General features: G+C 32.1%; 10 protein-coding genes across 16 annotated transcripts; 6 read left to right on the forward strand and 4 right to left on the reverse strand.

The window, feature by feature from the left end:
- The first annotated feature begins 141,364 nt into the window (after window positions 1-141,364).
- On the forward strand, window positions 141,365-164,940 carry LOC134715204 (cAMP-dependent protein kinase type II regulatory subunit-like). 3 transcript variants are annotated; one of them, XM_063577234.1, is made up of 3 exons: window positions 141,365-141,655; window positions 154,368-154,505; window positions 163,177-164,940. In XM_063577234.1, the coding sequence occupies exon 3, from the start codon at window positions 163,547-163,549 to the stop codon at window positions 164,663-164,665; it is 1,119 nt and encodes a 372-aa protein (XP_063433304.1). In that variant the 5' UTR covers window positions 141,365-141,655; window positions 154,368-154,505; window positions 163,177-163,546; the 3' UTR covers window positions 164,666-164,940. The 3 variants fall into 3 exon arrangements, with proteins under 3 accessions (XP_063433304.1, XP_063433306.1, XP_063433307.1); XM_063577236.1 differs by lacking the exon at window positions 141,365-141,655 and adding an exon at window positions 147,212-147,273; XM_063577237.1 differs by lacking the exons at window positions 141,365-141,655; window positions 154,368-154,505 and adding an exon at window positions 154,858-154,943.
- A 48,058-nt stretch (window positions 164,941-212,998) lies between these two features.
- LOC134715205 (zinc transporter ZIP1-like) lies at window positions 212,999-214,539 on the forward strand. Its single transcript, XM_063577238.1, has one exon. The coding sequence runs from the start codon at window positions 213,102-213,104 to the stop codon at window positions 214,272-214,274; it is 1,173 nt and encodes a 390-aa protein (XP_063433308.1). The 5' UTR covers window positions 212,999-213,101; the 3' UTR covers window positions 214,275-214,539.
- A 5,843-nt stretch (window positions 214,540-220,382) lies between these two features.
- Window positions 220,383-234,961, forward strand: LOC134715206 (guanine nucleotide-binding protein subunit beta-5-like). Of its 2 annotated transcripts, none has more exons than XM_063577239.1 (10): window positions 220,383-220,528; window positions 221,413-221,549; window positions 222,095-222,136; window positions 223,250-223,326; window positions 223,845-223,971; window positions 225,509-225,652; window positions 226,763-226,903; window positions 228,873-228,969; window positions 229,818-229,984; window positions 231,448-234,961. In XM_063577239.1, exons 1-10 carry the CDS (start codon window positions 220,408-220,410, stop codon window positions 231,457-231,459), a joined length of 1,065 nt encoding a protein of 354 aa, XP_063433309.1. In that variant the 5' UTR covers window positions 220,383-220,407; the 3' UTR covers window positions 231,460-234,961. The 2 variants fall into 2 exon arrangements, with proteins under 2 accessions (XP_063433309.1, XP_063433310.1); XM_063577240.1 differs by lacking the exon at window positions 231,448-234,961 and adding an exon at window positions 231,302-231,333.
- A 2,414-nt stretch (window positions 234,962-237,375) lies between these two features.
- LOC134715208 (probable ATP-dependent RNA helicase DDX49) lies at window positions 237,376-291,870 on the forward strand. Its single transcript, XM_063577242.1, has 12 exons — window positions 237,376-237,539; window positions 242,998-243,121; window positions 243,688-243,773; window positions 244,411-244,532; window positions 279,826-280,004; window positions 280,748-280,888; window positions 281,622-281,774; window positions 282,703-282,800; window positions 287,849-287,923; window positions 288,436-288,524; window positions 289,164-289,235; window positions 290,431-291,870. The coding sequence occupies exons 1-12, from the start codon at window positions 237,422-237,424 to the stop codon at window positions 290,527-290,529; spliced, it is 1,356 nt and encodes a 451-aa protein (XP_063433312.1). The 5' UTR covers window positions 237,376-237,421; the 3' UTR covers window positions 290,530-291,870.
- LOC134715207 (uncharacterized) lies at window positions 290,807-306,908 on the reverse strand. Its single transcript, XM_063577241.1, has 11 exons — window positions 306,388-306,908; window positions 298,964-299,082; window positions 298,164-298,409; window positions 296,454-296,674; window positions 295,101-295,538; window positions 294,345-294,542; window positions 293,974-294,075; window positions 292,949-293,092; window positions 292,390-292,563; window positions 291,863-292,000; window positions 290,807-291,034 (listed from the first exon to the last, which is right to left on the reverse strand). Exons 1-11 carry the CDS (start codon window positions 306,699-306,701, stop codon window positions 290,969-290,971), a joined length of 2,160 nt encoding a protein of 719 aa, XP_063433311.1. The 5' UTR covers window positions 306,702-306,908; the 3' UTR covers window positions 290,807-290,968.
- A 2,316-nt stretch (window positions 306,909-309,224) lies between these two features.
- On the forward strand, window positions 309,225-338,634 carry LOC134715209 (conserved oligomeric Golgi complex subunit 1-like). The gene is made up of 28 exons (XM_063577243.1): window positions 309,225-309,291; window positions 310,545-310,629; window positions 311,187-311,231; window positions 311,844-311,910; window positions 312,928-313,037; window positions 313,853-313,922; window positions 314,413-314,592; window positions 314,863-314,904; window positions 319,360-319,446; window positions 320,742-320,883; window positions 322,816-322,872; window positions 323,319-323,381; window positions 325,056-325,137; window positions 325,350-325,455; window positions 325,781-325,885; window positions 326,305-326,396; window positions 326,672-326,833; window positions 328,064-328,231; window positions 328,745-328,837; window positions 330,228-330,317; window positions 330,651-330,749; window positions 331,125-331,218; window positions 331,455-331,532; window positions 331,667-331,743; window positions 333,908-334,094; window positions 334,670-334,801; window positions 335,872-336,066; window positions 336,982-338,634. Exons 1-28 carry the CDS (start codon window positions 309,270-309,272, stop codon window positions 337,132-337,134), a joined length of 2,883 nt encoding a protein of 960 aa, XP_063433313.1. The 5' UTR covers window positions 309,225-309,269; the 3' UTR covers window positions 337,135-338,634.
- A 3,205-nt stretch (window positions 338,635-341,839) lies between these two features.
- On the reverse strand, window positions 341,840-365,354 carry LOC134713881 (uncharacterized). Its single transcript, XM_063575167.1, has 6 exons — window positions 365,260-365,354; window positions 355,610-355,766; window positions 354,750-355,015; window positions 349,530-349,652; window positions 348,657-348,779; window positions 341,840-342,650 (listed from the first exon to the last, which is right to left on the reverse strand). Exons 1-6 carry the CDS (start codon window positions 365,312-365,314, stop codon window positions 342,268-342,270), a joined length of 1,107 nt encoding a protein of 368 aa, XP_063431237.1. The 5' UTR covers window positions 365,315-365,354; the 3' UTR covers window positions 341,840-342,267.
- A 3,022-nt stretch (window positions 365,355-368,376) lies between these two features.
- Window positions 368,377-369,129, reverse strand: LOC134716578 (serine-enriched protein-like). Its single transcript, XM_063579589.1, has one exon. The coding sequence runs from the start codon at window positions 369,127-369,129 to the stop codon at window positions 368,377-368,379; it is 753 nt and encodes a 250-aa protein (XP_063435659.1).
- An 11,607-nt stretch (window positions 369,130-380,736) lies between these two features.
- LOC134715210 (uncharacterized) lies at window positions 380,737-386,276 on the forward strand. Its single transcript, XM_063577245.1, has 4 exons — window positions 380,737-380,856; window positions 381,744-381,805; window positions 382,531-382,600; window positions 383,360-386,276. The coding sequence occupies exons 1-4, from the start codon at window positions 380,831-380,833 to the stop codon at window positions 385,881-385,883; spliced, it is 2,682 nt and encodes an 893-aa protein (XP_063433315.1). The 5' UTR covers window positions 380,737-380,830; the 3' UTR covers window positions 385,884-386,276.
- A 1,691-nt stretch (window positions 386,277-387,967) lies between these two features.
- On the reverse strand, window positions 387,968-473,149 carry LOC134715211 (alpha-2-macroglobulin-like). 4 transcript variants are annotated; one of them, XM_063577247.1, is made up of 46 exons: window positions 472,866-473,149; window positions 469,250-469,407; window positions 468,381-468,587; window positions 466,121-466,173; window positions 464,420-464,492; window positions 463,165-463,278; window positions 462,686-462,770; window positions 461,846-461,975; window positions 458,429-458,543; window positions 457,841-457,956; window positions 455,166-455,339; window positions 454,351-454,569; window positions 453,842-454,007; window positions 451,502-451,555; window positions 450,928-450,953; window positions 449,860-449,890; window positions 445,138-445,228; window positions 444,134-444,237; window positions 443,068-443,152; window positions 440,993-441,114; window positions 438,878-439,138; window positions 436,720-436,889; window positions 435,868-436,017; window positions 433,739-433,844; window positions 432,270-432,337; window positions 431,017-431,098; window positions 428,243-428,396; window positions 422,976-423,204; window positions 421,887-422,036; window positions 407,251-407,349; window positions 406,693-406,744; window positions 406,285-406,371; window positions 405,521-405,697; window positions 404,754-405,073; window positions 404,121-404,280; window positions 402,905-403,122; window positions 402,452-402,679; window positions 401,639-401,763; window positions 400,632-400,722; window positions 398,813-398,899; window positions 398,077-398,179; window positions 396,545-396,694; window positions 394,293-394,330; window positions 393,605-393,680; window positions 392,601-392,747; window positions 387,968-388,938 (listed from the first exon to the last, which is right to left on the reverse strand). In XM_063577247.1, exons 1-46 carry the CDS (start codon window positions 472,952-472,954, stop codon window positions 388,793-388,795), a joined length of 5,886 nt encoding a protein of 1,961 aa, XP_063433317.1. In that variant the 5' UTR covers window positions 472,955-473,149; the 3' UTR covers window positions 387,968-388,792. The 4 variants fall into 4 exon arrangements, with proteins under 4 accessions (XP_063433317.1, XP_063433319.1, XP_063433318.1 ...); XM_063577249.1 differs by lacking the exon at window positions 428,243-428,396 and adding an exon at window positions 423,898-424,039 and having other exon boundaries at window positions 435,868-436,013; window positions 436,716-436,889; XM_063577248.1 differs by lacking the exon at window positions 428,243-428,396 and adding an exon at window positions 428,071-428,215 and having other exon boundaries at window positions 435,868-436,013; window positions 436,716-436,889.
- Window positions 473,150-480,074: the final 6,925 nt, after the last annotated feature.

Below are 480,074 nucleotides of genomic sequence, written 5' to 3' on the forward strand. Positions count from 1 at the left end.
TTCTGTTTAATACATTGAAAATTGTTCAATTGTATTGGTAACCAATGTCTGTAGAATATTTTATTTCCATCAAAACGTTTCGAGTCTGATTCAAACTGAAACTGTTTCCAATAAGTCATCTATAAAAATACAATACATTTTGAGAAAAATAATATTATAATAGAAATAAATTTATCATACTGAAGCGCATGCTTAATTAAAGGGTCATTAGCGCAATCTTATTCAACGTCGATGTGACTTCCGAAGACTGCTGGTCATTTAACCCGAAATTAACATCAACATAGATATAAATAGATTTGTGAAATTTGATTTTACTCTCTGTTTGAAGTCATGTTATATTGGGGTAAGAAAATCCTTAGTATTTCGAAAAATTCAAAGTTTTGAAAACAGAAAAATTATAAAAATGACCATATAATTGATATTCATGTCAACACCGAAGTGCTGACTACTGGGTTGGTGATACCCTCGGGGACGAAACGTCCACCAGCAGTGGCATCGACCCAGTGGTGTTAATAGTTATCAAATATCAAAAGCCAAATAAATACACAATATATGAAAAGGGGAAAACAAGCATATCAACCCTACTCAGGATATATATATTTATGTGCGGTTCGCGTATGATTTTTGAAGTATGTAATTTACTCTATTGTGTTTTCACAATAGTAGTAAACCGGTTTTGGCGGTCAGTATATAATGAAAGTTTTCACGAGATTTAACTATCGAGGTTTGGGCAGTGACCATTATCGTACGTTTCCTTTGTATTGAAGTTTAATTTCGTAATGTCTGATACCGAGCCTGATAGACTACTTGATATGGAAGATGTAGAGATGCCGGGCCAAGCTGCTTCTGATGAAATTACCAATGCTGATTTGTTGTCGCTGATGAAAACTTATTTTACCAGAAAGTTGACGGGAATTGAGCGAAATTTTGCAGATACCACACATGATCTTGCACGAAAGGTACAGAAATCTGAGAGTTCCTTCAAGTTCAAGGGTAACAAAGTGCAGTTTGATTTAAATTCTGATTTGTTAGATAATATTGATATTGCCGTAGACTGTATAGAGCACCGGAGATATGAGAAGGCCGTTAAAGTGTTGAAAGAATCTGGTCAATCTTTGAAGAAAAGGAATAAGCTGATTCGTATAGCTGATAAATCTGAAGGTGGGTGGAAAACTGTGGACGAGTATTTGTCGGATGACGTGGCTAGTGATTCAGAGGATGAGAAGCGCATTCGGGCGGCTGATGGCAGAGCAGTGAAGAAATTGAAAACCGTGAAGCAGGATAAGCGTCAAAACATAAAGAAAAGACCCGCGGAATCTGCTGGTGGCCCGTCTAGTATTGCTCACAATGGTAATAATGGTGGTTTTTCACAGCAACAGCCCTTTCTTGTCGCGGGGGCCGCCGCCCCCATCACATCTCGTCGGAACAGAGCTAGGCACATCTGTTACAACTGTGGTCTGTATGGACATTGGGCAAAAGATTGTAAAAAAGGGGGACATTCAGCAGCTTCCAGAGGAGCACAAAACTGAGAGATCTCCAGATATTCTTAAGGTACAGAATGTAGACAATTTTGACTCTTTTTATGATTATGAATCTGGTACCTCTTGTATAAACGTTAAAAATAGACTGAGAAATTCTTTAGATTTTTGGAAAAATATTCATGCTTCAAAGTTTATTTTAGATTTAATTGAGAATGGTTATAAAATACCTTTAATTAACGAACCAGAAAGCGTTTTGTTAAGAAACAATAAATCTGCTTTAGAACATAAAGATTTTGTAGAAAAGGCAGTTCAGGAATTAATTGATGCTAGCTTGATAAAAGAAGCATCGAACAGACCGCATGTTGTTAATCCGTTAACTGTATCGATTAATTCATCAGGTAAAGGTCGTTTAATTTTAGATTTGAGACACGTAAATAAACAAGTTGTTTACAGTAAGATTAAGTTTGAGGACTGGAAAACTGCCAGTCAGTTTTTGACAAGCGATTGTTATGGATTTGCTTTTGATTTAAAAGCAGGATATCATCACATAAACATTTTCCCCAATCATCAGAAATATTTGGGGTTTTCTTGGAAGTTTGGTGAAACGGTAAAATATTTTGTTTTTACAGTTTTACCGTTTGGACTCTGTTCAGCGGGGTACGTATTCACTAAAGTTGTAAGACCTTTAATTGCTCACTGGCGCAAAGACGGTATCAAAATTACAGTGTATTTAGATGATGGTTTATGTTTAGCGGAGACTGAGAAGCTATGTTGTGAACAGTCTGTGAGGGTCAAAAACGATTTGATATTGTCAGGTTTTGTTCCAAACAAGGACAAGTGTATATGGACACCTGTTCAAACTTTACTTTGGCTTGGTTTCACTTGGAATTTGAAAAGTTCTTTGATGGAGTTGCCGTTAATTAAAATAGAAATTTTGTCAATTTGATTGATGTAATTCTGTCTAAAGCTTTTAAAGTTAAAATTAGGTTATTAGCTAAATTATGTGGAAAAATAATTTCCTTTTCACCAGCTATTGGAAATGTTACTCAAATTATGACAAGGTGTACTTTTTCTGTTATAAATTTAAGACAAGACTGGGATCAGTACGTTGATTTGAGACAGCACTCAGACAGTATTCAAGAAATTATGTTTTGGAAGCAAAACATTCACTGTTTGAAGCCAGTACCGTTATTACGGAATAATTCTGAATTCAATGTTTTCACTGATGCTAGTGATATAGGTGCAGGAGGTTATTTGCAAGGTACTGATTATATTGCACACAGACAGTGGTCTGTGACAGAGGCAACAAAAAGCTCCACTTGGAGAGAAATCATAGCAATTGAATTAGCATTAGATAGTTTTGCGAAAGTATTAGAACACAGTTCAGTTACTTTTTTCACAGATAATCAAAATGCTGTTAGTATTATTAAGAAAGGAAGTAAATTACCACACTTGCAATGTTTAGCTTTATCAATTTTTAATACTTGTGTGTCGTGCAATATTTCATTATATGCACAGTGGATTCCTAGAGAGGAAAACGAAAAGGCTGATGCTTTGAGTAGAATTATTGACATTGATGATTGGGGCATATCTTTTGAATTTTTCGATTTTTTGAATAGCATTTGGGGACCATTCACTGTTGATAGGTTTGCTAACATGCATAATACAAAGCTGACTAGGTTTAATTCGAAATATTGGAATCCTGCAACATCAGCGATAGATGCATTCACTTGCAACTGGCATGGCGAGAACAATTGGTTAGTTCCGCCAATTAGTCTAGTTAGTAACTGTATTAACCATTTAGTTTCTTGTAGAGCAGAGGGTACACTTGTTGTCCCTAAATGGCAGTCTGCTGCATTTTGGCCTTTGATTTTTAAACAGAACTCAGAATACGCTTGTTATGTTGTTGATGTTTTAGAATTTCATGAAGCGGAAAGAAGTTTTGTTGCTGGTAACAATTTAAACTCTTTGTTATCTAATGGCAAATTTCACGGGAAAATATCAGCTGTACGTTTAAATGCTTCGGTTGTGTAATATGTATATTTATTTTACAGATTTATATTACCACTGGGTATTGCATTTTGCTATGGTGTGACTGTGTACACGCATTGGACTGCCTTTTGTGGTCACTGGAGCCTCATCTTATTGGTCGCTGGACTATTGTTATAGATTGCATTGTTTAACCAAGTCACTGGACTAGTATGGATATAGTTTCAAGGTACTGTATTTTATATTTATAACTTTATTTTGTATATATATATTTTGTAGACAATATTTTCTGTTGGATTTTGGTCACAGAACGAGCAGATTAAACATCCTGAACTTAAATCATTGTTTAATAGCTTATCTTCAACCATTATTGATGCTCGTGCAAAATCTACAGTAGAAAAATATGCTGGATATTTCAAAAGATTCGTTAAATGGACTGAAAAATACTCTGAAATTAAATGTGTATTACCCTGTCAAGAATTGTATGTAGGTCTATATTTACAAAATTTAATTCAATCAGCTAATCATTATAGCGTTATAGAATCCGCTTTTTATGGAATTAAATGGGCACATAATCTTGCTGGGGTAGCTAATCCATGTGATTCTGAAATGGTTAGATTGATCGTAGAAGCATCAAGAAGAAAGTTGAACAGACCTATAGAGAAAAAAAGTCCAGTTACTTCTGATAGTTTTTGAAGTACAATTCAATTGGTCGTTCTCTTAAAGATTTACGCCTATTAACAATGTGCGCACTATCTTATATATCTTTGACTGTCCCTTTGGTGTCTTTCGTCCCTCTTTTATACCGGATTTTTAAGGTATCAAGAACTTTGTAGTATAAAAGCAAAGCACATTTCAGTTTGTAATCAATATATAGACATTTTTATTGAGAAGAGTAAAACAGACTGTTACAGGAAAGGCAGACATGTTTTGATTTCAAAGCTTGACACTCTTTTAGACTGTTATTTAAAAGAAGCAAATATTGATTTGTCTTCAGATATGTATATATTTAGACCTTTGTCATTTTTGAAGAAATCGAAGAATTTTGTTCTAAGGAAGAAAAACGATAGTTTGTCGTATACCAGAGCGAGAGAATTAATTAAATGCGCATTATCAGAGATTGGTTGTAACTCTAAAGATTTTGGTTTGCATAGTTTTAGATCGGGTGGTGCAACAGCTGCCGCTCAAAACAATATTTCAGATAGGTTATTCAAAATACATGGTCGGTGGAAATCCGACCAAGCTTAAGATGGCTATGTATTAGAAAGTTTACAGAAGCGATTGTCAGTATCTCAAAATCTTGGTATATAATATGTACTTAACATCAAGTTTGCTTTCTTTGTGCGTCGAGATGGTCATTGCGCCTAACAGTACCTAAATATGTATTTAGTTTTCTATGATGCCTTTATCGTATAAAGGTACATATCTGAATGTGCTCAGATATGTATGCTTTACAAAAATCTAGAGAGATTTAGCACATAAATACTTTATGTTCGTTTGAACAGAGTGAATTTAGAACATAAATATATTTATGTGCGGTTCGCGTATGATTTTTGAAGTATGTAATTTACTCTATTGTGTTTTCACAATAGTAGTAAACCGGTTTTGGCGGTCAGTATATAATGAAAGTTTGCACGAGATTTAACTATCGAGGTTTGGGCAGTGACCATTATCGTACGTTTCCTTTGTATTGAAGTTTAATTTTCATTAAGAAATCTGTTTTTTAATGTATTGAAGTTGTATGTAAAGAATTAATGTGTTTTGTATATATTTTGTAGATGTTTGATAGCTGTCTTTTACCGGTATTGTTGATTGTGTGATGTTTATAAACCGGGATTTGTTTTCATAGATGCATGGTTGCCGTATTCAAAATATGAACTGTTAATGGTGTTTGATATTAGAAATATTGTGATCTCTGGATCTATATTTATTAAAATTGATGGTCATTGCGCCTAACAGTACCTAAATATGTATTTAGTTTTCTATGGTGCCTTTATCGTATAAAGGTACATATCTGAATGTGCTCAGATATGTATGCTTTACAAAAATCTAGAGAGATTTAGCACATAAATACTTTATGTTCGTTTGAACAGAGTGAATTTAGAACATAATGACCCTTTATGCAATATACTTGCAGATCATAATCAAAGCATGACAGTTTTGCCTTCATATATATTCATCGGCTAGCAGGTGCGGGTTGGAAGCGTATATATTTTTATCTTTTAAAAGATCACCCCTAAAAGGATAGAAGATATATATCCCACACTGCATAATGTTCATGTAATAAAGCATGAATCTTGAAGCAAGTGAGTTAAATTACGTTGATTCTTTAAAACGTATACCATGCATACGTAGGCGTACACATATGCATATTTAAGTTGTAAAATTCTATGATTGCTGCCTTATCTCTCTTTATCTTTTTTCACATGGTCATGTACTGTGTATCTGCACTTAAAATGTGTGTATAAATAGAATATAGTTGCTATAAGTAAAATAACAAAAACATCGAACTGGGAGAACGTAACTCGATTAACATATCAAGAGTAAATTCCATATCAAATATGTTGAAAAAAAGATATAAATAGATATAGGAAGATGTGGTGTGAGTGCCAATGAGACAACTCTCCATCCAAATAACAATTTAAAAATTAAACCATTATAGGTTAAAGTACGGCCTTCAACACGGAGCCTTGGCTCACACCGAAACACTGTTTTTTACTTCAAAAATACACCATTAGCTATCATGATTACGTTTCTTCATCAAGAGATAACCAGATTGGGCATCTATTTTCAGACACTTAAAATTAATGTCAGCAGCCTTTCACATTTGCCAGTCTATACCAGAGGCTAATGCCTACCACACCTTGCATCATGTACATAGCAAGTCCTCCAAATCTTAATAATATTTTAGAAACATTAGGATAAAAACTCTCACAAACAGTGAAATACGAGTTATGACATAAATGAGTGGCCGTACATTCCTGTGTTATGATAATTATCAGAGAATATTGTCAGTTACATGTCCTACGGACACACCACTCGTAATGTAATCCAATGCTATCAATTAATTATTAGGAATATTCAAATCATTTGGAGACCATAACCAGTTTTTTTATAACCATAAAAAGTAAATAAAATAATTGCGATATAAACACTTACCTCTTTTAAAAGAAGCGGTAAAAGTATTTCACAAATCTGTCGGGAAAGGTAAAGTATAATTATCCGGTATAATGATATAACAGGTTTACTTGATTTTATTATTAATCATTTATAATCATGATCAATCATGTACCAAAACGTAAGAAATTGTTATAAAAAAGTAAACATAATTTTACAATGAAAGAATGTTATTCTTTTACTGCTTTAATTATCAAGTGGGTGAAATAAAAGGAAGTCAGTAGGTATAATTTGTATTGCCTGATATAAATATTTTTTCAATATATTACAAATACAATATATCATAAATAATTAAATACACAAATGAAAATACATAAACATAGATATATAACCAAATTTTTTGGCAAACATCCGCCACTATGAATTTATAAACGAAAAAAAAAATTTAACAAGGGAGGGAGGGTGGGTAATTTCAACGTAATATCAAATTCAAAAATGTAAAGAAAACACTTTGCAATAGTATAAATAAACAATTAACAACAAAGGAAAAGTTTATATCCAATAAAAAGAGCGAAATAATATAGTGAGTAAATTGAATGCAAGAGTTTATACTAATGAAAATCTAGTTTGAACCAGTGTGATTACTGAGGTGTAAAATATAAATTTCACTGTTTTGCTAATTAAATAATTTAAATCTTAAATTAAACCAATTATCAAGTGGGTGAAATAAAAGGAAGTCAGTAGGTATAATTTGTATTGCCTGATATAAATATTTTTTCAATATATTACAAATACAATATATCATAAATAATTAAATACACAAATGAAAATACATAAACATAGATATATAACCAAATTTTTTTTGGCAAACATCCGCCAAGCCTGCAAGGCCGCCAAAAAAAAAATTAAAGATAAAATAATAACTAGTATCAAAATAGTTATAATGATGATAAAAACCAGACATACTATGATCACTCTTTTTTCTCACTTCAAATAAGCTCCATCCTTTCAAAATGTGTATAGATAATGAAAGGACAAAACAGCAAACCAACTCAAAATATATGTAGATCTTGAGTAGTTAGAGGAAAACCAGCATCATATTCAGGATGCAAGTTCTCTGAAAAGAGAAAAAAGAATAATTACAGTAAACAATATATATGTATGAAGTAAATAAAAAACACAGTTGTAACACATTACAACTTATATACTCTGATGCTTAATAATATTGATTATCTTTTTTCTGAAAAGTTCTGTACCAGCAAAATTTAAATGAAGCCCATCTCTCGGAGCAAATAAGGAAGCATCTGGAATATTGTCGAGTACGAAACTCCTATACAAATTACAATATAATAAATTATTTCTTTTACACAATCTTTTTAACTCAGTATTAACTTTATTAACTTTTGCTCCAGTTTTCATGTGATCAACTGGTCTAGGAAGAATAGAAGTAAAGATCAATTTAGCAAATGTCATCTTTTTTAACTTGTGAATTAAATCTCCGAAATATGATATAATAGTATCTACGGATTGAGACGAAGAAATATTATTAGTACCAACATGAACTATAACGAAATCTAATGAAATTAAATCTACTTTCCCAGATGAAATTAACTCAGTAAGACGACCAATAGTGGCACCAGGAAAGGCCTGAGTTGTACACCCATCTATTCCACTAACATATTTAGGTATAGACGCTGACACAATGGTCGCCCTTTTTTTCAAAGAAATTCCCTGTTAAAATTTATAATAAAACATCTGAAATATGTGCCGTCATCTTTTTAACGTAATATCAAATTCAAAAATGTAAAGAAAACACTTTGCAATAGTATAAATAAACAATTAACAACAAAGGAAAAGTTTATATCCAATAAAAAGAGCGAAATAATATAGTGAGTAAATTTAATGCAAGAGTTTATACTAATGAAAATCTAGTTTGAACCAGTGTGATTACTGAGGTGTAAAATATAAATTTCACTGTTTTGCTAATTAAATAATTTAAATCTTAAATTAAACCTTTGAATATGTTCTCGTCCCGAATATTCCTGGAATATTTAGGAGCTAAGCGTCAGAACAGGTCTGTCCATTTCAAATTTGTTTAACAAAGAGTTGATGTTCTTACTAAATATTTCAAATGTGGTGTTACATCAAGACTGTTCGCTTCTGGAATAAACTATGTAAACAGCAGTAATATTATGAATTTGACACGGTACATGTAGGTCCAAAAATGTGTTACGACACCGACAACCGAAGTTGTCGGGAACTTAATCCTATGCAATCTTAGATACATAAATAAGACAGGAACGCATTAAGAAAGGAAATTGACCTGTCTAATTTTAATTGTATTGGAAGGTTATACTGACAAATCTTTTCTATAAAAAAAGTGAAATAACAAAAACACCGATATCCGAGGGAAATTCGAAACAGAAAGTCCGTAGTGAAACCTCTGAAATGTATGACAGTCGCTTAGAAAACCTTAATTTGAAAACCATGTGTAAACAAAACAAACAGACATTTAATTGTTCAAAATATCAAATAGAGGTACAGCAGTCAAACTGTTACATAATCTTGATACCTTTAACTAACAAATATGTGACAAAGAAACACAAAAAGGCATATACACAAAGCACACAAGCAGAAGTGGAAGACAAGAATACAGAAATTGCCACGTCATGTGTAATGAATCACAAAAAGGCATATAGACAAAGCACATTAGTAACAATGAAAGCCAAAAATACAAAAACTTTCTATAGCAAATAAATAAATGTGTAGACACAACAAATTTTCCGGATCGAAGGAGCAAACATGTTTTTCCTTCAGTTATGTTTTTGACCCGTGTTTGTTTTCAGGGAAAACGGTACTATTTATTCTGCCATAGGCGACAATACTAACATTTTCTAAATTTACCAGTTTTTATAACAAAAACCTGGATAAAACAGTTATGTGTGGTGTTAGTACTTTATTTTTTTACTGTATTCTAAAAATTGAAGCCAAATAATATCATGACCAATTTCCAACGGAGCCTGTTTATGTTATCCATGCCCACCGTCATTTTGCACCAAATATATGAAATTTTGGAAGCCTTTTCGAATAATTCTCTAGAAAATACTTCAAACGGTTTATTATTGTTCCGGTAGGGACTCTGTTGGAACGTCACGATAAAAAACCTATATCGGCCGCAATGCATTTTTTGCATTTGCAACGTTTTTGTAACTGCAAAATAAACAACTTAACCCTCACTGTAAAAAATAAATAAAAATAGCTTGAGAAACTACAGTATCTGCGCTTTTCAATTCAGTAATAATCTTATATTTCAACGTGTATATTAGCTTGCAGTAAATCTTTGAACTACGATAAGAGTTGCCGTAAACGTCAGTTTTCAGCTATCGAGACAGACAAATGCTAACCCTTTCCGTTCATCGCGCTATTTATAGAAAGGTAAACAGACAACGAAAATTGACACACAAATGCAGAAATAAACCAGGAATCTGATTTTGTAAGTATCTCGAGTAAAATTGTAGAAGAAGGTAGGAAATTATTAATATTAACGACATTTTTTTTATTGTTTTTGCCAAAAATAAGTGTTATTTCTAAAAATAACGGGGGGATCCATACTTTTCCAAAATCTAGAATATTTTCTCCGTAAAACCATGTTGGATATGTGTTGATCTGTTCTACATGAGCAAGGCGCGACCCTGGTAAAGATGGTATGTTTCGTCTAAGAAAAGGCGGAAAAAGATAGCCGTGAACGTTCACGACGTTACAAACCACATGAAATATTTTCTCATTGGAATTATAAAATCGGCGCTCCGTAGAACTAGAAGTGTCTTCGTATTTTACAACTTTGATATCGGTGATTAACAATTATTTTTTATTTAATACTGTGTTTCAATTTCTTCACGAAGAAAACTATAGTATTATACTCTTCACACTGATAATCACTTGAGGATAACTATTATCAACAGTGTAGAATTTCTGTTGGTTTGTAATTCAGACATATGGGTTAATTCCCTTTCCAGGTAAAACTATTGAGGCACTATGCGGGATAATAAATAAAAATAGCTTCATTCAGAGTCGGCATTTCCATATATATTTTTAACTGCCATAATATAATTCCCAATGAACTGCAGTATATAGTTAGATGACAGAAGGCTATAATATTTATATTATTTGCTAGGCAAATCAGAGAAAAGAATATGACAGTTAATTATGTAAATTGTCAAATAACAATTATTAAGTAGTATGTTTTTTTATTATTATTTTCTTGTTTGTAATTAATATGTACCGAAGGGCCCTTTAATTATTAATAGAATGATTTTTTTTTATTTGATTTGTAGTTCAAATATTGTAAAAGTATTTATTATAAAAAGGAAGATGTGGTATGATTGCCAATGAGACAACTCTCCCCACCAAGTTAAGAGACACAGAAATCAAAAACTATAGGTCACTGTATAGCCTTCAACAATAAGCAAAGCATGTACTGCGGCATAGAAAGCTATAAAGGGCATTGAAAAGACAATGTAATTAAACGAGAAAACTAACGACCTAATTTGTGTACATAATGAACAAATTCAAACATGTATGTCATAGACAAACGACAACTACTGAATAACAAGCTCCTGACTTGGGACAGGCACATACATACAGAATGTGGCGGTGGGAAATATGTTAGCGGGATCTTAAATCCATTTGCTGCCATTTGATATCGATAATTTATTGAAAAAATATATAATATGTCTCAATATATTTGAGTATGGTAAATTATTGATAAATAAATGTGACCACATTTACAATGGCAATTGCTGGTAATCATTTGATACCTCTGTTGCATAGATTTATATTTGAAGTACAACAGTGACCACAAAAAATACAAACTTATTAACTAAAAGCAGCAACCTTTCCCGTAAATACATTTAATTTAAAGAACATTTGTAAAGGATCAAATCATTGAAATTGCACATATGTAAATTAAAAATATGCATGACACAAACTTTATTTCTCCTTTCAATGGGTTAAAATACCTCGACTTCAATCATTCCATTAGAATTAAAACCCACTATAGAAAGTAAGGTGTCTTCTGACTGTGTTGGGTATATAAATACGCAGTAACGACCAGTGGGGATGGAGACCTAATTTAATTATAATGCATTAGATTGAAACTGATTTACTTTCTGAATTTAAAAAAAATCCTTGTAATGACTCACGACAGCTATGTTGTTGTTCTCTAACAAGCAAACCTCAGGCCAATTGACAACATAACATCAGCATGTACTCAACCACACATGGTTAAAGCAAGGCATATAAGCAAAAAAATCATAATTCTACAAGCTACACGTAAATAGGACTTTTAAATGTCGGAAATATTTTTAGTATTTTGACATGTTTATGTTAGAAGGTTAATTAAATACATGGTTTTATTGATAAAGTTACATCATATCAGTTTGCAACTACTGAAAACTATACTGGAAATTGTTTTTAAATTTTTTATTCATCAGATCTAAACAGTATTTGATATATTTGTTTTGTATCCTCCTGAATATAATGAAATATTTGCCACTTGACATTAATCAACCAATCTACATCTTTGATCCTCCGGAACATAATGAAATATTTGCAACTGGGATTAATTAACCAATCTATAACTTTGATCCTCCTGAATATAATGAAATATTTGCCACTGGGATTAATTAACCAATCTATATCTTTGATCATCCTGAATATAATGAAATATTTGTGACTGGGCATTAGTTAACCAATCTATATCTTTGATCCTCCTGACTATAATGAAATACTTGCCACTGGGCATTCATCCACCGATCTCATATTCATTACAAGGAAGATTCTCCTTTCTTTTTTTTTTTAATATTATAAAATGAAAAAGAGTTTATATAGGTAAACAGTGTATATAAAGTGCGAATCCAGCTAGTTCATTTTTACTGTTATATGCGGGTATGTCTATTGTAGAATAAAGGATCATGGGAAAACTGTATTTGTTTACGTTTTGAAAATATCAAGTTAAAGGATTTTAAGTTAAGTTTTAACATATTTTCATTGTTATATGTCTTTATAATATACAAACAAAGCATTAAAGTTCAAATAAGTGTTATAAAAGCATCATAATATAGCATATCGATTATTAAAAGCGATCCATTTTAACTATAGATGCGATGAATTATCACTGTTAGTGCAGTCATTATTAATGTAGAATTTTCAAAGATGCGAGGAATTTTTATTGTAGAACTATGTGATAAATGCACTTGCAACAAATGAAAAAAAAACTTAGTTGATGACTTTAGGATTTATGATACATGTATTTTTCAAATTGAAATACAAACTCCTCATTCATTCCTCATTAAATATATAGCTTTTCAAACTTGTAACAAAAGCGATTCTCAAAATGTCATATAATATTCTTCAGATTACGTTTCTCCTTGATTTTAACTTATATAGGGAATCACTGGAGCGTGACAGCAGCGGGCCCTCTTAGGCAGTCAGTAGGCCCCTACTTATGAAAAATTCTAGATCAGCGAATGGATACTACCGCAGAGGTAAAACCATGCACATTTGGGTTATTGTACACGAAATGCATGCTACAATTCATTTTTGTTGATTTTAGACCCTTTGGAACTCTATGTGGGCTATTTCAGCAAATAGGAAGAATTCCCAAAACTAGATACACGGTTAGATTCAGCATGTCAAGGAATTCCAAATATCTATATTAAAGGACTAGCTATAAATTTGGACCCCACAAAATTGAGCAAGGGACCAAAAATATTAAAAAAATGCATGCATCGGATACATTTGTTATTGAAGGCATGACTGTAACAACAGGATGAATAAACAAAAATATCTTATTTTGGGGTCTCATTGGGGGTTTCTGATCCCGGATCCCGCTTACTGTTTTTGGCAGATTCCCGTATTCCGCTTATTGTTTTGTCAGATTCCCGTATCCCACTTATACTATGCAGTTCTATTTTTTTGTAATTATCCATGTCCCGCTAGACTTCATTTCCCGTTTTTCACTACACAATCATTTGACTTTCACCTGTCACGCTTGCAAAAAATCGGCAATCCGGCGTGACGCTTATACCCAAATGCGACCCACTATTTTACTCTATTTTGACTCATATTAAGCCCATTATTAATATATTAAAAAAGTAGCGTAGATTTTTTTTATCCCTTTTTATCCCGTCTCGTTTCGTTTTTGAGCCATATATAGATGTCGTATGTGACAACTCTCCATCCGAGTCACAATTTATAAAAGTAGACCATTATACGTCAAAATACGGTCTTCAACATGGAGTCTTGGCTCACACCGAACAGCAAGTTATAAAGGGCTCCAGTGTAAAACCTTTTAAACGGGAAAACAAAGGTGCAATCTATATCAAGATGTACGTAAATGGAATGGAAATGGATAAAAAAATAAGGATAAAGATCCCTTTACGCTTTATAAGAAACTAAATGGAATACATTTGAAATAAATGTTATTTCTATTGAATTTATTAGAGTGTTTTAAAACCAAACTTTCCTCCGTAAGTTAAATTTTATCAAATCTTTCTCTTACTTTATCTATTGTTTGAGCAAGTCGGCTAAATTAAGGCTTTACAGCTAATTTCCTAATGCATGTAAAGCAAAACTTTGGTTGGCTTGCTTGCTTTGTTTGTATAATTGTTTATACAAACTTTGTAAATAAGATTGACATGTTTAAACAATATGAATAGGCATAGTTTAACCTGTATTTTTAATATTTGAATTAAATTGGGTGTTATCATAATGATTATCCAATAAAAAAAGGCAAGCAAATCAACTAAAGTATTGCTCTACATGCTTAAAGAAATGAGCTGTAATAGATAAAAAAAATAATTATACAGTGAAAATGCACCGCATATACAATAATAATGATTCGCTCCACAGTGAAAATGAAAGAATAGTATCATTATTCGACAGTAAACATGACTAGCATTACGCAATCATGATAGTGGAATTCAGTTAAATATGGAGAAACAGAATGACAAAACATATTCTACGTTATACAACTTTAATAATTGTATTAAAATGAATATTTTTTACTGCAACAACATCTCACCTGTTAGTTATAAAGCACCTGCACGATCTGTTCGTGAAATGTCCTAAATATTCACCTATTTTGGTATATATTTCACAGCTGGATGGCTTTAGGCGCGATAAAACCCCGCTCGCATCTCTAACTTTGTTTTATTAGTATTATGTATTTCTGAACATATACATTTTAACTAATTTTCTTCATTTTCTTCAAAAATTAAAAGTTCGTCTGTTTATTTATCATTCTACATTAGACATTTATTGCATATACAGTAAAAATGATATTTTAGGATCCGCACTTTACATACACTGGGTATAGAACAAATGGTTTTCATTTCTACTATTTTATACTTTCAGGCTGTGAAACAACTGCTTCAGCAATAAGATGGAACTAGCTGTTTGATGGTGTTTGATGAAGATTTTTTTTTTATTCAGATTTAATTTAGAACATTTTGAAAAATTAGTTTGTCTTGTCTTTGTACTTTGTGCCAACGAAAAAAACACCAAAATAAAGCATTTTATTCTTTGACCTTTTATTATGAGTTAATCTTTTCTTGGCTAACATGGCATTCACGATCTATAGATATAAGAAGATGTTGTATGAGTGCCAATGGGACAACCTTCCATCCAAGTCACAGTTTGCAAAAAAGAAATACTATTATAGATCTAAGTACCGTCTTTTTAAACACGGAGCCGAAGAAGGCTGACACTGAATAGTAAGCTTCAATCCCTTGAATGAATGTGACCTACGGAATTGTACTATTCGCTGGATTTTGTTATAGCATAAGCAACACGATGGGTGCCACATGAGGAGCAGGATATACTTACTATTCCGGAGCACCTGAGACCCCCAGTTTGTGATGGTGTTCGTGTTGCTTATTCTTTAGTTTTTTATGTTGTGTCATGTGTACGATTGTTTGTCTGTTTATCTTTTTCATGTTTAGCACTGGCGTTGTCGGTTTATTTTCGATTTATGACTTTGACTGTTCCTCTGGTATTTTTCGCCCCTCTTCTTTAAAAGGCCTTAAAATATGACTAATATAAAACCATTTAAAATTGCATTTATATTAAATTCTTTCCTTTTGCACTGCTATAAGACCTGCTCCATTATGATGGGTTGGGGTTCAGAGGGGTCCAATTCCTGAATTTTTGTCCATCTCGATTTCCAGGGCCTTATTTGACAATATCTCATCTCAAAATCCCGATAAAATTATATGTTTTTATATTTTTGGAAAATACATTGATTGATGAATGTGCACTGTTCAAAGCAACCAGTCTGAGTGTCTGCTGTGCAGATTCCCTGTATCTTAAATAAGTTGTCCAGTTTGAGCTACCAAAAAAAAAAGAAGGTAAAAAATGTTCGTCGGTTACTTGATAGTGCATTGTACACGTTATTACTCTTCATAACTCTGCAACTTTTGTTGAACTAGTCTGTAGCCAGGATACAATGTCAATAGATATAGGATGATGTGGTATGAGTGCCATTTTTTTTTAAAATAAAGTTTATTTAGCTCTGTGTTATCGTTGATCACCGCAGTGACGGATCCAAGCAGAGGGTTCTGGGGGTTAGAACCCCCTCCTTTTTTGGACGATCAATGCATTTGAATGGGGACATACCGTTGGAATCCTCACCCCTCCCTTGTCCTAGTTTGGGAACCCATATTTTTAAAATGACTTGATCTGCCCCTGCATGCATGGCGAACAGTAACCGACATTATTCTGCATATAACTTTGTGGAGTGCTTTGAAACAAGATTGTGTTACGCCAAAATCAAACACATTTTTGGGGATTAAAGTCAGAAGAAGCTTTGGGAGGGTAACTTTTATTACAATACTAATATCCGATGAATGAAAACCCCGATTTACTGGACGTATATACACATAAATCCAGATTTCAATTACATTAAATCCAAAAATCCCTATGTTGATATACTTTGTTTCCGAAATCGGAAGTTAAAAAAAAAGAGGTCCGACCCCCCTCACCCCTTTTTCCCTCCCCCTTTTCTCCTTTATGTTCTCCAGTTTTAAATGCTTATTTGTTTTGTCATTTCCACCAAATCAGTAACAATCATAAATAAACTTCAAGTAATAAAATAAAAATTGTCCTGTTAAATATGTTCAGTTTTAGTCAAATTTAATTTTTCCAGTTTTACAATCTCAATACTATTATCTCTGTTTATTTCCTTTTTTAATCATTTGAAAAAGCTGATAACGACAACATAAGCTTTAGTAAACAGGAAAAAATACTTTTAAAGACAATGTATCTAAGTTTTCGACATTTTTACACTTTTTGTACATGTATATTCAGTTAGCATTAAGGATGAAGAAATTTTGGCAGAAAAAAATTGTATTGTCATCAAATTCCGACACGTGCTAGGGGTCAAAGGTCAAATGATTTTCTGAAACCATGTATGTTAAATTTCTTCTGCCATATGGTACAATCAAATAATACATTGATATTAATTACGAAATACTCCTATAAAAATCCCACAGAGTCCCTAACAATGTTCGTTTCTGTGGGTGTTACATTTCAACATTGCGTCGTTTGTTTTCTCTTATTTTTAAGTGTAAATTCACATTGCGATAAGACGTAAGGTACTTGTCTATCCCAAATTCATGTATTTAATTTTGATGTTATATTTGTTATTCTCGTGGGATTTTGTCTGATGCTTGGTCCGTTTCTGTGTGTGTTACATTTTAGTGTTGTGTCGTTGTTCTCCTCTTATATTTATTGCGTTTCCCTCGGTTTTGGTTTGTTACCCCGGTTTTGTTTTTTGTCCATAGATTTATGAGTTTGTACAGCGGTATACTACTGTTGCCTTTATTTAACATTTATATTGTAAATTAAAACACTGCAGTTATTTATAGATAAATTAAAAACAATATTTTGTACCCTTACATTCAATCACAGCGCTCCTAAGTTGACTTCCTTCAACCTAATGCTGGGAAATGTAATACTACCGTTTCCCCTTCACTTAATTGGTTTATAAATACGGATTTCGTGTTATTTAAAATTGATGTTTAAAAAATTTGGAAATATTTAAAATTAAGGAATGTATCTACTTCATACCAAGCTCTTATTCCCTGTGCGGCTTTGTCTTTATCTTTTTAATCTCGTTTAATCATAGCTTTTCATAATAATAATAAGCTTTGGATTTCAAATTTTTTGACCCCGAGCATCATCGTAGCGACGTTGATTGTGGAAATGCGCACTTTGTGCAGAAAAATTGGTACCGTTTATGTTATTATGACGGTTGAATAGCGGTAAACTACTGTTGCTTGAATGACTTTAGAACATAAAGAATACAATTTATGAGAGATATCCATACTTATTTGAATGTTTAAATTGCTCCTCGGAATATATACACAATGAGTATATGTTATGATTTAACCCTACCGTTCACGATGGTGAACTTGACTATATTTGGTAACAAATTCGGTTCACTTTCTCATGAACCAGATTTGATATTCATACCGTTTATATTCATTAAATATCAAAGCACAATACTCAAATAATAACCAGACAAAGCAAGCTTGACTTCGTATCTTTATTTCATTGATTTTTTAAATTCTCTTGCAATTGTTGCAAATGCTGACACTTTTGACATAGAGTGCTAGAAAAAATATTACCAATCACATCAAGTGAATTTTTTTCGTAGGCTGGCACACCATGTTTACTGTATTTTCAGTTTCCGTTGTCCCAAAACAGAATGAGATAAACTGAAATTATTTAAAACAATTCAAAGGTTTTCATATTTCATGTTTTGGTGCATAACAAGGATAACTCACTAATTGTTCTCTATCAACCACTTACAGAGCATGTTTAACCGTATTCATTTCCCCAAAATTCACTTTTGTTTATAACGTTCACAAAATATAAACACAACGTTACAATAAAAAATTTACAGTAACAAATATCTATTGTATAAAATGTGCTATAGCCAATTCTTTTAGTCATTATTGTGGCAAAAGTAATATTATTAACATTTAAAGATTAATACTTATGTTTCTGTGAGTTATTGTAAGAATAAATAGAGTTACAGACACACATAAAACACGAATTATAAAAGCCAATTTGACAATGTCATCTTTCAATTGCCTAATGTGGTTTGTAAATGTCCTACGGATACACCAGTTCATTCCAAGTTTTTGTTAACAATTTGCAATAGAAAATAGAATGGTAGTTACATTATATCCAATGGCTAAAAAAAGTAACAACTTTAATTTTTAACTCCAATATACAACACTGTAGACAATAAGAATCAAAACAAAAGGTTTCGTCATATCAATATAAATTACAACTTATTACTTAACATATGTATATAATCAACTAAAGATCTTATGGTTAATCATACACCCGAAATTTGAACTGTCTTCCATCTGACATCACTGGGTTTGGTTTGTATATTCAAAATATTGTTTTTAAGTTCAGTTATATAACATTGCTATGTTTTCCTCTTTCCTTTTCACTTTTTTACACGATTTGAACCATAAACAATTTTGACCCTTTGAATCAATCGATTTCTACAACGACACAAGACAAAGGAAATCGAATTCAAAGTAGGGAATTATAACCATTTCAATCACTCTAACGTACTGAATTTGTGAATATTGAATTACCAACTGGTGCCCTAAATTTTTCAACTTGTATCCCAAAATGTTTGTATTAAATCATCAATGAGGAAACAAGACTATAAATAATGAATTCAAGAACAGCTAACTGGGATACACAATTACCAATGTTATAAATATGTAAGTCTTCACTTAAAAATATGTCTGCTGAATATGTGTACTTCGAGCCTTGGTTCTGCAATCATTGTATTATACACTGAAATTGTAGTAGCGTATTTGAATAAAGATATGTGTTGCCTGGGATATGACATTATCATGTTATGCGCAGCTTATGTATAGAATTTTAATCTTGGTATATATGATAAACATATTTATGAACTTATTTTTTTATATCTAATTCATATGCGTTCTTTTCTGTGTGCCAGTATCCAGTATCGAAAAGGTATAATGATAACCCAAAGATGTAATATCATTAAAAATAAGTATGTGAATGGCTCAAGTAAGAACTATATTTCTTTTATAAACTTTAAAAAAACCAAGTTAAATGTAGAAGTCTATTCAATACTTCAAATGCATTCAATATTGCACAATTGCATATTATGTGTGGCGTATTTAAATGTTCAAAAATGTATTAAAGTAAGTGAATATAGCAGATAATTGACTTTATTGTAAATGTCGAAACTAAGAGAGAGCAATTACTATATTTGTAATCGCACACTATTTAAACAAGGACTTGACAAGGCAACACACGTATATTGATTCGTATATATGTTTATAAATTGCAGAATTGAAATATTGTTTTTTTTCAATTTTAGTTAACAAATCTAAAAAAAATTCACTTCATCTAGTGAAAATATACCAAGTTCAGGTGGATGAAGTTGTATTTACTGTGGATACTTTTAAGCAAATCTTTGTAAGTACAGAATACATTGTTGTACACATAGTCGTAAAACTTCTTGAAATTACTTAATCGTTTATAATTCATGAACGTGTTAAAACTTAATTTATGTTTCGCTGACAAGGTAAATATTAATTTAACGAAAATACCAAAATCTCCAAGGAAAATACAAAATGGAAAGCCCCTTATCAAATGACAAAATCTCAAAAATCTCAACAAATCAAACGAATAGGAATCAACTGCCATAGTGTTGGGTCAGGCATAGTTTTTGAAATGAAGTTCAAAATATCCAACCTACAATATTGTTTCGACCTATGTACCAAGTCAGGAAAATTGCCATTGTTATATGATAATTCGTTTCTGTGAGTGTTACATTTTAACGTTGTGTTTCTTTTGTGTCGTAGTTCTCCTCATATATTTGATGAGTTTCCCTCAGTTTTAGTTTATAACCCGGATTCGTTTTTTCTCAATCGATTTATGAATTTCGAATAGCGGTATAATACTGTTGCCTTTATCTATGGTCTTTGCATTCATCAATATGTTTAAGAATTGTCGACTTCACCATAAACAATGGAAATTTGTGGTAAATATTTAAAAAGATACTTCATGCATTGTCGACAGTATTTGTTGATTTTATCCATTTCCTTTAAGATGGCACATTCAACTTTCCCTATACTTGAAAATAGATTCCCTTGAATTTGGATTTGTAAAAGAACGTCCCGAGCAATCATTTCAATTTTGATGAGAATCTTTTAAACACCTAACCAAAAGAATTCCATTTAATGAAATCATAATTTAAAGGGAGAATTGGTATCTAAAATATTGTACTTTATCTAGTGCTAATATACCAAGTTCAGGTGGATGTAGTTGTATTTACTGCGGATACTTTTAAGCAAATCTTTGTAAGTACAGAAAGATAAGAAGTTAGCAATATCTTTTAACTCTACTTTCCGCTATATAGATGACGTTCTTTCACTAAACAATTCAAAATTTGGTGACTATGTGGAACGCATCTATCCCATCTAATTTGAGATAAAGGATACTACAGATACAGTTAAGTCGGCTTCATATCTTGACCTACATCTAGAAATTGACAATGAGGGTCGGTTGAAAACAAAACTTTACGACAAAAGAGATGATTTCAGCTTTCCAATTGTGAACTTTCCATCTCTAAGTAGCAACATTCCAGCAGCACCTTCATACGGGGTATATATCTCCCAATTGATACGATATTCCCGTGCTTGCATTTCCTATCATGATTTTCTTGATAGAGGGTTACTGTTCACAAGAAAGCTATTAAACCAAGAGTTATAAATGGTGAAGTTGAAATCATCCCTTCGTAAATTTTACGGACGCCATCACGAGTTGGTTGACCGTTATGGAATAACCGTTTCACAAATGATATCGGATATGTTCCTTACCTCGTAACTATAATCCCCTTCCCTTTCATGAATGTGACCTACCGAATTAGACTATTTACCGGATTTGTAATCACATAAGCAACACGACGGGTGCCACATGTGGAGCAGGATCTGCTTACCCTTCCGGAGCACCTGAGATCACCCCTAGTTTTTGGTGGGGTTCGTGTTGTTTATTCTTTAATTTTCTATGTTGTGTCATGTGTACTATTGTTTATTATTCTTTTTATAATGAAACTTGACCTTCTTATAAATGATATAAAAAACCGATATAAACAGGAACAAATAGGATGCACACAAGTTGAGCATTAAATTACCTACATTTTGACAAATTTGTGAAGGGCATGGATTGGCTATTTATTTTGTTAGTTCTTCTTGGATTAAACAATCTTCTATTTGTTGTTTTATTTTAAAAATCACAAGCCTACAGTAGCCAGCATTCGACTTGTGCCTACAAGACGAATCATAGATATGCAATTTTTATAACTCATTCGAAATACCATAGGATTGCCTGAACTTTCTATCTTGTTTTAGATTTTCGATATAATCATACTCTGCTTATCAACCAAACTTGCTACCAATGCAAATTAAATTGGGGTTGGGGGGGGGTTGGTCAACTGCTATCAGTTGGGTTCGTGTTTATTTTTTTATGCTTAATGACAGGGATCAGTGATACAGGTTTTTTTTACACTTAAGTACCGTTATATATTTGACTTTTTATAATTGTCGAATTCAAACTATGATATTGGAAGAATATAAATAAAAATAAACGTTCTGATGGAAAGCCGAAATAAACTGTATCAAACAGAGGAAAGTGTACTATATTATTTGATTATTTTTAGCAACCGGAACATTTACATCCTATTTTATTACTTTATGAAAACGGTGATACATGGCTTTATCAATCGGGTTTTAAACCATGAACATCATAAGGGTTGGTTTTACTGTAAGAAGAGAACTCCGATAGGGGAGCAAGATTTTCCAAAATACTAATCTCAATAAAATAAGAAAGGTTATGAGTTATCCATTCATGACACAAAATCAGTACATGCACATCAAAAACACAAAAACATAGGAACAATTTTCAAAAAGGACGTGGTAGTCGACTTCGATTTGGTAATGGACGTCGGTTTGAAACTGGACGTAGTTTGGAGTCAAACATTTTTTATTTTGATTTACTGAAAATGTGTTTTGTTTTTGCCTTATTTTTGCGTTTGAGTTAATATTGTGTGTATTTCTTTGACTTATAATCTGCTTATTTTAAAATCAAAATCTAACATTATAAGGAAGATTTAAGGAGATTTCTTGAGGTCCTCATTTAATGACATTAACAAAAACGATGGGCATAAACGTTCGGCAATACGTTTTTAGCATTTTTCATAGAAAAAAATATATGAGGTAAAAAGTTTTGTAAATCATTAAACCATTTATGATCACAACTATTACAAATATACGTTATAAGTTAAATAAATTCGTGAATTAAACAAAAATCATTATTCAGATTTGAGCGTACCACGGACAAAATTTATAAAGTGTATATTGATTTTTTTCCTATTTTTTTATCTTTCAGAAGAGATATTTCTTGGATACTGACATGGCTGACCTTCCTAATACATTTGACAAATACTTTAGAACTGTGATGAAGGAAGTAAAAATAAATACAAGTGACAATGATACAGATGAAATAAGACACTCAACAAAGGATCTGATTAGGAAAATTTGGAATAAAGCTTTGAGTAAGAGTGAGAAGTTCGAACTATCTAAAGTTATAGCAGTAGGCAGTATGGCGGAAGGCAGTCGATTATTTTCAGCCGACGAATTCGATTTCATGATGATTCTCAAAATGAAAGATTTTCCCATCGATAAGATAGTTTTAAAAGAGGGATGCAGACCAGGATTTGTACGACTCTTTCTGGAAGACCCCAAAGTTACATTGAATGAGTGTTTTAAAAACAATCAGCTCCATTCTTGGGAATTTCGAAAACATTTACTATCACAATTACAAAAGGTAGGTGACCTCTCAGAAAAATCTGGGAATTTACAACAAATCAAACGAGATTTGGATGATATGGGATTGAGACCAAATGTCCAACACGCTCTACTTCAAATATTAGGTGAACATGAAATTGAGGCTTGGAACGTTTTATTTAAATGGCATGATACAGAAATTAGCGTAGATACTATGCCAGCTATAGAAATTACAAGAGAGCAAATTGAAGTTTTTTAGGAAGTCCGCGAAAGTCTAATATTTCATGATGATAAGCATAAGGATCGCGCGTTTGCAGATACTCAAACATGCTACTTGGTGCCAAAAGGCTGCCAAAAAGATGACGATGATGAGGGTTGTGGGTGTTGGCTGATTGATTTCGCCCCTGCTGAGGTTGACATCTTAAAGAAAATGGATAAAATCCACAAAGATTGTCAAAAATTCCTCAAGTATCTTTTTAAATATTATCACAAATTACCATCGTATATGGTAAAGTCGGCATTACTCAAACATATTGATAAATGTACAGACCATAGGTCGGAACAATCTTGTACGTTGGATATTCTGAAGTTCATATCAAAAAGATTAGACGATGCTAACATGCCTGACCCCTTCCTGAGAAACTTGAATGTTTTTGGTTGGAAAGAAGCCGATCATTTAAGGTCGCTATCACCAGCCGATACCGCTATTATTTTTGAAAATCATAGTAGATTTGTATATTTACTTCTACAGACAATTTCTCAGATGACTCAGGAAAACATTATAATTGACGAACATTGTGTATCACATGACCTGTTTGAGCTCCGTGAAATCACAGCAATCGAATACTTTGTACCCTTGAATCCATTACCACCACAGCTTGATATTTTTATGGACAAAATCAGATCTGAAGTACTAGAATTCATAGCACAAAAGAAATGGTCAACCATTGCAGAATTAAGAATTTTAACTAAACCATATTTAAAAGGGCTGAAATGGGATCCTATAGAAGATTTTAAAAAACTGCAACTAAGTGTGGTTGTCTTTCCACAGTTAAAGAAACTTATCCAGTATATATAAATGCATGCATTATTTCTTGTTTTAAATTTATATTTCTATATTTGTTCTTTTGATGTAACTCAATACAAAGGCAATAAAATTGTATCTCAACTTTTTCATACTTCCTAATATTCCAAATCCACAGAAGAAAAGATGTTTCTATATCTTTCATTGTTTATGAGTTTTAATGACAACTTGTTTGGTAAACAAATACATGAAAATGACCGATATAAGATAAGGACACGTAGAAAGTGCATTGTGGTCAACCAGTAGAAGCATTTTATAGCTTTATGACCACTGAAAATTATTAACAAAACGAGAGGAAATTATTTCTTGAAAAAATATACTGAATTTACATAAAAATACATTCATTTAGTAAAGCTGGCAGGCGGAAAACACCAAAAATATTTAGAGCTATAGAGGAGAATAAAATATCAATAATTGGATTAATTACCAGGTTTTTGTCAAATGCTTACCGTTGGAGAGAACGTGAGACCAACCTTAGTTTTGATGGGGCTCGTATTGATTAGTATTTATTTTTCTAAAGAAATAGTCAACTATTTCAGAGAAACATATCTTCACTAAAACATATCTTAAAAAACTACCATGGATTCCCTTTGAAGATTTCAGAGAATATCAATTGAAACGTGCGGAATTGGATCCATATTTAATGTATTTTCTGTGGTATGTCTTAGTTCTATGGTGTTTTTCGTTATTTTCCTACCCATTATATATGTAGGTGTGGGTCTGGTCACGGAGAATTCTGAAATGACATTAGTACATGCTGTAAGCCCCCCGTAAATCCATCTTGTTTTCACAGTTACTACAGTATATAATGACATTATATTTGATCTGTTGTTTGAATGATGTAATGTTTGAGTACGTAATTGATACTAGCCGATAACTGTCCATTCTGTAAAATATTGAACAATATTTTCGGCTCTCCGTTGACACTTTTTGCGAGTATAATCTAAGGGAAACGATGGTTGTCCGTCTAAAAGGGACGATACATGGACGATCCGTGTTAAGAGAGAGCCATTTATCTTGCATGTTAAAGACACCCTTGTAGATTTCGAAAAAAAACAGACTTATGCCGCTACAAGCCAGTACTCGCCGCAAAGTGGAAAGGGATTAATATAAGTTCAGTTGTAAAACTTGCTTCCCAATCCACTATAAAAGAATCACTCACTTCCCCCTTTTAGTCTTTTCTCGTTCACCTAAATTTATCTCGACTTGGTGGTTGTCTTGCAAGAGACGGTTATTTATCTAACCAAATAACATATTTTCAATACCCCTCCTATATATTTGTCGGTTTTGCTTTTTTGCGGAGGATCTCGTGACCTTGTCCCTTTTTATGGTGTGTATATTTCTAAATTTGATATCTCTAAATGCTCTTCAATCTTGTATTTGTTTGGCTTCATAAACATTTTGATATGAACGTCACTGATGAGCCTTATGTATACGAAACGCACGTCTGGTGTACTAAATAAAAATCCTGCTACCTTTGATAACAATATACCCTTATAATTATGTTATCTTAAATTTATTAAATACATTGGTATAACTTGATGTCATTCATTTAAAAAACGTACAGTTTATTCTTAAGTCTTAAAATATTTTTTAAAAAGGTGTAATCAATAATTACAAGTTGAAAAGGATGCGTTGTAATACTTTAAAGATAGGAGAATCGAACTACTTGCATATACTTACAATTTTATTTACAAAAATGTATACATGTAATTGCTCGTAAATAGATAACGAGAATTCGCCTGTCCTCACATAATCTATGCATTGAAACTAGTCGTTTTTATGGAACAAGTAGAAATAGTAGAATGTGAATTAAGTGTGATAAAAATGAAGTAGAGGATGAATTTCATTTTATTTTACAATGTACAAATTATAATGATATACGTAAAAAAATTATCAAGAATTATTATTGGACTAGACCGTCAACTTATAAATTAGTACAGCCTTCTGTTGAAAACACTATGGAACTCTGTAATTTGGGAAAGTACTTACTCTATGCATTTAAGTGCAGGAATAATATTTAAGACCTATGTTTATTATATGTAGTCTTAAATTCACAAACTGTATAATATGTAACTGATATTTCTGACGTTTGTTATTTGTGTGTATGTTAACGCTATACATCTTGTAAACTGTATATATATATTTGCATATTATACTGACAAACTGTATTGTTTAAAGTAAATGAAGAATAGAATATCAGAATTTTTAATCTATAGTCTGGCATAGAAATAACAATAATCTGTGTAAGGACACCAGGTAAGAGCAATAATCCATGTAGTAAATCATAAATTTAAATATTGTCTTTACATAACGAATATTTTTGTGCAACTTGCATTACATTTCAAACCTAGGTAAGCAAGTATATATATTGTTCCTTATCTAGTTTTAATTTAATATGGATGCAATAGAGTTAACTCTATCAAATAAATCATCAATATTATATATATATGTACTAGACAGTTCCTTTTTATTTATTTCTGAAAATCTGTTTTACACATTTTGTGGAGGTAAATAGAACTATTCATGAATATCTTGATTCACTACGATGACGTTTTGTGAAATATCTAGTGTTAAAAGATCCAATCTAACCAATGAGTTTAACACACAACGATTAACGAGTAGCAACTACTTGCTATGGTTTATCCATGTATGTAAAACCTTAGTAAAGGTCACTCGAAGTCATATTTAAATGGAAAATTTGCCTTATTTCTTCGTAGAAGAAAGTTTGATAAAAAATATACACAATACAAGATACATCAAATGGACAAACAGGGAACAAAAAACAGAGCAAAATTCAAACAAACGAAAATGAAAAAATATAAATATACATAAGGAAAATAAAAGACAATTATATCAGAACTATATTCCAGGTTTGAATCTTCTCTGGACATTTGAAAGAATAATATTGTACAAGCTGTCTTACGGGACTTATAACAGATGCCAGGCTTAATATTAGTACGGCAGACGCAATAGCTAATCGAAAAACGTATCGATAAACTGTATCACACAGGTTCGCCAAGCTTTACCATATCATCATTTTAAATGACGCTTTGTGTGTCGTGTATGTATTGCAAACCCGTACATTGAATCATATCGATAGTAGATCAATGGTGGTTCGAATTGTCTAATTTTTTATCTGTATTCATTTTTCTATTGCAGATCATTAAGAGCTCTAAATTATCTTTATATACACAAATATTGATCATTTGCCTTTTTGTTACTGTTATTAGTCCTGTGCCTCTCTTTGTTTTTCATTATTTTTAAGTCAAGTCTTTTTCAACTAATTATTTTAGACGATATGTTAAAACCACGTTTATGGTAAGGCTCTCATTTCTTTTGTCCAACACACTATGTAACACATTAACTTAAACATTATATTATGTCAATGTCAATATTTTTATGATTGTAGTGACATGCATTTGTTCTAAAGTGCCGAAATTATAATACCTTACCCATTTATCAGTACATTTAATACTAGATTCACATTGACTACTTATAATGGTCGTATATTGATGACTATCTCATTTTAAATCTCATCTTATCTCCTTATTTTGATATTGGCATAAGAAAGTAATTTGGTTAAAACAATTCACTATAATGAATATCCTAATTCTTTTGAACTTATCATATAAGTTTTACGTCGAGTGGTTAGAGCTCTTGAGAAAATAACAAGCTGAGACAAGTAAATACAATGATAGTTTAAACATATTTATTTATAGAGGATTGGGAAACAAGTTTTGAAACTTATATTAATCCCTTTCCACTTTGCGGGTTCGAGTGCTGCCTTGTAGCGGCATTAACCTGCTAGTTTTCGAAATCTAAAACGGTGGGGTTATTTTACGTGAAAGAGATATGTCTCACTCTTAACCGGATCAGCCATCCATCGTCCCCTTCCGACAGGTAATCATCGTTTCCTCAAGACCATACTCGCAAATAGTGTCAAGGGAGAGCTGAAAGTTCAGTCCCTGAAATTTTCATCCCGGAACCGGAATCGAACCAGGAACTTTATGATAGTAGTCCGATGCACTAACCACCACGCCATGGCTATCTTAATACAATGATAAGGTGATATAGTTATGAGGCTTTTCAGAAAAATTATAGATTGGATGTTAATGATTATATCAATAGCAAAAACCTGGGTTAATGGAACTGACTTTAAAAAATCTTTGTAAACCATCTAGTTCGCAACGGACGCTTCATAAATGGAAATCATCTATGTTGGCAAAGGTATTCATTGCATCCAACTACTGTGGATTCCTTATAATTCGTTTGATACTAATTCTCAACGAACAATATATTTTCATAGACTTTAGAAATTGGAAAAAAACATGAAAAAGTCATGAAATCAAATATCCACATAAATTCATTTTTTTCTCAGTTCATGAAACTTGATACCCACACCAAAAAAAGGATATACAGAAGATAATGTGGAATTAAACTACTCTATTCGTTAAACATCTTCTTTTGAATAACTTTGTTTGAAATTGAGTTTGGCTTGATAGAATTCTATTATTATTGGATTAATAAAAACTATAGGTTGAATCTGTATAAAATAACGGCGATGTTATCACCGAGGGTTCATTAGCACGTTTTCCCTTATGATGTACGACTTTTTTTTTGCTGTAATCACTAGCCAGATAACAGTGAGGTTGAGATTTTGAAGCCGCTCATGCGGGTGCACTTGACTTCTTATCTTAATCGACCATGATTGTCAGTTTTTCTATTGTAGGGAAGGTGGTTTCGAAATAGCACAAAAGCTGTGCTTTGAATTGGCGTTAAAACAATCAAAAATGAAAACAAATCCAAAGATTAAACAGATTTATTTGACTCAAACATTAACTTTGATAAATATATGCGAATAATACATATTTTCGTATACTTTTTATTTTTCAGAAAAAAATGTGAGCTCAACTATAAGAAATTGACATGTATCAGGATCCAAATGTATTTACCCAATACTTTAAATCTGTAATAAGGTCTTCAGGACTGAATACAACTGACACAGATATTGACGACATTAGAAAATTATCAAAAGATCTTATTAGAAAAATTTGGGTAAAAGCTTTGAATAAGAATGATTATTTCGAACTTTCTAAAGTTATACCAGTAGGCAGTATAGAAGAAGGTAGTCGATTGTTCACAGCCGATGAACTCGATTTCATGATGATTGCCCAAATGAAAGATTTTCCCATCGATGGAATAATGATTCAGAAAGGATGCAGACCAGGTTTTGTACAACTCTTTCTGGAAGAGCAACCGGTAAGACTAAACAAGTGTTTTAAAAACACACAGCTTCAATCTTGGAAATTTCGAAAACATTTACTATTACAGTTACAAAAAATAGTCGATCTTTCAGAAACATCTGGTATTCTAAGGCAAACTAAACGAAAATTTGATGAAACGGAGATGATTGGAAATGTCCAACACGATCTCCTTCAAATATTAGGTGAACATGAAATTGAAGCTTGGAATGTTTTATTTTATTGGGGTGATATGAAGATCAGTGTAGATACTATGCCTGCTATAGAAATCCCTATAGACCAAATGGAAGAATTTAATCGATCCCAACGAGTTCCCTTATTCCATGACCAGACACATAAGCTTCGTGCATTTGAACATGCACATAATTTTTACCTAGTACCAAAAGGCTGCCAAAAGGAAGATGACGAAGAAGGTTGTGGGTGTTGGTTTTTAGATTTTTCTCCTGTCAAAGTTGCTATCTTGAGGTCAATGGATAATAAACACAGAGACTGCCAGAAATTTCTCAAGTATATTCTAAACAATGATCATAAATTACCATTGTACCTTGTTAAGTCGGTTAAAACATCTTGAAAAATGTACTAGTCCCAACTCAGAACAAATCTGTACGTTGGACATTCTGAACTACATTTCAAAATGCGTAGACGATGCTAACTTACCTGACCCCTTCCTGAAAAACGTGAATGTATTTGGTTGGAAAGAGTTGGATCATTTAAGAACACTATCGTCAAAAAAGACAGCTTTACTTTTGGAACAGAATAGTAGATACGTAGATTTGATTCTACATACCATTCGCAAGATGACTCAGAAAAACACCACTATTCAGAATCCTTTTAATGGCTGTCGTTATTCCATGGTTATTGAATATATTCTACCAATAAGCCCAAGACAGCAACTCATGGACGACTTCATTAAAAAAACAGAACCTGCAGTAAAAGAATTCATAGCACGTAAGCAATGGTCTACTATTACAGAATTACGAACCTTGACTAAACCATATCTAAAAAAGCTCTCATGGCCGTCTATTGAAGATTAAAAAAAACAGCTATCAAAAGATGCAAAGTTCGAGCCAGAGCTTATCTGTTGAAGTCATATTGTGTTTAACGTTGTACGTATATCACCAGTATAGGACTGAGCGAGAGTTGGGGTAAATTTGACAAAAAAATTGTATCCGTCCGTTAGTCAAATAAATGTTTCGTCACACATTTTAATAGAATAAAGGAACAGAATAATCAGATGTTTAACAGTTTGTAGTCTTAACCTGTGAAAACTTTGCAGATAAGGAACTAACACTATTTCATACTTTAAAAAAAGTATTGTAATTTTCATTGTTATTATAAAAATTCATGTAATATTAGTGTAACAAACCTAATCTTGAACTTTAACCAATTTTTTGCAAAATATTTAGAAACTTACCTGTGTTATCACTTTTTAACTTTGTCTTCAACTTTGTACTTGTTTGGGTTTATAAATATTTTTGATTTGAGCGTCACTGATGAGTCTTATGTAGACGAAACGCGCGTATGGCGTACTAAATTATAATCCTGGTACATTTGATAACTATTTAACGTCGATCTATTCGGCTGACATGCAATGCGTTATTCGTCTGTGCTGTAATTGTGTGCTGATCTAGGCTGTTTCACGTATTTGTTTTTATTATGTAGTTAGTCGCCCTTTCATTTTTATAAATTTACTGTTTGCAAAAATATGAATTATTCTATATACATTTGTACTAAGAACTTTTTTTTATCACATGCAGATAACCTTAGCTATATTTGGCACAACCTTTTGGAACCTTGAGTCATCAATGCACTTCATCTTTGTTTGGCTATCTTTGTTGTATTGACCGGAGCGTCACTGACGAGTCTTATGTTATTGTAGTTGTAAGTCTGGTACCTTTAATATCTATTAGCTTGTAATGTTCTGAGTATTGTTTATTTATGTGTTTCATTGTCCTGTATGTACTGAGTATTATTTGTATTGTTGTCCTGTCATGTCATGTTGCCATTTTTGTTTATATTGAACACTGCCCTTAAAGGGAGAGGTTAGACAAGCCACACAACCAGGTTCAACCCACCGTTTTTTCTTACAATGTTCTGTTCTAAGACAGGAAAATCGATATTGTTATCGTTAAGCTCGTTTCTGTTTGTGTTGCATTTTAGTGTTTCTATTGTGTCGTTGTTCTCCTCTAATATTTGATTTGTTTCCCTCAGTTTTAGTTTGCAATCCGGATTTGTGTTTTTCTCAATCGATTTCTGAATTTCGAACAGCGGTTTACTACTGTTGCATTTATTTATGAACAATAATTAGGCCGGATGTTTTCTCTTTTGATTTGTTTTACATTTGTCATTTCGGGGCCTTTAGTACTATATATTCCGAAATAATTGCGCGCATTTATTATTGTGATTCTGTAATTTAAGACTGAAATGCGAGTTTGAATTATTGTCGCATTTTTTCCAAAATTTAAAAAAATAGCGCAAATTTTTTTGTGTACAGTATGTCACTATAAGGAACAGGCTTTGCGTCGTTATTGAATGCCGTACGTTTGCATTGAGTTGTTAATTTCTATGTCATTTTGTCTCTTGTGAAGAGTAATCTGGTGTTTCATAAGTGTTTTTCTTTTTATATTGATAGATTACACCGTTGGGTGTTTGAAATTGATTTACACTAGTCATTTGCGGCCCTTAAAAAAAGAAAAATCACCAAAGTACTGGAACTCCAAGGAAAATTCTATCGGAAAGACCCTAATCACATGGCAAAATCTAATGACAAAACACATTAAAAACGAATGGACAACAACTGTCATACTCCTGACTTGGTACAGGCATTTTCAAATGTATGTAGAAAATGATCGATTGAAATGGTTTTATAGCTCTCAACCCTACTAGACAAACAAACCTATCTTTATATATATTAGACTGTTGGTTTTCCCGTTTGAATGGTTTTACACTAGTAATTTTGGGGCCCTTTATAGCTTGTTGTTCGGTGTGAGTCAAGGCTCCGTGTTGAAGGCCGTACTTTAACCTATAATGGTTTAATTTTAAAATTGTTATTTGGATGGAGAGTTGTCACACCACATCTTCCTATATCTATCCTTAGACACAAAAAGCATCTATGCAATTAAAAAAAACTCATTCATTGTTTCGCATGTTGGGCGTCAGAAATGCAATCGTCACGAAAAAGAATTTTTGTTGTTTAAGGATGTACACCTCTGAGGAGCCAAAAATTTCTAGAATTAAACTTTTGTTCTTAACCAGATTTTTGGGTTTATAAGACTGTAACAAAATAATTGGTGAAGAAAAAAACATATGGTGGTGCACTTCTTTTTTTGCTACAGCCCTTTGAAAATGCCCAATTTTGATGATTTTCCCATTTTTCATCGATTTTTACCTATTTTTTGGCTATTATCGTGAAAAAAATCACAGTTCCACAATTAAACTTTTTTTCATACTTTCTATAAAGATGAAGTGGACCAATCTGAATAAAATTTACTTAAAAAAACTATAGGTAGGTGTTTACATAAGAAAGTTTTATCATATTTTGACGCTTTTTTGTGTAAAATTTACCATCCTGTCAATTTTGTATTTTTTTGATTTTTCTCAGTTTTAAGAACAAAATGCATAAAATTTCAGCTTTTTCGTTATAAATAATTGAAAAAATACATATCTAAGAAATTTGAAAAGACCAAAATGGTATGGGATGTACATGATTCTTTAAAAATCATTTTTTGTATCCCTAACCCATTTTCTCAAAATTTTGGCTAAAAATACTGACTTGATTGGTCGTAAAATTTGAAAACTGGATTACTCAAAAACCATTCATTGTAAATACACATTTTTTACACAGAGTTATGTTTGATTATTATATTTTTAAAATTCATTGATATTTTCCACTTGTATCACATGTTTTAGAAATAATTCAAGAACGAGATTTCAACGAGACTGAACGAGACTGAAAAGTCAGAAGAATACATCCTTAATATCTATACAAAACAATTATAATTTCACATAGAGAAGATGGTATGCAGGGTTATAAAATCAAAACTTATGATAGAATTTATAACAGATAACAGCAACAGAATGATATTAAAAATTAGCCAACAGTTCTTTAGAATTTTTAAAAATCCATGTATGGTTATTATTACCACGCGAATGAAATAATTTTGTCGTTTGCCGTTCAAATCATTATCAAATATATAATAAACAAAAACATAATGACATATTATAGAACAATAACATAATGCCGGAATCTTTCAAAGTATAGAGTCACGTTATATGAAGCAAGGAAACACAAAAAGTCGCATATACAAAACACACCAGCAAAAATGAAAGATATTACAAACACATTGACGGAATGTAAGTACCGAGCCACGCCAAATGGATATATAAAGGCAACAGTAGTATACCGCTGTTCAAAATTCATAAATCGATTCAGAAAAAACAGAAAAAACAAATACGGATTACAACACCGAAATGTAAAACATACATAAACGAACTGTAATGTAACAATGGTACTGACTTGGTACAGGGCCTTTTATGGAAAAATGGTGGGTTGATATCACACAAATCAGACCAAACAGTAAAAGTAATACACATTATCTATACATCAAGACCATCATATATTATTTGTGAAGTTGATACGGAATATGTATCAACAAGGTCTTGATATCTTCCGATGAACCCTTTTTCTTTTTTAGATAGGACGTTCTGTGACATACAACTGGTTCATTAAATTTCTGCTCAGACACTATTGTTCGGTGTTAGATAAGGTAGCAATACACAGTTAGGAGTTTAGTTTCGCATTATGGCCCCTGTGGATTTTTTAAATAGGAAAGTTATTGTGTATTAAAATTCATTTTTAGACAGATGAGGCGTATATTTGTACTCTATCGACTTAACTCTTGCTTCTGATGGATTGGGCTGCATGTATTAGCCTAAGTATTGAACGCGTTGATTTTTTTTCTTGCGAATATATCAAATTATGGTTTTTATCAAGATTTCATAATACATTTTGGCATATTTTAAATGTATATTTAAATCAGATGTAAGGAATTGATTCCCTATCACCAAGTTTTTTAATCAAGTCTTTGGTATGCAATAAGCATAAAGATTAACATTTTTATGCTTGAAATTGCTAAATTTTGTACAATGTTGCATCATCAGAGATCTTATTATGATATTCAACATTAAAAAACCTACAAAAGAGGTACAGTTTTTAAGATTTGGCTGAAAGTTGAGGTAGAGACAAGATTTTACACTTTGACTTGACACCTTTCTTAAAATCTGTTTTTGTCGCGTTTCAGTGTCAACTGCTAACCTTCATAAAATATTCATTACTCAACCAATTTTCAAAAATAAAAGACCATTTTACTCGTAATAGCTAGCAGAACTCAGAAAATAAGTTAAAAGGGAGAATTTGAAAAAAATATTTACTATTAAGGTAGCAATACACAGTTAGGAGTTTAGTTTCGCATTATGGCCCCTGTGGATTTTTTAAATAGGAAAGTTATTGTGTAATAAAATTAATTTTTAGACAGATGAGTGCTAATTTAGCCTTCAAAGATGGTTTATAAGAGCATTAAGACTATTTTTTACATGTTTTATGGGCTGTTTTCTGTTTGACAGTCCGTATTTTCATAGCTTGACCTGTCATCGGTCCAGAAATTAATGTACTGTTTACAAACACTCTTTTTCTACACGAAGTTTTTGACGCAATTTTACAAAAAAATGAGATGAAAGACATATGATTTTCATTGGATTTGCTGAATGATATAGATACACAGTTTCAGAAAAGGTATAACTTCAAGCGATTGAAATTCTACTTTTAGCCAAATTTTGGGGGAATATGTGACATCTTTCCCCCCCCCTTTTTTGCAATATTTTATAACAAATAAATGCAGATTGTTGCCATGGATACACCAAAAAGAAATTATATTTTGCCATTTTATATACTGGAAATAAAATCTATGGAAGGTTCTGATTACATACATATACCCATATATGACACAAACAGTAAGCTTGATATTGCAAGAAAGCAATGAAAAGGGGATGGTAAAATTCATAAAGGCAAATTTTAGTATTTTTTCCTAACTGTTTATTGCTACCTAAAAGCCACAGTAGTATAACGCTGTTCAAAATTCATAAATCGATAGAAAAAAACCAAATCCGGGTTACAAACGAAAACTGAGGGAAACGTATCAAATATAAGAGAATAACGACACAAGAGAGACACAATACCGAAATGTTACACACACAGAAACGAACTCTTATGTCATTTTCCTGACTTGGTACAGGGCATTTTATGAAAAAAATGGTGGGTTGAACCTGGTTTTGTGGCATGTAAAACCTCCCGCTTTAATTGTAGTGTTAATTAAAACATTAAAATGGCAACATTACACGACATGATTACAATAAATAAACAGATAAATAGGAGAAAATATAGGACAGAGAAACAAACAAATATTAGCCATTAAAAGGTAACAGGTTTAAAACATATATATTTTATACGCCAGATGCACGATGCGTCCACACAAAACTAAGCGCAGATAAAAAAAAAGTTTGAAAGCCATAACAGCAACAAAGTTGAAGATCGCCGAGGACCAAAAGTTCCAAAAAGTTGTGAGGCCATGGTTATCCACCTGGGAAAAAACATCATTATTATCAAGAATAATACATAGTTTTCCAAACAATATTTTCATACATGAAGCCAAGGCTTCGAGTTGAAGGCCATATTTTCAACTATAATTGTTTTCTCTTTACACATTTTGACTTGGATGGAGTTTTTTCTCAGTGGCACTCAAAACCACATCTTTTTATTTGTTTTGGTTAATTCAGTAATGAACATTCTATACTTAAAAAAGATAGACGTCGTTTTGGCATTGTTTTTCTTAAAGGCATATATATGTTTTTCTTTAAAATATGTTTCGTCATAAGAAAATGCTTCTTTATGACGTTATTAAAATATAAAGGTAACCAGAAAACTTAATTTTATTCTGTTTTTAAAAACCCAGTAAAATCCCAATAACAATTTGAATAGAAGAACTATGCTAAAATTTTAAAACCGTAGTAGTGTCTTAAATTTATCATAGAAAGACACTGTTGAATGAACTCAAATTTATTCTAAAAAGATATCAATTTTTCAACGTAGTAATATTCTAAACCTATATATTTTATTTGTTGAATGCGTTTAAAATTCTCTTAATCAGCAAGCAGATGTAAAGTCATTTTTGTTTTGTTTGATAGGTTTTATATTTTGGAACACTGTATTGAGCCCGTTATGTGAATACTGTTTTCTTTAAAAACAAGCAAAAAGATAAAACAACGATACATTACCAAGCAATCATGCATGAGAGAAAATTATATTTTAGGATAATATAACCAATCTTAAGACAAACCAATGAGACCAAACATTAAGTATGTAAAAAGTAAAATCACAAAAATACTGAACTTAGAGGAAAATCAATTCGGAAAGTCCATAATCACATGGCAAAATCAAATATCAAAACGCATCAAAAACGAATGGACAAGAACTGTCATGTTCCTGACTTGGTACAGACATTTTCAAATGTAGAAAATGGTGGATTAAACATTAGGTCACCCTTCGGACTCCAAACAATGAACCACAATCAATATGGATAGTAATCTGTAAAATATTTCTGAATCAGAAAATCATTAAACAATTTTTAAAAGAAAATCAACGACCTAAGTCAATATAAATACAACAAAATAAAAATATACATTGGAAAGTAGTGTTATAGCAAAATATAATCCCAGAAAACACGAAGTAGTGATTTAAGAATGTTCTATTTAATTAAAGATTTCAATAGTCTGACTTCGATTAAGCAAGAAAAATTCCGGGTAAAAAAAAATTAAAACCAGGAAAACACATACACTATGAGAGGAAAACAAAAGAAATAGCAGAAACACCGAACTACTACATCAAAAGCAAATATTAACATACATAGAAACGGACTACCATATATCTTACTTGGTACAGGACATTTTAAGAAAACAAAATGGTGGGTTGATTCTATTTTTATTGTTAGCTTCTCATCCTTTCCCACTTTTATGGCAATGTTAGAAATGCTGCTGAAATGACAATAGTACGTGATAGGATTTCCGTACAATATATTATATTAAAAAAAAACCAAGTGTGTACTAGCATATTAAATTCATCTCTTTCCTTATGTGTAAATGTTAGCAGAATGATCAGAATATATTACAGCAAAACTCTCATCAAGGTAACGGGAATTGTTATTACATTCTTCATTGTACAGTTAAATCATTGTTGAAACATTAATAAAAATATGGATGAACAGGCAAAAAACGGTACAACAAACTTGATATCGTTGATTAACATGTTATATCATTTAAGGTTTAATCTAATTTAAGTTTTCAACATATTTTAAATCGCAGTAATAGATCTACTATTTTATTTAAAGTAAGGAGTATTTAATAATTGGCATATCTGAATATCTGAATGCTTGGTGTATATTCTGAATTATAAATAACAATATTCTTTATGAGGAAACAAGGTAAAGCATTGAACCATGTAGTAAATCATACAATCACACAATTGTTAAACACGTTTTAACACAGGGACGATAATAAGAATAGAAACACGCACGTATTACTACTGCTACCGGGAACATTTTTGGCAAAATTCAAGTCATTTCATATTTGGGTAAGCAAATCTATACATATTGAACTTTATTTAAGCTAAATTCAAGAAGTTGGTATGGAGCAGTAGTATATAGCCTTTGTTAATACTATGCACCCTTTATTAAAGCGAGGAAACGAAATATCGCAATTCAAACAGTACTGTATTAATAACTGGGCGAGTTTTTTTATGATGTATTAACTATATGACATCAACGATTGCTCGATTTTACTTCTTTTCAATGTCGACATCGTCAGTAATTTAGAAAAGGCTATGGGACATTATAGTAAAAAAAACTAGTACTAGAGACGAATATAACTTGATATAATGCCATCATTATGATTAATAGGTAAGTCACGTTAAACTTTACAGTTGAATCTAAATTAAAAAAAAAATCAAGAAAATGACATTAAACAATAACGAAAGCCGTAAATTCTACCGCTGTAATATAACACATCTATGTCTTATACTTACCGAGAAACAGCTACTTGTTATTTTATGTCATGTGAGTTTCAGATTATTTTAAACTTCCCACGAATCTACAATGTCGGAAAATTATAGGCGTACAGTATTGACAACTTTGAATACTAAACTTTTATAATTCAGTTAAATTCAGAAATCTTTTGATAATTCTTTTTTTTTGGCGTAAATTATGTTTTGGAGGCATGTTATCACACGTTTGGTTGTACGTTTTTCTAATGATAAATATTTTTTTTTAATATTTATTTGTCATGGTTATGCATCAAAACACTACTCTTCCTTAATATAATTAATAAGGTTAAAATTGGGGAAGAAAAAATTAACAGAGAAAATAATGTATAAGAAATTTATGAAAAAAAGTTTGTTCATTTTAGAAAAAAACCTTTGCTCAAATATAAAACATTGACATGTCTGGGAGACCAAATACATTTACCAAATACTTTAAAACTGTGATGACGTCGGTAAAACTAAGTACAAGTGACAAAGATATCGACGACATTAGAAAATCAACAAAGGATCTGATCGGAACAAATTGGGTAAAAGCTTTAATTAAAGATCAGAAGTTTGAGCTATCTAAAGTTATACCAGTAGGTAGTATGGAGGAAGGTAGTCGGTTGTTCACAGCCGATGAATTCGATTTCATGATGATTCTCCAGATGAAAGATTTCCCAATTGATGAACTAGTTATTAAGGAGGGATGCAGACCAGGTTTTGTACGACTTTTTCTTGATGTCCACTCGGTAAGATTTAACGAGTGTTTTAAAAACACACAGCTTCATTCTTGGGAATTTCGAAAACATTTACTCTCACAATTACAAAAGGTCGGTGACCTTTCAGAACAATCCGGGAATCTTAAGCAAAGTAAAAGAAAATTGAGTGAAACTGAGCTGAGTCATAATGTTAAACACGCTCTCCTTCAAATATTAGGTGAACATGAAATTGAAGCTTGGAATGTCTCCTTTGAATGGGATGACTTGCAAATTAGTGTAGATACCATGCCTGCCATAGAAATAACAAAAGACCAAATCGATCAATTCGAGAGAGACCAAACAAGTCTATTATTCCATGACCCGACATATAAGAGTCGTGCGTTTGAATTTGAACAGAATTGTTACCTTGTCCCAAAAGGCTGTCAAAAGGATGACGATGAAGAGGGTTGTGGGTGTTGGTTGATAGATTTTGATCCTTCCGAAGTTGCTCTCTTGAGGGCAATGGATAATACGCACAGAGATTGCCAGAAATTTCTCAAGTACATTTTAAGAAATTATCACGATTTACCATCGTATCTTGTTAAGTCGGCAGTTTTACAACATCTTCAAAAGTGTACTGGATCCAGATCAGAAGAAATCTGTACCTTGGACATTCTGAATTACATTTTAAAATGCGTAGACGAAGCTTACCTGCCTGATCCCTTTCTCAAAAACCTTAATGTTTTTGGTTGGAAAGAGGCCGAGCTATTGAGACCATTATCACCAATAGAAACAGCTATCATATTTGAGCATCATAGTAGATATGTTCATTTGCTTCTACATATAATTCACAAGATGACACAAGAAAACATCAAAATCCGTATGAATTCAGCGCCGGATCCTTCCCTTGTCGATCGCGGCGAATTAATCGAAAAGATCATGCCGTTGAGTCCAAAAATGCCTCTTTTGGACGGATTCATTAAGAAAATCAAACCGGCATTTAAAAACTTCATCGCACAAAAGAAATGGTCATCAATTGCAGAACTAAGGACCATAACCAAACCATATCTTAAGGAGCTGAAATGGGATCCTATTGAAGATTTCAAACAACAGCAATTAGAATCTGCAAAATTCGAACCAGGGTTAACATTACTGTTCAAGTAGGTCTGATGATATTCAATGACTTATTCAGTAAAATATTTTTTTTAAGCTACTGTTCAAACATCTGTGTTTTCTACTGATATATATTTGATATGATACAAAATAGTGTAAATAAGTTCTCATTTGCATAAAAGTCAGTTTGAATTATCCTCTCTTTGTAGTTTAAATTTGGTCAATTCTGAATGAATATACATGTGTAATACAGGCGATGCATTTCACACACTAGCCTAATATGTCAATATTTACTACAACACACGATTTATTTTATATGAAAGGATGTTCTTCGTACCAAAATATGCGGCTTATTTACCAGTATTTTTTTTTTCTTGCAAGGTTGATATCTGAAAGTTGCAAAATTCTGCTGCAAACTGATTATTTATAATATTTCTTAAATAATTGTTCCCAATCGATATTGTCATCTGTCAGTGATAGTAATATTTTGTTACAAATCAGCAAATTTTTCATGTTTTAGTAAAATTATGCATCGCTTACCAAATTTAATCAATTTGAATCCAAAAAAAATTCAATCATAATTTTTTTTATAATGGTTAATTGGTAATAACAATAAAGAAAGTATGTGGTGTTACTTATAACGCACAAAAAATGTTTGACTTGCATTATTTATGTGCCTGTCCCAAATCAGCAGATTATTATCTAGTGGTTGTCGTTTCGTTCATTGCTGTGCATCATATTTTTTATTCCTTTTTTGTTTCGTACATAAATCAGGGTTTTGTTCTCGTTTAAAATGCTTTAAATTTTGTTTTCTAAGCCTTTTATTGCTTGCTTATTGCGGTTTGCTCATAGATAAAGGCCGTTGGTCCCTAGGGTTTTATTTGCAATCATAACACATCTCCTTATTTTGCAATGTATTTATACACAATAATAAAATGGTTGTTAACTATTCCATTTGCTTTCTAAAAAGCTATGCAAATTCTATCAATTTCCATTTCTAATTAAATTTTCGGAAGTTTTCTGCTCTCGGTAGATGGACATTCCATTATATTTTTAGGTCTTTCCATCTTTCCGTGTGAAAAGACCTATTGAATTTCTTCTGATTAATTTGTTTTTCTTCCGCCTAATTTTTTTATTGCGGTGTAAAAATGTTTCAAAATATGTCGCTTATTTTTTTTTGTATATGATATCTCAGTCTGTACGCTTTTGGAACTGACCCTGTTTAACTGAAATCTTTTCTTTGTAAGAGTTATTTCTTGTTATCAGATCTCCTCCACAACCATAAAAGAAAGCGACAAATTTATTTTACCTCAGGATGTTAGATTTTATTTTGATCGAAGCTTCACGAAGACCCCATATGAGAGTTATTTCCCCTTTTGTATTGAAATAAGTGAAATAAATTTGTATCTGAAAAACCATAAGTTATAGAGGCCTAAGGTCTTTTGATTTAAGGTTCTTGGTCCAAAAAAATGAAAATGAGGTCAAGGTCATGTTCAAATTTTTGATTTTGTCTTATTATTTCTTATTTTCAGAAATCATACAAGATATCGACAAAATATTTTCATACAATTGTTAGTTGCGACATGTCGTTACACTTTATTTAATTTTACTTAAAGGGGTACTTAACATCTAATGCAATTTCCCCCTTTTATATCTAATATTAGTGATATGATAATATAACTCATTAACAATATATAAAGTAGAGGCCTAGAGTTTTTTATTTGAATTCCTTGGTTGATGACCTTGAAATTGAACTCAAGGTAATAGGTAAATTTAACGTTCTAGATTTTGACCTTTGCCTTTTCCTCTTATGTATACACGATAAAGCCATGAGACTTTTTTAAAAAAGTCGCAAGCAATGTGACCTTGAAAAAGCAAACCGGAAGTGACCTTTTGTAAACCGGAAGTAGCAATTTTTTTGTACTTATTTAATGTAAAAGTATATAAAACCATCTATTTTTGGAATCAGTCTCAGGTAAACTATCAAAACATACAGGAAGTATCATCTTTTAAACAGGAATTAAAAAAAAAATCTCCTTTATTGATATCTTTTTGTATAGAAACCATATATTTTGAATCAGCGTTCAATCAGCTGTCATTTGAAGCTTAAATTGACATATAAAAGCGAATTTTAATATTTTCATATAAAAAAGATCATTACTGGTGGAAAGACCATCAATGGTACTCTGGACAATTATTTGTCTTTAATTTATATTGGTTTTATATCAGGGATGTTCTAAATCATTATTATTATTATGACGACCCTTGAAAAAATCGGTAAAAAAAAGAAGAATCACAAAAATACTGAACTCCGAGGAACATTCAAAATGGAAATTCCCTAATCAAATGCTAAAAGTAAAAGCTAAAACAAATCAAACGAATGGATAATAACTGTCATATTCCTGATTTGGTAGATGCAATTTATAGAAAGTGTTGCGAGCTACTATTGCCTCGCCATGCATGGATATTGTAATCCAAAAACACAACAGAACACTGCAAAGAATATGGTATTTTTTACAATACATTTTTTTTGTTTTTAATTGGATTAAAGTTTCTGGAAGAAGTATAATTAATTTCAAAAGGGGGAGTGAAAAGAAATTACAAACAATTAATTGAACATTAATGTTTTTCAATCAAGCCATGAAACCCTAAAGCGTTACGTCTTTGTCGATTCTACACTACTTGAAGTCGGTATGACATTATCCACCAGCAACATATGTCCACAAACTGTGACAAAACTTGGGGTAAATGAGGAGACCTTTTTGCTTGAAGACGTTTCAATTAACATACTCTTCATCATGAGCTACAGCCATCATCGACCTTGACGTATTTTTTTTCAAATAAGGTCATTGATGATCTCATCACTCCAACGTACTTGTATTTTTTTTGTTCCCGTGATCAATTAAAACAATCGACAAGGTAAGTGGTCAATGTTTTCAAGTAAATTTAAAGTTTGTAATTTTGTGGTAAAATGAGTAAAGTAATGGTATCTTTGATGTGCCGTCTCTATACTAAGACTGCGCGTGCGTTACCATATACGAGTAGTATATTTTATGCCATTGACTGGTTATTTTACTTTTTACATGAAATGTAATGTATTCTATTGTTGAAACCAAGGACTACTGGTTCAAAATAAAACTGAATTGGACAAGTCGCTTTGTTACCACTGTCATGATATTTGATTTAATTATCCACAAGGTATAAACCTCTGACGGACATGTGTATCACTATATAACTTCTTTCTCATTCTTTGAGGCATAGAAATAAAAATCATTAGTCACCGTTTTCAAACTACAGGGTGTAAGGATTTCATTAGGGAAATAGCATAAATGTGTGATGGGGAGAAAACTAAATAACACAATATGAATAAAATAAAATGCATCTTATTGGACGACGATAGAAAACTAAAAGGAAAAACATTGATCATAGTATTTTATCGCTATTTAGTGCATTTTTCCTTTCATCGTTTTTTTCTGATGATTATTTTCATATCATGCTACTGGCTTGAGATGGATAATTATAGCTAGAAACTAAGGATTTTATAAATTTATGGAATCACTCCTTACAATAAGAAAAAGATACTTACCAAATATTCTTTATTTAAATGTATTTAGGAAAGAGAGTCGTACAATTATGAAAAACAATCTCATTAATTTCTTTATTTAAATGAGAAAAAAACGTATTAATAAATTGAAATCCTACCTCATTATTTGCCAAATTCTTCAAAAATTAAGACTGATCGATTTCAACTAATAATACAATCAAGGACCCTTATTCTACTTTAAATTATAATACGCATTGGATACAATACAATACAATCCAAAGGTTTTTTTTTATTGTCAATTATGACGCCCAATAATTTGAGAATTACAATTAAGTTCAATTTCATACAAGTGATTATATATTGATTACATTGATTATTTAACAATTGAACAAAATTCTTTTTCAGCAGAATAATTTCTACAGGAATAATATATATTGATTTACAATATAATATAGATGGACAAACTACCAGTTACAAACTGTATCTATAATTAAATCTCTCTTTAAATAAAGTACACATTAATAAACTTACGTTTTTAATTGGGGTGATTCTTGAACGTTTTATTCTTTTATCTTGTGGTTTACATGCAAACGGGCAGCCGTTGATAAGAATCAATTTTATATACGGAAACAAGTTAGAGTTATTATTCTTAGTATGAATTTTAAATCCTTAAAACAAATTCTAAACTTATGATTTGGGTTAAAAGTCTGATTGTGTGGATTTTTTAAAGGTGAAATGTTTGATAATTAAATAATTTGATTTATTGATACATTATCAATGTCACACCATACATATTTTGTTGTTTCTAGAAAACAGTTTAGAGGTTTTAAATTATACAAGCTGTGTTATTGTCCTGATAAATTTGGAATTTCAAACTTACGACAAATAAAAACCACACTTTTAGCAGAACAAAATTTAAGATACTTAGTCTTGTATATTTAGATATGAAAAAAGTAAAGTCACAAAAATACTGAATTTCCGAGGAAAATTGAAAACGGAAAGTCCCTAATCAAATGGAAAATTCAAAAGCTCAAACACATGAAACGAATTGATAATGACCGTCATATTCCTGTCTTGTTACAGGTACAGATATTTTCTTATGTTGAAGATGGTGAATTGAACCTTGTTTTTTGTAGCTAGCCAAACCTCTCGCTTTTACGACTGTCCCATCAATTTTCATTATATTGAAAACGATATGTGAACAAAACATACAGACTTAACAGGAAAAAAAGTCAAAAATAGGGATACAGCAATTATCATTGTGTTATAATCTTAATCACAATAAACAAACAAATATGTAACAAATAAGCACAAAAAGAGCATATGTCAAATTTATCAACCTAATTCACTGCTACATTATTATTCGATTTTATTTATCCGTGGTATGTTCAACCATGCAGGATTGAACATTTATAAGTATTGGGACAGAATCCTTAACCTGAAAGGCACTTGCTTAGGTTTACATTAACTCTGACGTAGCATCGCGCGTTTGACGTGCACCAGTAGATATAAACAGTTGATATGAGCGTCACTGATGAGTCTTATGTAGACGAAACGCGCATTTGGCGTACTCAATTATAATCCTGGTACATTTGATACCTATTAAGAAAGCATTGCTCATCCTATCATTAGTAATTTAAGAGACAATAAAAATCAAAAATCAAGGAGTAAACAAAGATTCACAAAACTGAATGACATTTACATCAACGGTTATAAATAATAATTAAGAAACAACACGAACTCCAGCTGCTCCGGAAGGGTAAGCATTTCCGGCACCGTATACGACACCCGTCGTGTTATTTCTTTGTTCAGATCGGTAATGATGGAAGGTTATTGTGACTGTGGAAGAATATCAGATATGATTTCTGACACACTTTTGTCATAATGGCCAATCAGCTCATGATGGCGACCGAAAAATTTCTTGAGTGATGACTTTAATTTGATTGATTCATAGCTCTGTCTTTTGAGAAAGCAGTATTCCTCGTTCAAAAAATCAACGTACTTTGAGCTAGCCCTAGAGTCACGTATCAATTAAGACACATATACTCCATATGCTGGTGCCGCTGGGATTTTGCTACACAGAAATGGAAAGTTGACTAGAGTAAAATTAAAATCATAGCGTTTGTCATAAATTTTGGTATTCAACCTACCATCAGTAGTCATTTCGAGAAAAAGGTCTAAATATGAAGCAGATTTATCTGTGTCGGTAGTATCTTTAATTTCAAGTTCACTTGGATATATTAAATGTAAGTGATCATTGCATTTAAACATAAAAATCCCTTATCTCTAATGCACAAATCCTCACCTGACCAGTCATGCAATAGACTTTTTTCACATTACCGACTTTTTAATAAAACAAATAAAAATTTATTCACGAAGGAAGGCAGCTACAAAGGTGAATTACATATCAAATAGAAGAATCACATTATCGAAATAAAGGTGCAAATTTTGCATTGCAAAAATAGAGTTTGTACGTATAAACTATTTAATTAAATGGTTTACGGCTAACTATAATGTATAAATGTCAGTCTTTTGTAGAAAAAAACGCGCAAATACAAAATTTTAATCCTGATATCTATGATGAGTTATTTACAGGTGGAAAATGATTTTAAAATGACTTTCTGCTAGTGTGCTATTTTGGCGATTTATAATAGTTCCAAAATTAACCATTATCATGACGTTTTTTCTGTTGAAAAAGTCTGCTAAAACTTTATAAAATATTTATGTACGAACATTTACAACCCTGTCAAACTTTTTCGTTTGCATCTATGAAAAAAATAAATTATGCAACTGTTTTGTATGTTTATTGACAATTAATACACCTAGGACAAAAAAGTATGATCAAAAGTGCATTACAATATATTGCAAAGACAACATTTTCCTTATATTTTTACTTTTGAGTTATAGAATTGACTTCTTGTACGATTGTGTCGCATTTTCTACTGACATTTTATATATTTACCGTAGACAAAACCGATGAAATGCCCAAAAAAAATATACAAAAATAAGCTGTTTTCCTTTTTATGAAATTACAACAGTTCTTTAAGTTTGCCAAACCCTTTACCAGAGGAGTGAATGAAGAATTATTTCTTTAAACCTTGACATATAATAATCAGAATAGATTAACATTACGAAAAGGTCAATAATGCTTGACAAAGTAATATTACCATAATAATTCTATAAAAAATTGCCAACTGAAACAAGTTAATTTTGTCTAGAGTATATCAATCAAAGTGAAAGTTCTAATGTTTCAGAAAATATAATCCTGTTAAAAGGAAACTCAGCAGCCTGTATACTTCAGATTCATTTATCATTGTAACAGAAGACAGATTTAAGGAATGTTTAAAGTCGTAGCAAGATATGTTATGAAGTAGAGGAAAATTGTAATCCATTTTAATAAAGAGGATTAAAGAACAGAATAACTAGAGCAAAATAAAATAAATTTGGAACTAAAAACGAGTAAATGGAAACGGGTTCAATTTGTGATGAATGATATAATTTACAATGGAAACGGGGAATATGTCAAATAGATAGTTATCAAAGGTACCAGGATTATAAATTTCAGTACGCCAGACGCGCGTTTCTTCTACACAAGACTCATCATTGACGCTCATATCAAATTATTTATAAAGCCAAACAAGTAAAAGTTGAAGAGCATTGAGGATCCAAAATTCCAAAAAATTGAGCCAAATACGGCTAAGGTAATCTATGCCAGATACAAGAAAATCATTAGTTTTTCGAAAAAATCAAAGTTTTGTAAACAGGAAATTTATAAAAATGACCACATTGTTGATATTCATGTCAACAAAGAAGTCTTGACTACTGGGCTGGTGATACCCTCGGGTACGAAACGTCCACCAGCAGTGGCATCGACCCAGTGGTGTAAATAGTTATCAAAGGTACCAGGATTATTAATTTTAGTACGCCAGACGCGTGTTTCGTCTACAAAAGACTCATCAGTGACGCTCATATCTAATTATTTATAAAGCCAAACAAGTAAAAGTTGAAGAGCATTGAGGATCCAAAATTCCAAAAAATTGAGCCAAATACGGCTAAGGTAATCTATGCCAGATACAAGAAAATCCTTAGTTTTTCGAAAAATTCAAAGTTTTGTAAACAGGAAATTTATAAAAATGACCACATTATTGATATTCATGTCAACAAAGAAATGTTGACTACTGGGCTGGTGATACCCCGGGGGACGAAACTTCCACCAGCAGTGGCATCGACCCAGTGGTGTAAATAGTTATCAAAGGTACCAGGATTATAAATTTTAGTACGCCAGACGCGCGTTTCGTCTATATAAGACTCATCAGTGACGCTCATATCAAATTATTTATAAAGCCAAACAAGTAAAAGTTGAAGAGCATTGAGGATCCAAAATTCCAAAAAATTGAGCCAAATACAAGGTAATCTATGCCTGGTACAAGAAAATCCTTAGTTTTTCGACCAGACCAAAGATCAGTAAACAGCTATATATTAATCCGAGTAAATATGAATAAAATGTCTACAGGTGAATATATGAATTAAAGGTCCAGGTAAACTTTAAAAAAAAGACAACATAAGCAAGGGTCTATTAAAATATTGAATTCTTGCTAATATTAACAATTAGTAGCTTCACTGGTCGTTTTTATATAACTGTCAAGCTCAGGATAAACAATTCAGATGAACTTCTTCGCGAGTAAAATAATTTTGTCGTTTGTCATTCAAATTATTTTCAAAATAATAAAACAAAAATATAATGACATATAATAGAACAATACCATAATGACGGAATATTTTAAAGTACAGAGTCACGTTATAAGAACCAGATGAACACAAACAGTCGAATATACAAAACACATCAGCAAAAAAGAAAGATGTTGCATACACACTGACGGGATGTATAAGTACCGAACCACGTCAAATAGATATCACAGAAAACAAACCAAACAGTAAAAGTAATATCAATAATAGAATAAAGACAAATAAAAGAACAATATAATACGTTTCAATCGATTTATAACTATCGAACAGCGGTATACTACTTTTTAACATAAATTGTTCCCAGCAAGATACGATATGATTTATCCTTCAAATCGTTTGGCATTTCTCATGGTTTAAAAGGGAATCGTTTTATTACTTATAACCCCATGCTTCTTTCTGTACGCATTCTTATTTTCCCAATCATTGTTAGAGTATTATTTTCGACAATCATAGTATTACTTATAGTTATCATGATAAGACAATGTATTTACGCCTTACGTCTTTTGTGGATAGTTGTCTCATTGGCAATCATACATCATCTTTTTTTTTTTATATTACATGGGTTTTACTCTTCGTGAGCATATATATGCCATGCAAAATTGTCAATGTAAAGAAATTTTTTTCCGAGAATACAAGCCTGCACTAATGATCACTGATAGTCTAGTCAATGTAAAAATTAACCTCAAACTAATTGCAACACAAGATTTTGTTGTTGTAAATCATTGTGATGTACATTTATTTGAAAAAGAACATAATAAAAATATACAAAAATATATTTGGCGGAACATATTTAAAAATCGGAAATAAAATACAATAAAGTCATTTATTTTTGTCAAAACAGTCCACCATACACATATGACGTCATGTAAACGGTAAACGAAGTAAACAACGTTGAACTCTGAATTCTATCAGAGAATGGTATGTTTATCGAATGATAACTTAAATATTATAATTGTGGTAAATCTTAAACCAATACACTCTCAATTATTCCAAATATATGGGCGTTTTTCAATAAAAACGTATTTTCTTGTCCCAGCCACTTAAAAAAAAATGTGTTTGATCTTTGCAAGTATTTTTTTGTGCAGTCAGTACATTGAATTAGATTTAACATTTTTATGCAAAGAAACAGTTTATTTTTAGAGGGATTGAAAAGATATTGACTCCTGAATGGTCCAAAACAACCAAAATGGCATGTCCCTAGACCGCCTGTTCAACATTCATACTCTAAAATATCGTAAAAATAAGAAGAAATAAATGTTTTTTTACCTTACATAAGTTCTTTAAATATTCAAAAGTATGTTCAGAGCCAACATATTTTAATAAACAGCTTTCATTATAGGTTTTTTAATTTCAGAAGGTGTGTCCCTCACAAAATGTCCACTACGAAACGAAGACATTAAAATTTGCCAATAAACAGTTCTATAAAATCAATGTAATTTTTGTTTGCAAGAGATATAAACATTAGGGTCTTACAAAAGAAGTGATGCTTTTATAACGGCAATTAAATTGTTGGTAAGAAAAATTGAGCACATCAAATGGACCAGAGTGATACCGTATTTTTGATAATTTCCACTACGAAACGAGTCAAATCTCCTTCAGTATCTGGTATTAAAATTATGCAAAAAATATCAGTGTACAGCTTGATAAATGCTTTGATGAATACAATCAGTCTTGTTACTATTGCAATATAGGGATTGTGGGAAAAAAATAAAACATGCGAATACGTCTTTTACGAAACGGTCCCCATCGAAACAAGTATGGAAGAAAAACGTTTCGTAGTGGACACTACCACAACCATGCAGTCTTTTTTTAATCTTTTTTCAATTATATTCGTGCAAAACAAATAACAAGGATTAGTTTCATATAATTTTTATTATGTTTTTATTAACATATGATAGGGTTGATGTCAACTACGAAACTTTTTGTCCACTACGAAACGGTTTTGTCCATTACGAAACGCATCAAAATGTCCACTACGTAACATAAGTTGAACCTTCATATGTGAAGTACTGTCTAAATTTATCGATATAAATGGTTTTCCAATTCAGAAAAAAATGATATTTTTCTAGTATTTAAAGTAAACAAACTGTAATGTCTATAGGAAACATTTAAAATTGCAAAAAATATGTGTGTTTAGAAGACGTTTCGTAGGGGACAAAAGTCCCCTACGAAACAGTACACAAATTATGAAAATAATATCATTTTAAAGAATATTTAAGATTGCACTTTTTGTTTACAAACAGGTCTATTATAGAGGTATTCAAAATAACTCTTGGAATTAAATTTAAGACAAGTTGATTTTCCATTTTTTTTAGGTCTGAAAATAACGCTTTTATTGAAAAACGCCCATATACTTAAATTAAAACAAAGACATTTTACTCCGCGAATTTTGATTATCTCCCTTTGATATTTGATACTTTGTTTTCATAAATGTAGCCGTAAATAAAATGAACTGCTATGTTTTTTGAAGTAACAAAAAAAAAAAAAACATTACAAAGAACTCATTAAAATACTATAAAACTGTTATACTCTTACGAACCCTATTCGGGGAATAAAAAAACAAACAAAAACGGATTAACAAAAACATGTCAATATTTGAAATATTACGATATTGCAATACACTCAGGTAAATAAACAGGAAAACAATATAACTTTCCAAAATGAAATAACTTTTCAACAGTTTTACAAAAGAGAAACTGATCAATAGCGAAATATTGATATTTCAGTGAGATAAATATATTTAAGGAATGACTGTAAAATTTTCACTGTGACAGTGTCTATGAAGAAATAACATAAAATATTTGGTGCACACTGAATAACGCGCGTAGTGTGCACCACATTTTATATTTTATTTCGAATAGACAGAAAAATATTTTTCATTTCTTATTATTTAATTCTAAATTCCATTTTAAACCGTAGAAAACCATGAAAAAACGTTGATGAGGCCATGGTCACATGACTCAATTACGTCTATGGGCTTGTAACAAAATAACGTCAGCCAACCAGAAGACGCGTTACATCCAAAATTAAATTATTCAAAGATAGAAATGGCTAAATATCATTAATTCGTAGCGACAATTACTGAGATGGATTTTCTATAAAAACTTATTTTATCATTAGCAAATTACTGTAAGTTAGATTGGAGTAGTTCAATTTAATTTTCTTAAAAAAAAACCAATTTCGATTGTGTATTAGTATTGGTACTTGGATACAAGAATCTGCATAATTTGTAATAATCATAAATAAAAACGTATATTTATGTATTTCATTATATTTTGTAGGTTGCTGAAATTAAGACAACACGGATACTTGCATAATATGTAACGTTAATATACAAAATGGAAGAAAGACGGTTGAACTGCGAGAAAATGGCAGTATTGGAATTAATAATTCAAGTTGAGAAAGAAGAGACACTATTGTTACCAGTACGGGTTAACTTGTGCATTTACACTGCCTACGTTCTTACGTAAATCAAATTGTCATCAAAGGATTAAAAAGAAAATCCACATCACCAGCATCGGTAGCTACACCACCTACACTTCGGTCAGAGAAACAGAGAGAAACAGTTCAGCTGTCAAGCATACTGCTTTTTTTGTGGTACTATCATTGAAACAACAACAAAACGAACATAATTTGACGTGCATGCCGTTCAAACAACAGTATTTTAGACAACAGTAGAGCAGATTTGCATTGAAAGGAAAGGTGAATGGGCAACACAAGTCAAAGGAAGAATACGGGATCTACACGGAGTTGACGCACTATACCATAGCTCATGCAGCACAAACTTCAGCTCTTTATAGGAAGGAAAATAATAACATCTTACTTCTGATAACATGAACATATTTCTATAGATTACAATTTCAATCATTTGAAAATGTTTCATAGATTTGTCGAAACTTGCATTCAAGAAGATAAATTAATAATAAATAATTCATTGGGAGTTCGTATGTATCTAGTAGCGTTTTTATTGTAATTTCGCTGAACTTTGGATGACTTTTGACTGTTTTCGGTTAATGAGACTGTTATTACCATCTATGTACGAATCAATACTGTAGAAACACAAATCTAAATACATCATTACATAGTGGCATGTCATTGTCAGTCACCTGTCTTTTAAATAATTGAACAAACTGAAAAGACTCAGTAATGTTGACAAGTTTTGTCTTTTAATAGTTTGAAATTACAAAACGTGTCACTCAAAATGCTACAGTTATAATAAAAGTTGTCTAAATTGTCTGAACTTTCTTAAAACGGAAATTATCCACCTTTTAGAGAGAAAAAAATGAAAAGTATGGTAAAAGTTGTTATGATTCTTATCTAAGTTGTTATCGTTAACATGTGTGTTTTCTTAATTCTATGCATGCAATTACCAAATAAATTAACTTATTCGTTTTTATTCAAAAATTAATGTGATTTCAATTCCTCAAAATGTGAAATACCTTATTTTCGTCGTGAGCCAATTATTTCCTTGTTTTTCTTTTATTAAATGTTGTGAGTTTGTTTTTTTATAACATGATGTTATGATTGATCCCTTGGTATTTTCTAAAATGTTCAAATTAGTTACATCTTGTTTGATGAATTTGCCTTCGGAGGCAAGATGATTTCAGACTGGGTATAAAGGATGAAAACAAATAGATAACCATGTTCCAATTTTTTTTATCTTTTGTTTATTTTTTTTATAACTTTTATCGAAAAATGACTACATATTTTGGCTTAAAAATAAAACAAGATTTTTCAAGATGGCCGCAATTCAATATGGGTAATATTTCCAAAAGTTTTGTTCAACAAGACACTTGAAATCAGCACTGTTGTTCTATTAACCTGGTTTCATTTCAATATCTTCTCTAATATAATTTTCATGATTTGTTTTTATTAATCTATAGAGATCAAACGGCCGCCATTTTAAAATTGCCGCCTCGTCCACAAATTTTTACTTTCAAAGTGGGTTCATAGCTTAAAATGTTGTCCATGACATATACTACTACTATGCCAAATTAATGCTTTTACCACAATCTGAGCAATTTTGTCAAAAATCTGCACCAATCGACTGGATTATTATTGTATTCCTTTTTTTGTCTTTATGTATATTACTTTAACTGTTTGGTCTGCTTTTGGTGGTATTCATTTGACGCGACTTCGTACTTGTACATTCCGTCATTGTGTAATGGTTTTATTATATTTTTTTTTAATTCTTGTCATTCATTTTTGCTCATTTGATTTGTCGATAAGCCTTCTTGCGTTGCTTAAGTTAACATGACGTGACACTACATTTATACATCTAGTCATTGTGTTATCGTTTTATGATAACATTTTATTGTCTTTATGCCCTTTTTTGTGTTTCTATGATACTATTGACGTGGCTCTCTACTTAACATCCGATCAATTTGTTATGTTGCAACTGTAAAATTTTGTTTTCTTATTTTCAATTTTGTTTATGTGCCTTGTCTATATGCCTTTTTTGTGCTTTTTAAATACATATTTTTAACCTCTATTTTTGACATTTTAACCTTTTTATGTCTGTTTATTTTGTTCACAAATCGTTGTCAATATAACGGAACTTAATGCAACAGTCATACATATGAATGGTTTTGCATTCTGTAAAAAACCGCTTTAATCCACCATTTTCTACATAAGAAAATGCATGTATTAAGTCAGGAATAAGACAGTTATTATATTCGTTTGATGTGTTTTATTGTTTGATTTTGCCATTTGATTATGGACGTTCCGTTTTGAATTTTCCACGGTGTTCAGTATGTTGGTGATTTTACTTTTTATTACGCCCTAATTTATATGATATTTGTTTTAGCAATTATAATTACTCAAGCTTGTATAAAGCTTTTATATCAGTATAGACAGACACCTTCTGTTTCCTTAACAATTTGATTTTTTTATGCTGAGCTATTACACAACTTTCAAACATTAGAGGAAGAGGCATCATACTTGCTATATATTGTGAGTTAACCTGTACATGTCTGTTCTAATTCAGGAACCTGTTTTAAAGTAGTTGCCATTTGTTGCTACAAAACCTATTTGTTTTTGTATTTAGTGTGATACACAAATCAAAATGTTATGTTTCGTGTTTCAATTGTTACACTTATTATTTGAAGGATTTAATGATTAGATACTTGGTAAAGATTTTGATCATTGCAAAAAACCAGATGCTGATATAATTGCTGAAATCGGCGTCTGTTGGTCGCCGATGAATAGTCTCATTTGCAATCAATAGTTGTATCAATGGCTATGATACCAGATCCTCTAGTTTGCATACTGAGTGTTATTGTATGTTTATTGGTAAATATTGCTCATAGCACTAGTAGATCATGAAAATTCCATAGTTTGTACGAATGACAGTTTATATGGCTTTTAAAACAATATTATATTATATAATTCGGCGTTTATGACTGGATAGTATTCCAAAGTTTATAAATCATGTCATAAGTCCAGTACGAGTGATTTACAGTTGGCTGAAAGAACATTAAAATTGGCTTCTGGGTTTTGCCATGGGTTCCCGATTCCGTGGGAACGTCAATAACAAACTAAAACTACTGGAAGTCTTTAACCACATTGACCGACTGTAAAGCAGTCGCACGGTCGGCTTAGTGCCTGAAGCCGTTTGGGTAGCGTTTAGATATTTTGTTGTTGTCATGCTGGAACAAGGCGGCCGTTTTGTTTTGATGTTTGACTATTGTAGTTTAGTTGCACTTTACTTCCTTCACAACGGCTGCTTTCAGGGCCAGGTTGGTCAGCTTTTCGGCCCCCTGTAACCACGATGATAAAATACTGGTCGATGAGTCTCGAACATAGCAATAACGATAACAAGAAGTATTATCAGGACCAGGGTCGTAAGAAAGTGAATTGGCGGTCCATAATATAACACCTATGATAAAGACCCTCGGACGTTAGTCGGCATAATATTTTTCCCATAATGGGTATTAAAGATTATATGCTAACGCGGGTATCTATGCACAACATCAGATTTATACATTGCACTGTACAGCGTTGGATTTGTTTTCTGTCATGGAATGTATTATGTTGTTGATCCTTCTATAGCGTGTAAAATGAAGCTGACCCAGCACGGCCTTTAAGTTGTAATGACTGGGACGTGAATAAAATTGAGAATGGAAATGGGGAATGTATCAAAGAGACAACAACCCGACCATAAAAAAACAACAGCGGAAGGTCAATTGAATGTATTGAAGATTGAATGATAAACAACAATCAGCACTATTAAGATTTTTATACTGCGTCTAAACTGGACAACAGAACGAAAAAACCACTAAGCTTAAATAAAAGACACTCAGTTGTTGATGAGGAGAGCTAGACACATGTGTGTATTTCATTTTTCAAGATTTGTTAATCTATTACAGACATAAAACAGCTGTTTGTTTTTGTAAAATGGAGTGATCATATCATAAAACATTCTACTCTCATTGCAGCTTTGTTTATGTTTTCTGTTTACAGTAACTAGTACTGAACAGAATATGGTTAAAATGAATTATTTAAAACAAAAATTAGTTTGATATTACACCTGCCATCTGACATCAGAGTTCATGAACTCAGTCTTAGTACCTGTAGTTAATAAACTCATCATAGATACCAGGACTAAATTTAGTATAAACGCCAGACGCGCGTTTCGTCTGCAAAGGCTCATCAGTAACGCTCGAATCCAAAATGTTAAAAAGGCCAAAATTCCTAGAAGTATTGCCAAATACAGCTAAGGTAATCTATGCCTGAGGGAGAAAACCCTTAGTATTTCAAAAAATTCTAAAATTTGTAAACAGTAAATTTATAAATATAACCATATCAATGATAATTCATGTCAGCACAAAAAGTGATGACTACTGGGCTTGTGATCTCTGTAAATACAGATAACAGTAGTATACCGCTGTTAATAACATAATTGATATTCACAATGTTTTCATCGCTGATAAAAAAAACAAATAATGAAAATTTGGTTTAATTTCATTGGACTACGAATACATGTCTATTTGCCTAAATACTAGAATAGTCAATTCTTTAAGCATAGGGCGAAAGAAAATGGCTGATACGAATAAGGCAGCTAACGTATCTTTTTTTTGTGATATAAGTCATATAATCTGAGATAATTGGAATCCCGATAAGAGACGAGCAGAAATATGCGAATGTACATTTTTATATCTTTCAGTATTTGGCTAAATTTTCGACAAATGTTTGTTATATAATCAGATATGTAGACACGCCATTTATTTTGAAAAGAAAAAAAACTAGATTGAAATTTCTTAATCCTTTTTATAAAGTTCATTTTATACTCGATTCATTAGGTAACAGTTTTTCGAATATATGTAGCTACTTCGGTGTTAGTGAGACGAACACCGTTTCCATGGTTTCACTTTTCAATATCGTCCCAGAATACATTGTTCCATCAAAATTATTTACTCAATAAATTGACAATTACTTCGAAAAGTACATCACTGACATTTTAAATATATTTTACTGTTCCAAGTTAGATGTTGAATAAGCTTGCTTACTGTCGGTAAATCCAAATATAGGTATAGACGACAGACAAATACCATCCAGCTTATAGCAATAATCTCTGCATGACATTTATACAGCTTTTTAATAAAGACGAATCGCGACCCTCCAAAGTCATAGGGAAGGGTTGTTGTAAAGCTATTTGGGTAAACACTTTCCTGACAGTTTAATTAAATTTCCTTGATGAACGGCATCTGTATGTACATTTTAGCTATTGATTAAGTATCGTTTTGCATGCTCTCTGATAATCATTATCTCTAATGTTTGTCATCTAAGGCGATGTTGAAAGGCGATATTCTGCTGAGGGTCACCTGTTTCATATTTTTTTAATTACAAACTTAAGTGAAGCAAACAGATTTTAACCTTTCTTGTGCTATTTCAGATAAAAAGACCACCCTGATGTCTCCGAGTGAGAGACGAATATATAGATGGAATGCTTCATAACCAAACGTGGTTTAAATTATTTTAAGTCTACGTTATGCATTAATTTGCCGGAAGGAAGTTGGAAATTTAGTTTAAAATACCAAGAAATAATAATGACTAAAAAATACCAAACAATTAATAATGATTGAAAAATATTGAAAGTTTAGTAAAATTAAATGTAAACTAGAAATGAAAAAAATGTATGATATCAGCCCAGTGGTTTAACACTGAGTGATTGGCGGATGACACATTTTCCTCTACTAAAAGTCTGACATCAATCGGCAATGAAGTTGTTAAACAACTTCGATAGAATTACAAGTTTACATGTTACGAGAATGATGATCATATTTACTATGATTCAGTTTATGCGATTCTTATTCTATAGAAAGTAAAATCACAAAAAAATGAACTTAGAGGAAAATCAATTCGTAAAGTCCATAATCACATGGCAAAATCAAAAAACAAAACGCATCAAAAACGAATGGACAAGAACTGTCATATTCCTGACTTGGTACAGGCATTTTCAAATGTAGAAAATGGTGGATTAAACCTGGTTCTATATCGCTAACTCTCTCACTGTAATGACAGTCTCATAATAATAGTCTCATAATAGTCTCGACCACCCAGCCGCTTTATTTTTCCAAGTATAGCTATATTCAAATATGCGTCTGGGTAAACGAGACTAATTCAACATATGACCTGGACCCACGTCTTTATACGGTTAAACACTTATCAATACAGGGAACAATAAGCTAAATATATATTACGAGTTTTAACTTTATATCATGTTAAATAAGATGAACGAAGTCAAAGTATAAAAATCCCTTAAAAACGGGATTTTTTTTGTCATGCAAAATTGATTCTGTACATTATGGATGTCTTAGATGATTTTGTAACTCAGATAGTATCCATTAAAAATTGTGAAGTATAAAAATAGGTCAAAAGTCGTTATTTAAGGGGTCATCAAATGGTATCAGCTATTAAGCATTGATGAAGGTCTTGTATAGCTGATAACTTTTGATGTTTTCAATAATAAGCAAAACGCTTAAAGGCGTAAATAGGTTGTATGTAGATCTTGATATTTTGACCATTTAATATGTAACTTGTCAAGATTTCTCTATTAATTATAGTTTCAAGATTTAAAGCACAGTATGTATTTTACCCCTATGTTTTATTGTTTGCCAAGGCGGCAATGTTTCTTGAAGGATAGAGTATAAAAAAAGCTCACACGGTCTTGTAGGCCTAGGTTAGGTAAACACTTAGAATCGACCGAATTAATTTATTTGTCTGTTGTGGTCTGATGTGTGACCTGGTGCGATAATCTTTTCATTGTCATTTACTGAAAAACTACTCAAAGCATAGGTGCATTCAATCCTGACAAAATCAACCTGATGATCATGCATTTTAATCGAAATAATTATCAATTTCATTTAAGCATGCAGTAAAGATACATGTGAGCAGACGCGGCTAAAATGGGAAGCATCTCGCAATATAACAGACCGCCACTTTAGATACTATCATAATTTAATTTATCTTTCATGCCATTTCATCAATCCATAATTAGATTTTTATCAGATATCAATAAACATATTAATGCAATGCAGTGTCGACAGTCATAGTCCCAGTAGAATAACAATATCAATGTTGTCTACAGAAAGAACATTCCTAAATCATATCGTGATATATGAATAGCGTAGAATAAGTTTTGTCATGAATACAAAGCATCCCCAATTCTTCAATTATCTGATGAAAAACGATACAAAAGTAATAATACAGTATCCTATGGTTATAGTTATTTGTCATTCTCGTTTACCAAACATTTCCTGTTCCAATATTCCTTCAGGGTTCACTGTTTAAATACAAGGTTATATTCATTCTATATTTCATATGGTTATAGTCGACTATGATTAATAACAAACATCCTATCTGTATAAACAAAATGAGTTGTAGTGGTGTATACGTCAATGAGACGGCATTGATAATGTTAATCTAAAAATGATCAAAATTTGTATTATTGTAATAAATTATTTTAGCATTATTGGTAAGAAAAAAATTCAGTAAGCTAACCATACATACGGTCCATCAGCGGCTGCTTTGTATCACTTTTTTTTTATTCTACAACAGTATTGCACGCTGTGAACAATTACTCCACTGACACAGCTATCTCAGTGAAGGTCCCAGTTTCGTTAATACCATTTGTATTATATTTTAAGGTTTTAGTTATTTGGAGAATTAAGAATGATGGCGAATCTTTAAAATCAAACTCATCATAAAATTATACTTGATAAGTGTAAGTAAAGCTATAAGTAAAAAAAAAATAATATTGTACTCCAGATACATGTACGCTTTTCGTTAACGAAAGAATCGACAGTGACGCTCAAATGGTTTAATACAGTTATTGTAATCTATTCTTTGAATAGAAAAGCTGAAATGTTTCGAAAAATGTAAAATTGTGTACACAGTTAGTTGATAAGTATGACCATACACATGTTTTTTTTTGTTTTATTTGCATTCCATCATGCTTTTTCGGCAAGATGACGACGATATCGTCGCAGCCTTTTCTTGTTGGTATCTGAGATGATCTGAGATGTTTTTTGCAATCAATCTTTGACAGATAGAACAAAATATTGAGCTGTTATCTTTATTTAGTACAGAAAATTTAGAAGCTAACTGTCTTAGCATAGATATAATTAAACTAAAATGTTTACCAACCAACAAATGTAGCATAAAGATACACTTGTATTAATACAAAATTATACTTTTTTACTTTCTTTCATTCTGTTGCAATGGTATATTGCAATTTATATGTTCTTTTCTGGTCATTCTTATACCTGTGTTATAATAATGAGATTTATTAATATAATGAAGAAAACAAAGAGAATCAATCAATCAATCTAAAAGGATTCTAAATCATTTATAAAACAGAGTAAGCTAATTAAATTGGTTCAGATTTGAGCGAAATAACGCACTTCATTATTTCTGATACTTTGCGGGTACCAAATGCAATTATAAAAATGAATTGAAAACCTTGTTTGACCGCTTCAGATCTCTGCAGCACGCTCCCTGATGACTACAGAACATGCATATTACATTGACGTCATGTGGTCAATGTTGGATAGTTGTCTCATTGGCAATTATACCACATCTCCATATTTTGTATAAAAATCATTATTGCATTGAAAGGACTGCTCGTGTGTTGTTTGTTTAAGATATAGAAGAAGTTGTCTTCCATTTTTATCATAGAGTTCAATTTACGTCTGTTTCGTATATTGGAGTTAAGAGGTAGACCGACTGTAACTAACAATTCACAAGTGTTACGGTCATAATAACGAATTGATTGAACTATACGATGAGTTGGTGTCTCAACTCAGTGGAACGTGTTTCTGTGGTATTATATATTTAGATAACAGTATATAATGTGCAATTTGTTTACATAAATAAGGCCGTTAGTTTTCTCGCTTTGATTGTTTTACATTGTCTTATCGGGGCCTTTAATAGCTGACTGTATGCGGTATGGGCTTTGCTCATTGTTGAAGGCCGTACGGTGACCTATAATGGTTAATGTTTGTGTCATTTTGGTCTTTTGTGGATAGTTGTCTCATTGGCAATCATACCACATCTTTTTTATATTCGCATGTCGCGTGATGATGGATGCAATGCGGTACATGCTTCCATCGCTCACCAATTGCAGTTTTAACAATTCTCCTGTGTGTAATTCAACTCATCAAAGATACCAGGAATGAATTGTGTATTTACACCGTGTATGTGTGTGTGTGTTACCTTGATATGTCTCTACCTAGTCGGTTTTCAGGACTTGAACATCATTATACATGTAGTACCGTCGCCTGTAACTTTAAAGTTAATGAACGAAAGGTACAAGTTGAAGAGCATTGATAATCCAAAATTCCGATAGATTTTAAGTTATGTAAACAGTTCTTATAATGTTTTACAAAAAGAGAAATATAAGAAAACACACCTGTATTAAACAGTATATTAAATATTGAAAGGATATATGATATAAGATATACAATTTTTGAGATATTTTTAAGTCCCATTCATGTATACATCTTTTCGCTGCATATATTTATAACATACTAGAACACACCCGTGATATCGCGGGTCCGTGACGGAATTAAAGTATATAACTATGCGTATACCTAATTTTAGTATTGGTATTGTCATCCGCCCAAAAGTCATGCCGATTATAAATGCACAGTTTTCTCTGCTTACAAAAATCTTTCTGTTTGAACCCATCGACCTGGAACCTATCAATTATTGGTAATATTAATAATTTGGAAAACAAAAGGGCCTGGTATGGAATATTATTTATTCAATAGTATCAGAGACATATAATACAATTGTATTATATGTCTCTGATAGTATACAGCAAAATTCTAAATACACCGTTTGGTGGTGCGCCTGTCAGACGCGGAACGTACAGATAAGGTAATAGGTAACATGTGAATATACTATTGGTATCGGTATCGGACTCGACCCGGAACTTCCTAATTATTCGCAATATTAATTACGCGGAAAACAAAAGAGACTGGAGTGGTGTAATTTTGAATCTACACCTTTGTACTATATTAGTTATATATAAAGTTGAATTCTTTGATTCGTCGTTTTTACGTGATGACGGCTGACAAATTGGACCTCGTAATTTTAGTATTATAGATAAATAGAATTCAGATAAAAAGTCTTATTGGAATTATAAGCAGTCATATAAATACCCATATACAATTGTAGAACATATAAACTCTTTGTCCTTTAATTTTGTCATTTATTAAATTTGTGATATAAAAGGTTGTTATTTATCGAAATATTTATTGCATAGATTTCTAGGAAATGTCATGTACAGTCTAAACAACTCTCAGAATTTGACGTCAATACAGTTAATTACTACATAAATCTACATATCAGGATAGGTTATCATTTACGCAATGGGCAGTTATCTTTTATTACTGCCTCTCAACAAAGAAAATAATATTCAAAAGAAAATTAAAGAGTGAATTGATGTCGTTATAAACCTTTCCATAAGACATTTTATTCCGTTCTTACGTAAACTGTATTAAGGATAGATATACATCAAGTGTTGCCAATGGCTGGACATTGTTAACCATTACAGGAATGGAGGTAGCTTTCGTTTAATTACCGAGTAAACTTGGGTTATGACAAAAATAAATAATAATTGTAAACTGAAGTTAAATATAATAATTTAGTGAATAATTCGTAATATACTGTTTTTCATCTGATCTGTTTTCGTAAAGGCTTTCGAATACTAAGAGACAAAGATGTGTTTATATTTCTGTTGCTTAGAAACACTTACAAATTATAAATTTTGAGATCGAACCAATTTCCATAACTATAAAGATTTTTTGCCGAAAGCTTTCTTTTCGTTTTTTTTGGATACCATAATGATGAATAAATTGAAATTTTACTTGTCTAGCTTTGGTGAATTTTTAGATATAACTATAACATTATTGTTAAAATATAAATAGAGCGATATTTTTATGTACTTCTTATATGCTCATGAGATCTTAAAATTTACAGATGAATTCAGATGTTATGATTAAAATTTGTTATTATGATGTATTTTTTGTTACTTTATTAACGATATAATTCTTCTTTAGGTTCGAAAATCATTGTATCACATTATTTTCACATTCAAATACACCATTTCTATATCAATGAATCATTATCACACATTGGCGTCTAGACCGGCATGTGCCAAACGTACAGAGAAAATTGACAAAGTCGGTAAACGTTTGTTGCACGCCAGAGGAACGCTAAGCAATCGATAAACGCGCGCTGCATAAGTTTAAAGTACGTCGAAATACAAAGGTTTACGATTGGTGAACGCTACAACTCTTTTTTATGCTGCATCCAGCTCAAGCGTGTGCCTAGCGTAAACCTGTACGCTACTACCGCGTTTAACGCGCTATGGATGGGTTTGAGACACGTTTAAATAAACTCATCATAGATACCAGGACTAAATTTTGTATATACGTCAGACGCGCGTTTCGTCTACAAAAGACCCATCAGTAACACTCGAATCCAAAAAAGCTAAAAAAAAAAGCCAAATAAAGTACAAAGTAGGGCACGTTGTATACGCTTCAAGACCGTTCGATTTTAACTGAAATGTATGAGGATGTGTTTGTCAAAACACCCCATAATAGAACGTTCAGATTCGACCGGGACGCGTCTTAAACGTTCGAGAAACTTTTTTTCTTCGTAGCGTGCATTCTATCTACGTAACTTACAGTTGACAAACACCAGTCATACGCCAACATACGTTTCTTGAACGCTCGATAAACGCTTAGGTACGAATCTCGTACGCCAAATTCACGCTTAAATTTCTTTGTTCACACGTTACAGATATGATTGACAGGATGAATGCATCCAAAACTACTATTAATGACAGCGTACATGATTTTTTAACACGACCGGCGTACATCGGAGCTATACGCTGATGTGTGACATAACACAGCAATATCAATTCCACCTTGTAAAGTTCAAAAAAAAAGAAACAACACTGAATAAAGTGTATGCGTGTATGCATCCAAAACGTTTTTCTGTATTTTCCTTCGTTAATTTGGAACGATCAAACCCAAATATTTGAAAGCTACGGACCGAAACAGTTGAAGAGTCTTACTACATACAGGAACTTCTTATGAAGAAAGATAAGAAGTTAGCAATATCCTTTAACTCTACTTTCCGCTATATGGACGATGTTCTTTTACTAAATAATTCAAAATTTGGTGACTATGTTGAACGCATCTATCCCATCGAACTAGAGATAAAGGATACTACAGATACAGTTATATCGTCCTCATATATTGACTTGCATCTAGAAATTGACAATGAGGGTCGGTTGAAAACAAAACTTTACGACAAAATTGATGGTTTCAGCCTTCCAATTGTAAACTTTCCATTTCTAAGTAGCAACATTCCAGCAGCACCTGCATACGGGGTATATATCTCCCAATTGATATTCCCGTGCTTGCATTTCCTAACATGATTTTGCTGCTCACAAGAAACTTTTAAACCAAGAGTTCAATTTGGTGAAGTTGAAATCATCCCTTCGTAAATTTAACGGACATCATCACGAGTTGGTTGGCCGTTATGGAATAAGCGTTTCACAAATGATATCGGATATGTTCCTTGTGTTGTAAATTCAATTCACTTCCCTTTCACGAATGTGATCTACCGAATTGAACTATTTACCGGATTTCTTTTTTTTATCTCAAAAGCAACACGACGGGTGCAACATGTGGAGCAGAATCTGCTTAACCTTCCGGAGCACCTGAGATAACCCTTATTTTTTGGTAGGGTTCGTGTTGCTTATTGTTTAGTTTTCTATGTTGTGTAATATGTACTATTGTTTGTTTGTTTGTCTTTTTCATTTTAAGGCATGGCGTTGTCAGTTCATTTTCGATTTATAAGTTTGACTGTCTTTCTGATATCGTTCGTCCCTCTTTTACGTAGATGAAACGTGCGTTTTGCGTATTTAATTATAATCCTGGTACTTTTGATAACTTTATAAACCAGTGGATCGATGCCACTACTTGTGAACGTTTTGTTCCAGGATTACCTTAGCCGTATTCGGCACAATTTTTGGAATTATGGATCCTCAATGCTTTTCAACTTTGTACTTGTTTTGCTTTGTAACTATTTTGATATGAGCGTCACTGATGAGTCTTATGTAGACGAAACGCGCGTCTGGCGTATTAAATTATAATCCTTGTACCTTTGATTACTATATATCACCTTTAAGGAGCTTATTCATGATAGCCAAACTCAACTAAAATGTGGAATATTAAAATTCAGGGGGGAATTCATAACGGAAAGTCCCGAATCAAAAGCTCATAAAACGTATAATACGAATGCAAAAACTTCTGTCATAATCCTGACTTGGTACAGGCGTTTGCTTATATACAGAATGGTTGATTAAAACTGGTTTTATAGCTAACTACAGTTAAATGAAATTCTTTATCATTGAGAACAATGTGTGTATAAAACGAACAGAATTGACAGGTATAAAAATCAAAAAAGAAAATCAAAGTTGGGACATCGATTCGGTCCCAGTACTTAACATATTTTACTCCTTTTTGAGTGGACTAAACATATATTAATAAAATGGTATATTAAAAATGCAAATGAGGTTGTTAAATTTGATATAATGTATGCCTTTTTGTAATACTTGTATCTACATTGGTCATTTGAAACAAAGCAATACCAACTCTTTCAATTTGTGTGGTTTTTTTAGTTTGGAATGGGTTCATTACTATATTTACACCATTACCATAAAACCTCTTGGGGCAACTTGTATTGAGTTGTCATGGATCTCTGGGTGCGTAGATTTTGTTCTGACGCTTTTTATTCAATTAGCATCGCAAATTGATTCATGTACTATAAAAAAAAAAATTATTACAAGATGTGACGCCAAGGAATTAAATTAACCTTTATTAGGCCTTTCCATCACGAATTATGTTCAAGTCGAGCCTTGTATAGAAAACACAGTATCTCTGTTTTAATAAAAGCACAGATGCCATGTATTTCAGATGTTTGAATAACTGTATGTGCCTTACATCTTCACAACAATACCATTTCCTTTACATGAATGTATCCTACCGAATAAGACTATTTACCTGGTTTGTAATAACATGAGCAAAACCACGGGTGCCACATGTGGAGCAGGATCCGGAGAAACCGGAGATAACACATTTTTTGGTGGGGTTCGTGTTGCTTAGTCTTTAGTTTTCTATGTTGTGTCATGTGTAATGTTATTTGTTTGTTTGTCTTTTTCATTTTTAGCCATGGTGTTGTCAGTTTATTTTCGATTTATGAGTAAGAAAAACTCCCTCACATTTATTCATAATTCCTGCCAAGTGTAATCAGACTTGCCATACTGTTAGAGAGGTTAAATATGTTAATATTAATCGATGTGTCGTCCATTCAAATATGAAATGTGCAGTTTTTTAAAGTAAACCTTATTATTCTTCTTTATTTATAATAAAGACTTATAATGAATAACTGAAGTTTGGAAAATTTCAAGAAAAGTTCTGATTATATTTTGTGAGTGGTGAGAAACAAATACTTTTTAATGTAAAACAGTTAAAACTTAACTAGTTGTTTCTTTCAAAATTATAACTATATGTATTATGTGGTATCAGTAATTAAACCACACAATAAACATGGTCAAGGTTTTCAGGTATATATCTTTAATCTGGGAACTACTTATTATTATTATTTTTAAAGTAGGTCTAGAAAATACAAATGTTAATGTTTGACTAAACATGTTAACACAATAAATAGTTAAGATATATCAATTCATTAACAGTAAAAATGCAAGTTGACAAACAAATACCCGCCGTTAGATTTCTTTGGTGTTTTTATTTTTTTTTATTTTGAAGATATAAACAAGTATTAAATAGTTATTTTTCAGACTGAAAATATCTTCTTAAAAGGCCTCAGAATGCAGGATTTTGCATCTAAATATAAAAACAATTTCTGGTGACCCCCCCCCCTTTTAGCAAGTTCGCGGGGTTACGGCCCACGCACCGGGGTTCCTTACACAGAACAGGGCTAGTTGAATATAATTTTTACTAGCCCTGCAGGCTAGTGCCTACAAAAGTTAGTGTCAACCCCTGATATTTATCTACCACCAATGAGCATTAAGGTATGTTTGAAACTATCACAATGAAAATCAGAATCGAAATGAGCAATATGTCAAAAGGAGACAACAACCCGACCAAAAAGCAGACAACAACCGAAGGCCACCAATAGTCTACAAAAAAAATCCATCATACTATATTTATAGCTATTGTCAGGAAGTGTCATGCAAGAACTAATAGAATTATACCAGACGTAATTTCTGTCAGGATAATTGGTAGTTTTATAAAATGTATGATGGTTACTGCAATCAACAGTCTGTGGCCGCTATTAACTGAACGACAAAATCCAAATAAACAAGTCGTTAAATGTAGCGACGCACATAAATGTTTATTTCTACGTATCATATAATTTTACCTCTTTTAGTAATTGTTAAAAAAAAAAAGGATATGCAGTATGATTGCCAATGAGTGTTTGCCTTAATTGAAAATCCTCGCTATTACAATAAGTCGATATGAGTTATCTTTAAGGACATTAGCCATCACTATGAACGTCAAGGGTGTATTACTAAGTCTTTGATGTTAACAATAAAATACTTCAAACAAATATTACAATTTTTTTTTTCAAACTTAAAATCATTAAACTATAGCCTTTCATTTGATGTCAAATCACAGCTATTGCATAATGCAAGTTTCATAACTATAAGTCACATATTAATAAATTCATCTTAGATACTGGGATTGAAATTTTGCATTTTCGCCAGACGCGCGTTTCGTCTACAAAAGACTCATTAGTGACGCTTGAATAAAAAAGTTAAAAAATAATTTTAAACACACAACAAAGAATACGGTTATTTCAAAATGGAAGGACCCGATGTTTTCAATGTGTACGACCCAGTTCGTCCTAAAATTTCACAAAGTAGGGCTTGGTTTTATTATAGAAAAAAACACATAATGTAAATAAGAATCCGCATTTAACATGCGTTTCAAAACTAGTTTCAAAACAATTTCATTCAGAGAAATTATTATTTCTTTGAATCTGTAAACACTTGGCTTGCTTCTCTATTATAAGCAAGAGAGTGCCAATGACACAACTCTCCACCCAAGTCACAATTCGTAAAAGTAAACCATAATAGGTCAAAGTATGGTCTCCAACACCTTGGTTCACACCGAACAGCAAGCTATAAAGGGCCTAAAAATAACTATTTTAAGTCTTGTTAGGATTGATAGGATAAGTTTACTTAGGATTAATATTATGTGTTGTATACCAATAATTATTGATTTCGTGGCTACAGGTGAACAAAGAAATTAAATGTTCAACGAATAACACATATTTTGTGGCTTGTATTCAGATTTCGTCGAAACCACGCCTTTATAAATATCTACGAAACTGTAAGTATTCCTTAATCCACGATATTAAATGATTACATAGTTTTGAGAATGAGGTATTTGTAAGTTCTGCTAGGGTTAACATGAAATTAACTTCGTTGCATGTATAAGTGGTACAGAGAAACTTTTCGTGATCAAGCTTTACAATGAAAAAAAAATGAAAAACTAGACAAGCTGTACCCTATAACAATAACACAATAACGGGATGTATATGTACAGAGCCACGTGAAATGGATACATTTAAAAATAGACTATGCAGTAATAGTTATATTCCTTAAGACAAATACAAGAGTATATTAACACGTTATTAAGATGATAAACAACGTCAGTACTTATAATCTAAACTTCAAAGGTTACATGACGACTTTTTTTTTAAAGAACATAACATTTTAATTACACAGATACATATTTCTTCGTATTGATCTTATTTCGGTTTCAACATAGCGTCGAATTTGACGTAAGAGATCATGAAATGTTGCTAGATCAAGACAACTCTTCACTCATAAATGATAAGCAGAGCATTAGTTTAAACGTATTTATTTATAGTGGATTGGGAAACAAGTTATTGTTACTTATATTCATTCCTTTCCACTTTGAAGGGACAATTGATGCCGTGTAGCGACAATAGCCTGCTCTTTTTCGAAATCTATAAAGGTGTCTTTAACGTACAAGAGATATGGAACATTAAATTATAGGTTTCTATTTATATAGACTCAAAAAAATATTTTTCACAAATTTTCACTTTATGAAAAATTACTTTGACTGAAAAGAAAAAAATACATTAATATTAAACAGTTCTTAATCTATATTGTTTGTGTATTTGAATCAGAATTGGAGATGTGTCCAATGACGACAGTTATTTTCGTCACACTGTGTCCATTAAACAAAAGCAATTCCTTCTAATTGTCTAATTTCGGAGGAAGATTTCTTGTTAGAAACACAGTAAGTTTCACCGAAGTCATCATCGGTAAGATAAATGTCACTTAATGAATTATGTAGATATATTGGTTCTTCTTTATCTTTGTTCAAACCAGATATATCAAGAACTGCATTTAATAACACTATCTTATGATAATTTCATCTTTTTACTCCAGGTATTTTCATCCTTGATGAACTTTTTCTTTTTACCGTGCCGTCTTTTTAGTATCCTTTCCTGCTTTGTTTTGGTGTTTATTTACATTTTCAACAGCGTTAGACTTTGAATTTTTATAAGGTGGTATAAATATTTCTTTTTTTAGACTGATTTAGATGATGTTTTTTCCTAAATTACCTGTTACTGTAAAGTGCTTCCTTTTTACTTTTCTGTCTTTTAAACTGAGATAACAGACCTTTTTAGCAGAAATCAGGATGGAGAACTGTTCTATGTACAAGTGTTGATGTTAAAAGAGTTGTTTGATGTGTTAAGTTCAATTATAGTTTCTGCATTTGGATGCAATTGAAGTATCTGTCTTCAGAAGAAACTAGCAAATGTTAACTATTGGATTCACCATAATCTGATCGAATTGTTGTATTTTAATAGTGGCAGCTTTAAATTGCTTGAGTGTTTTCATCATCGTTGGAAATATGGGTAATATTCATTGTAGATTCAGTTGCTTCATCAAATGTTGCTATGTAGTAAATAATTATTAGTAGCTGCAGCAAGTTCACTTGTGTCAACAGCTTTGGGTTAAAAGGATATGTTCCAGTTTTCTTGAAAGATGAAGTCTGATTCTGTGCTGAGAGACCTTTCTTGTAGGTTGCACATGAAATGTGTCCAATGTGAAATCTTGTGACTTTACATCCAGGGTTCTTACGCATGTAACAGTGACCTTTAGTTGTCCAAAAACACCCTATATCTAGTGGCTGTAAAATGTGACTACAGTGTGGAGGAAGTATGGAAAGGTTTTTTTTTTATTCAGACCAATCGTGTAAAGTAAAGCTCACATGGGAGCGGTTCCCATCAAACAATATAAGAAGAGGAGTGCCTCATGATATCATGAGATACATACTTGAGAAAGTGCTTTCCAAGGTAAGTTTTGAATACGTCACTGTTTGACTATTCAGTTTTGGAGCATTGGCCATTAGAACCAGGCGGAGTCCCAGCAAGAAGAAAAACCTTGTAAAATGTAACACATGGAAAAACGTAATAGGGCGAAACAGCATTACCAATAGCATTATCAGCAGACTATGGAGATGTGACAGTCTGGGGCTTAGAATAGTCGTGAACTATTTTATTTGGGCTATGTTCAGTTTGAAGAGCACTCTCATCCATATAAATTTTATTGTGTCTGTTCATGCAGATTGTTTTGGTCAAAATAGTGCCTCTTTGTAATAATTGGATAGTGTCTCCTTCAATGAATATCTAGCTCTCTGCATGGACAATTTTTGCGGTCTACTGATTTAGCCGTCTTTTCTTAAAGGAGTAGTACCATTTGTTACTTAATATATCCTCCACGGATTTCTTTTGCCCATAAACACCGCTAAATCAGTTGCAAGATAAATTACATCTATTCTGGAATAATATCAACCAATGCTGTCCATATGTGAAATGTGGTCCACTATTTTGTTTTCTGAACCCTTATTAAACAGGTATTTGAGCATCTCTCATCCACAGATATTTAACTAAGAGTGCTTTCTAGAATACCAGTTTTTGCAGCTTTTCAAGCAGACATTATCTCGTTAGTTTTCTCGTTTGAATTGTTTTGCAGTGTCATATCGGGGCTTTATAGCTGACTATGCGCCACGGGCTTTGTTCATTGTTGAAGGCCGTACGGTGACCTTTAGTTGTTAATTTCTGTGTTATTTGGATCACTTGTGGACAGTTGTCTCATTGGCAATCATACTACATATTCTTTTTTATATTCCATTTTGGACAGCATCATAGGCATATTTCAAAGCATTTGTGTCATATTGCTTCTTCTTCATTGTGAAGATATCTGTTATAAAAATGATCACTCATAAAAAAAATCGTAGCCTTTTCTAAAACAATTTTTTCATAGTCATAAGGAGACTGAATCATCACTTGTTTGGAACGCCTTTAAGTAAATGGTTGACTGTTATGGAATTACCGTTTCACATATGATATCGGATATGTTCCTCACGACGAAACTACAATGCCCGTGCCTTTAATGTAGGAGACCTTCTGAATAAGACTATTTACCGGATTGTTATTACATGAGCAACACGACGGGTGCCAAATGTGGAGCAGTATGGTTCGTGTTACTTATTTTTTAGTTTTCTATGTTGTGTCATGTGTACAATTGTCTTTTCCATTTTTAGCCAATGCGTTTCAGTTAATTTTCGATTTATGAGTTTGCGGTCACTCCCGTATCTGTCGTCCCTCTTATAAAGACGATCAATCAATAATAGATTGATTATGGATAAGAGTTCAATATTTTTAGATGGCTTAGAACTTTATGGCTTATCACTGATTTTTGGAAGAGTGTACTATACACTATCATAGGCTAATACATATATTTACCTGTACTGAAGACTGTTTGACGTATTTACATTTGTTGATGAACCAGTTGTTTGTAGCTGTAACCTCGGACCCTTGCACGCGATTTTAGTTCAACGAAAACCCGCAATTTAACATTACAACGTAATAAGTAAGATATACCTTCGAATCAGTATAATAAACGCTTCCTCCTCAGTAATATATCATAACAATCTTAATAACATGTATAATATTCAAATTGTATATGCCGATTACAATCCATTGAGCTGAAAATAAAATTGGCAGGAAAACAACATTTGAAACTAGATTCTAATAACAATTGCAATTCTAGATAATGACTTTCGAGTGTTTTATCATTACTTAGCAACGTACAGTACAATATGCAACCATAAAACATATAATTCAAAATGAAAATGACGATATCATCGGTTCATCGTCTTTTTATTGAGATGATTTAATTGTGTTGTTGGCTTCTGGTCGTACTTGAAAATTACTGGGAGGATTTTTTAGAACGACTTTTAGACATTTTTATTAAACTGTGCTACTGATGAGTCTGTATTAACAGATGGTTCATATCTGCTGAATTATCATTCAAAAACATTTAAACAGTTACTGACTTGCAAACTTGTGATGCCATTTACCCATTAGACGATTCATTTTTTAAGTATAATAGTTATGGCTTGTCATATTGCAGTTAGACAAATGTTTTTTCGATTTAGTGTTTATGCAACCAGTTGTAATTCAAGTAAATTGGTAACATATTGCACAGGCCTATAAATGTTTGATATTTATAAGGAAAGTTTAGTGATGGTTTGTTTTTTCTAAACAAGAGTTCAGAAGTATATAGTTTTTATATACATTTCTGATGTATTTTTCGAAAAAGTTGTGTGTTGGTTTATAATTTTTATACTTTTTTCTGGACAATGTGTGTCATTTTGGTCTTTTGTGGATAGTTGTCTCATTGGCAATCATACCACACCTTCTTTTTTATATATTAGTACAGATAACAAACAACAGTTGTTTATTTCTGTGTCATTTTGGACTCTTGGCAATCATACTAAATATTTTTATTGGCTTCTAGGATAGCGGGTTTTTCACCCACTAAAAGCTTATACTCTTCTTTTAAATGCTTTAAAGCTTAATTTCATTGCTCGTCTCTTTAAAGAGGAACAGAAGATACCATAGGGACATTCAATATTATAAATCGAGAACAACTAACAACGCCATGGCTGAACTAGAAACACCTTTTTTTTAAACAATTATTTTGATAGACACAGACAAGAGGGAGTGTTCTAGATTAAGTGGGAAAATACTACGAATGAATCTACTGAAAATTCGGAAAAAAATTGTGTGACCAGTTAAAAGAAAACTTAAAATGCACAATGGACGAGAAATGAAATGTTTCAAAACTTAACACCTTTTGATTAAATTTTGGTCACTCAGAACATTTTATAAAATGATATTACGCAATTATACGTAGTAGAATAAATCTGAATCATCAAAGGTACATATCAGTCAAATGCATTACCAAACATCAGCCTGACTATTAAAATATTCATTTTAAATATGTGCCAATAGATGTCGATTTATATTTTCTTTCTAAATTGTACTTTAATTTTATTTTTTATTGATGTACTTATAACTTCCTTGTACGCACTTCTTTATTATGTCGCCTTTCGGCGTTTCTTTATACGAATTACAATACATTCGAATTGATCAATATTTCACTTAAAACTTTTCTCGACTTTCAGTTTATCAAAACCTTTAAGCAAACATAGCCGTATTTTCACCACAAATTTTACTCTTGAGTACAGACAAACTTATGCACCTGGAAAAGTTTTCCTTTGGAGTGTGTGTACTTTAAAAGTTTCTTACAATGTTGAAACATATTTCACAAGTTTCTCAAATTATAAACGCACTAAGACAACGTTCAACCGCATTTTTGACCGATGCCGTCTAATAAATAAGTACAAAAAATGAACACTTTTACAGTTTATCAATCTTTTTTTTATATGTTTATGTGTATTAATTTTTTTAACAGATATCTTCCCAATGAAGCTTTGAAATATGCATATGATGCTTTCCAAAATGGAATGTCTGTTTAAAGATGCAAAATTTATGGTATTCCATAAAATATTCTTAGAAATAGGGCAGTTGGTTATATTATGTTTCTGTGGATGGGAAATGCTCCAATGGCCTATTTGATGAGGGTACAGAAAAAAAATGGTGGACCACATTGCACATATGAGCAGCATTGGTTGAGGTTATTCCAGAATAGATGTAATTTATCTTGCAACTGATTCACGCCTGGTAAACCATCTAATCTCAACCAAAATGTTGAGACGGAAAAAAGTATTCTGGCACTTCCTGTTGAGTCTTTCTGGTTCAAAATATTCAAAATAAACAAAGGGTAGGTCGACTTTTCGTCAATTTACTGAAAATCAATGACTTTTATGTAAAATAGGAGAATGTCATGCCATAGATAAATGAAAATTGTAGCTAATATGTCTCTGTTTGGTTCAAAATATCTGAAATTGAAGTCACAATCACTTTTCTCCTGCGGATTATCATGTTTACTTTCTTTGAATCCGATAAAACTGCTATGATTTTAATGACCTAGCAAGAAAATATGTCAATTATGTGTGTGTGTTTTTTATGCTTTACGATAACCACGTCTGTAAATTGCAAAAGTAGTTTTTGTCAAGCCTTTTCTAAGCAGGAAAATGAAAAATTTTAAATGGTTGAGATATAAAGGTACTGGTTGAGTCTTTCTGTCACAATGTTGAGTCTTTCTGGTTACTTTGTGTCATTAAGTATATTATTGTTAAAATATGGGCACTGAGGTTTCGAAGTTAAACTTAACTACGACTAGCAATCCAACACGCGTACAGTATTACTATTTAAAGACAAAAACTGCTAAAATAGCTATGCTTAAGTTTAATTTAAATAATTAAATGTAATTTCTATTGTAAAAATAAAGTTATTTCCCAAAATGAACAACGAAACTATATCAGTGAGCGGTACTATTCGAGTTTACCTTTTTGCGGTTAACTTGATATATGTTTTCTGTTTGTGGTAAGTTAAAATCTAAATACTGATACAATTTCAAGAATTGCCGATAGAAAAATGCATGCTTTGCAAGTATAAATAAGATTATTCTATAATATTTTTTATTATTATGTTTTAGATGATTTCGATTCCTTACAGACTTTATTGAATGTCGAAAATTAGTGGTGGATCCAGAAATGTTCATAAGTGGGGGCCCACTGACTTACCTAAGAGGGGGCCCGCTCCAGTCACGCTTCAGTGATTCCCTATATAATCAACCAAATTTTTTCCCAAAAAGGGGGGCAGGGCCCGCCCCCCCTAAATCCGCCTATGAAAATGCTTACATTTATAAAGAAAGTAAATAGTTAAAAACTAAACAAACGAACAGACCCACTTTTCTAGGCTTAAAAATGATTATAACTTAGATTGTTTGTTCACAACTGCATTCAGGGCACATCCTTAATATTTGGTAATATTCAGCAACATTTACAGTATACCCCAGGCCCCGTCACACTAGGCCATGATCGTACTTCGATCTCTATAAAAAAATAATGCTTTTGACGATTGTACTGCGATTGTGTAGATCGCAGTATTGTCGTGGTACGGTCTTGAGGTCTTGAAGATCGTATATAGAGTAGCCAACATGTTCAAAACAATCGTGATTTGTCGTTGCGAAATTATGTCTAAGTAGCTATAGGAGCGCGTTAAGGTCGTAGTCCACAAAGATCGCTGTGCCATCGTATTTTGAGCGCGATTCAAGTCGCAGATACATGTACTAATACAACCACTAGACTATACCTTATTAATGCGACCCAACCACTACGACTATTCTACGGTTATGCTTAGCTGATGAAGACCGTATCCTTTACAAAAGTCGATTCTAGTACGATCAAGCCCGGTGTCTTCATCACGCTCTTCGTAAGACCTGACTACGATCATATTTCTACGACTATTTCCAGCTCTTTAGTCGTGCTCATTGTCATTTTCACATAAAGACATGTAAGCTCTCCAGGTTTTTTTTTTTTTTATCTATTTTGGACCTCATGTCTCTTTTTTCCAACGAGCCCAACCATGCATGGCACATTTCATTGTGTCATTTCCACTATCTTTCATTAAAACATCGTAATTTGATCTACATTGACCAGCAATATGTTGTGATTCAGGTTGGATTGGTCGGTCCAACATTTTATCTGGATCAGGATAACGCCCGAGGACCTCTGTCTCTACCGCTATATATATATTACTACTTCTACTAGTATGTTTTTGTTCCAATGATACAGAAAAACGATAAAATTATTGAAATCAATACAAAACGAAAAAAATACTGGATTTTGGTTAAAAAAAAAGGGGGGCCTGTCCACAAGAAATTATGCGCAGAATAATCGTGGTGAAAAGAGAACTTGGTATAATCGTAGCAGGATCGTTGTATAGAAGCGTAATGAGGACGTTGTAGCAGAAAAAAAACATGAGAATAACGAATTTTCCGCGCCAAATGGGACTCTTGTGGTTTTATACAAAATTCAATTCTGTCATAACAAAATCATTCTTGTCTTACAAAACTATGTGCTACAGACTTGTTTTATGAGAACTTCAATTTTGTGATGACAAAATTCATTTGTGTAGACAAAATTTATTTTTGTCATGACAAAATTCATTTTTGTAGACAAAATTCGTATTTGTCATGACAAAAGTCAATTTTGTCTAAAAGGTATGAAAATATAATCATATTTGCATACAAAATTGACTTTTGTTACCTCATATTGAAATTAAATCACAAAAGTCAATTGTGTGAGATAAGATTCAATTTTGTGAGACAAAATTAACTTTAGTGAGACAAGATTAACTTTTGTGAGACAAAATTAACTTTTGTGAGACAAAATTAACTTTTGTGAGACAAAATTAACTTTTGTGAGACAAAAATCAATTTTGTGAGACAAAAATCAATTTTGTGAGACAAAAATCAATTTTGTGAGACAAAAATCAATTTTGTGAGACAAAATTCAATTTTGTGAGATTGTGAGACAAAATTTAATTTTGTGAGACAAAATTCAATTTCGTCAATTTTGTTGAGACAAAAGTCAATTTTGTTAATTTTGTTGAGACAAAAGTCAATTTTGTTGAGACAAAAGTCAATTTTGTTGAGACAAAAGTCAATTTTGTTGAGACAAAAGTCAATTTTGTGACGACAAAATTGACTTTCGTGAGACAAAAATCAATTTTGTTAAGACAAAATTCAATTTTGTCAATTTTGTTGAGACAAAAGTCAATTTTGTTGAGACAAAAATCAATTTTGTCAATTTTTTTGAGACAAAAGTCAATTTTGTGTAACAAAAGTCGATTTTGTATGCAAATTAGGTCACAGAATCCAAACTAAACTAATTTGAATACAAAATTGACTTTTGTCGACCAATTTCAAATTAGGTAACAAAACTCAAGTCTGTGTATCAAAAATGAATTTTGTCATGACAAAAGTGACTTTTGTCCGCTGACAGATAATTTTGTATGACAAAATTTTAAATTTGTAGTATGATACAAATTTTGTATGACAAAATTTTAAATTTGTAGTATGATACAAATGTTGTTAAACTGAACTCATTTTTGTTGAACAAAAGTCACTTTTGTCCTTACAAAATTGAATTTCGAGTACAAAACCACAAGAGTCCCATTCGGCGCCCCGTACTGGAGTCGCTTGCAAATTTTGTGATCAAATCTTTACGAGAAGGGAGTCCAGAATTCACCACGAAAACACACAACATATGGGGGAAACCAAACACGAGTGTCAGTATTAATACTTGAAATTTAAAACAAAAGTTCAGCTAAACGCTCATTGTAGAAGATCACACATCGAGCTTTGTAATCAAATAAAGAGTGATAATTGTTGTAAAACATTTATTTGGGTTAGGAGTTACCAGGAACACAAACTCTCCCCTAACATTGGACAGTAGAATAACAGTTTAACATAGGAACGAACTATAAAAATCAGTTGGAAAATGCTTAATTCATCAGATGGACAAACATACAAGTGGACGTATATATCAATTTCATTTTCAAAAGCACACACGGCGACCGCGTGTCAATCCAGTACAAAGGAGGGTTTATGTTCATATACCATTCATGTTTACATTTCATGTACTCGTCCTGAATATGCATTTAGTTAGACAATGAGTATTTTAATGACTCATTAAAACATCAATACTACAATCTGCGCAGTTTTACTCCTGTGCATGTTGATTATAAACATAGAAAAAAAATGGAATAGAAAAATAACTGACCCACTGACATTTTACTTTGTGAAATTGCTACCCGTTGATATATAATTTGACTATGAATAAAGAGACCCATTCCTGCGGCACGTCTATGTATTCTTTATAAAGTAGGAATCCTTTACCACGGTATGAGGCAAAATAAAGGTCTAGTGTTGAAGATTCAAAGTTAAGCACTGATTATGTAAATATAACGCAGGGGATGCAAATTGTCCAGTGTTAACGATTTTTAAAACTCAGTTCTGTAGATAAAGTTTAGTGCTGATGTTAACCCCAGCACTGCAAATGTAAAGTATAGCGATGTAGATTTCGAAAAGCTAGCTATTGGAATGTCAAGTATAGCGATGTAGGAATAAATTCTAGCGCTGAAGATATCAATTACAACATTATTAGTAGAACATTTCAATCACCAGATCTCAACATTGTTCCAGAATATCTCAACCGATACCAGAAAATCTCAACATGATCTTCTTCATAACATGAAATGAAATTAATTTAGTAACGAAAAAGAGCAAACTGTAATTTTATGTTTATAAGGTTTTAGAAAAATACTAATTTACTGAAATATACGTTAGTTTATCAATGATTTCACTGTCATTTTGTCAATAGCTGACTGCACTGGCCACATTTACCTGCAGGAGAAAAGTCATTCCGATGTCATTTTAAATCATATTGGTCCGTGTTATACACGAAACAAATCCTAATTCAATTATCTATGGCATGACATTCTCCTATTTTACAAAAAAAAATCATCGATTTACAGTATATTGACAAAAAGTCGACCTACCCTGTGTTTATTTGGGATATTTTGAACCAGAAAGACTCAACAGGAAGTGCCAGAATACTTTTTTCCGTCTCAACATTTTGGTTGAGATTAGATGGTTTACCAGGCGTGTGATTTAGTTGTGTTTATGGGCAAATGAAATCCGAGGAGGATATATTAAGTAATAAATGGTACTACTCCATTAGGAAAAGATAGCAAAATTTTACTATCAGTAAACCGCAGAAATTGTCCATGCGGAAAAATAGATCTACATCAAAAGAGATACTAACAAATCATTAAAAAGAGCTGGGCACTTTTTTGATTTTACCAAAAACAATCTGTATGAACAGCCACAACAAATATGCAATATGGATGAGAGTACTTTTCAAACTGAACATAGTCCAGGGAAATAGTTCATGACATTGTTGTTAAGCCCCAGTCTGTCACATCTCCAGGGTCTTCAAATATAAATATAAATGGTGCTGGCAATGCTTTTGGTAATGATGTCACACCCTATTACGCATTTCCGGTGTTATATTTGACAGGGCTCTGCTTCTTGGCGGGACTCCGCCTGGTTCTGTTGGTCAATAACTCTAAATGGTCAAACAGTGACATATTCAAAACTTACATCGCAAAGCACTTCCTAAAGTATTCATAAGATTACATCTTGGGCATTCTATTTAATATATTGTTTGATGACCACAGCTCCCAAGTGAGCTTAACTCTACGAGATTTGGCTGAATCGAAGAATATCATCCTTTTCATACTTCCACCACACTGTAGCCGCATTTTGCAGCCACTAGATATGGGTGTTTCGGGCCATTAAATGCGTGTTACAACAAGAAGGCACAGTTGTTCATGTGTAGAAATCCTGGATGTAAAACTACAACGTATACTATTAGACAGATGTCATGTTCATCCAACCAAAAAGTTTTTTTTAGCACAGAACCAAGCTACAATTTACCCAACAGCTACATCAGATGAAGCAACTGATTATCAATAATGAAAACCAATGTTTCACAAGATGATGAAATCACTTCCTCTCAGCCTCAGCAATTAAGCACAGCTGCCATTCTGACCATACAACAATTTGAAGTTTCATCATCAGCTCACAAGGAACATGATATCTCATTAGATGATGATAAGTCAAAGAGTCAACCTTTGCTTAGCCTAGTTCCTCCTGAAAACAGGCACTCTGACATTCAAATATATCATGCAGAACCTATAATTGAATTGAAGACATTACGCAACTCTTCAAACACAAAAGCATGTACAGTTAACTATTCTCCATCCGGATTCCTGCTAAAAATGTCAGTTGTTTCAGTTAAAAAGACAGAAAAGGAACCACTTTAAAATCACAGGAAATTTAGAAAAAAGAAAAACATGGATCGTCTGAATCAGTAAAGAAAGAAAGGAACAGTTAACAAAAGATGAAATTATCAGTGGATGATAAGTCATTAAGTGACAGTTATCGAAACGATGATGACAACGGTTGACTTGCTGTGTCACAAGAAATATATCTCAAAGATTAGAACACTAGCAGGAATTGTGTATGTCAAATGGGCACAGTATGACAATAATAACTGTAGTCACTGGACATATCTCCAATTCTATAGTCATGTTAGAGTTTTGTGGAGAGGGTATACTTTCTATTTTTTATTCTCGTGGTGTTTTGTCTGATGCTTCGTCCGTTTCTGTGTGTGTTACGTTTCGGTGTTATGTCGTTGTTCTCCTCTTATATTTAATGCGTTTCCCTCGGTTTTAGTTTGATACCCCGATTTTGTTTTTTGTCCATGGATTTATTAGTTTTGAACAGCGGTATACTACTATTGCCTTTATTTTTTTGTCCACACTGTAAAGAACAGTAAACTGTCCAATACATAGAACACTATTCCAAAACTGCTATTCTGATTCAAATACACAAAACAATAGGTTTAGAACTGTTTAAAGAGAAATGCATTTCAATGCCCAACCTACGATAGTAGAGGGGCATTATGTTTTCTGGTCTGTGGCTCCGTTCGTTTGTTCGTCCGCAGGTTAAAGTTTTTGGTCAAGGTAGTTTTTGATGAAGTTGGGTTTAAAGGGAAATTCCGCGATTTTTTTACTTATCATCTAATTATGTTCATCTTAACATAAAAAACACATTTGCAAAGTTTTAAATTTATATTCCTTCTAATAACGGAGAAAATCAAGTATTTGTAACTTTTTTGGTTGAATTCTCGAGTGGGTCGTGACGTATTAGCCCGATTTGTTGAATTCTGGGAAAGAATAAAATCTGTTTAACTCTTACAGCTTATCGACAATATACGTAATTAAAAGCGCACAGCTGACAAATGGTCGTAGTTATTAATCACAATATAAGAATGAACGAAAATGAATATGTATATACCGTTTTGTATTGATTGAATTAAACTCCAATAAAATTATCTCTTGTAAATGTTTTTCGAAAAAATTTCATTAATTATTGTTGAGATTTTTTCATAAAATATTTATTGAACATTTTTACTGATATTGAACTGAAAATGTTTCAGTTCTATTTACCGTTATTAATTTGATTATCATTTCAATGCAACTAATGTGTGAGCAGAGTGTGTATTATTTTGTAAAGGTCACTGTATATTTCTCGGCTTGAGGTCAATTCGTTTACCTTGTAGCTATTTAGCCGCAGGTGTGAGTTCAAGCGTACACAGGTATGAATGTTGTTATTTGGAAAGGATAAACAGAAAGGATTAGAAAGAGTGTGATGTGGTAATCCACTAAGATTAAATACACGATGAGAATAAAGATACAATAATTAAATTGTGTAAATTAAATCGCATTTTGATTAGGGACATTCGTATTATATCTTACGCAGCGTTCGATATTTTTATTATTTTCCATTTTTTCTCTCGGTTTTACAAATTGAAAAAATTCACACACGCAGTATATGCCCGTTTACTTCATTATTGATTATGATTGATTAAAACATTGTAAAAAGACGTATCTATAGTTTTTTTTTAAGTAAATTTAAAAAGTTCTGAAAACTCAAAAGTTAACCTTCAACAGAACACCGATTTCAAAGAATTCTTCAATCTCTCATATCATGCCGGTTGACATACCTGATCTTATGATTTAAACTTTTTTCAATATCATCTTAACCAACATTTGCTAAATTTAACATCAGTAAGCTGCTATATTGAACTTGAATCAGTCATTAATTAAGTTTTTTGCAGCCATGAAGCGACAAGTATACAACCCAGTAAATTGAACATAAATTTCACAGTAATTTTCATCAGACAAGTAATCGAGGTACCATGTAATGTGTATATATTGATTAATAGTCTTTCAGAAATAAGCATGCTTAAACAAACCTTTTGAATCGAATTTCACTGAATTAAATAGTCTGGAATTAGCATCCGTGAAAAAAGTCTAAGATCAATCTGATAAATGTATAAAATTTGCAAAAGTACGCTTAATTTAAATTGTAATGATAAATAGTCCAAATCGAGCTAAATTCTGCATTTATCACGATTGTTCTCGCTTATAAAACATTCTATTTAACTGTTATATGCTAAATTTGGAAGCTCTATATTGTTGGGTTTAATTCTAACATGCCATCAGAACTATCATAATTTCCAATTCTGTCATAATTTTTATATGATTTGCATATAAAAGCGTTAATATGATTGGTCTAGCGGGCTTCCGGTAGTGGCTTTTAATTTTTTTTCTTTCGAAAGACGACATCGACGGAACTACTTTTTGTAAGAAATATCATAGGATGGCGGCGATCATAAGGCTCGATGATAAAAATATTTTATTATACTATGCGTTTATGGTTCAAAAATAAATAAACATATAATCGTTTGAATGATAATAATAAGATGGTGATTTATTGATTTTCACTATTAAAAAATGAATGCATCTCACTTGCGTGAGATCGTCTGCTACTGTAAAAAAAAAAGAAGAAAAATCACAAAAATACTGAACTCCAATTAAATATCAGAAAAAAAGTTCCTTATCAAAAAGTACCAGGATTATGATTTTATACGCCAGACGCGCGTTTCGTCTTCATATACTCATCAGTGACGCTCATATCAAAATAGTTAAAAAGCCAAAAAAAATCAAAGTTGAAGAGCATTGAGGACCCAAAATTCTAAAAAGTTTTGCCAGATACGGCTAAGGTAATCTACTCCTGGGGTACGAAAATCCTTAGTTTTTCGAAAAATTCAAATATTTGTAAACAGAAAATTTATAAAAATTACCATATAATTGATATTCATGTCAACACCGAAGGGCTGACTACTTGGCTTGTGATACCCTCGGGGACGAAACGTCCACCAGCAGTGGCATCAACCCAGTGGTGTAAATAGTTATCAAAAGTAAATATTCCACATTTCAATAGCCGGGACCGGATCAAATGTAGTCCAATAATTATGACGTCTTGAAAGGGTGGTCCTGGCTTTGATGAAATGCTTGTTGAAGCTCGTCATATATTGAAACACATGAGATAACCCAGGAACCAGTAAACGCTCCTCAAATCCAGAATGAATAGAACCCTGAAACACTTAAAAAGCTAATAACTCAGCACAATATAACACCTAAAGACCAGAATACTCAAGATTTAGACACTGCTTAAACACCGTAGGCTGAATTTCACCTATGTGGTCACCCACCAAACACAAGATCAGTCAGGTAAATTTCGTCCTAACATGTTGATGAAGTTAATGGATAATTTAATATCATGATAGCACGCAGAACAAATATGTCTGTGCTCGTAAGAGCTTAAAAAGAGGAGTAATGTGTGCAACAGCCCAGATTTTTTTTATATTATATTGCGCAAAAAAACGAGGAATGTGGTCTGTCACCTAATAAGCACACTACGAAAACGTCTGAAAGTTTTTCGAGAAAGAGAAAACCACAAAACAAATTCAAGGGAACAACAGAATTTAAAAAAAGGAGTTTAATACAATAAATGTTAAAAAGCAAGAGCTGGTTGTTGAGCAAGTTCGCGAAAGAGTGAGATGCCAAACTGTAATTGATAAACAACAAACGTCTGCAGCTGACATAACATTGATTTCAACTCCATTTACTTCCCTAATGGTGAACATGTATCGAAATTGATGTTGGATCTTATACTATAGTCATCATTGACTTGGATTCCCACTCATCGGCTATGGTTGCAGAATATATCTTCTCAGAAATTAATTTTGTTGGGACATAACTGCAGGCGATTTGACATGCCAAGACTAAGGAATGGGGTCTCAGGTCTCATTTGGTGGTGGTGGGGGAAAGGGGGGGGGGGGGTGGTGGTTCTAATCCCGGATCCCGCTAACTGTTTTCTCAGAATCCCGTATTCCTCTTACACTATATACGTAGGCTAGCAATTCTATTTTTTTTTGTAAATCCCGTGTCCCGCTGGACTTCATTTCCCATTTTCACGGCACAATAACTAGAATTTCTCACGTGTCACGCTTACAAAAATTTGACAAGCCCGCATCACGCTTATACCCCAATGAGACCCACACTTATGAATACGTTACAACAATACCAGCTTGCAGCTTCATTTGCAGGAAAGGTTCAATAGCGACTATTCTGAAGAGCACTTACAATGTACTGAACCTATATTGCACTGGTTAATATTTTGTAACAGTTAAAAACACATTTCACTTTGCCATGATTTTTTTGGCGGGAATGAAAAAAAACCCAATTCAAGAAATTAAAGAAAACTATATAATAAAGATGTTGTAGTCTTCATTAGATAGATACAAATTTTCTGTTATATGTGAGAGAAAAAATTGGTTCTGGCTTCGATATTAACTGAATAATCGTTATAGGAAATAATAAAGTATATCATATCCGTTTTCCGGAATCAATTCTTATTGATTCTTAATTTAATCACATCAATAATACGTCATTTCGTGACGTCATTCATGCGTTATCAAACAAATACAAAACTGCCAACATAGCTAACGAAAATTGACATCAGAGAAATTATTCAGTGATATAGAAGCTGCAATGGAAACCAAAGAGTTCGTGGGGTGAAAATTTGCTACGTATAGGGGTCCATTTTTCGTACGATCTCTCAATTTATTATTTAACGTAGAGGATTGTAGCTTTCATTGCCTACCAGTGAAGCACAGGCTTGCCAAAATTAATGGTTCGGCGGAGTGTACCTTTATCTTGCATGTGCAAAAAAAATAATACTGTAGCCATATCATTCCAAATTCTTTGTTGATAATTATTTATCTTTGAAAACAAAAGGGGCCGGTTTTACGTTTCACACATACTACTATGGTAAAGAAAGGGTTTGATTGCACAAGAGACATAATTAAGAATAAAGCAAAAATTTGGTTGATCGCCCATGAAACATGTATATAATATGAAGCAGTTCGGATCTTTGATTAATAAGGAAAATATTGACAATTTGGCAAAAATCATGAAATTGGGGTTGCTATTGAGACGAAACGAAGTCGGTGACCCTAAATTTGTTTATCCAATTTTTTTTTATCCAAAATCACTTTGTTTCTTGACACAAAAATTAGGACAAAAACTGGTTGAATTTAATAGACTGTTTGGTATTCAAAATCAACCTTCGTAATGGGCTGTCCAACTAAGCTTCATTCGAATATTCCTAACTCCGAGTTACAGAAAATGAATATGTTCCTTTATACAAAGAATACAGAGTCTGGTATGACCCTGCAACACTTTGTTTGTCATGGTATTGATTTCATTAACAGTTGTCAAATGATTCAATTATGTTGTAAAAGATGAAGAAAAGAGAGAATACCTTATAATCACACATGAGACACACCAGAAAAACTACCAAGGAGGTATATATAGAAGATAAGCCGAAGACAAAAGAATGACTTTACTCGACTGCCACAAAAATGTGTCCCGTCCAAGCCGTTAAGCATTTTTGTAAAAAAAGTGAAATCACAAAAATATTGAACTTAGAGGAAAATCTAATCGGAAAGTCCATAATCACATGGCAAAATCAAATAAAAAAACACATAAAAAAAGAATGGACAAGAACTGTCATATTCTTGACTTGGTACAGGCATTAAACTAAACAGACATAATAATAAAAAAAAATCAAAATATGGGTACAGAAGTCACCATCGTGTAACAATTTTAAAAGAAGCAATTTAACCGAACACAAACACATCTATCTACAAACACACTCATCGATTCGAGTGTCTGACGTCAGAAAATTTTATACGTCACATATATTTGCCGTTCAATGTATGTACAAACAATTTTAAAATTTCACATTGGCAATGTTAGTAAGATTTTGTCTGATGCTCGGTCCGTTGTTTGTGTGTGTTACATTTTAGTGTTATGTCTTTGTTCTCTTGTGTTTGGTGCGTTTCCCTCCGTTTTTTTTGTTTGAATATCAATAATGTGGTAATTTTTATAAATTTCCTGTTTTATAAAAAAACTTTGAATTTTTCGAAAAACTAATGATTTTCTTATCCCAGGCATATATATTACCTTAGCCGTATTTGGTACCACTTTTTCGAATTTTAGATCCTCAATGCTCTTCAACTTTGAACTTGTTTGGTTTTATAAATATTTTGATTTGAGCGTCACTGATAAGTCTTATGTAGACGAAACGAGCGTCTGGTGTACTTAATTATAATCCTGGTAATTTTGATATCTATTGTGTAATACCCCTATTTTGTTTTTTGTCCATGGATTTATGAGTTTTGAACAGCGGTATACTACTGTTGCCTTTATCAATTTTAGCATACAGGGTTAAAAATCAAAAGTATGTCAGAAATAGACCAAAATTTATTATATAAAACTTATACAAGAACCCACAAATAGTTCATTACACTACGCGATTGAATAATTTTGACGTTTGTGGTTCAACGTATTTTTTAATTCATAATAGAAATATATCAAAATGACATAAAATACTAGTAGAACAATATCATACTGACCGGATCTTTTAAAGTACAGAGTCACGTTATAAGAACCAAAGTAACACAAAAAGCGCATATACAAAACACACCAGCAAAACATGAAAGATAATCTAAACACATCGGGATGTTTAAGTACTGAGCCCATTAAATGGATATTCCATAAAACAATCCAATAGTAAAAGTATTATTAATAATAGAACAAAGACAAATGAAAGAACAATATAACACGTTGTTAAGATGATAAACAACATCAGTACTCAGAATCTATACGTCAAGATCATCATGTATTATTTATGAAGTTGATACGGAATATTCATCAACAAGGTCTTGGTACCTTCCGATGAACTTTTTTTAGAAAAGGGACGAGGCGTTTTTTTTTACATAATCCCTGATTTCTACTCGGACACTGATGACGTTTTACAAAATCTGAGTAGGAGCTGCAAGCTCTTGAATATGGAATAAGTTGGGAAATGTCATCAAGATTCATTTGTGCAATAAGTGCAGGCGTGATGCACTTCGTGGCAATCCTGAATATTATCCAATTTGGTTGACTGAGACACATGTAAAAACATTCACAATTGTTATGCCGGATATCTGTAAAAAACTTCTCTGAAACTGACATTATCTAAAAATCAATGCTTGATTTCTTGGATGACAACATATTTGTTACGTTTGAAGGACGTGTTTTTCAATTCCGATGGGACCCAATTGTGTCCCTCTTCTTGCCGACTTTTTTTTTTTTTTTTTTAATGAAAACAATAAAATACCATCAACTAACACAAAACCAACAATAACATTTTTTTAAAGATAAAACTTATTAGCTCTCATGAATTTGAAACTGTGCATAAGATGAAAGGTATATATTAAAGAGGCAAATAATCACCACTGACCGTAGACAGTCTTATGGTTGAAGGCACAGATTTGTCTGTATGTGTTTCAAGATACTCATTTGATATGATTTAAATATTAACAATGAAGGAAGAAAACGTATTAAATACCTTTCATTGTGAAAAAGCAAAAGATTTTAAGCGACCAACTTTATAGTTTACAATAAATATAATATGTATGTATGTATTCATGCTGTGGACCCACAATATTCTTTTAATTTCTGAACAACGATCATGTAGGTGGAAATAAAGCACAGTAATAGCTCCCAGGTCGCAAGTAGGCTAATTGTTGTTACTACTTCTTTGATTTGTCAATTATTTAAACGTGTACTTGACAAAGCAAGTTAATTTGGACTTTGGCATCTGACATTAAGCACGAAGGATGATTTATAGAAAATAAAAGTAAATTAATCTTTGAGGCAGAGTTTATCTGTTTTTGCTGCTTCACATCGTATTCTGTTTAAACCTCAGTTGTCACATCTCATGTTTTTACTGTTTCTGATGCAATTATTTGTTGTTTTAATGGAAAATGTTACTGTATCAGATTGTTTTCTGAATTATCAGTTTTATGGCTGAAGAAGGATCTCGTAATAAAAGTTTCCATTTGCTATGATTACTGAATCATTTCACCAAAGATACGTCATAATTCAAATCAAGAGACATCTCGCCTGCTCTAGAAAAAATTCAATCCATAAATATTAACTTGTACTATTACTTATAATAATCAGCAGGCAAAGAAATTCATGTACCTCAAAGGGTTTTTACGGTAAATAAAGATAGTTTACTGACATGAATCAATATTTTGCAAAGTATGATTGCATGCAAAAATAAGACTGATATTTTTATATTTCAACATGAAATGCACATGAATAAGTTCAAAGTTATTATGAGCTGATTTTCCTTTCCTATTGATATTTCAAGTTAATTGTCATTAAATACATGTATAAGATATTGTTGTTATATAACAATTGGTTGTTATTTGGTAAAAGTCCAGTAGAAATTATTTTATGAATATTCAGACCCGGTGTCATATAGCCATTCTTCGTCCATGCCAAATTTTCCGAAGGGAAATACTGGATCGATGCAATATTTCCGCCTTGACAAATTGGCATGATCCTACTTCCTCCCTCCCCCCCCCCCCCCCCCCCTCAGCGTTATGAGGGGAAAACTAGGACCAGGCCAATGTATCCCTGTAGTAGCGTGAGAAGCTAAATTTTCCGCCTTGTAATACTAGTCGGAGACGTCAGCTAGTATTATAAAAAAAAATGTAACTTTTTTGTATTACTTTAGAGTTAAAAAAGCTTATTATACATTTGATATGTATTTATAGTTATATACATGTATAACATACACGTGAAGCACATGCATGCTAATGTGGTAATTACATTTATTCTCTTCCGTGAACCTTTGATATCATTGTCCGATACGGATGAAACTTCATCTAACCAGCACGGGAGACGTTGAAGAACAGGAACTACCACAATTAGTGATTAGTTTGAGCTGTACCAGATCTACAAAAAAAATCCAACCTGCCCTTAAGGTGTATAGTGTCGACCACCATCCATCACTTATGATACAAATAAGACTTGGTTTTAAGTGATTAAGGCCCACCGTACGGCAAGCAACAACGAGAAACCCTCATATAATCGGCTATAAAATGCCCCGACTATAAAAATATGAAAAAAAATCAAACAAAACTAACGGACTTATTTATAACAAAATAATTTACGAAAAAAAAAATCACCGAAATGAACCAACAACAACCACTGTACAACATGTTTCTGGTTTTGGATTGGCACATAATGCGTGATTGGCACAGAATGGCAAACTCAACCTTCCTCCAACCCAACACGGGACAGCACACCGCAAGAAAAACTGTACAATATCAGTTGCAATTGACTTCACTAAAATGTTGGTACGGTGCACAATAATTACTTAAATAAAAACAGTAGACACAAAGCACCGAAATAAAAGAAAAAAGTATTCCCTGTTTATACTGATAGATATTTCAAAGCCACTGAAAATGTAGACAGACTTGCGGACATATAGACAGACTCTTTGCTTGAGTTAAGCCAATTCAAATTGATATGTTATAGTGTGTCTTTTAATGGTTTTTTATGTTATGCTACTGTTACAGAAAAAGGAAAAGGTTTTGTACCATTAACACGTTCCCCCGCTGCAATATGTTTGCACCTGTTCTAAGTCAGGAAACTGATGTCCAGTGGTTGCCGTCTGTTTATGTGGTTTATAAATAAGTGTTTCTCGTTTTCATATAGATTAAACTGTTGGTTTTCCAGTTTGAATGGTTTTACACTAGTAATTTGTGTGGCCCTTTATAGCTTGCTGTTCGGTGTGAGCCACGGCTCCGTGTTAAAGGTCTTACCTCGACCTATAATGGATTTTACTATTATAAACTGTTACTTGGATGGAGAGTTGTCTCATTTCCACTCATACCACATCTTCTTATATCTATAGACAATTAATAATTTACAATGTAGAAAGACTAGGAGGCACATGGCAAGAATGGTGAACAGAAAGACAGACTGGTTGACCTATAGACATACTGATAAACATGTAGACAGACTTGCGTAAATGAAAACGAACAACAAATTTTAATATGAATAAATCTAATTTTATCACAGTTCGGTTTAATTTCCAGACTTCCATATACATAATAGTGAAATCTTTACTATGGGGGGAAAGGGTACTATATGAATACGTATTTTCAAATTTCCGCGGGTGAAGAATGACAATGATCCAAAATTTCCCCGGGGGAAATATTAAATTATAAGTCAGGTACCTTTGATAACTATTAAAATCACTGGTTCGATGCCACTGCCGGTGGACGTTTCGTCCCCGAGGGTTCACTAGCCTAGAGGTCAACACTTCGGTGTTCTAGCACCTTACCAGTTTCGTTCCCAATAGCCATACACAGCCTAACATAGAGTTGTACTTTCTCCCGCTCCTCTTTTGGGCCACCCCATACTTTTTTGTTTCTTAATTGGTGCTGAAAATAACTTAAGTGTCTCTTTATATCATCCTATACATTTAACATAAAATGAACATAATTTTCATTTTTTTCATAACCAGGAAATAGTTGTCGTCACACGCCCTCCTAAGGTAAGGAAGAATATTATAACAGTATGAATCTGGACTTTTCAAAGGTAAAAATGTCGGAACAAAATATTTTGTGCAATAGCCAGAACTCTAATATTAAAATTACTTTATGAATCTGCATTTAAATTAGGCAGTTAATCATACTAACTTTCAGGCGTATGTCAAAATGCCTGACATTCGAATACATATAAGAAAAACACAATTTACCAAGGAGCGAATGAGTCGGACAAAAAAAAGTTCCAATGTCCACCGCGTCGCACTTGTTTTATATTCGCAAATGGCATATTTACACTTTTAAAAGAGGGACGAAAGATACCAGACGAACTGCCAAACTCGTAGAATGAAAATAAACTGACGACGCCATGGCAAAAAATAAAAAGACAAACAGACAAATAATAGTACACAAGACACAACTTATAAAACTAAAGATTAAGCCACACGAAAGTTGATCGTTCACCATTACAGAGCGTGACTGTCCAAAATATTACGGATAGTAACTTAGAGTATAAGTTTTTATAAAAATCCTCAGTAAAAATCAGACAAGAATTGTACTCGTGAGAGCACTAACAAGGCCATTTTCAATACTTTTAGTATATCCAAGAGACATAACCCTTTTTGAAAAGGTTAATTCACGTCCTTTTTAAATCTTGTCCAAGATATTGCTGATATATTATTAACTTGCAATATAAGTTGTATAAAAATCTGACAAGAATTGTACTCGTTAGAGCGCTTAGGAGGCAATATTTCATAAATTCAATATTTCTAAGGGGAATAATTTTTACGAATTCCGAGATCCAGTTTAGTATTCCTGACACAGAAATTTTAAAAGATAAAATAACAAAAAAGAAAAACAAGAAAGTGCATTGTATAGGTAAATATACGAACATAGGGAAATTTTCTTGAACATTTGTTGAAAACAAACACACACTTAACCCTTAGAGAATAACTGAAAAGAACTGAAAAGCTCACGTGACACTTCAATACTTTACTACTAGAGAAGAATAATTGTGTTGGCAAAAACCACGTAAATAATAAGAAATATACTGATCACATTAGCGAAGACAGGAAACTAACAGAACGAGTTGATTGAGAGGTTAAAAGCTTTTTTCATAAAATATCTTGCAACAAAAAAGGCATGAGTAACCTAATACAACTTTATGACAATTTACATTTTTATGTGATTTAAAAATAAGAAGCAATATAAATATAGCGTTTAAAGCTAATCGTATAAAGAATTGTAAATAACTATTTTTTTTAGGGAAAACAATCTTTAAAATTTCTATCGTATGCAGAATATGGATACAACGTACAGACACATGTAGCAATAATTAAACAATGATTGGTTGGCAAATATCTCATGCACATTTAGGACAAAATTAAGATTAACATTAGGATGGAACTCCAAAAGAACAAAACGCGACGAAGGGAGGAAAATAGAGACTTCTACTACAAATGGAAACTGTTTTAGGACAAAAATTGAAGACTTTAACCCCCCCCCCCCCCCCCCCGAAAAAGTTCTGTCAATGTTTCTTCAATGAAAATATATCTTTATTTCTCAACAAACTAAATTTCATTGTTAAAGAGATACACACGATAAATATTACATAATGCATTTGTAAAGAAATACAAAGTTATACGAATGCAAGAGAGACGCAATTATCTTAAATCAAAATATACAGTTAAACCAGTTTTAAGAGAGCACTCAATGGAGCGCAAACATGTGGTCTCTTAAGACAGGTGGTCTTAATTTAATGGTCTTTTGCTTAAAACATGTGGTCTTTTGAGCAGGTTTGACCGGCATATTAAATAAGGCCGTTAGTTTTCTCGTTTGAATTGTTTTACATTGTCTTATCGGGGCCTTTTATAGCTGACTATGTGGTATGGGCTTTGCTCATTGTTGAAGGACGTACGGTGACCTATAGTTGTTAATGTCTGTGTCATTTTGGTCTTTTGTAGATAGTTGTCTAATTGGCAATCATACCACATCTTCTTTTTTATATATTAAACTGAAGGATAGCAAGTACATGAGTTACGTTTTTTCTTTCAGATGGGAAAAAGTCTCAGATGACCATACTTCATTTTTTATAATCAAGATCATTTTTCTGAATGAAGTTAAGTTTTCAGAACAAAAAACATTAAAAGAATGCAATCAAAAATCGTAAAAGGTAATCTTATTCCATAACCAAAATAAAATAAAACAAAACAGGTATTGCATAGAACTAAATAATGAGGCAATAAAAATCGACTGTAAACTAGAATGAACTTTGATAGTTTATTGTACACAATGAGTCGCATTGCTTATGCTAAGTAATCCCCTTTGGTAAGTAACTTATAAAGAAAAGAAGACGTGCTTCAACATTAACATACATGTAATTATAGTCGTTTCGGACCAAATCTTTTACAGCGGTCAATCAAGCCATAGTGGTGTATGGAATCAGCGGTCAATCAAGCCATAGTGGTGTATGGAATCAGCGGTCAATCAAGCCATAGTGGTGTATGGAATCAGCGGTCAATCCAGCCATAGTGGTGTATGGAATCAGCGGTCAATCAAGCCATAGTGGTGTATGGATTCAGCGGTCAATCCAGCCATAGTGGTGTATGGAATCAGAGGTCAATCAAGCCATAGTGGTGTATGGAATCATTGATTATATTGCTATTTACAGCATAACGAGCATAGTTCCAAAGTCGAATTCAGGGTTAATTCTTGGTTTTAGTATTGTTGTGTTGAGTTCTCGTCTTTTAATCATGCATATTATCTTGATAATATCAAATTCGTTCCGAAACACAACTTTTTTTACAATTACCCAGTTTACAACGTGTACTGTCATCAACTCATAAACACCCCGGCTCTATATCAAAGGATAAATATTTGTAAAAGAGTAAAGAATCAAACATTTCGTGATATTCTATAAACAGATTATCACACAGCGTATAATTTGACACAAACCTCAAACTATTTTAATATTTTTTATTTACAATATAAATGTACCTGTAATTTTCCTTAAACACATGTGTCGCCTCCCACCTTCGACTTTTTCTTTGCAAATGAAACGAATTTTAATCTTACATAACCGCTGGCAATATCTGGTTAATGACAGCAGAATTCGAATTTCGTTTTGATCTAATAATAAGAGCTGGTATTAAAAGACAGTAAATTGATTGTTATAGATTATGCATGCAGTGAATCATTTCTTATCTTTTGAAAACTTGGCATGTTACTAGTATTCTTGTCCGTAATTAAGTTATAAAAATGCCTTATAATTCTTAATACCATCTGAAATCTCACACTATATTGAAAGGCAATGAACAAAAGATACAGAGTCGCCATTATAGCAGTGTTATTGATAAAATCAAGGAACAAAAAATACAGTCTTCAAAGGAAAAGTCACCAGTGTAGCAAGGATGTTTTTATAATATAAGAACATATATAATGTTTCTAAAATTTTCATCTGCGAATAATTTCACAAAATGCCAACATTTTAGAATTGCTTAAAAAGTTATCAGTCAGATGTGTTATGAAAACATCTACACATCTAGACATAAGCTGGAGACCAAACTTGGTGAAGTAAATGAATGCAAAGCCTATTTTATCAACCGCCTGTGTTGAATGGAGTATAGAAACATAGTCATCTCTTAATTCTCAAAATCAGGTCTGTAGGTGGCCACGTTTAGAAATAATTTCGGAATGTTACCTGAGTTTGTAAGTAAAACAAATGCAGAGGAAACTACATATCGCTCTACCTCTTATCTTTCAATATTGTTAACCCTGTTATATATTTGTTCCAGCTTTAATAAATCAATTTATACTCATGCGTCTATAACAAAAAGTTAAAGCTGTAGGTAGACCACCCACTTTTGTAAATAGAGAAATAAAGATTATCAGAAAAAAATTTCGAAGAATAAAGAAAACACGAAAGCATTGAACACAACGGAAAGTCAACGTTTCTCAAAGTAATTATTTTTAAAGATGCGCATGTATATCTATAGCCTATAATCTGGTGACTTCCAGTCTACAATCAATTTTCCTATCAATAATAAATCCATTTGCAAATTACACAACTTCTATTTATCAAATGAAATAACACTTTATTTATTAATGTTACAAAATATTGGTTCAAATAAAATTTATCGAAAATCAAATCATATTATGTGATATTACAACCTGAATGTGCACGGAAAACATTTAGTAATTCAGATACCACATCTGGGGTTGATATCTATTATTCTACGTCTACATTCGGATAATTGGTCTGTATATTGAAGTTCAAATGCCGGGGGGAAAAGATAAAGTTACCAAGCGACATTCAAAAGTAATAATGGCATGACACCAAACAGAAGACGACGAAAAGACCAAACAAGTTCCCTTAATACTCATCAACACGAACCCCACCAAAAACTGGTGGGTTGATCTTCCGTGCTTCGGAAGGATAGGCAGAAACTGCTTCACTGGTGTCACCTGTCATGTTCCTAATGACCCAACAGGGTGATTAGGGTAGAGACGGTAACTTGTGTCTTCCTCCGACGGGCGGTAAATCCATGCCATAGTGAGGAGCCCGTTTTCTACACAAGGAAATGCATGTTCCAAGTCGGGAATATGTCTATTGTTTTCTTATCGTTTGATGAGTTTTAGCTGTTGATTTTGCTATTTGATAAGCCTTTACTGAATTATCCTCACAATTCGATATTTAGTTAATTTTTCTTTTATAGCTGTGCGGGATGAACAAGTACGCAGCCACATGCATCCGGAACACAGTATAATCCGATTTTAACTTATTCGGACGAAGTAAGAAGTAAGTAAATAATGTGGGACATCGTCATTGTAAACACTGAAACTTAATATCTTTATAAACTGCAATTTACACTTTTAACAAATCCAGAAAGCTTTATATATGACATGATTTCGTTCTAATTTGATTGAAATTTTGAGACGAATGTGATTTTAAGTACGTGTTGAAAACATTAAATTGTAAAGTTAAGCAACACTTGATAGAAGCATGTATAATTTATATAGTTTTATCCACTAGATCCTTCAATTGATCCAAAGTTTGTTAACATTTAAATAATGAAATTTAATAGGTTTTTAAATCATTTGTATAACAACACTTTATTATACATTATAAAAGTAGTTCTGTTCATAACAGACTTTCTATATGATTGCATAAACTAGGGAATTTCATATATATAAACGCTGAATGCATTTGTTAACAATTTGTGTGATGCTGATTTTGAACGATTTCAATGTTAACGATAGTCTTTCATGATAACGATTTGCTTTCAACAAATGTATGAAATTCAAAGTTATTAGTGTATATAATATGCATGACGAATCAAGGTAAGATTTTAATATTTATTTCTTTGTATACTTTTATTTCATTATGTATTATCATGACTAGCTGTAATAATTCATATTGTCCCAAGTCATCAGTTGTTTGGCATTTCAGTGTTAATCATACTACGTACATAAGTACTCGAAATAACTGGGTAGAAAAAATCAAGTTCAAACAGGGCACTAGTAATATTGAGTATAAGTATCAATTCATACGGAGATTAGGGTACTGTCATGAATTACGCATGCGCAAGTTACTGTTGTTTTCGTTAAAAAAAAGAAGTTGGTTATAGTAGCCCGGGTTTGTTTTCTCTCAATCGATTTATGACTTTGAACAGCGGTATACTTTTGCTTTTATGCAGGAGTCATGAGAAGCAATCCAACGACATAGCAAAAACCAAAAGACATCTCGTGGTCACCAAACGGTATTTTAAACGTATGTTTTCTAATCTCTACATCGCCCCGAGTCTCCAAGAATTGCTAATAAACTTACAAGAGACTATAAAATATCGTCTATCAATACCAATTTCCCTAGAAGACAAAGAATTAAGATCAAATATAAACAGAAGCAGCGCTGATGCGGTACGTGACTTGGGACAGGCATACGAATGTATGATGCGTTAAACTTGTTTTTGAGATATCAATACCTCCCTACAATCAAGCAATTTAAACACAAATGTTGGCAATCACATAAAGAGGGACAAAAGATACCAGAGGGACAGTCAAACTCAAAGATAGAAAATAAACTGACAACGCCAAGGCTAAAAAATAAAAAGACAAAGAGACAAATATTAGAATACAAGACACAACATAGAAAACTAAAGACTAAGCAACACGAACCCCTCCAAAAACTGGGGACGATCTCAGGTTCTCCTGAAGAGTAAGCTCCACATGTGGCACCCGTCGTGTTGCCCATAGTATTACAAACCCGGTAAATAGTCTTATTCGGTCGTTGGTTTTCCCGTTTGAATGGTTTTACACTAGTAATTTTGGGGCCCTTTATAGCTTGTTGTTCGGTGTGAGCCAAGGCTCCGTGTTGAAGGCCGTACTTTAACCTATAATGGTTTAATTTTTAAATTGTTATTTGGATGGAGAGTTGTCTCATTGGCACTCACACCACATCTTCCTATATCTAATTATTCGGTAGGTCACATTCGTGGTGAAAAGGGAAGTGGATTGGAGTTACAACATAAGGAACATATCAGATATCATCTATGAGACGGTTATCCCATACCGGTCAGCTAACTTGTGATGGCGTCCGTAGAATTTTCGCAGGGATGATTTCAACATTTGGAACTTTTAGTTTCATAGCTTCCTTGTGAGCATTAACCCTCTATCAAGAAAATCATGATAGGAAATACAAGCCCGAAAAATCTTATCAATTGGGAGATATATACTCTGTATGCAGACGTTGCTGGAATGGTGCTACATGGAAATGGAAAGTTCACAATTGGGAAGCTGAAATCATCTCTTTTGTCGTAACGTTTTGTTTTCAATCGACCCCATTGTCAATTTCTAGATGTAATTCAAGATATGAGGCAGACTTAACTGAAAGCAAGCGTAATATCAAGACATCATTCCGCCATACACTGTTCTACTAGTAGTTACAATTCGGAAATTCAAACAGTAGCGTAGTATAAAGTAGAGAAATGATCTATTTGCAGACATTTTTTTCTTTTGTTTTTCAAATAATGAATAAAAAATTAATGTTCATAAATGAACGTAAACTATTCCTGTAAAACTTTTCAGTACCAGTATTTACTTATTTTTACATAGCTCTCTGCAACTATAACACAGAACTTTATTATACAACATCCTCCACTAACACCAGTTTAATATTGCTAAACGCGTGAGGGTCTTTTGCAAGAGAGGAAACTAAAAAAAATAGTTCTTGAAGTTGTTTCCTAACGTTTTTCACATATTGAGACTTTCATGTTGATTTCTGCTATCTGACACTAGAGTTTTAGTGAAAGAAAGCAATTTAAAAAACAAATAAAAATGTCTTTTATTGTTGTATTACATCTAATTGGTGTTCGCTGCATATCTCCTTTTATTCGTATGTACTACAGAACATTCTACTGAACCTTTGATTATCTACCATATGCTGTCAATGTAAATAAAACTGCAGGTTCTATAGATATATATTTCACACATTTTAATTAAGTCAAGTTTTTGTTTATATTTTTACCATGCGTGTTTAGATTTAATAGTCTCATTAATTGTCTGCTGGTTATTATCGTTTAACTGGAACCGGGATTTTCTTGTCCGTTCATTCAAATGTTTGAAGCTGGTATATATATGTCTGAATCCAAAGGATTGATACGAATATAGAATCAAAAGCACATGCATTTCCGGTAGTAAAACCTATGCCATGGGGCTTCATTTTGACTGAGGGAATGTTTAGCCCGTAATACCATTTTGATCGATATCATACGACAATCGCAATAAACCCCAACCAATATAATAAATGCAATGCAGGCCTCTTTGCTGTTAGGAACATCATTCTACTTTCTTCGACATTTTACTTGTATTTGTTTGTACTTTGATTATATAGTCTTTAACGTGATACCTAACACCTTCGCTTAAATAAATTTGGCTCGTTTAACAAATTGACAAAATATTTACTTTGACCCTTTGGCCAAAAAATAAAACTCTAAAAAAAAACTTGAGACCACACATTTTTTGTTGTTGAAATTTCCATTAAACATAACAGTTTGAATAAGTAACACCAATACTGATCATTGAGAAGCTTCTGATCATTGAGAAGCTTTATAGTTCCGTATTCATAGAACTTGATAAAAACGTTCAATTGTTATTTACAGAGTTATCTCCCTGTAGTGTTATGTATGTAATATGCAAAATCGCTGTATACTTGATTACTATCTTCAGCTGAGATATTTTATAAATCAGAGGCACAAGTAGTTTACTGATGTTCAAATATCACAACAGCATGGATACAAGTTAGGAACATATAGTTTTTTTTTAACTATAATTTTAAGGAACATTTCAGAGTTACCTTTAATGTTAAAATTTCAATCAATGACATTTATAAGCGTAATTCAGAAATAGTACTCATAAATTAGAAATAGAAATTGGACGTTATAAGGGGCTTAAGCTTCAGAAGAGGGATGAAAGATAACAGAGGGACAGTCAAACTCATAAATTGAAATTAAACTGACAACGCCATGGCTAAAAATATTTAAAAAAAAACCAGACAAGCATTAGTACAAATGACACAACATAGAAAACTGAATAATAAGCAACACAAACCCCACCAAAACTAGGGGTGATCTCAGGTGCTCCGGAAGGGTAAGCAGATCCTGCTCCACATGTGGCACCCGTCGTGTTTCTCATGTTATAACAAATCCGGTAAATAGTATAATAATTCGGTAGGTCACATTCAGGAAAGAAAAGGAGATTGTATTTCGACGTAAGGAACATATCCGATACCATCTGTGAGACGGTTATTCCATAACGATCAACCAACTCGTGCTCAATTATGTAAAAGCGATGCAGAAGATGGAGATGAAAAAAAAACTATGTTGACGCGAGACTCTGGTTGTAGTTAGTTTTCAAATACCTTAACATCATCATAATGTATGTTTTTATAAGATGTAATAAATTAATCAGTCTATAGTCAATCAATGTTAATCATATGTATATATCATAATTTCTATAAATCATTCTGCTGTTTATGGGCGTCGTAATTGACAAATAAAACTATTCTTATTCATCATTCCAAACAGAACATACAAATCAAGTAAAAAAAAAAACCCAATGGAGAATCTTATAAACTCCAAAATACTGTTGTTTCTACATGATAAGCGTTTTCTGCTTGCTATACATGCATCGTCTGCTTTGGGAATTAGTATTCGGTCAAATTATCACAATTGGTCAATTTACATATCAGGCGAATATTCTGGCATCTTTCAAAATCTTAACCGCGAAACAGATCGCCATGAAAACATCAATCAATATGTGAATTAACCAGTTAGTATGCATCCTGTCGATACTGTATGTTAGCATTGCATATGGTCATGCTTTCCCCCAGACTACTTACGGTGTCTTTACTATAAATTTGTTGATGATTGATTGTATTTTAGTCTGTGAAACATGGTAGATTTATCATTAGTAAAATTAGGCTTTGAACTTAATTTGGTTAACAGCGAGTGAACTAGATTTGGTTGACTCCGAGTAATCGGGGGTCTGTAACTTGTCGGGCTTGTCAGTTTTTGTGCTAAGTAGCGATCTGATGAGTCTAGTCCTTTGTCAAGTAATTTTTAGAGGTTTGTTCTGTTGTTTTACAGATTGCACCACTGCCAAGTTACGTGCAATATTGAGCACTCACAAACGTATTTTGCCCAGTACAATGACATTAAGCTGTTTATGCCCTTGTTGTTAGTGAATATAAGTATCTGGGGGAAAATGGTCTAGACCATCACTTGATTGATTAAGAACATTCTTTTTTAATTTTCTTGAGTTCAGTAATTTTGTGATTTTACTTTTGAACCAATCATTTGGAATTGAACTCAAAAGCCATTTTCTGAAATAACGAGGGATTTTTTTTTTAATTCGTCAAATTTGTCTGAACAATGAAAATAAGATAAACAGCAGCAGATCATTGTTCTCGTGACTGATTAAAAATTAAATTCGTCGGTTCACATTTGTCGTAATCTGTAAAATATGCAAGGTCAAACAGTGAAAATGTTGATTAAAACATATTAACTTATCACTCAAAATAAACAATGAAAGGTCAAGCAAGTGAAATTGTTGATTAAAACATATTAACCTATCACTCAAAATAAACATTTTTTTGACAAGAATAAAATTTATTATTCTCAGTGAGACTAATGTATAATACTCTTAATACAAGTTATAAGATATAAGAGACGAGTAAATATAGATTTCCACATTATGGGATTGTACAATCAATAAAGTTAAGGGTAAAATGACGTCTGAAGCCCTTATTGTCATGTTAGTCTCACAGGTTGTCAATTATACTTTTATTTACCAGAATTTAATTGACGTTCAATCATAAACTACCTCGAAATCAAGATATATACGACTTATTCTGAAGGCTTACAAGCTTTTTAAACTAAGCTAAACTCCAAAGTTACAGACACATTTATTTGATATAAAATTCTTTTAGAGTAAAGAAAGGATTGCGTATACTTAATCAAAACTGTATGCTACATCTTTCCTTCATATTACCATTAGTGACGACATCAAAACATCGATGTAGGATAAAAAAAAAAACTTAAATCAAATAGTTTGGGGTGGGGGGTCAACATTCCTGCAAGTATTGTCAATCTAAAATCGATTTTACATATATCCCTATTGGTCAATCAAGTTTCCCCAAATTAAGTTAAGAGGAGGGTGTGGGGGTCAGTAAAAAAACTATGTGAATTAAGTTTTTATCCTTCATTGAACTTTTGATGTCGTCCCTAAAAAAACATCACAATGTAGTTAAACCAATTCTGAAAGGACATGTCTGTTTGACTTGTGAGATGTATACATGCGCAGCTACGTTTGGCTGGAGTTTCAAATCCTACGGAAACAAAAAATCTAAAAACCAAACCAGTTCAGTCCCAATTCAATGATAACGTCAATGGGATTAATAATAACCCCGGATTTTTCTGGATAACCTAATTTTTTTAGCCTACATATATTGTCCTTTAATGGGTTACTTTTACAAGTGACTTGGATGGGGAATTGCCTCGTTGGCACTCAAACCACATAGTCTTGTATCTTTATATTGATAATTTGTTCATGTCATGAGTATGGATGCAAATTATGTCAATAAGAATGTTCTGTTGGGTGTTTCCAAACGTATACATGTTCAATTGAAATTTAAAGCATTTTAAATATTTGATACATGATGCTCTACCAGAACACTCGAGCTGTCGTAGATTTGAATTTGCATGACATATTTGCCGCTGTATGTTTAACAATCCGCAATAAATTGTCTACGAAAATATGAAAATCTTGAAGATTTAAAGACTTTATTATTAGCATCTAGATTTCTCTGATCTTGCTTTAACACTCATATTGAGAGGAGTGCGGGATGTACAAATACAAAGCCTCGTCCAGTTGATATAGGGTATAAAATTCCGAGACATTGTGGTGAAAGAGTGTCATGCTCTCTGTAGGTAGATCACTATAATCAACTAAAAGCATCGATACATTTGCGATAAAAATTGCCAAAAAATAGACTTCGTGACACGTCCCCAGATTTTTATATTGCGGTCTAGTTATATGTAATACATAGGTACCACAAACCATGAACGTGTAATAATGTAGACGTAACGGTCAATGTCTTGTTTTGTTGCTTTAGGTCTTTGCTTACTGAATTGACCGATGACAACCAATAACACGATATCGTGCTTGTTACAGTATCTGTATGTATGATCATGATAGTATTATATCCATCATTACAAATAATAATGTAATCAAATTCTCGTTAAATATGATTGTTTTTTTTCCAATCAAACACTTACTCGCTTAAAGTTATTAAGGGATTCTTACTCAGAAGAAATATTATTCAATCACGATTTCCGATATGAAATTTGATTTCTTTTTGATTTGACACAAAAAAATAGACGCGGATAGATAAAGACTCCCCCGAGTGCAGAAAAATAGTGCACTAATACTTATTCCAAAAATCAATCAAAAGTATTTTGTATAAAATATTTATGTAAAACTTGGCTCTTCTTTTTTACTCAATTAAATCGATGCACATAAGCTACTGATACATTTCAGAAAAAAGTAGTTATTCTGTTTGATATGAAGGTGGTATTTTATCTATAAAACAGATGCAAAAGATACCAAAGGGAATTCAAACTCATAAGTCGACATTACACCGACAACGGCCATGACAAAAAAGAAAAAAAGAAATAACAGACTGAGAAGCAATAACCCTAACAAAAAAGGAAGCTGATATATAGTGCTTCGGAAGTGCACATGTAAGCAGATCCTGCTGCAGATGTAAAAAAAAAACACGGTAATAAGGCGAGTCATCTACCTTATTATCTGTTTAATGACATGATTTGTTGCAACTTTATTATCAACAATTGGAAACGAATTTTAAGTATTTGTGTAAATGCTAGATTTAATTGAAAAAGTTGTGTCTAGCTTCGCGTTGTGGTCCTTTTTGAAATTGAAATCGGTCTTCAAGTCAGAATCAATGATAAAGGCGGTTGTCATAGTTTTACATTCTAACGAAGTACCATATCTATCCATCACTTCCTACATATAAAGGTAACGCCTGAACCAATTAAAAATGACGTTTATTTTAGCCGATGTCTTAAGTTAAGGCCCCCATTGTAACCGGATATGACTGCGTACTTATGCATCCCGCCCAACCAAACAGAAGCTCCACTTCGGCTAGGATTTTTCTGCCGATCGGAAGATGACTAAAGTCACCATATTTATGTTCCCTAATAATCATCATTCCTATGACTATGGAATCAAATTAAGAGTGAAATATGCGCTGCAAATGACGCCTTTCTATGGCACGCGGGAACCACATAAATGAGACAATCACAATTTATCGGGGATAATGATAGATTATCGGTCGACCATTATAGATGTACGGCGTAAAGTATACTTTACGGTGGTAAATGCATTTACGAAATTATCGTCGACAATCTATCATTATCGATCATAAATGCATTAACAGTCGACAATCTATAATAAAGGAACGCAGGGACCACATTATTGGATAATAACAGTTTAACGGACGATTCGTAAATGCATTTACGCCCTGCTTTAGATAGCAATTCATATGTACCCAATCACAATAGGTTATCGACAATGCTAATTAAGTTCGTCCAATCATATCCATGGACTCAAATGACAACACATTTAAGTCAAATTGATCGTCTAGCTAGATCTCAACAACCGGGAATTAATAGTATTTTAAAAGAATTGAACACTGTTTATCTGTAAAAATTAAGACGAAATTAATTATATGCAAGTTTACAGTTATTAACTATTTTTACGTTTGCAACAGAGATCAACAGACACGAATCCTTGGAATAATAATTATTATATTTCTAACAATCTTACAAAGTTAATAAGTTATAACTGGCACTAATTTCATATACGTCATGGCAAGTCGTTATAGAATAATTTACTTTCTATTTATCAATATTAATGCATCTTTTATCATTTCTAATATAACAAAATAATTTTTTTTATATCAAATATTTAATATTAAAAAATCGTGCTTTTTTTTTATATCAACAGAGACACATATATTGTTTTTACGGATTGAATACCATAGAATTCACCATTGCCCAGTGCTTCTGTTTAAATAAAGTAATTTGTTTATTTGTAAAAACAATTACCAAGTGATAATCCATTTAGAACTTCACCTCCAGCTTATTAATTTCAGGTGATTGGAGGGCAATAAATTGCGCAATCGCACACCTGTAAATCCAGTCACAACTCGGGCTACAGAACTAAATTAAATTATTGGAAAATCGGACACATATAATTTCACTGTGTAATTAAGAAGCAAACCTTAGCAAGTAAATGCGGTACAGAAAAGTTTCTTGCAATATCAACTGACCATTACCAGATTTTAATTTTTAAATTAAAAGAAATGCCGAGAAAGTAGCTTTTAAATTTTATTTGTTTGGTGTATAAAATGACTATAAATCCACTTATTCATGGTATGGCATCAATATTTCTGACCTGACACTACGTACTTTATATTGCTTAATTCTAAAAAATTTAATATGCAATGTTTCGGTTCCTATAAGGAATATTCCCAGGTAAACCCCCATCAGAAGGTGACAGGTACTGTCTAGTGAATATCTAATTGTACATAATTAAATAAAGTTTGACAAGAGAAAAAAAAAATCATATAGACGCTGAAACTCTTTTAAAGAAAGTAAGCCTCACAGGCAGACAGCTTAAACTCGAAAGCTTCAAAATATTTTAATTTGGCAGAACTATAACCAATGAATATTTGTAGACAGAATATATTTAGAAACAAATTTTGTACATGTTGCTATTGTTTATAATAATTCTCGTAATTTGTAAAGGAATTAAATTCAAATAGTTGTACATTTTGTTCACCGTCTTCTTTAAATATATTAAATCATTTCTCGTTCTTTCCTGCAATTTGATATTATTTTTGTTAGATAATGCTTTATTTTATTGTTTATCATTATGGCCATTGTCAAATATAGAAATATCAGATATTTCCAGGGAGGCAACTATCTGTTGTAATATAATAGCATTACTTCCATAGGTAGCTATTGACAATCATATTATTTGTAATCAGGTTGCATGTTACCTTTTTAAGGTTTGACATGTTGGTTGCTTAAAGCCCAGTGGCAAGTAATTCATGTATGTGTAGGATGATGATATAGTGATGATCCCAGGTTGTTTGCTATTATAATAGTAAAACTTTTATAGTTCACTGACAATCATATTAGTTTCCACGTTACCTTCAATGGTTAGACATAGTGATGAAATATTGATTGTTGGTTGTTAAACGTTCAGTGGAACATATTTTATGTATGTTAAGGACGATGATATAGCTATATATATAGTGATGACCTCAGGTTATTTGCTAGTATAATAGTATAACATCTATATTTCATCGACAATCATATTAATTTGTATTTATTTTCCATGTTTCCAACTAAGGTTTGACTTGAAATAACGATGAATTATTGATTGTGATTGTTTTTTAAAATGCCAGTGACAAATATTTCATGTATGTGTAGGACGATGATATAGTGATGAGCTAAGGTTGTTGGCTAGTATTATACTAGTATAACTTCCATAGTTCATTGACAGTTATATTGATCTAAAACTAGTTTTCATGTTCTGTATAAGGTTTTAAATGATATAGCGATGAATTCTTGATTGTTGCTGCTTAACATCTAGTGGCACATATTTCATGTTTTTTTAGGGCTATACTATAGAGATGACGCAAGGCTGTTTGGTAGTATAATATTAGTTAAAGGAGATCTATGTGTGTATATACATTTGATTGGACATAGAAAATTATATTCATCTGAATATCACAAACATACTAGCCGATTAAAAAAAAAATTGTTAAGATATATTATTTATTCAAATAGATATAGGAAGATGTGGTGTGAGTGCCAATGAGACAACTCTCCATCCAAATAAAAATTAAAAAAATAAACCATTATAGGTTAAAGTACGGTCTTCAACACGGAGCCTTGGCTCACACCGAACAACAAGCTATAAAGGGCCCCAAAATTACTAGTGTAAAACCATTCAAACGGGAAAACCAACGGTCTGATCTATATAAACAAAACGAGAAACGAGAAACACGTATATATTACATAAACAAACGACAACTACTGTACATCAGATTCCTGACTTAGGACAGGTGCAAACATTTGCAGCGGGATTAAACGTTTTAATGGGCCCAAACCTTCTCCCTTTTTCTGAAACAATAGCATAACATCACAACATATAAAAACATACGATAAAATATCAATTGGCAGACTTAACTCAATCAAAAAATGTTCTCTTATATCCTTGAGGCATCGTCCCCTGGTATCAACTGCATTCAAGTTACCTATGATGCTTCCTTGTTTGCTTTTGATACAGGTAGGAAAGAGACATTTACACACATTTTACATGCCTATGGCCCATAAGGTATCGCCCCCTGGTGTCAACTGCCTTTAGGAAACCATAATGCTTTCCTATTTGCTGCTGACACAGGATGAGTCATGGACATGTTTAATTTCTACTTTCTTTTTGGCTAATTATTATATATTTAATTGATCCAACTTTTTGTGTACTATACATATGTGGATATCTATTTTTCTTTTTTTCTTTTTGGGCTACTTGTTTGTTATCTATATCAACCACACTTGCAATAAAATGCATTAGTATTAAAAAAAAAAAACATACTATAGATTCTTTATCTACGTATTCTTTAAGAACTTAAATAGTTCTCGTTTAACTTTTTTTTTTTTATCTCATTGTTTGTATTGTATTATGAAAAAATTATTGATGTTGTAATGTTTATGCCCTTTGGGGCCCATAATTGGAAAATAAAATATCTTATCTTATCTTATCTTATCTGGTAGTATAATAGTATAAGTTTAATGGTTAATTGACAATCATACTAGTTTGTACTTAGTTTCAATGTTACCCTCAATGGTTTGACATATTGGTTGATTAACGTTCAGAGGCAAATATTTCATATATTCTTAGGACGATGATATAGACACGGAGATGACATAAGGTTGTTTGCTAGAATAATAGTCTAACTTTCATAGTTCATTGACAATCAAATTAGTTAGGTTTTTCGATCTTTCCGTGGAAAGACCTATTGAGTTTGTTCTGATCATTAGGTCTTTCCACCTCTCCGTGGAAAGACCCATTTATTTGGTTTTTATTATTAGATCTTTATTTTTTTTCCGTGGAAAGACCTTTTGGTTTTGTTCTGAGATTTATTTGTTTTCTTCCGCCACATTTTGTTCTTGCGTAGTATTGTGGTTTCGCAAGATGTCGCCTAGATTTTTTCGCATATGATATCGAACAGTTATTGCGCTTTAAAACTGACCCTGTTAAACTGTACACTTTACATTGTGAGAGTTATCTCCCCGAACACTGTTTATCTTGTGTCCACTACTCCTTCACAACCTTAAAAGATTACGACAAATTAATTTTACAAAAGTTCTCCTGAGTCCATATGAGAGTTATTTCCCCTTATGCATTTGATATAAGTGATAATCATTTGCATATAAACTCATAAACCGTAAGCCGTATAAACATAGAGTCGCTTTATTAAAGGTCCTTGGGTCCCAACTTAGAAAATTAGGTCAAGGTCAAGTCAAGGTCATGTTCTAAATTTTGACATTCAGTTCAAACTGCTTTTACTAAGAAAAATGTTCGGGGTAAAATTTAAAAAAAATGAGAGCAAAATGTTACTCGCGACATTTAAGTCGAGAGTATTTGTCGAAATTATACAAAATTAACTAATTATAGCTTCAGACTTTACAGCTCTCATGATGCGTACATGCAATTTATCTTTGCAAATCAGTCAATGCCCTCAACTACCCATCTAGTCTTCCCTTTTTTTTAGAAATCCAATTTCTATTTTATTAAAAAAAAAACTGCTAACCATTCTTATTTTATGAATAAATTTCTTTCTGAAATACAAATCTATTTCTGCAAAATAAAATCTGCTCCAAATCATGTACATGTATATACATACATTCAAATAAGAGAATTGATGAACTTCATATTGTCAAAGCAGTTACTTGATGAATATCCTATTATCATGGCAGGAACTTAATGAATATCCTTTAGTCATAGCAGATACATGATGCATATCCTTTTGTCATAGCAGGTACTAGATGAATATCCTGCAGTCATAGCAATTACTTCATGAATATCCCGCAGTCATAGCAGTTTCTTAATGAATATCGTATAGTTAAAAAAGTTACTTGAGAAATTACATATTGCCATAGCAGGTACTTGATGAAAATATTATTGTTATAGCAGGTATCTGATGAATAACATACTGTTATAACAGTTAGTTCAGGAATGTTCTATAGTAAAAACAGTAACTTGATGAATATCCTATTTTCATAGCAGGTACTAGATGAATATTCGGCAGTTATAGCAGTTCCGTAATGAATATCCTGCATTCATAGAAGTAACTTGATGAATATCATACTGTCATAGCAGTATTTGAGGAATGTTCTATAGTACTAGCAGTAACTTGGTGAATATCTTGCAGTCATATCAGTTACTAGATATATATCCTGCAGTCATAGCAGCTACTTGTTGAATATCGACGACGATTATATTCGTATAGTCATAGCAGTTACCTGAGAAATATCATATTGTGATAGCAGGTACTTGATGAATCTCATACTGTCATAGTAGTTACTTGATGAATATCCTGCAGTCATAGCAGTTACTTGATGTATATCATGCAGTCATAGCAGCTACTTGATATATATCCTGCAGTCATAGCAGTTACTAGATGAATATCCTGCAGTCATAGCAGTTACTTGATATATATCATGCAGTCATAGCAGCTACTTGATATATATCCTGCAGTCATAGCAGTTACTAGATAAATATATCCTGCAGTCATAGCAGTTACTTGATATATATCCTGCAGTCATAGCAGTTACTTGATGAATATCCTGCAGTCATAGCAGTTACTTGATATATATCCTGCAGTCATAGCAGTCACTTGATATATATCCTGCAGTCATAGCAGCTACTTTATATATATCCTGCGTCATTGCAGTAACTTGATATATATCCTGCAGTCATAGCAGCTACTAGATGAATATCCTGCAGTCATAGCAGCTTCTTGATATATATCCTGCAGTCATAGCAGTTACTTGATATATATCCTGCAGTCATAGCAGCTACTTGATATATATCTTGTGTCATAGCAGTTACTTGATGTTTATCCTGCAGTCATAGCAGCTACTAGATGAATATCCTTCAGTCATAGCAGTTACTTGATATATATCCTGCAGTCATAGCAGCTACTTGATATATATCCTGCAGTCATAGCAGTTACTTGATGTTTATCCTGCAGTCATAGCAGTTACTTGATATATATCCTGCAGTCATAGCAGTTTCTAGATGAATATCTTGCAGTCATAGCAGTTATTTGATATATATCCTGCAGTCATAGCAGCTACTTGATATATATCCTGCAGTCATAGCAGTTACTTGATATATATCCTGCAGTCATAGCAGTTACTAGATGTATATCCTGCAGTCATAGCAGTTACTTGATATATATCCTGCAGTCATATCAGTTACTTGATTTATATCCTGCAGTCATAGCAGTTACTTGATATATATCCTGCAGTCATAGCAGCTACTAGATGAATATCCTGCAGTCATATCAGTTACTTGATATATATCCTGCAGTCATAGCAGCTACTTGATATATATCCTGCAGTCATAGCAGTTACTTGATATATATCCTGCAGTCATAGCAGCTACTTGATATATATATATATATCTTGCAGTCATAGCAGCTACTTGATATATATCCTGCAGTCATAGCAGTTACTTGATATATATCCTGCAGTCATAGCAGTTATTTGATATATATCTTGCAGTCATAGCAGTTACTAGATGTATATCCTGCAGTCATAGCAGTTACTTGATATATATCCTGCAGTCATATCAGTTACTTGATGTATATCCTGCAGTCATAGCAGTTACTTGATATATATCCTGCAGTCATAGCAGTTACTTGATATATATCCTGCAGTCATAGCAGCTACTTGATATATATATATATATCTTGCAGTCATAGCAGCTACTTGATATATATCCTGCAGTCATAGCAGTAACTTGATGTATATCCTGCAGTCATAGCAGTTACTTGATATATATCTTGCAGTCATAGCAGTTACTAGATGAATATCTTGCAGTAATAGCAGTTACTTGATATATATCCTGCAGTCATAGCAGCTACTTGATATATATCCTGCAGTCATAGCAGTTACTTGATATATATCCTGGAGTCATAGCAGTTTCTAGATGTATATCCTGCAGTCATAGCAGTTACTTGATATATATCCTGCAGTCATATCAGTTACTTGATTTATATCCTGCAGTCATAGCAGTTACTTGATATATATCCTGCAGTCATAGCAGCTACTAGATGAATATCCTGCAGTCATAGCAGTTACTTGATATATATCCTGCAGTCATAGCAGCTACTTGATATATATCCTGCAGTCATAGCAGTTACTTGATATATATCCTGCAGTCATAGTAGCTACTTGATATATATCTTGCAGTCATAGCAGTTACTAGATGAATATCTTGCAGTCATAGCAGTTACTTGATATATATCCTGCAGTCATAGCAGCTACTTGATATATATCCTGCAGTCATAGCAGTTACTTGATATATATCCTGCAGTCATAGCAGTTACTAGATGTATATCCTGCAGTCATAGCAGTTACTTGATATATATCCTGCAGTCATAGCAGTTACTTGATGAATATCCTGCAGTCATAGCAGTTACTTGATATACATCCTGCAGTCATAGCACTTACTTGATGAATATCCTTATATTAATCCCTTTCCACTTGCGGGTGCAAGTGTCGCATTGTAGCGGCATTAGCGTACTCTTTTTGGAAATCAACAAGGGTGTCTTTACTGTCTTTAATAAAAATAACGGTACCAATTTTCTTGCACCAGATGCGCATTTCGACAATACATGTCTCTTCGGTGATGCTCGTGGTCAAAATATTTGAAATCCAAAGCTTATATAAAAGATGAAGAGCTATAATCCAAAAGTTCCAAAAAGTGTAGCCAAATCCGTGAAAGGAATCAGAGCTTTGCATGAGGGAGATACATTCCTTAATTTATAATGATTTCTAATATTTTGTAACAGCAAATTTTAATAACACAAAAAAATCCGTATTTTCATAGTAATAGCAGTTACTTGATGGATATCCTATTGCTATATCATGTATTTGATGAATATCCTTTTGTCATAGCAGTTACTTGTTGAATACCCTATATTCAAATAAGGGACTTGGTGAATATCCGATAGTGATAGTAGTTCCTTGATGAATATCCTATTGTCATAGCAGGTACTTGAAGACTATCCTATTGTCATAGAAGTTACTAGATTGATATCGTATTGCCAAAACATGTATTTGAAGAATATTATATTGTCAAAGCATTTACTTGATGATTATCCTATAGTCAAAGCAGTTCATGATGACTATCCTATTGCTATATCAGGTACTTGATAAATATCATATCTAAACTCAAAGCAAGTACTTGTTACATGAACTGGATGGGTATCCTACATTCGTATTAGAGAATTGATGAATATCCTATAGTCATAGCAGTTACTTGAAGAATATCATACTGTCATTTTAAGTTTTTGATGAATATCCTATTTTCACAGCAGTTACATGATGCATATCCTACATTCAAAGCAACTTTTCGTTGAATATCCTATATTCAAATACGAGAATGGATGAATATCCTATAGTCATATTAGTTACTTGATAAATATCATATTGTCATATCAGGTACTGGATGAATATGCTATAGTGATAGCAGTTACTTGATGGATATCCTATCGTCATAGCATGTACTTGATGAATATCCTATAGTCATAGCAGTAACTTGTTGAATATCCTATATTCAAATAAGGGAATTGATAAATATCATATAGTCAAAGCAGGGACTTGGTGAATATCCGATAGTCATATTAGTTCATTGATGAATATCCTATTTTCATAGCAGCTACTAGATGAATATCCTGCAGTCATAGCAGCTACTTGATATATATCCTGCAGTCATAGCAGTTACTTGATATATATCCTGCAGTCATAGCAGTTAATTGATACATATCCTGCATTCATAGCAGCTACTTGATATATATCCTGCAGTCATATCAGTTACTTGATTTATATCCTGCAGTCATAGCAGTTACTTGATATATATCCTGCATTCATAGCAGCTACTTGATATATATCCTGCAGTCATATCAGTCACTTGATATATATCCTGCAGTCATAGCAGTTAGTAGATAAATATCCTGCAGTCATATCAGTTAATGGATATATATCCTGCAGTCATAGCAGTTACTTGATGTATATCCTAAAATTGAGAATGGAAATGGGGAATGTGTCAAAGAGACAACAACCCGACCAAAATAAAAAAACACAACAGCAGAAGGTCACCAACAGGTCTTCAATGTAGCGAGAAATTCCCGCACCCGAAGGCGTCCTTCAGCTGGCCCCTAAACAAATATATACTAGTTCAGTGATAATGAACGCCATACTAATTTCCAAATTGTACACAAGAAACTAAAATTTAAATAATACAAGACTAACAAAGGCCAGAGGCTCCTGACTTGGGACAGGCGCAAAAATGCGGCGGGGTTAAACATGTTTGTGAGATCTCAACCCTCCCCCTATACCTCTAACCAGTGTAGAAAAGTAAAAGCATAACAATACGCACATTAAAATTCAGTTCAAGAGAAGTCCGAGTCTGATGTCAGAAGATGTAACCAAAGAAAATAAACAAAATGACAATAATACATAAATAACAACAGACTACTAGCAGTTAACTGACATGCCAGCTCCAGACTTCAATTAAACTGACTGAAAGATTATGATTTCATCATATGAACATCAGGCACAATCCTTCCCGTAAGGGGTTTAGTATCATACCATCATAACATATATGAGAAGAACATAACCCGTGTCATGCCAACAACTGTTTTTAGAATAAATGTGTTTAGTTCCGACGCAAAGACCTTATCAGTGACTCAATATTAACTCCAAAATATGCAATCTTTAATGACTTGACAACAGTATCGTAATTATATCCCTTCTTAATAAGTCTATTCAAAGGTTTTGTAAGTTTATGAGGTGAATACTGACACCTTTGTGCTTTATAAAGAATATTTCCATAAAAAATTGGATGTGAAATACCTGAACGTATAAAAAGTCTGCATGTTGAGCTATATTTACGAATGATGTCTTTATACCGATGATAAAATTTAGTAAATGTTTTGACTAGTTTGTGATATCGAAAACCCTGGTGTAATAATTTTTCAGTAATACATAAATTTCTCTCGTTAAAATCTAAAACATTGTTACATACACGAGCGAATCGTACAAGTTGAGATATATAAACACCGTAAGATGGTGACAAGGGAACGTCACCATCTAAAAACGGATAATTAACGATAGGAAATGAAAAATCATCCCTTTTATCATAAATTTTAGTATTCAGCTTTCCGTTAGTGATATAGATATCAAGATCGAGGAAAGGGCAGTGGTCATTGTTAGTATTAGCTTTATTTAAAGTGAGTTCACCAGGATAAATTTCATTAATATACATACTGAAGTCGTCATTATTGAGAGCCAAAATATCATCCAAATATCTAAAAGTATTATTAAATTTGTTTATCAGATGTTGTTTTGATGGGTCTTTGCTTATTTTTGTCATAAATTGTAACTCGTAACAATACAAAAAGAGGTCCGCAATAAGTGGTGCACAGTTAGTCCCCATTGGAATTCCGATAATCTGACGATATACGGAATCCCCAAAGCGAACAAAAATGTTATCTAGTAAAAATTCAAGGGCATGTAAAGTATCAAAGCATGTCCAATTAACATAGTTTTTTTGTTTATTGCTACTAAAAAATGACCTAAAAGAGTTTGAACATATATATTCACATTCTGATTTTTTGAATGCCCATTTAATTAGGTGTGTGAATTTTTTCTTAATGAGAATGTGAGGCAATGTGGTATACAGGGTAGAAAAATCAAAACTTTGAACAGATTCAAAATCACCAATATAAGCATGCAATTTATCAAGTACTTCCAACGAGTTCTTGACACTCCAAAAGTAATTTATTCCACTATTTTCGAAGGCCTTATTTGAACAATTTATTATAAGGTTTTTAATTGTACCAAGTGTGCTGGTAAGAATAATAGACAATTTAGTAGTTGAACAATGGCTTGAAGACGAAATAAATCTATATTTGTAAGGGGTTTTGTGTAGCTTCGGAAGCCAATACATAGTTGGAACTTTCATTGTATTTGGCTCTGCTTGTAAAGCGGTGGCTAAAAGTTTATGTTTGTTACAGATTTCGTTTTCTGAAAATGGAGTCAGTTGGAATGTTGGTGAATTGGTGATTTCCTTTTTCAGAACCTCGATGTAAAATTTACGTCAAACAATAATAATATTATTAGCAGCTTTATCGGCCGGGACAAAAACAAATTCCTTGGCTAGTTCTTTTAGTTTATGTTTGATACGAGAAATAGGTTTATTGTGGTTATTGTTAATAGTAAAATGTTCTTTAAAATGTTGAATACGTATATCAACTATCTTCATTACTGAATTAAAAAAAGAGTCCAAAGATTTTTTGTCAGCTTTCTCCCGTTTTATCCATTTCATACAGTAAGTATCCTGCAGTCATAGCAGTTACTTGATATATATCCTGCAGTCATAGCAGTTACTTGATGTATATCCTGCAGTCATAGCAATTACTTGATGTATATCCTGCAGTCATAGCAGTTACTAGATGAATATCCTGCAGTCATAGCAGTTACTTGATATATATCCTGCAGTCATAGCAGTTACTAGATGAATATCCTGCAGTAATAGCAGCTACTAGATATATATCCTGCAGTCATAACAGTTACTAGATGAATATCCTGCAGTCATAGCAGTTACTTGATTTATATCCTGCAGTCATAGCAGTTACTTGATATATATCCTGCATTCATAGCAGCTACTTGATATATATCCTGCAGTCATATCAGTCACTTGATATATATCCTGCAGTCATAGCAGTTAGTAGATAAATATCCTGCAGTCATAGCAGTTACTTGATGTATATCCTGCAGTCATAGCAGTTACTTGATGTATATCCTGCAGTCATAGCAGTTACTTGATATATATCCTGCAGTCATAGCAGTTACTTGATGTATATCCTGCAGTCATAGCAATTACTTGATGTATATCCTGCAGTCATAGCAGTTACTAGATGAATATCCTGCAGTAATAGCAGCTACTAGATATATATCCTGCAGTCATAACAGTTACTAGATGAATATCCTGCAGTCATAGCAGTTACTTGATATATATCCTGCAGTCATAACAGTTACTAGATGAATATCCTGCAGTCATAGCAGTTGCTTGATGTATATCCTGCAGTCATAGCAGTTACTTGATATATATCTTGCAGTCATAGCAGTTACTAGATGTATATCCTGCAGTCATAGCAGTTACGTGATGAATATCCTGCAGTCATAGCAGTTACTAGATATATATCCTGCAGTCATAGCAGTTACTTGATGAATATCGTATATTCATAGCAGCTACTTCTTGTATACCCTACATTCAAATTAGAGAATTAATGAATATCCTCTAGCAAAAGCAGGTACTTGTTGAATATCCTACATTCAAAAACGAGAATGGATGAATAGTATATAGTCATAGCAGTTACATGATACATTTCTTATAGTCATAGCAGCTACTTGTTGAATATTCTTAATTCAAATAAGGGAATTTATGAATATCCTATAGTCAAAGCAGGTACTTGTTTAAGTTTAAACATATTTATTTATAGTTGATTGGGAATCAAGTTTTGCAACTTATATTAATCCCTTTCCACTTGCGGGTGCGAGTGCTGCCTTGTAGCGGCATTAGCGTACTCTTTTTGGAAATCAACAAGGGTGTCTTAACTGTCTTTAATAAAAATAACGGTACCAATTTTCTTGCACCAGATGCGCATTTCGACAATACATGTCTCTTCAGTGATGCTCGTGGTCAAAATATTTGAAATCCAAAGCTTGTATAAAAGTTGAAGAGCTATAATCCAAAAGTTCCAAAAAGTGTTATCTGCAGTTAAAGTTGAACTGGCAGATGTGATTAAGACCAGAAACGATGTCCTGGTGTGTAGGGTAATAAAATTAGGCATGCCTATTTTGTTTGATGAATATTATATTGTCAAAGCAGTTACTTGATGAATATCTTATTGTCAAAGCAATCCATGATGAATATCCTATTGCTTTAGCAGGTACTTGATAAATATCTTATACTTACTCAAAGCAGGTACTTGTTGAATATCATATTGTCATAGAAGTCACTTAATGAATATTCTATAGTCATAGCAATCTGTGTTTTTTTGTTTGTTAGATGTATTTTTGTTTGTACCCAACTGATGGTATAAGCATTTTTTTCCACTGAACTTAATAGTTTATTCTTATGTTTAACCCACCACTTCTATTTGTGGCTGTCCCAAGTCAGGACCCATTCAGTGGTTGTCGTTTGTTGCTGTAAAACATATTTGTTTTCCGGTCATGATTCCGTGCATAAATTGTTTTTACATTTGTCATTTTGGGGCCTTTCATAGCTATGTGGTATGGACTTTGCTCATTATTGAAGGCCATATGGTAACATACAGTTGTTAATTTCTGTGTCATTTGGTCTATTTTGGAGTTGAATCATTGGCAATCATACAACATTTTCTCAATTTTTATTATGAAAGTCTGGTTCTTCTTTTTAGTTATTGAAGAGTCATGTTGATTGCACAAACAATGGGAATATTGGGAAACAACCTTTAATACTAGTACTTATTTTTTGAAAGGCTGATCTGGTATATATCTAGACAACAGCTTCGTGATCAATAAAGTAATTTGTTGGGTTCGGGTGAATCTGACGTTGGGTGTTAGCAGTTTCCAATATTGCAGAGAATGTTGAATTAAAGTCCTCTGACTTCCCTAGTAAAATTCTAAAGACTAGTGGAAAAATCTCGCCATGAACAAGTTTGTTTTGAGTGTAGAATGTTTTATGATTTTCCTTTTTTCTAAATTGCATTCATTATTTCTAAATCTATTTAAAAATTTAATGAGAATAACGTAATCAAATTTACGGTATATCTCGTAGGCAGTAACCATTTGATTTTCGGGGTGGGGTTTGGGGGGTCTGGATAAACTCCTTTTTTTGTCTTCGGCGAAAACAATCTATTTCTTTCAATTTTAGAATTACATATAGTGGCAGCTGAGGGTGAAACAAACACTTTTTTCTCAGGTTCAAAAACAAATAATTTTTTTCTCAACAAACTGGAAATAAACTTTTTTTCCAAATAAATCCATAAATATGATAAAACACATAATTTTTTGTATAAACATTAAAAGGCTTACACATTTGAATTACATCATACTTCTCTAAAAATTTGCACTTTACATTAAAGATCAAGATCAATTGTTATCTAGATCTGCTACATAAAAAAATAGAGGAAACACCCGAATTCTAAGCCTACATAACCCTTCAAACTGAAAACTCAACGGTCTAATCTATACGAGAAACGAGAAGCACTTATGAATGAACTAATACGCCAACAAAGACAACAACTGAACAACAAAGGGTAGTTGCAAACTACTTCTCGTCTAGAATATGCATGAAATGTTTGCCACTGGACGTTAAGCCACCAACAATCGATCAAATGTTGCTTTAAAAATGAAAAATGAATTAAACAATAAAAGCCACAATTGTATCCAACACTTGCTGTCTGTTGTCTGTTTGTATAGTAAACATTTACTGAATTTTTGTTCACCGAGAATGTATTCCTAAGACGAGTTCAAGTATGTCAATTAATTCATAGGGTATCATGTGGTAGTTGAAATTATCCAGTGCAATCATTTTGTGTCCAACGGTGTCTTTAAAACATATCAAATATTGTATCCACTGTCTGCTGTTCCGTAGTCGGTTAGGTCACGGTTTTTTTTAAACTTTAGCCTCCCATGGCCACTTCGGCAATACCAAATCATAGAGGGGGGAAGGGGCGGTTACTCGTGACAAACTTTTTTTGTTGTCAATTCATAAAAATATCGTTAAAAGTAACAACTTTCTGTATTCTCAGATCTACAGTGACATCACAACATTGAATTCACCAAGGTATACTTAAGCTTTTATCTATAGATGTCTTATTGAAAATAATAATCACGGAATATCAAAGTATTTTATATGGTAAACATATATAATGTCTGAGATATTTTCTTATGCAAATAATTTTAAAATTATTATTTTTTTTTAAGATAAAAGAGTAATCAGATATGTAATTTGACCCATGTCTTGCGGTTCATCAATTTTCGGTAAAATCAAAGAAAAACCGGCACGTTTAACATTGTTAAATACTTTCATTTACTTTTAATTCTGATTAATCAGTTTAGAAATTTTATTAGAATTTATTTTAGTATTTTGAGTTTAAATATCAATCTCTAACATAGTACCATGATTTTTTTTTTTACATGTAACAGTACTCCTTCGTGTCAAGAGTGTCATACTAGTATTATAATTCCTTCGTGCACTTAGGAGTCCAAATCAGTGTTAAGACACACTAACTTCATAATATTATATGAAAATATAATATAGATTTCTGTACATAAGAAAAACCCAAATAATTACAAAAAAAAAGAACCATAGAACATAAATATTTAAAAATTTCTTGTTTATGAATGTTGAAAATTGGTTTCTTACTGTTGAACAGTCGCGAATTAATTTATTGATTATAACATTCTTCAAAAAAAACTTTTATTTCTTTTCCCCTGTTATGTCAACGTTTATTGGGGCCAGTTATTATAGAAATTTAACTTCTGACACCTTTTAGCAATATAACAGGTAAACCTGTGATACTCTGGCCACCTGTTATATGCATTTACCTGTAAAATCAAACCTTTTAGAGAAAAAATACAAATATACATGTATAATCATGATAGCAAAAGGTTGTTTACTTTGTAAACGATAGAGAAACCAAAACTTATTTATGTGTGGAACTTTTAAATTTTACAATTTATTCTTCAAAAAGCTTCAATATTCGTGGATTGAAAATTGGAAAATATGTTTCTCTTGTGTCCATTCTGTTGCATGAATAGTCCGATACACTTTACCATCATAGTTAATACAAAGAAAATAGTTGACCGCCAATCAAAATCGATTTTACAATTGGCTAGCATTTCCGGTTTTATCTAAAATTATCGAATTTACGACTTGTGTTTTAATTCACTTGGTCGAGGTTAACTATCATTGTCGAAACAATTCACCTTGTCGACTGTAAATGCATTATCAAATTAGTAACTATCATTGTCTGCGCGCGAGTCACATTAATTAGACCATCTATGATGGTCGACCGTAAAGTATACTTTACGCCGTACATCTATAATGGTCGACCGATAATCTATCATTGTCGCCAATAAACTGTGATTATCTATTAATGTGCTTTGCGCGTTCCATACCTTTCATATCTGTGCACCTTGTGTCACTACAGTTGGATATTCATTTAAGTTCATGTCTATGTAGAAATGGAATATTACTTGAATTTTTTCAAAATATAAGAAGCGAAAGATACTAAAGGGACCTAAAAAAATTTAAATTCGGTAAAAAAAAACTGACAACGCCGGACATGACAAATGGTGGGTCTTGTGTAGACGTGCATCTGGAATACACAATTAGGGATATTGTGTACCTTGTTTAAACAAAAAACAGGGGGGGGGGGAGAGTTTATAGTAAATAATAAAGCTTGCCCATGTTCAAATACGGATCAAGATTATTATAAAATTCTGGGGAATCATTCAGAGAAAGCCAGGGTTCGTCGCCAGGGAAAGTGAAAACAACATATTTTATTTCAAGCAAATTTGTTGATGAGACTAAGTTGTCTGGAACTGCAAATACTTTTAGGTCTGTCTTTTTGTTGTTGGGATGTACAAGTACCCGGCAACGTCCAATCTGTGTTGATGTTATATGTATTTTTGTTGTATTAATCTGATGAGTTGTGCCATTTTCAACAGATTTTTATAGTTTGCTCTTATGTTGTATTGTTACATCACTGTCGCAGGTTAGGGGATAGTTGTGGGTCCGCTAACATATTTTTACCCGCCACATTTTTTTTAATGTGCCTGTAATTCAATGACTTCGTGTGTAACTGTGATACCTGTTGGTTTTCTATCAGTTTTTTGTACATTAATTTGACCGTTAGTTTTCTCGTATGAATAGTTTTACAATTGTCATTTTTGAGGCTTTATAGCCGACGTTACGGTACGGGCTTTGCTCATTCTTGAAGGCCGTGTGGTGATCTCTATAGTTGTTAATTTCTTTGTCAATTTGTCTCTTGTGAAGAGTTGTCTGATTGGCAATCATACCACATCTTCTTTTTTATATTCAACCAAATAATTCTGCAGTTACTATAGTTGAAGAAAAACGGTATCGAAAGAAAAATGACATATATTCCAATGTCACTAATATAACTCATGTTTCAATTTTATAAGATGATAACATCAAATTAAATGTATTGGTCAAAGTATAAATATTTACTTGTAAATAGTGACTGAATCGTTCATATTTATTTTTACAACAGTTCCTTGCCCTACAAAGACATATCACATCCCAGTGGATCCTCAGACGATAAGTAAGGTAAATATTTGTCGTCAAACCTCATCTCTATGGTAACGACAGTAAAAAGTGAATTTAATTAAGCTTAATAGTTATTCCTTCATATAAAATTCGAATTTAATTGTAATTTTTGGATTATTGTCTGCAATACTATCTCGATCAGGTAAAGATTGTTTGCGAAACAATTTTAATGAACAACTATATATATCCATCTTTGACATTTTGTTGTATACAGGCTATTCCTGGTATTGCGTATGATCAAGCAAACCAATTGAATAGAGTATCATACAATGTATACTTTTTATGCACTAGAATGGGCACAAATAGGGTTTTACTGGTAATATTTAGGCGCTTCTATTAGGGGTTTCTGAACGAACCGTGATTTGTTTGGGAAAAGAAACATCAACAGGCAAGGGAAACTAATGTATGGATAGACGTTAAGCATGAAAGCTTAAAGTCTGCACGCTTAACGTCTAGTAACAGCTGGACAATAGTCGGGGAAACTTTATTTTTAAAACCTTAAAGAAAATGTTTGTATAGGGAGGCCATCTATGAACTTCTAAACATGGTTGTATTATTAACATGCTATAGATGACCGTGGCAAACTAATTGCCTACATCGAGTTTGACGTTTCCATTTCAATCGGACGTGGATGCGTACTTATAGATCCCGCTCAGTCAAACGAACAACTCTCCAAAAATGAAAACTTTTGGCGGATGAGTGACTCATCATTAATTGTTACACTAGTGAGGTCGTGATAAAAATGATAAAAAGTGCCAGACATATTGACTAGAACAACTGCAGCTGTACTGTATAATATAAAGCTAGTATAGTAATGGCAAAGCAATTATAATTCTGGCGATTCATCCAGCTAGTTATTAATTCTTGAGAAATACATGAATGATCGTCTTTTCCTCTCAATACCTTGAATATCACATTAATTGATTTGACAACTAGATAAGCTTCTATCCATTACATTGTGTCAAGAGGAATAATAATAATAAAAATTCCTATCACTAAACATACAGCTTTTGTTTGACACCCAATGCAACAACTATCCATCAGAAAGAGAATAACGTAGATAAATTTAATAGTCTCTCGTGTATTGAAGTAAATCCAGCTAAATCTAGGCAAGGACAGTTATGTTTAGAATATTCCAGATTACTTAATACGGAAATATCTTCAAGGTAACGGTAAATTTTGTTGAATTTATTAACTTAATGGAAAATAGACGGATCGTTTATTTTTGGTCATATACCGTGATTGATATAACAACGAGGGAATAAGACGGCTATTAAAAAGTGCTATTAGTGCTCATAAGATATCATACATGTTTTCAAAGATAACATATTTAGCTTAAATCGTCTATCTATCGGTAATGCATGTGTATCCAGCATGCTTACCGTTTACATTATACCGAAGAAGGCTGCATTTGATCAGTAAATAATTTCATTAGATGTACGTTTCATTATAATACTTTATTCTGATTGGCTAGCTGCACATCACGTGTAATTCCTTTAGCAATTTCATTACTCAATAAAACATATCATTCATGATAACACGTGGTCCCAAAATAAACTGCACAGGTGAATTAAATAAAAAAATGATATTTGTGTTTGCATGATCATTGCTAAAAATTGTAACTATAAGTATTGAGTGAATGCTTCCTTTTGTAACTTCATATGGTTGTAAAAGCGTTGACCGTGCGCCAATTTTTACAAAATATACTTCGATCAACGCATTAACACCCTAATGAAGTTACAAAATGAAGCATTCAATTCTTAAATAAATTGGCAATCAATTTTTTAGATTTTTCAAAGGTCCATTTTATTAGATATTAGAAAACTTTAGCCCGATATGATTATAAAAAAGTATAGCGCAGAAAGTCGAAGGATCTAAACTTTCAACCAGGACTGAGCTGATACATTCATAGATTATCCTTAACATTAGTTAATTCCATTTTTTCATATGCTCAATTACAAAAGCGTTTCTCTAGTTTACATGAATTGTTTTATCGTATTATATGTATATGTCGTGTACAAGTTGCGACTTTGTACAGGTGTTAACATGAACAACAATGTTGTACATGTTATAACTTGTATAATGCAAAAATACAAGTTATAACATGTACAAAATTACCCCATATATTTTATAACCTGTACAAAATATTGCTTAATAATGGTTTTAACTTGTACAAAATTTGAGATAAACCTTAATGATGTATAATTTACATTTCAATTCACTAATGCATAAAGAACAACAATAAATAGGCCAGAACGTATCTTTTTCTGTAGAGGACAATGATCACAAAGTTTAAGAAATATATGTTTCATGACTTATGTTGGCAAAATGTGTTTTCATCTAATTGTATGTTTATGCAGTCCATCATGGCTTATATAAAAAAAAATAAGTGTGACACTATTTACTAAAAGCTTGCATTTCCTCAATGAGAATTACATTTGATATTAGTAACTAAATTCTTCCAAAAATATTAAGAACAATGCCTAATAATTTTGGGTAATACTCCTCCCTCTCGTTTTATACAATGTAAGACTAAAACAATGTCTTATATGCCTTCTGTAAAAGCAAGAGAGAGCTGAAATAGTTTCAACGGACCACGCTTCATTATCAATATCTTTGGATCTACTCTTCAACATTTTTGGCCTTCAGCATAACTTATGTGAATTGATAACTCAATTTTATTTTATAAACTGTAAGATCATTGCATGAGGCGAATGTCATTTTGGTGTTTTAAATATATATCCTCTACTTTGAAAGCATGTATTTGTGGCCTTTGGATGTTGTCTGCTCCATGGGCGGGTTGTTGTCTTTTAGTCACATACCCCATTTCCATTCCCAATTTTATTTGTAGACACATCTATCTTGGCCATTCTCTTATCGTCTTTTAGTGTCAACTAAAATGAAATTATTTTACTATTGCCTTCAAAGTGGACACTCACAATTATAATTCATCAAATAAAGATATGTCCATAGATAGTCATAAGAGGATCATATAAGACATGTCCCTAGATATATCTTATGACAGGTCTAAGGAATGCTTCGTAATACCGACCCATAGACATTGACTGTATCACAAAAAAGGACAAACACACTAACTTGAAGGAATAATCAAAAAGTTATGAAACGATTATTGAGGTTAATATTAAAACATCTGCTGCGATAATAGAAACAAATCCTTATTTTTTTATTTTGTACAAATTAAAACCATTTTTAAGCAATATTTTGTACAGGTTTTAACATATACGAGGTACTTTTGTACATGTTATAACTTGCATTTTTGCATTATACAAGTTATAACATGTACAATATTTTTGTACATGTTATAACCTGTACAAAATTGCAACTTGTACACGACATATATATGTAGGACTAAAATCTATGGATGACGCTTACGATGGCGGAACACACAGATCTGAACACCATTCCAGATGAAGGTATTTCCCTCGAAAACAACTTGCGGATGGTTTAAAGAAAGCTATGATGTGACCTTTTATCCAAAATAGAGACACAATATGTGTACCGACCGAAGCTCGCAATGAATAATGACACCGCTGTTTTATGTGCCGGATATTTTAGAAAAGGAGTTATAACTAGTATCTCAATTGTTTGTAAAACAATTGAAAGGTCTTTCCTGTAAAAGTGATGTTTTCGTATTGTAATTTGTACGACCTTTCGTTTGATATAAGACAGCATACCTTCTGAAACTTTTCGCTTTTTACACTTAATGACCTCATCCGCCTACATTTTTGAGATCGGAATTATGATACATGGAACAGAGTAGATGAGCTTTCTTTTGATATGCGACAACACCATGTTCTAAAAAGTTTGATTTTTGCACTTAATAACCCTATCCAACTAATTTTTGGAGGTCGGGAATTTGATATATCAAATGTACACATCATGACCTTTCATTTGATATACAACAACCCTACCTTAAAAGAACATTTATTTTTTGCACTCAATGACCCCATCCAACCAATTTTTTGGAGACGTCAATTTGAAATTTGAAATGTACGCTTTATGTTCTTTCATTTGATATGCAACAACCTTACCATCTGAGAAATTTGAATGTTTGCACTAAATGACCCCACCCGCCCCCCTGGGATGAAAAGGAGGTTTAAAATTTTCATTTTTAAGTAGAGTTTATTGAGACCTTCAATTTGATATATCAGATGACCCCATTTGACAAAGTGCAAATAATGATGCAATATCAACTATATAAATAGAAGTTATGAAACTTACAAAGTCAATGCAAAACTTGAAAATTTCAAATTGATTTTTTGGTGTTTTTTTCCATGGAATGTTTTTGGTATTTGGTCAAACATATAACTATGTCAACCTCTTCAATTTCTAAGACATTTTAAGTGGTAAACTCTTGATGATTCAGAAATACATGCCTCCGCTCGCAAAACTTCAAACTGCATTATCTCTAAAAGGACTATAGATATTTCAAAAATGTTAAATGATAAACGATATACAGTTGAACAACAACATTATAGAAAAAGAATTGGGACAATTTCAAAGTTCATAAAGGTCACAATTTATCATCAAATATATGATGCAATACTAAACTTAAGAACCGGAAGTCGTAGAAACATGGGACTAGCACCATTCAACTCAGGACCACTTAACCTTTCAACTATCACAAGGTCAAGGTCATAGTATACTGTGAAGGTCAAGGTGAAATTTCATCATGACCTGACATTGACCTCAAATTGAAGGTCTCGAACTACTGATCATCTTTGCAGTTTATAGTAGGTTGATATCTGTTACCTTTAAAAAGATATTCACACAATACTATACTTTTAAGAATCATCCCGTTGTAACTTTTGAACAGACGGTCGGACATTTTTGGGCTTATTGTATAAAATGTAGAGCTTGTCGAGAAGAACATTTCATACGCTGTATGTATGCAGCAAAGTCTTATCGTTTTCCTAATATGTAAGCTTGAAATTGCAGCGTAATTTTTGTTTGCACTCGGTGACCTTTGACCTTGGGTGCATATTAAAGGTCATATGAATTTAAGATTATTGGTGAAGGTTACAAGTCTCTATGACTTCCGGTTCTCGAATATAAATTTTTGAAAATATATTTTTAATTTCTAAAGGGAAATAACTCCTTATAAGGGTTAATAACAAATAAATTGTTTATGTTTATAAACATTGCCATCTGTTCTAATACATGCTGTCATTTTCAATTAAATTCTATCTCTAATACTTTTTGAAAAAAATGCAAATAAAAGAAATTGATTCAAGGGGATATAACTCTCAAAGTAGATGATGAAATCCTATGCAGCCTCATATGGTAATACATTATGATGAGATCTACCTTTTGTCCAAATAAAGTCGTGATATCTTTTAACACATTTTGGGGGGACCATGTTGAAAAAAATCAACAAAAGGGAGATAACTTCTTAAGGGGAAGGTGAAATCCTACAAAAGTTCATCTGGTAAAAGTTCATGTTGAGGTCTATTGATGGTTTAATTTTGGTATTGATAACTCCAATAGAAGCGGTAGGAGGGCGAGCCAAACAAATGCTGGAAGAAAAAAAAGAAAAAACTAGTATCTCAATTGTTTGTAAAACAATTGAAAGGTCTTTCCTGTAAAAGTGATGTTTTCGTATTGTAATTTGTACGACCTTTCGTTTGATATAAGACAGCATACCTTCTGAAACTTTTCGCTTTTTACACTTAATGACCTCATCCGCCTACATTTTTGAGATCGGAATTATGATACATGGAACAGAGTAGATGAGCTTTCTTTTGATATGCGACAACACCATGTTCTAAAAAGTTTGATTTTTGCACTTAATAACCCTATCCAACTAATTTTTGGAGGTCGGGAATTTGATATATCAAATGTACACATCATGACCTTTCATTTGATATACAACAACCCTACCTTAAAAGAAAATTTATTTTTTGCACTCAATGACCCCATCCAACCAATTTTTTGGAGACGTCAATTTGAAATTTGAAATGTACGCTTTATGTTCTTTCATTTGATATGCAACAACCTTACCATCTGAGAAATTTGAATGTTTGCACTAAATGACCCCACCCGTCCCCCTGGGATGAAAAGGAGGTTTAAAATTTTCATTTTTAAGTAGAGTTTATTGAGACCTTCAATTTGATATATCAGATGACCCCATTTGACAAAGTGCAAATAATGATGCAATATCAACTATATAAATAGAAGTTATGAAACTTACAAAGTCAATGCAAAACTTGAAAATTTCAAATTGATTTTTTGGTGTTTTTTTCCATGGAATGTTTTTGGTATTTGGTCAAACATATAACTATGTCAACCTCTTCAATTTCTAAGACATTTTAAGTGGTAAACTCTTGATGATTCAGAAATACATGCCTCCGCTCGCAAAACTTCAAACTGCATTATCTCTAAAAGGACTATAGATATTTCAAATATGTTAAATGATAAACGATATACAGTTGAACAACAACATTATAGAAAAAGAATTGGGACAATTTCAAAGTTCATAAAGGTCACAATTTATCATCAAATATATGATGCAATACTAAACTTAAGAACCGGAAGTCGTAGAAACATGGGACTAGCACCATTCAACTCAGGACCACTTAACCTTTCAACTATCACAAGGTCAAGGTCATAGTATACTGTGAAGGTCAAGGTGAAATTTCATCATGACCTGACATTGACCTCAAATTGAAGGTCTCGAACTACTGATCATCTTTGCAGTTTATAGTAGGTTGATATCTGTTACCTTTAAAAAGATATTCACACAATACTATACTTTTAAGAATCATCCCGTTGTAACTTTTGAACAGACGGTCGGACATTTTTGGGCTTATTGTATAAAATGTAGAGCTTGTCGAGAAGAACATTTCATACGCTGTATGTATGCAGCAAAGTCTTATCGTTTTCCTAATATGTAAGCTTGAAATTGCAGCGTAATTTTTGTTTGCACTCGGTGACCTTTGACCTTGGGTGCATATTAAAGGTCATATGAATTTAAGATTATTGGTGAAGGTTACAAGTCTCTATGACTTCCGGTTCTCGAATATAAATTTTTGAAAATATATTTTTAATTTCTAAAGGGAAATAACTCCTTATAAGGGTTAATAACAAATAAATTGTTTATGTTTATAAACATTGCCATCTGTTCTAATACATGCTGTCATTTTCAATTAAATTCTATCTCTAATACTTTTTGAAAAAAATGCAAATAAAAGAAATTGATTCAAGGGGATATAACTCTCAAAGTAGATGATGAAATCCTATGCAGCCTCATATGGTAATACATTATGATGAGATCTACCTTTTGTCCAAATAAAGTCGTGATATCTTTTAACACATTTTGGGGGGACCATGTTGAAAAAAATCAACAAAAGGGAGATAACTTCTTAAGGGGAAGGTGAAATCCTACAAAAGTTCATCTGGTAAAAGTTCATGTTGAGGTCTATTGATGGTTTAATTTTGGTATTGATAACTCCAATAGAAGCGGTAGGAGGGCGAGCCAAACAAATGCTGGAAGAAAAAAAAGAAAAAAAAACATTAGAAAAACAATAAGGTCTTTCCTCACGGAGAGGAAAGACCTTAATTAAGCATAGTGGTTCTGATTTTATTCATCAATGAAATTATATTTACTAAATACGAATTAATCCATCACACATGGTAGACCCAAATACATCCCGTTGTAACTTTTGAACAGACGGTCGGACATTTTTGGGCTTATTGTATAAAATGTAGAGCTTGTCGAGAAGAACATTTCATACGCTGTATGTATGCAGCAAAGTCTTATCGTTTTCCTAATATGTAAGCTTGAAATTGCAGCGTAATTTTTGTTTGCACTCGGTGACCTTTGACCTTGGGTGCATATTAAAGGTCATATGAATTTAAGATTATTGGTGAAGGTTACAAGTCTCTATGACTTCCGGTTCTCGAATATAAATTTTTGAAAATATATTTTTAATTTCTAAAGGGAAATAACTCCTTATAAGGGTTAATAACAAATAAATTGTTTATGTTTATAAACATTGCCATCTGTTCTAATACATGCTGTCATTTTCAATTAAATTCTATCTCTAATACTTTTTGAAAAAAATGCAAATAAAAGAAATTGATTCAAGGGGATATAACTCTCAAAGTAGATGATGAAATCCTATGCAGCCTCATATGGTAATACATTATGATGAGATCTACCTTTTGTCCAAATAAAGTCGTGATATCTTTTAACACATTTTGGGGGGACCATGTTGAAAAAAATCAACAAAAGGGAGATAACTTCTTAAGGGGAAGGTGAAATCCTACAAAAGTTCATCTGGTAAAAGTTCATGTTGAGGTCTATTGATGGTTTAATTTTGGTATTGATAACTCCAATAGAAGCGGTAGGAGGGCGAGCCAAACAAATGCTGGAAGAAAAAAAAGAAAAAAAAACATTAGAAAAACAATAAGGTCTTTCCTCACGGAGAGGAAAGACCTTAATAAATAGTTTAAGGCTGGCAAAGTTCATAAAGTGAAAGATTAAATTACCAGTTACCAATTTGATTTAAATTGTCATCAAATAAAAAGAATAAAATATTAACGATGAAATAACTTTATGTGAAAATTCAGACTGTTCAATTTTATTTATCTCTTTTCATGATTTATAAAAATCTGCCATTTTTATTTGTTAATGGATTTTCTAGTTGGTTTAATGAATTGGCTAAACAGGCACCATGCACATATTAAAAATGTTCATTTAAGTGTATGTCCGTTTCTAAAACCGTGCTATCAAAAGACCCTTAGTTGTTAATTTAGTGACGATCATTGTAAAACGATGATGATAGTTTAAAAAAAACCTATAGAACAACATAGTACCAGAAATTTCAACTTTTTACTTAATATTACTTTGAAGTATATTGTGTATTTGCTTATTTTATGATATCGTAGACATCATGATTGGACACTTTATTTGTATTTGTTTGACATTAACTTGCGATGATTTGTTTGGTTTTTATAGTTTATACATTTAACCTTTAAGAGGAGGCGTGGTTTGATTATCTGTTGCTTGTTGGCGTCTAATCTTATGGAAGAGCAATTGTTTTGTTTCGTAACTTGCTTTATAAGTCTGATACGCTGAACGACTGGTTTGTCGACCTTGTGACCACGTGATTCGTGATTATCAGGTTAAATTAACCAGTTTCAACATGCCTCTACAAAGTCTGAATTATGACAGTTGTTATTCATTCGTTTGATGTGTTTGAGCTTTTGATTTTGACATTTGATTTGTAATTTTACTTTTTTGAATTTTCCTCGGAGTTTAGTATTTTTGTGATTATCCTTTTTTAAGTACTATAAAGGCTGCTGGTAAAATGTGTAGTTGTTTTCTTATTTGTTTGACTTATTGCAACCTTTATTATAATTATGAAGCCTTAGGGAGACAATCAATGGGTTTCAGACTTTTTATCTTTTATTTGTAATGTCCTATAGAAATTCGTTTTCACCTGTAACACGGTGAGTTTCTATACTTATTCTGTTTATGATCTAGAAAAGCTATATAAAGTTATGCTATTACTTTATTGATTTTATCCTAGAATTGAAGTTTTTTTAACATAAAAATTAAGATTGAAGATACTGTACATACATGTAGTTTCTGTCGTTTGTTTGACTAGTTTTAAAGCCAAGGCTCTGTTAAAGTCCGTACTTTGACCTATAATTGTTTACTTTTTACACATTGTGACTTGGATCGAGAATTGTTACTTATACCAAATCTTCTTATTTATATATAATATACATATAACAATTTGTATTTACACAAAATGAAAACAACTGATTTCTGAATGATATCTATACTATTAAATGAGAAGACCTCATTTTGTGTGTCGCATCTCTTCTTTCCACAATAAATTAATCATCAAGCATATGTGTCCTATAGGTATGATGGGTAGTAGCATTTGTCACCCTTATTTACGATTATTCAGTTTGGGTTATTTTAGGCGATAAACGAAAATAAAGACGTCAGGATAGTGTTTTCGTCATCGGACGGACTTTTAAGTCATAGACAAGACTTCCGATTAGGACTGTATTAAAAGGAAACATAATTTTCACATAATTATACTTAGGGACAGGATTTTGCGTTTTTTTTTTGTGTATTACTATACTAATATGATTATTCATACCTATACTATGAATTAAGTGTATTTCCTATTTACTATCAATTCCAAGTTTAATATCCACGTCGGTCACTGATATATTATATATAGAGTCTGTATGAAATATATCAGTGACCGCCGTAGATAGTGATCTTTGAATTTATAGTAAATAGCAAAACTACTTTATTAACAGTACTTGTATGTTTATCGTCAGCCTAAATCCATCAATTGGAAATACAATTTAAAAATTTTGATGGATTCAGTCGAGGATTATGCCAGGCAATGGGCTAAGCGTGAGAAGGAAGACGTAGACACTCTATCCGAATGGATTAAGGCAGTGAGGTCGTTAATACAAATCAGAATTGAGAAACTGAATGGGTCCATCAATGCCCATGTTACGTCAATCTTCAAAGATCCAAATGTTGCTAAACACCTATCTGACCTCAATGATAAATATGTTGTTGTCCCCGCAGACAAAGCCCCAAATAACATCGTTTTTGTCTGTAAAAGTCATTACATTAATTGCTTGATAAACGAACTAGGTATAGACAATTCACTTGGAAACCCAACATATACCCTCACGACACTTACCAAAGAGGAAATCTTGGACAATCATAGGTCTGTTCTTTGTTCCTTTGGAATTTCAACCAAAGATGAAGAACTGGATCTTCCATCACTGTATTGGATACCTAAACTACATAAGTGTCCTTACAAACAGCGGTATATTGCTGGGTCTTCCAAGTGCTCCACGAAACCCCTTTCTAAATCATTAACATCTATTTTATCAGCAATCAAAGACGGGCTTCAAAGTTATTGTGAAACTGCCTATTCTAGAGGTGGCGTGAATCAGATGTGGATACTTAAAAATTCCAAAGATCTTTTAGAGTACATACAATCTAACTCTCTTTCATCTTGTAACAGTATTAAAACATTTGACTTTTCTACTCTTTACACAAGTATTCCACATTCCAAACTAAAAGACAAATTAAAAGAGTTGGTATTACTTTGCTTCATAAAAAAGAATGGCCAACGTAGATACAAGTATCTTGTCTTAGGGATGGATAAATCCTACTTTGTAAAGAATCGTTCTGATTCAAACAAAAAATTCTCTGAAACCGATATTATCAAGATGCTTGATTTCTTGATTGACAAAATATTTGTTACGTTCGGAGGACGTGTTTTTCAACAGACTGTCGGCATCCCAATGGGAACAAATTGTGCCCCTCTACTTGCTGACTTGTTTCTTTATTATTATGAGGCTGACTTCATGCAGGAACTTCTTAGGAAGAAAGATAAGAAGTTAGCAATATCCTTTAACTCTACTTTCCGCTATATAGATGACGTTCTTTTACTAAACAATTCAAAATTTGGTGACTATGTGGATCGCATCTATCCCATCGAATTGGAGATAAAGGATACTACAGATACAGTTAAGTCGGTTTCATATCTTGACTTACATCTAGAAATTGACAATGAGGGTCGGTTGAAGACAAAACTTTACGACAAAAGAGATGATATCAGCTTTCCAATTGTGAACTTTCCATTTCTAAGTAGCAACATTACAGCAGCACCTGCATACGGGGTATATATCTCCGAATTGATACGATATTCCCGTGCTTGCATTTCCTATCATGATTTTCTTGATAGAGGGTTACTGCTCACAAGGAAGCTATTAAACCAAGAGTTCCAAATGGTGAAGTTGAAATCATCCCTTCTTAAATTTTACGGACGCCATCACGAGTTGGTTGACCATTATGGAATAACCGTTTCACAAATGATATCGGATATGTTCCTTACGTCGTAACTACAATCCCCTGCCCTTATATGAATTTGACCTACTGAATTAGACTATTTACCGGATTTGTAATCACATAAACAACACGACGGGTGCCGCATGTGGAGCAGGATCTGCTTACCCTTCCGGAGCACCTGAGATCACCCCTAGTTTTTGATGGGGTTCGTGTCGTTTATTCTTTAGTTTTCTATGTTGTGTCATGTGTACTATTGTTTTTCTGTTTGTCTTTTTCATTTTAAGCCATGGCGTTGTCAGTTTGTTTTAGATTAACGAGTTTGACTGTCCCATTGGTATCTTTCGTCCCTCTTTTAAAGTGAATTAAAAAAACGCGAAAATAATTGAAATAAACAGAAAATAAAAAATAAAGGACTCTGGAAATACGGGGACGGCTAAATTTTTTGTCCTGACTGTCCCCAAGTACTTATGACTTTTGAAAACTTTCCTGAATTCTCCAGTCATAAAATCTTTTATAAACATTCAATAAATAATGATCATTCATCCTATAAATTTAAAGTTAACATACTTTCAACCACGTTCTTAATGCTCGCGATTTCGCGTGTGTTTTCTAGTAAAATATTTAAATCAAGACTACGCCCTTATAGATTGCTTTTTTTTATCGTTTCAAACAGTAAAAATGTATTCTGCAATAAATATTGTGAACATTCCCACAATAAAACTATAAAAACTAACTTTTTCTTTTTAACTTTTTTCGCACGTCTGGCGTATTTGATTTTAAACCTGGAACCTTTTGTTTACTATTATTCGTGTGTTTCTCTGTCCTATATGTTCTCCAATGTATTTGTATTGTAGTCCTGTCATGTAATGTTGTTATTTTAATGTTATATTTAACATTGTCATAAAAGTGGGAGGTTCGGCATGCCGCAAAACTAGGTTCAACCCACCATTGTTTTCTTAAAATGTCATGGAAAATGGCCATTGTTACATTATAGTTCGTTTCTGTGTGTGTTACATTTTAATGTGTTTCTTTTGTGTCGTAGTTCTCCTCTAATATTTGATGCGTTTCTCTCAGTTTAAGTTTGTAACCACGATTGGCTTTTTTTTTTTATGAATTTCGAACAGCGGTATACTACTGCTGCCTTTACTTATTCAACATATTGCCACCATTATTTCGCATCAATGTTAACTCGTTAGTAGTATAATATGGAAGACAATTGCTCACTCGACTGATTTAATTTACCATAACCCCCTTCTACTTTCAAATCATTTATATATTGTCGATTACTTTCTCGTCCAATAACAAATATTACACGCATTTTTAAGACGGGTAATCGGGCATGATTTAAATGACGTTTGTCTGGAAAATGTACAATTATTTTACAGCCACTGAATAAGAATTGCTCTTAACGTCAAATAAGTATCTCTCGCTGATTTATCAGTACGTAGAAACCTAAAGCTGCTTCAATTTTGAAATGAGCATATATAATTCAGGACAAGATACAGTAAAGTTCAAACTTATCCATTTATACAATGCAAAATAAAACATTTGTGAAAAAGCGTAAATTTTTGTGTATTTATTTTATAAATTGACATAATTCCGTGGAGAATTATGTACCTTTCAAAACTAATTTGCAATTTGCTCTTTAGAAAATTGAAAATCTGTAAAAGCAAATGTCATGATCATTTGTATAATTTACAGTATCATTTTTAAATTCAGTGGAGTATTATGTAATTTATATGAACATATATTACCATTATAAGCCATTAGATTTTAGATTTGTAAATGCTATGACAGTAACAGTTAAGATCCATTATATGATCTACTCGACAGCCTGGATGGCGAGAAACATTTTCTATAATGTTATTGAAATAATGAATTAGATGTTAGAATAATACAACTGGATCTAAAATCCATGTTTGTACCGACCACACTCGGAAAATGGCTACTTTAATTATCCGTATTAAGGAAATAAGTAGACACATTATACGACAGAAAATATTCTATAATATCTTGCAACAATTACTGTTTTCCTATCCTGTAATAAAATATAACCAAGTATAATTAAGGAGGGCGATACATCAATAAGAGTTTCAATGGATTCAGATTTAAAGTCGAGAACAGTTAATTAGAATGAGAGACAGTGAAGACCCTTACTAAAATGGTATTAGTCTCAGAATAGTTTTCATATTAGTAGCACAAGTTAACTGACATTTATAGGAAATAGTCCACTCGTCTTCATTATGATTAAAAGCGAAGACGAATATACATCAATGTGTTAGCATCATAACGAACAAAAGTAACCAATATCTAGAGGTAGAGGCTTTGAAAAATATGATACATGTATGAAGAACCAAAGATCCAGGCTGGCAAACTAACATTGAAGATAACTATTACAAGACAATCATTGTCTGTGACCCTTGTTTAGTGAGATAACAAAATATACAAAAAAGATGTTATATAAAAAATAATTGGCTTAACGTATAACTGAAGAGACATTTAGTGTCGTAATGCTCATTTTGTGCATAAAAGTTGGTACCGATAATGTAACAAGACGGAAACGGAATATCCATAAACAAAAATACCCTAATCATGTCAATTAAAAGTCATCAAACTCTAAAAATGCCAATTATAATATTATTTCAAAGTGTTTAAGGAGCTTACATTTACCAAACACACGTCAGTGCTAATTTTGTAGTCATTTTGATCCATTCTTGTAAGAGCTAATCTGCGACATGTAAAAATGACTTATCGCCCGGCTATTTCAATAACTCTGTAATGATAAATTGAAAATGATCAGATCTTCAGGAAGCTTACTTACTTTCACAAATTTTCAAAAGTTTCAAGTAAATCAATGTAAGTTAGTATAAAACTTATTAAAAAGGGCTTAAACCTGATAGTATTCAGTTCCTACATCATTAAATTGACAAGAAAAATTTGAAATCGAAAAAAATATCTTTCATCAGTCACATTAACAGCGTCGATTTGTTAAAATAATCCACGCTGACTCGAATAAGATCGCGCGAATCGAGAAAACAAAATCTCATTTATGACGTCTGGCGTACTAAATTATAAACCTGGTACCATTGGTAACTATTGTGACCACGAAAGGTTAATGACTCTGGATACTTTTCAAAATCAAAAGCATGCTTGTTTCACTAAATTTGACCATAACATACTCTTAGTTTTTATAAAAAAAATTGTTATATATTTGTTTGTATTTAAAGTGATGAAGATTATAACACAATGTTGACTGATGTACCCATATTGTTGCGTTTTAACCTATTATGCTGTTTGATTAGTTACACATTGTTGTCAATATAATGGAATTGTATGCGACTGTCATGAAAATGAAAGGTTTTGCTAGCTATAAAACCAAGTCCAATCAACCAATTTCTACATAAGAAAACGCTCATACGAAGTCCGGAATATTACAGCTGTTATTCATTCGTTTGATGTGTTTGAGCTTGTGATTTTGCCATTTGATTAAAAACTTCCCGTTTTTGAATTTTACTGAGAGTAAGTATTTTCGTGATTTTACTTTTAGGTACAATAGTATAAAATATCAAGTTCAAAAACTGCATTATCCAATTTAAAAGGCGTTTGACAATATAGTTAACTACAGGAATATGCCAGTTGTTATCCATTCTTTTGGTGTGTTTGAGCTTTTGATTTTGCCATTTAATTAGGGAGTTTCCGTTTTGAATTTTCCTCGGAGTTCAGTTTTTTTGTGATTTTACTTTTTCAAAACAAAATTGGGACCCTTTAAGCAGAAAAATGAGGTTTTTTTCGGTTTTCGGTCATAGGACAGCTGAAAGAGTAGCTACATGTAGATAGGACTAATAAACAATTTATGAATGTAAAACTATTCATAATTCTTCTAAATGGTTAACTGAAAACATAAACTACACATTTTTCTGATACAGAATTTACTCTAAAAATTACTAAAATTGTCCGAACTCTGCTCTTCGGGTCTAGGCAGAAACGAGCTACTCTATTTATTTGTCAATATTCACACTGAAATCCCAATGAATATGCAGTTATGCTAGAGTTGATAACCTGTTATTGTTCATTGTTGATCGTACATTTGATTTCAACAGACGTAGTACACTGATAGATCCACATGGTAGCACTCGCGATATGTTGTAAACCAGTGTACGTGTTCGCCATCCAGCGACCTCCCGATTGGAATTCGTCAAAATTTAATACAAGATCAGTTTCGTATGTCTCAGACCATGTTGAGATTTGTTCGTTTGTTATATTTCCTACAACACGAGGAAGCAGATACGACACAAAGAAGGGATTTTCTGATAATACCACCGACACTCCACTCTCCAGTTGTATTATCATATGGTCTATAAACGCAAAATATAATGAGACTTTCCAATACTTTTTTTGGCGTGATTGCAGGATGATTGGCTCTGGTAGTCCGTCGAACACCTTTCCGTGGCATGATTTCAACGATATCGAAGGGTTATACTAAATCTAATACCGATTGGTACATCTCATTTTGAACAGATAAACCGTACTCTGTAAAATGTGCTCCGAAACTACATGTCTTAGACTGAGTATAATTAATTCAAATCTTGTAAAAGATGCAAGTTACTGTCCAACTTTGTCATTATAAAATTGAGAATGGAAATGGGGATTGTGTCAAAGAGACAACAACCCGACCAAAATAAAGGTCACCAACAGGTCTTTAACGTAGCGAGAAATTCCCGCACCCGGAGGCGTCCTTCAGCTGGCCCCTAAACAAATATATACTAGTTCATTGATAATGAACGCCATACTAATTTCCAAATTGTACACAAGAAACTAAAATTTAAATAATACAAGACTAACAAAGGCCAGAGGCTCCTGACTTGGGACAGGCGCAAAAATGCGGCGGGGTTAAACATGTTTGTGAGATCTCAACCCTCCCCCTATACCTCTAACCAGTGTAGAAAAGTAAAAGCATAACAATACGCACATTAAAATTCAGTTCAAGAGAAGTCAGAGTCTGATGTCAGAAGATGTAACCAAAGAAAATAAACAAAATGACAATAATACATAAATAACAACAGACTACTAGCAGTTAACTGACATGCCAGCTCCAGACTTCAATTAAACTGACTGAAAGATTATGATTTCATCATATGAACATCAGGCACAATCCTTCCCGTACGGGGTTTAGTATCATACCATCATAACATATATGAGAAGAACATAACCCGTGTCATGCCAACAACTGTTTTTAGAATAAATGTGTTTAGTTCCGACGCAAAGACCTTATCAGTGACTCAATATTAACGCCAAAATATGCAATCTTTAATGACTTGACAACAGTATCGTAATTATATCCCTTCTTATATCCCTTCTATCTCCAGTGAAAAATCTATTTAGAAACCAAATGCCGTTATTTAATGACATTTCATCAATTATAAAAGTGACAAGATATGTGTTTCCTTTAAATATTTTTAATTTGTAAATTTTTATTTTGCAATAATTTTTTTTACATGCCGAATCGATGTGCACGCAACTACGGGTTAGCGTTTAGGAAGCTACGCGCCTGATGTACGTCCAGGAAGTGAAACTTGAATCTGTATTTACCATTTTCGTAGAAAAAACACTGTTTATTGGGGAAAATGTAAACCATCCTTCATTTTAGAAAGAATGAGAGGAATATATGACAAATTACATGTTATGAGAGAGAGAATACAACTATCGATTGAATTGAAATGTGGTTTTTTTCCCTGAAAGTAAAAACATAAAAGGAAAAGAGATTTTTTTATAAAAGAAAGATAGATACGTTAAATATGAATTGTGAATATCAAATTATTAAAACGAATCAATAAGTATTAATAATTGAAATGGAATAACAGAATTTTCAATACATAGCTATTAGATAATTACATTCTATCCATTCAGAAATTATTTTACATAACTATATGATTGAAAGATTGAATTTGTACTTCTTGTTCTATTAGGAAATCAGTTTATCTACTGGGTATTATTATTCAATTATTCTATCGAATTAAATATATTTTTTATTCCTTAATAACAGTTTAAAAATTATGTTTTTCCCGAAACGTAAAATAAATGTTTTTTCTTTACAATAATGCCTAAACATGAATAAAAGACGTGGTTTGAAATGCGCGTCTAGCGCAAATACAAAATGTCAATCCTGGTATCTATGATGAGTAATTTGTTTCCCTCGGTTTTAGTTTGCTATCCGGATTTGTTTTCTCTCAATCGACTTATGGCTTTTAGTCACTGGTTTACTAATGTTGCCTCTAATTTTAGTTTAGATACGTGTCAGTATTTGTACCCTTGCCAACTAACACCCGAACCGAGAAATACGTGTATTTACAAACATTTTGTATTATCCCTGTTAGTATTAAATTTGTTAAATCTACATATTTCATTGAAACTATATTGAATTTTTAAAGTCTAGAATGGGGTCTATGAATTATGAAGTTTATATCTGTCATACCAGTGGGCGGTTTAGTTAGCTATAAAATCAGCTATCATCCAACATTTTTCTTGGAAAATACTTGTATCATTTCAGGAATAGGACAGTTGTTTTTCTTTTTTTCTAGTGAACGATTTATTTTGACTTCGTCAGTTTATATGGCTTTAACCTTTTTAATTGTAAAATACTCATGGAAAACAATTTTTTCTTTGCTTTTTTTATTTTTTAATTTGCCACTTAGACTAGTTATATTGCCAACTGCCAAGTAATAGTTTTTGTTTTTTATAAGTTCCATTATTATTCTTCCATTATTTAAAATGATCAAGCAGTTCGATACAATGTTCAGATTTATGAAATACAAATATCAGTGTAAACATTGTAATTCGATTTTCCGAAACTATTTAAATAGACGCCCATTTATACGGCGGAAATATCAATGTTTGAAAATGATATTGACAAATTATTCCCTTGTGAGTACTTGTTAAAAAGCTTTATTTTATGTTTCATTGCATTATGGTTCAATTTCCAGTTGTATTTTTAATGCATTTCAATAGATGTATGTTAACAGACTTTAACAACATGGAGACACTTGCTAAAACAACAAGTTGGTAACCATTCTTTAGCATACAGCTGCATCTCTAGATTTATTTCTTACCACGGGTAAAACAAATACCCTTGTTAACAACCTAACAGACTATTATTTTCTCTTGAAAATGCAAACATCAAGCGATGAATTCTCTCTAATATGTAATACAATGTGTTTCTTGTATTATCCAGTTTCATTAGGGACGGACACATGAACCTACCATTTGGAGAAGCCAAAAGCATAAAAAAATCATTATAAAGCTTTAACACTAAAAAGACATGTTCATCTAAACCTCCAAAAATCGTCATGGTTATTAGTTATCAAAGGTACATGTACCAGGATTATAATTTACTACGCTAGACGCGCGTTTCGTCTACATATAAGACTCATCAGTGACGCTCATGTCAAAAAATTAAATTTTGTCTGAAGCAGACACAGCAATTGTTCAATTGATCAGAAACTTAACAAAACCTCATCATTGCAGCTTAACCAGAAAGTAAGGTTGTACGATCGTATATAAAGGAATTAACACTCGCGATAAGTGTATAATTGATAATTTAACAGCATTCGAGGAACGCATCATCATCTTTTTAAATTTGTCAAGGACACTCGGTCGTGATTTCATATATAGATTTTCAGTTGTATCAAAAGGATTTTGTCATATAAATGTCAGGGATAAAGTCTGAAAACTAGTTGGTGTCTAATTTAACCTTTGGCCTTTAATCCCTCGTAATTCGTCTTTATAGCGGTATCTACGTCATCTTTGAACAACTTCACTCCATAAACATAGAAAATCATTTGTAAACATACTGAAACAAATATCAGCCGGCTAAAATTTTACATCAATTGTATATTAATCAGCTGTCAGAATAAATTTCATCCATCGAGGAAACCCATTGATTTATAATTACAGAGCAGCCTGGATTATTCTGATATTCTACATTGTAATATTAACATGAAGACAGATAGTGGTTATAACATTTGTCATTAGATTGGGGATGAGGTAACCTGTTTAAATAATCATTCATTGGGATTTTTTCTTGGCAGGTAAGAGAGATTTTTTGTATTATATCATACTGATAGTTGGCATCAATATGCAGTTTATTACAAATTGCACTCACGTGCTTTCACGCACTTACACTGTTCCTTTGTGAATTTACAGTTTATTTTACATGAAGATTAAGGAAGTGTAATATTTATAATTTGGTGGTTTTATAAATATATACACTTCTGTTAAAAATGTTTTGTTCGCTTTAGAATTGAAAAAAAAACAATCATTTTTTTTTAAATAGAATGTTTAGTCAATATAATTGATGGAAACATTAAATAGATTTCAAGCTTAATTAGAAAAGACATCTAAAGCGCAATATTTACCCGCCTAGAATAAAATGACATTTTAATTTGTAATTAATATGCAATCGAATACATCAAACGAAAACACTGAAGATATTCAAAACACCCCGCACTAGTCTATTCTGGCCCCATACATAATGTAATTCAATTGCATATTCAGCTTCCATATATTCATAGTATGTCTGTTCTGTTTCATTATCAGTACATGTATATACTAGTCCAAAACTGTAAGTATAAGTGGGTATTTTATTTCTGTAATCAACTTCTGCAGTTTTGAACCCAGATCCCAGCAGTTTTACATGAAGGATTCACATAAGGTGAAGTTGTGCACTTGCTGTTTTAGAAATTATTTTTTTTAATTTTTGCAGACTTTCTGTTTCAGCAAAATTTAAGAAAGATTGTGTAATCAACTCCTTCTACAATTTCGCTTTTCAATGAAACTTCACAGTAAGATTGCTCATTTATTGAATTGTTCACTTGCTATTATAGATTTACTTGAGGAATATTTTCAAATATTTAAATGTTGAGTATAGAGTATTCTTCATTGTTCTTCACAACCCGACCATTGGATTTTTTAAAATCTATTTTATAATGCTGATGTGTCTTCAGACGTATGACCATTCTGTTGAATATGGTTTCTGTCCGTTTGACTGTATTTTAAGTTTTGTTCATGATTGAATCATATTTTCTTTTTCATCTCACTACTCTTCTGAGTATGTTGTTCTTTTCACTGTGTTGACACCTTTCTCTACCTTGATCGCACATGTAGAGTTTAGTGCTATCAAGCAGCTGCTTTCACTACATCAACACTACGATTCTGTAAGATTAATTGAAAAGAACTAAGCGATAATTTACCATTTTCAGGTTTGGCATAAACCATATCTTTGAATAGCTGATTTTGTTTTTATATCAATTTGTACATTTCGGAATGTTTTAAAGGTATTTATAGATTTTATACACTGTCAATTAAATATATTCCTCTATCTCCCTAAGTCTTTTATTTGTATTATACGTTTTCCATTTCAATTGTTAAATATATATATGGGGACGGCTGCAGTGCAGGCGATTTGGTGTCACGATATCACAGTAGCATGGGTTCGAATCCCGGCGAGGGAAGAACCATAAATTTGCGAAAGCAAATTTACAGATCTAACATTGTTGGGTTGATGTTTAGACGAGTTATATATATATATATATATACGAGTTGTATATACATTATGTACACAGCCATGTATCACCATCATTGATGGCGATCCGATGGACACATCTGTTGTAGGGTTGTCACTGACTCAGACGTACTTATGAATATAATTATTTTCTGTGACTGTATCTTACATTAATTTGTAGGATCCTTTACTATAGATAATTTAGCTGATCTGTAACAATAACATCTTCATGCCTTATATATCATGTACTGTAGTACGCCGCTAGATTAAAACTGACGAGGAAAGGTAACATATGCCCACCGAAAGCTCTTTTTTTGAGAGCCCAGGTGGTCGTGTGGTCTAGCGGGACGGCTGCAGTGCAGGCGATTTGGTGTCACGATATCACAGTAGCATGGGTTCGAATCCCGGCGAGGGAAGAACCAAAAATTTGCGAAAGCAAATTTACAGATCTAACATTGTTGGGTTGATGTTTAGACGAGTTATATATATATATATATATACGAGTTGTATATACATTATGTACACAGCCATGTATCACCATCATTGATGGCGATCCGATGGACACATCTGTTGTAGGGTTGTCACTGACTCAGACGTACTTATGAATATAATTATTTTCTGTGACTGTATCTTACATTAATTTGTAGGATCCTTTACTATAGATAATTTAGCTGATCTGTAACAATAACATCTTCATGCCTTATATATCATGTACTGTAGTACGCCGCTAGATTAAAACTGACGAGGAAAGGTAACATATGCCCACCGAAAGCTCTTTTTTTGAGAGCCCAGGTGGTCGTGTGGTCTAGCGGGACGGCTGCAGTGCAGGCGATTTGGTGTCACGATATCACAGTAGCATGGGTTCGAATCCCGGCGAGGGAAGAACCAAAAATTTGCGAAAGCAAATTTACAGATCTAACATTGTTGGGTTGATGTTTAGACGAGTTATATATATATATATATATATACAAAAAAAGAACAATGGTAATTCGCAGACTCAAACTAATGCTTTGTACTTCTTGTAATATTCCACAATCTGACCCTGTCCTTAGTTGCGTTGGGAGTAAAATTAAATACAAGAGACTTTTAAAGGAATCTCCTTTTCTCTCCTTTAGAACAATAGTATGATGAATATCATGTGGGTCTTGGAACCGCTTCACCCCGAATTACAATACTTAAATTAGTTTTAGTTTGTAGAAAAAGAAAATGGCAAAATACTTTCATTATCTGTCTGATAGCAATTTTCATTGGATGGACCTGGCTCTTGTTCATGTGAAGAATTTATGACCTAAATGCACTAACAGGTAGTGTGTGAAACTCTTCAAACATTTTCATTATCTTTTACTGTCTTCTTTCCATTCGTCTTTTCTTTTTTTCCCAAATGATCTATCGGTCAAGGTCTTATTACAACCAGTTTCTAACAGACTGGAAGAAGGTTAAGCGATCTTTTTCGCTAGCAGTTTCAAGTGCCTCATTTTCACCGAGAACCTCTTTGTTCATGAACTATTGCTCATATTGGTCGTCGTGATTCCCTGCTTTGTCTTTTTGTTTAATCGGTGTTGCCGTCTTCAACCGGTCAAGTTCTTCGCTTCTAACATTTCTAAATAAAGCAGCGGTATTTTCTTCACTCGCTATTTCTTTGTTATTGTTATTTCTTTAGTAAGTCTGTAAAGTTCTATATTTTTTAAAGTCTTTTAAGGAGGCGGCCTTTTCCTCGTCATTCTTTTTTTTTTTTTTATGTCTCCAGTTTTATCTTATATATGTTCTTCTAGTTCTGTTGATCGGACAATATATATGCTGCAGGTAACATACAATACAGACAGTCTAAACCCTCGCAGGTAACGTTAAAAATTCGTCTTATCTTCATCCATAGTTGTGAATGACACAAAAATACACTTCAACATATTGTCAAGTGCCTGTTCGAAGTCAGGAGCCTCTAAATCATTATAGATGTTTTTTTCTATGATGCATATAATGTCTTTGTGCTAAATAATGCAGTTGTTGTCGATCTTTTTCATTGTTTGTATTTAGTATAAATTCAATATTAAATATTTACTGTTCAACAATATTTAATTGTTTGGAAAGTGTTAATGCGTCACTTGTCATATGATTCCAAATTCCTGTCCATATAATGGCAAAGTAACTGACGGGAACCTAAAGAACATCGGTACATTAAAATACAGTATGGCGATGCGTCATGTTTGATATAGGGTTTGCTATCACACATCTGTTCTACTCGAAAGTAATATCGAAATAATTAAATTACGTGGGTTTTTGATAGTTGAGTGTTATCATAACTTTATAATTGGTTCTTCCATTGATTAAGATAATATGGAAAAGATTGAATACACATAGCTATAGCTTAAAGCTTCTCGTCGTGTTAATGTACCTCTCCCTGTTCTATAGTGTCAATGGTTGTCTAAGGTATCATCATATAGAATGTGAATCAATTATCATTGCAAAGTGAGAACAAAGAAATACTTCCAATCTATATTGATTTTTAATTGTCACTTTGGGAGTTATTAATAGTAGCAGTCTGTCCACTTTACGGATCGATATCAGGCAAATCTTCCTTGTATGAAAGCATGTTCACGAATTATCCTGTCTGAAAGCAAGATTTCCTTGACAGACTTATATCTTGTCTTCTCGGTATCTTACTCAAATTAATAAAACATATATGCAAACACGCATCAGAGTGAACATACAATGTTTGTCACATAACATCGATGAACCAATATATTATGTATCGTGACGGTATCAAGAAAAATTACGTTTGAATACACAAAGTGGTGTGTTATGTGTCTGTTACAAGTCAGGAGTCTGTCGCTGGTTGATGTAGATCGTATTAGTTTTTTCTTAAATTGCAGAGTATAAATTGGGTCGTAAGTTTTCTAACTTGGAATTGTTTCACATTTGTCCTGTCGCAGCCGTCTATGGCTGACTATATGACTTTGAAAATATGGGAGTTCCCCATCTTTTAATTCATTACAGTAACTTTGGCAGACAGTTGTCACGTGGGCATGAACCACATCTTAATTCTTTTCTTTTTTTACTGTTACTAATCGTCAAAATAAATTCTAGTTTTAACAATTGATTTTACATATGACAAGGAGCAAATGGGTTTATTTTCCGTGCATTTTGATATCGACCAATTGTTTTGACAATATGATTTAGCCAATTTAAATTTCTTTTGTAACTGGTTGTCAATGAAACATTGTAAGAAAATATTTAGTACCACATTAAACGGTTTTTATTTCTTCTTTCTTTGTGAAATAAATGCAGTGGGACTGTCATTTATCTTGGAAAAGAAAATAAATGCATTGCGTTCGATATATATAATTGAATAATACATACTTATTTGTTGTTCCTAGCCATAAAATGAGGGGAGGCATACATATGTACACTATAATTTTCAAAGGATAAAATTGTGTGTCCGTGCAAATACTAGATACCTTTTTATCGTATAAACTGTCACTGCCAGTTGAAATTAAAAAGCTGAAATATACGACGGTGTATCTGTGCGTTAGTTTTCTTACATCGTAAAATACACCAATGATAATTAATAGTATAAATAACCTGTATTGTCCCTTTCGGACAGTCAAAACACTTACTATCGACGCGCTATTTTGGATATTATACTAGTTGTTTTAAAACGTAGTTTGCGTGTATTCTAGAATAAGCACGTTCAATCATAAGCCCACTATACTCTTGTACGTATCATGTGTAATACTTTCTGTACAAAGTAGATTGTTTTTCTCGAAATAATAAAATTGGTTTCATGTTAATAAGCAATATTTATCTTGATCTTTATTGAAACACGGATTGTTTCATATTAAGCCAGTTATCAGGAACCTCATTCTATCTTTTCAATAAGTGTTGAACATTCCATTGCTTAAGAGATGGATTACAATACAGATATCACTTAGGTATTTTATTGAGATCTTCGTCGTCTCGTGGAATGTTTTAAATTACACTCTCTGTACAAACATCTTAATATAAATGACTGCAATAAATGAATAATGTAAATATATCTAATATGATAAATATGATAAATGTAACTTGACCCGACTTTTGTTTATAACTTGTAAGTTGACGTTAAGTGTAAAGACTTGCCACACTTCATATACAGGCAGCGCACGGAACAAGGTTTGTTCGACTCTATTGACTTTTGTAATCAACATTTTTGTTAAACATGTTAAGTCCAATTTTAAACTATAAACTTATAACCAATAAATTAGGCATTGTCTATGTTGCAACGTCCATTTTAGTATCCTATTTTTAAGATTAAATAATTTTGGTCGCATTCCCTCATCAATAAATATAATAAATGTATATATGGTTTCACTATAACCATTGTCAAACATTGGTTACTAATCAGTTTGGATCGTGAGTTGTGGACAAGGTTTTCATGATAATTTTAGGTCTGAAAAAGTGTAAAATTTTTTGAGATAAACTCGTCGTAGATACCAAGACTAAATTTTGAATATACGCTAGACGCGCGTTTCATCTACAAAAGACTCATCAGTGACGCTCGAATCCAAAAAGTTATAAAAAAAAGCCATATAAAGTACTAAGTTGAAGAGCATTGAGGACAAAATTCCTTAAAGTTTTGCCAAATACAGCTATTTATGCCTGAGGTAGAAAACGTACCTGTCCTCATTATGCTGACTAAGATCTTATCAAGTCATTTCTTTTAAGGTGGTATGGGAGTCTAAAATAAAAATGATAGAATTTGTTCATACTTTGCCAAAACATAGTATCTATTGATATATGTTGAAAAATATAATAAAAATGATAGGTCACCGCGCATTTTCTCAAGCTACAGGACGTGACAAAATGACACATTTTGTATGGATTATACAGGAAAAAACACCATTTTGTGATTATAAACTTAACAAAATGATAGAACTGTTAAATACTTAATGAAAAGATAGCTTTCAGACAATGCTTTGAGAATATCAAAAGAAAAGATAGGGTCACCGTACGTTTTTCCGGCTAAAATACAAAATAGGAAAATTCCATGTAGAACCCTTCAGAAAATGTACCGTTTTAGAGTTAACTCCCCTTAAAATGCCAATTTTGAAAAAAAATAAAAACAACCAAAAATAATCAACACTTGCAAAAATATTAATTTTTATAAGTTATATTCTTATAAATTGGTTCTTTTAAATGAAAAATCACATTAAATATTTGCATTCCTGCATAAGATTTTGCCAACTTAATAGAAAATATGGACCTTTGGTTCTCTGTTTTTTACAATCCAAGATGGAGGAAGACACCTATACCACCTTAAATGCAGTAATGATTTAGAAATGGATATCTGTTCAAGAACTAGAAAGAGGCTATTTTCATATCGAGGACATAGTTGAAACTCGAGTCTATATATCGGAATATTGAAGCTGGTCTCTTGATGAGTCTCTTGATGGTTTTGGGTTTTTTTAAATGCTTAATCTAACCAAATAATAAGAATAAATGTTTCAATATATCATCAAACCATATTCTTGGTTCACATATTAGTATGACTTGATGGTAACTAACTGTAACTTCCGTTTAAAACATCCACCTCACACACAGATAGCATATTTTCTGCATGTGATGATGTGTTTAAGTCATATTTCAAATGTGCATATCATATATTATACATAATACATGTATACAATTATATATACTTGAATCAAATGCCAGACAGCTTATAATTGATTGCTATATAAACCTTTGCTCTTGAATGTTACACAAGAAACTAGCAAGAAACACGTGTTGCGCGCACGGAAATCGTATCGCTTGGTTTTTTATACATAAAATATACATTGAAACAAATAGGCAATTCATTATAGTGTGCATTATACTCATGCATCTTCTAACTAAGTGTTCAAGGTACAGTAATTGGATGATGTAAATATTTTTTTTTGTATGCCATTTGTATGCACGTGTTTCAATTCACTATACAAAACATTCGTTGTTTCTCGCATACATCATTTCTTAAACAAGGAACCTCACCTGTTAAACAATATGAGTATTCCTCGTTGCTAATGTCACTTCTATCAGAAATTTACAAGTTAAAGGTCTTAGAATACTCGTTAAAATTAATTTAAAATATGAGATGTGGATATCAATAACTATGCACTTTAATACTATGTGTCACGGCCTATTTGTTTATCCGGAGGATACATTGATTTATAATTATTCATTGGATAGGTCCCGACTTGAAACAGATGTGCGTTCGATGAATGGTATTGAGAAGGCATCGGTTAAATATTTAGAAGATTGATCCCGGGATTCTTAATAGCGCATCATCTGTTGTAGAATTTTTTTTATAGATTACAACGTTAACTGAGATCATTACATAGGCTTAAGTATTCAGGCTTTAATCTTCCCATGCAAGTAATAATCTTGAAAGGTATGTTTACTGTTGTGCTTTATTATATTCACTTTCAAATTTTGTTTTTTTCTTTACTGGGATGATTTTCAATTAGACAAAAATACTATTTCTGTTCAATATTTATGACCATTTGGTAATTGTAATATCAATATTTTGTAAAATGCAATCAGTTTACAATTTGACGCTTGTTGGTGTGAAATATTTAAGCACAGAAAAAGTCTGTCATTATTGAATTGGCAAGGCATTTTTATTAGTTGTGTAATAATATCCGGATTTTAACACTTGGGAGATGTGTTGTTACTATCACAGCGTTATTGGTCGTATTTCAAATATAATAGTATTCAGTGGTGCACGATATGTGATTCTGTTATTAACTGCAGTATAACGAATTTAAAATTGAGAATGGGAATGGGGCATGTGTCAAGGAGACAACAACCCGACCAAAGAGCAGATAAAAGCTGGAGGCCATTAATTGGTCTTCAATACAGCGAGAAACTCCCGCACCCGGAGGCGTGTCTTGTGGACAGTTGTCGCATTGGCAATCATACCACATCTTCTTTTTATATATAACAAAGGTAAGAGGCTCCTGACTTGGAACAGGCGCAAGAGAGATATTGTCGTACTGACAAATGCCATATATAAATTTCAGAATGGAAATTGGGAATGTATCAAAGAGACAACTATCCGACCAAAGAGCAGACAACAGCAGAAGGTCACCGATCGGTCTTCAGCACAGCGAGAAAATTCCGTACATGAAGGCGTGATCAGCTGGCCAATAAACAAAAATCTGTACTAGTTCCATAATGGACGTCATACTAAACTCCGAAAAGTGTATATGAATTAAAATTAAAAATCATACAAGACTAAAAAAGGCCAGAGGCTCAAGACTTGAGACATACGCAAGAATATGATGTGGTTAAACCTTATCTCAACCCTTCCCCATACCTCTAGCCAATGTAGAAAAAACTCAGTTTAAACGAAGTCCGAGTCAAATGTCAGAAATGGTTACAAAAGAAACTAAACATTGAAAATGAAAATAATATATACATAACAAACTACTAATAGCAGTACTGACATGCCAGCACCAGATCTCAATTAAACTGATTGAAAGATTATAGATATAGGAAGATGTGGTGTGAATGCCAATGAGACAACTCTCCATCCAAATAACAATTTAAAAAAGTAAATCATTATAGGTCAATGTACGGCCTTCAACACGGAGCCTTGGCTCACACCGAACAACAAGCTATAAAGGGCCCCAAAATTACTAGTGCAAAACCATTCAAACGGGGAAAAACAACGGTCTAATCTATATTAAAAAAGAAACGAGAAACACGTATAAATTACATAAACAAACAACAACTACTGTACATCAGATTCCTGACTTTGGATAGGTCTTGGTCATATGAATAGAAGTGAATATTAGTTTGTCACCATTGTGTGAATTTATAAAAAATAGTTGATAGTTGCAATACTATATCCAGAAAAAACAAAGCAAGCCGCCGGGTTTGTTCGATTTCGGTTTGAAATATTGCGAATTCAAATTTTAGTATAAAACAGTTGAAAAGAAAATGTATCTTATATTCATGAATTTATTGTCGTTTTTTATCGTTGTTATCATTTTTCATAATCATGATTCATATCTATATTAAGCCATCGGCAAGTTCGACAGTACCTCCGAGTAAACCATCCTGTGAATAATTTATTTACTCCGTGTCAATTAATTAAAGAATTGGCCTTTTTAATTTAAATGTCACTTCAATAAATGAAAGACAGTTAATTTTGTTCAAAAGGGCATCTGTTTATAAATTTATTATCATCCAAAATGTGATCGACAAACACGATTTTAGACAGAGAATGCCAGTAAAGCATTGTCTTCAACTGAACATTATAAAATCCTACTAGTAGAATTTGAACTCCTAAAAAACAAAATTTGAAGGTGAACATATATAAATAAGTATACTATTAAACATCATTAAATATGCACATATCAACAGAGAGCTCCTACATGATACCTTGTACTTCTGGTCAATTTGCATGTATTTTATTACTGGTTCCATGCATTTGAAATTTGTAGAATAAACAATTAGAAAGAATGTCATTTCTGAATTTCTTTTGGATTTTGAAACAAAATATGAAGATTTTTTTTATAGCAAAATCGTTGATTTCGGAATAATCTTGATCTACCTCTTTGAATGTTGTTACGATATAATACCTAGGGTCGTTAATGTTGTAGAAAGGCTTTTTGTGTTTAAAGATTCCCTGAAACGAATGCTTAATCTAAACAGCTAGAAGATAAAACCAATCTATCTTCATCTACCTAAAGTAAACAAACGTTTGTATGATTTGCAGAAACTCTATAAAATTAACTATCTCAAATTTTACACTTGTATAAATCATGCCAGAAATCTAGAAAGATTTCAGAATGATTAATATGGCGGTATAAACAAAAGAAATGTTACTTGCTCCTAAAGATGTGCGAACTTCAGTTTTTATCTGAACAGTAAAAAATGCTTGTAGTTGCCATTTTTGTGACAATACGTAGTATTACTAACTGTTTATTAACGATTTTAAAAACAATTGTTCTAGAGCAATAACAGAAAGTATTGGAGTCACCAAACTATTAAAATAGTTTTACTCTGATCTTCAGATGTTCATTTCTTAGTGTAGTTCTTACACAAACCCTCAGAACGTAGAAATCTCATTTTATAGGTTTTATGGTAGATATATTATTGAACATGGGTTTTAATTATATACCCTCTTCACTCGTATCAAAAGTGGACATGGAATACACTACAAGACTCGCACTACGAGAAAGAAGATCCTTCAAATCTCTGTAAATTTTGGATGTCGTTTCGAAGTATTTCTGAAAGGGTTTACCGCATTACTTTGGTTATACGTTTTTCGAGCAGGTCACGTTTTCAATGTGTTTACAATTTAATATTATTTTCTATACTTAGTTTTTATAGTAAAAATCATTAACTTTGCATTATAATAATACATGCATCGTATCGAATGCATATTTTAGATGTCATTTATGGAAATAAGTCTACGCATCACAAGGTATGTATGGTCGAAACATGCACCATTAAACTGTAAAACTGTTTAGTTTAAAAGAAATTAGAAAAAACAACCTACCACAAGCTGTCACCGAGACTATACAAAAATGATCAAAGGTACCAGTGCGCTAAGGTCACGTTTCGTCTTCCAAAAATCCACATCAGTTGCACTCAGTTCAAAACAGTATAAATAAACTTACAATAAAGTCTTATTACACATTTTAAATATCTTTTCTTTTTAAAGGAAAAAGCTGTGTTTAAATAAAAACAAGTCTATACCTGATATGACTGCCAATACGTACATTATAACATTTTGAAATTTGTTTTCAAACAGGATGTTAAACTATTACTTTGCGCGAATGAATTTGTTACATTTTTATTTGATTTCACAACTGCGTGATTATTTTTTTTATTGCGGTCGGTCCCTCATTGTTATCATACTGAATATCAATTTGAAAGTTTTTACATATCATATATGATATAGTAATTGATGCTTAGTTTGTTCAAGTTGATTTGTTTGGCACAGATATCACGTATTACACGTAATCACTATGTCCACCATTTAGTAAAATATATGCAATATTAAACACATAATATCTAAAATGCACCGTAGTTACTTGTAATTCCGCCCATTCCATATAATATTTGGTAAATACAAGTTAAATATTACAGATTTTGGAATTAAAATCTCGTTTTAGTTGACAGTTATTTCCCTTCATTACTTATATTTATGTATATAGCTAGGCATGTTGATTCGGATACGTTATCTAGACTTCAAAAACGATAACTCCGGATATGCAATGAAGATAAAGGTTGCTTTACCATATAATTGGTCCAAATTGTTCTAATTTTCTAAAAAACGACCATTAAGATGATGGATATATTTGCCTTAAGTGGAATCAATGTCTGAAATGGACGATTTACAACCATACATGTGGGAGTCATAATTCTATGATCCGTATTCCAGTATTGTGATAGAAATTGAACATACATGCCTACAATGAAATATTAAAATCTGTATACAACATGTTCTCTCTTCAATAATATTCAATTATTTTGTATGCAAGTTTATCACGGAGTTATTCATATCAACCTTGGTTGTTTATTAAGGGGTTTTCGCAAAAAAATCTGTATATAGTCGAACCTCTATCATGTCTATATAAATATCACCTTTTAGTATCGAGGCTTATAAAAGTGGTGACCTTTGGATCGAGGTCCAAAATGTAAAGATATACAACAGCCTTGTAAAAAAGAGAGTGACCTGCCAAGACAGGTATCCGCTAAAAGAGATGACCTTTAAAGCAGGGTTCACTGTACTTACTACAGTATATCGTCTGCAAAGGATTACTACATCCAATATTTCACATACATATAATTTTAATGAGCAGAAAACCATGCTATTGTATCGAATATAGAAGCTTCAATTTTATTTTATTATTGCGATACTGCTTTCTATATTTGATTTAATTGTCAACCGTCTGCGCTTTTGTTAGATTACAAATACGCGTACAGAATTGTCCTTGTAACATGGAGATAGAAGAAAAAAAGAAAGAATAGGAGAGATACAATAGGTATCTCAAAGACAAATTATATATGATCCCTACAGACCTACAAACAAAAAACATTTCTGAAATAAAGAATGTATAATATTGAAAAATGTAAATAATTTTACTATTTTCAGCCATATGAAATTGACAACTTAATCATACCTGAAAAAAAAAGACAAAACAATTGATGAACATTTTTATTCATATGTCATTCTCATCATATCGATTATTTATAAAGATCCTCTTTGATTGCAGATTTGTCGGCTGATGGATACGTCTTGGGAATATAACATAGTTATATGATCATTTCTTATGTTCATTGTTTGTAAGGAATATTGGAGAGCTTGGCTACAAACGGAAATTATTTATTCTATCTAATAACCTGTGAAAATGGTAAGTTATACTTCGTGTAATATTTAATGTATAAGCTTAATTGTTAAAACTGGTTGGACTAAACTATAATAAGAACATAAAGCTAACATTTTTACATTATTATTAAAATACGTATATATAGGTAATAGAAGGTCGAAACCCACTTGTCGAAACCATTAATTTCCTATAAATTCAAGTGTACTTTGTAGTTTTTTGAAATTCTGATCGAATGCTTAATCTATTCACTGCAGTATATCACACATATTTAACTTGCAAATTATGACGAAAATAAAAATTAACACTATTTTCATCGATGACGAAAACTAAGAAATTTCAATAAAAACAAGTTAAAAAATGCCAGTTTGTAAAATGACATTTGTTATGGTGTGAAAATACAAAACAAAGTCATTTGGTCCCCTGAAAGCATTTTAGCATGTAACATGTCTGCCAGAGAATAATGTAAGTTTTGATTTTTTTCTCTTTAAATCGGGTTTATTGCATAGCAACTATATACTTGTACAGTACGTCCAGGGAGTACGTTATGAAAAGTTATGGTCTCTAATAGAGCTTCAAATTATCGACGTCATCAGACAGTTTGATTTCCTGCTTGAATGTTTTTTCGCATTTTTGGGGCCCTTTATAGCTTGCTGTTCGATGTGAGCCAATCCTTCGCGTTGAATGACATACACTCAATGGAATGCAATGGCACTTCAGGTATTCTTTTCACTCGTATCTAAATATTTAATGTGGAAAATAAACATATAGTTAATTAATATTATTTTAACTCTTGTGACTGTTATTGTTGCATCTAAAGTCCCCCCTTTTTATAAAAATAATAAAATACGGACAGTAATTTTCATTCCGATTGTTATCATAGTTCTCCTGGAATATATCAACATAAGAAATCCTAATCAGAGAAATATCTACTTCATTATTTACTTTTAACATGGATTTAGATATTTTCTCATGTTTTCAGAGCTTTTGAAAACATTGATAGTAGTATTAGTCACCCGTCACGGCTAATATATCAGCTTTGTTTCGCTGGTGAATTAAAAATGAAAATTGATTTCGAAATCTCATTATAAACAATATAAATCAATATTTCTTTTAGTTCCACCTTTGTAATGTTTAAACTAATAAATTTTCTGATAATATTGAAGCTTTGTAATACAATTAAGAATTGATAGCTGAAACTGTTTGTTTCTAGTATACAGGGTTGAATTATATTCCTGATATAAAAAAAAAAGATAATAGAACACCACTAGTAAGTACCTTTAGAATGAAGGGGGATTTTATAATATGTAACAGTTGGTGGATATGTAATTGTACTGCATTGTGGTATGATTGCCAATGAGACAACTTTCCAAAAGAGACTATTAAAATGACACACACATTTTATTAAAACAACTATAAGTCATCGTTTGGTCTTTAACAATGAGCAAAACCAGTAAATATTTCAACGTAGGGATAAATGTATGTAAATCGTTTCACCTGAAGATTTAAAGTGGACGGAATAAAATTTTGTCGGCTTATTTTCCAGTCGAATACCATTTTTAAAAATATGTACAATAAAAGTTGTACACTTGATATGATAAATCTACCCGTAAATACTTGTGTAAATAGATCACATGACATTCATGTTGACTCTCTTCAGTGTATTTTTTTTAAATAGCACGATATATATTCATTCAGCAACTAAACTGAAGAATTTAATGTTTATTTTGATGAGCTTTGTTTTACTGAATAGTTTTAATCTGTAAAGTTCATTATTGAACACAATTTTCATTCTGTGTTTGTTTAGACGCTAACATATTTACATATCGTTTCCACTCTGTTCCTGTAATGGGTTTTACTAGCAGGAATTTTGTTAAATATGTGTCTCTTTATTCGCATGCAGAGATATCATCAATTTTATATATTGAGAAGAAATGTCTATTATTAATTGGCTAGATACAAGATGTGGTTATACGTCATACACGTTATAGTTGATATGTACTTAAGGTAGATCAAAGGTATAAGTTTTCCGATGTCGAATTTTTCTATTCTTTGCTAAACTGAAGATTTTCTATGCTATTTTCAAAAATATAATAAAAAGGATGGGTCACCATGCTATTTTTGAAGTTATGAGTCGATGAAAAATTGTGCATAAAAAGAAATCTATGAGATAGAATTTTGACAAAATATGTTTTATAATGTTTTAAGAAAATAAGAAAATAAAAAGAAAAAAGAGTGTCAAAGAACGTGTTTTATTGCTACAAGTAATTTCCTTATCAGACCAGTATAATTTTTTTTTTTACTAAAAAAGTTATCTCCCCTTAACATGGCTCAGTTGAAAAAATGATTCTTAAACACACACATTTGGTATTTGTTTTAATATTATGGATGATGCAAAAAATCAGCAAGTTTTCTTCATAAAAATAAACAGTCTGACTTATAAAACTGCACATCAAAATTTGCAGATTTGGGCAGATAACTAGACTGATTGTGTACTGCGATAGCACAATCCAAGATGGCGGTATACCATACATCTACCTTAAGGTTTTCGCTCCTCAGTTTCAAAGTAACAAGCCTTTTAAAAGAATATACATGTAATACATTCATAGCATACAAATAACAGAACTTAAAAGGTTAACAAAACTGACATTTCTGTGTGTGTTGTTTTCGAGATTTAAGCAAAAAAACAATTTGGCGGGAAATGGTTATCTGTAGACTTTTCATATATCTATAATGGCTTTCTAAAAAAAAATAATAGATTTTCAAATAGTGATTTTGAAACTATATGATGAAAAGTATGGAAAGAAGAGAAGAGGTTAGCGGACAAATTTTTAAAGGCACTTAATGCATTCGAATATCTAACAAAATTTCTTAATCAAAAGGAGAAATATCCTTAAGCTGTTTTTCTTTTCTTTTCTGTCAATGATTTTGATTTGATTTGTATTTGTATGCATTTTTTTCCATCGAAACATATGTGTGTCCATTTATGCTTTGTTTATTTACTCCAATGTAAGGGTATTGTTAATGGGTCGATGCACTGCACATAATTTGCTTCGTTGCATTTATATGTACATTCACTTCGTCTGTTGTGTCTATTTGAAACATTTATCTTGTCAAACCATTGAACCATTGATTCGTTGTGATGTCCGCTTGTCCGACTTGTGACTATGCTATACTCAAACGGACTTGTGACTATGCTATACTCAAACGGACTTGTGACTATGCTATACTCAAACGGACTTGTGTCTTATTAAGAATTATTGTAAAATTTCTATGCCATTGCAATATAAATTATCTGTTTTATTGAAACCAGAGTGACATTTATATGTCCCTTATCCTTAAGTAAGTTTATACCTATCATATTTTATAATAATCGGTCAACATTTCAAGTACCGGTCGAAGATTAGCAAAGTAAATCAAATAAACTTGAGGACTTACTACCACCTTGATTTAAAATATCAAAACACTCTAAACAATATAGGGAAATATTGGAATCCTAGGAAATTATGGATCTTGAAGGAAAACCCTGTTTGGGTACATTTAGCTTTGATAAATATTTATCTTTCTATTCTAAAGAATATCAGGTCAATTTTTGTTTATCAATATGTATTTTCTCAGACGTTATCTTGATACATGTAGTTCAATTTCAATTTTCAGACTTTGCTTTTAATTTTTTTAATTTGTTTGAAAGTTAAACATACTATTCATCCTGTTAATCCAAAGCTTACAGAAGGAGCATGTTTTGATGCACGTACAATAAACTGCATTGTATATGTTGGGGCTTTAGTTTTGATGCACGTACAATAAGATGCTTTGTATATGAAGGGGCTTTAGTTTGTCCTACAGTTTTGATGCACGTACAATAAGCTGCTTTGTATATGTTGGGGCTTTAGTTTGTCCTACATTTATCTTAGAACTATTTCTATTTTCAAAATAACTAAATTAATAACGAAGTCAGGTTATTTGAAAATGAACTACTCCAAAGTCTGACATTTTTTTCATTCAGCGACGTCAATTCCTGCAACCCTTATGAAATGCTTCCTTTTCTATTCATTCGGCGACGTCAATTCCTGCATCCCTTATGAAATGCTTCTTTTCTTTTCATTCGGCGACGTCTATCCCTGCATCCCTTACGAAATACTTCTTTTCTTTTCATTCGGCGATGTATATCCCTGCAGCCCCTGCAAAATGCTTCTTTTCTTTTCATTCGGCGACGTCTATCCCTGCATCCCTTATGAAATGCTTCTTTTCTTTTCATTCGGCGACGTCTATTCCTGCATCCCTTACGAAATGCTTCTTTTCTTTTCATTCGGCGACGTTAATTCCTGCAATCCTTATGAAATGCTTCTTTTCTTTTCATTCGGCGACACCAATTCCTGCAATCCTTATGAAATGCTTCTTTTCTATTCATTCGGCGACGTCAATTCCTTCAACCCTTATGAAATGCTTCTTTTCTTTTCATTCGGCGACGTCTATCCCTGCATCCCTGACGAAATGCTTCTTTTCTTTTCATTCGGCGACGTATATCCCTGCAGCCCCTGCAAAATGCTTCTTTTCTTTTCATTCGGCGACGTCTATCCCTGCATCCCTTACGAAATGCTTCTTTTCTTTTCATTCGGCAACGTATATCCCTGCATCCCTTACGAAATGCTTCTTTTCTTTTCATTCGGCGACGTCTATCCCTGCATCCCTTATGAAATGCTTCTTTTCTTTTCATTCGGCGACGTCTATTCCTGCATCCCTTACGAAATGCTTCTTTTCTTTTCATTCGGCGACGTATATCCCTGCAGCCCCTGCAAAATGCTTCTTTTCTTTTCATTCGGCGACGTCTATCCCTGCATCCCTTATGAAATGCTTCTTTTCTTTTCATTCGGCGACGTCTATTCCTGCATCCATTACGAAATGCTTCTTTTCTTTTCATTCGGCGACGTATATCCCTGCAGCCCCTGCAAAATGCTTCTTTTCTTTTCATTCGGCGACGTCTATCCCTGCATCCCTTATGAAATGCTTCTTTTCTTTTCATTCGGCGACGTCTATTCCTGCATCCCTTACGAAATGCTTCCTTTCTTTTCATTCGGCGACGTATATCCCTGCAGCCCCTGCAAAATGCTTCTTTTCTATTCATTCTGCGACGTCAATTCCTTCAACCCTTATGAAATGCTTCTTTTCTTTTCATTCGGCGACACCAATTCCTGCAATCCTTATGAAATGCTTCTTTTCTATTCATTCGGCGACGTCAATTCCTTCAACCCTTATGAAATGCTTCTTTTCTTTTCATTCGGCGACGTCTATCCCTGCATCCTTTACGAAATGCTTCTTTTCTTTTCATTCGGCGACGTATATCCCTGCATCCCTTATGAAATGCTTCTTTTCTTTTCATTCGGCGACGTATATCCCTCCATCCCTTACGAAATGCTTCTTTTCTTTTCATTCGGCGACGTATATCCCTGCATCCCTTATGAAATGCTTCTTTTCTTTTCATTCGGCGACGTCTATTCCTGCATCCCTTACGAAATGCTTCTTTTCTTTTCATTCGGCGACGTTAATTCCTGCAATCCTTATGAAATGCTTCTTGTCTTTTCATTCGGCGACACCAATTCATGCAATCCTTATGAAATGCTTCTTTTCTATTCATTCGGCGACGTCAATTCCTTCAACCCTTATGAAATGCTTCTTTTCTTTTCATTCGGCGACGTCTATCCCTGCATCCCTTACGAAATGCTTCTTTTCTTTTCATTCGGCGACGTATATCTCTGCATCCCTTATGAAATGCTTCTTTTCTTTTCATTCGTTGACGTCTATTCCTGCATCCCTTACGAAATGCTTCTTTTCTTTTCATTCGGCGACGTTAATTCCTGCAATCCTTATGAAATGCTTCTTTTCTTTTCATTCGGCGACACCAATTCCTGCAATCCTTATGAAATGCTTCTTTTCTATTCATTCGGCGACGTCAATTCCTTCAACCCTTATGAAATGCTTCTTTTCTTTTCATTCGGCGACGTCTATCCCTGCATCCCTGACGAAATGCTTCTTTTCTTTTCATTCGGCGACGTATATCCCTGCAGCCCCTGCAAAATGCTTCTTTTCTTTTCATCCGGCGACGTCTATCCCTGCATCCCTTACGAAATGCTTCTTTTCTTTTCATTCGGCGACGTATATCCCTGCAGCCCCTGCAAAATGCTTCTTTTCTTTTCATTCGGCGACATTTATTCCTGCAGCCCTTACGAAATGCCTCTTTTCTTTTCATTCGCCGACGTTAATTCATGCAGCCCCTGCAAAATGCTTCTTTTCCTTTCATTCGGCGACATTTATTCCTGCAGCCCTTACGAAATGGTTCTTTGGTTTTCATTCGGCGACGTTAATTCCTGCAGCCCGTATGAAATGTTTCTTTTCCTGTTAGTAATTACTGTGGAAAGTATATTGAGGAAATTTCAAATTGAGGATATTTTCTAAATGAAGCAAGATACATATTATCACGTTATTAGATGATTAGCTGGATTGTCATGCTCGTCTAAGATCCAAAATCAATAGAAGCTTTAAAAGTATTAGAGAATGTTTATGTCTTGATGAACATAAAAGGGATAATTAAATGTTGTTCTAAACACTGCAATATATTGAAATTATGTAAAATATATTACTCAGTGTTGATAGGTCATGCTTGATACCATTTGTTGCAATTTACTGTTGGCATGTTAAGGATTTGTTCATCCGTGAACTCTCTTTGAAACTTGGATGATGACATTGTAAAGCCTTTAATAAATTGCGTGTTTATTTAGAGCCAACTGTTTGCACCTTGCATGAACATCTTTCTCTTTTTGCGCTTAAATTAATAACATTGGAAAGGCTTTGATTTATTATATGACAGTATTCTGTGAGGTATTCATATGGTACAGTTTCTCCAAAGTACTGTGAATACCCTTTTCCTGTTTCTTTTTAATCCTAAGATCAAAGACTACCATCATGTATGATCATACAATTTGACCTCATATTTATTTTGGTCTGTCGCTCGTGTTTCACCTTCAAAACGTGTATTGCATCGAGCATACCTGAAAGAACCAAGTTTTGAATGTGTTACAAAATGAAATCACAAGTGCACAAAAATGAAATAACGCCGCTCTCATTCCCATACTAGTTTACATGTAAATTTAACTACGATTGTAGAGATACATTTTCGTGGGAAAAAATCTACTGGTTCCCGGTTATATATATTTGGACCATGTGTTATTTTACATAAATGGCGGTTTAATTGAAAGTACAAGTTTTAATTCCCTACAGGTTAACAAATATTTTTTTCTGAAAAATCATTCTGATCATTGACCGAACTGTCTCAACTCCAGAGAGGAACATAACATTATATGTTCACGTTTGTCAGCTTTTTAAAAAAAATACTGTTCATCCTGATTTGGAAACATGACAAAACAAATCGTTTGATTCTTATTGGAACAAATAAACACATATGTTAGATATTCGCACGTCTCATTTTGTTAATATAATATTATGACTTGATAAAGATAAATACGCCGAATTCTAGGATAAGAAATAAACTTCGGTACACGCAAAGCGTTATGTATTGGTACCAACAGCAAAGCAGACACGATATGGTAACAATAACATGGAATTTCCTTGAAAATTAGTTATATACATTCTTCTACGTTCATGGCCGTGCGTCCGAGTTCTACAGAGAGTTTGATAGTGTACATTCATCATTCCAAAAGTCTTCTATTAATATTTTCAAGTTCAACTTTATGTCGTTACATATAGCAACTGCAATTCCTAAAATAATAATTACTGTCCAAGCTCATACAAGTCACGGAGACTATATAAAAAGACCTGCACAACTAGAAAGACATACATAGCAACATTCAATAACATAAAGGCGTTGGTAGTGCAATATATATACAAAGGGAAATTATTCTTCGCACATGTTTTGTGAAGTTGTACCATTTAAAAATAAATCATTGTAAAATTTTACATGTTGAACATCGTCATGCATAAATAGTGACAAATCTGTTTCACTCTTGAGTATAAATCGCTGTAAACATAAACATCATCTGGCGAAATTGATGTTCCTATGACATTATATCTTTTTTTTTCATCGATTATTTTATACGAGATTGTCTTGCACACATAATTTGTTTCCAGGAATCGTTTAGGTTTATTGTTGGCTGAGCAAATTTGTATATAGTAAGGAGGCGGCTAATTCAATGTTTTATGTTTTGGGTTTTAGGTTAATGTAGTTTGTCACCGCGATGGTCATTAAATTGTAAGTCGTCTCATGTTTAAAACTCTGCTACTACTTTATGGTGCTTTCTAGGAAATTATACTCAAAATTTACACGTAAAAAGAAAATTCACAAAAATACTGAACTCCGAGGAAAATTCAAAAAAGGGAAGTCCCTAATCAAATGGAAAAATCAAAAGCTCAAACAAATCAAACGAATGGATAACAACTGTCATTTTCCTGACTAGGTAGGTACAGACATTTTCTTATGTAAAAAAAAAATAAGAATCTTGATATTCTTTCAATTCCACGATTCGTCTCAGTTGTTGAATCAGCTGAATTTCTCCGTCTATAATTCTTGGTATTCTATCGATCAATTATGATGGTTCATTTAGAATTTATTTACATTTAAACATGGATATCTTCTGTCGTATAGAATAAATCTATAACAATTTCATGCATTATTTTTCTCTTCCAGACAATAGTATGGTAACAGCTCATTTGTCCAGGAAATCATCGAGAGCAATAGAATTAAGATGACAACAAAGAAATGTTCTACAACACAAGCTTCATCTTAAGACAATAAAAAATTAGTTATGCATTGATTTTTCTCTCGGAGAGACATCACGCTTTGATAACATTTGTGAATATTTGTCGATGAAAGTACATCCTTGTGAAGATTTTCAAATATTAATAGGGAGATGCTCTTAAATAACCAAGTTAGTGTAATTTGAATTCATGATAAACATACTTTTATGGTTTGAAAGCAATCGAAGTTATTTAAGTGTTATCGTCTGATATTTTCGTGGGATTTATATTTTTGTGTAAACATTTTAAATTAACACACAATGAGTCTCGAGATACCTGATGGACTAGGGGATCTCTTACGAGATTTCACAGTAGCAGTGCTACGAGATAGACCGGGAGATTTATATGACTTTGCTGTGGATTATTTCACCAAAATACGAGAGAAAAGGAAGCCTAAAACAATTCCTATGTATGTCATCGTCGACGAAGAAGATGTAGGGGAACCGGATAAAGAAATTTTCAAACCCAAATTACAAAAAAATAATCGCTATGCTAGAAGACAATCAGTTTCCGCCGAAAAATACAATCCCGAAGAAGACGACGATGATGAAAAAGTAATACATCCAAAGACCGATGAACAACGAGCACGTTTATCAGATGCTATATGTGGAATATTACTCTTTCGATGCCTAGAGCCAGAACAGATGCAGGATGTCTTGGACGCCATGTTCGAAAAAGAAGTACATCCGGGAGAATACGTTATCAAACAAGGTGATGACGGCGATAACTTTTATGTTATCGATTCAGGTATTTATGATGTCCTCGTTACAACTGGTGGCAACGAAAAGAAAATTCACCGTTTTGATAATAGTGGTAGTTTTGGAGAATTAGCTTTACTTTATAATATGCCTCGGTCAGCATCCATTGTAGCTGTATCTGATGGCACGTTATGGGCAATGGATCGGAACTCTTTCCGGAGAATCGTCTTAAGAAGCGCTTTTAAGAAGAGAAAAATGTATGAAGAATTATTAGAAAACGTAACTATTTTAAAGTCCTTAGAGCCGTACGAAAGAATGAATCTAGCAGATGCATTAGTTACCAGAACATACAATGATGAAGTTATCATTCAGCAAGGTGAAGAAGCTGATGGAATGTTCTTTATTGAATCGGGAATGATTCGGGTTTCGATACAAAAGCCCGACGGAGAGGAAGAAGAGGTAGGGAGACACTCAACGGGTAAATATTTCGGTGAGCTTGCTTTAATAGAAAATAAGCCAAGGTCTGCTAGTGTTAATGCTATAGGAAAAGTAAAGGTAGCGTTTCTCGAGCGAGGATCATTTGAGAGGTTACTAGGACCTTGTGTAGATATAATGAAAAGAAACTCAGAAGTGTATAAACAGTATATTAATCCAAATGAATCAGGAAACGATTCTCAATGATATTATAAATGTATGATAGATGCCTTTGTTACGTATGTTGAGGCCCTTCACAATAGAATGTATTAGGTTAATGTTATATTTATAAGTTTAAGTCATGGATTCTATGGCGCAAACATGTTAATCGCTCTTTTTATTGAGAGAGAGAGAGAGAGAGCTTATATGTATGAATAGGAATACTAAATGTCTTAAGTAATATCCTAATACTTCGGTGAGATGGCACATAGTATATTGTGTGCACATTTAATTGTGTCTATACATCGTAGATAAGAATGTTATAGAGTTATGATCAACCAGTCTAAATGATATAGAAAAGTTTGCCATATACCGATTAGTCGGAAATGTGAAGTGGGTTTTATTTAGGCATAGGTAATAATTTATACTCAAAGTACTTCGAAATGTCAGGAACAAATACAAAAGTGGCATTCAACACGTTGCAATCAAAATTACTCATTTCTATGCTTTTTTTGTAAAAATGTTGTATTAAAAATTGTGTAAATGGAAAAGTGATTTTGTGATGAAGTCTACGATTGATCAAATTATGAATAAATCTTTATTCTTTCTTATTCTTTTTTAGCATATTAGTTTAATTTATTTTCCAATTGATGATATGATGAAACACGACAGTCGGCTTATTGCAGGATAATGGGATTTTAAATACAGGATCATGTTGCGTTTAAAAGTTGGTTTCTTTATACAACTGTGTTTAATACACAAATGAAATATCCATAAAATAAAATATACTCATTATAAGTTCCTTTGAGAATTGGTATTAAGTCTTAGCATTATTTTATATTACAAATTAAACAAGAAATCATCAAATCATCAAATGATGGCTTGGAAATCTGTTCTTAAATAACAAGTATAGAGCATATCAGCTACATCAATTCACTGTAAGAAGCCTTATAATGACCTGAATAAGCAAAATTATATGAGAATATAGGATAACCAGCCGAAGAAAAGAAGGTTTCGTTATTTGTATTGTAGCCGTCAAGTCGATGTTTCTTATGTCCGACATTTTCTTTAACATATCCAAACACGTGTATATATACAGTATATTCAAGCTGAGCATTTGTTTAAGAATACTTTCTTTCCAACCTACTCATTGCTGCAGTACACTGTCCTTGTTTGGTTATTAAAGTACCAGATCTGACTCTGTCACCTGCTGATATATACATTTTATAATTGCGAATTCAATCATTGTTATCGAGGATAATCATAATGACTATGTTAATAAGTGATGAGACCATGCAATATTTATTTATTTATTGATAGGAGAAAACAAAACAAACCAACCAATTATGAAAAACAGGAGAATATCTAGGTAAATTGTGGGACAGGTAGCATGCGTGCTATCTTTGGTTTCATTTATTACATCTATGTTTAAAATGGCAGATTAATAATTACGACGGATCTTATGAAATCTGTCCGATTTGTACTCAAATAAATATCATTTGAAATCAATAGCCTAGCTAGAATCTGGAGAATAAAATTGATGGTTCACTTTTAATTGGAAGTTAATCTGACATTAACATTTTCAAATACTGAGATACAGGTCTAAAACGTCATCAAGTTTTACATTATGTAACAAATCGAAAGATTACATAGTAGACAAATGAGTTTTCAGCCATCGTTAGAGCTATTTTAAATGATAGTATGTTGTGTATGGCATTTAGAAATTGTAACGATTTTTATATTGAGAAAAAATCGTAGCAAAAACTAAATTGAATATAGAAAATTTACCGACTTTAAAATGCGTGTTTAAAAATTAACTGAAAATTATGCGCTTGACAATCGACACCTTTTTAGCACTTGTAACTCAATTGTACTGCATTAAAATAGAAGACAAACAATCCGCGTGCATCATATAAATGCTATATACATGCAATAACATTTGTAAGTTTATTGTATGAACCTTTTAAAAAAATAGTTACTCCTAACATTAAAAACATTGCCGTTCTTATATACTTACGTTACAAATGTTCTACTGTCTTGTTTTGTTCGACAAGATGTGAACTATTAAACTGATTTCATCACGAAGCTACATTCCCTGCAGTCTCCTAGGAACAAGATTCCAACTACAATGTATTTTCTTTATAAGTATTTCGCTTTGGCATATGAATTAACGTACTGGTCAACAGATAACATGTTTAACACATTATTTGGAGGTTATATTCATTGTTGAAGGCCGTATGTTTGCATGAAGAAAACGAGATAAGATACATAGAAAGCAATTAAAAATCGTTGGTCAAATTTGAACAGAGACTACCATGACCAAAAATATAACAACAATACATAAAACAGTTCACAAAATGATAAACAGAAAACTCAATATTGAGTAACATTAAATCAACGTAGATGTCATTGTTGTGTCGTTGAGTTGCTGTCTCTTTGAATTCTCTTTGAATTTTATATATATTCTAGAAAGACAGGAAATATAACCTTCAATTCCTCTTATAAATCATTTTAATTGTTTGCTCTCCGTATAATTATATAATTATGATACATCTTATGGCTTTCGAAAGCTTTTTACTCTTTGATGTTTCTACTGAAGGTTAATCTAGGTGAGAGGCTATACTTAAGAAATTTCCGGTTTGATTATAAGTAACATATTTTATTATTAGGTTCAAGATGGTTGTCGTGAAAAGCAAGAACCGCTATCTTTCGGGAACACCAGGAATCCATGCCCCGGTTTAAGGGGTTATAATGGCTTACTCTCTTTCCTTGTATCTTTTTGAATTACTGTTGCTGATTATCTTTAAGTAATTCTATTAGAGAATAACCTATCTGACATTAAACTGAGAACATCCAAAAATCAATGATTCCTTAATAACAATCAGTTGTCGTCAAGCAAATTAATTAATGCCAGTATACCTGGTTTATAACGGAAGCTAATTCAAATTTCCTAAGGTTTAATGCTTCATTGATCAAGAATCGACTTTTTATGTGATGTCGCTTCTTTTATTTATTGAGTATTCCATACTAATTGTCATTACCTGTAAGATGCAATACATCATATCATTTATATTCAAATATAGCAATACTTGAAAAGGTATTCTGGTATTTTTTTTTATTAAAACAAAAATTCAAAATAGAAGTATGACAATAGAACTTGGAATTGTCTGACTGATCATGAACTCTTATGGATAATGATTTACTCACAACGCCCATGGCTTTATCAGAGTGGCCAGTTTTTATTGTTTTGAAAAAAATTACTTACACCGCCCATGGCTTTATCGAAGTGGGCAGTTTTTATTGGCAAAAGAAACTTGAGTAGCCGGGTAGAACCACTCACGTTCTGCAGGTAGACTGGCAATCCTTGCCAATTCAGTTCGACGTCGAACACAACAGGATGCCATCGGCGTTCCTGATCGGAACTACTGGGTTAACAAACTAGTGATGATTGTAAAGAACTATGTAGACCATTCCGCCGCCGAATGAAATCAATGTTTTAAAATACATTATATAAAAAGAACTTGCAGTTGATTTATTAAAACTCAACTGACAGAGACCTTACAAAGAGAACAGACAAATCATCCAACAACGAAGTATTGAAAACTAACCATTTTAAGACAATCTACTAAAACAAGTCAAATTTTAATTCGTGATAAAAGCTGTTTTATTGAAGTACAGCAGTAAGCTATGTTGACGCTGTGTATTTCCTTTGAGTATACATTTGTGTAATATTGTTTTTTAATTAGCGGCTTTTTCTCCTGTAAATTGAATGATGATTAAGCTTTGCTGGTATTAAAATGACAAACCAATATACTCAAGAGCGAAGTAAGTCCTCAAGCACAGCATGTATGCTATTATATTTGATTAAATACACCAGAAATTTAATTTCAAAACATGCAATTTTCCTCTTGACGATTCCATGCTCATGTGCGAAAATCAAATTACTCTTTAATAGTTAAACCATTGGCGTAAAATGCACGCATTCAATTAATAAACTTGTTAAGTTCATGGAAATTAGCTTATAGATATCAATGGAGTTCATAAATGAATGAATTCATAAATGAATGAATGTACTAAAATAGTTCCACGAGATTGATACATTAGTGAGAACTACAAGGTCAATAAAGGAATTCGTTGAGACTTCAGATGCTACAATTTAATATTTTGGTTGAGCAATGTAAAAGAATACACAGTATAATCAGTTTCATTCATCGAAAAAACATAAAAACTTTAATTTTCCTTAAACAAAACAAGAAAGGAGTAGGTCGGCGACTGCAAAATTGTCAGAACTTGCTAACAGTGTTAGAACTAGAAGACTGAATCAATTTAGTATAAAGTAACAAATCAAAAATTAGAACATGCATGTCCTTTGTAACTAATTGGTAATTATATCACGTGACAAGTTTTGCCGATTTAACAGTAACAAGCGTATTTTATACATTAAACAGACGTAAAGAAAACCAACAACTTCACACAATATAAGGTGTGATTTATAGAAAGAAAAAGCAATCAACCAAAAATATAAATGAGGGACAGCAACCAACGACAACTAGCGAGTAAAAGTTTTGGACATGTAAATAAGTAATGTGTTCACTTGTGGGCGCTCAACCATTCATAAACCTGAGACATTGTAACAGCACAATCATAACTTGAACAGCATGTAAAATTCAGTTGGAAATTTCAAAGTTAACAAATTTTAACGGACCACCAAAATGGATCATAACATGAAACTCAATGCTTGTATCAATATAAACAATGTTGTGAGATTTTATTATGGCGCTTAAGTTATTACCTTAATGATAATTGATTTCAAAGGATCAAAGGGTTGGTAAGGACTGTATCTAAATTGAAAGGAGGTTATTTTTGGTCGACTCGTGTTTTAATTCTCAGACTTTATGCAGGGGTGACAGAAACTAGTATTATCTATAAACTTGGCTAGGATGTCATTTCATAATTCAAGGTTATATGACCATGTTGATCACATATATCAAATAACATATACCTTAAATACAGTAATGTTTCGACAATTTAACAGGATGTCTTTAATTTTTCTTTTCTCACCTTTTCATATTTATACGAAGCACCATTTTAGCATCACCTGCTTGCTTCCTTGTTTCAAAAGTTTTACTTTATTTCAGAGCTTGAATAAACTTTTATAATATCCTTGATAAAGGAATATATTGTTGCATCGAAGGTTTGTCTGACACCAACATGACTTAGATTGGTCGTTACACAGTATCTGTCAAAGTTGACCACGAAAACGTTCTGTTAGTTATAGTATTCAAGGTTTTAATAACTGTATCTATGTTTCTAACTAGCACTGATTGAGACTTAACCTCCGTATTTATTTTTTTGCTATAACCATCACATTGGAAGCCAATAGGAGAGCTGGTACTACATAACTTAGCCTTCTTGAGCACCTGTTTGTTCAATGGTTGTGTTTTGTTACTGGTCATGTCCTCGTATTTTAATTTTATACTTGCATTGTTTTCTTATTTTCTAAGAGTTAGACAATATAAACAGGTATGTTTTAGGGTGACACATGGAAACATCTACAAATTCAATTTTGCATGAAGAATAAACCATATATTGACGAAGATTCATTAGATTTTAACACCTTCCAACGGGTATCATGACCGAAGCAGAAATTATGACGAAAAAGCAAACAAGTTCACCCCAGTGTTTTTAGATTATCCACTCAATATTCAATTTCTGTATAGAATTTTGTGGATTTTTTTCTTTTGACTATAGATTTGTTTGTCATTTTCTACTACTAGTATATTTTGACTCTCCTTAAGTATCTGCTAAGTTTTTTTCATTTAAAATTTTCCTTTTAATTACACGGAATAATTTACGAAACCTAATATTCTAAACTTGGAGACATGTAGACAACGTCATATATTTTCCTGAAAATCTTAATTGTTTTCTGTAAAGAACATAGATTCAGGCTTACATTTCAACTTCAAAAAAAGTAATCCTTGTTAAATTTAATAAATATTGTATTTCATAATATATATATATATATATATATATACAACAAATCACAGTTTATAATCAAGTCAAACGTTTAAATTAAATATTCAAAACATAGGCCAAACCCGAGAAGAGCCATCTATGCCCGGGGATAGAAAAACATTATAATCTCGAATGATTTAAGTTTTATGGTTGAATGATTGATAACAAATGTTTAACAACAGTTTCATAACTCTCGGCCACATCGAGATGTATGCCTTTGTGTGTCTACCGTAACATGCTGAACACATAGATATGCATGAATTTTTCATTGTCATTTGGTCTCTTGTGGATAGTTGTCTCATTGACAATCATACCTTATCTTCTGTTTTATATTTCCGGCGATTACCTTCACCAGGATCGCTTAATGCAAAAGTTTTTTAAATTCCAAGAATGTATGAGTACCGAAGCACGTGAATAGCCAATTCCATTCAAGGTCAATTATATGATTTATCGATTTTATGTTGTTTGACGTCCAGTGACAAATATTTCATACATGTTCTTGGCGAGAACAAACAATTATATACATACCATGAGGGAAATGAGGGAAAAGGACAGAAATTTTGCCTTTTTTTAAAACATGTCACATAAGTATCCCTCATCGAATAGTTGCAAGTGTTATTATACTGATCGGACGTGGCTGCGAACTTATACATCCCGCAAAGCCGAAACTGACGCCCCTCTTTGGCAAGTGTTTTACTTCCCGGTAGCAGAAGACCAAAGTGATAATATTTGTATTCCCTATTAATCCTACGAGGAGGGAGGGCTTTGTCTTAGAAAGTTAGTTCTGTAATAATGATTTTTAATATATATCCGACAATTTAAGAACTAATGCATAAGTAAAGAAACAAACATAACTAGAGAACGAATCCGGGTTTTGACGAATCCATGACATCGAATCGCTATTGACATCATTAGAATGCATCTTCCAACTAGTATAAAAAGATGACTAAAAATTCAGACTATAGACAGAAAACGATGTCTGGACAATACATGACAGCTTCCTGATCTCGGTCGACAACGTAATCATTGATCACTTCCATTATCAACAAAACAATAACCATTATCATTCTATTAATTATTTAATAATTATAGTGTCCCTCTCGTGAAGCCATTATCTACAGTATAATGTATTTTTCGCTAATCAATAAAATGGTAGTTATACAACAAACTAAATTAACTGCTATCAAAAAGTTCCATCTTCATTAAGAGTGCATTACACTTCGAACATACATTATTCAAATATTACACATATTCATATTAGTTTGAAAGCTATAACACAAGGACCTTACACAAGCGAGAGCACGTCAAACTAGTAGTAAACAAAATAAAGTCTTCTTTTTTTAAGAGAAGCCGAGGGTTGGTAGTTTTTATGTCTATTCTATTGTCAAATGGATTGGTTAATTCCTTTACATTTTTTTTAAAAATTTTATAACATACTAGTAATATCAAAACTCTTTTCAAAGTTACTGGCGTTATTCAAAATGGTATTCAATTATGAATAATTATTTTGTATTTCATATGGAGAACATAAAGTCTGTCTATAACAATCATGTCAATAAGGGACGTGTTTTCCTTCTTGAAAGCCATTTGCTGTTAAACACCTTATCGCTATTTGTACGCCATTATGCCCGCGTCACACTGTCCCGATTTTTACGCAGATGGCAACACGTTATGGAAATTTTCAAAATCGGGACTGATCGTATCCAGATCAGGCTATTCGTAGTGCCATCTTTAATCATCGTAGAACCATCGGCCACTTTTTCTGGTCTTCGGGGACCACTTCGGGAAGGGTTCTTAATTTTTTAACATGTTAAAAAATCCCCGAAGGTGCGTCCGATGTTGAGGGTTCGTATTGAGTTCGTATCACCATCCTCACCATCGTAATGTCACCGGGAATGCATCTTTGAACATCGTATTGCATTCGTGTTTCCATCGTTTCAATCGGGCAGTTTTGACATTACGATGTCTACACGAATGAATCACGAAGCTACCCGAAGGTCTTATGATGGAAACACGACTTCTCGAAGACCTCGTAATCCCGTCGTGTTGCCATCAAATAACAGTACGAATGCGACAAGATGGAACTACGACGGCAATAAATCAAGCTAAATGTAAGTTAATATTCGCGCTAAAATAAATTTAAAGTGCCATTCGCGATATGCACTGGTCAGTCTATTGCGACAGTTAAGAAAGACGTTCACAAAACATGGAGCTCGTATCATATGGTTCTATGAGAACAAGAAAGGCGACAGCGTTTGTTTCTATTTATTCAAATGGAACACGAAGAGCAGCTATTACAGGCTCAGGATTTACTTTTACAAGTAAAATATTATTTTTTGTCAATTTTTCATATCAAGTAACATAAAGAAAATCATAAACGCGCCTCGTACATCAACACTGCAGGTACACGTATGTATGGAAACCAAAATTTTTTTCATTATTCCGATTTTTTATGTATCGTCTGAGTTGTTGTCACACGAATGTTTACTCCATAACCATTTTGTTTTCCATATGTCATATTTTGCCGCATTTGTTGCTTTCCCCACATCCTTCCTTTTGTCTATATTATTATGATCTCCTGGAAAGAGCTCTTTTTGTAATAAAAGGGATCAACGAACCCATTACCTCACCTTTAAGATAGATCAGTAAACATGGGCATAACTATGGGCGATTATTTAGACTAGAGCACACATTTTACAGTTAAAAAAAAGGCAATGCCGAGCGTGGCATCCCCTCGTATACATAACATATTGGGGACAAATATGGACACTATATTTGTATATGACACATGCAGGAAATGGTAAATTGAATATGCCTATTTGATACATAAACTATTTTTTTAGAAATCAACCAAAACATTCAGTAACTGGACATACCTTTAATATTGTCTTTAAAACCAGCAGGTAAAAAATGAGCAACCAATTTCCTGTGTATTATGCTGTTTTAAGGAGACTTGAAAAACAAGTCCATCTGCATGACCTTGACCTTTGGTCTTGAACGTAAAAAATGTCAGATCATTACAAGGAGGAACGATATATAAAATATGGTTAAAATCTTTTTGAAGCATATTGGTTTTGGAGTGTCCACAAGGGTGATAAGGCCTTGTATTACAACTGCCTCTGTGACCTTGAACTTTGAAGTCAATAGCGCTTAAGATATTATTAACGAGTAACACCATACGTAAGCTGTACAAGACGTCTTTTAGACATCGTATGGCTATCGCGACATCATCGTAATCCATCGTGTAGAGAAAAAAAAATTTACCACAGTTCTGACGATTAAACCCTAATATCTATGAATATAATATATAAAAAAAAGATGTGGTATGATTGCCAATGAGACAACTATCAACAAAAGACAAAAATGACACAGACATTAAACAACTATAGGTCACCGTACGGCCTTCAACAATGAGCAAAGCACATACCGCTTAAATACATACATAAATAAAGTGGAGGGGTTAAACATGTTAGCGGGATCCCAACCCTTCCCTTACCTGGGACAGTGGTATAACAGTACAACATAAGAACGAACTATAAAAATCAGTTGAAAAAGGCTTAACTCATCAGATGGACATAAATACAAGTGGACGTGGCCGGGTACTTATACATCCCGACACAAAAAGACACAATGGATAGATCTGAGAGTACTCGCAGTTATCTGACAGCTAGTTCAAAGCCGCTAACAACTAAAAAAAAATCTTGCATCTAAGGCTAAACGACCAATCCGTACACATCCACCATCCAATGGATTAAGGGTAAAGACGTCATAAACACTCAGCCAGAGAAAAACATGACCTTGTGCAATGCCAATTACAGGTATCGACAGATTATAGATCCATGAATATGTATACTTATATAACATACTAGTAATATTTAGTTAGCTTTTAATTTACTGATATCAAAATTAATGTGTATACCAATAGACACAATATTCAATGATCTTATTACAGTGTTGTATAGGTAACCTTTTAGAATAAGTTTATTTAAAGGAGCGACAAGTTGTTTCTTATGACGAAATTCCCGTCTCCTTTTTCCGAATGTGACATAACGAATTAGACTTATTACCGGCTTTGTACTAACACGAACAACACGACGGGTGTCACATGTGGAGAAGGATATGCTTCTCCTCAGTGTTTGATGGGGTTTGTGTTGCTCCGACTTGAGTTTTTATGTAGTGTTTTATATATTGTAGTCTTGTTCACGGTCTTGTTCACGGTCTTGTCATTTTATTTCCGACTGATCAGTTTGAATGTTCCTTTGATACTTTTTGCATCTCTTTTTCATGAACTATTTAACTCTAGAAGTGATAATGTTTATATTAAAATAATTATGTAAATTTAACCAAGTTATAAATGTGAAACTCCGTGCTCAAAGTTTATTTATCGTATGTTTTGAATTGTTGACACATGCATGTATTATTTGTGCCTTACATGTGTCATATATTTATTCATATTAAATTATGATTTCTATAGCTAAGCAATTCTAGATTTATATGAAAAAAATAGTCACTATTGCAAAGTCATAGATACATATGCTAGTACATGATGATCCTGATATTTTTTTTGTTTCGCAATCCCGCTTCTTTTCGACACTGTAGTTTTCACCTTATTCGGTCAAACGGAATACCCTTTTTTTAAATGCGTTGTCTCCTTGTAAATATAACGGTATCAGATTATGTTTGCTCAGGTGAAAACATTGTAGTACATCAAACTAGATTTGGTTATCTTTTAAAACTATTTGAAGGTTTTGACATATCGGTTATTGTACAAACATCTACGTACTTTTTTGTTTATTTTGATTGCCTGTTAGTAAAATTTGGTATCAAACAATTATCTTCCTCACAATTTCAGCTCTTTGATGTTCAGCACGTTCTCCCTTGCTCATTTTGTAATATTTTAAAGAAAATAAATGATGAACACAAAGTAATTGCATTTAATCATTATTTAACTCTAAATGTTATGTACGAAAGAACAGCGGGTTATAGTAATTAAGGTTAAAAGAGTTGCATTCTATGTGTACATGTGCCGACCGTGATTATTTTTTCTATTGGCAAATTACTTCGTTACTTATAGTAACATCATTATATATTTATGATGGAAGACCATATTTTCTGGGAGAATGAACCGAAATAATCTGACAAAGTTGCTGCAAAGGTTAACACATCTAAAATGATAATAAAGAGCTGTGCCATGAGCGCGTGATAAGCCCGTCGCCCGTTTTCTGCTGTAGATTAAAGTTCAGAAATGTATTAAAAAAAATGTCTTATAACTGAAAAAGAAAAACCGTTAAGTTTTTAAATAGGAGCATTTAAGACTCCAAATGGACGAAAGAGTTTGTTGATCCCTTCAAAATCAAGTTTTGAATTTTTAAAGATATATTTATAAACCATAAATGCGCCGAAGCACGCTGTTTAATAAACTAATCAATTAAAACGTTTAATCCCGCTGCAAATGTTTGCACCTGTCCTAAGTCAGGAATCTGATGTACAGTAGTTGTCGTTTGTTTATGTAATATATACGTATTTCTCGTTTCTCGTTTTGTTTATATAGATTAGACCGTTGGTTTTCCCGTTTGAATGGTTTTACACTAGTAATTTTGGGGCCCTTTATAGCTTGTTGTTCGGTGTGAGCCAAGGCTCCGCGTTGAAGGCCGTATACTTTAACCTATAATGGTTTACTTTTTAAATTGTTATTTGGATGGAGAGTTGTCTCATTGGCACTCACACCACATCTTCCTATATCTAGTCATTAGCGACTGATAGCACACCAGCATTGATATCAATGTCTCGGAGGTGTTGTCTATTTTGAGATGGGAATATTTAGAGCTTAGACCTTTGTATAGATAGATTGATTGTTGTTTGGTTAACGCCCAATGGATGATGTTTCTGGCGTTGAACATATTAAACATATCCTAATAATTTTCACTGAAAATATAGTCATGAACAGTGCAAACGCTTAGACAAGCATAGAGCACATAGAGAAAAAAAATATTCAGGAGAGAATATATCAATAGGGCAAGTAATTCGGGTCATTTGCATTACTATTTTTGTTAAAAGTAAAATCACAATAAAAATTCAAAACGGAAATTCCCTTATCAAATGTCAAAAAATCAAATGATAAAACACATAAAACACATGGACGACAACGGTCATATTCCTGACTTGGTACAGGCATTTTTAAATGTAGAAAATGTTGGATGGAAGCATGTTTTATAGCGCTAAACCTCTCACTGTTTTCGAAAAAGAGAAAAAATATATTTGTATATGATTAACTGTAAAGTACAAATTTTATTGGACATTTGGATTGGTAATAATTTTTTTTTAAAGTTTTCTAAAACTCTAACGCACTATAATTAAACAGTCACACATGTCAATCCTCCCTTATAGCATGAACTTTTGGTGTGCAGTTGATCTTTACAGATAAAAATGGAGCACTTATACATTTATTTTCTCAAAAGGCATTTCAACACACAGAACAAAGCTATTAAAACAGAATAATGTCGGTCTAGTTAAAATTTACAACATTTCATTCATACTTAATGGAAACTTTGACGTGGAGCGTGCTTATTGACTAGAATCGTGCAATTAATCCTACTACCACACCCGTAAATGACAGTATAACAAACAACGTATTCTCCTGTTAAACAGTTAAGTGACTGTACTTTACTACTGTCATTCTTTGCACTTTCGCGATTTGTTCAGTAGAAATTGTCACGACCGTGGTCTATTAATGGTTAAGGTTAAACTACAAAGGTATTCGAATTGTCATCATCGGAATTATATACGTCGTGAACAGCAAAATAGTTGCCACCGATCAGAGGAAATGTTGATATTTGCGAGGTACTTGAGTTCATTTCAGATGTTTTGATTTATTTCTTGTTGCTCAACTTTTACATGATTGTGATGTATTAGGTTTTTTTTAAAGGGACACGGGGCTGTTATTTGTTCTGTTTGTCATTTCTTTTTGTGACTTTAATGGTATGTTGTCGGTCTTTTTTGTCAACTTATGTATTTTGATAGTTTACGTGATAGTATTCATTCTATAATTTAGAATGTCAAAAGGTATATGTATGCTTAAGCTTATCGTAAATAGAATGTGTATCCCCCTTGATTTTGGTGGGTTTTTCATGTTGCTTATTCTTAAATTTCATTTTTTTGTTTTGTATTCTGCTGTTTGTCTTTCTATTGGTTTTTGTTTGGTATGGCGTTAATGGTTTGTTTTTGGTATGGCATTAATGGTTTGTTTTTGGTATGGCGTTTATGGTTTGTTTTTGGTATGGCGTTAATGGTTTGTTTTTGGTATGGCGTTAATGGTTTGTTTTTGGTATGGCGTTAATGGTTTGTTTTTGGTTTGGTGTTTATGGTTTGTTTTTGGTATGGCGTTAATGGTTTGTTTTTGGTATGGCGTAAATGGTTTGTTTTTAGTGTGGCGTTTATGGTTTGTTTTTGGTATGGCGTTAATGGTTTGTTTTGGTTTGATTTTGGTATAGCGTAAATGATTTGTTTTTGGTATGGCGTTAAAAATTTGTTTTTGGTATGGCGTTAATGTTTTGTTTTTGGTATGGCGTTTAAGGTTTGTTCTTTGTATGGCGTTAATGGTTTGTTTTTGGTATGGCGTTAATGGTTTGTTTTTGGTATGGCGTTAATGGTTTGTTTTGGTATGGCGTTAATGGTTTGTTTTTAACTTGCGAGTTTAAACATTCCTTTGAGATATTTTCACTTCTCTTTCAAAATGTTCTTTGAAACTTTTATCAAGCTGAAACACATTATTGCGAAAGATGTCCTTGCCATGACAGAAACAAAGGCATAGGTACAAATGTACGTTTGTATATATCTTTCTATCGTGTATTCATTCTTTTGATCAACATTGCACTTAACATGTAAAAGCATACTATAGAATTGGCGTTTAAGTGTAGACTTTATGTGATGCATAGACAAAGCAAGCTGAGGTTTCATTAATTCAAACAAAGCACAGATATATAAAAACCTAAGATTCTCTTTGTTTTGACAGCAGCGCGGTTCATCTAATTACTTCGAACTAAGATATGACTAGTCGTTAAACAAATATAAACATTAGTTTTGTACTTTACGTTACCATTAAAAATACATTGAGACAACTGTGTACGTCGATGAATCCAGATACAGAATATAACAGTACAACTTAATATAAAAAGCTTTGATCTCAACTTGAGACTTTGCTTCAAACATTTTAAGATAACAATTTCGATAACAACTTTAAATTACTATTAGTTTGACCCCCGGGAAAAAAAACATTCTTACTCATTTCTAGTGCATCAATGTTATTGTCAGGAGCAATTCACTCCTTTCAGCACTTCCGTATAGTCTTATTTCCTTGATTAAAGCTAAGAATCACAATATACCTGTAAGAAATCAGCACATTTTCAACACAGTATTGAACAGGATGTTAATTGTCGACCTAGGACATTTTTTGTGTTAACAATTTCCTCACTTTTAAAAAATAATTTTGAAAATATATTGTTTTAATGAAAATTAATACAACTGTATATAGTTCCCATGTGGTTTATTTAGTAACTAATTGCTGTCAAAAAAAAGTTTGACTAATAGGACTGGTTGATTGTTTGCATTTTGTTTAACATCCTGTAGTAAATATTTCATACATATTTAAAAAAATACAGATACCAGATATGTTATAGGGAAAGTTATGTAATACCTGAGTTTACATGTTTATGCTGCAAATTTTGTAAGCATTGCATTTCAATAATGAGTTATAACAGAAATTTGGAAATTGAAAGAAAGTCTCCTTATGCTCTATATACATACATGTATGGCAACGAACTGGTTTCATTGTTGTTGATTTTTATGCCCCATTTATGGGTTTATGCGTCCATTCGTCGCACCGTCCTTCCTTCCGTTCGGTCGTTCGTTCGTGCGTGCGTCTATCCCGCCTCAGGTTAAAGTTTTTGGAAGAGGTAGTTTTTAATGAAGTTGAAGTCCAATCAACTTGATTCTTAGTACACATGTTTCCTCTGTTATGATCTTTCTAATTTTAATTCCAAATTAGAGATTTTATCCCATTTTTACGGTCCCCTGAACATAGTAAATGATAGTGCGGATCGGGGATCTGTGTAACGGGGACACAATCGTGTTTATTATTATTAGGTCTTTCCACTTTTCTATGGAAAGACCTATTGTATTTGTTCTTATAATTTTTTTTTCAGCCACAGCTTGAAGTTTTTGATCGCAATATGTCTCTTAGATATTTCTTATATAGTATCGTACAGTGTGTGCGCTTTTAAATTTCACCCTTCTTAAACGAACAATTTTCTTTGTAATAGTTATCTCCCTTTTAATTGTCCTTTGTGTGCATCTCCTTTGTAACAAAAATTTCTTTTGTTCGTTACATCCTCAGGAATTTCTGGTTAATTTGAATCGCAGCGATTCGATGAAACTTTATAGGAGTTATCTACCATTACGAAATAAAATTGTCGGTATGTGTAATTTGCTTATAAACCGTTAACTATATTACCCTGGATTTTTTATTTGAGGCCCCTAGATCCCAACTAAGAAAATGAGGTCAAGGTCAAGTTCTCAACACTTTAAAAGATTTTTATAAAAGAACAAGTGCAAATTGATTGCTTGATGGTAATGACTATATGTTTTGGTAATGAATATGGGCGTTTTTCAATAATAAAAAAAACCCAGCCACTTAAAAAAAATGTGTTTGATCTTTTCAATTTTGTTTTTGTGCAATCTGTACATTGAATTAGATTTAACATTTTAAAGCAAAGAAACAGTTTATTTTTTAAAAGGATTGATAAGATTTTGATTCCTGAATGGTCTAAAACAACCAAAATAACCGCCTATTCAACATTTATACTCTAAAATAGTGTACAAAAATGTAGAAATAAATGATATTTTTACTTAATATAAGTTCTTTAATAATTCAAAAGTTCTTTAATAATTCAAAAGTTCTTTAATAATTCAAAAGTTCTTTAATAATTCAAAAGTATGTTTAGAGCCAACCTAGTTTAATAAACTGCTTTTAACATAGGATTTTTAATTTCAGAAGGTGTGTCCCTGACAACATGTCCACTATAGTCCAGTCAATCTATCATAAAATTGACCCTAACCTGAAAGTAATTGCAACAGAAGATTTTAAAGTTCCAATCTTTAGCATTATACCCCAAATAAACACAGAAAAAAAGTCTCATAGAATCTTACTTTAGGAAGACTAAAAAAATCACCATTTAAACTTCCTATGAAGATTTGCATTGAAAAGGACGATACCTCTTGCAAAAAAGGCAGAAATATTAATAAAAATTGATACAAAATTACAACTTTACCGCTTCTATTCATTAGAATGTATTGATTCTTGGTGTTTCATTGGTCTTTAGAGTATAACAAACAACTCTTAAGGTGTTTTCATATCTTTTATCAAGCTATAATCTAGATTTCATAATTCATTTATTGAATTTTTCAACATGTCAAGGTAAAGAATCTCAAATTTAATACAAAATAGTTAAGCATGTATTCTTTCTTTTTGTGGTTTAAAGTTTCTTTAGACAAGTAAGAGGCTGAAGAAATATAATATACAAATATAAACAATACCAAATTTTCACATTATTTTTTCAAAATGGTCACAAAGCTTCAAATTTGCTATTTCTTTAAAGAAAAATGCAAAAAAAAAAAACTACCCATAACTCTTCGGTTTTGTACATTTCATGAGCAGAAGATTATATAATTTAGTCAAAAACAAACTTATAACCCTATCAAAGTATCATACTCTTCATAAATTTCAAGAAAATATACCTGAAAATACCCCAAAAAAGTCTATTTTTTCAGAGTTATCTCCCGTTCCAATGTTAATTTCCGTAGGAAATTAAAAATGCTGATTTTGGTTTTTTTCAAGTTAAATTTTATGGGACATTTTTATGTGTATATTCAGGGCAAAATGCTATAGATTAGAACTAAAACATTTTCTATTGCAATTAGTTTGAGGTTAAATCTTAATTTGACTTGACTACTACGAAACGAAGTCATTTAAATTTGCTAATAATTTTTTTTTTCCAAGAGATAAAACATTAGGGTCTTACAAAAGAAGTGATGCTTTTGTAACGGCAATTACATTGTTGGTAAGAAAAATTGAGCACATCAAATGGACCAGAATGATACCGTATTTTTATTTATGTCCACTACGACACAGGTCAAATCTCCTTCAGTATCTGGTTTTAAAATTATGAAAAAAATATTAGTGTACAGCTTAATTAATACATACTTTAATGAATACAATCAGTCTCGTTACTATTGCAATTAATGGATTTGTGGGGAACAAATAAAACATGTGAATATGTCCCCTACGAAACGGTCCCCTACGAAACAATTATGGGACACTACTACTACCATGCAGTCTATGTTTACTTTTTTTCAATTATATTCGTGCAAAACAAATAATAAGGGTAAGTTTCATGTAATTATGCCCCACCTACGATAGTAGAGGGGCATTATGTTTTCTGGTCTGTGGCTCTTTTCGTTCGTTCGTCCGTCTGTGCGTCCGTTCGTCCCATTTCAGGTTAAAGTTTTTGGTCAAGGTAGTTTTTGATGAAGCTGAAGTCCAATCAACTTGAAACTTAATACACTTGTTGCTTATGATATGATCTTTCTAATTTTATAGCCAAATTAGACTTTTGACCCCAATTTCACGGTCCACTGAACATAAAAAATGAAAGTGGGAATTTCAGGTTAAAGTTTTTGGTCAAGGTAGTTTTTGATGAAGCTGAAGTCCAATCAACTTGAAACTTAATACACTTGTTGCTTATGATATGATCTTTCTAATTTTAAAGCCAAATTAGACTTTTGACCCAAATTTCAGGGTCCACTGAACATAGAAAATGAAAGTGGGAATTTCAGGTTAAAGTTTTTGGTCAAGGTAGTTTTTGATAAAATTGAATTCCAATCAACTTGAAACTTAGTACACATGTTCCCTATAATATGATCTTTCTTATTTTAATGCCAAATTAGATTATTACCCAATTTCACGGTCCACTGAACATAGAAAATGAAAGTGGGAATTTCAGGTTAAAGTTTTTGGTCAAGGTCGTTTTTGATAAAATTGAAGTCCAATCAACTTGAAACTTAGTACACATGTTCCCTATAATATAATCTTTCTTATTTTAATGCCAAATAGATTATTACCCAATTTCACGGTCCATGGAACATGGAAAAGGATAGTGCAAGTGGGGCATCCGTGTACTTTGGACACATTCTTGTTTTTATTATGTTTTTATTAACATAGAAAAGGGTTGATGTCAACTACGAAACGCATCAAAATGTCCACTGCGTAACATGAGTTGTACCTTCATATGTGAAGTACGGTCTAATCTTTATCGATAAAAAATGGTTCTCCAATTCTGAAAATAATGAAATTTTTCTACTTGCACTTTTTGTTTAAAAACAGGTCTATAATAGAGGTATTCAAAATAAATATTGAAATCAAATTTTAAACAAGTTGATTTTCCATTTTTGTTAGGTCTGAAAGTAACGCTTTTATTGAAAAACGCCCATATATGTTTTGTTTATTACAATCAAATGACATCTCATAGGAGTATTACTTCAACTTGATTCAATATGAAGCCATATGACCTATATCGAAAGATTGGGTGACATATAACTTAAAAAAAACCGGGAGTGACCTTGAGAAAACCGGAAGTAGTCTTGTTTGCACTATTTTCATAAAAGAAAGTACTCGGAATCCATATATTTTGAAATTCAGATACATAACCCTATCACTTACGACTAGAAACTATATATTTCTAGAATCAGTGTGCAAAAAGCTTTCATATGAGATTAGAAGTGACATTAACTTCACGGGAAGAAGCTAATTATCTTCCTTATTTCACTCAAAAATATATCGAAACCATTTAGTCATCTCATCAGTATGAAGAAACTAGCTTCTTTTCAAAATTTCTTTGATGTGAAAAGACCTTGAATTGTTATCTTAACAATTGGTTTAGAGAACAATTAGTTTTTAATTATTATTATCATTATCATCTCAATAATTTTTATATACCAAATTCCAAAAGATGAGAAGTTAAGTCGCTTTTATTATAAATTCTGCTTGAGATAAATACAACGATGTATGTGCATTCAATTCTGTGTGATGTCATTTGGTCTAAATATACAAATATTGACGCACACCTGAATAATGAAAATGCCAGAATCTTAAGTTTTTGTGGCACAGAGAAATTAACCTAGTTCAGGAAATTGAACAATTATATCTTACAGTGTAATTTCCGGGATATAAATCATCATTATCACCCGACAGTCCATTAAATGAATAATGCATAAAACGGGATAACACGAATCGTTCACACCCGCCTATTTAAAAAAAAAATTATTCCTACATACATTTTTTTAATCCCGCTGGCTCTGTAAAGGTGTTAGAGAATAAAAAATAATGGGTTAGTATTATAGGGAAATGGATATAAAAAAAACAAGAAAAACACAGAGGCAAAAAAAAATATAGTAAAAAGAATAATGTGTGCTATAATATAATATAATTAAAGGTTTGAGAAAAACGGCTTAAAATTAATGAATAAAAAATTGAATGATCTCCCATCCAGACCCTACTATATTACTGAAAATTTACGTTATATAAACCCTACGGTCCTGCATCAGAAATAATGTGTCCCGCTATTCTACCGTCTAGGAAAAAAGCAATCAGAATAATATGATTAAAGGTCGTACTCTCTCTTTACATTGATAATAAACTGATGACATTTGAAACGCTTTTATTATACTGTTCCTACATAAAAACATAATAAGTTATATTTATGATATAGGGATAATAGAGCTCACTCAGTAGCGTCTATTGAAACTTAAACCTGCATTGTTATGATATCATTCTACTGAAGTATGAGGGGATCTTATTTTATAATGTAGTTATTGATATGCACTTTTGTGTTCAGTTGTGGTTTAATTTGGATCTGAGGAGACCAGAGTTTGAACTATTGAACATTTAATTGTATAACAATCTCTAACATGTTGTCTTTAGACTTTTGTACTGTTTTACTTTAAACATCACTGTTTGAACTTAGAAACTTACTTTCTTACGTCAAAAAAAGCTAATACAATGTTTACAACCACTGGTTAATACCCCCAATACCAATGTTGGGAAAGTGTAAGTACCATGGGTTATCATATGTGTCGTACTGACTTTTCGTAGCTGAAGTCTGGTGACTTTAAACGCCTGGTGTAAAAACAGAGAGACAGTTCTAGTAAATAAAGGAGTTCATTTGTTGCAATCAATAATGTTAGTGCCTACTAACAATACATGATAAAATAGCAGTCTCACTCAATACTGAATTAAGAATTTCAAAAATGAATTGTCATTTGGTGATGTGTAACATATTTTATTTCGTTCATATTTTGTACATACATTAGAGTTTAGTTTTCTCGTTTGAAATGTTTTACATAAAAACAAAAGTGGTATGTTTACTCTTCTGTTACAATTGGAGTGTGTATATCCCATGTTTTCAAGTTTAGAGTGTCTCCTATTGCTTGTGTCGTTTGTTTTCTCTTTTTTTAGTGTAAATTCACATTGCGTTAAGACGTGTCACGGTACTTGTCTATCCCAAATTCATGTATTTGGTTTTAATGTTATATTTGTTATTCTCGTGGGATTTTGTCTAATGCTCGGTCCGTTTCTGTGTGTGTTACATTTTAGTGTTGTGTCGTTGTTCTCCTCTTATAAGTATGTAAATTAAGTAATATTATTATATTTGATGCGTTTCCCTCGGTTTTAGTTTGTTACCCCGATTTTGTTTTTTGTCCATGGATTTATGAGTTTTGAACAGCGGTATACTACTGTTGCCTTTGTTTACATGATTGATTGTTTAGCAACTATCATTACTATGGGGTCATTTCGTGGCGGTTAGTTTAAATTGTGGAGGAAGTTAGGCTGCACGGAGGCCTTAGGCTGCACGGAGAGTCGTGCAGCCCAACTTCACAGGAAATCACCGACCTTTGGTAGAACAACTTGCAGCCCTAGTCAGTTAAGATTAGACAATTGCTCCTGATTCTTCTTGTTGTGAATTGTCCTTTGATTTTCTTGTAATATCCTGTTAATGTTATTTTAGTTGTATCTTTTAGAATTTATCACTTAAATACAAGAATCCATCCTTCCTGAATTCATTAGTTCTTCTGTTGTTGACTTTGTGTATGCATCACGTACAGATCTACTATTTTAATGTTTTGAAGGCTTGCAACTTTCAAATAATGATAAATTAAAAATGTTCTCAGTTAATAATTTGTTTCGTGGTCGTTATTGAGATTTATTACATTATTACTTTGATATAAGAGTAAACTCTTGAGTAACAAAGAGAAATAGTTTTTACAATCCATATCTGTCAGGAAATAATGTTTTCAATAATTCTTTGCTGCTGTTGTATTCCCTTAAGATCTTTTGTTTAATTTTCAAGTGGTAAAATTCAGCAAGGTCAATCAATTGAAAAGATCAATAAAGATATTAAATATCTCTACAATTCTTACGTTTAAAATTGTAAATAAATTCATCTTATATACAACAAAGATTTATCTTCTTGTATAACATTTTGTTTTTATAACTTTTAAGATACAGACCTACCACTGAGAAATTACAAATCGACAGTTAAATAGTAAAAAAGAGAAAAACAGGTAAGCAGCAGCATATATATAAAATAAATGGAAACATGAATTATGGTCAAATTAAAAATTTGGCGTTCTATTAAATCGTTCATCAAAACAAAGATGTTCTTTTCATACACGTAAGACGTGTTAAATAATTTCCAATAAAAAGTCACAAAATGACCATAACAAATCAAAAAGAACTTAACATACAAGAAAACTCATGATAATATTTAGCATAACTGATAATCTAAGTGTTAACTATTATGGACCCTTGGTTAAGTACCGTTAACCCTCCATCCAATAATATCATATGTGTCTTTATTCTTAAAAAGCTTTAAAAGTTGTTGGATGTGTACTGATTGATGTTATGGTTGGATGAAAACATTATTGTAAATGATGAGCTAAAATGTAGCCATAAACCAGCTTTTATTCACGAGTATTTTTAGAACTGTGCTAAAAAAATGTTCTCGAAAACAACATAGGGTTAAAGAATTTGACTAACCCTTGTTTTTATTTAGACCCAGTATGATAATTTACCAAACACCATAAAGGAAAAACCTAAAGAAAAAAGGTAACCATTATTCAATGCTACCTATCAGTACAATCACAATTCAGGCGCGTTTCTAGAATTGATTAAGATTATCAATCTTTAAAGACTCAAATGTAGCAAAACAACTGTCAGTACTCCATGACAATATGTTTTGTCCCAGTTAACATCGTTTTTGTGTGTAATTCACATTTTATAAACTGATTGATAAATGAATTATGTATTGACAATTCACTTGGAAACACAACATATAACCTCACGGCACAAGTTTTTGCCACAGGTGGAGTGAATCAGATGTGGATAACAAAAAAAAACAATGATCTATAAGAGTATGAGTTCATACAATCGAAGACATTTTCATCATGCAATAATGTTAAAACATTAGACTTTTCTACCGTTTACACAGGTATTCCCTAATTCAAACTAATAGTGCTGTGACAGAATAGGAAAAAGTCGATTATTAAAAAAGTTTAATTTCACTTCATGGCTACAAGGCTAACAATTGGCACAGTCCTAGAGAGACGATTTTACTTGAATTTAAGATTAGAGGTAAAAAAGTCGTGTAGTCAGCAAATTTGACTTCAAATGCAGATCATTAGTGGAATGCAGTTTGGCTTTTAATTCAAAAGCTGCCATTGAATATCCCTTTTTTATGTTTATTCAAACATCAGACAGAATGCTCTATGCATTAGGAGAAAAAGATTATACCAAAAGCCTTTTGATGACAAATTATGAAGGAAAAACTACCTCCTTTTTGTAAAGTCGCGAACGTGTGTTTGAAAATCTCATTTTATGATGGGTTTCCACTTATTTGATGAAAAAATTAATAAGGAAGAAAATAGAATCAAGTTTTCAATCGTTCTAATGTAAAAACGGTATTTAAATTGGAGTTAGATATTCAATTCCCTCCCCCCCTTGACAATGACTAGTAACCTATAATCAAGATTTCTGATAAACTGCACCATATTTTCTTTTATTGACCAGAAAAATCTCAAAGTACACATGTTTTCGAAACCAATGATATATACCACCGGCCTATAAAAGACAAATTAAAAAGAATGACCAACGTAAATTAAAAAAATCTGGTCTTAGGGATGGATGAATCGTACTTTGTAAAATAACTCTAATTCAAAGAAAGTATTTTTTGATATATTTATTTCTTGATAGACATCTTATTTGTTACATATGGATGACGTGTTTTTCAGCAAACAATCGACATTTCTATGAAAACAAACTGTGCCTATCTTCTTGCCGACTAATTCCTTTATATATATGTTGAACGCATCTATACTACCGAACTTTGAATACTGGATACAAAAAATACAGTTAAGGTAGCACAATACAAAGATTTTTTTACTTCCAATCACTTACCTTTGAAATGCTGTAACATTCTAATAATTGCATAGAAAATAATAAAAGAGGTATATTTAGGTAGATAAAAGATTAATCTTTTAAATAAATGCAATATTTTTATTATGCAATCATTATGTTATAACTTATTACGTAATTAGTGGCAAAATCTGGGTAAGTTCACTTGAATGAATTTAGCATTGTCATCTCTTGAACTATACAGAAAATTTTAACGAATTCTTAATCAACACATCATGGGATTCAAAAGGGTGTCTCAGATTGTCTCTATGGTATTTCATTCTCTCATAAATCTCAAATTAGTGTAAACATCCTAACCACATAAAAGAAGATAATGTTTAATAAGTGTAAAATTTGTTCTATACATTCTATCTGAAATCTGAAACATACTTTTGTAGATAATGGCCATAGGAACAACATATGAAAAAATCAACCCTCTAGGGAGACCTATGCAGAAGCTAATTTCAGTTGAAAGTGGAAAGTTGGTAAAAAATATTTTAGACACAGTTAACATTATAATTGGTTGCAGTAGTGTTGCATAATACTAGCATTGCATGAATTTGAAAGAGTATTCTGTAAGCTATCCAAAACTACCAATTTTATAAATTTTCAAGCCTTATTAAGAAAGTTACAGCATTTTAAAACTTTGTATTGTGCTAACTTAAGTATGTCTTTTATCTTTACTTACATCTAGAAATGTACAATGAAGACAAAACGTCAACAGAGATAACTTAAGCTTCCCATTCTGAACTTTCCATTTAGATGTATCAACTTTCTAGCAGCGCATGCAAATTGTGTATATATCTCCAATTTAATACGAAATTATAGGGGTAGTATATTTAATCGTAATTTCCTTGATAGAGGGTTGCCCACAAAGAAGCTATTAAACTTAGAGTTATAAGTGGTAGTTGAAATCATTTTTCGTAAACTTTACAGACAAGTAAGTTGACAATTATTGAATATTTGGTTCACACATAACAACGGATATGTTGTTTAATCATTTTTTTTTTAAATTAGACGTTCCCCGGTTATGTACTTACACGAACCACACGACGAATGTAACGTGTGTAGAATTATCTGCCTACCCTTTTGCAGCACTAAAGATTATTTCCAGTTTTGGTGGGGTTCGTGTTACTCAAATCTTTTGTTTTTATGCTGTCTTTTACGTACAGTTGTTTGCAGTTTGGTCTTTTTCTATTTTTACCTTAACAATCTCAGTTTATTTTCGACTTATGTGTTTAAATATCCTTTTATTTCGACTCTCTTTTAAGGGTTTCACACCAAATAAATAATTTAAAAGACAATACTGATTAAAACATCGTGAATTGATGCAATGATGTTGGAAATCTTGTTTTATTTACATTTAGTCAAAAATACAATCATTACAACGCTTTGTTTGTCGGGACCTACGGTAAACAATATTCGTGGATTAATAATGATAAGCTTCGGTCTTTGTATTGTTATGGTAAAAGACTTTTTAAGAGAATAACTTTGACCGCAATTTATATTGATGAGGAGATAAATTCGGTTAGTTGTCCAACATAATAATCGGTATCAATTTATCACAGCAAATTGCCTTACAATGATAAACGATATATGGTCATTAGTAAAATTCATTTTCCGCTAGCCGGTTTCAAAGAATGATTTTGTATCAATACAAAGCAAAAGTACTTCTTTGAACCTTATTTCTAAACCCAATAATTCTCCAAGTACAATACATATTTCTTACCTTTTGCAAAATATGAAACCAATGTGCCCCAACAATTATTAAAATTGGCTATAAAGAGCCCGACATGACAAAATGTGAAATAAAAATTAAAACGAGGAAACCAGCAGCTCGATTTTGCTTAATATCTTAACTATGCTCCTTGCTTGGTAAAGGCTCATTGTCATAGTTTAAAAAGTAAAATCGGAAAAACAACGATCCGAGGAAAATCCAAAACGGAAAGTCCCTAATTAAATGTCATAATCAAAATCTCAAACACATCAAGCGAATGGAGAACACCTGTCATATTCCTGACTTCGAACTAAAGAAACCTGGTTTTATAGCTGGTTATATAAATCTCTCAAATGTATGCTAGTCACATCAAATTCCATTATATTGACAATGATGTGAACAAAACAAACATACACAATATATTGAAATTTCAAAAATAAGAGAAAAGCAGTCAACATTGTGTTATACTCTTAATCACTTTAAAAACAAACAAATATATAACAAAGGAGCACAATAATGGCATATAGCCAAAGCACATTATCAAAAATGAAAGACAAGAATACAAAAATGACTATAGGATAATAACACAACGACAGGATATTTAAGGGAGCGATCATTAGATTTTTAAAGCAAGGCTAGGATGAAATTTAAAAAAAAACAGGACAGGACTTTCAAGTAAAAAAAAATTATGTAAATAAAGGGGTCATGACAGGAAAGGGTGGATAATAAAAGATACAGAGATTACAACTAAAAAAAATTCAGAAGTACATTTTCCATTTTACAAGTACACAGCCACGTCTAGTCAGAATGGGAAGTAAATTATATCCGATGCTTTTATGTTAGGAGAATGTCGTGCTTTCTGTACGTTAATAACATTTGCAGCAACCCTTTGAGAGATTCGTAGGCCACCTATGGAAAATTTCCTCCCTTTGTAATATCCCCCTCATTTTAGTCGCAGTCATAATGAAAGATTGGGAGAACCCACTCATTGATGGACTGTCATAATTATAACAGTACTCTACTGATAGTATCATCTGCTACGAATTTTACTTAATCGGTCGGTCCTTAGTTACAATTGATCGTAGACATCAATAGCTATAACGGATACATTGTCTTGTGATTGAACAAATTAAGTTTGTTTAACTTGATTTTCGTCCTTCACCATCCGTTGTTTACGGGTGATTTGATATCTTTATTTGTCTTTTTTTAGGTTTTGATTACTTAATTTGAATTATTTTAGGTTTTGACTACTTAGCAGTACGTCGATTGCCTATGCAGGGTATGTTTCAGTAGCGCCTGGAGCTCGTATAGGCCACATTGCAGATTTTAAGTTCCATGATTGCATAAGCCATTACCTCTTCAAGATCAGCTTTCTCGCAGCAATGATTTACCTTTTTAGAATAGTGTCCTTTAAATGCCGTGCCATATCCTTTTTGTGAAATAAAGTTCTACCTTTTTCTTTAAAATACGAGAATCCATCCTTCCTGGATACATTGTATCTTTTGTTGTTGACTTTTTGTATGCATCACGAAAAGATTTACTATTGTTATGTATTGAAAGCTTGGAACTTTCAAATGATGATAATTAAAGAGGTGCTCTGCACATGATTCTTAAGCGTGGTCGTTATTGAGATTTATTTTATTTTTTACTTTGATATAAGAGTAAACTCTTGAGTAACAAAGAGAAATGTTTTTTCAACCATATCTGTCAGGAAACAATGTTTTCAATTATTCTTTGACGCTGTTTTATTCTTTTAAGATCTTTTGTTTACTCTTTCAAGAATTAAGCAATATGTGATATACTTTTGCAATACCAATCAATACAAAAAATCAATAAAGATGTTTATTATCTCTACAATTCTTACATTTTAAAAAGGGGACGAAAGATACCAGAGGTAAGGTCAAACTCATAGATTGAAAATAACAAATAATAGTACAGAAGACACAACATAGAAAACTACAGACTAAGCAAACTGAATTTCAGTAAAAAATGGGGTTGATCTCAGGTGCTCCGGAAGGGTTAGCAGATTTCCTTAATTAAAATAAGTACTTGTAGTCATCTGACTTAAAAAGAATTGTTTAAAAAAAAAGATACCCTGCTACAATTAAGGAAAAATAATATCCTTACCTGAAGATAATATTGGTGAATAAAACAGAAAAAACAACGAACCAACTATAAAATAATAAACAAATCAATTAATATAACGTGATAATTAAAAGATTGGAGTTCAATTAAATTGTTCAGCAAAAGTATGATTGTCTGTTTTTATTTTACACTTTATTTCTATTATATGTTATGGAGTTTGATGTGACGTTCGTTTTCACGAAAATAGTATACATTTTTGTTTATAGATAAAAAAAAAAAAAAGATGTGGTATGATTGCCAATGAGACAACTGTTCACAAGAGACCAAAATAACACAGAAAATAACAACTATATGTCCCGTACAGCCTTTAACAATGAGCAAAGCCAAAACTTCATAGTCAGCTATAAAAGGCCTTGAAATGACAATGTATGTGACAATTCAAACGAGAAAACTAATGGCCTTATTTATGTACTAAAAATGAACAAAAAAACTATTATGTATCACATAAACAAACAACAACCACTGAATTACAGGCTCCTGACTTTGGACAGGCACATACATACATAATGTGGCGGGGTAGGTTAAACATATTAGCGGGATCCCATCATTCTCCTAACCTGGGACAGTCGTATTACAGTACAACATAAGAACGAACTATAAAAATCAGTGATATAGGTCATCTTAAGCCCGCCACCGGGTGCGAGATTTTCTCATAGCGTTGAAGACTACGAAAGGACCTTTAACGGGCACGGGCTCCAGCTATGACCTTAACATAAATGTGTACTAGTTCTGAGATGTACTGGTTGATATTATAGTCTGATTAAAATCATTAAACTAAATTTGGGGCTTGAACTTCCTTTCAGAAGATCAAAGAAGCCAGATTATTTAATTTAACTTTCAGATATATTGATTATGTTCTTTCCATTAACAATCCGAACTTGTCTGATTAAGTTTCATTAATATATCCCCCAGAACTAGAAATAAAAGAAACAACAGACTCGACTTCCTCCGCCTCATTTTTAGACTTATATCTCGAATTTGACATACACAGTCATCTCAGTACCAGAATCTATGACAAACGAGACGATTTTAACTTGAAATTATAAATTTCCTCACCTTAGTAGCAATTTACCAACTACGCCTGTATATGGGATATACATTTACCAGCTTATTCAGCTCCTACTCAGACTACATGCAAAACGTTACCAATGTCTGAGCAGAAAGTTGATGAACCAGAGGTAACTTTGTCAAAGAACGTCTCGTACTTTTTCTAAAAAGGTTCATCGGGAGATACCAAGACCATGTTGATAAGGTGTCAGACCAACAATTATAGATCCCTATCTGTTCAACCAAATTTTGCAATTTTCACAGCTTTCTAAATTTTTTACCTTAAGTTTAACTTCATAGAAACCATGTTTATTCTGAATTTGTACATGTGTCAGCTTTCTACATGCCAATTTTCAGCATACCTTTAAAGCCTTCTTACAAAATAACTGACCTTCAAACAGAAGTACTTCAAAAATAACCCCTGGTTTTCTGGAAATCTTAAATTAGTATACTATGGAGCGCATTAATCCTCAATTTTTAATGCAAACTCATAGACAGGTACGTTTTGACTCAACATGGTCTAGACATATTTCTCTTTCACCAAAAGGACATCAAAAGCACTTTTTTGTGTCAGAGTAGGTCTACTTTTGGATGGAGTAATTGGTGGTCTGACACCATAAACGTTCCGTATCAACTTCACAAATAATGCATGATGGTCTTGATGTATAGATTCTGCGTACTGACGTTGTTTATTATCTTAACAACGTTTTATATTGTACTTTCATTTGTTTTTGTTCTATTATCAATATCACTTTACTTACTGTAAAAATAGGAGTCCCTAGTTGCTTTCCTGTTAATGTAACATGTGATTAGTAATAAAATATGTTTATTTAATATTTTTAAATAAAAAAAACACACTTTTACTGTTTGTTTTGTTTTCTATGATATCTATTGGACGTGGCTCGGTACTTATAAATCCCGTCAATGTGTTTGTATTATCTTATTATCTTTCATATTTACTGGTGTGTTTTGTATATGCGACTTTTTGTGTTTCTTTGGTACTTATAATGTGACTCTGTACTTTAAAATATCCCGTCAATATGTTATTGTTCTATTATTAATTTGAAAATACTTTGAATGACAAATTATTTTACTCGCGTATTGGTATTAAACATATATGGATTCTTAAAAATTATAAAGAAAATTCTAAAGAACTTCTGGACAATTTCAAATCTCGGTCTATATCTGAAATTAATTTTAACATAACTTTTGATTTTTTAATTTATTTACCACCATTCTCAATGTGAAATTATAATTTTTTTAATAAACGTTGAACGACCAATTTTTTCTTCCTGTGACGTTTACATTTTCTGATGTCAGACACGTGAAGCAATGAATGTGTTTTTTAATTTGTTAATGCTTTTGTGCTTTTTTGTAAATGATTGTTTGTTTTGAGATTGTAACACAGTGATAACTGCTTCACCCATATTTTGACTTTTATTTATTATGTCTGTTTTGTTGACGCATCGATGTAAATATTACAGGATTTGATACGACTGTCATATTAGAGAGAGGTTTTGCGCTATAAAACCAGGTTCAATCCACCATTTTTCTACATTTGAAAATGCCTGTACCAAGTCAGGAAAATTACAATTGTTGTCCATTTGTTTCATGTGTTTTTCATTTGATTTTGCCATTTGATTAGGGATTTTGCGATTTAATTTTCCTCGGAGTTCAGTATTTTTGTGATTTCACTATTCAATTACTGCGATTGTGCAGCTATTAACATAACAAACGTTTAAAACAGAACAACAGAACGTAAAACGTTTTGACTAAGGCTCGGTATAATAATATTCAATACCAGAAAAGGGAAACCCAGAAAAAGACACCCTTTAGGGGTATCCATCAGCCTGGAGGCTATCTATGAAAACAATCATATTGCAGGCGTGGATCCACAATCGGTGGGGTTTCACAACAACCAATTCATATAAAACATCATGCGGAACAAAACTAGGTATTGCTGCAATGGTGTGGAAGACCTTGATTTCTTTTGCATTTATTATACAATAATTATTTAATGATAAAAAATCATTATTACACTTGGCATGTTGGAGTGTAAATTATCATATTGTACGGTAAACGGTATTCGTATTTAATTAATCAAACATTTATTGATCTGCGTATGTCGAAGGTAAAAAGTCTATTCAAGATAATACATATGACCGCAATTTATATTGATGAGGGGGCAAATTTGGTTAGTTGTCCAACAGGAATATTGTTATTAATTTATCACAGTAAATTGTTTTACTATGAAAAACGATGTATGGTGAAGTCTACTATCCAAGTTAATGAAAATATGTCCAAGCTATAGTCCTGGGTGAAACCCCATTTTTCTGTTAGTAAGAATACAAACCATCTATCCTACCTTTTCCAAATTATGAAATAATTCAAACCGGGAAAACCAACAGACTGATATTCAAAAGCAATCTACAATTGTTGCTTTTATTTATACTAAATTAATGTACGAAAAAATCACTCACATCAATCAACGGCAACATCTGATTTAGGCTCCTTAATTGGGACCGATATATTAAGAATGTGACAGGGGTAAATATTATTGTAAGTGCTAAACAACCTCCTTTCGGAACATCACGCCATACCAAAACTTTATATCATTCAGAAAGGGTTTGACTCGTCAGATCGACAAAAAAAACCTAGCAAATAGACCTTCCATGACCAATAAGTACTCACAGTGACAATGTTTTCTTATATACAATTAAAATTTTCTCAAACTTAAAGATTAATCAGTTCATTTCCAACGGATTAAGTGTAAAAACTTTAAAAAAAAAAAAGAAGCTTAAAGTCCAAGAAAAGTGCAATACCAAACTATAAGTATCGACAGGCTGTATGATCATAACTGTAAACAGATATACATATTTAAATATTTTTTTTAAATAAACCAGTTTTTTATATCGATTAGACCGTTGGTTTTCCCGTTTGTATGGTTTTACACTAGTAATTTGAGGGCCCTTTCTAGCTTATTGTTCGGTGTGAGCCAATGCTCCGTGCTGAAAGCCATACATTGACCTATAATGCTTAACTATTATAAATTGTTATTTGGATGGAGAGTTGTCTCATTGGCACTCACACCACATATTCTTATATCTAGTAATATTAAAATACCGAACTCCATAGACACTTATAAAAGGGAAGTCCACAAAAACAGAATTATTCGGATTGTGACTTCGTCGACCAACGAAAAGAACGGAAAACAAGTTTGATATTCCTGACTTGGTTCAGGAATTACTTAGTATCCCAAGTAACTGTCCCTCTTGCATCTTCCTCCAATCTTTTAAATCCGGTTTTATAGCTAGCTGAATTCCCCACTTGTAAGACACTTGTTTATAGAATATTGTTGAAAAGTTTGGGCGAGCAATCAAAATTGATATAATAGGTTAATGTGTCAATAATTGAAATCCAGCAGCACAACTGTGTAAACACTTATCACATACATGCAAAACAACTGACAAAACAATTCAGTTGTTTATAGTTCTTCGATTTATTTATTTTGTATGCGTTTTTTAATATTCAGTAAATGGATGACCAGAGCTTTTTTGTGTATATATAAGCTATGCCGAATACAAATCAAGGATCCTATTCAGACTGCATTTATGGTAATATTATTCACAGCACAAAAATGTCGGCATTCACCTTAAAAGCTAACCAACCCTTTAAATAGACTTATTCGGAAGGGATATAGATACGATACTGTTGTACGGTCATTAAGTATTGAGAGAAATGTATAATAAATACACAGGTAGCGTTAGCATAATACTGACGAAACAGTGAGGTATACATTGATCATTTCAGTATAAAAAGAAAAGATTTTTCAAGTTTGTAATGTAGCTGGTAAGATTATTTGCCTTGATACTTAATCATTGTCTTTACAACTTGCCATTTCTTAACAGCTGTATAAGGAAACAAAAATATGGTTCATGTTGTAGAGGATTGTCTAGAGAAATTGTACTTTAGAAGTTCATTAGCTAGCAAAATACCAATGCAGTCTTATTATTTTCCAATCTTATTTATCTTCCAGATAAGTCGTCTTATATTTCAATCATAAATATATCTGTGGTAATTGAATGAACCTGGCTGTGTCATCAGATGGAAAATGGGAATTGGAGGCAATTTGAATTATCTGTCCACCGTAAATGATTTAAATGAAAGACCTTAAATAGGCATTCAGAATGTCACAGAAGTATTCTGTTTTTGACTGGGGAAAATTTTAATCATTACTTCAGTTATAAATACAAGTCTGCATAAACACTTCAAAATTCCTCCATATAACATGACTGATATATGACTGACATATATAAGGAGTTTAATATAAAATATAGAAATAGGGCTTATCAAACGGACTGGAACTTTTTCCTTCTGGTTTACTTTTCACAGCATACAATTCCTAAGAAAAGATATTAAAATTATTCTACTCTGAAAAGTTTTGAATCAGCCGGTAAGATGGTTACCTTAATGTATTATTATTGCATTGAAAATAATAGTAACAGTAGTATATCGAAGTTATTTATCGATTGAGAGAAAACAAAACCTGGTTACAAATAAAAACCCAAGGAAACACATCAACTATAACAAGAAAACAACGACACAACGGAACAACAGAAACACTGGATTAAAACAAAAACAAACTCATACAGAGAAATGGGATATTAGATAACAGTTGTCATATACATGACTTTGTACTGTAAAAATTAAATGATTCTGAGATGGTATCATCAAAGGAAGAATTTCTTCTGTTCTGCTTCTTTTATATCCCTTGCAATGCATTCCCACTCATCAAGCTTAAATTTGGCTTCGGTTATAAGTTGAGTATTAACATTAACCGTAGTCAAAGATTAGTAAGTTGTAGGTCAAGATGAACTCGATTATGATTGAAATGTCTTCATCCAAGATTAAAGGAAATCGGAAGCCAAATTTTCATAGATGCATCTGCATTGATTTCTAGACTATCGTGTATTATAAGGATATAAAAGATAATTTTCAGATGCTTAATTTAGTTCTTGTTTTCTGCTAATGAAAAATGAAATATTACTTTAATGTTATTTTTTGATAAATGTAATGAGATTTCTGCTTTTGCCATATACTAACTCACAACTAGATATTATACAATGAATGATTAATAGTTTTCAATATGCTGTAAATTATGATTGGAAATAGATCTAGGCACATTAATAGAGTCCCTGTGTAGACAATTCATCATATACAACATGCACTCTAAACTTTATGAATAACAATACATCAGCTAAAACGTAGAATGAAAGTAAAAATTACAGGTTTTAAGACAACTCACATTGGATGTTGGCAGATAGCCTAGACACATAAATATCATATATCTATTTTAAGAGAATCGTTTTACCCTTTAAAAATCACTTAACATGGATTTGTGAATTCTTTACGTAACACGTATAAAACATATGATGACGGTAGATAATTTTTTACGTGCATATTGTGGATTTTTTTCGGTGTTGTCTTTCTCTCCAAACGAGGGTGTGATCCTATGATATTGACGGAATTCCATTAAATATGAGCAAGAATAAGGATTAACTGGAGTAAAAATCTTGAGAAATATTAAATAAAAGAAAATATCCATGTACTGTGGATGCATTATTTTTCGTTGGATACCAATTTGCGTGCGTACAGTTGAACCACGAAATTTAATGTTCAACGAATTACAAATTTTCGATCGGCAAAAACCAAGAAATCACATATACACAAAAATGCGAGTTTTCCTCAATCCACGAAAACTAATACCCACGAAAATAAATGAAACTACAGTATACAATAATCACCGTTCAAGGAAAACCCCTCAAACAACTTCCTTAGGAGATTGATAGTAAAAGTACTTAAAAATAAAATGGACACAATCAAACACTTGTTGTTATCAAAGGTAACAGGTTTATAAGCGATACGCCATACGCGCATTTTGTCTTCATACGACTCATTAGTGACGCTCAGATAAAAAAAAAGTGAGAAAGCCAAAACAAGTACAAAGTTGATTAGCATTAAGGACCAACTATTCCAAAACATTTTTGATCTAGTATACTAGAAATCTACCCATGCTGATAGTGTGTACTGCTAACTGTAAAAACCCTCTACACATGTATCCTGTCTGGTAACCTTTATCTAATACTTTGCCAACGACATGTTTTGGTCAATGACAGTAACAGTTGGCTGGTTGATATTATACAAATATAGCCTTTGTATGAGGTCGATACAAGGATATATTGACCTGAAAGAAGTATATTGACTATCGGTTTATAGATTTTCTAAAAATAACCGTGCGATATGCATTTTTCCGGTCAATATGCTTTTTGCTATACGCCGTTTTCTCTCTACCTTCGAAAATATAGTTTAACATGTGACTATGCCTAAACGAATCAAATTTGTTAAATAATACGAATTAATAATATTTAGCTATATAGATGAGTATATCACAATTAACGACAGATGAAGGGTCATATATGTAGTTGGTTTAAAATACTAAAATAAAAATTAATACATACATATTGAAATCGCGTTCTTTGCCTTCCAATATACCACATACCACATTCACTTTCTATGCGATACAAAGTAATATATTTGAAGTTTAACGAGTTACATTATTGAAATGGTGTAGGTCGTCCGACTGTCTTTACTGTTTAAAGTCAGGGTATGTTGTTTATATTTTTAGACGACGAGAGGAAATAGTTTATAACTCCCTTTGAATAAAAAAAAACTACTGACAATCATCCTAAAATTGAGAATGGAAATGGGGAATGTGTCAAAGAGACAACAACCCGACCATAGAAAAAACAACAGCAGAAGGCCACTAACAGGTCTTCAATATAGCGAGAAATTCCCGCATCCGGAGGCGTCCTTCAGCTGGCCCCTAAACAAATATATACTAGTTCAGTGATAATGAACGCCATGCTCATTTCCAAATTGTACACAAGAAACTAAAATTAAAATAATACAAGACTAACAAAGACCAGAGGCTACTGATTTGGGACAGGCGCAAAAATGCGGCGGGGTTAAACATGTTTATGAGATCTCAACCCACCCCCTATACCCGTAGCCAATGTAGAAAAGTAAATGCATAACAATACGCACATTTAAAATTCAATTCAAGAGAAGTCCGAGTCTGATGTCAGAAGATGTAACCAAAGAAAATAAACAAAATGACATTATTACATAAATAACAACAGACTACTAGCAGTTAACTGACATGCCAGCTCCAGACTTCAATTAAACTGATTGAAAGATTATGATTTCATCATATGAATATCATATATATATATTAACCTGCAAGGTTAAGAAGACAAATAAGCATTTCTCTTTACGATTTTCGGGTTTACGAATAACAAACAATGGAGAAGTCTGCAGGAGCTTGTATACTTTATTTGGGTCTGTTATCACCAGTCTAGATATTGATATTCAAGCATATTTTGCATTTCAATCAGATCAACTTGCCCAATGACATGAGTTAAAATCCTCTGACAAGGAAGGTTTAACTTCGACTTCTTTTGGCATACTTTCATACTTTTAACTTATACAAATTGATGGCGTTAAGGTTGCAGTCTTGTAGTTGACTGCTCCATAGGCTTACATGCAAAACAGCTGATCTTTGAAAAACAGAAAAATAAAAAATGCTACATAGAAAAAAATGCATGTTCATATCATGTATGTACTAATATGAAATTTTGATTTAATCGAAAAAAAAAGTGGGTCATGCCACGAAGAATAAAAAGTTACATAAACCTGAAGTCAAAACATTTTCTACTTTCTGTTTGCTGGTTTACCAGGCCGCACCACTTCCAGTTAATATTATATCCTTCCTATTTCCTGAATTGATATCCCCAAAAAGATGAAAAAAATTAAAGTCTATATATATGTTTCAACTCAGCATAAACCTATAATCAAACAGAAAAAAAAATGAGTTCAGAAAAAAATTCAGAAAAATGCACTGTCGTGTTTCCCTCTATGTTTGGACATGCACCACAAACTGGAGTTGTAATACAAGACTGTTACCTTAAGAGTTGCATCTTTCTCTGTGTTTCTCATTTTAATGAGTTTTTCAAGACCTTCGAACTGAGTCGTATTTACCTGCAAAAAAATGTGTTATACATGTCATATTGCAGTTACCAAACATTTCCAGTAGCAAATATGAATGGCCATTAGTGATTAAAATACATGAATATGTTTTTAGATATGTGGTGGCCATTGAAATATTGATAGTGTCGCATAGGAAGCTGAGAACACATGTTTGGCAAAGCAAGGGGTGCACTTGTATCCACTAAATCCCCTCCCCCTGTTACTGCAGCCTTTAAACAGGACTGTCAAATGACATGTTCCTTACGTTCCTTACGTCGTAACTACAGTCTCCTTTCCTTTCATAAATGTGATCTTCCGAATAAGACTATTTACCGGATGTGTTACCTCATTAGCATCACGACGGCTGCCACATGTGGGGCAGGATCTGCTTACCCTTCCGGAGCACCTGCGATCACCCCTAGTTTTGGTAGGGTTCGTGTTGTTTATTCTTTAGTTTTCTATGTTGTGTTATGTGTATTGTTGTTTGTCTATCCTTTTCATTTTTAGCCATGGCGTTGTCAGTTTATTGTCGATTTATGAGTTTGATTGTCGCTATGGTTTCTTTCGTCCCTCTTTTAAATGACTTGTATATGTTGAATTATTTGAAATACAACAGAAATGTCACGAAAATCATTACTTACCTTGATGTAAGATTGTAATCATCTCATGTCTTTTTCAAACAAAATTGTAATCTGCTGTTATAGTGTTTATAGTGTTTAGCTTTTTCCTAGACATTAAGACTCTATCACATTTTTCATTATACAATTTGAACAACGCCTCTGATAATATGTTTTCTTTTTTATTGCACCTTTTCAACAAATATATTTAAGCCAGTTTAAATGAGTATTACCTGTCAAATTCATTTTCTAAAATGTGACTAAATTCCAAATGACAAAAAGTATAAAATATATAATTTTCAAAAGTACCAGGATTATAATTAGTACACCAGACGCGCGTTTCGTCTACATAAGACTCATCAGTGACGCTTATATCAAAATAGTTATAAAGCCAAACTACTCGTATCATGATAAATGATATCACTGCTTCTCTTCAATCTTTGTTATCACACAACCGTTAGAAAAATATCATTACTATAAGATGTCCATAACTAGCCTATCACTTAAGATGGTACCCAACACTTTAACTAAAATCAATTTGGCTCGTTTAATTTTCTTTAAATTTAGACAAAGTATTTACTTTGACCCTTTGACAAAAATATATAAAAAAAAAAAATTTAAACCAACCGTTTTATCAGAAAATTACACTGGTTATATAGCAGTTTGACAAACACTTATTTTGATCATTGAGAAGCTTAATATTCCCTCAACAAGACAACGTAATTAAAACGTTTAGCTGATTTTACAGAGTTTTTTCCCTATAGTGTTAGGTACCACCTTAATTGGAATTCTTTGTCCTGATATTGTTTCCTGCTAATAAAAAACATGTATGCACTATAAAAAAATATTTATGAAATAAAAGTTTTATACTATTATTGATAATGAGATTTCTGTTTTTCCGTATATTAACTCACAACTAGATATTATACAATGGATGATTAGTTGTTTCCATTATGATGTAAATTATGATTTGAAATAGATCTAGGCATATAAATAGAGCCCCTGTGTAGATAATTCATTATATATAACATGCACTAAAAATGTATATGAATTACTTGATCAGCTAAATTATACAATAAAATTATAGATTTTTAAAATAGATCTCGAATGCTGGTCATCAATACTTATAGATTATGAGCGATCATGTCAACAAGATTGCTTTTCTCGCTTGACCGGTACGACGAAAGCGAGAAAAGCAATCGAGTTTAGATGATCAATGATAATCTGTTGATCGCTATTTTACCTTTGACGACGTTGTCAATTTTATTCGCAACGCCACGCGCGTCCATAGTTTCTAGCGATAATTTTCCATCTCAAGCAAGTAAAGATCAAAGGAAAACTGCACAAAATAGCGATAAAAATAACTATCATGTTTTCTATTTTAAGATATTTCTTTTATCATATAAAAAGTACATTACATGAAAGGAGTAGGTCCGGTAAGGGCCAATTTTGGCCCGAAATTTCAGGTTCATCTGAAGAAAGATGTTGGACACTTTATAAACACTTACTTGTCTACTTTTGTAGATTCAACTAGTTTAATCTATCAAAACTGCTATTATATGTAACTTTTCAGATGATTTTTGTCAAAAAGGAAAATGGCCGCATCCATGTTCATTCTCAACCTTTATTAAATGTTATGTATTATCTTCAAATACAACTTGCATTAAAATATTGAAAATGGACACAAATGCGGCTACGTCCATTTAAGACGGAAACTGAAATGCTAAAAAGAAATAATTGTGAAGATTTCAGTAATTTAGCATGACTTTATGATGCTCGTACCCGAAACATATGCGTTGTATTGTCAAAAACAGCCTATATTTATGTAACAGAAATTTTCTTCCTAAAACGGGCGCTTTCAAAACATGTCACTGGTTGTATTGTCAAAAACAGCATATATTTATGTAACAGAAATTTTCTTCCTAAAACGGGTGCTATCAAAATATGTCACTTGTATATATAACAAGTATTCCGGGTCTAGATATAGGAAGATGTGGTATGCGTGAAAACGAGACAACTCTTCATCAATGTCTCTATTTGTCAAATTTTCTATTTGGTCAAAGTACGGCCTTCAACATGGAGTCTTGGCTCACACCGAACAACAAACTATTCAAAAAAAAAATTGACATGTTTACCTATTATTCAGGGGTTTTTTCACACATCGTCGTCAATATAATAGAATTCTAAGCAAGTACAAGTGAGAGGTTTGTCTGAGAGATTGTATATTAAACCAGGTTAAATCCCAATTTGTTTTACATAAGAACATGCCTATACCAAGTCAGGAAGATGATACTTGTTATCCTTTCATTTGATTGGGGACTTTCCATTTTGAATTTTCCACGGAGTTCGGTATTAAGTCATACTTTTTACTTGAAATCTCGGGGTCAACATCTCTAATCGAACGTGGGTGTGTATTTTATATACGAAATTATGGTCTATATTTCTTAAAATCTCTTTCAGCAAAAGTTCGACCTACACCTCCAATTTCTCTTGTAATATTGACTCAACTCTTTCATATATTCGCCTATATAACCGGTACTTACATGACTCACTTATTAGACACGCTATTTGTGCACGACCTCTGTGTATCTTTTCTAATTATCTGCCGTTGTAAACATACCCCATATACATTAATAAGCAATAATTCAGTGGTTGTCGTTTGTTGATGTGTTACATACTTGTTTTTTGTTCCTTTTATGTTGGTCCCTTGTTGAGAGTTGTCTCATTGTCAATCATACCACATTTTCTTTTTTATAAATTATGTAAAATAAGAGTGATGGTCTGTATATTTTTTTGCAAAACTGAATCAAAATGTTGCAAATTATGAACTTACACCGACAATAAATAAGTAATATAAATATATAACTCCATCTATCAAAATCATACAATGCGATTTTATGTCACAGGAATTCGTTTTATTTTAAGATTCCTGAAAGGATGAACTGTTTTTTTAAAATAAAGCTTACAGCAAAAACAGCTAAAACATTTATTTCAAGAGAGAAAAAAATCTTTTTGTTTTCGTTTTTTTGGTTTTGTTTTTTTGTGGTTAGGTTTTTTTTAGGGGTTTTTATTCTATGCCTCTTTTACTTGTTACCACCGCTTCTCGCTTAAGGGTAACTTGAAATTTCCTTTTCATCTATGAATGATAACTAAACAAGTAATTAACGATACATCCCATTCTTCATCCAACACATTTGCACGAAATCCTACAAGTATAAAACGTAGCATTAGTCATATGGCGTGCACAAATAGATGTTTATAAAGCTATTTAAATTTCTTCCAAATATTTGTTAATCATGAAGTGTGTATTTATTGAGAAGAATAGATTCGCAATGCGATATTCTGTTTGGTAAAACTGGATTTCAATTGCTTTAAATTGCATTTTGTACGTGAATGAAGTACAACACAGAAAACCAAACGAAAGGTCCTAACATATTTTACCACATTAAAGGAGGTGTAAGGGGAACTTATCAAATATACCAGGTATATAATATTGTACGCAAAACGCGCAATGTGTCTGCAAAAGTATCAGCAGTGACGCTTTAACAAAAGAATAAGATGAAGAGTATTGATAGCAAAAAAGTAGCAAAAGATTTTGTAAAATACAGCTAAGGTTATTTATTAAGAACTAAAATGAAGAGCATTGGTAGCCAACATTTACAAAAGGTTTTGCCAAATACAGCTACTTAAATCTATTCCTAGAATAGAAAATCCAAGTATTTCAAACAATTAATTTATAAATATGACAAAAATAATGATATTTCATGTCAACGCATGTAAATAAGAACAACCCATCGTCAGATAATACAAAATACATCAAACATATTTATATATGTTTCAGGTATTTTCATGGTCATGAAATGCAACTTTAAAGAGCGCTAGAGCAAAAAATGTACAGGATTCAATAATTAAAACCATGAAGAAACTCGAGACCTACTTCAATTATAATGCCAAAAAATGGAACTATCTAATGACAGAAAGCGAACGGAAAGGAATAAGTTTTACCATGAATGAGAGGCTAGAATATTGGTATTTATTAGGTGGAATGCCAATACAATTGGGGATGACTAGAAGACTAATTTTGCACTTTTTATTCTATATCTGTCAATGATCTCATACCGATTCCTTCATGGGATTTACGTTTAGTTAGAGGATTCAATTAAAATTCTGAACATTAGAAACAAGTGAAAGAAGAGCACCTTTTCACTATCTTTTCGTCGTTCGTTTTGACATAAGTGCAGTTAATCAATCACTTTTGTAGAAAATTCTCATGTCAAAGTGGCATTTTAATTTCACTTCAAGAAACAATGTCATTCCAGTTGCAATTTTCAATTAAATATTCTACAATGGAGCTGATTTAAAAGTTCTCTGAAACAGGAATCGTTTAATCCTGGTGAAATTAGTCAATTTCAAAACACAAAATGTTTACAGTTAATTTCATTTTAATGCTCTAAGAGTAATTATTCTGGATCAATGTCATATAATTATTAACTTTGAAGATAAGTTTTATCGCCACTTAAAAATATCTATACTACAAAAATTAAATGTGCATCATCAACAGTGATATTTGTCTGAAGAGTTTACAATCTGTCTATTTTTTTATGTTTAAACCTCATGCCCTTTCAATTAGTTTACCGCTAAACTATTTTTTATCTGGTTTTCTTCTTCTTCAGATCCTTTAGCAAGCTATTTAGATTTTTAAATTTGAACATTTTTAAGACTAACTTGAAAGCTCCATTTCATTCCACTTGTGTCTCATTCACACACACACAAAAAAAAGAGATCAAGGATCAATTGTAAAAAACGGTCAGATAAACTTTGACTAAACGATGGATTGTTTTTTAAATATTTCTATTCAATGGGAAATATTTATGTATTGGCAGAACAAACTTTGTTATATAAATAGGGTTTGTAAAATGGCCCTGATAGCTACAAGAATGGAACATTTCCGATGTAAAAGGGATTTAGAAAATACAAAAGGGAAATTCAAACTAAATAGCCTAAGAAAAACTTACAACAATGACAAAAATCGACAAAAAATCAAACAATACGATCACAACATGGAATACTAAAAACTCAGCAACACGAACCTCACCAAACTAAGGCGTGATCAAAGTTGCTACTAAAATGTTTGTAAATCCTGTTCCAAATGCGGCACCCTTCGGGTTGCTACAATACAAACAGTGATTTCGGTAAGTGGCCATTTGATATTACCATGAGCAAGTATTAATCCGTAATATTAATTATGAAGAGCAAACCAATATCCGGATAAAAGAAACATACCATTTCCAGAAAATCATATCAACCGAGAACTTTGCAGATGTCGTCAGAAAGTTGAAACATTACATGAAATTTCATCATCTGTCGCAATTTAGTTTTCTCACTCTACCCTTCACTGCCGATTTAAAGGTGTGACCCAAGATATATGAGAACAAAAATGTGGCGTAAACGAGAGTGTATTGCGTTGAAAAACTTGTATCCTAGTATCAAATTTCCTTTATTAGGAGCTGTGGTTTGTGCACTGTGATGTGTATAAGGCTATGTGTATAGTTTGTAGGGAATCGTCATATATTTGTCATGTGAAAACAAAAAATGTCTCGATACGTTTGATCCGTGAAAATAAATATTCCGCGAGGATCGGTGAACCACGAATTTTAAAGTTCAACAAATTGCAAATTTTCTCTACGGGTTGTATGCAAATTTTGGCAAAACCACGAAATCAAATAACCACGAAAAGGCAGGTTTTCGTCAATCCACGAAATTAAGTCAAAAGTAAATTCACAAAAATACTGAAAATACTGAAGATCAATTCGGAAAGTCCATAATCACATGGCAAAATCAAATAACAAAACGCATCAAAAACGAAGGGACAAGAACTATCATATTCCTGACACAGTTGTTTATCAACCATCTAAATTTGAAGATACAAAATGTGTCAGCAGTATATGTCGAACACCCTTATTGTTCGTTTCAATTTTTGTAAACAAGCTCAAATGGATACCATGGAATAGTATCAACCGGCCAGTTCATTATAAACTCGTATAATCAAACAAATACAATATGATTTGTTCAATGAACATATTTTCAGTTATGAAATCTTGCTAACAATATATCACACCATTTGCTGACATACTTCATCGTTTTGTAGGACGTTAAATAAAATTGAGAATGTAAATGGGGAATGTGTCAAAGAGACAACAACCCGACCAAATAATATTCAGAGTTTGATAATATGTAACAAAAGGTGATGACTTCGAAGTGGCGAAAAAAGACGATAGATTTTGGGTATGTTTTCTTTTCTGAGGATAGTTGATACCGAAGGTTTTGCACGAAATAATCCGATAGATGCCATAACACCAACATTGTCATTAGTTGGCATTGCATGTGGAATTCTGATCGTAGTTTCAGTTGAACCTTAAGTGTAAAAAAATAGCGTACTATGTATTTGCACTCTTGCATGAAATTTGGTGGATTGTGACAAAACATATATGCGAAAAAATACTGATTATAATGTGTATGGGGTTCAGACTCTTGAGTCCTTCTGTGCATATTTACTTGCAACAGTAGGATAGTTTGACAGACAATTGCTTTATGTTCCTTAAATCTACATTTGCTACAGGTATAAGGGGAGGGTTGAGATCTCACAAACATGTTTAACCCCACCGCATGTTTGTGCCTGTCCCAAGTCATGAGCCTGTGGCCTTTGTTATGCATGTATGTATTTTTAATTTTAGTTCATGTATATGTTTTGGAGATTAGTGTGACGTCCATTTTCACTGAACTAGTACACAATTTTATTAAGGGGTCCGCTGAGAACCTAACTGCGGGTGAGGGATTTTCTCGCTGCATTGAAGACCCGTTGGGGGCATTCGGCTGTTGCCTGCTCTTTGATCGGGTTGTTGTTTCTTTTACATATTCCCTATTTCTTTTCTCAATTTCAATTATTTGCAGAAATTACTCACTTTATTTTCTTTGCACTAATCATGATGATGATGGAAGTTTTTAACAACCTTGACTGGCTAACTTATCATGCCACTGTGTTCAGGACATTATAACAATTTCTTTTACATATCTTTAAAAGTGAGTTGTATCTGGCAACAACCTATCATTTTCATAAGAAAAATCTAAGGATTGGTTTAAAATGAAGTGAAATATTTAGTTATAATTTAGGGATGATATTACGTGCTTTATATTTTTATTCTCATACATTTAAAAAAAAACCGAATAAAACGAATGTCACCTTATATTTCAGAAATGTATTATTACTTTGAATTTCGTTTTGATGAAGCTTCACGTGCATCTGACATAAACAATTTACTCTTCTTGACCTTCAAACTTACATTGTTGTCGTTATACATCATGTACATGTTTTGGTGATTTGATGTTGCTCGCTCTTTAGTTTTCTTTGATGTCATTGTTTGTATTTTCGTTGTTTTTTTTTACATGGCTTAATATCAGTTTGTTTTCGATTGATGATTTTAAATATCATTTTGTTATCTTTCGCCTCTCTTTTATATGTAGTATTATAGCAATTATTTTCTACGTCGATATAAGTGTATTGATACTTTTGCTATCGCGTGTAAGCTATCATAAAGATTGTTCTGGCACCAGGAAGTTGTGGTCGTACCAATGCATGCAGGGAATAAAAATACCTGGATTATAATTTAGCGTAAAAGAAATCATTAATATGCATTCCTTTGATCTTATGGTCATGTTGCATGGAACTTGTATATGGCATGACTCCTGTTGATACTGTTTGATGAAAAAAATTTAGAGATAATCATTATCAAATTAAATCAGTTTTGTTTATTCAGGAAGTACAATGTTGACAAATGAATTAGACTAATGACTAATATGATACTTCGTGTTGCAGCTGATGGAGACAATAACTATGTCAACCAAAAAAACATTTTGGATTTTAATTTCATTTGTTTGTTCATCGTTAAATAAGGTCAAGGAAAGTCTACTGGCAAACTAAAGAATTACATGTAATAATGTTTAAGCGCAAAATTCTCCCTTACCACTTTGAGAAAAGGAAATTTCCTCTTTCTAGTAAATAGTTATCAAAGGTACGAGGCTTATAATTCAGTTCAGTATTTTTGTGATTTTACTTTTCACATCATTTTAAACCAATCCATAGATTTTTTCTGATTCGTGCTTTGCGCAGAGGAGGCAATACCAATTTTCTAAATTTTGGTTTGATCCTGTCGGGAAACCTGTTGGGAAACAAACACATTCTAGACGAGCGCGCTAACCAGATATCATCGATTTAAAATGGGTTCAAGAAGGGACATTGTTGCATTCCACAAAATCAAAAGGTGCATTATTTTTAAGAAGTTTCATTCTAATTTTTCTGCATTTTACGGTTCAATAAATGTGCGAATATCTTTAAGCTGGATTATGTTTAGCATTTAAGTTGACATGGCTACTGAACTCTGACCGCTAGGTGAGGCAAGTTCAGGTGAAAGCCTGTCAAAGTTTGAAATTGTACTCCAAAAGTGATTTACCTGCATTAAGATCTGTAAATAAGGTCATCGTATGTACTTCATTTATGATGACGGACAATAAACAGTGGGGTCATGAGAGACAAAAAGTAATATGTGATTGCAACAAAATTTGTATTTTTGTACATGTCAGGTTGTGAGTTCTTTTAGCTTTGCATCGCACTTTCTTATCTAGTGGACATTATTAGTGGGTTTTTTTTCTAAATTTGCATGGAAAAAGAAAAATCATAAATCTAGTTTTTCGTGCAAGGGTGCATGTGTATGATCAATGTAATAAACATGGGTATAATATTGAACTTGATATTTACTTATTTATAAGATAACTTTGATATCAGGGAAACATCAAAGGATCAACTCATTCTAAAAATAAGACGAAAAAGAACGAATGCACATATTTCGTTTCAATAATTTTATATTTTCCTTCATTTTTATTTCAATATGAATTATTTTTGAAGCATAAGCTAAAAGTGGTGTGTCATATTTGAACGCTTTCGACTTTGAATAGCTTTCAATATTTCAATATTAAATGGATGGCATCGGGAAAAAATAAGAGGGAATAATTTGAAGCAGTTTAGCACAACGCATTCTGACGATTGGCAATTTTCCTGCTGAGGGAAGATTTGGGTTTGTCGGCACCAGACACCTGATAACAGGATGAAATAAAATGTTTGGCATAAGAAAAATATATGGCAGGTAGTACCAGCGAAAGACGACAAAGTGATACTTTGTGTACTCGGATATGGACAACTTTACAAAATAATGTGCTTTTACAACACTGTCCTAGGTAAAGGGTAAGGTCCAGTGCTGAAAATATTAATAACATCGCCACATTGTTAATATGTCTTTCCCAGGTCAGGAGCCTATATGTCGCTGCTTGTCGTTTTTGCTGTCGGATAAGATTCTTTTCGTATTTGTTTCAGACCGTTGGTTTTCCTCGTTAAATTACCGGTATATTTTGTAATTCATGAGATTCTCCTTAGTTTATGTTTTTTTTAACGTTGAATTGTATCTTCTGAATAAGCTTATGAAATTGGAACATCGGTAAAACTACTGTTCACATTTCAGTTGTTTACGTTTTGTCGTTTCGGTGCCGTTGATAGCTTACTATACACAGTATCAGTTTTGTCATTGTTGAAAATCGTACGGTAACCTATAGTTGTCTTCATTTGATCTCCGGTGGAACAAAGTGGGCTTATAGTTTTTTGACAACACACAAACCGGTATTCTTTCCTTTGACTTAGTTTATTTGATACTGCTTTTCTGAAATTGAGATCGGTCTTCAGTATACTTTAAATGTTTGTTTTTTTTTTATGATTTATATTGTTATGTTTTTTTTTCATTAAATTTCGAAGTATAACAGGAGATGGTCTCAGTATTTCAAAACTATTTAAATCCTGTTAAAGGTACACATAGTATATGTTTATGACAAGTCACGATCAGGTTGCTTTTACTACATGTGTAGACTCGAGGCAAAAATGCATAGCCAATGTGCTGTGCGACCGCATGTCAATCGTTGGAGGTCTAAGTAGACCACCTAGCAATGTAAGTTTTGGTTATCTTTTATTTGTTGATTACTACGAGTATCTCATTGGTGTTTAGCTATATATTTGGAAATATAGATATATATTATCGGATTTCTAGCGTGGAGAAACAATTATAAATTCATTTTCTACGTTTGAAAATGCATGTACCAAGCCAGGAATATGACAGTTGTTGTCCATTCGTTTGTATGTTTTTATCATTTGATTTTGCCATTTGATTGTTTATTTTTTTTTTTATAAGGACTTTTTGTTTTGAATTTTCCTCGGATTTTAGTATTTTTGTGATTTTACTTTTCATATTTTACTGAGAAAAATCTATTTCAAACAAATACGTGTCATAAAGATACTATTGTGGTCGATATTTCGTCCATTTGTACTTAATAAAAATATGTATCTGTTTATCTGGACCAATATCATTAAAATTCATATATATAGATATGAGAATATGTGGCGGTAACGAAATCAGTGATCGATATTTTAATTAGATTGTTATGTATAAAAAGAAAAAGATGATAGATGTCTAAAAGAGGGGAGAACGATACCAGAGCGACAGTCAAACTCATAAATCGAAAATAAACTGACAACTCCTGGCTAAAAATAAAAGAAGACAAACAAACAATAGAACACATGATAAAAGTCTCCCTACCTATTCTGAAAAGCATTTTCAAGAGGAATAATCAGACTTGTTGAATAGCAGTATACTGTTGTTGCCTTTCTTTATCTGTGAACACTGTGAACCGATTTTAACCCAAACAATAATGAAACCCTACGCATAAAAAGGGATGTTTTTCCATTTTCCAAACCTTCAAAGAGAAGAACATTTTGCTTTCACTCTTCAGATTCATTGTATAAATCACGATATAAAATTTCCTGAAGTCAAATTTATTGTTTTTGGATTGTGAGTTTTAATATCCCTTCCTCTCTTTTACTGCATATTTTGTATCAACTAACAGTTTCCTAGTGAAATATTACGTAACTGCAAACTGTTCGATGATCAGTCAATTCGGTTAATACACAAATGCTACCAGGAACGTGTAATACCTATCGAATTATTAATTACTATGGTTTGTAATCCCTAGGCTATAAACGTTCATAGCATTCATCAAAAAGTGTCAAGTTTTTAAAAAAATATAAAAGTCATACTGTAAAACATCACGTCAAACGCAATACACAAAATTATCCACGAAAATTTCGACAAGACCGGATATAAAATGAAATATGTTGTATTTGAGGATACTGGTTTCTTGTAAACAATGACATTGACACCGAAGATAGTTTCGTGTTGCAGTCTATTTATTGTTACGTTTTTCTTCGGAGTTCTGTCATGTGGAATTATTCGGTTGATGAAAAGGCGAATGCCAAAATCTACATCACATCAGAAGTACATAGGCTGGATGAACTGTTTTGCTGGTGGGGTCTTCTTTGGTACTACTTTCCTACATTTGATGCCAGAATCAATAGCGGAGATAAAATTGGGAATAGATATGGAATACCCAATTGCTGAAATTTTGATATCTGCTGGATTTTTTCTCGTTTTATTTCTAGAACATTTATTTGGATTATGTTTCGCATCTTGCAGAGGTAAATCTTTGTTGGGTGATAAAAACAAATTATTCGATGACGGGAAATTGAAAGAGAACGAATATGAAATAAGTGAACTAAAAACTTCTCCGAAACCAAATATTCCCGCCAGAAATCCTGAGCAACATCCTATCAATGGACATTTAGGTCAAACAAATTGTACTTATTCTTCAAACGAGACGTTTCCTGTTGTAGAACTAACTACCAGTATTTCAGATTTGAATAGTGATGATATCCAATCAAAATCTATAGATCAACCGGAAATTACTGAAACAACTGACGTCATTGATGATGGTCGTGTTTCAAGTTTTAATGGAAGAAGTTTTAGCGAACACGAGTACGAAGACATTGATGGAACCGAAAATGGTTCTGAGGAGGGTAAAGTGTCCGTTTTTCGAATCACAGTATTAATTATTGCCCTTTCTCTTCATATGATATTTGAAGGCCTTGCTTTAGGCCTGCAGGACACCGTACCAGCAGTATGGACTCTACTCATAGTAATATCTGTTCACAAATGTATTATGGCAGCAAGCGTAGGTCTCCAACTCAATGACGTCATGAAAAAAATGAAACAAATTATGTTGTGCTTGTTCTTCTTCTCGTTAGTTACTCCTCTTGGTATTGTGATTGGAGTTCTTGTCAACGATCTATCGTCAACAGAAAATATTGTTTCGGCCATTTTAGAATGTATTGCAACAGGATCGTTTTTATATGTGACGTTTTTTGAGATTCTTCAACGAGAATTCAACGAACATCACAACATGATAAAAGTATTGATTACTTTCGCTGGGTTTTGTGTATCAGCTGGAGCTAAACTATTAGAGACATATTTCCATAAGGATTAAACAAAATGTAGTGAAAAGAATATTTTCATTGCTGGAAAAAAATCTGAAAAATACAAAACTATCCATCAAAATACAAAAGCTGGGATTACTGAGTCCAATGTAAATATTATAAAGTCATAAATAATACCAAGTACTTATTCATAGTATTAAGAATCAGGCAGCAATTTGTTATTTATAATGCATAATAATATATCTGTCCGAATCGATGTTACACGTATTGACTTATAGCATCCCTTGATAGAAGTAAATGATTTTTATCAGTTCACTTTGGGTTTTTTATTTATTTATTTTTTATTTATTTTCAAAACCTTGTCTATTTTGGGTTCGTAAACCTTTGCAATTACTTCGCGTACGTCGTAAACTTTTTCATAAGGTGTATAATAAAACCCATGCCGCTTGGAAATCCTAATAACTCCAAGCACTAAGCAACATTGTATGCTTTCTATGAACATCGTTAAACACACCAATATGACGTCCTGGAGCCGGGTTTCACAAAAAAAAGCTTACGACTAGGAGTGATCGTTAGTAAACTGATTTCGTCATAACAAAAGACCAATCTTAGTCGTACGTTTTATTGTGTGACCGACTCCTGATATATATACAACTGTACAAACATTTGTGTGTATTGTTTTTGTCCTTTGTATCAATCTGATGGGTTAAATCCTCTCCAAGTTTAGTTTTTGAAATAGTTCGTTCTTATGTTGTGCTGTTAAACCACTGTCTAGGTTTCTTAATAGTTTGCGAACCCCACACAAGTTTAACCCCACCATATTCGGAATGTGTCTGTAATTGGGTGGTTTTCTTTTGTTGCTACATGTGTATCGTATTTGTTTTAGCTAAGTGTTGTATACAGTTTTTTCTTCAGTGTTTTGTGCTCTAATCATATATAATCACGTCACATTTCGTATGTGCCAATTGAAGGGTCTGTAATGCAGCGCTTGTCGTTTGTTGCTGTACAACATTTTGTTTTTCGTTTATTGTTTTGAACATATACATGTATCATGCTGTTAGTTTTGCTCGTTTGAACATTTCCATTTGTCATGTCGTGGCCTTTTATGCAGTGAAAAAATAAAGAAGTAAGTTATATGGACTTTAAGAAATTGTTTGAAAACATTAATTTCTGAATGTAACAAAATTAATAATGATATCTGGTATTTAAGTTTAGCCTCCGGCAGTTGTAAAACACATCACCTCACATACTTGTAAACAACTTAAATTTATTTACAACATTCCTTTAATGAAAGCTGCTAAACGGCAATTGTGAATAGTGTCTTTCAATTGCATGTCGTATTATGGAGTGAATATCCGTTTCAGATATGATGTATCCTTGGACAAACTTGTATGCTTTAAGACGTACTGTAATGTAGTTGAAAGATAAGAATCCCAGTTACATAAATGAGAAATTATGTATTAGTTGGTGTCTTACTGACGTTACCAAATATATATCTTTATCCATACATAAATTCATTACTTCCACAATATTAAAAATTGCAAGGACGCGAATCTTGAAATAATTTAACAAAGAGTGCATGATCTTCGATTTACCTCCATGTAAGTTTTGTTTAAAAAAATGATTAAACAGCCTTAAGCTATTGTTATTGTACATATAAGTTTTCTCGTAGAACATTCGTTGGAAGGGAGGCAACGATTTACGAGTGTCTAATAACGAGTGATTGAGGTCAACTGTACTGAAATTCGCGTGTTATTTTATTTTATGAGTATGCATGTGGCCATGAATTGTTTTAGGGTCTTTGAACTGGGGATAAAAAAATCAACATAGCAACGTTTATAATCTTAAATATTCAAAAAATGATGTGGTATGATTGCCAATGAGACAACTCTCCACAAGAGACCAAAATGACACAGAAATTAACAACTATAGTTCACCGTACGGCCTTCGACAATGAGCAAATGTCCATACCGCATAGTCAGCTATAAAAGGCCCCAAAATGACAATGTAAAACAATTTAAACGAGAAAACTAACGGCCTTATTTACATAAAAGAAAAATAACGAAAAACAAATATGAAACACATAAACAAACGACAACCACTGATTACGGGCTCCCGCCTAGGGGCAGTCACATACATACATAATGTGGCGGGGTTAAACATGTAAGCGGTATCCCAACCCTTCCCTAACCTGGGACAGTGGTATCACAGTACAACATAAGAACAAACTATAAAAATCAGCTAAAAAGGCTTTACTCATCAGATGGACAAAAATACAAGTGGACGTGGCCGGGTACTTGTACATCCCAACAACAAAAAGACACTAGGAACAGATGTGAGACTACTCGTAGTTAACTGACAGCTAGTTCAAAGCCACAACAACTAATAAAAAAACATGCATCTAAGACTAGATTATCAATCCGTACAACATCCAATGGATTTAATGTAAAGACGTCTTAAACAAAGGATGGTTACAATCAGATGAAACACATTCAAACCAGTCAGAAATTTGATTTTTACAAAATAAGAACAAACGAAAAAAACTCAACCCCAATCTTAACAGCAACACGAACCAATAAAGAATAGAACGAAAATCACATTGTAGTTACATTCTTAAATGATTCACACGGGTGTATAGAGTTGACGGTACTAGAGGCCTTTTAAAATATCGAGAATAAAGGAGGTTATATAGTTACTGGTTTATATTTTTATTCTGATTATCGCGTCTAAAAAACATTTTCCGTTTTATAATTTTCGTTCGTCAGATTCAGAGCAGAGAACGTTTGAAGAAAGTTAATAGGCATATAATAACCCACAGAATGGTAATAAACTGACATAGTAATCGTACTTAACAACTTGGGACTTCATCAGATTAAAGGCTTTAATTCACAAATTATTTCCTTGCAAGAAGAATCTTATAGAACAGAAAACTAATGAGAATAAATGATACTCGTGAATACAGAAAATCGTTGAAATAGTAGATTAAGAACATCTTCTTTAAATAAATCGCACAGTTCTACAACTGAAAATATGTTATTGTGATTCGTACAGGATTTAGAAACTAAATCCGTCTTATATGAATACTAGTAGATGGCTTTTAACAATGATATTGTAAATGTAAGCAAATGTATAATATCATTTACTTTAGCTGACCAGTCACAATTGTAGATGTATGTAAATGTAATCAATATCAGTGCGCACGAAAAGTATTTTTTGAATTAACTTATTGGTGTTCGTATGATGTCCAATTGAATTATAACATTGGATCTTAAAAAAGTTGAAAATTATTTTTTTCTTGCAAGGGAAATGTCATTTTCTCTTCAAATGTAAATATTCAATATTATGTCATCAGATTCATCACTTAAAGTCAGTTATGTGCGTTGTATGTATTTTTTAACCAAATGATATGCCCCAATTATTTTTTTTCCGTTTTGACTCCTTCCCTTAGAGTATGCAAACATTTTTACTGTATTTGATTTGCACAACATAAGTAGTACATGTGTTTTTCTGTGTCTAGCCCTAGTAGTCACACAGTTTTAAAATAATTAAAATTCGCAAAGTCTTATCTTGCGTTGTCCTAGTATGTCTGTACGCACATATGTTTCCAAGTCTAGAACAGATATTTCTATAAGAGGGGTCAAAAGTAAAATAACAAAAATACTGAAATCCGAAGAAAAATCAACATGGAACGTCCCAAATCAATTGTCAAATTCAATTGATAAAACACATCAAAAATGGAAAACAACAGTCTAATTTCTGATTTGGTACAGTCATTCTCAAATGTAGAAAATGGTGGATTGAACCTGGTTTTATAGCGCTAAACTTCTCACTTGTATTATGACAGTCGCATCAAATTCCTTTATATTTATAACGATACGTGAACAAAACAGACATACTAGATAAAATTGTCAAAATATGGATACAGCCATCAATACTGTGTCACAATCTCAATCAGTACAAAACAAACAAATATACAACAAAGAAGCACAAAACACAAAAATAAAACATACAACTAAACAAGGCACATGCATTACTACTTATATGTGTATTTAAAATCAACACAAATGACTGCATAGAAAAAGACTTCTGATCAACAAGGCATCTTCTTCTGAAATAAAAAAAAACCGGATTCTTTAAACAAAATCACATCAGATTTCAAATGTTTTTTTATCAGTTGGAGTTTCGAGTCTCCAACTAAGTGCTAGATATCTAACTTAAAAAAAGACACTACATTTCACTGAGGTTGTTAACATTCATATTTTGACATTGTTAGTTCGCGTATATCCAAACATGAAAGTTACATATTGACTTTATTCAAACAGAGCTCTGCTGGTAAATAATAAATACTAATTAATCGTCTTTATCCCTGTCTTATAAGTACTTCTGTGGTTCAATATATAAAGTAATACATTCCTAAATATCAATAAGGTTGCATAAAACATAGAGGAGGCCCTTAGGTTTATTGGTTCGTGTTCAGTTTGGTAAAAAAACAGATAGAGAGAGAAAGGCTGCAATATAGCATTTGAAATATATATCTGAAAGTTCAATCTCTTTAATTAAAAAAAAATGCGAAAAAAAGAAGACTCTGTTCTTACCTTAAAAATAGCGGTATATATCAACCGACCTCCATACACTTAAGTTCTTTGTTCACTCTTTTAATTTCTTTACAATCAAAATATATAGTGTCTTTTTCTGCTATAAAATCGGTTGTTTCAATTATAGGATGACAAGCAAAGAAAGACAATTAACTTATTATTTCATGAATATAATCGGCCGAGAAGGTATTGTTATTTGGGGAAATGTTAAACAAAAAGCTTATTGTGCTAAGACATATATGCGTGGAAAATATACGTAAAAATATAGGATTGTTGATAATTAAGTCTAAGATGCATATTTTTGCTATTATTAGTTGTTATCGTTCAATGATTTTTTTGTAGGCTGTTAGTTTTTTCGTTTGAAATGTTTAGCATTGGTCATTTCGGGGACTTTTATGGGCTTTGATCATTTTTGAAGGCCGTACGGTGACCTATAGTTTGTGTTAATTTATGTGTCATTTGGTCTCTTGTGAAGAGTTGCCTCATTGGCAATCATTCCATATCTACCTTTTATCTATCATTCTAAAATATATAATTAAAATGTACGATCTTTAGAGGCTCGCTCAGTGGTTTTATTCGCACAAACTCTGATTTTTTTTTATATTGAAAGTTTCTATAGCAACAAGTATTCCAGCATGGCAATTTTTAAACGATATTTCACATTATTTTGTGTAATTTTTTCCTAAGGTCAAATGAATGAGTTGAATTGTTCCACGGCGTAAAATCCAAAAATATTACAAATATATAAAATGTATAAAATGAATTTTCAGAATCAACACTCAGTCGAAAGTATTCATCGGGTGTCTTCTGTCATTTTGGATTATAAAACAGCTTAACAAGATCGGTCCTGGGCCTTTCATTTAATGTCATTAGTTGTATTATTACGACTAAAACTTTTGGCTGTAATCCGATTACTCATGCAATATTTTTATTTTTTAAAGGAATGTTCAGTAAATTTATGTATTTTGTTTTGTAGCAAGAAAAAAAGTCCCATGACTCCGTTTTTCGTACATTCTCTGAAAGCAAATTATAAGAGTTATATTCTTTTCTGATACTACTATAACACATGGTATAGGCATCTTCTACTTTTAATCACTATTAAAAACACAGGCCCTTGTCTCAAAAAATATTTTTCCTATCATACTTTAATGTATAAACAGGCAGTTGTCTCTGATTTTTTTCAAATGTATATATATGATTTTTTATCTGAGACAACTTGCCTGTGTTTTTTTAATAGTATTCTCAGATTTTTTTATTTTACCAAGGATTTGTAAAGTAAGATAAATACTTGATTTTACAACTTTTCGTCAAGTTTTAATCCTAGTCACACAAATTTCGTGATATTTATTTACTACAACTATGACAACATAATTTTTATCTTTTTTTGTTTAAATCTATAATTTTACCTGATCTCAATAAGTTATATTAAATGCTTATAGTAATTCCTGTAATCAACCGAAATAATATCCCTTTAGAAAGATTGATTACTCCTTTGTTGAGCCCCATACTTTGTAAACAGTATTCCGAATATCAATAACTTCCGTTTCGCAGAATTTCTCTAGATTTATCTTATTATCAATTACAGAAAATGGCCTGTGAAGGAAATTTGCGAGTTGACAATCAAGAAACCATTGAATGTCTGCAAAGAGAGGCTGAATCTCTGAAAAAGAAATTAGAGGATGAAAAGGCAAAGCTTAGTGATGTCTTAAGTGCGTATAAACTGGTGTTACAAATAAGTTAAAACTAAATTATTCACACGACTTCCTCATTCAATAAATTTATTTTTCTGTCAATACCTTTCAGCTTTGGCACATAAACTAAGCAACTACACTGGTCAATGACAAGTTACTGTCACCTTAGATTGAACTGTTGCTTAATGTCAAGCTACAGTATATGGTATAGATTTTGGTTATATGCAACTTTTGTCTTTTTGGACATCAAACATAAACAGGTTGGGGACAACTCACCAAATAGGGAACTGGTACCTTGAATGACTGAATTTGACATTGTCATTCACTCATAATCCGAATAACACCAATGGGGAAAACATGTAGTTCTTCATTTGTCGAGTTTGTCAAACCTGATAAGATTGAGAAAAAAATACATTGTATTACAGTCCAATAGACAACTTTAGAGTTCTATGTTTTTCCTCCAAAAACTTCGGTTTTAGTGAACATCATTCGTGCGTTTAGGGGCATTGTCACTTCCGTCATAATGTTGAGCAAGTGGTTGGAAAACTATGATGCTATATTGCACAAATTATTCAGCAAATTTAATTCTAATAATTGTCAATCAGCACTGTTGTCATTCATGTCATTAGGGATTTGTGATTAAGTATATGTACCAACTGAACAAACATTATTTCTATATTATCCTGCACAATGACAATCACTATAGACACTTGATGAATGCTATTAGTGCAGGGATACAGGCGATCCCCTCTATCTGGTAAATGATTTGACTGTCACTAAGGAGGGTATTAGTGACTAGTTTTTTCTGTTGACATACAAACTCTTAAGTGGTCTATGGTTTTGGGCTTTGGTAACAACTCATGCATTGCCCTGATATAATGTCTTGAATATTTTCATTTAAGTGGGAGCAGCAACAGATAAAATACCAAAGATCGACAACTTTACCATGAAAATGAGGAAAATGTTAAAAGGTCATCATGGAAAAGTTTTATGTATGGACTGGTCAAGAGACAAGAGACACATTGTTAGCTCATCTCAGGTAAGCATTGATTTGAAAACGGACTCCTGGAGTGGGATTTTCTCTTTGTGTTTAGGACCCATTGGTGGCCTTCAGTTGTTTTCTGCTAATCTAAAGTAAGCATTGATATTTGAGTACATGTACATTTTGTAGCTCTCCAGTTTTATAAATGAATATATGCCCATGGATTCTCTATTCATATTTAAAGAAGTAATTATAAACATATATATATATGTACTATTTGTAAGCATGGTTTTAAGTCATGGAATTTTGTGAAAAAAAGTTTCTGTAGTTTCTAAATGAAAATAAAATCTTAGTTAAACATGAATCGATACAAATGTTTCATTATTTTTTAAATTTTATTGACAATATTTGTTTTCTTTTAAAAATATCAGTATGCTAGTCTGTACATGCTGAAGGGTCTGAAATAACAACATCCAATGAATGTTATTATAGAATAAGCACAAATCTATTTTTTTTACCTAGAAATATCTTTAACAAATCTTGAAATGTCAAATAAGCTTATACAAAAAGCACAATATCTTAGTGATATTATATCATTACAGGATGGTAAAATGTTGGTATGGGATGCATTCACAACTAATAAGGTAAATACAATATACAGTTATTATAGAAATGGTAGTTTAGATAAACTATCATTGTTACTTATATATTTGGATAAACATGTATATGATATATTGTATACGAAATGTTTTACAGAGCTAGACATGCACTAGTTTTAGATATATAATGTATTTAAATGTATTTTTTTTGTAGTCATAATTTTTATAACATGTCATTTTGGTCTTTTGTGGATCAAGTGGATAGTTTTCTCATTGGCAATCATACCACATCTTCTTTTTTATATGACAAGATTATCATTGTAACTTACATTCATGACATTTTGATGTCTACCATCAGGCATGTCCATTTGAGTACTATTTTACATGTAACTAAACACATAAACTTGCCAATTAATTTTATATATGTACTCTGAAATCAAATAGATAGGGATATCGTCAATTGTATAAATTATTATGCCAATGGTGTAGGTGGTACAAAAATGCATACTGCAATACCCTGGAATTGTCTATCCTTTTATATGTAACAAGCTTCAGTATATTGGAATGATTTTATCTTTATTTGAAACTTTGTTTAACTTCCTCAGCTTCAGTATATTGGAATGATTTTATCTTATTTGAAACTTTGTTTAACTTCCTCAGCTTCAGTATATTGGAATGATTTTATCTTATTTGAAACTTTGTTTAACTTCCTCAGCTTCAGTATATTGGAATGATTTTATCTTTATTTGAAACTTTGTTTAACTTCCTCAGCTTCAGTATATTGGAATGATTTTATCTTTATTTGAAACTTTGTTTAACTTCCTCAGCTTCAGTATATTGGAATGATTTTATCTTTATTTGAAACTTTGTTTAACTTCCTCAGCTTCAGTATATTGGAATGATTTTATCTTTATTTGAAACTTTGTTTAACTTCCTCAGCTTCAGTATATTGGAATGATTTTATCTTTATTTGAAACTTTGTTTATATGGTGAGTTGTATAATGTCAGAGATTTAAGATCCACCAGACATTCTTTTCTGCTTTTAAGATACTGTGAACTTTTATTATACCCTCTGGGAATGAAATATATGTTGAATGTTGATGTCTAAAAACTAGTGGGGTCTATTCTCATGATTCATAACTATTTTGTACATTTTAGGAACATGCAGTAACCATGCCAACAACATGGGTAATGGCCTGTTCATATGGACCTACTGGTGAAGTGGTAGCATGTGGGTAAGCATATATACATTTCTATAAAAGTGGATCATGTGAAAATAAAAAGTGAAAGGGTTTAGACCAAGACCAGCAAAAAAAGAGTGCCTTTAGTTTTTGAATATTTTTTTATTAAAGATTTTCATTTTGGAATGTGTCAATGATATTGCTCCTTTTAAATGGCATAACAACAACAACAATACTTAATTTTATGAGGGTTATCCAGTTAGCCGTATTACTAATCTTCCATGAGGCCCTTATCATAGAAAAAAGCATATTACATAAACATCACACACGTTAGTTTAAAAGTCACTTTAAATGATAATGTTTAGTACTTGTAACTGAAATGTTATGTAAAAATAAACATAACGCAATTTAATACTTAATATTTTTCAACTGGTTGATTTCATAAATGATGTTATTTTGTATTTGAAAGAACACCATTTGTTATATATTAAGAATTGTCCAGAATACATACAAGATTTCTTGAAATATGAATGGACAAAACAAAAAAGCATGAATTTTTATTTCTGTTTCAGGGGATTAGACAATAAATGTACGATCTATCCTCTGTCAATGGATGAAGATCCTTTAACAAAGAAGAGAGCTGTTGCCACACATACCAGTTACCTATCCTGCTGTACATTTACAAGTTCAGATAAACAGGTATAGAGCATATGTACACATGTGTAAGAGATAAATTTGTCCTGGTAAAATATGTCTGGGCGGACACGTATAACTAGTAGAAAAAATCCATGGTTACAAAATTTACTGGTATTTTTTTACCGATGTTAGTAATTTATGTCCCCAGACTAATTTTCCTAAGAAATCATGTCCATGTCAATAATATTGCCAAGTAAAATGTCAGACCTTTATTTTAAAAGATAAATATAAATGTTATGTTTCAATATTCTGTTTTAGAGTTGTGTTATAATATATCAATACTATTGATGTCCTCAGACTATTTTTCCTAGGAAAATCGTGTCCATGTCAATAATTTTCCTAGGTTACTAAAATCATCAATGATCTTTATTTTAAAATATCAATATAAAGTTTATGTTTCAATATTAGTTATAGAGTTATGTATTAATATTTTATTAAAATCTATGTCCCAACACTTTTTTTTCCTAGAACATCATGTCCATGTCATCAACATTCCTTGGTTATAACGCCACTTTCCTTTATTTTAAAAGGGAAAAAAAAACAAAAAACTTTCAAATCTTAACTAAAAATATGATCTGTTTTTATTTTCAATAATTGTTATAATATGATAAAAAATAACTAGTATAACGTCTTAGGAAAAGTCTCAGACATATTTTACTACCTATGGACTTATTTTCCTAGGAAAATGTGTCCTGGGACTTCGTAGTAATAATAGTTTTTAGCTGAAGAAAAAAAAAACGTTCTGTTTCTCATACTGTCAATTAAAAATAAAACAATGAAATTGGCCAGAAATAATGATTTGAAGCTAAGTTCAGATAAGAAAAAAATATATTGTTTTGAGATAGTCGAAGCAGGATAATTTTTATTTATTTTTACAATCAGCAATACGAAATTCTAGAAAAAATATATCAGTCTATCCAGAAACAAAAAATATTAAGAGGCCTTACAATAGAAAAAAATTAAATAAACTTAGAATCAGGCATGTATTGTACTGTTCACATTCACTTTAGAATGACAATGCTTAGAATTTTGTTTCACTGATGCCAAAAAGTATTTTGATACTGGTAATGTCATTGGACGTTAGATGAAATCATTTTGTAAGCTACTTTATTTATTTGATTCATTTGCACAGTTTCATTCATAGATTTTCTTAAAAAAAAACTTGACTCTAATCTGAAAATGAAAAATTTCCCACTAAAGTATAGTATCTGAAGAGCGTGATTCTTATCTAAAAAACACATTGTCTTCTCAGTACTTGGACCAGAGACCTATGTCTTACAAGATAGTGCTATGAACTTCTGTGCTAAAGAAGAACTTCACCTGCTCAACCACTTACAGTTGACTATGTATCTACTATTCAACGAGAGCAATCCTGTCAAAGTACTATATGAGCTTTTGCCATAGTCCTCTAATGTAAAACTAAGGTATGATTTCCAATGAGATTGCCATGATAACAAATGTACAGGATCTAAACATGTGTTAGACTGATGATTTATCTCAAATATACAATATTAATACAATTCTAATGACCCTATTATAGATATTGACAGGAAGTGGTGACAGTACATGTGCATTGTGGGATGTAGAAAGTGGTCAGCTGATTCAAAGTTTCCATGGTCATGCAGGAGATGTTATGAGTATTGATTTGTCACCTTCTGAAACTGGAAATTTGTTTGTTTCCGGGGTAACTATTGTTTATGAAAGAATAAAGACTTATTTTTTCCAAAAAAAAAGAAGTAAATGAAAAATGAACAGACATTGTACTTCATTGACAGAACAAGACATTCTACATTTTTAAACGTACTTCATCGACAGAACAAGACATTCTACATTTTAAAACATAGAATGTCTTGTTCTGTCAATGAAGTATCTTTAATTTTATAACAATTTTTTTTTGATAAAATAAAAGGAGATGTTGAGAATACATCAATAAGAAAAAGAAAAAAAAACCATAATGTCAATATAGTCTTCAACAATGAGCAGCTATCTACACAATATGTCAAGTTCTAAATCTTCAATTGAATATGATAAAGATTGTGGTATTCTGTTGTTCATCCAATCATTTATGTGTCCCTCCTTACATTGTTTTAAAGCTAGAGAATGCTTCCATTAAATTTCATGAAACTTGTATGGAATATTTCAAGTGATTGATGAAGCTTTCTTTGTAAATTTATTTTTTATTTTGTCATCCAGAGTTTTAAATCTATCTTTTAAAGTAGTTACATTGAGGAAATTTTCACATATATATATATTGCACACTAAATCCAGTAAGCATTTGTCAATTGGCTTGAAATTTTACATTGTTCAATGTTGCAATTTCTTATTCAATTTTGATAATTTTCTGTTTTGTTGTTCCAGAATAATTGGACTATAACAGTCACTTTAAGTAAATTCTGTCCCTAAGCTGGACCCAGCTTGTATCAATTGACTGTTACAAATGTATTTTAAAGTTTAACATGAAAACGTTGTACCCTAAAAATGTTACTTCAGTCTGTTAAAACTATAGGTGAAATACTCAAGTTTCAGTATAGTAATGGAGAATTAATTGAATTTAGAGCATTAATACGCCACACAACATAGCTCTAAGGTTGTTTGAATTTATTCTTGTTGCACATCAAAAATAGTGTTTATAGAAGTATTTGTGCAAGTTCAACACTACCGGTATATATTTTATTTTCAGAGATTTATTCTTTTATAAGTCTGGGACTGAAATGTAATTTATTAATGACATGCAATAGTTTTTGTATTACAGATATAACATGATTTCATGATCTTAATATGGATTTATCTTTAGGGTTGTGATAAGGTTGCTATGGTTTGGGACATGAGGACTGGTGATTGTGTACAAGTATTTGAAGGTCACCAGTCAGACATTAACAGTGTAAGATTTTATCCCAGTGGTGATGCTTTTGCTACTGGATCTGATGACAGCACTGTAAGTTGAATATTCTTTGATAATTACATTAGATGTATGTTTCATTAAAATACGTTATTCTGATTGGCTAACTATGAATCTCGTGAGATTCCATAATCAATTGCATTACACAATGCAACTTTTCATTCATGATGACACGAGGTCGCACTATAAAGTGCACAGGTAAATGAAATAAAAACTTGATCAAAGGCGTCTTTTCATGATCCTATATGTAAAAATGTGATTATAAGTATTGAATGCTTTTTTGTAACAAAATGTACTTTGGTCAACGCTTTTACACCCCAATAAATTTACAAAAAGAGCATTCAATTCTTTAGTAAAACTTTTATATAAATCAGACACACCATTTTAAAACGTCTCCACTCACACACTGCACTCACCTTGTCCTTTTGGTCATCCATTCATTTAACACATATTTTCATCTCACTTTTCAAAGAAAGAAACTATCAAACAATATATAATTTGAATAATGATGAGGCAATTAATATATATAAGCACCAAAATACATGCATTCTGGTTTTGTCCTACTGACTTTTAATGAAATGTCTTTCATAGATAGACTCTATCAAGGTGTAATACCACCATTGATTTTTCCCTATTAGTCTTTGTTAACTTGGCACTTTAAAAAAAATTGTACTGTATTTACCTTTATTTCAACCAAAGAAATACTTTGCATGTATAAAGTTTAATCCTTTCCAGTGCTACAGTGAAAATTTCACACTATATTTCATTGCATATAAGAAAGTAACCATCACCGGAAGTAAACAACCCAATTTTTACACTGTTATTTACTGGTTACCTGCTTTGGTAACTATGTAACCTTAACGTTCCAAAATATTTGTTAAGACCATCAAATAAAAAAAGAATGATGCTTTCAGACACCCAAAATACATGTTTATGACTCAGAAAAATTTAAGTGCATGGAAATGCAGGGTTAATTTTCTACAACTGAAGGGAATATTTTTTATGCCCCACCTACGATAGTAGAGGGGCATTATGTTTTCTGGACTGTGCGTCCGTTCATCCGTCTGTTCGTCCGTTCGTCCATCTGTCCCGCTTCAGGTTAAAGTTTTTGGTCAAGGTAGTTTTTGATGAAGCTGAAGTCCAATCAACTTGAAACTTTGTACATATGTTCCTTATGATATGATCTTTCTAATTTTAAAGACAAATTAAAATTTTGACCCCAATTTTACGGTCCACTGAACATAGAAAATGAAAGTGTGAGTTTCAGGTTAAACTTTTTGGTCAAGGTAGTTTTTGATAAAGTTGAAGACCAATCAACTTGAAACTTAGTACACATGTTACCTATGATATGATCTTTCTAGTTTTAATGCCTATCTATATTTTTTACCAATTTTCACGGTCCATTGAACATGGAAAATGATAGTGCAAATGGGGCATCCGTGTACTTTGGACACATTCTTGTTTAGGCCTACTTTCGTATACAACGGGATGTGACGTACCATGATTTGGTGGTATTACACCTTAACACACTGTATGTTAAATTTTATATGTGTTAGGCCTACTTTCGTATACAACCGGATGTGACGTACCATGATTTGGTGGTATTACACCTCAACACACTGTATGTTAAATTTTATATTTCGGAACAGTTCTCAATAAAACGAATTGTATTAAGTTTTACTTCTAAAATTATATGTAGCCGACATGAGCAGTTAGTTGTTGAAGCTAGTTAATGAAGAAATAGCTACCATGAAGAAACTTTTTATTTGTTTGTAACCAATGAACTTGTGATTAACATCAGAGTATTATTTATCATTTGATGAGCAGACTTAGAATGATCATTAAAAAAGACAGCCTGGTGTTTTTTGTGGGTTTTTTTTTTGCTTTAGTTTACATTTCAGTGTCATCTATTTAGAGTTGTGAGAGCAATACATCTACAATGTAACACTTTGTAAACTAATATCAAAGCACTGTAATGTAACTTTGTAATTATTTTACATTTCAGTGTCGGTTATTTGACCTTAGGGCCGATAGAGAGGTTAACTGTTACCAGAAAGAAAGTTTAATATTTGGTTGTAACTCTGTAGATTTCTCTGTTAGTGGTAAGTCAAATACCAATACAACATGTACAAATATCAACATTTAAAAACATATTTTTGAGATAACAGACAAGACTATTAGAAGTTTAAAGAAAAACCAAAATATCCACTTGCCATCTTTTCATATAACTATCCATAAAAGAGATAAAAACATTTATAATTTGTCTTAAATCCAGAACTTTCATTTCATGTTTCCATCCCCAACAGTTTGGCCAACTCCTAGTAGGAGTGTGATATTTTAGCAAAAATTCAAACAAAATTTTCTATACAGAATGAAAGAAAATATATGTCAGTATAACCTCTGTACACCCTAAAAATAGTCAACTAATCAAGTGAGTCAAATTTAGCTATGAAGAAATGAACCTAATCATACAAAGATCTTGTGATGAATATCTCCTTTTTATGCCCCACCTACGATAGTAGAGGGGCATTATGTTTTATGGTGCATGCATGCGTCCGTCCTGCTTCAGGTTCAAGTTTTTGGTCAAGATAGTTTTTGATGAAGTTGATGTCCAATCGACTTCAAACTTAGTACACATGTTCCCTATGATATGATCTTTTTAATTTTAATGCCAAATTAGAGTTTTTAACTCGATGTCACGGTCCACTGAACATAGAAAATGATAGTGTGTGTGGGGCATTCATGTACTTGGGACACCTTCTTGTTTATACTTTTTGGTATAAATAGCATACTATTTATTCCTCTAGTGACCTGTTTAATAAATTTTGTTGATGTGTCACCTGATTTATCTTCATAGATGTTCAAGCTGTTTCTTGAAATCATGTAAAATTATTGATCACCTTCTGTTTGTTATATGTTTGACTACAATACATTTTTGTTTTATTTATAGGTCGTCTTTTGTTTGGAGGCTACAATGACTACACAGTAAATATATGGGATGTCTTAAAAGGAAACAGGGTGTCAATATTATATGCACATGAAAACAGAGTAAGCTGTCTTGGTGTGTCACCAGATGGCACTGCTCTCTGTACAGGAAGCTGGGACTATACTCTGAAGGTACAAATATAAATAGAAATAATTTTAAAAAAAATATCCTAACCTTCAATGTTATGCTGTCAAAGTTTCTGTAGGCTAAATAATGTCAAAGAATACATTGCTGTACCTATCACAGACAATAAATGAAAATGAATGAGGAACTATTGATGGATCTAGATTTTAAGATGTCAACCATGATAAAATGTGTGTATAATGGGAAGGAAAGGGACAACCATGAAATAGCTGTGTTACTTGTTTCCTAAGATATCCATAGATGCCAACCATTACGATTTTTCCGTAGTTTTTCTGATTTTGCGATAAAAACTATGCTATTACGGTCAAAGTCGAATAGTTACGGATTTCCAATCATTGCCTTTCAATTTTGTAAAATGCGGATTTATATCATAACTTTTCCGTCCTGGTCAAATATTTAGAAAACATCAATGTAATGCTTCCGGTTTCTCGGGGGTTATCAACCTATTGTTGGGAACTAACTGACTTCCGAAGAGGCAAACTTGAATTTTATGAAGTAGCTTTTCTCCTTTCTCTACTTCTTGACAAAACGAAAATGTATGAGTCAAGAACATCTGAACAATTAATGAATGGAATACATACTCTGACAACATGTTGAACGACAAATTTTAGTGCACATCATTTTGCAACCACTCGTCAGTAATTTTTATTGGTAAATGCAAGTTTATGAATGATTATTGAAAACTTTTCAAAATTACAGAAAATTTGATAGTTTGTTACTGTTTGTGTCAAAAGGGGTTGGCACCTATGGATATCATTGGAAATTTTTATGGCAAAACAGGGTATTTGGGTATTTTTAAGAAGGAGGGGTATATTTTATCTATTGTACAACTGTATAAGACAGCATTACACAAACCAACCTATGAAACTTGTGAAATCTTATAAATATTTCACAAACTGCTACAAAAAGGGAATATACAATAGATTTTCTGAAGCAAGAAAGAGATATCAGTGCAGTAACAGCCGATTTCATTGAGTGTGTAGCTAAATTAATATCTTTGGAGAGCTTGCTTGTTAGCTGAACTGTGAAGTCATAATAAGGTAAGGTATACTACCCACCTTTCGAAGTAGCCTAGTCCTGTAGACAGATATATTGGTTATCAGTCAGACTAGTCTATTCTTAAAGGAAGGTAGTTTACCTTACCTAATAAAGACTTCATGGTTCAGCTAGCAAGCAAGCTAACCAAAGATATTTCCTTTAGCTACACACTCAATGAAATGGGCTGTAATATATTTCATAAAACTTATATCGAATCTTCATTATAAAACACAAAAAATCAGATCACAATGCATTCTTCAATACAGATATGGGCCTAGACCATCCATACTAACCATATTTCATGTTATACACAATGTTTTATATGTATATTGGAATGTATAATGTTATACAAGTGGTGAGACTTTAATAAAATAATGAATCTATCATGAATCTATCAAATTCTACATTACAGATATGGGCCTAGACTATCCATACTAACCACCAGATGTTCAAGATCTAACAAAGTATCACTGAATACAAGACCAAGAATATAACTTTTTAAAAAGTATAAATACACAACATGAACAAATTGTTTTTCTTCTGTCTCTTAGTACATTAATCTTTTCTGTCTCTTAGTACGTTAAATTGTTTTTTAGTTTTGTCATGAATTATGCATGTAACAATTGATGCAACAATAAGGGTACTGTAAATTCAGAAGTTATTTTGTACATTTACTAATGCAATTTTATATAATAGAAAAAAATTAGATATCAATTGGCCCGAGAACACAGTTATTTCGTAGTGCATTTCTTTTAGACAATAAATTCAAATTAAAAAAATCGCACCTGCTCTTTCTCAAAAATATTTTTACAGTGTAGTGTACTACCAGTGAGACAAATAAAATCAAAATTATAGAAACTTCTACCTGCTCTAACTCAACATATTGACAATTTTGTGTTAAGGGGGTGTAAAATTCAGTTTGACAGCTTCAGACGTGATAAAAATTGACCTTTTAGAACTGGACCAAATCACTACTTAACATAAAGTTTCAGCACCCAAATTTTTTTGACATGTAATTACATCCCCCTACTTAATATTTCATGCATTTAATATAAAGAAATAAATTTGGAAAGTGTATAAAACAAAACATGCAAGTTATACACTGTTTACACTAGGGACTATATTCGTAGACAACGAAAACCAAAGGACGATAACTGTGTCCTTGGACCAATTATCACAATTTTAGAAAAAATCTGCATAAAGTCATATGTTTTAGAAATTAGAAAGAGAAATTGTATTATTGGTTTATTCACTCAGTCATATTTTCACATTAGTTAACAAATCTCCTAAATTTCTGAATTTACAGTACAAGTATTATATGCTATATAATCTTTCACTTTTTCAATCAACTTTACATTACACCATTATCATTTTTATATCCACAGTACATCAGTTTTATATTTCCTTTTAATACATGTACACATATTTTATGCTGGTGATATAAATACACACTTTGCCCCAAATAAGTATATTGAGTTATTAGAGTCCCCTTAAAGTGTATGTATGTTGATGTAATGACTTATCAAGGAATGCTACTTGTTTTACAGTTTTAGCCATTTAGAGAAATCATTTCTGGAATTTTATAAGAAGTTCTGGATGAGGTATACAGAAAAATTAACACTTTTTTTTTAAATTGAGAAAAAAGGTATTAAAAGAGAGAAAAATGGGGTGTTAAAGTATAAAGAAGAGGAAAAAGTGGGTAAAGAGAAATGACCTTAAAATTCAATAAGTACAAAAAAAACTTTAAATTTAAGGTTTTATTTGATATTAAATGTTATGCTAATTAGCTGAGTAAAAAGATTGTAAAACACAAGTAGCAGTAATGTTTTTGGTTAGATTCCATGTTTTCTCTCTGATATTTTAGATCTGAACTGTCTTTTTTCCCCCAATTTAGCATATTATGTATTGTATAATTTACATGCTGCATCATGTAATTTGTTATCAGATAAGATTATTAAAATTAAAAATGATAACTCATTAGATTTTAAAATAATATGAAAGAAAAAAAAGTACATATTGATTTTTATCCAAAAACAAACATTGTACAATAAGTTATCATTGCATAGGAAAAGATGATAGTTTATAGATTGTTATCCACATATTTATAATGTATTAATAACTAAAATTTAACTCCCCTGATTTATAGTATGACGCTAATAATTCAGCCAGCATCAGTCTTGTAGTGCTGAATAAATAGAATAATTTAGCCAGCATTAGTCTTGTAATGCTGAATAAATCAAATGTGTTAGTTATTTCATTGTTATCCATATTTTTTTTATCTGAATTCCTTTATTTATATTTTAGATATATTTATATATGTGTTTCTTATTATATATTTTATGTTTCTGCTGGCAGTAATTAGAATTAAATAATCATAATTGTTCAAAGAAAACAACATTATCAAATTTAAATAGTTAATGTTAAAAGAATTGTTGGTAATTGAAAACTTGAAGATTAGCTGATATACTTTATAAGAATTTTCAGTATACGCTAAATTTATCTTATTCTATAAAGTGTTATTCATTTCTGCTACAGTCACTTACACTTTCTTTTCACATATTTGCCATTCAAACAAAAAAAATAAAATGTTTTTAAAGGAAGATGAAAATGTCTTTAAATTTTCATTATGGTATGATTAAGAACAGAATATTATATTTTCATAGAATAAATCGTTCAAAGTTTATTACATTAAATGAAAAAAGAACGAAATTCATTATATTACTGTATTATTAATTAAAGTGCTAGTTAGTTGGCTTTATTGATGCCTACAAAAGAACTATAAAATTATACATCCATTAGATTGAATCTTGCATTTAAGGTGGTACCTAACACTTCAGGGAGATAACTCTGTAAAATCAGCTAAACGTTTTAATTACGTTGTGTTGTAAAGGGAATATAAAGCTTCTCAATGATCAAAATAGGTGTTTGTCAAACTGCTATATAACCAGTGTAATTTTTCTGACAAAACAGTTGGTTGAAAGTTTTTGAAATTTTTATATTTTTGTTAAAGGGTCAAAGTTAATACTTTGACAAAATTTTGTGAAAATTAAACGAGCCAAATTAATTTTAGTAAAAGTGTTGGGTACCACCTTAAACCACAAAAGTTATAAGATGATGGTTATCAAACTTATTGAATCCACAAAAACATGAAAGTACTCATAATACAAGAGGTGTGAATAGAGAGTTTCCTCCCCTTTATTGATCCATGCCATCTTTTATTTGCTTGTGTAAAATCATAGAGAAGACATACATTATAGAATTTCATTTCATTTTTAAAATTCTGTGACCTACCACTGAAAAAAGTAATTTTTACCTCATTAACAAGTTGTGTTTTGTCCCATTTTAATAAATTTTATTTAAACTATGTAATTCTATGTGCAATATATTATTTACCAAAAAAAAGTGTGCTCATTTTTACAACAACTGATCAAGAGGCTAAGAAACAAAATGAAGGTACATTGAAAATTTGAAATCACTGATTTCTAACAATTGTGAACAAATCTGTTTTAAAAGATTAAACAGGAAATGTCATTAAAGTGCTTTTATATGTATTTATTGCAATTTAAAGTGGCTACAATGTATTTAATGTTTAAACAGAACACCTTTTAACTAATTCAGATGCAAATAATTAAATACATGTACAGATATATTTTAGTTATATTGTTAAATATTTGCAAACTAATAATAATACACACAAAAAAAACATGTGTTGGTTACATTAATAAATCAGTTAATGACATTTGAATAGACAATATTGTTAATGAGTATATAAAGTATTTGTTTATGTATGTTATAGATATTTTTAACTATTTGTATAGAGTCAGTACCAACTGATGCAATATTTTGTTATTTTATTTCTAGTCGATGTTGTCTGTTATATAGATAATCCTTTTTGTATTATAAGATATACAATAAATATATAGATACGTGTTTTGTGTTACAAATTCAGCCAGAAAATAAAATGTACACATGAAAATAAAACTAACTCCATTAAACAATTACAATAAAATATGAATAATTAAAAACATGTTTATCAAAATTAAGACAATTACAAGACATTTTCAATGAGTTTGTTGATGATTACAACTAAATAATTCATTTATTTTCGCAAATACCAATTTTCATGGATTACAAAAATTTGAATTTTTGTAGATATTTGATCAGATGATTAAATTGAATCCACAGTAAATGATTATAAGAATTCTAAAATCATTGGGTCAGGCTGTTTGCAGCATCACTCTTTTGTTATCCTAATTCAGCAGGTGCTTAAGATTTAATACTTGCTTACAGTTTGCAAAATCGTATCATGCATTATGTGCCATTAAAAATGGCTGGACTATTGCCATCCATTGTACATGTATCTGTTGTTGTCGTCCTATAACTTTAAAATAATTCATCTCTGAAACCACTGCACAGATTTTAACCAAACTATATGATAAGGGAGCAACCATTAAACTTCAAATGGTTCTATAATTTATGTCAAACCTGCCTTTTTAGTTGCAGAAATCTTGACATAGGGATAGTGATCTGGCAGCGACTGCATTCGCTAATTTCTTAAAAGCTTTATATTTTAAAAGGTGGAGGACTTGGATGGGGGTCTCATTGGGGGGTTCCGATCCCGGATCTCACTTTCTATTTTATCAGATTCCCATATATCCCGCTTACACTATGTACGTAAGCAATTCTCATTTTTTTGTAATTACCCTGGTCCCGCAAGACCTCATTTCCCGATTTCACGCCACAATAATTTGACTTTCATGTATCACGGTTACAAAAAATCAGCAATCCGGCGTCAAGCTTAGACCCCAATGAGACCCACATGGATGCTTCATTCTCTGTATAAAGATGACTTGTGTTATGAAGTTTCCGTTTGTCATATGTCAACTGTCCTTGACCTCATTTTCACGGTTCAGACTTTTTGAGAAAAAAAAAATAAATTTAATGTTAATTTCTTTTTTATTATGAGTATAAGGATAACTATATTTAGTATGTGCGTACCTTGCAAGGTCATCATGCCTGTCAGACAGTTTTCATTTGACTTTGACCTCATTTCATGAATCAGTGAACAAGGCTGTCTTCTTGGTCAAGTCTATATATCAGATACTATAAGCAATAGGACTACAATATTTGGTCTATGGAATGATTGTAAGGTGTACATGTCCAACTGGCAGATGTCAACTGACCTTGACCTCATTTTCAAGGTTCAGTGGTCCAAATTAAGTGTATGTGGTTTGTTTTATTTTTGCAATGATAGGTGCAATAGGTCAACTTTATTTGGTGAATCAAAATATTTTCTAATGTATTTGTCAATGACCTTGACCTCATTTTCACTGTTCAATGAGCAGTGTTAAGCTTTTGTGTTTTTGTCTGTTTTTCTTAAACAATAAGAAATAGGTAAACTATAGTTGCATGGATGGATTGTAATGTGTATATGTCTGTATGGCAGTCTATCTGACATTGACCTCGTTTTTATGGTTCATTTGTCAATGTTAAGTTTTCATGGTTAAGTTTGATTCTTATATACTTTTAATAAAATTGAGAATGGAAATGGGGAATGTGTCAAAGATACAACCCAACCAAATAAAAAAAACAACAGCAGAAGGTCACCAACAAGTCTTCAATGTAGCGAGAAATTCCCGCACCCGGAGGCGTCATTCAGCTGGCCCCTAAACAAATATATACTAGTTCAGTGATAATGAACGCCATACTAATTTTCAAATTGTACACAAGAAACTAAAATTAAAATAATACAAGACTAACAAAGGCCAGAGGCTCCTGACTTGGGACAGGCACAAAAATGCGGCGGGGTTAAACATGTTTGTGAGATCTCAACCCTTTTAACTCTTGTTAATAGCCAAGCTGGGAACAGTATATATGTTCCTGAGCCAAGTCACATTTTTCTTTTCATTCTTTTTACTATAAAGTATGGCTCTAATCTGGATTCAGAATTTAGAATATTTTTTTTGTCATCTGCTTGCCACAATATTTTTTTCCCATCAAATTGTGGATGGTAGAATTAACAAAATTGGGAAAAACTATAACAGCTAGTAAATCTATATATTACATGTGCCTGCCCTCTGTCAACTGTTATCATACTAATAACAGTAAGTACTTAGTCACAATCCAAAATGTAAGAAACTCAACCAGTAATAAATTATAAAAAGTTTTGAATATGGTTATTGATGATTAAGCAGGCAAACAAATATTTCCTTCTCCCCGTATTGGGCCCCAGTTTGTTACCGGATTCTACATGCCTCACCGTCATTAGTTTTTTCTTGTGAGTATACTGTGTCTGTTTAGCGTTTTAAACAAGAATCAATATTGCTTTTGAAAGAAAAAATATTCTGACATTGAACAATATATTTTATTATTTTTGATAGTGCAACATGGAAAATACTTTCGAAGAACTTGGTCTTAACGAATGGCTGTATACTCAGTGTAAAGCTATGGGGCTTTCCAAGCCGACTCCAATTCAAATAAACTGTGTTCCTCCAATTCTTGAAGGTAACTAGAAAATAAAACCTATTATTTGTACGACACGTGTTTCTTGAATAATGTTTTTCAATGACCAAACGTTGTACATGCAATACTGTTTAATTGTTTACTTTGGCTTTGCTAGAGACATGTGCATTATGCTAAACACTCATATTCATTGGCTAAACGGTTAAAACCAAAACTTCTCTTGCACGACGTAGATAGAACACTATTTAAGGTTCATCATAACAAATGGACAAATATGGCCGTATTTTCACCTTAAAATTTATTCTATGTACAGACTTACCTGTGTTGTTTGGAAAGTTTTAAGGCCTAGCATCCACTAGATATATAAAAGTTAAATCCATTTTGTGTTTAAGAAAGCTAAAATCTTTTCTGGTTTTTGATGAGCATTTTTTTTCCCTTTCTGTAGAAGGTGTAAAAATAAACAAACACCTGAATTACTTTGATATTGTCCACTCAGCATGCTCAGACAAACTCTTTAACTGACCTATAGTTGAGAAGATACCTACTGTCCATGTCAATTAAGGACAATCAAAACAATACAAACCTGTTTTTACCTGAGGGAGCATCTCAAAGTTGTTCATCAACTTAGTTAATTTTCCCACCTAATGCACGAAGGAAAAAAAATGCCCATCAAAATTCAAAAAAGATTTCATCTTTCTGTTATGCAAAATACATTTAACTTTTATATATCTAGTGGATGCTAGGCCTTAAAACTTTCAAAAGTGCACAGGTAAGTCTGCACACAGAGTAATTTTGAATGCTAGTCAATTCATTCCAAGTCCGATTCGTTCCAAACCAATTCGTTCCAGATTTGGACAATTCGTACCAAGTCAATTGTCAATTCGTACCAACTGATTTATTTTATTATTAATCAGACTTAACAATTTGTTCCAACTGATTTAGTTCATTATTAATCATAGTTAACAATTTGTTCCAACTTTATTATAATGTTTGTGTCCGTAAATCACTGAATTTGTGTAAATCAACCCACTGTTCATGGCAAAAATTGTCAATTCCTTGTCATTTTTTTTATGTATATTTCATATAATAGACCGTTTATTCAATCAGTCTAAACAATTTGTTCCAACTTTCTTTCACTGTTTATGTCCGTATATCACTGTTTTTGTGTAAATCAACCTATAGTTCACGGCAAAAATCATCAATTTCTTGTCAATTTTTATGTATCAAATTTTATATTTTGATATTAATAGATCGTTTTTCAGCAATATCTTTGAAGGCTTTTATGGTTCGATTTTAACAAATATTTATGTTGAAAAACGCAGATTTATATGTACAATATTTGTTTATTTAGACATAGTTTTTTGGGTTGTCTTTGTTTTTTCCCTTTTCTTGTCAGCTTTTATCATATTTCGGGATAATCTGAACCTTTTGCAATAAAAAAAAATAAGTTTATGGTTTACAAGTTTATTTGATATCATGTCATTGACACATATATATTAATAACAAAATATAACAATAACAAATACCCGTAATTGGATTAACTTGTTATACACGTGTATTGGTTTATGGTCATGGCATGTGCATGATAAACTAATAATAAACTAATCGGAATCTGCATGTGTTCCTTATATATCGATAAAATTTATAAATAGATAGTATATGAATGATTTTTATTTTAAAGCAAAATTTGGGTTCAAGAACATTAGAATTTTGACATCAAAAATTTATATTAACATATTTATCTGAAAAAGAAATTAATGAATTTGGCACATAAAAATCAACTTTGGGACGTTCGACAGGGGCAGAATCAGATTCAAGATTCATTGGAGTCTCACCACTTGTAAAACATATAATACAATTATCATAGCATATATATATACGTTTTATAAAACAGTAATTGTATAAATTAAACTACAAGTGCTATTCTGTGAATAATCATGAGAGACAATAGAATCAATTGAAGGCAAGCAAAATATGCTACAATGTAAATACTTGTCAATCAATAATGAAAGTGAAATATTGAAATAATAATTCGCTTTTAGCAGCCAAAATGATTCAATTTAAAGGACAACCAATGGGTAATAATATGTTTGGATAGGTTAGTAGTTTGTTCATTTTTAAAATATTAAGCCTCGGTCACACCTTACCAGATAGCTCGAACGGACGCCTAACGGATAAAAAAAAAGTTATCCGTTGACAAATTTTTTATCCGTTGGGAGTCCGTTGGTGTACTAACGGACATGTAACGAATGCCTAACGGACACACAACGGACATTGAACGTACGTGAAACGGATACGTACCGGACAGAACGGATGTCGAACGTACATCCAACGCACGAGTACCGGATAAAACGGACACCTAACGGAAGCGTAACGGATAAAACGGATGAACAAAATATTCTGAAAATTAAAAGAAATAAACCATCTAAAAATTAAAGGCAATAAACCATGAGAAATTTCAATTGGCATTTGTCCGTTTTACATCCGGTAGGCATCCGTTTTATCCGTTATCCTTCCGTTAATGTCCGTTTCCCATCCGTTTTATCCGTTAGGCGTCCGTTAGGCGTCCGGTAGACGTCCGTTGGTGAATTGGTCTACCGGATCTCCAATGGATGCATAACGGACAAGTTACGGATACAAAACGGACAAGTACCGTACAAACGGACGCCTAACGGACGTTCAACTGACATTTTATCCGTTGGATGTCCGTTCGAAGTTTTGAACATGCTCAAAATTTTCCACCGGACAGAACGGACGTCAACTGATAAAACGGACGCTTAACGGACGCCTAACGGATATAGACGGACGCCTAACGGATAAGAACGGACGTCTAACGGACATGAACGGATTGAAAAAAAGTTATCCGTTAGGCGTCCGTTCAAGCTATCCGGTAAGGTGTGACCGAGGCTTTAGATTGTCATGAAATACTTAATAATAAATTATTACCAATATATCATACCCAACATACCTTTCTTCCCAATTAATAAATCATAGATGTCTTTAATTTTAAAGCTAAGTATTTATTTACATTATATATATAAGTACAGCATTAAAAAATGAAATAATAAGGCTATGCAAATGGTTATTATTGTTTAATACTGTTCTTGAATAAGTTGGAACGAACTGACAAGTTTTGGAAAAAGTTGGAACGAATTGTCCAAGCAACTTGGGACGAATTTGTTGGGACGAATCGGAGTTGGAACGAATCATCCAGATACCGTAATTTTATAGTTAAAAATTCGGCCATATTTGTCCATTTATTATGATGAACCTTAACTATTTTGTGCATTGAACCTAGTCTCTTCTCTTCTTTTGTTACAGAAAACCATCAACACAAACTTACATAAATGGAGAGATAGTCCAAATATGTATGGCTAATTTATGCCATCTTCGTTTATATGATAATATATAAAATATCTCCTTCAAATATGTGTTGGCGTGAGTGTTGCTACATGAAGATGTCTGTAAGGTCTTTCCTATGGAAAAGATTTGATTCCAATTTCAAGTACACTATACATCAAAAGTCAGAGATTTTGTTTTGGAACAAATAAAGGGTGGCAGTTAGATGAAACTTACATAAATGAAGAGATAAATGAAAAATGAACAAATTGATACCCGCTTTATATAATTCCCAGGCCATTAGTTGGCACCAGAAGCGACAAAGCAGGGCATCTATTTTGGACGGGCAAATATCCACTTTTATATATGGGACAAGCTCTTACCTCCCACGGCCTCAGCTTGTCTGGTAAAACAGCTGTTGGACATCAGAGTAATCTCGGTCTATATACAATGTACACCATGTACATTGTACATGACTAAGTAGCCTTGGTACATTCTATACTATGACTATACTTGATTGGAACCAATATGACAATACACCTTATCGCTATTCTACGCTGACCCGAGAATCTGTACCACTTCACCTATTGACATCAAACAACAATCACTTTTTTACGTGAACCTGTGTGATGTCCAGTAACGGTGAACAAATAGTGGTAAAGTGTAAAACTGTTGTCTATTATATTATCTGCTACAAATTATGATGTGTAATGCAAATATATAGAAAAAAATCTTACTTAAAACCCATAGTTTATTTCTTCCCTTTTTTTGGCTCAGGCCCTTGGGTACACTATACACATGTAGGATTTGAAAATATTGTATTATTCTTTCTTTGCTTTCAATTTTCTATTCTAACATGTATACCCAGGACTTAATTTTGAAGTCACCGATATCTTATTTTGTAAAAAAAATATATAAGGATTCTTTTCTCCAAAGACTGTTACATGTATTTTAAACATTTAATTCTCAAGCATTGACAGAAAATTAATATATCCTCTGATTTTCTCCTTTTGTAAACTGTTAAAAAATTTCGGATACATTAATCATTTGGAAATGTAATTTATTTGTGGTCTACTTTCGTTTTTTGACGTTTTTGACCTTGATTCTCTGAACACCACATTGGCTTTGAAAAATGAACTTCAAAAGATTCTGAACAACATGATCTAGTTACTCTTTCTTTTTTTTGACTGATATCATTCCATTAAACATAAAATTGCCATCCTATCTGATTGTCTTCATGTTCTAAAAATCTTTTAAAAGCCAAAACCAACGAGTTAGTGACCATTAGAACGTCTCTATTGCTATCCTTCAATGACCACCAGAATGTCTCTCTTGTTATCTTTGAAAAGAATCTATGCATTCTGACTTTAAATAGACAACCAATCAGTGACCTGAATTCATGTGAACTATATTTAGCCCAAGTTTAACACTGATTTTTCATCCTTGTTTATTGTGACCGCGACTTTGCAACAATACATCTCTCTGCTGCCTGCAAAGATTTAAAAAAGATATTTTTTTCTTTTTGAATTTATATTTTTATCAGTGAAATAGCCGGCACTTGAAACCACCGTAAATGGCAGAAATTTCAGTCTACCAGCTACTTTGGCCCTGCTGAAAGCGGCATTAGCCTGTTCCTTTTTTGAAATCTACATTGTGACAAGGGTGTCTTTTACACCGGTCAGCCATTTATCGTCCCCTTCCGATGGACTATCATCGCTTCCTCAAGACCATACTGGGAATGGTGTCAAGGGAGAGCCGAAAATTCAGTCCCTAAAATTTTCATCCCGGAACAGGAATCAAACCTGGAACCTTTGTGTTAACAGCCAGATACACTAACCACTACACCACGGCTCTCAGAAAATCAATAATCAGCTGATCATTTTGGTGATACATGGAGTTAAAAGATCCAAGATTTTGACATAACCTATCAGTAACTTCTAAAATATTAACTCTAATTCATGATATTGTATATGACAAATTAAAAAAAATCAGAAGCAGATTTAAATAGTTTTCCAGTTCCTGGACCACTTTTGTTGGACACATTTGGTTGATTTATGAGCAGAAGGAATCACTGTTAATGGTTAAGAGGTCTATGATCTTTTTGTATTGACTGATAATCAGCCATGGAATATTTCCAACTAATACAATATTTATAACACAGGTAGAGACTGTATAGGATGTGCCAAGACAGGAAGTGGAAAAACAGCAGCATTTGCATTGCCAATCTTACAGAAACTGTCTGAGGATCCTTATGGAATATTTGCTTTGGTATTAACACCAACTAGGTATATAGTTTAATTAACTTTCTTCTAGTGATGATAATAAAATTGTATGAATTGTGTGAACATTATTTATAACTAAAGATTTTTTTAGCAATTAGATTGCTTTTTCCCTTATTTAATATTGCAATATTAACATGATTAACAAGGCATGAGATCAACATTTACAGGTATGAACAAATCTGGGAGAACTGTTTTTACTGTAATTAACAATTAAATTTGTTATCAACATCTTCTCAACAAATTAAGTGTTTTCCCCAGTCCTTGTTCAAAAGTGTTTAAAATTAAACAATACATTCATGGAGCCTCTGGCCTTTGTTAGCCTTGTATTATTTTAATTTTAGTTTCTTGTGTACAATTTGGAAATTAGTATGGCGTTCATTATTACTGAACTAGTATATATTTGTTTAGGGGCCAGCTGAAGGACGCCTCCGGGTGCGGGAATTTCTCACTACATTGAAGACCTGTTGGTGACCTTCTGCTGTTGTTTTTATATTTGGTCGGGTTGTTGTCTCTTTGACACATTCCCCATTTCCATCCTCAATTTCATTTGTTACATTTTTACATTCCAGAGAGTTGGCCTTCCAGATAGCTGAACAGTTTAATGTATTAGGAAAACCAATAGGTGTTAGAGTCACTGTTATAACTGGAGGATTAGGTATACAAACTAATTTAGACTTCATTGAACATGCATTATACTGACATCAACATTTTAATTAACAATCAAAACCACTCACTTAAAGCCAATAATTATGTAAAAATATATATTTCTTGCCATGCATTTGGTTAAAAGGAAATTAAACTTACATGAGTAATTGATTTGTTTAGAATTTTGTAAAATAGAACCAAAGATTACTATTTTATGATTAAGTGTGTTTTTCTTTATATATATAAAAAAGAAGATGTGGTATGATTGCCAATGAGACAACTGTCCACAAGAGACCAAAATGACACAGACATTAACAACTAAAGGTCACCGTACTGCCTTCAACAATAAGCAAAGCCCATACCGCATATATGTGCAATATTTTGTAATAAAAGAAAAAGATTGTTGCTATTCTACTGAAAGTTCTGTTTGATGTGCCCTTGTTATCATCTTTTCTTCAGAATGATTTAATCAAGAAGCTATGTTTATGTAGTTATGGTCCTAAATGTTATAGATGTAATCAAATTTTACTTTTTGTTGCTCTAATCTTTGTCTGTTTAAGATTTACATGTATAAATCAATTTCTAAGGTTGTGGTTTTCAATTTTTCTTTTTAAATGTACAAATTGTATGATAAACTTTCATTTCAGATATGATGAAGCAAGGGATAGATTTATCAGTTAAACCACACATTGTCATTTCTACACCAGGCAGATTAGCAGATCATTTACAAAGCTGTGATACATTTAGTTTGAAGAAGATTAAATTTCTGGTAAAAAAATGCATATGTTTTTAGCTCACCTGTCCCGAAGGGACAAGTGAGCTTATGTCATCACTTGGCGTCCTCTGTCGTCTGTCGTCGTCGTCTATCGTCGTAAACTATTTCAAGAATCTTCTCCTCCGAAACTACTGGGTGAAATACTTTCAAACTTTAACTGAATGTTCCTTAGGGTATCTAATTTATAAATTGTATCCGAAGTTTTGATCTATCAACAAACATGGTCGCCATTGCTAAAAATAGAACATAGGGGTCAAATGCAGTTTTTGGCTTATAACTCAAAAACCAAAGCATTTAGAGCAAATCTGACATGGGGTTATATTGTTTATCAGGTCAAGATCTATCTGCCCTGAAATTTTCAGATGAATCAGACAACCCGTTGTTGGGTTGCTGCCCCTGAATTGGTAATTTTAAGGAAATTTTGCTGTTTTTGGTTATTATCTTGAATATTATTATAGCTAGAGATAAACTGTAAACAGGAATAATGTTCAGCAAAGTAAGATTTACAAATAAGTCAACAAGACGGAAATGGTCAGTTGACCCCTTTAGGAGTTATTGCCCTTTATAGTCAATTTTTAACCATTTTTCGTAAATCATAGTAATCTTTTACAAAAATCTTCTCCTCTGAAACTACTGGGCCAAAAACTTCCAAACTTTAACTGAATGTTCCTTAGGGTATCTAGTTTGTAAATTGTATCAAAAGTTGTGATCTATCAACAAACATGGTCGCCATTGCTAAAAATAGAACATAGGGGTCAAATGCAGTTTTTGGCTTATACAGTACAGGTAGGGACTTATTTTTATGGAAGCCTTAATCCGTCTAGATGTCAGACTGGTTGGACAGTTGTCCCAGAGTTATAAACACCTGCTGTGCAATATCCAAGTGGAAGGTCGTAAATCAATCTGTACCAGCTTGATTAGAATTAAATTTTACCTGTACAGATATATTTGTATTTATGGAGAATTGATAAATGTAAAATATTGTATTGTATTCAAAGAGAAAGAATTGAACTTAAAATTAAATATAAGAATATCATGAATGTGGGATTTTTTTTTTTATAATTTGAAAATGAAATAAAGACGATTTTTAACAATATATTGTGTTGCCAATTATTATAATAGTTTTGTGCCAATAAACTATTTTGTATTTGCATTTGTATTTGTAAACCGTAAATATTTCATCTAATTCAAAATAATAAGCCTAATAACAACCAAGACTGTTTTCAATCGAAGTTTAAATCAAATTGTTGAGACATCAATCCCGTATTAAATTATACGAGTTTTCATTGATGGTTATATTTTCCCCCCCTTTTAACGTCCTGTTCCTTTATATGTTATTATTAGAAACACAATTTTAAGTATAAGGCCAACATATCGTATTTATAAAATATGTATAGGCATTGTGAATAAAGTTATTTTCCTTTTGATACAACTTTCCCCGTCGGAGCCTCTACATCAATTCACACCTGTCAATCATTTCTCGCAAGTAAAACATTTTGGTCAGACAGATCACCAGTGCTTTCTATTTTGACATATTTCCCGTTAATCTCTTTGAAAGTCAAACAATTGGTTTCTTTAAATACAATATTTATAACGCGGTGATCATATTTCGATTCCTATTTTTTATTTAACAAAAAATTGTTGACAATCGAGATATTGCCTTTCTATTTTCATGTCTCAGTCGACTCTTTTATGAAAATCGCCGGTGTTTTTATAATAAATATATTTTACGTATCGATACACGAAAATCAAAATTTAACCTTTAATATATAGTTTATTGAATAGATGCACATTTATACCCCAATGGGATTGAAGGCTAATCGTACTATTCATGATCAGCTGTCTTTACTTTTTCGTCGTACTTCTAGTCATTCTATAGCTCGCGCAGTCCGTAAGAATTTTTAAATCGATGTTGTCCGAAGTTTAAAGGAGTTCTCCAAAGTAGAATATTTAAATGGGAATCCGGGAGATGACTGATAAAAATAAAACAAAAAATAGTTAAAGAAGACTAAATCTTGTTTTGATTTTACATGTATGTAAATCGATTAAATTTCTTTTCTGGTCAATCGACCAAGAGCCTCAAAACTAACGCATAATACTGTCAATCTTTCCACATCAAATTTAATCATAAATGGATTTTCCCACGGTAGTTCAGTAAGGTCACCTGAGTTTACTGTTACGACATTTCCCGCCATATAAAAATCTCGTGCAGTGGATAAAATCGATCTTTAAAACATCTTTTATTAGCATTCAATAATATTGTGAGTGGAGTCAAGTTAAAGTTCAACCACGTGCACACGCTGTTGATCACTAATATGTGTATCATGGAATTATCTTTTCACGGCAAATTTTTCTTAACAAATTGCTGTTAAAAATATATAACCTACAAGTTTCCTTTTTTACATGGTTTGTGCGCAAAGTAATATTACGCAATTAATTTTAGTTCGGGATTTCGGGATTAACACTTTCGGGATCCGGGAATTCTTTTTTTCGCGATGTCGGGATTTTGATTTATTTAAATTCGGGACTTTGGGACTTCGTGTTTTTTTAACCCCGGGATTTCGAGATCCGGACCCTATTTACCCCCTACCCCCAAATGCAGATCAATTATATAAATTTAGCATAATGAACAAACACGGAAATCTTAAAATAAACTTATGTCCGGGAAGAATCAATATCTTCTTCTAGTGTTATTATTTGCGTTATATTTTATTGATACATCTCCAACTTTGAAGTTTCGGACAATAAATTGTTTACAGTAAAAAGTAAAAACTTCAAAGAATCAGCAAGCTACTAAATAATATACAAGTATTGCTCACTGTAATTATTTTTTATATCTCGGAACTGACCCAACACAGACTGAATATTAAATACATATTACAGAAATATTTTGCATGTGGCCGGTCAAACTAAACCTGGAGACAGCATTCTGCTAATGGATTTACGAGTAAAACAAAAATAACCGTAAGCTTCCAGAAATAGAATACTGTAAATTCAGAAATTATTGCGAGGTTTTTATTACTGCGAATAATGCGACTGAGTTGTAAACGCAATAATTAAAACTCGCATTTTGTAATATTTTAATTGAATTAAGCATGACTTTTCTCAAAATCGTAAAAATTAAAATCGCATTCAAGTGTAAAATGACAAAATCGCAATAAAAAATGCACGCAATAATTTCTGAATTTACAGTACATGTAAAAATGTTTATGTTTGAAATTTTATGCAAACAAATAAGAAACAGATACATAAAAAAACCAAAAAATAAACAACAAAGAACATAGAACAAAAATAATTTTGAGGAACAAATTAGAAAATAAATAGCAGTTGAAATATAAAAAACATAATTAAAAAAATAGGCTATTTTTATTAAAACAAAGTTTTCTCCAGTACTTCACCTGAAAAAATATTTTATGTCAAAAACGATGTAATCAATAAAGTGACTGAGAGGTTAAAATTACAGGTAACCTGATTCTGAAATCAGTGAACCGTAATTCTAGCAGCACGGATTAAGATGAAAGGACAAATATTGCCAATCACACCTGGATTTGTTGATTAATGACCATACTACCTACCATAAAAATGTCCGATTATTCATATCCGACTAGACGGATTAAGACATCCATAAAAATAAGTCCCTACCCGTACTGTAACTCAAAAACCAAAGCATTTAGAGCAAATCTGACATGGGATAATATTGTTTATCAGGTCAAGATCTATCTGCCCTGAAATTTTCAGATGAATCAGACAACCTGTTGTTGGGTTACTGCCCCTGAATTGGTAATTTTAAAGAAATTTTGCTGTTTTTGGTTATTATCTTGAATATAATTATAGATAGAGATAAACTTTAAACAGGAATAATGTTTAGCAAAGTAAGATTTACAAATAAGTCAACAAGACGGAAATGGTCAGTTGACCCCTTTAGGAGTTATTGCCCTTTATAGTCAATTTTTAACCATTTTTCGTAAATCTTAGTAATCTTTTACAAAAATCTTCTCCTCTGAAACTACTGGGCCAAATACTTCCAAACTTAAACTGAATGTTCCTTAGGGTATCTTGTTTGTAAATTGTATCCGAAGTTATGATCTATCAACAAACATGGTCGCCATTGCTAAAAATAGAACATAGGGGTCAAATGCAGTTTTTGGCTTATAACTCAAAAACCAAAGCATTTAGAGCAAATCTGACGTTGGGAATTATTGTTTATCAGGTCAAGATCTATCTGCCCTGAACTTTTCAGATGAATCAGACAACCTGTTGTTGGGTTGTTGCCCCTGAATTGATAATTTTAAGGAAATTTTGCTGTTTTTGTTTATTATCTTGAATATAATTATAGATAGAAATAAACTGTAAACAGCAATAATGTTCAGCAAAGTAAGATCTTCAATTAAGTCAATTTGACCAAAATGTGCAATTGACCCCTTAAGGAGTTATTGCCCTTTAAAGACTTTTTTCACAATTTGTTCATCATGTTGACCATCTTCGCTAGCCAAGGCTTATGATCCATTCCCGCTCTCTTCACCCTTGGCGGATTGAGATACAATTTCGGAGACACAAGGTAAGGATTATTATTGGTTGCAGTCAAAACTCGCTGCATCCAATCAAAATGCGCCTATAACATGATCACGTGTAAATGTAGAACGTGTTTGTAAACAATTGCCACGTGTTTTTTGTGCAACAAGTCTTTACATTCCTAAACATACGACTATATTTAGTAAAAATTTGAATGTTTTTAATCAAGAAATAGAAGTTTCTGTGTATGTGTCATGCACAAATGCATGAATGTTGACGTATGTTTTCATTTCCGGCTTTACCAAGTGTGTAGAATCTAGACGCTACCGTGTTTTTACCTCCAAATTGAAGAGTTCAAGTGCTACCATTGGTCAAGAATAATGTATTCAGAATTGGCGTGATGGTTATCTTCCGATAGATGGCACAATATTGTTATCACAAATATTGGCTCAATTCGCCAAGGGTGAAGAGAGCTGGAGTGGATCGTAACCCTTGGCTAGCGAAGATGCATGTTGACTTACTTTAAAAAATCTTCTCCTTTGAAACTGCTGTATCAATTTCAGCCAAACTTAGGCTAAATGAGTTTCAGAGTATCTAGTATAAATTTTATATTTTATTTCCTTGTATGTCAAGAAACATAGCTCCTATGGCTAAAATAGAACATAGGAGAAAATTATTATTTTTTTTGGCTTTTGAAGAAAATAGGACGATCCAAAAAACATTTAAATAAATTGAAAAGCCAAAATAATCATCGATGAGAGATTTAACCAAAAGAATTAAGGTGAGCGATTCAGGCTCTTGAGAGCCTCTTGTATTTATAAAGTCATCGTAAAATTATCATTTAAAAGCCAAAGTAATTGGTAAAAAATTAGTTCAGTAAATATTGCATCTTTATCTTATGATATGCCTAATGCTGCAGAAACTCATTACATTGAGGTTACACATACAGATTTCAGACATTTCTTATCATTAATCAAAATTAAACAAGAGGAAACAAATGCATGGTTTAACACTAAAATATACATAAAATGATTTATGGTTGGACTCTATACAAAACATATCTGGTCATTTACAGCTTTTACATTAATGCTAGCAAGACAAATCTTTGTTTGGCTTGCTTGCTTTGCTTGTATCAATGTTTGCTCAAGCATGGCAATTAAGATAGGCGGGGCTTCAGCTTGTATACATCATACTTAAATTTTATTGGGCGTTATGTTTGAGGTTAAGGACACTAAATTTTAAAAACATCACAAGATGACAAATTTAAAGAGCAATGATTGTAGAAATGGAAGCCAAAAGATGTATTTTTTTCTTGAGGAGATGCATTTTCATCATCCAACTTAAAAGACTGTCGTGAAGTACTTTTAGTAAAACAATATACCTATTCGAACACACCTACTGATTTTGTGATTCCTTACATAGGTATTCCAAAGTTCAACCCATATATTTCATCTTTTAGTACTGTGATTTTTTTTATGTTATAAAGTCAACCTGTAGCTTTGCTATATAAAAATGATAGAATCTGAAGCGAAATGGTGTATCAAATGTTCATCTCAAACACACCCTAACATAAGAAGGTGCACTCGATTTTCTAATAAAAGGGATAAATTAAGAAGGGAGGAAATGACTTAATTCATCCTTTTTACTTATTATATCCATTGTTATTGAATATTGCACACTTTGGATTAATTTTTGCATGTAAACCTTCAAACTGAATATTCTTTGTTTATAGAGAAGGCGATAAATGCTTTCTGTAATGTTTACTATAGTAACCAATTTTTTAAAAGATAATGGAAAAAAATAAAATAGCATTTTTTTCTCAAATACGAAGTGTTTTATTGTAAAAAACAAACCCTTGCATAAGTTTTCAATTTATCTTTTACATAGTTAAGCAGAACAATTAGATATCAAGTCGACGACATGGGTATCTATCAAGTTGGATGAAGAAAATGCATAACTTCTGATATTTTTTTTTTAAATTACCACGGATGGAGAACATATCAATCTATTAGTTCAGTTATTGCCGTGTCTGCCCTTCCATTATGTGACTCAAGAACAAAAAATTCAAAAAAATTGGTAACAATTGTATCAAAAAGAGAAAATCGAGTGAACCTTCTTATGTTAGGGTGTGTTTGAGATGAATATTTTGTCTTGAAAACGCACAAAGCAAGAACATTCGATACATCATCTCGCTTCAGATTCTATCATGTTTGAGCTCACCTGGCCCAAAGGGCCAAGTGAGCTTTTCCCATCACTTTGCGTCCGTCGTCGTTGTTAACTTTTACAAAAATCTTCTCCTCTGAAACTACCAGGCCAAACTAAACCAAACTTGGCCACAATCATCATTTGGGTATCTAGTTTAAAAAATGTGTGGCATGACCCAGCCAACCAACCAAGATGGTCGCCATGGCTAAAAATAGAAACATAGGGGTAAAATGCAGTTTTTGGCTTATAACTCGAAAACCAAAGCATTTAGAGCAAATCTGACTTGGTAAAATTGTTAATCAGGTCAAGATCTGCCCTGAAATTTTCAGATGAATCGGACAATCCCTTGTTGGGTTGCTGCCCCTGAATTGGTAATTTTAGGGAAATTTTGCTGTTTTTGGTTATTATCTTGAATATTATTATAGATAGAGATAAACTGTAAACAGCAATAATGTTCAGCAAAGTAAGATCTACAAATAAGTCAAAATGACCAAAATGTGCAGTTGACCCCTTTAGGAGTTATTGCTCTTTATAGTCAATTTTTAACCATTTTACGTAAATCTTAGTTATCTTTTACAAAAATCTTCTCCTCTGAAACTACCAGGCCAAATTAAAACAAACTTGTCCACAATCATCATTGGGGTATCTTGTTTAATAAATGTGTAGCATGACCTGGCCAACCAACCAAGATGGCCGCCATGGCTAAAATAGAACATAGGGGTAAATAGTCTCGTTACACCAGAGTTATCGTTCTTACTGCGAACTATAACGTCTGGTTGCGATTGTTGAAGTTGATGTAAATATTCAATTATTCATGAGCCTCTTGTTGGATTCCGAACAAATTTTTCTTATTACGGGATTGGATGATATTATTATAAACACACCCATCTTTATTTATATCAACATGGCGGAAGACCTCTTTAACCATGCCTTAAACGCTGCATTAAGAAAAAGAAATATAACGTATAATCTTAAAACATTACAAAAAGAATGCATACAATCAGTTTTATAACATAAAGATGTTTTTGGTATGTTGCCAACTGGCTACGGCAAAAGCCTTATTTACACTGTCCTACCGGATTTATTTTTTATACACCAGCAGCTTTCAATTGTCAGCAATATCACACCTGTACTTGAGCGTGATACTTCTATTATAATTGTAATTTCACCTCTCGTCAGTTTAATGAAGGACCAAGAAATCGCTTTCAACACTATGGGTATCGACTGTGCCTATCTTGGTGACATGGACGATAAAGGTAAATACATGTATGCCCTCCTTCCCCAAACTCGCCCCCCCTAAAAAAAAACCCACACCAACCAATAAATAAATCTTTGTTTACAGTAAGCTATACAAATTAAATTATTCACTTATGGTATCTTACTTGGGTCAATCACAAAAGCAGTACAAAGTGTTAAAGTACATGAATACAAGTCTTTTGTTATAAACAACATTAAAAATACAATGTGCATGCAAGCAGTATAAGATAAACATTATAGATTTCATATAAATCTATCTCTGTTTGACTTGAGGTTACAGCAATATTAGAAGAAATTATATTTAGATAAACAAAAATATGTTGCTGCTTTTATGTATGTTCATTAACGATTCTATTCTAAAAGAATTGCAGGACTGAAAGTAAAAGATTGTTTCATATCATTCATATTTTGCAAATTAACTTCCAATTTGAAATTTAAAATGGGTCTTAGATTTTTTTTATAAATTTCACTCAGAGTTTTGAATACAAGCTATAAACCATGCAATGACCATGTTAAATAATTCAGATGAGTAAACCAATGGACACATTTAAATGTGTGTACACAACAATTTTGAAATACATTTTACACCATTAAGCAACATGCACTAGATTACAGGCTTCTGTTTTGTGGGACAGGTACATATATATTAAAATAAAATTTTAAGTACGTCTGAACAAGTGACAACTCTAAAAAAAAACTCTTTAAGTAAAAATTATATATATATAATATAAGACTATATAATTACTCTAAATAACAGCCCAACCATGTTAGATCTGTACACTTGCTTTTGTTTATGTATACATATATAAAGTCTGTGATGGATTCTATAAAAAACTATAACACATATTATAATGTATATGTACAATATAAATAAGAAGATGTGGTATGAGTGCCAATGAGACAACTCTCCATCCAAGTAACAATGTATAAAAAATTAAACAGTTATAGGTCAAAGTACGGCCTTCAACACGGAGCAAAAGCTCACACCGAACAGTAAGCTATAAAGGGCCCCATAATAACCAGTGTAACACAATTCAAACAGAAAAACCAACGGTTTAATCTATTTACAAAACGAGAAACGAGAAACATATATGAAATATACTAACAAAAGACAACCACTGAACAACAGGTTCCTGACTTAGGACAGGTGCATATAATATATGCAGTGGGTTTAAACGTTTTACCTGGCGCCAACCTTCACCCTAGACCTGATACAGCAGTACAACATTACAACAATAAAAGACGCACTATAAAACATTAATTGAAATGGCTTAACTCTATCAAAAATATTCATATGAATAAAAAAAAAATACAAACACGAGAACAACACATCTCGTGACAAAGCACAAATACAACAATAAAAACCATGTGTCCATACAATAACGACGTTGAAGTAATAATAAAAAAGGGGGGGGGGGGGTCATGAAGTAATTGTCTTTACAAAATGGCTGTCAAAAAATCACAACATAGTTTAAGAAATATGTATTATGACAATGCATGTATATAAAAAAAACTTATCGTTATATATAAATACAAAAACTTTCAAAATAACAAAAGAAAATGATTAGTTTGTTTTCCAACATGTAATTTTGATGGTCTCAAAGAATCGTTTACCTCTATTTTATGTCTTGTTCAATGTTGTGTGTGGACCTAAAAACACAAAATGAAATTTAATTAAAAATGCTTTAACTGACTTCAGATTGACTGTGTTAAAGAGTTAAAAATATTTAATAAACAATTGAATTGGTTATACTACACAATACAAGACAGACAATCAAACTGAAATGTGGAAAAACAAACAACATTTTCTTGTTTTGTCATTTTGAAAGTTTTTGTATTACAAAGATTATTCATCATTCATATATATACACTAGAGCACACCCGTGATATCGCGGGTCCGTGACTGAATTAAAGTATATAACTATGCGCAAGCCTTATTTTAGTATAAGTATTGTCATCTGATAAAGCATGCCGATTTTAAGATACACAGTTTTCTCTGCTTTCAAATCTTTCTGTTTGAACCCGTCGAACTGGAACTTATCAATTATTGGTAATATTAATTATTTGGAAACGTGATAAAAGGTCCAGGAATGGGGTATTTTTTAATCAACAGATTTGTCCTATATTAGTTATAAATAAAGTTGAATTCTTTGATTCGCTGTTTAACGTCATACCCGCTGACAAATTGAAAACTGTACCTATACGCCTTATTTTTAGTCCAGATTTTTAGTATTTGTATTGTTAACCTCTTAGAAAGTCTTACTGATTAAAATACTACAATAGGTAACAATTTGACAATTTAGTAGTGTCAACCCTGTGATTATGACCCGTGTATATAGCAAATAAATCCTGAATACACCGTTTGGTGGTGCGCCTGTCAGATGCGGAACGTACAGATAAGGTAATAGGTAACAGGTGTATATACTATTGGTATCGGTATTGGACGCGACCCGGAACTTCTTAATTATTGGCAATATTAATTACGTGGAAAACAAAATGACCTGGAGTGATGTAATTTTTAATCTACACCTTTGTACTATATTAGTTGTATATAAAGTTGAATTCTTTGATTCGTCGATTTTACGTGATGACGGCTGACAAATTGGACCTCGTCTTTTTAGTATTATAGAAGTATTTCTACATGTATTCTAATCAGCATAACGATTTAAGATTATGTGCAAATTTGGGCAATCAATTATATATAAATTCATTTGTTTTTTTGTAACCTTTTCAGTGAAACTTAAAAACATAGAGAATGGTCTGGTACCAATATTATTAATGAGTCCAGAGAGTCTATTTAGTGGTAAATGGAGAAATTTGTTGACAAATAAAGTATATCAGTGTCATTTATCAGCAATTGTAATAGATGAAGCTCACTGTGTTGAAGAATGGTGTGTTATTAGATTAGTTCAATAATGGAATAATGTTATTAAAACATCACTGTTGCATTAAGAAAATATCACTTTTTAGTTATATACTTATAGTCTTCATTCCTGATTTTCAAAGAAGCAGTATAGGATATTTTAAAAATTAAATACACAAAAAACAGTTTAAAAACCATACACTGCTGCTTTCAAAACTATTTTTGTGTATTTGATTTCTAATATATAATTCTGTGCAACTCAAGAAACTTTTATGTATATATATACATTGTATATATATGTGTGTGCGTTGTGTTATTAAAGAGACCATTGTCACCAAAATATGTTACAATGGGTGATTCTTTCTCTTAGGGACATATTAATAAAATAAAAGCTGTTTGTCATAGGATTTTTTTTTTAAATTTGAGGGTGAAATTGCTATAAGAATTTTTAGTCAATCTCTTAGACATAGATATATACATAAATTAAATAATGTTTGAAGAATATGCAGCATCCTGCCTTTATTTTAGGCCAGTAAACAGGATGAAGACTTAAGTTTTTCTCACTTTTCATTTGAAAATTATGATACATTTGATGGGATATTAATTTGGTTATTTAATATATAAGATATTAAATTAATCAATTAAAATGTGCTTGTTCTATCAGCTACAATCCCAACAATTGTCACACTTTTTTTAATGAAATAGGGAAAAACTTTCACAATATTTCAGGACTGTTCCATTAAATCATACTTGTAACACAGGGAAGACACATCAAAGTTTCATACATTGATACATGTTCAACTTACATTTAAAATGGAAAAGAAATCCAAGTCTATCATATTGTTACCCTTTTTGAAAGTGTTTTTCCTGGTATCAAGTCTGTTTTAATGGAAAGCTCTAAGATAATTTAAATGCTATAAAAAAATCATCACTTAATCAATTCACTATCACCAATGCTTTCCACTCACTCACCTGCAATTAAGAAAGAAGGACCATGTCATAGTTCAGAAAAAGACAAGACAAAGACAAAATACATGTATATGTATTGAAGTCTCCAAACAATGATGATGATACAAGCATCTATTTTGGATTTGACAAATGTAAGTAGATCTATACTATAAAATATATATCAAGATATTCTCCATACTTATTTTAAAAAGGCAAGTAAAAAAAAGTTATCAAAAAGTAAATGTACAGCTAAAAGATGAAGAAAAACTGTTGTATGCAAAAACAAATAAAATAATAATAAAGTTGAAAGGAATTTTAGGTTTGCACTCTATCCGTCTGTCAATCTGTCTGTGTGGCAAATCAGCTTTCCAAACTTTTTTTGTCATGCTTGAAGATATTAGTTTGATATTTAGTATATAGTATAACCATGACAACTTACAGATCAAGTTATAATTTGGTTCGGTCTGATGATTTTTTGCAGAGTTATTGTCCTTGGACTTAAAATTCATGTAAGAAATAAATTTTCAACTGGTTTTTTTTTGTATAATTTAAATTTATGTGGCGTCACCTTTTAAAATAATCCATTATCACATTTCTTTCCAACTCTGATAGTGTCCACACCTGCATTACATGTTACAGGTTTTACTGAACCTCTTTCAAGCTGTTATTAGTCCCCTACCAATGAAGTTGAAGGGGGCTTTATGTTTGCACTCTGTCCGTCAGTCCGTCCGTCTGTCTGTCAGTCCGGCAAATCAGCTTTCCAAACTTTTTATGCCCCACCTACGATAGTAGAGGGGCATTATGTTTTCTGGTCTGTGCGTTTGTCTGTCTGTCCTGTGTCAGATTAAAGTTTTTGGTGAAGGTAGTTTTTGATGAAGTTGCCAAACAACTTGAAACTTAATACACATGTTCCTAATGATGATCTTTTTAATTTAAATGCCAAATTAGAGTTTCGACCCCAATTTTGTGGTCCACTGAACATAGAACATGATAGTGCTAGTGGGGCATCTATGTACTATGGACACATTCTTGTTTTAACATGCTTGAAGATATTGGTTTGATAGTTGGTATATAGTATAACCATGACAAGTTACAGATCAAGTTCTAATTTTGTTCTGGTCGCATAATTTTTTTCAGAGTTAAGGCCCTTGGAAAATTCACATAATCTGTTTAACAAAAAATGTTTTTCATCATGCTTGAAGATATTGAAATTCATATTTGCCACATTCTTTAAACATGACAAGTTATAGATCAAGTGAGAATTTTGATCTGGTCTGATGATTTTTTTTTGCAGAGTAATGGTCCTTGGACTTGGAAAAATCGCATAATCTGTTTTCCAAAAAAAAAATTCATCATGCTTGAAGATATTGACTTCATATTTGCCACATTCTTTAACAATGACAAGTTATAGATCAAGTTAGAATTTTTTCTGGTCTGAGATTTTTTTTGCAGAGTTATGGTCCTTGGACATAGAAAATTCATGCAAGAAATAGATTTTCTACTCCTAACAATTATTAACAGTTGTAATGTTGTAGATGTCCTGAAGATGTCCATGATGAAGGATATTTCTTGGTATTTTTTTTCAAGGGAGATAATTGAAAATACTTTGTTTAAAGATGACAATATGTGGCATTAGGTCTTGTAACTCCTCTTAATGACTTTAGCAATATTAATAAAACTTAATTGTACTCAATTCCAGTACATGACCAGAGAATGTGCATAAAGGAAGATATAATTGGTCTGAAATATTTAAAAGGAGATGCTTAACTTACTTATATAGATGTAGTTATTATTTTTTTCACACATGAACACAGAGATATTTCTAATCAGTATCTATTTAAAATATTCTTTCATTGTGAATATAGCAATATCTAAATGTTTATGTATTTCTTCTATTAAAAGTCATTAATAGTAATAACACATTCATTCTGTGTCAGAAACTATGCTGTGTTAAATATTTAATCACAATCCAAATTCACAGCGCTTCTCCAAAACCGCTTGTCAGATTTACTTAGGGTTTCATAAAATGTTAGACTTATATGTCTAGGGGAGCCATCAATCTTTCGTTTGTGCATTGGGGTATATTTAGAGGTATTTTTAGTGGCCAAAAGAACAGAGGGGTTTACTATAGAACCCTATGGGATTTTATTTTTTTTTTATTTTTCAAATGACTATAACTTAAAAACAGGAAGTGATGAAGACACGCGGTGTGCAGTAATGATCACAGGACAATAAAACAAAGCAAATACAATATAAGGTGAGTCACTAGGGGTCAACCCCATCCCCTTCAATTTGAGAATGTTCTAATATCTTGTAAACGGTCCAGATCCCCACCCTTAAATCATATATATTCTTGTTTTGGACAATAAAACAAATCAAATGAAATATAGGGGGAGTCCCCCGGGGTTACCACCACCCCCTCCTGTTTGATAACTTGTAAACGTTCGAGATCACCACCCCTTAACCATATATATTCTTGTATGGATCAATAAAACAAATCAAATGAAATAAAGGGGGAGTCCCCGTGGGGTCACCATTACCCCATTCTGTTTGAGAACTTTTAAATGGTAAAGATACCCACCCCTAAACCATATATATATTCTTGTATAGGACAATAAAACAAATCAAATGAAATATAAGGAGTCTCTGGGGTCACACCATCACCCCCCCCCCCCCCCCACCCCCCCCCCCCCCCCCCACACACACACACTTTTTTGAAGTCTAGATCCCCACAAAACTCATCACAAAATACAATCATTTCAAATTTTCATTGTCATCAAATCCTTTATATGCGTGAGATCGGACAGTTATAATGGGAAAAATTATAGGAGTAGTACCACAGGGTTTATAATTACAGGGGCTTTGTTTTGGGAGACTTTGTAACAGCATCCTGTTATAATTATGTATTTTCCATTATAGGATGGGGTATCCTTAGTGAGTTGACTCACAGTTTTATGCAATACTCACATAATGCATAATACTGTCCACACTCATCAGTGTCCACTACATTGTTTAAGTATTTATTTATTCTGTCTGTATCCTCATACAGTTAAATTTCGTACCTTCATACCCAGAAAGCAGTCCTTAATTTAATAAAGAACACTGATCATATTTGCACATTCTTACTTTTTTGCAGGTTTATAAACAGGGATTGGGTTATGTATATGCATGTTTAAGAAGATTCTAACCAGCTACTCATGCATTATATGATTAGCTTGTGTTATAAATTAAAATCACATGCTATTTGTATGATCATTTGAGTTGCTAAATTAATCAACTAAGGATCATGATACAACATTGACAGCAAAAATTACAGTATTCTTCTTTTTCTGGTTAAGTACAGTCCTCCCAGGAGATTATTATTGTAAGGAAAACATTGTGTAGAACGTGCATATTTATACAGTGCAGTTGTGCTTAATTTAAATCTGGCTAAAAACCACTTAGCCATCTTACATATCTGGACACCCTGCACTCCTGGTTTGAATGACACTAAGGTGGTGCAGGTAACTAGGGACGCTGGTAGTCCATTCCAACTAATTATGGTTTGTATTTTCTAGTACATTATAGGATGTTGAACAAGGTAAAGTATCCATTTCTGATAGTTGCATGCTTTTATATTGAATCAGATAATTATGTCACAATATCACACAATTTAAATGCACTATTTACCAATACATCAATAGATCTCCATCTGTTCATTGGACACAAATTATAAAACAACTGCTAATTTTCGTTAACTTATTGTAACATTTATTTTAAGACATCTTTGCACCATATGCTGACTTACAGAAATGTTGTACAGTTATATAGTTTAATCATCGCAAGTATTTGATTGTTATTTATTTTATTCCTTTCCACCAAGCATGTAACATTTACATATAAGGGCAACTGGTTGACATAAAAATCATAAAAACATATACAAATGATGTATGCTGGAAAAGGGATCTGTAACATTCTAAGAACATATTCAGTTTTCTGAAGTAGATTGAGAAACCAGGGTTTATATATATTCCTTTGGAATTATCATTGCATTAAAAGAATTTGGTTATGATATTTTATGTTGGTCATTCAATCAATGAATATTTTAAAACTTAGATTACATCACAAGTTTATACTTTTAAAAGGATGAATTTTTATAAAATTCAACTTCAATAAATAAAATTTTGTCATCAGAAAGATATAACTACAACCTGTATTTTAGGCAAAAGAATTTAATTTGGCTTTGTTTTAAGATTTTACAAATCTGTTGCAATAAGAATAACAAAGAGTGGTTCATTGATTTTGTTCTCTGATTTTTTCATTAATGACTAATGTTGCCTTTTATTTAAGAGACTAAATTATACCAATTATTTATTCTCTTTAGGGGTAACAAGTTTCGCACAGACTATTATAGAATTGGAGAGTTGAGGAGTTTAGTACCAAAAGCTGTTATATTAGCATTGACCGCTACATCGACATATTCATCAAGAAAGACAATAGCTCATATACTTGGGATGAATGAATATAAACTGGTAATGGGAAGTTGTGATAGGAGTAATATAAACTATTTTGCCCAAAAGGTATCATTTAGATTACATGACAGTTTTCATTGGGTAGTTTCCAGTCTTCGGGACAATTGTGAGCAATCACCAAAAACAATTATATATTGTAGAAACATAAAATCATGTTCACAAATATATTTATATTTTTTATCTGAACTAAGTGAAGCAGCATACATAGGCACCCCATGTGCAAAAAATTGTCTATTTGCCATGTTCCACCATTCCACACCAGACAAAAATAAAAAAAATATTATTGAAAATATGAGAAAAAACAGTATTACACGTGTTGTTATTGCAACAACAGCTTTTGGGATGGGAGTAGATATCCCAGATGTTCGATTTGTTATTCATTGGGGTGCATCCCGTAGCATACAAGGATTTATGCAAGAAAGTGGGAGAGCAGGAAGAGATGGTATTACATCAACATCTGTATGTTATTATCATCCTGTTGATACAGCAAAAAATAGTGCAGATGAACAAATGATCAACTACTGTAAAACAAGTGCATGTAGGAGAAATATTCTGGTTCAACATTTTTCTCCAGATATACCTCAATCTAACACCTCACATCCATGTTGTGATAACTGTATAAAGGAGTGTTCATGTTGTGATTGTTTAATGTTAAACAAAGATTTTATAACAGACAAAGAAGATAACATGCTTTGCGAAATTGATGGTATTAAACCTTATAGGCAAGTCTCTAGTGATCAAAGAAATGCAATTCAAATAGATTTAGAGAAAATGGTCGCTGAATTAGCCAAAGAACATGATCACCTTTCTGTTTTGAGTGTAGACATTTTAACCCATTTTAGCAAACAGATGATATCTGATATTGTAAACAACATTCATTACATTTTTGAAATTTCAGATCTGATGGATAACTTTGTTTATGAAAGAAGAATAGCTGATATGATCATGAATATTATAGACACCCAGTTAGATTGAAACTTAACTTGCATTAGCAAGAGATGTGGTAGTATTGCCAATGATACAATTATTTAGCAGAGACTGATTTACAAACAAAAGCCTTATTGTTACAATGTTGCTAATGAAACACCTATCCATCAGTTCAAATGAACTTGTTATTTACTTTGAAACTATTGACCAGTTGTGATTAGACAATTTTGTAAAATTATTAAAGGAGTAGGTCTGGTAAGAGCCAATTTTGGCCTCCAATTTCAGGTTCATCTAACGAAATATTTTGGACACTTTGTAAACACTTAAGTGTCTATTTCAATTGATTAGATTAATTTTTGTGAAAGATTTAAACAGATTTAGTCATTAAAAATGCTCTGATTCAAGCTTAAATAAGAAAAACATATCAAATATGCCAAAAAATGTCACTTTTCAGATGGTTTTTGTCAAAAATGAAAGTGGCCGCATCTGTGTTCATCGTCAACCTTTATATATATGTTATGTATAATCATCAAATTCAACTTACATTTCAGTATTATGAATGAACACGAATGTGACCACTTTTATTTAAGAAGGAAACCATCTTAAATTTAACTAAAATGTTAAAATACACATATGTAGTGAAGATTTCAGTAATTTAGCATAACTTTAAATTTTGCTAATACCTGATATATGTACATTGTATTGTCAAAAACAGCCTATATTTATGTATCAGAAGCATTCTACTTTCCAATGAATAGCTAAAAGATTACAATTTCACAATTTTGTAAAACTGCTATATTTTGGAGCAAAAAACGGGTCTTACTGAACCTACTCCTTTATTCACATCTTTCATATTATTAAAAAGCACAAACCGAGGTCTAATAATATTTGTTATCATTTCAGTTAATTCTGTTGGGTTGTACTCTTGAATATAAAATAATAGAATTTTGTATGATTGCCTATGCATTAGTTCAAATGAAGTGAGTGTAAGCAATTATAGGTCAACATATAGCCTTCAAACATGAGAAAAACATATACCATATGTAGCTATAAAAGGTCACTTTTCTTGAATTTACCTTGCTTTCCACAGGAGAATCATCATACAAAATCATCACCCAAGTTGGCACTATATAGAGGGTGTGGAGCAAGAGGGTGAAATTTGGTTGATGGTTATTAATGGTACCACTAAACTTGATGCTAGGGGATGTCTTGACCTTGTTGTAGGGTATGATTCATTCATTGTTATCTGTCTAATTTATTAAAAAAATATTTTTTGAAAAAGTGATCATCTGATGGGATACTCAAGTAAAGGCTCCTGACTAGGGACAGGCAAATATCAAATGTGGAAGGGTTAAACATGGTTAAGCGCTCTACCCTCCCCTAACCTGGAACTGTGGTGTAACAGTACAGAATAAGGACATAAGAACAAGCTTTGATAATTACGGCGTTATTTTTTCATCTTAAATGCCAAAAGTGAAAATTTTATTTGAATGTTTTATAGATGTTTCTTGTTTTGTTAATAAATTAGAGTGTTGGTTTTCCCGTTTGAATGTGTTTCACTGGTCATTTTGGGGCTCTTTATAGCTTCCTGTTCTGTGTGAGCCACATCTCCTTGTTGGAGGGCATACTTTGACCTATAATTGTTTAACTTTAAATACTTTTTGACTAGGATGGAGATTTGTCTGATTGGCACTCATACCACCTCTTCTTATTTATATATGTATAATGATAAAAACTTGTAACATAAGTGTAATAAAAATTTGCCTTTATATATGGCTATCACGTTGTCGTCGTAGACATTTTAGTTTTCGGACAATAACTTTACTTTAAAACAAGGAATTATTTGAATCTAGAATAATTTTCAATTCTGGAAAATTGAAAAAAAATTATGATGAAAACTAAACCAACTAAATAGGGTTAGCCATACGTGCATGGCTAAGGGTGGTAGGTTAGTTCATACCGAAATAATAGTGAAAGTAAAATTAGCATTAGCCATGCATGCATGGCTAACCCTATTTAGTTGGATTACTTTTCTTCATATATTTTTATCAATTTTCCAGAATTCAAAATTATTCCTAATGCAAATAATTCCTTGTTTTAAGTGGTTGGATCTCTATGAAACTTCAACAAAAGGTTCAATACCCAAAAATGAAGGTTGGGATTGGTTTTGGGGGTGATGGTTCCACTCGTTTAGGGAAAAGGGGCCAAAACGAGCATTTTTCTGGTTTCTGCACAATATCTTGTGAATAACTTCTTTTTTGATTGCTCCAAAATTGTACCACAAGGTTAAATACCACAAGTAGAAGGTTTGGATTGATTTTGGGGGTAATTGCCAAAACCGTTCAGGAAAGAGGGGCAAAAAAGGGTCAAAAAGAAACATTTTTCTAGTTTTCAGACAATAACTTGTGTGAAAGTGTATGGATATCTTTTAAATTGTACCACATTATACAAAATAAAATTTCTTTGAATAAAAAAAAATTTTGGGGTGTAAATTTTTTTTTTGGTGATGGGGGGGTGGGCCATTTTTATTTTTTCAAATTATAGGTTTTTCTCAAAACTCATTTTGTATATAACAGTTTGACTAAGTATTGAGTAAAACTACAATTGAAAATAAATTCAAATTATTTAACCAATTTCAAGTTTTTGACTACATTTATTTTTTGTAAAATATTTAATTAAAATCCAAATTCAGACCTGCATCAAGCTTGAATATTGTGTCCATTTTTGACCTTACTGTTCAGCATTGGACATCTGCAGACATATCTAGCTGCACTAGGCAAGGCACATTTTTAGCCAATGGTATTTAGATAAGAAATACTTTACAGCAGGACAAGGGAGAATTTAACTTCAATGTTCTTATAGGCATAGCTAAAAAGCAAGGAAGGTTTTCATAATTTAATTGAAGCATACTCCTAATAATTATTAGGTATCTGATTGAATGTTATGATTTTTATAAGTTATAATAACAAAATAGTTTCTGACAATAGAAATAGTATAATTGTGATTATAATAACAGATCTATTACAGATAAATACAATGTAAATGTTTGAAATACAAATTAAACTAATTGAAAACTTAGAATTGTTTTTTACTGCTCAATCAAAAAATTAACTGAATTAATGAGTATAATAACTTTGCCATGTCACTGAGAGATGACTAATGCGTTATTTTTTCATCTTAAATGCCAAAAGTGAAATAGTTGAATATGGACATTTTTTTTGGGTAACTTTTTTCAAACAACAAGTGGTATAACAAGTATAAATCAAAAACATCAAAGTAACAAAGAATGACAAAATTAATAGGTTTATCATAAAAACTAAAAATTAAATACTACATCAAAAACTATATTTACTGATCATGCCAAAATAATCAAAGATGAAAAAAAAACACATTTATGAAGTGAATTATTTATAAAATGAGTATTATTTCAATGAAAGACAATTCTTTGCTTTTAATTTTTATAATTAACTCAATTTGGACAATGTATTTTTTTATTGATATGTACATGTTAAGTTTATTTTTTTGTTCTTATTCATTTTAGAATTTTTTTAACATCAGAATGATTCTGTATTGTAAATAGACATCTGTAATAAAATAATGAAAGGAAGAAAGATCCACCCACTACTCATTGACTATTTTTTAGCTCATCTTTCATTCTTTCTTTTTTTCACTTGACCCATTTAAGACAATTTTTCACATTTAATTTTCCATTTTCCTTAACTTGTAAATATCTGTCAAACAACTTAAACAATAACAAGTCAACTTGAACTGAATGTTTGTAAGTGTATCTAGTATACATTTTATAATTTAATTCTAACTCATATAAAAAAAGACAGATGTTGCTTAATAGAATATAGGTATAAAAACATTTTTCTACTTCATGTATCTTAAAAACTAAATCACATAGAGCAAACCAGGTTGTGAAGTAAAATGATCTACAGGTAAAGTTCTTCATGAAAATGAGAAGTAAAACTGATACCTAGCACAACATACATAAATATATACCAAAAATAAAGTATGGATTATTATCCAATATAAGCTTCAGATAAAATAACATTTTTAAAGCATCATATAAAATTTTAAAAAGTTATTTCCAGTACAACATGAGTGTGGTGGAGGTGCACTTCCAAAAATTCTAGGTTACTTTACTTATAAAATTATTTTTACAAAAACAACATAAAGAGATAATAATCTCCAAATGTATTGTTCATAGCCTTCTTTACAAATTGAATCCAACATGATTGTTTTAGTTAGATTATCATGTACTATTATGAATAACTGTCAATTGTTTGTTAAAAGTGCTATAGTATTTAACATATTTAATGTACAAGAACAATACTTTTATTTGTGTAATTAAATGTTATTAAGGTTATTTTATGTACACAGTGAAATCTGTCTAAACAGAACCTAGTACAATGTATAAACCAAAAAAATGTTTTCACAAAACATGTTTTTAAGTTCAGTTATTTCAAATATTATGCAATTTGAACATGAATAAACCAATTATATTTCAAAACTGAACAAAAACTGGTCCCTACAAAGTTATGTTTAGACAGATTTCACTGTACTAGTATAGCTACTAAAGTATACTGTATTTTCTTTTATAAATCCACACTTTCAAATAACTAAAAAACATAAAACATCATATAAAATTTCAAAGTAATTTCAATTACAACCTTTAAACAATCAACATGTTAGTAACATGAGCATGGTGGAAGTAAAACTAGAAAAAATATTAAAAATAAAATTTGTTTTTTGCACAAGTTTCCAAAACTTCTTGGATACTTTACTTTGAAATTGATTTTAGATAAAAACATAATAAAAATGATAAGAATCTCTTGTTAAGTTTTATATAACTTGAACTACATTTTAAGAGAAAAAACATGCAATTCACTTAATATTCATGGCCAAAAACTGCACATCAGTTTTCAAAAAGGTGATATTGATTTGATATACATTTCATTATCTATAAATGATACATTGGAAAAAACTACACTTATACAATTTTAAAGATATTTGATTTCAAAATAATGTTAGTTTTTGTAGCTTACTAAACAAAGAACAATTTTAAATGTTCCTTTATTATGTTCATATAATTAAAATCAGATTTATATTTTGGTAGTCTTGAAAAAAATCAGTCTTCACTCTTCTGTATTTTTGTTTATATATTTAATAAATTTTGAACATTTATTTTGTTTATACTTTATATTTAGAATTATATATATTAGCTGTCTAAAGAATAGGGATATATTTTAATGCTTAAGCTACAAATGTAGTTATAAAATTAAATATAGATATGACATTAAAATGCATTTTTGCGCAAGGCATACTCTCCCTTTTTTTGGATGATGTATGTTTGAAATTCCTTAATGTCAATACTTTGAAACATATCTTTTTTGTCTTGTTTAATTGCAGAATGCTCCCTTCCTGGTACTTTCTTGAAGACATTCACATCTACCAGCTGTTTCACCAAAGTTTTTCTATCTTTGTCAAGCTTTTGTGTACGGTGAAAAGCAGATACTGGTGCAAGTTTTAATTGGGAATGTAAATTTTCTTCTATGGCATTTGTTGCCATCATAGTTTTCCCGATTCTTTCTACCACTTCTGCTGAATGGTTTGGACCGAGTAACTTTACTCTTTGTTTAGCATATTTATTAAGAAGTTCCATTACATAGTCGCCATCTAGGTTGTGACCTTCTCCACCCCTGAGGTTAATGAAGCGGTTATGGATAACTTCATGCCTTTGCCTAGGGGTGTACAAGGCATTAACACCTGCCATTAAAAGAAATCCTTCGAGACGATATTTAGTTTTATGTGCCTGATGGTAAAGAAGTGTGGCATACTTCCAGTGTCGAAGAATCCTAATTCCATCTCCATATCTGGTTGCTAAAATAGATATTTTCCTTAGCAATCCCAGCTTGCAGAAATTAGTGGCATAACTATAAACATAATCATCCTGTTGGTGCAATTCGTTGGTGTCTTCCCCTGATTCTAAATTATCAATCGAACTTTCAATGTCATTTAAAAAATATTTATCTACAATTTGTCCACATAATTGGAAAATGTAATGTTTTTGTGTATGGGCATCTGCCAAGTGCAAACCTTTTGGCAGTTTTGGACACTTACTGGACATATCATTCATTTCCAAATGCTTCAAAGCAGCAGCAATTACATGGGCTTCAGTTGTTAAATCTATGAATTCACCATCAGCATGGTAATCCTTTGAAACTTTGGTAACTACATTTCGTCTATTTATCAGATTTCGGAGCTGATATAGAGTTCCAGCATCTCTACAGCTTGTAGTCAAATAGAACTTGTCCATAATTACCTGAAATAAATAACACATACATGTATAAAATAAAGGATTAGATACATAGAAATGTTACAGGGAAACCTTTGTAAAGCAAATCCCATAGGGCAACAAACCTTTAAAGGGACTGATTAAAATTTATCTAGGCATGGGACCAGTGCAAATTGGAATGGGACATGCACTGTTTTAAAGCAAAATTTCCAGGGGAAGTTTTTTGGTATTTGGTTTAATGCTGTCAATCCTATTATGTTATAAAAAATAAGTAAAAAAGCTACAAACTTCTGTTTGAATAAAATACAGATGGTCACGTTTAAAATTTTAAATACCTTTTCAAAATCAACTTTGATTTTTATGAAATTTATCTTGTATCTCTTTCATATACTCTTTTAAAAAATCTGTATATCAAAGTATCAATGTGATTTAAACTTTTTTATAGCTCATTCAATTTCGCACTGGTCTAATGCCTTGAAAACTTTTGACCGGTACTTTATACTATCACTTGTCCTCTGTCATCTTTCTTCCTAAACTTTTCATACAGGTCCACTGTTTCAGGTAAGGGTGAGGGGTGGCGCCTTTTTATACATCTAAACCAACTGCTTTAAATGTACCCGTCTTATGTCAGGAGCCTGTTGTTCAGTGGTGTGTTTTTAGGGTGTGGTTTGTTTGTGTATCTTGTTTCTCATGTGTATATAGATTAGACAGTTGGTTTTCTTGTTTGATTTGTTTTAAACTGGTAATTTTGGTGCCCTTTACAGCTTGCTGTTTGTTGTTAGGTATAAGGCTCAACTTTGAATGCCATACTTTGACTTACAATTGTTAACTTTAAATACATTGTGACATGGACACAGAGTTGTCTCATTGGCACTCATACAACATCTTCTGATTTATAATGTAGTAAAACAAATCTATTTCACCAGAATTGGATAAAAAATTGTTTATCCTGGTTAAAAATTTCAAAAACTCAATATATCTAAAATAAATAACCTGCAAAAAGTTCATCTTTTCATGGAAATCTTCCACCATTGCAAAAACTCCTTCCAATCTTTCCTCTGGGGTGTCTCCATCTAGTCTGGCCATATGAGCACACCTAATTCTCTCTACAGACAACTGATCACCTCCAACTGCTATAGGTCTGAGACCTGCATTAGTTTCATCTCTTCAAAATAGTTTTAAAAAATAATTATTTTTGAGGTAAAAATATTACAGTTATTTGCACTTTTGGACACTCATTAGGAAGGTATTGCTTATAAATACAATAGGACCACTATTTTTTGTTGTCCCCTTGCTGGCCAAATTATTTATTTTCTCTAAATTCAGAATCAAAATCTTTATTTACGAAAAAACCATTCCCTGCCCCCTGCAAGTTAAATGGTCCATTCCTTAGTCCTTATGAAAATCTATAACTATATTGAAGTTCAAGGTCATAGGTCAGTGGCACAGTGGTACTTACAATTTACTTTACCACCCTTGTGAATACACAAGAATCTAAATTTTTTAATGAGTTTTGACATACTTTATCTTTAGAAAAATCTTTAGCTATTTTAATTTTCAAGGTCAAAAGTAAAGGTCACAGAGTTAAATCTTTCAACATTATATGTCAAAGGTCATTAACATTGTCAAGTCTTTACACAGCAAGGGGATACCAGGCTTTAGTAAATATGAATTGGTAAATATTAGCTTAATAGATGCATTGTATAGAACCTTTAAGGCTGTAAAAGGATACATTCAATTTTGGTTATAACAAAGAGTTTTTAAGGCAAATGCAATGCCCATAGTGTTATTATTTTTATACTGTATGTGTCATTTCTTTTTAAACTTATACAAAATCCAGACTGTAATTCGCAGCAGCAATCACCTTATATCCTCTTTAGCAAGTTCTTCTTCTGATCTTGTACCAGGAACGTATTGTTGCAGATACCTCAAAATCTCAATCATTTCACTTGTTTTATTTTCATTGAGGGGTAGAATGCCTAGTGGTACCTAAAATTAAAATTATTCATTTATGTTAAGATTATTGTCAAGACATTTTTCAATTGTTATTAAATGAAAATAAATATTTGAGTCTTTAAATTGGTGGATTAATAGGTGTTAAACATTAAGTGTCAAATATTGGAAGAGCATGTAATTGATTTTCAAACAGACCATTTACGGATTTACATGCTGACTTCACAATGAAACAATATTGCCCTTGACAAATATTTGGTACTATTTTTAGATATGAGCATATCTGTCATTTTTCAAAGTAAGAAGTACAATGTGTAGAGCTTAGAATGTGCAAAATGTAAATCCAACTGTTTTCCAAGATAAATCCAATAAGACTAGCTGGCATCCACAAGACATATATAGAGTCATGTGTCCATTGTTGATGGCAAAGACAGTTAATGCTGGACCTTTTTGTTGTGAACTCAAATATTTGGCTTTTCACTCCAGTTATTTAAACTTATTTTGTAGCATTGGTGTTTCTCGTTCCTATATTACCTATGCAGTATTTTGCGGAATGATTTTTTTGTCTTTGAAGGGTTATTCATTTTTACCTTATTGTTGTAGATTTTACTTAAAAAATTATTTTTTTATTATTGTCTTCTGCTTTTTTTTATAAATTTTGAATGTTTAATTTATCAGATGTTCTCAATTATGTATGTGTATAAAGCCTTACCACTGTTGATTTTTGTTTCATCTGCTCGCTATATTGGTGGTAGAAACCTTCTGGTATACATTTCTGGTATGCCATAAAACTTGTAAGGTGTTTTGTTAGAATTGAAGCTGTAACCTGAATCATATCAGTCCTTAATGAGGATATGTCATCACAGTTTGGCAGAAAATCTCCAATTGGAATATGCTGTAAATTTCCAATTGGTCTCTCATTAGGAAGGTCTTCACAAATAACTCTGTCTTTAATTGCCATTAATTGTATGTAATGCTTCGATTCATTTTGATGGTCTTCTGTCATATTACGCACTTTGATGTGGAAATCTAAGTTGTCTAAATTAAACCTATATGCAGGATTTAAATCACTGGTGTTTGTTTGCGATTTGGTTTCATTTGGTTTTGAATAGCCATGATCTGTATCGACAGTTGTAGAAGAAACAGTGCCAGGTCTTGAATATGAATGATCCATGCTAGAATCATTACAAAGGTTTTTATTGATGGAAGATCTTATATTGTCCTCAACATTTTTTTTTAGTTCAAGCATACACTTTTCGGTTTTCACTTTGAGCTTATGCAAATCTCTATTGACAGTACTGTATGAATTGCAAATACCAAGCTTTGAAAGCAGAAAGTATCCCTTCTTTTGCAGTTGGTTGTTGTACAGGGATATGCCAACAGATCTTTGTAATGAATTCAAAAAAACATTGCGGGTATGAAATAAAATGGAAGCAGCTGTTACTACTCTGATGTCATTAGTAACACCTCTCCCATTCATCCCTGCAGAACTTAAAATAGACCAAAACAGAGGATTGTCCCTTTGCAATTCATCAGACATACTCTTAAAGTTCAGTTTATCTATATCCTCTATTTGTTCTGTGAAGCATGTTTTTTCTTTTTTTGCACAATTTGAGCATATCTTTTTAATTACATTACATATACCAGTAATGGTCTGTTTTCTGATGTCTTCAGATTGGTGGTTTAACAAAGATTTTACGGCCAAAAAAACACTGCCATTTGCAATGTGGTGAATTGTTTTAGACAATTTTCTTTTATTGTTAACTGATCTGTACTGTACCATTTCATATCTGTAATTTTCACCTGTTAGGTTCTTCTTTGAAGATTTATCAAGAGAAGGACATGGTTCAAATGTTTGACATGATTTTTCTATTGTAGAAGGTGCTTGACAAGATTTTCCAACATCATGTGCAAATTCTGTTTGACAATACTGGTTGACATTGAGATTTATTTTGCAGTGTGGAGTCTTTTCTGGTATTAATTCCTGTTTGTTTGTTTCAAAACCTATAATAATATATACTATGCATTATAACCAGCTGAATAAAAAGGTTGAAATATTTGATTTCAGTAAATTGAAAAGATCATTGATTAGATTTATATCCCAAGAAGATAAATATGTTTTTCAACCTAGTTTTATGACCGTTCTTGTAAATAAGTCAACCTGCTCTGGTTCACATTTTTCCAAAAAATAATATATAAAGCGTACTTACTTGATCAGTAAAGATTTATATTAATATCTCGCAATTCATATTACATAAAAGATTACTGCTCATAACTTGTATTCCATTTCTTGTCCATGTAATATCCATTTGTAATGTGCTTCTTGATCAAAAGTTGCTGATATTTGACTCGTTCAAAATAATGTCTGCACTGCAAACTTATATTTAAAAATAACAGTTTGACAGATGCATAACTATTTAAGAATGGCCAGTATTAAAAGCTTTGTGAACATGCAGTGCTTGAACTGAAAAGAAACTAGAGTGGTCATTAAGAAATGATATGCATTGCTGTATTTAGTAAACAATATCTCATATATAGGGATTTTGATACAGTGTCCATAGGCTAATTAAAGCTAACAACTTGGCCCATTATTTATACAAAAATTAGCAGAGTGGAATGAAACATGTAATCTATCTTTAAACCTTCATATTAGGCAAAGATAAAAAAATAACTTCAATATCTTAAGAAATTTTGAAAAACTTCATATTAACATATTTGTTTTCTCAAGTGCACAAATACATGTCCAAAAACCGTTATTTTAGCATAAATCAGCACAGCAGAAAAACTATTATTTTATAGTATAACTATTATTTTAATTAAATTTTACAACTCAAAAGCCGGTTATTTTGGCCAAGATCAGCAGAATGGAAACGTTAACTTGATCTGTAAGTTTTATAAGTGGACCTGAATAAACAAAAAAATCAAGTACTGTAAATATCTTTAGTTGTTTAAAAAAGTGAGCATATTTGGTTTTGATGGAATGACAGAATAGCACTGTAAATTACTCACTGCCCATATTCAAACTCTGTCAGAGTGTTTTAGTTGTTAGGATTGTATACAAGTTTAATAAAATTTGAAACAAGTGTGGACACAGATCAGCATGGATAGTATCCAGCATTCTGAGAGTATTGCATGGCAATACATAGTCCCCTACCAGTAAAAATTCATTTTTCCCGAAAACAAAATTTGAACTTGATGTGTAAATTGTCATGTTAAAACTATTAATACCAAATATCAAATCAATATAACGGTAGTCAGGCATGACCAACAAAGAGTGCAGAAAATTGGTTAATAATGTGATTTTTCTAGGTCTAAGGATCATATAACGCTGCAAAATATCATCAAATCAGAACAAAATTTAAACTTGATCTGTAACTTGTAATGGTAAAACTATAAACAAAATATCAATCAAACTCTTTAAGTATGCCAAAAAAAATAGTGAAAAATTTATTTCTTGCATGATTTTTTTAAGTCCCAAGGACCATAATTTGCAAAAAAATCATCAGACTGGAACAAAATTCTAACTTGATCTATAACTTGTCATGGTTAAACAATATGGCAAATATGAGGTCAATATCTTCAAGTGTGACAAAAAAAAGTGTCGAAAACAGATTACTTATGTGATTTTTCTAAGTCCAAGGGCCATAACTCTGCAAAAAATCCCCAGACCGGAACAAAATTAGAACTTGATCTGTAACTTATCATGGTTATACTATATACCAAATATCAAACCACTAACTTCAAGCATGACAAAAAAAGTGTGTAAAGCTGATTTGCCGGTCTGAAGGATTGACAGACGGACTGACTGACGGACAGAGTGCAAACCTAAAGTCCCCTTCAACTTCGTTGGTAGGGGACTACTTAGGACAGACCGAAGGATGGACAGATAACAAGGGTAACACTTAAATGTACCCTTTGCCTTGCTGCAGGGACATAAAAAGACACAATTATGAAGTAGAATGCTTACTCATTGTCCATTAAAAGGATATTTGTTGTATCATAACAGTTTGATATGAATTAAATGTACTACAAATGTATTTATTCAGTTACATCTTCTGATTTTTAAAGTGATTATTGAACTGAAAAAATGTTTTTTTCTTGCACTAGTTTGTATAATAAAAGTTGTTTTATATGCATTGTAGTTTTCCCCCTTTTAAAAAACATGCTAAAATTTACACCAACACTTAAAATACAAAGTAAATTCATTTGTTAACATTTCCAATTTTGATTATTTATAAGAGAATCTTCTTAGATGTTTTCTTAAAAAAGATTTGTAATTTAGAGAGTTAAGTTGCTTGAAATTTTAATGCCTAATTTCAGGATAGCAAAATCCAGTTTAGGCAGTTATAATTTTTAAATGATGACATGCAAAATAGAATACAGAATAGAAAATGGGTATGTCAAAGAGACGACATTCCAATCAACGGACACATAACAGCCAAAACCCTAATGATAATAACATCCAAGGCAACATCAAAATTCATGTAAATGCTTTCTTATGATTATTAATAACAGTTTTATTTCCCTGAGCAAACATTAACCATTGCACATTCATTTAGTATCTGCATGCATTAATTAAAAATGGATATATATTTGTCGAATTGAAATGTGAAAAACTGAGGGGTATATACATGTATAATTGTCAATTCGTTCTGATGAACCTTAACATTTTTAGATACATGTACATGTATGTAAAAGTGAAAAACAAGCTGATTCCTTTTTTCATAAATGTGAATAATTTATCATAAATTAACTTAATTTTGGTTAAATCGAAACTATTATTACTGGTATATAATTCTGATGATGTTGTACAGAAATATGAGGTTTGTAATGATATTGACATTAAGACGTTTATTGAAATTCAAATAACCATAATAAAAAATTGATGTTGCCTTTATATAAACAGTTAGTAAAATATTCATGCAATAACTTTTTTTTCTTTTACCTCTAACATCATGTTGCAAAGCTGATTTGTGTCTTTTCCCAGATGGTTTTTGTAAGGAACATAAGCGCTTTGTTGGTACATTTTCTTGCAGCTGCTGTGATTTGGATTCTATTTTTTTTGTCAAATCGTCTGCTTTTGCATATAGATTTAGAGCTTTTTCAATTGACCTGAATATTAAAGAAATTTCATATTTATAATTATGGGTAGCCAAATGAACAGACAAATGACAGACTAAGTTATCAGTATAAATAATGTATGTATTAAAAGTTTTAAATAATTTATATATATATTATGAGACTATTTAATGTTTGAATAATAGCCAATGATAAATCTTACGAGGCGATAGATCATATAAATATGATGCAGTACACTACCAAATATAAAATGCAAGTCTATAAATGTACAACATCACCAAAAAATGTGCTTAGCCAAGCGCAGCTGGATAGGACCGCAGAGGTCCAATCCTGAACAGTTTGGGCAATTAGGACAATATTCAAGCTTGATACAGGTCTGAATTTGGATTTTAATTAAATATTTGACACATAATAGTTTTTCTGTCACAGAATAAATGTAGTCAAAGAACTTGAAATTGGTTAAATGATATGAATTTATTTTCAATTTCATGCTGTTGCGCAATACACTGTGCTGTAGTGCAATACACTGCGCTGTTGTGCAATACTTAGTAAATCTGTTTTTAGACTATAGACAAAGAAATAGCAAAATAAATTGTGATAAAAACCTAAAATATAAAAAAATAAATTAAAAAAAAATGCCCCCCCCCCCCTAAATTTTTTTCCAAAAAAAGTGGTTATTTCGTAAATCTTGAAGAAAAAAAAATGTGCCCCCCCCAAAAAGATTTATTTTTACCCCCCCAAAAAAAAAATTGATAAGAAATTGTATTTTTGTAAAATGTGGTACAATTTCAGAGATATCCGTACACTTTAACACAAGTTATAGTCGTTAACTAGAAAAATGCTTGTTTTTGTCCCCTAATTCCTAAACGGTTGGGACCATTACCCCCAAAAACAATCCCAACCTTCCTTTTGTGGTATTGAACCTTTTGCTTAAGTTTCATAGAGATCCATACACTTAAACTAAAGTTATTGTCTGGAAACCAATGTGTCTACGGACGACGACAACGACGACGATGACAACGACGTGATAGCAATATACGAACGCAAATTTTTTCGGTCGTATAAAAAACAATTTGGTGATGTTGTATGTACATTTTTAGACTTATATTATGGAACTATATAGTTATTTTGTGTACACTGTACATGTATCATATACATTTGATTGTTAGATGTGAATGCATATCAGCATGATCAGTGTGTTTTAGGGAGGCAACAATTTGTAGTCATTGCGCTAAGCTGTGCATACCATTACCAATAACTTGCTATTATGGTGTTTTACAAATTAAAGAAGTGTACTGTGAGTCATTAGCCTAATTTCTCCACAAAAATAAACTTAATTGTCATGTATTGTTTTCAACATATCATACATTTTTGAGGTGTTTTAAAAATATGACTGAGACTCTTTAATTTAATATTGAAAAAGGAAATTCCAAGTTACATTTAATAATGAAAAATGGTCATTTGAGTATCCCTTATCCACTTCAAATACACATGCTGACTTCATTATTATTATGACATGTTCATGAAGTGTTTGAAGAATGGAGTTGAAAACTGTAAAAGGAGTTAATTATACAAATTTTTAACCCTCTTTCTGCAAAAATATAAATTTTCAAATCTAATAAATAAAAAGTTCTTCAAACATTTCCAAATAGCATGTGTAAAGGTGTAATATTTTCCTTTGATAATTCAGAGATATTGGTAAAAAACTGTATGAGAAGATTTCATAAAGTTTGAGATATTGTGTGTTTTTAAAAATTAATAAGTTTCACATTCACCTAAAAATTAGTTTAAAAATGAGGGGCCAGATGGGGGGGGGGGGGGGGGGGGGGGGGGGGGGCTCATCACGATTCACAAGTTGATTTTTTTGTCAATCATGATTCACAGAAAATAAATTTCCATGATCACGGATCACGAAAAAAATATAATAAGGGAAAAAATCTGTAGAAAAACGGGTAACGATAGTGAAAATACACCAATCACGAAGAACGAAAATAATCCATCTGGCCCCTCAATAATATTGAAACTATAACAGGTATAGAATTTCAACATGTGCTTTTCAAAATAATTTTGACCACTTGAAATGCTATTTCAAAGTTTGTGCTTCTGTCTTAAACTGTGATTAGAAGATAATCAGGTTTTTAATGTGTTGGTAAATTTATTAAAAAGAATATGAGTTAATAATGTAATAATTGTATTTTAACTGTATTTAAATTGTATGTATCTACATACATGATATATATATGTATCTATGCAAATAAATATTCTTTTTCCTTATTAATGTATGCTCTGTATGATCCTTGTGTGCCCCTAATTGAAAATAAAATATGTTGTGTTCTTTTCAAGATACAACTCTCCTTCCAAGTCACATTGTATTAATAGTTCACAACTATAGGTAAAATATGGCCTTCAACAAGGAGCCTTAGCCAGTCAGGGGAACACAACTTGACAATTAAAACCTATTTTGTTGTTCTCTCGTGAGTAAATTCCCATTGATCAGCATTAAACAGTACCAAATATATATTTAATTTGTTTTCATAGCTTTTAAATTTTCATTTGCTTCTTAGTTGCTTTAGTCATGATTGTGGTTATTGTTTTTTGGATTGCTTTGCATAGTGCTATTCTATTCATTTTGTGTGTGCTTATATGCTATTCTTAAATATGTATGCTTTGTTTGCCTTGCATGTATATCATATTCATTCTATGTCTGTATGTATGTATGTCTGTTCTATGTTTGTGTTTTGTTTTATATATTCGGTGAAAAGCTCACAAGAGCTTATCATAGGCGGATTGTGTGGTGGGCTCGGGGGGCCCTGCCCCCCTCTTGCGTGGGAAAAATTTGGTTGATTATATAGGGAATCACTGAAGCATGACTGGAGCGGGCCCCCCCTTAGGTCAGTCAGCGGGCCCCCCCCTTATGAAAAGTTCTGGATCCGCCACTGCTTATGTTTTTGTATGTTGTAAACCATGCCGAATGAAATTAAAGTTTTCTTATCTTATCTTATATAAAAATTAAAAGGCTGGGGCGATCTGTGACGAATGAGCGTTTGGGTACCCTGAAGTTACAGCTAAAAATCCACCTATAATCACAGGAATCAGAAATTCTATCAATTTGGGGGTCTGTAAAAGTTGAACTACACTATCACAGGAGAGCTTCTCTCGTACATACCATTTACATTGATGACAAACGTAACTGCCAAAGTTCTCTTTGCACTGTAGATTAGTTTCATAAAATTTACAACAGTTTTGTAACAGTTTTGTTTTCGAATGCGGAACCAACAGAGCCACTTTTAGATAATATGAGATACTTTCTTGAACCAACTGTAGAACAAGAAACACATAGAGATGTGTTTGGCACAACTGAGTGAGAAATGAATAAACTTGAGATAGACTCAGCTGATTTGGATGCCACGTCCATTGATAGTCCATTTCCTCTGTTCGGTTTTATCTAGTGTTAACATGAATAGAAGATAAATCTTGAAACTTTCCGAAAAATTAAAACTAGCTCATTTGCATATTTTGTCACGCCCCAACTTAACAATTATTCAATGCAATTGAATCCAGACTCTACATATAGGATATGGAGCGTCTGGATGATCGAGACTAAGGGGTAAAATGCAGTTTTTGGCTTATAACTCCAAAACCAAAGCATTTAGAGCAAATCTGACAGGGAGTAAAATTGTTTATCAGGTCAAGATCAATCTGCCATGAAATTTGCAGATGGATCGGACAAACTGCTGTTAGGTTGCTGCCCCTGAATTAGTCATTTTAAGGAAATTTTGCTGTTTTTTGTTATTATCTTGAATTTATTATAGATAGAGATAAACTGTAAACAGCATCAATGTACAGCAAAGTAAGACCTAAAAATAAGTCAACATGACCAAAATGGTCAATTGACCCCATAAGAGTTATTGTCCTTTATAGTCCATTTTTAACAATTTTCATAAAATTTGTAAATTTTAACCAACATTTTAGACTGAAACTTTTAGGCCAAGTTCAATGTAGATAGAAATAATTGTAAGCAGCAAGAATGTTCAATAAAGTAAGATGTACAAACACATCACCATCACCAAAACACAATTTTGTCATGAATTCAAATGCGTCCTTTGTTTAATATTCACATAGACCAAGGTGAGCGACACAGGCTCTTTGGAGCCTCTAGTTTTATATACCAATGCTACAGGTTGACTTTATAACATAAAAAAATCACAGTACTAAAAGATGAAATATATGGGTCAAATGAATCACAAAATCAGAGTAGATGTGTTTTACTAAAAGTACTTGACGACAGTCTTTTAAGTTGGATGATGAAAATGCATATCTTCGTGAAAAAAATACATTTTTTTGTTTTCCATTTCTACGATTGCGCTTTACATTTGTCATCCTGTGATGTTTTAAAATTTAGTGTCCTTAACCTCAAACATAACGCCCAATAATTTTATTTAAGTATGATGTATACAAGCTGAAGCCCCGCCTATCAATTGCCACGCTTGAACAAACATTGATACAAGCAAAGCAAGCAAGCCAAACAAAGATTTGACTTGCTAGCATTAATGTAAAAGCTGTAAATATTTAATGAAATCTATTCTAGCATCTCTTGATTTAGATTTATTAATGTAAGGTATAGATAACTGGACCTCCATAAATTCCAACAAAAACCTATTCAAGCTTTTCTAATAGAGTGTATGATTAATAAAAGTTACATGCCATAAAAGTTACTATTGTTTATTAAAGGTACTGGATGAGGCAGACAGATTGATAGAAGATGATTTTGGTGAACAGCTGGAGGTAATATTTGAAGTTTTACCAAAGAGGAGACAGACATTACTGTTTAGTGCTACAATGACGAAAAACTTGGAAGACATGCAAGATTTAGCCATGACAAAACCTTTCTTCTGGCAGCAAATATCTCAGTAAGTCAAATTTGGCAAATTATACTACAACTTAGGTGGATTCTGCTTTATCAACCTACCCACAATAAAAGGTGGCACAGAGTGGGCTAAATTTTTATCTTGTCCACTCTGTCCATCCATGTAATTTCTTTTGTTTAACCATAAAACTTGCAAGTACAGTTAATTGAAAAATGCAGAGTGGGCACAGGTAGGCTGTCCACTGTGGGCAGGTGGAAAAAGCAAAATCCACAAAGGCTGTTGTGTAAGTAAGATTAAGCCATTACTAATTCCATATTAAAAAGAATCCCATGTATTGTGGATTCATTGATTTTCCTGGGTATCAATTATCTTAGATTGAGGAAATGTTGCATTTCCTTGGATATTTGATTTCAAAGACTTTTAAGTCTGTATTCAACCTGTTGTTGTGAGTCGTTGCACATACAAATTCTTGGTTCACCGTGTTCCAACGAAAACCACGAAAATTGGTATCCCACATACAATAATGGATCCAATAATGAATCCACAGTATCATGAGCTTAAACAGATTTATTTTTTAATCAATACTATGCAATCTAATCTGAAGAAATAAGATCAGATATACATTTGCCATTGTTTGCTAAAGGCATTCATAAAAATCTGAAATACTGAGTAATACATCAGCATTTCAACTAAATTGTTTCTTTTTGAAAATGGAATTATTATGGGTTCAATGGAGCAAGTATTTTATAAAAAAATTATATTGAAAGTCTCCATATTATTTTCAGAGAATCAACAGTTGAATCGTTAGAGCAGTATTATATCCTGATGCCTGCAGATGTGAAGGATGCCTATCTTGTTCATACACTCGACAAATATTTAGAGAAAAACAAGAAAAGTTCAGTTATTATATTCACCAATACTTGCAAGTAAGCAAAATTAGGAAAGTAAAAAAATGAGAACATTAATTTATAATACATACACATAACTAGTTTTTTTTATGCAGTTTACCTGAAAAAGCTTAAGAAACTAAAAAAAAAAATATTTTTGAATTTTGATATGTTATAACTGACAAAATGGAGACCAAGTTCAATATTTAGAAATTTTACTTTTACTCTTCATTGTTATGGTCCTTGATAAATTGAAATTGTCACAGTATGTTTTTTCCATTCAATTACTAGGGTACCCTTTGACCAATGCTATCAAATTTACTTAAGTTCTTACGTAAACCAAAATGGAGTTCAAGTGTGATATTTACAATTTTCACTGATGCTGTTAAGAAGTGATTGTCATTGACAGATAAGAAAAATAGGTGCAGAAATTGTCAGATAAAACAGGCCTGAGAGTGCCATAAATAAGAATACATTAATTTCATTTATACTAGCTGTCTTTGTTAAAGTTCAACAATGGTATAAAGAACAATGTGCAATTTCATTGTTCATAAACCATTGGAGAAATAATATCACACCATTTGTGGAATTCCAGAATAATAGATTTTATTTAACAGTCATTAGATATAAAGTTCAGATATAAACACTTTAGAAAAAAATCCTGAAGGAGCTTTATATTGAAAATGGCAAATTGTAAAAGCTTGACAATAAGATTTCACATGATCTATTTGTTAGAAAAAATAAAATTTGTATAAAACTTGATTGCTTTCAGATACACACAGATTCTTGGGATTATTTTATCAGAGCTTGGCATTCAGTGTGTGGTGTTACACTCAATGATCCGACAGAAGGAAAGATTAGCCTCCCTTGCTAAGTTTAAATCAAGTCAAGTCAGTGTAATGATTGCTACTGATGTGGCTAGCAGGTAAGTGGCAATTTTGATTAAGAAAGCCATTGGAAAGTTTATTAGGGCTTGTGTTACCTTAGCTCAAATTTACTGTAAATTTAAATTCTATCACTGAGTCAATACCTTTGTTGGATGACTGTTAGTCTCAGTGATTATCACCCTCTAGTGGCCAGTTCTTTGGTACTGGAATGAAAATATCCATTTTAAGTTTTGAATGTGTCTGAATGCCTTTGAATTTTATATATCTATTTTTCTCTATATGCACAGGTTTGTGGTGTAAACACATCCATTTTACCTAAAGGTTCAAAAATTGCTGTAAGATCAGCAGAAAACAGACTTGGAAATAAACGTCAATAAGAGATTTAACTATGAATATTATACTGAAACATTGATACTACTGTTAATTGATTGTGTACATTTATTATTGCAATTTTTATGCCCCACCTATGATAGTAGAGGGGCATTATGTTTTCTGGTCTGTGCCTCCGTCGGTTCGTCCCACTTCAGGTTTAAGTTTTTGGTCAAGGTAGTTTTTGATGAAGTTGAAGTCCAATCCACTTGAAACTTAGTACACATGTTCCCCATGATATGATCTTTCTAATTTTAATGCTAAATTATAGTTTTGACCCCAATTTCACGGTCCATTGAACATGGAAAATTATAGTGCAAGTGGGGCATCCGTGTACTATAGACACATTCTTGTTTCATATATATAGACTAACATGCGACGTTAATGTTTGCTCGTTAAGAAAAAATGTGGTTCAATTCATATCTAAAATTTCAACATCAAGTTTAAATTATGACTTTTATAACCCTGTTTTTTTTTCGCAATATTAAAAACATCACAAAAATTTCTGAATTTACAGTATTACAATTAAGAATTCCTGTTTAGGAATTTAACATATATCAATTTTTCCATTTTTATATTAAAAATTGTGTTTTTCAGAGGATTGGACATTCCGACAGTAGATTTGATTATTAACCACAACGTACCAAACAGACCAAAGGACTATGTACATAGAGTTGGACGTACTGCTAGAGCAGGTATTAGAAACAATACTATATTGATACATATACTGTTTTATACTGTGTTTATTACTTTCATTGGCAGTAGAATTAACATTTTCTGTTTTTGTTTTCCTTGATATACAATTGTTTATTTGCATGACTTGGATTAAACTTCCAATTTTGTCTGTGTATGATTTAAAACAAAAATTTATGGTCCTTTTTCATATGGAGTTGTGTGTTGTTTCCTTTGGATAACTTGAGAACTGTTCAACCAATCCTTTTTAATTGAAGTTGCGGTCAAGTTTCATCTGGTCAGAAGTTAAGGCCTAAGATTGCTTTATTTTTATCAATGACACTAATTAATGTTTGTAAAATTGTGTTTCTGTCATTATGACATGCTGGTGTTTGAATGATAAAGAGTTATCTCGTGATACAGCTTTGTCAGCTCAACATTTCTTTTCCCCTGCTATACAATACAGATGTCTCTGAGTCTTAATATGGCATATCATGGGCTTTTCATTGACCATATGGCAAATCATGGGCTTTTCATTGACCATATGGCAAATCATGGGCTTTTCATTGACCATATGGCAAATCATGGGCTTTTCATTGACCACATGGCAAATCATGGGCTTTTCATTGACCATATGGCAAATCATGGGCTTTTCATTGACCATATGGCAAATCATGGGCTTTTCATTGACCATATGGCAAATCATGAGCTTTTCATTGACCATATGGCAAATCATGGGCTTTTCATTGACCATATGGCCATGGACAACTAGATTTCTTCTTTTCTGAAAAATGGTGTGAAGAATGTTGTAAAATCCCTTTGTAAACTCCGCATTTCATTCTGATTGGATGTTAAAGTCTGACTTAATTTTTTTTTAATTCTTTGAATCAGCAAGAATTGGATGTATAAGGCCAAAATAAAAATATGGTTTGTTTCCCCTCGCCCGACCGACTCAGAGAAATCCCGCCGACTCAAAAGTTTTTATTCCGTTTTTTTGCAACATTTTTTTTTTTATTTCCGGAAATTTTTCGGGGTTGTTTCCGGTGCCGATGATCATTTTATGGTGACCAAAAATCAGCGGTATTGTTTTTTAAATTTCAAACATCCTGTATTATTTTGTACACATTCCGATCACGTGATCGACTGGTTTATTTATCCGAGAGATCGTTAATTCACCCACCCAACGATGTCAAATATCGTAGGGACCAGTTCAATAAATGATCAAAATGGGTCCATTTGCAAAACTATTACTGCCAAATTAACATTTCCTTCCTCCAATTTTTCGCTTTTAAAAGATACTGAAACTTAAGAAAGGAATGGACAGAGACATTAAATACATGTCTCAGGTGCTGAAAAGTTCATTTCTAAACAATATAAGGGAAGTGTTACCCCCTTCTCTGACAACGTGGTCTCGACCATTGATTGAACCATCTATGACTATATCATTACTTTTTCGCGTTTACTACCGAACTGTCAAACCTGCATTGTTTGAAGGAGGCAACCCTGTTTTCAAGGGATTCATTATAAGCCCGTATATTACGATCACTTGTCCATCCGTGGCTCTTTTTCAAATGGATAAGGGAATAAGACAAAACGAAAATTTTGTGTAGATATATATGGAATATCGATATTTGTCAACCAATCATCAATATATATTGTTTAAATATTGCTTTAAATTTAATGTAAATAGAGGATGGCTTGGATTAGGAATAGTATTTAATGCTAAAAAGGCCACAAATGTAAACAGGAAGTTATGTCAGCCAGTAAGGGAGATAATTTGGGAGGGAAAGCCCTAAAAGAAGTATTGTCAAATCTTGAAAAAACAAAAAGAAAATGTTCAACACTACCTTTTTGAATGTGACCTGTATTCAGATGCCAGAGACAAATTATTTCATCAAATATACTTCATAACAGGACAAATTCCAACAGATCTAGATAATTTATTAACAATCAATTTGCCAAATGCAGAAAATATCAATCAACTATTAGCAGAGTACATAGAAACAAACCGTTTTAGTGGATAATTTGATACAAATTTCTTTAAATTTTTTATATTTTTAATTTTTCATGCCATTTCAATAACCTAATAAACCATTTTTTTTCAATTCATTTCACTTCATACAATAATTCTATAATATTTTTAAAGCGCCACCTACAATATATAAGTACAAAGGAGAAACTACATTTGTGATAATTATTTTACAAGAGAGGATAATTTACAAGAGAGGTGACTCTGTCATCACGACAAAGATTGAAGATTGAAGAACTTATCTGGTGGCACGTATTCAATTGTTTATAGAATTATCAAACACAACCTGTAAAAATCAATAACAAACCAACCGCGCGACGCGACAAAGTTACTGAGAATTGTGGAAAATCACGCGCTTACCACAGCGCTATCCAAAAATCCTGGGGAGAACACTGGAATCTGTTTCTCAAATGTAGACAATATGCATCTTTTCCAATGATCTCCAAAAAGATGTTTTCTTTCTATGTAAAGACATTGGGCATGGTTGTCGTTGTTTTAGATGTCACAATAAGAAATTCAGAGGAAAGCAAGAAAATTTGATTTGAATTAATATTGGTGATTTCCTCAATGTCAGAAGCAAAATCTGAGTCCTGAGCTGTCAGAGGGTAAATTGTTTGATGGAACATTCTTCAGGTTGAACAACTACAGTACATGCATATATATATTTAAAACAGTTTGCTACTTAGTAGTCAGACTCACTGTCAAAGAGGGAAAATAATCACAGTCATGAACAATTCGAGATACAAATCCAAATAAAATCAAATAAAATTAATGTCAAGTTGACACCTGACACAGAGAGCTACAAACATTTAGACAATTTAACACGTACATTTAAGTTGCTATAGATGGCTATATATGCCAGACATACACATAAACGATTTGTTTAGCTCTGTTGGATATTAAAAAAAATATCAAGATATAAAAAAAAAAAAAAAAAAACCCTACCTACCTACCCACCTACAAAAATGTGGGTAGGGGTTTGGGGAAACATACATTCTTTTAATTGTGGCCTAAGTCTGAATGATTTTTATTTTTTTATTCTTTGAACCAGGATGGCCAAAAGTTACAGTCATATGAAATGAGTTACTGGTGAAAAATAATGTTAACATTCTTGAATCAATGCATGTATCTATCATAAACTTAGTCTTCTGCGCATGATTTTATCAATTTTTACGCTCCTATATCGTATAATGTCTATAATCCACAATTATTTTTTTCTCTGTCTGTTATGATGTGAAGATATGGTGGCTAATTTGTCGTGTTTTGAAGCCAAAGTTTACTGATGTCACCTTATAGTAAACAATCAACAAAGCAGCATAGATATTGAGCATGTGTATAACCTGTACAATCAGATATTAGTTTATTTCAATGAGAGATCCATGCGTATGGCGATTACCAGATTTATATGAGACAGGTCATGCTAAGGTCACTTTGCATACAGAACATATGTTGGCAAATTGCTTCCTGGAAGCAAGCAATCAAAAAAAAAGTAAACTTCTTTAAAATGTGGATAAATCAAACAATTTTCTTCAGAAAAAAGTATATGTACATAAGTTTTAAAATGGAAACTATCCATTTAGTTATAAAAAACATATGTATATTTTTTTTTATTTGAGATTTTATATGACTTAAAGAGATAGTGTACATTTTAGTTAAAATTTATGTAAACTTGTTGTTAACAACCTCTATTTCTATAAATAGCAATGGTAGATTGGGTAAAATATGAATTTATATGATATAGTTTTTGGGATACGATTGCTTTCAAGCAATCTGTAGACTTATACCGGTGGCTCAGAGCATTGCCCTCACGTCAATCGTTTTATTCTAAACATTAAGGAACAACTCTTATGTTTGTCTTGCTTTCAAAGGTAAAAACAAACAAAGGGATTGAACTTAAACAACTTTCCTATAATGTCCTTTTCATAATCCTCATGTTTGATAATTCCCTTGACTTATATGCGTGTTTTTAACAACAGGGAAAATCAGAATTAAGCCATATTTATATTTAGTGTATTTATAAATTTAGAAACACGTCAGAGGGAATTCCCAGTTTTGGTAAAATTCGAGAGTTCTCTGAATTCCGATAAATCTATTTCTGTCATATTGGAACTGAAGTGGAGTTTTTCTTATATGTTACCGTTATGAAACTGATATTTGAAATTGTACTTTCGTAAAGAAATAGAGAACCATCTAGGTTGTTTAAAAAACATTTAATATACATTTTTGCTCCAGGGTTTGGTTTGGTAATTATGCGCAAGCGTATAGTTTTCTTGACTTCAAGGGGTTTTAGATTGAATGGTTGCTCTTGATTCCCCACTCAATTAATTAATTTATAACTCATGGGATCTTTTCTATGTATGTCCGCTATTGAGGGTTATTGTTGTTACATAATTTTAAATCATATGCATCATTTAAAATAAAATGAATGTCGTCCACATCGTAGAACACCCCTTTAGGTGAAATGGAGTCTTCCATATTATCGTTTCGAGTTGTCTCCCTTCTGGAAGTAACTTCCGTGAATTCTGAGTCAAGTATTAGCTCGTTCTGTCAATAAAGATTGTATTATATTAAAAACAATCGCAATTTAAACTGATAAATGTGTACAGAAAGGAGTCATGATCACTGACTCAAAGGAAATTAAATATTCAAAGAGTTAGGAATTGGGTGCCTCCTAGAATTAACGAAGGTGATAAGATCTGATAAGATACAACGTGAAATACTTTCTCTCGCTCTGAGTCTCAGTGACTGCTGTGGAAAGTAAACTTGGAATTGATAGTACAAAAATAAAACACAATAGGCCTTATTACTTTCTTCATACACTTTTATCCTGGATTTGCTATTTTGTAACAATTTACATGTGCAGTTGAATTAGTTTTAAAAATAAAATTATCCAGCTACATGTATCCATGCATCAATGAAACAATGGCAATCGTATCCCTCAGAGCAATCCGCTCTTTGATTGTTTCTATTCTTTTCCGTATTCAAAAACTTTAATAAATTAAAATCTTAACAATGAATTAATAGCCCATTAATATTTTTCAGGAAGGTGTGGTAAATCAATTACCATGGTATCACAATTTGATGTGAAATTGGTTCATGCAATAGAAGCTTTTGTCAGTAAGTCTTCTATTGTTCTCTCAGTTTTTATTTTAATGTTGTGATGTATTTTAGTATCAAAATAAATTGAGAAAGCTAAAATGTACAATCTGCAGTAACAAGTTTATAAGGGAAAATAAGTAGTAGCAAAAACATAAAAAATCAAAGATCAGACAGCTGTTACCAACCCACTTAAAACAGAAGAACAACTGGAGCATAAACAAACAGCAGCAATATTTGAGACACAGCCAGTATTAAACCAAAAGAAATAAAAAAACATGCAAGAAATATTTGCGAATGGACATAATCAATTAAAAATGAATAAATACTGAATAATCAATTTTTTCAGATTTTATTACAGTAACAATATTTTTTCTTTTCAAATAAACTGAATAAATTTGAAATGAAAAAAAATAAATCTGCCAGACTGGTATAAACAAATATTTTTAATACTGAACTTTTTCAATTTAGTAAGTTTGGGTTAGATATTATTATTATTACCCTGGAAAGATAATTTCATATTTTATTCATAGAAAAGAAGATGGAAGAATGGCCTGTTGAAGAAAAAGAAGTCATGAAAATATTAGTTGAAGTAGCAACATCTAAAAGAGAAGCTCAGATTGTAAGACATGTATTTATCATAAATCCATAAATTAATATTACTATTGGTTTTTAGTCAATTCTTGATGAGTGATACACATTTTGTGTTGTACCCTCCTCTTCTGTTTTCAAAGAGAAGATATTCAGAATTTCAAGTATGTTTATACATTGTTGATATAGGGTATTCAAGCACCCGTGTAGTGTAGGGAGCATGAAGTTTTACCTTTGACCGTCTGTACGTACGTCCAAAAGTTGGTTTGGTTCTCTAACTTTAGTTTGCCTCAACAAATATATAATGAAACTAATAGACAATGCTAATTACCACAAACATACAAGAACAAATTTGGGTAGTGTCACTTTTACTGTTTTCAAGCTATGTCCCTTTATAACTTTATATTATATGCAAGTGGGGGCATCATGTTTGTCCCATGGACACATTTCCCATTTATTTATTTTTATAATTTCTTGATTTGTTTATGTGTAGCTATTTCATTACTGTACTTTATAACAATTTAAAGGTGCTCTTTAGCACATCTAAATAAAAACTTAACTATCATGATTCAATCGATGTACAGAATTTTGGACATGACATTCCTATTATTTGTATTTGAGATCTAAATCATTGCTGTACATTCACAGTTGTTTTGTATTATTATTTCAGAGATTAGATGAGAGAGATTTTGGTGAGCAGAAAGAAATAAATAAAAGGAAAAGAATGATATTGGAAGGAAAGGTATATATCATAGTAATAGTCATAATAATAAGAATTGCACAACAGAATGACAGGACAATACTATGGCTATGGTATTTAGTACAAAACAAAACGTACTCCATCCGTACCTTACAACGAAATTAGTTTTATTTACCTGTGCACATTATTTTATTTAGAAACATTTTGTCCAAGGCTATGGTTGTCTTTCTGATATTGTTTTAATATCTCACCAATTATTTATTAATTTGTTTTTACATTGTGTCAAAGATCAAGTCTATTCTTTTCACCTGTGTTAAAATGTCTTTTGATTGAATTAAGCTTTTTTCAATTGATAATTTTTAGTGTGTCTTTCTATGTTGTGATGTTACACTATTGTTTCAGGTAAGGGTGAAGGTTGGTACATATTAAAACATTTAAACCCCCTGCATTTGTTTGCACCTGTCCTAAGTCAGGAACCTGATGTTTAGTGGTTGTCATTTGTTGATGTGGTTCATAGGCCTTCTGGTTTCTTGTTTTTTATTTAGAGTAGATTATTGGTTTTCTTGTTAGAATGGTTTTACACTAGTCATTTTTAGGCCCTTTATAGCTTTCTGTTCAGTTTGAGCCAATGCTCCATGTTATAGATCTATACATATAATGGTTTACTTTTACAAATTGTACCTTGAATGTAGAGTTTTTTCATTGGCACTCATACATATCTTCTTATATCTAATTAAGCCCACATCATATCTGTATGTGACTTTGAGCCTTTAATTCAGTGTTTGGTGTTTGTTGATGTCTATTATATTTGTTTGTTGTTTATTGTTTTGTACATAAATCAGGCTGTTTTCTTATGAACTGTGTCATGTAGAAGTATTTTAATAGATTTCCATATCATATGTGTTTTCCTAATTATAGAAGGCCATACAAAGAACTAAAGTTGCTTAAATCTATCATATTTGGTGTATTGTCTATATTTGTTTAATTTCAAATTGTACATTATCATCTTGTTTTTATATATATTCAAAAAATAGACGTTTTAATATATTTAACCAGAAGTGTTTTTGACATGCAAGGACTGCAGGCTGTAAAACAATTGTTGATTAGTAAGAAATATTGAGAGAAATTGAAAAAATATAACAAACATTTATTTTTACATTTTATTTATAAAAAATTATAAATATTAAACAAAATAAATAATAATATAAAACAAATATAAATTTAAATAATGTTACAGGATCCTGAAAAAGAAGAACAAAAGAAACAGAAGTTTATAAAGGAGAAAACAAAGGAAAGAAAGAAGGAAAGAGACATGAAGAAAAAAGAGAAAGTTTGATATCCAAATCTTACAGTAACAAGCATTCTGTGATAATGATGACCTATTAAAAAGGTCAAAGAAAGTTAAGCATACCAACTTCTGAATCTGTAAAAGATAATATGTTATAAACTGATGCTGACAGTGTCATACAGTTATAGCTGGTATCAACTAATAAGCTGGATGTTCCTTTAAAACTGTCAAGAATTATTCCTAATTTAATCTAGTCTGGAAAATATTGATCAATTTAAGATTCTGTCAATTGCTTCATTGTCTTTGATGTGCAAACCATTTTCTGGTCATTAATCATCACATCTAGAGATGTAAGCTTCTAACTATCATAACAAAATGCCAACCACTAATAGTTATTTCACAGCCATCTTGTATGTCAGGCAGAAATAATTGTCCTCATTTTAGTCAGCTGTTATACATAGTTCTAAATCAACACAGTTCAAAGATATTAAACTAGACCAAACTGAGAAAATGTCATAAAATCTGCTCTTTTCTTCTCTTGAATTTCTTTTTCCTGAAGAAAAATCAGAAAAGTTAATTAGTGGTAATAGATAAGAGTACAAATGCTTAATTCTACTTGAAAATATGTCTATGCTCCTAACACTGCTATTAGTCATAATGGAAATTGAAAATATCAAATCAAATGACTTCCTCAATATCAAATAAATAGCATTTACATATATGTAACATCCTCACCATAAATAATTAGAAGGTTTTATTTGATGAAAACACCTTTAGTGCATTTTACTTTTATATTACATTGATAAATTGAATATCTAAGGTTATTTCTAATGTGTAATACATGTATGTAAAAGTGTTTTTTTGTCGAGCCTGCAAGCTCGACATAGGGATAGTGATCCAGCGGCGGTGTTAGCTCACTTTTTAAAAGCTATATATTTTAGAAGGTGGAATACCTGGATGCTTCATATTTTGTATATAGATGACTCATGTTACGAAGTTTCCATCAGTCACATGAACATTGTCCTTGACCTCATTTTCATGGTTCAGTGACCACTTGAAAAAAAAGTTCAGTTTTGGTCTATTTTTTTTAAACTATAAGCAATAGGTCAACTATATTTGTTGTATGTAAGCATTGTTAGCTGTACATGTCTACCTGGCATGGTTCATCTGACCTTGAGCTCATTTTCATGGTTCATTGATCAATGTTTAGTTTTCTTGGTTCATGTTAAGTTTATGTGACAGTCATTATAAACCTTATATTTAGGAGTATCAACATAATATCAATGATTGGTAAAGAAGGCGAGACATTTCAGTGTGTGCACTCTTGTTTTCTTGCCAATAAATGATGTTTGACTGTTATAAAACAATTATATAACCTTACCAAATCCTCATTTATTTCATCAAGGAAATTAAGGATTCTTTGACAGTTCTTTTGTTTGGCTACATCTTTGAATGATTTTGGACTGTGATCACATTCTAACATTGCACAGAGTTGGTCATTAGGGTCGCATTTATCATACTGAAAAATGATTCAATTTATAGAGTTTTAGCCCTGTATTTCATTAGCAGTGAAATTTAATTTGCTGTGCATGATAGCTTCATACAAACTATACTTTAACAACAAAATTTATTTTTTTTGATTTTTGAACAAATTAAACATTCTTTTAGAAAAATGGTGACAGAAAGGTAATACCACTGAGACTGTCATCTGATCTATAAAGAAAAAAAAGTAACTCATTCACTCAAAAGTCTAGGATTGTGCAAAAAGGATAAATAGGAATGGTTACAATATTGTAATATTTTAATAATAATTATATATTTCAAAATATTAACAAAGCCACATATCAAATTTCTAATATGATATTTGTATTAATTTATGATTCTGTGAAAATAGTTAATTTTACATACCTGCTTAAAAATATTTGTATTCATCCCTTGTTGTGTAAGGTATATAGCTATCTCTTCTTGGTTATGTTCCAGACAATTAAACAAGATAATATTATATCGTGATAAATAATCTGTATCTTTTGACTGGCTTTTCAATCCACTAACAAGTGAAGAAACCTGGTTCAGGTTCCCATTCTGAAGAATGTATAAATTGGATATATCAACTTTATGTATTTATTGAGAATGTGTTTGCAATTATTATGACATTACTTATATCAACACAATAAGTTATGGTTTAGTTTAGTTTTTTATGATCAATAGTAAATCAATCATGATCATCAATCCAGAAATCATGATCATTAATTCAGCAATCATGATCATCCATCCAGCAAACATGATCATCCATCTAGCAATCAAGATCATCAATCCAGCAAACATGATCATTAATACAGAAATCAACAGCAGTAACTATTATAATGCAGTTCTGTTGTTCTTTTCAGTACAAAATTAGCCCGAATTTAATCAAATCTGTGAATTTTTATATAGAAACAAATCCGATTTTAGATTCAATAACTAATACCTTTATTGCTGTAGAAAGACTTTCTTCAAATTTTGTTTGTGCCACATAGACATCCATTGCATAGTTTTGTACTTCTTTCTGTAGCGTGTAGAAAGATCTTTGTCCACAGCTACTACACTTATAATCCAGCGGGGTTCTACCAAGCTATCAAAGGAAAAAAACATAGGTGGCATACATTTCATTTTGTACATTTCTAATTTTAATGTAACGGCAAATGAAATGTTTAGTTTAGACAGTGCATTCATTGCATTGAAAAGGTTTTTGAAGAAAAATTTGTTATTTATGTTTATAAAAACTATATTGAAAATAAACTTTAACAGCATTTATCTGTATTTATTACTTTTTATACTGTGCCTTTACCAAAAATGAATGAATCCACAGTAATTAATAAATAGAATACTACATGTGTTTGGATTTTGTCCCCAAAAAAAATGTGTATACCATGAAACCAACAATACAGATGAATAAGAGGGAGACTCAACAATACAGATGAATAAAAGGGAATGGTATTGTAATTTTATCACACATGAGGTGAAACTATTGGAGAAATACACATGCTATTGTTTCATGTACGGGTGAAGGTTGGTACCTTTTAAAAAGTTTAAACCAGCTGCATTTGTTTGCACCTGTCTAAACTCCTAAGTCAGAAACCTGATGTTCAGTGGCTGTTGTTTGTTAATGTGGTTCATAAGTGTTTCTTGTGTCTCGTTTAAAAAAAAAGATTAGACCGTTGGTTTTACCTGTTTGATGGTTTTACACTTATCATTTTTAGGGGCCCTTCACAGCTTGCTGTTCAGTGTGAGCCAAGGCCATGTGTTGAATACCGAACTTTGACCTATAGTGGTTTACTTTTAAAAATTATGACTTGGATGGAGAGTTGTCTCATTGGCACTCATACCAAATCTTCTTATATAGATATGAGTGCCAATGAGACAACTCTCCATCCGAATAACAATTTATAAAAGTAAACCATTATAGGTCAATGTATGGTCTTTTCTATTTACAAATAATGGACAAAATCTTACCACATCCTTTACATTTGTATCAGCACCTTTCTGTAACATATACTCTGTTAACTCATCACCTTCTAATAATACTTGGGCATAATGAAATGGGGTTCTACCAAGCTGTCAACAAACAAAAATATAAATAAGAAAAAAATGTATTAGAAATGACAATTTGAACTTCAGAAAAAAATTGCTGCACACACAATCTTAATATCAATTTTTGGCTTGATTATGTAGGGAAAATCAACTTTGTTTACCTTTAATGAGTCAAAATAGTTTCATGCAAATTTGATATGAAAGTGCAATACACAAGAAAAATGAATACAAAATTAAACAATTCTATAGTAAATTATATTATACTTATTCTAGTAAATTATAGTTATACTTGCATTATCTTTCTTGTTGAGTAAGGTTGTATAATTGTCCGTGAAACATTTAATAAACTCCCTCCTTTTGTAGACTACAGCTATGTGGCAAACATTCCTCCCACAAATGTCGACTGCTGATGAATACTTCTTACCAAGTAATGGCCTAAGTTCAGCTAATCTGCCCTTGTGTGCTATTCTAAACATTTTGTCCACATGCTCCTGAAATATGCCAGAGGAAATATATATTTTTCAAGTAAAATTTTCATTTATATTACCATTTTGTTAATATTATTATTTTTTCTTCTTTAAATAGTATGCTTAATAAATGTATCTGAGTACGATCACCCCTCAAATATTGCTGTAGAAATATTAATTGAAGTCCTCAACTTGAAGTGAAACTGATGAAGTGTCAAAACAATTTCATGGATATGTAGGGTCCTCGGTCATGGTGGTCTAAGTAGTTACTACTGTAATCACTAGCCAGTGAAAACTGAGGTTGTGAGTTCGTTCCCCACTCATGCAGGTGCACTTGACTCCAATCTTAATTGACCAGGATTGTCAGTTTTCCTATCAAAGGTTAGTGTTTTTCTCCTGGAACTCCAACTTCCTCCACCAATAATAACTGACCGCCAAGAAATAGCCTATATGCAGTGCTTAAAAGTGGCGTTAAAACACAAAAAATAAATCAATCAATCAATCCATCATGGATACGTAAAATTTAGCATTATCCAGTCTTATGTGGTTACAAGGAACAATTAATTTAAATCATGACCAAACCTTTGATTTTTCCACTTTAGACAGCAATTCTACCATATATTGAGACCCAGTTAACCTGGCCAAACTAAGCACTCCCAATTCATCTTTCTCATCAATAATATCCAGGAGATGGTCATACCCCTGTAGGATAAGAGCTTCTACTCCTTGTATATTACTGTTCTTCACCATATCAAGGACATATTGATCAATCATTTTTACATATTTACTTCCCTTTTTGTTTAAAGATAGAGCAAAGTCTCTAGCAGTTTGTCCATGTTTATCTCTTGCTCCTATATTAATTCCTCTCTTTAACAAAAATTCCACAAGATGACTAGAAGATCTGTGTTTAATTGCTTCATACAATAATGTTTGTCCATCATAGTTTTTAGCAGATAGATCTGATTTTTGCAAGGTCCTATTTATTATTTCTTCACTGGGCCTCTGTTCACCACACACTAACTGAAAAGCAAAGTATGTATTTATAGATACTTAATAACGATTTAAGTGCTGCATTTGATTGTCTATTTTGAATAGGTAAGTGATAATATCTTAGTTGTCTCTCATTGTTTTCCTTTCTAGAAATGTGCTCAATATCATTGTGTAAACTTGTGTTGATTTTGATTGCTGTTTGTTTATTGGTGTCTGAAACAGTGTTATACAACTCTAGAATATGAAAATTAACATGGTCTTCATTTCATTGTTTTTATGGCCAATTTATGGGCATTATGTTTTCTGGTCTGTGCGTTCGTTCATCCATCCGTCCCTCTGTTTGTCCCCGTTCAGGTTAATGTTTTTGGTTGAGGTAGTTTTGGATGAAGTAGCAGTCTAATCAAATTGAAACTTAGTAAACATGTTCCCTATGATATGATCTTTCCAATTCTAATTAGTTTTGATCCCATCTTCAGAGTCCACTGCTCATAGAAAATTATAGTGCAGATCTGTGTACTTGGGACACATTCTTGTTTTAAAATGCATGAATTAAGTTACTATTTTTTTTTAAAGTATAATGTACCTGGTGAACATGATGACAATTTTATACTTTTGGTTTTATAAGATATCCGATGAAGCTTATTCACAATGAACTCAGTACGATAGTTTTTCAATACCTGGGTTTTTTTTCTGGCTCTTTTTCATCATTCTAAAAAAATATATAAAATGTAATAACATGATGCTTTGATATCAAGTCAAATCGGCTGGCTTACAGCATTGGCATTGCTTTGATTTTTCATCCAGGCTATACATTGTTGAAGGCCGTACGGTATAGTTGTTAATGTTTGTGTCATTTCGGTCTTTTGTTGATAGTTGTCTCATTGGCAATCATACCACATCTCCTTTTTTATATACACAAAAAACTAGATGATTTGCAATATTTACTTGGAAGAATAATGGTTTGACTTGTTCCTTGGATGGATCAGCAGAATATAATAATGTTGAATCTACTCCGTACTCTATTAACAGTTCTGTCATGTCTACCCTGTTCATCCTCCATATATAGAACAACAATGGCATTGGAACCTCGGGAGAATCAAGACTTCTTTGATAACTCCAATCACACATATTAAAGTTTATTGTTTTCAAAACATCTGGGTTATTTTCTGGAATAAAATAGATTGTTTCAATGGATTAAAAAAAGTGCACAGTTTACTGAATTCTCGAGGGGCTTTTTATTCAGTTTGTTTCCCCATAAAATTTTAACCTTTAACATTATATCCATTTTTTTCCTTCTTATCGTTTTATAAAAGTTTGAAAAAGTCTGTAAACCCTTCAATGTCCTTATTTAGATTTGTGAAATCAATGTTTCCTAGCAAAACGAGGATATGAGGAATTCTGCAGATCGATTTCACACATATAGTGCTAATGTAAGAGGGGGTCATGTAATGGCATCTGAAATATATCAACTCAAGAAGGTTGTGATTTTTGATGAAGTAGCAGTCTAATCAACTTGAAACTTAGTAAACATGTTCCCTATGATATGTGGCACCCGTCGTGTTGCTTATGAAATAACACGGCGTCCGGTAAATAGTCTAATTACACTTGGAACTTTCGAACGAACAAAATATTCAAATTTTCAAACATGTTCAAAATTTCATAAGAAGGTCAAACAGATTACTTATGCCTTGATAAAGCGTTATTGTTACTGAAACGGAACGTCATTGTTGGCATCAATTCACAAGTCATCGTCACAGAATTATACGACTTTTCAAACTTTCTTTTTCTCTTTTTACTTTCTCTCCTCTTTGTTTACCTATGAAAGCTAGTATTATATTGTATAAACTGTTTGTTTTATATGCATGTCCATTATATTATACTATTATTGTAACTTTATATTGTATTATGGAGAAGAGTAGTATGAGTTACTTGTGTCTAATCCATTTTGCTTTAATTCAGCAAATAAAATATGTTTAAACTAATAGTCTAATTCAATAGGTCACATTAATGAAGGGGAAGGGGATTGTAGTTAAGACGCAAGGAACATATTCGATATCATTTGTGAAACGGTTATTCCATAACGACCAACCAACTCGAGTGATGGCGTCCGTAAAATTTACGAAGTGAAGATTTCAACTTCACCATTTGGAACACTTGATTAAATAGCTTACTTGTGAGCAACAACCCTCTATCAAGAAACCCGTTATAGGAAATGCATGCAAGCACGGGAATATCGTATTAATTGGGAGATATATACACCGTATGCAGGTGCTCATGAAATGTTGCGACTTAGAAATGGAAAATTCACAATTCGAGCGCTGAATTCATCTCTTTTGTCGTAAAGTTTTGTTTCCAATCGACCCTCATTATCAAATTCTTGATGTACGTCAATATATAAGTCCGACTTAACTGTATATATAAGATGCTTATTAAGTTCTAATTATAATTACTCCCAGGTCATATGCATGTTGTAATTTAATACACCTCTAGATTACTGGTTGTTGTTGGGTTTTTTTAATGCAAATCAGGCAAGATGCTCAACCCCTGTGTGTTAACACATGTAATGTCTACTGTATTTGTATAAACATGATTTTCGTTCCCTATTAACATTACCAATTCGTTTCTTCCATCCTAATATTTTTTTGTTTTTCCTACCTATTCGTTTTTTCCAGCCTAACAGTATTTGTGTTTTTCCTGACAGTGCTGCTAGAGCAAACTCTATGGTGTTCTCATATTTCTCAATAAGATAGACGAAATCAATGTCTTTAGCCCTCTGTCTTAGTCTCGTTTTCACGCTGTAATCTTGTCCATCTTTCACAATGTTTACTCTACACCAATACTTCATCAATTTTTCCACCAAGGTTCTATCCGGATTATCTGCCAACGTTGCTCTATATAGGCCTGAAATTAACTCAACACTTATAAATGTCTGTAAATCGACCACCACAATGTTTTTATATTATAACACACATCTCCATATTTCATTGTTTGATAGAAGTGACTGAAAAATAATTTCAGTGTATATGTGCGTCATATTTCATAGCTGTCAAAACATTTTTATGTTTCGAACTTTTAAAAATATAATGGTACATTTTAGTTCATAAGTCATCGAAATATTTTCTAAACGAGAATTGCTTGTGAAGAAATCTGTGGAACAGGGACATAAGCTTATTAAGCTTGTTTTGCCAAGTTTAAACAGACATAAAAAAGAAGATGTGGTATGATTGCCAATGAGACCACTCTCCACAAGAGACCAAAATGACACAGAAATTAACAACTATAGGTCACCGTACGGCATCCAAAAATAAGCAAAGCCCATACCGCAACGTCAGGTACAAAAGGCACCGAAATGACAATTCAAACGAGAAAACATACGGCCTTATTTATGCAATAGGTTATACATCGTAAAGTTAAAAACTAACAAAATGCAATAAACACATGCATGAGCACCTAACCTGGTTTGAATTTATTCCACCAGTGTAACATCTCCTGCCACCCCTCTGGTTTTTCTACATGTAAGATGTTTTCTGCTGTTCTGTCACGGTTATCTAGTACCATCATATCGGCACCACACCTGTAAGGAAAACAGTTGTTATTGAATTCTCAGCCGATAGTAGCCTTGACTTCAATTGGGTTAATGGAGTCGAACTCCTACTGCACATCATGATACATGATCAGTCAAAACTTTGACAAAAGGCTCGTTTCTCTGCTAAAGATTTCACCAAATTACCTTCCGAATGTATAGTGTACATTAATTGTTTCCCCCCCCCCCCCTATTAACTCTAGATATAAGAAATCCCATCAGATATTTTAAAGTGATTACTTTGGGTTGACTATCAGAAATAAATATGATTTTTTGCTCAAACCTTTTTTTTTATGAAAATCTATATAGAAAGCATTTCTGTTTAATTTATTAACTTTCCTTGAAATATGATTTATACATATGATTATGATGACATGGATTTTTCTTAACTCAGAAAAAATAGAAATTGATGTATAGTATAGACACCTGTCTACTTCCCCCCCCCCCCCCCCCCCCCCCCCTGTTTACTAATTAACGTTTTTATTTCATTGTCACCCAATTAAGACCTCGTCGAACTTAGCGTTCAGCCACTTTTCGATATATATATAAAACAAAAAAACAAACAAAAACAGGAATGACCAAAAATATTGGAAACTGCAACAGACCTGACATCCACGTTCAGCCGATTCCTACGTAAAAATGGACATACTAACAAAAACACAACACATAGTCCAGATTGCTTTAGCCTGGGATCCGGCCCAATCTAGCTGCGCGTCGTAAGGACCCCAGGCTAAGATTGCTCGTCTAGGTTCACAAACTCACCTTCCCTTTTCTATCTAGAACGTATGTGGACACATTAACATATACCATTTTAAAGTTAGGAAGTGGCTATTTGACCGGCACCGGCAAAATAGCAAATTTGCTATTTAGCCGGCACTGAATAAAACTATTCATTGATGTGATTAGCAGAAAAAGAAAAAGCTTAATAATAATTTAAAATTCATTTATCATAATATGAAGCATTAGAAATATAGTACAATAATTTTTTAAATATTGAAGATGTTCATAAATAAATAATTTATAACTTTATAATATCAATTAAAAGCATGAAAACACATTTGTAATTTTTTTGTTTATATACATTACTAAATATATGTTTTTCTAAAATATTTATAAATCTGTGATACATCATTACTCCACATTACCAGATTTTGCTTACATTTTCTGATTGCCTTAAATTTTTGCCTTAAAAACAGAACGAGACCTCAATACAAGTGGTATATTTCAAAAGAGGAGTTTGTTTCGGCATTCTCGAATGATTCACCTGAATATGATATATCAAGAGTTGGTGACACCATATGCTTGGGCATATATCCCGAAACAGTTTTCACTACGGTCTGAAGTAAAACTGGCACAGAAAGAGAGCGGTGATAGAGAAAGTATATGGACAACTACAACAAACAGTCATCGGTCTTCCAAAAAAGAATACCCGAAAAGCAATTGTGGACCATTTCATAAGAAAAGTTCCAAAGAAATCGGATTTTTTTATTAGACGGTTTGTTGTTAGCGATTTAGCCGGCAAAAAATGCTGCTCATAACAACATTTTAATAACAGAGGAACAAATTGAAGCAAGACCTGAACTGTGCTCGATTAAAACTACTTTCAAGGCAAAGAACTGGTTTTGCAACAATTGCAAATGTTAAATTATGTGTCCTTTTGAAATTCTTAGCACACAACTCTTAATATTGTCTTTTTTAAGATCTTAAAAAAGACAATGTTAAAAGTTGTTTGCTACGAATTTCAAAAGATCATGTACGTATTACATAACACTATTTTTATAGCATGGCAGGATATTTAAACAATAGATTTTACACAGATTTGGACATCAACTTTTTTATAAATATTTTTGAAAAGAATATATTTTAAAATGTATATACAAATGTGTTTTAATGCTTTTAATTAATATTACGAAGTTATAAATTGTGTATTTATGAACATCTTCAATAAAAAAAAAATATTGTACTCTGACAATTTTATCACAATATCAAGCATTACAAATCCACAGTCTGTGAATTTGTAATGCTTGATATTGTGATAAAATTATTTTAAATTAAGCTTTTTATGCTATGCTAATCATATTAATGAACAGTTTTATTCAGTGCCGGCTAAATAGCAAATTTGCTATTTTGCCGGTGCCGGTCAAATAGCCACTGCCTTAAAGTTAAACGTGCATGGTCCGACTTGCAACAGAAAAAAAAACTCACTTGTAAAATAAAATAAAAGACGGCGCATAATTAGGATGTCAATGCCAAATGTTCCCGACACCCCTCCTAAAATATTTCAGTCGGATATATTAGAGAGACCAGAAACTATTCAGTGCAAAAAAGACATGATGTTTTTTAATTTGATACTGATTATTTAGTATCATTGTTTACTTTACCTGTTTTTATACTGAGATGCTATTTTAAAAATACATTGTTCTGAATCACCCAAAAGTTTAAACCATTGAAAAGTGACTAAATTAAACAGACATCAGAGATCGATGCGTCAGCGGCTAAATAATTTCGCGATCGGGTGTTATGTATTTTTCTCCATTTAGACTGGCGTTTTCCGTGTTCAAATAACGATTTGTTGTATATAATACCATTCCGATTTACTGTTTTTAATATTTGACCGATTTTAGCCTTGTCGATTATTAGACTGATTAGAGGATAATCCAGTACACCCTTTAACGTTGATATGTTCAGCCGTTCAAAGACAATTAATCTTATTTGAAGGACCACCTGTGTAAACCGTTTTAATTAATTTAATCTGAAGTAGCACCTCGATAAAAACCGTTATGATTAATTTTGTTTGAATATCACCTGTAAAAACATATTTATCAAATACAGTACGCGAAAACGAAAAAGTATGTGCATTATTTATGACGTTGACATAGCATTTTAAAATAATTTCAAATGAAATAATTTTCTAACCGAGGTTTTAATTATATGTTCGTATGTATTTCAGTTGTTATGTAATTAATGATAGAGTAAAAACAAAACTACAAATGGGTAGGTAATTGGCACCTCCTTTCATCCAATAACACAGGAGCTTTTTCGTCCAATAAAACAGAAACTATATGGTTATATTTTATAATTTATGATTTGTTGTGAAGTATTAAACCGTTATGAGACAGACATATAAAAAAGAAGATGTGGTATGAATGCCAATGAGACAACTCTCCGCAATAGACCAAAATGACACAGACATTTACAACTATAAGTCACCGTACGGCCTTCAGCAAAGAACAAAGCTCATACCGCATAGTCAGCTTTAATATGTTTGGTTAAGTTCATTGAACTGCCACTATATTGATAGTTGTGGCTTGTAGAAGTGTTTTAACGAGTGCTGTTTTGCTGTCGCAATGACGAATACACCACAACTTATTGTATAATAATTGAATAATCTTCAAATGGTTTCTACATTCGAATAAGCATGCGATAAACTGTGGTGCGGTTTTAACCCCCTCGAAAAACTTGAAATTTCTCTCACCTAAAAAATGTGCATCTTAACCGGAATCGATATCTACTGGTCCATTATATGAAATAAGCTATGTGTGTCAAATATAACATGCTCATGTATAGGAAACATTAAACTTATTGCTCATTTCTCGACTTTAGTATCTCGTTATATGCATCAATCGTTTTTGAATGCAGATTTAATGTGAAATATCATCTTAGACCCATTAGGACGTTCAATGTTGTCTCATCGATATTTAAACAGTTACAAGATACAGACAACAATTTTGACTTGCGACATGTATTGTCGAGAGAATATGGTATATATTAAATATGTATCTGTTCCATTATGAATAAATCAACTTGTGAGGCATTCATTTTTAGGACACACAACTAAAAACTAAAGAAAATACGAGTTATCTAAAAGTCAGCAGTATGGTCTTAACAAAAGGTTATACAATTTGTGAAGCTCTTAATAGCCCGACTCTATAGATAAGTGAATAAATAACAGACATCAGATATTTGCCGCTGGACGCCAAGCAGGCAATTAAAACTAGTATTTTTGGAGTGAATTAAAACTCATGATAGACAGTTATTGATAGCAGTAAAGTAACAGATCTGTGATAAGACTGGCCCCGGCGCCATAAAACTTTTTTTTGCTGAGTAAAAAAATATTCTCAGAATGAATTATTTTACTCAGCTAAGAATGAGAACTTTTTTATCCGCCATAAAAAAATATTCTCAACGTTGAGAATATTCTCAGCTGAGTATTTTTTTTCTCAGTTGAGAATTTTTTTCTCAGTGATGTAAGGGGTAAAATAGATGTTTGAAAACTAAAAAGTGTACCAAACTTCGCAAAAACGCAGGTTTTATCTCTTTATTAACAATGTAAAACATAAAAAAAAATCAATGATGGATGAAATGACAAGTAGCATTTTGTACGCATTGGTAAATGGACACCGCACGCTTTGTAGGCATCTGTAAATGGGCAGAAAGTCACAGGATATAAAGTCATAAATAATTTGTGGACAATTGTTTGAAATAAAAGACAAAGATCTCAAAATATTTAAGTTATTTACCCGTATCTTGTTATAAATATATATAACTTTTTAATGAGTTTCATTTTTTTTTTTTTTTTTTTAAAGATTATGTCTCTGTTAAAACATTACACATTAAGACATAATAATGGTATTCCTTAATTATATATGTCTCTGATTATACCATAATTTATTCCAAATTATTTCAGTCTGGAAAACTAGACAAAGTTGAAAACTGCATAGATTTGTTAAGCATGTAATATGCGTGGAATGGTCTATTCTTAGTCCAAATAATTATGACGTCTTGAAAGGCTATTATAATTTTTTTCTTTGACGCCTTACTTCGACGTTGATGTAAGGCGTCAAAGAAAAAAATTATAATAGCCTTTCAAGACGTCATAATTATTTGGACTAGTCTATTCTAAAATAAAATAAACACCTAGTTTGAAGATAATTTTTACATCCAACAGATTTATATCGGTGCCAACATTTATTTTCATACAACTTCTGTCTAAGATGCACGTTTTAATGATGATGTTTTATTAATAATGGCGAAATCTTCGAATTTTTATCTCCTTGGAATGTAATATGCGTTGACGTTTATGTGAAGGGTGCTTTCTTTCACGTCCGCACTTCTATCGAGTATGGCATGCCAAATAAACATTAAGACGGATCAATAACATACATTATGAATTCAGACGACACATTAGAAGACACTATGTGACATTTTTTTAGTTAATTGTTTATAACTTTTTTTTCTCAGATCTATAAACAAAAAAAAACAAAAAAAAACACAACAAAAAACCAACAAACCGGATATTTTTATAATATGAAAGCAAGTAAAGATCAGTAAATAATTGTAATCAATATTCAAGGTACATGTATGTAACTTTTAATATAAATTTGATACAGAATTTAAAGCGATTTAATAACTAATCAAGTAGTCATAAAAATTGCTCAGCAAGCAGCATAATGAGGTGAATATCATATTGCACAGGAAGAGAAATTGAACGTACGACGTCGTGTGAGAAGGCATGACATATATATTGCCCATTTCATTTATTAAAAACACCAAGTGTTCAAACATTCTTTTTCAAAAATAAATACAGTTAAATAGAACAAACTGCAAAACTATCCGTCACAATGATATATGAGGGTCTTTATAAGGAGTAAGGGGAATTGGGGGTTGGTTTTTTTTTCGTATTTTGTAAGAAATATTTATTCTGTAAAATTCTTCTGTTCTGATCGTGCATATGGGAATTTCCTTCTGTATCATGATTTTCACATGATAGATTTTTCGTCTATATCTCCCCTGAATCTGTTACTGTACTGCACAAATTAGACATTTATCAATTTCATACCTGTTTAAAACCAAACAGGGGGGGGGGGGGGGAATTATTTTACATCTTAGTAATAATTTGAATATCTAAGAAATAACAGTAGAAATGGTGACATTAGGTATATTTGATTATACATATATTTGGTTTGTAGATATGAGGTACCAATATTGCAATATTATTAAGGTACCTGATGCAGTAGTAAATTGTAAAAAGTAGATATAAGAGAGATTAATCTAAAAAGAAAGAAAAAAACCGACCACATAAACTATATTTTATCCTTGTTAGGCCCAACTGTCTAACATAATATCAATTATTGTCTATATCTTAATATATTTAACATTTATTGCGTGTGTTAGTGAAGAAAAAAGTTATATGTACCTCTAAAAAGTTCAAATACAATGGTTTCCGTTCTAGAATATCAGTCAAATAGCCCTAACAAAAAAAATGTTCGCTCAAATATCCGATGCCCTCTAAAATGTGGATAATTTCTTAAAACAAAGGAGCAGTGAAGCTGTTTCACACTAGAATAAAAAAAGTATTTCAATCTTTTCTTAAATTCATAGTATCATAGAGCTGTATGTACTTTTTTTTGTTTGTTTTAGCAACAGTTTGATTGAATAATTTAAATCAATCAACAAATTATGAACTCTGGAAAAAAGCCTGAAACCTCAATTTTTACAGTTTTTGACAAAATTGAGTAATTATTCTACAAAATATATGAAAAAGACGACGTTAGCCAAACAAAAATTTTGGACTTAATAAATATGTGTATGCTCTTTTTGGATACAACTTGGTTTGTGTAGAATAGTGACGTTCTTCAAAATTAAAAAAAATATTATTAACAATTGTAATTTTATATCAAATACCCTAAATAGCAACATTTAAGATTTTTTTTTATACTTAAGTATGCTCTTGGCCATACTCAAATATTTAAGAATATTCTTAACTTTGAGTAAAAAAATCTGAGAATTTTTTTTTATGGCGGTGTATTTTGCTGAGAATAAAAAAATTGAGAAAATTCTCAGGCTGAGTAAAAAAACTGTACTCAAATAGTTTTATGGCGCCGGGGCCTGAAGGCACATTAAGTCAGCATCGTATACAATTTGTATACCAATCATTTTCGTGACGAAATACTTTACTCCAAGACTTGAAGTAGAACCCAGATATTATAAAGAAATACTCCATACTGTCATGATGATTTCTTTACATATCAATTAAATGTATTTGTATAAGTTTAATTACTTAAAGGCAACGCCTTAAACTTATCTGCAAACCCATACGGCTTCGAAAATAACCATAAACCATGGCTATGCAGCTCTTAGCATAAGCCTGTTTCGGAATTGATCTCCTACTTTAAACAGATGTTAGTGTACTAGTCATAAAAAACAACGGTACTATAGACTATAGACTACAGACCCAAAACCGAAATAACTGATAATAGATCACAATAGCATATCTTGTGCAGTATCTTTATTTACCTGACCGCTGCAACAAGTGCACGATATGCACCTGGCATCCTGACAATCTTGTGTAAAAAAGTTTCTCCTAAATTGTCTTGTATATCAAGATCTACTCCTTTACAGGCCAATATATAAATTATTGATACTCCATTCTCATCCATAAAACGTTCCATTTGATCACATAAACAATGTAGATATGTCTCGCCAGTGTCGCTATCCTTAATGTTTACATCTTTTCCACTGCTGATGTGGTTGTAACATTCCGTTCGTAATTCATCTAAACTTTTCGTTGCAATATACTGATATAGTTTAGTTTCGCGTAACTTCGGCATTATGGACTCAAGTCCAATTGTACAAAATTTAACAGTTAGACACGTTTACGCTGGGAACAGTATATCTAACTAAATGTTCCTGGTTTGCGACTCTTATGCAAATAGAATAAATTCCAGAATACGTTACATCAAAATTGCTACAACGATATTGACATGCAGTCAGAGCTATTGTTCTCGTTGTTTCAAATTGTTTAGAATATTTATATAAGATATTTTGTTATCTACAAATCAATACCAAATAATTATTACGCTTTCACCTGAGAAATCCAGTACATAGAAAACGGTTCAATAAACAACTGGTAATTAGGTAATTATCGGTATAGGTTTCTAACCTCAGTAAAGACAAGAAAAACTAACGGCGTGATACCGAAATATCATTAATGTTCCATGAAGAGTTTAATTAAATTTTTACCTCCACCCGTTTAAATTTAAAGTGACAATAAATCTCCAATGTTTATCCCTAGGTTTAAGGCTGAGACATGATAAATTTAACTTCGTGAACTTAAACGATTTTCATTACAAAGCGCAGTGACGAAAGTGTCAGAACGGTATACCTAAAATAATTGTAATTTAAAAGACATGTTGAATAAATATTAGTACAATTTTAAAATGTTATGATAAAGGACATGTATATATTATTGTTGGTTGAGATAGTTTAAGCCTGTCACGCATAATCTTTTTCGCCAGGGCAACGAACGAGTATAAAAATGGAAATAACACTTGATGAATTCGTTGCGTCCGAAACACATTTAAAGGTTTATAATATTAAGGTATGATGAAGTGTTGATTTTTTTTATGGTGGATTTAACTCTATACATGATGTTCAGTACAAAACACGAATGCATCTTCTTGCTGGGTTAACCCAGCAAATATAAAGTAACACGCCCATATGATTTGATCATGGCCACTATGAGTTTCACAATTTGTCGTGCTGGACCCTTTATAGCTTACTGTACGGTATAGGTTTTGCTCATTTCTGGAGACTGGCAGTACGGTGACATAATTATATAAATATATAGCTGTGTGAATCTCATCCTTTGATCTATTTTGATGGGCAGCTGTTTAATTGGCCACTATACCTCATTTATTTGGTTCTACAAAACAAATATAGATGTCTTGAGACTACTGAAAGAAAACAAACTTAAAAAAACATAATCTGTAAACTTTTCAGTCTAACATACTGATTATCTAATCGGTAAAGATATACTACAATGAGGTCTATAATACAGTTGTATCATACAGTTAATTCAAGGAACACACGTATTGGACAACCACACAAATATATTCCATCAAGTATAGATAAAAGGAAATCATGGTTTGAAAGTCATGGGACAGCCGCTCAAGTGCATATATAAATTACACAAATGTAAATCTTTATTGCAAATAATTCCACTCAAGCCTGTGCTAGGGCCGGGGCGTCTTGAACTTGCAGTGAGATGAAATTTTTTCCCCCGTGTTGAAAGCCTCACTGTAAATTTAAGATGGAGAACAGCAATAAAAGCGCTGTTTATTTGCTTTTTGTGTGTTTTTGTTTGAGTCATATCTTTTGTTTTTCTGTATTATCTAGAAGTCAACGAATAAATGGCTCAAGTCTAACGTCGAAAGCGGTGGATCTAAAAAAAAAAAAAAGGGGGGGGGGGGGGGGCTCGGGGTTGGAACCCTCCATTTCTTTGCGACCATTTGCTTTTGAACGAGACAAATAGTTGGAAAACACAGACTCTCCTTTTATGGCTTAAATACATCCCTTCTAACTTGAAAAACAAATTACTTGATCCGCCACTGCATTTTCGACAGCGGTAGACTAATTTTCGAATCACGTCCTGTAGACTTTGATCAAACAAACTACATATTACTGTTTCCTTGTCTAGAATATGCATGACACATTTGCAACTGATAATTTTAAAAACCTAAAGTGACAAATTAAAAATATTAAAAAATGGAGTATTAGTTGTCATTGAATCTGGGACTGTTATATACTTCCTAAGTATAAAAGTCCATTTTAATAATTTATCAATGTGTGTCATGATAATATAATCATATAAATCCTCAGTTCAATAAGTTGACAGTGTCACGGTATTAAAGACTGCAAAATATGTCTCGTAAAAATATTTTAGGTCCTTATAGCTATATTTAATACGCGTATAAAAGTGAAAGGCTTACAAGTTTATTATTCCAAGAGAAAATCATTCCTGCAAATCCGTAAATAATCCACAGATAATGAAGGACTTCATGAAAATCTAACTTGAAAAGAACAAGTCGAAGAAGATGATAAGGAACATTTTTCTTCTTTTAACATGTAAATATCTAATAGAGAATTACGAACTGATAATATATTTACAAAAAGCTAACTGATTATTTTCAAAAAAGATTTATCGGCAAGATGTTCTTATGAAGTTGCTTTAGTTTCTGTGTGGCCTTTAATAAGCAAGAATTTTTATAGTGAAATAGGTTACATGTGCACGACAATGTCCTCAGCCGGAATCCTCTTATTTCCGCATCCGACATTGGTTTAAAATTTTTACAAATTGTAGTTATCTCCCTTTTCTGCCAGCAACACAAACCACAGAAATGTCAAAAGTCGACTCCAAAAGTATATTATGACGATTAGAAAGCAATTTATAATCCTAAAATATATCTTTGAAGCCAACTAAACATTTTATATTTGTATCGTTATAATTTGGTGCCCTTTTGCATACATTTTGGACAAATCCGGCAAATTATCGCGGAAAACAACACTCCCCAGCCACAGGCTAGTCTACTTAGTCCACAGGCAACAATCCAACACCCTTAACAGTATAAAATATTAGTTGTGGTATGATTGCAAGTGAGACAACTCTTTCTCCTGAGACCAACCATGTAAATTAATCTTGTTGGGGCTTCTTGCACGTGCCCAACATCCGACTGGCCGGGCTCGTTTTCCCTAGGAACTATAAGTACAAAAAAATGTATGACGTCACTCTTAGGGTTCGCCATATCGGGGCAGTCTATACTAAGGATTTGAAATGAGCAGACTCTCATAGTTTGGCTTTCAAATATAGAACTTTATAAGGACAAGTAGACTAGCCACCACCGTATTTTAGTATATTTATTCATGTAATCGTATGTTCAACCATAATGTATGTCTTCAAATAAACATCTTGTTTATGTTTACATGTTTTATGTAGTTTTTCCAATATCCCAGAACTTGGGTAGACAACGGGAAAACAAAGCCAGATGAAACTTCCTCTCCTGTTACATGTACAAAAAAATTACGAAAAAAAAACAAATATGCAACATAGCAACAAATAATAACCACTGAATTAAAAGCTAATGACTTGTGACAGACACATACATAAAGAATGTGTCGGGTTTAACATCTTAGCAGAAACCAAACTCTCCTCCTCGGAGTACAATTGTAAGAATGAATTGTAAAAATCAGTTGGAAAAGGCTAAACTCATCAGATGGATAACAAATGAATTGTACATGCATGTATATACTACATGTAGTAGTGGGTGTGGCCAGGTACATCCCAACAACAAAAAGCAAAGTCATTTGATCAGCATTCCTTGTGGGAATTATTTTCCTTTATTGATGAATTTTACCTGCTAAGACATAGATTGAAACTTTTATCACAAAAACAATCGAGAAGCTAACTTTTGGCCCACAGCTTCTATTCTTGATGCATTATACTACAACATGTAATTGTTTATCAAAATCCAAGGTGAGCTATACTACATTGTACTATATAGACTCATCGCTCATTGGAGCCTCTACTTATGAATTATTTTTTACTACAAAGTAAAGTAAACAAAAAATGGTAAATGTACTATGATATAAATAACAATCTCGTTTATTATATAAAGGTGTTCCAATTGAGGAAATGGATACCAAAATTTTATTTGAAAAGTTTACTATTGAAGAAATCAGATCTATAGAGAAGAAAACAAGGTAACAAACTTAATATATATGTAAACACGCATAGGGTGATGATAAAAATAACAATGTTGTACATACAATATTTAAAATATGTACATTATCTCATAAGTGGGTCTCATTGGGGTCTAAGCATGACACAGGATTGCTGATTTTTTGTAAGTGTGACACGTGATAGTCAAATTATTGTGTCGTGAAAACCGGAAAAGAGGTCTAGCAGGACCAGGGAAATGACAAAAAGAGGAGAATTGCTTATGTACATAGTGTAAGCGGGATACAGAAATCTAAAAAAACAGTAAGCAGGGCTCCGGGTTTGGAACCCCCCAATGAGACCCCTAATAATACCTACAAGCCTAATGTTTTGCTGCTTTTTTTAATGAATTTTGTATTCACTATAAACTATTAAAAGATTTTGTTTAGTTTTTACTAAAAAATAAAAGAGTTACAGTAAATGCATTTCAATTATTAAAAGTCTGTTTTGTTATTGTAATTTGTAAATGAATATCAATTTCAAACAAAACTAACTTTCATTGGAATGTTATTGTTCAAATTTCAATTATATTTTTCAATAGGACAGACATTGAAAGAAAAAAGGAAGACCTCAGGACTATGGTTGGGTAAGGCAGATATCTATGTTCGAAATTCCAGTTATTTTTTTAAGAAATTTTTATAGTAAGGTTTTGCATTGATTGATACCATCTCCATATCTATGATATACAGAAAATGCACAGATGACTGCTTTTATATTTAAAGAATGAAAGAAAGTGAAACTAGTGCTACCTATGAGATAAAACTAGGATTACAATTAAATGCATTACAATAATCATTATTGTTTATCATTATCATATAATACATAAGAAATGATTTTATCATTCTAGAAAATATATTTTCACAGCAACTGAATAACAACAAAAAACCTGACAGCATCTAGAGGGCAAAATACAGTATTCAGGCCATAAAACAACCAGAGTCTAAAAAAGTTGTGAATCAATTAAACACAAACAATCAAAGATCTGCAATCTATTAACAGTTCTACAAATAATAATAAAAACAAATTAAGAAGTTTGAAATGACATATATGTATGTTAATTGCTGATGCAGTTCCTTTCTTGTTTTCCATTTTTGCTAAAACAAAATTAAACTACTAGATTAGGAAACAGGTCAATAAAATGTAAATACATTGCATACATGTAAAAATAAACATACAAAATAAAATGATATATTTACAGAGAAAGATACAGAGATCTAATAGAGGCTGCAGATACCATCACTGACATGAAGAATAGTGCACAAAATGTATGTGTAAAATCTTAGGTAGAGTTAATTGTTAAATGACAGATCAATTCTGTCATTTCATCCAAGTACACATTAATGATTTTAATGAATCTGCATGCATATACATATCTGGTTACTAATTTAGGTAGTATGTCTGTAGGTGGGTTGATGGACAGCTTTGAGTAAGCTTTTCTCATCACTTGGCGTCCATCATCCTTGTTAACTTTTACAAAAATCTTCTCTTCTGAAACTATGGTTCCAAATTTAATCAAACTCGGTCATAATCATCATTGGAGTATCTAGTTTAAAAAATTGTGTCCGGTGACCGGGCAAACCAACCCAGATGGCTGCCATTGATAAAAATAGAACACCAAAGCATTTAGAGCAAATCTGACAAGGGGTTAAATTGTTAATCAAGTCAATATTTATCTGCCCGGAAATTTTTAGATGAATTGGACAAAGGGTTGTTGGGTTGCTGGCCCCCAATTGGTAATTTTTAAAGAAATTTTGCTGTTTTTTTATTATCTTGAATACTTTTATAGATAGAGATAAACTGTAAACAGAAATAATGTTCAGCAAAGTAAGATCTACAAATAAGTCAACCTGACCAAAATGGTCAGTTGACCCTTTTAGGAGTAATTGCCCTTTATAGTCATTTTTTTACAATTTTCATTTACAAAATATTTTCCTCTAACTAAAGGGCCAAGTTTATTATAGATAGAGAAGATTGTAAGCAGCACGAATGTTCAGTAAAGTAAGATCTACAAACACATCACCAAAACACAATATTGTCATATATGCATCTGTGTCCTTTGTTTAATACATGTATGGACATAGACAAAGGTGAGCAACACAGGCTCTTACAAGCCTCTAGTGATTTATGTATCCGAAATTGACAATTGGGAAAATTTTACATTTATAAGGGGAAAATGAAAACATGACAGTAATGAAAATTTCTTGTAGGTCTCTTTAATTTGCTTCAGCAAGTAGTGCATTTTTTTCTATAGAATTAAGGGAACAAGAAATTATATATTCTAGGTTATGAGTTCCATTGCTAAGATGGAGGATATGTGTAAACAGTTGAAGGAACACCACATGGTCAAAGGATCATCTTACCATACAAGGTCACAGCCAGACCAACTTCAGAAGTAAGAATTTGTCAGGATTCTGAAAAGTCAACACACATTTTGTTACTGTGCTTATATGAAATAGCTCAGGCTAAATTATTCCTGAATATATCATGTTTTGGGAATGGAGTTTAACTATTTGAATTTTAAGAATAAACTGAAATTTATGAATTTATGCAGTAAGTGGTTTACTTATGCTATATTAAATACTTCATATGGGATTGTAACTTTGCCTGGGTATAGTGATGAGGTCACATAAAATGAGAGAGAAATCCCTATTAATTTTGAGGTCTTTACCTTGAAGGTCATGGTCATATTTACATAAAGTTGAGTGGCTCCCATGTGACAATTTAAGTATGTTTTGTGTACTGCGTATGATTACTTATAAGACATTACATTTGACTATAACACTAAACAGATCATGCCATTAGTTAAAACGGTTACCTGTGACAACAGATTTGACACACTGTAAACCAACTTATTTTCATGAGTTGTTTATTTTCATGACTTTATCGAGTAAAAAAATATTGCTTATATAAATCGTCATGAAAATGCAAAACTTTGATCTTTCCTTTTTAAACTACATCATATAAATTTGAAAATCCCAAAATTAAATAGCTGCGGAGTGGACTAGAAAGGGTAAAACGTGAAATAAAGTATCAGCGAAAATAAGTTGGTTTACAGTAATTAAACAATAGCAATATACTGTATAAAATGTAAAAAAAAAAATAACAACATAAGAAATAATAAAACCTTAAAATACTGCAAATGTACTACTGGAGTAAATTTAGTGTAAATTTGATTGATTTATTGATTTTGACTTGTATATATATAAGGAGGAAGAAAGAAGTGAAGTTTTATGGAGTAGCCTCTCAAATTAAATTACTGTTAGATATGCCAGAAAAGGTTTGTGGTAACCAAAGCTATAGATGTTCAAGTTAAAAATATTTGTGTGTTTCTATAAATGAATTGATGTCCATTTTTGTGAACAAGCCCTAAGTGATTGTAAAATAGTTATTCAAATTTAGGTTGTTTTTAAATATTTTAACTCTTGTGATAATAAACACTAATTAAAAGTATAATTTATTGTTGCTTGGAAATAAATGGTAGATTTTATTTTAAGATATTTAGATAAATAGTAAATTGATATTTTAATACCTTAAATTAGTAATTTAGTGAAATTCATATATTTGAACCGATGAAATTCAATTTTTTATTGTAATATCCTTTATATAAATTTTGCCTTGAAATGCTGTTCCATTATTATTTGAATGAATAGTTGAAAAAAATAATCTTGTGTAATTTTTCCACTTTCAAAACAGAAAGATTTAAAAGTATTGAAATGTTATGAATATTCATGTGCAGTTTCTCAATAATTATTATTTGTGTTTTATAGATATGGAGTTCTTTAGATGATAAGGATTATCTGACAGCGACCCGACATTACCTATTATCTCGTCATATTCATACCAGTTTACAACTGGAATCCCAACATTCTACAGACCTTCTCAGCTGGTTTCCTGTTCTAACCAGACAGTGGGCAGCTATCAGTCATTTTAGATCAACCATTCTGTCTGTAAGCTATATATAAATTTAGTCCATATTTGTGAACAAGTCATTTGAAGATTCAGTGTAGCTGAAATCTTATGTTGTTATACTAATTCTTGCAGGTTATAAAATTTTGTTAAGAGTATACTAAAGACAAAAATCTGTAATATTTTATTTATAATTTAATACAATAGAAAATTTAGATATAAACCATGGATGAATGCTTACAAATTAAATATGTGTCATGGTCTTTTCTCAGCAACGCTATTCTTATAATGTAATAATTTGTTTCTTTTAGGGGTGTAGAGGAACACTCAAAGAAACATTTGCTGATGACAAGGTAGGTACTGGCATCTATGTAGACTGCACTAAGTGTTTAAAAAAAAAAATTTTCACCCCACAACTAAGTACACATGTTCCCTATAATATGATCTTTGTAATTTTGATGCCAAATGAGTTTTACCCGGTTTCCTAGGTACACAGAAACATAGATAATGAAAGTGTAAGTGGGGCTGTACTGAGGACACATTTTTGCTTTTTTTATGTAACAAAATTCTTCACTCAAGACTTAAATTGAACCATCAAACTAAATCATTCATTATGAATCTTGCTGTTGTTCTTTTACAAAAACATTGAAAGACTATTAACCTTAAATAGTTTGTTGAATTGTATACTGTATTACACGTTACAGTGATCAATATATAACACAAAATGAGTTCAAGGATATTAACACAAAATTTTTTAGACATCTGATAGGTGTAATACCACCATTGATTTTCCCCTATTAGTCTTTGATAAATTTGCACTTTTCAAAAAATTGTGCATAATTTATCTTTGTTTCAAATAAAGAAATACTTGACATGCTGTCCAGTTCTTTAGAAAAATTTTCACATAACATTTCATTGCATATAAAAAAATAACCATCATTGGAAGTTAACCAATCAAATTTCTCCCCTTATTCTATCTGTGTACAAGGTTTAGTCACCATGTAATCTCAAGATTACAAAATTTTCTGTAAAAATCACAAATAAAAAATAATGGTGTTTTAAAATACCCAAGACATATGTTTATGACACAGAAATAGTTTTACTGTAATAAAATGTAGGATTAATTACATACAACGGTCAAAATCAATGGAATATTTTTTTAGACCTACTTTCGTATGCAACTGGATGTGACGTGCCATGATTTGGTGGTATTACACCTGGTAAAATAACAGCTTACATAAAAATGTAGGATATTATAGTGAAATAAATACACAGAATAACAGCATGAGATCATTTATCAATTGTAAGGGCTGAATTTTCAAATAAAAAAAATAGTCTCAACAAATTTCCATGTATTATATTAACAATTTGAAATATAAGTTACTGACATTTATCCTCAAATGAGACAAGGAATAGAAATATTCATTTGAAGAAGGTAAATGATATTAGGCAATATAGGAAAGGTGTACTGACATAAGTAGTCTCTAAACACATTAGCTCCATGGAGCTTTCGTTAGTAGAAGCCATATTAACTATGTGTATCAGTGAGAAAAATGTAAAAGCATAAAAATATAGTATATACCAATACACATAATTAACAGCGCCTGGTGATGTTTGATAGCCTGACCGGTTTCGGTCCATAAAGGACCTTCATCAGAGGCAGAATGGTGGATTAATGTTTGCACCCTATTTATATAGATATGGTAACCGGCGGTTGAGTTAACCGGCGGTTGAGTTAACCGGCGGTTGGTTTAACCGGCGGTTGCGTTAACCGGCAGTTGAGTTAACCGGCGGTTGCGTTAACCGGTGGTTGAGTTAACCGGCAGTTGAGTTTACCGGCGGTTGAGTTAACCGGTGAAAAATCCCAGTGGGATTTTCCATGGTTACAATTATCTATATTTAGCTAATGTTCTTGTTACAGTAAACTTTTTGACATGTTACGGTAAACATTTATACACTATACGGTTAACATGTGACCTGATGATATAACCATATTTGGGCTTTAGCATTGGATAAAGGGTGTTTTAATAATTTAAGAAGTACATAGTAATCATTTAGTCTTGATATAGATAATTGTAACCACTGGGATTTTTCACCGGTTAACTCAACCGCCGGTTAACTCAACCGCCGGTAAACTCAACCGCCGGTTAACTCAACCACCGGTTAACGCAACCGCCGGTTAACTCAACTGCCGGTTAACGCAACCGCCGGTTAAACCAACCGCCGGTTAACTCAACCGCCGGTTAACTCAACCGCCGGTTACCATATCTATATAAATAGGGTGCAAACATTAATCCACCATTCTGCCTCTGATGAAGGTCCTTTATGGACCGAAACCGGTCAGGCTATCAAACATCACCAGGCGCTGTTAATTATGTGTATTGGTATATACTATATTTTTATGCTTTTACATTTTTCTCACTGATACACATAGTTAATATGGCTTCTACTAACGAAAGCTCCATGGAGCTAATGTGTTTAGAGACTACTTATGTCAGTACACCTTTCCTATATTGCCTATTGATTTTTCACTGGCATAGGACCTCTAAGCGTAAGCCTAGCGATTACCTGAAATTGATGTATATATGTAATACCTACATTACAAACTTAAGGTGTGGAAAACTTTCTAACACTGAGGATTAATATTCATCTACCTTTGATCTTGAAAGGAGTACTAAAGGCTTAAATGAAGCATTCTCAATAAGAACCCCCCCCCCCTAAACCAAATTTTGTTTGGTTAGGGGGGGGTAATAGTTTTGACTTGATGTTTTGGTGTATCACAAGCTAAAACGTCAAGACTGCATGACTACCATGAAATACTATTATTAGACTTGATATTTAGGTGTATCATAAGCCAAAGATCAAGACTGCATGACTACCATGAATTACTATTTCAAGACTTGATATACAGGTGTATCATAAGCCTAAGGTCAAGACTGCATGACTACTAGGAAGTACTATTTCAAGACTTGATATTTAGGTGTATCATAAGCCAAATATTAAGATCACATAACTACCATGAAATACTATTCCAAGACTTGATATTTAGGTGGATCATAAGCCAAAGATCAAGACTAAATGATTACTATGTACTTCTTAAATTATTAAAACACCCTTTATCCAATGCTAAAGCCCAAATATGGTTATATCATCAGGTCACATGTTAACCGTATAGTGTATAAATGTTTACCGTAACATGTCAAAAAGTTTACTGTAACAAGAACATTAGCTAAATATAGATAATTGTAACCATGGAAAATCCCACTGGGATTTTTCACCGGTTAACTCAACCGCCGGTTAACTCAACCGCCGGTAAACTCAACCGCCGGTTAACTCAACCACCGGTTAACGCAACCGCCGGTTAACTCAACTGCCGGTTAACGCAACCGCCGGTTAAACCAACCGCCGGTTAACTCAACCGCCGGTTACCATATCTATATAAATAGGGTGCAAACATTAATCCACCATTCTGCCTCTGATGAAGGTCCTTTATGGACCGAAACCGGTCAGGCTATCAAACATCACCAGGCGCTGTTAATTATGTGTATTGGTATATACTATATTTTTATGCTTTTACATTTTTCTCACTGATACACATAGTTAATATGGCTTCTACTAACGAAAGCTCCATGGAGCTAATGTGTTTAGAGACTACTTATGTCAGTACACCTTTCCTATATTGCCTATTGATTTTTCACTGGCATAGGACCTCTAAGCGTAAGCCTAGCGATTACCTGAAATTGATGTATATATGTAATACCTACATTACAAACTTAAGGTGTGGAAAACTTTCTAACACTGAGGATTAATATTCATCTACCTTTGATCTTGAAAGGAGTACTAAAGGCTTAAATGAAGCATTCTCAATAAGAACCCCCCCCCCTAAACCAAATTTTGTTTGGTTAGGGGGGGGTAATAGTTTTGACTTGATGTTTTGGTGTATCACAAGCTAAAACGTCAAGACTGCATGACTACCATGAAATACTATTATTAGACTTGATATTTAGGTGTATCATAAGCCAAAGATCAAGACTGCATGACTACCATGAATTACTATTTCAAGACTTGATATACAGGTGTATCATAAGCCTAAGGTCAAGACTGCATGACTACTAGGAAGTACTATTTCAAGACTTGATATTTAGGTGTATCATAAGCCAAATATTAAGATCACATAACTACCATGAAATACTATTCCAAGACTTGATATTTAGGTGGATCATAAGCCAAAGATCAAGACTAAATGATTACTATGTACTTCTTAAATTATTAAAACACCCTTTATCCAATGCTAAAGCCCAAATATGGTTATATCATCAGGTCACATGTTAACCGTATAGTGTATAAATGTTTACCGTAACATGTCAAAAAGTTTACTGTAACAAGAACATTAGCTAAATATAGATAATTGTAACCATGGAAAATCCCACTGGGATTTTTCACCGGTTAACTCAACCGCCGGTTAACTCAACCGCCGGTAAACTCAACCGCCGGTTAACTCAACCACCGGTTAACGCAACCGCCGGTTAACTCAACTGCCGGTTAACGCAACCGCCGGTTAAACCAACCGCCGGTTAACTCAACCCCGGTTAACTCAACCGCCGGTTACCATATCTATATAAATAGGGTGCAAACATTAATCCACCATTCTGCCTCTGATGAAGGTCCTTTATGGACCGAAACCGGTCAGGCTATCAAACATCACCAGGCGCTGTTAATTATGTGTATTGGTATATACTATATTTTTAAGGTAAATGATATTAGTTTTTCTATATCAAAACATTTCTACCACTGATATTATTTTACAGTCTATTGCTGAGTGTTTATGTGCCATTGTTCTGTTGGAGGACAGTACACCAAGACAAGTCTTCAATGAGTTTCTCCTTGCAAGAACTGTAAGTCTGTTACTTTAAGTTATGCATGTATTTTTATCAAAATGTCAAAAGTATGCAGCTTGTTAATAAAAGTGATCTTTAAGAGAACTTGAAATTTAAACATGAAATTTAAAATTTCGATGGAATTGTGTAACTATTGCCACTCTATAAATGTATCATTTTACTCATATGGAATTGTTGAGGAATGACATTCATTTTGTACCTCAATGACTCAGATTAAAAAAAAATCAAATGTTTTTTAACTAGAATAGTATATCTTAATGTGATATGCAAGACAGATTCCCATAAATAGTAAATCACCTGGACGTACAGTTATAATTCCTTCCCTTTTTTAGCTCACCTGGCCCAAAGCTTTTCTCACCACTTGGCGTCCGTCGTCGTTAACATTTTACATTAGAGAACCACTGAATGGAATGAAACCAAACATAGCATGAATGTTCCTTATGAGGTGCTGACCAAGTGTTGGTACTTTGTAGCCAATCCATCATCCAAGATGGCCGCCAGCAGGTGACTTAGTTTAACATAGGACCCTATGGGAAATGCATACAAATGACTTCTTTTAGAGAACTATTGAATGGAATGAAACAAAACATGGCATGAATGTTCCTTATGAGGTGCTGACCAAGTGTTGTTACTTTGTACCTGATCCAACATCCAAGATGGCCGCCAGCAGGGGGACTTAGTTTAACATAGGACCCTATGGGAAATGCATTCAAATGACTTCTTTTAGAGAACCACTGATTGGAATAAAACAAAACATAAGCATGAATGTTCCTTATGAGGTGCTGACTTATAGTGTTGTTACTTTGTAGCGGATCCATCATCCAAGATGGCCGCCAGCAGGTGACTTAGTTTAACATAGGACCCTATGGGAAATGCATTCAAATGACTTCTTTTAGAGAACCACTGATTGGAATAAAACAAAACATAAGCATGAATGTTCCTTATGAGGTGCTGACTTATAGTGTTGTTACTTTGTAGCGGATCCATCATCCAAGATGGCCGCCAGTGGGGGACTTTTGAATGATTTCAAACATAGCCTGAATGTTCCTTTCCTTATGAGGTTGTGTTGTTTCTTTTAGCCATATTTTTTATTTTTTTATATGATTTCAAAAACCCAAGTAGAATCAGGTGAGCGATACAGGCTCTTGAGAGCCTAGTTATATAAATGAAATTATTAAGTATGTATATTGACAATTTAAATATTTATTTTGCTTTATCTGCTTTTATGATTGGTTTTGATTGGTAAAAGTGAAAATATAAATTAAAGTTACTGAGGAGTGTTTCTGTTACAGACAGCAGTACAACAATTGTTTCACTCCAGTCAACAGACAGCCAGTATAAAGGACCAGATTTGTACAGTGGTACAACTTATTATCAAAACTGTACACCAAATACATAGTGTGTTCTATGTGGGAGACAGCACTTCTGATAAATGTAAGTTAAGTTGATGTCATCAGATCATTGGGTACTGTGTACCAAGGCTTCCAAAACGGTCATATATTCCGGACAATTGTATAATGTCCGGTAAAAGTATGGCTGGGAAAAGCATGAAACGGTCTTTTGCTTTTAAGATATCAAGGCTTTTTCGGTCATTTTTACATAATTCACGATCTTTTTGACCCAATATTTTGCCTTTCACAGCCACACATTTCCGGTCATAAAAGTGACATGATGATTAATTACTATCAAAACAACCCCTACTTCAATACTTTCTACTTTTAATCAAGGCTAATTAGTTTGTTGGACAGCTGAAATCAGTGAACCCTGAAATCTACCTGTTCAGGTGACAGGTAAACTATTTTCAGTACCAGACATCGATCGGTCTATTAACAATTATTTTTAACATTTCAGCAGTTTGTATCTTTATTGATTTAGTCCAAAAGATTAAAATTATAAGAAATACATTTATAAACATGATTTGATGAAAAATTAAAAAAGGTTTTAAATGAAAAATCGTCAGAATAGTAGTATGAACTAGAACACAAGTGCGCATGTGCACAGGTGGGAAGTTTAATTATGCATCCTACATTTCTTCATAAATGCTAAAATTATCATTGAAACCTGTATCTAAAGTTCATTTGAAGTATTTTGTTGAAGAAAAAACGTGACAAGAGCTTCTTCACTCAGTCGTGCTTTGTAAATGTACACGTATTTTACGTACCCGTATATGGTCCATGTTTTACCATTTTCATGTCAACATCCGGTTTAAAAACTAAAGTAAAGTTTTTGACAACATCATTTTGCCCAAATAAAGAGACTAAGGCAGATATGAGCACGCTGATGTGCACACTTTAAATTATGCACTGTCAATTTAACAGTTAACGTCAGAACATCAAATTCATATCAAAGTAAAGTTTAATAAACGTTTTTTTAATTCAATGTCAGTCATTGGGATGGCCATCTGATTACTATAATTCATTTAAATTGCATTTTGGGACTTAGTCTTAGGGATTAAAATCGGGATCAGATATAAAATGTCCGGCTGGCATAAATATTTTTTGGAAGCCCTGCTGTGTACACTGATACATGTAAGTTAAGTTGATGTCATCAGATCATTGGGTACTGTGTACAGACAACTTTCTGTAAAAAAGACATTAACTTACTTAAAATTGATAATTGATATATAAAATGTGTCAGTGACAACAATCTGGCCAAACAGCAGAAAAACAGCAGACGGCCACCAATTAGTCTTCAACACAGTGAGTTAATCCAGCACCTGAGGCTGTCTTCAGCTGGCCCCTAAGCAAAATGTGTACTAGTTTAATGAAAATGGACGTCACACTAAACTCTGAAACATAAAAATGAACTACAATTAAAAAACTTACAAGAGGCAAGAGGCTCCTGCCTTGGGATAGGTGCAAATTTGTGGCAGAGTTAAACTGTGGCAGAGTGTGAGATCTCAACACTCCCCCTATACCTCTAGCCAATGAAGAATAAACAAATACACAGTAATACTCACAGTAAAACTCAGTTTAAAATAAGTCTGAGTCCTATGTCGGAATAAGTTACTAAAGAAACTAAGCAAAATAACAATGATACATAAATAAACAAGGGACTACTAGCAGTAACTGACATGCCAGCTCCAGTCCCTCAATTAAACTGATTTACATATTTTATTGTATCTCATGTAAATTAGTGACATAGTGATTGGTTACACCCCCTCACATGGTGACCCCCTATAATTTTTTAGGAGGTCAGTAGATTTCATAGGGATAGCATCACATCTACTTTTATTGTTATATTTCATTGGTCTTTTTTCATAAAAATCTTGGTAGGCAATTATATGTCAAATGACGAAATGTATAATTTTTAAGCTGATGTTATTATTGTTCACTACTATATAATTGCAACATCAAACTTTTTCAGTGCAAAATAATTTACTACTATCCATACTGAATGAAGTAACAACCAAGAAACAGAATGGTAAGTATATATACCCCCATATATAAAATACTTGTTAGACTGGGCAACTACAGGTAATTTCGTCATTGTTACATCTATATTTTTTAGACAGCAACTCACAATAACATGATTAGACATTTATAACTTCAAAGTAGTCTTCTTTTTCTAATAAATATATAAAATGTTCCTTAAAATATTTATTGTGTTCAGAATTAATTTTTAACCTGTATCAAGTTGAATATGGAGTTTTAAAAAGAAGGTTTCAGTTAAAATTTATAAGAATATTTGCTGATTCAAAGCAGAATCAAAATCCCTACAATAATAAACAAACTAACTACATTTGATATATACCATATAGATAGTCTTTGTTCTACTCTCATTTGAATATATAAATTGTTATTTGGATGGAGAGTTGTCTCATTGGCACTCACACCACATCTTCTTATATCTATGCACATGTTTTTCAGAGACTGGATTACTTGATCTACAGACATCAATATCATCTAAATGTCTACCCAAGTCTGTCACAGGTAAATCTAATGTACTTTGTTTAATCTAATGTACTTTTTTTTAAATATAGGATTTCGCTATTTTTTTCTATAAATAAACTTTATCATTTACTTAATGGAAAAATTAAGTAAAAATATGGGGTCTTCATTCATTTAAGCTCACAATCTGCCATTGAAAAAAGCACGCATTTTTGTTAAGGTTTATGTACCCTTCTGTAGCCATTTTTGTACGAATTTTTCAAACACCAATTGTATCAAAACTACAGATATAATGAATAAAAGAGACAGGCCATTTTGAACATATACTAGGGGGAAACTTGATGCATAGCATTATTATTTACTGTTGCCTTGCATTTAATATAAAAAGAGTACTTTGTGGCAAATAAATCAAGATTTTTATAGAAAATCCACAGCCCTTAATACAGAGATTTTTGTTATAAAATTTGAAACATAGATTACTCACTTGCTTTTCTATGATGTGCTAGTGTTTATTTTTTGCCAAAAAATCTATATAACCTGCAAATTCCAAAATACCTCGTGCTGAGTCACTAAAGTCGAGCGCACGCTAAAAGGTGTACTTGATTTGGTCCATATTTGTATTTGTTCTAATCAATAACTACATTAATAAACTTGTTTTAAGTAAATCAATGCTAGCACTGCATGCAATAATCCTATATCTATCGGTCATCAAATTGCCAAATATGATAGAACAAGGAGAAAGGCTGTGGGTTTTCTTTAAAATGTCCATATGTTTAGCATTAAAGCTACACAAGGGTACATAATCCTTAAGTTACTTTTTTTCTGTTGAACTTATAGGAGAAAAAAAGATAAGATAAAATAAAAAAAGAACTAAATTACAGAAATCGCTAACATTTTACAATAGTTTAGTTTAAGTACAGTTCATATGAAAAATTAAATAAAAAGTATATAGGTCACCAATGAGTTTAAAAAGTTATTACAATTTTGGCGCAAACAAATTTTTCTTCACCAAAGGGAGATAATTTGGAGCTTTTTCAATGATACAAACATTTAAAAAGTCATCTGGGGCCCAAACGAATTTATTTTTTTGGTTGATTTTTATACCATATCAAAAAGTAAAAACTGATAGGGTAATGAATAATATTTATAATGAAAAACAAATGTTTCAAATTTTGCTGATTTTTTTGTACCCTCGAGCCTCTTAAGACTTAATGTCCCAAATATTTCATTTGTAGATATTTATTTACTTACAGCAAATATAAAAATAAATATGATCATTACAATGAGACAACCCTCTACAGTAGGTCAAATGACACAGAAATGAACAACTAAAGGTCCATGTACAGCCTTCAACAATGAACAAATCCTATATGGCATAGTCAGCTACAAAACCCCCAGAAGCAAGACTACTTTTGGTCAAAATATCACATGTAATTGTTTTTTTCAATAAGAAGTATCAACATGTTTGTAATCCAATGACACTTACTCTTACAGTTATAAATTTGATTGAATATTGTCTTACCATAATGGAATGAGCTTGTTTGAATCATTGCATAAAACTAATAGTTGTTGGTCTGGTTAAATATTAATTTCAAAAATAAATTTAAACTATTACCAATACGGATTTGGCATCATCTAAAGTACTTTTAAAGGAAAATTATCTTTTACAAGTTAATTTCAAACATTTGAATAATGAAAACTTTTTTGATTTTTCAGAATTTTGTCCAAGTCTAAGATCACATGCCAACCCAGTTTCAGAGCAACATTTACAGGATAATTGTCAACAATGGATTAACACGTAAGTGGGGTCTTATGCAAATTTATATGATTGTAAAAATGCTACATTACATGGGTTAACTCTTTTCACCTAATGGCTAATCAGAGACATTTTTAAAAAAAAATTGTTCTGATTTAGATTCTATAACACTTTTTTTGTCTGTAAATATATTATGTTATTATTTTCCTCATGCTTTTAATAGATAAGATATTCAAGTGTTTGTTTAATTATAGGTGTATATCAGATGTGACAACTGGTGTTGGAAAACTGCTGAATTTTATCAACACAGTAAAACGTTTGGCAGACATAAGAGATGCTGTGTGGGAACTCTTATCACAGGTTAAATTTCTTGAATAAAAAAGTAGTTTAACTTCTATTATTTTATGAAATTAAAGATTACAGATAAAAATATATAAAAAAAAGACATCTATCTTAAGAATATGTCAATGCCTGAACTTTTCTTTGTCAAACTTAAATGATATTTTGGGGTTATTGAAAAATCTAGGATCTTATTTTGAAAAATAAATTATAAGGTTATGTTCTCATTCAAGGTACACAGATCTACTGAAACTATGATTATAAACTTTTATGAGTATAGCTTCAAGTAAAGTTTTTATTCTTTGATGAATACAATGTACTGATACCAAAGATTATATATTAAAAGGATGAGAGTATGATTGGCTGGAATACAGTTTGTAACAGAATCATGAACAGACAACTCTCCATCTGGGATGGTATTCTGAGGAATTTATTTGTGGATCGAGTCAAGGTAAGAGATTTGAAACAGTTTGTGATTTTTAACATTATTATTATTATTATAAAACTTTCTTATTGAGCAAAATTTGAATTATATATGAATCATTTCCCATGCCAGTTTATTTATTTTTGCTAAAAAATGCATATAATTCTCCTTTATTTTTATTTTTTTTATATTATTATAGTGAAATCTAGGTTTTAGAAATTATTCATTGGGGGTTTCTTATACCAAAACATGTAAAATAGCTAAAATTGCTATATTTTCTAATGAATGTATGCATCTTGTACCCACAACTCAACTTAAATCAAAACACTGCAAAAGGGAAACTTCAACATTGACATCACAACTTCACAAGCACACAAACTGGCATGGAAATATGGTACAGTTAAACAGTTGAATTATAATGCAAAAATAAAATATATGTATTGCAGTCTCTCATCCAGTATCAGCTGGAATCATCAACAGAAGTGACGAAACGTCAAGTATCAAAGGTTGTCATGGAAATGGCTAATACAGAAGATAGGTAAGCTTAGTTATTGATACCCCATAAAGCTTTCTAAATGAAAAATAATTGATAGTGTTTAAAAATAATACTTATACGAGGATGGTGAGATTTGATTTATTGGTGAAAAGTAAACATTTCCTTGAGAAATGATCAATATTACTGTGCTTATCCAAAGAGTTTTGTCCTTTGAAGATTTCAATTGGCCCAAAGTTGTTCAAAATCAAAGTTTGAAAATTTTTAGCCTATTGCTAGTGAAAGGTTGTTCATATGTTATTTAGTTTTATCTTTTACAGTATTGTAACAGCTGACACAGACCTGGCTTGGTATGTTTGGAATGAGACCTCTGGAGATATAGCACCTAATATGGCGTGGATTCCCTCCACAGCAAGGTCAACTTCAGATAACCCTGGAGGACTTATAATGAAAGCTAAAGCCTTTACTCCTGTTGTTCAGAGGTATATTTATCACTTTGTTATTGTTTAAAAACTTTTTAAAACACATTAACCCTTTCGCCAATGAGTCCCGGTTTACCGGGATTCATGCTTCAGACAGCTGACGATGAGTCCCGTTTTACTGGGATCGGAATACCTCTTTAATGTTTCCCGCTTAAAACAGTGCAAACACGAGTTATTTTTCTTTGATGAATACCCTGATGAAAGTGTAAACATGGCACTTCAGTTTGCTGAAAACTGTGTCAAAATTAGAGGAAATTTACAGAAATTACGAGAATTTGAAATGAGGGAACATTTTTTTGGAAAGAATATGAAAGAATTGAAGCCAAACTAGTAACCTTTTTTGACATAAAATGTCGTTTTATGCACAAAACACTTGGAATGGACATCGTTCAGTGTAAGGAATTTGTATAGCCTCATTATTTTTTTTTTTATTTTGCGGTTTTGGGTTAAAAAATTACGATTTGGGGTCAAAGAGCAGAATTTTCGAGAATTTCAACAAAATAATGCAGAAAATTTGAAAATTTGAATATTTTATGAAGAAAAAATTATCAAAACATGAACAAAACTGTGAACATGATGTCAGTGAATGAAATAAATACACAAATAACTACAAACAAGTCTTTATTGGCATTTATTATGGAGATCTCCCACTTGAGTAATATTAGCCAGGGAAGCCATCGTCTCAGAGTAGCTTCTGTCTGGGCAGCAATCAGTAAAAGGGTTTAATGCCACAAGACTATTCTGCAGAATATTATGATGTTCACAGGTTAAAATAATCATTCTATAAAAGATATGAGCTTTGGATATTTATGACAATGACATCTACTTGAATTACCTATTTTCCAGATATGCTGTGCAACACAAGAAAAAGCACAGAAAAAATTATCTGAAAAAGGAAATAATGAAATCTACAAAAATATAGTAATTTTCCTTTTAAAGATAAATCTTATGATTTATGATACAGGAAGAAAGTTTCTCAGCAAATTTTCAATGCAATTCTAGAAATAGAAATATTGACAATTTATTCATCTGACAACGCTGCATACCATCTGGTATCCACTTAAAGCAACTCTACCAGGACAAAACATTGGAGGTGTTGGTTTAGCAGCTCTTTAGCTCTTCAAACTAAGTAGACCAGGAAGTAAAAAAGTATAGAATAAAAACCATATAAACACTCATACCGGGTAAACTTAAAGGGTATCTAATGGTTAACTTGCCTTGTCTTTTCAGTTTATGTAAGAATTTTGATGAGAAGTTGAAAAGCATGCTTGATGATGCTACGACATACACACAGACCAATGATGAAAAAGAAACAGAAAACATTGCCTTTGATAAATATTCTGACACAGATAATATATACATACATATCAAGTCATCATGTCATGATTGTGTTAAAGGGTAAGTCTGCTCTTTAAAAAATGTAAAACTAAAATAGAAGTTATCTCCCCTTAATAAATTGCCTTTGGGGAAAAAAATTTAAACGAAAAAATTAATCCATTTATAAGTTTTTTATATCATTAAGTTAACCATTTATTAACTAACCAAAATGGATAAATTTTAAGTTGAAGAAACTCTGTCTTGGTAAAAACAAATCAAGATAAAAGTTAATAAAAGACTTTAATAAAAGACAATACTGTCTGTCATATCTGTCTGTGTTAGTCTTGCATATATCTACTGTTTAAATAATCCTAATACATGTACATGTACAATGACAAAATTATATGGCAAACTTTTATAACTTTTTTTTAACTTCCATGCTATTACAATTGTAGAAATCTTAAATAGGGATTACAAAATGTTAAGATACTGTGATACTTTGTAGTAAAACTTAATCCTTAGGACTATTAACATAAGGTGACTCATGGTTGGTAAAGCAGGGGAGACAATTCAGTATGTACACTCTTGTTTTAGGTTGATAGAACATTTAAATGAACAGTTGAAGTTGTGGGAGAAATCATTGAAAGAAATACCTGATGCCTTTACAAATGCAATAACCAAACATAGGTATAGTAACATTTATTTAGAGATGTTTCATGTAACAGAAATTGCTTAAATTTCGGAATGTTAATATTTTAGAAAAAGTTTTGGAAAAGGAATTACAACAACTGAAAAGAATTCCCATTTTAAAGATCAATTCTACATCGACACAGTAGAACTTTATATAAGTTGTTTCTATATCTGTATATTGAAATGATGAGTTAGTTAAGCAAGACATTGCATAAAGTAACAGCAATTTTTTTTATGCCCCACCTACGATAGTAGAGGGGCATTATGTTTTCTGGTCTGTGGCTCTGTTCGTTTGTTCGTTCGTCCGTCTGTGCGTCCGTCTGTTTGTCCGTTCAGGTTAAAGTTTTTGGTCAAGGTAGTTTTTGATGAAGCTGAAGTCCAATCATCTTGAAACTTAGTACACTTGTTGCTTATGATATGATCTTTCTAGTTTTAAAGCCAAATTAGACTTTTGACTCCAATTTCATGGTCCACTGAACATAGAAAATGAAAGTGGGAGTTTCAGGTTAAAGTTTTTGGTCAAGGTAGTTTTTGATGAAGCTGAAGCCCAATCAACTTGAAACTTAGTACATATGTTCCCTATAGTATGATCTTTCTTATTTTATGCCAAATTAGATTATTTCTCAATTTCATGGTCCATGGAACATGGAAAAGGATAGTGCAAGTGGGGCATCCGTGCACTTTGGACACATTCTTGTTATGTATATTTCCAGGAGAAATTTAGTGGAGAATGATGTTTTAAAAATGTATGAAAAAATATCTAACATAAATTAAATACCACTTATGTAACAGTTGTCAGATGCATTTGTTTTTTGACAGATTTAGGCTTTTTTTCAAATTTTTAGGTAAAGATTGCATAAAATGCAATCAAAACCTTATGAGACTGACTTGATATCTAAAACTTCCAAGGCTTATCACCACCTTTTTGATACACAAAATGTAGTGCATTGATCATAACATTCTATACATCCTATTCAAGCACATTTCCATAAATTTATTGATGTTATACATGCTCAGATATTCAATGCATAAATTGATGTTACACTTGTCAAGAAAATAACATAACTTCTACAAGGTGCAGGAATCTAATATCTGTTCTAAAAATATGAATGATGTCATTGTTAAAGCCATCTTAAAAAACTTGGAGTTATCTTCCTTTGTCTAGAATTGCTGTTAAATCAACTAAAACTAATGCAATATTTAATTCAACTTCCCACTGATTAATTGAAGCAATCATTACCGTCAGTGCTTACAGGCACTTTGATTTGTATAGTACTTTTGTATTTTGATTCATGTTGTATAATGGAAAGGTAAAATTTTAAAAAGCTGGTATAAATATTTTTTTCTATCTTTTATCATATTTGACTATTATCTGTTCTATTTTTAGGGTGTTACTTGTAGGAAGATTATGTACAGCTCTTTGTGATCTAGTACCATCTCTTCAAAACTGTATCCTACGACAAAGTGATCAGGCAAAGTAGGCTTACTATATGTATATCATTTAACAGAAGATGTACCATACAAAATCAAATTTCCGTTTCAACTTTATACATTTTCATAAGCCTATTTTAAGTAAGAATTAAGATAAGAATATTATCAACCAGAATAAATAATGAGTTCGAGAGAAATCTTGTTATTTTAATATGAAACTATTGCTGAACAGAATTTTTAATTGAAATTTATTTTCTTCACTTTTAAATTGTAACACCAGATATTTTTCTTTTAATAATGCCTAATCATTTATTAGAATATCATTCAAGTTTCTGAAGTTTGTCAATCAGAAAATAGATTGTTTGCTTTTAATTTCTAGAATTAAAAAGGTTACGCCAAAGGGAGGCAAACCAGTTGAGGACACAGTATGGACAAAGGTCAAAGAAATGTTAGCTAATTGTCAACTAGAGGCTTTCAGGTAATGCTTACAATAAATCAGATGCTAACAAAAGACAACTGAAATGAAACATTTCAATGTTATGAAATTAGATATAATATGATACAAACCATCATTAGAATAACAACAAAAAATTTAAAGCTGTCAATGGATGGAGACAACTAGGAAAGTAAACATAACCAGTTGATAGATATAAGAAGATGTGGCATGAGTGCCAATGAGACAACTCTTCATCCAAGTCACAATTTGTGAAAGAAAACTACTGAGGACAGAATGATGTTTTCCAAATTCTTTTTTAAGAATAAAACTGTTATTGGGTTATTAATATACTTGATGTATTTTACATGAAACATCTACCTATGTGTACTTTTAATTCTCTTTGTTTTAACCTTATAGAATATGGGTAGATCATCTGTCAAATGTTGTATTGAAGGAGTTCAGAGGAGGACTTGTTACAGATCAGAACTGTCATATTGTTACTAATTGTACTGTAAGTTAAAGTCTCATATTCTTCAATTATTTTTCTTCATGGTTTCATTGGTTTTTTACATTCACATTTTCATCGATATTTGATATTGTGAATATTACTGAATAATTCATGCTCAGGGAAAACATTCATAAAATAAAGCCATAATACAATTGTTTACATTTTATTTTTGTGCTAGAATAATTTTATTTTTGTTTTCCAATAAGATTTAAGATTATAAATATATATTTAATTTGTAGAGATGGGATGAAGTTGATATACAAGAGGAAACAGAAGATGGAAAAAAGATAAAGTCTAAAATAAGTGTTCCAATGCAGGTAGGATTTTAATATACATCATAGAAATTATAACAAAAATGTGTCTAAAGATGATGACATTTGACATGGGTTAGGCATGAAAAAGTTACTGTAGAAAATTTTATATTAATTATGTGTGTTTTTTTAAATTTCAGCCATCTTGGTATGTACAGGGATTGGTGTTCACATTATGTCAAGAAATAAACAGAGTGGGAGGTCATGCTGTTACGAGGTAATCATAGAGTAATAATAAAATCTTAAAACATATATGTTGTAATTTGTTGGTAAAGCCAGTGAATTGATATACTAGAATCATATCACAATTTAATATCACATGCTATTAAACAACCCTGTGGAACATATATTTTTCAAATCAAGTCTTTTACACCTGACCATATTGTACGTTTTTTCTCATTAATGAAGGCCTTATGGCTGCCATTAGTTTTTTACATCCACTTCTTCTTAATTTGCCGTTTCAGAATCTGATGCATCATGGGTAATATTTTCTAAAGCGTACACCAAAGCGTTTTGTGGTTTAAACATAATAAAAAATGAAAATTCAACCAATGACGTAACGTTATTTTCACTTTGGGTTTGAAATGTTATTTTGGTATCTTTTACTTTTCTTTTATTTAGTTTTTGGGGAAAGACGGCTTCAAGCCGTCAATCCCCTATGGGGTTGACCAGAGTGACACTCCCTCACATCATTCATTTTGTTTTTATGCATGTTATAATGTGGAAAAACCCCAAACAAATCTTACTTAGATTGAAGAGAAGGAGACCCAGAAATGAATAGTTTGACTTTAAGCACTTTTTTACACATTTCCCTTCTGTTTCTCAAGAAATTATCGTATCTTGAACTCTCCTTTACACTATTTACGTTTATTTTACAATCGGGAAAAATTAGTATGACGAGATATTCTAAATATATCCAACCTACATTGTATTTTATAGTGACGTCATTCTTGGAAGAAGCAGGGATATCCTTCATTAGTTCACGGGTTATTTAAATCATTCTTAGAGATCGTGCACTAATTACGAATTTGTATTTGTTAAATCTAAACATTATATTGTTTACTGTAGATGATTTAAACATCAACATACAATACTTTAATTTGTAGGTCAACAACTTTCAAAATAAACAAAGATCGTGGGGTTACATGAGACAGGGGAAAGAAACGATTTTATTACTTTTTTCAGGTCTCACTAATCAGAGACAAGAAGCGTCAAAAAGCGACAAGAAGCGTCAAGAAGACTAATTAGATTAATTATTCTTCTTGTCGCTTCTTGTCGCTAAAATTCTTTTTGTCGCTAATTAGTGAGAACACTTTTTTCTGTAAAAATTCTGAGAATCTTCCTCCAATTCAGGAGCACCTCAATTGATGAGTAATTATCCACTTAAATAAAAGTTAATGTATTTAAACACTTCAAATGTAAAATTTCATTGGATTAGTAGTCTTCTATTAAAACTAAGTTTTTGTGTACCTACATAATCATTGTAATGGTAAAAAAAAAAAAATTTGCATTTTGTAGTTTAAACATATTTATTATTTACAAATATTTCAAAATTAAGATTTGGAAACAAGCTTCACACAGTTTACATCACTCATATTGTTTTTTTTATTAGTACCTGTTTCCCTGTGATGAGAGTTGTAACTCGGAACTTTAACAATGGAAATTTAAAACTGAATAGATTTTTCAGTCCACACTTTCTAAAGAAAAAACTTAAAATCCATGAGTACTGTCACAAAAAATGGAAATTGGCCCTAGCCTGCAGTTCAGTGGTACACAATCAAGATTTCAAAAAATATTGTAGTTGTTGTGAAATGACAGAATTCAGTTGAGTTTTAGATAATTAGCTATCAACTTTAATCAAATGTTTAGATTTAGAAGATGCAGATCTCTTCCATTGGTCCAAATTGAATCCTAAACTAAGGAAATGAAATTACATAAACAACAATTGATTTCAATATTGTCAATCTTTCTACATGTTCTAGCTGTTCTCTTTTTCATTCTTCATATGAAAACTATCAAAAGATACCCCCCCCCCCTCCTTTTCCAAAAACATAATTAAATAGAAACAAGGGCCGTCTTTCCCCTCAGAGCTATTCAGCTCTTTGATTGATATTGATTTTGTGGATTCCTGAAGAAAAATGGGGGCTTTACATTGCTCATACTAGGACTAAGCAATTCATCTTTTGAAAGTCCTAAATTGCACATATTTCTTAAATCATGGGCTTTATTTTTATAATTCCTAATTTTTTTACATTTTATAAGGGAGTTCTTTGCCAAAACATATTTTTTGGGGGGTCATTAGTTTCAGTGTTGATATCCTATTTCCACTATTGTTTGTGTGAATTTTATAAAAGATGATATACATACATATTTTATTTCAGGTCTATTTTACAAAAGCTTGTTAACAAAGTTTCAGATGAAATGAAAGACAATTATTTAGAGATTATACATAATAGTAAAAATCCTAAAACAAAAGGTTATGTCCCTTTACCACAACAGAGGGCGCTACAGTTATTGTTTGATGTTAGATTTGTTTTGTCTATATTCCCAAGGAAGGAAGATTCAAAGGTATGGGCCATACATTGATTATAAGACATGTTACAATGAACAGTTTATGAACAGTTTGCCAATTTTCTCATACATGTATTTAAATAGAAATGAGATTGAAGATAAAAGAGAAAAATCAAAAAAAAATATATTTAAGTCAGAGAGACTGACAAAATCATGGCAAACAGATGAAAAACAATAACAAAGGCAACAATTTAAAAACTACTAGATGAAAAAAACAAAGTCTGAGCAATAGGAACCCAAGAAAAAAAGGGGGTTACTACTGTTGCAGTGAGCGCAAATACTATGATTTTGATATATATATGCAGTTTATTAATACTCTTACTTTTACTCATATACAATGTGCATTATTTTCAGCTAAATTGATGAATTTTGTATGTTAGACAATTGGTATAGATAAATTGACCCAATTTTTCTCATAAAATGAATTAACAGACACTATTTTCTCATGTCTTCAAAATTTGCCTTGATATTTTTTATTTTTTTTAGATACATTTGTTTAGCAGTTGCTTGTACAAAAAACATGTATTTCCATTTTGATGTCAGATTTTTAACCTTGAGTTATTTATTTTCAGGAAAATAAACTTTATCAACAAAGAATACATCAGATTATAGAAGGATTAGAAGAAAAGATTGATCCCTTTGATTTGGATGTCTTTTCTCCATATATACAATCTCATTTATTAAAACAGGCTCAGAGATCTGCAGTATGTTGCATTTTATTATTCAGTGTTTAATAAATTAGAAAATGGGGTTGATTCAGTGATACACCAATCAAGCAGTAAGAGTATCCATATAACATCTGAAGGTCACACATCAGGATAAGACATCGACAGGATTTTAAAAGCTGTAAACTGCATCAGCAAATATACGTTTAAGTTGATAAATGGTATATTTAAAAAAAAATCTGCCAGTAAGGATGTTTTTGAGGGAAAATAAAAGTTTTAAAATTCAAAATTGATACTATAATTTGGAAAAGCAGTAGCTAAGGAATAATATGAGATAAAAATATTGGTTATGGAATTCCTTTTCAAGATATTTAACTTTTTGGTAAATGGTCTGAAAAGGCTGACTTGGACTTCTACCTTGTATTTGTATTAATGTTGTTCTCAAATCGAAAGAAAAGAAATCTTAAACTATTCCTAACTTTTGGTAAATGACATTTTATTACAGTGGTTGTCGTTTGTTTATGTGTTTCATATTTGTTTTTCAATATTTTTTTTACCTAAATAAGGCCGTTAGTTTTCTCGTTTGAATTGTTTTACATTGCCTCATTGGGGCCTTCTATAGCTGACTTTGCGGTATGGGCTTTGCTCATTGTTGAAGGCCGTACAGTGACCTATAGTTGTTAATGTTTGTGTCATTTAGGTCTTTTGTGGATAGTTGTCTCATTGGCAATCATACCACATCTTCTTTTTTTATATTTTATGAGTTTTTAAAGTCTTATATGAAAAGAAAAGTGGGTGATATGTAGCAAAATATTCTACTCAGTATCCTAGGAAAAAAACAAGGAGTCCAAACATCTGATACAAACTCCTGATCTAGGTACATCCTAATATGTAACAGTGGGATATTCTTGTTTTTAATGAAATTTTATGCATTTTTAAAACACACCGAACTGCATTTGACATAGAAAAATTATACATTTAGCATTATTAACAGCCAGAGCTCAGCTTTTTCTACCTTCTGAACAATTCTTGAATAATGCTAGTTGACAGATATAATTTATAAAATATTTTTAGTACTTGGTATATATTTTTGAAATATATTTTTCCAGGTACTGTATGGTTTAGTAACCAATATAGATAGATTAAGTATGTACGGAGGAGGAAGAACAACATCAAGTCAGCAAGAACAACATAATGTATTACCCTTGACTGTTTGTCAGAACAGATTTACTCTCCTGCCACTGAGTACACAACCTTCAAGGTCATCTCTGCCGCAACCAGTGTTAAAACAACCATTACAAAAGGTCAGTTTATCAAGGTCATCACTGTCACAAACAGTGTTAAAACAACCATTACAAAAGGTCAGTATGTCAAGGTCATCACTGCCACAACCAGTGTTAAAACAACCATTACAAAAGGTCAGTATGTCAAGGTCATCACTGTCACAAACAGTGTTAAAACAACCATTACAAAAGGTCAGTATGTCAAGGTCATCACTGTCACAAACAGTGTTAAAACAACCATTACAAAAGATCAGTATATCAATGTCATAACTATCCCAATCCTCAAGGTCATCAATGCCACAACCAGCGAAAAAACAACCATTACAAAAGGTCAGTATGTCAAAGTCATCACTCACAATCATCCATTAGAAAAGGTCAGTATGTCAAGGTCATCACTGTCCCAACCAGTGTTAAAACATCCATTAGAAAAGGTCAGTATGTCAAGGTCATCACTGTCACAATCCTCAAGGTCATCACTGTCCCAACCAGTGTTAAAACAACCATTTTAAAAGGTCAATAAGGCAGAGTTATTACTGTTACAACCATTTTAAAAGGTCAGTTCGGCAGATTTTTCACTGTCACAACCATTGTTAAAACAGCCATTACAAAAAGTCAGTAAAGCAGTGTTATCACTGTACAACCCTCAAGGTCATTATTGCCACAACCAGTGTTAAAACAACCATTACAAAAGGTCAGTATAGCAGGTTGCATTTCTTTAAATATAGACAATGCAATTTCCCATAGGAACTCCTTTTACAACTAAAACTGTACCACTTTTACTATGAAGTTTAAAAAAAAAATAATCCTAGAATGGAAAGTTCATGTGCATTTCCTGGAATTGAAATTAATCATCTCACATGTTCCATTGTTCAACAATCCCAATTATGAATGTATTCTAAAACTTCGAACTTCTAACAATTTGATTGTTTATTACAGCCCATTGACTCTGGAAGAAGTTTAACAGAGACAGCGGCAGCAGTCCTACCACAATCCTCCCTACAAAGTGACATGACAAGTTCATTGTTCAGTAAAGTGGGCAGTATGAGCAGTATGTCAGATATATCAAACTGGTTCAAAGGATCCAAATAAATCATGTAAAATGTGGGCACTTTTTTTATATGGCTATGAATAATTTGATGTAATGATTTACTTTCATTTGCTGACAAATTATTGCACTCATTAACATCAAGAATACATTGTTTTTGGTAATAATCAGTTATAAACTCTGATGTATAAATGATTTCTTTTTCATGAATGAGGTTAAAATAAATGATGTTTTTTTTTACTAATCTGAATATGGAAAAAATGAAAATGAATAATAAGTATATACTGTAGATTCATAAATATTTGATGAATACCAATTTTCGTAGATTTCATAGGAACAGGGGAACCACAAATTAAAATGTTCAATGAAAAACAAATTTTCTAAGGGAATGTATGCAAGCTTTCCCATAACCACGAAATTTCTTACCCATGAAAATAAATGAATCTACAGTAAGTGCAGTTTTGGAGGTACACACCAATGTGGTATTGACTCAATCATTTACCAAGGGAAATGTATCAATTGCTTGTTATCCTAATAAAAAAAAACATGTCTTTGCTGAATTGGAAAAATGTATTTCGGGATTTATTCTATGCAGGATTGAAAAAAAATCTTTCCACTAGACGATGCCACCAATATTTGTGCAATGGTATTTAAGTTCAGATGAATGATGATAGGTACAGTAAAATATCATAAGAATGTACATAACATAACAAATATCTATCCTAAATGACTTCTAGATAGCATTTTTTTGTTAATCTCAATACTGGATTATACATCAGGACCAGGAAGGGAGTATAGCGCTTATAATTTCTAAAAACCCTTTTTGAGTGCAAAAGAATTGTCCAACTGTGATAAAACAATAATGAAACAAGGTAGACAAAAAGCTTATGATAAATAGTGGTAAATGACAAATATATATAGATTCTTACATTGAAACCAGTGGATTATCGGATTTATCCAATCGAGATAGTTAAATTATCAATTTTAAAGTCTGAGCCGCCTCGGCGAGGACTTTAAAATTTATAATTTAACTATCGAGATTGGATAAATCCGATAATCCACGAGTAACTATGTAAGAATCTGTTTCTCTAATGATTAAAAGACATTTTCTTTTTTTGTTAACCGAAAAGTCCCCTTCGAGTGCCTTTCACATTGCACGAAGTTGTCAATTTCATTAACACCTGTTATCATATTTTGATTCATCCATTCAGCTAAAAAGGTCATGACCCTTAAAATCATCCAATGATCTTTTGAGATCACTAGCAACCCCACGTTGATTAAATTTTTTTATACAATGGGTTCGGAAAGGGATAATTTTCCATAGAATTAGAGAAATTTTTTTTAATGCATTTGATTTGTTTACAGTAGAACGATTGGCAATGCACAATACATTCAAGAATTGAATATTGATACATAACTTGCAGATTAATATTGCTTTTGTTGTTTGAAGTTACTAAAATTTAACTAGTGGTTGATCCTTTAAGAAGCTCCTCAATATTTAATTACTACAGATTTTACAATATTCATAGTTATTTTAGAAAATTCTGTTGATTTTTTGTTTTATATTTGATATAAGAAACCATTGTAATTGCAGTTGTAGCATAATTGCAGTTGTATTCATTGATTGTTATAACAATGAAGTATGTAGCAGGAGGGTTTTTATAAACAATCTTTGTCAATGAGATTTATCTTATTTTATAACTATTTTAATTTATAATGAATCTATTTATTGTTTGTTATTGGGGAAATAAAATGATAAGAATTGTGATTGTATTTTTCCTTATCATCTTGCAGAAAATATCTGTATACTGTGGATTCATTCATATTCGTTGGATACCAATTTCCGTCGATTTTGTTAACACAGGGAAACCACAAATTTAAACATTAAACAAATTGCAAATTTTCTAAATGAATGTATGCAGACTTTGCCAAAAACATCAAATTAAATATCCATGAATATGCAAGTTTTCCTCAAACCACGAAAATTGGTACCCACGAAAATAAATGCATCCACAGCAGTCAGTATAACAGTATTTGGACAGATTTTCTAGGGCACTGGACATACAAACAGGATGCAGTCAAGTTAGCTTCTTATTTATATATTCACTGAAATATATTTCTAAATAATTCTCAAGTCTGTGTACATGTGAAAAAAGTAAAATAGTAAAAGTAATGAACTCCAAGGAAAATTAAAAATAGAAAGTCCTTCATCAAATGGCAAAATTGAAAAACTCAAGCACATCAAAACAAATGGAAAACAAATATCATATTTCTTACTTGGTACAGGCATGTTTTTATGTAGAGACTAGTGGATAAAAACTGGTAAACTTTCATTTGTATGACAGTCGTATTTGGTTCCATAACGTTGACAACAATGTGTAAGCAAAATAAATTCTGAAAATCTGGGTTTTATCTTTAGAGAAGTGAGTTTAAGCATTTATGTCTTCCTTTTTGTCAACTTACTGACTTATTATTATTATTATATTATTATTAGGGAAGAGTGTTGATACAATTACGCTAGGATTGAGAACTCTGTCATAATGAACAAATAATCAGACAATGTGGAGCCTTTATTGGAATTTCCCATCCTCTTTTAAGGCCAATTTTATTGACTATCAGCATCTCTGAGGCATTTACCCCAATGATACACAGGATCCTTTTCATTTGGAATTTAATGTGATTTCCTTCTTTTTTTGTCTCTCTTGGAAGAAAGTGCAACTGAGGTTGCTGTTTCCACTAGCAGCAAGGGCAGCATCAACACTAAAAAAAGTTTGTAATTAAAAGTCAATGAATTGGGAATCAAAAGGTCACAGGTCAGCATATTTTGGTTAGCATTTGTATTAGATTTGACACATCTCATTTCCATGGAGATGTTTGTCCCCCATTGTCAGTCATGGTGTAAGACTAATGTTTTGCATAGTTAATAAGTTTGTGATTCGATCAGTTACACAACTCAGGATATGTCAATTATATTTGGGAGTATTGTAGTATAAAGTTTTGCTAGTTTTGTTTCTATGGTAATATTATACTTTTTTTACCTTTTGGATTAAAGCTCTTCATCTTTTATATAAGCTTTGGATTTCAAATATTTTGGTCACGAGCATCACTGAAGAGACATGTATTGTCGAAATGCGCATCTGGTGCAAGAAAATTGGTACCGTTAATTTTATTATGACTCTATCCAATCTTCAGTGTTCGTTGACCTTTAAACTTGTACATAGTTAACACATTAAAATTTGTGATTAAGTTACTTTAAATGTAACCACTCAAGGTAAGTCGATGGTATTCTGTAAGCAAATTAAAAGCATTAGGCTTTTCTCATTTCCATGTACTAGGAGCTTTGACCACGGCTCTTCAGTCATGGTTCATTGACTTTTAATGTTCAGCATAGTTTACATAGTTTAAAAAAATGCGATTTTAATTTTAAAATTTGCATTATACTGTCAAAATAACAAAAAAAAGAGAAATATCCCTGGGTCACCAGTTTATTGTTTATATTCTCGATTTTTCTCTCCTGAATATATTTAGAAGATTTTATTAACATTGTTAAACTCTTTCTCTTTAATTTAGCTATAACTGAGACTACTATATATTATAGTAGTCTCAGGCTATAACAACACTTAGAATTAGAAGATAAATGTATTGTAGTTAAAAGCTCCGACAGCATCAATAGTTATTAGTGATTTACGGTCAAAAAATAATTTTAATGGCAACGCGTTAGAGGAGTCAGTAAACGGCTATTTTCTACCATCAAATCAAATATAATATCGCAGCTTAAAATACAGTCTGTTTATCTCCATTCAAATGAAACTTATAAAAATTAACGTCAAACATACATTTATATCTGTCATACTTCATCTGCCCTTCTGCATATGTTTTCATAGCATCGAATTGTGAATTGTGAATTGGTGCCATGAAAATTAGTGACTTTATCAAAGTGACAAACAATATTGCATTCGAAAGATTCTTTGAATGTTTGAATGCTTAGGAATTGACAACATATATTAATTTTATTATACAAACTATATGATCTATGATCGATTTCAATGATAAAAAGATTCCAGTGGAATCTATACATTATATTGTAAAATCAGTGGACTATTAATCTTTATTAATATAGTATACGCTAAAAATCCATTACATTGGGATACCAGACGGCATATTTGGTTAAAGGTAATCAAAAAGGTAATACACGTTACACAGAGGAACAAGTGATCAGTATGCTGGAGTGTCTCCTTCACAACATATTTGTTGAATTTGGAAGTAGAAGTTTATTTAGAAATGGTCAGAATTCTTATTGGAACGACCTGTGTGCCACTCCTTATCGACCTCTTCTTATTTTTATGTGAATCGGAGTTCCTTCAAACACTTGTCAAAACCAAGAAGATCAAAGAAGCCTGGTTATTTAATTCCAAATTCAGATGTAAATTGATGATGTTCTTTCCAACAATCAAAACTGTTCTAATTGGGTGCAATTTATATATCCCCAGAACTAGAAAGAAAAAACAAGACACAGCTTCCTCCGCCTCATTATTTATAAAACAATGTTTTCAGTGATGTTTACAAGAAATTTTAATATAGAGTTTTGTTTACATTATTATAACTGATATATTCTGATTTTATATAGACTAAAATATTTGTCATAATTAATTATCATGTTTTAATTCCACCCCCCCCCCCCCCTTTCCAATTTTCTTATTATGCTTTTGAGTAACCCCTCAGCTTTACGCACAATTTGGCATTTTAAAAACCGTTTTTCCTGAAACTTTTTAATAAGTTGGCAATATTTAATTATATTAAACGTCGACAGTTTACAAAATTTCTAATTCCAAATAATTGTTATACTTCCTTTACCACTTTTTTGGTGAAGTGTGTGATGTAAAAGCAGTCTACGAAGGTTATAAATTACAAAAATCATACAGTTATTTTTAAATGAATTTCTCATTGATGGTTCTTATTTCTACAAGTTATTTCGAATGAATAAAAAAAATAATAAAAAATTGATCAATGAATACAAGTAAAGTTAAAAAATAATGAATGAAAAGTAAGAATTAAAGTTGGTATTGAACTCGTATAGATAGTTTTCAACTATCACCAAGAATATAATGGATTGGACTTGTTTATCATTAACAAAGCAAAATCTTAATCATACTATTTGTAAGCGTTTATCTAGAGTTTCATGTTTCTCTCTCCATGTATTGCTGGTCCTTATTTTTGGAATACTTTTCACAAAAGGAAATCAAATCCACCAGCACTGGTACAAAGAATACCAGACATATAACAACCACTGCCGCTGTGTATCCAAAGATGCTGGACGAAACTCTGTCATCAGAAGCGCATGTTAGTTTCCTTCGATAAGAACTGATATCGTCTTTCTGAACTTTGTAGAGATACGTGTCTGGGTCACTTTGAATGGTAACGTAACTTATAACATGACATTTCATTATAGGACAAGTAAGTGTTGTTCCATTTTGATGAATATACGTCGGAGTTGTCTCTTGAATAGCGATGTTCTGATTTGTTTGTAGAGTGACTGCATATAAACATTGAATGGAGGAACCTGTTGTTGGAAGAAAAATAAGATTATGAGTTTATGATCAATTACTTAATAACATAAATCATAAAAGATCCATGCTTTTATTTTGTATATTAGACGTGGTGCGGTAATGTCTACAAAAGACTCGGTTTTTTGCTCGATTCATAACGTTAAAATGCCACATATTGTACATAGCTCTAGAGCATTGATGACACGAAATTCCCAATGTTCTTTTTCAAAATATAGACGAGAACGGTTGATACAGCGCTTTTGGTCCGGGATTCTCTTTTGTTCGATTTTACTTGAAGTCCTATATTTTTGCATTTTGTCCGACACTTTTGTTTTTGTCCGTTGCCTTCGGTCCGTTTTGATTTTTGACCGATTATTTGGAATATAGTCCAAAACTTTTGCGTTTTGTGAAATGCTTTCTGTCCGTTTTGATTTTTGTGCGACACTATTGCGTTTTGTCTCATGTTTTTCGTCTGACACGCCAAACGGACTGCAAGAAACAGACAAAAAGTAAGTGTCGGACCAAAAAGCAAAATTATTCGACAAAAGAGGAAATCCCGGACTAAAAGCACCGTCAGACGGTTATATATACTCCATTTAAACCAAAACATTTATTGTCGAAATGCGCATCTGGTGCAAGAAAATTGGTACCGTTGATTTTATTAAAGAGTATCAAAATATACCAAAAGTACACTCTATCTCATGTAGATGCATACTAAAGGGTTGTTTGCATCTTTATACGACCGCAAATTTTGAAAAACAAATCGTCGTATATTGCTATCACGTTGGCGTCGTCGTCGTTGTCATAACGTTAGTATAAGTAAATAGAAATCTATGAAATTTAAACACAAGGTTTATGACCATAAAAGGAAGGTTGGTATTGATTTTGGGAGTTTTGGTCCCAACAGTTTAGGAAAAAGGGGCCCAAAGGGTCCAAAATTAAACTTAGTTTGATTTTGACAAAAAACGAATCGGTTGGGTTTTTTGATATGTTGAATCTAAAAATGTACTTAGATTCTTGATTATTGGCCCAGTTTTCAAGTTGGTCCAAATCTGGGTCCAAAATTAAACTTTATTTGATTTCATCAAAAATTGAATAAATGGGGTTCTTTGATATGCCAAATCTAACTGTGTATGTAGATTCTTCATTTTTGGTCCCGTTTTCAAATTGGCCTACATTAAGGTCCAAAGGGTCCAAAATGAAACTAAGTTTGATTTTAACAAAAATTAAATTCTTGGGCATCTTTGATATGCTGAATCTAAACATGTACTTAGATTTTTGATTATGGGCCCAGTTTTCAAGTTGGTCCAAATCAGGATCTAAAATTATTATATTAAGTATTGTGCAATAGCAAGTCTTTCCAATTGCACAGTATTGTGAAATGGCAAGAAATATCTAATTTCACAATATTGTGAAATAGCAATTTTTTTAAAAATTAGAGTTATCTTTCTTTGTCCAGAATAGTAAGCAAGAAATATCTTATTGCAAGATTTTTTTTAATTGGAGTTATCTTTCTTTGTCCATAATCAACTTAAATCTTTGTTATATACAATATACAATGTATATTCACTTTTTACTACCAACTGATAAGTTTAAAAAATCTTTACCATTCAGTGATAACAAGCAGTTTTTTTACACCTTAATATTTTATGATGTATTTAAATGAGTAGTTATTGTTGCAAACTCCATTAGAATATTTTAATTGAGATTAGTTTTGGAATAAGGGAAAGGGGGATGTGATTAAAAAATTGGGTTTAATTTTTCTCATTTGAAATTTCATAAATTAAAAGAAAATTTCTTCAAACATTTTTTTGAGAGGATTAATATTCAACAGCATAGTGAATTGCTCTAAGAGAAAACAAAAAATTTAAGTTCATAAGAACACATTCATTCTGTGTCAGAAACCTATGCTGTGTCAACTATTTAATCACAATCCAAATTTAGAGCTGAATCCAGCTTGTTTCTATTTGTTTTCACAATCATTTAACTTAGCTATATTTTGGAAATTTTTTAATCAAAATTAAAATACAAAAATACCGAACTCAATAGTTTGCACTTCGGTGTTGACTATGAAAATCAATTAATTGGTATTTTTTTTATAAATTTCCTGTTGACAAAACTTTGAATTTTTCCAAAAAAATAAGGATTTTGTTATTCCAGGAATAGATTACCTTAGTCGTATTTAGATCAACTTTATAGAATATGTGTCCCCAATGCTCTTCGCATTTGTACTTGTTTTGCTTCATATAAAGTTTATAACTATTTCGATCTGAGCGTTACCTATGAGTCTTATGTAGACGAAACGCGCGTCTGGCGTATTAAATTATAATCTTGGTACCTTTGATAACTATTTACCAAAGTCTGCATATAAGCCTTAAGTAATTTTGTCAATCGTTGAACTTTTAATTTCGTGATTCAACTGTTCCCACAAAAGTCACGAAAATGGGTATCCAACGAGTAATAATGAATCCACAGAATATCAACATATAAATTTTTTTAAGTTACTTTCAGAAATTGTATTATTGATTTTTTTTACCTATACCTGTATTTGTCATCTTTAAAATCAAAACCAATAGGTTTAGATCTTTTTTAGTACTGATATATATTGCTCGTACGATTAACGATTTGTTATTAAAAGATGACTTCAATTAGAATAAATTTAAAACGTGATAATTTATACTTTTCAATTGTCAACTTGCCATTTTCAGCAGAAACTATATCACTGCCCTATCTTTAGATGTTTACATAATCTTAACAATTGTGTTACCTCGAAAATATGGGCTTCATAAAAAGTGGTTTCAAAAAAGTAAAAACATGCTAAACAGAGGAACAAGAGATATATATGCTGCAGTTTCTTATTGACAGAATATTTTTATTTCTTTGTTACACCTTGTTTTTACTGATTTAAGATTAAAACAAAATATTGACTGCTGTACCCCTATTTTGACATTTTATCTATTATATATGGAAATAGGAAGACGTGGTATGAGTGTCAATGCGACAACTGTTCATCCATCGGGATAATTCAGAAACAAGCTTTAAAACCAGGTTTCATCCACCATTTTCTTTTTTTTATAAAATGGCTGTACCAAGTCAGGAATATGACAGTTGTTAACCATTCGTTTAATGATTTTGAGCTTTTGATTTTTTCATTTGATTAGGAACTTCCGTCATGAATCTTCTGTAATTTTTTTTGTGATTCTACTTTTCACCTTAAACTAAATCTGATTTGTTACGACACATTTATAAGGGTAATTATTTTTTATTATTTTTATGTTTAATGAAAGGACATTAATTTATTTTAAAAAAATATATTTTATCATCTGTTATTTGTTTTCAATAAAAATGGATCTACACAATAAAAGATGTCTAAATATATAGAAATCCCATATGACTTATACCTGCAAAGTTGTAGCAGACTTATAAAAATTGATAATTATATCGTTTGTTGAAAGACAATTTGAAAAGGAAAATGTAGGCAAATCAGAAGTTAACTAATCAGTATGTTTTTAAGTTTCCCAATAACTGACTTCGGTGGTTTCATATTAAAACAACTTTTTTCAGTAAACTTGTCAGCTTGGAATGAGCGAAAACAGTGCTTGACACATTGGTCTTCAGTTATGATAATGGAAAATGGTAGTTACAATAATACAACATAGTTATATTTAAACTAAGTGCACATTCCCTAGCAATTGAAAGAGGGCGTTATACCAACATTGAAAGAAGTAAACGCATTTGCTTATCCTGTAACAGACAAGAAATTGAGGATGAATACCATTTCTTCTCAATCTGACAATGCTATACACCATTAAGGGATACCTATATACAAAATATTAATAAAAATCTTAAAGTCATAAGAAACGAGTGACCGGTGTAAAATAATGTTCTTCCAATTCTTAAACCAATGCATACAAACATCATAAACTTAGTCTTCTGTGCTCGAATTTATCATTTTTTTCGTGTAAATTTCGTATAATTGTCAATTTGTTTTTCAATCGGTCAGTGTTGTTGTGAAAATATGGCAGGTAATTAAAGTTCGTGTTTTGAAGCCGAAGTTTAACGATTTTCACCTGTTTGTCAACAATTGACGAAAAATAAACAAAAAAGCATGTTAATTGAGCACGTGTTTAACATGTAAATTCAGATTATAGTTTATTTTAAGGACATCCATGCGTATTGTGGCCACCGGATTTTCACGAGATGGGTCACACTGAGGTCACCTTGCATACGGAAAATATGTCGGGGGAATTGCTTGCTGGAAGGAAGCAATTCAAATAAAGTAAACTTCTTCTAAATATGAATAAATTAAAGAATTTTCTTCAGAAAAAAAGTATATGTACATAAGTTTTACAATGAAAACTATCCATTGAGTTATAAAAAACATATGCATTATTTTTTTTGATTTGAGGTTTCTTATGACTTTAATTTCAATTTTATTAAATTGCAGTCCACTATAACACTTCAGCATTTGACTGTACTTTTAAATAGAAGTCTACCAGTCATTATAAAAATCACCATAAAGTATATTAATGATTGTCTCTTATTAAGAACATCTGTATAACTTGTATTTTTTTTTAATATGCATTGCCAACCTAATTTTTGTTTGTGTTCTTTTTTCAATTGTTCATGAACATTAATAATGTGTTAATTGTTGATATTTATAGCCTTTTTCTTCTTTGCTGTGAATACCACTGTCACTCTTATATAATTGTAATCAATCTAACTATTGTAAGTTTATTGTCTTAATTTTGTACAATCTCATTAAAATCCGATGTTCTGGTATCGTATCAGAACATCGGATTTTAATGAGATTGAATTTTGTATGCCATAACCATTTAATGTAAATGTGTTTGTGGGAATAAAATATTGTCTATTGTCTATAATAAAGAATAACAAACTCCACATGTGCACTTTCCATAATGATGTTGGAACTTAAGCTTAAACTTAGTCATGAGTTGAAGGCATTCGGAGACTATGATTCCTGCAGCAGCAGTATTGGCTCGCTGTTATGAAATGAAAAAAAACAGACTTCGGCGTGCTCAAAGCGCTTTTTTTCTGTATTTAGATTCAACAGTAACGCTCACTCTAAAAGCATGAAAGCCAAATACTTATAAGTCTTAAATACTTGTGGAGCTAAAAAATAATCAAATTACTTAACATCGAGACTCTATTTCGCCTAAGGCAGTTTGAAACTTACAAAATTTAGTGTTTTAAGGATATATACGATTACCAGATGTTTGTGGTGGATTTGTTGTGGTATCAACATTTACATGGACAGTTAAAAGAGTTGTTATGATATCAACATTTAAAGGGACAGTTAAATGTGCTGTTGTGGTGTCAGCATTTACGAGCATCACTGAAGAGACATGTATTGTCGAAATACACATCTGGTGCAAGAAAATTGGTACCGTTAATTTCATTACAGGGACAGTTAAATGATTTTTTGTTGTATCAGCATTTACAGAGACAGTTAAATGTATTGAAAGTCGTTGTGCTCATGTTGTAATATGTTGATGAGTGATATCCAGTGATTGGGCAACATACATCAGCGGATTGGTTTAATTCCTTGACACACCGGTATGTTCCTACTCAAAAACCTAAACTGTTTGCTCTTAATTATTTCTAATTGTTGTGTCCGTTAGAGAAGTTGATGGCAGAATTTGTGTCGTCCTTGATCAACTTTATTATTTTTCACCTTGGCTGTCACATTTCGTTTTAGACTTGTGTCGATTTAGAAATCGTCAAATGGTTTTGATGCTTGTCTGTTCCTTTGGGCTTTTCCGTTTCCGTAGATCTTTTCTGGTTAGATATGTATTTGATTGTTGTATTGACAATTTATGTTCATTATTCAATATCATGTTTTAAAATAAAATGCATATCAGCTTCATTGTAAAAATTATCATCTCTTTCCTCCGTTACCGTTTTAAATATGTTATTTGCCTCGTAACAGAAGTTAAGGGGGTGAAATTGCCTAATTGTTATTTGCTTCGTAACATAATTTTAGAGGATAAGATTTTTACCTAAGGTTGTTTGTGGTTGAATTGTTGTTGTTTCAGGATTTGTAGGTACAGTTGTATGAGTTGGTATGGCTTCAGCTTCTGTGGATCCCCTCATTGTTGTCAGAGCAGTTGTGGTTAGGATTTCTGTGAAAAAAAATTAAAATAAAACGAAATATTCGGCAGTTCACATTCGATGAAATTGAGGACAGGTTGCTACCTAGAAATGGACAATTTGGAAAAATTCTCTTCTGTTGTGGCAAATAAAGGCAACAGAAGTATACCGCTGTTCGAACTCATAAATCGGTTGAGGAAAAAAAATCCAGGTAACAAACTAAAATTGAGGGAAACGCATCAAATATAAGAGGAGAACAACGACACAGCAGAAACACAACATTAAAATGTAACACACACAGATATTGACTTTAATGTAACAATGGCATTTTCCTGAATTGGTACATGACATTTTAAGAAAAAAAAGTGTTTTTCTCAACCGACCCTAAATGTTTATTTTAGATGTAAAGATAAACCAAAACAAATATCAGTACAAAAACCTAAACAAGCAGTTAAAGATTGAACAACACATAACCCATCAAAATATAATTATGTTAGTTTTTCTGATTTTGACAAATGTACGTTTCAATGATCATAGAACTATGAGTCTTTTTGATTGTCTACTTAAGAAACGGGTAGTTGATCAAAACTGTTTTTTTCCAATCATTTTTATACTAAACCGTCGAAATGTTATCGTAATGATGGTTAAACACTGTGAGAATGTATTGTAATTTGTAGAAATGTGATTACTGAAAACTGAAGATTGGAAATTCGAATTATGATATCGAAACAACGCAATGCAATGTGTAAAGTAGTTTTTCCCGTAGCCCGTAATATAAGTACCTGATGTTGTTTGTGGTTGGGTTGTTGTGGTTTCAGGATTTGCAGGTACAGTTGTGATGGCTTCGGCTTCTGTAGATTCCTGTAGTGTAGTTGTAGAAGTTGTAGCTTCTGCAGAATCCGAATCTAAAATAATACTTATATTTTTTAATTGCGGTTCTTTAAAAAGCAGTTTTATTAATTTCAAACTTAACTGTCTCCTTTTCAGAAAACAGGTTGAAAGTATTTTTGATTTTTAACTAAGGAAATTAGTTAGTTGATCGAAATAGTAGATATTTCAATCATTTTGGTATTTAAACGATACATCTAAGCGTATGATGGTCAAATACGGGATACAAGCATAGCAGGAGAAGCTTACTCTGACGACGCATCTGTTTTCGTTCTCATAATGAAATCATAATAACATCAAGTAAAAGTTCGTGCGATTTGTTAAGTGTTTGTGTGTTACCTTGATTTGTATAGTTTCAAACATTATTAAACTACTGTTGTCTATCATTATCACGGGTAGTAAGGTCGTCATATCGAGGGACGTTTAGTACAGTGATTTTGTCATAGTTTGGATAAGTTAGACATGGTTGTGTTAAGAGTTTTTATTGACAATCAATGAAAAAATATAAACATTCAGATTTTTCGCTAAAGGAACCTCTGAATATAAATTCAAGCTGGTAAGTGTCTTTGTTTATTGCTAATATGATAGTACATTAAAGTTTTCGTCAAATAGTTATAATTTGACACAGAATAATGCTTGCGTATGTCAAAATTTAAACGTTGTTGTTCGTTGCTTATGCATATAGCAGAGTCATTTATTTACTGTCTGTTACATCCCATATTTCGATATGGTATGAACCTGTCATCAATAATACCGAAAAAAAAACCTACATTTGCACACAATTAAAGATTGCAGAAAATTCTGTGTCATGGTTTGGTTCATAAGTGTCATGGTTTAGTCCATGTTCGACATGGTTCAGTTATGAGATTCCTGTAGTGATAACGGAAGGTTTCCGATCAAAATAAACAGACATTATGTACAAGTAATAAAATACTGTTTAACATGTTTTCGCTTCATGAACAATACTTTTTTTCGGGTTAAACCCATTCTATCCCATATTGAGTCGGTTTATTCCTTGAATGCCAACATCCTTTGATCTACCGACAATTTACCTGTAAAATTATGTTGGCGTTCAAGGAATAAGTGCAAGTAGTTATCACAACAAAAATGAATGCTTATCAAAACAATCATACTAATTAAACAGATAGGTAAATACAGGTAGCTAAAACAAGTTCATGTTTTTCAAGTTTTCGAAAATCATGTGTTGCTGTTACTGCATTCAGTTGTACTTAAAAATAAATATGGATCATCTTAAAATTCAACAAAGTCAACATGTGCATATTGTCATGAAATCCAGTTTGTTCAAATTCTCTTTGGACATCAAGGTTTTTTTTCAACATTTATATAGTTTTGTGTGCTGTAATTTCTCTAATATTACTTGATGGAATTTCTTGAAATTTTGATTCTCATGTTAGATAACTATGTTTTATTTTGTTCAGTTTGCAATTGTTCAGATATATTGATGATAAATCTTTAATATTCTTTTTTTTTTTTTTAAATATATCTGTATGCAAATTTCTTTGATAAAAAATCTGAAAAGTCTTATGTAAATAAACACTTCCATTCCCAAGTTATCTTTTTTTTTAATAGAAAGCAAGGAATTGTAAAAACGTTTTAATATATTTATTTCTTTAAAATTCATAATTTTAACCTTAAAATCTACCATTTTTCTTATCAAAAAGTAATAAAATGTTGCAATTTTATCAAGCTCATTAATTATTTTATACTTTTAAAAACATTTCAATAGTTCTAAAAACACCTATTGTTATTATATAAACATCCATTGAAATATTTTTGTTGGCATTCAAGGAATAGGTCACACATAAAATGTTGGCATTCGAGGAAGACACCATTGAGTCAATATAGTGTCGTTATTTTCTTAGGTTGTTGTTTATTCCCAGAAGAGTAGATCTGAGTTTTACATATTAACGATGATCTTTTACTCGCAAAAATACACCGTTGCGCTCGAGAAAATAAGTCGTCTACAGTAAAGCTCAGATAATATCATTATAATAAAAGAACAAGCACGTATAATGAAATAACTAGAGTAATATATTAATGAATTTGAATCATAGCCAATTTCTGTAAAAATTGGTGTATTCAAAATTCGAATATGACGCAAGCAAGCATATAGTAATAAACACTTAGTAAATACAATATGATTTCCAATGAGACAAGTATCAACCAAAGACCAAAGACGGATGAGAGATACCAGAGGGACAGTCATACTCATAGATCGAAAATAAACTGACATATAATATGGCTAAAAATAATTTATTGTCGAAATGCGCATCTGGTGCAGAAAAATTGGTGCAATGTACCGTTAATGTTATTATAAACTTTTCTGATGCAACAAACAGTCTTAATTTATGTATAATTATACTTTAACTATTCCATTATTTCAATGCATATTTGTTATAATGATTTTGTCTTGTATGTAACTATTTTACTTTTTTTTATCTACTAGTAAATCACAACCGAAATGAATGACAGACGGACATATATGCCAAACTTCATGAATTATAATTCAAATCAAGATATTTGTGTTATTACGCAAAGGTTTGCTTTATAAAGCAAAGATAGGAAGAAAAATAATTTAAAATAAAAGTGTGGCGCACATACACTTTCGTAGATATGAACCTATGATTTAACTTTCATAATATTCGATTATGAATTGTACACATGAGAGCGCTTAAAATAAAGTTTTCCATATAGTTATATATTTATAAGGGACAAAACTCTCTTAAAATCAATTGATAGGCACTATTTTTTGAATTCGTCAAAGAAATTTCTAATATAAACATATGATGTACCTTTTTTTGTAAGTTAATCCACCATTTTCTTCATTTGAAAATGCCTGTACCAAGTCAGGAATATGACAGTTCTTGTCCATTCGTTTTTGATGTGTTTTGTTATTTAATTTTGCCATGTGTTTATGGATTTTCCGAATTAATTTTCCTCTAAGTTCAGTATTTTTGTGATTTTCCTTTTTTCATAAAATTCTGGCAAGAATTGTACATTTGAGAGTGCTAACAATGCAATTTAAATATAACTAATGTTTCCAAGGGGCATAACTCTTTTAAAAATGAATAATCGGCACTGATTATCAAACAAGCCCAAATTATTACTAACAAATTATGATATACGTTTCATAAAAAAATCCAGCAATAACTGTAAACTCGAGATCAGACGGATGAACCCACATACAGACGGACGGACATACACCCGATATTTCCATTTACCCCGCAGTGCGTTACGAGGGGTATAAACATATTCAAAATGTACAATTTGCCGATTACGCCCACCAAATTTGGTCAGAAGGCTTTTTCCCTCTTTAGTCAATTAGTTAATTGTCTTACTTTAAATTTTGCACAATCACCTTCAAACAAATTATCAATATTAAGGTGCCACAAATATGTAATAATTTGGATCTAAACCATGACAAATGTAATCAAAACCATGACGAATTTCTAGACTCTTAACTGAACCATGTCAATCGCTTAACCAAACCATACCAATTTGGATATTTTGGTTATCCTGCGTTAATTTCTTAAAAACAACAATTTCAATTTAGATAGTTTGACTTACAATATAGATTCAAGTATCTTATTTGCTTTGTATCTGCTCGTGTGAATAGAACTAAGGCAATAGTTTAGTGGCGAAACATAAATTAACCATGTCAAACTTATCCAAACTATGACAAAATCACTGTACTAAACGCTCCTCGATATGACGACCTTACTACCCGTGATTATGAATGCGTTACACAAAAACATGTAAGATACATTTATCAATATAATATTGTTCAACTAATAGTAAATTATATATCCCTCTGTTTTAGTTTGTTACCCCGATTTTGTTTTTTGTCCACGGATTTATGAGTTTTGAACAGCGGTATACTACTGTTGCCTTTATATATGAAATAGGTAATTATGAGTTTTGAAATCAATTGCGCCTTATTCATGACATTAAAAATTTGACTTGGTCTGGATTTGTTTGGCAGTTATGTGATTCATGCGCGCCAGTAAATGCTAATATATATACTCTGTTGAAAAATCAGTTCCTCGTCCCTTTAGAAGTCAAACAATTACAATATGTCTTGGTTGCTTTACTGCAAATTGATTTATGCAAGTCGTGTGATGGATAAAACATGATTTATGAAGATGTCAAAGGATGCCAATCACATAGAAATACAAATACAAAACAGAAATAAACTGAATTAGACACATACTTTTGAAGAAAAAAAACTATGTCGTACAACAATTAATACCGTACAGAAGAGTAAAGAAATTCAATACAAAATAAACTGGTATAAAAATATAGAAAGATACATTAAAGTTTCTTCAAATATAAGATGATCAAGATATCAAGATGATGTGTTATGATTGCCAATGAGACAACTCTCCAGAGGAAATCATAATGACACAGCAATTTTAAACAACTATAAATCACCGTACGGCCTTCAACAATGAGCAGAGCCCATACCGCATAGTCAGTTCTTAAAACTTAAAATGTTTTATTAATCTGATGTACAGTAATTGTCTGTTTATGTAGTTCGTAGGTGTTTCTTGTTTCTTGTTTTTATCTAGATTAGACCGTTGGTTTTCCCGTTTGAGTGGTTTAACGTTACTTATTTTTGTGACCCTTTATGGCTTGCTGTTCGCTGTAAGCCAAGACTCCGTGTTGAACGTTGTACCTTGACCTATAATGGTTTACTTTAATGAATTGTTATTTGGATGGAGATGTCTCATTGGCACTCATACAACATCTTCCTATATCTATTAGAATAATTCTTTCGAGTTTTAATGAAATAGGTAAATAGATGGAGTATCGTTAGAGAATATCAATATAATAAGCAATATATTTTACAGTATCCACATCGAACTGTAGACAAATCGTATAGTGCTATGAATAATAAAGAAGACATAGGACATACGTGAGACGCTGAAACATTAATTCAAAACTACCATAAAATGGGAAAAGACTTACAGAGGTTGACAATAAATCTTACTGTCAAAAACTTATATTTAGCAATTACTTGAACGAAGTCTAGACAATATATATTTTTGACTATTTGTTTATAACACAAATTTATATAAGTATATACTACTTACCTCCACGACACATTGTTTTGTAGACAACATGACAAGGACGTGAGGCAAAACACCAGGCAGATTGGGAGCTATGCGTTAGTCGGACACAGTTCTGATTTGACTCGAACATCGGGTTACAATATCTAGATGAAGATGTCATACAATCTGGTTCATCGGAATTTGCAAAACCCTCATAACACCAATAGCTCCAGGTCAAAATGCTATTATCGATCCAGTAAAAGTTCTGTTGGACTGTATCCCATTTAAGACCAATCCAAAACTGTACACTAAAAACATAACAGTTAGATTTTTTTTTTATGTATTTAAGAAAATAAAACCAGAGGTCGTTTATTACACTAATCTGCACATCAGATGTAGAACCCAACATAGATTTGAGTCCTACATATATGCCGCTGAAAACAAAGTTGGGGAATCATTTTAAAAGGTTTTAAATAAAATAAATTGAGAATGGAAATTGGGAATAATTAAAGAGACAACAACCCGAACATAAAGCAGACAACAGCCGAAGGCTATCTCATACATCATAATACATTAATATAAATAGTACATCATATAAAAATATTCACATGATGTACTATTTATATTAATGTATTATGATGTATTAACTTGAGCTCCGACTCTTCATGAAATAAGATACTAGCAGAAAACTAGCTCTTTCAGCATGATGTATAAAACTACATTTCATCCATCATATAAGAATATTCACATTTTTCTCCTTTCAAATACGAAAACTTTTAAGAAGGGTAAAAGTAAATTCTTTAGCACAGTTTCTTAAAAACAACTTACTTTTCTTTATTTGTGATTCAAAATACTAGAATACCCACACGTGAAACGTACTACTTTTTTGTTAAGAAATTTACCTAGTAGAAACAGATTCTGCTGTTAGTTTGGCGGTCACTTCATTATAATCATCCAGTGTCTTTATCATCATTATTTCCATATCATCCGTGTCCTCGCACCATTGTATCGAGTCATCGTTATTTCTATCGCTAAAGTCCAACACTACGTCTGTTTGTCCTAAAATACAATATTAGAGGAAATGTAGACAAGTGTAGATACCAAAGGGATAGTCAAACTAAGGAGAAACCGAACTGATCAATAATATGGCAAACAGACGAAAAACGACCAGACGACCAACGACAGTTTACAAACCACAACATCGGAAACTAAAGCAACACCACCAGAAACTGTAAGTAGTCTCAGATAAACCGGAATGGTAATCAGATTCTGTTTCACATTCGACACCAGTCGTGTACAATTATCTATCAGAAACCAAACGACCAGATTGTAATCTTTTACAAGCCAGTGAGTTTTATTCTGTGAGCTAAAACCAATACCGTAAAGTAAGTTATGAAAACCCCCAATATGACAGTATTCTATTCACCAATAAACGAAAAACTAGCATTGACGATAGTAACCTGTGATAACTACTGGACAACAGGTTCCTGATATGGACAAAAACATAAAGAACTATGTAGGCTTCACACGTTCGCGAACACTGAACCCTCACCTAATCCAGGGTAGTGGTGTAAAAAGCAGAACCACAAAAATTAAGAATATTATATGTTATTCAGGTCTCAGACAGGGTATATACTGTGACATTCCTGGCTTAGAGTTTATATCCCCTGAGCCGAAGGCGAAGGGGATATAAGCACTAAGCCAGGAATGTCACAGTATAAACCATTTCTGAGACCTGAATTACAAATATATTACGGATTACCCCTGACTTAATGTTATTTTCCAGTGCAGGTTTTTATTCACAACACATAGTATAAGGTGAAAACCCTAATATGTTCGGCATACGTGAAGGATTTTCTAATTTGCTGTGATCATAATTTTATCGTGCATGTTATAATTTATAATAATATTTTTAACATTAAATTTAAGTATTAAAAGTGTAAATTGCGTGATTTTGTATCAAAAATGTATTATTGACTGAAGCACGTCATTATTCTCCCTCTGTGAGCCTCTGAAAATCTGAAAGCTGTTGACTACGTCACATAGTAACCGGTGTTGTGATGACGTTTTTGAGGTTCCAATTGGGGATAAAAACGTCGTATATACCCCCGGCAGTTTCCTGAACATACACTGACATCTGCGTGTTGTTATCCAATCACAAACCTCGACACATTTGTAATCCGTAATATAACGCAATGTTGACTGCTGTACCCTATTTTAGACATTTTTACCTAGTATGTCTGATTGTTTTGATCACACATCGTTGTCAATAAAATGGAATTTTATGCGATTGGCATACAAGTGAGAGGTTTAGCTATCTATATAACCAGGTTTAATCCTCCATTTCCTCCATAAGAAAATGCCTATACCAAGTCTGGAATATGACAGTTTGGAATCCATCCAGTTGTTGTGTTTGAGCTTTTGATTTTGCAATTTGGTTAAGGACTTTTCGTTCTGAGTTTTCTGCGGTCCGAACTTCTGTATTTTTGTGATTTTACTTTTTAACCTGGTTTTATGACTCGACTAACCGCCGGCTCATATGACAATACCGCTAAAATTACAACATTACGTGACCCATTAAAAGTATATCTAAATAAAAGAAAACTAAAATTGTGATAATTCTGTCCGATTATTTTTGTCCATCACGATTAATATGATGTTATCAGCTTAAATTGTGCATAGAAACTCAGCATTATTTATACTTTTTAATTATCCATTAAATGAGAATCAAAGACCTTATTACAAAATACATTTACTGGATCATGGCGGACGGAGGTGTTTTATTTGAAAACTCTTAATTTGTTATAAGGGTTGACACGAAACACAAAATCATACATATAAATAAATACGGCCTATATAGCTGAATTGATGTTTTTGTTTCAAAATTCTACATTTCACACTTTCGTATTATACTGGTATTCATATGTATCGTGTTTTAAATGTATGTTGTATGTGACGAGACAGTCTTTTATTTAGTGTTGATATACGGACTATATTCCCTTTACTTTGACAAATAAACCTTTATTTGATCAGAAAGTTAAACATCATTGATTTCTTTTGACGGTTATTAACTAGCACAAAATAACGAAAGTTTTCTTTCAAATATGAGAAATAGTGTTGTATAAATAGGAAACATATATGTCTAAGACTTTTAACCGAGATCCAGTACAGCACCAGCTGCTAGTTTCTCGGTCACATAAGGTATAGATTTGTTTTTGAGAGGTTGAACATCAACACATGTAGTATTAGTATTCGTTGAACTCATAACTCCTTGTTTTGACTTCAATGACCAGTATGTTGACTTATTAGATCCACCTTTGAAGGCATTACTAACACTTAATCAATTATTTTTTTCGGAAGGCCAGATTTGCATTCTGTTTGTTAATTATGCATTTAGAATTTCAGTATATATATTTGAATAGTTCAGGCAATGATATACTTAAATTCTTTGGCACCAAGTTTAAGATAAGAATTTGTAAAAAAATATACATGTTCAATCATCACGGCCGTCATTTGGTATATTATGGAAAAAAAAGTTATTGTAGCCAAGCATTATATTCTTGTTTTTCATTTTTGCTAATGTGTTTTGTCCATATGTTCTTTTGTGTTTTTTGTGTGTGTTTATTATGCCTCGTTCACACGTACATTTAATTCGGACTGAATTCGAATCGAATGCGAATCGAATTCGCTAATAGCGTTCACACACTCTTCTTTTTTAATTCGAATTGATTCAAATTAACTAATTCGAATTAGTCAATTCGCATTAGAAACACGTTTTTGTTAATACGAATTAAAAGTTAACGTCGTTTGGACAGTAAAGCGAATTTGACGTTCATTGTATATTCGAATTAAAATTGACGTATGGACGTAAAACGTTTCTAATGCGAATTAAACTAATTCGAATTAGTTAATGCGAATCGAATTCGAATTACGTGTGAACTCAGCACATAACGTGGCTCTGTATTTACACATCTGATCATTGTGCAATGGTAAATTTTTGTATCATCGTCTTTTAATTTTGTAAATATTCTTTGTCGATGCCTTTTCTATTTCTTTGTAACATATTTTTTTGTGTTATATTGATGTCGATTATAACACAATGCTGACTGATTTACCCCTATTTTGGACAATTTTACCGGTAATGTCTGTTTGTTTTGTTCACACATCGTTGTCAATATAATGGAATTGTGTGCGAATGTCATACCAGTGAGAGGTTTAGCTGGCTATAAAACCAAGTTTAATCCAACATTTTCTACCTAAGAAAATGCTTATACCAAGTCAGAAAACATGCCAGTTGTTATGCATTCGCTTAAAAGGTTTGAGCTTTTGATGCTACTTGACTACGGACTTTCCGTTTTCAGTATTTCTTGGAGTTTGGTATTTTTGTTATTTTTCTATTCGTTATTCTATTTTGTTTTGCCATTAATACCTTTCCTACATGAATAACAATGAATATACAAAAAACAAATCATTTGGACTGGCCTACTTGTCCCTTAATTTAAACCATGGAAATCAATTAACTGCAGTGAGTAAACTGCTTTTATCTGAACAACAAAATAGAGACCATTGTAACTTTCGAAAACACTCGTAGATTAAAGTCAGTCGATTCTGTCGGCTTCACGCATTCGCCAACACTGAACCCTCACCTAATCCAGGGTAGTGGTGTAAAAAGCAGAACCACAAAAATTAAGAATATAACGCAATGTTGACTGCTGTACCCTATTTTAGACATTTTTACCTAGTATGTCTGATTGTTTTGTTCGCACATCGTTGTCAATATAATGGAATTTGATGCGATTGTCATACAAGTGAGAGGTTTAGCTATCTATATAACCAGGTTTAATCCTCCATTTTGACATAAGAAAATGCCTATACCAAGTCAGGAATATGACAGTTTGGAATCCATCCAGTTGTTGTGTTTGAGCTTTTGATTTTGCAATTTGGTTCAAGACTTTTCGTTTTGAGTTTTCTTCGGTCCGAGCTGCTGTATTTTTGTGATTTTACTTTTTAACCTGGTTTTATGACTAGACTAACCGCCCGCTTATATGACAATACCGCTAAAATGACAACATTACGTGACCCATTAAAAGTATATCTAGATAAAAGAAAACTAAAATTGAGATAATTCTGTCCGATTATTTTTGTCCATCACGATTAATATAATGTTATCAGCTTAAATTGTGCATAGGAACATTATTTTTACTTTTTAATTCTCCATTAAATGAGAATCAAAGACATGCTATGTTGGTTGATATGGTGTTAAATATCCTTATTACAAAATATATTTACTGGATCATGGCGGACGGAGGTGTTTTATTTGAAAACTCTTAATTTGTTATAAGGGTTGGCACGAAACACAAAATCATACATATAAATAAATACGGCCTATATAGCTGAATTGATGTTTTTGTTTCAGATTCTACATTTCACACCTTCGTATTATACTGGTATTCATATGTATCGTGTTTTAAATGTATGTTGTATGTGACGAGACAGTCTTTTATTTAGTGTTGATATACGGACTATATTCCCTTTACTTTGACAAATAAACCTTTATTTGATCAAAAAGTTAAACATCATTGATTTCTTTTGACGGTTATTAACTAGCACAAAATAACGAAAGTTTTCTTTCAAATATGAGAAATAGTGTTGTATAAATAGGAAACATATATGTCTAAGACTTTTAACCGAGATCCAGTACAGCACCAGCTGCTAGTTTCTCGGTCACATAAGGTATAGATTTGTTTTTGAGAGGTTGAACATCAACACATGTAGTATTAGTATTCGTTGAACTCATAACTCCTTGTTTTGACTTCAATTACCAGTATGTTGACTTATTAGATCCACCTTTGAAGGCATTACTAACACTTCATCATTTTTTTTCGGAAGGCCAGATTTGCATTCTGTTTGTTAATTATGCATTTAGAATTTCAAAATATATTTGAATAGTCCAGGCAATGATATACTTAAATTCGTTGGCACCAAGTTTAAGATGATAATTTGTAAAAAAAAATATACATGTTCAATCGTCACGGCCGTCATTTGGTTTATAATGAAAAAAAGTTATTGCAGTCCAGCATTATATTCTTGTTTTTCATTTTTGCAAATGTGCTTTGTCTATATGCTCTTTTGTGTTTTTGTGTGTGTTATAACGTGGCTCTGTACTTATACATCTGATCATTGTGCAATGGTAAATTTGTGTATCACCGTCTTTTAATTTTGTCAATATTCTTTGTCGATGCTTTTTTCTATTTCTTTATAACATATTTTTTTAATTTTATATTGATGTCGATTAAAACACAATGCTGACTGATTTACTCCTATTTTGAACATTTGTACCTGTAATGTCTTTTTGTATTGTTCACACATCGTTGTCAATATAATGGAATTGTATGCGACTGTCATACAAGTGCTAGGTTTAGCTAGCTATAAAACCAAGTTTAATCAAACATGTTCTACATAAGAAAATGCCTATACCAAGTCAGAAAACATGCCAGTTGTTATGCATTCGCTTAATAGGTTTGAGCTTTTGGTCTTGCTACTTGACTACGGACTTTCCTTTTTGAGTATTCCTTGGAGTTTGGTATTTTTTTTTTTTTCTATTCGTTATTCTATTTTGTTTTGCCATTAATACGTTTTTTACATGAATAACCAGTATACAAAAAAAAATCATTTGGACTGACCTACTTGTCCCTTAATTTAAACCATGGAAATCAATTAACTGCAGTGAGCAAACTTGAACAAGAAAAGCGAGACCATTGTAAATTTCGAAAACACTCGTAGATTAGAGTCAGTCGATTCTGTTCCGCTAGTTATATTCGAGATTCACTGCTTTTAAAATCCGTTGATGAAACATCTTCTGCAATAGGGTGGATTCGACACGGAATCGATCGTAATTATGGCTTGATTAACCCTTGACCCTCCCAAACGCGTCGAAAAATCGGTGAATGAAAATTACAAATAATACGACCATTAAAAAATAGTTATATACTAGACAGTTTCGTTAGAAACAAAACAGACATGAAATCACATCTTCTTTTTTTTATATATTAAACTAACTAGAGGCTCTAAAGAGCCTGTGTCGCTCACCTTGGTCTATGTGCATATTAAACAAAGGACACAAATGGATTCATGACAAAATTGTATTTTGGTGATGGTGATTTGTTTGAAGTTCTTACTTTACTGAACGATTTTGCTTCTTACAATTATATCTATCATGAACTTTGCCCATTAGTAACAGAGAACTATATTTGGTAAAAATTTACATAAATTTACCAAATTAATGAAAATTGTTAAAAATTGACTATAAAGGGCAATAACTCCTTAAGGGGTCAATTGACCATTTAGGTCATGTTGACTTATTTGTAGATCTTACTTTGCTGAACATTATTGCTGTTTACAGTTTATCGCTATCTATAAAAGTATTCAAGATAACCAAAAACGGCAAAATTTCTTTAAAAATTACCAATTGGAGGGCAGCAACCCAACAACCAGTTGTCCAATTCATCTGAAAAATTCAGGGCAGATAGATATTGACTTGATTAACAATTTAACTTCTTGTCAGATTTGCTCTAGATGCTTTGGTTTCATAGTTATAAGCAAAAAACTGCATTTTACCCCTATGTTCTATTTTTAGCCGTGGCGGCCATCTTGGTTGAATGGCCAGGTCATCGGACACATTTTTCAAACTAGATACCCCAAAGATGATTGTGGCCTAGTAGTTTCAGTGGAGATTTTGTAAAAGATTACTTAGATTTATGAAAAATGGTTAAAGATTGACTATAAAGGGCAATAACTCCTAAAGGGTCAACTGACCATTTTGGTCATGTTGACTTATTTGTAGATCTTACTTTGCTGAACATTATTGCTGTTTACAATTTATCTCTATCTATAATTATATTCAAGATAATAACCAAAAACAGCAAAATTTCCTCAAAATTACCAATTCAGGGGCAGCAACCCAACAACCGATTGACCGATTCATCTGAAAATTTCAGGGCAGATAGTTCTTGACCTGATGAACATTTTTATCCCATGTCAGATTCCTCAAAATGCTTTGGTTTTTGAGTTATAAACCAAAAACTGCATTTTACCCCTATGTTCTATTTTTAGCGGTGGCGGCCATCTTGGTTGGTTGACCAAGTCACGCCACACATTTTTTAAACTAGATACCCCAAAGATGATTGTGGCCAAGTTTGGATTAATTTGGCCAAGTAGTTTCAGAGGAGAAGATTTTTGTAAAAGATTACTTTAATTTACGAAAAATGGTTAAAAATTGACTATAAAGGGCAATAACTCCTAAACGGGTCAACTGACCATTTTGGTCATGTTGACTTATTTGTAGATCTTACTTTGCTGAACATTATTGCTGTTTACAGTTTATCTCTTACTATAATAATATTCAAGATAATAACCAAAAACAGCAAAATTTCTTCAAAATTACCAATTCAGGGGCAGCAACCCAACAACCGATTGACCGATTCATCTGAAAATTTCAGGGCAGATAGATCTTGACCTGATAAACATTTTTACCCCTGTCAGATCTGCTATAAATGCTTTGGTTTTTGAGTTATAAGCCAAAAACTGCATTTTACCCCTATGTTCTATTTTTAGCCGTGGCGGCCATCTTGGTTGGTTGACCGGGTCACGCCACACATTTTTTAAACTAGATACCCCAATGATGATTGTGGCCAAGTTTGGTTTGATTTGGCCCAGTAGTTTCAGAGGAGAAGATTTTTGTAAAAGTTAACGACGACGGACGACGACGGACGACGACGGACGACGGACGACGGACGCCAAGTGATGAGAAAAGCTCACTTGGCCCTTCGGGCCAGGTGAGCTAATAAAAAGCACATATACTGCACTGTACGCACACCACAACACAAAACCAACACGAATCTACAATTACATTAAATAGTATGCAACAAGGTTTAGCATTACATAGTATGTAGTTAAAAGCGTAAAATGGTGAAATGTTGTAAATACAATCAAATGATGATATCAAAGGGGTAATTAACAACGTTAGCTGAAGAAAGATTGGCAAATGTTATTTCGAAAAAGACACAAAAAAAAACCTGTAAAACACGAGACGAATCAACCAAAGTTGTTCTCAACTCAACTAGCTTTCAGTCACTGCGAGTACTGGCAGATCGGTACTTTGCGTTGCAACTGTGTTGTTTCTTTTTCAGTTAATTGTTTTCTTTGTATTAATATAATGGTTAGTGCTCTTTTTAACTTATGTGTACAGTTTGTTGTTATGTTTTGTCGAACAAATACTACCCCAGTTTAAAAGGAGGTTTGATGTTAGCAAACATGTTTAACGCCGCCACATTATGTATGTGCATGTCCCAAGTAAGCATCCTGTAATTGTTCATTTGTTGTTTTATTCATATATCAAGCTTTGGCTTTTGTTATCTTAATTGTTTTTCATTTTTTTATGTCGGGCCTTGAAGTTTTTTCTTTTTATAATATACAATTGTTGAAGGCAGTACAACTATCTATAGTAACTAGCATCTTCGTCAATTTGTCACTGGTGGATCGTTATCTCATTAGCAATTATACCGCACAAACTATTTTTTTAAAGAATGAAAGGACGACCAGTTGTAGACAAAACGAGCGTCTGGCGAATTAAATGATAAGCCGGGCACCTTTGGTAGCTATTTTTTGTGTTTTTCTCTGTCCTGTATGTTCTCACATTTATGTGTATTGTAGTCATGTAAAGTTGTCATTTTAATCTTATATTTTACATTGCCATAAACACGGGAGGTTTGGCTTGCCACAAAATCAGGTTCAATCCACTTTTTTTTCTTAAATGTCCTGTACCAAGTCAGGAAAATGGTCATAGTTATATTATAGTTCGTTTCTGCAAGATGGTCATATAACCTCCTTGGTTTCTGTGTGTGTTGCATTAAAAGTGTTGGGTTTATATTGTATCGCTATTTTCCTCTTATATTTCATGTGTTTCCCTCAGTTTTAGTTTGTAACCCGGATTTGTTTTTTCTCAATCGATTTAAGTACTTTGAACAGCGGTATACTACTGTTGCCTTTATAGCCATTACTCAGAATTAAACTTAGTTGGACTGGAAAACAGTTTCTGTATTACTAGTTGCATTCGTATTTTCATTGATAAATAATTAAGAGTAAAATCAGAATTTTTTTTTTTTTTTTAATTTTCTTTTAAATAATTTTGAAATGTTTAAATTGTATTTAAATCGAATACATGTAATTTCTAAACTTTGACGTTTAAAAGAGGGTCGAAAGATACCAGAGGGACAGTCAAACTCATAAATCGAAGATAAACTGACAACGCTATGGCTAAAAACGAAAAAGACAAACAGACAAACAGAAAAACAATCGTACACATGACACAACATAGAAAACTAAAGAATAAGCAACAAGAACCCCACAAAAACTAGGGGTGATCTCAGGTGCTCCGGAAGGGTAAGCAGGTCCGTTTAAATGTTTTATTGAAACTTAAAAAGAAAGAACCGAGATGAAATGTTTCATCCACAAATTTTACCATCTCAGCAAAGTTTTTAACGTTACTACTTACCTTCTGACGCACAAATCATTAGGACATATAATCCGATGAAATTGTTGAGAATCATTGTAATATAAGGTGAACTAACAGTTCTTTCCACAGAAACACGAAAGGATGAATTAAATTATTTCAATTGTTGAACTCGTCAATAAAAAGTAGAGTTTATTATTCGAATTCTGTTAGACCTTAATGTAACTCGAAGTGAATCTACATCGAGTTGTGTTACGTATTTTTCATTACAAATCGAGAAAAATTGAAGATATATGTATGAGTCCTGTAATTACGTTAGAATTGATGATATCAAATTAGAATATCATGCAAAATGTTAGGATTTTGAAAGCAGATAAGTTTACAGCTTCTAACATTTTCAGGTTAATTTCCATAAATATGTGATTCCACAAAAGTGCGTCTATTCGGTATCATTGGATCAACCCAAGATAACTTAATACAAAGGGTTTCTAAAATAATTAAAGACTTTCAATTGACTTTTAAATAGTCAATACATTAGTATTTGTACTTCAATAATGTTATTGGACTATATTATTTCTTTGTACAAATAAAAGGAGATCTGGGTTTATATGTCGATGAGACAGCAACTTTTTGATAAGGTTAACCAAAAGACATCAAGTGTAGTTACTATAGAAGTGCATTTTTTTTCAAAAGAAACAAGAGAGAAAGTACCTGGTTTTATATTTAAACAATGTCGTCATTACACTATCGTTACCTTGTTCAAATAAAATGCCCTTATCCGTATTAAAGTAGATTTTCTTATCGAATTTGTGAAAAAAATCATGTTTGTTTACATTTTTTATATCATTGAAATGTCGAGAAGCAATCTGCCTTTTGTTGTTTTGTAATAACCATGTACTTTAATAACTGGATATTCTCACATACTGATCATAATGTTGAACCATTTTGACAGACAGTTTTATTTTGTCGCAAATTTGTCTGTGTAATTAATTAAATTAGAATATGTATTGACCTTTCATATGTCTTCTCGATTAAATGTCTTTCACGATCCGTTACCAGAACTTTCACGATCGTCGCTCAATACTTGACCGCCGTTAGATATTCTTTCACGCTCATTTCTCTCGATAAACCGAATGACACCCGTGTTGTTGTATATAAATTTAGCTGTCAAAATTTATCATCAGAAGTAATTAAAATGTACCGGGATGCTTTTGAAAACTTTAATCAATTTTTATTGAAGAAAGAACGGAAATAGTACAAGGAATTTTTCAATACATACACAGAACGTACATTAAGAATTATTTATTTTTCAGTACATTACGTAGTTTAGAACAAATAAAAGCAACGGTATTTGATGAACTACTTGACATTCTATTAAGATAACCAAAGTGCAAATTTAAAAACAATTTTAACTAGATATACATGGGGTGACGTAGTGTTTGTCATACGCACCTTTTTCTTGTTTCTTTCTATATCTGTTTTCTATTTGATTGATTTCATATGGTTTCTTCTTTCAGTCGGTAGAATTTTTCACCCCTAAGATTAATACTGAAATTTAACAAATTCAGCAGACCTTCTTGGACCATGTGACATGTTTGTGTGTCAAAACCATGTTTAATTTGACCCGTCAGGCTGTTTGTTCTAAACATAATAGGAGCAAGTCGTTTTAATGACTAGAATAGGGAAGGTTTTGACAATTTCATGAAAAAATAGTTTTTGACAAGTGTCTTGGTCTTTTGTTTTCTATGTTGTGTCTTGTGTACTATCATTTGTATGTGTTTTTTTCTTCATTTTTAGCCATGGCATTGTCAGTTTATCTTCGATGTATGAGTTTGAATGTACTTCTGGTATCTTTCGCCCCTATTTTATAATAGTTTCTGAGGAACAAAACATTTTAAAATGCCAATGTAAATCCTACAGGAAATTTGGGTTCCTTTAATTGCCGATGACTACAATTCCAAACCACATCACTTCTAGACTGAATTAAAACTGAATTGGTTCCTATAATGGGGGGTTAATCTAATTTGAAATATCCGTTAAATATATTATGTAAGTATACATCAAAATTTAAGAATGATACATGATACTTTGACCAAGTAATTGTAGATATTTGGAAGGGTATGAAACAGGGATAATAATGCTTCAAGAACACCAGTCTCTTGATTTTGTAATGTGTGTTCTTTACCCAGACATAAACAGCAACAACTCGCAATGGGCTGGAAGGAGTGAACATTCCATTATGCAGGATGTTCAAATATATCACCCAAGTATATCACAACGAAAACAATATACAGTTTTCAAATAAGTTCATTAAAACATATAACACTATGTTTGCCAACACAATAATGTTGCATGTCATCCTGACATTATTGAAATTTTAATGGATTTTTCATCTGTGCTAACTCGACGACGATGGTTAATACGTTAACTGATTGCAATAACCTTTGGACTTTACTAAAATATGCCTGCGATAGTATTTCTTAGTATTCTGTAATACTGTCTGAATCTTGTATTGTTCTTAAGCATTCTTAGTGTTGTCGCTTTTTATTTGTCTGGATTTCTCGATCTTCAACAATATGAATGCGATTTATTTTCAATTGATTTTTAAATGACAACACGGTTTGTAAACGTGCTGAAGCTATATGCCATATGCTAGTCCTTTAATATAAGACTCTGCAGATTCATATCATTTACATTCAACGTTTTTTATCGGACATTTTTTTTTACTAATTTATACTTTCAATGTTGAACCTACATTGATAGTGAAAAAAAGACTGGTTATTTAATATACAAATTGATACATACATATATATTATACATAATAGTGTATGTTAGTATTTTCTTCAGTTTTTCACAAATATGTTTAATTTGTTATATGACAATAAAGATTATTAATATTAGGTTAATATCAGAAAAAAAACATTTTGTTTTATAATGCTGAGAAACAGGAGAAGGGCGAGGTATTACCGAGTCCTTCCCCAGTTTTGGAAATAGTTTCGTTGCAAAGTCGATACATTATTTAGACATTGTTTTATTAACATAGTCTTTGACTTCAGTAAATAAAGTCAAAGTAGAGATTGTAAATTTTATTTTTGACATAAGCACTTTTGATAGATCTACATTTCGTAAGCACTATAATACAGTTTTTAAAAATCGTATTTAAACAACCGTCTCTTTTCTTCTCAAAGGACTTATTTCCTGCGAAAGCATGCGTTTAATCTCCTTTGCAGCACAGTGTCCAGAATATCTGTCGGTCTCGTTCTGGAGTATTGGTATGTTGGTTGTTGTAGTAGAGCAACGTCTCAAATACCCCCAGCATGCACCACTTAACTCTGGAACATCATATTCTTCTGCAGCACATGTCATTCCAACAACTGTAGTTACGTCCATAACAACACTTCCGGTGTGTACAAAGTTGATGAATTGTCTAAACACATCAATGTCGTAGTTATGTATTAATATGTTTTGATTGTTGTTTTTCTTTGTTTTTCTCTGCATCTGAGGACTTTTCTGTTGTAACATCATATCTTGAAGTACTTTACTTCTTGAACCAATGACTGCCTTCAAACCATAGACAAGGAAGCGTTGTGGTCCAATTTCAAATGTGACATCACAAAGTTGTGGCATAGACAATATGTACTTGATATTGTTGACTACTGTTTCTGTACTGTTCACGTGCATGGTTTCACCAGGATTTTCAAGGTCATCTAAATCATCACCTTCATCGTCACTTTCACTTGAAATGTCATTTTCTGAAGAAGAACCGCTGTTGCTGTTATCTGTTTCTCCTCCCGATGATGATAAACTGGGTTCCGAGTCGGATACAAATACTGGAGAGTCATAACCAGAAGAAGACTCTCCTTCAAAGTCATCCAAGTTCAACAAAGGAACTCTATCTTCTAAAATGTCCATTCTTAAAATTAGTTTCGTTCTTTTCAAAAGGCTTTATGATATATTGGACTAAACTGAATTCAATATATATGCAAAGTATTTTGACAAGTGAGTTTTCAAGCTCCAACTCATTCAACTCATTGGATCAGCTTGGAGTAATAATTGACAGATACAAAGGAACTCTTTTGAAGCTTTGATGATAGTTAATTGTAATCATCGTTAATTAATAGTAATTAATATTTATCATAAGTAATTAACAATCAACATTTTAACCTGCAAAAGTTATTATACTAATTGAATTACTATAACATTTTTACTCAGTAATTGATAGGCAGAATTTATAGTTAAATTGTCTTTTTGGCGTTTATCTGTTGACATAAGTATATTTAACATGACAATAAAATTAACAAAACTAAAGAAAAAAGTCTTTAGACAATTTTCGGGACTTAATTTGGAGCAGTTATGTTAAGGGTATGTCTTATCTTCTTAAATGGTAAGTTCTTGAAAAAGTTCTTTATAAGTTTCGTTACATAATTTTAAATTTACATATTTATTCTAACTAATGTTTTATGATATTTAGGTTTAATAGTTTATTTCAAACCAAATCAATACAGCTTATAGGTATATCATAAAAATGTACATGTATTATCATAACAGAACATTTTAGATACAATCGGAGGCAAGACTACATAGTATATTAAGTCATTCAGAAGAATGTCATGAAAATTTTATATCTGTGGCGTATTTCAGATATTTTCCTAAATTAGATAATTCCGATACATTCTTTGTTGAGAATAATTGAACTAATTTAAAAACAGATGCATTTGTATAATTATACCTTTTTATATACATTTTTCTAATATTGTCATATTTTGGACATTTCAAAATAAAATGAAACTCATCCTCGATGTCACCCTGGTTACATAAGATACATAATCTTTCATTTCTTACTTTTTTAATGAATCTACCATATTCAATATTTAATTTGTGTGAACACATTCTATACTTAGTTAAAAATCTAATACATTGTGGACTTAAAAGTTATGATATACATGTACATATTTATAATATACCTATAAGCTGTATTGCTTTTGGTTTGAAATAAACTATTAAACTATGATATTTAGGTAAATTTATTGAAACCGAGATCAATTATAAGATCTCTGGAAAAATAAATCAATCGTGAAAAAACATCCTCTTGAACGATTTTTTAGTGTACAATCTACTAGAATTTTCATCAGTCAAATATCGAAATAAATAAATCCGACGTATATCATGACGGTGTTTAACAAATAAAGAAAGTATGATTATGTTCTATATTTCAAAATCTGTAAATGTTCCCGTTTTCTTATGTTTTATCCGTAAGATGACCTCTCAATGCCTGCCATATGTGCTCCGTAAATCATTATTTTTTAAAACTTGTTAATATTTTCATTTATCTAAGTAGTATTGTGTTCTTATCAATACGATATTACAATAACAGTAGTTAGTTTACGTATACAAATGCACTCTGTATAAAAAAAAAATTAAAGACTGCTGGATTTTGAAATATCTCATACATATATATATATGAATATAAGATTTTTTAAAGTGTCTCTTTCTATGTAGTGCAATTCGGTTTTGTTTCAGGTTGTGTGCAGGGTTTGGCACCTATCAAAACGTTTAAACCCCCTGCATTTGTTTAAACCTGATGTTCAGTGGTTGTCGTTTGTTAATGTGGTTTCATAAGTGTTTCTCGTTTCTCCTTTTTTAACCGGATTTTTGTGACAAAAATGTCGGCTATTGATTTGGCGATGTCCGTGCATTTACTCATGAACCGTTCAACCAAAGATTTTCAAATTTCAATATGATGTTACAGACAACAAAATGAAGGTCAAGTTCAATAATGACGATTTTTATTTTTACCGCTCAGGAGTTATGGTTCTTGAAAGATTGAAAAATGGCATTTCCAGTCGTGTCCGTGCATTTACGCATGAACTGTTCAACCAAAGCTTCCCAAATTTTAATATAGTCATACTGATGACAAAATGGAGATCAAGTTCAATAATGACGATTTTGAATTATACCGTTCAGGAGTTTTGGTTCTTGAAAGATTGAAAAATGGCTTTTCCAGTCGTGTCCATGCATTTACTCATGAACCATCCAACCTAAGCTTTTCAAATTTTAATATTTTAATACTGATGACAAAATGGAGGTCAAATTTGGTATTGACGATTTTCACTTTCATCGTTCATCAGTTATGGTTCTTGTGATATTGGCAGGATACAAATAAATGTTAATAAATCCGGTTGGCTGTCGTTGTGACAGCCTCTTGTTTTTATATTAGATTAGACCGTTGGTTTTTCTGTTTGAATGGTTTGAAGCTTCATTAATGATTTCTGGGACCCTTTATAGTTTGCTTTTCGGTGTGAGCCAATGTTCCGTGTTGAAGGTCATTTTTTGGCCTATAACGGTTTACGTTAAAAAAGAATAAAAAAGGGAATTGGATGCTCATTAGTATGCATACCACATCTTTATATATTTGAGCTTTAAATTATATATAGCCAATAAAAGGGTTCTGAAAAAAATAAATTTCTTTCGACAAAGGAAAACTTTGCGAAAAAATTAAAAATTGATATTTTGGTCCTTTAGGCTTAAAAAAAAACACATTTTCATAAAGTTTTCTTTTTTTTTTAGAAAGAAACATTTTATTTATCATTGTTACTGAAAAAATACTCTCTTTTTTTCTAGCTTCAAAAAGTTGTTTTGTTTTATTTATTTACATGATCCTTCTTAGAACAAAATGAAAAACAATTACACGAATAAAATGCGATGTCCGTATACTTTGTTGAGCAAAACGATATCGAAAAACAATGTCACGAATAAAATGCGATATTGGTATACTTTGTAGAGCAAAACGATATCGAAAAACAATGTCACGAATAAAATGCGATATCGGTATACTTTGTAGAGCAAAACGATATCGAAAAACAATGTCACGAATATAATGCGATATCGGTATACTTTGTAGAGCAAAACGATATCGAAAAACAATGTCACGAATAAAATGCGATATCGGTATACTTTGTAGAGCAAAGCGATATCGAAAAACAATATCACGAATATAATGTGATATCGGTATACTTTGTAGAGCAAAACGATATCGAAAAACAATGTCACGAATAAAATGCGATATCGGTATACTTTGTAGAGCAAAACGATATCGAAAAACAATGTCACGAATATAATGCGATATCGGTATACTTTGTAGAGCAAAACGATATCGAAAAACAATATCACGAATATAATGCGATATCGGTATACTTTGTAGAGCAAAACGATATCGAAAAACAATATCACGAATAAAATGCGATGTCGATATGCGACAACGAGACAGAACAATCCATCTACAGTCGTGCAGAATACGAACTTCAACATTAGACACGTGTATACAGTTCGTCACGTTCTGACTCGAACGAGTCTTAAATCTTTGATTAAGAATATACATAACAACATACCGATTTCTCGAAGTATTGAAAAGTTAACCAAGCATTTACAAATACAAGAGTTATATAAGTAACTTTAATTTGAAAAATCAATGACAGGAAAAATCCAAAGTCCAGAAATATTTACTATCATTTGGCTAAATAATGACACTGTATTTCTTTTATGGGGATACCTACATCAATATTTATCTTGAAAGAGACAATACATCTAAAAATGGTGAAATAATAAAGGAGTCAATAAAGTGAAAACAGTGACTAGAAGGTAAACATATTATGGTACTTGAGTTAACAAGCGACTATAATAAACAAAGCCTTTCAAAAGCTTAATTTATTTGTTAAGTTACATATTGATATATAATACAGTGGCAAATTGAGTTCAAACAAGAAGTCTTGTTTCTAGTTCTCACAGCCTAATACTCTCTTAGAACAGCAAAGTATCTTATTGCTACAAGAAATAGTTTTTGTTTACGATTCTTAAGACGATTTTATTGAAGTTATGGATGGGGGTATTTTATCTTTTTTGTTTATCATTTTTGTGGTCATTATTCTCTTTTCTGTCAACTTCATTATTTTCCTACAGGATTCTGTTAATTTCAAGTATGAACTTATACTTGATACTTCGAGACCCGTTGAAAAATTGGTCCGTACAGGGAAATTGCTATGGAGAAAACATGATTTTGGGCGAACGGACATGGATTCTAAATACCCTATATCAAAATGGTTATGTTGTTACATCACAGTAAGAACTCAGTTATAAAAAGCAACTGGAGGTTGGTGTATACCCTGGGTCAACTTGTTAACATGATTCTTGGTGAACCATCAGTTGGTGGGAAAAGGAACTGGAGCAAAATTGAGTGCACTTATCCAAGCTAGAATTTGGTTAAAACTATATACCTATTTCACAGGCGTTGGGTCTATGATACAGATTTTTTTTATTTTTTTTTTATTAAAATATTCAATTTTCTATATTTATAATACATATATATCACTTCTGTGCATGTCTCACCTAGTTTCGAGTTATTTAAACGACCCAGAGAAAATACCCAATTTTACTATCCATACTTTTGTTTCTTAGTATGGATAGTAAAATTGGGTATTTTCTCTGGGTCGCTTCAACAATTACAAAACCCGATACCGCATGTAAAGCCGTGTATAAAAGGCCATGAAAATGAAAAAGACAATAGGTATATTTCGTCTAACATCTAGACTTAATAATATAGCTCCCTAAATATTTAAGTACAGACAAATTTTCATTAGTAAATAACCATACAAATTTTGCCTCATTTGAAAGATGTATAAAATTCGGACAAATACAGTTTATCTCCTTGAAAAATATCTCTCTATTATTTTTGTATGCTGGACAACTAGTTATAAAATGTTTTTCATCTTCAACCAAATTTAGACTACATTTCTTACAAAGCCTTTGATCTCTCTCTATATATTTAGACAATATACGTATAGTGTCTTGAAATATGAAATTTATTTGTATGAGGCTTAGAAACGGGAAAATGCGAGGTTCTACCGAGCATTTTCCCGTTTCGTGCCGAATACAAATAAATTTCATATTTCAAGACACTATACGTATATTGTTTTTATACTGAAATCGGGGGGAAAAAAATGAAAAATGAAAAAAACATGTAACAGAAATTGTTAAAAAAGAATTTCCCTCTTGAGGTACCATTTTGGGGTATTTCCCTATGAGCGTAGTCCAGGTGGTAAGACATTGGCGTATTTTAAAAGGAATTAGAAAGGGAAAATGAACTAAATTAATAACATTTGATAAACATGATATATAAATAACCAATTTGAAGACATAAAAGTTTACATTGAAAAAAGTTTGACCATCGTTACTTTACGTTGTCATGGTCGTGACGTGATGTTGTTGATGAAATACAATAAGGAGGCGGGGCTTATAGGTCAGTTGGGGTCATTGACGTATAAAGCTAACGTTTATACGTATAGCTTTATCTGTACAGTAAACTAGCTGATTGCAGTATAAAATGTTTTATACCGGTCTTTTTCTATTTTGAGATCATGTGCACTAATTCTTATTTTACATATGGCACTTCTCAATTGAAAATTGTTTAAAGATAGATACATTTCTTTCGAAAAACAAGTTTTAAGTTTGAAATAAGTATCTAATTTACTATTCTGTGTATCTGTTCTTTTTGTGTTCCAAAATTTTACAAAACTATTACAAAGTTTTTGCTTAACTGACTTGATAAAAAAGTTAAGCTTCACCTCCAAATTATGAATATTCAGCTTTTTAAAAATGAAATGTATGGATGAATACCAGCATTCAATATTATTATCAAACATGTTTTTGTTACACATATAGGTATCATACAGTAAACCATCTTTCATATTCTTTATTCTAAACCAATATTTTAGCATTGATAATACAACTGAAAAATATAAAGGGAATCTACCAAGCTCCCCTAGCACAGCTAGGTTAGAAGACTTTTTGTTTACACCTAATATATACTTCATATATTTTAAATTGGATTTATCTAAAAAATCATTCATATAAATGTGCTGTAATAAATATTCACTTTCTTTCTGGCATGCTACAGAGTTAGTTTTAAACATACCAGTAATTTCACATATATGATTGCACTTCACAAGAAGGGAGACAAATCTGATCACAATAATTACAGAGGTATATCTTTAATCAGTAATCTTCCTAAAATATGCAATGCTGTACTCAATAATAGACTAATCACAGTTGTGGATAAACAGCTGAATAACTGTCAATTTGGCTTCAGAGAAAACCACAGAACTGCTGTCAGTATTTTCATATTAAAATCTTTAATTAATGAATATATACACAAAATAACAAAAAAATCTATGCATGCTTTATTGACTTAAGAAAGGCATTTGACTCTGTATGGAGGACAGCCCTGATGTATAAATTATACAAAATGGGAGTAGGAAAGTCTTTTAACAGAGTAATAAAACAACAAAATTTAAATACAAAATCCCCTTTAAACTATAAAGATCACATTTCTGACTTTTTTGACATTACTAGAGGTGTGAAATAAGGGGACTCATTATGTCCTACTTTGTTCAATATTTGTATAAATGATATCACTAAAGGCTTGGAAGATGACAACTCAAGTCCATTGGAGCTTATAAATAGTAAACTAGGCTCCCTCCTATTTGCTGATGATCTGCTTTTACTATCAGAATCTAAGGAGGGTCTCCGAAATAGTCTAAATAAAGTTTCCATGGTTCACAGGTGTTTTGTGAAAACTGGCAGCTTTCTCTACCTGAACATAGATAAATCAAAAAGTTTGGTCTTTTCAACAACAAAGCAAAAGCCTGAAACATCTATACTTGTATATAAAAACAAAGAAATAGAGAATGTTTTAGTATATCCTTACTTAGGTCTGCTGATTAAATCAAATGGTAATCTCAGTCATAGTACAGCTGAATTTACAAAAAAAAAGCAAAAAGGTTTTGTTTTCTATTTGAACATACTAGTATACTAATTCTCTTGGCAGCCTTCCTATCCGGCAGAGTGCCAAATAAGTTGAGTGTCACTGTTGACACCTTAGTGAGACCTATATTGACTTATAATTCTGAAATAACATATTTTGAAACAAGGAACGAATTGGGAAGACTGCCTATTGAATGTCATATAAAAACAAGATCAGAAAAAGTGAAGAAGTATCATATTTAAACAAAACGCATTTGACTAACAGGTCGAACAACTGATGTTCTTTAACCCTGCTGACTGCCATTGGCGATTGACAAATAAAATTGATCACAAGAGGTAACAAAATGGATCTTAATATAAATTTAATACTAAACAGAAAACACATGTATGTAAAATAGCTATACTATATATATAGGCTGCACGAAGCAACACATTGAAAAATATTTTTAACAAACATGTTTAATACATGTAGTCTACTTGTATTCTACTTGAACAAAATAATTCCTGCAGTGATTTTTTTTGGTAAAACTACATATATATATAGATATAGGAAGATGTGGTGTGAGTGCCAATGAGACAACTCTCCATCCAAATAACAATTTAAAAAGTAAACCATTATAGGTTAAAGTACGGCCTTCAACACGGAGCCTTGGCTCACACCGAACAACAAGCCGTAAAAGGGGCCCAAAATTACTAGTGTAAAACCATTCAAACGGGAAAACCAACGGTCTAATCTATATAAACAAAACGAGAAACGAGAAACACGTTTATATTACATAAACAAACGACAACTACTGTACGTACATCAGATTCCTGACTTAGGACAGGTGCAAACATTTGCAGCGGGATTAAACGTTTTAATGGATCCAAATCCTGAAACAATAGCATAACATTACAACATAGAAAAACATACGATAAAATATCAATTGGCAGACTTAACTCAATTAAAAAATGTATGATTACACAATGAACGAATAAATTTGATCTGCGATATCTGAATACAAATGCATATATATATATACAACTCGTCTAAACATCAACCCAACAATGTTAGATCTGTAAAGTTTGCGTTCGCTATATATATATATGGCTGCATATACTTTCTGTAATGCTTTTTCCATTCATGTTAGTATTACAAAATGTACTAGTCCAATATTTCGCTTACTTCCCAGGCCACGGCATCAGCTCGTCTGGCAACAGCGAATGTACTATTTGTATGACAGTATGTATAATACAAACTTCATGTATTTTTAAAATGCACATGGTGTGGTGCAAAGTAAGGAATATTATGTTTGTAACACTCAGATACGAGATGTCGATCCCTCAAAACTAAAACGCTCCGTATGCATGCAGCTAAAATGTCTTGCTTTTTAGTTTTATGAATGCTTTCCTATACATGAGAAAATTATTAAAGATCATAACGTTTTCAATGCATCACTTTTTTACTAGTACTATATATATAGTCATGTCCACTGTTTTATTTACTGATTTGTAAATTTACTAACAAATTGACTTATTTTTTGGCAGTCACCATTACACATTAACACTGATAGCTGCAGTTGTAGGTGAGGAACCCTTTCCTTCTATAGATATATATATATATATTATATAGACAGACCTCTTCAGACTTAACGTTATGTTTGCTGGAAAATTTACAAAATTTTCACGCCCCGTATAACGTCATTTACTGAATAGAGGGGACTACGGGGCGCCGAATGGGACTCTTGTGATTTTGTACAAAATTCAAATCTGTCATAACTGTGACAAAATCATTTTTGTCTTACAAAACTATGTGATACAGATTTGTTTTATGAGAACTTCATTTTTGTAGACAAAATTTATTTTTGTAGACAAAATTCATTTTTGTAGACAAAATTCAGTTTGGTCATGACAAAAGTCAATTTTGTCAAAAAGGTATGCAAATATAAACGTATTTGCATACAAAATTGAATTTTGTTACCTGTCTGATATGGAAATTAAAACACAAAAGTCAATTGTGTGAGACAAAATTGACCTTTGTGAGACAAAATTCAATTTTGTGACGACAAAATTGACAAAATTGAATTTAAATTTGTCTAAATTTTGTCTCACAAAAGTCAATTTTGTGTAACAACAGTCGATTTTGTACGCAAATTAGTTCAAAGAATCCAAACTTAACTAATTTGCATACAAAATTGACTTTTGTCGCCCAAATTTCAAATTAGGTAACAAAAGTCAAGTTTGTGTAACACAAAGGAATTTTGTCATGACGAAAGTGACTTTTGTCCAGTGAAAGATAATTTTGTATGACAAGATTTTAAATTTTTAGTATGTTACAAATTTTGTTAAACTGAACTCATTTTTGTTGAACAAAAGTCACTTTTGTCCGTACAAAAATAAATTTCGAGTACAAAACCACAAGAGTCCCATTCGGCGCCCCGTATCACTACACTATTAAGGATCATCAAGTGTGTTTTTGATCGTCAAGATAAACTAGAAATAATGTTTGTTCTAAAAGGTTCTCAGTAGCATTTCTCTATTTCTATAATGATAGAAGTGCTGATCATCAATTATAAAAATTCAATTCACCAAAATGATTCGTGTAATAAAGCTTTTTATGCCCTGTCGTAGCGGAAGGGGCATTAAGTTTTATCCTTGTCCATCTGTCTGTACGTACATCCGGTAAAATTGGTTTCTGATCTCAAACTAATACACAATGCTTATTACCCAAAAAAGCTGATCAAGTTTTAAATATTGAATAAATTAATAATCTTTATTTGTCATATAAGTAACATTATACTTGTGACATAAACAATAGAAACAACAACAATAAAATAACTGAGTTGAACACACACATATCTATATATATACAAGTAAAACTAACTAAGAGTCCCCTGTCCTCAGCTCTAAAGACTGTTTTATAAAGGAACCTGTTTTTTTCACTTGGTTTATATTAGAAGGATTTAGTAGAATTACTAGTTTTTGTGTATCAGATAGATTTGGAAACATAGGATTATCAGACTGCTATATTCAGTATCTATCACTGGGCACAACAGTTATGGATAGAACGCTATGGGGAAAACCAGAGAACTCTGTTTGTCAAAAAAAACCTGCAGTCAAACACCCAAACGTACTATCCAAACTGATTTGTGTCCACACTTGGTTAAATAATGAAATAAGTATCATTTCCTATTTTCATCTTATATTCACAAATTTAATCAACGTTCGTTTAAAGAACTTTAGCCTTAGTAAGATATAATATCTTGGGTTTTACTCTCATTATTGAAGGTCGTTCGTTTACCTACATAGTTGTTAACTTTTACATTATTTGTTTCTGGTTGAAGTTGTCTAATTGACATACATCTTCTTACATAATTGATAATGGAACTTAACGGGGAAGGTGTCAAAGAGACAACAACCCGACCAATGAGCAGAAAATAGCACAAGGTCACCAAAGGGTCTTCAATGCAGCGAGACAATTAAGCATCCGGATGCGGTCTACAGCTTACCCCTAAATTAGTGTATACTTATACACCGAAAGGGCACAACACTTAACTCCGAATCATAAATGAACAAAAATCTAAAACCACACAAGACTAGCAAGAGAGAGTGAGAGGTCCCTGATTTGGAACAGGCGTAAAAAATGCGCGTTTTGCGATATCTCAACCCATGCACTCGGATACCTGTATCCAATGTGAAATAAACAAACACACAGAAATACGCACATAAAAACTCATTTCGAATGAAGTTCCATGTAACGGAAGTAACTTACCAAAATGACAATGATCAACATGAATTAACAAAGAACTACTTAACTAACAGTTACTGACATGCCAGCTCTAGTAAGACATCAATTGAACTGATCGAAATATTATGACTTCATCATATGAAAATCAAGTACCAGCATCTCGTTAGAGCTAAAGTATCATACCAAAATAAATTATGCAAGAATAACATATTTTTATATTAGCAATGACCGTATGTTGTAAATATACTACTAAATGATCATTTGTTTATGAAGAGATCATAGTTTTTAAGGTTCGAACAAACAAACAAACGATCGAACGTACGATCCAATCATCCAACGAACGACCTTACGAACGAACGATCCAATCAAAGAACCAATCATCCGATGAACGAATGAATGAACCAACTAACGAAAATAAAGTCTGAAATTTAGCACTGTAGACACAAAAGAAATCAAATTAAATCAAAACGGTTGTGTGAAATCAAAACAGTTAATTTGTGCGTCCGAGTGTATAAAATTTCGGAACAGATGAAAATAAAAGTAATACCACGGCACCAATTAAGTTTTTGTGGAAGTCGGGCTGCTCCTTTGGCATTTTTTGTAAGTTTTCGACTTTAATTTGTATTTTCAGTCGGTTTTCTTTTTGTTCATGGTATTTTCTGTTATAATCGACTTATGGTTTGTGAGAGCTCATATTGGCGGATGAATTAGGACGTCCGGAGATGAACTCCCCCTTTCCTAAATGTCTGAACCCGCGCCCGATTTTTGTATCTTCTGTATATTACTGATAGGTGGATTGTCCGTAGGGGAAAACGTTTGCAGTAATGTACAAAATTTACAAAACTATTTTTACAGACGTAAAACCTTATGTGCGCTTTAAGATATAAATGATTGCATACATGTATTGTAAAGATCGCGGTAGCGTAACGTCATAATACATAATAGAAGAAACGTTGTCCAAGTGACGGCACCTCCTATTCCTCACTACACAGTTTCATCTGTCGGAGTAAGCAGTGATTATAAAAGAAGAGAACATATATTGAATTATTTCAATCAGGGAATACGAAAAATATGGGAGAAAGAACGAAGAAGGATCGGTAAGCATATCTATCATTAATTTATGCTAATATTAATAATGTATGTATATTAAAGAAATATAAAACTGTACTTATTAATGTTCGAAATGTTTTGTTTGAAATTATTACCATTATAATTTGTATAAATAGAACCATATACAGCCTAACAAGGGAAGTTGGATTAAAGTTATCTAATTTGCTAGAAAACGAATAAAAATATTGCAACATAAGGATGCCTCTCCAGTAAAAAAAAACCACCAACAACAACAACAACAAAAAAAAACAGCGCTTTAAGGGAGTAGACCTATGTCCAGGGAGATAACTCTTTAATTCAGTGATGCGTTTGTAATAGTCAAGTTTTATTAATGTATTTCAAGCATTTACCTGGAACAGATTGAAAATAATCTATGTATCATAGAAGCTTAGAACGTATTTATGAAAAAAGCTGACACAAACGTACTGATGATTTTAAGAGTTATTTCCCTTAACCTAGGTCTACCACGTTAAACGTTGACCGCAGACATTATTTGAAATTCAGAAACAACTCAGTCTGCTGGATCTTAGTGTAATTAATGATGGGAACTTTTTTCAAGGATTTGAACGAAAAAAGTAAAATACAGTTATTCAAAATTGTGGTGCAAAGTTGATAATTTATTGTTTTATAAATCGGAAATTTTATCAAAATATAATGGCTAATGAGCAATATAGTCCTGTAAAGAAATCTTGAACTATTGGTCAACGAGGTACTATAGCTCCGTATTTGTCTAGCAAACAGTCTGGGTTGACCCTAAAATAAAACATTATACCTCTTAACATAAAACATCCTTTCTTTATATGGGTGTTTCCTTTCTTTTTATAGCTGAGAAAATATGAAACTTTAAACTATTTTTTCAGTCTCTATTTTATAGTGATAAAGTTGAAAATATGGCACCTACAAAACAGACTGTGCACAAGAAGACAACAGAAAGAAGTAAGTTTAAGGGGTCACTTCGAAGAGTGTTATTATTCCCTCTTCGGTTATTTTATCACCGAACTATTTGTTTTAATTGAATGTTGTTGGTTCGTTTAGAAAATAATTAGAAGGAGCTTGATGAGAACGGAATTCCGATGCGTTTATATGTTTTGATTTCGGTGAATTAGTTTAAATGATTACTCTGACTATCCCAAAAACAAATTATACAATTAGTCATAACTTTTCGAAGGACAAACACATTAAGTATAGATGACCATTACCTGTGGTTAAGTTCTAGACATAATACAGCCATATCAGTGGTGGTTCCAAAAGAGGGAAAAGTGTCCGGGGTTTGGAACCCTCTTTTTTTCGATATTGGTCGTAAAATAAAAGTGGGTTCCAACCCTGGACCCCTCCCCATTTTTGGATCTTCCACTGCAGGTTATAGGAATAAGGATGACAACATGCTGTTCTATAGTGTAATACTTGCCGCTGTATTTCGGTATCACAGATATTTTCAACCTGTATATTAACTTCTGTAGGGTTTTCCTTTCTTCTTAATTTTCGTTTCGGGGCTATTTTATCATTTTATTATTATATATTCCCAACTCATTTATTCAAATTGCAAAATCGAATAAAAATAAACGATGCCAATGGATCAAACTGAATGCAAGATGTGGATGTTCTAATGTAGATCAACACACCACATCATTAACTAATATAAAGCGTTGTGTAATTTGTAGTCGGATCAAGAAGCCAGAAATTGGAGATAGAGTATGAGACAGTGGAATACGTAAACAGAACAGGGAATGAGTAAGTCTAGTTTATCTTTAAACAAATATGGAATATGAGACAATATCAAATTTAATTATCTGTCCAAAAAAAAAGAAGTCCCCAAACCATAAAGTACAGCAATATATACTGTATTGATACATCTTTACGACAGTGGTATATCTTCGACCAAAAACCTCCTAAAACGGAAATGAAATTTTAAACTACTAGTAAATGAAATTTACAAAAAAATTCTGATACACTGATACATACCTAGAGCACAGACAGACGAAAAATCAGACAAACGAACACAATGCCATCGAGAACATATAGACATAATGTCTAATTACTAGTAGTTAATAGAAATGAGAGAAAATAAGGAATGCATGATAATAATGGTATTCTACATTGGAATTCAACTGAAAGTCATTGGGTTACACATGACAACATGTAAGTTTATCCTCAAAATTATATATGGTTTTGGTTTTGCATTCGTATTTGTCATCACTTTAGAATCGTAAATTAGGAATGACCATACTTTGTGTTTTAATTGGTTAGTAAATTTAGCCGCTACTTGCTGGTGATAAGAATTTAAAGAAAAATGTAGCATGATTGCCAATGAGACAACTTTTCACAAGAGACCAAAATTACACAGAAATTAACAACTATAGGTCACCGTTTTATACAACTGATTTATGAGAAAAAATAACGTTCTGTACTAGCATCATGTTTAAGAAGCTCTAGTTTATGTAGCGAATTGCTATACATTACAGTAAGAACAAAAATAAATCATGATTTCAGATTGCTTGCCAATTGGCAGTGTTTAATACAAGAAAAAGAGGAAGCAATCCATGCAACCTCCAACAAACTACAAAACATGCAACCTAGCAAACTTTCCGAGAATAGGCTGAGGCAAGAAATAGAGCAATACATCGATTTTATAGAGGCAGACAGACATGTCATGAAGCGATGCATGCACAATTTACAAATCTCCATGAAAGAAAGGCTTCATTACTTAAGGACACAGAAACAGTTTTTTCTTGATAAACATAAAACTCTGAAAAATGTTTACAAAACAATTGAAAGGAGCAACCGCTCAAAAATTCCAAATCCTTTTTCAAGATTCATTTTTCACGTCAAACGCGAACATAACCAACTGTTCAACGAGGAACTTCTGATTTCATCAAATGGTAGCTTAAACAAGTATAAAAGAAAAATGACCGAAGCCAATGCTGTCACTATTAATGACATCACGTTATATATTGGGAGAACTGGTAGAACACGTGTGATGACACCAATCCATGAAAATATGCTAGAATCCAACAAGTGCATTACAGGTGAGTGTGTTGACTCTTGCTGCACGTTGCGTAGGTCCGAGTCAGAACTGAGTTTCCTGAATCATGAACTTGAAGTTGAGTATAATATGTTTGAACTATCAATGGAAAGCAAGGAAACTGAAAATTATTCTAGAAAGGAGGAGACACAAAGGAACGAGCTCCAAAAGCATGATAAGAGATCGAAAATTTCTCTTCCAGTAAAACTGCCACAATTGCTAGGTAAAGAGAAAATGAAATACGAGGAAAAGTATTCCTCTGCTCCAGTAAAACTACCACTACTGCTACCGAACAAGAAGCTTAAATACGTGGAAGGTTCATACTCAGAGACTCTAAAACGACAACCATTGTTACCTAACAAGAAGATGATATACACGAAAGAACTACCTAAAACTACTCTTAAACTACCACCAGTGTTACCTGACAAAGAGCAAACATGCATGCAAGAACACCCCTGCACTAATCGCCCTGGTACTCACAAACTGCTTCCACCATTGCAGCACTTGCCACAAAACGTCAAAAAGACATTTATTGTTAACAAGATCAGAGATGAAAAGAAAGACAAAAGTAAAAATATGTCAACAGAATCAATGTCTAAACCATCACCACAGCAACCATTGACAACAGCTTCCAATGAAGTTTTTGATATGAGCATAGAATTAGGTTCTACAAAGCCAAAATGGAAAAATCAGTATAGAACTTTTAGGCTGCAAAAGACATCTCGTAAAATTAACTACGCTAGTAATAGAAAGTACCGATTTTCAAGGCTGCATCTTTCATCTGATAAAAAATGCTATATCCCTAAAAGCAAAAATGATAATGAAAAGAAAGAGCAAAGTGAAGTTATTCCAACGCAATCAACGTCTATATCAGCTCCACAGAAAATTGCTGAGACAACAACAAACGGTGGAGCTTTAGATATAAACTCAGAACTCGCTTTGAAAAGGGTAAACTGGGAGAATAAGTTTCCAACTTTTAGGCTGCAAAAGACATCTAGTAAAGATCGCTACATCTCTGAGAGAAAGTACCGGTTTTCTAGGCTACATAAGGCATCTGATAAAAGTTGCTATATACCTAAAAGCAAAAGTGAAAAAGTATGCAAAATCGTTTCTGAAAAATATTGTGCAAGAGGAACACAAAAAAGGAATGCCAGAAAGCAAACATATATAGAAAACCTGGACAGCTACCCAGCACCAGATCAAATTGATACCTGGTCTCTAAATTTGAAAAAGAAGAGTAATGAAAAGAAAGATAAAAGTAAAGTTGTGAAATCAATGCCTTTGTCATCACCAGAGCAGACTGATGAGACAGAAGCTTCCAATAAAATGTCAAAACCAGAACCAGAGCAGATTTTTGAGAACATCAGAGAGCAGACAGAAAGAGAAAAATCGGTCAATAACTTAGCACAAGACCAATATCATAGTATGATGGATATTGCAATGGGTGATGAATATCCAACTGAAGACATCTTTGACAAACTGGATGATAAAGAACTGATAGGGTTTTATCAGGTACAAGAAAAAGACCTGTTTCCTATCATTGAAAAAATGAGTTACAGCAAAGCGATAGAAGTATTTAAGAAACTGCATGATAAGCATATTGCAGTCATTCAAAGCATAAGTGATACCTTAGATGACATTCAAAGCTCGAGCTCAGAAAGTACAATAGGTGATTTTCAAGGTGTAGGAGAAAATGGTGGTACATTGAAATCAGCAATGAAAACATTTGTGAAAAAACTTATTCCAGATTGCATAATGAACAGTAACCAAAGTCAACCGACAGAAACTCTGTCTTCAAATTGGCAAATTATAAAAGTCCTTTATGGAACGAATATCAAGACACAAGATATTCCTATGTCACCCGCACAATTTATTCCTATGCCACCAAATACACCAAAACCAAAAACATCAAACGCCAGACGTAAACGATATCGCAGAAAAATAGATGAAAATAACAATCCACCAGACTCCCAAAACGAAACAACATTCTGATTGTTTGATAAAAATACGCTCCATGTTTTCAAATGAAGATCTTTGGTGCATACCTCCAGATATAATTGATGTAGCAGGAAAAATGTTGAAGATAATTAAAAAAAATCTAATTGTATGACACATGCATGTTTCATATTTCTAAAAGACGATCTTTGGTGCATGTATGTTTAATTTATTTTTAAAACAGTTTGGTATACTCAAGTGATTTTTTTAAAGTAATTATATCTTGGCTGGTGATGTACATGTACAATGTTCCTAGTCTGTTTTAGCAGCAATGACTGAAGAGGCTGTACCATAGTTCAAGGACCAAATTACAGTGGGGAAAATACAACAGATTGAATATATTCAATCTGCTGTTTTATACTGGATATTTAATTTTATACATATACAATGTATACATATATATGTACATACCATTTTTGATATAAATTAAAAAATAATATTTTGTCTATGTGTCAAATTTCATTACACTACCTAAATATCTAATATTTCATAAAAAACCTAACATTAGGAAGAATAATGAAAGCATGAAAAGCTTATAAGCCAAAAACATTAAAACTTACATTGACTGAAGGTCTCGATTGATTGATTAGCGTTCAATGCTCCTCTGGGCAGTTTTGCGCTATTTCGTAACAGTCAGTTTTTATTGGTGGAAGAAAGCCAGAGCCTAGAGAGAACCATATACCATTAGAAGGAAAACATACAATCCCAAGTCATTTAAGATTTGAGTTGTACGGAAGTCGATTAGTGTCAGGGTAGGGTTTTATTTTTAAGTCGTTATAACAACTTAGCTAATTTGTTATAATGACTTAGCTAAGTTGTTATAACAGTCTAATAACAACTTAGCTAATTTGTTATAATGACTTAGCTAAGTTGTTATAACAGTCTAATAACAACTTATATAGATATAGGAAGATGTGGTATGAGTGCCAATGAGACAACTCTCCATCCAAATAACAATTTATAAAAGTAAACCATTATAGTTACTGTAAATTCAGAAATTAATGCGTGCATTTATTATTGCGATTTTGTCAATTTCAACTTAAATGCGATTTTAATTTTTACGAATTTGGAAAAAGTCATGCTTTATTCAGTTAAAATATTACAAAATGTGAGTTTTAATTATTGCGTTTACAACTCTGTCGCATTATTCGCAATAATAAAAACCTCGCAATAATTTCTGAATTTACAGTATATAGATTAGACCGTTGGTTTTCCCGTTTGAATGGTTTTACACTAGCATTTTTAAGGATATACTTAGATGAGGTTTTGGAATAAGTATCAAATGTTCAGACAGTTCAGATGTTCTGGAGTTTTTCCATAAAATACAAGGTAAAATATTTTGCCCCATAACACCTGTTTATCTTTTAACATTAGACTTTATAGCTCATAAAAGATCATTTAAGCAGATTCTTGATTTTCTTTCTTTTGATTTGAGACCAAATTAATACCAATGCAAATATAATATACAAGTCAGAGCTCTTTCAGCTTAAAGAATAAAACTTTACATTGAAAATTTCTTATCTATATTGAAAAGTTCCTGGAACATGACATAGGAGCAGGGCAATGACATAGTTGTCAATCTGTTATGAAATGAAAGTAATACAACAGTATATAAAGTATCATCAATCTATCACAAATTACAAGTAGTTCCATCAAACTGACTTCAGTACAAAAAGTAACAATGGTTTACTCAGAAAAATGGTAAGAAAAGCAACACCTATGTTTCCTTTTCCACGAATTTATTAACTGGAGTGACAAAATGTATGCATATAATGTACAGTAGTTGTCATTTGTTTCTGTTATTTATACATGTTTCTCGTTTCTCATTTTTTTTATATAGATTAGACCGTTGGTTTTCCCGTTTGAATGGTTTTACACTAGTAATTTTGGGACCCTTTATAGCTTGTTGTTTGGTGTGAGCTAAAGCTTCGTGTTGAAGGCCGTACATTAACCTATAATGGTTTTCTTTTTTAAAATTGTTATTTGGATGGAGAGTTGTCTCATTGGCATTCACACCACATCTTCCTATATCTATATGAATAGGTTTACTCTGGAATAGGCAATATACAAATAACACTGAAGAGATTCACTAATTTAATGAAAATATCATTTAGTTGTTCAATTGCTGTTAATGATATACATGAGAATTTGTACAGAAAGCCAACATGACAATCTTTACTTGGGAATACTAATATTTGATCTTAGTAGTCATATTTATCATACATACACATGTAGTACATATTATCAACCCAAAACTAAAATTATTTTCATAAATGAACCCATGTTGTATTATTATAGAAATGTCTGTCCATTTTATTCTGTGGCTCAAGTAGTATTTAGTGTAAAGAATTGCAATAGTACATAACTTTTATTGTTAGATGCATAATAGTTAAAAAAAAATATCTGAAAACTTGAGTATTATTTGTGAACAATGCTAAATTTGACTAGATATTATATGACTAGAAAAATTTAATTACAATATTTTCTCATAACAGTTCTCATAAATCTACAATTTTATCCAATAGAAATAGGTAATTTTACTTTTCCTGGAAATTCCATAATTTAGTCATATAAAATGGAAATAAAAATCATAAAAAATAAATTGGGATTAAAAAAAAGTCCTACATGTACATAATTTTTTTACAACCCTTTGAAAAAGTAAGTTTTTAAAAATGTAGTTATTCAATAATTAAAAAATAGATTTGTAATTGTTTATATTATAAGTATTTATGACAATTAAGAGATAGATGAAAATAAAACAACCCTTTCATTTGCCTCATGAAAAACTTTTTAAAATGGATTTCAAAATGTACAATGATTATAAAAATATATATAAAATACAAAAATATCATTTTCTTCTTAAAAAAATTGTAAAAATAGAATTCTGACTGGCAGAATCTGATTGTTTATCTACATATTTTTTTTCTTACAAGACGCCAAACTGCCTTCTCTAAAGCTTTGCTCACTTTGACGATTTTGCTAGAGCCATTTATCGTTAATGTTCTTGCATCAATATCCAAGGGATCTCGTTCTGAAAATACCAAAACTTTCCCTAAAAAAAAGAGAAAAAAAGAAAGATTATTACCATATCAAGATCATATCGAAAGCAGTGAGGTAAAGTCTCAAATGGCTGGGTTTCAATATTTGTGACTTATTAAGGGCATATCCAAGTTTCAGGGGAGGTAATAACAAACATAAACGTCATCTATTGTTTCCCGTAATTTAACGTTGTTTCAACGACGTCATAACAGAATCATCATTGAAATTGCTATGGCCGTCTGGAAAGGGAGGGTTCTTTCATCAAAGGAAAGAGCACGGCGAGAATCAACAAAAAACTCATACAGAATATTAACAGAAATTAGAACTCAAATCTTTAAAGATAGTTTTGTCCTCTTGGTCTATCATAAAAAAAATGCAATTATCTTGATCATTATAGACCATATTAATTCTTTACCAAACTTTTCCGAGATTTTGTCATTCAAAATAGAAAATGCAAAATTTGGTTTTACTTGAGATAATGGAAAAAAAGGTTTCTTGAGAAAAATAAAATACGGCGTAAACTAATAATCATCAAGCTTAGTGTTGAAGTGCTATTAATGTACTGTAGCTTTTTAAATGAATACGACCTTTAACTCGTAAACAATGTAAAACAAAAGATGACACTGTAATAATTTAAAAAAAAAAATGAAACAGGAAAACATTGTAATTGTGTTCAAGGTGTATGAGGAAACAAATATAATTTAGCCAAAAAAAAAGCGGTGTAGGACTTCATGTAGGTCTTGACTAATTAGACACGCCCTCACAAAATCAGCGGATCCATAATAGGATAGTAAAAAAACCAGCCATCGAAATACCATAATTCAAAATTGGGGAAAGGGGTGGGGGAGTGGGCTGATAACTTAGGTCTTATTCAACTTCATTCAAGTATGGCATACGTTTTACCGCTAGCAAACTCTTTATCATAATAATGTATCAATGATTTACTTCAGATCCACTTTCGCCTCGTCCTAAATATGCGTGATATATTAGCCACTGGAGCATGGGAGCAATCAATTTATCAGTTTCATATACATGGAGTGATGCATAATCATTAGTTCTCAACTGATAATTGTCTCAAACAGTTTTTCAGTTTTGGTATTTTGTTTTCATTTATATTTTATTTTTAAACAAAAATTTTGGACTTTCTTTCTGCATTTTTTTCTTTCATTTGAATAATCAATAATAAAATAGAAGTCAACACCAGAAGTTAAATTGTATTGCCAAACTAGGTGGAGGGCAGTAGAACAGAAAACAATCTCCATTGTGTATATGCAATAACTCATATATTGAAGCGTAAAACAACAACAGTCATGCTCGCTTTTCAGCCCTTTCGTTTATTCTCAATTTATTGTTTTACTGATCTCTTTTGTTAAATAATTTTTTTTTTCATCTACAACTGCAAAATGCGCAGCATATGTGTTAAAATCAGCAATGTGACTTATTTGAAGAATCATGTAACCTTTGTTGTTGTGTAAAGATTTTATTCCAAGTTCGTATATATCCTTTCAACCTTTTATTTAGATGTTTGTTTAAAGTATAGATATAGCGTGAAACTCTCACTGCACTATGCATTGGATATACGACATTTTTATTTAGACTAAATTAGGCTGCAAATTTATAAATCTGAGCAGCTAAAAGGCCGCACCCAATTTTAGCAAAGATATACTGTCAGACTGGAGAAGTCCAGAGATATGAATATTTTCATACCCAAATCAATCCTTTTGTTTTGAAAAAGATTTAAAGGTATACATTAATACGACAGCAACCCAACTTCCCATATAATTCAAAACAATAAGAGTCAACATACAGATTTTTGTTATAGCTAGAAGCCTATAAAGAATAAAAAGCCAGAAACTGCAAAATGAATAAATTTATATACGGAGTCGGTGAGTTTTTAGATAAGAATTTGGTTTCAAAATTTCACGTGCTCTTTGTAAATTTCTTTATAAGCAAAACACTTCATTGTAAAGTTACGGTAAACTAAATAATGATTATGGCTGACGGACGTCAAGTGGCATACTAAATGAATATTCAGTAAAAAAAAATCAAATGGAAATATAATATGAAAATTAACCCTGCTTTGGTACTATAGATCGAGACACAGAAACGGATTTCTAAGGTGTAAAACTTTTGTTTTTAAAAGAGGGATGCCCCAAAGTTGGTCCTCAGGTACAAAAAGCGTCAATTTTGACGTTTTTTTGTTCTTTTTCTCGACCTGTAAGTCCGAGAGACGGTAAAAGATGCATCCATCTGTAGTTTACATGTAGCGTGGACACCAGTGAACACTTTTATCACAACAGTTGTTAGGTCGGAGTGAAACTGATCTGGGTTCATCAGTGTAAAGAAGGTCATTTGCACCCAAATTCACAAAATTTCGGAATTTTTCCAATTTTGAACTTTAACTGGACTTGCAACTGGAAGTAGTCGTTTCCTCAGCGTATTTTGACAATAAACACGACCAGTCGTTATGTGCATTTAGATTAACGGTATTTGTCAAGGTTTCAGTCCTCTGAACTCCGTGATTCAGACCTTGAAGGTAAGCCCACCCCTCCAAAAAACCCAATTTTGTCCGATATCAAATTTTGAAGTTCGTATTTGAGCTCAAAATGAATACTTAAAGTGAGAAACAAGACATAAATAGTTTCAGATTGAGGAAACGTGCATACACTACAAATTAAATGGTATTACGATGACCTCTAAATGTATGGAGCGCCATTGATGCCAAAATAGCGGTAAACTGGGTACGGCCGTAATATTACGGCCCCCGCACGACAAGGGTTAAATTATTTAGCTTCAATTTGAGCCCAATTATATAAGTTTATGTTGATTAAAAAATCATAATTATTTTTTTGAATAAAAAACGTTTTTTACTCCAAAGTTGCAAAAATGTTCAATTTTCAGCAGCATTTTTTGAAAAAACGAAAATGGACAACATATTTTTTTTTTGGCAAAATTTGATTCTCTGTCAATAGAAGAATAAAATATCTTAAAGGGAAAAAATTCTCACTGTCAGAAATAAACTGTTGGATATGCCCTTAAAGTAGAATGAAGAAAACTTAAAGTTAAAAAGGCATATAGAAATTCAAACAAAACCTTGTACAGATTTAGTGTAGAGAATAACATGTTATACCACATCTTCTTTTTACTACTATAGCCAGGTCTAATGTGTTAACATATTTTTCAACTAAGCACCCTTAAGTTAATGAAACATAGAAAATATAGTTAGGGTTATCTCAAAATGTCAGAAAAAAACATCAGATCATAAGTCATGTTTTATACAACATGCAACTTTCCTATCATCTTATAAAATGCTTATGCAAACAGAAAACAAGGTTAAACCCTAATTAGCATCCTTATATCCTTATTCCTCTCATTCTTTGATATTCTATTTTGATTAGACAAATTTGAAGTTCTTTATCAAAATTTACCATGTATCTGACTAATCAAGCTAAGGTTATAAATAAAGGTACGGTTATAAATCCAAAATCAACTCCCATGTCTATTTTAAGCAAATCAATATTGTAGTAATCTTTTTCTGAGGATTTTTCAACCACTTTTTAAGTCTTACAATTTATATGACAAAATATTAGCTAAATGATATTTGGAGATCATATTTGATCAATCCTTTGTCTGGACATTGTGGCCATAGGAATCTGACCGTCTACCAGTACTTACCCTTTTGACCATTCAGTAAGTCACAGGTACAGTCTGAGTTATAAGACTTCTTTACAAACATCTTAACTGCCTCCTTCTTCTTTGTCCTGACATTGGCAAAAACCTTCAATGAATATTTTCCTCTTCGACCTGTTTGTACTTTGTATACTAAAAAAAATAGGTTAAGGATAGTTAGTAATTTAAGTTCAACCCGAGAATACATGTACTTGAAACTTATACAACAAAAGAAGGTTGCACACATGTATTGTAACAAATACCTGTTTGTAAAAATCTAGAGACCAAAGATAGAAAATGTAATCAGTTGCTGATTTTTTTTTTATTATTAGTAAGTTATTAATAGATTTTCATTAAAATGTTATAATTGAAGATGAAAATTTAGTCATTTTAAGTTTGACCGCTACAGGAGTTTCAAGATTTCCGGAATATGAAAAGGGAATCAATCTGGGATTGTGTCATGATGCCCCCTCTTTCATATAACGTTATAAAAGGCTGCATCTCAAGGACACCACCAAAATACATACAAGATCTGTGTATTGTGGTCATGAACATTGTATATGTTTCATAACGTTTGGTCAAGGCAAACTAAATTTAGAGAATGAAAAACAATTTTGAGATGTACGTACATGCAGACAGACGGACGGACAGACCAACCAACAGATGAAAAGCGGTAAAACATAATGCCCCTCCCCTACGGTAGAGGCATAAAGTAGAAAATAAAGTAAACAAATGATTCAACTCAAACTGGTAGAGACAGCTTACATTTATGCTGTTGGTGATTTTTTAAATGAATCAAATATAAAATAAGCAAATCTAAAATTTATTCTAAGCACAAAATCAGTTCATAATAAATAGTCTCATTGAAACTCTAAATTTAACTGAGACAGCATGTTTTACTCAACCCCCCAAAAAGATATCCATAATTAACTTTCATTGTCAATCATGAACCCGATTGAATCTACCAATTTGACCATCACTCCAAAAATATTGGTTCCCAAAATACTTACTTTTCTGTGATCCACAAACCATGGATTTGAAGATTTTAGTTGTTGTGTCTATACTTGTGTAACATATAGGACAGGTCTGTAAAGATAAATTTTTCATTAAGCCATATGTGCGAAATATTTTGCATCAATATACGTTTAATGAATATACATATAACATTATCATGGAATATAAACTTAATATTTACTGTATACTGTAAATTCAGAAATTATTGCGAGGTTTTAATTATTGCGAATAATGCGACTGAGTTTTAAATGCAATAATTAAAACTTGCATTTTGTAATATTTTAACTGAATTAAGCATGACTTTTCTCAAAATCGTAAAAATTAAAATCGCATTCAAGTGTAAAATGACAAAATCGCAATAATAAATGCACTCAATAATTTCTGAATTTACAGTATATAAATATATTCAATAGTCTACCCTAAAAAACAAGGCTTATTTGAAGTGTTATACTGTGGCTTATATCGGGTGGTACATACTGTGGATTCATTATTAATTTTTTTAGGAGACCATTTTTTTGTGATTTATATGGTTAAGTTATAGTTTAGGGTTTTATATACTACACCCAAGTGCAAATTTTTCAATGGCCTTTTATCTAGACTTTTGAAAAATCCCAAAATCCGAAAAATGAATTATTCCTTGGAACATATTTTAATTGTGAATTTTTGTAGGTTGTAGTGACTTACTTGCTGCCGAGGAGCAGGTCTAATTAATCCACTTCCCTCTGCAACATAAAAATAACGTAATTATAAAATATGGAGAAGGGTTTTAAATCCTTCATTAGTCTACACCAATTCATATCATTTTCCTATAATCTGCCAAGAAGCTTATTGGTCATTAATGAAGGAACCAACGACTTTTTATTAATTATTTTTTAAGTACTGGAGAACACTTACAGATGTATTTGGAAACTAACAGAAAACAAGAACATGTGTGCCTAGGAAACTATGTACAGCTTTACTCAAAACCTTTAGCATTTTTTCAAAGTTCAAATCATAAAATAAACAAGCGTAAAAAAAATTATATACAAATGTGAATATGATTCCATGGTGAACTACATTAAACCAAAACTTTAATTTAAGAAAGTACTGGTTTTAGACTACCACACTCCTCAACATTGACATCCTCGTTAAACCTAAATTAGTGATGTAATTTGAAAAGTTCACATCATTAAAGCTAGTATTGGTATTAAGGGCATACGATACAGTTTCAGCGGAGGAAACGATGCTGCTAACGTAAAATGTCAAACTGTGACATATTGTAAAAAGTTGCATTTTTCGACTGCTTTTTATCTTTCAAACTAATTTAACTTTTAAACAAGTTCATGGACCCCTCTTTTTTAAAATGACAGTCAGTTTGATTACGTATGAAGATTATTTGTACCAACATTCATGAAAATGTCAATAATGTAATTTTCTTTTAATTTGATAAATATAAAATATACAGCAAAAAAATATGTTTTTTTTCTACATTAATGACCATTTGATGACTTTTAGTTATTTTTTAACAAAAAATTTCATAAATTTATAGGATACTTATATAAAAGAGAAATTATGAATAATTTAACATACCACTTTGTGTTTATCTTTTAAAACAAAAAAGTTATGCAGTTCTGTCTGAAGGAAAAATACATCCACAAATCCTAATTTTTATCAAATATCTGAAATTTCGACCTCAGTTTACTCAAATAAGTAGCACATGAAGGTATATTTTTTATTACATATTTGATTTAAGATGGACAAAAATAGCCTATTTGCAAATTTTCATCAAAATTTCATTATGGATTCCAAACTGTATCATATGCACTTAACAACATACAGATACATGATGAATATGTGTATTGGAAACAAATTTACCTGAATAAAGCGTGGGAAAATAAACCATCAAAGAATCATTTAAGTACTAAATAAATACAAATGTAAACTTAATTTAAACCCAACATCGGGGAAAATAAAAAAGAACAAGAATGTGTCCCACAGATGCGGTCATGCCACATCAGCACTATCATTTTCTATGTTTAGTGGACCGTGAAAATGGGATAAAATCTCTAATTTGGCATTAGAATATGAAAATTCATATCATAAGGAACATGTGGACTAAGTTTCAAGTTGATTGGACATCAACTTCATCAAAAACTACCTCGACCAAAAACTTCAACCTACCTCAACCAAAACTTTAACCTGGAGTGGGACAGTAGGACGAACGGACTGACGGAGGCACAGACCAGAAAACATATTGCCCATAAATGGGGCATAAAAATGTTAAAATGCATGCAAGAAACAAATTTGATAGAATGTACTAACCTTATGCTGTTTCAATAAAAACTTTTTTTTAAAAAGACATGCAGACTTTTAGTTTAACACATCTAGATGACAATTTTGTTTCTACTAGTAAATCGACAGCCACTTGTCAAGCTATTCAAATTACTGATGAATATTTTTGCATGAAATACATAGGAAATAGTTTTGAGCACAGGAAAGCTACGCAATAAACCAAATTATGCCATTAATAAGAGTGAACTGTATTGCTTTAAATAAATATTAACCTAGTTTTTCTATGAATTGAAATGATTTTACATTTGATACATTTACTCATTTAACAGGTGTTCAGTTTTTTTTTTATAACAGGGCCACACTTAAAAATATTTTGGTTTGCCCAAACCCTACCCAAAGGTTGAGACAGTGGGTAGGTAGGTAGGCATTTTTTTAATTTTTTTTTCAAAAAAAGAAATTGAAGTACCGTAGTCTTCATGCCTATTTGATTAAAAAAAAACTTCTTCAAATCAGGACAATAAAAGAATTTGAGTAGGCAGCTTCTTTCTAGGTAGGTAGCGTTTGGGCAAACAAACCTATTATTTATTATGGCCCAGGGGAAAAGAAAACAATTCTTGTCCATAAACCAAAGGCTAAACCATATAGAGCAACTTCGATCGACCTACCAGGTCTAAAAGGCACCCTGACTTGAACGATTTCATCCACAGGAAGATCGACAAGTACACCATTATAATACTCTTCAGCACTTATGTATGGCAGTTCTTCTTTTGTTCCACATGTTGTTTTTATGTCGTAACTGACTATGAGGTTAAAATCTAAAACAACAATTTGTGCATTTTAGTAGAATCTTTGAAGTCATAAAACAGGTCTTGTTTCATAAATCACATTTAAAAAAAAAAAATATCAGGATATTCATTTTCATTTCTAACCCCAATATATTGCTAAGGTGTGTTTTTTAATTTTTGCCAGAAATTTGATCTTTTGTTATAACAACATGGTATTCAAACAACCTTGTAGTAGAAAAAATCTTGTGAATGAAAAAAAATTGATGTCATGATTATTTCACCACAAGTTGTGATGAAATTAGTTGTAAGATTTTTTTTGTGCATTTTGTAGATCATTATATTTGAATAAAATATCACATGTGTTTTTGTTTTTAATACAGTACAAATACAGCTGATATTTAAAGACACTTAACAGTTATTGTCTTTATACTGTAATTAATTCTGTATATTGTTTGTGTATTGAAAGATACTTGTATCTAAAAATCCCTTGAGGCGTGTGAAGTAAATTTAAAATCACAGAATTTTGAACTGAACTTGACGTTTACTTAATGGGCATGCTGAAATTGATGATTTTGTTAAACATGTGCACATTCAAGTTTTGAAATAGAAGACTGTCTGTTATAGGAAAATCGGTTTAATTCTAATGGCTCTATTAAGAAATGATTGAAAACAACAGAACGTATAAAAGTAATCATAAGTTTGCATAAGGTCAAACAATACGTCATTTGACTGCAATACACATTCTGAAGTCATGCAGGTTTATACAACACTCATCAACAGCAATACACAAATATGTTCCCGCAGTGGGCGGAGCTTTATAACAATATGGGTATAGTATACAGATTCCGCATAGCAATATCTATAGGGCTGTATCTTTATAGTAAGGCACCCAATTGCAGGATTAACATTACTCTGTCCTACTAACACTCTGTCAATCTCAAATCAAAACAATTTGATAGGTAAATAATTAATTGGTCAAAGGGTCATCAAAAATAATATCTCCAGTAACAAATGGTCTCCCCTGTTTCAAAGTAGTCAAACATATTGTCTCCCCTTTTTTTGGGTTGATGTTTACAGATTGACTAACCTGTTTGATAGTAGTCGAACAGACTGTCTCCCCTTTTTTGGATTGATATTTAGAGATTGACTAACCGGTTTCATAGTAGTCAAACACATTGTCTCCCCTTTTTTGGGTTGATGTTTACAGATGGACTAACCTGTTTCATAGTAGTCAAACAAATTGTCTCCCCTTTTTGGGGTTGATGTTTACAGATGGACTATACTGTTTCATAGAAGTCAAACAAATTGTCTCCCCTTTATTTGGATGATGTTTACAGATGGACTAACCTGTTTCATAGAAGTCAAACAAATTTTCTCCCCTATTTTTTGTTGATGTTTAGAGATGGACTAACCTGTTTCATAGTAGTCATACACCTTAACTTGTGCTGGTTTAGGACTTGATAATCTTATATTCTGTTCAACATCTAACAAGAAACATTTTCTTGTGCCATCCAACTAAAAAAGTTATTAACATTGAATCAAATTAATTTAATCAATATAGAGATACAGTTAAAAATGTGACCAAGACACTTTTAATATCAGTTTGCTTTTTAGTACCTTTGAAAGTTAGCAAAAACAAAAAAAACATTCAAAAGTTATGGCAATTTTCTATCTTAGAAAGCAATGAAAACAAACAACATCACCAAATCGTTTGTAAATTTTCATTCAACATTTTTACCCCTTCTTTCTACAGATAATGAACATTGGGAAAATTTAGTTATAATATTTATATATCTTTGTTCTGGTACTCTAGAAACTAAGCTTTTCACCTATTCTCATCTTTAAGGGAGTTACTTTTCAGTTTTAAAATAATTAACTTTTCAAAGCACTTGTGTATTTTGAACGGTGTTTTAAAAGGAATCAAAAGAGCAAACAAAATTATATAGGTCAATGTACTTTTTTGGGAGATATAATTAAGCTATTGAAATTTTGGTGGGAAATAGAAAGAAAAATTGGGATCAATGGGCAAATTGTTTTTTAAAAGGCAATGAAATGGATAAAACCGAGGATTCTGAAAAACTGACAAACATCCAATGACAAGAGATTGCAATGCTTGTTTTAAATATGGTTCCTGTCCAAAAGTATTACCTGATCAAAGTATATGTGAACATAACTTCCGTCTAGTTCATATTTTTCTACTCCTATGTAAGTTGGATCACTCTTCTCCACAATCAGCTGTACAGCAAAAAAATACAAAGAACACTTTATTAATGGTGTCAGCATTTCATAAGATGATAGATAATGTATGATTGAAAATATATGACTAAGTCTTGTATTTTTGGCATGAATAGATATTTCTGTATCACACAACATAGAATATCAATATCTCTGTTTTAGTGAAGTAAAATTTTTATGTATAGATTAAAGGCCAAGGCCGTAACTAGGCATCTTATTTTAGTGAGGCAAACTAATTGGGCCGAGCGAAGCGAGGCGAAAATTTTTTTTTAGGGTATGAAACGAATGGTGCAAAATCCTGCATTCTAGGCATTTTTAGAGAAGTTAATAATGTTTTGAATTTGGACACTTTTTATATAAATTTTCATATTTTAAGACTTTTAATAACACCGAATTTTTAACAACTTTATTTAAATTTATATCTGTAAGATAATCATCCAAATATCACTGATTTGAGTCTGCTGCCAGAACATAGAACAAACATCGATTCAGTAGAGTTTTTCAAATTTTCAGTTTTCCGGTTCAGTAAAATCATTTCAGAATCATAATTTGGTCTGCTGATATCATTATCGCGATGAACAGGGAGCATGGCAAGACCGCACAATCTCTCGCCACTCATGCATGCTCTTTTCCAAGTTTTCAATTGTTTCAGGGCAGTCTGTGTTTCTAAAGGTAGCACATCATCATCAACACAATGATCAAATGTCTACTCCTTCAGCAATTCGGTAGTAACAGTTTTGTTCTCAAATAGGAATTAAGCTTTCCTGTAAGCACCATCATACAGTCGCAGTTACAAAATATTAAACTCGCTTTTATGCTGACAAAGAGTAGACAAACTAGGGATAGAATGAGATAAGATACATGTATATGATTTTATCTATAGAGTACGTATATATGATATGGGTACAGGGCAATTGGAATGGAGTTTTTGACGTTTGTACATGTGTTTCCGTAATTTCAAATTATTTCTGGAAAAAGTTGGTGGTAGTTTAGTTCCAGAATCTATAAATTTAGGGGTTAGGCCGGGTTTGGGGTGTCCGACTCCGAAACCCCGAATATAAAGAAACGAATTTCCGTAGTCCTGAATAAGTAAAGACAAAATCCAGTGTTAAAGGTTCTACCATTCCTCAATAATAACAAATTGGAATATGGGATATTCTTTTAATTTTTAGGGTTATAGAGACATGGATAAAAACTAATCCATACATTCATGTTTCATATTATTTATATTTCATTTATCTGTAAAGAGAAAGATTAAAGTTCGTGAAATGAATACACAGGACTGCCCCTTTTCGAAGACCAGTACTTGATTTGTCAGTCTACTTATCGTTTTTGGATTGTTCTAATGATGTTATATGCAATACTCAGATTTACTAGAATTATTCCTTCTTTACCATCAGTGTCGCTTTTCCTTTTTCTGCAAGAGCCTGTTTGTAACTAAAGATTCATGATGATTATCATTACTGGGTTAATGTAATCGAGAAACATCACCTGTTGATATGCTCAGTTATATCCAGGAAGAATAGTTTAAAAGGAATGATGAAAAGTTATAGAAATTAAGGTTGAGACAGAACAACAAGTGACTATTAGATTTATATATATGTATAAAAAAAATAATCGGTCTCGAAATTTTAGTGAGGCAACTGCCTCACTTGCCTCAAGGGTAGTTACGGCCTTGAAGGCAATTTTAATATAAACAACATTATGGCTATATCATTACCACAGAACCTACCTTTTTAAGAGAATCTTTAACTGGGACCCAACCAGTAACCATTTTCACGTCAACTATAGCCATATTACTGACACCACCAGGGCCTGTGAATCTATAAATACAATGAAACAAGGTTACAAACACCAACCAGTAACCATTTTCACGTCAACTATAGCCATATTACTGACACCACCAGGGCCTGTGAATCTATAAATACAATGAAACAAGGTTACAAACACCAACCAGTTACCATTTTTACGTCAACTATAGCCATATTACTGACACCACCAGGACCTGTAAATCTATAAATACAAAGAAATAAGGTTACAAACACCAACCACAACCAGTTACCATTTTTACATCAACTATAGCCATATTACTGACACCACCAGGACCTGTAAATCTATAAATACAAAGAAATAAGGTTACAAACACCAACCAGTTACCATTTTTACATCAACTATAGCCATATTACTGACACCACCAGGGCCTGTAAATCTATAAATACAATGAAACAAGGTTACAAACACCAACCAGTTACCATTTTTACATCAACTATAGCCATATTACTGACACCACCAGGGCCTGTAAATCTATAAATACAAAGAAATAAGGTTACAAACACCAACCAGTTACCATTTTTACATCAACTATAGCCATATTACTGACACCACCAGGACCTGTAAATCTATAAATACAATAAAACAAGGTTACAAACATCATCCTATTACATAAAAATACAGGCTGGGTGCATGTTTTATATAGTAGAACTATGTAACTGAGTGACTCATCTCCCTGTGTCTGGAAATAGTACAAAAACAATAAAATATGAAAATACAGAAGAAAAAATATGTGTACCAAACCACATTGGCCTGTTATAATGTACTCCACAGCTTTTAATACAAAAATCAAAATTGCCAGACTGGTAGCAAGAGACATGCAAGAAAATAATCTATTTCACTATGTTTTAATACATTTTTTAAATGTTTTTTAAGTGCATGGTATTCTTTAAGGTTCCATCAACTTACTTGACACAGATACTAAGTGTTCTCCTACCACATTGGTTAGTGTGGTCCTTAGCTCTGAACGCACTGACCTTCATGTCAAAGGTTGGACTTTTAGAACTCTCATATACATTGTACTTCACGTTAGCCTAAAATAGAGGTCAGTAAAATAAAATATTCAAATCATTTGTATTTAATTCTTTTTAAAAATAAAAGTAACATTTAAAGTAGACAATAAACACAAAAGTAACACACCAGTATGTATGTCAGTTGCTGGACAGCTGTTAAAAGCTAATGAACTGAAATCAGGTATTTTTAATGCTGCAGCTTTGAAATGATTATAAAATATGTAAAGCAACTGTCACCTATAAAACAGAGGGACTATGAAAAACCAAATTAAATCAGAGAAGACATGCATACATACAGTTTTCTTAAAAAACAGGGTTTTGATCCTTGTTTGGGTCTTAGAAGCAGATACATTTGTTATTTTCTTTGCTCATGTTTGAAACCCTGTTACATTATGCATCTGAAGGACAGTTGAATGTTTGTGTAGAGTAAATTTTGTGGCAAAAATTTCTACTGCCAATTGCCAACATAGGCAACACTTCTCAATTTAAAAATGTTTGTGTAGAGTAAATTTTGTGGCAAAAATTTCTACTGCCAATTGCCAACATAGGCAACACTTCTCAATTTAAAAAAAACAATCTTTTTCATCACAGATGTCAAAATCAGAATTTCAACATGAATTATTTCCATTCATATGTTACATCATCCAATAAAGAGCAGTACAAAAGTAGTAACATGACCTATCACTTGCACTTTGACCTTTTGACCTACCTGAACCATAGCACATCCAACTCCTGATACTTTTGCCTCTAGAGTACTGGGTAGAAGTTTGATTCGTTCTGATTGTAGGACCAGTGTGTTGTCATCTTCAATATTAAAGGTTGTAGTCCTGTCTGGATGGTTCTTGTTTTGCTCCGTCATTTCTATAGAAACATTTACACCACCTTGGTACACTAATGTGGCATATCTAGCCAACGCCTGTAATGCTACAATAGTATCCTGCAAAGTAAAAATTGGAAACATTTTAATATTTTATCAATACATTTCAAAAATAGAAAAATATCTTGGCCTGATAAAAATATGCCCTTGTAAAATTGAAAATGGCCATTAGTTGAACTTACTGATCAAGAACATGTCAATTAACCAACCTATGTTGAGGGAAACCCCTTTGTTAAATAAAAGTATAACCATGTGTTTAACTTAGTCAGTCACTTAATTATGTACCTGTGTTGAAGAAAATCCCCCTCTTGGGTTCCTCTGTTTTGTTAACCACATGACCATGGGTCTAGCATTCGTAGCAGCATCCTGTTGTTCACCAGTCACATGGGCCAGTAAGGCATAGGCTGTCATTTCCACCTCAGCAGACACAGCTGTATAGTACCATTTCTTTTTCTTTTTAGAATCTTCCTTCTTATCTGTACGGCTCCAGTATTTCATACCATCTACAATATTGTCAAACATTAGAAATTCAGCATTTTCCGTCATTGTTCGCAGACCAGATTTTGACAAAAGTTGCCGCGGTCTATACAAGCAAACTAAATTTTTTCCTCGATATTTTCGTATGAAGAGGGGTACGACTATACACAAATGTGGATGATACACGGCCGAATACAGTAGTTTATCATCTTAAGGAAGGTTCACAATTAACTATTTTTTTATTTTAGCTATAATTAGGTCTGCCACTATTTTATGTTTTTTTTTTAAATCAGTATAATCATGTTGCTTTTTAAATAATGATAGCACTATTTGAATGCAGCATTTTCTGAAATTGAAATAAATAATATCACATTTTTTAATTCAATGATTGCAATTATAAATGAACCCAAAAGTCAGAAATTACCAATATCAAAAAGATGAATAATATATGACATACACAATATAAATCCATAAATATAAGCTTTGACCAGGGAAAAAAAAATGACTCTTTAAATTTGGGTAATATATAATTTGTGTAAATGTCTGTTAAAGATGATGGCTATATGGTCATGAGAAAGCAACTACTTGACAAAGATAAAAATTAAAACATCCAGAGAATTCAACAATAAAAAGTCTTTGAAAAGCCTAATTTAAAAGCTAGAATTGATCAGTTGTATTGTTTTCTGCATTAGCAACATAATAATAGCTTGCATACAGACAGGCACTCACACCACATCTTCCTATATCTATATACAGCAATCTTATATGTGTGGACGAACAGAACTAATAAAACTCCTATGCATCTTTGTTGAGAGCAAAATTTAAAAGCTAGAATTGATCGATCAGTTGTATCGTTTTCTGCATGAGCAGAATAATAATTGCTTGTATACAGACATACAGCAATCTCATATGTGTGGACGGACAGAACTAATAAAACTCCTAGCATCTTTATATTTATACAATAGACAATTTTCTTATTTGACAGTCACAGGTTTATAAAGATTAAAGATCTAGTTATATTTACCTTTCTCTGTTGCTCTCTCATCCAACATTTTAATGACCTCTTGTCTCCTAAGATGTCTCAAGTCATACAATGTATAAGCATAGGCCATTATGGCCATTGTATAGGTGTCTGGGATATCCTGTACATCTAAACATCTTACTGCCTTCATGACTGAGGGATCCTGAAAAATACATGTTTCAACAGACAGCTTAATCAACCTGTGTACAAATAAACAGCTATTCAAAACTAAGATCAATGACACCAAACAGTACAATAATCTAAGAGCTTGTGAGCATTTGAGAGGAAAAAAATGGCTTTTACTTGAAATCTAATGCAAAAAATTCAGATTTTTTTCTAAAATTAGAGTTATCTTTCTTTGTCTATTTGCAAAAAACTTGATCAAAGATAACACAATGAGTGTTGACTGTAAGAGAAATAGGTTCAACAACTTGTGAGATTTATATATTACCTGACACAAACTCTCCTTATTCAATGTATAAAGTGATAAAAAAAACCTCATAAGCCAACAAAAATTGATCACAAGTCAACGATTAGCACAAAGTCTGTTTCTTTGAAGGATCCATAAATCTTTATGGTAATACACTATCAGGATACACAATTATCATTAGAAAAGAGTGTAGTAGTTTTACTCACTGATGAAGGGATTCCAGCTTCCAGCATAGCTATAAGTACAAAAGCAGTCAAAGATGCTTCATTACTCCTGTCAGAAAATCCTCCCTTCAAGTAATAACTATGGGTGAAACCAATCTTCGGGAAACAGCCATTTTCTAACTGCTGACGTCTAAACCATGTGATACTCTTGTTTAAATCATCGGCATCTATACTGATGTATGGTCGTGACTGTCCCAGACATTTTACAACAAAGGAAGTCAACCATATACTGCCTGTTCCTGTACCACCAAAAGCACTGTAAGAGCCATCAGCATGACGATATTTCAACTGTCTTTGATATCCTGTGTAAAAATGATAAATCTATATCATTAATGGTAGTCATAAAACATTCAAATTTTCAAATTCAATATCTTTTATACATCTAGAAAAATCTTACTAAAAAATCAAAATTGCACTCTCAGACTAAGAAATTGAAAAAGAAATTCTGCTTCTGTCCAAATTTTTAAAATAGAATTTTAATCGTAATTTCTCAATCTTTCTGGTGATAAATCAAATTAAGTACTGGACAGTTATTAGCAAACCCTCCCAAAACACAAGTCACAATGGTAGGTTTTAATAGTATCTTCTTTTTTTTCATGAAACTACTAAAAGGAATATTTTTTTAAGTTCTCTTTTGGCTTTTACCATATCAGAAAATTAACTTATTTTTCTATTTCCAAGTAAATGTATCCCTCTTCTAACTTCAGAAATAATTTAATATGTCGGTCTTCTAGAAAGATATATATTACCTATTCTCATGTATCCTTTGGCCTCGTCCTCTATTTTTGGTAAAAGCTGGTTGGTATTACCCAGGTATTGCAAAGCAAAGATGTTAGGTGAGAAAGATGCCATGTTTTGCTCTCCACATCCATACGGCATTTGTAGCAGATCCTTAAGGTTGGATAAAGCTGGTCCCATGATATCACCTGTAACATATATGAATATTTATAAGGGCTTTTCCAGAATTAATTGTAATGGGCACTTTTATTAAAATTTGATTGGTGGTGGTAATATTGCTTAAACATTTAAAGGGAATGTCAAATTAGAAATTTAGTCATAATGGGGTCAAATAACAAGTGACTTTCACCCCCCCACCCCCCACCCCCAATTTTTTTTTTCAACAATTCAATATTTTTTCTATATTCCAAATTACTTCTGAAGTCTAATTGGCAATACTAGACCAAATGTATGTGCAAGGAATGATAATCTTATGTTACAAGTTTCCATAAAAGCTAAAAAATATTTTACCATTCCAAAATCTAGTAAATTACATAATTGCCCAAATTGGAAATATATACATTCCTAGCCTGTATTATCTGAATGTTAAACCCTCCAAAAAAAAGGAGAAAGAAAGATGTTAAGACCTTTTTATAATTAAGGGGGAACAGAACACTTAAAGGAGTTTTATTTTTAAAATCACACTATAAGCAGTGTTAACAAAATCAAACTTCTCAATGACCATAATTAGTGTGTGTCAAGTGTTGAAGTTTAACACAGAATAAGATTGTATTACCAATGATGTTAATGTATCCTCTAGCTGAATCATCGACAAGGTCAGTAGATGGTAGTGGTAGTAACATGGACTCTATAACTTCAGCTCCTAAAAAAATAACATAAGAAAATAAATCATCAACAAGTGTTTAAACTTGATTTTCCTTGTGATGATAGGCTTTAAGAATTACAATTGACATTATAGCCACATTCAAGTTACACAGTCAGCCCCCCCCCCCCCCCCCCCCCCCCCCCCCCCTATTTTTTGGGTAATAAATATTTATACAATTGGCATCTATTTTATTTTTTCTTCAGTTTTATATGATGAACCAGTCTTTCCTCCTTTAACAACTACTCTTTTTTGACTTGAGAAGATAAAACAATGACATATCTATTCTTTATCTCTACCTGAAAAGGATTTCTTTCTTACCTTCTGGACAGATATATGATGTAGCAGTGTACTCTTTTTCGATTCCTTCAGCCTATAAGTAAATATAAAACTTCTTTAAACTGCGAGGTCAGAATGGGATCCATTATCTTTGAAAGAAAATTTCAAGTGTTATGATTGGGGACTTACAAAATTAAATAAACCATTAATATCAATTTTCGGGCAGCAATATAATAACTTGTAATTGACTTCAACTTTAGAATCATTCCAATTCTCATTCAGATCAGGTTCGAGATAAAGTTTTCTGTGTCATGGGTTTTCCCACAAAGAAACATATTTCTTTTTCAAGGTGAGTCAAATCTCTTTCATTAAAATAATCCCCCTGTCTACCTTCCAAATACCCAAAATGAGTTTTTTTTGGCTGCATTTTTAAGTTAAAAAAAGAAAGATATATATGTTCACACCACATGTCAGCCAAAACATAATTTAGATGGATTAATTGATATCTTACATACATTGATTTTCACAATTACTACCAACCAGAACAACCACAAATGTGGTTAAAGGGAGACAACTCTATTTTACTTGTAATACACATACTTCTATCAATAGTTCTCTTTGTACAGCATCATTAGCTCCAGTTCCATCTACACTGACTGTCTTGTTTCCACATGTACCATCATCTGGGATAGACTCAGCCTAAATATAGATAATACATAATATCATCATCTGGGATAGACTCAGCCTAAATATATAATACAAAGACTCAGTCTAAATATATAATACAAAGACTCAGTCTAAATATATAATACAAAGACTCAGCCTAAATATATAATACAAAGACTCAGCCTAAATATATAATACATAATACCATCATCTGGGATAGACTCAGCCTAAATATATAATACAAAGACTCAGCCTAAATATATAATACATAATACCATCATCTGGGATAGACTCAGCCTAAATATATATATACAAAGACTCAGCCTAAATACATAATACATAATACCATCATTTGGTATAGATTCAGCCTAAATACATAATACACAGACTCAGCCTAAATACATAATACATAATACCATCATCTGGTATAGATTCAGCCTAAATACATAATACACACTAAGACTAAATACATAATACATAATACCATCATCTGGGATAGACTCAGCCTAAATATATAATACATAATACCATCATCTGAGATAGACTCAGCCTAAATATATAATACAAAGACTCAGCCTAAATACATAATACATAATACCATCATCTGGGATAGACTCAGCCTAAATATATAATACAAAGACTCAGCCTAAATACATAATACATAATACCATCATCTGGGATAGACTTGGCCTAAATATATAATACATAAATATAATACATAATACCATCATCTGGGATAGACTCTGCCTAAATATATAATACATAATACCATCATCTGGGATAGATTCAGCCTAAATATATAATACATAATACCATCATCTGGGATAGACTCAGCCTAAATATATAATACATAATACCATCATCTGGGATAGACTCAGCCTAAATATATAATACAAAGACTCAGCCTAAATACATAATACATAATACCATCATCTGGGATAGATTCAGCCTAAATACATAATGCATAAAACCATCATCTGGGATATCTGGGATATACAAAGACTCAGCCTAAATATATAATACAAAGTGTTGGTGGGTCAATTATTATCATCTGGGATAGATTCAGCCTAAATACATAATACAAAGTGTTGGTAGGTCAATTATTATCATCTGGGATAGACTCAGCCTAAATACATAATACAGACTCAGCCTAAATATATAAATCAAAGTATTGGTAGGTCCAATTTTATCATCTGGGATAGACCCAACTTAAATATGGAATATATAATATAGTCAAAAGAAAGGTCCACTATTCTTATCATTGATAGAATATATATAAAAATATTAATTTTCGCGAACCATTTAGGTCACGGAAATTCCAAAATATGGCATCAGTAAGGAGAGTTGTGCAAATAATGTGAATACACAGAACCCCCATCCAAATTATCTTTAGCTAAAAGTATTCATCATTTTCTATTTTAAATGTACCAGCAACATTCCATTTTTCTATAATTTCGATTGAAATATTCCAAAATCTGAGTTAAAATCGATCGAATGCCCCAAATAAACATTGTCTGATTGGTTGAAGTACTGTGGCGTCAATGATTAGCCTAATAAGCCTCGATGTAAAGAATAAGCCTCGATGTAAAGCACACGCTTCACATGAATAAGGAGAGTTTTACAAAAAATGTGAATACACAGATACTCCATCCTATTTATATTTTGCTGGAAATGTTGCAGTGTTCATCATTTCTGTTTTGATTCTGCTCACAACATTCCATTTTTTCTATAATTCCGATTTAAATATGTGGAACCCGCAATAAAAATAGATGGCCTCAATCATCTATAGCAACGCAAAAAATTCCGTTACCCCCCTGAGTTCTACGCTGTTACATTAGCCTGGGATCCGGCCCAATCTAGCTGCGCTTCGCAAGGTCAAGATTAGCCAGGATCCCAGTCTAAATTATGTTACATAAACCAATCAAATCACACATACAGAACTTTGGGCTCAAATGTAATTCTTGGTGAAGTATACGGGTAACTTCGTTTACGAAAATTTATACACTTTATCATTAACATATTACCTGGCCTTTGCATATGCACGTTTTTTTATTCTGAACTGTAGTCGAATTCAATTCTATACATTTTTTTTTTACATGAAGCAATAGGAGTAAGAATATTTATTTAGCGCCAATTTACCAGCATCACAACAAAATTATTTACCGGTATTTTTGTGAAATTTCAGTTCTATAGGTTATCAATTAGAGAAATGTTGGTATGTATTACTTATTTATGTTAAGGTACTACTGATGTGATACTCTAGACCTTTTTGACGGTCCGTTTTATCCCATTTATCTCAATACTATCTCCGATGACAGGAAATTTTGTCAACTCGACCTATTCGTGTCGAAAGTGAAAATCCAATCTATTTGATGAAATAATTTCTTCTTCAACGGTTCATGCATTATTTTTGTATTATTTGATAACCAATCACATTCACGTTGCATGTTTGCATGAAAATGGTTATGTACATGTATTAGTGAATTGTAAGGGCGATGCAGCATGCGAGGTCAGTGCGCGATCACGTGTCATATTATTTGTAAACAAACATGCTCCCCGTGTAACACGTCACGTGTCTGAATTATCCTTTCAATGTGTTATGAATCTTTCAATCACTATTTTATGATATTTTTCTTTTTGTTTTTAGGTTTGCATATCAGTAGTCCCAAGTGAATTAGAAATAGTTCCGAGTTGTGTGTGTTTTTTTTTAATATTCTATAGAATTAGAACTTTCAAAGGTAAGTCTACATAAGTTATATTTACATGTAACTAAAGTCCAAAAAGATGACTTCACTTTCCCTCTATATTTAAAACCCGCTTACCAATTTAAACAGCATTTGCTCCCCTTGAAAGCTAATTTGCCCCTTCCCCGTCATTTCCCTTTAAATTTGCTCAAAAGTCATACTTATAGTCCATTTACATTAACGGCTGATTTGTGATTTTACCATCTTAACTGAAATTTTCATATTGAACACATTTGACCATTCAGTATGTTCCCATGTTTTTTTGTCTTATATGAAGGAGGTTTTAGGTCATGTTTTCCTAAACACCTTATTGTTATTTGTCTGTCTGGATTGTTAAAACCACAAAATCAGATAGGGATGAATATGCAAGTTTTCAACAATCCCAGAAATTACACTTTATTTAATTATCGCTATTAAGTCCAATCTGGGAAAAACAGTCATACACTGTATGTACAACTTTCTGTTTGGGTCATGTGACTGAAAATAAATTTTTTTTTTACTAGAGAGCTGACGGAGGAAAAACTTTAGAAAGCGATCATCAAGAAACGTTTATAGAGTATGATCCACTATTTTTCGAAATTGAAAATTGAAGTAAAAAATATTTTATTTAAAGTATTTACAATAAGTTAAAACGGGTCTCATTAAAAAGTATTGTGCATGGTGAATTGTTTCAACGGCCCCCAGATAGCTTCAACTGGATGAAAAAGTTGTGTAATTTTAGAATTTATCCAGTATGGAATAAATAGCGATTAGGTGTATTGACATCCACGAAAAAATATAGGAAGTAAGATACATGTAACTCCCCTTTAGGTTTTGATAAATATTGGATATGACATTAAGAAGTTATAAAACTTTATTCTTTGAATATGTTTCTAGCGTAACATGCACGTTTAGTACTGCTTTTAATACGTCCGTCAAAGACGGGACGTATTATGGTATACAAATGTCAGGTGTCCGTCTGTCTGTCCAGCGTAAACATGTGGCACCATAACTTGAGAACGACTTATCCAAATTTCATGAAACTTAATATAGTTGTTTCTTATGATGGTCACATGATCTGTATACTTTTTGGTGAAAATAAGATTAAAACTTTTTGAGTTACGGCACATTGTAACTTAAACAGGGGGGTGTTTTTTTCACATGTCACACCGTATCTCAAAAACAATTCTTGATAATGGCTTAAAACTTAAAACACTTCTTAGTTACATTAATCTTAATATCTGTATACTTTTTGGTGATGATTCAAAATTTCATATTTGAGTTATTGAGTATTTATGATGTTTTTTCCAAGTCCGGATCCATAATTAGTTTCAAAAACGGGAAGTGTGCCGTTTGGCCACAGACCACAATTAATTTCTCTATCATTTCTTTAGAACATTTTGTATCATTAAAAAAATTGCACCATGCACTTTTGTCAAATTTTTTGTGTGTCTTATGTATAGCACTAGTCAAAAAATATATCCAATATTCAGAAAGATTGAATCAATCACTTTTACAAATTTAGCCAATATACATGTACATCCATACCCCTATGGACAAGTCAAGAGATGTTCCGAAAACTGTAAATATGACCTTTTTGCACTTGGCCTAATCACTCATTCCATATCAAAATGAGTTTAAATACAACATCCAAAAAATTATTTTACCTCTCATTTCCACCGAATAAAATCTTAAGAAATGAGTGGGGAAGGGAAAGAAAAATTTTTAGGAAAAATACACTCTAATTAAAAGGAACTACATTCGTGAACAACGAAAAGCGGGGTCATTAATTGTGGTCTTGGGTCATTTGCAATGTTTTTGAAGCACCTGCTGTGCAAATTTCTTGGATTTTAACCTATTTGGAATACCTTTTGACATTAATAAAATGTTTTACTGGCTTTCTATGCAAGAGGAAGCAAGAGAGAAAAAATATTATGTCATTTATCAGAAGCCTATTATTTTTTTTTTTTTGAAAGATCCAATAAAAAAGTTAGGGTCGGGGCTAAAAAACAGGGTCGGTCAGGTTACCTGAAACACAGATCTTTTTTTTCTCGGCCCAAGGAGAGTTGTTCAAATAATGTGAATACACATAACCCCCATCCAATTACAGTTATTTTTGGAAAACAAATAGTGTGATTTGTCAAATTCAGCTGATTTTTTAATAGTCTTGAAAAAAGTGTACATTTTATGAGGGGGGATAATCCCGAGCGTAAACACACCCGATCCCGGAGTCCCGATAAAGGTCCTATCCCCCCTCTTTAATGGTCATGTCTAAGAATTACTGTTTAATCTTCATTTGGCAAGAATACTTCAATAAGATACCCCCATTTCTCCCCTCATACATGTATATAGACAGATCATATGTTATCCTATGTCATTTGAAATTGTGACGCCAGAATGCATTCCCCCCCCACCCACCCCCCTTTCTTCATAACCACCATCTTGACCATCTAAAATGAAAAAGTTGAGACGTAAAACTATGCTTGAAGCACGCGTGTCACTCAAACGACTTTAAAGTAGTCTCCCTGATCAATTACTTACATCGAAGTCAAAGGATAATTCAAGTTTTAAATCGGAGATTTTTCCTTGCCCTTTAACATTTATTGTCATAACAACAGCTTTCTTTTCTAAACTATCTTTACATGGAGAGGAGACGTCAAAAGAGTTCTTCAAACACGTGAGTCGAAAAAGTGGTAAATAACTCCTGTATGTGACATTTAGTGGAAGCCATTCAACCATATCATTTTGTCAAACAATTCAATCAACACCTTTATTAATTAGTCCTTCGTTGTCGATAGCTGTAAATTGCAATCAGCTGATAATTGATTTTCTGTCAAAATCTTAATAAGGTTAAGGTGAATTCCGAGTATTGTCTGATAAGTTAAAGTCAGAGAAACTTGAAAAAAGTAAATAAACAAATTCTTTAGCAAATGACGAATTTTTATCGCCACAAGTATTTTTTTTTCGCAAATTGGGAAAATGGGGACCGCCAGCGGAAACCCTGTGTGAGGACACCCTATCAAGCTTGTGCTCGTGTTGTGTTAAAACATTTTTAGTATGCTGAAAAATACCAACATTAGAAAAATAAACAAATAATCGATATTGTAAAATATCATTGGTTGAAGAGCCAATGATTTACATACATGTATATACATAAATATATCATCCATAAAATACAACAAATTTAATTTACACCACAACTGTTGGAAAAAACCTTTATGTCTATCATGTATATAACTTATCTCATTCTAGTCCATTCTACTGACAGAATCAGTGTAAATTTCATGAATTCTTTATAACATGTACATGTATAATCAAGGACTATTCTTTTATATAGCAATATCTGTTAGCCATTTAGAGGTCTTTTGCATTTAAAGTTCAGTTTAAGTGGGCTTATTTTGGGAAAACAAAGTCAATTTCCAGATCATAGTTTACATTTTCTTTATATTTTGCTGTGTCAAAATAACCTCAATATCAAGGACAATATAAAGACCCAAAAATTGTTTATCACATTCTACACATGAGATTTTAGCAGGAAAGACTGTGATTAAAGTATTTAACCATTGCAACTTTTTAATTTGATCTCCTCCACTAATTGAATTAGAATATTTAATGAAGATGTGTCCACAATTTAGAATATGTTAATATATGTATAGAAATGATGTTGAACCTGTTTTATAAATTGAAAATGTTACATTTTCCGCCTTATTTCAAAATCTAAGCTTAAACCTCTGCGGTCTTACAAAGTTGCCCCCTGCCGGGAATCTGGTTGTAACATGTACAACAATCAAAGATCAACCCACACTAAACTGAATGTAACTGAAAGACATCTAGAGGTTGATATCAGAGGCGGATTCAGGGGGGGGGGCTGCTTTTTGAGAAAAAATTTGGTTGCTTATATAGGGAATCACTGAATCATGACTTGAGCGAGCCCCCTCTTAGGTCATTCAGTGGGCTCCCACTTAAGAAAATTTCTGGATCCGCCACTGGATATGCAGTATCTAACAGAAGATGAAAAAGGGAACAATATGGTGAATTTTAGAGATGTATAATATTATTTCATGTACATGCATTTGAAATATATCAGATATATCAGAGCTCCAGATAAGCTGCGTATTTGCGTGATTACGCAATACGAATAATAGAAAACCCAATGCAATTGTCCATTGCAGGGTTCAACAACCCAATTAATTCAACGGAAAACCCAATTATATGCCAAAACCATGAGTTCTCAACCCTTTTATTGACTACCTTTTGCGTTATTTACCCTTATCTGTCGACAGTCGTCGCGTAAACTATTTTTATGATATTTATTATTGGAAATTTCCTGTCGTTCTAAAAATAGATCCTGCATCAAGTAGCTGAAATGGGTCCCTGTTTGAGTTTTCCGTTGCTCAATAGGTACACATGTTTTTTGTAAACATTTCGATCTTCTCGGCGTTTTTCCAATTAGCGTGTGTCATGTAGTCATATTTTTTTCGCATTGCTCTGGAATTATCATAACATACATTGAATTAAAACGAAAGTGAATGTCCAGTAAAAATATTGAATAGAAGCATGTATTCGGCTTCCTTTGAAAAGCTGAGGGAAAGTTTAAACTGTTATGATGATAACAAGACTTTTAGGAAGCGTCCATCGAACGCACGGGCGTGTGTGCCTACCAGTACGAGAACATTGCTAATAAACATGGGTGTTATCAAAAACGAAATCAGTTGGAAAAAGTGAAAGGCCAAATCAATTCCGTTTTTTTATTCATTTTACGGTTAATTAATGAATACACACATTATGCACACAGGCACTGATCACGTACTGGTCTCAGAATTTATTATATAAAGGTATAAGACGAGTGCCTGTGAATACACATATCCGTTTTTGTGAGAAAATACAAAACTGGCAAAATGTTTGATACGGGCTCAGTGAATAAACCAAATAAAACAGCTAGCAAAAAAACCTAACCATAACCCTAAACGAAATAAAACAGCTAAACAAAGAACATATTTAAGATGAAAACAAAATTGGGGTTGATATTGCCTAAATATTCACTATTGTGTCGATGAAAAAACCCAATACATTAAGGAGCTTGGTGGTGAAAAACCCAATTTGATATTAACCTGAGGCGTGAATTGAATTGATAATGCAATTAAAAAACTTTATCACCCAATTATATAAGAAAGTGTTGGGTAAACACCCTAATTTGTGCCTTCTTATCTGGAGCTCTGGATATATTGTTTGATTTTTTTTAGTTCTAAGTTCCATGGTGACCTAGCTTCCATTTTAGAAATCGGATTTAAATGCTAGTCTATCAGAGGGATTTTTCCTTTTAATTGGTTGTAGATATGGAATCTTATTTTACCATGAAGTCAGATTTGAAAATGACTTTGGGAATAAAGATGTTGTAAAGACTGAATGTCAGTTTTAGTCTTATATACAAACATGTATGTACTTTATAATTTTAGTCTTGCATGTATATAATTATGTGTACAATACATATATCACTGTTTCAGTGGCAATGGTAAATAGACACTGACAAGTCTTAGATCTATAATATTTTATAGTTTTGAATGTTTTGTCCATTGACTAAAACTAGGTGGAGGTTTGTGTGTTCTTATTTCCAACAGAGGTACACTCAACATATATCAATATGTGCATTAAGCAAATTGATAGTTGCTAGATACGGAATGATTATACAACAAGAAAGTTTTAACCTGTGTATATATATACTTAAAATATGTTAAAAAAAATCATGTCTTTTTCAGGACTTCTGAATCCACCCATGTAGTATGGAATGTCGTTGAGATATGGTTTTGGTCAATGGATGTTAATGAAGGACCTGTAGTACAAAGTATATCACTGGATTTAGCTCTTTGTCTAAGTGTATTATTAAAGTACTTTGCTTTGAGCTCAGTTCATTGTTATGCAATTCATTCTTTGTGAAATAAAGATTTGACAGAAAACTCTCATGTACAAGGATTTGTCAAAGTAGTACCACCTCTATTTACAATGTAAGTATTGGGGAGATAAAAGCATTCTATTTTGATTTGAACCAAACATATTATAAAAAAAAAAGAACAAATTTACCCGAGAATGCTACTCCCACTACTAGCAATATGATGCTAGGTTGTTTTAATACATCTGTAGACTGTACTGCCTACTTATGACTCGGTCCTGAGTGTAAATGGTCCTTCAACTATGTGGGGAAAAAATTATAAGGCCTATTTAGGCTTATCAATTATGAAACTATATTTCATTGTACATATTTGAAATTTTTATACAACCACAGAAATTTTTGCAGTTGAAATACATGTAGGTATCCTGTCGTCGTCTTCCCAAGACGGATGGTTTCCAGATAATAACTTCAGTATAAGTAAAGAGGAAGCCATTAAATTATAACATAATATTTATAATCATAAAAGGAAGCTTGGGATTGTTTTGGGGCGGTTATATATATATAGTTCTTAAGGTTTATGAATAAGGGTTCTAAAGGTGCCCAAAACAAGCATTAATCTTTTGTCAGTACAAAAAGTTGTGTATAATAAGTATTTTAATTGTTCTGAAACTGTACCATAATATTTAATACCATAAGTAGAAGTTTGGGGTCTATTTTGTGGGTTATGGGGCAAACAGTCGAGGAATTGAGGGCCAAAAACAAACATTTTTGTAGATTCAAAACAATAAATTGGAGTTATCTTTCTTTGTCCAGAATGGTTGTTGAATTAATATTACCTAAAACCATTGCTTTATGAAATCTTCTTTGAAAATTGGAGTTATCTTTCTCTGTCCAGAATAGTAGTTGAATCGACTTAAAATAATGCTATATATACAATATACAATGCAAAATTCACTTTACTACCAACTGATAAATTTAAGCAGTCTTTAATAGCCATTCAGTGATTACAAGCACTTTGATTATCATTCTAGGGTTATCCCCTTTCACAAATGGAAAAATTTCTCAAGTTTGTCTCAACTAAATTTAGTGAAATGTGTATACAATGCTTATTACCGGTACCTCTAAACTTGGTTTGAGTTCAATTTTGAGCAGCTTCACTTTTACAGTTCTTGATTTATGTACCTTTATACATTATATGCTAGCGGAGGCATCATCACCATGACTGTATGACATTTACACTTTAATACTTTATGATGTATTAAAATGAGTAGTTGAATAATTACTGTTGCAAACTCCATTAAAAATTTGATTTGACATCATTTTTATACAACCGCAAAAGTTGAAAACTTTTTGGCTGTACATTGGTATCACGTTGGCATCATCGTCTTCATCCAAAGATATTCGGTTTTCCCACTCTAACTTCAGTAAAAGTAAAATGGAAATATATGAAATTTAGACAAAAGATTTATGACCATGAAAGGAAGGGTGGGATTGATTTGGGGTATTTTGGTCTCAACAGTTTAGGAATAAGGGGCCAAATTAGCATTGTTTTTGGTTTTTGCTCTATAACTTAAGTATTGGTAAACAGAAATCTATGATATTTTAACATAAGGTCTATGGCCACATAAGGAGGGATGGGATAGATTTTGGTAATTTTAGTTCCAACAGTGTAGGATTTAGGGGCCAAAAACAGGCCCCAAATAAGCATTTTTCTTGGTTTTTATACGACCGCAAATTTTGAAAAAAATTTCGTCGTATATTGCTATCACGTTGGCGTCGTCCGAATACTTTTAGTTTTCGCACTCTAACTTTAGTAAAAGTGAATAGAAATCTATGAAATTTTAACACAAGGTTTATGACCATAAAAGGAAGGCTGGTATTGATTTTGGGAGTTTTGGTCCCAACATTTTAGGAATTAGGGGCCAAAAAGGGCCCAAATATGCATTTTCTTGGTTTTCGCACTATAACTTTAGTTTAAGTTAATAGAAATCTATGAAATTTTGACACAAGGTTTATAACCACAAAATAAAGGTTGGGATTGATTTTGGGAGTTTTATTTTCAACAGTTTAGGAATTAGGGGCCAAAAAAGGGCCCAAATAAGCATTATTCTTGGTTTTCGCATAATAACTTTAGTCAAAGTAAATAGAAATCAATGAAATTTAAACACAATGTTTATGACCACAAAAGGAAGGTTGGTATTGATTTTGGGAGTTTCGGTCCCAACAGTTTAGGAATTAGGGGCCAAAAAGGGACCCAAATAAGCATTTTTCTTTGTTTTCGCACCATAACGTTATATAAGTAAATAGAAATCTATGAAATTTAAACACAAGGTTTATGACTATAAAAGGAAGGTTGGTATTGATTTTGGAAGTTTCGGTCCCAACATTTTAGGAATTAGGGGCCAAAAAGGGCCCAAATATGCATTTTCTTGGTTTTCGCACTATAACTTTAGTTTAAGTTAATAGAAATCTATGAAATTTTGACACAAGGTTTATAACCACAAAATAAAGGTTGGGATTGATTTTGGGAGTTTTATTTTCAACAGTTTAGGAATTAGGGGCCAAAAAGGGACCCAAATAAGCATTTTTCTTGGTTTTCGCACCATAGCGTTAGTATAAGTAAATAGAAATCTATGAAATTTAAACACAAGGTTTATGACTATAAAAGGAAGGTTGGTATTGATTTTGGAAGTTTTGGTCCCAACAGTTAAGGAAAAAGGGGCCCAAAGGGTCCAAAATTAAACTTTGTTTGATTTCATCAAAATTTAATAATTGGGGTTCTTTAATATGCCAAATCTAACTGTGTATGTAGATTCTTAATTTTTGGTCCCGTTTTCAAATTGGTCTACATTAAGGTCCAAAGGGTCCAAAATTAAACTTAGTTTGATTTTAACAAAAATTGAAACCTTGGGGTTCTTTGATATGCTGAATCTAAAAATGTACTTAGATTTTTGATTATTGGCCCAGTTTTCAAGTTGGCCCAAATCGGGGTCCAAAATTAAACATTGTTTGATTTCATTAAAAATTGAATAATTGGGGTTCTTTGATATGCCAAATCTAACTGTGTATGTAGATTCTTAATTTTTGGTCCAGTTTTAAAATTGGTCTAAATTAAAGTGCAAAGGGTCCAAAATTAAACTAAGTTTGATTTTAACAAAAATTAAATTCTTGGGCCTCTTTGATATGCTGAATCTAAACATGTACTTAGATTTTTGATTATGGGCCCAGTTTTCAAGTTGGTCCAAATCAGGATCTAAAATTATTATATTAAGTATTGTGCAATGGCAAGAAATATCTAATTTCACAATATTGTGAAATAGCAATTTTTTTTTTAATTAAGAGTTATCTTTCTTTGTCCAGTATAGTAAGCAAGAAATATCTGCAAGAATTTTTTTTAATTGGAGTTATCTTTCTTTGTCCAGAATCAACTTAAATCTTTGTTATATACAATATACAATGTATATTCACTTTTTACTACCAACTGATAAATTTAAATAATCTTTACCATTCAGTGATAACAAGCAGTTTTTTTTACATCATGTATTTAAATGAGTAGTAATTGTTGCAAACTCCATTAGAATATTTTAATTGAAATTAGTTTTGGAATAAGGGAAAGGGGAATGTGAATAAAAATTGGGTTAAATTTTTCTCATTTGAAATTTCATAAATAAAAAGAAAATTTCTTCAAACATTTTTTTGAGAGGATTAATATTCAACAGCATAGTGAATTGCTCTAAGAGAAAACAAAAATTTTAAGTTCATTTGAATACATTCATTCTGTGTCAGAAACCTATGCTGTGTCAACTATTTAATCACAATCCAAATTTAGAGCGACATCCAGCTTGAATGTTGTGTCCATACTTGCCCCAACCGTTCAGGGTTCAACCTCTGCGGTCGTATAAAGCTACGCCCTGCGGAGCATCTGGTTGAACAATAACTTTAGTATAAGTTAATAGAAATCTATAAAGGTTTATGACCTCAAAAGGTAGGTTTGGATTAATTTTGGAGTTTTGGTCCCAAGGAATAAGGGGCCAAAATTAAACTTTGTTTGATTTTATCAAAAAAATGAATTACGGTATTGTGCTTCTTTGATATGCCAAATCTAACCATGTCCAAATTCTTAATTTTAGGTCCTGTTTTCTAATTGGTCTACATTAAAGTCCAAAGGGTCCAAAATTAAAATAAGCTTGATTTTATTAAAAATTGAATTCTTGGGGTTCTTTGATATGGTGAGTCTTAACATGTACTTAGATTTTGATAATGGGCCCAGTTTTCAAGTTGGTCCAAATCGGGGTCAAAAATTATTATACTATAAGTATTGTGCAATAGCAAGAAATTTTCAATTGTGCAGTATTCTGCAATAGCAAGAAATCTTCAATTGCACAGTATTGTTCAATAGCAAGAAATCTTCAATAGCACAGTATTGCACAATAGCAAGAAATCTCCAATTGCACAGTATTGTGCAATAGCAAGAAATTTTTAATTGCACAGTATTGCACAATAGCAAGAAATCTATAATTGCACAGGATTGTCCCTTTTTCAAATTGGTCTACATTAAGATCCAAAGGGTCAAAAACTGAACTTTGTTTCATTTCAACAAAAATTGAATTCTTTGGATTCAAACGCATTGATCTCAGGAATTTCTTCACTGTCGTTCCCTCAATAACTGCATTAAACAGTTTCTAATCATTATTCATTCGAAACCATTTTATTATACCAATGTCTCACACACAACATAATATAGTATACTGTTGTCTATCAGTCCATCATCCACACTTCAGACAATAACTAGAAAACACTTCCCCCTACTTTCAAGAACATTTGTTGAAATGTTTATATCTATTGACATAAGCTGACCACATCGATTTTATAAATTTTAGAATTTTCATTTCCATGTTATGAAGAGAGATTTTATCCTTAAAAAAGAGACAATTTTCCAATTTTGAACAATAACACAAAAATGCATCCATCACCTTTAATTAAACTTTGGTGAATTGCTTACACTATTGACCTTAGGTCCCTTTTGATTGTAATAAATTTCAGATTATACATTTCTGTGTTATGAATTTTTATATATGCTAAAAAAAAGAAGGGATTTTATAGTTTTTGGACACCTATAAGTGCAGGAGTTTCTGGCTAAATTGAAAACCCATTGGAGGCCTTCAGCTGTTGTCTACTCTATGGTTGGGTTGTTGTCACTTTGACACTTTCCTCATTTTCCACCTCAATTATTCACATAAACACTTCCACATCATTTTATAAAACTTGGGTGAATTGTCTATGTCTGTTGACTTCAGCTACATTCCAAAATTTAAAACAAGATTAACAACTACAGGTCCCCAAATAGCCTTCAACAATGACAAAAGCTCATACAGCACAGTCAGCTATAAAAGACCTTAAAATGACAAATATAAAACAAATGAAATGAGAAAACAAATAGACTAATAATTGTACAAAACAAAATAGTTCAACCTTTAAGCAAGCTTAAAAGGAATCAAGACATATCATGCGCTTACAGTGCAGCTATTTATTAACAAACTCCATATTCAAACACTCAAACAACTAATCCACAGAGAGGGGTGGAAGTTGAAGCCCCCCTTTTATCAGTCAATGCATTTGAATGAAGACATGTACACATCAACTCAATTTGTTAATACACATTTCCAGTCTAGCTTTCAATACATTTGTAACGACCTTTAACCCCACTGACAATTTGCGTCTGTGTCCATACTTGTTGTATAGCAATATAATATTTGAAAGTAAAAATTGGTTTAAACTAAGATTTAAACGTTGATGACGTCATGAATTTTGAAGATTTATTGCACTAGTGCAATATTAGAATTTATTGCACGCTAACTTTTGGTTACGTTCTGTGGGAAATATTATATTGCTATACAATAATATATCATATTTAATGGTACATGTACTGAATTTGGTTAGAAAATATCTACTTGACTTACAGTAGCGAGTATTTTAATCTTGCCGAGGGTGTATGGTGTTACATGGTATTTGATGGTACTGGTCTCTCCAGGACAGACACATCTAGTATTAACTCTCTTGGTTCCTCCTTTAATTCCAAAGTCTTTTGATGTTGGCATTGCTACTTGCATCTAAAATGGAATAATGCTATGTAATCTGCTTGGATTTCAAAAAATTTACTGCTCTGTTAATGGGAAAAGTTCACAATATCAGAATGTTTTGTTATTTGTATGAAGTAATAGAAATAACAAATTTCTTTTTTTTAAACCAAAATTATTTTTTTTAAATAAAGAACACTTTTAAGAATGTGTCAAAAGTACATTGATGCAAACTCGCAATACCATTTTCCATGTTCAATGGAGATTGAAATTGGGTAAAAAATCTAATTTGGAATTAGAGTTAGAAAGATCATATCATAGGGAACATGTGTACTAAGTTTCAAGTTGATTAGACTTTAACTTCATCAAAAACTACCTCTTGACCAAAAACTTTAACCTGCAACTTCCACTTTCCTTTTTTATGTTCAGTGGACTGTGAAATTGGGGTAAAAATTCTAATTTGACTTTAAAATTAGAAATATTATATCATAAGCATCAAGTGTACTAAGTTTCAAGTTGATTGGACTTGATTGAGCTTCATCAAAAACTACCTTGACCAAAAAACTTCAACATGAAGCGGGACATATGGATGAAAGGACGCACAGACAAACAAACAGACAGATGCACAGATAAGAAAACATAATGTCCCTCTACTATCCTAGGTGGGGCATAAAAAGTTGTTTTTTGTAACAGAAATATTTATAATTCAGTGTGTACCAGAACATTTTCCAGCTACTTGTCCAAAAAGGAAATATTCAGCCATTTTTCATTTGTGTCTAAAATTAGTTTTGCAAATAATTGGTTGTCCGAAATAAATGTTATGGGGCATCAGACTAGTGGCTAACGGGGAAGACTGTTATATCAAATGTCTTGTCTCTGTGTAATCTCTAAAGTATAAATGTTGAGGGCAACTTCACAATGCAACCTATCAAAATGATTAGTCAAATCTTTAGACCTTTACTGAGTACTCACCACTAAACATTCAGACATGTAGTTGAAGATGGAAACCAAAACTGGTACAATCTCTCCTCTAATGGCTGAATATGGCAGAGTAAAGGACAAAAAGAAAGGTTGAAAAGCTGTTATACCAGTGACAGAAGACACACCCACTCCTACATCTAGGTTTGTACATAGGGAGTTTCCAACCCACTCTGTGATTGTGTGGGGAATAGTTGACTTGACATTCACTTCACCTTCATCTCTGAAAATACAAACATAGCTAGTTCATAATTCATGGAACTTTATTTTCAACGTTTTACACAAATGACCGACTTAAGTTTATTGCAGTGTAAATGTTGTTTAAAAATGCAAATTTTATTACTAATATCCAGAATTTAACCACCACTACAAGAATTGTAATATCACTTTCAAATCTTATATATATGGCTTCAACACCAGTTCTCTCTCAGCAATTCTAACAAAAATAGAATATGGGCATTGCCAATAATTTTATGAAGATTAAAAATAATAGTTATGATCAAGGTCTATCTTATACTGTGGATTCATTCATTTTCGTTGGATACCAATTTTTGTGGAATTAGTGGTTTTAGTTTAACCACCAATATAAATGTTAAAAGAATTGCATATTTGCGAATGGTTAGTATGCGGACTTTGGCAAAATCTTGAAATTAAATATCCAAGAAAGTTTGGTACCAATAAAAACAGCAGTTTAAAAGTATTTGAATAAATTTAATCAATCCAGTGATTTTCAACTGTGTTTACCAAGCAAATAAAGGCATAATTGTGCTTATTTTGACTCGAGGCAACTTTGAGACATTGGACTAGTGTTCGAGACCCTATCAATTTTCTAGACGTCATTTTGATTGGTCTTGTCAGGTTGCTGTCTCATATAGGTATACCACAAACCTCCTATAATTCCTAGTCATCGACCTACCCAATCACATAAATATTCCATAACCAAGTCTCTGGGAAGTTCTTTCTCAGTCCAATTTGAATTTGTTGTGATGGTGGTATTTTTTCAACCCCTTGGCCCCCTTCTATTGGATTATAACCGTGTGGACCAGGGACTGGAGCATCTAGAACGAGAAATGCTTCCATGGTAACAGATTTTAAAAATTTTTGATTAACCCAAAGTGACCCAATTTGACCTTTCATTTGTGAAAACCAATATATTTCTTGTACCTGGAAGTGAAACTGAAATCTTAAATTAATGTCACCTGTTAGGGAAAAATAAATCATCAGGAATTTGTTATTAATTCATCTAAAGCTGGATTAATTAAGGGAAGTTCAATTTGTATTTAGAACTGAGAACTGAGAAAGAACTGCCCTTTTTTCACAATAAAATTTTACGCAACAAATTTTAAACCAACTTTATATTTCCACAGACACCTTTTTCACATTTAGCTCATTCTAGCTGACTTCACAGCAATTCATTCTCTGGAGTTTAGCAGCTTTGTTAATATATTAACATGAGAAAATATCCAATTTTAATCAATTTCAACATTCTATATTTGCATTAGACAACTTTTTCCTAAATGTAAAATAGAAAAAGAGGAATGTTTGAAAAACTAAAAAAGTTGTGTTTACAGTATTAATTTTCTTGTTTTTTTTAAAGTCAAAATAAGTTCAGCAAAGAATCTTTGATCAGAATAAATTGTCTATAAGCCTATTCATTACTTAATTTTCAAGCTGAAAAATCAGACATATGCAATCTTAGATCAAACAGCTTGCTGATGTGATATATTGACAGTACTTTGTGTAATAAAATCTTGATCCGGTATCATTGTCCATTATACAACTATAAATGTTAGAGATCGAAAGATATACAAGTAAATTACTATGTATTAACAAGTCAACGAAAATTCCATGGAAAAAGTGGAAAAAATCCATTTGGATCTTTATAACTATGTATTAACAAGTCAACAGAAATTCCATGGAAAAAGTGGAAAAAATCCATTTGGATCCTAATAACTATGTATTTACAAGTCAATGAAAATTCCATGGAAAAAGTGGGAAAATCCATTTGGATCCTAATGAGATGATGTGTCAGCTGGCTCCTGATGATCAGTTGTTGTGTTAGCAGCAGACGGCCATGTTGGTTCATCATGACTTATCATTTCACATGAGACAGAAGATATAAAGGACAATTAGAAAATCAGAAGTTGAAGAAAAACAGATAACAACAGGACAAAAAAAGAGAAAAACTACAAAACAGATAGAAAAGTCTATAAACAATGATAAAACACTATATTGAGTGGATGTATTAAATGTCCTTGAATGAGGTATACAGTGAGAACTTCTGTGAAGGAGTAGAGCTACTAACCCCAACAAACTGTCTTCTTAATGATTTTTTAACTTCTGTAATTAGAGGTAATGGAAATTGTGTATTTAATTGAATATGTAAGATGAAATTGAGAATGGAAATGGGGAATGTGTCAAAGAGACAACAACCCGACCAAATAAAAAAACAACAGCAGAAGGTCACCAACAGGTCTTCAATGTAGCGAGAAATTCCCGCACCCGGAGGCGTCCTTGAACTGTATTTCTGTTTCATATTTATAACAAGAGTGCACACACTAAAATGTCTCGCCTTCTTTATTATACATTGATATTATGTTGATAGTCCTTAATATAAAGCCTCATTAAAACTGTCACATAAACTTAACATGAACCAAAATAACTAAACATATACCAATGAACCATGAAAATGAGGTCAAGGTCAGATGAACCATGGCAGGCAGACATGAACAGCTAACAATTTTTCCATACAACAAATACAGTTGACCTATTGCTTATAGTTTAAGAAAAACAAACCAAAACACAAAAAGTCAACACTGAGCAATGAACCTTGAAAATGAGGTCAAGGCCAAATAAAACCTGTGCTACTGACATATAGATCATAAAATATTTCCATACACCAAATATAGTTAATTTATGGCATATAGTATTAGAGAAAAACACCAAATCTGAAAAACTTTACTTTGACCACTGAACCATGAAAATGAGGTCAAGGTCAGATGACATCTGCCCGCTAGACATTCACACCTTCCAATCATTCCATAAAACAATAATAGCAGACCTATTGCATAAAGTATGAGAAAAACAGACCAAAACACAAAAATCTAACTATAACCACTGAACCATGAAGATGAGGTCAAGGTCAGATGACACCTGCCAGTTGGACATGTACACCTTACAGTCCTTCCATACACCGAATATACTAGACCTACTGCTTATAGTATCTCAGATATGGACTTGACCACCAAAACTTAACCTTGTTTACTGATCCATGAAATGAGGTCAAGGTCAAGTGAAAACTGTCTGACGGGCATGAGGACCTTGCAAGGTACGCACATACCAATTATGGTTATCCTATTACTTAAAATATGGGGACGAAGTCCCCAATAACAGTAGAAAATTCAATAAAAAAAAAAATCGGGAAAATTTCCCGAATTTTTCATTGTACTTATGAACTCAAAATCGTTCAATTTTTCTTATGTCATGTTTTGAAATCCCGGACCTGCGCAGAAATCTACAATGTACTTCCTTTTTCTGGTTTCATTTGTATGAAACTTTGAGAAAATATATATTTATCAGTCTAGTATAAAATAGGAAGGACTGCAATACCAATTTCATTTTTAATAATTCCTTGATATGAAAAAACGTTACCCGATGAAAGCGTTTCTTTGTTTACATTGCATATGACGTCATAACTTAAATAACGTCACAACTAAAATCCCTAACAACAGAACCAAAATTGGAAACATAAAGGTATTTCCGTTTTTTTTTTACAAATATTTAGGTTAAAAAAAATCATACATACTTCGTCCACATTAACAGGTAATGCCTGCCTCATATTAAGAGAGAATTTAACATTACAAAAAATTTGAACTTTTTTTTCAATCACTGAACCATGAAAATGAGGTCAAGGACATTGGACATGTGACTGACAGAACTTCGTACCATGAGGCCTCTATATACAAAGTATGAAGCATCCAGGTCTTCTACCTTCTAAAATATAAAGCTTTAAAGAAGTGAGCTAACACCGCAGCGGCCGGAACACTATCCCTATGTCGAGCTTTCTGCAACAGAAGTTGCAGGCTCAACAAAAATATCATCCTGAAGTAGGAATTGATTTCATATGACTTTTTCCAAGAAATAGATCAACTTTTTCAATCTTTTCTGTTTAAAAGTGGTACCATCCCTTGTACATAAAAATTCTGGTTGAAAAGTTAAGAATATTGTTTAGAAAGAATGTTTCAGCGATATTTTTTATATGGATGAGGCATAGCATTGATGGGTGGTAAATAAGAATATTTAAGTATGTGTAATTAAAATTCAAGTATTAAAATGTGTGGGTGGTATTTAAAATTCAAGAATAAGTAGGTGGTTAATTCAAATTAAAGTATTGTAAATTCAGAAATTATTGAGATTTTTTTTATTATTGTGAATATTGCGTCAGGGTTAAATGGCCATAATTTTTACTCACATTTTGAAATTTTTTATGTTACTTAAATGGGATTTTTCTCAATATCCCAAAATTTATTTCGCATTTTAGTCTATCAATGTTCATCTTATTCAACAATCCAAGAAAGAGGACCAATAGTCAGCATTAAAGTTTAAAAAAAAAAGAAGAAGGTGTCCATAGTACACAGATGCTCCACTTATACTATAATTTTCTATGTTCAGTGGACCCTGAAATTGGGGTCAAAACTTTCAAGTTGATTGGACTTCATCAAAACCTTTTACCAAAAGTGGGACAGACAAATAGATTGACCGACAAAAGAAAGAACAGACCCACAGACCAAAAACATAAGTACACTGTGTATGTTTAAAACTTAGACCTGTCAGAGAGAGTTGAACAATAGAAGATAGAACAGAATTACCCAACAAGATGTAGTTCCCAGAGCCAAGTCTCAGGAAACTGGCTTCGGACCTCTGTAGTCTTTGAAGAGTCATCTCTTCCAGATTATAATGAAGACTCTGTAGTAGTTTTATACATTATCTCAGTGGTTGTCACCCTTTTTATTCCCTTTCTCATCATTGGCCTATGACCTGTTCTAAATCTCGATGGGTCATCTGAAGAGAAAAGTGCACACAAAATTACCCTATCATGTAAATACTCCACAGCCATGTTTCAGGAAAATGACTCCGTACAGCATCTGATGAATCTATTTTTTCTGTTGTTACACTTTCCTTTCTAGCAATACTAGGTTGTACCAGGACATTTTCCCCATCCTCATATATTTCAGCTGAAGAAAAAAGAAATAAATTATTACCCAATCAAATGTAGATCCCAAAGCCATGTCTCTGGAAAGAGAGTTCTAACTTCTGGGGACTCTGGTCTTGGACTAGGGTAGACAGATGTTTTAGTTTCAATCTCATCAATAAGTACAGAACCTCTGACACCAACTGGCTGTCTGGCACCAACAGCTGGAAAAAATACACACTAGTATTTCTAATTCTAGCAAAAGTACATTGAAATTTAATTTATTTATTTAACTATTTAAAAATACAAACCTGAAACAGGTAACAAACAAGAATGTGTCCATAGTAACTATTATTTTCTATGTTCAGTGGACCGTGAAATTGGGGTAACAACTCTAACTTGGCATTAAAATCAGAAAGATCATATCATAGGGAACATGTGTACTAAGTTTCAAGATGATTGGACTTCAACTACATCAAAAACTACCTCAACCAAAAACTTTAACCCGAAGAGGGACATACAAACAGACAAACCAACAGATGAATGAATGAATGAACAAACAAATGAACAAACGGACAAACAGACCAGAAAACACAATGCCCATAAATTGGGCATAAAAATTCATTTCCTAATACTGCATTAATGCAAACCAGATGCTTCGCAGGGCGTAGCTTTATACGACCGCAGAGGTTGAACCCTGAACGGTTGGGGCAAGTATGGACACAACATTCAAGCTGGATTCAGCTCTAAATTTGGATTGTGATTAAATAGTTGACACAGCATAGGTTTCTGACACAGAATGAATGTGTTCTAATGAACTTAAAATTTTTGTTTTCTCTTAGAGCAATTCACTATGCTGTTCAATATTAATCCTCTCAAAAAAATGTTTGAAGAAATTTTCTTTTTATTTATGAAATTTCAAATAAGAAAAATTGAACACAATTTTTTAATCACATCCCCCTTTCCCTTATTCCAAAACTAATCTCAATTAAAATATTCTAATGGAGTTTGCAACAATAACTACTCATTTAAATACATCATAAAATATTAAGATGTAAAAAAACTGCTTGTTATCACTGAATGGTAAAGATTATTTAAATTTATCAGTTGGTAGTAAAAAGTGAATATACATTGTATATTGTATATAACAAAGATTTAAGTTGATTCTGGACAAAGAAAGATAACTCCAATTAAAAAACAATCTTGCAATAAGATTTTTCTTGCTTACTATTTTGGACAAAGAAAGATAACTCTAATTAAAAAAAATTTGCTATTTCACAATATTGTGAAATTAGATATTTCTTGCCATTGCACAATACTGTGCAATTGAAAAGACTTGCTATTCCACAATACTTAATATGATAATTTTAGATCCTGATTTGGACCAACTTGAAAACTGGGCCCATAATCAAAAATATAAGTACATGTTTAGATTCAGCATATCAAAGAGGCCCAAGAATTTAATTTTTGTTAAAATCAAACTTAGTTTAATTTTGGACTCTTTGGACCTTAATGTAGGCCAATTTGAAAACGGGATCAAAAATGAAGAATCTACATACACAGTTAGATTTGGCATATCAAAGAACCCCATTTATTCAATTTTTGATGAAATCAAAAAAGTTTAATTTTGGATTTACTTATACTAGAGTTATGTTGCGAAAACCAAGAAAAATGCTTATTTGGGTCCCTTTTTGGCCCCTAATTCCTAAACTGTTGAGACCTAAACTCCCAAAATCAATACCAATCTTCCTTTTGTGGTCATAAACATTATGTTTAAATTTCATTGATTTCTATTTACTTAAACTAAAGTTATTGTGTGAAAACCCAGAATAATGCTTATTTGGGCCCTTTTTTGGCCCCTAATTCCTGAACTGTTGAAACCAAAACTCCCAAAATCAATCCCAACCTTTCTTTTGTGGTCATCAACCTTGTGTCAAAATTTCATAGATTTCTATTAACTTAAACTAAAGTTATAGTGCGAAAACCAAGAAAATGCTTATTTGGGCCCTTTTTGGCCCCTAATTCCTAAAATGTTGGGACCAAAACTCCCAAAATAAATACCAACCTTCCTTTTATGGTCATAAACCTTGTGTTAAAATTTCATAGATTTCTATTCACTTTTACTAAAGTTAGAGTGCGAAAACTAAAAGTATTCGGACGACGACGACGACGACGACGCCAACGTGATAGCAATATACGACGAAAATTTTTTCAAATTTGCGGTCGTATAAAAATGAATTATTTTTCTTCAAACAACAATTAGCATTACTTGTATCGTGCAAACATAAAGAACAAGAATGTGTTCATAGAACACAGGTGCCACACTCCCATAATCATTTTCAATGTTAGTGGAACCAAAAAATTGGTGTCAAAACTCTAATTTGGCATTAACATTAGAAAGATCACATCATTGGGGACATGTGTTCTAAATTTCGAATCCAACTTCATCAGACCCTACCTTGATTTAAATCCAGATAAACAGACACACAAACCAAAATACAAAATGCCCCAAGGTGCATTCCTGTCAAATGACCCGTATTTCTGGGATTTCCTAAATACCTGCTGGGTGGTTGTATAAAATATGAATTCTGAAAAATGACATATTTCACTATAACTTTCAGATTCCTGAGACTTTAGACAGATTTCATAAGTGATTTTCTGTTAATTTTCCTACAATAAATCTTACATTATTCATTTTTATCAAGTTAAATAACGTTTTAAATGCTTGGAATAAAACCCTTACATAATAAATATCAGTTCAACTTCAGATGGTGTTTTTTTTTTATATGTGACTTGCAGCTATGAATATCAAATTATATACTGTTCCTATATAAAATTACTTACAATAAAACACAGGTCTATGTTCCTGTAATTTACACGGTCTTGTCTGTAATGTCAGGTCTGTAAATACTACTAAATTCATTTTCTGAAATAGATACCATTAAATGAAATAAAGTTAACATATGAAAATGTGTTTGAGTCGATTGAATAGTGTGGATAAGGTAAGAACAGAGTGTTTTCATGGGACAGATCCAAGGCCTTTATAATGTGGACAGGAGTATATTTAGAGTGGTTTGGGACTTATGTATGTTAAGACAAAGATCTCTACATAACAAAAACTCATAACAATTGTTTATTGGCAGCGATCTTACAAAAACTCCTCAGAGACGCTTTTAATCTGACAAGAAATGTAGGCATAAGAGTCCTAACAATGTAATTTACCATAATGGTACAGAAATTTATTCCATGAAATAAAAAAATGAAACAAGAGGCTCTGAAGAGCCTGAATTGCTCACCTGTTATTTTTTACTCAATCATCCATCAATAATTATTTTTGCTTTTCAATTTATATTAATGAGTGGCAAACATTTTTGTTGCTTACAGTTTATCTTTATAATCTTCAATAATATTCGAGATGATAACCAAAAAACTGCAAAATGTCTTTAAAACAACCAATGTAGTGGCAGCAACCCAACAATGTTTTTTTCCGTTTGTCTGAAAATTGACTTGACCAATTGAACAATTTAACCTTTGTAGTTTCAGAGAATATTTTATAAAAAGTTTACGACGACAATTGATGGAGGACACCAAGTGATGACAGAAGCTCACATGGGGCCCTTTGGGCCCCAGTGAGCTAAAAAAGGAATGTGTCAAAAAGATGACAACCAAATAAAAGAGCTAAAAATTTCATGTATATTTACAACAAAACCTTTCTTGCCTACATATACATCTTTAGTTTGAATAAAACCAACATGACTTACCCTGAAAGTCTGAATAGCATCCACACTGTCTGACTCATAACTTCTGTAGTTGTACATATCTCCTATAAAACCAACACGACTTACCCTGAACGCCTGAATAGCATCCACACTGTCTGACTCATAACTTCTGTAGTTGTACATATCTCCTATAAAACCAACACAACTTACCCTGAAAGCCTGAATAGCATCCACACTGTCTGACTCATAACTTCTGTAGTTGTACATATCTCCTATAAAACCAACACAACTTACCCTGAAAGCCTGAATAGCATCCACACTGTCCGACTCATAACTTCTGTAGTTGTACATATCTCCTATAAAACCAACACGACTTACCCTGAAAGCCTGAATAGCATCCACACTGTCCGACTCATAACTTCTGTAGTTGTAATTGAACATATCTCCTACAAAAGAAAATATGGTTTTTAAGTGCATGATGCATGTTTGTGAAATACCTTTTATTAGATATGATTTACCAAAAATATCAAAATTTAAGAGCATATCCAAAATGACTGTAAGGAGTTGCACTGTAATCTGGATTAAAGTACAAAGATGTAATCATGAAATGGAATTCCAGTACAGTAAGACCCCTTTTTGGCCCCAAAATGTGTAAATTGTTAAAATGTAAACTTCAAGCTATTTATTGGAAAGAAGAATACTTCTGTTACATGAATATGGGCTGTTTTTGACAATACAATGCAAATACATTGGGTGCTAGCATTATTAAGTCATGCTAAATTACTGAAATCTTCCCAATTTTAGCATTGGACAGTTTCCATCTTAAATGGAAGTGGCTGCATTTGTTAGATATAGGAAGATATGGTGTGAGTGCCAATGAGACAACTCTCCATCCAAATAACAATTTAAAAAGTAAACCATTATAGTACGGCCTTCAACACGGAGCCTTGGCTTACACCGAACAACAAGCTATAAAGGGCCCCAAAATTACTAAAAACAAAATTTGTGTTCATTTTTAATTTTTAAATGCAAGTTGTATTTGATGAAAACACATAACATATATAAGGGTTAAGGATGAACACGGGTGCGGCTACATTCATTTTTGACAAGAACCATCTAGTCAAGTGACATATTATGACATATTTGATAGATTTTTAAGCTTGAATTTGAGTCTTTAATGACTAAATTAGTTCAAATCTTCCGCATGAACTAACTGAATCTACTAAAGTAGACACTAAAGTGTTTAAAAAGTGTTCAAAATCTCTCATCAGATGACCATTAAGTTTAACCCAAAATCGGCCTTTACTGGACCTACTACTTTACAGATATTTTGTATCATTAATATAAAGCATGTCAATAATATTAAGATGGTACAACAGAATTAATAATTAATAAACAAAATATAATTGGGCTTTTCGACTCTCATATCATACTAAAAACTGAGTTATTAGATAAGTTAACTGACATATCTACATCATAGACTGGTTTGATGTTAACAGTGGCTTGAAACAAGGATGTCCCTTGTCACCCATTTTGATCAACTTTTATATTAATGATATAGTAACATTTCTTAAGTCTGTTGACTGGGCAATAGTAAAAGGTGATGAAAAACTGTTTACTGTGTATGTGTTATATGCTGATGATGTTGTTATCTTTTGATAAATTTGTTATCTTCATGACAATCAATGCAAACAAGATTCACATTGTACATTTTAGACCACCATCTATAACTAGACTAGTGGTTTACACAGATGCACATTGCAATAAATAATTTAAAAAAATCTACACTACATAAAACTAATAAGCATGTTTTACACCACTTCAAATCATTAAATAAAAATATTTACCAGCTACATATAAATTTTCATCATAATGTGTCTTCTCATCACAGTAATTTTTATCATCCTGCCAGTAAGATGTGTACATGTAGGGTTCCTTAAATCTACCAAAAATCTGTAAAATACAAAATTATCATAGACTGTTATAAAGAATTGTACGTGAAGGGATCTTTAATTTAATCTAAAGATCAATCTGTTATTGGTTGATATGTTTCATTAATGGATTATTTTATGGAGTAAAACTAAGCGTGCCACTTGTGCAGCAGGAGTTATATACCTTTCTTGAGCACTTTTCCATCCAGATTTTTTGAGTGGTTCACCGTAATTAATTTTCAGCATTTTGTGAGGTGATTTGTTAACTGAGGAATTTTGGATTAGTCTGTAGTATTATCTTCTTTTCAAATATGGTTTGTTTTTTGATGTTTTTGATGTGGTTCTTTTTTTGTTTTGTTTTTTTGGGGGGATAGGGGGTGGTCTTCAATGTTTTTAAAATATTTTCTATGAAATTACTTTTAACTAATTCTTCAACAATATGATGACCTCACAAAAGATAAAATACATAAAAACTAGAGGCTCTAAAGAGCCTGTGTCGCTCACCTTGGTCTATGTTAATATTAAACATTGTACACAGATGGATTCATGACAAAATTGTGTTTTGGTGATGGTGATGTGTTTGTAGATCTTACTTTACTAAACATTTTTGCTGCTTACAATTATCTCTATCTATAACAGTAATTTCTGTGGAAAATATTGGTGAAAATCTACAAATTTTGTGAAAATTATTAAAAATTTACAATGAAGGGCAATAACTCCTTAGGGGGTCAATTGACTATTTTGGTTATGTTGACTTATTTTTAGTTCTTACTTTGCTGTACATTATTGCTGTTTACAGTTTATCACTATCTATAATAATATTCAAGATAATAACAAAAAAAACAGCAAAATTTCTTCAAAATTACTAATTCAGGGGCAGCAGCCTAACAACCGATGATCCAATTCATCTGTAAATTCCAGGGCAGATAGATCTTGACCTGATCAACAATTTTACGTCGTGTCAGATTTACTCTTAATGCTTTGGTTTTTGAGTTATAAGCCAAAAACTGCATTTTACCCCTATGTTCTATTTTTAGATGTGGCGGCCATCTTGGTTGGTTGGCGGGGTCATCGGACACAATTTTCAAACTAAATACCCCAATGATGATTGTGGCCAAGTTTCAATTAATTTGGCCCAGTAGTTTCAGAGGAGAAGATTTTTACTAAAAGATTACTAAGATTTACGAAAAATGGTTAAAAATTGGCTATAAAGGGCAATAACTCCTAAAGTGGTCAACTGACCATTTTGGTCATGTTGACTTATTTGTAGATTGTACTTTGCTGAACATTATTGCTGTTTACAGTTTATCTCTATCTAAAATAATATTCAAGATAATAACCAAAAACAACAAAATTTCCTTAAAATTACCAATTCAGGGGCAGCAACCTAACAACGGAATGTCAGATTCATCTGAAAATTTCAGGGCAGATAGTTCTTAACCTGATTAACAAATTTATCTCCCGTCAGATTTGCTCTAAATGCTTTGGTTTTTGAGTTATAAGCCAAAAACTGCATTTTACCCCTATGTTCTATTTTTAGCCATGGCGGCCATCTTGGTTGGTTGGCGGGGTCACCGGACTCAATTTCTGAACTAGATACCCCAATGATGATTGTGGCCAAGTTTGGTTAAATTTGGCCCAGTAGTTTCAGAGGAGAAGATTTTTGTAAAAGTTAACGCCGGACGCAGGACGACGACGACGGACGACGGACGCAGGACGCCAAGTGATGAGAAAAGCTCACTTGGCCCTTTGGGCCAGGTGAGCTAAAAATCAAATTAAAGAGAAATTATACAAAATACTGGAAATTCAGAAATTTTTGCAATGTTGTGCAATGAATAAAATAATAAATCATTACTATTGACATATTAGGAGATGCTGCTTACAAATAATACTATCAAAGTTTTGAATCCCGGATTCTATTTTTCACAAGCAACTATATATATCCAGTTCTCTCAATAATAAAATCATCGTAAATATTTATGAAATTACAGTACTTGAAAAGATATTCAGATTTATACTAACATTAGAAAAAAGTTAAAACAAACCTGATCTGGGGTGATTTGATGGTCTCCTGCTAGTAAATTTATACTTTTGTCTACTACACCAACAGAGCAAAGGGAACCAGGAGCAGCCTTTAAGTTAACATTCACTTCATTTCCAGGGTAAACTGTATCCTGGTCAAACTTCATCTCTACCTGATTCAGTAGATTAACAATGGTCAATGTTATATACATTACTATAATAGATGTCATAAATTGCACATTAAAAGTCTGTTCCATAAATATAAACACATCATGATATGCCAACAATATTTGTGAATTAAAAATAAAGTGTGTTACAGAGCACAGCCTGATACAACTGCACAGGTCGAACCCTGAACAGTTAGTGCAAGTTTGGACACAATATTCAAGATTGATACTATGTGAATTTGGATTGTGATCAAATTTTTGACATAATATAGGTTTCTGACACAAAACAAATGTGGTGAAAGTTCTTAAAAATTTGAAATGGGTTGAAATATTTGTATTAATTTTCAATTGAAGATCTAATTTCTTGCTATTGCACAATACTGAGATATTGTGCAATATTGTACTACTGCCCAATACTGTGCAAATGAAGATTTCTTGCTATTGCACAACACTGTTCAATCAAAGATTTCTTGCTATTGTGCAATATTGTGCTATTGCTTGATACTTCTTGCTGTTGTGCAATGCTGTGCATTTTACATAAGCAAAATCTCCCTACTTTATATTGTGTCAGAACACCATAACAAATCGATGTTCTGAAAGCTTGATTTATAGGGAAGTACGTCATACAGTTACCTACATTTGCTTACAACCAATTATTTTAACTCTAGTGAAAAGTTGTCTTACCAAATCTCATTCTAATAAACCAACCTTGTTATCAAAACAGTTTTCCACACTGAATTCTAAGGTAGCAGCTACTGTCTCATCATCTTCTCTGACATAGTATATCAACAACTCAGACTTAGGACCCATGTTAGCAGTTATAGGAATACTGATCTTCACTTTAGCAACATGAGTAGATTGTATAATATCTTTACTGTCTGAAAAATAAAACTACCACATTAAAATAAAATAGTGGGAAGGAGTGTAATGTAATTAATTAAAAATGAACTAATTTTCCTAACACGCATCAATGCAGGAAGCTTAAGGATTTATTTAAGTTTAATAGCATACATGGTTTTAATTTTTCAGTTAACATGAAAGAAATAAAACTTCATGTTTCTACAACTCGTCTAAACATAAACCCAACAATGTTAGATCTGTAAATTTGCTTTCGCAAATTTTTGGTTCTTCCCTCGCCGGGATTCGAACCCATGCTACTGTGATATGATGACACCAAATCGCCTGCACTGCAGCCGTCCCGCTAGACCACACGACCACCTGGGCTCTCAAAAAAAGAGCTTTCGGTGGCCATATGTTTCCTTTCCACGTCAGTTTTAATCTAGTGTAATAGATGTGCCTTGATTTGCCTAGGTTAATTCCCCTTAATTTGGACAGATTAATTATTTAGTATTTAAATGTTTATTTCAAGTTTAATTTTATTTAAACACAGTAAGATAAAAGTAAGGATTGTTAATTGAACTGTTTTAGTATTTAACTTTCGATGTTTTTATAATGTTTTATGAATATTTATTTATTCAACTTTTCTTCAGTACCGTTTCAGTTAAAGTTACCCTGTTTAATGACAAGTTTAGAATATCATTTGATATTCAGTCGGAGTCGGCCTTGCACAGGCCTCCAAATACTCGCCGGACTGTATCAGTTCACTTGAGTTAGAGTTAGCCACCACTTCGGTGCAGTTCGCCAGAGTTAGTCACCCCTTTACGGTGCAAATTTCACTACTTTAAAACACAACGCGAAGCAAATTTACTTAACTTTTAAGACTAGCTCTGGGAACACTTCATTTTCATTTTAACTTTGAAATAATTACTCTATTTTTGACTCCTGTTTATATCCGACTTTGTTTAATACATGCAATTATTGTACTTTTGTGAATAAAATATAGTTTCGTTTGATTCATTGTCTGTTGTTCAGCCATAATCTGATATCAGGTATCCCAATGGTCGAATAGGGGCGAAGTACTGGCCGCTACACGTCCCGGAAGGTGTCGTCACCGACCCCCTCCGTTACACTAGCGGCGTACTGCAGTACATGATATATAAGGCATGAAGATGTGATTGTTACAGATCAGCTAAATTATCTATAGTAAAGGATCCTACAAATTCATGTAAGATACAGTCACAGAAAATAATTATATTCATAAGTACGTCTGAGTCAGTGACAACCCTACAACAGATGTATCCATCGGATCACCATCAATGATGGTGATACATGGCTGTGTACATAATGTATATACAACTCGTCTTAACATCAACCCAACAATGTTAGATCTGTGAAAGCAAATTTTTGGTTCTTCCCTCGCCGGGATTCGAAACCATGCTACTGTGATATCGTGACACCAAATCGCCTGCACTGCATATGTATATGTTGCAGGCGATTTGGTGTCACAATATCACAGTAGTATGGGTTTGAATCCCTGGGAGGGACAAAAATTTGCAAAAGCAAATTTACAGATCTAACATTGTTGGGTTGATGTTTAGACGAGTTGTATATATACTGAAAAATTCAGATAACTGATCTATAGAGAAGCAGTTTTGAAGAAGCAATTAATTTTTTTCTTTGAACAGATGTCAAATTATATCAATATTGATGCTGCGTCTAAATTACCATATTCAGGCATGTATTGTCCAGTCTTTTTCACTCCAAAATTTAAACTGTCAAGCAGGGATGTGGATAAAAGAGTACTTAAAGCAAGATATATGAGTTGATTTCACAAATTCTATAGGGCACCCTTATTTCATTTCAAAACTAATCCAAATTTTAGTAAAAAATTCAATATTAACTGAAACTATCAAAATCATATGCTTCTTTACATAATTTATCACTTCTTTTCATAGTGTTGTTTAAATCAACAACAAATAGGAAGTGCTACAACTGAAATATAATAACAGTAAATTAAAAATATTACCATCTGGGTAACACTGTCTCTCGTAGAAGTCTACGCCAACTTTCTCCACAGTCAGGTAATTCTGGTAAAATAGTTCACAGGTTCCACCATTATGGTAATTAAATCCCATACACTTATATTCTTTATCACATGCCCTAGCACAGTCATCCATATCTGCAGTATTGGATGCAGTGATCCTGTCACCAGGTAAAACACTTGCACTGGTATTAAAATTTGGTCTAAACTGTTTGGTACATATTTCATGTATTTCCTCTTCAGATTCTAAAGAAAACACAACAAAAATAATATTTAGCTATTAGTAAGGCTTAAACAAACATCTATAATTAGTTGTGAAGACATGTCTGTCAAACTATAATGAAAAAAGTTTTTTTATTCTATGAAAACTTATACTGTGGATTCATTTATTTTCGTGGGTATCCATTTTCGTGGATGGTTGAAAACTTGCGTATTCGTGGATATTTGATTTCGTGGTTTTGACCTTCTCTGTCAAAAATATATACCTTATCATATATTAAATGAAAAAAAACCAGACCTATAGGTATATTTGGATATTTTTATCTTCTGATACATTAGAGTTTACAGAAATTTTGAGGTCCTGCTCATTTTACGTTTTGGTTTAGAAGCAACGCAGTCGCAATAATCACACATTGCTTTTTCAATAAATTCTTCACTCTTCATTTTGCCAGTGCTATTTGCCCCTTTTATAACTCTAATTATGAAGAAATTTCAATTTGAAAAGACAATAGATAATGTTTTATCAGATAATTGTAGTAACACTTCAGATAGTATCACTTTTACTGAGTTTACATTAATTAAAAACTGATTTGTCACGCTGACACTATGCTATGGAATTTCTTCTAATGTTTCATGCATGCAACCTTTCAATGTTAATGAGGTGGAAATGTCAAAATGATTGGATTTATTGCTCTTATATCTAACCTCAGTAGAAATACCACATTGAATAAATAGAGTTTAATTGGTTTGACAAATAGCTGATGCATTTACGACTGTGGTTTAACCGCATTAAAAATAAACAGGAACATTTGATTAGTTTCAGATACTTATAATATATATCCAGCAAGTAATAATATCAACCTATTGATATATTTAATCTGAATTTCTCACCCTTTTCATATATCATGAAGCATGAAATAGTGACCTATTCCAGCGGCTCATCCCTACCAGTCATTACATAGGAAGTGGCCCCCCCGAGTTCTCTGTATACAAAGCCTATTAGAAATATGTATTTCGTTGAACATTTGATTTCGTGGTTCACCTGTACCCACGAAACCCACGAAAATTGGTATCCAACGAATAATAATGAATCCACAGTTATACAATACATCAAGTTTGTAGTTACACGTGGGACTAGATAAAGTGTGTCAAGTGTCTATATGTAACAAAATGTACAGTGTGTATGTGCTTGTACATGTAATATAATAGTGTGTTTGTAATTGTAATGTAACAGTGTGTGTGTGCTTGTACATGTAATATAACAGTGTGTATGTGCTAGTACATGTAATATAACAGTGTGTTTGTGCTTGTACATGTAATATAACAGTGTGTATGTGCTAGTACATGTAATATAACAGTGTGTATGTGCTAGTACATGTAATATAACAGTGTGTTTGTGCTTGTACATTTAATATAACAGTGTGTATGTGCTAGTACATGTAATATAACAGTGTGTATGTGCTTGTACATGTAATATAACAGTGTGTATGTGCTAGTACATGTAATATAACAGTGTGTATGTGCTAGTACATGTAATATAACAGTGTGTTTGTGCTTGTACATTTAATATAACAGTGTGTATGTGCTAGTACATGTAATATAACAGTGTGTATGTGCTTGTACATGTAATATAACAGTGTGTATGTGCTAGTACATGTAATATAACAGTGAATATGTGCTTGTACATGTAATATAACAGTGTGTATGTGCTTGTACATGGAATATAACAGTGTCTATGTGCTAGTATGTTTACTATAACAGTGTGTATGTGTTTGCTTTTGTTGTTTGTATACCCAAGTATGTGCAAGGATCTGCAAAAAATAGAATATTTCCTTCAAATGAAGAGAATTTATTGAGTCATTTTCTAAAGAATGTACAGACCTTTGTTCTCCGGACATAGAGTGTCATATGAGTCTAGCATCATGGATACACTTTGTATTTCTGTAGATTCTTTACAGTCATTCCAATAGGGCTCAATACAGGTCTTCAGGTCAGTAAATTTCCTTTAAAAAAAAAAAAAAAAATTTTTTTTTTTTTAAAGTCATATGAAACTTGAAATTAAAAAAAAAGTTTAATATGTTTCATATGCAAGGATCCGGAAATTTTTTCACCTAATTTCGGTCATTTTCATACAACTTAAAAGTTGATACCCCTTTTTAAAAGATGATTGCCAAAATCACATTACTGCATGAGACTCATTATGAGTATGCTCATACTCGATCGTCATGTTCGTAGCATCAACAAACTTGTTTCACAGTTGCATCGCATTTACTTCATGATTTGTCCTACCATTTTCCAAAAATTGATCAAGGGCAATTAAGGGAAGGCAGCAGTCTAAAAATAAATGATTTTAATGACTCAAAACGATAATATTCCCAGTTATCGCTTACGTTTCTTTCGATTCTGAAGTCAAAATTCAAACCAGATATTCTGCGACAATACTAAAACGAACAATTCCGGACTCATTTCTGGGATTAGTTTTGTTTATCCAAATCGCAGGAAATCATCGGCTTTTTAATATTTTATCTTTAATAGGGTAAGAATATTAATTAAAATAGTTGCACTGGCTTTATTTAGGATGAAATTATTTAAAATTTACGATTAATTGTCTAAATCTGTGGAAGAGAATTTCAAGCATGCGTATTACATAGTAAACAAAGCACGTGTGTTAGAAGTAATAAAATATTTTTTTCTACAAAATTAAACCAAGTTTTAATTTGATTTTAAATCATAATTGACAATTGTCTGACTTGTTGAGTAATTAAATATTGAAGCCAGTTGGTATGGAATTTTTATTTCTTTATAATAATAGTTTGGAGCTTGTGATTAATTGCCAGGTGGGAATTACAATGAATTAAAAACACAGGTAAAGAGATTAACAATCATTAGCCAATAGCTCCCGGAGGCATTAATATAGTTATTAGGAGGGCCCTCAGGATTATAACACTTTATTGGAGTGGCAGTTTAATTACAGGAAATCGATAACTAAACAAAAATATGTTCAAAATGGTGATTTTGAAAGTCGATGTCAACGAAATGACCGAAATGATTAATGTAGAAAAATAAAATTTGACCTAAATCCCAATTAAAAGTTTAGGACATTATAGTTTCAGTTTAGGACATGACTGGCAAATATGACCGTTTCCGGGCCCTTGTTCATATGCTAGAATGGCTAAGTTTTACAATTAAGCAAGTAAATCAAGATCATGTTCTTGGATTAATTTGCACTTCTCATGAGTGTAAATTGGAACCACACATTTTTAATATCCTATGGGATAAAATTAAAATCCTACAGGATTTATAATCCTGTGCGATTTTCAAAAAAAGTGTTAAATCCAATATGATTTTTTTTATCCTATAGGATTATCATTAAGGACTTTCTCTCTCAAGTAGGATATTTTTTCTGCTACCAGATTTTTTTTCTCTCCCTAAGGATTAATCTTGTCCTGTTCTCAGTTAGGATAAACTTTTTCCTATAGGATTATTTTTTTCCCTCATAGGAATAAATTTGGATACATGTCATCTTAGATGATTTTGTCCGTTTTGTTGGTATTTTACAAACGCTTACAATACGATTGTCAATGCAAATAATTGTGTAGTCCAGAATAAGGAACATCACAAAACAATAGGAAAGATATTCCTTTAATAGCAAATGAGTTCATAAGGAATTTATTTAGTCCTTAAGGGAAGTATATTTTTAATCTCATAAGGGATTTATATCCTGTAGAATATAATAATATCCTATGGAATTGTGACTTTATCTTTTAGGATTTCTCATAATCCTGCAGGATTTTTAAAAATCCTATGGGAGAAAATATATTCTACAGGATTTTGTCACTGTTTTCACTCCAGTTGTCGAACCAGGCCAGCAACACCAAAAAAAATCAAAACTGTCAAGCATCATAAAAAAGAAAAGTTTATTTTGAAAACAAATGTCCTTTCTTTAAGAAACTTACTTGCAAATTTGTAGCATAGAATTCCCTTCTAATTTAATCATTGGTGCCATACATTTAGACAATTCAACCATGTCACATTTACTTTCTGTAAATAGAAAACAACATATGATTGATTTATATCAAGTTGGACATACTTATCTCTGGTGTAGAGTATTCTAAAGTAGGGGTCAAATAAAAAATGTGAATAAAAGGAGAACTAAGATTAATATGGCTTACATAAAAACCAAACGAAAGGTTTTAAAGTGCTTTAGATTAATTTTTACAAATAAAGAATTTGAGAAAAGACAAATAAAAAATGTGAATAAAAGGAGAACTAAGATTAATATGGCTTACATAAAAACCAAACGAAAGGTTTTAAAGTGCTTTAGATTAATTTTTACAAATAAAGAATTTGAGAAAAGACTAAGTTTTATTTAAAACAAAGGGAAAAGCTAGTTAATATTGCATTCAGTATAATATAATCTACAATTTGAACATTTTTCCTTTGATCTTAATGCATATATTCTTAGTGTGAAACTGTTGACAAAAATGAAGTCATTATTTCTGTTCAAAATAGCATTGGAGAATTTTATGACAAAACATTTTAAGTTTATCTAACATATTGAAAGATTCAAAGTATCAGCCCTCAGGAAGCAGGTATCTGCCAGAGCAAATATTCTGGACATGTTAAAACACATCGCTAGCCTCAATCCTAGAGTTGAGGTATAATAATATTCTCCAAAAAATAGGACTTCATGAATAACTTATATTTTCCAGAGTACTTATTTTGACAAAACTGTGTAATAAATATTAAATACATTGATGATACAAAAATATATACACAACCTAAAACAAACTCAACTTACTACACATAGAATTGTATGTCAACTTACTACACATAGAATTGTATGTCAACTTACTACACATAGAATTGTATGTCAACTTACTACACATAGAATTGTATGTCAACTTAGTACACATAGAATTGTATGTCAACAATTGTATGTCAACTTACTACACATAGAATTGAATGTCAACTTAGTACACATAGAATTGTATGTCAACATAGAATTGTATGTTAACTTACTACACATAGAATTGTACATATCTTCTAAAGATGATACACTGATGAGTTGTTCCTTACAGCTGGTACGATAAGGCTTGATACATTCGTCAAAGGTTTCATATGTCCTACACAAATAAAAAAGATACATTTAATCATCTATAAAATACTTCTATCACCTAATGTGTGTCTCTTGATTCTGTATAAGCTGCTCCTAGATATTTCAACCTCAAAAAACAAGGCTGGGATTTGGAAGTTGCAAAAGTTGACAATTGAATGGAAACCATTAAGTGGTAGACCTTCGAAGGGACAGAACTCTTATAAACATTTGTATTTTAGTGTCAGATGTTTAATCGAAGATTCTGATTAATAGAAGTTATTTAAATTTTGTATAAAACTAAATATAACAAATGTATCACTAATAAATAAGAGTTATCTCCCATAGCCCAGGTCTAACATACAATTACAATTTGGAAAGTTCATTTTTTTCCATCAGTTTCTCAACAATATAAAATCTACGGAAAAACAAGTTCATCTAAGCACTTTTCTTCCTAGTCCTTTCTAGAAGATATTCTGCTTTATAAAAGAAGCACAAAAAGATTGTAAAATAAAGTTTTTTTCTTCATTTTGTCACTGCAAAAAATGACATCTTATTTGTTCTCACATGTATTAGGTAGTATGGTCCTTTGATTTCATTGTATACACATCTTGTGTGAAAAGTGTCATTCTAGCAAATAGTTTTCATACATCTATATCAACTGTTTTAAGGTGGATAGTTGTATCGTAGCAATCATACCACATTTTATCTTTATACTTATAACAATTAACCTCCAAAACTGAAATCTCTAACTAAAATCTTGGTAAAATTATAATCTGATTTCAGTGTGTTGCTGTGCAGTGCAGTTTTGCTCATTTGTAAAAGCGGAATGGTAACCTAGAGTTGATAACTTCTCCTTCTTTTGGTCTCCCATGGAGAGTTGTAACATTAACAATCAAACCTCATATTTTTACTTTAATATTTCACTCACTGGCACATCTCTTTAACATTTCCTGGGTTGATTCGGGAGACTGGCATCATACAAGCCTGTAAAGCCATCATATCACATGGACTATTTAGGGCTATAAAAAAGAGGAAAAGAAACAGGTGAAATACTTAGGAAAAATATGTTTATTAGCCTTGTACATCTATGGCTGGACACGGCTAAAAAGAATGAAATAATCTTGTAAATTACAAAAGTTTATTTAAACATAGGACAATTTTTAAATGGAGAGGGAAGATGGCGGGTGGGGGTACACTTAATATCAACTATCTAAAATTCAAACTGATAGATCATGTGCTAGGTACATAATGGATCTTTGGAACCCATATTAGGTATCCCTAATTCAATACACAGTAAATATCTGTGTAATATATACAAAGGATGCCTTCTTTATAGATGTTTGCAGCAGAACACATTTCTTGAATGAGCAAATTTGATTGTCCAGTGCAGATATCACATACAATGTTTTCTGAAAACTAAAAAAAACACTATATTTTGAATAACCAGGAAGCATAATTATTTGGAATTGCTGTAATAAAGCATTCCAATACTACCTCTTCTCCCACATATTGACCAACCCTTTTATAGAGCATTACAATTTCTGGCACATCTATAAATATACAATTTTCAAAACAGTGGTCAAAAGTGTCAAATACGTTCAAAGTAGTCATAGTACATGTTTTTGTCAGTGTATTTTGAAGACTCATGGTTTATATATGTTACAAGCATTTTTTTTAATTCAGGCATTATGTAAAATGACTAAAAATACCTAGTTATTTTGAGAAATGACTGAAATTTTGATACATAGTTCAGCAAATTGCCTGTTCTGTCTCAGGTAACCTGTTAATAAATTACTTGTCATTGAGATGCATCTGACCAAAAACACTATATATTGCAAAGAAAATTACTTATCATTTGTATTAACTTGTTATCAAGTATTATCTTTTCGAAAACAAGCTTAACAAACTACTTACATTTTTCAGGCATTTTACAAAATACCTTAATTTAGAAAATGCCAGGAACTTATACATTAAAAGGTTATAAGCAATGAATTCCACACAAAAATAAAATACAATATTTTTTTCTTCATTCAAAAATCAATTAAGGCAGAATAAAATAAATGGAGAATGTGTCCCAATGGACACAGATGATGAACCTGCTTGCATAAAACATTATAAAGGGACATAATTAAAAAACAATAAAAGTTACGCTATCCAAATTTGTACTTCATCTGAGTTTTATGGAAATAAGTATTGTGGTACAGGTTTCATAATGTTTGGATGGGGCAAACTTAAGTTACAGAACTGAAACTAAAAATTTGGCAAATTTTCCATTTGTAAAGGGGCATAACTTGATAAAAGTTTAAGTGACTCCACCAAGATTCAAATTATCTGCGTTTTGTGATAATGAGCATTGTGTATAATTTTCATAACTTTTAGTTGAGGCAAACTTAAGATAGAAAACAGAAACTAAAAATTATGTAATTTTTCCATTTATGAAGGAGCATAACTCAAGAATGGTTAAAGTGACCCCACCAAAATTCATGTTGGATCTGTATTATGAGGTATAAGTATTGTGTATAAGTTTCATAACTTTTGGTAGAGAACCTCAAGGTAGAGAACAGAAACAAAAAATTATGCATTTTTTCTATTAATAAAGGGGCATAACTCTAGAACAGTTAAAGTGATGCCACCAACATTCAAACTTGTGCAATGTTTTGTGGTAATAAGCATTGTGTATAAGTTTCATGTCATTTAGTTGAGGCAAACTCAAGTTAGAGAATGGAAATAAATTTTAGGATGTCAGACGAGGGTAAAACTTAATGCCCCATCCGCTTTGAAATAATTATGTTTTTATATTTACTGTTTATAACTAGTCTGGCAACAGCCTCCACTTCTCCAACTAGATTTTCAGCAGCACAAACATAAATGCCAGCATCCTGTCTAGTAACATTTTCTAAGCGTAAGGTATGATTTTCTACTGTAGTTTTAGGACCGACAGTCTTTGTCGTAAAAGTTGAAGAAAAAACACTGATTTCCCCTCCCTCTTTCTTCCAAATTACTAGCAACCCTGCGTCTCCAGCAACTCCACATACAAACTCTACAGTCTGTCCTTCTGTGGTCGTAATATCATTAGGAAATCTCTGAATAGTAGGCTTTCTCATTACTAAAACAAAAAGAGAATCATTTTACTGGAATTTATTTTTATCAAATATAGTTCACAAGAGATCTTTTATCAATTTTGGTAGATTTATCCATAACTATAAAACAAAAAAGTTTTGAATTTGAAATCTTGACGATTTTGGATGTCAATTTCCCTGTCAGACATTTATAACTTTTAACACACAATTGATTAAAATTTTGGTTATATAAATTTAGAAACAGACCCAGGGTTTTTAAATTAGTACTTTTTTCTTGTGTCTTTTCACTGCACAGCACACATGAAATCCAACGAATGAGGTATTAATTTAGCATGGCCTAACCTATACCTTCCATTGGTATAAATTTTATTCCAAAATATTCAATAAATTAGGATCATGTGAATGCAATAAAGTCTCTATTCCTATAAAGGGGTATATTAACCTATATCTCTTTTTTTTCTTCTTAACATAGATTCCTCATTTTCCTCTTTAATAGATCGCTTCTCCTTTTGGGTCAAACCTGAAAAAAATCCACCAATTAAAAAAACTACTCCACTAGAAAAGGAATTGCAAGCTATAAACTTTCATCAACCTTACCATAAAGTTATTTGATCTTTTTTTACAACTGCATTTAAAAAGAAAAGATTTTATGAGATCCAATTTTGGCCCCTTTTATATATTTCTGGCCAAATTTCATTTGGACTTTACTGTCAATTATCACATCGAATCATGTTTTAAACAAGTCTCTATTGTGAACATTTTCAAATCAGCATTCCTTTTTAGGAGTTATGACATAACAGCTATTAATATAAATGTCAGATTTTCATCAATTTCAATATACAAGTGGCTCTTGGTTTATTCATGGCAATTACATGTAAAGAAAATACAAGTATTTGCTAATTAGCAGCAAGTGCATTAGAGATTGAAGCTGAAAAGGTATCCTTCAGTATAGTATATGGGACAATACCCCTAATGCGCCTTGAAATGAGGAACACAAAAGTCACGTGTAAACAAAAATCTCTGTGTAGTGATATTTGACACATTTTTATGATAAACAAATGACTGAGCTGAACCATTAGTGTTAATTTAGAAAGTAAGGGAACACAGAATAAATGTGTAAAAACCATGGAGCTACTAAATGTGTTCAAAGTATAAAAATTTCAAAGAACTTATTGTGTTAAAAATGGGATTTTTTACCATGAGGAGCCACATCGCAAAAGGATACTCGGGGTTTGCTAAATTACGGAAAAAATGAATCACACTTCGTACCCTGAAAATTTAACCACATATGTAAAAATGTCTCAGCTTCGAACCAAGCCATCATACATATACAAGTTTAAGATATGGGCTGAGCAACAGAAAAAAACGTTACCATTACGGCCTATGGAGAAACAATTGCGCATATTGCCCCATATGCTTACATGAGTCTTAAAACCATATTTTAGAAAGCTCTGTTTGTAGTTTGATTTGACTGTAGATAATGAGAAAAACGTGACAAAAATTTTATAGGTCTGCCTGGTAATCACAAGGTCAAAAAGAGGTAATTAACCTGTATATTTACCTCCCCCTCCTTTTAGGGTTTTATAAGAAAATTATAATTGATAGTATTTACCTTTCTAATTATTCCATACTGTGTTCTTCATTCTTTATTCATTCTTCATGCATTCATCATTCCTGTTAGACTCTAGGGTACCAGTTAGTTCTAATGCACTGCATATTCTGATATTTACCATATACTTTTTTGCACATGAATCATGCATCAGTTTGAATTTTAGATAAGTGTGAATACTAATGAGTTAACATAATAGGGTATTCATACATTTACATAATAATAATGTAATAGATAAGGATGCATGACGATAAAAGGGATATTTTCAACAAAACTCATGACACTGCAAATTCAGATATTATTGCAAGGTTTTATTAACATAAATAATGACACTGGGTGAGTACTGCAATAATAAAACCTCACATCATGATATCTATTGCATATTCTGTGTACAATTTTCCTAATTGCAAAAATATTGCATCTTTGTATATATTTCAAAAAAAGGTATCAATAAATACAAGCAAAAATTTCTGAATTTACAGTATTCAATTATATACCATTTTTTATACCCTCATTTAAGGAGCATAAAAATTTTGATAAAATCTTGAAACACATATTTAAAAGAATTTCAAGAACTGAAAGTTAGAAAGACCATGCCTTTATTGAATGGAACTACCATAAATCACACTTAAAAAAAAAAGTTTGTCGAAAGGTATCAAGCTTATTTCGTTTGTTGATTAAATATGAAATATGTATTACTATAATTTTTTGAAAATCAATTGCAGAACAGTTTTTAATATTTATAGTATGTAACTAACATAATTGTAAATCTTAGTATACAGTAAGAATCAAATGTGTTATTTTTGTTGGGGAGTTCCTGTCAATATAGTACTTGTATGGTAAGACAGTACATGATTATTATATCAGTATAAACAAAGATAAATATACATATAGAAATGAGTTATTAAACATTAACTATACCCTAATTCATCATAATTGAATAGGTACACAAAAAACATACCCATAGTTTTGTCTTCTCTTGGTTCTGGCTCCTGTTAAGATTAACATATTATTATTTCAAATATAATTTACTGTAATTTCGAGAATATATATGTATGCTCTTTAAAGCACTGGAAAGAACTACATGTATTCACTTGAATGGCATTCGATCTATGTAATGTGTTATGGAGTGAAAAATTTGTGGGTATTTACAAAACAAAACCTTTTAAAATCAAGCAAAATGGAAGGGATTTTTTTTCTGTACGCTAAAATTAAAGCGGATCTGACCTCATTTACAATCATCAAAGGGATTAGTTTAAAAAAATACCAACTTTGGTAAAGACTGATTTCATTGGAAGGAAATGATATATATGTTAGGGAAATAAAACTATTTATATGTTTTTAAAACCTGTTACTTTGAAATTGTGTTACCTAAATAGATTAAACAAAATACCTTTATTCTGATGTAAGCGTAAGAAATGCAATTGGGAACAGATGATGACCCCGCTAGCATATAATGTTGTTAAGGGACATAACTAAAGAACTGTAAAAGTGATACTACCAAAATTTGAAATTAAACAGGAGTTTTGTGGTAAAAAGCATTATATATACATTTCATAACATTTAGTTGAGACAAACTTAAGTTAGAGAAAGGAAATGAAAAGTTGCTGAATTTTTCCCATTTGTAAAGGGGCACAACTCTAGAATGGTAAGAGTGACCTCACCAAATTTCAAAATGACATGTGTTTTGTGATAATTAGTAATGTGTATAAGTTTCATAACATTTGGTTGAGGCAAACAAAAGTTAGAGAACGGAAATCAATTTGGGACATACGTACATACAGACAGACAGACATACTTGCGTACAGACGGACAAGGGTAAAACTTACTGCCCCTTCCACTACATTAGCATAAAATTGTAAACTTATTTGAAATACAACTGAAAAGGTTATACACACTGTCGAAGGCAATATTGACCTATAGATGGTCACATATACATCATTTGGTTACTGGTGGATAGTTGGTCTCATTGGCAATCGTATCACATCTCCCCAGTTTATGTCTTTATTTTGAATGTTACATAACTTACTGGTTTTACTGTCGCATCATCTCCATCTACAATAAAATAAGATACTTAAGAACACAGATTAAAGCATGGCAAAATATATCCCATCCAATACTGTATAATTTCAAACTGATACTATTTTTTATTGAACTGTAAATAATGTAACTATAGAAATTTTTAGAATATTGTGTAAATCATCAACTCTCGATTGTAACAAACGCTTTAATTATTTGAATTTATCATAACATTTGTATTTCTATGTGTTCTCTAATGGACATTCCTTGATATTTGATGTCCTGGCTTTGCCTATCTTTGTATACAAAGCCTATTGAAAATATTTTATTTGTTGAGCATTTGAATTCTTGATTCATCGGTTTCCGCGAATATTGGTATTCTACGAATAATATTGAATCCACAGTATCTCTTTTAATTTAGTGAAGGTTATCAATGGCTGGGTTGAATCATCCAATAATCTACTAATTCTTTTTAGTTTTTCATCGTTTTTGTTGTTGCTGATTCAGATGAGTTTTAAGATTAAAATTCTTAAACAGTTCAGGAAAGTAAGAGATAAATAAAATAATATATATATACAGCATACCTAAACTAATGGTAATGTTCTCTGCTTCTGGTTTAAAGCCAAGTTCAGGATCATCTATACAAATATACAAGTTATTTTATTAATATAATGAAATATTTTCTTAGGATAAAAGAATTCAAAATATGTTCCTTTCCACAGTAATTTATTTAAGATATAAATTAATATTTAAACAATGAAATCAGAAAAAGGAACCAGTGTTATTTTTAAGTTGATGATAATGATGAAAGGTTGTTTATTATCGAATGAAATGCATTATCAGGTGATGAAAATAACTAGAGGCTCTAAAGAGCCTGTGTCGCTCACCTTCAGTCAGAGATATAACTCTATAGGGTTATTACAGAAAATAACTTGCGTGTGTTATTACAGATACTTTTCCTTAAATTTTCTAAATCTGTAATAACATATGTTTGTTATTTGTAAAATTCTTTAATCTATAGTGGACTCTAGGGAACTCTTGAGACTTTGCGCAGAAACTAAATGCATAGCCTTGCTAATTAATTTTTAAATGGAATTAATACATTTTTGATTAACCATGGTTAATCAATGAGACAAGGATATTTAGGAATTAACTTAGCTGTGATAACAAGGCTTAGTTATTATAGGAATGTAACTTATTATATAAGACACTTGGGAATTACTGAGAAACTTGCGCAGAACCTCATTACATGCTCTGGTCATTATTTCTTACAATAAATTAAAATACATTGTAATTAAGCATGATTTATGTCTGAGCAAATGCTTTGAAGTGATATAGAGAAGCTGTGATAACACCCTTTAGTTATTACAGGCATATTTTTTCTGTAATAACATATAGGTGTACTATTCAAAATTGGAATACTATGAACTGTTACATCTTTCAATAGTTAAGTATACATAAAGAAAATAGTAATATCAATAGAACTTGTATACATTTTAACTAAACTTATGAAGTATATTGTCCCTTTGAAACATGTAACATACATATGTTATCACATTTCTTTGATTTTTTAATCCACAATAACAAATGTATGTTATTTTCCTGTAATAACCCTATAGAGTTATATCCCTGACTGACCTTGGTCTATGTGAATATTAAACAAAGGAAGCAGATGGATTCATGACAAAATTATGTTTTGGTGATGGTGATGTGTTTGTACATCTTACTTTACTAAGGGCTGTTCCAAAAAATACTATGTCCCCCCCAAGGAAGGCATTTTTTTTTAAATATTATGTGGGTGGTTGTATTTGAAATACCAAAATGCAAAGGGAGTGCTGTTCTAATTAAATTTTATTTCTGTGGGTGGTGGGGGTTAAAAAAAAAAGTGCCGTCCCTGGGGGGGACATAGTATTTTCTGGAACAGCCCTAAACAGTCTTGCTGCTTACAATTATCTCTATCAATAATGAACTTGGCCAAGTAGTTTCAGTGGAAAATGATGATAAAAATTTACAAATTTTATGAAAATTGTTAAAAATTGACTATAAAGGATAATAACTCCTTAGGGGGTCAATTGACCATTTCAGTCGTTTTACTTATTTGTAAATCTTACTTTGCTGAACATTATTCCTGTATTCAGTTTATCTCTATCTATAATAATATTCAAGATAATAACCAAAAACAGAAAAAATTCCTTAAAATTACCAATTCAGGGGCAGCAACCCAACAACAAAATGTCCAATTCATCTGAAAATTTCAGGGCAGATGGATCTTGACCTGATAAACAATTTTATTCCTGTCAGATTTGCTCTAAATGCTTTGGTTTTTTGAGTTATTAGCCAAATCCTGCATTTTACCCCTATGTTCTATTTTTAGCCAAGGCGGCCATCTTGGTTGGTTAGCCAGGTCACCGGACACATTTTTTAAACTAGATACCCCAATGATGATTGTGGCCAAGTTTGGTTTAATTTGGCCCAGTAGTTTCAGAGGAGAAGATTTTTGTAAAAGTTAACAACGACGACGGATGATGGACGCAAAGTGATGGGAAAAGCTCACTTGGCCCTTTGGGCCAGGTGAGCTAATAATATGATGGGATTAGAGCTAGGGTTTGTACAAAATCATAGTACGTCACATCAAGTTGCATATGAAAAAGAGTCCAAAAAATATTCCCTTGAATAAGACAGTTGTATAGGAAATTAATCCTATGTTTCATTGCAGTAAAATAATTTCTGTGTCATAAATATACATCTTTAGCGTTTCAAAGCACCATTCTTTTTTATTTGTTTTTTCTATAGAATATTTTGGAAACTTGATGTTAAATGCATGAGTTTACTAAAGCTTGAACACAGGGAAAAAGGGATGGCAATTTAATCGGTTAGTTTCCAGTGACTGGGAAATAAATGGGTCATCAAAATACACATCTTACCATAATAGGGTATAGGATCAATGGGGTATAACCATGTTGGTCTAGGAGGTGGTGTGTATGGATCAAGTAACATGTCCTCTGGTAAACTGTCAAAGTTTACAGCATCATGACTTTTGAAATGATGTGTAACATGTGTATGATGCACCATATGTGACTTGGATAAAACCTGAAATATAAAATTACAATAATTATTAAAACTGATCATTAATAGGTCATTTCCTCTTCTTGATATTCCTTCGTAAAAGTTAAATAAGACTGAATTTAAGTCCTCATTGTAATGTTCTGTCAAAATAAGTTAAATAAGACTGAATTATGATATTAAGAAAGTCAAAAGACTAAAGGAAATTATTGTGTTCCTCCATTTATAAAGGGCATAACTCTTTAATGGTGACTTTCTGTTAAAATTTGAACTTTGTCTGCAAGGAGCAGCAGGGCATACAAATCTGAACTAAAATGTAAAATAACTGTACAAAAAAGAATGTGTAATGAGTATAAGATAAGCAACTTACCTGTACAAAAAACTTGTACCGAGTGTCCAGTGGTGTGGAATATAAGACCTCTAAATCAAAAGTGGATCCACATTTAACTTTGTTTTCCACTGATGGTATGTGGATATAACTATTAGATGGAGAGAACCATTTCTTAGCATTGTGGTAAGAACTTGGCTCGTACATCTTAATAATATGATGATATCTGCCATATGGTTGGAAGTACTTGGGTGCCCTTGCCTACAATAATTTTACATGTGAAAAAAGTAGTCATACAAAATTTTATTATTGTATAAAGTAGATTTATGTACCAAACATAAGTTTTTTCTTAAAAAAAAAATATATGTTGTTGATACAGAAATTTTCATATCAGTGATATGAAATAAGCAGACGGTCACTTACTTTGGTATTATTAAACTGATCTGTTACCTAGTTGGTAGTGAAAGACATTTAAAATTGATGACATACAAGCTTAAAGCATTAGTTTTACTTGTATTGATATTTTGTGATATTTTTCTACCAAGGACCATACTGTCACATGCATACAGACTTCATTACAAATTTTAGAATGCTTTTCACCGATTTTATGTGTTGTTTTTTTTAAATTATCACCTCCTTTGAAATAATTTAATCAGTAATGTTTCAGAAAATAAAAGAGATAAATGCAGTATTTTTTTTCTTTATGTTACATGTCAAAGAGCCAAAGTTGTATGCCAAATTTTACCACAATCTGTTACACACCCCATTTACTGTGTTCCATTACAATATAGTAAGTACAGCTGTTGTTTATAGTTGGATAAAATCCTTTGCAGACAAAAAAATGACAAAAAACTTACATTAAAACTTAGTCTATTAACATCTTTTGGTAAAGTTTTTATAGCAAACTTCACAAGTCCATCATCATCACTGGTAAAATTTCTCTTCAGATAAAACTCTGGATCATAATTATCGGCTTTTATCTCAATAAGTTCTCCGGGGGCAGGACTTCCATCAGGCTTAGTTACTTTTACCTAAATAAATAAAACACATAAAACTATTATATTACGTCAATAAATTTCTGGAAGTGTTCATGGATAGTATGTTTAGAATGTTATGATCAAAGTACTATATTTTGTGTATCAAAAAAGGTAGTGATCAGCCTTGGAACATTTAGATATCAAGTCAGTCCCATAAGGTTTTGATTGCATTTTATGCAATCTTTACCTAAAAACTGAGTAACTCAAAGAATATCACATCCCTTTATGGAGAATTTGTATTTAGTAGGACCAAAAACTTAACGAGAAATGAGTTCATGGATGCCTGTCACCTAAACCCCTGGAACAAAAAAAGAAAATACAAAAAAAAACAACATCCAAGTTTTTTAAACCATGCTATTTGCAAAATGAAAACTAAGTTCTAAGAAACATGGAATATCTTAGGCACATTATGTTAAAGGAATTAGACTGTTCTCATTAGGCCATTTGTCTTTCCTTACAAATTGTTTCAGACTCTGTTCAATAATTACTAGAACACACCCGCTAAATCGCGAGCAAATAAAGCTTGTAAACTGTTGTAGGATGATTTTTTGTAAAAGATATTTTGACTGGAGAATTTCATATAAGGTATCAAAAAGCCGTCCGTTATGTGTTTCCTTTCTGTTAAATTCGATTATTTTTTTGTGTTTCTGGCCTTATGCCACAATTATTCTTTCTCTTTGGTACAATGCATTTTTTGGTAAAAGTCAAATTAAATTAAAAATTTGCACCGCTTCAAACATGAAACAAATGAAACTGCTCAAGTTATATACCATTATTATTAGATAATAAAATGTGCTTGTAGAACAATACATCAGTGCTTACCTTTTGAAAGCCCTATTAACATGCCAATGGTAGGATTTGAATCTCGTATAAATGACTAACGCTCATTTGAGGGATGCTCTGAGGGGGCCTGATTCTGAAATCCCGGGCTTAAAAACATGAAATCTCGAGGTGCGTATTGTAACGAAATTCATATCCCGTCATCCCGAAAGAATAAAAAATATTCCCGCATCCCGTAAAAATCAGTTCCGAAATCCCGAGCTTAAAAGCACCAGATCCCGACGTTCCAAATAAGTCTTGTCTCCCGCTTATCTCTACCCTACTTTCATTTTGGCCAAATCACTACTTTCACTTTCAACAATAAATTTGTATGCCCCATCTATGGGCATTATGTTTTCTAGTCTGTTCCTCCGTTCGTTTGTTAGTCCGTCCTTCTGTCCGGCTTCAGGTTAAAGTTTTTACTCTCAACAATAAATTTTCATGCCCCATTTATGGGAATTATTTTTTCTAGTTTGTTCTTCCGTCCGTCTGTCCCGCTTCAGGTTAAAGTTTTTGTCGAGGTAGTTTTTGATGAATTTGAAGTTCAACCAACTCGAAACTTAGTAAATATGTTCCTTATGATAATATGATCTTTCTAATGTTAATGCCAAATTAGAGATTTTACCCCATTTCACGGTCAAAACATAGCAAATGATAGTGCCGATCGGATGTGGCATCTGTATACTATGGACACATTCTTGTTTTTCATAGGGCCTGTGTCGTTATTTAAGAGACGATAAGTGAATGACAAAATTATTGTGTTTATTTTCACACGGCCTGGGTCGTTGCTTACAGTTGGGATTACGAAAGTGGCTTGCATGAATCTTAAATAAACATGATAATATAGGCTATGCCTTTGTCGTTATTTACGTGACGATAAGTGTATGACAAAAATGATTGTGTTTATTTTCACACGGCCTGGGTCGTTGCTTACACTCGGGACAACATATAACGATTCAGGCAATGTGAAAATGGCTTGCATGAATCTTAAATAAAACATGATAATATAGGCTATGCTTGTGTCGTTATTTACGTGACAAAAAAAAACATGATAATTTAGGCTATGCCTGTGTCGTTATTTACGTGACGATAAGTGAATGACAAAAATGATTGTGTTTATTTTCACACAGCCTGGGTCGCTGCTTACACTTGGGACAACATATAACGATTTAGTCAATGTGAAAATGGCTTGCATGAATCTTAAATAAAACAGGATAATATAAGCTATGCGTTTATTACGTGACGATAAGTGAATTACAAAAAATGTTTTTTTTATTTTCACACGGCCTGGGTTGATGTTTACACTTGGGACAACATTCTTATATAACGATTCAGGCAATGATAATATAGGGTTTGTAGTAATGTAAATTTACAAAAATAAACGGAAGAGGAAGTTATCTATGAATAAAAGCCGGGGTGATGACGGACACATATCCGGACTTCTTTTTTTTCCGTTTTTCTCCCAAAATAACCGAAACTGAATAATCATAAGAATGGATGACAAATGCGACTATGCATGGTACCTATAGGACATACAGTCACAATGATCAATCTATTGAGAAAGGAGGAGAAGCGACACCAAAAATGAGGTCTTCTCGTTTAATAGTATAGATACAGAATGTAAGTTGAGCATAACACAATTACTAATGCACCTAACAAATGTTAACATGACTTACTCTAGCATAATAAGGGAATGCATCCTTAAAATATCCATGTGTGTCATCTTCAAATTTCAGTTTGAGAGCTTCAAATGTCATTTCTGGTCCCTTCACTGTCCCATTCAGTGATATACCTATAAATAAGAATAAAGAATACTTTACAGTATCTCATCACAAGGAAGTTAATTCTGTCAACTCATAGCTGTGGATTGTTATCCATTTCCAGTAAGGAAAGATATTTCTTTAATTACACTATACAGATTGATATAAATATTTTATATGAAGAATTTCTAGCTTGCAGATCCAGGTGAAATAAAATTAAGGGGAAATAGCCATTTATAATTCTGGGTTGAAATGATATTTAGTCTGCCACACACGGATGATAAGTTTCACTCAGATCTGAGCTTTTTTGTGAGTAATGTGTTCACTGTATATACATCTAGACTATAATAAGATTCATCTATCAAGTCAATAAGAAGAAAATAATATTGTATTAGATAACCAGTCTTATAATATCTGTCTACCTGAAGTTTGTCTGACAGCAGCACATAAATAACCTTCTATCCTTTTTATACATACCTAGAGTCTCATCCGAGTTATACATACCTGTAGCCTGCTCTGTGACTGTAGCATTGATCATCAAGTTTCCATATCTACTGAAGTTGGAGGAATCTAACATAAGTTCTGAACCTTCTACCATATATGTCTCACAGCCATCAATCTGTAAAACAGGATTTAGAACAACTTGACAAATTTGTATTTTTTTGGTATAGGTGCAAAAATTGTGGACAGAAAGAAGGAAGAAGCTTCCTGGTGTCAATATAGTCATTATGCATCTCACATTATACTTAAAGTCATAAGAAACGAGTGACCGGAGAAAATTAATGTTCTTCCAATTCTTAAACCAATGCATACAAACATCATAAACTTAGTCTTCTGTGCTCGAATTTATCATTTTTTTCGTGTAAATTTCGTATAATCGTCAATTTTTTTTTCAATCGGTCAGTGTTGTTGTGAAAATATGGCAGGTAATTAAAGTTCGTGTTTTGAAGCCGAAGTTTAACGATTGTCACCTGTTTGTCAACAATTGACGAAAAATAAACAAAAAAGCATGGAATTTGAGCACGTGTTTAACATGTAAATTCAGAAAATAGTTTATTTTAAGGACATCCATGCGTATTGTGGTCACCAGATTTTTACGAGATGGGTCACACTGAGGTCACCTTGAATACGGAAAATATATCGGGGGAATTGTTTGCTGGAAGGAAGCAATTCAAATAAAGTAAACTTCTTCTAAATATGAATAAATTAAAGACTTTTCTTAAGAAAAAAGTATATGAACATAAGTTTTACAATGAAAACTATCCATTGAGTTATAAAAAACATATGCATTATTTTTTTTGATTTGAGGTTTCTAATGACTTTAATCAAATATTGAAATAATCATGAGAGTTTTTTTTCTAATCAGTATGGGTAATTGCTGTTTTTCTTGTATTTTACAGTTTTTTTTATCTGTTTGGTCATACAATCAGGCATGGTTACCTTTTCGGGCATCTCATATTATTTACCTTTTTCAAGAAAATATTCTAAATGGTGTAAAACCATTGTCAAAATAGAAAAAAATACTTTTATTGTCTAAAGTTGTCAAGATAAATAGGAGATAGTGTGTTTCTTTTTATTAATTTTTTTTCAAAGGTCTCTCATGTTTCATAATAATTTACTATAATCATGAAACTGTTTTTTGTAAAAATTTGCACTAAAATCAAAACCAAAACTTGTGCACATGTACAAATATTCTACCCACATGAAATTGATAACATTAAAACTGGAAAATTGTAAAGCAGGTAATACATACTATACAATATAATACAATATTTTTATTGTCAATCAATGATGCTGTAAGAGGGCAGTATAATTACAAACAATTTATTACAATGATTAACACAAAAGAAAAATTAAAACCCCAGATAATGTATCTTATGATTGGCTGACATTGTTTTGTTTATCATCTCATAGTAGTGTTGGATAATCGGTTGAAATTACCAACCCATTATCTATTACAATCAGTTGACAGCAACCAACCGACTATCGGTTATAATCGGATCATAATACCTTGCCCTTTTTTCTTAAAGGAAATCATGCATTTAGTCTCATTGTACTTGTCAAATGTGTATATTCCATATCATTGCAGAGTTTATATTTTCATATTTGATTTTTTGTTTCCTTTCAATATTCTGGCATACGGTCTACTAAATTATAATTCTGGTACCTTTGATAATTATCTATTCAGCAGTTAAAACAATGAATTAATAAGAATCAAGATTCATATTGAACCTATTTTATCTCATAATTACAACATTAAATACCAACAGTGACACTAACATTTCTAAATTTCAATGGTGTAACTCAGAAAAAAATTTCAATAACATAGCTGTATGAACATTTGAAGAACTTTTAGAAATTTAAAATTAACAGAAAAAAATAAAACAATGCATTTGTATTATAACATGTAACAAACATGGGTATTAAGCCAATGTCTGTTAATTCGTGTAGAACACTTTTATTACTTTTGTAATCATTATTTTCTTTCAATTGTGTCATTCGTGCGTCTGAACTTATTATTGCAAGAATGCGTAATTTTTACATAGTTGCACCGTATCCGATTCGTGATTCTTATATTCATAAATGGCGGACAAATTTCAGAAAATTTACAAAAGTAAACGATGTTTGGCAAGCAATTTGGAAAGGAATATGACGTTTTTGATGCTACAAATGGATAACACATTAATAAAAGGCAACTTGCAACACGTTCTAATGAAGCAACGAAATTATTTTGTCTAAAATCAGAACTATTCGTACGCTCTCAAGTAACAAGTACAGGTTTTGAAAGAAAGTATTTCATACAAAGTTATAAATCTTAGATAACATTCCATCAATCTGCAAATGCTTTTGTCACGTTCATAAAGAAGGAAATTGGTTATTTCTTTAATTATTGGATGTTTGACATTGTTACTGTCATCAACTGATATTTTTTGTTAATATTGTTTGACTGCGCATATAAAATGCAAACAGTAAACGGACTGGAAGTTGATAAGCTCAAAGTCCGAAAACTTTAACGACAATGGATTGAACAAAATCCCAATCGATTATCGACATCACCAGCCCCAACCAACTGATTTCCAACTTATTCCGATCATCGGAACAACACTATCTCATAGACATAATTTAGTCATGTGACCGTGATGTCATCAATGTTTTTTCATGGTTTACTCCGGTTTAAGTTGGTATTTAGAATTAAATTATAGAAAACAAGTAACTGCGAGCTACTGCTCACTGATGATACCCCCGCCGCAAGTGGATAATATTAATAGTGTAAAAATATGCAAGTGTTCTGTAAACAGGAAGTTGTCAAGTGATCAATCTGAAAACGCATTACATGGTATAGCTGACTTAAATAAACCCTGAAACCAAATTTCAGAAATCCTTGTATTGTAGTTCCTGAGAAAAATGCGACGAAAAATATTCATGGGACGGACGGACGGACGGACAGACAGGTAAAACAGTATACCCCTCTTTTTTAAAGCGGGGGTATAATAATAACTGTATTATTTTTTTGTCTATTTGAAATAACATAATGTTATTTCGAATAGACAAAAAAGTTACATAAAAAAATATGGTACACACTTGAAAGTAACCCGCTACATGTGTTATTCAGTGTGCATCATATTTTTAATGTTATTTCTTCATAGACAGAAAAAAAATTACAGTTATTCCTTAAATTATTTTCAGCTGTCTTTGAATACCATTAATTGTGCCATAAAATTCAAACTTGGCTATGAATGATTGACTGGGTCAGTAAATTGGCATTATTTATCCCTCTCAGCCCAGTGGCTGATCCTCTCAGCCCAGTGGCTGATTGTTAAATAACATAGATGTTTTAGAACTTCAAGATTCTCATAACCCATAAGCCTATAATGTAAAAGCTTGTCAATATATTCTTGTCTAGATTTTAAAGAAACTCACATCCATTATTCTTGTGGCACATGGTCTCTCTGAATTATCACTGCTGCGGTAATAATAAAAGGATGGACCGCTATCTTGGAAACAAACAGATAATTCTACTTTCCCTTTCACTGGTTTGCCATATGTGTACCTAAATATAAAGTAACATACATAAGTTTTGTTTTAACATCTTTAAAACAACATGTTCAATGTAATAAAATGGTTGAAACTCAGTAATGAAATTTCCGTTTTAGTATTACAGAAACATATTTTTCAATGAAAAAACTAAAATAGAATGGTGAAAATGTCCATGGGCTACCGATGATGCCCATGCTTGCATTTAACCTTATAAAGGGACATAACTCAAGAACAATAATAGTAACACTATCCAAATTCATACCTGATCTGAGTTTTGCACTTGTAAAGGGACATAACAATAGATAGTTAAAATAACACCACTCAAATTCAAGCTTGATCTGTGTTTTGAACTAAAGCATTGTGAATAAGTTTCATAACATTTAGTTGAGCAAATCAAATAAGAGAGTTCACAGAAATAAAAAAAAAGTCTACCATCTTTCTATTTGTAAAGGAGCATAACTCTTGAAAGATAAAAATGACACCACCCAAAATTCAAACTTGATCTGCGATTTGTGGTGATAAGAATTGTGTGTAAGTTTCATAACATTTGGTAGTGGCAAACTAAAGTTATGGACTTACAGTAAACAGACTGATGGACGGACAGACAGACGAGGGTTAAACTTAAAGCCCCCTCAGCTATGACAAGGGCATACATATCAATGAAAACCCTATTAATTTTTCAATGAAAGTCTGAAAAGGTTACTTAATGAAGTCAATACTCACTTGGCACAAACTGTTCCTTGAATAGTTTCAGTTGTAGGTAATAGAAATGTTGGAGCTGTGATTGTGACTTCATATTTGGGCAACACTAAAATAAAAATATACAAAATCAATTGTGATTTAAAAAATTACTCATGAGTTTCCGACTGCCCATTCTAAAGATTGAAATTAAAGCATTTCTTTAATGTCAATTTTATATCATAAGTATAGCAAAACCACATAAAAATTATACCAAATCCACAACTTATAACTATAGGAAGCAGATGCAGAAGATTATGATTTAAATACCAAATTTCAACAGCATATTATTATCTTCTGCATCTGATGGAATGATTTAAGATAATAAGTCAACACCCTCAAGTGTGTAATTTGGCAATCATACATTCTCTTATTTTATATGTAATGTCAATTATTTAGAATCAAAAAGTGTTGTACCATGCACATACCTCCTCCCTCATTAATACAGTATCTTTAATTCTTACCATATTCCTGAACTGTGAATGGTTGAACATGTTCCTTTCCTTCAACTAACAAAGTAATCTTCCATTCTCCTAAAGGTGGATCTTCTGACAAAGGCATCTCAAAACTTAATAATCCTTCAGAAAAATAAAACATGATGATTTAAAACATGAGACAGCAATCTTGTGTGTGATATGTGAAACCAATCTCTTATCATGCTCACGAGATATGCTTTATACATATGTGACCACTAACAATTTATTGTGTGGTTTGTTAGCCATTAACCATTTTTATACATATGCAACCAATCTCTAATGAGATTTATTTATACATATGCTAGCAATCTCTAATGAGATTTTTTATATACATATGCTACCAATCTCTAATGAGATTTTTTTTTATACATATGCTACAATATGTTGTGTAATAAGTATAACCAATTTCTATTGATGTTCAATGCATGTGACAACTATCTCTTGTATATGTGTCACCAATCTCTAATGAGATCTGTTAGACATATGTGAGAATAATTTCTTTGTTGTTTCATATATGTATACATGCACGACGCATTTTATTTTTGATATAGGTAAAATGTATATGTAATATCATTAAATGTTAAAAGCAACCTGTTTGGTGCCATCCCTGCATTAGATGTTGGATATTTATAGATTATCATTGATCTCTCAATAAGACTGGTTTTCTTGCTTGAGCCAGTACAGTGAAAGCGAGAAAAGCAATCGAGTTGAGATGACCAATGTGAATCATAATCTGTATATCACTATTTTATCATGCCGCCTTAGTTTCTAGCGATAATTCCATCTCAAGAGAGGAGCATGATATGAAAAATTATCACAAAATAAGATCAAATAGAAAATTGCACAAAATAGCAATAATAAGTCTAAAACAAGTATTTTCAAAGTTTACAGCATAACTATCAACTCTTGTAGTTGAAATTTTATTTCCCGATTTTATCAACCAGTGTATATGAGAACAATAAACATAAAAGAGAACCTAACTAAAAGAAAATAATTATACATAATCAAACTGTCTTTATTTTTCCTACAATTGTAACTATATATATACACTAGGCTATATCTTAATATACTACTTAAAGGAAAAAAGCTGTTTATATTCTATATCAGTTTTTAATGTTTTCAAAATTAAAAGTATATGTACATGTACCCTTTATACAAGGTTTAAGCATGTGACTTATCACAAAATTGTATAACATTAACTTTTTTTTCTCAAATAAATGCCTTTTTTCAAAATATTTCATACCTTTATTATTTTCTACATTTAACCACTGCATTACACGGACATCACCAGGATTCTTCACTGTAACTAAAGGCAGCTAAAAATATGTCAAAGGAAATAATTAGCATAAAAGCTTTCAAAGTGTAATCTTCCAAAACCATTAGAATGGGCAAGGCAATCTAGATTTTCAGTCCTGGATAGTGTAAAATTTGATATAAAAAAACTAGAGGCTCTATGAGCCTGTGTCACTCACCCTGGTCTATGAGCATATTAAACAAAGGACACAGATGGATTCATGACAAAATTGTGTTTTGCTGATGGTGATGTGTTTGTAGATCTTACTTTGCTGAACATTCTTGGTGCTTACAATTTTCTCTATCTATAATAAACTTGGCCCTTTAGATGTAAAATTTACAAAAAATTACCAAATTAGTGAAAATTGTTAAAAAATTACTATAATCATGATAACTCCTTAAGGTCATTTTGGTCATATTGGCTTATTTGTAGATCTAAATTTGCGGAACATTAGTGCTGTTTACAGTTTATCTCTATCTATAATAGTATTCAAGATAATAACCAAAAACGGCAAAATTTCTTTAAAAATTACCAATTTGGGGGCAGTAACCCTACAACCAGTTGTCCAATTCATCTGAAAATTTCAGGGCAGATATGTATTGACTTGAATGACAATCGAAACCCTTTGTCAGATTTGCTCTAAATGCTTTGGTTTCAGAGATATAAGCCAAAATCTACATTTTACCCCTATGTTCTAGTTTTAGCCATGACGGCCATCTTGATTGGTTGGCCGGGTAACCAGACATATTTTTCAAACTAGATACCCTAATGATGATTGTTGCCAAGTTTGGTTAAATTTGGCCCAGTAGTTTCAGGAAAAGATTTTTGTAAAAGTTAACGACGACGGATGACGGACGCCAAATGATGGGAAAAGCTCACTTGAGCTAATAAAAAGAAGACATTTTAATGATCAGTATTTAAATATATTTCTTTATTCTGCAATATAATTATAATTTGCCATAAAAAGTGTAGACAACCCCCCAATCTTGAAATTTATCACATTAAAGGAATTGAAGAAAAGACATGAAAGACATGAAAGATGGATAAACTGTATGAAAGATATCAAGTAATAACATTTGATAAGAATATTGGATTATTACATTCATTTACTATGAAAAAACTATAAAACTACTGTTGCATGTTCTTTTTTTCAACAAACAATTACTATAAAGCACCCCCACCACATTCTGTATGTAAGTGCCATTGTCCCAAGTCAGGAGCCTGTTATTTGGATTGTAGTTGGTTGCTATGTTACAAATTTATTTTCCATTTATCATTTTGCACATAAAGTAGACCTTTAGTTTTCTGGTTTTCTTTTTTTCTTTCATAAATTTGCCTTTTCCGGACATTTAAAAGATGACTATGTGGTATGGTCATTGCTCAATCATTGTTGAAGGTCTTACTGTGACCTTAAGTTGTAAATTTCTGTGTCATTAGATCTATTGTGAAGAGTTGTCTCATTGGCAATCATACCACATCTTCTTTTTTATATTTACATGTATGCTATATCATGTATATCCTCATCACCCAACTGTACACGCTTGAGAAAACATAATTTAAATTATTCCAGCTGTCATCAGTGACCAACTGACCAAAGTACTACATCCATTTCAAATGTACCAGATTAATATGTAAAATACATCAACTTACCATGCCTGTCCATGGCTTCAAGTCTTTGTTTATTGTCATTGCTCGGAACTTTACTGTAAACAGAAAATATGTTGCTCATGAAATTGGGGGTACTTTAAAAGTACAAAGCTTTATTGATAACTCTTCAGGAAACTTGAGGGGTTTTGTATGAAAGCAGCTTTTGATAAATTAATACCTCATTGTTTATATATTTTTTTTAAGAATATGTCATGTATGTAGAAAGCCAGCTTCCTTGCATGGTTATCTCTGGGAAATAATTTAGTAGAAGTAAAGATCAGGAAGATTGATTGATTGTTGGTTGCTTTATGCCGCATTAGCACAAAAAGGCTATATCGCGCTGAGAGCTAATTCAAATATTTTTATAATTTAAAGAATATTTTTAATATAAGACAAAAAGTCCTGCAATATACTCAAATTCTAGACTAAAGCAAATTAATTATTTACAAATAAAAATCAACGGTAAGATAACTTGACGATTTAGTAGAAGTAATGGTCAGGAAGAGGGCTTTTGAACTTAGTAATTTGACTTTATTGATGCTTCAATTGTAGCCCTCAATGTGTGATTAACTACAAATGTAATGAATATAGACACTTAAAGTCACTACAAGTAAATTTGGATTGCAGGAGACTTGAGAATTTTTACTTAAACAAGTGCTGATTTAGGTGTCTCCAACCCTACACTTCTCTCAAAAAAAATGTACAGCCAATGTTGCCTAACAGAATGTAAGGTCCCCCTATTCAATTTCAACACCCCCAAACTCCTCCCCCCTTTTTCCATCAAATCCTGGATTCCTGTCTGTTATCGTTATATAAAGCAATTTATATTAAAACTGTTCCTCTGCATTTTGTACATGTGCAAAAAAACATTATTTTTTTTGTCTACAATTTCATTATTTAACCCTTTCCTCCATAATGACGCCTTTTGACGCCACCCACTTTACTCCATAATGACGCCTTTTGACGCCTGTGTAGTACCTCAGTTGAAACACTTTGACTACAAAGTGTCTGCAGTAGACTTAATAAAGTTTGTATCCAATATAAAAAGAAATATCATAGGAATATCCGACTTAAATTTATTTGATGAAATAGTTGTTTTTCGCAATGCCTTAATACTTTAAAGCCTATGTTCAGCATTTTATTAAAAAAATCCTATGCAAATCAAGTATGCAAAAAAAATATTTCAATGGAGGAAAGGGTTAACAAATGTATAACAGAACTCTCTCATAAACTGCAGAAGACATTACTAAGTTGTAAAACTTGATTTTCATCTTTTGTGTACGGTAGTTTCTGAACCATAAAATACGGTTAATCTTCACCATAAACTTTTCAATTTATTGTTGATTTTGCAAATTTATCATGTACTTTGAAACAGTTTCCTTTTATAACATCTAGTCCTTTGTTTTAAATACACTTGAAACTAATTGCTCACTTAAGTCAAGTCTCCAATCTGGACAAATCTGGGTTTTACTACTATCACTGTTTTGTATATTTATCAAATGACCTAGCAGTCATTGACAATTTGATATTTAATATTCACAAGATAAAACTAGAAACGGTTTTTACAACATTTTAGTCTGATTTTGCCCTCCAATACACGTTGCTGTCAAATGTCAAATTAATTTGCTATAATGTTCAAAGTTTGCCGGTTTTTTTTAAAGGTGACAAATAGATTATCTAATCAAAATACTGTGGATTCATTATCATTAGGGTTTCCTGAGATAGCTAGGGGAACCACAAATTCAAGGGAATAATCAGGAAAATCTGCATTTACAGACATACATGTATATAATGTATTAAATATCAAAATGCTAGTTCTTATTTTTGCAATGTTCACCAAGTCACATTATTTGCATTTATAAAAACTTTGAAAAAATTTATAAATTTACAAGTTCATTAAATAATTTTAAAAGTTCATTAGTTTGCATGAAGAGTTATATTGACAATTCTTGAGTGGTTAAATTAATATGAAGTGGAGTACTAGTACATGTAGGTTGTACCTATAACATAAATATCTTCCATTGGTCTGTAAATAGGATAAGAATTTTACTGATGTCAGGGGCAGATTCAGCCACTTTAAAAAAAAAAAAAGGGGGGGGGGGGGGGGTCCCAACCCAGAGTAAAGGGGGGTTCCAGCTATATGCTTTTATTCAAATGCATTGATCATCCAAAAAAAGGGGGGGCTTCAAACCTCCAGAACCCCCCTGGATCTCAAATGGATGTGACAGAAAGAAAAGAATGTGTAAATGTTACAAAAACATACCTGTCTCCCCTGGCTTATAAATAGGTTTATCAGTTTGTATAAAAGTCTCTAGTGCTGATTCGTGAATCTCCACTTCAGTAGTATCTACTCTGGTGACTGTAGTAGAGACACCGGTCTCTAGAACTCTGGTTGTTTCTGTCTGTAGAGTGAGCTTATATTTACCACTAAGGTCAGGAACTGTAAAATGGTGGCAAACTCTGCCGTCCTCTATTTAAATAAAAAATTGTTCCTTGAAATCATTGCACACAATACAGGACAGGAAAAATGGTTTGTTTTGCTACATTTAGACTAAATATAATTCATATAATCATTGATGATTTCATCTCTTTTAAACAAGGAATTACAAATGAATTATTTGAATCTGGAATAATATTTTAAGTTCTAAAAAAAATACTTCAAAATTTATTAAAAACACTAACCCAAATAAATAGGGTAACCAGTAGCAATGCCCACAAGGTTAAGGTTGTGGGCATTTACTTTCACATATTTTTCAGTATGAACTAACTAGCCTTCATGTCTAACCTTCCTAAACTCTTTCTTTTCTGGATTCACCAAGCTATTCTTATCAATTTTTGTAGAATTCAAAATGATTCCAGATTCAAAAAAATCCTTGTTTTAATCTCTTTTAATTATTTTTTTTGTCAATATGTAGCATTCATATATACATTTACCATGTTTACCTTTCTATTAAAACTCTGAACATGATCAAGTTGTTTTTAACCCAATGTTATGTTTTATATGTTTATATGACTGCAGTAAGAGAGTATTTAATGAAGAAAAAATTGCCACCATGAAAATTTAAGCTCAAAATATTTTAAGATAGTTTTTATAGTTCAGATCTTGTCTTCATGGTCATTATAAAAACCAACCATTAGTAGTGCCATTTCCCAAGACGACATCACTTTCGTCAACCAAAGACAGCGTTACTATGTAATTAGCTTGTATGTCTTTTTCATCATGGAACGATATACAAAATTCTTCTCTTGATCCCTGCCATAAATTACGAGGTGCTGTGAACAAGTACTTACTGAAATATAAAGATGATAAAATATATATATTACATAGAAAGTTGTAATATAATTATAAAGCTTAAATAATAAGCCAGATATTTCCAGCTTTTAAATAACGATGGATTCCCGAGGGAATGCACAACACTCAGTCATGTACAAATAATATTTATTTACTTGGACTCACAAACTTGACTTTAACAGTCACAATTCGAACAGAACATTGACTTTAACAGTCAGTTTTTACACAAGTGTACTTGTAGTACTATGTAGTACTAATCTGGATACTCTAGGGATCATGAAATACCAAAGAAAATCTGTTTATCAATACTGATAGTGGGATAATTGTCTTCAAGATAAAACCCTAGTCAATTTCTGGCCCACTTGATTACTCATTAACATAATTATTTTCTATTCTAAAGGAGATAAGAGACTAACATTGTCAAGCATGTCAAGAGGTCCTCAACATTTCTTTTAAATATTGTAATATCTTGATACATGTACTTCAACCTGCTGTCATTATTTTATCGTCAATATGTCAGAGAGGCAAAAGATACCAAAGGGATATATGGTCCTTAACAATACTAATCAAATATAAAGTAATGTTTATATACCGGAAATCATGGAAATATTTCAAAGTAATATTCAAACTGGAAGTCCAGGAACAAACAAACTTAAAAGGATTAAATGTACATTGTATTAAAGTCTCTCTCAAGATATTGGAAATATTGCATTATAGTTGTATCAATTGGCATATAGACCTTGACCTCAATTATAATGATACTACCTGAGAATCAAACTCATTTGTGTGTTCTTTCAACTTCATTAATACATTAATTTGATAAATTTCAGATTTCCGCCAACTGATAGAGATAAAAAAGAAACTTGTATGTAAAAACATGAACAAAACACAAACAATTGTTTAAAAAACATCATTTACACAGTATGGTCATGATGGTCACTATGAGATTTTGTCACTATTTAATTACCTCTATGTACATGTATACAAGTACTGTAAATTCAGAAATTATTGGGAATAATGCAACTGGATGAGTATTGCAATAGTAAGAACTCACCTTTAGATAACTAAAACAGATCTGAATGCAGTCTTTTTTTTTATTCGCAATATAAATTAAACTTGTAGTTTTCCCCATTCTTGCAAAAGCGTAATAACATGAATAATAAATGCACGCAATTAATAATAATTTCTGAACTTACAGTATGTGAATAATGTGAGGTAGAGTTTGATTTAAGAATGTTTGTCTGATATACTAGATGTATGCAGGGACGTATATAGAAGTTTAAGTACTTGATGTATGTCAAAAAAAACTATATTTTCGTCATTTCTTGAATTTCTCTTGCCCCCAGTAACAATGCTGAAATATTTAAAGGGAACCCCACACTTTTACTGAAAATAGATTGGACTTGTTTCATTTTTATAAAATTTTGACAAAATATTTGCTTAAATAGATCTTATAATATAAATTTCATGAAATTTAAACACTAAAATTTACTGCAATAATTTCTTTCGTTATTAAGTAATTTAACATACACTAATGCTATTCATTGAGAAGCCTGTTTTCTCCTTTAGTTTTGGTGTCAAACCACAGATTTCTGACTCCCTTGCTTTCTATTTTTAAGTTTACCAATTTCAGGTTTTTATAGACATATATTTGTTGTCTACTGCTCTTAAATTTAAATTAAGTGACTGAAATGCAGTTCCTGAGTGTTTAAAGTACCCTAGTAGCCTTTTTATATGTTCTGGAAAATTCAACATCCATTTGTACAATGTACATCCATCTTTAATTTCTATAATGCATACTAAGGGTTAAAAGTTTTGTGTAAGTCAAGAATTATAAGACAGGAACTTCCAGCTCTGGACCACATGCCCAAGATTATTCCATTTTACATGTATATTAATTTCATGCAAATTCTAATTTTAAATTTTTTGAAAGTAACAGCTACAACAGATGCACGACATACATGTATAAATATGCAAAACAAATACTGTGTAAAATTAAATAAGAGCAATGAGTAGGCCACTAATTTAATAGCACTCAATTATATTTTTCAAGTAATTAAGGGATAACTTTTCAAACCTTTAATACCCAGAAATCTTGTGAATTTACTTATAACTTATAACTACAATACACCTTATTGCTATTCCCACTTAACCTGAGAATCTGTCCCGCTTGAACTTTTAATGTCATACAACAATCACTTTTCCATTGTGGCATCAGATATTTTTTATTAAGACATCAAAAAAATTATGGGATCTTTTGTAACGTTCAGTAATGGCGGACAAATTGCAATGAATAAGGTATATAAATTTGTACCATATCAGTTGGTTTTTTAGGTCAAGTCAAGGCTATGAATCAGTAATGAGCTGATCCAGGAAAATTAGAAATTCAATATTTTAAAAACATGATAGATTATGGAGAGGCAGTAGGAGATGGTGACATCCTGAATCCCCGACCCCAACCACAAGTTAATTATAAAGAAATTTAGGGGTGCAAGTGCTTATTCAAATCTAGAATATAAAAATTAAAATCTTTTAAGTTATAGTTTATATATATTGATAAACTACATAAAATGCACCCCATTAAAGTGTACATTTGTATATGTATCCTGCTCAAATAACAATGGGGAGGCCCAGAGCTAACTTCAAGATGGGGTTTTCAGTGGCAGATCCAAAACTTTTGATAAGGGGGGGGGGGGGGGGGGCTCTGAGACTGAGAGACCTAAGGAGGCTTCTCCAGTCATGCTTCAGTGATACCAATATAATCAACCATTGTCACATTTGTTTCCCACAAAAAGGGGTCCCAGGGCCTATCCCTGGAACTGCCTATGGTAATGGATGGTTTTATTTCAAGTCTGAATTTTTTTCACAAACAATTTACATTTATAATTTTAGTTTTTCAAAATTGTCAATTTCAGTATACATGTATTTGTTCAAAATTGTCAATTTCAGTATATTTGTTCAAAATTGTGACACTATGAGGTATGGGGGAAATCTGGATTCAGAATAACTTTTTTCAAAGTCTGCTTGAACAATATTTCTTCTGATCAATTTGAGAATCATAAGAACAAAAATCCCCCCCCCCCCCTTTTTTTTTTGGAAGTTATAAATGGTCTTTCCTTTAGGTCAAATATTTGAAACGCAAAGTAGTCATTCAAATGCTAAAACTAGTGTTTTTTGGTTGTGTAAACATGACTCTTAAAAAGTTTTATGCACTATATATGATATAGTTTTACCAGGGTCCACAATGCCCGCAAGGCGCAACATCAAGATCGCCTTATCTGACGTCATGAAAAAGTAATGTAATTCCAGAACTTATCCGGATTGGGATAAGGTGATGCTCTGCATGGGGTGCACATACTAAAAAACAAAGAGGCTCTAAGGTGTATTTCATAGTTTATCATTATTTGCTTTCAATTGCACTATAAATAATCAAAATTAAAATACTGCTTAACTTACGTCGGAGCACCTGTTACTCCACATGTCCATAACGTTAGAAAAGTTATCCACAGCATCAGCGCACCATTCATCTTTGCCGCTGAAGTCATCAAACAATATTAATTCGCACTCCTCTGTGTATATATGTTTCACATTCAACCGATTCACTACTTAGAAAAAAATAGTACACAAAAACAAAACAAATCTTTATACAAACACAAATTTTAAGCTATGTGACTGAAGTACTTATCGTTATAATCCAACTTATGAAAAATATTTTGAAATACTACTCTCAGTATATCAACAACATGATATCATTAGTCACATTAGTCGCGGATCATTTAGATAAAGTCATTACTTGAAAGATAAACAAAATATGTTTACAACTTGAAGATGTTGTTTTCAGCTGTTATCGAGTTATCAGAAAACTCCTAAATCTTTCCATTAACACGAAGAAAATAAACACTAACTTAACGTTTGCATAATTTGAATTGGGATTTATACAAAGAGTTAGACGTAAGAGTTAAGTTATGAAAAAACACATATTGATAACCTTGAAAAATAATTAGACATTAGAAACCATGGGGAGGTTTGGAATTAGGGGTAACGTTGATATCTTTGGTAAGGGTGTGCTATTTTTGCCTAAAAGACGTACCTTTTTCAATATCACATTCATTGAAATTCAGTAACTATAGTTACATAAACCGTATTGAGAGAATAGCATTATCATATAATGTACTTAAATCAATGATTTGTAACGGACTTGATGTATACTAGTATACAAATCTTTGCTAATATACAAAATGACCCATGCTTATATAAGCACTGACTTACTATGTATATCATCACTCATGATAGTATTATACAGCTACCCTTAAGCCTTTTATATATGAATTGACATCGTCAAAACTTTGGTGCCGATGATAATTATATACATTGTATAGCCTTATATTTTCGGGTGGACTGAGGCAGTGTAATATTCTCAATATCATGTTCATATGTGTATGATTTTTTTATCATTATTATTATTATTTAAATAAAAATGAAAGATACAAATAACTGTGGTTTTGATTGCAAATGGGGCGAAATGATAGAAAATATATTCTGGACTTATCCGTATATATCAAGATTGTGCGAAGACATCAGTAACTCCTCGGATATTTGTGAAGATAGAAATATATTTTCTGTTTATATTTTATAATTATTGCACATAAAATGTGGATAACTTACGTTTATGTATCGAATGTAAATGTATTTTAATGTATATAAAATGATATATGATGTCATTTGATGAGTTTGGTAGATTTCCTATTTATCTTAACTATAATTTTGTCAATGTTTAAACTAATGCCCGTGACTGGAAGGTTTGAAAGACGGATTATTTGTCATTATTATATCATATTTTTTTATGTTAATACAATGTACATGATAATCTAGTATAGATTATACTCAGAAAAGGATTAAATTATCTAATTTTTACAGAACTTTATGCAAGTATATTTAAAATAAACTATGAAAGTTGTTTAACTTCTCAAGTGAAATAAACCAAACAATTAACTCAGAAAAAAGTTCTTATTTTTCGATAAAGATTGTTTTATAAAAACATATTTAGAACTACATGATTTAAAAAAAAGACAATTAAATTGTAAATTAAGTCTTTGAAAATTGAAACGAACAGATATTCAAAACAAGTAGTGATCCAAGAGTCTTTGTCTGAGCTTCATTTTCTATTTGAATGTTCGAGTTCAGTATCGTACCAGCTACGTAGTGGCTACGTAGCTGCTATCATCAATATCTATGTAACAACTAGTATATAGCTATACGTTCAATAGTCTAAATCTACGTAGCACTACGTAGCTGCTACGATACTGAACTCGACCCTAGGTTGCGCTCAACTTGATATCGTAGCGGCTACATAGGGCTACGAAGATTTATGACTATGGAACGTGTAGCTATAGACTAGTTGATACATGGATATTGATAGCTGGGCCGCGTTCAATAACATAGCTGCTACGTAGTGCTACGTAAATTTTGACTATTGAACGTGTAGCTATAGACTAGCTGCTGCATAGATATTGATAGAAGCTACGACATTGAACTCAACCCAGGTAGCCACTACGTAGCTGTAACGATATTGAACTCAACCCAGTGTATGATATCAAGAGACAATGATGTGATCAAAATCTACGTAGCACTACGTAGATTTATGACTATTGAACGTGTAGCTAGCCTTGCTGCTACATAGATATTCAGCGATAGCAGGGCCGCGTTCACTATCGTAGCTGCTACGTAGTGCTACGTAGATTTTGACTATTAGCTATAGACTAGTTGCTACATAGATATTAATAGCAGCTACGTAGCTGCTATGATATTGAACTCTGGCAACACTGCTATGCTAGACAAAAAATTACGTAGAATTACGTAGCCGCTACAATATTGAACGCAACCCTGATGTTAATACCTTTAAAAGCCCCAGTCACACCGTCACGCTTCGTCTATCCCGTTTCGCTACGTGTTCTAAAGGTAGCGAAACGGCAATATACGTGGTGAATCGTTTCGATCCGTACTTTAAACGGTTCTTTACGTAGTTATGCGTGGTTTAATACGTGATCGGTCTCGTTTTGAACCGAATTAGAAACGTACTGACCCCATGTAATGCGTACGGAAACATAGTACTACGTAGACTAGTTTATACGTAAAAAAAGCGTATACCTTTCGAAACGTGACAGTGTAACTGGGGCTTAAAATTCAGTATTAAGTCATTAGGCAGCCATCATAGATTGTTCATCAGAATTTCTCTCTGTATGTTGTTAACGGGAAGAGTGTATTTTTTAAAGTAAATTCGAAGGGAATCGGTTTATCAAGCAATTGGAGACCACCATTGTTAAATATGTTATCTTCCTAAATGTTGCTGTAATATTTGGCACTGGACATAAAAAAAAACCCACCTGCAACATACTTCTAGCATTTTACAGAGAGATTGAAGTTTTTATGATTTATTCGTCAGCCATCTCTGACATGTTTGATTTTAATTATTTCTGTGAAAATTATTTGTTGTTATGGTACACTTTTTAAAGGGTTAACTTGTATAGTATAAAAACGGCTTTTAATAAGTAGCAACACCCATAGATTTACATTTTAGAGCAATTTTTTATAGTATATATAACCCTTAAGTAAAAAAAAATGATGTGGTATGAATCTTTCAACTATTTGTTGTTAAACAATACTTTATAATGAACGTACCCAGTGATACACTAATGGTTTGTCAATATGGACACTTATTGTACCAGAATGTGGTCGAACGCTAATATCTATAAATGACATCCATCTTGAGTGTACTTAGGTTTTCCGATCAGTTGCTCATCCACTTAAAACAACAAGGCATGTGTAAAACTAGAATGGACGTTTTGTATTAATAATACGTAGTTATATTGGCGTTAATTTTGATAGTATGCATATAGATGTGGTGCGATTGAAATTCTCCAATGTTCAAATGACATTGATATATATTATTGCTATGATGGGCATACATGTTAACTTTTTGTGCTCACAATCTCCCCCTAACATACATGTAGGACCGCACATTATAGGCACAAACTGTAAAAATCCGTTGCTACAGTATTTACTGAACTCAAGAAATCGGTACGAATCACAGAAAAACAATCAACACGAATACAATAGACAAATTAACGGTATATGACAACTCGTCGATACGGATAGCTAGTCAAAATCCAATTTAACTAACAAATAAATCCTGTTTTACCAAACAAAAGTATCAATCAGTACACGTCCAATGGATATAACGTAAATGCGCCATACAAAGATGTAGAAACGCATGACCTCAGTGTGCAATGCCAAAATATAGATAATAAGAATGTGTCCATAGTACACGGATGCCCCACTCCCATTATTATTTTCTATGTTCAGTGGACCGTGAAATTGGGGAAAAAAATCTAATTTGACATTTAAATTAGAAAGATCATAACCTAAGGAACATGTGTATAGTTTCAAGTTGATTGGACTTCAACTAAATCAAAAACAACCTTGACCAAAAACCTCAACCTGAAACTTGCACTATCATTTTCTATGTTCTATGACCGTGAAATTGGGGTCAAAAGTCTAATTTGTCAATTAAAGTAGAAAGATCATATCATAGGGAACATGTGTATTAAGTTTGAAGTTGATTGGACTTCAACTTCATCAAAAACTCCCTTGACCAAAAACTTTAACCTTAACGAACAAACGAACGAACGAACGAACGAACGAACGAACATACGAACGAACGAACGAACGAACGAAAGAACGAACAAACAAACGGACGGACGGACGGACGGACGGACGGACAGACCAGAAAACGTAATGCCCCTCTTCAATCGTAGGTGGGGCATATAAGAAACACTCAAAGACTTTTTTAATTGCTAAATTATTATACTTTAAAGATAATTTTATTGGAAGGATTAATGAGTTTACTGGAGTGTATCTAAATTTACAAGCTCTATAAACAATATCATCGTAAGATTAATATGTTGTACCCCATTTTTCTGCTGGAATGATTGTATGATGCGTAGTGTTATTGTTGTGTCTGCATGTGCTTGTCACTTTTGCTTTCAGCCTCACCACTGGATAGCAGCTTACTGTGAAAAGGAAGCCAAGTGTGCAAGTCTTCACTGCTAGCTGTTATAGCCTCTCATGCAGTAAGACCAATCTGACCAGATATATGGAATCTTTCTCGAGCTGGCAGAACCACAGCGTTTCGAAGGAGACTAGACCCCTAGAAGCACGTCATGCAGGCCCACCGGTGTGTGAACACGTCCTGATGCCTGCAAACCTAGCCATCAGCTATGGGATAAATAACTTCACTGCCTTGTGGATGACCTAGTAAAAGTCAAAGGCTATGGAGGTAAATCCAGACAGAAAATCTGAGAAAATAGAGCGCGTAAGCTCAGCAACAGCAATCGTCTAAGGGAAGGAACATCCTGACAGAAAAACCCGACCCTTCAAGTAAGAACTTGAGCTTAGCCCTAACTTGTTAAAAAGGTACTATGTTACAGAAACAGTAACGAAGAATACTGCCCTACACTTCAATAGCGTACAAGGGCAGAAAGTAAGTAAGTAACCCCATTTTTCTACAGGTGCAGCAAAACTTTATAACCAATGTTTTGTATCTATGAAGAAATTCTGTAAAAGGTTTAGTCAATTTATGTGAAACCTGACTTACTTATTTACCAGTTATACACAAACCACGTTCATTGAAATCTAAAATACGACTAAAGACGAGACAGAGTGTTTTAATTTTATATTCTTTTAGAAAGAGGGGGACAAGAGGATTTCGGAAAGACACTCTCAGACTTGGTACTAACGAGAAAATATGTTTGCCCAAAGCAGATAATAAATATTCTGTCCAACGAAAGGCGGGACAATACATGCAGGAAATAGTTGCATACATGAATGAAAATGAATTAAGTTGTACTATTATAACAACAGGTGAAAGGGGTCTTTTATTCACGAAAAATCCCCCTTGTCCCTTAAATCTAGTCGTCCCCTAATCTTGATATCTTCTGCAGCAACAGCGATCATGGCGATTAGTTTGGACCTTGTTCTACTCGGTATGAAACATATGTTTTACGAATTGCAATTTTTTCTTTGATTTCACTTCTAGTAGATTTTGAACTGTGTAAAAAATAGTATGTAATGTAATGCACTCTCCCATTCCGCCGTTGACCGGTTTTCAACGTAAAAGGAAAAATATGAAGGTGCGGACGCATTCAATTCGATCTTGCAGAAGCTGTTGTTAAACTGTGTGGCTTGTTCTTGGACTAGTAAAATGCAAAATTAAAGCCAAATGAAATACCTTTTAATGTAATATCAATGCCATGTTATACAGAATTTTGGATAAATGCAGACAAAACACTAATTTGGGGGTTCTGGGGCTTAACCAAATTTACCTCAACCCTAAACCAAGGTCTTACCATGGAAGTATTATATTGACAATATAATACTTCCATGGTCTTACCAATACATTATCCTATACTATTCTAACATCTTACACCTATAACCCTAAATCAAATTAGACTCTAACCTAACCTCGCATTTACAAGATAACCAAATATAAAAAAAAGGCCAAATAACGTGATCGATCAAATACTTTTAAAATTTTCTTGAAATGAAGTACTTGTAACTACATGCATGATAAAATATGTCGCAGTCACCTTAAACAACTGTTTTTAAGGATACCAGCATCCTTGTTTTTCTCCAGCATTCTACTGACTCATCCTAGTATCATTTGGTTGGTCTTTTATAACTGCATGTCTAATTGTCAATTATACCACATCCTATTTCCATGTATAAGTTGTTCATGGCAAATTTTTGAATCCATTTTTTTTGCGTTATTCGTTTGCTCCATTGAAATCTTTAATGGTGTTTTGTTGGTTTTTTTTGCACTGTTCATTTGCTGTCTCAAGAAGTGCATTGTTTTTGTTTTTATTTGGCATCACCTGTTTGCTGTTTCAAGATGTGTACTTGTTTTTTTTTATATTTGGCATCATCTGTTTGCTATTTCAAGATGTCTATTGTTTTAGTCATTCATTTGCTCTCAAGATGTTGATGGTTTTGTTCTTTGTGTCGTTTATTTGCTGTCTCACGATATGTGTGAAGTTGGGTTTTTTCTTTTTGCATCGTTCGTTTGCTATCTCAAGATGTTTATTGTTTGTTTTTAAGCGTCGTTCGTGTGCTGTCTCGTTGCATTTTTGTTTTGAGTCATTCAGTTGCTGTCTCAAGATGTCTCTTGGGTTTTTTTATTGCGTCGTTTCTTTGCTGTCTCAAGATTTCGATTATTCTGTTTTTAGGCGTCATTCATTTGCAATCTCAAGGTGTGTATTGTTTCGGCGTCGATCGTTTGTTGTCCTAATGTGTCTTATTTGTTTTTGCGTCATTCGTTTGCTATCTCAAGATTTCTTTTGGGTTATCTTGGTGTCGTTATTTTGCTGCCTCAAGATGACTATTATTTTTTTTCTATTTGCTTTCTCAAGATGTCGGTGTTTTTTTTTTCTCTGGTTGCATTCGTTTGCATTCTGAAGATGCTTATTGTTGTGTTTGTACCTCACATATTCATTTTTAAATAACCGTCGGTTAGGGTACTATACAAAAAGAAAATTGCCCAGCCTGTTTTGTACATCAATGTCAAGAAAGTTAAGACACCGGCAAATATGTGTTATTCCACCACATTCTGTG

Source organism: Mytilus trossulus, chromosome 4 (assembly GCF_036588685.1).
Source record: "Mytilus trossulus isolate FHL-02 chromosome 4, PNRI_Mtr1.1.1.hap1, whole genome shotgun sequence".
NCBI lineage: Eukaryota > Metazoa > Mollusca > Bivalvia > Mytilida > Mytilidae > Mytilus > Mytilus trossulus.

Excerpts from the sequence above, each read along its gene's own strand:
- LOC134715207 (XM_063577241.1), bottom strand. The coding sequence starts at position 306,701 with ATGCCGAAGTTACGCGAAACTAAACTATATCAGTATATTGCAACGAAA. Across the intron at positions 299,083-306,387 it reads GCACTTGTTGCAGCGGTCAG|GTGTGGTGCCGATATGATGG; the intron begins GTAAATAAAGAT and ends TTTTCCTTACAG. Across the intron at positions 296,675-298,163 it reads AGGCTGGAAAAAACGAATAG|AAAATAACCCAGATGTTTTG; the intron begins GTAGGAAAAACA and ends ATTTTATTCCAG.
- LOC134715204 (XM_063577234.1), top strand. The coding sequence starts at position 163,547 with ATGAGTCTCGAGATACCTGATGGACTAGGGGATCTCTTACGAGATTTC.
- LOC134715206 (XM_063577239.1), top strand. The coding sequence starts at position 220,408 with ATGGCCTGTGAAGGAAATTTGCGAGTTGACAATCAAGAAACCATTGAA. Across the intron at positions 223,327-223,844 it reads GGTGAAGTGGTAGCATGTGG|GGGATTAGACAATAAATGTA; the intron begins GTAAGCATATAT and ends TTTCTGTTTCAG. Across the intron at positions 228,970-229,817 it reads TGTAGATTTCTCTGTTAGTG|GTCGTCTTTTGTTTGGAGGC; the intron begins GTAAGTCAAATA and ends TTTTATTTATAG.
- LOC134715209 (XM_063577243.1), top strand. The coding sequence starts at position 309,270 with ATGTCAAAAGTCGACTCCAAAA. Across the intron at positions 313,923-314,412 it reads TGTTAGATATGCCAGAAAAG|ATATGGAGTTCTTTAGATGA; the intron begins GTTTGTGGTAAC and ends TGTGTTTTATAG. Across the intron at positions 326,834-328,063 it reads TTTACTCCTGTTGTTCAGAG|TTTATGTAAGAATTTTGATG; the intron begins GTATATTTATCA and ends TTGTCTTTTCAG.
- LOC134715211 (XM_063577247.1), bottom strand. The coding sequence starts at position 472,954 with ATGACTTCAGCGGCAAAGATGAATGGTGCGCTGATGCTGTGGATAACT. Across the intron at positions 441,115-443,067 it reads TCTATGCTACAAATTTGCAA|GAAATTTACTGACCTGAAGA; the intron begins GTAAGTTTCTTA and ends TTTTTTTTAAAG. Across the intron at positions 398,900-400,631 it reads TTAAAGATTCTCTTAAAAAG|CTGATTGTGGAGAAGAGTGA; the intron begins GTAGGTTCTGTG and ends TTTGCTGTACAG.
- LOC134715210 (XM_063577245.1), top strand. The coding sequence starts at position 380,831 with ATGGGAGAAAGAACGAAGAAGGATCG. Across the intron at positions 380,857-381,743 it reads GAAAGAACGAAGAAGGATCG|TGATAAAGTTGAAAATATGG; the intron begins GTAAGCATATCT and ends TCTATTTTATAG. Across the intron at positions 382,601-383,359 it reads GTAAACAGAACAGGGAATGA|ATTGCTTGCCAATTGGCAGT; the intron begins GTAAGTCTAGTT and ends TCATGATTTCAG.
- LOC134715205 (XM_063577238.1), top strand. The coding sequence starts at position 213,102 with ATGACATTGACACCGAAGATAGTTTCGTGTTGCAGTCTATTTATTGTT.
- LOC134716578 (XM_063579589.1), bottom strand. The coding sequence starts at position 369,129 with ATGGACATTTTAGAAGATAGAGTTCCTTTGTTGAACTTGGATGACTTT.
- LOC134715208 (XM_063577242.1), top strand. The coding sequence starts at position 237,422 with ATGGAAAATACTTTCGAAGAACTTGGTCTTAACGAATGGCTGTATACT. Across the intron at positions 237,540-242,997 it reads TGTTCCTCCAATTCTTGAAG|GTAGAGACTGTATAGGATGT; the intron begins GTAACTAGAAAA and ends TTTATAACACAG. Across the intron at positions 288,525-289,163 it reads CTAAAAGAGAAGCTCAGATT|AGATTAGATGAGAGAGATTT; the intron begins GTAAGACATGTA and ends TTATTATTTCAG.
- LOC134713881 (XM_063575167.1), bottom strand. The coding sequence starts at position 365,314 with ATGATTCTCAACAATTTCATCGGATTATATGTCCTAATGATTTGTGCG. Across the intron at positions 349,653-354,749 it reads CAAAACAATGTGTCGTGGAG|ATTCGGATTCTGCAGAAGCT; the intron begins GTAAGTAGTATA and ends GTATTATTTTAG. Across the intron at positions 342,651-348,656 it reads TCAACCACAAACAACCTTAG|GTTCCTCCATTCAATGTTTA; the intron begins GTAAAAATCTTA and ends TTCCAACAACAG.